The sequence below is a fragment of the Homo sapiens genome, chromosome 19 (assembly GCF_000001405.40).
Source record: "Homo sapiens chromosome 19, GRCh38.p14 Primary Assembly".
NCBI classification, from domain to species: Eukaryota; Metazoa; Chordata; class Mammalia; order Primates; family Hominidae; genus Homo; species Homo sapiens.
Window position 1 is genome coordinate 31672732 of NC_000019.10, and position 576716 is coordinate 32249447.

Here is a 576716-nt window from a genome sequence, read left to right on the forward strand (position 1 = left end):
TGAGCCTACCCTAACCTCTCCCACTAGGTTTGATCCTCTCTCCTTTGTGTCCTGACCCACATGACTGCCTGCACCCATCCCCACCTTGGTAACATTCCCCAGGAAATCATTTTAGTGCCTCTTTCCTGCCCTTATGCCTCTAATCTATTTTGATTTTCTGTTACTGTGCCTAGGAATGCCAATGCATTGTTGAACAGAAGGGGCTAGGCATCAGGGACAGCATCCCACCTCTCTGGCCATCTTTTAGCCATTAAAATTTGCCATCACCTATTGTTGACCTGCCGCCGAGCTCCATGGAAAGAACACAAGATACGTATTGCAATGGTGTGAAAACATTTGGCTCCAATTTTTTCTATATATATATAAATTTTTTTCTCCCTTTTCTTCCTCCTTTTGACCCACAGAAAAGAGAACCCTAAGTCCCCACACTCTGTCACTTCATAAATCTCTCTCTAATTGCACCCTTGGGGTCTCTCTTGGCCAGTCTTTCAGAAGAAGGGCTACCTGGCCTTCCAAGGATTGGTTTATCACCTTAGTTGCTTTTTGCCAGGTTTTCTCCATCACAAGAGTCTTTTCTTTAATGACCTGAGCTATTTACAATAAGGAAATAACGTGGTCATAATCAGAGCTGGGGTGATTTTGCTTTATACAAGCCTCTCTCTCTCTCTCTCTCTCTCTCTCTCTCTCTATATATATATATATATATATATATACACACACATATACACACACACACACACACATATGTATATACACACACATATATGTATATATGTATATATGTGTGTATATATGCATATATATGTATATATGGTGTGTGTATATATGTATGTTGTGTGTGTGTGTGTGTGTATGTATAAAAGGCATCTATCTGCCCTTCTCCACCTCCTGAAATATTCCTCAACTGAGATTTCCATCAAACCCACCAATGACCTAGGAGTATCTAGGTGGGTCTCCTTGCACTGTTGACCATGGTGAGTTCACTTGGAAAGCCCTGCTCTAGGGACAATGTGCATCCTATTCTGTGCCCCCAGCATGCATATGCCCAAATCCCCCAAGAATAGAAGAAAGACAATGCATTGCTATTTCCGTCTCCAAAATTACCGTGGATGGCATTGATAAGTCTGAAGGAGGGAGAAAAGGAAGAATAGAAGGATAGGGCGTTAGCGAGAGGGCAAGGAGAACAAAGGAAGGCATTGTTGGACAATAAGCAGCAGGTGAACAGGAACACTTTGTCCAGAGGGCCTCCACAGTGGGGAGGGAGCAGGTAGGAAGACAGCGGTACTTAGAATCTTAGCCAGAGTTCAAATTATAGGGCACTGTTTCATTCCCCAAATCAGGTATTTAGAAACACAGATAGAGGGAATCCCTTTCCAGGCTTCCATTGTCTCCCATAAAAGCATGCTGGATGGGCATAGAGAGAAAAAATGAAGCAGAAACTCACAAAATTAGACTCAACATGAATTTGATGGGGTGTAGAAACGTCCTGCAATCAGAGGAGACATGCTCCCACCTTTAAACATGAGAGGGCTGGGCTGGCGTTGCTGCCTCAAATATAGGATGAACTTGAACTTCAGATAAGCAATGAACAATTTTTTATAAGTATAAAGTATGTCCAAATATTTCATGGGGCACACATATAACAAAAAGTATTGGTTGTTTATCTAAAATTCCATTTTAATCTGGCTTTTTTTTTTCCTTTTGCTAAATCTTGCCAGATTTAGATCAGGCAAAATTTCCAAAGCTTCTTTCAGTTTTTCCATTCTCTGTTGTGTGTCCCCACCCCAAGGGGAGAGCCACTGGGGCCTCAGAAGAGGCAGGGGACACAAGAAGATAAGAAGAGTTCTAGGATCAGGGCAGCAAATTACGGCTGAGGCTACACGCATAGGGAAGGGGTTGTTGAAACAGGCAAAACCAAGTGTGCCAAGATTTGCTTTAAAAAGAAAAAAAAAAAAACCACAATGGCTCACACAATGGCTCATCAGCAGTGCGGCTGACCCAGTGAGTCCAGACACCACAACCTACGGCAAAATCTGAACTGTGGAACTGTCACGGAGCAACTGGGAAAACATGAATTCATAGTTAAACCGATAAAATTCTGTGTAATCTGTCTTTGTAACCCCAGAAACTGAAACTTATGCTTAAAAAAAGACTAATATTCTTTTTTTTTTTTTTTGTCTAAACCACTAATTATTTTACCTGGAGGAAATTCCTCTATTATTTTCACTGCTGGAAAATCACAGGGTGGTTAGTACTGCTAGTACCTGTCACAGACAGACGTAAACAATGCGATCCAATAAAACCTTATATAGCACATTGCACACAATAGTGGCTTGCCAGACTCACCCAGTAAAACAAAACATCAAAGCAGAAAAAATTAACCAAAAATAGCTTGCACGGGGAAACGTGGTAAGCGAGTTTGAAGACTGAATTCCTAATATCCCTGGACAACAGACTTCACTGATACGAGATAGTGGAAGGAAAGGGTCCCGGGGAGGGGCTGACAATGAGCTGTCAAGATCTGACCGCAACTCGCTTCTCCTCTGCACCTGGGTTCATAGCATAGTCAGGCCACTAATAGTCCTGCATGTCGGTTAGCACTTACAGTTTGCAAATTGTTTTTACATGCACTGGCTCATTGGGTCTTCCCCCAATGCTGTACAATCAGATAAAATCCTGCCATTCTCCAGGAACTGACTCAACCAAAAATGCTCACCACAAAAATGCTCAGCCTAGTTGGGGAGGTACCCATTTATCAAATTGCCGTACTAATGAAAATCCAATTATAGACAGAGATAAATTAAAGGACTTGGATCTGACTTTGCGCAGGGTGATAGGGGAGGCTCCCTGGAAAAGGTGATGTTAGACCTGAGCTCAAAGGCAAATAGGATGGGGGAAGCAGCAACTTCCAGTGAAAGGGCAGAGTCCTGAGCAGGGAAAGCCTGAAGGTATGCAGAGAGAGTGAAATAGGCAACTGTGGGGGTGGAGGTGGGCAGAGGAAGAGAGGAGAAGAGAGGGGCAAGGCAGAGAAGGAGGATGAGCAGGTGCCAGACCATCCAGGGCCCCAGAGGCCATTCCCAGGGTTTGGGAAGCCACGGAAGGGTGTTTAGCAAGGAGGTGAGAGTTTCGGATCTCCTTTGCAGTGTGCCTTCTCCACTTCACAGCTATGATCCAGGGTCCGGAGCCCTGCCTTCCTTCTAGGAATTTATAAGTTTCCTAAATTATCAAGAGAAAGTTTGGGGCTGGGTGCAGTGGCTCGTGCGTGTAATCCCAGCACTTTGGGAGGCCGAGGCGGGCGGAGCACCTGAGGTCACGAGTTTGAGACAAACCTGGCCCACATGGCAAAACCCTGTCTCTATTAAAAATACAAAAATCAGCTGGGCATGGCAGCGGGCGCCTGTAATCCCAGCTACTTGGGAGGCTGAGGCAGGAAAATCACTTGAACCCGGGAGGCAGAGGTTGCAGTGAGCCAAGATTGCACCACTGCACTTCAGTCTGGGCAACAGAGAAAGACTGTCTCAAAAAAAAAAAAAAAAAAAAAAAGAGAGTTTGATAACAAAGAGTGAGTCAGATGTCACTTAACAGAGCCTCATTTGGAATTTGGAAGTGCACCCCTCCTATGAGTGGCCAACGGGCAAAGCTAACTGCAGTGGAAGAAAAGTCCTTAGTGGATGCCAACTTCTTGAATCTAGTGGGAAGACAATCAATGTTTCTCCTCAGGATGGCACAGCTTTGACCTTTGCTCAGGTGGACACTAGAGGGCCTCTTGGTCATTAGTTATGGGTGAGAATCATGCCGGAGGAGGTTAGGCTGCCTCTGCCCTTCATTCTTGGTTTCCTGGAGGTCTGGTGTCATTGTTGCAAGCCCCATCCACCTTTCTTTCTCTTGTTACACTCATTCATCTCTGTACATCTCCTCTATCTTAAGAATTCTTTCAAGTTTGGAAAGTGAGAAACTTTTCTTTATTTATAAGCATTCTTCCAAATGCCTAAGTTCATCTTTCTGAGGCCTAATTTTGGATTATCCATAGCTAGAACTAACTTTCTTTCTTTCTTTTTTCTTTTTCTTTCTTTCTTTCTCTTCCCTCCTTCCCTCTTTCCTTTCTTTTTCTTTCTTCCTTCCTTCCTTCTTTCCTTCCTTCCTTCATTCCTTCCTTCGTTTGTTTGTTTCTTTCTTTCTCTCTCTCTCTTTCTCTTTCTTTCTTCTTCTTCTTCTTTTTTTTTTTTTTTTTTTGAGACAGGATCCAGCTCTGTTGCCCAGGCTGGAGTGCAGCAGTGTGATAATAGCTCACTCACTGAAGCCTCAAACTCCTGGACTCAAGCGATCCTTCTCCCTCGGCCTCCCAAAGTGCTGGGACTACAGGCATGCATCACTATGCCCAGCTAATTTTAAATTTTTTTTTGTAGAGACAAGGTCACATTCTGTTGCCCATGCTGGTCTTGAACTCTGAGCTCATACAATCCTCCCACCTCAGTCTTCCAAAGTGCTGTTATTACAGGTGTGAGTCACCACATCCAGCCAAATGTTTTCTTTTTTCTTTGTACTCTGCTAGTATCATTCTTTTTCTGAGGCATCGAATATAAAATGCCCACTTGACTAAATGGGCAAAGGGCAGGGCTTAGCAGGAAATAACTTTATTCCAACACAAAGAGGTTTTCCATTTGCAAAGATCACGCTGGAGGCATCAAAGAGAATGGTGGCATGACGGTAAATCAACTGGTAATTACTGAATAGCTCTGGTGGAAAGAGATGGTAACTTGGACTGGGATGATTGTGTTGTACATGGAAAGAAGAAATCAGATTCCATACAGATTATGAAATAAGATATTGAGACTAAGCCATATTTTGGAGATAGTGACCATGAAGAGAGAGGAGGACCTAACAATTCTGTTTGACATTTGGATGAGGCAGGGTTGTCTTCACTGGAAATGGAAAACTAGAGATGAGAGTTACTTTTGAGAATAACGACCACCAGTTTGATTTTGAACACACTGAGATTGAGACGACTTTGAATTATTTAAGAAAAGATGGAAACTAGCCAGAGATATTGATCCAGTGCTCTGCAAAGAGGCATCTACTGCAGATAAAAATATGGAAGTTATAGATATATGCATGGTAGGAGGAATAAGTTCAAGCAATCTATCGTATAGCATGGTGAATCTAGCAATTAACAATGTGTTGTATATTTGAAAATTCCTAAGACAGTAGATTTTCAGTGTTCTTACCACAACAAATAATAAGTATGTGAAGAAATGCATACCTTAATTAGCTTGACTTAGCCATCCTGTAATATATATGTATTTTAAAAAATCATGCTGTATGCTACAAATATATAAGATTTTAATTTACCAATTAAAATAAATAATTATGGCCAGCCATAGTGGCTCACACCTTTAATCCCAGCACTTTGGGAGGCTGAGGCAGGCGGATCACGAGGTCAAGAGATCGAGAGCATCTTGGCCAACATGGTGAAACCCCGTCTCCACTAAAAATACAAAAATTAGCTGGGTGTGGTGGCGCAATGCCTGTAGTCCCAGCTACTCAGGAGGCTGAGGCCGAAGAAGTGCTCGATCCTTGTAGGAGGTTGCAGTGAGCCGAGATCGCGCCTCTGCACTCCAGCCTGGTGACAGAGCAAGACTCTGTCTCAAAATAATAAAATAAAATAAAATAATTATAATAAATACAATTAAAAACGGAAAATAATGGTAAGAAAAACAATAAAGGAGATTACCCAAGGAAAATTAAAAGGGGTAGGGCCATACCTCAGACAGATCTCTTATTTAATGGTTGAATCAATGAGTCTGCAGAAGACTGAAAGGGGATGCTAGGATGGTAGGAAGAGAACCAAGGGAGTGAGTCATGACAGAATCTAAGGGAACAGATGGTTCCAGTGAAGAAGCAGGCGTCATCAGTGCCCTGAGCTGCTAAGGGGCAAGAGGGTAAAGAATTTAACACTTGTTGGATTTAGGGCATGAAGGGTATTGGTGAACTAATGTCTCTCTTGGTGGAGGGATGTGGGAGGAAGCTAATTGCATGAATGTCATCGCAAATGGGAGGTGAGGAAGCAGGAACAAGAGAACACAGACAGTGCAGGTTATTCTCACTGTGGCAGACACCATTCTTGCCACCAGCTTGGCTGTGGCAGGGAGAGAACAGCAGGGCAGCAGCAGGAGGGAGATGTGGCATCCAGGGAGGTGTGCTTATTGGCTTGCTTGCCTATTTGTTTGAAGACAGGAATTTTGAGGATGTTCGTGGTAAGCAGAAAGGCCCCTGCAGGGGGAAGAGTACTTGTGTGGATAAAAAGGGGAAGGGACATTTTATAGATCATGTTGGGTTTTTGTTAAGTTAGGAGGGGTGGGACCTAAAGCTTAGGTGGTGACCATGGGGAAGAGAATTCACCCCAGAGAAGGTGAGGAGCATCCTCCATCCCATAGTTGAGTAGGGAGGAGGACGCAGATCTGCACAGGTGGAGGAGGCTTGGGGCATGGCACCAGGAAGCTTTGTCTAAGATAATCACGGTAATGTAAGAGGACATGTCGTGTGCTGAGTGGTGGCAGTCAAACATTTGAAAGGAAGAGATACATTTCAGAATAAGTCTATAAGCAAGAAAGCAAATTAATTTGGTAAGTGCAGCAGAAGAGCCTCGCAGGTTTGAGAGATCTTCTAGGGTTGGTGACTATGGATTTAGGATAGAAATGGAGGAGCTTGTGGTCCAGGAGTGGGATGTTGAATTGGCCTCTGTCTGTTTGCCCAAAGCATTTGTACATTCCTGACCCATGTAAACTTTATCAGTCTAAATAAGATGATACTCTTGGAAATGGTTACATGTAGTTCACCCTATTTCCCCAACTAGTATGCACACTCTTTGAAAACCTAACTTCTCTGCCACTTGTCCCACCCATCTTCAACTATCTTCCTACAGTTTCAGGCAAAGACTACATCGTAGCATTTTTGTAAATAAGGTAAAGTTTGTGAAAGCATTACAAAAACTTGGCAGTGGGCAAGATAAAACTGAGTACTTAAATTATTACTGCATCAATCCGGAAGCCTAATATGGATGATATTAACAACTTACTTTTTGAGAGTTTTAATTATTTTTCAGATTGCAAATTCCATTCTCACACAGTATTTTATTTGTTCCGAAAATCACTAATGAGGTGGGTATTTTTTTATTTTATTTTTATGGAAGCTCACTCTGTCATCCAGGCTATAGTGCAGTGGCAGGATCCCGTCTCACTGCAACCTCCACCTCCTTGGTTCAAGCAATTCTCCTGCCTCAGCCCCCCAAATAGCTGGGACCACAGGCCCATGCCTCCACACCCAGCTAATTTTTGTATTTTTAGTGGAGATGGGGTTTCACCATGTTGCCAGGCTGGTCTAAAACTCCTGGCCTAAGGTGATCTGAGGTGGATATTTTTGACCCCATTTTCAGTCCAGGAGCCTGGGTGGCTAGTTGAAGGTCAGAGAATAAAGATGTGTCAAAACTGAAGGTGCAATCCAGGTCTTGGGACATCAAGGAGGAAGCTGGTTTCATCAGTGCCCAGAGATGCCAAAACGTGAGAATATTCAATACGGATTAATGATCCTCAAAGCTGACAATGGAAGATGAATCTATAGACTCTTTTTCTTTGTGGATACCAAGCATAGTTTTCAAATATCCAGGCCAACTGTCACTACACTACACTACACCTGGCCACACCTCCAAGACTGAGAGATGCAAAGACCGTAGAAAAGAGTCATCAGCAGTTTCCTCACCTCCTGCAAGAACTGCTGTGGATTGTATTTGTGGAAAGTTGTTTCTTCATCTAATGCTTTGGGACAACGGTGATAGAATAATAGCCCTGCCTGGGGGAAAGGACATTTTCCTGGATGTGTAGATGCCGGACCCCCAGGGTCGATGCCTGGCCACTGTCTATGAATCTAAAGCTAATCTCAGAGAGCTTGAGGCTGGTCAGAGAAACCCAGTAAAGGCATCATTTTTCCATGAGCTTTACGCTAAATGAATTGTCCACATAAGACTCCCCTTACATCTCCCATGTGCATTAATTTTTTGCCAATATTAACAAAGAAATGTCCAAACAAAATGCCAACGACTTGACAGGTCTATTTTTCAGAGATAAATTGGAAGAAGGTATCCACTTAGAAATTGGGACATTGATATTGAAAGGGGAATGTGGATCTTGTTTATCTTCAAAAGAATTCTTTAAAAAAAAAACATTGCAAATCCAGTAATCCACATCACACTTTAGAAGATGTCCTTGAGTCTCAGAGGGAAATTAGTTGTATGCATTCTAAGCTAGGATATGGCTGGGTTTATTCCATTTCTTAAATGTCTAAAAAATATCAGGAGGATCTATTAAGCTAAAGGACCCATGTTAATGCAACATTAGGGAACTTGATTACAGCCCAACACTCAGGAAAATCATTTTCAGCTTCGCACATGCTACATTGCACATGTAATATTTTCTGTTTGATGTTATTTGTCATTTATTAAATGTATATATTAATATGAAGTGTTCCATTTCCTGGCTATGGGGTGTTTAAAAAGTTCAATCTCACTTCACACTCACACCGAAGAAATCTCATTTCCCTACCCCTTTCCTGAGCCAAGATTCCTCTGCCTTGCTCAGGAAATAGAATGCTCATTCTGTTTATTGAGTGCTTAGTGTGCTCTGGGCATTAGGCTATGAAATACGTCAGGAAGACCATAAGCATAACTGAATAGTACACAGCCTCTGCCCTTCCGAGGCTTACATTCAGTGGGGAGAAGGAGACACATAGACACATAAATACAGCAGCTGTCGTATTTAACTGATTAAATACAACATGCCAAATACAATAATGTAGGCATACCAAATGCATCAAGGAATACCAAGAAAAAATGTATTCACTCTGGTGGGGGGTTGGAGAAGACTTAGGCACTAGACAGCATCTAAGCTGGGCATATGGAGTAGTCATTCTGGTTTTGCTAGAAAGAGAAAAATATAAAAAACTATTGTGAACATTTTTTTTTAAGTGACAGATTGTCAAAGTGAGTTTCTTATGGATTTGAGGTCTCTTGAGGAGTCAACTAGATACACATCAAAACACCAAGGTGTCTGGGGGACTAACTACACTGTATGAAAAATAGGCAATGGCTATAAAGTAAAATCTGCTCCACAACTCCTGATACTGTCTTTGGAGAATGACTAAAAGGTCTAAAGAGAAGAGAGTGAAAAGATTCATAACAAGGTTTCGTTCTGAAATAGTTATTAACCTAGAGTGAACCCCCTTACACCCATCCCCCTGAGTCACCTTCACCCAAGAGTACACAGTGAAGTCAGGACCTCAGGGCACTTTCACCAAGGATATGGAAAGGCTACCCAATGAATAAAGTTTTTTGTTTGTTTGTTTGTTTGTTTGTTTTGAGACAGAGTCTCGCTCTGTCTCCCCAGGCTGGAGTGCAGTGGCGTGATCTCAGCTCACTGCAAGCTCCACCTCCGGGGTTCACGCCATTCTCCTGCCTCAGCCTCCTGGGTAGCTGGGACTACAGATGCCCACCACCACGGCCGGCTAATTTTTGTATTTTTAGTAGAGACGGGGTTTCCCCGTGTTAGCCAGGATGGTCTCGATCTCCTGACCTCGTGATCCGCCCGCCTCAGCCTCTGAAAGTGCTGGGATTACAGGCGTGAGCCACCACACCTGGCCCCTCAATGAATAAAGTTTAAGGAGATGGTAGTTAACAAAAAATAAAGTTTCCTTTTGATTAGGTCACAACTCATGCTTACTTAACATACCAATGACATCAAACCATGTAAAACTTGTATTGACATTTAAAAACATGGCATAATATACCATGCTAAGGTTTAACTATTTTCCTGTAGTGTTCATTATTCATCTATCCAGGCTTTTCTTTCTACTTATAAACAATGTTTCCATAAACATATTTGGTTACATCTCCTTGTGATGATTTCTACTGCTTTGCTATGATAAATCCTGGAAATGTAATCGCAGGGAAAAGTTTTCTTTTCCAAATTGGCTGACTCCTTTGAAATATTTAAATAGTCTTTTTTTTTCTATTAGATGGCTTGAATTTTCTCATTGATTTATAAGCATTTTCATGTATTTTTGACAGTTGTTCTCGTCACATTTGAGGCAAATATTTTCTCCTAGTGTCACCTTTAGATTAAGATGTTTCCTACCTACATACTGTGTTTTTTAAAACTTTGGCAACTTCAAATTTATCCATCTTTTGTTTTCTACTTTTAAAAATAATTATTAAAATAAGACTCTATAATTCTTTTGATATGCTTAAAGTTTTATTTTGTGTGTTTGTGTGTGTGTGTTTAGGCACTTCATATGTCTTAAATTCATTATGTAAATTTTGTAAATTAGATATCTAACATATCAGACTCCCCATTTTTAAACACCCCTTTCAATCTCCACAGTGATGGTTAATATTGAGTGTCAAGTTGATTGGATTGAAGGATGCAAAGTATCGTTCCTGTGTGTGTCCTTGAGGGTGTTGCCAAAGGAAATTAACATTTGAGTCAGTGGACTGGGAGAAGTACATCCACCCTCAATCTGGGTGCACACCATCTAATCTGCTGCCAGTGCCGCTAGGGTAAAAGCAGCTGGAGGGACGTGGAAGGACTTGACTGGCTGAGTCTTCTGGCCTCCATCTTTCTCCGTGCTGGATGCTTCCTGCCCTCGAACATCGGACTCCAAGTTCTTCAACTTTTGGACTCTTGGATTCACACCAGAGGTTTGCCAGGGGATCTCGGGCCTTCAGCCATAGACTGATGGCTGCACTGTCGGCTTCCCTACTTTTGAGGTTTTGGGACTCGGACTGGCTTCCTTGCTGCTCAGCTTGCAGACAGCCTATTGTGGGACTTCACTCTGTGATTGTGTGAGTCAATTTCCTAATAAACTCCCCTTTATATATTCATCTATCCTATTAATCCTGTCCCTCTGGAGAACCCTGACTAATGCATCCACTAATTTCAAATATCAGTGTATCTCATGATAACTTCAATATACAGGAGTGTCTATTTCTGAAATTTTGAGTCTATTTCATCTATTTGTATATTCTTAAGTAACACCACACTTCTTTAATGTTTAAAGTTTCATAAATATGATATCAGATGGTGAAAGTCCATCCCTTTGATCACTTTTTTCAAACTTTCATGTCTGTTAATGAGCAGTTATCTTCCACTTACATTTCAGAATTTATTTGTTGATTTGCATAATAATATCATTGTCATTTTGTTTGGGGTTACATTAAATTTTCAGATAATTTTGGAGAGAGGCAACATTTTAAAAATAGAAACTCCCATCCAAAAATAGTAAGTAACCCTCCATTTATATTCAAGTCAATTTATTAAAATGTTAGATGTTTCTATAAAGGTTTATTATATTATCATTAAATTTGTTTACTCCCAGCTACAATATTTTATAGATTTTTTTTATTGCTGTTTGGAACAAAATGTGTTGTACTTGGTTACTGCTGGTACACAGGGAAGTTTTTTACTTTTTCATATTGATCTTATATCCAGCCACTCACTTGAAATCTTATATCAATATTACTGGATTGTTAATTATCTCAATTGTTAATAGATTGAATTATTTAACATAGTTAATTATATTATCTTCAAGTAGAGACAGTTTTGTCTGTTTCCAACTTTGTTTCCTCCCTTTTCTCCCTTGCTAATTGGCTAATACATCTAGTAAAATGTTGAATGGTAGCAAGCATTTTTATATTTCCTAACTTTAATGACATCACTTAGGTTTTACCAATATTTTGTATATTTGCTGTACTTTTTATCATATTTTTTCTATCCTAAGTTTATTATTTTATCACAATATGGTGGTAGTTTTTTTTTAATGCTTTCAGACACCTATTATGATGATAAATTAATGGTTTTACTACTTTGCTTTGCTAATATATATAGTAAATTACATTAATATATCTTGTAATGTAGAAATAGCCAAATTTATACCTCCAGCCCTAAATTTTCCCTTGGACTCTAAACATTGTATAACTAACTGCTTCTATACAACTCAGATGAACAATACACTTCTTATACATAATATAGCCCAAAAGCAAACATTTGATTTTTTACCCAAACCCCTTTCTCCCTTAGTGATTCCAATCTTAGTCAATGGCAACATGACCTACTCCGCTGCTCAGGGAAAATCACTGGAAGCATCCTTGGCCCTCATTCTCTGTAATCGGTCATATTGAATCCATTAGTAAGCCTTGTTGTCACCACATTCAAAATTTATCTGGAATTGCAGCCTTTCATCTTCCATCCCTCTAGCCCAAATCACCAGCGATTCTTACCTGGTTGGCTTCAGTAATGTCCAGCTGGTCTCTATGTTTCCATATTTGTTCTGTTTATTCCATTCTCAAACCAGCAGCCACAGGGATCCTCCTCCTGTCAGCTGCTGAAACATTCACTCTCTTCCCACCACATTTAAAATAAAATCTAAAATTGCTTCCAGGGCCAAGAAGGCACAACACCATCTAGGAGCTGACACTTCCTGACATTATCTCTTATCACTTTTTTCCTAGCTCACTGACTTCAACTACGTTACTCACATTATGATTCCTTGGTGACACCAAGCACATTCTCATTGTAGGGCCTTTGCAGTTGCCGTTACTCTGCATGGAAGACTCCTTCCACAGATACTCAACACAACTCTTCTCTTTACTTCACTTCTCTGCTGAAAAATCATTCTATCAGAAATATCATTCTATCAGTCTTCCTTGACCCTGCAGTCCCAGCTGGCCCATAGTCCTCATTTTCTATTTCTTTGTTCTGCTTTTGTTTTCATCCCTGACTTTATTTTATGTATTTTAATCTTGTTCATTGCTTGTGGCTCCCATTATATTAAAAATTCCATAAGGGAATTATGTGTTTAATTTACTCACTACTCTATTCTCACCGACTAGAAAAATTAAAATGTATCCAGACTTTGTGAAATGCCCAGTGGGCAGGAAGCAAACCACCCCCATTTAAGAAGCATTGCATTGAATGCTTATTTTAAAAATAAAAGAACAAATGAGTCAAATCAGCAATCTTATCTTCTGATGGAAAAGAACTAGAAAAGAAGAGTAAGTTAAACCCAAAGCAAGAAGGAAGAACATAATAAAAATCAGAGTAGAGTGACGAATAAGGAAACACAGAGAGAGAGAGAAGATAGAAAAAAAACAATAAAACCAAAAGCTAGTTCTTTAAAAAATAAAACAACAAAATGTATAAACCTCTAGCTAAAGTGACCAAGAAAAAGAAGATATAAATGACCAAAACTGGGAGTAAAAGCAAGAACATCGCTAGAGACTCAAAAATAAAGCTGAGTGGCTATGTTATTATTATTAGACAAAACAGACTTCAGAACAAGAAACATTACCAGAGATAAAGAGGGACAAGACAGTTCATAAATATGTATGTACACAATAACAGACTTTCAAAATACATAAAGTGACACTGACAAAGCTGAAAGAGAAAAAGACAGATCCAAAATTATAGTGGAAGATTTTAACACTCCTACATAGTACTTGATAGATCAAGTAGGCAGAAAATCAGTAAGAACATAGAAGAAATGAACAACACTATCAACTAACTTGACTTAGTTGACGTTTATAGACCGATCAACCCAAACAGCAGAAAGCACATACTTTTCATATACTCAGAGAATAATAACTAAGATACATCATATTTTGAGCCATAAAAGGATTGCTAATAAATTTGAGAGAATTGGCGTCAAACAGAGTCAGTTCTTTAACTTCAACAAGATTAGATATAAAAAGCAGAAAAAATATCTGGAAAATCAGCAAGTATTTGGAAAGCTGAATAATGCTCTTCTAAATAACTTATGGGTCAAAGCAGAAGTCACAGGGAAAAATTAGAAAGTATTTTTAACAGAATGAAAACAAAATTACAATATAGTTGGCCCTCCATATCTGTGGGTTCTGCATTCATGAATTTAACCGAACTTGGATTGAAAATATTAACAAATAAAAATTGGGTTTGTACTGAATATTTACAGACTTTTTTTCTTGTTGTTATTCCCAAACAGTAGAGAAAACAACCATTTACATAGCATTTACATTGTATCAGGTATTATAAGTAATCTAGAGATTATTTAAAGTATACTGGAGGATGTGCATATGTTATATTCAAATACTATGCAATCTTACTTTAGGGATTTGAGCATCCCTAAGTTTTGGTATCCACAGGAGGTCCTGGAACCAAATCCCATGGGCACTGAAGAAGAACTGTATGTCGAAATGTGTGGGATATGGCTAAAACTAGGGATATGGCTAAAACTCTGCATAGAGAAAAAATGTACAGGTTTAAATGCTTGTATTAGAAAATAATAAAGTTCCGAAATAAATTATCTAAGGTCTCACCTTCAAAATTTAGAAAAAGCATAAGTTCTAGAGATCCACTGTACAACATCTTGTCTACAGTTAATGACACCATATTGTACATTTAAAATTCGGCTGGAAAGATTGATCCTATGTTACCTGTTCTTACTACAATAAAAAAGAAAGGTAAATTAAAATCCAAGTAAGTAGAAATGAAAATTAATAAAGACAAGACCAGTCAAAACTCAATAATAAACACACAAACAATAAAGAAAAAAAAAATAAAACTAAAGCTTTTTTTTTTGGAAAAAAAAACAGTAAATTGTATAAGGCTCTAGCTTTACTCATTAATAAAACAAAAGACAGAGATCAACAATAATGTAAATGAAAGAGGGGAAACCACACCATACCCTACGAATTTATGAAAGAGAAATTACTAAAACTGACTAAGGTAGAAATGGAAAATCTGAATAGTCCTATGTATCAACTAAATATACTGAATTCATTAATTAAAAACCTCCCACAAAGGAAACTCCAGGCCCAGAGGGCTTCGCTGGTAAATGCTATCAAACATTTAAGAAGGAGAATACCAGCTCTACACAAAATGTTGCAGAAATTAGAAAAGGAAGAAGCACTAATCAATTTATTTTATAAGGCCAACATTGTGCTTACACCAAAACCAAAAATATATATATTACAGGGATTTAAAAATTTTTTTAAAGCTAGACATTAACTTTCTCATGATCACAGATTTAAAAATCCATAGCAAAATATTAGTGAATTGAATTCAGTAATATGTTAAAATTAGAATGCATCATGACCAATTGGGGTTTATCCTGCTGGGAGGATAATTTGCAGGCAGGCCCTACTTCCCCCGTGATGGGTGGACTGCTTTGTTGCACAACCTCCCTGTCTCTCTGGACCCCAGGCCTGCACCGGCCAGGCTGCCCTCCAGCCCTCCCATCGAGTGAGATCTGCTGCAGCTCCTCCCCACCTTAAGCATGTCCAAATCCTGACAACCAGATTTTCACTCTGTCTTTTACACAACAGTGAAGTTTGATCAATGCTTCTTAATCTGTGGATAAACAGTCCTTAAAAGTTCAAGAGCAATCTTGTTCAAAAAGCAGCAGCTCACATTCCATGATGAATTTAATCAAGGTGTCCTTGTTCCCATCCTGTACCAACCCGCCTAACTCATATCCATTTTTAACTTTATTTCTCTTTTTAACAACATACTCAATGCAGGGAAGTCAGAAAATTTGGACATCAAACATCAAAATCAGAAGAATCACTCAAGATCCCACCAATCAGAGGTGACCATTGATCCTATTTTCTTATGCAAATTTGTAAGTTATTTTCTGACTTTGTTATTCTGTTTGGAAAGGATTTTTCTGACCCTCAGAAGGTAAACTAATTTGTGTCTCTTATCCTTTAAGCAATTTCCTGAGAATAATTTCACCATTTAATAAAGCACACTGCATGTGTAATATAATAAATACTTTTATAGATTTTGGTATATTTATGATCCTATTATTCTCTTTCATTGATCTATTTTTTGTCATTCATTTTTAAACAATATGATTTCATAATATGTTCTAATACATTATGTGCCCGATTTCCATAAATATTTTTTCCAATTTTTTCTCATTTTCAACTTTCATTCATTTCACGTTTATTTTTCTAGATAAAAGGTGTAAAACATTTTTACATTTGCCAAAAATTTATTTAGAAGATTGATTCAAATTTCATTATATTTATAGATTGACTTAAGGAAGAAACAGATTTCCAATTCTGTATTCCCGTTTATTAAAATTCTGTTTTTATTTTCTCAGTAATATTTTTCTTCATTTCCTCATAGATACTCCATATTTAAAAAATACTATTCAACATTTCTATTTAATAATTGTGTTTGTTTTGAAATATAGTATAAGGCAACTAAACATGCTCAAGAAGACCCTTTGCTGGCCACAGTGCTCAGTCATCTCCAGGCAGTGCAGGAAAACTCTTCTCTATGGAATTCCAGCACTCAGGAACCTTTTCCCACCTCCTGGGATTCCACAGTCTCTCTTGTATGTTGTACCATCTTTTTGCTCTTTAGTACTGCAAAGTTGACCTCTATTTCATAAACTTCTGAGCAGGTATAGCAAGAGCTAGAAGGAGACATCTGTCCTTATCAAATGATGATGTAAAAAACTGCAGCTACTGGGGGGTAATTTTTGTGTTCCTGACACAGCAGCATATTTTGCATGAGTTTTCTTTGCATTAGTCCTGAGTGCAATAAACTATGATCACTGTCTTTTGTAGAGAAAAGAACTGAGGTTTATGGGGTTGACGCCACTGGTATAAGGCAGTCTAAGCAAAGAGCCCATACGCACAAAACTACACATTTTTGCCCCCTTCAGAGTAAATAATTTCAAGACTAATGTGGATTTTTCCTGCACCATCCCCTTCCAGCAGGGTTGGGAGACAAATCTACCATAATGGATGTCCTCGTCCAATACTTCTTCAATACTTTTCCTTTCTGTACCTCTAAAGGCTCTGATTTCTCTGTAAACATGTAGATGAGAAGCCTATGTAACTAAAGACTAAGATGACACAGATGGTAACATCTCCCTGGAGTCACAGAGGTCTCTAACCACCTTCTTTATTACTAATTCTTAGATGACTTTCTAACGTATTTTTTCTTAGGTTGCACCTACATTGATTGTAGGTTGCAATGTAGGTTGCAATGTAGGTTGCACCTACATTGATGCAGGACTCTCTGCATATAACCATTCTGCTATACTGCCTTTTGATGATGAGGTTTTTTTTCTCTCCCAGTGTTCATGCCTTTATTTCTTTTTCTTGCCTGATAGCATTGGCTGTATCTCCCAAATAATATCAAATAATAATGCTGATAGCTGTCATTCTTTATTACTCTTAGCGCTCTCTCTCTCTCTATATATATACACACACACATATATATATATTCAATGTGTTATATGTGATGGTCATTAATAGGTTAAGCATTTTTTACAAGTTTCCAAAATATCTTTCTAACTTAATTCTTTTAATAGAAATAATTTTTAAATTTTATTAGATGTCTTTTGGCAATTGAGAATTTTTTTTGCTCTGTTCTATTAACATACTGAAATACATTAATAGATTACCTAATATTGAATCACCTTTGTTCTTTTAAGAAGAAGTTTCCTTGGCCATGGTAGCATTTTGTATTATAAGACTGATTTGTTGCTCATATTCTAACACTTGAGAATTAAAATCTATACTCCTAAGTAAGAGATTCTGTGGTTTTCTTTTTAACTTTTGTCTCTGGTTTTAATATCAATACTTTGACAACTTTCTTAAATAAATTATGAAGCACTTAACTTAGGGCTCTCCTGCTTATTGAAGTTTTGAATAGCTTGCCCATGTTTGAAAATTGAAAAACATTTTAGAAGACAGTCTCCTACAGGTTTTTGTGTTTATTCTTCATTATTATTTTTTTAAGCACTGGGTATATTTAAGACCTATTAATTCTTTGCTTTCATGGATTAGAGTTTGTAGTGATTCCATTACCTTTATTTTCTAAATTTTCATTAGTTACAGATTTTTGGGCCCTTTTGATCAGTTATTTCTCCTCCAATTTAGAAGGCATAGATGGAGCTTTGCTAGGATATATACTATTTAATATCTATATTAATATTAATGTAGATATTAATTTTCTTAGCAAGAGGTACCTACCATCAGACAGAACAATTTCTAGCAGAAATTCCTCAAGATTTATGACATGCATCTTTAAACTCTGACAGTGCTTTGATCATTTTATTGAGTCCTGGGAAAGAGGGTCAGAGACGACACAGCAATCCCCATGGTTTCCAGGACTCTGCTGTAGCTTTAAACTCTTCCCAGTGTTGATTTGACTTCCTAACTAGATTGCTCATTCTTCAGTTCTGAATCCAACACTCTCTTCCTCAAGGAGACATTTCCTGTTACATCCTCGGAGGTTTTGTTTCTTCCAATATGCCCTTCCTGGCATCCTGGACATCTTTTAAAATAATCTTCCTTCCCCTCTAGAGTGTAAGTTCCATGAGATCCAGCACTAAGTCTGCCTTGGTTGCTATCGTGTCTCCAGGGCACTGCCTGGCACCTGGTCTTTAGTAGGCTGTCCATACATTTTTGTCCTATGATTTCTAGAGGGCAGGGATTCTTACCATCCTTTGTCTCATTTCCCTGGATGCAGAGCAGATGCCCAATAAATACCACATTTCAGAAAAATACATGGGATTGATTAGTTTTTCATTTTTCAGTGACTCTAACTCTTTAGAAACTGAGTTTTTCTCTCCTCTACTTTATGACTCAACAGCTGAAAGTGATCCACAGAGATGATTGGGCCTCAGCCTCTGACAGTAACATGTTGATGTTAATTCAGACACATAAATATCTAATTTTCAAAAAAAAATTCCAGGAAAATTGATTTTTTCTTAGCATTTTTTGAGTTCTCCTTAATTGTCACAAATATCTCTAAGAAAAAAAAAAGAGTTCTTCCTTATGTCTAAGCTTATTCCTGCATGTTGCAATGTCAAGACACTGGTCTTTGTTTTCTCCCCGGGTATTTGTAGCTATTCCTGCTGTAATTACATCTTGGCCAAAGTTTTACTTGTCTGACAGTGAGAGAGACAGAAAGACAGACAGCATGTTCACCTTTAAACTCAAGGGAATCCCTCTTTTCCCTCGGAAGGTTAGGGGCAGATCCAGCAAACAGAATTCTTAGCAAAGGCAAGGAATCACACACAGAAACTGCATCACAAAATTGTCTCCTGAAGTCATATCAGCCTTCCTTCAGAACTTGCAAAGGCCAAGCAGACAATTGCCTACGTGGCTTGGAAAATTTCTGACAGACTTTCTTTCCTCCAATTATTTTTTCTTCACAGTTTAAATTCAGGTCTCACCATTTTATCTAAGGCACTGATTTATAGCTCCGAAGACTTCTGTGGTAGCATCCCCACGTCAACTGTCATGACACAGTGAGCCACGGTTAGTCTCTAATGTCTGCTTGCATTAGCAAAGTTCTGAGTGCATGATACTTAAGACTGGTAAGTTTGGAAGGAGACCAGGCAGTCGAAAATATAGGTGCTTAGTAGACTCTATTCTCAGGTAGCACAGGGTGTCTTCTTCAGGGGAATATGTGTCATCATGAAGTACAAGGAAGTCAATTTCTTAGAAATAGAACAGAGGTCCATGCAGGATGAGAGAATGCTCAAAGTTGAGACAGAGGGGCCTGGATGAGTCTGAATCTGTGATTGACAGTTGCAAAGAGGAATTCCTCTTACTTGGAAAGATGAGCCCCTTATATTGGGATTCCTGCCCAACTCTGTATTAAGACGGTTCACAGGTTCATGGCTTACCAGTCCCTGGGGGCCTGGTGACCACCCGAAGATGGTTAAGATGGTTCTGTCCTAAAGAGCCCTGCACTGGCTTTGAAAAACAGTAAGATGCTCTCTGAGATACCTTCTGATACAATTATTCTAGAATGACAATGACCAGGGTGGCCCATACTAGAGGCTCTAAATGGATATAAGAAAACATCCATTTCTCTATCAGTCACCAAAACACAGGCTTTTAGTGGAATCCTTTAGAGTATGTGTTGGCCATCCTTTAATTGCCCATCAAAGTATCCATTTCCCTCACGTTCTTTCCCAATATCCCATCTTTTCCACTAGGGTTCTTATGGTTCTAGTGAAGATAAATCCATCCTCAGCTTTAGGCATGGAACAAAGGACCCCAGCTAAGACAACCAGGATACTCCATTGTCCTACACAGAGTGATTGTTTTAATGATTGGAACTCACCTTGGCTCATCCAATCAGGGGTTGTATGGGAAAAGAAAGATGTCCAGGGAATTGTAGGCAGTCAAGTTCATCTGTGAAGATGAGATGAGACCAATCTATAAAAGGCAGAGGCGAGACCTCAGTGATGTGTTTGAGCCTCTAGATTAAGCCTGAATTGAGTTCTGCCTAATCTCCAGACATTAATTAACTGATAAATTCTCTTCCCTGTGCAAGCCAGGTTGAGTTGGGTCTCTCTTCTTTGCAACCACATGTGCTCTAACTGATGAGCTTCTCTATGATGCCATGGCTCCCGTGCAAAGTCATTACATGCTTTCTTGAACATTTATTTCAAGATTTGACAAGGGGCTTCTCCTCTCCTTGCGAGAAACACAAGCAGATAGATGTCTGGTTTGAGCGCTCCCTGGCGGAGGCAGGAACCCCACCTCACACCGGAGATTTCTCCTTTTGGTAGGCAGGGAGGCTGAAGATGGAAGCCCCAGCACTGGGACACCAACATCATACCCCTCCCTCCCCCTCATCTGGCCACCAGCAACCCTGTCATTTCCCTGCCACTGGGCTGGCTCAGACAAAGCTGTCGTTGAAGAGATTACAGACAGATGCTCTGGCAGGATTCAAAGACCCCGTGGAAGGAAAGCAGTCAGGTTTTCTCTTAAGCGACAGCCATCATTTTCGGCAGGCAGGAAAATTGCAGGTTTGCCCTTCCCCAGTGCAAGCTATCTGAAGGTAAAACAATGGTGAGCAGCATGCGCTTGCCTCAAGGACGGAGGGGAGAGGAGAGAAGGCAACAGAAGGACTCCATCTCCTTTAATTTATTTTAATAAAGCATGGGTTTTCCAAAAGGCCAAAGGGCCTCATTTGCCACAGCATGGTTGGGATCCGCCAACAGCTTCCCCAAACCGCCTCTTTCCCCATAATTCAATCAGAGCTGCAGATGGAAGCACTCAGCTGGCCTCTCCATGTTCTTGGCCCTTCCTGAATCCCTCCTCTCCTCCTCTCACGGCCTCCACCAGAGAGGAAGGCTCACGCCTGCCAACAATCATGCCTCCTCATCCTTTTCTTCCTCCACATCCCTGAGCTCCCATGAGGGCCCCACCCAGGGCCTTCCCTGGCCGTCGGTCCTCAGTCTTCTCAGCCACAAACAAGGAGCAGGTGCATATCCTAGGGGGGAACAGGCAGGAGGGTCGCCAGGCAATGGAGCAAGACCCCAGGTCCTGCTACTGGAGACAGGATAAATACCTGGAAGATGAGAGATCTGCAGAACTTGGATTCTCAGCCCAAAGACCACCATGCATGTCCTGGGGAGAGTTCTGAGTCACAGAGGATCAGCGGGCCTGTGCAACCTCAGGACACCGCTAGAGTGGAAAGCTTCCCCTGTGGGCTCTCCTCTCACTGAAACTGTCTGGGAGGAGCAAGGAATCAGAGTTGAAACTTCAGCAGGAGGGAAGCAGGGACAGGGCTGCTGCCTTTGTTCTCTATTAATGAGGAAGTGAAGGCAAAGGACTCTGCCTCCAGTGACAACAGAGATTTCTTTAATCAGGACCTTATTTTCTACAGCCCCAGGTAGAAAAATTAACCCATCCGTTGGCTGTAAATGAACCAAAATCCCCTCCCCAAGGTGTCCCATTTTGTCTGACTTCTTGCTACTTCTGCTCTTTAGGAAAGGTCGATAAGGTGGCATTCGTGTTTCTGGGCTTTGAAATTTGGAGGCAATCTGTGATGAAAGATGAAGAAAGGAAATAGTCTTTAAGAAAATTCCAGATGTCTGGAGCAATGGCTGAGACTAGGGGGTGGGGATGGTCAGTACTGGAGTGGTAAACGGTTTCAGAGCTCAGAAGTGGGAGTTTTATTACTGGCTGGAAAGGCTGGCGGTGGTAGTCAGTTTGAGATTGTTCTGTATTTTTTTTCCACTGTCACCCCAAGAGTGTATCATCCTCAAAATTAATTCAGTGAAACTGCTCACTCTCTCCTGCACTCATACCTCCCAGGCTGCTACATCTGCCTCTCTCTGTCCAGGGACCCTGGACCCCTCCACTGGCCTCGCTAAAATGTCTAGCTCTGAGCATCTCAGACACCAGCTTGTGTCCCATTGTCCTCCATATGGGCAGGATGTGCCACCACAAGCCATCTAAAATGAACACATTCTGAAGAATCAAAAGAAGAGCCCAAGTCGGGGTCACCCCATAGCCTAGTTTTTAAAGGCATCTTGCTGTGAAGAGGTCATATCCTGGTGTAATGCTGGATAGTTCTTTTCTGAGACCAGCCAAGACACATAGTGGATCATAGCAATGAGGCTGCATAGAGAAGCTTCCTGGGAGCTAGAGACTTCAGACACTCTCCATTCATCTAACCCAAGCATTTCTTTCTTTGTGCTTAAGCACACTTGTACTACAGAGCAAATTGGGTCCATATGCACCATTTCTTGTAAACCCCAAGTAACCACATGCTGTTTTCTGGACCAGTTTAATTGCCCATGAAACCCTAGAGTTGTCTGTGGCATGGAAGGCACCCAAACAATCCTGTCACCATCACTGTCACAGACCACACCCTTGGCACGTGGGTGGGCAGGCATCACTGCTGACATGTGTGGCTTGCTGACTTTGGGTCCAAAACAGAAGGGCCATCACAGGCAGCTCTTATCTCTTTCTATTTCTTAAGGCAATGCTGCTATAAATGCCTGGATTAGGAGTGTGAAGACCTGATATAGCCCCAGTTGTGAGATCTAAGGCAAGATCTTCACCTTCTGAACCTCAGCTCCTTCCTACTTCACATAGGTCTCATGATACCTGCTTCATTACCTCGACAGTTCATTGCGAAGAGGATTGTGAAAGACAGAAGATGCACTTCTATCAATGCCTGCAAGGGTGAAAGCCCAGGTGGTAACCAACTGCCCTCTCTCCCTAAGACCTCTAGTCAACAGAGCAATATTGTCATTTGACATCAACACCATCAACAGCAGCAGCGTTCACTCACTGCTTTAAAGCCACACACTGCTTTCACCTGGATTATCTCAAATATTCCTTACAACACCCAAGGGAAGACAGTGGGTGTGTTTCTGCCTTCCATTGAGAGGACCCCACGGTTCACGGAAACCCAGTGAGGTGCTTAAGACACTATGGCCCATGGAGTGTCAGGGCTACACCCAAAGCCAGCCATGCACTCTTGACCTGTCTTCTTCACCACTGCATTTCCTCTGCTGGTTCACACAGCCCTGGTACCACCTCAGAGACAGCAGGTGCTGAGATGGTGCTGGAGATGGCACACCTGCCCTATCAGCTCAGTTTCCCACCCTCTCTCATTGCTGCAGACCATACTGTCGCCCAGGACCTCTGTTCTCATTGCGTCTGGGAAGGAATGAGCCATCTATCCAAAGTTTTGAGATTGTCTAAGTCTGTTTTCTGTTGCTTATAACAGAATATCTGAAACCAGGTAATTTATAAAGAAAAGAAATTTACCTCTTACAGTTGTAGAGGCTGAGAAGTCCAAGGTCTAGGGGCTGCCTCTGGTGAGGGCCTTCTTGCTGGTGGGGACTCTCTGCAGAGTCTTGAGGTGGTGCAGGGCATCACACTGCAAGGGGGCTGAGTGTGTTAGCTCAGCTGTCTCCTTCTCTCCTTATAAAACCACCAGTCCCACTCTCGTGATAACCCATTAATTGTTAATATATGAATGGATTAATTCATTCATGAAGGCAGAGCCCTCATGACCCAATCACCTCCTCAAGGCTCCACTCAATACTATCACACTGGGGATATTTCAGCAGGAGTTTTGGAGAGGACAAATATTCATATCATTGCAAAGATTAGTGCAAAACTTGGCTTTAATGGAATTCAGCATAGGCAACCCCCAGGCCAGCCCTGGGGCCATGGACAGAGGCTTCCAGCTGGTCCACAGAGATCAGCAGTGTTGTGATCCAGGTCTTCTATTTTAAGGGACATATATAAGACAGATGCAACCTGCTAGCTATGGAGACACAGAATTCAAGCCGGGCATGATGGCTTATGCCTGTAATCCCAGCACTTTGGGAGGCCGAGGCAGGCAGATCACGAGGTCAAGAGATCAAGACCATCCTGGCCAACATGGTGAAACCCCATCTCTACTAAAAATACAAAAATTAGCTGGGTAGCGGCGCGCGCCTGTAGTCCCAGCTACAGGAGGCTGAGGCAGGAGAATCGCTTGAACCCAGGAGGCAGAGGTTGCAGTGAGCTGAGATCGTGCCACTGAGATAGTGCCACTGCACTCCAGCCTGGAGACAGATCAAGACTGTCTCAAAAAAAAAAAAATGAAAGAAAGAAAGAAAGAAAAAAGAAAGAAAGAAAGAAAGAAAGAAAGAAAGAAAGAAAGAAAGAAAGAAAGAAAGAAAGAAAGAAAGAAAAAGAAAGAAAGAAAAGAAACACAGATTTCAGCAAAAATGTGTGGGTTCAACTAGATAGACAGGGGATAGGAGAATCAGTTCTGGCTTCATTCAGGGCTGAAATTAAGTTGCCAGTTCTGACTCCCTTATCAAGTCCCTCATTGTCACAATATGCTTGGAGTTGCCTCCACCTCTGCAGGGCCTGGTTCACTTCTCATAGGAAGGGCACGTGTTCAGAAGCCCAGACACAAATATCACTGGTCCCATTGAGTCAAGCAACCATGACATGGAAGTAATCGCTCTGCCTTGGAGAGAATAGACCAGGTGACTGGCTGCAGCCTGTGCTTCATCTATGGGGTGGGGTCAGGCTGAGGGAGAAGGACAAATCCATTGAAACCACATGGACAAACTGAGAGCAAAAGATGGGGAGTTCTTCAAGGGAAACTAAGATGGGCTTGCTAACAGACAAGAAAATGCAGCCCAGGTATCCCAAAACCCCAATGTCCCTGAAGGCACAAGGAAACTCTCATCCTCTCTCTCAAGCACAAATATGAAAACGTTTTTTCTTTAGAAGGCCAGAGGGTAGGCCGGGTGAGGTGACTCACACCTGTAATCCCAGCACTTTGGGAGGCCTAGGCGGGCAGATCACTTGAGGTCAGGAGTTCCAGACCAGCCTGGTGAAAATGGTGAAACCCCATCTCTACTAAAAATACAAAAATTAGCAGGCATGGTAGCATGTGCCTGTAGTCCCAGCTACTCAGGAGGCTGAGGCACAAGAATTGTTTGAACCCAGGAAGTGGAGGTTGCAATGAGTGGAGTTCACACCACCACACTCCAGCCTGGGTGACAGTGATACTCTGTCTCAAAAAAAAAAAGAAGACCAAAGAGTAAACATTAGAGGCTTTGCGGGCCATAAGGTCTCTGTTGCAACTGCTCGAGTCTGACATTACAGTGTAAAATCAGCCAGACAACATGTAAACAAATGAGTGTGGCTGTCTTTCAACAAAACCTTATTTTAGGGACACTGAAATTTGAATTATATATCATTTTCACCTGTTAGAAAATACTACTGTTTTTTCAACCATTTAAAAATGTATTAGGTTGGTGAAAAAGTAATTGCAGTTTTTGCACGGAAAGTAAAAGATTGGCAATTACTTTTGCACCATCCTAATAGAAAACATCCTTAGCACACAGGCCACACAGGCAGGCTGGGTTTGGCTCACAGGCAGTGATTTGCTGATCCTTGTTCCTGAACAAGGATTCTCAGGAGGTGGGAGGCAAGGATTAGGGCTTCTCTCACTGTCAAAAGGGCACACAGTCCAAGCGGAATTGTGCATCTAGGGAACACGGATAAGAAAGAGCTTGAAGGGCCGAGTGTGGTGGCTCACAGCTGTAATCCCAGCACTTTGGGAGGCCAAGGCGGGGGGTCACTTGAGGTCAGGAGTTTGAGACCAGCCTGGCCAACATGATGAAATTCCATCTCTACTGAAAATAGTAAAATTAGCCAGGCAAGGTGATGCACGCCTATAATCCCAGCTACTCGGGAGGCTGAGGCAGGAGAATCACTGGAACCAGGGAGGTGGAGGTTGCAGTGACCTGAGATCATGCCACTGCACTCCAGCCTGGGCAACAGAGCAAGACTTCATCTCAAAATAATAATAATAATAACAATAATAATAATAATAATAATAATAAATTTTTAAAAGGCTTGAAGAGATCATCGGAACAAATTGAAATTCTTAGTTTGGTTAGCAATTTACCTATGTCCTCTTCTGTACTAATTTACAGAGAGAAGTCTATTAATCATTCTGGATGCAGAAAGGAAACCGCATTCTCAGCATAAACATAAATTATCAGCCTAAAACTCAAATTCCTTCAGAGGGATGAGGCACATTGAAAGTTTCAAATAGCTCAAATAGAACAAATGGATAAGAAGAGATAATGCATCTTTTGAAATACAAACCTGAAAAGATGTTATGCTCAATTACACTGACAAAAGATTTGGGATCCAGCAATATCCTCTGTGGAATTCTGCAGCTAAACAGGAATGCTAAATCACAAACTCCAACTTAAGCAAGAATAATATAGCCTAAGCCACATTACACGCGCATCCGTTGGGAGGTTGAATCTGCTCTGATGTTTACAAAGTGCCTCTCTTCGTCCCTATAAGAAAGTGGGCTTGCCTGCTAAGACCCATGCATCACCAAGCAGCCAGGCTTCCAAATTGCCCATCTGGGTGTCTTGGAAAGAAAGCAAGGTTAACAGAGGTCAAGAGAGTTCATGATGAGGCCTGGGGTGTGAAGGGGCGGGATCTGGACCCTTTGGAGGGAGGAGCCTCCATTCTAAGAAGCCAATGACAGGGAAAGAAGACACGGGGGAAGATGAAGACAAAAGGGAGTTTGAGTGTGGTTGGGGGTCCACAGTGCCACTTAGGCACAGGCAAGGAGAACCATGACACTGAACTCAGGCCACTCCAGCCCCAGCATGGCCCCAGCTCCTCGAGCTGGTACAGATTGTCCCATCCCTTGGAAGTCTCTAGTTGGCCTTCCTCAGCCAGTCTCGACTTCCCAAAGGGGAAGGCTTTGTCTCATCTGCTTCATTGCATCCCACAGCACAGCTGGCACACAGTAGCTACCCAGGAGGTGATGTCCTAAGAAGGGCATGTGTGTTGGGACATCAGAGGAACAGAAAAGAGATGCCAGGACCTGCAAAACAAGAGCTACCACTGTCACATTTTCCAGAAGGCAGGCTGAGATTCTACATGAATTACCAGTTAGTGTCACAACACGTGTTGAAGGGCTGACTCTTGGAGTTTGTACCCTGGGTGTCCTGGGAGGGAGACAGATGGGTTAAAAGAAAAGAAGAGAAAAAAGAGATTCTGAAGAAATGGAGGGGTGGTTCTTCTCTGTGCAGCTTCAAAGCGCAAATCCAGGCCCTACAGATGTGTGCTGGAGGAAGATGGTTTGAGCTGCACATACGGTAAGGAGTAACAAGCTCGGCAATGCCAGCAGCTGCCTTATGGAGGATGGAGCTTCCCGCCACTGGAGCTGGTTGTGCAGTGGTAGGAAAATCAGCCCCAAGAGTGAGTGCAACCTGCAAGTAGGTAAAAGTAAGGACGTAAGTTGTGTGACCACATCTTGTGATTTCTGGTGTGTCCAGCTCACCATAAGACCTGAACTGAGAAACAGACCCAGGAGGTAGAGAGAGCTGTGTTTAGTAGTTACGGCTGCTTACGCTGGACTGGAGGACATAGCTTGACCACCTACCAATATTGGGCTTCCCAATTCTCCCCCAGCTCCATGCCTAGAGTGCGGTCCCTCATGTCAGGAATCTGGGTGTCCAGGGCAGATGTCTACACAGCCAGGGGCAGAGCATGGTGTGCTGTCTGATACTCCATGGAGCACAGATCTAGGAACTCCAGATGTGGGTCCCCCCTGCTTCAGGAGGCAGGCTGGGCCATGCCTGGTGTGCCTTCACGAGGCTGCAGGAGAGGAGAGGTATCCAGGCTTCAGGGGAGTCCCTCCCCACCCCATAAGAGAGACTAAGTAACGTGGTCAAAGAAAGGATGGAAGCCACCTTCCCCACACCGAGCACTAGAGTCTCCCAGAAAAGGAAGGGACATTTACCCTCCTTGCAACAAGAGCTTTGCAGGGATGAATGGAATCCAGACCCATTCCTCAAGGGAGGCCATGGTCCTTGAAGTTTCCCTAGAAGGCACCGAGGACGCATGACAAGCAGCTCTTTAGCCATCTGCTGGGGAAATACCAGAGTAAATTAAAACAAGAGTGGATTTGTGACTTCTGTCTTTTCCAAAAAGATAGTGTTGGCAGGTTTATGAGAAAACCATTCCCAAACACCTTGAATTTATATGGCACGCTTATTTCAAAAGCTCTTCCACATCTGTTAGCTCTTTGAAGCCCCTGGAGGCAGGTAGGGCAGGAAGGAGAACTGGGTGGAGGAACAGAATCACAGAGGGGCTGGGCACCTTGCCAAAGAACTCTCGGCTCCCTGGGGAGAGGTGGGGGTGGCACCCTGCACCCTGACCCCTCATACATGTTCAGGGGCTGCTCCTTCTTGCCTGGAGAGCTCTGGCCAAGGGCATTATGTAATAAGGCTGGAAGCAAAGCGACCACTTCAGAGCAGGGCAGTCAAGTACAAGGAGGGCCCGGGAGCACCCCTTTCTCATACACAAACACAGCCCTGCACCCATGTGCCCTGCAAATTAGCCAAGGTTTACAGGTAAAGGAATAATGGCTCCTCAAACAGAAACAAACAGAGGCTGATTGACAAGGAGGCCCCTCATAATCAGTGCTACAGTAAACTCTACTAATTATGGTGTCAATTGGTAACATTATAAAGGTTGAAGCTACATAATGAAAAAAGAGCGTACACACAGGCAGAGTGAGTTCAGCAGATGTAATTACAGGGTGACATTATTGGCAAATAGTATTTTATGAGGTATTAGCAGGAATGTGGCATGAACACATTCCAAAACTTAACAGGCTCCTCAGAAGTGTAGGAACCCAGAACTGGCCAGAGACCCAGCCCCCAAAACTGTAGTTTGTCCAGCTGAGCATTTTAGGGGAGCCCCTGAGGTCTTCTTGCCATCTTCAAAAGGAGAAGACGCTTACAGGTGAATCCCTATCCTACCCTTGACATCTAATTCCTTACATGCTACATCATCTCCCTGTTCCTTGATGGTCCTGAGCTCTTTCATCCTCATATCATAAGATCTTGGACTATTCAAGCCAGAGGGCACCATAGATGTCATTTACCTTGACAGTTACTCTACGGTGAGCATGGGGGAGGAACAGAAGCCTACCTGTTCATTCTAACAATATTTACTGGTGCCCAATAGTATTCATGGAATTCTGTGCCAGGCTCCTGTTCTAGATATGCAGGCTATGGCCCTTGCTGTCATGGTGTTCACATTCTGTGGGAGATTGAAGAAAAACACACAAGATGCTATCAGGTGCTATGAGGAAAACTGAATAGAGTGATGTGATACAGGTGGCTAGAAGAGGATGGGCAGATTGAATGGGAGGTCCAGGAGACTGCTTTCTGAGCTGAGACCTACAGGAGGAGAGGAAACATGCCTTTTGAAGGACACCCAGCTCCCAAGCAGCAGAGCAAGGGCAGAACACAGGTGTCCTCACATGCAGCCCAGGGTCTTTCTATTGCATCAAGCATCCCCAACCACTACTTGAGCCGGAAGAGAAGAGACATTACCAACTCTAAGGATATGGGGGCGGCCATTGCATTGCGAAGGCTAAAGGAACATTAAAGATCAGGTGGTTCAAAATCCCTAATATGCAAAAGAATCACCTGTGTTATGTGTCATGAAGGAGCTGCCTCCAAGGTCTGGTTGTCTGTTTCTATATAGCATACCATCACAAGCTTATATCACCTTTCCCATTTCTATGAAGTGCTAGACAGTTCTCGTTCATGGTCGCCTGTGTGGACTACAGTCAGATGGTGGCTGGGGCTGGAGCCATCCCAGGTTTCTTCACGCATGTGACTTGTGTCTGGGCTGGAATGACTGGAGGAGCTAGGAACTGGTCAGGCTTCTTTGCCTATGGCCTCTTCCTTCACAACTAGGTTGGGCTTCCTCACATCATGGCAGTCTCAGACCATGAAAACTTGAAAACTTCATTCATGGAGGCTGCCTCCACCCAGAAAAGCATCATGAAAAGCCCAGGCAAAAGCCACAGGGTTTCCCAGGACTTAGCAATGGAAGGCTCAGGACATTCTTTCTTATTTTTTATAAGTTTATTTATTTTTTAAATTGACACACAACATTTTTACATAGTTATTGCATACAATATATTGCTTTAAAATATGCATATATTGTGATATGGCTAAATCAAGCTAGTTAACTTATGCATCACCTCACATAGTCATTATTTTTTTGTCTTGAGAACACTTCAAATCTACTGTCTTAGAAATTCTCAGGAATACAATACGTTGTTATTAACAATATCCAGTAAATCTCTTGAACTTACTCATCTTATCTAATTGAAATTTTATACTCTTTAACCAATATCACCTCAGTTCTTCCCCTGCACAATCCCTTGGCAAGCACCAACCTACTCTCTGCCTCTGAGTTTGACTTTTCTAGATTCCACATAGAAGGGAGATCATGAAGTATCTGTCTTTCTGTGCTTGGCTCGTTTCACTTAACATAATCTCCTCCAGGTTCATCCATGTTGTTACAAATGGCAGGATGACAGGACTTCCTTCTTTTTTAAGGCTGAGTAATATTCCATTGTATATATGTTCCACATTTTTTAAATCCATTCATTTATTGATGGACACTTAGGTTGATCCCCTCTCTTGTCTATTGTGAATATTCCTATAATGAACATGGGAATGCAGACACCTCTTCAGCATATTTATTTCATCTCCTTTAGCTAGATATTCAGTAGTTGGGTTGCCAGATCATTTAGTAGGCCTATTTTTAATTTTTTGAGGAACATTCACACTGTTTTCCATAATGGCTGTACAATTTACATTCCTACCAACAGTGTACAAAGATTTCCTTTATTCCACATCTCCAACATAGTTATTGTTTGTCTTTTTGATAATAGCCATCCTAACAGGTATGAGGTGATATCTCTTCATGGTTTCAATTTGCATTTCTTTGATGATTAGTGATTTTTGAGCATTTTTTAATATGCTTATTGGCTGTTTATATGTCTTCTTCTGAGAAATGTCAATTCAGGTTCTTTGCCTATTTTTTAATCGGATTATTTGTTTTATACTATCGAGTTGTTTGGGTTTTTCATATATTTTGGATATTAACCCAGCATCAGTTGTATGGCTTGCAAATATATTGTCCAATTCTGTAGGTAGTTTCTTCATTCTATTGATTGTTTCCTTGGCCGTGCAGAAACTTTTTAGTTTGATGTAATCCCATTTGTGTATTTTTGGTTTTGTTGTCCAGAATATCCTTTCTGCCACAATGTATTGATCCAGCAAATAAGTAAGCCCATCCTAGATTCAGAAGAAGGGAAATTAGACTCCACCATTGAGTGGGAAGAGTAGCAAACAATTTGCAGCCATCTTTAATCTACCACACTCCTCTAGTGTAGAAACATTGCCTCTACCAAAGGCCTGCTTAGTCTCTTGACAACCTAATAAACATATGCCATTCACATTCAGATTGTCTTTCTTTTCCTCAAAACAATCAAAGAATTAGCCCATGTTTATTGGGGGCTTATCGTGTAAAAATACTTCATGCTTTGTCCACCATATACCATATACCATACACAACACACAGTGTGCCGAGCCTTCCCTCTAGGAGTGTGCATTCAAGATAAGGTGTCACATTATTCCATTCGTAATAGCTTAATTAACTGTTAGAGTGAGATTTGACATGCAGCCTCGGTACATAAAACAGGCCAAGGTAGGACAATTTGGGCTACAGTGGGAGCTCCAGAACGCCTCTGCTGAATCCCAGCTCAGAGTCACAGTGTGCATGACATCACAGTGGATGAAGAAAGAAAATAAAGGGCAATGAAATATTTCTTCTCCCTAGAAGCAGCTTTCTTGATAAAAATATATGAACCTTGGCTGGGTGTGGTGGCTCACACCTGTAATCCCAGCATTTTGGGAGGTTGAGGTGGGTGGGTCACTTAAGGTTAGGAGTTGAGAACAGCCTGGCCAACATGGTGAAAGCCCATTTCTACTTAAAATACAAAAAATTAACCAGGCATGGTGGTGCACACCTGTAGTCCCAGCTACTTGGGAGGCTGAAGCAAGAGAATCGCTTGAACCCCAGAAGGTGGAGGCTGCAGTGAGCTGAGATCGCATTACTGGACTCCAGCCTGGGTGACAGAGTGAGGCTCCATCTCAAAAAGCAAACAAACAAAACAAACAAACAAAATATATATACATGAATCTGGCCCTATGGGAGAGCTAGTAGAGTAATAAGACTTTTTAGCATATTAATGAGTTTTTTATTAAAAATCTATGTCAATCTGACTTAGGCAAAAAAAAAAAAAAAAAAAAAAAAAGTCCTAGGGGTTAGCTTGTTTCAGGTAGGGCTGAATCCAGGGGCTCACAAGATATCCTATGCTATCACAAGATATTAGTATAGGATATCACAAGATATCCTATACTAATTAACATGTAATATACTAATTAATACAGGATTGAGTCTCCTCAGCTTTCACTTGTGCTGGCTTCACTCCCAGGGGCACTTTCTCTATGTCCTTGCAGGGACAGGATGGCCAACAGCAGTTCCAGGCTTACTTCTGCTGTTGTGCTCTTTCTCTAGATCATTTCCACCAAATTTCGCTCTAGTTGGCCTTACTTGAGCGCAATGCTCAGACCACATAATCAGAGTGGTCAGCAGATGTTCTACCCTGACTGGATGTCCGGGTAGTCAAATGTACCCTGGAGCCCCAGGTGAGCTGGTGAGGTCACTTGTATTGAGAATGAAGGGCAACTGGCTCCCCAAATGGACTAGGTTCTCTTGCAAAAACAAACAAAAAGGTAGCCTGGAAGCTGGGGAGGCAAAAACACTCACACAGAAAGGAAAGTACAGCAAAGAATTGAGAGACAGGAGGACAAGAGACCAGGTCTGGAAGCGGGGGGCAATGCCTGGTTTCTTCCCACAAGGTAACAGGCGTGCCCAGCTGTCTAGGTCTTGACTGCCAATCAATGAACTTCTCTTAAAAGTGGTACTGGGGCCGAGCACAGTGGCTCATGCCTGTAATTCCAGTACTTTGGGAGGCCAAGATGGGCGGATCACTTGAGCTCAGGAATTCGAGACCAGCCTAGCCAACATGATGAAACCCCATCCTTACAAAAAATACAAAAAAAAAAAAAAAGCCTGGTGTGGTGGCATGCACCTGTAGTCTCAGCTACTTGGGAGGCTGAGGTGGGAGGATCACTTTAGCCCAGGAGGCAGAGGTTGCAGTGAGCTGAGATCAAGTCACCACACTTCAGCCTAAGCTACAAAGTGAGACCCTGTCTCACCGAAAAAAAAAAGGGGAGTCCCTGCATCCCTGGGAGGAGGCTCAAAGTCAGAGGTTAGCCCTTGTCCTGTACCCCGTCACCAGCTCTGCCTTCGGCGCTGGGCCTATCACCGGTTCTCCAGCACCAAGATGTCCTCTGAGCTTGGAGAGCACCCAGACATGTCCCAAAGAGCTTTTCAGTGGGTGCTTTGGCTTGAAAGAAAGCCAGGGAAAGAGAAACACAACTGCCACGTGGCATTCTGAAACATTGCCATTAAGTTTAATGCCTTCCTAACAAAGAATACCACATTTATTATCACAAATAAATCCACAGATTTAACACCCATCAGGCTTTAGATTTTATTTTTCCATATAAAATAAATATGGCCAGAGTATAAGATTATGATGGCACCATTATTTTCTAAAACTATTTAATTTAAGCACAGCCCAACTGCCCCATGCTGGACACAGGAAGGGACCACCCCACTCCTGGAAGAACACTGGTCCCACTGACTGCAAAAGCCAACAAGGTAGGTTTCCCCATGCAACTGCTGGGTTTCATCACTGTTTAATGAATTGTTGCACTCTTTATAGGATAAACAATAAATTGCACATGATTTATCATATTACTCAATAAATCATGGGACAAATCATTAGGCAGAGTGATAAAATCAAGTGTTTTAGAAATAAGTTAATCTATGATGCCAATGTGTAAACTAAACAGTTGCTTAAAAACCCTATTTACTAATCATTTTTACATAAAGAAAGATTAATGATTATGTAGATTAAATGTGTATTTACTCCTATAAACATCAGACAGCCATGTGCCCCGCTGGCCTTTTCTTTTTAGCAAAGGCCCCCCAGAAGCATTCCTCTCGTAACAAAATTTCATTTGGAATTTGGCACGATGGGGAAGGGAGGGTGGAGAAGCCTGGGAAGGAGGAAGAAGTGGTTAATGAGAAGCATGTCAGCGGAGGGGTCTGGTGCAGAGGCTGTTCTCACCGTAAATTTTGAACTACACTAATTAACACTTACATTAGGGCTTGGAGACAGGTTCCAATGCTGCTTGCTTCTCCCATCTGCCCGTGACCTAGCGCTCTATCTCACTTGTGACAACTATGTTTATAGCTTCTCTGCCCATCGAGCTGGCTGGCACTTCGAATTACCCTCAAGAGTCCATGGGCATCACGTCACATTTGCGTGCCCAATATCATACGTGACGAGTCGTGCCACCGCCAGGGCCTTTAATGCACATCCCACAGACGGCCAGCCCCTGGAATGCATAGGCAGATATTAAGCTAAATCTTTTTGGAGTCAAGCTTGTTTCACGTCAGTTACACAAACATATTGGTTCCCTTAAAAGAACAAATGCTTTGTGAGTAAGGAAACGACTCCAGGATGGAAACTTGAGAAATCGTTCTCAGTGTCAATTCAGCCCTTCCTTCTGAAGGCCTTTTATCTTAGGGGGATGAGGGCAGAGACTGTTTGGCTTCTAGAATATGAGTTTTGGACTAAATTTATTATAAACTGGATATTATTAAGCAATGTCAAGGGAGAGGAAGGGTGTGCCCCAGCTAGTGTAGCAGGGAAGATGATCAGAATATCAGAGAAGGTGTTTTTCTCTCTTGCCACTAAAATATTTTCATTTTGAAAATGCCTAATTGCATATGATTCCTCTGACTTTGAATTCCTCTAGCACAACAAATCGGACTCTGGAGCTGATCCAAACAATGCACAGGGAAGTAAAGGCACTTCGATGTGTTCTTACACATTCTCTTTTGCATGAAGTCATGCTAGATTGCTTGAGAAAGTGCTAATCACCAAGGTTTGGGAACTCCCATTCTTGGTGCCCAGCAAAACAGTTGTTGAGAGGTTGAGTAAAGGATGGGAGAAGAGAGAGACTCCAAGGACTGCACTGTGTTATCATTTTTCTGACAAGCTCTAAAAAATGAAATGGATAAATTTTACTGACAACTTCAGCTTCAATGAACTACCTGGAAAATATTGCCTCCAAGGCAGAAATCCAAGACATGAGCTTTTACACGTGGTCCTTAGCCCTTCCCAAGAGGCAGAACATGAGGGGTTATGGGAGGAACACAACAGGAGTTCCAGCTCCTTGTACATGGCCTTCCCCTGAGAAGCCACTAGCTGCAGAGTGGAGTACAGCTCTCAGACATGGAGAAACTGAACCCAACTACCAAGATAAAACAAGAAAAAGGTGCAAAGCAGGTAGTATTTCTAATGCCCAGAAAAGAATACACCAAGTGACAGCCACACTGCGTCCTCTTTTCCCTTCTCCTTATCCAACCCACCTCAAAATCTACCCTGAGTCACATTTCAAATACCACCTGTATCAGTCAAGGGGAGGTTGAGTTTTTCTTCAGTAACATAAAAGATCAAAATCTCAGTAGCTTAAAGTGAAATTTTATTTCTTGCAGCTGCAGCGTCACCATGGGCCCAGGGAACTGGCTAGGACAATTGTCCTCCCTGTGGTAGCCTAGCAATTGGTTTAATGTTAACTTCATAGCATTATGGAATTTCCTAGCAACTGAAGAAAAGAGCATTCAGAAGCAGGTGCTTCAATGCTTTCACCAGAACGGACGCACCATTTTATTTGCCAGAATGAACCATGTGGCCAAGCCTAACTTCAACAATGGGAAATATAACTCTCCATTAACCAGAAGTAGAGAAGAACCAGATCTTGAGAAATATTCATCAGACTGATCACACAGCCCACTTCCCAGAACCCCTTTCTCTGCAGCCACATCATTCCCTGCAAAATCTGAAAAGCAAAGCTTTTTATTTGTAGGGCTCATTTCCCAATATCTTGCTGTTACAATGGGGACCGCTTTCATCCTTAAAACAGTGGTTTATATTTCTGTCAGGGACAGTGAGAAGCAAATGTGTGTAGTGCATTTTGCAAAGAAGCAATACAGTGGCCAAGAATGTGAATTCTGGAGCCAGACTGCCTACCCTTGAACCCCAGCTCTGCCACTTACTGCCTCTGTGATCTTGGGCAAGTTATTCACTTCTCTACACCTCAGTTTGCTAATCTGCTACATGGGACTAGTGATGGTGCCTAACTAATAGGATTATTGCGAGGATTAATTATGCTAATACTCACTACAGTCTTATAAAGATGCCTGGCACTGAGTGAGGGCTATATACGCGTTTTCTGTGACTATAATGCTTCACTGTCAAGAAAGAGCACTCTAAAAAGTGCTCCACTGGCCTGATTGGTCATTATAACTAATCTGAGAGACCATCTCACTCCCTGCGTCCTTCATCCTCTCCCCCATCCCAGACAGAGGCCAGAAGGATGTTGTGCTTAAAGGCTGAGGAAGTCCTTTGGAAATGAAATTTGGGTGAGCGGTGGTGGTAGTGGATTATTTGCTCTGCAAGTGAAAATGGGAGGATTTTGAAAGAATGTGGCAGAAACAGTCATGCCTGCCAAAGAGTCCATATGTCCCCTACATTCCCTAGCCTTCTTGTAGTTAAAGGGGCCTTATGGCTAGCCATAGCCAGTGAGCTAGGGGCAGAAGTAACATAGCCACATTCTGGGCACAAGATCTGCTTGCTAATGCAAGGTCCTCCAGAATTCTGCTGTCCCATCACAATCACTGTTATGTCATCACATTGTGAAGGCAACACCTGGATTGCTGTATTACACTGGAGGATGCTCGTGGAATTGCATGTGTGAAAACTTTTGCTGAGTTAACCCTGGATATTTTACAGTGGTTCGCTGTGATGGCATATCCTAGCCTAAACTGACTAATACAAGGGGTTTGGCTCCTAAAAGTAACAGCAAAGAACAGAGAAGATGGTCAAGCTACAGTTTGGAGTGTCTGAACATTTCTTAAGACCAAGAGTAGTTCGTGACAATCTTAAGGCATTTTGCATTGCTACGGTGTATATGCCTTCTATCTCTCCTTTTCTGTTTTTGTTTTACTGTGTTTATTGTTTATTTTGTAAGTGTTTGCACAGGTAGAGCAACTAAAGAAAAAGACTGCGCTCTATATTTAGGCTGACACCAGGACAACGATAAAGAAAGAGCTACAAGTCAAAGCCTGAGCTTTGCAGCAGAAAGTTAGAGCTAGACATAATTAAGATAACATCACAATACACCCTCTCTAGATATCTTAGAGGGGACCTTAAACTTTCCACAGGATATACAGCAAAAGATTAGTCAGTCTGATTCTTTCTTAAGAGGTAGGCTGAACTTAGCTCACAAAAGCCTAAGTTAGGATGAACAGTAATTAATATCATCTCACATATTCAGATGACAAGGAAACAAAAAGGATTCAGAGAGACTGAGTAACTTTCTGAAAATCACCCAGAAAGAAATGTAGTGAATCCAGGACTAGAACTCAGATGTTTTACTCCTAAGGTAATATTTATATGTAGGCCAATCTCCATAGAGTCAAATTTGTCAGTAATCCCCATGTTGCTAAATCCAGCGGTCAATTCTCAGGCCTTGGTTGTGGACATACCTGCAGCATTTGATGCAATTGACTATTTTCTCTTCTCTGGAGAACTCCTTTCAATTGGCTTTCAGAGCACAACACTCTTGGGTATCCTCCTGCAACACTGGCTGCAACATTTTAGTCTCTTTTGCTTAATTTCTTTCTTGTTTTCTCAACCACCATGTTGAGGGTGCTTCAGAGTTCAGTTTTTGTTTTATGTTGGTGGTGGGGAGAAGGTCTCACTCTGTTGCCCAGGCTGGAGTGCAGTGGCACCATCATGGCTCACTGCAGCCTCGAACTGCTGGGCTCAACTCAAGCGCTCCTCCTACCTCCCAGCTTCCTGAGTAGCTGGGACTACAGGTGTGTGCCACCACGCCCAGTTAATTTTTGTATTTTTTGTAGAGATAGACAGGATTTTGCCATGTTGCCCATGCTGGTCTCGAACTCCTGGGCTCAAGAGATTTGTCTGCCTTGGTCTCCCAAAGTGCTAGGATTATTGACATGAGCCACCATGCCGGGCCCAGAGTTCAGTTTTTAGATGTATGTTCTAGATATTCATCTTCTTGATAACTTTGTCTAGTTTCATAGTTTTAAATGCCATCTGTATACTGATAAACCTAACAAATGTATAACTCTCGGCCTCTCCCTTGAACTTCAGAATTGCATCTCCAGCTGCTACCTGGCACGGCTACTTAGTTGCCTAATGGGCATCTCACAGATTTAACATGTCCAACGCTGGGCATCCAATCTTCCTCTCTTCTCCAACCTACTCCTGCACAGTTTTCTACATTTCAACCAACTGCAGTTCCAACCTTCCCATTGCTGAGCCCAAAACCCTGGAGTCCTCCCCAATGATTTTGTTTCTCTTTCATTCTGTATCCAGCCCATGAGCAAATCCTCTTGGTTCTTGGGGGGTTTTAAACAGTACAACAGCTGCCATCGTGGTCCAAGCCATCACCTTGACTCGCCTGCACTCTTGTGTTCGCCTCTTGGTTGGTCTCCTTGAGTCGCCTTTTTCAAGCCTTTGCTGAAACATCACCTTCAATATGAAGCTTTCCTTGGCCACCAAATTTAAAACTGATCAACTCCCCTTTCTGTGACACTCCTAAGACGCTTTCCCCCGGCACCCAGAAGCTTCTCTCATGTTACATAATTTTCTTATTTATTTTATCTAGACTTCATCTCCCTCCTACCAGAAAGTGAGCTCCAGAGGAGCTGGGAGAATTTGTTGTGTCCTAGGGTGTAGAATCACGCATGGCACAATAACTTTTGTTCAACGAGTGAATATTGAGGACTCATGTGCTCCGCAGCCTGACCTGCCACCCTCTGCCCTCTCCTTCTAGTCATGATCTGGCTGTTGAATTCCTTCTCACCCTAGTTTTTCTCTCCACCCAGGTGCTTCAAGCTGGTGTCTTGAAGGACAGGCTTTGTCACTTCTCTGCCAGCTCCCCCACATCCTACTTCTTAAACATCCTTCCTGGCTTCTGCAGCAGCAGATCATAGAATCGTCTCTGCCCGTTCATCAGCCTCAAGGCCCTGATATACTTTTCCATTCACTAAGTTTATGCTCTGCTTGGTTGGAACTGGGATTGGAAATTTTATGGTCCAGGAATCCCTTTTCCTTTGCTGTGACATTTTTTTCCCGACTGCTCCAACCCATATTGAACTGATTTCCCCCATACCTAAATTATTTTAGGGCATGGATAATAACAATAAGCATTACATACATTTCTCCCTGAATGTTTGTAACAATATTAGAGAGATATTATTATTATTATTTTATCAACAAGAAAACTGAGGCCCAGAGAAGTTAACTAGTTAGCCAAGTTACTGTGAGATAATAGAGTAAAAATTCTAATGCAGGTTGGTCTAAATTCAAACCTTGTGCCCTTGGCCCTTTCATACTTACGGTCAGAACCAAAGTTAAATTCTTAGTCACTTCTAATTATTTCCTGGAAGTGGGATTCAAGTTCCCTGGGGGCTCATATATAGGAATGGTCATACCCCTAATCTGTCTGTGACCTCTTTGGAGCCTGGTTTAGAGGAGTCTTTCTGGCAGATTCATCAGGTTCGGTGGCCTTTGGTGGGAAAGGAAGAAAATGGGACAACTTTATGAATCATTATACAAGAAAGAACATCCCAATAGAAAACTGCCCTGCACGGAAACTAGAAAACCCTACTCCCTTTCCCTCCTGCTTCACTACTGCATCTTGGTGAAAACCACAATGGCACATGCATGCTTATTACGATGGGAAAGAAAGAGATAGATAGGTGTGTTTTTATATTTTCCAACCAAATGATTTTTCTGCTCCTTAAGTGATATTTTCAGAGACTATTGTTACTGAGGAAGCAGCCTCCTATAAATCTGGAAGCAGCTAATATAAATCTAACCATCCGCCTACCTATGTATTCAGTCCCAGGGAAGATACGAAGTCTCTTCCTTGTAGGGATTACGAAGAAGCAGGTACAAGTGACAAATCAAAGAGCAAGGTAAGTGACTATATTCATGCACTGTGCTTCTAGTTTGTAAGGCATGTTCTCATACATTTTATGGGCACTGTACTAATGAAGAGCTTTGAACAAGTTCATAGACTAAGTACGTAGATGATTCAGGGTTCAAACCCAGTTTTCAGACTCCAAGTCCAATGCTGTTGGCACCAATACACACTGGAAGGTTCCATCCTGATGCTCACATAAGTAATACACTCAGACAATAGATGAGATCTGCTCTTATCTCCTTATTAATTACCTTGTGAAGGTCAAAACTTAACTACTAGCTTCTTTGTGCTGTTATTTAGACTCCCCGGGGACTGCCACCTTGCCTTGAGTCTCCAACATGGCTGGCATCCCTGGACGGTAGAAATTACATCTTGCACATCATTTATTTCCAAAGGATGTCCAGCAATGCTCTGGAGGCACAGCAATGCTCAGAGGCCAGCAACAATCTCCCTTGGCCATGCAATATTCCCCAGCTGTTCTCATCCACATAGAACTGGCTCATCTTCAAATCAGGTATGCAGTAGGTGCTCAAAAAACACATGATAGTTGAGAAAATATGGAGCAAATGCAATCGTGGGCTGCAGGATACCTATACCCACCCCCTTGACAATATCATTCCTCCTCTTGAATTTGGGACGTGGGTCAGTCCTGGGAACAAGAGATGGCTTGAGCATGTTTGGATCCATGTCTTCCAGCAGCCATGGGAATCAACTGCAGACCCTTTGAACATGACATGCCACTCAATTTTTTTGGTGTGATGGAAAATCCCACACCCCCATAATGGCCCTGTCTCCAACCCTTCCACCCTCAGGTTGTCTCTCAATCCTTGATGTCAACTGCCAACCTCTCAGACCAAGGCTTGGGACTTTGCCATATGGGATGCCTTTGATTACAGTGGGGGTCACTATGAACAAGGATTGCAGAGTTGTTCAGAGGAGATTAAAAACCTGCCCCATCAGGCAGCCAGTGCATGCCCAAGCCAAGAAGAAAGCTAAGAATCTCCACTCCCACTTTATGATCTAACCACTAGACTGAGCTCCTGTTACTTGACAAAAATGATTTGCTTTTAATTAAAATAGGAGCATAAGCTATTTTTATCCCTATATTATTGGGCGGTAAGTAAATTCACAGTAACTCACTGGATTTTTTAAAATCTATTTTAAATATAAACACACTGCCATATTTTCTGTGGGTTTGAAAGCTTATGTTAAGTTTGCAAATAAGTCAACTCCATAAAGATAACATCTTTCCCTAAAAAATGTGTTGCAATCTAATGGCATGCTATGGAAAATTAACATCTTATTAAGAAAATACATGAATTCTCCCTCCGTTGAAAAGGTCCAAATAGCGCTGAGTTTCTTACCTGCCCGTGAGACAAGATGGACTGATGGGGTGGCCTCCAAGCCTCCAAACCCAGGCACCCCCCACCCCAGGAGTGTCCTCTGCCACCCTCACGGGACTCACATGTAACAAAAAGCTGTGATTTTATTTTGGGTCATGCTGAACTCTGTTTTTGAACTTATCCTGTTACATGTCTGACAGGTCCTGTATTCACGGAGGGACCTGCATTACTCTGGTTCACCCTGAAAAGATGCCATCTCAGACAGGCTGCATGGGAAGGTGCAGTGATCTCCCAGCCCAGCTGCCTGTCTGAACACCAGGGATCCAGGTGAATCCCCATAAGGATAAGGACATTAATAGCCAGATCTCACATGGCCGTAACAATTAGAGCTCAGTGATGGGGACAGAGCCCTGGACTTCTAACCCATTACAAGGAACGTAAAAACCCAAGGCCACAAAGGGCTAGGTATCATCTTTAGATGCGATGAGAGCTCACTGTGCACTGCTCCCCAAGTGAATTCCCTTCTGGTCCTGCCTTCTATGTATCTTCTTTTCCCCACTCCACTAAAGAGTGTTTTAGGAACCTAGCAGATGGACCTAGAGCCATGGCTCTTTCTTGTGCCTCAATGACACATGTTTTCAACACCCTGCCCTGGGCCTGAGCCTTTGAGGGGTTCCACCGATGCCCCGTCCAAACCTGCATTCACCTTGCTTCCCCTTTCCCTCCTCTGACCACTGGTTCTCAGAAATCTTACCAAAATCAAAGGACTTATGTAAATATGAAAAGGGAAAAGCTGTCAAAACCTGCATGAGTTGTTTAAATACCATGAATAAGAACCAGTAACAATAGGCACATCAATGAAGATGTGCTTCCTTCAGACTTGGCCAGGTGCCACCCAACGCGAGTCCCCCAGAAAACGCTGCTCACTCGGCAAGCAAGGGAGCTTGGCTCACCCGCCCCTTCCCGGCGCCCCCTCCCCAGGAAAACATTTTTGACAAGCAACTCATCTAGAGCCATTTCCCACAGCTTTCCTTTCATTTGCATTCTCATTAGAATAATGTGATTTCGCAGAGTGGGAATGTGTGTAAGTCTTCACCACCAGGAGGAAACGCTAAAACCCAGATTCCAGGGGACAGGGGAAGATCTGCCCGTGGGGACACAGGGCAGCCAGGAGGAGCCCCGCCAGGGCTTGGCATGTGGCACCAGCCAGGGTCAGTGAACGCCCACAGTGACATCACAGCCAAACAACCGGGACCTTATGAAAACCTCGAATTGACCCAAACCGGAAAGGAGGTTTCGAAATGGAAGAAACACATCCCCCACGTTTTGAAAAATAGGCCCTGGCATCAAAAAAGAGTAAAACAAAGTGTTTTCACAGAGAATGGGAAAAGCATGCCTTTTGCTTTCTCCTACTGCTTTGTTTTCTTGAAGATGCTTGCCCCTAATTTAAAATTGCCACATGCCAACTTTTAAAAGTGCTATAATGGAATCAGTTTCTCTAAGTCATTCCAGGGCATGACTTATAGAATAATGTTTTTAGTGTACCCACTGTGTGTGTGTATGTGTGTGTGTGTGTGTGTGTGTGGTGTGTTTGTGTTTTAAAAGGACATTTACTGAGTGATATCTTGTAAATATTTTTTGGTCATTTAAAAGCAAGAAACAAACAATACAAACATCCTAAGTTCTTTCCCACATCCTAAGCTGATTTCCATTCTACTTTGGGAGGTCGGGTTTCTTTTATGTCCTGAAAAATTGGAAAAGCTTATGAAGCCAAAAAACTTTGCAAAGCAAATTTTCCAGTATTTGCTTAGCTGGGTCTTCAAGCAAGGAAAGAAACCGTATTCGGTGTAAAGATACATAATAAATGTCTCAGAACAATTTCAGGACAGAAGAGGAGTTGAGAGTGGGGGATTGAAAACGGAGCTGGAAGTAGGAAAATGGGGCAAAATATTGAGTTTCAAATGACTGTAAAATGAGTTCAACTCCAGAGGAGTTCCTTCTGGAGCACGTTTTCCAGCCAGTCCTTGTAAACTAGATCTCCCTGCATTAGCAAGTCTTAAGGAGCGAAGAAAAAAAGTGAATTAATAAAATGTTCCTGTGCAACATTGTCCTACCCTGCTCAGAGATGCTTTCTGGGCTTCCTTGGGGCAAACTGGGATCACGTTCAGCATTCCAAGTCTAAAGAAACAGAAAGGGAATGTGTTCCACCTGCCGACTGACACCTCTGTCCTAGGTCACCTGCCCTGAAGATGCTAAATGCTTTTCCAACGTGGTGTAATTTGAGTTTTTTTATTTTTTTTTAAGATTCTATGAGCATATCACATTTCATAAACATAAGAATGACATTTCAATTTTTTCATATAAATGGCAAATTTGCAGAATGAGAGAAAAAAAACAAGACTCTAGAAACCATTTTTTGCACACTCAAAGAATGTGAGCACAGCCCCCTTCTGGCAAGGACATCTGTCACTCACACAGACGCAACCCTCTTGAAGCCAATGTAAACAGCTCCTTACTCTCCCTGCCTGGCTCTTGGGTGGAGGCGCAGAACCTTCGGCGGTGTGGATGGAGCTTCCTTTGAAAAGTGCATTTGCGTTTTGGATAGCTTGGCGAAAAGCACAGAGCTGTTTTCTGGGGTGCCAAACTGTTTCTATTTTCCCATTAAAAGGAAGGAAGGAATATATATATTCCTAAGTGGAAGTGCATTCACTACATACGCAGACGGTTACAAAATTTGGGCGAAATTAATACAAGGCAATAAAAATCATTTAGCATATAGATAAGTCAATTTATCATAGACTTTCTACTAGAAGAAACATGAGCGTTCTCGGCCATGACCCTGACAAATGTCTCTGGGCCCAGTTCTTTAAGCGTAGTCATCGGGCGGGCTCCGAGTCCCTGTCTCGGGCTCTGTGAGTGTCTAATAAAGCGTGGGTGTCAGGAGCTTTGTCAGTGCAGTCTCTGCCTGTTTGGTTCATCTCGTCTCCTGAATAAAGCCCTGCAGTGGCAGTGCACCGCGACTGAGATAGCTTGGCTGACACTATTGATTTCCATCCACAGTACACTTTGTCAAAAATCAAATAGAAGGCCCTTTGGACCCTTTCACCTTTACCAAACACACCACAAATAAACCTTTTTATATAAAGCAGGAGAAGGGCCGCTCTGTGGGAACATTGTCTCCTTGGGTAAATGTTACCGGGAGCCCTCACTCCAGTACTCCAGCACAAACTTAATCACAAGCCGAGTTGAGCAAGGAGTAATAAATAATCTGGTCAAGGTACTGGAAGAGAGAGGGGCTAGATCGGAGCCAGAGACTGGGCAAGATTGAGAGGGAAAAAGACAGAGGGAGGGAACGAGAGAAAGAAGCAAACATTTTAAATTTTGTTCTGTGAATCTTTTTTCCCACTTTATTTTTTTTTACATTTAAATTAAATTCAAATATAGTCTTTTTAAAATTGTAATTAGATTCTTTTTTCTTTTTTTTTTTTTTAAGGAATTCTTTCCCCAGCATCCACTAAGTAAACATTATAGCAAATACATTACTGGTCAGATGTATGCATTAAGTATGCCATAAACCTTTCTACTGGCCACCGACTCTGCTCCCGCTCCCTCTCTCTCCTGACACAGAGAAAATATTATGCAGTGACTCGTTTCTAGTGAATCCGTGTGATTCATTGCCCAATTTTAAACTGCCAAGCTGCTAAATTGCATCAGGTCTGCCAAAATTCATTCCAGGACTACGAGGAGATATGAAAAATTAAATGTCATCTTGGTACAGTGGAAAACTTTTACCTTTCAGAGAACAGAATATGCTACATTCTGTAATGATGGATGATTGCCCGTGGCTATACTTAACCTACTTAGTAATGTCATGTAGTGGAAAGCATGTTTACCTAAAAAAATGGCAGAAGACATAAACTGTATCAAGGTCTGACATCAACGCATTTTCCTCCAAATAAAGTGACTTTTTATGTTGATTCTCCGATATAAAATAATTTTTTCTCATCAGCATTTGCGGCTAGTACTCTGTGTTGCGAGGGTAAGGACCGAGGCACCTCGGCCATTCTCTCTCTCCGTTCTCGGAGGCACAATGCCTTTGTGCTACCTGACTCAAAAACGCTGCTATCTGTTCCGGCCACAGCTTAATCACATAAGTCCCTAAGAAGGGAGAAGCCGAGATAAAAATATTTGAACTGTTGAAGAAATACGGACTCACGGAACCTACAACTGAGTACAGGAAGAAACATTTTGCATAACGACTCCAGCCTGCCTGGTAATTTTTCTCTTGAGCCTAGCGTTTTTCTGACAGCTTCATTTGTTTAACACACAACTACCGGCACTCTTAGTTCTAGATTATGATACCGGTCTTCGGTGCATTATTATATCTTCGCTAAAGGAGGAAATTTGGGAATACCTGGACTCTGATGTCTCTAAAATGTATGGCCACTGAGGGTTTGCTCCGATTCCTATTATGGCCTCATCTTGCAGGCACATGCAAGATGTTCGCCTAAGAACTCTCAGCTCAGCGAATCCCGGCTCCTTCCTCAGTGCCGAACGCAAGGGCTGTGATATTTATTATTATGAATACCATTTGTATTAATCATTACGATAAATGACTGGTTTGGCTATCTGAATGCCTCATTTAGAGAAACTTCTCTCCTATGTCATTGTTATAAATTACTGCCAAAGCTCTGTTTCACCCAAGGCGGCTTCATTCACTCTTTCATATTTTTCTGTCCAAGAGACGTTGTTACCCATCCTCCAAGCAATAGGCTGGGAGGGCAATTGTTATCATTGCAAAGATGTCCACATACATGGCAACAGAGAGTTGTGGATTGTTGTGGGTGATATTTTTTCCCCTTTTAGGTGAACAAGAGGTATTCTTTTCACATCTATATTTGATTAAATTATTCAGTGCTACAAACTGCAATCATGCTTTATTAAAAATTATTACAAATTCATGCAAGGACTACAGATGTGAAAGAATTTATTGCCTGCTTGTTTTTCTAATTTGCATCATTGATTTTGCAGGGAAGAGTTTTAAAAACAATCTTTATTACATAGATTTTAAGGGGAAATCACAGAGTAATGTCTCGTAAGATTTATGATGTACTGCGTGTTGATTTTATTTACATTTTTTTTTATTTCTTTGCTTTTGAAGAAAGGTTGAAAGATAAAATTAGGTTTGCACTTGTAAACAATGAGGCACAAAGATAAAAAGAAATGTTTTTCTAATAAAGCAAGCCCACAGACATGAAGTGCAGAACGTAAGGTCAGAAAACAGTTACCAGCTTTTGAGTCAATAAGATAAAAGGGATAATGAATTATACTGTAAACACCTAAAACACAGCACATCTTTTTATGTTGTTAAATCCATCTTCTCAATTCAAGAATGTTATTTGAACAATTCATCATTTATAGAGAGCGCCAGCTATGGCTCCCACATAGCATGTTCCAACATGCTGCGGTGGCACTGGTCAGAAACCCCTCATTTATAACAACCCCCGCCATAATCAAAAGTAAACCCAGAAGATTTGATGCAAGTCAAATGGGGCAGAAAGTGACTGGTTAGGCCCTCCTAGACTAAATAATTCACTAGGCACTAGAGAGAGACTAAACCAATGCATGCATGTCTCCTAAAGAAATGAATGTCACATTATATTATAACCAATTTATAAACATGAAATATGCATGTTTAATTTGCACTTAAAAGTTTAATTTAATGTAGAAGACATTACTTATTCTCTTCTTTGTTCACCCTGGCTAACCCATGAATGATTAAAGAGAAGTTAGAGGACTCCTGTTTCCTTTTTTTTTTTTTTCCCAAAGACCATCTCCACAGTTTCCCAACTCTGCTTCCCATTGAATTCTGAGCAATGACTGGCTACTTTAGCAATTAAAATCCAGGGGCAAAGACACAGCAGCTTCGTTGGGCTGAGAGACTCCGCCATTCATCATCTCGGCTGCCATAAAATAGCACTAGATGGAATCTTTGATTTTAGCTTTAGAAGATCATAAATCAAAATCTAAAGCACGGCTGTCAGAGGCATCACCAGGATTATCCATTGGAGAGGGGCTGGAGTGCAGGGCACACACAGGCATTGTTCCCACTGAACTCACCTCCTGATGCATAGAGAAAACTCCTAGCCAAGCACTTGCTGGTGTATAAGTACTTTATCCTAAGTGACCCATAAAAAGACTCTCAAATACAAGGTTTGATAACTACAGTCACAGTAATTGTACGCTTGATATGTCTGAATATAAAATAAATAGGCCCGCCTGGCTGGGACCCACCCTGCCCAGTCCCCTGCCCTGATCGCCTGGTCAGCTCCCTTACCCATGAGCTGGCTGAGTCCTGGATAAGGGTGTCTGTTGGCGAGAGAGGCCTCCAAGTAGGTGCCCCCACCTGCCTCCCCGACAGTGAGATGACTGCAATGCAGGGATGATGACCATGATGGGAGAGATGCAGCTAGAGGGAATCCATCCCCAGAGGAAAGAAGTCAGCCTTGCACTTATCAGCCCCAAGTTCATGGCTCATGTTCAATTGAAAGTAATGAGTATTGATATGCCCTGTGCTACTGAACGAATTAGAGAGGAGAGAAGCTCAGGATGACCCTCTCAATACAAAGAAAGATCTCCCCTGAAATCTCACTTTAAGGGAAGAACCCACATGTGCCCACCCAGTTTTCGCAAACCATGTTATTATACTTCTTGGAGCAGGACTCGTTCCTTTACTGCAAACAGAATGGCGTGGCCTTTGAATCCAGATTATGCCATCCCAGCAGTGGGTGGTCAAAAGGGAAAGGTTTTGTTCTTGTGAATCAGAAGGAAGCAGGCCAACATTTTCTCCCCCTCTGTTGTTTCTGAAGCTTTTAGGCCACTGGCTCAGAATATCGTCTAGCAATAACACGTCCAATAGCAAAGGAAAAGCAGCCGTGACCCGTGGCCGAGAGCATGCATTTCAGACAGGTGTCCGGCTAATTAAAAGAAACCCCGGCCCAATTTAGAGAACCCCAAGATCTCTGAATTCCACTGTGGGTTGCTGCATGCTCAGACCCTCCGATCCCTGCAACCAGGCCTGCTCTCAAGCCATGTCTCAGACATTGGTGGTTCCAAGGCAGCTCAGTGCCGGTTTGCCTTAGATGAGCTTGAATCAGTTTTCGACAAACAGCTGGTATGACGGATGGTGATACCCGGAAGATAAACAGCATGCCGTGCTTTATAAGAATCTTGACTGCTAATTTGAAGTGGAAGAAAGAGGTGCCATAATGAGCCAGCTTCTCTTGTCTAAACGTGGGTATTGAACCTGGCTGCCTTGGAGTTGTGTGTATTCACTTGGTATGGACATTGACCAAACCAGGAGTCGGCGTTCCAGAGTGGGCGCCAGGTCTTGCCTGAATGTGCTGTCTGCCTTTCAAAGGAACCAGGTGGTAGCCACGTGGTATGGCTTCTAGACCTGGTTCTGAGACTTGGCTGCAAAATACAATTCCCAGGAGGCACTTTGTCAAAATGTTCATGCCTGAGCAAAGTCACTAGAGATTCTGGTTTAATTGGCTTGGGGTGAAACGTGGACATGGGAGTTCTTAGAAAGCTCTTCTGGTGATTCTAATGCAGAGGCAGGGTTGAAAATCTCTGTGCTAGACTAGTGGGTCTTGAACATTTTGGTCTCGGAACCCTTCAGAATGTAGAAATTCTGAAAGTTTTAAGGACCCTAAGTGCTTTTGTTTAGGTGTGCCATTAGAAATTAAAACTAAGAAAATTCTAAAATCTACATGCAGTCATGTATTTAAAAATGAAAATAAACCTATTATATACTAACATATCTAGAATGTTTTCATGGAAAAAATAACAGTATGTTCAAAAAGTTAGTGACAAGTATGGTGTCTTAGTAGCTCTTTGCAAACCACTGGCTTAATACAGAAGTCACTATATGAAAAAGGCATGTACACGCCCATATTTATAGCAGCACAATTTGCAATTGCAAAAACATGGAACCAACCTCAGTGCCCATCAACCAATAAGTAGATAAAGAAAATGTGTATATACACTGTGGAATACTGCTCAGCCATAAAAAGGACAAAATAATATCTTTTGCAGAAACCTGGATGGAGCTGGAGACCATCATTCTAAGTGAGGTAACTCAGGAATGGAAAACCAAATATCATACGTTCTAACTTATAAGTGAAAGCTAAGCTATGAGGATGTAAAAGCATAAGAGTGATATAATGAACTTTGGGTATTTAGGTAGGGGGAAGTCTGGGAGGGGGATGAGGGATAAAAGACTATACATTGGGTACACTGTACACTGCTTGGGTGACTGGTACACCAAAATCTCTAAAGAACTCATTCATGCAACCAAAAACTACCTGTACCCCAAAAACTATTGAAATGAAAACAAAAATTGTTTTTAAGAAAAGACGGCTAGATTCTAATATCTGCTTCCACATTCAGTCTTGCAATATGTTGTTTCTGTTCAAATCTATGAAGAAAACCTGACCTCACACAGATGTCATTGGAAAAGGGAGGTATATAGTAAAAGCCCTTTCAGATAATTGTGGATGTTCTTTGATACTACACCAAAACTCAGCAACTGGTAGTTTCTCAAAGGTTAGTTGCAATGTGAAATCTGAAAATATATAAACTTTTTGTGCTCCATTACATTAAAATCCACTGGTCTATCTTGATATTTGAATGGATTTTTTTACCATTACATGATTTTATTACATCTAGCACAGGTCACTTGAGAAATATTAGCTCAATGAGTCATGTATGCAGATCCTGCAGTGTTGACACATCCATTATTCAATATTAAAGAAATCACATGTGTTAGTATCTCTTTAACTATTGGAAAGCTATCAAGCTCACGGTGGCTGATACAAGTTTTTCAAAATTCTTGAAAGCTTGAGTTTCATCATTGGCAACAAATACTGTCACTTATTTTCTTGGAAGTGACAGAATTAATTTGTTCATTTTCCAGATAATGTCTGCCAAATAGTCAAGTTTGAATAACCATAGTTTGTCTATCAGTTGTTCTTTCAAGTAAAAATGGTGCTCTCTGAAAAAAAAAAAAAGGGCAGGGAATTCAGCTCACAGTTCAGAAGATTGGCAAAGGTGCTTTTCCTTGAGGCAGCTGTGGAACTTCCAGATGGGGCAGAGGTGCTCTATGTCTACCTCCCACTTCATCACAAAGAACATTGAAAGGCCAGTGCTCAAATATTGAGATTTAATAAAATGAATAACTTTCAATATGTCATCAAGTACATTCTTGTTATTTCAAATTCATAATCTCTATACTTTACTCGTTTTCTTATTGTGGTAAAATACATGTAATATAAAATTTTCCATCTTAATTATTTTATATTTTATTTTTTTGAGATGGAGTTTCACTTTCATTGCCTAAGCTGGAGTGCAATGGTGCAGTCTCAGCTCGCTGCAACCTATGCCTCCTGGGTTCAAGTGATTCTCGTGCCTCAGCCTTCCAAGTAGCTGGGATTACATGCACCTGCCACCATGCTTGGCTAACTTTTGTATTTTTAGTATAGGTAGGGTTTCAACATGTTAGCCAGGCTGGTCTTGAACTTCTGGCCTCAGGTAATCTGCCCCCCTCGGCCTCCCAAAATGCTGGGAGTACAGGCATGATCCACCGCATCTGGCCCCAACTTAGCTATTTTTAAGCCTACAGTGCAATTGCATTAAGTAGATCACGTTGCTGTGCAGCCATCACCATCATCCATCTCCAGAACTGTTTTCATCTTGCAAAACCAAAACTCTGCATTCATTAAACAATAACTATCTGTTCCCCTCTCCCCCCAGCCCTTGGCAACCACCACTCCACTTTCTGTCTCTATGAATTTGACTACTCTGAGTACCTCATATAAGTGGAATCATACGGTAATTGTCTTTTTGTGACTGGCTTATGTCCTTTAGCATAATGTCCTCAAGGTTCATCCATGATGTAGCCTGTGGCAGGATTTTCTTCCTTTTTTAAAGCTGAATAATATCCCATTGTATGCATACACTACATCAAGTACATTCTTAAGTGAAACTGGCTTTTGTTTTTTCTGCACATGCATGGCAGTAAAGAATACAGTGATGACTAGTACAGGTCTGTGCTGAGGAGACAACAGTTCTACCCACCCTGAGTACAAAATGGAAAGGCAAACCATGTCATATTATCACAAAAATAGCGTTGGCTTTTCAGACACCGGAAACCATCTCAGCAAATTTACAACCTAGGTTCTATGTTGCAATTTCTACTTACACAGTGGATTAGTCCATTTCCACCTGCTTATAAAGACATACCCAAGACTGGGTAATTTATAAAGAAAAAGAAGTTTAAAAAAAAAAAAAAGAGGTTTAATGGACTCACAGTTCCAGGTGGCTGGGGAGGCCGCACAATCATGATGGAAGGTAAAAGGCATGTCTTACATGGCAGCAGACAAGAGAGAGTGAGGACCAAGTGAAAAGGGTTTCCCCACATAAAACCATCAGATCTCATGAGACTTATTCACTACCATGAGAATAGTATGGGAGAAACCACCCCCAGGATTCAATTGTCTTCCTCTGGGTCCCTCCCACAACACGTGGGAATGGGAGCTACAATTCAAGATGAGATTTGGGTGGGGACACAGACAAACCATTTCACACAGTAAAGTAGAAAGTCTTCAAAAAAGAAAGAGAAAACAGAAAATGCACTCATAGTCCTAAAGCCCAGAGGCAGCCACCATCAGTATATGCGCTGGTATGTTTTCTTATCAAGGCCACATTCCTGAAATGTTTTGTCTTTATGATGCTGATAAGCAGGGAAAGGGCCAAAAGACACTGTACTGGACAGATATTTTCATTCTCTCTACAAGCTCTAGAAAAACAGAGGACAATTAAATTCAGGACTAAACCAACATTTGGAAATGTGAACGTAATTAATTCCATAGAAATATTTAGGGAATATTTGTCTTTCATTTTTCCTCCGTAACATCTTGATATAGGGAGTGTGAGAATCCCTGGCTCCTTACCTCTAAGGTCCTTGTTTCTAAAATGTGGGTAGGCCATGGTGCAGTGGCTCATTCCTGTAATCTCAGCACCTTGGGAGACTGGGTGGGAGGATAGCTTGAGCCCAGGAGATCGAGGTTGCAGTAAGCTGGGATTGCACCACTGCACTCCAGCCTGGACAATAGAGCAAGACTCTGTCTCTAAAAATCCAAAAATAAATAAAATGTGGGTAACGGTGGTCTCACACTGGCCCATGGGAGAGGGTTAGTGATATAATCTCCACTTAGTGCCGAGTGAGAAGTTGGCATAGAGGAGGGAGCTCACCAAGTGTCCATTGTCTTTCAATAAATACTAATATAAGTAACAATAATAGTAATAATAATCATAGTACCTCTCAGATACTTATTTGCTTTATCTTATTAGGAACTCACACAGCAATGAGATTCAGAGGCTGGCCCAACTCTGTTTACTTAGCAGATGAGTAAATGAAGGTTAGAAACCCTGAGAGCACAGAAAGGGCCCAGACACAGGAGGCAGGACTGCCAGTTTCACCAGGGAGAGGATCCCTGAAATGGATCCCTGTACCTCCCTGTGATGGTTAATATTGAGTGTCAACTTGATTGGATCAAAGGATGCAAAGTATTGTCCCTGGGTATGTCTGTGAGGGTTTTGCCAAAGGAGATTAGCATTTGAGTCAGTGGACTGGGAAAGGCAGACTCACCCTCAATCTGAGTGGGCACAATCTAAACAGCTGCCAGTGCAGCTAGAATAAAGCAGGCAGAAGAAAGTGGAAAGACTAGACTGGCTAAATCCTCTGGCCTCCATCTTTCTCCCCTGCTGGATGCTTCCTGCCCTTGAACATTGGGCTCCAGGTTCCTCAGCTTTGGGACACAGACTGGCATCCTTGCTCCTCAGCTTGCAGATGGCCTATTATGGGACCTCACCTTGGGGTGAATCATGTGAGTCAATACTCCTTAATAAACTCTCACTTACATATACATCTATCCTATTAGTTCTGTCCCTCTAGAGAGCTCTAAGACAGATTTTGGTACCAGGAGTGGTTCTAGAGGAACACAATATTAAGGATAGAGTTCTTAAATTGGTTTGGGGGTTTCTGGAAAACCCTGACTAATGCACTAGGGAGAAGTTCCCTGAAATGGATCCCCGCACCTCCCCACACCTCCCTGCTGGTGCTGTCTCACTACCACACTGCACTAGTTCTACCATTCATTTGAAGTTCCTCCTTTAAAATGACTCACTTTTTTTTTTTACTTAAATAGTGATTGAAAGGAAAGTTATATGACTACTGTAAAAGTAAAACGAGCATTACTTGCCACAAAGAGGCAGTAACAACAAATTTAAATATATAGCTATCTGAATAGAGGGTGTTCTCCACGTATCACTGAAAGTCACCTGGTGGCCTCCCAGAAGCATGTGGTCCTGGGCTCTGGCTCTGAGTGGAGCGTGGAGACTCTGAAAAGCCCTAAGTGGATGCTCAGAACATCTACAGCCATAGCACCAGCTGAGCGCTATTACAAACCAGATACACCACTCAGGATGTTCTATCATTTGTATTCCTGTGATCTAAATACTTCTCCGTCCAAACTTTCAGGGCGGTTTCTAAATGCACAAATATTTATAGGTGTAAATTCAAGTGGGTGGCAGGTATTGTGTCAGGTGGGTAAGGCATATAGAACAGGAGTAACTGAGATGATTCTGCCAATCCCAGAGCTTGGATGGAGAGCTGACGATGAGAATGCAACCCAGGGACAAGGAGGAGGGTGCTGGCCTTTGGTAGCCTGCAAAATGGAAGTCTGGGTGGTCTCCCTCAGCACTTGGCAAGAACGGTGGCCCCCACTGGCTGGGCTCCAGAGCTGAGAGTCTGTGGATCTCCCTGTCCCATGAGCCCTTGAAACAGAGAGTGGAATAAGACAAGATGGTGACAAAGGAAGTGTTAACCTGTGCTACCCTCTGCACCTGCTCCCAACAGCCTTACAAAGGAACATTTAATTCCCACAAAAAAGGAAACAGATGTTGTCCTGTTAATAAAACACCAATCCTTAAAATCATCATCCTGGCCAAATGCTATGGTCCTCCCTAATAAACATGGATGGCTCTGTGACCGGCTGGATTAATTAATACCCACAGGTTCCTGACCTTTTCCTGGGCACATGGACAGTCAGTCCCCCCAAGACAGATGACCCGCTGGCTCGCCTCTGCCTGTGATGTGTGCGTGTCCTTCTTATGCGAGAGACATGGGACCAGAATCCAAGTCCCCGAGCGAGCCTGCTTTCTGTTCCAGAGTAAAATAAACATAAAAATAAAAACAAGCCTGCCTGTCGTTGACGTTCCTCATTGCACAACAAGCGCCTTATAAGAAAATCAGTATTTGCTGATTTTCCAACAATGAAGGAAACATTGTTCTCTTCTAATGAAAGGGCAAGATTTCATTTTCTTTTTTTAAAGCAATAATTCCCACCCCACCCCTCCCCAAGGAAATGGTAATCATGCTCTCTTTGTCTTACCTGGTTGGGGAAATAGCATCACCTGAGTCAGGGTCTTGACTGGAGAGTCAGCAGGTCCATGCCTCTGTGAATACATCAGGAGCAGGTGGGGCCTCCAGGTGGGGTGTTTGGAGGCCCCTATTCATGGACAATCAGGAGGATCCTCAAACTAAGAGAAGGAAATACATGGAGTGTTCCGGTTTCCATGTACCCCCACGCTTACCCTTACACCTACTTCCATATACACAGGGCTTTCACCAGTCGCAGGTCTAGCCTCACGGTCTTGTTTTCTAATTTATACTAAAGTATGAACAGCCATCCCAAGCGTAATGGGGAATAGGGCAGGGAGGGCACACAGATAGAAGTGGGCACCTCAGTTTGCTGTATTAGATCACATCCATGTTCCACTATCACAGCCTGAGGCCACAAAAGCAAAACAAAACAAAACAAAGCAAAAAACCCAGTAATGACTTGTACCGCTCAGGAACATCATAGAAAATGAAACATGAGAATACACAAAATCAGCTACAGAAACAATGAAAAGGTACATCTGGAACGATTCGACCTGGGGCAGCATAAACATTGCAATTGTTTGTAGTCAAGGTAGAAAATAAAAACAGAAAAATACATGAGCGTCATCTTAGGGAAAAACCCTCCCCCCGATCTTGGGTCAGTGCAGGGAGGTAGTCAAAGTGCAGGTGGGAAAGCCCAGTGTCAAAGCTGATCATACCATCCAACAGCGACTTGGCTTTGATCAACTGTATTTAGTTTTTCTGCCTTCATTTCTGTGATGGTTGATTTTAGGTGTCAGCTTGATCGGGTTAAGGAACTCCCAGATAGGTGTTAAAACACAACTTCTGGGTGTACATGGAAGGGTGTTTGTGGAAAAGATTAACATTTAAATTGGGAGACCAAGTAAAGAAGGTCGGCCCTTGCCCATGTGGGCTAGCATTGTCCAATCCATAGATTGGCTTTAAAAGGTAGATCCGATGGATCAAAAAGGAGGATGAAGGTGAATTCTCTCTCTTTCTTCTGGAGCTGGGACATCTCACTTCTGCTCTCAGCTGTCAGAGCTCCAGGTTCTGAGGCCTTCAGACTTTGGGACTTTCTCCAGCAGCTGCCCATATTCTCAGGCCTTCAGATTCAGATTGAATCACACCACAAGATTTCCTGGGTCTCCAGCTTGCAGAGGGCAGATCATGGGAGTTCTCAGCCTCCACAATCACGTGAGCCAACTCCCATAATAAATCCCCTCTTAGTTTTCTCAAAGAATGAAAAACAGATTACCATTTGACCCAGCAATCTCATTACGGGGTACAGACCCAAAGGAAAATAAACTGTTCTACCAAAAAGACACTGCCCTTGTAGGTTAATCACAGCACTGTTCACAACGGCAAAGACATGGAATCAACCTAAGTGCCCACCAATGGATGACTGGATGAAGAAAGTGTGGTCCATATACACCTCAGAATACTACACAGCCATAAAAAAAATAATGTCCTTTGCAGCAGCATGGATGGAGCTGGAGACTATTATCCTAGGCGAACTAACGCAGAAGCAGAAAACAAAATACTCCATGTTATCACTTATAACTGGGAGATAAACTGGGTACATCATAAAGATGGGAACAACAAGCACTGAGTTACAAAAGGGGGATGGAAAGGAGGGAAACAAGGTTGAAAAAACCACCTACTGGGTAGTACTTATTGGGTACTATGTTCACTACTTGAGCAATGGGAGCATTAGAAGCCCAAACCTCAGCATCTCATAAAATGTCTGTGTAACGAACCTGCAAATGTAACCTCCAAATATAAAATTTAAAAAGTAAAATAAATCCCTATCTACCTATCATCTATCTAATCCATCTGTCTATTATCTATCATTGATCATCCATCCATCTATCATCTATCTGTCTATCATCTGTCTATAATCTATTTATCTACCTCTATTTATCTATCTATCCATGCATTTATCCTATTGGTTCTGTTTCTCTGGAGAATCTTCATACAGCTTCCCATCTATAAAGTGGGTGGAATAATAGTGCATATCTCATAGGATGTTAGGAGGATTTGTGGGGAAACATCTTAAATGGAACACTATGACTTTTTGCTACTCTATGGCTATACTTGGGACTACTGTAAAATAAGCTCTTCGTAACTGAGAACCAAAACTTTCAAAACAAACATCTGCCTTTCAGGGACATGTTGGGTTGAGAGTCCCCTTTTCAACTACCACCTCCTGCTCAGCTTCCCTCTCCTGGGTGGGCATGGTATGGGGCAGTGCTTTGTGGGGGATCACACAACCCTCTCTGGGAAGCAATTGATGGGGACTGGGAGGCTTAGGCATAGCTCCTGCCTCCTCTCCCTTCTAACCTGAGCACTCAGACAAGTGGTTTAACTGAGTACAGCTCCTCCTTGTCTGCACTATCTGCCATCTGGAAGGAGATAACAAGAATATGCAAATATGTGGTTCTAACACCTGACCTTCTAAACCTTCTGGCTTCTGGGTCCCAGTGAGGACCAGTCTTGACTTTTACGAGTTCTCAGGGCAAAGACATCCACACAAAGATAGCCCCATCATGTTCAACCAACCCTGCCCAAAGTTGGAGCGCCCCACCCTTTAACTTACTGCTTATTTACTGCTATCAGTAAGCTTCTTTTGTTCTGGCTGCCAGGAAGTTCAAAGAAAAATTAAGTGTTCAACTAGAGCAACTATGTAAACCCTCATGTTAAATGTGTGTATTACTTCTACATGAAAGGGTTTTTTTTTCTTTCAATACATTGTTGAAATATTCTATTGACTAGATGATTTTTTTCAAAGGTTAAGAGGCAGAGAATTCCCCAGTGGGGATAATACAATTCTAAACAAGCAGGATATAGGATCACAGCGGTGAAACACACCAGGGTTTGGTCTAAGAGTTTCTGCTCAAGAGACTGATGTTTCAGTGAATGCCTCCTACTATCACCTCCACTATAAGCTGAAGGAATAACAGGAAGAAATGAACAAGGGCAGGTGGATCGGGAGTCAGAACACCAAGGTTCTAGCCATGGCGCACCATTTGGTAGCTGTGTGACCACCCTGTACCTCAGTTATCTGATCTGAATCTGTGAAATGGGATATAATGGGAAGAATGAGGCCAATTCTCCCTGGGCGTCTGAGGGTCTAGGATTGCTACAAGGGTGACATGAAACAAAGGACGCCAACATCTTTCGAACAGGATGAGGCACTAAGCTTCTCTGCAACATTGTCATAAAGATGTCATCTTCCACGCTTCCCATCATAATATCAGCAGGTGCACCTTAGAAAAGACTCACTGGGGAAATCTGTAAGCAATATCATGCAAAAATCCTTCTCCACATTTCTATTTCCTCACCCATGAAGCAAAGAAGAAAAATTCCTGACCCGTGTCCCCAAGTTGGTGGTGGTCAAGAAATGATGACAACTCATGCTGCTAGTGCCCAGGGATGGCAGCTCACACATTTGACCTTCCTTGAAAATGTATGAGTAACTGGAATTCTCAACCCTGGTTTTGAGGCCAGGAGTCTAGGGCACAGAGAACTTAAGATATTACCAAAAGGCACATAGCAATTCATCCACAGGCAGTCTGGTCTTAAAGTCAGGATTTTCACGGTACTTCCTCTGCGGTGAAAGAGGGTGGGAGTTCTCAACAGGAGTGAAGGCTTCTGAGCTCAAAAGAACTTCTCCAGGTCAGCAGTGCTTTAAGCAACCCGTGTTCCTAATGGGCCCTGAGGAACCCAAGTAAGACAGTGGCAGGGCTCACTGGAACCAGGTCAAGGGGAGGTATGCACCCACTGGTAACCACCAGGATCTGCCGTCCCCCGAGGTCGAAGGTCAGCTCCACCTCTTTGCACTCTGGTCAGATGTAATGGAAAGACACTACAGACACCAGCAGAGCCCACATGAGAACACGGATGAGTCTCCCAGACAGAAGGTAGAGCAAAGGCAACATTCACAGAGAGAGCACATGAGAAGCGGTTGCCCTTAAGTATAAGAGCAGGTGAAACCAGCTGCGGAGGCGTGAGAGGTTTATTCATGTTCTAGTCCTGAATCTCGGTGCTAGTTACATGGGGGGGCTCTGTTTATTTAGCTGGGTCCTTACAATCAGTGTGTTTTTCCATATGAACATACCCTTTCACACTTCAAAATAAATATCTGACAAAAATGAGCCACAACGGCCTCGCGCGATGGCTCGTGCCTGTAATCTCAGCACTTTGGGAGGCTGAGGCAGGCAGATCACAAGCTCTGGAGTTCAAGACCAGCCTGGCTGATATGGTGAAACCCCATCTCTACTAAAAATACAAAAATTAGCCGCAGGCGGTGGCACACACCTGTAATCCCAGCTACTCAGGTGGCTGAGGCAGGAGAATCTCTTAAACCTGGCAGGTGGAGGTTGCAGTGAGCCAAGATCGTGCCACTGCACTCCAGCCTGGGCGACAGAGCAAGACTTTGTCTAAAAAAAAAAAAAAAAAAAAAAAAAAATGAAATGAAATGAAATAAAATTAAATGAGCCACAACTTCTGGGTGGAAGCAACTATGCTGGCGTTCAGAGGTGCCCGCTGGCATTTGCTGGGAACACCAGTCAGGGCCAGATTTGAATCCCTAAAATAAATAAATAGGTAGAGACACCAAATGCTTCCCCCCACCTTGGCTTTCACGGGATGGACTCAACCTGCCTCCTTAGAAGATGCACAGACAAATTTCAGAACAAAGAAAGCACGGGTGGAGGCTGGGTGCATATTTTAAGTATCACACAGTACAAGCTGCCTGCCTCAGTTGAAATTAAATAATATTCATGTGATTGGTTGATGTCCCTCTGTGAGCATGGGGCAGCTGGGCCAGAGACTGGTGTGCACCATCCGGGGACATAGCAGGTGCTCTAGAAACAGCCAAAGAAGGAGGAGGTGGATAAAGGAGGATTGGCCCCCATGGCGCCGGCAGCTCCTACCCTGTGCCTGGTGTTCTCCCACCTCACTCCCTCTCTCTGCCTCTCCCTCTGTCTCTGTCTGTCTCTCTCTCTGACACTCTCTGTCTTCCTATCTCTTTCTCTGTTTGTCTATGTCTTTCTGTGTTTCTGTCTGTTTTTGTCATTGTCTCTTTGTTTCTTGTCTCTGTGTGTGTGTGTGTCTCTCTATCTCTCACTGTGTCTGTCTCCGTGTATATGGCTATCTCTGTCTCTCTGTCTCTGTCTCTGTGCTTGGCTGTCTCTGTCTCTCGGTCTGTCTGTCTGTCTGTCTCTGTCTCTCTATCTCTGTTTCTTTGTCTCTCTGTTTCATTGTGTCTGTCTGCCTGTCTCTCTGTGTCTGTCTCTCTGTCTCTGTCCCTCTTTCTGTCTCTGTTTCTCTTTTTCTTTGTCTCTCTGTCTTTCTCACTGTGTCTGTTGGTCTCTCTTTCTTTCACATGGGTGTACACCCACCCTTACCCACAGCCTCAGGTCACAGAGGCACTAAGGGATTCTGTCCCTCAGGCTCTCCAGGTGTCTTGGCCATAAGAAACCCAGGTGAGTCTCTCAGAACAGCCAGGATTCAGCACACAGAAGACAATGCTTCAAGCCCTTGCCCAAGGCCAGACCCCCAAGCACAGCAGGCATGGGCCTTGCTTCAGATGACGCTGACCTTCTGGGCATCCCTGAAGCCCCAGGGACCTCAGATCCCACTGTGCAATGGGGCTGCAGTGGTCACCACGTTCTTTATGTAGAGCTCAGACTTCCGGCTCCATAGCCACAATCGTGGCCGCCCATCTGAGCGTATCTACAGCTCTAGAGTTCACCAACACCAGGTTAGCAATTTCCCCACATCTCATCTGAAACCTACAAGGGCTGTGCTTAGCAAAGCAATGGCAGGGATGTCACTGGCACTCATTGCAAGGGGGAATCTGGGCATGCCCACTTCTCCTGCCTCATCGTCGTACCCCCCCATCTGCTTTGAGATCTGCTCCTGCAGCTGTGACCTTCTGCTCCCTTCTTGCAACCCCTGCAAAAGGCAGCACTTCACCATGGCTGGAGGGAGGGCTGAGGAGGCCTCAGAGGGTCAGCCCGACTCCCAGAAACACTGAGGTCAGTAGCAGCCTGCCCCGCCCCAGCCAGCAGACCCCTCTGCTTCCTCTCCCCTCTGCAGTTTGCCTGTTGCTACCTGGATTCCTGGACCCTCCCGCCCCCCTCAGCACCCCTGTGATCGGGTGCTCCACTGCAGGATGGCCAAGTTTATATGCTGTCAGGCACTTTATATCCCCTATAACTCTGCCTCCCAAGCCCTCCTGTGCATGTGTTTAATTTTTACAATCAGGAAGAAGGATGGGGAGAGTGACAGCCCAGACACCTTGGAGGGGTGGGCTCCGGCCCTGCCTCGGAGGAACCTGCACATGAATTCCATCAGTGACCCTAGGTTGTATTTTATGCCTAACACCCCAGTGGTTTTTAAATCTCCTTAAACTTTTGATGACTGAGATAAAGGAAAAGGAGGAGGTTGTGTAAATATGGAGCCACTATTGGGGAAGAGCTGCCGGGACCTCGGTAGGGCAGGAGTGGAGGCCACCAGGTATCGGTAATGGAGCCTTGCTTCTAGCTCCCTTGCTGCTCACCTGCCATGCCAACACTCCCTCCACCTTCCAGTGGGCAGAACAGTGGGAGAACTCAACTACCCCACACCGTGATCTTTCCGAGACACACCCTACCTAGGATGATGGTGATGATGATGACGACCACAAAAAGAAGGAACACTTTTTTTTTTATTAAATGAGAATGAACACATCTTTTAACATGCTGGTTTTTATTGATCATCACTCACAGTCTAGTAAAAACAGTGCCCTTGTTATGCAAATACAGCTCTAAACCGAGTCCCCCCAGTGCCACTTCCAGCTGGATGGCAGCTCAAAACCCCTCCTGCAAGATAGTTCTGCAGCCACAACACCAGAGCAATTGTCTAAAACGGCAAATCTGCTTGTATCCCTCCCCTGTGCCAAACAACATCTCCCCATCACCCTCAGTCTATACTCTGTGTCCACCCTGCCTAGCTCCCCACCTTCCAATAAAACAACAGCAGTAACTGTAACAGGAGCCAATACTTAGTGACTGATTGCGTGCTAGGTATTTTACAGGGATTATACTGTTTTCTCCCCATAACAGTCCAATAAGGGAGGTACTTTTATTTTGCTCATTTCACAAACCACAGGGAGGAGGAGAAGGCTGCCTACGGTCACACTGCTGGCCAGTCCTGTCCTCCAGGAAGCCATCCCAGAGGGCCCTAGGGTATGGGCTGAGTGATGTGACCAACTTACACTGTGCCCACAGCATTCCAGGCTTTTCTCTTATCACAGAGATATGTTGTAGTTTAAGGTCAGCTTGTCCATATTCCTCCATGGGAGGGAGACAGATACACCATCTGAGTCATTCTTGTGCCCCCAAGACCCAGAACTTGGCACACGGGAGACATCCAGAAAGCTTTTGAATGCACCCATGTTGGACTTAAGCCACCAGGCCTTTATTAGCTCAGGTGGGCTCTAGGGTGCCTCTCCTGGCCCTGTGAGCTGTTGGGCTGGACCCCACAACCAGGGAGGAGGGTCCTTGGTGATGGGGATTGGCCTTCCTCTCCCCCTTCCTCCCTACTTCATGAAGTCTTGTTCATGCACACCATCAAGGTGCTTGTTAAAGCAGGACATCACTTGGGGACCCTTTGTATCCATTGGATTCCCTCGAATTCCTTGGCCCCAGGAGTAAAGTTTAAAACTGATTCTGCAAAAGGATAGCCCCAGTTGGGCTTCCGGGTGAAACAAGTGTACCAGACAATAAACACTTTATTCCCATAAGAGGAGGAGAGGCCGGAGGGCCCGCAAATACCAGCGAGCTTCCATGCAGACCCAGGACTCCAACGAAGACGGCAGATGGACCCAGACAGAGCTGAAGCAGGACTGATAGCAATCAATACCATCCAACTTAATTTAATTCATTTGCCTTGTATTGAATATGATCTTAATATACTAGGAGACATCAGCTTCTATTAGAGCCCAGGAAATCATCTTTGAAAAGAGGCAAAATGGTATCAAATGCATAATTTGAAAAACATTGTTTTCAACATCTTTCCACTTCATTTAGCATTTTGAGGAATTGAGGCTATATCTTGTAACTATCAAACTGAATTAATCACCTTGAGACCTGATAGAAGATAACTGGAACTCTAATTTCAGGCTGCTTTTATTCTTGGAAGATAGCCTTTTAAGTGGGAATATGGGAATTAGTGCAAAATCGCTTCCACTGTGCGTAGGCTGCCACACTACAATTTTTCAGTAGACTACAGCTTGCTATTAAATATGATAGTCACTGACTACAGGTGGCTACTGAACCCCTGGAATGTGGTGTTCTAAACTGAGACATAAAATACACATGGATTTCAAAGACTTAGTTAAAAAACTGTGAAATATCTAAATAATTTTTATAATAACTACAAGTTGAAATGGCAAATATTTTTGTATTTGTGGGACTAAATAAAATATGTGTGTTCACTTTAATTTTCACAAGTCATTTCACCTGATTTTTTTCACTTATTTGTTCATCTCCCAGAAAATTAAAAATTCTATATGTGGCTCTCATTATATTTCTGTTAGACAATGCTAGTCTACACAATGAAATATTGTGGATGTGTGCCCAGAGTTTTTTTTTCTTTGAAATAGTGTATTTCCTAAGAATGCATTTACATTAAGTTGTGCCAATACTGATGTATTTGATTGTGTTTCTTTATTTTGATTGGAATAGATAGATTTATACATAGAAGAATATAATTTGGAATTTGGATCTCTAAAACTGTGCCCAGAGTTTTTAAATGACCTGTAAAAATATATAGGATGTAATTTTACATGAAAGAGGCAAGGAAATATGTATGTAGAGGATAATTAAAACCATGTAAAACATACGGATATGTTTACATATATGTAGACAAGAAAAGACAGAAAGGAAATTCAGCTAGAATAGACATCTCAGAATGGGTGGAATGACAGTTGATTATAATGATCTCTTTTATGCATTTCTACACATTCCTGAGAGAGATTTTTTTGCATTTATTATTAAATAAAAATAAACATTATTTTTACAAAAATATTTTCCACAAAATTAGTATTGTTATGTGTATTTTTCTCTGTCTTGCTTGGTATTTGCTAAAGTAAATAATTTACAATCACACTTAGATTTTATTTAACCCCCAGTGGCATCTCGTCACAAAATACACCATTTTTATGAAGAACTCATTCTCGTGGAAGTCCACTTTTTAGTTAGATCACAAAACATTTTATTTAAATTAATGTTCTAGTCAGCAACAGATGATTTGGTAAAAAAAAAAAAAAAAAAAAAAAAAAATTGGTGGGTGGTCACTATTACAATATTACATTGGAAAGAGAAATTTTATTATCAAAGCTTGCTCATCCAAAATTCATTTTTAATGGGCTTTTTGCCTGAACAAAAAGAGAAAAAAGAGATCCTGGAAAATATCTCATGGATTTCTAACAGTTAGTCTTTTATATGGGCTACATTTGAAGAAATAATAAGAATTTTCTGACCTAGAGAAGCACAAATGAGAAAATGGTTCTGGCCTGATCTTTTCCCAATTTGGTTGACCCTCAAGAAGCCCTGTTGCAATGACCTCCACCTGGAAAACTTGAACTCCTTCTGGGTTGCACAGGCCCACCTGCCAATGCATTTATCCATTTATCCATCCACCCATCCATCCATTCATCCATCTACCCATCCATCCATTCATCTGTCTGTCTACTCATCTGCTTGTCTGTCCAAGCTCTTAGGCCTGTTGGAGGAACAAGGAGTCCAGTGTGGCTGCAAGAGGCAGTAGATAAGGTCAGAAAAGTAGGCAGAACTTCACTTAGATCTTATAGGTGGTAAGGAATTTGGACTAATCTCAATGGAAAGGTACTGGACAGGTTCAAGCAGGGGCGCTGATGGCATCTAATTTCCGCACTGCAACACCACTCTGGCTGCTGTGTGGACAAGGAACTCTATGGGGATGAGAAGGAAGGCAGGAAACCATTTAGGAGACTACTTCACTCATCCATGTGAGAGAAGAGGGCAGCCTGGATGAGTCATCACTCCAGAACAGACATCTCTCAGGTTCCACTCAGGGTACACAGGCTCACTCATGGCTGGCATTGGTTTATAGCCCCTTCTAACACAGTGATGTGGGAAGGGCACCCCGGAATACAACATCATCTGCCTGAATCCTTAAAATATTTAAGCATCCCAAATCACCCTCTAAGCAAAAAGTCTTCTTTAGGTTCCCAGAGGTTCAATTCTATGCAGTTTCGCTGCTTTTCATTTACCTCGAATGGTCCCAGCTGGATCTGGAAACAGATGTGTCAACACAATCCCTACTCATGAACGCTTCCCAGCCACCGGGAAACAGGTCATCAATTGTAATCTCCATGGAAAACCTGATTCTGTCAGAGCTTTGCAAACCCCACAGGCCTGGGCTATATCAGGGAGCAAGTTCCTGCTGGCAGTAAGAACACCAGACTTCCCCAAACTGGACCGACTGACACTGGAGAGAGGGTGAACTTCCCCAGTTCTCTGAAGTCCTGGCACACTTCCTGTGCTGTTAAATCATCCCCGGGTAAACCTGACCTTCCAGAATCTGTGAAAGCTAGCTACTTCATGATGAACCACCTTTCTGAGTTTATCAACCACTGTTACTTTTCTGGCTCCTACCCAGCCCCATCTGGGGAGCAATGCAGACCCAGCAATCCTGGCTTCTGGAAGCATTTGTCTTAAAAGAGCCAATTTCCTCTTGATGTCCATGATCAGCTCAGCTTCCAGCCAACAGACCAGATATTCTCTCCCATGACCCAGACCCACAGGATGCTACCTGCAGTACATGTGAAGTGTCCCTACTATGGGCCACTGTCCTGGAGGCATCCGCAGACCTGTCCACCATTCTGGCCCTATGGGGAAAATGGGTGGATGCCAACACATTGAGATCATTTGCAAGTGCACAGATACCCATGCACACACACATTGCTTGGCCAGAAGTTAGTTTAAGGAACTGGACCTCTGGGAAGAGTGTGGCTTGGGCAGGGATATTGGCTGTTTACAGACAGCTGCTATATGCTCAGCTATGCTCTGGGCTGCATCAGTTGGGGCTGCAGAAAGACAACAGCATAGTCCTCAACTGCTGATAATTTGATGTAGAGTTGGGGAGGTTGTCAGAGGGTTGACAGATAGTGGAGTCCATAGACTATGAAGACAAAGTGGAATTCACTCTGGAATTTACCCACTGAGGAGACCGCCCTTGGAGCTCTGTCCTCTCTGGGTAATGATCCTGCACAACACCCTCCACTTCAGGAGCTTTGTTTTTCCCGCATTCTTTCAATGGAAACAATGGCTTAGAGGAGTTCTGGAACTTCCTAGGTACAATGGAATTCCATCACACATAGAGTGAGGCTCTAGACTCAAAAATCCTGCTGAGCCTGGGCACAGAGGCTCATGCCTGTAATCCCAAAACTTTGGGAGGCTGAGGCAGGCTGATTGCTTGAGTCCAGGAGTTCGAGACCAGCCTGAGCAACATGGCGAAACCCCATCTCTACCAAAAATACAAAAAATTGGCCAGGCATGGTGGCATGCTCCTAGTCCCAGCTACTTGGGAGGCTGAGGTGGGAAGATTGCTTGAGCTTGGGAGGCGGAGGTTGCAGTGAGCCCAAATCATACCATTTCATTCCAGCCTGGGCGACAGAGCAAGACCCTGTCTCAAAACAAAAACAAAAACAAAAACAAATTCTGCTGAGACATGACTGCTGCTGAAAACCACCCAAAGTGCAGCAGAAATGATTTTGTGTAGTCAGTCTTCCCTAAAAGACTTCACTTGTACAACATGGACAGGATAGATTAAGAGCACATATGCAAAATATGAACCCATTGTACTATGTAAATTACTCCCTTTTCTGACAACCATGTATATTTTAATTTATAAATACCCATGCATTGAAGAAACATGACCAACTATATAGCATTTCTACAAGTTGATCAGGCTCAAACCCCATGACCCAGTTTCAAAACGATCTAGCTGGAAATTTCCAGCAGGAAATTATTTTCTTATAGTAACTTCAGAAACATTGAACGGGCCTGAAAGTGCCCTGCCTGCCTGTCCACAGTAGCAAAGCTACAAAAAAAGCATGCAGAGAGCCCCTGAATCCCGCACCAGAGACAGGATCTTTACCCCCCACAGTAGAGAGGAGAAGCCAACCTGAGAACGCAATTCGGTTTTTTGTTTGTTTGTTTGTTTGTTTGTTTGTTTTTGAGATGGAGTCTCACTCTGTCACCCAAGCTGGAATGCAGTGGCTTGATCTCGACACACTGCAACCTCTGCCTCTGGGGTTCAAGTGATTTTCCTGCCTCAGCCTCCCGAGTAGCTGGGATTACAGGAGCACACCACCACGCCCAGCTAATTTTTATATTTTTAGTAGAGTCAGGTTTTCACCAAGTTAGCCAGGCCAGTCTTGAACTCCTGACCTCAGGTGATCCACCTGCTATGGCCTCCCAAAGTGCTGGGATTACAGGCATCAGCCACAGGGGAACGCAGTTTTCTATGTTAATAAACTACTCTGCCACCCTCTGAGTGCTGTGTCCTGAGCACATTCCCTCTTCTTAACGTAGTTGAGGAGGTCTAGAATCCTTCTTTTGGAGTACAGGACACATTTCCGTATAACTGACTCCCTGACTCCCTGAAACTTCTTCCTGAAGGAGAGTTGGGCTACAAGGACTCCTTCTCCTAAAGCCAGCTCCTGAGAGTCCAAAACCTCTAAAAATTTCTCATCCTTACCGGGTTTCCTTCAAGACACCTTCAGCTTAGGCTTCAGGTCCACCCTGTGACAACTTTGCACTCTTTTTGTCCTGCCTTGGGGCATTGGGACCTGAAAGGCATTTTCTAGAGCCTTGTTGAAGAAGGAATTGCAAGTCAAAGCTCTGACCCAAGACAAAACCCAGAGATGGGTACAGCAGATTCAAGCAAGTTCCAGCCCATTCCTCAGCATGGACTCATTAGGCACCCACATGTGCGGGGTCGGAGGAGGTTTCAGGACAAGGGTCCCCCTGCGTGAATGGAGCGACGCCTTTGACATTGGCGTCCTTCCTGATGGACTTGGCCTTGGCTGCTCTCCATCTCTAGTAGGCCAGGGTGGGTGGAGGGGCCTCCCTGGGACATCACAGCCCCTCCCCGCTGAGGAGACCACCCTTGGAGCTCTGTCCTCCCTCTGTAATGGGCCTGCCTCTCCCTGCCAAGGTTTTAAAAGCATCTGGGCACAGGTGCGGGTGCTGCCAGCCTCCAGGGCTAATAAGAGGAAACTCGGCAGAGGAAAATGAGGCCGCGTAGCCACAATGCCATTATGTTTTCCCAGAACGTGCAATGCTCCCAAATAAATGTGTCTCCAGCATTATCACACCACAATATTCATACGGCTCATTACTGGTTTTAATTTTGCCCGTTGCTTATTTACTGTCTCCTTCCCCACTTTATTGCCGGGGTGGAAGAGTTATTCATCCAAGCCCAGCACAGAAGGGCCCCAAAGCGGAATTTCTCCAGAAGCCGCTGGCCCAGCGCTCAGGCCTCGCAGGCTCCAGCTCAAACCCACACAGCATCAGAGGTTCCCCTAGGCGGCCCTTCCTGCAGCTCCCTGCCACGTTGACTGACTGCTTTTCCTGCCTGGGGAATGAGCCCTTTCTCCTTTCTATGACCAAAAGCTGTGCGGCCACCTGCTACGCTGGATAGATGAGCCCATGACACCACCCAGTGATTGCCTGTGTAGTGTGAGGTCGATGACACCCACACGGGCCCCTTCACGTAGGCAAGCCGCTGTCATGTGCCCTCTGCAACCTGGGACTCCTGCCTGCTCTGCTGTGATACAGGGCTAGTGCCCTTCCTCCCTAGGCATGGCTCAGGTCCCAGAAGCCACACTCGTCACAGGTGGAAGGATGGCAGTGTTCTCTGAGCTGCATGGGGAACTGAGTGTGGCATTCCATCCCTGGAGACACCTCCAGAAAGGTAAAACCCTTGAAGGAAAGGATGCACACAATGACTTCATAAACATACTTTTAGAAAAAATTGGAATTAATGCTTTTTAACTCAAATTTGACAAGCACAGAATGGTATAAAGAAGCAAATCACTATACCTCTCTGCTCATCAACAGAAAACTCTTAAATTTTGGGGCTTTTATATTTGATCTTCTTTTACCTGTACTAAAAAAAAAGAAAGAAAGAAAAGAAAAAAAAGAAAACAACAGAATTCAGAACATAATCTTGTCCTAGAATCTCTTTTTTATTAAATCCCTCTTCCAAAATTATGAAGTCGGCCTGTGTTTTCTACAACCAGTGTTGAAAAACAGTGTTATTAGCATGTACTATCCCCTTCCATTATCGTATTTTTGTCCGTAAGCGATATATTAGCATAACGAATGTTGGAGAGGGAAGGAAGGAAGGAAGGAAGGAAGGAAGGAAGGAAGGAAGGAAGGAAGGAAGGAAGGAAGGAATACAGTAAAGAAGGAAGAAAAGAAACAAGAAGGAAGATAAAAAGTAAGGAGAGAAGGAAGGAGGGAGAAAAGGAGGAAGATAAGAAGGAAGAATGAAAGGCAGACAGGAAAACAGAATGAAGGACAGGAGGGAGGGAGGAAGGAAAGAAGGGAGAAATATTTAACAAAAGTTATATAGAAAAACAAAAGAAACAAAAAGGTTTCAAAGAAAATAAAAGACACAACAAAAATAGGCCTTCACTCTCATACATATATCATACGTTTTCATTTCTCTGTAACTTTTTTCCTCTCAGTGAATTATCATGGTCATCCCTTTGCGAAAAACAGATACAAAGCACTTTCTTCTCTCTCTCTCTCTCTCTCTCACTGCATAGTATTCTTTAGTCTTGACATGCTCAATGTATTCAATCATTCTCGTACTTATGAACATTCAGAAGATTTCTTCTCCCTCCTTCCTTTAAAAATAATGCTTTTATTTCCATAAGTTACAGCCATAAAGTAGAATTGCTGGGTTAAAGGACATGCATACTTTAATTTCAATAAATACTCTAAGACTACATTCCCAAAAGGCTGAAGCAAGTCACCATCCCACTGGCAATATATGAAGCGCCTATATCCTGGCATCTTTGTCAGCATTTAATATTATCATTCGTATATTTTTGTCAACTTGATGGTAAAACGTGTTATTTCAGTTTTACTGTAATTTTTACTTTCCCATTCACAAAGGTTGAGTATGTTCTCAAAAGTTTATTGACCCATTTGGATTTTCTTTTCTTGTGAATTGTCTATTGATAGTTTTTGCAAGGTTTGAAATTGGGTAACATGTCTTTTTCTTCTTTTGATTTGTAAATACTCTTTGCATATGATGCATATTAACTGTTCATCTGTCAGGCGTTGTAAATATTTTTCTCATTCTGTTTAACATTATGTCACACACAATTTCCCACATCTGTCAAGCCTCATTGTAAACATGTTTAATGCCTGCAAAATATTCCCAAGTGGGAGGATATCGATTCACCATCCTCTAGCTATTGTTGGACACTTAGAAGTTTCTTGCTCTCTTTATGGTTTTATGAACGATTTTGTGGGAACCTCTGAGCTTAAATCTTGCCCACGTTTTGTGTTATTTCTATAATGCAATTTAGTACATTTTGAAAATAGTTTTATTTGTAAAAGTAAAGTCATTAAATCAAAAATATAAGCATTTAAAAGCTGTTGATGCATATTGTGAAATTGCTTCTTAATTGACTATTTATTCTTCCCCTAACTCCACACTCAGTCTCCTTTGCTGGCACTGGGAATTGCATTTCTTAAAAATGTATGCCATTGATGGCTTGAAAGAGTATCATAATATTGTTTTAATTGTTATCCTTTTTTTTACCTTTGAAGATCTTGATTTTTAATGTATATGAATTCTATATGTTTGTAGGTTAAAAATCCTTAGTTATATTTGTAGGAAAAATATTCCTGGTTATGATTTCAACTTATGACTTTATTGACAGATAAGATATTTACATCTTATAGAGTCAAATCCATTGGTCCACTGTAATTTTTTTCATAATGTTAAGCTTAGTCCTCTGCTAGCCAAGAGATCATTTCAATATGCACTGATGTTTTCTAGTTTGTTGTGTTTCAATTTCTATTTGACATTTAACATTTTAATCTGTTTTATCTCATTTTGGGGTATGGTGCAAATATAAAATCTGCTTCTTTAACCTAGGTAGTTTTCCATCAAATTCAGTGCCATTTGGAAAATACTCCTTAAATATCAATCCCTTCTAACGAAATTGTTTTGGAGCTCTCTGGTCTGCATTTTAGATTTGTATACTTCTTTTAGTATTAGTATCTAATTAATTTAAGGATTTTTGCATCATAATACATTTTATCTGGCTTTGCAAATTCTCCTTCCTCCAATTAATTTTTGGTTTAATTTTATTAACTGGTGCTTGTCCATCTAATTTCTCCTAGGTATAATTTAGAAATATTTTGTTCCTTGCCCCCACCCCCACAAAAAAATCCTTCCCACACTTCGATTAAGATTACATTGAACCTCAATCTAACTTGAAGATAATTTAGACATTCAGTCCCCTCATTTGGCTGTAGCTATATTTATAGCTGTCTTTAACTGAAAGGTTTTTTTTTAATCTTTATCGTTATTCGTTTCTATTTTCTTCAACTACATTCTACACCAGTCTTCTGAAAACTTTTTCTGGGCCAGGCGCGGTAGCTCATGACTATAATCCCAGCACTTTGGGAGGCTGAGGCAGTCAGATCACCTGAGGTCAGGAGTTTGAGACCACCTTGACAAACATGGTGAAACCCTGTCTCTACTAAAAAATACAAAAATTAGCCGGGCATAGTGGCGCATACCTGCAACCCTAACTACTTAGGAGGCTGAGGCAAGAGCATCTCTTGAACCCAGGAGGTGGAAGTTGCAGTGAGGTGAGACCATGCCACTGTACTCCAGCCTGGGTAACAGAACGAGACTCTGTGTCAAAAAAAAAAAAAAGGAAGAAAAAAAGAAAGGAAGGAAGAAGGGAAGGAACAAAGGAAGGAAGAAGAAAAAGAAAAGAAAAACTTTTTCTGGATGCTTATATTTGTGATTTTTAAAATTGATTATTGGTGGCCTGGTGTGGTGGCTTACGCCTGTAATCCCAGCACTTTGGGAGGCCTAGGTGGGTGGATCACAAGGTCAAGAGATTGAGACAATCCTGGCCAACATGGTGATACCCCGTCTCTACTAAAAATACAAAAATTAGCTGGGTGTGATGGTGCGTGCCTATAGTCCCAGCTACTAGGGAGGCTGAGGCAGGAGAATTGCTTGAACCTGGGAGGTGGAGGTTGCAGTGAGCTGAGATCATGCCACTCCAGCCTGGCAACAAAGCGATACTCTGTCTCAAAAAAAAAAAATTGATTATCTGCTATTAGGTTAAAAAAGGAACTTCTGCATGTCTGTTAAGAGTATAATTATCATATAATTATAATTATAGAGCATTGGTGATCACATTGATTTCATTGGTGTCGAAAATACTAAAATTATTAGTCCAATTAATAATACAATTATAAATAACATCAGTAACAGTAAAACTGTCACCACATCTGAGATTCTTTTAAAAATAGTGTTTTGCATATTCTTCTAAGATGCCACAGAAGTTTGTGGTTAGTTTTTGATTTAAAAGCCTTGACTCTTGACCTATTAAATAGGTGAACACTTTGCCAGGGTTTTAAATTAGGAAACTTTCAAATTAGGAACCAAATTTTTCTAAGACTGTAGAGATTTCTAGTCCTCTTTAAATTTTCTCAGAAAGAGATTTCTGTGCTCATTGCTGACAGAAGTTGTCACTTCACTGACGTCATCGGTGGAATTGAGGACGAATGTAACACTTTGTGATCTGATGGTTTCCCTGGACACATTTCAGCCCTACAAGTTGAGAGAAAGTGAGTGCCCACAGTCAGGGGAGGCGCCTGGTGGCTGCAGCCAGCCTTCGTGTGCACAGGCGTGGAGAAGACGTCCTCTCCAATGGGTAGGGGAATAAAGATCGCAGTTAACAGAATCACATAGCCAGCACTGCCTGAGTGCTGATCGTGACCAGCCAATGCTCTAAGGGCGTGGTGTGCACCATCCCTGTAATCCTTTTCCAGCTTTATTGAGGTTTAATAGACAAATAGAAATTCTGTATATTTAAGATGTATCTCTGATGTTAATATAAATATACAATGTGAAATCACCACCACAATCAAGATAATTAGCATATCTATCACCTCACATAGTTACTCTTTTCCTACTTTATTTTTTTTATTTGTGGTAAGAACATTTAAGATCTATATATCTACGTTGTGCACAATAGCCAAGATATGAAAACAACCTAAATGTCCATCGATGCATGACTGGATAAAGAAATTGCAATATATACATACATACATATGTACACACACACACACAATGGAATATTATGCAGCTGTTTAAAAGAAGGAAATCCTGCCATTTGCAAGAACATAGATGTAACTGGAGGACATTATGCTAAGTGAAGCAAGCTAGACACAGAAAGACAAATGTTGCATGATTTTTCTTATATGTGAAAACTAAAAAAACAAACAAACAAACAAAAAATGTTGAATGCATAGAACCAGAGCTGGGGAGACGTAGGTCAAAGGGTATAAAGCTGCAGTGATGTACGACGAATAAATCTAGATGTCTAAATACAGCATGAAGGCTATAGTTAACAATACTCTACTGTATTGAAAACTAAGACAGTAGCTTTTGGGTGCTCTTACCACAAAAAAAGGTCACCATGCGAGATGATATGTATATTAATTGGCTTCACTGTAGTAACCATCTCATTAAGCAAGCATATATCAGACATCACCTTAAGTATACACAATTTTAAAAAAAAAGAAGAGGAGCTTGAAGCTTGCTAAGGTTTTGTCTGCCTAGGTACACACAAAACAGTAAGAGACAAATAGCAGGACTTGACACTAGCCACTCTGCAGTCTCCCTCAAAAGACACATTGCCTAGTTCTTTTTCATTTTGTTGTGGATATATATATACACACACATATATATGTGTGCATATATATGTGTGTGTGTAGATATATATAGATGTGTGTGTAGATATATATAGGTGTGTGTGTATATATGTGTGTGTGTAGATATATATAGGGGTGTGTGTATGTAGATATATATAGGGGTGTGTGTATATATGTGTGTGTGTAGATATATGTAGGTGTGTGTGTATATATGTGTGTGTAGATATATATAGGTGTGTGTGTAGATATATGTGTGTAGATATATATAGGGCTGTGTTTGTATGTGTGTGTAGATATATATAGGTGTGTGTGTATATATATATGTGTGTGTAAATATATAGGTGTGTGTATATATGTGTGTGTGTAGATATATAGGTGTGTGTATACATATATGTGTGTGTATATATAGGTGTGTGTATATATATGTGTGTGTATATATAGGTGTGTGTATATATGTGTGTATATATATAGATGTGTGTATATATGTGTGTGTGTGTAGATATATGTAGGTGTGTGTATATATGTGTGTGTGTAGATATATAGGTGTGTGTATATGTGTGTGTGTAGATATATATAGGTGTGTGTATATGTATATATAGATATCTAGATATATGTATCTATAAATATAGATATATATAGGTGTGTGTATATGTGTGTGTAGATATATATAGGTGTGTGTATATATGTGTGTGTAGATATATAGGTGTGTATATATGTGTGTGTAGATATATATAGGTGTGTGTAGATATATATAGGTGTGTGTAGATATATATAGGTGTGTGTATATATGCGTGTGTAGATATATATAGGTATGCACATATATGTGTGTGTAGATTATACAGGTGTGTGTATATATGTGTGTGTGTATATGTGTGTGTGTGTATATATCTATTACCAAGTTATCCATGTCTACATGCTCTGTTCTGTGGCATTAAGCACATTCACATTGTATACAGCCATCACCACCATCTATATCTATGTCCAGGGTTTTTTCATCTTCCCAAATTGAAACTCCATAACCAGTAAACAATAACTTCTCATCTCCGACTCTACCTGGCCCATGGTAACCACCATTGTCCTTTCTGTCTCTATGAATTTGGCTACTCTATGGACATCCCATAAATGGAATCATACATCTCATAAATGGAATACAATCATACCTTGTTCATTTGTATCTGGCTTGTTTCACTTAATATCTTCAAGAGCCATCCATGTTTTTGTCAGAATGTCCTTCCTCTTTAAGGCAGAATCGTATGTCATTGTATGTCTACCCCACATTTTGCTTATCTATTCATCCACTGGTGGACGTCTGGGCTGCTTCCACCCTTTGGCTATTGTGCCACGCCTAGTTCTTGTCCATGCGTTGGCCTGATGCTTGGGAGCCAACCTGGTTTCTTGGCAGCCTCTGTTCCTTGTCCCCACTTGGCAACATGGCATGGCCCATGCGGGGAAGAGCTGCGCGATATGGGGAGAAGCAAAGGGTAAAGGATTCCATGCAACAATCACTAGAGGCGCACTGATTTGTTGCCAAACAGTGTGCTAGGCCCAGTAGAACCATGGAGAAAGACAAGGCACCATTTACAGGCTAGTAAGATGCGCAAACTCCAGACCATAATTCAAGAAAAAACAAACAAACAAAAAACGCTGCTGTTGAGGCACTGGAGAGAGATGGTTTAATTCCACATTGGAGAGGGTTGAGTCAGAGGGGCTTCATGCAAGGGTGGATCTTGATGGGAGCTTGAATGCCGATTGGGATTTAATAAATAGAAATGGAGGGAAGAGTATTTGCCTAAAGGAGACTATATGAGCAAAACCACAAAACTCAAACGTGGAGAAGGTGAAGATACGAGTTCGGAGGAGCACAGTAGTCCTGTTTCGTTGCGCAGGAGCACAGTCAACTTCTAACGTCAATTACGACCTGAACTTGGGAACTTGTTAAAAATAGCAGTCCTCCCCACTTCGTTCCTCTTTCTCTTAGATAAAACCAAGTCTGCATCTATTGAGAATAAAGGCAGTAGGTCAGATGAAGAAGCTGTGTCTGGGAAATTATCTCGTGAATTCAAGCAATTAGAGAGGAGGAGAGGTGGTAAACTTCTGTAAAGCTGTTTTGCAAACTAAGTCAGACATTCAAGAAAGCAGGTTAATGGTGCATCCAGTGACAACGATGTCAGGGTATATATAGATCTATACCTGCCCGAGCTCACTACAGAATATTGTCACACTCTAGTGGACAGCATGTTCATGTCTGCTCAGCATCTATTTCCCTGTGTTTGGTAATGCCCCTTGGATTATCCCTGTGCTTTAGGTAAGGCTAATCCTACCTCACTGGCTCGTAGCCACAGGTTATGGGTTCAGGGATGAACACGTTGATCCCGGCAGGGCCAGTGGGACTCAAGCCAAGAACTTCCGTTGCAAACGAATGAAAAAGATAAGCTGCTTTTCCGTGGATTTGCCAAGCTTATGGAAGACAAGCTTGGAGCTGCTGAAGGTCAACTTGCAGAGGCTACTCATGAAGAAAGCCAAGAATCAGAGAGAGACAGGCTCCTGGATCCAGTCATGCCTGAAGACACAGCCCTGGATGTATCAGTTATGTAACAAAATATAATAACTCGCAAAATTCGTTTGTCTATCTTTTTATGCTGGTCAGGGTATGTTTTCTGTGACAGAAGGAGTCCTAATTATATATATCTATTCCCTGCAGAAGTATCCTTTCAAATTCTATGAGCAGAGCCAAGGCACAGGACAGAATTGGCTGCATCAGCCCAAAAGATTACTCAGCCAGGTATATCAGAAGCAGAATTCTGATGAAATATGTATGCAGATAATTTTAAAATATTTTTTATATATGAATCTATTTTAGTCTGAATACTCTCAAGGTGTGTACACAGTTTGAGTTCACCAGATAATGTACCAAATCCAGCTTCTTCAGCTGATCCACTGCTTCTGTTCTCAACAGACACAGACTTTAATCTCATGTAAGGGGAAGAGGAGGAAGTGGAAAGTACACTATCTTTCAGCAAGTCCCCAAGCCAAGGTCACACTCACCTAAGAAGTTAATCACTCATTCTGCAGTTAATAAATCACCTTCTGCAAAATTTTGGTAAAAGTGTGGTTTATTTAACATATATAATAGAAATTAAGAAATAAAATTATCTTTATTTGCAGGTAACATAATTGTCTACATAGAAAATCTAAGGAATATACAAAGAAGCTACTAGAAGTAATAAGTGAGTTTAACAATGTCACAGAATATATCAATAAACAAAATAACAACTGTATTTACATATTGTAGCAACAAATAATTGGAAATTAAAGCTTTATAATATAATTTATTGTACTAACAATATCAAATATACATAAAGATAAATTTAACAAAATATGTGTGGGACTAGTAAACAGAAATTACAAAACATTGCAAAAAAAAGACCTGACAAAAAATATATACTATCTTCATAGACTTATTATTTTTAACTTGTTAGTTCTCCCCGAGTTAAGTTACAGGTTTAAAACAATATCAATTAAAATTCTAGCAAGCTTTTTAAATTAATGTAAATTGACAAAGTGATTCTAAAATTTACTTGTGAAGGCAAAGGCCCTAGAAAAGCCAGAACAATTTTATAAAGAACAAGTTTAGAAGTGTAAGAATACCTTATCTCAAGGTTTAATACAAAGTAACAGTAAACATTATGGTGTGGCAGGGGCAAAGGAATAGCTGTATAGATCAATAAAACAGAAAAGAATGTCCAGATATAGCAGACCCATACATATGTGGTCAATTTATTCTTGACAAAAGAGCCAACGTGATTTATGGGGAAAGAATAATCTCTCAACAAATGACAATTAAACAATTGGATATGTATATGGGGGAAAAAATCACAACCCTAAAAGAACTTGAAGTGGATGATGTACCTAAGTGTACAAACTAAAATTAAAAAACTTCTAGAAAAAAAAAAAAAGATAAGTATAAACCATTGTGACCTTGGGTTAGGCAAAGAATTTTAAGATACAAAATGTGCAAATCAAAAGAAAATATTGGGGCCTGGTGTGGTGTCTCACGCCTATAATCCCAGCACTTTTGAAGGCCAAGGTGGAAGGATTGCTGCAGCCCAGGAGTTGGAGACCAGCCTAGGAAACATAGTGAGATACCATCTGTACAAAAAAAGGGAAAATATTGATAAAATGGATTTCATCAAAGTTAAATACTTTCAACTCTTCAAAATATATAATTTTAAAAATGAAAAGGCAAGTCACTGGCAAGGAGAAAATATTTCCAATATGCAATATAAGTCTTGTGGTCCAGCATGGTGGCTCATACCTATAATACCAGCACTTTGGGAGGCCAAGGCAGGAAGATGGCTTGAGGCCAGGAGTTTGAGACCAGGATGGGCAACATAGCAAGATCCTGTCTCTAAAAAAAAATTAAACAAAAAAAAGAACTTGTATCCAGAATATGTAAAGAGCTCTTAGATCTCAATGATAAGAAGACAAACAATCCAATGAAAAATAGGCAAAAGATTGGGACAGGTACTTCCCAAAGAAGATATACGAATGGCCAATAAGCACAGAGAAAAAAGCCCAACATCGTTAGTCAACAGACAAAGGCAAATTAAAGCCACAATGATGTATCACTTGGCAAAAATTAATAAGACTAAAACTACAGGCATAGGCAACAAAAAAAGCATCAAATTAGACTTCATGAAAACTAAAACATTTCGTGCATGAAAAGAAACTATCAACAGAGTAAAGAGAGATGTGACATTGTAAGATGTATATTTGGTCTTTGACACAATTTCCTGATACACAACTTCTAAGATCCTTAGAATCTCAAAAGTGATGGTCTTTTTGTATGCTAATGATTGACTGGTGGCTGGGGGTCCCTAGGAAGCTTCAGGATGGGGGCTGGTCACTGGAAAAACCAAAGACAGGATTAGAGGAGGGTTAGGACTTTCAGTCCCACCCACATTATCCAGAGAGGGGAGAGGTGTCGAAGGTTTGAGTTGGTCACAATGGCCAATGGTCAGTGGTTTAATCAATGCCTGTGTATTGAAGCCTCCAGAGAAACCCAAAAGGACAGGGATCAGGGGGCTTCCAGTTAGTGGAACACCTGGAGGTTTCTGGAAGGTGGCATGACCAGGGAAGGCATAGAATCTCTGCACCTCTTCCCCTACATCTTGCCCTACACATCTTTTCATCTGCACACTTTGCAATATCCTTTACAAAAAATAGGTAAAAGTTTCCCTGATTTTTGTGAGCCACTCTAGAAAATTAGTTAACCCCAAAGAGGAAGTCATGGGAGCCTCAACTTGAATGCCATCAGTCAGAAGTTTCAGAGGTCCGGACTTAACAACTCGTATCTGAAGAGGAGGTAGTCTTGTGGGACTGAGCCTGTGGGATCTGATGCCGTCTCCAGGTCGACGGCATTGGAATTGAATTAGAGAACACCCAGCTGTGTCCACTGCAGAATGGATTGCTTGTTTGGTGTGTGGGGAAAAACTTCCACATATTTGATGACAGAAGACTTCTGTGTTGATTGATATAGGGGGAGAGCAGAGGAAGAAACAGCTTGAGGTTTTCTCCCCTCAAAAGGCAATCCACATAATGGGAGAAAATACTTGCAAATTATATATCTGATAAAAGATTAGTATCCCTATTCCACAGAGAACTTCTAAAACTCAACAGCAAAAACCAACCTGATTAAAAAATAAGCAAAGGAATTGAAAAGGCATTTCTCCAATGAAGATATACTAATGGCCAATAAGTACATGAAAAGATGCTCAATATCACTAATCATTAGGGAAAGGCAAATCAAACTACAATAAGATACCAACTCACACCTGTTAGGAGGGATACTATTAATATAACAGAAAATAAGTACTGGCGAAGATGAGAAAATGGAATTCTTGTGCACTGTTCTTGGGAATGCGAAATGGTTTAGCCAATGTGGAAAACAGTATGGTAGTTCTTCAAAAGACTAAATACAGAATTACCCTATTCAGATTCAACGATTCCGTTTCTGAGTATATAACCCAAAAGACTTGAGAGCAGGGTCTTAAAGAGATATTTTTGCACACCCATGTTTCGAGCAGCATTATTCACAATAGCTAAAACATGACAGCAACCCACAGTCATTGATGAATGAATGGATAAGCAAAATGTGGTTTATGCCTACAATGACTTATTATTCAGCCTTTTATAAAAGGACATCTGACACATACTACAACATGGATGAACCTTGAGGGAGTTATACTAAGTGAAATAAACCAGTCACAAAAAGAAAAATACTGTATAATTTCACTTCATAAGGCAGAATAGTCAAAATCTTAGAAACAGAAGGTAAAATGGTAATTGCTGGGGCTGGGGAAGGTGGGAATAGGGAGTCGCTGTTTAATAGGTACAGAGTTTCAGTTTTGAGAAATTAAAAGAGTTCTCGAGATGATTGGTGGTGATGGCTGCACAACCATATGAATGTGCTTAGTACTACTGAATCGTGCACTTAAAAATGGTTAAGATGGTCAATGTTATGTTATGAATATTTTTCCACAATGTTTGATTGAAAATATCAAATGTAGGAGAGAAAGGGGAGTAACTGGAACCCTTATTTGTTGCTGGTGGGATATAAAACAATCTATTTGGAAAACAGTTTCTTACAAAATTACACATATTTGTCCAGTGTATTGAATTCAGAATATTTTATTGAATATATTTACCCAGCATATTAAACACATACCTAACATTTCCCATTAAAATGAAGACATATGTCCACACAAAAATGCTTACACACATGTCCATAGAAGCTTTATTTGATGGATCAAAATGGAAACAACAGAAATATCCATCAATAGGTGAATGGACAAATTGTGTTATATCCATATAATGGAATATCACTCAATTAATAAAACTGAATGATCCTCATGAATCTTATAATCATTATTTTTGGTGACACAAAAGGTTGCACATTGTATGAGTCCGTTTATAGAACATTCTGAGAACAAACAAAAAGCCAGGGACAGTGGTGAGGAGAAGAATTGAAGCAGGTGGCATGAGGACACTTTTTGCAGTGGTGTGAATATTCATATCGCGATTGTGTTGGTGGTTACAGAACTGTATATATTAGTCAAAGGCCATAGTGCTCTTCATCCAAAAAGGTGACTTTTTGGTACAAAAAAGTATATGCAAGAAATCTGGGTTTTAAAAAGAGTCTCAAAACAAGTATATAGAGAAAATTTAAAGTTTTTTGGGGGAAAAATGCAAACCTGTGTTTCTGGATTAAAAAAAACTCAAAGATGCTCATTGTTTTAGTCCATTTTGTTGTTCTTAGTCCATGTTGCTATAAAGGAATACCTGAGACTGGGTAATGTACAAAGAAAAGAGGTTTCTTTGGCCCATGGTTCCGCAGGCTGTACAAACATGGCCCCAGCATCTGCTCAGCTTTTGGTGAAGCCTCAGGAAGCTTTTACTCAAGGCAGAAGGTGGAGGGGGAGCAGGTGTGTCTTATGGTAAGAGAGGAAGCAAGAGAGCAAGGAGCAGGTGCCAGGCTCCTTTAAACAACCAGCTCTCATGTGAACACACAGAGCGAGAACTCCCTCATCATGGCGGGGAGAGCACCAAGCCATCCATCAGGAATCCGCCCCCAATGACCTAACACCTCCCATCAGGCTCCACCTTCAACATCAGAGGTCACATTTCAACAAGAAATTTGGACGCACACACATCTAAGCCATATCACTAATTCTTTCCAAATTAACGTATTCGACTTTTGTGATTCTAAACAAATCTTAACAGAACTTTGTGGGGGACAGATGAAACTTGACAAAACGATTCTCAAATTTACATGGGAAAGTTAATTGCTTATAATGCCAGAGAAAGTTGAGTAAAATAAAATAATGAGGGAAAACTATTTTTTTTTACTCCACATACACCCGTGTGTAGTGATTTCCAACCTGGGTTATGTGTGCATGTGTGTGTGTGTGTAAATGTGTGTGTGCACATAGGTGTGTACATTTATTTTGTTGTGGGCAACAGTCACAGTTTGAAGAAAGGATAAAATGGTGGTTGCTAAGTCCTATTGTTCTTTGTTTTTAAAAATAATATAGTTTTTAAATTATGCAGTAAATGATGAAGAGATTCTTTTATGCATCTGAAAAGATAAAAAAATGAGCTTAATTTTTTTAAAAGAAAGCCTTCTTTACCCAAAGTAACTGAATTAAATAACGGGATGAATGTAATTTTTTTACATGTCAGGAAATAAAGTAAATATTTACCTAAACTTGAAATGTAAACTAATTTTAAAGAATGGTGGCAAAAATATGATGCTTTTCAACCTCTATTCTTTTTGCTTCTCTGCGCACAGTGATGTGCTCAGGCGTCATGCTAAGCATTTGGGCAGAGGGTTCCACAATAAAAGAAGTTTTTCTTTTTTTTTTAAATTTGCCTTTCTTTCTATATAGAATTCAACAATATATAAAATTATAAAGAAAAAAGTAAGAATCCTCTGAAGTCTCACACCTTTGAAATAACCATTAATAACACTTGGAATAAGCTTTTTATTATAGATTTTCTTTATTCATAGAAACATACATATGTGTAAACTTTGTAAAAATGGAATAATATCACACGTGCTCCATGCTCACCCTTTCTAACAACCCACATATTTCTTCATACTCCTATAATTCTATGAACACCTATACACAAAATTCTCCAAAATTCTATTTGTATGTGTACATGCATTTATATACATGTACTCTTTGGAAGATTTTCTATTATTTGATTTACAGGAATGGAATATCTTCCATTCTTTCTGCATTTTAATTTCTTGCTTAACAATACCTTATAGCAGCTCCTCAAAGTCACAGAGTGTAGCTCGAATCCCTTCTTTGCCCTGGCTCCATGCCATTCCATACTGAAGGCATAGTCCTCTCTTTTTGGCCATTTTGGTTGGTAAGCATTTGCTCTGTTTTCAGTTTTGGGGCCAGTGCAAACGATGCTACAATAAACCTCTGTATGCCTGTCCTTATGGATTTGTTCTTTCAGTTCCATGGGGTAATTTCACAGGAGGGCAATTGTAGGGTTGGATGGTAGATATATTTTTTAATGTTGAAATGATGTTGCCAGACTGCATTCCCAAAAGGTTATTTTCACCAGCAACCTGTGACAATATCTCCTTTCTTCAAGCCTGTCAATATTAGTCAATAGTACATATTTTTATTTTTGAATATAAAATATCATTATTCATCTAAGTGACATTTCTTTGACCACTGTTGAATTACCTTAAATGTCAAAACAGTAAAACATTTCAATATCAAGAATTATACAGAAATATTGACAGTGACTATTGGTAGCATACATTTTTCTTGAATGTCCTACCATAGCACTGTCTGGTAAAAATTTCTGTGATGGGCCAGGTGTGGTGGCTCACACCTGTAATCCCAGCATTTTGGGAGGCCAAAGCAGGTGGATCACCTGAGGTCGGGGGTTCGAGACCAGCCTGGCAAATGTGGCAAAACCCTGTCTCTACTCAAAGTACAAAAATTAGCCAGGTGTGGTGGTGCACACCTGTAATCAAAGCTACTCGGGAAGCTGAAGGAGGAGAATAGCTTGAACCTGGGAGGTGAAGGTTGCAGTGAGCCAAGATCGCACCTCTGCACTCCATACTAAGGGACAGAAGGAGACTCCATCTCAAAAAACAAACAAACAAACAGACAAACACATTTCTGCAATGATGGGAATGTTCCATATTCTGTGTTACCCAATATGATAGTCACTAGCCACAGGCAAGTATTGAGCACTTGAAATGTGGCTATTGTGAGGGATTGAATTTTTATTTTATTTCATTTAAATTCAAATATCCAGATGTCCCTTGTGGCTACTATATTGGATAGTCCAGTTCTAGAAAATACAAGTTAAAAGATTAAAACATTGAAATATGCACTTATCTTTTTTCTGATATATCTAAAAATCTCATGATATTTTATTAAGAAAAAAACTACTAGAAATAATAAGAACTTTTTTCAGGTAACTACATATAAGCTAAATATACAAAAATCAATAGCTCCTTTACTTAGTACTAAGCACTTGGAATATAAATTAGGTAAAAGTTCATATACACTAACAACAAAAATGGCAAAATGCTAAAGAATAAATTTAATGGAAAAGCTATATAACATATCCAACACAAATTTTAAATTGTAATAAAAAGAATAAAACAAAACCAAATACCTAGAAACGTATACTATACTCTTGGACAAGAAGATATATTATCATATACATCAATTCATCTAAAATTAACTTATAAATTTTATCAATTCTAACTAGATTTCCAAGAGGTTAAAATGATCCTTGAATTCATATTGAAGAATATACCTAAAATGTACTAAAAATATATAAGAATAAAGTGAGTGAGGCTTAATTTATGCACTACTGTTATCTTCTCAAGAGCCATTGTAGTAAAGTTAACATGGTGTGGACGTAAGAAGAGACAAATTGGTTTATGGAAATTAATTAAAAATCTAGAATTTGATCCCAGTATATGCAAAGTTAAGAGCTGACAAATATAGAGTTTTACTTAATGTGAAAAAATAGACCATTTAATGAATAATGCTGGCAAAATTCATTATCTTTATAAAATAAAATTTTAAACTTTTATTCCATTACCATAGGCAACAATAAATTTCAAGATAAAAGGCTCAGATAAAACAAAAGAATCTTATGATAAAAATCAGAAGACACTCATACAATCCAGGGGTCAATGTAGTCTTCCTAAATAAGAATAGAAACTCAGATTCTTAAAAATTAAAGGGAGGTTATATCTCTCTTAATATAAATTTAAAGCATTTGTTTGACAAAATACACAGTAAACGAAGTCAACACACAAATGATACTGTAGAAAATAATCTTTGAAACAAGGCTAATCTCCACACTGCATAATAAAAACTCAAGCAAACTAATCAGAAGAAGGCAAACAAGCCAATTTCAAAAAGAAAATAAGGAGGAATCATGATGAGAAAATTTACAAATCTAACCCAGACCCTGAACAAAATTAGAGAAGATGTACAAGTCCCCTCTTGTTGACGTCCTCGACTAGCTCTGCCTCTCCTTTGTTTCTGGTGTTCGTCTACAGTTTCTAGGAACATAGGAGAAAAATCATCACTGCCACAGCAACAGAATGCAGAGGAACATATGATAGGTTTCCCATTATTCAGATTGACAACTGCATGTCAAATAATCAAAAGCAAAAGATCAGACCTGTAATTCCAGTACTTTAGGAGGCTGAGGCAGGAGGATCGCTTGAGGACAGAAGTTCAGGACCAGCCTGGGCAATATAGCAAGACCCCATCCCCAAATAAAAATAAACAAAAATTAGCTGAGCATGGTGGTGCATACCTGTAGTCCCAGCTACTCAGGAGGCTGAGGTGAGAGGATGGCTTGAGGCTAGGAGTTGGAGGTTGCAGTGATCCGTGTGCATGACACTGCCCTGCAGCCTGGGTGACAGAGCAAGAGCCTGTCTCAAAAAAAAAAAGAAAAAAGAAAAAGCAAGTCGCTTGTTTCGGATACGCCCACTGAGCAGACACACCGCCTTCACCAGGTATTTTTAATTCTGTGGGCCAGATAAGGAGGGTGAACACCATCTTACAGCTTACACCAGAGCCAGATCCCCTAAATCTACTACAGATGCTGCGGTCTCAGAGCCTTGGTAAACTGGGCTTCAAAGGGGCCTAAGGACCTGTCTTCCTCAACCCTTGCTTGGACCTGCTTGAACTCCTTCCCTCAGCCTCCCTGATGGGTGATTGTCCAACGTCCATTTGATCATCAGCCCCAATTAGTAAGGAACTCACTCTCCCCGACAATGTAAGAAGAAAGGCTTTCTCATTCTGAACCCACAATTGCTTCCCTCCAAGTTCTGTGTTCTCAGACCCCCAAATCTCCCAGGGGGTTCCTGTCATCTGCACAGCAGGGATGCTTTATTCTATGGGAATCTTTGAGCAAGTCTGACCAGTGGGATAAACGCACGTTTGGCCTCGCCTTGGACAGATGGCCGTGGTGAGTTTCCGTAACATGCCAACACCTCACCTGATCCTCAGAGGTGGCCATCTCTGGGTCTCACTCAGCTCCTGAACTATCCAGGTCACCACACTCACCTAAGACAAGGTAGAAAAATCAACTTCTAAGCCCCAACTTAGATGCGCTTCATCAGCGTCCCTGGGCTCATCGGTCCGGCGTTCGTATTTCAAAATGCTCCCAGGTGATTCTGACCCTCAGCTGGTTTTGAAAAGCCCTAGCTCAGAGGAGCTCAAACCCAGGCATCTTCAGAAAACTACCAACACACTTTGATTAGGATTGGAAATCCCAACTTTCTGGCTACCGATAGTGTTAAACTGCTGATGTTTCCCATGGCCCTTTCTTGTTTGTAAATTACGTTCTCCAAAACCGAATTTGAGAGTCATAACAGCTCATCAAGGGATGCTTCTTACCTATGAAGACAGTGAGTCACTGAGCCCTACTGGGTGTAACAGTTTCAGGACACCATATGTGCAAATCAGCCACTTTCTTTCTCTAGAACTTAACTTACTCCTACCTTGAACCTAAGTTCTGAGTCAACAGTCAGTTCCATTTTTTTTTTTTTTTTTAGATGGAGTTTCACTCTTGTTGCCCAGGCTAGAGTACAATAGCGTGATCTTGGCTCACTGCAACCTCAGCCTCCCAGGTTCAAGCGATTCTCCCGCCTCAGCATCCTGAGTAGCTGGGATTACAGGCGCCCTCCACCACACCCGGCTAATTTTTTGTATTTTGAGTAGAGATGGGGTTTCAGCATGTTGGCCAGGCTGGTCTCGAACTCCCAGCCTCAGGTGATTACCCACCTCAGCCTCCCAAAGTGCTGGGATTACAGGTGTGAGCCACTGCGCCTGGCCAGTCAGTTCAAATTTAAACTCAGCCCATTCCGATGTCTCCTCTCTGTCCTCCAACCATATGGGTGGAGGAAGACAAAGCAGTTTTGAGCTTTGGTCAGCCTCTGTCCATGCACATCTGCTGAGCTGAGCATGGGTCTTTTCTGTTCTTTGCTGATATCCAGTTCACTAATGGATCAGCAGAGATGTGTATACCTCCCCTATGGTGCCTGACCCCTGGTCCTTGGTGTGCTCTTGAGCACCCACCAGGATCAGGAGGCCCCACAGGAAGGCCAGCCCACCCCCACCTATTCTGTAAGCACTTCTTAGGGCTGTGGAAAAGCAGCTGCCCCTCACACCTTTAGGGGATGGCAGGAGCTGTGAGGCTCCCCTCTGCTGGGATCACCTTGCTCCCAGGCCAGGGTGTGGAGCCACTTGGGGCCTCCCACTTCACAGCTTCTCCTTGGGAACTGAGACCCAGGGATTCTGTGTTCTCAGACCCCCAAATCTCCCAGGGGGGTCACCTGCTCACAGATACTTAACCGAGGAGAAGGAGATGGATGCCCTGTCCCTTCCATGTGGCTTTCTCTCAGTTCACCCCCTTTTCTTTGGAGTGAGAAGTGGGCATTGGCACAGCAAATATTCTTTGCTTATTTTTAGGCTAAAATGTTAACCTTCGGAAGCTCAAAAGGTTAAAATAAATAATAACTGCATGTGTCTCCCTTTGAATTCCTGCTCTAGGTGTATTCCTTGGGGTAGGGGGGAGTAAAAAGACCATGGAAAATGAAGAATAGAAGAGATTGCTAAGACTAGTGGTTTTTTTTTTAAAAGAATATCAGTAGAGTGACTCTAGTTAACAATACTCTGTGGCATATCTTAAAATAGCTAGACAAGAATAATTCAAATGTTCCCAGCATAAAGAAAAGATAAATATTTAAGGTGATGGATACCCCAATTATCCTGATTTGATCTTTACACATTACATGAATGTGTCCAATTATCACACATATCCTGATATTATGGACATCTATTTTATATCAATAAAAATAATAATGAAGTGAATGCTTGGCATTACTATCCCTCAACAGGGAAATGTTTCTAAGGTCTCGGGGTGAGCAAATAGCAAAATTTGGGCCAGAAGTCAGGGCCCCCACTAGTGAGCCAGAAGTCTGTGGGCTGTGTCCTGTCTGTAGGAACTTAGACTTCATCTCCATCTTCCCCCTGGGGAACTCCTCCAGAGAGAGGCATTGCTGACCCTTCAAAGCACCAAAGATAACAACAAGTCTTCTTCCCCAAGCAGGTATTCCAGGTGAGTCCGGGGTGTAGAAGACTCCCTCGAACAAAGGGTGTCCTCTCCTCCTTAGCTCACACAGGCTGCCCAGGATGAAGACTCCGTGGGAGTTTGGGACCTCGAATGGGGGCTTGTTTCAGTTCTATTGCATGGTGAGGCAGGCTTCTCATCAGAGACCTTCCCCCTCCCCCAGCCGGGAGACTGACAGGCATCACAATACTGCACGCTGGGCCAGGGGACAGTGAGTGACAGCACTGCTTCGAGGGACGATTAATTCTGCACAAGGAGGTGTTCTCTCCTGGCTCTGCCACTCACCTACTTTCCAGCACCACCATTGACTGACAGCGCATGTTACTCCTGACCTCACACATCACTGGGTATAATTGCCGGGGGCTCGTTATTGTCATTAACGTCTCCTGCATGCACACGGGAGTGCCTTTCACCCCAACTCACGCATCACAATGAAGGCTGCACCTGTGGGGTGCCAACCACAGGCCTGCAGTCCTGGGCTTGGCAGGGACTTCTGGGGCCAGACTATGGTTGTCCACAGTGGCGGTGTCCGACATTCCAGCAGGTCTGTGATGCCTGTCCCACTGCCAGGAGTCTAAGAGCCTCTAGTGCTGAAGAGTTTGAAGAGCCTACCTTTGCAGTGGACCCTTCTTCCAACACACAACCAACCCAGAGCCGACACACAGCAGCAGCTCCTTAGCCTGTCATAACCTGAAATGTGTATATTCAGAAAACTAAAGCTCAGAGCTCCCTAGGGATTATCTAGTCCTAATCCTTCTATTTCTTTTCTCCTTTTCTTTTTTTTTTTTTCCTTTTTTTGAGAAGGAGTCTCGCTCTGTCATCCAGGCTGGAGTGCAGTGGCACGATCTCAGCTCACTGCAACCTCTGCTTCCCTGGTTCAAGCAATTCTCCTGCCTCAGCCTCCCAAGTAGCTGGCATTACAGGTGCCCGCCACCACGCCCGGCTCATTTTTGTATTTTTAGTAGAGATGGGGTTTCACCATGTTGGTCAGGCTAGTCTCTAACTCCTGACCTCAGATAATCCACCTGCCTTGGCCTCCCAAAGTGCTGGGATTACAGGTGTGAGCCACCGTGCCCAGCCCCTAACCCTTATTTTTCTAGATGAGAAGATTAAGATCCAGAGAAAGCTCTTAACCAGCTCAAGCTCACCAACAATTACTGATGTGGTGAGGCAAAATGTGTTTGTTTGTTTTTTTCCTCCATAAGTGCTTAACCTGGATTTGCGAGTCCCCGGATATATTCACTACACTTAAATTTTCAGTGTAGTAATGAAATTTTTGAGTGCTTGCTATGGGCCAGGTACTGTTTCTTTTGTTATTGCTTTTATCGTTTTTTAAAATGTTGTTTTCCAGAAATGGCTGTTGAATATTTATTTAGTTGTTGCTGTTTTAAAATGCATACAATTGCCAGACACGATTTTAAGTACTTAACTTTTAAAAAATCATTTCAGTCTCTAGATAATAATTCGATGTTAAGGCCGGGCATGGTGGCTCACTCCTGTAATCTCAGCACTTTAGGAGGCTGAGGTGGGCAGATCATGAGGGCAAGAGATCGAGACCATCCTGGCTAACACGGTGAAATCCCATCTCTACTAAAAATACAAAAAATTAGCCAAGTGTGGTGGCGGGCGCCTGTAGTCCCAGCTACTCAGGAGGCTGAAGTAGGAGAATAGCATGAACCAGGGAGGTGGAGCTTGCATTGAGCCAAGATAGCACCACTGCACTCCAGCCTGGGTGACAGAGCAAGACTCTCTCAAGAAAATAAATAAATAAATAAAAATAAAAATAAAAATAATTCTATGTTATGCACTATTCTCATTTCATACTATTCATACTAGTTTCCTGCCATGAAGGAACTGTTCCTATATTCATCTACATTCTCAAGGATATGTGAAACCCTTGATATGATTTTTGAAGGTGCTACATATCACCTTTTCAAATGCTAACCTGGAAATTTTCTGTCTCAAGGAGCTAAAAACTGTTCTCCCCACATTACCCACATTTTCAAATTGAACAACACATTTCTAAATATTCCATGGGTCAAAGAGGAAGATCTCAATGAAAATTAAAGATTCATAAAATTGCAATATTGTGAGAGAAATTTATAGCAGTAAATGTTTACATTGGAAAAAATGAAAAGTCTCAAATCAACAATTGAAGTCCCTATCTCAAGAAAATGAAAAAAAAAGAGCAAAGTAAACACAAAACCAGCAAAAGAAAGTAAAAAAGATCCAAGAAGAAACCAATGAAACTGAAAACAGAAAAACAGCGAAGAGAAAGCATAAAACAAAACAACTACTTCTTTCAAAAAATTATTTTAATGATCAACCTCTATCAAGACTGACCAAAATAAAATGAGCAAGGACACAAAACGTGAATGTCAGAAATAAAATGGGCTATTACTACAGATCCTGCAGCCATTAAAAGGGCAAGAATAGAATACTATGAACAACTTGACTCTCATAAATTTAGCAACATAGAAGAAATGGACTGATTCTTCAAAAACTGCAAACCACCCAAACTCAATAAAGATGAAATAGATAACCCAATTAGCCCTATAAACATTAAATAAATTAAATTTTTAATTACAGATCTCTTTTTAAAAAGTTGGTCTCACTAGAAATTTCTACTAAACTTTTAAAGAATAATTAACAATTTTACACAGTGTTTTTCAGAAAACAAAAAAGGAGGAAGCACTTCTAAACCCATTTTGATCCCCTAAACCGCACAAATATGGTACAAAATAAGAAAAACTATACTCTCTAGCTCTCATGAACTTAGTTGCAAAAATCCTCAACAAAATATTAGCAAATCAATTCACCAACATAAAAAATTAACTAGACAACACAACCAAGTTAGATTTATTTCAGATATGCAAGATTAATTCAATAATCAAAAATTAATCAATGTAATCCACTGCTATGATTTGGATATGGTTTATTTGTCCCTACCATAACTCAAGTTGAAATTTGATCCCAAATGCAGAGGTGTTGGAAGGTGGGTCCTAGTGAGAGGGGTTTGGATCCTGGGGACAGATCCCTCATGAATGGCTTGGTGCTATTCTCATGGTAGTGAGTGAGTTCTCTGAGACTGGATTCATTCTCAAGGAAATAGATTAGCTACTGTGAGAGTGGGTTGTTATACAGCCAAGATGCCCTCAGGCTTTGTCCCTTCACACATTTCCACTTCCTCTTTGACCTTCACCATGTTTTAACCCAGCACAAAAATCCTTACCACAAGTTAAGCAGATCCCAGTTCCAGGCCCTTTAATCTTCCTGGACCAAAACATTTTTAAAAATTATGACTAGGAGAGGAATCTGACATAGTTGACTCCATCTTGCTTCTAACCTCACAAGCTGTCTTTGCTCATTCCTGGGCATAGGCCAAGCTAACTATGGGAGGAATTTACCTCATAGTTTAAGACAAAGATGATCACAGTCTTTTCCCAAAACTAACCCCCTCTTTTCTTGAGGACCAAAAACACATCTTTGTAAAACTAACAAATTGGCCACAAAGTTAGAATTATGGTAGGACCCTAAAGTCTGTTAGGAGGTAGGTATAGTTAAACTCTAACCAGTCATTGTTTTATAATTTAGCTTTTCATATCTGCTTACTGCTCAGGAGTCATGTGGCCAGAGGACACAAGATTTGTAACTTCTCCAGTTGATCCTATATATTACATCACGATTGTAACAGCTAAGATTGGTGTTTAAGATATTTTTCAGACCCTGCATTCTGACAGACCAACTGATGCCACCTGGACCAATAACCCACACCAAGAAACTGACTCAACTTGTTTTGTCACTTCCACCCAGGAAATGACTCAATGTAAGAAGACAGCTCCTACCCCCTATTATTTCATCTCTGACCCAACCAATCAGTGTTCCCCATTCCTTAGGACCCCTGCCTGACAAATCTTCCTTGAAAGCCCTAGCCTCTGAATTCTCAGGGAGGTGGATTTGAGAAATCTCTCCCATCCATCCATTCGGCTGCCTTGTGATAATTAAACTTTTTCCCTGCTGCAACACTGCTATCTCAGTGTATTGGCTTTACACTGTGAAGCAGGCAAGAAGAATCCTTAAAAAACTCACAGAGCCATGAGCTAAATAAACTTATTGTCTTTATAAATAACCCAGTCTCATATATTCTCATATAGCAACACAAAACAACTAAGACATACACCACATTAACAAGCTAAAAAAGAAAAATCACATGATCCTATGGATTGACACAGATAAAGCATTTGACAAAATTCAGCTCTCATTGATTAAAAAAATTCAGAAAAAGAGGAAAAGAAGAAAAATCCGTCTACCTTATAAAAAGTATCTACAAAAACCTGTGGCTAACACCATCCTTATGGTGGAAGATGGAATGCTCTTCTTCTGAAACAGGGAACAAGGGCAAGGGCTTCTCCCTCATCACTCTCACTCAATATAGTATTGGAATTTCCAGCCACTGCAACAAGGCAAGAAAAGGCATACAAATTTAAGAGGAAGAAATAAAACTCCCTTTTTGCAAATGATAATTGTCTACACAGAAAATCCCAAGGAATCCACAATAATCAAAAGTGGAATTAATAAGTAAGATCTGCAAGGACACAATATAGCAAATCAATCCCATTCCTGCATAATAACAATAAATATGTGTCAACCAACATATAAGGTGAATATAATTTATAATTGTTCCAAAGGAAACAAAATACTGCGGTATAAACTTAAGCTCCCTCTATTTCATGTTTTTGCCATGTGACATGCCTGCTCCTGCTTCACCTTCCATCATGAGCAAAAGGGCCCTGAGGCCTCCCCAGAAGAAAAATAGATGATGGCGCCATACTTGCACAGCCTACAGAACTGTCAGGCAATTTAACTTCTTTTCGTTATAAATAAAATAAAAATAAAACACTAAGCAAAACATGTACAAGATCTGAAAACTACAAAATGTTGATGAAAGAATTCAAAGAAAGTCTAAATAAATGAGGAGACATGCCATGTTCATGGATTGAAAGTCTAAACACAGCAAAGATGACAATTTTCCCCAAATTGATTTTTTAACTACATAATGGGCAAAATATTTGAGTAGGCACCACACAAAGATAAACGTGTAGAAAATGCTTAATATCATTAGTCATCAGAGAAATGCAAATTAAAACTACAATGAGAAGCCACTACACACTTAAAAAAGGTGGCTAAAGTAAAAAAAAAAAATGATGATATCAATTGCCGACAAGGAGCTGGAGTAACTGGAATTCTCATAAATTGCTGGTCTAAATATAAAATGACATGATCACTTTGGGAATCGTTTAGCATTAGTTCTAAATTTAAACATATATGTATTACATTACTCAGTAATCCCACTCCTAGGTATCTCCATATATCTATACATAAACCTTTATGTAAGTGTTTACAGCCATGTTACTTATAATTTCATAAAACTGTAATTAATCCAGATGTTCATCAATTGGTGAATAGAATCAAATGATAATGCATCTATGCAATGGAATGCTACTCAGCAATGAGAAAAAAAATAAAGAAGCAGATGAATCTCAAGTACATTGTAGTGGGCATTCCATGTGAAAAAAATCAAGGCACAAGAGCAAGGCACTGTATGATTTCTTTTATGTAAAATTATAGAGAAGGCCAAATTATAACCAACAGAAAATGAAACAGAGGTTTCCAAGGCTTAGGGCTAGGGAATGGGATTGAATTTGAAGAGGTGCAAGTGGGTGATGGAAATGTTCTATATCATGACTGAGTAGATAAATGTATGCGTGACTGTGCACGTCTACCAAAACTCATTGAATTATGCTCTTACGTTTGGTAAATTACATGCATGTAAATTATAACTCATTAAAGCTGATATACAATTTAAAATTTGCATAAAATGAAGACAAAGAAATTAAAAAAAAAATCTGTACACTCTTGCACAAGTTGGCCGAGAGAGAATGGTGCACAGAATAGGCAAATTGGATAATGGAGGAGAAGGAGATAATTGAAGAGCCTGAGTCACACTGGCCATAGTGGTCCAAAACAAGGTAACAGGTGTGACCCAGCCCAGGCACTTCACAAATATTTGTTGAGTGGGTGTATGAACAGAATGGCAGAAGTCTGAGAAAGAAAAAAAAAATAGCCTCTGGCAGCTGGCAGCTGGGAGCTGGACTGGTGCTCTTGGCCATGGTGGTCTTCTATTAAACATAGACATTTTCAACCAACACCAACATCAGAGGTTGCTCTGTGACCATGATGGAGTGAGACAAAAACAAGACTCTCTCTAATCATTTCTGAGTACAGACCAAAAGAAAAGCACAGCGCAAACCACATCAAAACCAAACATTCTCTCCTCTCTGCAAATGTGGGTGAGTGAGGTTCCTTTTTTGATATTTAGCCCCACTTCATTTCTCAGGCTTCCAGCATGCAGATGAAGACACGCTGGCATAGAACTGCCCCCGATTCCTGACAGCACTCAAGCCAGAGCACACCTTTGATGTGCTCCCAAATAACCAGCTCCAATATCAACCTAACACAAGTTCAAGCCCTGTAAGATGTCCCCACAACACAATCTGCCTCAGTTTCCCACCATTTCCCATGGTGTGCAGGCTACAGGTGGTCTCCGGTGGTCTTAGGCTAGTCATTGTTGGAATCATCAAACCCTATCCATGCCTCCTCGGAGCTCTCGTTGCTTGCATGTGTCCTCAGACTATAACATTCATGTGAAAAGTGCCAGGGTGCTGGCAGTACCCACTTACCCACCTACGTAGATATCAGCATATGAGGGCTGCAGCATGTTGGACCCAGCAGTGAGCCCAGGTTAATTGGTTCACGTCATTATGTTACAGCTTGGGTGTCACCAGCACCAGCATTCTTGGGGGAATCCACAGCTAGGGACAAACATTGGTGGCCTCTCTGCCTCCCAAAGATTGGGGAACAGAGGGGACAGAGCAGTAAATCAACGAACAGGAGTGCCCCTTGTTGGCCTGATATATACAAGGTTTCTATGAGCTTCTGGGCCAGTGTATTCTAGTAGAAAGATGCCAGATTACCTGTTCAAAATACCAAGGGTCTATCCCAGCACCAACCTTATGTCTTATATATTTTACACTCCTGGGGAGTCACTCGCATGAAGGGTACCCCTGACACCAACATGTGGGAAGGGGGAGAGGAGGGGTTGGTCATGCCATTCCTGGACAGAACAGACAGCCGTGAGAATGCGGAAACATCCCCGCTGTTGGCAGGTCCTTCCAGAGTCAAACCTTTCAAAAGAACACTCAGACATGTTAGAAATTTACCCTCCCTCACTGTGGCTATATGCAAATATTTAGCTATAATGTTTCTTTTAATTCCATAAAAAGAAAGGGAAATGATATAAAATGGTACCAACCTCAGTATTCAATGTTGAGAGACTGATTAAATTGATACATTCAGATAATTAAATACTATGCAAATATTTAAAATGACAGAATAATATCTGATAGAGGAAGATGTATGTCCATGATCTACTTTTCAGTGAAAAAATATCAGATCATAAAATAATGCATACAATATAATCCTGTTTCATAAAAATAGTCATATAATATGTGCACATATAATATGTGCACATGAAATAAATGGCTGGAATCAGGTCCACATGGAGAGTGGTTGGAAATGGTAATTTGCATTTTTTTGTTTATTCTGTGTCTTCAGAAACACATCTACAATGAACTTATATCTTTCATATCAGAAATAATGAAGGCTTAGGGTTTTGCCTTTGTTATTGGCCTGTCGTTCAGAGAGTCTACATCACAGGTGAGTTTGAGCAGTGTCAGAAATCTGATATCCAGATGGGAAGAGGCTGCATTTCCGACACTCAGGGCTCCCCACAGCTGCTGTTTCAGACCCAAATCACTCTTACAGCTCAACCAAAATCCTCCCACTGTCTGAGATTAACGACTCCACCCTTCAAGGCTGAGAGCTGGAGGAAAGATTGCTAAGAACACTATATGCCAACATGTTTTCAGATACTTGCATTTCTATGTCACCTAAACAAAGCAATGCTTACCAAAAATTCTCAGAATCCCAGAAGCACAAAGTTGCTAAGGCTGAGCAAGAGTGATGGGACATGGTCACGGTTTACTGGTAGAGCTGGCACTGCTTTCTCCTGTCCCAAGCCCTTCTCCTTGGACCATGCTGCTTTCCTCGTGGTGAGTGCTTCCCTGTGGTTTAACCAAGGAAGAAGACGTTCCTACGAGAACAACAAATAGATTGAATACAGGAGCTGTTGGGCCAGGGGGTATGTGGGGGGCATTTTCCCCAAAACTTCAAGAATAAATCTCCAAACCAGTGTCTTTCAGATGCAGGGATGGTGCTCAGGATAGGCCAAGCCTGTGTGAAAACCCTGCAGACAGCCATTCTCAGGGCAGTTGGGCTGCCCTGCACTGCCAAGGTGGTCTTCCCGGGGCCTTATGTCCACAACTGTATGGGCTCCAGGGCTCGCCTAGTTTCATCTGGTTGATTTCATTTCCTCTTTCTTTCTTTCCAGTGATGAGGTTGGTGAGGACAGTCTTTTACCCAACCCCTGCATACCGGTGACTCTTATGTGAGAGACGCCGGCCTAGGCTACTATCTCCTGGGAACAGATACTAACGAAATGTAATTTCACTGAGGCCACAACACATCTGAGAAGGACAAGGTGATGTGGGGCCAGCCATCTTCATCCTAAGGCTCCGGTGCAACATCCTGTGTCCCTGGAGGCCCAATTTGACAAACCCCTGCCCAAGGTGAGCATCCATCTAGCAGGGGGAGGCAGGCTTAGCCCATCCGCATCGCCCTCTAGCCTGGGTCCCCAAGAGCTAGGTTGCCTGAGTCACTCGAGGAGCTCAGAGCACATAATCAGACTCTCCAGAGTCCAGGCCCTGCAAACTATAGTTTGGGGACATTCACCAGGTGGTTCTGATGCACAGGGAAAATCCACTCCAATTGTGCAAATAGTGTATGCATGGGGAGCCTTGAACCCAAATCAGCTTAGGCAAAGTTTACTTGACATGGCCTGGGTACTTTTAAAAGAAAAACTCTGGACAAATTAAATTTAACAGGTTTAACTGAGCAAACAATGATTCAAGAATCGGGCAAGCCTCAGAACTCTATTAGGTGCAGAGCAACTCCAGGGCCGCCTTGTGATTGCGCAACATTTATAGAAAAAAAAAATAAAAAAGGAAAGTGAGCTACAGAAAACAGAAGTGAGGTACAGAGACTGCTCCATTGGTTAAAAGTTGGCATTGCCTTCATTGAACCTTGTTTGAACAGTTGGCCTGCATTCAAGGATTTGGGAATTTCACCTGTAGGGGCTTTGCCATGGAGAGAGAGCCGTGTGGAGCTTATAGGGATACACAGGAAGATCCTGGCTAGACAGGGAGTTGCTCCCTGGAGGTGCCTGCTAACCCCATGCCACCCCATGATCCTGCAGCACGGGGCTCCTCTTTGTTCAGCAAGTTCATCTCTAAACACAATAAAGCTGTCAGAAAACACTCATTTCTTTAGAGGGTGACTTACTGACATCGTTAGTTGTTGCATTTTCTTCCCCAGTTGCAAATGAATGTTTCTTAAAAACAGAAGCCATGGATGGTGATCCTGACTCTTAATAGCAGGGCTGTTGGTGACGAGCCATGTGCATCCTATAAAAACACCCACCTAGTCCTCCAACAGGGAGATTTGCCTTGTGCAAGAATCTGCACAGAACACTGAAGGTTAGAACAGCAAGTACTTCAGACACGAATAATGCCCATTAGAATACTCTTTTTATTTTCAAAAGTATTTCTTTACCCATAGAAACCCTACATTCCCTCCTCCACTTTCAGCATGGCTCATCAGTTCATAGCAAAGTTCAAGGCAGAAACGAATTTTTCAATATTTTGCCAATGGCTGCTCTACGATAGAATTGGTCATACAGGAAACAGGGGCATTTTAAAACACAAATATGTTGGCTGGGCCTAGAGCAGGGATCTCAGTTGTTCCTGCCTATGAGAACCATCAGGAAGCCCCCTCCACAGAGGCTCAGATTTCATTTTTCTGATATAAGCCAGGGCATCATATTTTTTCAAAAAATAAAAATACTTACAAGTTTTCTAGTATGCATTCAGGCTTAAGGACCACTGGCCCAGCATAGGAGACATAACAGGAAGCATTAATTAAGCAAAGCTGGGCTGAGCACTTATGTATCGGGCACAATGCTTGAAGGCAGGTGAGTTTTCCTATGGTGGAATCCTGAAGCTCTTATGCTCTGTGGCCAGTACTAATACCAGAGCAAAGGGGAAGCCATCTTGAACACCATCTCTGTACACACTGTTTCAGCAAAGAGAAGAACTACCAACATCTTATGTTATTCAAGCAAGACTCAACCCAGCCTACCAGGGTAGAGAGAAAATCTGCAAGTGACAAGGGAAGATTGGCAAAAGAGAGAGATGTAAGCACAAAGATTGTACATTTTAAAAATCTCCAGTAATTCCAGGATATGGACAAATGTACAAGCTGATAGCCAAAGAGCATATAAGGATTTTAATACCACATTTCCAGTTACAGCTAGTGAAGCATAATTGGGTACTAAATTACAATGTTAATATTCATTTGAACAAGTAAGTGCTGTACTTGGACTAGTAGCATCAGGACCCCGGGAGGGCAGCAGAGGGGCTGCTTAAGTGGACAGAGAGCTTCTCTGGATGAGTTTTGTCCTAGGTTTGGTTAAGGTTGGTTCTCAGCAGAGTCTTGAGAGGTTACAACATGGATTGTGGTTGATGGGATTTCTCCCATTGCAGTGATGCTCAAAGGATTCGGAATTAAGCAAGTTAACATACAAGTAATTACAAACTGCAGTTGGTAACACATGCTAGAAAGAAACAGAGAAAAGAACCCCAGGAGAAGGCCATAGTGAGAAGGCATTCAAGACGGCAGATGTGCAATGGGGGAGGAAGTCCTGAAACCTGCTGCACAATTTTTCTAGCACAAATAGAAGGAAAGGGTCTTGCTTGAGGTCGCCTATTATTGCGGACTTATCTATTTATACCTCCATTTCCTCCAAACAGAGTCTGAGGTGGGGCTCACCTGTCATCTGCAAGAAAATTAAAGTCATTTCTTAAAAGGGGCAAAAGCAAATTGAAGTAATGAGGAGGAGGGAGAGAGGAGGTTAAAAGAGAGAGAGAGAAAGGGAGAGAGACAAACACACACATTCACACACACACACACACACACACACAGCCATATGTATTTGAGTTCCTTTCTAAAATCCAAATCTTACATAGAGCACAATTTTCCTTTTGCCCATTTCTCAAGGAACTTGTTGTCTTCCTGTGCAATTTCTTTGGGCTTCATACAAAAGGTAAGATTCCATATTAAGTAATACTAATTAGCTAGGACAATCTTGAGTATGTAACAAAAGCAAATCTATCACTAGCTGTGGGGGAAAAAAATAGTCCTCATCTCCCCCAAACCCCAAAACACATAAGCTCAGCATTTTAACTGGCTGGGATGAGAGCCATTATTTTCATTAATGGAGCTCATTTTTATTTTATTGGGCTTTTTTACTATCAGATTAAAAGCATGTTTTTATTGTAGTTTTTTCTAACGCAATCTGAGATGATGTGCTCAGGATGAATGGAATAGTTATTGTTTTAATTATTTTTTCATTCTGTGATTTTATTTTGTTTGTTCCTTTTATTTACTACTCTTAAGTTTGTCTTAATAACATGGACTCGGGGTGCTTGGAGGCCTCCAGTCATCATCCCCGCGGTGGTTTGCATTTGCTAATGACCAAGGAACAGGGAAATCACTAGCATGCGGATGCTTTTGGAACTGAGTCATGGCCCAGCCTTCCTGTTGAGGATGCCCAGGTTAGGGCCAAGGGCATGGACTCCCAGGGTTGGAGGGAGCAACACAGCAGCTCCCAGAAGCACCTGATGTCTTTCCAGGACATTTCTGTCCCTGCGTCTGCTCCAGGCTGTCCTGGCTCACTAGGTCAAGGAAAGGCTGGAAGGGATCTCAAGGGAGGGAAGTCAGCAAAAGGACATGTTCCTCACCTACAGCCACATCTCTCCCTGATGCCCAGTTCCATATGGGATACTGTCAGAACACACAGGTTTTCACACACAGAGGCCCATAGCTGGACACAGGCACGTGTTCTCTGCCTTGAAAAAAAAAAAGGAAGACCACAAAGGCTTCCCAGCAAGTTTAGATGTCTTGGGGACCCTGTGGGCCTAGGAGAACCAGAAACAAGGGCAGGGCAGAGTTGCTTACTTAGAACAGAAATCAAGTACTGCTTTGGGAGTTAGCTGTCCAGGGGCCAAGCTGAAACAATACCGGACACTGCAAGTTACTCAGAAGCCCGACCCTCAGCCCTGCCATTTGCAACAACACAGATGAATGTTATGTTAAATGAAATTAGCCAGACATAGAAAGAAAGCACTGGCTGGGAGTGGTGGCTCATGCCTGTAATCCCAGCACTTTGGGAGGTGGAGGCAGGCAGATCACTTGAGGCCAGGAGTTCAAGACCAGCCTGGCCAACATGGTGAAATCCCGTCTCTACAAAAAATACAAAAATTAGCCGGGCCTGGTGGCATGAACCTGTAATCCCAGCTACTCGGGAGGCTGAGGCAAGAGAATTGCTTGAACCCAGGAGGCGGAGGCTGCAGTGAGCCAAGATTGTGCTACTGCACTCCAGCCAGGGCAATAGAGCGAGACTCCATCTCAAAAAAAAAGAAAGAAAGCACTATGTGATGTCACTTATACACAGAGCCTAAAAAGGTCAAATACACAGAGGCAGAGAGTGGAATGCTGGTTACCAGGGGCAGGGAGCTGGGAGAACGCTGGTCTTAGGGTACAAAGTTGCAGCAATGTAGGAGGTGTAAGTCCAGAAATGTAACGTACAGCAGGGAGATTACAGTTACTAGTAGCGTATTGTTTGCTGGAAATTTGCTAAGAGAGATTTCAGGTGCTCTCACTACACGCCCACACACACACAAAGGGAACTAGGAGAGGAGACATGGATACGTTAATTTGCTTGGCGGGATTAATCATTCCACTAGGTCTATCAGAACTTCATGTTGTATGCCTTACATATATGCAATGAAAATATTGGGCATATAAATGCCCATAATTGCCTGATCAAGGATTCATTTGGGGTCACTTGTGTGCCAGTACTCACATTCTCTGGGCCTGTTCTCCACTGTGACTGAAGAAAGAATCTGTCTTCCTCACGAGAAGCCTTGGCCTGTGCTTGGGTTTACCACAGTCCCTCCCTCTCTCTAAAGTGTCATCACGGACTCTAGTTGCCTGCCTGCACCCCATTTGCAGAAGGAGTCCCCAAAGTATGCTCTAGTTTCCAAGCCTGTTTGAATTAAAATCTGGCAAAGAACTAAAGATCACGTTACTCCCTGCTCAAAGGGCTTCCCAACACATTCAATATAAAATCTGAACACTGTGTGGCCCCAAGAAGCCCTCTGTGACCCGACCCTCTCATCGTTATCCTCATCTGCTCCCATCTCTGCCCAGAGGCTTCACAGAGAGGCTGCCTGTCATTACCTGCCATGCCCCCCATGGCTCCTGTGCCCTCACCTGTCTTCCTTTCTGTCATGGCTCTGTCATCCCTGACTGGCATTAGTTATGCTTTTATTGACTATCTCTCCACCTGAGAATGAGCACATGAGGGAAAAAATTTTGTCTGCCCCTTCATCACCACCGTGTCTCCAGCACAACAGCCCTAGGTACTTGGTAGGTAGTCAAGGAATATTTGGAAGATGCTAGGGCTCTCTGTTTTTGTTTTTGTTTTTTTGACAGAGCCTCCCTCTGTCGTCCAGGCTAGAATGCAGTGGCATGATCTCAGCTCACTGCAACCTCCATCTCCCGGGTTCAAGTGATTCTCCTGCCTCAGCCTCCCCAGTAGCTGGGATTACAGGCCTCTGCCACCATGCCTGGCTAATTTTTGTATTTTTAGTAGAGACAGGGTTTCACCATGTTGGCCAGGCTGGTCTCCAACTCCTGACCTCAGGTGATCCACCTGCCTCGGCCTCCCAAAGTGCTGGAAATACAGGAGTGAGCCACCGCGCCAGGCCTAGGGCTCTCTTTTCACTGCTGCATCCCCTGTACTGGGAACAGTCCTGGGCATATAGTAGATGGTCAGTAAATGCTTTTCATCCAGGGACAAGTTGAAAAAGCACTGGGCATGTCAACACCCAGATTTGCATAACCAAAGACTCCTTTGTTTCCACTCGTGTCCCAATGGATGAAGAAGGAATTTCAGGAGTGAAGGTGAACCTAGGACTCAGGTATCTCTTTCCAGCCCTCCTCAAACCCACAGAATACTGCGGAGGTCACTTTATTTTGTTACTGAACAAAGGTAAGGGATATAATGCTTTAAAATCCCCATAAAGCCTGCTTGTTAATCAATGTTGAATCACTAATGCAATTTATTACATCCTTTGATTCATACATATCCATTTCACAAGACATATTCTATCTATACCAACATTTTACACAAGGATCGAAACAGAATATTGAGCACAGTTTAACAAAATCTAGGCACTAATTTCTGGAAATAAATTCTACTTATCAAAAGGCATTGTTCCCCTAAGGGAAGCAACCACTATTATCTAAAGAACTGTTTTTTTCATAAAGATAACTTGGAAGAATCTACCGTGCCTTTGGAGAAAATACCCAGATTCAAGTTACATACACGAAAGACTTGTATTTATCATGATCCAAATTCACAACACTCAAGTGCCAAGGTCGCATGGTCTCCAGGAATTCTGAGTGGGAGAGATGAATTCACCATCAATAAGGACTAGTATATTGTCCTTGAATATTGCACTTGTGAATTCCATATTGAATAAGATTCTATTTTGCTCCAGAGTTTTGGAGTTATCTGTCATTTTGAAAATTCTTGATCTAAGCTCGGCAGACTTTGGTTAGTTCTATTTGGTTCTATTTGGTTGGTTAGCAAATATAACCAACCATCCCTTAAAAGGTGCTGCAGGAGACAACAAAGCTGTGGATCACGGGTTTATAAAAAGAAAATGTTCGGCACTCACAAATAATTGCACGTCATTTGGCTGGCAGTATGTGGAATGCAAGTCAGACCTTGTAGTTTAACCTCAGGGTTGAGCTGCATGCAGATTTCTGCATTGGTTCACTAGGAATAATGGATGACTACTGATTATTATTACATATTATCAAATGTATATTATAAAAATTATATCATTAAGTATTATATAAATATAATCACAAAGATGGCAATGGCCAAAACTTCGTGAGTGCCTTCTCTCTACTAAACAACATGCTAGGCCCCTTACAGGCATTTTTCCCTTTTAACGACCACGCCCACAGCGGTGGCACCATTATTCTTACTTTCAGATGAGGAACGTGGGACAGAGAGAGGCTAGGTTGCTTGCCCAAGGGGATCACTGGTGCAAATGAGGCCCCGGCAGCCAAGGGGAATGAGGTGTGAAGCTACACACAGAGTGAGGGGCCATGGCAAACCCAAGGGCTGAGCTGCGGCTGCTGTGGCCATATCTCCACATTTCAAGAGAACCGCACATCCTGATTTCAATTTGCAAACATTAAAAACGTGATAGACACAGATGAAACACAGCTCCAGGCCCACAGCCAATCCTCTGGGCACCATTTGGCCAACTCTACACCCTCTTCCTTTGCTCCTGTGCTGTTTGGATGGCTTGTTTTTTCCTCCCCCACGAAGTTGTAGAGTTCTGAGAACAAGGACCGTATCTCACACAGCTTTCATCTCCTTCCAGGTAACACCAGTGCTGGCTGGGAGTATGCGATGGTACGCTGGGGACAGATGGTACCCCCAACCCCAGGATCCAAATCCTGCCCAGTTTGCCTTCTTGGACACAGGGGCTCATTTGGAGTCTCAGCGTCCATGTCTTGCTACCTTTTACGTAGCAACTGTGCTCTAAAATGAAGAAGCAAAGCCAGGTGACTCAGTGGGCATGGGGGTGCTTGTGACTGGGGGCCAGAGCTGCAGGGTCTGTTTCAGGGGCGGTGGGGCCCTGTCAGCCACATGCTCAGACACCCAGATCTAAACACCTTGCAGTGATTATCCAGGCAACCCTGAGTCTAGAATCTTCCTTCTCCTTGCACATCTTCTTCACCGTACCAATTTGAAGCAATACTGTAAAGTGGTACCAGCTCAGACACACACACCCAGAACATGGAAACTTGTATATACACACTCAGCACATGAGGACATGTGTGCACATACCCAGAACATGGGAGTGTGTATATACACACCCAGAACACGAGAGCTTGTGTGCACACCCAGAACATGGGAACATTTGTAAACACACCCAGAACATGAGGACTCGTGTGTGTACACCCAGAATGTGAGGGTATGTGTGTGCACACCCAGAACATGGGAATGTGTGTATACACAGCCAGAACATGAGGACATAAGTGTGTACACCCAGAATATGAGGGTATGTCTGTATACACTCAGAACATGGGAATATGTGTATTCATACCCAGAATGTGAGAACATGTGCGTGCAAACCAAGAACATGAGAACATATGTGTGCACACCCAGAACATGAGAACATGTGTGTGCAAACCAGAACATGAGAACATGTGTGTGCAAACCAGAACATGAGAACATGTGTGTGCGCACATGAGGGGCTGTCTGTTCACACCATGTGATGGCTAATTTTAGGTGTCAGCTCGACGGTTAAGGGATACCAGGATAGCTGGTATGGTAAAGCATTATTTTGGGTATGTGTGTGAAGTTGTTTCTACAAGAGTTAGGCGTACGAGTCAGGGAGCTGAGTAAGGAAGATCTGCCTTCTCCCAATCAAGGCAGACACCCTCCAATTGGATGAGGGCCCAGATAGAACAAAAAGGCCGAGACAAGGTCAGTTTGCTCTCCGTCTCTTCTGTGTCTGGAACACCCATCTTCTCCTGACCTTGGACACCAAAACTCCACATTTTCCAGCCTCTGAACTTTGAGACTTTTACCAGTTCCCCTACCCTCTGTTCAAAGGTTTTCAGGCCATGGGCCTAGGACTGAGCTGCACCAGCGGCTGCCCTGGCTCTCCAGCTTGCAGATAGCATACTGTGGAACTTCTCAGCTGCCATAATAGTGTGAGCCAAGTCCCATAGTAAATCCCCTCTCTTCTATTTGGCTAGCTATATCTATTTCTATATACATGTATGCCTATATCTCTATATCCTATCAGTTCTGTTTCTCCAGAGAACCCTGATTCATACATGCCAGAACATCAGAACATGTGTGTCTACACCAAGAACAAAAGAATAAAGTTGTTCGGCACACTCATCTTACTTCAAAGACAGGCGTTGTTGGAGAAAATTCAAGATCATTGGTTTTGCATTTCTCCAGCCCAGCAATGAGGGGATGAGGGAGGTACTAGTCCACTTGGGATAACTAAGAATGGATTGTCACTTTTCATAATCAGGGCTGGCTGATGGGAGGAGGCTTGCTGTGGGGAAATGAGGGCAGGACGGGGAGCGTGGCTGTCAAGTGCCCTACCAGGCTATGAGCCTCTCAAATGTAGGGGTTGCACAAGAGTGGGCTTAGCTCAGCCAGCATCTACCTGTGAATGATGAAATTGACTTCGAGGCTAGTGATGGGTCTGCAATGCTGTGTTCCCATTATTTGTTTATTCTGGTTGGATCTGTCCATTCTGACTCATCAGAGAAAAGCAGGAGATGAACACAGGGCATATTGGGCATTCTGTGTTTGAGTTGGTATCTCAGACCCTGCTAGGCTGCAAAGCACACACCCAGGGACTTGAGGGGACACCCGTAAAGGAGGGCTTCTCTCCCATACGCTGCCACTCCACTGCCGAGCAAGCTCCAGCACTAACCACCACCTCCTGCACACAGTAAGTCCAGGATTTAATGGCTGGGCTTATCTCATGCGACGTTCCCAAGGCTCCATTTTTCATCAAGCAATTTTTAAAGAGTTTTATGACCCTGTGAACAATAATTTTTTTTAGTGAAAGCAGACTGAATCGTAAGTGATGGTAATTACACCAAACTAATTGTAGACAAAATTAGTAAGAGGTCAGATCCGTTTAGTTACAAAAGAAAATATATGCTTGGAATACACCTTAAATGATCTCTGGGAAATTAATTCATCATGGAAATAAAAGGAATCTTAAATCAACAGCGACTCTCTGGTAAAACATTTGCAAGGAATAAGGTTTCCTCTTTAGTTTTGGTTTTGATTTGATGCCCAGGTGTCAGCCTGCACCAGGATTGCAACAGGACCCAGGACCCAGGCGTTTACTTCAGTGCAGGGAGGACCCTGCAGACATTTCCCATGACTAGGGTTCTAACTGAGTCATCTCCTTTAACTTAGCTCACAAGATCCTTCATGGCCTGGGCCCTTCTACTTTTTTTTTTTCTTTCGAGACAGAGTCTTGCTCTATCACCCAAGCTGGAGTGCAGTGGCATGATCTCAGGTCACTGCAACCTCTGCCTCCCGGATTCAAGTGATTCTCCTGCCTCAGCCCCCTGAGTAGCTGGGATTACAGGCATGTGCCACAATGCTCACCTAATTTTTGCATTTTTAGTAGAGACGGGGTTTCACCATGTTGGCCAAGCTGGTCTTGAACTTCTGACCTCGTGATCCGCCTGCCTTGGCCTCCCAAAGTACTGGGATTACAGGTGTGAGCCACCACATCTGGCTGCACTTCTACTCCTTGTAGGTTTATTTCCCACCATACTCTCACTACCTGAGACTACCTCAGTGCCTTTGAGTTAAACAGGATATTCCTCCTGGAACTTTTTTCCTGCTATTTCTCTACCCATCTAAATAATTGCCTCTAGATCTTCAGGTGTCACAGCCCGGTGTTGTGAAGGACAGGGGGATTACTTGCCTCCCATATGGACTGGGTGTCCCTGCTCTGTCCCTTACAGAACACAGAGATTTCATGCTCACAAGTGCTTTTGCCACTGTTCAGGGACACATACCTGCTAGGGGTGGGGGACCCAGGACCTGGTGACTGTGGGGCAGACACACACCCGGCAGGCTGGGCAGTCAATACATGCTTATTATAACACTGATTATAAATGCTTATTCAATGAATGAATGGGTCCATTACCTCTAAGTCACTCTTCAGCAGCCACATCTGGCTGTTCCCCTCTCTGCTCAAAGATAAACAGTGCCTAAAGGAAGGCACCCTTAGCATATCCTCACCTCTAGTAAATTCCACTGCCGGGGTTTAAAGCGTGGTTTGGACCACCATTCTGAGCCAAAACGTCAGGGAAATATTCAAATTTAGATATGAACGGGGAAGAGGAGGAGGGGAAGAAAAGGAAGTGGTGAAGAGGTCAGAGGAAGAGGGATGGGGTAGCCAGATGGACGCATGAAAAAACCAATCCTTACACCCCAGTCTACCTGAGTTGCCCAGCCACTGAAAGGCAGGGATGCCTGAAGACCCTGGCACCAAGGGAAAAAAACTCCAGCAAGTCCTCGTGGGCTCTGGGTAAAGAAAAGAGGCTCCCAGGAGGAAAGCCCAGTCAGAATTCAAGTTTTGGAAGAGACAAGATGGCCTCAAAGATTCAGATCCACTCTGAAATCTTTTAGCAGTAGCTTCAGCCAAGTAGCTCTAAGAAAGGCCCTCAGAGATACAAAATCTAAGAAAAATAGTCCTGGCATCTAATTACAACAGTGCAGTTTGCTGCTTTTATCTGTAATTGGACTGTATAGTCTTTCATTCTAATTTACTTTACATCTAAACTGTGATAATCAAGACAAGCAGAACAGAATGGTCTCTGACTGGCTATCCTACTGACACCCGTTAATGCCTAATTATAACAACTAAATTAAAGATGTGACTGTAAAGAGGTGGAATATCAGTTTGAAGCATTTAATTCTGTGAAAAGAAGTCTAGATTTTAAATCCTAAGTAAGAAAATCAATACTATGCCTCATTATATTGGTATTGCTAAACAGATTAATGAAATAAAGTATTTTGTTGTGTTGCTTTTCTTTTTTCCAATGTTCTCCTGATGCAATGATGGTTTGTAATGAAGGACTACTGCAGGGGAGGAAGTTTAAATTGAGAGCCAATTTATACACAGAAATTGGGAGATAGCTAATCTCGTTTATAGAGCAGCGGCTTTCTTTTGATATGGTTGGATTTTTAGATAGGCATCATGGGTCTCGACTTCTGCAGTCTCGTAGAACAAAAATAAATTCAACTCAAGCTAAGCAGTGGTGCTGTCTTTCCTCTTCCTATGAACAGATGTGTCAACGGGGACTGCTGTGACAGTGTCAGCATCTATGAGCACCAGTTTGGGACAAGCATCCCTGAAGCTTTGTGTGCCAGTGGCCTTGTTGTCTATGCCAGGCTAAATGTAGCCACCTGTGAAGGTTTAAGAGACACAGGGAAGCTGGGCAGGTGAATGGAGAATATATGAGGTCCCCAAAGCCGTTCGATTGGTTGGAAGGTGGAGGAGAAGCCATGGAGGAGAAGCCATGAGAAGCAGCCACGTTTCAAGTTGGACACCAAAGCCTGGAAGGAGAAGGACCAAGGTGTGCAGAGAGAAGATGTCCTGTTCCTGGGACCAGGGAGGGCAGCATGTGCAGGGTGATAGCAGCACGCTCCCAACTCATCCAGCAACACTCTAAGTTACCTGTTTATTTATTCATTCTTACTATTGCCCATCCTGACTTTTTCTTTTTTTTCTTTTTTCTCTTGAGACAGGGTCTCACTCTGTCACCCAGGCTGGAGTTATCATGGCTCACTGCAGCCTCCAACTCCTGGGCTCAAGCCGCCCTCCTCCATCAGCCTCCAGAGTAGCTCGGACTACAGGTGTATGTGATCACTCCTGGCTAATTTATTTTATTTTATTTTTTGTAAAGACAGTGTCTCACTATGCTGCCCCAGCTGGTCTCGAACTTCTGGGCTCAAGCAATTCTCTCGCCTCAGCCTCCAAAAGTGCTGGGACTACAGGCACACACCATCATGCCTGGCTATTTTGTGTGAGTGTATGTACAGATGGGGTCTCACTATGTTGCCTAGGCTAGACTCAAACCTCTGGGCTCAAGCAATCCTCCCACCTCAACCTCCCAAAGTGCTGGGATTACAAGGGTGAGCAGCCATGCCCGGTCTCATCCTGACTTTGAAGCCTTGGAACTCAACATCAATTATAAGAATCAAAAACCTAAAAAGTGGCAAAGGCTGTGTCAATCACCCTGTGGGACTTCCCCAAATCCCATGCTGCTGAGATTCACCAGTGCAGGTTTTTGAGGAATCCAAAGACCTTGCAGAATAGACTGACCACCTGGAGGAATCTCTAGAAATCACCTAGAAGTGACCTTACTGACCGCTGAGTTACTATGAGTGAATGACTTGGGGACTATAGTGTGCCAGGCCTTTTCTGGAGCTGGGGACACAAAAATGAGCCACACTGAGTCCTGGCCCCTTGGAGCTTGCCATTTCCAAACCACTGGGTCACGCAGGGGTGAGAGATCCAGCAGGAGAAGGGGAGCACAAAGCCGGGGCCCCGGACAATGGAGAAAACTTCAGCTTTGGTGAATGTATCCAGAACTTCCCAATTATAAAATCAACAACAGCTGGGTGCAGTGGCTTATGCCTGTAATTCCAACATTTTGGGTGGCTGAAGTGGGAGGATCTCTTGAGGCCAGGAATTCAAGACTGGTCTGCGCAACATGGTGAGACCCTGTCTCCACAAATTTTTTTTTTTTTTGAGATGGAGTCTCGCTCTGTCACCCAGGCTGGAGTGCAGTGGAGCGATGTCAGCTCACTGCAAGCTCTGCCTCCCGGGTTCACGCCATTCACCTGCCTCAGCGTCCCAGCAGCTGGGACTACAGGCGCCCGCCACCACGCCCGGCTAATTTTTCGTATTTTTAGAAGAGACAAGGTTTCACAGTGTTAGGCAGGATGGTCTCGATCTCTTGACCCCGTGATCTGCCTGCTTTGGCCTCCCAAAGTGCTGGGATTACAGGCATAAGCCACCACGCCCGGCCTCCACAAAAATTTTAAAAATTAGCTGAGCATGGTGGTTCTAGCTTCTCGAGAGGCTGAGGCAGGAGGATCGCAGGAGCCCGGGAAGTCGAGACTGCAGTGAGCTGTGATCATGCCATTGCACTGCAGCCCAGACCACAACAGAGCAAGACCCTATTAAAAAAAAAAAAAAAGACATTTTAGTTTTAAAGTCTAAATTAGATCTAAATGGGCATTTTTGGCGATGAGAATTTTTGGCTGTTGAATGTTGCTTGTACCACCCTCTCTTTGGATTCCTGTTGTCTTTCCCAATTTCTTAAGCACATGAAGATGTGGAGGCATGGGCAGGGGGTGCCCTGGGGACCGTGCATATGGGCTAAGTGATCATTGCAGGCCAGAGAGAGGTTACCAGCCCCCTTAGAAAGGAATGGTGCAGCTCCTGACCCTGCAGGGCCAGACAGGACTCTAATTGCTCCTTTGCTTCTGGGACTCGGAAGACAAACCCTGCCGTCTCCCACCAGGCCCGCCTCCCAGCTGCACAAACAAAGCCAAATAAAAACTGCCAGCGGCCGCTGGTCCCCTTGCGACAGATGTGGTGCCTCTGTGCCATCTTGTCTGTTCTTAAGGGTTTGTTTTTATTGCAAACAGACAGATGTGGCTTGTCCCTTCCATCTTGTTTACGATGCTGCAGGAACACCTGTGGAAGAACAGGTCCCTGCAGAAATCCTTGACTTCCGTTCAGATGGCTTGAGACTAAGCCAGCCGGCTGGGCAACCCCATCTGCTAAGGATTCCAGGTTCCTCTGCCCAGGGAAACCTGGAGAATCACCCACAGGATAATCCCAGACACAGGAGTGTCACTACACCTATGTGCACCTTATGTTAACAATGTGTACACCTTCATTCAAACCTGTGCAGAGGACCTACGCTGTGTGCGCTGCCTGGCCCTGCAGTCTGCACTGACTGACTTGTGGTTCAGCCCAGCTTCTCACTGCAAAGGCTGCTTTCATTGCCTGACCTGTGTCCACTTAGCTATAGAATTCACTGCATTGAGAACCCACAGCCCTGACCCACGAGTGAGGGCCATGAGGCTTATGAGGATTGCCTTATTGATTCTCCCGGTTTCAGACAAAGTGGCTCATGACCTGGTGTGGAACAGACCTGTGTCACCAGGGTGAATTCTATGCCTAGGTGCAGAGGGAAGGGGAAATGCTTGCACAGAGCCCAGGCTTGGGCGATATCCTCTGCTCTCAGCCAAGCTCTGTACACCTTCTTAGAATTCTGCGGCTCCAGCCACACCATTATAGATCGCTTGCCTAGCACTTACTTTATTTCATTAGCACAGATGATGGGAGAGCAGTGACACAACTTGTAACTTTGTGCAACAACTGCCTCTTTGTCTTAACCTTATGTTTTCATGCCACAGCTTTTGCTGTGTAACAAACCACCCCCAAAACTCAGCAGCTTAAAAACAGCCACTATTTAGTTAGCTCACGACTCTGTGGGTGGGCTGAGTGGTTCAGGCAGCCTCAGCTAATCATTGCTAGGCTCACTCAGGCATCCAAGATCAGCCGGTGAGTGGGCTGGTGGCTAGAAGAACTCAGATGCCCTCAGTCATACAACTGGCAGCTGGCAGGCCGTTGGCCAGGGTGACAAGGGTAATGGGGCCACATACCTCTCACCAAGCAACAGCTTAACCCTGGCTTCTCCACATGGTGACCACAACAAGAGAGTGAAATAGAATGTGCACATGCTTTTCAAGTCTGCCTGTGGTATGTTTTCAGCTGCCCCATTGGCTAAAGCAGGTCCCAAGGCCAAGCTCAGAGTCAGTGTGGGAGCTTGATGATGCTAAGAGCTTGGAGAGCTTAGACACCAGCAGGAGGGATAATTTGCCTCCAGTTTTGCAATCCACCACAGGATTTTTTTAAAAGAAATGTCTTATTCGTTTTCTAGCCTCTTCCATGGAATGTTTCCATCATTTATCTTCAATGTTTAGTGTTTATAAATGAGGAAGAAGTTCAGTTTTGTTTCCCTAATTAATTCACAAGTATTTAGAATGTATCTTTAAATTGCAATTGGGTTAAATTTTCTGCCTAAGATTTTCCTTTTTTTCTACTTCTACTATATTGGGGTCATGGAATTTGAAATTAGTCCTATTCTTTAGGATTTTTAAAGCCATGTGTGTGGGTGTCTGGGTGTGGAATTCTCATTATCCCATGGATATTTGAAGACTGTTCAGTTTTATTGTTTGATATAACTATATAGACGCAGATATATGTAGATTTATATTTAGATAGAGAATCAACCTTGTCTGTAATGTTTTTAAATTTTATCTATGTTTATTATCTGCCTGATCTGTTACATTCTCAGAGGAGAATGTCACATTATTGTCATATAGTTTTTGTTTGTTGTTGTTGTTTTTATTGTTTTTTGAGATGGATCCTGTCACCCAGGCTGGAGTGCAGTGCCACGATCTTGGCTCACTGCAACCTCTGCCTCCTGGGTTCAAGTGATTCTCCTGCCTCAGCCTCCTGAGTAGCTGGGATTACAGGTTCCCACCATCACATCAGGCTAATTTTTTTGTATTTTTGTAGAGACAGGGTTTCGCCATGTTTGCCAGGCTGGTCTCAAACTCCTGACCTCAGGTGATCCACCCGCCTTGGTCTCCCAAAGTGCTAGGATTACAGGCTTGAGCCACCGTACCCGGCCTGTCATGTTGTTTTACTTAATATATTTTTGTGCCACATTGCACAAGGAAGTAAGAGTTCATTAATTATATAGGAATTATGTTGATTCTTATATATTCTTGGTTAAGTAAATTTTTTATCAGTATAAAACAATTGTCAGGGCACAGTGGCTCACACATATAATCCCAGTTCTTTGGGAGGCCAAGATGGGAAGATCAGTTAAGGCTAGGAGTTCGAGACCAGCCTGAGCTACATAGTGGGACCCCACCCTGACAAAGAATTTAAAAATTAGCCAGGCGTAGTAGAGCATGCCTGTAGTCCTAGCTACTTGGGAGGCTGAGACAGGAGGATAGCTTCAGCCCAGGAGTTCAAAGTTACAGTCAGCTATGATCAAGCCACTGCATTCCAGCCTGGGCAATACAGAAATACCCTCTTAAAAATAATAATTAAAAAACTCACTTTATCTTCCTTATTCCTGGTTTCACAGAATTCCCTATCGTACTGTAATGAGCCAAAAATTAATAAATCCACAATAGTGAGCATGCTCATTAACTAGCTCATTCATATGGTGAGTAGAATTCTACATTATGCTCTTCTTGGAGTGAAATGTGTTAATGTATTTTGAAATTATAAAAATGCTGATCTTGGCCGGGCATGGTGGTTCATGCCAGTAATCCCAGCACTTTGGGAGGCTGAGGTGGGAAGATCACTTGAGCCCAGGAGTTTGAGACCAGCCTGGGAAACACAGTGAGATTCCCCCATCTCTATAATCAAGAAAAATAAATAAATGAATAAATAAATAGTAAGTAATAAAAATGCTCATCTCACTTAAAAATTACAATGTTTATTGAGATAATTATAGATTCACATTTAGTTGGAAGGAATAATACAGAATGATCATAGATCATATACACTCTTTTCCTAGTTTCCCCCAATGATAGCATCTTAAAAACCACAGTATAATTTCACAACCTCATACTGACATTGATACAACTCAGCACCCTCATTCAGATGTCTCCAGTTTTACGTACGCTCATTGGTGTGTGTGTGTGTGTGTGTGTGTGTGTGTGTGTGTAGTTCTGTACAACTTAATCCCATGTGTAGTTCTGTACAACTTAATCCCATGTGTAGGTTCATGTATTAATATTTACAACCACAGTCAAGATACAGAACACCACTTGGTGAAAACACTGTCCTTCATCCATTGAATGGGTTTTAAGCCTTTGTAAAAAAAAATATGGATCACTTCGTGAATTTGCATATTATCTTTGTGTAGAGGCCATGTTAATCTTCTTTGTATTATTCCAAACTTTTATTATATGCACTACCAAACTGAGGCCTGCTCATACTTTTTGACTTACCAATGCCACTTGTGTAAATAAGTTTCTGAAGATGAAGTTATATTCTCCAGGCTATTTAATGCAGTAATACTTATAATAGCAAATAAAAGAGGAAAGAGGCATGTCCAAAAATAGTAGATAGAAGAAACGTATTTGTTATCTATTGCTGTGTAACAAATTATTCCAAAGTGTAATGACTCAATAATTCCAAAGTGTAATTCCAAAGTGTAATGATTTATTATATCACAATGTATGTGATATCTGGGTGTTGCTCTTCTGGGATCTCTAAATGGGGGCCTCTCACAAGACTGCTCTCAGGTGGCAGCTGAGGCTGGGGTTTTCTCTGAAGGTTCAACTGAAGAAGAATCTACATCCAAGCTCATTTATATGGTTGTTGGTAGGATTCAGTTCCAAAGGTCTCAGTTACTCTCTGGCTGTTTTAAGAGTCTTCCTTCCATTTATTGCTATGTGGGCCTCTCCACATTGAAGCTTACATTGTCATAACGAGCGAGACAAGAGAGTGCAAGAGACTGCTAGCAGTGTTTCATAATCTAATCATAGAAGTGATTTCCCATTCATTTTTCTGTGTTCTACTCATTAGAAGCAAGTTGCTAGGTCCAGCCCCTACTCAAGAGGAAGGGATTCCATACAAGTGGGAATACCAGGAGGTGAGATTTGGGGGATCTATGTTGGAAGCTTCTTATTATAATAAGTAAATTATTACACATTCATACTATTACATACTATGCAAACATTGAATTTTCTTCAATAATTACATTGGGTATAGGGCATGTTGTCATAAGAAATGAAAAGAGCTTCTGTAACTTGGAACTCAATATCAAGTATTCTAAAATATGTGAAACATAAATCCCAAAAGAAGATGAGGAAAATAGTGTACAGATAAAAATATTTGAGGAAATAATGACTGAAAATATCTCAAATTAAGTCAAAAATACAAAACCTCAGATCCAAGAGCTCAATGATCCTCCAGGAGGATAAAAATCAAAGTAAATCACACCAATGAACATTATATTCTAATTGCTGGAAATTCATGATAAAGAGGAAAAACATTAAACAAACCAGAGTGCTATGGTTTGGTTGTCTGTTTCCTCCAAACCTCATGTTGAAATTTGATTCACAGTGTTGGAGGTGGGGCTAATGGGAGGTGTTCAGGTCATGGGAGCAAATTCCTCATGAATTGATTAATGCCCTTTCTCAAGGGTGAGAGAATTCTACCTCTAATAGGTCCTTAAAGAACTGGTTGTTAAAAAGAGCCCAGCACCTCCTCTCTCCTTTGCTTCCCCTCTCCCCACAGGATCTTGGCTCCCCTCTGCCTTCTGCCAGAAATGGAAGCAGCCTGAGTCCCTCATCAGATACAGATGCCCAGTCTTGAACTTTCCAGACACCAATAATTCCAAAGTGTAATTCCAAAGCCAAATAAACCTCTTTTCTTTATAAATTACCCAACATCAGGTATTCCTTTAGAGCAACACAAAATGGGATAAGACACAGAGGGGGAAAAGACTCTTACTTATAGAAAAACAAAGATAAGCATAATAGCTTCTCTCTCATCGGAGATATTGCAAGCCAGAGACAATGGAATAACACCTTTAAAATGCTGAAAGAAAATCCTGTCAACCTAGAAGCATACATCCAGTGAAAATACCCCTCAAAATGGAAAGAAAAATAAAGACTTTTTAGATGAACAAAAGTAAGAAAATAATCACAAGTTGATCTGTTACACAGAAATGTTTAAGATACTTCTTCAGGCTGAAAGGAACTGATAGAAGATTGCAACATGAAGGAATAAGTCTACATGAAAGAATAAAAGACCTAGAAATGGCAAATATATGGATTAAATATGAAATACTTTTTCCTTATTTCTTAATTCCTTAAACTACATTTGATTATTAGAAGAAAGAAAATAACATTGTATGGTGACATTTTAACATATGTGAAAGTAAAATGTATGACGATCATAATAGAAAGAATGAGATGGTGATTACAGAAAGTACACAAAGCTACTAAAACTAACAAAGAGATTTAGCCAAGGGAAAAATAAAATGCTAGAAATTATCAATCCAAAAGTGGAAAAAAGGAGCAATAAGCAAATAGAAAATAAATATAATGGTAGATTTAAAGCCAGCCATGCCAATAATAATATAAAATGTTGTTAATGTTAACACTAAAAATATAAAAGCAAGCAATATGCTAAGTGTCTACAAGAAATACTCTTTAAATATAGAGAAGTAGGGAAAAGTAAAAGGAGGTAAAAAGGCATGTAAACAATATGCATGAAAAAGAAAATACAGCTATATTATAAGCAAAGTAGACTTCAAGACAAAGAATATTCATAAAGACAAAGACAGATATTTTATACTGATAAAGTATCAATTAATCAAGAAGACATAACAATCCTAAATGAATCAACATATAAACAGTTATTCAAAATACATTAGGCAAATTTAACAAAACTACTGGAAGAAATAGACAAATTTACAATTATAACTGAAGACTTTATTCTTGCCCCGGTGGTTAAGAAAACAAATAGACAAAACAACTGTAAGGAAAAAGAATATCTGAATATTATCAAACAATTTAACCTATTGAGCTGTATATATCCAAGAAAACATACATATTTGTTTCAAGTGCACATGGAACATTCTCCAAGACAGACCATCTGTTAAGAAATTAAAGAAGACACAATAAATGTTATGCATTGAAATTACATAGTATTTTCTCTATGATGAAATTAAATAGAGTTAAAATAGAAGTTAACAAATATAAAATATGTTTTTTTAAAACACTACTGTGTTGGAAAGTTAAACAAAATCTTCCAAGTATGCCATGAATTTTAAAAAGTGCAAGGTAAATTTTAAAATATCTTAAATGAAATAGTAATAAATTTATAATATTTTAAAATTTATGAGATACATATAAGGTAGAACTTGAAGTAATTTTATACCTTTAATTGCTTATATTAGAAACACAGAAAGGTTTCAAAATAAAAAATTTAATCTTGCAATCTCAAAGGCTAGAAAAATGACAAATTCAATAAAATGTTAACAGAAGTAAGGAAATAATAAAGATAACGAAGGTAATCAATAAAGTAGATTATTTCTTTGAAATGGTAAATAAAACTAGCAAGACTGACCAAGGAAAAACACAAACACATATTCAATACCAAAAATAAAATAGGAGACATTACTACAGATTCTACAGACATTAAAAGGCTAATACAGGGATAGTATGCCAAGAAATTTGACAATTTTGATGAAATTTGACAATTTGGATTAAAATATATTAGAAATGCACAATTATTCAAGCATATCCAAGAAAAAGAGGAAACATAATTAGTTTTATATGTAGTAATGAAATTAAATTCACCAGTATAACCTTCTCACGATTAAAACCTTTTCAGATGACTTCACTGATAAGTTCTCTTGTGTATTTATAGAACAAATGATACAAATTATTCACAAACTTTTTCAGAGAGTAGAAGAGGAGAAAATATTTTCCATGTCATTTTATAGAGCCAGCAAAAGCCTTATACCAAAATTAGACTGCACAAGAAAAGAACACTGGGCCAGGCATGGTGGCTCATGTCTGTAATCCCAGCACTTTGGGAGGCTGAGGCGGGTGGATCATGAGGTAGGAGATTGAGACCATCCTGGCTAACATGATGAAACCCTGTCTCTACTAAAAATACAAAAAATTAGCCAGGCATGGTGGCACGTGCCTGTAGTCCCAGCTACTCAGGAGGCTAAGGCTGGAGAATCGCTTGAACCCGGGAGACAGAGGTTGCAGTGAGTGGGGATCACACCGCTGCACTCCAGCCAGGGCAATGGAGCAAGACTCTGTAAAAAAAAAAAAAAACACTACAGATAAATATCCCTCATTAACATAGATGATAAAATTTTGTACTAAGTACTATAATATTTAATTTACCAACATATGAAAACAATAATACATCTCAAATAAATGAGATTATCCCCCAAATACAGGGCTGTTATAACATTTTGGTGTGTAATTCACTACATTAAAAAATGAAGCAGAAGTACTATAAGATTATCTCAGTAGATCCAGAAGAAAAACCTTTGATAAAATTCAGCACCTCCACTTTTCATCAAAATAGAAGTAGTAGGAAACTTCCTAAATTTGGTCATGGGCTTCGGCAGAACTCCCAACTAACAAAGTTACTTCAAGTTAGACAATTGATAGATTTTCAGCTAATCAAGAGAAAGGCAAGGATGTTTCTTCTCCTTGTACTGAAATTCCCAGTCACTTTTATATATGAAGAAAATCCTAAGGAAATTACAAAGAGAACAATATTACCTGGACTAATACATGAATTTAGCAATGTCACAATATACACTGTAAATAATACAAATAAATTGTATTTCTATATAATAGCTGTAAAAATTAGATTATACAATTTAAAAACCATACTCAATAGACATAAAGTACTTAGAGATAAATTTAGCGATAGATGTACAAGAAATTTACATGAAAAACAACATATAATCTCTAAGAGAAATTTTAAAATATCTAAATAAAGATCTGTACCTACTTCATGAATTGAAATTCTCAATACTTCCAAGATGTCATTTCTTCCCAAATTGATCTATTGATTCAATTCCATGCCAAGCAAAATCCAACAAGCCTTTTTTAAAAAGAAATTGAAAAGCTGTTTCTACAATTTATGTAAAAATATATCTAGTAGAGCCAAAGCAATTTTTAAAAAGAAGAACAAAGGCTTTCAAGATTTTTTTGTAAAGTAATAATAGAAAAGGTACTATGGTTTCTGTATAAGGAGAGACAAAAAAATCAATGAGACACAGCAAAGAATCTAGAAATAGATTCAAATCTATAGGGTCAATAAATGTTTGACAAAGGCACTGAAGTAATTCTTATTGCAATAATAGTCTTTTCAACAAAACATTCTGAAACATCTCAATATCTGTAAGGAAAAAAATAATATTTTACTGCTGTCCTCCATCACAGACAATAATTAATTCAAAGTAAACTACAGACCTAAACCTAAAAGCTAAAACTACAAAGCTCCTAGAAGAAAACATAAGAGAGTATTTTCATGACTTCAAGGCAGGCAAAGATTTCTCAGGGGGGAAAAAAAACACCAAAAGCATTTAACAGAAAAACAAATGAACTCCATCAAAATTTAAAACGTCCACTTATCACAGGATATTGATAAATAAATGAATGGGATAACCAAAGACAAGGAGAACGTCAAATGTGTCAAATGGCTTATATTTAGAATATAAAGAAGTCCTACTCAATAATAAGATAGAGCAAAAGATTTGAACATGTATTTCACAAAGAAAGATACAGGAATGGCCAGTTTCATCAGGCGCATATACATTAATGAGACACCACTTCAAACCTTAGAATGGCTACAATTAAAAGGAGTGACCATACCAAATGTTGAGAATGAGGAGCACCTGGAATTCTCATACACTGACGGTGGTAGAGTAAAATGGCATAGCCATTTTGGACACTACTAGGGCTGTTTCTTATAAAATTACACATACACATACCCCATGACCCAGGTTTGTATTCCTTGACATTTATCTAAGAGAAATTAAACTATATGTCCCTCAAAATTTTGCACAGCAATGTTAATAGAAGCAGCAACTACAACAAAAAAGGAAGCAACCCAAACATCAATCAACAATAGAACAGACAAATAAATTGTGGTATTTTCATACAATGTGTACTACTCAGTGATTAAAAAAAGATACTAATACATCCAAAATATGGAAGAATTTCAAAACCGTCATTCTTACTAGAGAAGACAGACAAAATAATGCATACTGTATGATTCCATTTATGTGACTGTTTTAAAACAGATATGATGAATCTATCATGATAAAAATCAGAACTATGGTTTTCTCTGAAGAGAGAGGCTAAGAATGTACTGAGAAGGGACATGAAAGAACTTTCTGGAGTGTGGAAATGGACTATATCTTAACACGGATGTGTGTCACTCTAGTGTGCATATTTTTCAAAACTGATCAAACTGTATATTTAAGATCTATGCATTTCACTGTACGTTAATTATAGAGCAATACAAATTTTAAAATCTTAACTGATAATCCCGTCTCTTTTTGGCAAACTCCTGCTCATTAATTGTAGTCCTCAAAATGAACCCTTTCCCCCAGCCCCAAAAACTCATTTTGCAGCTGCTATCCTGCCAAGAGAATGAAATGGCAAACTCCAGTCTAATGTACTTTCATATGCATTTTTTTTCTTCAAACACATTCTCTTGCACCTGCAACATTGCACTATATAAAAAGAATAGATAAGAAAACCAGATGGAATCTCATCCAAATTTATTACTAAAGATAGTTCCCAAGTGAATGGCAGTACCACCTCTCCTTCATAGCCAGGCAGACATAGCAGTTCAAACATTTCTTTCTGAGTAGTGTAAACACTTCTCTGGTTTGAAAGTTTATTAAGTTTTCATTAAATTTTGATATTGTCCTGGCTGCAAGTGCTAGCTGGTTCATACACTTGAAAGAGCAAATGCTCAAACTGTTCACTATATTTGGTCGGCAAAGGTCCCTCCCATTTTTCCCTCAAGCCCAGTCAAAATCCTCTCTGGAGTCTCAAACTTACAGAACCCTAGACAGAGAAATCTCTAAGCAAGGGGCTATTATAAGCATCTCAAGAAACTCACTACCTTTAACACTGCAACCATTTGCACCAGTAACATCAAGGTTTGAGCCTCTTCAAATCAAATTTTCCAACCATGTTGATCAATAATTTAAAAAGACTGGAAAAATCTATTTCTAAAATCTGTTTAAAATGTTCCTGGGTACATGTGCAGGACTTGCAGGTTTTTTATACAGGTAAAACATGTGCCAGGGTCGTTTGTTTCACCTATCAACCCATCACCCAGGTATTAAGCCCAGCATGCATTAGCTCTTTTCCCTAATGCTCTCCCCCTGCCCCTGCCAACAGGCTTCAGTGTGTGTTGTTCCCCTCCCTGTGTCCATGTGAACTTATTGTTCAGTTCTCACTTAAAAGTGAGAACATGCAGTGTTTGGTTTTCTGTTCCTGCATCAGTTTGCTGAGGATGATAGCTTCCAGCTTCATCAATGTTCCTGCAAAGCACATGATCTCGTTCCTTTTATGACTGCATAGTATTCCATGGTGTATATGTGCCACATTTTCTTTATCCAGTCTATCATTGATGGGCATTTGTGTTGATTCCATGTCTTTGCTATTGTGAATAGTTCTGCAATGAACATACACACAACCCCAGTAAAATGTGGGCAAGGGAAATAAACAAACACTTCTCAAAAGAAGACATACATGCAGCCAGCAAACATACAAAAAAAAGCTCAACATCACTGATCATTAGAGAAATGCAAATCAAAACCACAATGAGATACCACCTCATGCTAGTCGGAGCGGTGATAATTAAAAAGTCAAGAAACAACAGATGCTGGTGAGGTGGTGGAGAAATAGGAACGCTTTTACACTGCTGGTGAGAATGTAAATTAGTTGATTTCTAAATTTTTAAGCAGGATACGTAAAATGCAACCAATAATGTTCAGCTTCTGGTGGAATTCTCAGAAAATTCCATTCCTTATTCTCCAAAGAAAAACATGTTTGTAGCCCCTCTCAATCCACCTTAGTAGATCCAGAAGTCCTAACACCCCCAAACTCTAATACTAGTTGAATGCAAATTATTAATTTCACAGTAAAACCAATATGAAGATGGTAATAAAAAGAAGTCATTATGTTCTCTCAGATACATTCTTTCCATGCTTACAACTAATATCTGTCTCCTGAGAATCTGTTAGCTTGCATCAATTCTTGCCACTTTGAAATGAATTAGGGACCAGTATATTGGGATTGGCAAAAGAGAGAATTCCTGAAGACTGGCAAGCACACTCCTACCACCTCCTTCTTGAAACCACTCCAACCCCAGCTCTTTATCTGATTGTGTTAGGGAGGCTAGGTCTGATCCAACATGGAATGTCACGATGTGATGGGAGTCAGGAAATCTGTCTCAACTCTGCCACTGTGTAACCATGGGTAAGCCCTTTGTTTTCACTCCCCCACATTGCCTTATCTGACAATCTCTCATTTGTCTTGGCTAAGAATTATAGGAATCATTTTGTGTAAAGATTCCTGAAAATATAAACCAACCATGGGGACCCTCCTTAACATTCCATCATCAAACTTTCAAACATACTGCATCTGTTCCCATCTTCCATTTTTCCTTCCTGTTGCAGTGAGCAACTCTTCTTGCACCTAAGGCCAACTAATCCACCTACACTTGGGATCTCGGCCTTTTCTGTCTTCTAAGACAGTGGTTCTTAATCCTGGCTGCACATGTGAATCACCTAGTGAGCTTCTATTGAACACACACACACACACACGCACACACACACACATACCCCATGCCCCAACCTGCCTCCAGAAAGGAACTGTGGGGGATAGGAATAGAATCTTGGACATCAACATTTTTTCAAAGTTCTCCAGGAAATTTGAATGCACAACCAGAGTTGAGAAAATCTAATCTAGAAAAATTGTGCAATCCATTATTGTTTCTGTGGGCACTGGTTCCTTCCCATTCCCACCATGCATTTAGAACACAATTAAGTCCCCTACTACAAAAGTTCCTCCCTAAGTCCCTCCACCCCTCTCTGACTATCACCCAATTGTCTCCTCACAATATATTGCCATTTGTACTTGTTTCATTCGATTTTCTTAAACCTTAAACCTGTGGTCATTTTTGTCACCTACTTCTTTCTCACTTCCATAAAATCCATAAACTCTATCCAAGGTATTTCTTGAATATACTCCTTTTTCTCCACTTTCATTGCCTTCTCTTCAGTTCAAACCATCAACTTTTCTCCATGACTTGCTGTAGCTAGTGGCCTCCATCTAGGTTTTCCTCTATCCACTTGGTCTGAACCACATCCTCACGCATACATCACAGAGCACCAGAGAAACTTCACAGTGGCACAACCCACATCATGAGTTTCTTTCACATTTCAACTCTTGTAATGCTTCTGTACATTCAAAGACATCATTAAGAAGTGAATAGATAAGCTATAGACTGGAAGAATATATTACAACAACAACACACACACACAAAACACAATACACACCCACAAAACACAATACATGCAACACACACACACACACACACACACACACATTTGTATCTGGATACAAATAATTAGGTCCAGAATATTTTAATAGTGTTTAGAAATTCTAAAAGAGAAAGCAATGAGACCAATAGAAAAAAAATGCAAAGCAGCCATTTACAAAAATGGCCTTGTATTAATCAGAGAAATGCAATTTGAAACCATAACGACACACCAATTCCCTCCTCCAAAATGGGATGATATTAGAGAGCCTGGCAATATCAAGCATTGGAAATAGGAATTAAAATAGGCAGCTGGAGGTTATACAAATAGATACAACCACTCTGCAGAACAATTAAATTTAAAAACATGCATACCCTGTAACCCAACATCTCTACTCCTAACTTTTCAACTAAGAAAAATTTGTACATATATATATAAATATGTAGCTATGAGAATGTTTATGGCAGTATGACTTATAGTAGCAAAGAAAAAAAGAGATGCTTATAGAGTCATCAAAGGAGAATAACAATTCCTGCAATGGAATACTATGTAGCAGTGAAAATGAATGGCTCACAGAAAAGGAAATCATTGAGATTGAATCTAATAAACATGATGTAGAGCAGGTGCAAGTGACATAAGATATCAGACAGTGTGATCATTTCATAAAGCCTAAAGGAAATAAAAATACTGTATTTGCCTAGAGATGTGTACATATTATCAAAGCTTTCACGAAAAGGAGTGTGAAGTTAGGACTTAAGTACAGATCGTTTATTTGGGAGGTGATCCCAGAAAACAACTGTAGGGGAGAGGAGAAGCGACAGGGAAGGGAAAGCAGCCAATAAGAAGTGTGCTACTTAGCCAGCTAGTCGTTGGCACTTAATCCTGCAGGGAAATTCTATGTCCTGTGATAGCTCATCAGAGTGGGGAGAGACCTGGGGTATTTATACACCAACTCCGGTCCACCTTTTTCTGAAAGCTGCAGAGGAGGAGGAATTAACCCCTAGCACTTCTAGTCTCACACAGTGGTGGCCAAGTAACCTCTGGTGGCCAGAGAAAGCCCTCAGGCAAAACAACAAAAACAAAAATAAATTACTAGTTGATCCCTAATGCACTAAAATGAAAAAGGTGAGGAAATGTGGGTGGAGCTCTTGACAGCAGCTGCCATATATAATGAGCTAAGAGCATACAAACAAGCAGAAGAATGAGAATGCCATATCCAGAATAGATTAATTTTGAGAGCTAAGAAGGGGGTTTAACCAAGGAGAAATACATCAGTGTAACTACTTTTATTTTGTTTTATTTCTTAGGCTTTTAGATGGGTAGCTGTAGGAAACAGCCTGAAGCCTGGATTGAGTAAACAGTCCCTTATCCACAAAGGTGAGGTCAGGGTATTGGAAGACCACAGGGATAGTGGTGGATTTAAACACTGGCTGGGCGCAAGGGGAAAGGGCAGAGAGAAGTTGCAGAAACCCAGAACCAGAAATAAATACCGCTTCACTCTCCTTGCATCCTCCAGTCTCCTTTGATCACACCAAGCAAGAAGCCAGAGGTGGCCAGAGGAGTCACCCTTCCAGGCACAGAGTGGGTGGGAAGGTGGAGAGTTGACCTGGAGGCAAAGAGAAGGTGATGAGCACAGTTGGTGTGAGTTGTTTTTTATATATATATAAATTTTATTTATTTATATATATATTTTTTATTTATATATATATTTTATATATATATTTTATATATATATATTTTATATATATATTTTATATATATTTTATATATATATTTTATATATATTTTATATATATATATTTTATATATATTTTATATATATATATTTTATATATATTTTATATATATATTTTATATATATATAAATTTTATATATATATTTATTTATATATATATTTTATTTATATATATATGGAAGTATTATATATATATGGAAGTATTCTATATATATATATGGAAGTATTCTATATATATATATATGGAAGTATTCTATATATATATATATATGGAAGTATTCTATATATATATATATATATATATATATATATATATATATATATATATATGGAAGTATTCCATATATATATATATAGAATACTTCCAGTATAGCTGAAAACATTTAAGAAATATCTCCCTAATGGCATTAGATTGCCTTGGTGTTAGATCGCTTTGGTGTTAGAACACCAAAACCTAATATGGCCATCTGGTCCGCCTCCCACCCCATTCTGTAGCCCCTGCTAGGGCCACCTCCATGGTGCACTTTTGTCACTTGCCTCCTTGTGGCCCTGTGATCCTCCATCCTTTCCTGTCCTCAGGGTTTCCGCAGATGCATCTCCTCTGGCATTAAATACTTTTCTCCCCTTGCCTTTGCTCAGCCAACCCTTATTTAACTCTAAGGCTCCCATTTAAATATTTCACTCCAAAGAAGCTCTCCCTGATACCCCAGACCACAGAAGTCCATCTGGTGCATACATTCTGTATGTGTTATTCTCCCTGCTAATTACACTTTAATAGCTTATTTATGATATCATCAGCACCGGCACCACACGCTCAATAGCCACGATCTCTTTGGGTTCTGAGGACACAGACAAAATAAGAATCTGGACTTTTTCCGTCACATAGCCTCTGTTACCCCAGTGGAGGCTCACCCCCTTTTCAAGGCTCACTGAGAAACAGAAAATGACAACGATTTTGGAAACCCCAGTATTAAAATATCTTCTCCAGGTTTCTTACCTCATCCTTGCAACATGGTGATGCTCATTTAACCCCAGGGCCTTAGCTCCTTGTAAAATCCATGCCTAACACCCACGCACAAAAAATGCAGCATGGAGCTTGGAAGGTCTTTAGGAGGAGGTTTGAGAAACCCTAGTGCTCGAGGAATTTCAAATCCATCTCCATGATTCAATGATATAAATTCTGAATTTTTCTTTCTGAAATTTAAGATCTCTGATAGAAGATGACTGTAACATAAGTGATGGGCCAGGCGCGGTGGCTCACACCTGTAATTCCAGCACTTTGGGAGACTGAGGCAGCTGAATCACTTGAGGCCAGGAGTTCAAAATAACACTGGCCAACATGGTGAAACCCTATCTCTACAAAAAATACAAAAAAAATTAGCCAGGTCTGGTGGGCTCATGCCTGTAGACCCAGCTACTGGGGAGGCTGAGGCAGGAGACTCGTTTGAACCCGGGAAGTGGAAGTTGCAGAGAGCTAAGATCACGTCACTGCACTCCAGCCTGAGAGACAGGGTGAGACTCTTTCTCAAAATAATAGTAATAATAAACAAATGAATAAAAAAGACAGAACTGGAGAAGCCAAGCATTCCCAGCCCTCTGATGAGCTAGGTCCACAATGGGTCACCAGGTCACCCCCAGGCAGGCAGGTATCCCTCGTGGCCACACCTGAAGAAACAGTGGAGCCCAGGCTATTGTCTGGAGCAAATCACAGACACAGGACTGGGAAAGGACCTAACTAGAACCAAATCCATGCCCATGTAAATAGGAATATCATTAAATATATAAAGAAACATGTAACATATAAATAGAGGCATCAACATATATGTAAATAAAAATTAGAATAGAAATGTTTATAGATACAACAGTCTAGGGCTGTGTGCCATTCTATAGCAGTGTTTTTCTACATAGGAGGAAAGCAAACATATATACATATACATGAACCTTTACATAGACATGTATATGTGTGTGTGTATATATAACGTATATATTCATATTTAAATAGATACTGTTAATTATTTATAGGTATATATAAATACCTATACATATAGAAATAACATACATACATATAAATGTCTACTTGAGATATACACACCACAGCGTGGTGTTATGCTGGTATGTGCCAACCTCTCACACCTGGCAAGGCCACTCTGCTCAATGGTGTCTCTTGAGAGGGCAGGGTCGGCCGGCCTCTCCCTGGGGGAAAGGCCCACCTTCCTTTGTTCTGCTGTCTTCCAAGTTCCTCCACCTTTGCATGCAGAGTGAACAGGTGGTGCCAGTCTGTAGGCAAGAGCCACTGCAGGCCTGGACCGGGGTGTAAACATGATGTGGAGCCACAGCAACTGAGCGTCCACCAATCACCAAGCTGGGCAAGAACACGCAGTGACAATGCCCTCTGCCCTCCCGCACCCTCCCCAGACTTCTGTGAGTGTCAATGTCAAGACTCCACACCAAACATTTTATGCTGAGTCTGGAAGTTGGCAGTTTGCTTTTATTCACAACCCTGGGCAAACCTGTGCAGGAGATATAATCATTTTCCCAAACCAAGGGTGAGGTATGTATCTCAGGAGAGCTAAGTTGGTGGCCTCCTCCACAGAGGACCTCATATAGGTCCACCTTTGAGTTTTGGGTGCTGTTATAAACCAGGTAAGTCTCTTCCCTAGCATCACATGGTTATTAACGGGCAGAGTTAGCATTAACCCTGGTATGATCCCAAAAATCCCATGCCTTCTGCTGTAGCAAGACTGCCCGGAGTGAGTGTGGCCCCTGGGTGCGACCCCCAACCCACCCTCCCCATTGCCAGGCAACCTTCATCCCCTGAGAGTCCCTCCACCCAACAGACCCCCTGCTCCATAAAGATGCAAGGTGGCTCCCAAGCGCTCCCTCTGGGGAGCTCAGTCCTGGCCTCACCTTTCCAGACATGGAGCAATTTCTCTCTGAGACAGGCAGGGAACATAATGAATGAACAAGACCTTAAGGAAAAAAGAGAGCAAATCATATTTTTCTTTCTTTTGAGATAAAAATAATATGCCTGCACATCAGATCTCCTGTGACAGAGCTAATATCCAGGAGCAAAATCAGAAAAAGCATCCTCCTCTTGCTAATAATGTGAACATAACAACGGGCTCCTCTGACGACCACAGTGCCACAAAAGTCCCTGTCAAGCCATAGTCTGCAATGAGACCTATGAGAGTTCAAGAGGAAAGTCTTCCCTTTGCTTCACTTTATCCCTATTCGCTAAGTACAGCCAGAAAATAACCGTAAAAATTAACCTAAAGCTTAATGGCTTATGTAAGAATGCCTTAATAAAAATATGTTGGCAAGGTTATTGAACTATACAATTAAACCCCTCCCACTCGATACTTTTCAGTCTAATTTCTATCTAAAGCTTATTCAGCAAACCCAAATGCCAATGCTCTCCTTCAATTTCCACTTCTTTGAACCTGCTAATTTACGAATAAGAAAGGATTTATTTGTGTTATTAGCCACATGTAACCGCTTGTTGAAAAAGTACTTTTAAATACTGAAATCCTGAGATGCCTCGAGATTCACCAAATATCTGAAGGATGACTTTGATTTTTTTTTTCTTCCACAAGCTGTGTTTGATTTACATCAATTAGGCCCTCCACATAAGGTATCATATAACAGGAAGGCTAATAACCCAGAAATAACCTCATTAAAAGAGACAGCATATCGGTCTAAACAGAATGAACTCTAAGCAGAAAAATTAGTGACCTGGAAAGTAGCAGGGAGAGGTAATGGCAGTACCAAGAAAAAATACATCCCCGTTAGCAAGTCAAAGGAGAAATCACCAGCAATAATGTAAGAATACAATAGAGGCAGAAGCAGAACATTTTTGTAATGTTTTTAATCTGTTCAAATCCTGGAACATGCAATTTATTTTTCACCTGGTCAAAAATACTCTCTGAAATCATGCATGTATTCCTTGTAGACTCAGGCACACAAAAGGGACCCTCGCACCAGCCTGTCCCTAAGTGGGATGTGTTGACTGTGTCTCTAAGGTCAGCTGGTTTCCAGGGCTCTGAATTTTCCCACCATCGTGAACACTTTCTCAGATGGGTGAGCCCCTCTTGGACTGCCACCCACCTGATACCAGCTTATGCCAGGAATTTTTCTCCTTGACATAAAGATGCAATCTGCTCTATCTTATGGCACAGCCCATCAGAAACACAAAGCTCCCCTTCTGCAACTCCTTGTTGACTCCAAGTTCCCCCCTCCCACCAAATTCCCATTTTGTGGGCGTTTTGTAAATGCATGGTTTGCCAAGAAATGACTGTTTCTACGAAGCCTCGTGCATGTGGTGTTTTTTGTTTGTTTGTTTTTGTTTTTGTTTTTTAAAAAAAGAACAAGAAGGTGGTCACATCAGAGGGAAGCCATTTCTAATGGTAAAATGCAGCAGAAAGAGGAAATATAGGTGTTGCCCCCAGCTCCCTGGACCTGAAGAGTCTGGTGCATCATGGGAGATCCTGGAAGACTGTATTCAAATGCTGCTCAGCTCCTGAGTCAACAGAGTGATGCTTAATTAAAGAAATAGAGATAAGCTTTAAATGTGTGTAAGTGTTTTTACAGAGCACATTAAGACAGGGATTGTAGTGGAGTCCCTGAGAACCTCCTGATTCACTCTTATCTGAATTTCCCATGGGCCATTCCTGGGCAGGTCAAGCCAGCAGATAAAATTCACTTCTCCGGGGACCCTGGCTTTTGAGGAATTCCCCAGCAGCAGGGCATACGGGAGCCCAAGACCTTGCACAACCCCAGAAGAGGATCAGAAAGTAGGAGGCCAGAGCCTAGGAGACCTCGGGAAGAGGCTGAGGCCTCAGCCTCAAATGACCAATGCTGGGGCCACCTCCAGGGCTTTGGGGCTCGGGGCCAATTCCAGTCATGCAATCTGCATCATTCATCTCCTGCCCCATTCCTACTTAGAGTTCAGAGTACCAGGATGTGAGCCAGAAATCTTGATACTACCTTGAGGTCTGAAGGGAGACTCATGACTGTACAAAGAAGCCTGGCAGGATATCTGGTACTTCCTGCAGCCCATCTCCCTGCCACTCCTCTGATCTCCATGAAATCACACCTCCAGATGGACAGGTAACTGTGAGACTATGTGGCCTGGACCACTAGGTCAACACACTGCTCCTGGTTTTCAGCTGACACTCCCTTTCTTTCTCCAATGAACCCTCTGATCCAGCACCTCGCCTCCCCTTGGGAGCCAAGCTCACGCTCACCTACATGCCTTTGCCCTTATGCCCTTTCCCAGACCCACCATCGCCCCAGGCAGCCTCCTTCCTCTCCTCCTAGCCTAACCCACACAACTCTCAAGTACAAGCTCATTTCCCAGCACCCCAGAAACCCTTCTCAATGCTGTCTGTCACTTCCAGCATCACCTCCCGGCCTAGCTCTAGAATCATGCAATCCCTCCCTTTTTGTTTGGTTCTGTTCCTTAACTATTCTGGAAAGATGACAAAAGCAAATTCTGCTTCCCTAGGGCAGGAACCACAGATATGGGTTCCTGCATGGCCAGGGCTGATAGTTCAGCAAAGGCGACTTGGAGAGGACACTGGCCAATGGAGGGGATTAAGGGGACAGCTGTTTCCATGTGGTTAGGTCAGACCAGCACTGCCAAATGCAAATGTTCTCTTTTACCAAAAAAAAAATAAATAAATTTAGAAATTATAATTTTTATGTGAAATCTTCTGGGGTTGGTGAAGGAAATAATGTATACAGTGATCTATTTCCAAGCCAAAGTGCCCTAAGTAGGCTTCGGTCAGCAAACTACAGAAGTAACAGGATATACTAGGCCCCTGCTTCCATAGCCAATGCCTGATTGTCAGCCTCCCGCTTCCTCCCACCTTAGTTGCCTTCACCTGAGCCAAAAGTGCAGTCTAAGATGAAAGTTTACTAGCTTGCGAAATAGCTCATTTTGTCTGTTCTTATCAGCCTGCCCAGCTACTTAGATCATAAGTCAAATACTTAAAGAGCCCCTAAGCTAACTAGGATTGCAATGCATTGTGGGCTGCGACAAAATGGAGCAAGACAACCCAAAAAAAAAAAAAACACCTAGAGCCTCTACCCAACAATCAATAGGCAACATCCGGGAAGACTGTGACAGCATAGTACTCAGCCTATGAGGAGCTGGGGGAGGGACCTGTGCCCTAAGAGATAAATTGCTTGTTGAAACTGTGCTGGGTGTGCCTGTCTATCAAAAACATTCAGTCTTGCAAGACCATCATTAAAAGTCTCACTTTCGCTGTTCTCTGGGTCTCTGAGTCCATTCTTTGGGCTTGGATGGGTGAGTTTCTCACATTGGCAACCTATGCTACAGCAGTTTTAAGCATGAGTTAGCCAGGCAGAGCCTATTGGTGGCCATCCCAGTGCATGACCTGGAGGCTGCATGCTCCCTCCCAGGTGATGGGAAGCGGCTTCCCAGGGGCCTTTCTTTCTCCAATAAACTCGCTGATCCAGCACCTCACCTCACCCAGGGAGCCAAGCTCATGCCCTAGTAGGTTTGAGTAGGTTTCTCTGGCCTGTTGCATCTTCCCACACCCCTGCTGCTAGGTGCCCACCTCTCCTACAGCCTACCTGGCTGCAGCCCAGGTGTGGGAAGATAGAAGGGACCAGAGAAAAGCTGGGGTATCTCCCACCTCATGCCCCACAACAAGACAAGGCTTCCTCCCCGGGTTCCCTCCTGCAGTGGGTGGGGCCATCCCAGCTTTTCTTACAGCATCATATCATTAAAGCAAAAAAAAAGAAAAAAAAAAGAAAAAACCACAACCCTAAAGTGTTTCATGTGACTCCGTGAGGGCTGCCAGAGAGCTAAGAGCTTCTTAAGCAGCTTCCTTCCAAGCCATTTGGGCCCCTTCTATAAATAAAGCTTTAGACAATTTTGCAAAAGGATATTTATTTACCTGATAGATCATAACAGCTCCTGCTCCTGCGGTGTCTTTAGCCCTGTTGGGTGATCTTTGAGCACTTAGCTCCCTCTCACCTAGTTAGGCCTCTTTTTGGACAGCAAAAGAAAAAAATAATATAGAGTTGAGCTCCTTGGAGGAGCAGGCACCTGACGTGGGGTGGTCCTCCTCGCCGTGGGCTCACTCTGATCCAAGCCATTAACACAGAGGCGGCAGCAAATGCCAAGGGGAAATTATTAATAAGCAATGTCTGGAAGACTCCAAGCCAGCACGAACATTTCTAAAGTGGCAAAGGGAAGAGGCGGGAATGGGGGGAGGAGGGAACCACCGTTGCACATTTCTCAGAAGAGCAGGACCAAGAGGAAAACAGAAGAGAACAACCCGAGGAAGATGAATGATTACAAGGGAAGCAGTTCTTTCCCTCTCTGGGTTTCACCTGCTTCGATTTTGAGGTATCCCTACATGCTTTTCTTGCTTCAAATTGTGCAGAGGAAGGGCTTAGCTCGGGCATTCTCAGCACTGGCACTACTGATATTTTGAGGCCAGACCATCCTTGTTGGGGACAGACCTGGGTATCGTAGGATGCCTTTTGGCATCCCTGGCCTCTACCTGTGTCATGCCAGGAGCAGCCCCCTCTCCTAGTGTGACAACTGCAGCATCTCCAGGCATTGACAAGTGGCTTCTGGGGAGAAGAATCACCCATGGTTGAGAACTGCTGAAATTAGACATAGAGATAAAATTGAGGATCAGTGCAGAAAAAAATCAGAAAGGTCAGGAAAAGACCAAGACAGTGGACCTGAGTTCCAATCCCAGCTCCGCCGCTTCCCGGGTGACCTTGATTGAATGACTTCCTATCTGGGTCTTAATTTTTTTTTTCACTTATAAAATGGGATTATAATTAACCATGCCAACCACATAAGATATTGGTGAGAGTTGAAACATTATTCGTGTCCTGTCCTCAGCACAAAGCTTGGGGCAGAATTTAAAAATCAAAAATCACCCATTATTATTGTAACAATGTTTATCAGCGTATGCAAAATAGTCTCTCTCACAACCTACCACACATGAAGGGTTCCAATTCCTCTGACCAGTGTGCTTCCATTCATCCCAAGAAGCCTTTGCTGTGTGGAGGCCGATTAGCAATTACCTCCCACCCCCCTTAAAGTTATATTCCAGGAAGACCTGATGCAGAGACTGAAACTATTTGCATCAGTCATGGTTGGTTGTAAGTGACTGGAACCCACACTTAAACAGAAGAGGAGTGCCCCAGAATGCTGAGGATAGCTCCAGATCCCAGAATCAAAAAAGAAGGCCGTGGAGCCTGGCTTAGCACAGGGCAGAACCAGAGCAAATCTGTGCCCCTGACAGCAGAGACCAATCCATGCCACTGTTGGAGTATGATCTCTGGAATTAGTTAGTGCCAGTCTTTTTTTTCTTCTTTGTTCTCACATCTCTCTGCTCAAGATTCACAGTCCCAGGAGGCATCTGGGTGCGGTGGCTCACACTTTTAATCCCAGCACTTTGGGAACCCAAGATGGGAGGATCACTTGAGGCCAGGAGTTCAAGAACAGCCTGGGCAACAGAGCAAGACTCTATCTTTACAAAAGATTAAAAAATTAGCCAGGCATGGTGGCATGTGATAGCTACTCAGGAAGCTAAGGCAAGAGGGTTCCTTGAGCCCAGGAGTTTGAGGCTACAGTGAGCTGTCATTGCACTGTTGCACTCCAGCCTGGGTGACAGAGCAAGAGCCTGCCTCGAAAAAAAAAAAAAAAAAAATCCCAGGAGAGAATGTGATTGACTACCTGGAGTCTCATGCTCAACCCTGACCTGGGTGAGTAGCAGGCACTTTGATTGACAGGTCTTCTAAGCCCTACCTCAGGAGGAAGGGGGAGGGTCATTTCTAATAGGAAATTGGAGTGCTGTTATCCCAAAAAAGAAACAGAACATGGAGAGCTGATAAAAGCAACACTCACTCACCACACTTCTGTACTTTAGAATGTACCCATTTGCTCTTTGCTGGGGCAATAGCTGTGTGTTTCTTTAGCACAGAGAGCAGAAGCACTCCACCTGTTCAGTATTCACTTTACACTTCATCACGAGTTCCCAAATAAGACTTCCAGCCTTTAGGCTAGTCTGACATCCCAATAAAAGGAGAAGGCCATAGTTAGAGAAAATGCATATGATAAAGCTTTCATTTCCCCCGGCTGAGAAGGCCAGGGCACACTGCGCTCTCCCCAGAAATGCGACCCAGCATCATTCCATCCTCCACGCTCACAGACCTATGCCCTTGTGCCCTCTCCCGCTCCCATTCCTCACTTCACCCCAGAGGGACACAGCCTGGCTTCTCCACTCAGCCCTCTCCCAACCCTATGCATACTTGATTCACGACTCCAAATATGAGTACGAGCTTGATTACACCACACCTGGAAAGAAGGCCCTGGAACTAATTAATCTACAGTTTCCTTCACGACACAAGCCCACCGTGGAGAGGAACAGGAGTGAACATGGCCTCCAGGAGGCTGCAACTCTACACTAAGCCAGGAGACACTGAGGACTGCCAGGGTGGGAGCTATCGATTTGTCAATACGCAAAACACAACCGGAGAGTCATTTTTTCTGCTGAGGTTACCATTTATCCCGGAAGATGCTCTTGGCATTAAAGCATGGCATGAAAGCTTCCCTTAGATGGCAGGATAAGGGAAATGTTAGACACCCAGAGAGAGTAACTTGGCACCTGAGATTTATTAATATTTTAAATGTGGAAGGCATACATTCCAGGGCTTACTCATTGCTTCTGGGGAAGGATCCAGGTAAACAAATCCACAACATCGCTAGAAACAAAAACTCCACCTTTCCATCCTGTTCCTGCATGGGAAAATGAGGATGAGCTAATTATTCAGATATAAGTAGTATCTTTAGGATAAAAGGATCGAAGGCCTTCGCTGTTATATCTGGGGTTTCTCCATCATACCATCCTGGGAGAACAAATTGAAATTATAATTTTATTAATGACACTCGGAAGAGTGGATCAATTTTTCCATGAACTCAGAACTTGGCAATGAAGAGACCATACTGGATCATTTGAGGTCAGGAGTTCGAGACGAGCCTGGCCAACATGATGAAACCACGTCCCTACTAAAAATACAAAAAATTAGCTGGGTATGGTGGCACCCATCTGCAGTCTCAGCTACTCAGGAGGCTGGGGCAGGAGAATCACTTGAACCCAGAAGGCAGAGGTTGCAGTGAGCCAAGTCACTGCACTCCAGCCTGGGTGACAGAGGGAGACCCCGTCTCAAAAAAAAAAAAAAAGTAAACTTGGGTCAATCTGTTCCCCACCTAGGGCCTTTTCTACTTGGATGAATCTGAAAGAAAAATAAAAATGAAAATCAGAGGTCATTTTATGGGCAGATTCCAGCACCAGGATTCCCTGTGATTTGTTCAAAGAAACCTGCTCCTTTCCACGTGTCCCTTACAAAAAGGGCTCTTCCTGCTTGGACCCCCTGCACTAGTCAATCCAGGTGACATGAACAGAAGTCATTTAAGGCTGTGGCTTCAGACTCCACCAGTTTCTCCAGTCTCCTAATGAGAACTGAAGAGAAGAGTCATGAGAACTGAAAGAAGAGAGAAAGAAAAATCCATCAAAACTTCATTTAGCCAAAGGAGCAAAAACTCAGGCACAAAACCGGTCAGTTAAATAATCAGTTTGCCTTGCCTTTTTGTTGTTGTTGTTAGTTTGTTTTTAACTGATTTTTTTTAATCTGCCTTTAGCAGAACCATTAGATTCTGGCCAGGAGTGGTGGCTTACACCTGTAATCCTAGCACTTTAGGAGGCCAAGGCAGATGGATCACTTGAGCCTAGGAGTTCGAGACCAGCCTAGACAAAATGGTGAAACCTCATCTCTGCAATAAAGAAACATGCACAAGTTATGTTCATTGCAGCACTATCCACAATAGCAAAGATATGGAATCAACCCAAATGCTCATCAACGATAGACTGGATAAAGAAAATGTGGTACATATACACCATGGAATACTATGCAGCCATACAAAGGAATGAGATCATGTCCTTTGCAAGGACATGGGTGGAGCAGGAAGCCATTATCCTCAGCAAACTAACACAGAAACAGAAAACCAAACACCACACATTTTTACTTATGAGTGGGAGTTGAACAATGAGAACACATGGACACAGGGAGGGGAACAACACACACTGGGGCCTGTTGGGGGAGCTGGGGGAGGGAGAGCATCAGGATAAATAGCTAATGCATGCTGGGCTTGATACCTAGGTGATGGGTTGATAGGTGCAGCAAACCACCATGGCACACGTTTACCTACGTAACAAACCTGCATGACCTGCACATGTACCCTGTACTTAAAATTAAATTAAATTTTAAAAGAATACAAAAAGTAACTGGACATGGTGGTATGCACCTGCAGTCCCAGCTACTCAGGAGGCTGAGGAGGGAGGATCACCTGGGCCTGGGGAGGTTAAAACTTCAATGAGTCCTGGTCATGCCACTGCACTCCAGCCTGGGTGACAGAGCAAGATCCTATTCCTTAAAAAAAAGAATAGAAAAAGAAAAAAAATTCTTACAGGCTTCCAAAGAAGATCTGCTGCCAGACCGTCAGCTAAAAGCAGGTGCCTTATTAAGGATAATAGGCTAAAGAGAACCTCTAACACTGTATTTCATAATTAGACTTTGCATTCTTTTCATATTATAGCACTTCAGTAAAGGATAAGACCTCAAAATAGTATACTTTCATTGTTCCCCTTTTGGACTTTATGCTATGATTGTCATACACTTTATTTTTACCTAGATTATAAATGCTGGAGTCTATTACCACTTTTATTTAAACAGACAATTATCTTTTAGAGAGAGTTAACTAACAAGAAAAATATTCTCTACATTTCCCCTTATAGTTACAGTGGAGCTCTTCACTTTCTGTCTAGATCCATATATGATGGAAATATGGATCTTGACTTTGCATTTTTGACATACTTCCCAGACAGACTTTATAATTTGACCTAGAGATTAGGCCTGGGTCACAGAGCCCCCCGGCTGTTTCTCTGCCCTGCAGCTCTCTCTGAGGGTGCTCCCGCCTGCCAGAAAGCCCAGGTTGGAAAGGCGTCTTCTCAGAAGACTTCTCCAATCCTTTCTGCACCCATGCTCCCTCTCCAGGCATGGTGCTCCCTCTTGGTATCCGCCCACACTTTGGATGGGCCTCTCATTGCTCTTTTCATTGTCAATGCCACGTAGACACCTGCTTACCCTACTGGGCTGCCAGCTTCTGTGTGCTGGAGCTCATGAGGTATCCATCTCCAATACCTGGCCCCGAAGGTGTTTATGTTTTTTGTTGTTATTTATTTATTTATTTTTGAGAGGAGTCTCACTCTGTCACCCAACCTGGAGTGCAATGACGTGATCTCAGCTCACTGCAACCTCTGCCTTCCTGGTTCAAGCAATTATCCTGCCTCAGCCTCCCAAGTAGCTGGAACTACAGGCACCCACCACCACACCCAACTAATTTTTGTATTTTTAGTGGAGACGGAGTTTTCCCATGTCAGCCAGACTGGTCTCGAACTCCTGACCTCAGGTAATTCACCTGCCTAGGCCTTCCCAAGGTGTTGGGATTACAGGCATGAGCCACTGCGCCTGGCCATGAAGAAAGGTATTTTCAGGTTTGCTTTCTAAACAGTCTCTAGCAAATCACTCTCCATGGTTACTGTGGCGCATATTTGCCTTTCTTCTTGAAACATCCTTTCCAAGTTTAAGGCATTCTTCTCAAAGAGATGCCAGCAACTCACTTTACCAACATAACTTGCAGCTCGAGTGTGGACTTGTGACCTAGATCCTGTATTCAGGCACCATAAAACTTCACTCTAAGGAGGCAAAGACACAGCCCTGTACAGAGTCTAATCTGGTGGGCTGACTGCAGATACTTCTCACTTCTAGACACAGTGGTGGCAGTCATGCCTTATTCTGGAAACTGCTGCTGTAAGACAGGGATATCTTATCAACATGTCAGTCGCAAGAATTGATTGAACTTGTCTTTTTTAAAAAAAAATTTTATTTCCATAAGTTTTTGGGGGAACAGGTGGTATTTGGTTACATGAGTAAGTTCTTTAGTGGTGATTTGTAAGATTTTGCTGCACCCATCACCCAAGCAGTGCACACTGAACCCAATTTGTAGTCTTTTATCCCTCACCCCCCGCCACACCCTTTCCCTGAGTCCCTAAAGTCCATTGCATCGTTCTTATGCCCTTGCATCTTCACACCTTAGCTCCCACTTGTAAGTGAGAGCATACGATTTTTGGTTTTCCTTTCCTGAGTTGCTTCACTTAGAATAATAGTCTCCAGTTCCAGCCAGGTTGTTGTGAATGCCATTAATTCATTCCTTTTTATGGCTGAGTAGTATTCCACTATATATATATATATATATATATATATATATATATATATATATATATATATATATATATATATATTCTGACACTTATCAGGTGCCCTATAAACATACAATAGGAGTGGCAAATAGCAGCTTGAAAACCAAATCTAGCCTGACTGTGCACTCCCTCTGGTGACCCAGTGCCTTTATCTATCTATCTATCTATCTATCTATCTATCTATCTATATGTATATATATATGCCACAATTTCTTTATCCACTCATTGATGTATGGGCATTTAGGCTGGCTCCAGATTTTTGCAATTGTGAATTGTGCTGCCATAAATATGCGTGTGCAAGTATCTTTTTTTAAATGGACAAAGAATCATTTTTGTTTACATAAAATATTCAACATAAAAATTATTTTTTATTTATTTAAATTTTTTAAAGATCAAGAAAAATAACTAATGGGTACTAGGCTCAGTACCTGGAGGTGTTTGTTATCAAGTAAATGGATTAAGCTGCTTGGTGTGAACACAAGGGAAAAAGCCCAGGCCTACAAGAGAAAAAGCATTAGGGGACCTTTCCACTGTTATCACAGGTGGGCCCGGCTGATGGTGGGAATGTGTGGGAAGCCAGGAGACTCCAGCCAGGGCAGCTGGGAGGGGCACTGCACTGTAGACCCAGGAAATTGGAGACAGGTCTTGGTTAATTTAGAAAGTTTATTTTGCCGAGGTTGAGGACGTGCGCCCGTATATTGATGTTAATGCTGGAGAGGTAGAGTGAGGCCTGTCCAATCCCACTTCCCTTTATGGCCTGAACCAGTCTTTCAGGTTAAATTTTAAGAGCCCTGGCTGAGGAGGAAGTCCATTTAGATGGTTGGGGGGGCCTTAGAATTTTATTTTTGGTTTACACCACAGATAGGTCTAGGCCATCTCATAGGATCCTGCAGCAGGTTCACCTTGGGTCTAGAACTGATTCAGACTTTTCCAGGAGTCTCCTCACTAGCTCTGATGCTACCACTTCCCAGGGCCCTCTTCATAAGGACCTGGGTATTCAGAGGGAGCTATAAATCAGCTCCAAGACAGAGAGGAAGAATGAATGGCAATCAAGGAAGGCTTCCCTGAGTAGGGGCAGAGCTTGTGGGCACCATGTTCCCAAGGCACACACCTAGAAAGCGCACATACCTCTAGAGTGTGCACCCACCTCTCCAGCGGGCCCTCTCCAGGGCAAATGCACCTCCCTTGTCTCCCATGTCTGACACTTACCAGGTGCCCTATAAACATACAATAGCAGTGGCAAACAGCAGCTTGAAAGCCAAATCTAGCCTGACTGTGCACTCCCTCTGGTAACCCAGTGCCTTTATCAATTACCTTTGACTGCCTCAAGATCAGGCAGCCCCTCTCCAGTCCCCCAGAGTCCTTGCCACTCCCTTGTCTTGCTTATTTTTTCACATTACATGAATAGCCCTGCTAGGCATTTAGATTCACCACCTTTGGAATAAGCTAAGGAAAGCAAAAATGGGATTCTGATAAAAAGAAATGAATATAGGGGCCATGCAGATGGTAGGAAAGCAAGAGTAAAAGGATGGATATAGGGGCCCTGCCCAGTGTGTTAGTGAATGATGAGAAGTCAGCCACTGCTGCTATGCAGAAAGAAGGTAGTGAAGCAGGAGGGGAGAGCCTGATTATAAACAGAGGCAGGAAGGGAGATGCACTCCGCAGCCAGAACCCTGGAAATCGGACCTTGACCCAGTGTTCCCCAAAACCATCATTCTCACTTCGTCTTGGCAATTTTTGCCATATCTGCATACCATCTGTTCAAAACTTACTTTTTAAAATGTTTGCCTAACTTAAAAAAAATTAAACCTCATCCTAAACAATGCTCAACATCAAATTCATGAGTTTTATGTACTAGTTTTGTTTCTTCTAATACACATTAAAATACAAACATTACCAAGAAAAGTCTCTGATATTATTTAAAATTATTTAACCACTGTTTCAGGCCCCCAGGTTCCACACTGAGAATCCTTTCTTAGTGTGTCTTTTGTCTAAAAGCAAGATTGAGACAAAACCTTTCACTTGAATGTAGCCACTATTTTTTTGTTTTTTGGCAAACAAATAAGCATCAACGAAACAGGATGCCTTTTCATAGTTTTTCAGGTTTGGGACTTATTAGAATAAGGCTAATAAATCTAATAGAATCAGTCTATTCCATTAGAATAATAGGGTCCCCTTTGACATTTCATCTCAAAATCCCAATGAGTCTCCAATTGTGTTCGTCTTTCTCAATCTATTCCCTCATCTCCCTTCGTCTTCTAACCACTCTCCACTGACCTGGACACCACGAGTGGGGTGGGCCAGTGTCACCAGAGAGTCAACCTGTCAACAACTGAACTTGTTATGAGTTGACTCTGGGTCCAGACTACTGCATTCAAAAGCCATTTCACACCTAACACCTGTGTGTTCACAAGCACATTGCTGACCTTCTTTGTGCCTCAGTTTTGTTATCTGTAAAATGGGGATGTAAACACTACCTATCTGATAAAGTCATTGGTGAAATTGACAAGTTAGTGCATGGAAACACTTTGCTATGTTGTAAATGTCTCCCAAAGTTCTTGGGTTGGGAACTCTATCCCCAAGGCAACAGTGTTGAGAGGTAGAACCTTTAAGAAGTAATTAGGTCACTTCTTAATGGATTAATGGCCTGACTCATGGGAGTGGGTTATTGAAAGAGAGGGTTTCTGATAAGAGGATGAGTATGGTCCCCTTCCTCTCTCTCTCTCACCCTCCCACTTTCTGCCATGGGATGACACAGCAAGAAGGCTCTCAAAAGATTCCGGTACCTTGATATTGGACATCCCAGCCTCCAGAAACATGAGAAATAAATGTCTTTCCTTTATAAATTATCGAGACTGTGGTATTCAATTACGGCAACACAAAATAGGCTAAGGTACACCTAGAACAGTAGCTGGCACTCATGAGCCACCATGCTGGCCTGTACCAGCTTTTGACAAATTGCATCTTCCTGGACCTCCCTCCCATCAATCCAGCTTGATCTGCTGTGGAACATCCAACATTTCTCTGTATCCTGGCAGCTCAAGAACAGTTTTCTCACAGGCTTCCAAGTCATGCCATATTTGGCTTCAAGCAATCCTGTTGGCTGGATCCCCCAATGTCTCCACACATTGTCCCTGGGTCATATCTTCCCACCCTAGCTGGGTGTTCCGAGACCACCTGGGTGCATTCCCAGAGAGAGACCCTCCCTGTCCTATTCACATTTCACAGCTTTAACCCAGTTAAAGCCCTGCCTTTTCTTGGGGGCCTTCCCTGATCACCTCTTTCAGAGTTATATGGCTGAGTGCCCTGTTTAAGTCACAGATGTTCTCATGGCTGTCCATAGGGCCCAGGGAGTTGTCGTGAAAATAGGACTCACTTATACCGTATCCCCTGTGGTCTGAGGGGTGAGCAAATGACCCAGCTAAACCACTCACAGTTAGTCCTTTGGAAGGCCATATTGATTGGTCCAAGTAGGTCAGCTGAGCCAATCAATCAGAGTCCTTCTGGAGACCACAGTGATTGGTCCAAGGAATCAGCTGAGCCAGTCAGAGTTATTCCTAAGGAACTTCTGACTGGAGTTGGTGGGAAAAGCTTCTTTCCTCTGGCAAGGCAAGCTCAGAAGACCTGGGATGAGGTGTCAGCCTTGTAGAGAAGCGAATGCTGAGGGAAGTGAGTCAGGGAGGTAAAGACAGAAAGTCCTGAGAGTATTGAGTCTCAGACTCCAGATTCCCTGCCCCGTCTGTGATTTAACATGAAAACAAGCCCAGAATCCTGACAGTGAATAAACACCCTGCCTTTTTGTTAAAGCTATCCAGAATTGGTTTATATTTCTGGAAAGTAAAGAAACTGTAATAGGCTGTGCTTCCCAGGCTAGCCTTTGTTATGTGTGTATATTTTTTAATTTAGTTGTTCACATGTTTAAGTCATCCCTGTCTATATGAGAGAGAGGAACATATCCCATGCTTCCTTCATTTCTCTCCCTACACTTGGCACAATCTTGGGCACAAAATAGATGCTCACTAAATACGTAGGCCCACAGAGGATGCTAGAATTGGCTGGTAGGCCCAGCTGCAAACAGGAAAATTCTGGATCACCTAGAGTCAGCCTACAAGAGTGCCCATCACAAATGTGCAGGAATCGAGTCACAGAGAATTATGGTTTTCTCAGTAAAGGTTGCTTAAAACAAAAGCCCATTCATCTGCCTGCAGAAGACATTTAATCAATTTACATGAGGGATTTCAAAATTAGTCAGACTGTAATGAACTATGAAATACTGATTAATGCATTTTTGCAATGTTTGATTAGAAACTTAACATGTATGCGAGCACATCTTTACCATTACAGCATTTCTATGTTAATATTTGGTTCTTAACCATCGGCAGAATAGATATTCTGAATTACAGAACCAAAGTGTATTTGTGGTGAACAATATATGCACAGTTTTCCTGCTGGAAAGTGCTTCTTGATGTTCAGGAGGTGTCTCACATTTGAGGGGGTGAGTGGGAGGAAGTAGTTCATGGGATGCAGTCATTATGAAGTTGAGTATGAGCTGCTAAATTATTTGAGAGTTCTCCAGAAACCACTAGGGTAAAAGAGGCCAGCCATGTCTCCCACCCCAGCCCTCCGCTAACAACAAGGCATTCTCTGAAAGAGGAAACAATCCCAATTTTACTAAGGCAGAAGAAGCCAAATTCTTTTGGCCAGAATTTAAATATACCACCTCAGTCAAAAATGTTTGTTAGGTTCCTCCTCAGGACAAGCAAATTATTAATTGAAACGCTTGAAAATCTTCTTGAACCTATAGAGGCCACAGTTTTAACACAGTTTTAACGTTCTTTCCTTCTTTCTCTCTTTCTTTCTTTTTCTGTCTTTCTTTTTTTTTTTTTTTTTTTTTTTTTTTGAGACGGAGTCTCGCTCTGTCACCCAGGCTGGAGTGCAGTGGCGCAATCTCGGCTCACTGCCAGCTCCGCCTCCCGGGTTCACGCCATTCTCCTGCCTCAGCCTCCCGAGCAGCTGGGACTGCAGGTGCCCGCCACCACGCCTGGTTAATTTTTTTTGTACTTTTAGTAGAGACGGGGTTTCACTGTGTTAGCCAGGATGGTCTTGATTTCCTGACCTTGTGATCCGCCTGTCTCGGCCTCCCAAAGTGCTGGGATTATAGGCATGAGCCACCACGCCCGGCCCTTTCTTCTTTCTTTCTTTCTTTCTTTCTTCCTTTTCTTTCCTTCCTTTCTTTCTTTCTTTCCTTACTTTCTTTCTTTCTTTCTTTCTCTTTCCTTTCTTCTTTCTTCCATCCCTCCCTCCCTTCCTCCCTCCCTCTCTCCCTTCCTTCCTTCCTTCCTTCTTTCCTTCCTTCCTTCCTTCCTTCTTTCTTTGAGATGGGGTCTCACTGTCTTGCCCAGTCTGGAGTGCAGCAGCATAATCTCTTGGCTTACTGCAACTTCCACCTCCAAGACTCAAGCCATTCTTCCACCTCAGCCTCCCAAGTAGCTGGGACTACAGGTGTGCACCGCCAAACCTGGCTAATTTTTTCTATTTTTGGTAGAGACAGGGTTTCACCATGTTGCCCAGGCTGGTCTTGAACTCCTGGGCTCAAGTGATCTGCCTGCCTTGACCTCCCAAAGTGCTGGGATTACAGGCATGAGCCACCGCTCCCAGCCCACACTTTTAAATTTCTGAGGACACCTCCAAAGATTTTTGTGTCTGTGTATTTCACAGAGAAGGCAAGTTAGTCTCTTTCGTATAACTGGAATGCCCTTTCTCCTGGCAAGATCAACAGAACTCCAAACATCAGGTGATGCTGGAAGTCATAAAAAGGGAAACATGCTGAATTGCAAAAATCCAATCAACTAGAAGTATGATCTTCTTAAAGTTACTTAAATCTTATTTGCACACATGCGGAAAACATCTAAAGAGGTGGATTGACATTTTTAAAAAAGATGTGTTAAAAATTAGCTATTAAAGAATTTGAAGATAAATTCCCACAGTAGGTTTCTAAGAGCACTGATATGCTGAGCCTGGCCCCAGCCATAAGATTATCTGACAAAGCCCAGGCATGGTGGCTCACGCCTGTAATCCCAGCACTTTGGAAGGCCGAAGCGGGCGGATCAAAACCAGCATGGCCAACATGGTGAAACCCCATCTTAACTAAAATACAAAAATTAGCCAGGCGTGGTGGTGCACACCTGTAATCCCACCTACTTGGGAGGCTGAGGCAGGAGAATCACTTGAACCCGGGAGGTGGAGGTTGCAGTGAGCTGAGATCGCCCCACTGCTCTCCAGCCTGGTTGACAGAACTGGACTCTGTCTCAAAAGAAAAAAGATTACCTGACAAACACTGGTTTCAAAAGGTGCTCCTGTGGAAATCCAATCACCATAGAGTGTGCTAACTCCAGAACAGCAATATACAAATTTGTTCACATACAGAAGAAGAGGTCACATATGTGAGTGCACGCGTGGGTACACACAGAGAAACATACTTCATGATTCTTACAAGTGCAGGCAATTATCTCACATTTAGATTTTAAGCCTCCCTTAGAATTTTAAAAATCATTATTTTGCAGGATCGCCATTATTCTGATTCATTAGCAAGGCATACTTATGAGGGTCTTAAAATAACCAGGATGCTGGACATGTAAAAACATGCTTCTTGCTGTCATGACAACTAAATAACAACAATAATGCTCACATCCGAATGACTACAGGGAACAAAGTTATTGTGCCTGAATATAGATAAGTTAATTATGGAATCATCAAAAGAACAGCAGCTCTGTCAATGCAAAGATGATTCCAAAATAATCAATAACAACAATCTTGTTTGGTAATTGGCTATTTGTTTCCAATATGGGCTCTACCTTTGGTCTGCGTGGAAATGCAGCAGGCTCTTTAGCCAGCAGAAGAGAAAAAAAAAAAAAAGGAAAATCTTTCAGTTTAGGGTTGGTGGTTGTCAGTAGCAACAAATAATGGAAAATTGCCATCTGGCTTCTTTGTTTAAATGAGATTTGAATAATCAATTTAATAATGGATAGAGCACTTGCTTACAGAAGTAATCCATTGTCATTGCTCAGAAAAAATAAAAACTTTGTCACCAGAGACAAAGCTCTGCGGTGTGACTATAGGTAAAGCAAATAAACGTCTACGTACATGCCACAATTTTTATTTTCACTGCTGACTTTACATAAACTAGAGGATAACTCTTCCTTCTCTATGCTTAGCTTTTCACATTCTGTGTTTAATAATCAGGACAAAATCTACAGAGCAGTTGGCTTGCTACAGGCATTCAACTCCACTGATGGTTAGTGGAGAAAGAGACACACAAATGGTAGATTTTTTTAGCACATTTTCCCCCATCATCATGTGACATATTGTGGAACAGGCCTGATTTCAGCAGAGCAGAGGAAATAAAAATGCATCTGGCTATGGGGTGTGTGTGAGTGTGAGAATGTGTGTGTGTTTCCTTTACACAGCTGCACAGCTGCAAGAGGAAAAATGCTATTCAGAAAGGAAGAACAGGGTGACACCAGGGATCACGATGACTCATTCATTTACATGATAAAAATGAAGATAGCAGGAAAGGTGTTCCTAACCCGAGCAGAAGCAGGAGTGATGACATCCAAATATGGGGCTTCTGTCATGTCGTTTTGCGTGTGTGTTTGTGTGTGTGTTTAATGAAACATGCATGTGCAGTATCCCATTGGCCTCAAAAGACCCTTGAATCTTTGACTAAAAAATTTACTGGTCAGGCACAGTGGCTCATGCCTGTAATCCCAGCACTTTGGGAGGCCAAGGTGGGTGGATCACCTGAGGTCAGGAGTTTCAGACCAGCCTGGCCAACATGATGAAACCCCCGTCTCTATTAAAAACCCAAAAATTAGCCAGGCGTGGTGGCAGGCGCCTGTAATCTCAGCTACTCAGGAGGCTGAGGCGGGAGAATTGCTTGAACCTGGGAGGCAGAGGTTGCATTGTGCTGAGATTGTACCAGTGCACTACAGCCTGGGCCACAGAGTGAGACCCATTCTCAAAAAAAAAAAAAAAAAAAATTCCATGTGATTTGAAGGAGAAAAAGGGATGAAATCCAGGCCCTGTCGCATTTTGGAAAGTGGCATTCAGGATTCAAACAGCACCATCTGGGCTCTACGGACCTACGGGACTGGAAGGCGGGGGCTTCTCCTGGCCTCCACTGCTTGAAGACTAGAGGGTATTAAGGGAGGATCATCCTGGTGAATCTGGCCTTAGGCTCCTGTTTCCCCAGAACTCCCGATCCACTCGGGGCACATTCCCTTTCACCCGGCACTGGTTTTCTCCTCGGCCTGTGTCACTCGGAAATACCCCCTGTGAGGTTTCAGGTTGTTTGCCTCTTCTCTGACTGAAGACTCATTACTGTTCACCTCTGCCCCTCTCCCAACCCAATCCACTTCTTATTTACTCTCCCAGGACATCCAATGACCAGGTCCCTCCCCAGGTCACAGTTTCATTAACCCCCTTCCTTCAACAGGGAAGTTAGATCTGGTTGACTCTCATCCCAGAGACTCCCTCTGGGACCCAACTTGGCCCCAGGGTTACCAGCACTTCCTTGACACCAAGGCATCCCACCATATCACCTCATCCAGTCCTGCCTTGGGCCACAGAGCCTTTTATAAAGTCTTAGATAGTTTCTCAAGTCCTCTCCACATCTAGGGGACAACTCCATTCTGGCCCCTCTTCCAGCTGGGTCTTGTGAATTCCCTAGACAGAGCCCCACAGAGACTGAGCACATTTTTCCCTGTTCTTCCCAAGACCCCCACCCTAATTCCTGGAAAAAGCAAAGCCAGGAGGCTTAACCTCTTTCACTTTTCCCCAATTATCTGAGCCATCACCTGTCACCCATACTCTATATAGGGGTATCTTCTTGCCAGGATTTCCACTGCAACATGGAAGGAAGACTTGGGAAAATTGCAGACACGTGGTTATGTGCTCATCATCGCCAACACATTCAGTCCAAACAGAATCTCCTGCGCTAAAAAAAGGAGGTGTTCTCCACCTTGCCAGCCTAATCCTGTCCTCTCTCATTTCTCCAGAACTCTAAAGGTCCCCCTTACCCCAGCAGCTTCAATCTCCTCCTCCCTACTTGTTCCTTCTCCTGTATCCTAGTGTGCCCAGATCACCTTGTCTTGAAAAGAAAAAAAAAAATCCCTGGCCTCAGTATCCTCGGTGTCAAGCAGACCACTGAATACTCAGGTCAGGAGTCCAAGAAAGACATCCGTGGTTCCTATGCCCTCCATGGTTCAGCAAAGGACATAATTTCATTCTTTTTTGTGGCTGCATAATATTCCATAGGGTCACTTCCATTTCTATTCTTGTTTCAAAATCCTGAAAGCTCAGAAGGCAGGTTCATCCATGTGCTAGGGTTGCCACAACAAAATACCACAGATGGAGGCAGGGGCTTACACAGCAGAAATTTATTTCTCAGAGTTCTAGAGGCTGGAAGTCCAAGGTGAATGTGTCAGCAAATTTGGTTTCTTCTGAGGCCTCTCTCCATGGCTTGTGGATGGCCGTTTTCTCACGGAGTCCTCTGCTCTGTGGCTTTCCCTCAGTGCTTGTGAGTCTTTGGTGTCTCTGTGTGTGACCAGCTTTCCTCTTCTTAGAAGGACACCAGTCAGATCGGATTAGAGCCCCACTCTAAGGGCTTTATTTTAATTTACTCACCTTTTAAGAGGCCCTATCTCCAAATACAACTGCATTCTCAAGTACTGGGGGTTAGAGGTGAATTTGGGATGGAGGGTACAGTTCAGCCCAGAACACCAGGTGAGAATGTCCAAGGGTGTGCACTAAGAGAGGAATGCAGAGAAGCAGGTCACATCCCTGGGGGGCCGGGGTTGTCAGGGTCAGGAAAGAAAAAGGAGAGAGTGGATCCTAAAGGAAAAGATCAGGGTTTGGAGCAGGAGAGGCTGATCCACAGAGACGAGGACTACAGGATGGGCTGAGGAGTGACAGCAGAGAAGAAATCCTGAGATCCAGCCATCTCCCCTCCCTTGTACCTCTGTGAAAGGGAGTGGAGCAATACTGGACACAGGCTGGATTCCTGTGGTCTGAGCAGCAAACAGGAGAGAGAAAAGCAGAGGCCAGATGCACATGGAAGGGTGATAAGCTGAGTGAAAGATAAGAGAGGCCAGGCCAGCACAATGGTTCATAGCTATAATCCCAGCACTTTGAGGAGGCTGAGATGGGAAGATCCTTTGAAGCCAGAAGCTCGAGACCAGCCTGGGCAACATGGCAAGACACTGTCTCTATGAAAATTTTAAAATGTAGCCAGGCATCGTGATTTGTAGTCCTGGCTACCCAGAAGGCTGAGACAGGAGGATCCCGTGAGCCCAGGAGTTTGAGGCTGCAGTGAGCCATGATTGTGCCACTGCACTCCAGCCTGGGTGACAGAGCGAGACCCTGTCTCCAGAAAAAATAAATAAATGAGGCTGGGCGCAGTGGCTCATGCCTGTAATCCCAGAACATTGGGAGGCTGAGGCAGACACATCACTTGAGGACAGGAGTTCAATACCAGCCTGGCCAACATGGTGAAACCCTGTCTCCACTAAAAATACAAAAGTTAGCCAAGCATGGTGGTGCGTTCCTGTAATCCCAGCTACTCAGATGGCTGAGGTAGGAGGATCGCTTGAACCCAGTAGGTGGAGGTTGCAGTGAGTAGAGATTATGCCACTGCACTCCAGCCTGGACGACAGAGCAAGACTCTGTCTCAAAAAAATAAGAAAAATAAAAATAAATAAATAAAACTAAGAGAGGCCAATGCAGAGGGTCAGGTTGAGGATACTGAGAGTGAAACAGCCAAGGGTAATTGTAGAAGAAACAAAATAAAGAGACAAAACCTGTATTATTTACTCAATGTGTACACACTGTGGCTAAGAATCAAAACCATTAGCATACAAGAAAGCATTTAGAAATTCAAATCAATTTATCATCACTGTCACTGTAATATTGACAATTATTATTTATTTGTTCACCAGACATCCTATGAACATGTTACAGTTGTCGCTTCATGAAAGGACCAGCTCTGCCTGGATTTCTGCTGTGTAATGGAAGATGGAAAAACTTCAAACATATTTTTATGTCCTCATAATGGATGCAGTTCAAGCCACTGCTCCTACTTAGCTAATGACTTAGCAGGGCAATGGAAATACAAGCAGGTCCCTGCACTTTAAGTGTGGTCATGGCTCTTCTCAAATTCAAACTGGCGTTTCTGTGCAACTCTTCCTGGCATATGAGCTCATGGTGCTGCTGGAACACATTTTCGGTGGGCACCCAGGGAACCATTAATCCTAGTTGCCACATTCATGTGTATATTCAGGCTTGGAGCATGTGAACTGGCTTGCTTGGAGTTTGAACCAGGACATCAATTACTAACATGTCTGAGAAATTAATCTTCCGTCAGAGGATAACTCCTACAGGCAAAAACACTTTGGCTACTGCATGTAAGGACAATGTTCGTGTTCTCTGTTCACATCAGAAAAGAAACCCTTATTAAAGGAGGAGGAGGCCTTTGTTAATGGTGCTGATACTTTGTAGACCTTAGGAAAAGGGTCCTCTCTGCCCCAAGACCTCCAGCTTATAGAAGCTGCTTATGCAATGGTAGACCCATCCACTCTGCAATAATGAACAGACAGATAAAGCTTTGCTGGGGGTAAGATAACTCAGATTTTGCTGTTCACATGAAGACACTGTCAACTTCCAACCCTTGGCTCCCTGAGCTTCATTTGGAAATCTCAAATCATCACTTTGTAAACAGGAAAGACATTCCCTGAGAATAGGGTGGTTACCAGCACCTCTCCCCAAAAAAACAAAATGCAGAATTGTGTGGGAAAGAAAGGCATAGCATGCTGCCATTCTGCAAGGAGAGGGTGATTGACTCAAGATAGGGTGATAAAGATCAATTGCCTTGGCTTGGAGTTATGACACCAACAAAGTTACAATGACATTAGCACAAAGAGAGAGACACAAATCCATTACAAAGATACAATCAAATATTCAAAAAAGCCTGGCATGCTCCTTACTTATTCATGCTAATACAAGTATATTAAGAAATCTAAACAGTGTTAGCGCTCAATCACTCACAAACCAAATGAGGTTTTGCATTTATCAGACTCCAGTCATCAGGGCCTGTACAAAGGTGGTAATGTGAAATAACTGGAGATATTTATATCAGCCTACATGGACGGAGAGATACACCAGGATTTATTAAAATGAGGAATGCCATCACATTTACACAGCAATAAAAGAAATAACTGTGCAGAAGTCATTTCCCCAGACAATAAGATTTACCTTTGCAATCTCTTAAAGATTTTGTATGTTTTCAAAGGGTCGCTGGCAGCATTTCCGACCTTAATAAACTATTTACGGATTAATTTCTTCCACAAAGGACTGGATGCCCAAAAGTAGGTTCCCTCCTCGAGAGCCAGCAATAGACTCTAAACCTTTCTGTTTCTGAGGATGCTGCACACAGACACGTGTATTCCATCTTCTCAGGGACTGCTCTTTGATTAAGTGACATGTCCTCAATTTTCAATAAAGAGAAGTCTATTCAGGATACTGGGATGGGGGTGGGTGGTGATGTCAGTAATGATGTCCTAGTTCAATTATCCAGTGCTTGGGTTTTGGGGAACCTGAGAGGATATTTAAGAAGATCCACAAGTTTTACAGTGAGGAGTGCAATGGGAAGCCACAGAAGATCCTTGAAAAGGGATTATGCTCCAGCATGAGAGTTGCCTCACCAGCTTTGCTCTTCTCTACCTCCCAGGAGTTTTCTGCTCCCCTGGTTTCTGAGAAAATCCTCCTCCCCATCTTTTCTTCCTCCATTGGTGTCTCTTCCTCCCTAGGTTCCTAATGTTGCTGTCAACTCCATTTCTTTCTTTTTTTTTTTTTTCCTTCGCTCTGTCACTCAGGGTGAAGTGCAGTGGCACAATCTTGGCTCAATGCAAACCTCCACCTCCAGGGTTCAAGCGATTCTCCTACCACAGCCTCCGGAGTAGCTGGGATTACAGGCACCCGCCACCATACCTGGCTAATTTTTTGTATTTTTAATAGAGATGAGGATTTCATCATGTTGGCCAGGTTGGTCTCGAACTCCTGACCACAGGTGATCCACCTGTTTTGGCCTCCAAAAGTGCTGAGATTATACGCTTGAGCCACCACACCAGGCTTTTTTTTTTTTTTGAACAAAGATATCTTCATCTTTAATAGGGGTATTGCTAGCCAGTATGTGCGTGTCTGTAATCCCAGCTACTCCAGAGGCTGAGACAGGAGAATCTCTCAAATCCGCCAGGCGAAGGTTGCAGTGAGCCAAGATCACGCCACTGTAATCCCACCTGGGTGACAGAGTGAGACTCTGTCTCAAAAACAGAAAACAAAGAAACACAAAACAAAAAACCAGAACTTAAATAGGGATATTGCTTTTCTTGTTAAAGAACATTTACTGTTACACATTTTATTTCATTTGTTAATAATTTTTTTTACATTTCATTTTCTATTCAGAGGCTACACATGCAGGTTTGTTACAAGGGTGTATTGTGTGATGCTGAGGTTTGAGGTCCAATTGAACTTATCACCCAGATAGTGAACGTAAGTACCCAATAGGTAGTTGTTCAGCCCTTACTCTCCTTTCTTCCTCTCCCTTTGGAATCTCAGGCGTCTATTTTTCCCATCCTTGTGTCCATGCACACCCTGTGTTTAGGTCTCACTTACAAGTGAGGACATGTGTTGTTAAATTTTCTGTTTCTGCATTCGTTTACTTGGATATGCAAATTGCATCCATGCTGGATTTGTATCCCTGTTTCTGTAAAGGACATGATTTCATTCTTTTTTGTGGCTGTGTAGTATTCATTCTTTTTTGTGGCTGGGTAGTATTCCATGGGATCACTTTCATTTCTATTCTTGTTTCAGTCTCTTCTCCCCATGGCTGGTCTCATCCATGCCCATGGCCTCTAGAGCACATGGCCTCTGGCACCCCAGTGATTCTCCAAATTACAATGTCCCAGACCTCTCGCTGGAATCTCAGAGCTTCATATCCAATTGCTCACCACAACACCACCCAGAAGCCAGACACTCAGAGAGCCTGAGTCTGTCTTGATTCTTCTTCACCTAGAACAGACAGTGAGTCACCTGCAAGGTATCTTCATCCCCTCCATTCCAACCTCACTGGAAATGCCCTGGTACGGGCCCTACACCTCCTTCTCATTCATGGGTGCAATCCCAGCCCATCTCTCCTTCCCCCAGAGTAATCTTGCTGAAACATGCCTTGTACTTCATTGCTGTCCCTCTTAAACGGGGCCATGAATGGCCTAGAGAGTGAGGTCCAAACATTTTCCCAGTGCCACGGGGCCCTTCCTGCTGTCAGCAAGAATGTGTCCTTGCTGATGTTAGGCATTTGCATGAAGCCTAAGTTATAACCACACTGTAAGCACACCCTCCCACCAAGTGGCCCGTGCACTCTCTTTCTGTTTGCTTGCTTGCATATCTGATGCCTGGGCAGCCTTCTTTTGCCCTCTTTCAGGGTCTTCCTCAAAAGCATCTCTTGGGGAAACAGCCAGAATCAGGCACCCCTCCACCTGTGCTCCTCTGGCCCTCTGTGTCCTCCTTCCAATTACTTCCAGGGAGACAGTGGGCTGCTAACCATCTGGCACTCAGCCTCCTTCCTGCAGTTCAGGCCTGGAAGGATTCATGATCCACAGCAGAAGCTGCCCTACTTGCTAGGATGTCTCTTTTCCCTCTGTTTCCCTTTAGTGTGCAATGGCCAGGATTGGGATCAAAGTCTAACAAGGTCTTGCTGGGCACCAGGCAGAAGGATAATTCTCTCCCAGTAATCCATATCATAATCAGTTCAGGTCATCTCAAGGAACTACATAGAACTGTGCTTATCACTGCAAGAGACACAGGAAAAGGAGAGCCAGCCGCTGCCTCTCAGAATCTAATAGGACCATCCTAAGAAGCAATTTCAAAGGACGTAAAAGCTGGCTTGTGCCAGATGCAGTCAAATGCCACCTGCTGAAGGGTGAAGGGTTGAGGGCTTGGGTTTCAAATTCTGGTTTCTTTGTGCTGATGGTGTGTCCCCACTTCCGGCCTTAGCATCCTCACCTGAACATGTCCTCCAGGGGAAGACACTAGCCTGACATCTTAAGTGTTGTTAGAAGGTAAATGCCATGTCGGCTGAGACACTGTCTGTCCCATTCACTGGCATATCCCCAATGTCTGGCACTTAGTGGGCACTCAGCAAGTATTTACAAAGGAAGAAAAGAAGGATGAAAGGAGTAAGGAAAGAAGACAGGGAAGACGAGGTGGCTGTCTGCCCTTTCTTGGTTGACTCCCTCATTTGTTTTTCAGTTTTAGAGACAAGGTCTCTCCCACTATGTTGCTCAGGCTGGAGTGCAGTGGTGCAATGGTGCAATCACTGCTCACTGCAGCCTCAACCTCCCAAGCTCAGAGGATCCTTCTGCCTCAGTCTCCAGAGTAGCTGGGACTATGGGCGTGCACCACCATGCCTGGCTAATTTTTTAATTTAATTTAATTTAATTTATGTATTTATTTATATTTTGTAGAAATTAGGTTTTGCTTTCTTGTCCAGACTTGTCTCTAACTCCCGGCCGCAAGCAGCCCTTCCACCTTGGCCTCCCAAATCACTGGGATTACAGACATGAGCCACTGCACCTGGCCGACTCCCTCATTTTGATGGAGCAAGTCTTCCTTAGCTTCTGATACATAGAAAGTAAATTGGTTAAGAGCTTCTATGACTGAAAATGTCATTATTCTAGCCTCATACTTGATTGATAGTTTGGCTAAGTAGAGAATTCCAAGATGAACAATTTGGAAGATGCCTTCTAGTTTCCAGTGTTTGTGAAAAAATAGAACTCCCCCGTCTCTCTCTCTCTCTGTCTGTCTCCCTCTCATTTCTCTTTCTCTCCTATGCATGCACACATGGAGGTACACATCTTATAGATTGTCTTTCTGTTTCCATTATTCATAAATTTCTCAGTGCTGGGCTTTAGATGTGGACATGTGCCTATCCATTGGCCTGGGCACTGAAGTCAAAGGAAGTTTCAAGGGAATCATTTTCTCCATGACCTCCTCCCCTCCGGTTTCTCTATTCTCTTCTTCTGGAACTCAGATCTTTACTCAGATCTTTGGTTTCCTAGAGCAGTCCTTTAATATTTGTTATTATTTATCTCCTATTTTACATCTTTTTGTCCTTTCCCCCATCTTTCTGAGTGATTTCCTCAAGTATAACTTCGCTGCATGGGGTGGGGAGAAATTGGGAGATCTAACAGCTTCTTCAACAGACTGGCTAATCCCTGAGCCAGTGGGGTATTCCATGGTGTACATTTGTGGACTCTCAGCTTTCCCCACTGGCTTGGGAGTTAGTACTCTTGACTAAGGTACCCAAGTCCCTTACTACTCACACATTTATTTCCTACCTTCCAAAATTCTTCTGCTGCAATTTCATCTGCTGTTTCTCCTGTTCATGTGCCTTTCAGAATAGGCAGTGTCTTTCCAGTGGGGTTGGAGAGAAGAGATAAAAACCTCACTTTGTTGTCTATATATTTATTTCAATTTTTTTTGTTTTTTTGAGAAAGGTCTCACTCTGTCACCCAGGCTGGAGTGCAGCAGTGCAAACATAGCTCACTGCAGCCTTGACCTCCTGGGCTCCAGCAATCCTCCTTCCTTAGCCTCTTAAGTAACTGGGACTACAGGTGCTTGCCACCATTCCTGGATAATTTATTAATGTTTTGTAGAGCCTGGGTTTCACTATGTTGCCCAGGCTTGTCTCGAATACTTGACCTCAAGCGATCCTCCCACCTTGACCTCCCAAATCACTGGGATTACAAGTGTGAGCCATAGTTCCCAGCTACAAAGATTGTCTATAATATATATGCTGCAAATATTTTCTTCCAGTCTAAAAGTTGCCTTTTGCCTGTGTTTATCATGTCCCCTCTAAATGGAGCTGCTTTTGATTTTTATGTAGAGAAATCTGTTGCTCTGTCTCTTGAGTCTGAAATCTTGCAGAAGAATTTAATCAGCAGTACTTTCCAGTTTTTGTTCTTTTAGGGGTTCAAGGCATCCTCTGGCCATTAGTCATTCTTAATGAAGAAAGCCAGAACTCTGAAAATGCACCATTCCCTGCCCTGAGTAGCTTCATTCCACTGGGTAGTGATCAGCCCCTAGTAATTCTTGGGACTTCCAGTGGACCTGTGTGCTTCCAGCTCCCCAGTCAGACATGCAAGACTCCATTCTCTAGGCAGGGTGCCTGTCAAGTCCTCACCATGAGGGCACCCATCCTCAATTCACTGCATGGACTTGCTTCTTGGACACTATCCTCGGCATCTCCCTCCCCCAAGACTGCCTCATTAGCCGGGTTATTCAAGGCCGTGTTCCCACAGGGCACAGCTCTGCGCAGGAGCAATGCAGACCCCAGGTGCATACAGACACAGCTCTGGCTTGATGCCATTTATAAGCAGTGACTGATAAATCCAGAGCTTTGGATCAGATAAAACTTCGATAAATGGCCTCTTCACGTGCTGGTAGCAATACCTACTCCTGTCCATTCTGAGTCACCTGCTGCAATTGGCTTCGTTTTGTTTAATCAACAGCACAGGCAACAATGCTTGAAAGTGATCGCACTGGTGAGAAACGGTGGAGATAGTCCCCTACCAAAGGGGACCTGAGACAGAAAAGTACAAAAACTCACAGCCCTGTTCAGAAGCCCCCATGCCTGGGATAATGCAGCCCATCTTCCTCTATCTTGGCTGTTTGAAGAGGAACAAAGGTGGCATCCTACAGTAGACCACAGAGGTCACTGGGCCTGTGCACAAATGCAAGGCATCACCCCAAGCATCCCCTTTGCTGGGCACGCCTCACCTGCCCTTAGTCCACCTGCATCTGGAGCAAGTGGCTCACCAGCCCTGGCTACTTCTCAGAAGGAAGTAAGCCGCCTCTCTCCCTCTCATGTTTGTAAAAACACAACTCTGTCTTCACCTTGCCTACAGCATCAGGTCCACAAAGCCACCCCTTCCCCCACCATGAATCAGAATCGCCCAGATAAAGGAGTTGTGTTGGCCTAGCAGATAGGCAAGCAAATTGGGCCTGTTTGCAAGGGATAGAGCATTTGGAGAGCTGAAAACTTCTCTAAAGCTGTAAGAACACCATTCAGTCCTGTTCAGGCCACTCAGCCACACGGGACAGTTCCATGCATGTAGCCCCCCGCTAATAACCATTCCCCACCCCCCACCCACCCACACCTCTGCAGATCAGGACTCTCAACTTGGCAGCCCTTGTTGCTGTCCACAAGAATGAAAACAAAACAAAAAAACAGTTTTCCCAGGAGGGAAGCTGGGTGAAGAAGACATGAAATGCATAGAGCCTTCTCCTTCTGGCCCATGACAGACATGAAAACACAGATGCAACACAACTCTGGTCCAAACATCCCTGAGCCTGCACATTCTATGAATCTGTCGCTTCCTTTGTAAAATGAGGAGAAAGTGACTCAGGCTTGAGAGACAGACAGTGAAACCAGATTTCAAAGCCCAGTTCTGCCACTGACCTGCTGTGCAACTCAGGGCAATTATTTAATATAATCTACTTCTCTGAGCTTGGTTCCTTATTTGTAAAATAGAGATTTACATCTCAAGGTGTATTCATTTACTCAGTCATTCAGCAAATATTTATTTGACTTGTACTGAGCTCCAGGCAGTGTTCTAGGTGTTAGCGATGGTCGTGAACAAATGAACTCTGTAGGGTATGGCACAGCACACAGGTGCTAAGTAAATAATGACTGTTATTACTCTCACTATTGCTAATGAGTTTTGTCATGAGAAGCAACTGGAATTAAAGTATGTTAGTGTATTTTATAAGTGTAAAGCTCTCTGCAGACATTAGCTGATATTATTTCTTCCATGGCTCATGCTCTAAGAGAAGGCCAATGGGTTGCTCTCGGCCCCTTTCAGAATTGCAAGAGAGCTGCCACCAGTTCTTGCCACATCTCCTGTCTCATGTACACAGCTATCTTAGAATTCATGCTCTGAACAGGCAGCAAGAGAGATCAAACTTTTTCTTTCTCCAAGTCTCAAGGTGCCTCTTTTGTCTTGCATTTCTCTGATCATTGGAGCTTTAAGCATAACTACCAGGTTTTCAAATTAGTCATATTTGTCTGTGTGCATTTGTACACATACTAATCAGCATCAAACACATCTCGGTGGATAGAGATAGATAGATACATAGATAGATACATAGATAGACAAATGATAGGTAGATAATAGACAGATGATAGATAGATAGAGGTTAGATAGATACATAGACTGATAATAAATAGATGATAGGTAGATAGATGATTGATAGATAGATAGATAGATAGATAGATAGATAGATAGATAGACAGATAGATCTGTGATTGCTTACCTACAATAAAACCTCTTTAAGGAAGGTCCCCAGGGGTTGGGTGTTCTACGAAACTAAGCTCAACCATTTCTGCCCCCAAATGAGGCCATGAAGAGTAGGAAAACAAAAGGAGGGGAGGGCCAGCTGGTGCTACTGATTTTAACCCAGCAGGCTATCAGGTTGCACTAGCCAAACCCTGGGTTGGATAAGCCATGGCAAGATCAAGGTTGGGCTAGGATAACTGTGAATGGCTCAGCAGTCCCTCTCCATAAGTAGTTATTTCTCTCTTTGGAGAGAAGAGCTTTGCTTCAGGACCTCTGTCCATGTGTGATGAATGGTTGGGACCAGAAAGACATGCATGTGACAAAAATAGAGTCAGCTTGTATTCCTGCAGAAGGTCAAGTCAAGTATATGCCTGGCCCTGGGCAACACCAAACTCACCACTGCTGATTCCTACAGAGTGTTCTCCTGTCCTGACATCATGGCTCTCAGGGCCCTCCCGTGCCCAGAAACTAATCAGTATCAGACACATCTAGGAGAAATTCAGGGACTGCAGCCTCCCTTGAAGGTGGCAGAGAGAACCAAACCCTCAACCCACCCCCAGTCACAAAGGTAAAATCAGGATGGAAACCAAAAGACTCATTTTTGTACTTAATTTCCATTGATTAAAAAAATATGTAAATGCAAAGATGTTGACACGATTAAGCCATTATGGGCTTATTGCGCAATTATTTCTTTGATAGTTCATGACGGCTCAATTGGAGGCATAATGGACTATTATGCAATGACATCTTTGCTGAGTTTTTTGCTTGTTTTCCTCTTTTCCTTAATTTTCTTTCTTTCATCTTTCCTCCTTTAAAAAAAGAGAGAGAGAATTTTTCATTTGCAGATCATTGACTTTTTAATGTCAGATTATTTACTCAATAGTCAATAACGATGCCTTTGGATTCATTATGGGCTATCGTGTAAATAGCTAATTGCATTAATAACAGCCTTTTTACAAATGTTTAGTTTGCAGCTCATCACACCCACGGACTGTGTAATTGCTGCTATCGGGGCTGATGGGCAGGCACAGCCCTGGGTGCCTGCATGGTGACAGGGGGACGTCTGTTGCCTTTGTTCTAACCTGACCAAGTTAGAACCACTAACCACATCTGTGCATGCATGTGTGCCTGTGTGTGTTTATGTAGAGGGGAGCTATGGCATGAACATTTGTCAGTTATTTCACTTTATGTTTATAAAGATGAGGAGGGATTCTTAGGTGGCTGAAAATTTTGCTTTGAAAACCGTCGTGCTAATTTAAAGGAGGAAAAGTCTATGAGTTGGAAAGACTAACTTATTAAGAGGCAGTGTGTTCTGTGGGGCATTTTTCTTTCATAGATTGGAGCTAGTGATTTTGAGAGCAGATTCAGATCCTGGAGTGCATACAGAACAAATCTCCCAGGATCTGGCCGATGTACTCACGAGGCTCATTGTCTTCTTGTCAACAGGGCTTTGTGTTTGTGAACAGGGATTCTCATATGCATAGAGCCTTTGTGGAAGCCATCTAATATCTTTTGCATGTACATTTGAGGAAAACTGAGGCAGAAGATAAACACGGTCAGCACTGGGTCAGCTGGTGTTCACTTGTAGTGGGGCAGGTGGTTCCTTGGATCAAAGTGATCATTTTCCACTCCTTCACCTGCCTGTTTTCTGAGCCCCGGGGCCAACCACAGCATCTTCCTTCATTGTCCCAGGGGGCTCCTTTCCTTCCTTCTTGTACCCTTCCCAAGCATCTCTTCACAGCCTTCACTGCTTGGCATAGACCATCCCTGGCCAAGTTTTCAGTCCAGATAGATTGCTCTGCATGTCAGGGGTTCAGCAGTATATTCAAAATTGAAAATATAATCTCGATCACTTTTTAAAGACAATTCAGGACACCTACCAGAGATCAGACTGAGTTAGCATTTTGAGTAAAGGGACACAAAAATTGTGCTCTGCCCCCAAACTGAAAGGTCTTCCTCCACAACTACAGTGAACCCCACAGTATACTGGGCAAGGGGTCTTATCTGCAAGATGTCCATCCACTCATCATCCCTCCCCAATACAGAACGTACAGAAGAACCAAGACCAATCTGCATAAACCATTTAATCCAAAGACAGCATGCACTTGGATTGCGAACTTGGATTGTGAACAGCACCCTGTTCGCTTGGTCAGTGTTGACAAAATGCTGAAAGTCCTCAGGCCTTTGCCATTTCAACTCCTAGAACTTGAACTTGTGGGCTGGTGAAATAACGCATAAATGTCTCCTGTTAGCTGCACATCTCTTTCTCCACCTTTAGAATGCTTTCCTCTATTTGATCACTTTTCAAGTATTAATGGTAAGTCATAATTCCAAAATAATTTTGAGAGCAAAAGAAAATAAATACACCCAGCCTAGGAGATAAAAAAGAGTTATGGGACTAGTTTAGACAAGATTATGACACTTATCATTCAACTAAAACCATAACATAATAAAGAATTTTACGCATTACATGGTCCTCTTTTCTTAACATAAAGGGATAAATGGCACACTTCTCATATCTAGCAACATAAGGTACTCAAATCTATTCAGATGGTTCTACTAAAATTGGGAGAATTAGGAAAAAGAAAAGATGCTTACTAACTGGAAAAGTTCATGCATTTTTAAAGTTTTATTTTACATATGCAGGTTTGTTACATGGGTATATTGCCCCCAGGTAGTGAGCATAGTACCCAGTGGGTAGTTTTTTAACCCACACCCCCTCCTCCCTCTCCCCTCTAGTAGTCCCCAGCATCTATTGTCCCTATGTTTATGTCCATGTATGCTCAATCCTTAGCTCCCACTTGTAAGTGAGAACACATGGTATTTTTTCTGTTCCTGCATTAATTAGCGTAGGATTCTGGCCTCCAGCTCCATCCAAGTTGCTGTAAAGGACATGATTTTGCTTTTTAATGGCTGCATAGTATTCCATTGTGTACATGTACCACATTTTCTTAATCGAGTCCACCATTGATGGCCACCTAGGTGGATTTCATGTCTTTGCTGTTGTGAATAATGTGGGGATGAACATACATGTGCATGTGTCTTTTTGGTACAATGATTTGTTTTCTTTTGGATATATACCCAGCATTGAGATTCCTGGGTTGAATGGTAGTTCTGTTCTAAGTTCTTGAGAAATCACAAAACTGCTTTCCACAGTGGTTGAACTAATCTACATTCCCACCAAAAATGTATAAGCATTCTCTGCAACCTCACCAACATCTGATGTTTTTTGACTTTTTGATAATAGCCATTCTGACTGGTGTGAGATGGCATCTCACTATGGTTTTGATTTGCATTTCTCTGATGATTAGTGATGCATTATATCATATGCTTGTTGGCTGCTTATATGTCTTCTTTTGGAACATGTCTGTTTATGTCTTTCATTCATTTTTTAAGGGGCTTATTTGTTTTTTAGTCCAGAAATTTCTGAGTCTTGGTTGCAAATGTCAGAAACCAATTTCAAGGTGGTTTAGGGTAAGTGGATTTATCAAGAACATCCTCCAGGTGCCCCATAGAGCCAAACAGAGCAGTGGGCTGGATCACAGGAGCCCTAGGAGGCAAAGCATTCAGGGCTCTCACACTCTCTTACCACTTCTTCCCCCTCCCTCTCTCTGCCAAGGTGAGAGCACCATGGTGAGGGCACCAAGGTGAGGGCACCATGGCAGCCAAACACTCCCAAGATTCTACTGCTGAAAAGAAAGTCTCTCTGGATCCCAAATCCAAAAAATTATAATTGTTGAGTATCCACCACTGAACTTAACAATGGTGCCAGGAGATCATTGGAATCATAGCTAATCACCCAAGACCATTTGAATGCAGCAGAGAGAGTGGGGGAATGATGGAACAGATTATATGAGAAAAGGGAGAAAAATTGGGATAAGCAGTGAAAACAAAATGTATTCTCTACGTACAGGCAGGATTTCCCATGGTAGTAATTATGACCCTCTTTCAGTTATCCATGCCTTGGGCATAGCTAATGAGCAGCAGCTGGGGTAAGCGGAAGCAGAGTTACAGACAATCAGCAAGCATTTGCCAAACCCTTGCAACATGGACTGTGATATAGTTTGGATGTTTTGTCCCCTTCAAATCTCATGCTGAAATGTGACCCCCACCTGATTTCAAATTATACTACAGAGTTATAGTAACCAAAACAGCATGGTACTGACATAAAAACAGACACATAGACTAATAGAACAGAACAAAGAACCAAGAAACAAACAAATCCACATGCCTAGAGTTAACTTATTCTCCACAAGATGTCAAAAACATACACTGGGGAGACTCAGTCTCTTCAATAAATAGTGCAGGGAAAACTGGGGATCTGTATGCAGAAGAATGAAACTAGACCCCTATCTCCTGCCACATAAAAAAATCAACTCAAAATTGGTTAAACACTTAAATTAAACATTGGAGACACTCTTCAGGACATTGGTCTGGGCAAAAATTTCTTGAGAGTACTTGAGAGTACTAATAAGCCACAAACACAGGCAACCAAAGCAAAAATGGACAAATGGGATCACATCAAGTTAAAAAGCTTCCGCACAGCAAAGGTAACAATCAACAAAGTGAAGAGACAACTCACGGAATGGAAGAAAGTATTTGCAAACTACCTATCTAATGAGGGATTAATAACCAGAACATACAAGGAACTCAAACAACTCTACGAGAGAAAAATCTAATAATCTGATCAAAAATGGGCAAAAGTACATACAAATGGCAAACTGGTATGTGAAAAAGTGCTCAACCTCATTCATTATCAGAGAAATGCAAATCAAAACTACAATGAGATATCATCTCACCCCCGTTAAAATGGCTTTCATCCAAATGACAGGCAATAACAAATGCTTGTGAAGATGTGGAGAAAGGGGGAACCCTTATACACTCTAATGCAAATTAGTACAAATACTATGGAGAAGAGTTTGGAGGTTCCTCAAAAATCTAAAAATAGAGCTATCATATGATCCAGCAACCCCACTGCTATGTATCCAAAAGAAAGGAAATCAGTATATCAAAGAGATGTCTGCCATCTCTGTTGCAGCAGCATTTACAATAGCCAAGATTTGGAAATAACTTAAATGTCTATCAATAGATGAATGGATAAAGAAAATGTGGTACATATACACTATAGAGTACTATTCAGCCATTAAAAAAAAAGAAAATGAGATCCTGTCATTTGCAACAACATGGATAGAACTGGAGATCACTATGTTAAGTGAAACAAGCCAGACACAGAAAGATAAACATTGCATCTTATCACTTACTTGTGGGATCTAAAAGTCAAAACAATTGAACTAATGGAAATAGAGAGTAGAAGAATTGTTACCAGAGGCTGGGAAAGAGAGTGAGGGTTGTTGGGGGAGGTGGGGATGGTTAATACATACAAAAAAAATAGAAAGAATGAATAAGACCTACTATTTCATAGCACAACAGGGAGACTATAGTCAAAAATAATTTAATTGTACATTTTAAAATAACTAAAAGAGTATAATTGGATTGTTTACAACAAAAAGGATAAATAGTTGAGGTGATGGATACCCCATTTACCCTGATGTGGTTATTAACACATTGCATGCCTGTATCAAAATATCTCAAGTAACCCATTAATATATATACCTACTATGCCATCACAAAAATTACACAGGAAGCGGCAAACACTTCCTGCATGCAGACCACCTGGGGTTTATGGTACAGAAAGTGGATCCACCTCCCAAGGGTAATGCCACATGTCCCGTAACATCTCTGATGAAAAGGTACCATCTTTATATGAATATTCCAGCAAGTGCTAATAATGCTATTGTTCCTGTCACTTATGACAATTCCTTATATAACTTCCCAGAAAGATGGTCTGACCTGGACCTGGAATTCTGGGAGGTTCAGAGAAGCAAATATCCTTATCCAAGGGATAGCACGGGGACCCCAGGACTCTGCCTTAAGACATCAGACCATCATCTCTGCCATCCATAGGTCTGCGCTGGGTGCAAGTCACCAGATCCGTTATCGGGAAACCAAAACGGCCACTTTGTGAGAATCACCCTTCTCCTTGAGCACCCCTGCCAGGTGTGCTGGGAGATTCACATGGACCTCACTGGAGGAAAATCCAGTACTAGTCGATCAGTGGCAAGTGGACAAGGCACTCATATTACAAAGGATTCACACCATGAATAATTTATTTCGGACTTCTCTTCAATAACAAGATCCCATACATATTCTTTTCTTCTTTGAGAGAGAGTTCCGCTTTTGCTGCCCAGGCTGGAGTGCAGTGCTCACTGCAACCTCCGCTTCCTGGTCTCAAGCAATTCTCCTGCCTCAGCCTCTGGAGTAGCTGGGATTACAGGTGTGCGCCACCATGCCCGGCTATTTTTTGTATTTTTAGCGGAGACAGGGTTTCACCATGTTGGTCAGGCTGGTCTTGAACTCCTGACCTCAGGCAATGCACCCGCCTCAGCCTCCCAAAGTGCTGGGATTACAGTCGTGAGCCACCACGCCTGGCCACAGATTCTTAAATGAATCAATTTCCAAAAGTTTGTTTCCCATATGAAGTTTCAGAAATATGCAAAACATGCCATATAATTAGAGTCCGTAGAACTCTAGGAAGACTGGAGCTGGAAGTGGCTGCAGGCATATGTAAGCCCAATGACTTTTCTAACTGAAGTGTGTAGAAGTATCACCTATGACACCTGTCAAAAAGACCTCCATGTGCCTTCCCCAGGCAGTCTGATTCTGAAGACCTGGGGCAGACCCAGCAAGCCTGATCCTGGACATCCATGAATCCCACTGCTGGGGAAACAGAAGCAGGATAGCTTCAGTGACTCCTGGAATCACACAAAGCCTGGACAGACCTGGGACTAGAACCCAGAGCTCTGATGCTCAAAATGCTGCCTCTAGTTCAGTAACTGCTTTTCTAGAATGCCTAGATGATGAATGGCTTCAACAACTGGAATATTTTATCTCTAATTCTGATAAGCAACAATTATTTCCCAGAGGGTGGGGCAAATAGAATATAAGGCAGAAGATAAGGATGTTTTATAAATTGGAAGAGAAGCCTCCAGCCCCTCATTAATCCACTCTGCTTTGCTCTAAACTAAAGAGGATTGCATTTCCTTTTTTTTTTACTTTGAAATAATAGACTGAAAGAAAAGGTTCCAGAAGAAAATCCAAATGAACGCCCAAGCCATGTTCTCTCACAAAAGAATACTGAGCAAACTTTTAATGCAGATGATCCTGGAACAATTTAATAGCTAAGTGATCCATGATTTTTCTTAACATCTATCCTCATTAAAAGAGAGAGAGAGAGAGAAAGAGAGGGAGAGAAAAAAGAAGCTGAGAAATATCTTTCAAACCCGATGAATTCAATGCCACTTCTTTTTCTTTTACTTAATTTTCCAGGTATCTCAGCATGATCTGAATAAATTATGCTGACAATAACATAATATAAATGATAAATCATCAACACAATTTTAGTGATATATTGCGGGAAATGTAAATAATAACCAGGGCTGCTAATTGGCTTGCTTCTTGGGAACAAAGCTGTGACCGCGTGGCTGTGCCAGTCTTGGCTCCGTCATTAAGTATTTCTGCTGGTAAGTTGTTTCTGCTGATCTGGAGAGGAAAGCGCAGCCTCGCAGGCAAACCTTTGTGTGAAACTTCTTCTGGCAAGAGCAAGGGCTTAAGAGAGAGAGACCGTGGTGAGTTGCAGGCGATACTTTCTTTGTTCCTCCAGAGTGCCTGTGGGTTGCAAGTTGGCCTCGATTCCCGTGCAAAACTGTGTTCCCCTAGAAGCAGCAGTAAGACTGAGACAAGGGAAATCTCTTCAAGTCAGTTAAGTTGCTGAATCTTTCCAAAAACTCTTCTGACTCATTTTGATTTCTTCCTCTCTTTTTTTTTGCTTTGATAACGATTTGATTACAACTTCATTTGACCAGAAACATAAGCTGTTTCTATGTGCTTCTTATTTTGAAAATACCTTGTTAGCATTCATCATATGTTTATGGAGCTTAAAAATATATTTTGTTTCCTTTTCCCAAACAAACCCTTCTGCTTTCTAACAGGGTTGGGCTTCTTATCTACAGTGTTCCCTCTGTGTCAAACGATGTCTTCAGAAAAAAAATAACCTGGGGTGTAGTGGGTATATTCATTCATTTACTGAGCATACCAGACCAGGGTTTGAGTCCTGAGGGGACACCATATGAATCCCAGGGGCAGGTTTCCACTCTTAGGTTCTTACATCCTAGTGGGAGGGCCAGGCAGAGAAAGAAGAAACATAATACATTTAAAAAATTGATTTGAGATCATGTTGTTTAAAACAATATAGAGCCATAAGACAGAGAGGAGCAGGTGTGATAGATGGTTCCAGGTGGCCTCCACAAGGAAGTGACATTGGAGTTGGGGCTTGGGGGACCAGAAGGAGCTGGCCATGCAAAGGTCTAGGGAAACTGTGTTCCGGACAGAGGGGCAGCATGTGCAAAGGCCCTGAGGCTGGAACAGTCTATTAAGTGTGAGGGAGGGAAAAAAAAGGCAGCAACTGGGGAACTGGTTTCTCACTGCAGCATGATGGTACCCCAGGGGACCATTTGAAAAAAGAGGAGTTTCTTTCTGCCACACCAGGGGTCGCTGCACAAGACTTCACCCCCATAGCTCCCACTTCACATCATACCTTTCATCAGTGGGGCTGTGACTTCAGAGCTTCCAGGAATGCCGCTCCCATAACCGGTCTTCTCCCAGCTCCTTGTGCTCGGGATTTGAATGTGTTTCCTCCTCCAACCTGCTGGCTTCCTAAGAGTAGAGTCATTCTCCTTAAAGATTGGCCAGCCCATCACTGATGTGATCTAGCTCAGAGTGGGTCCTGGAGGCCACTGCCGGGGACTGGGCCTGGAGTGTGGTTTCTGTGTTCGTAGCCACTGTACTATTCCATTCTTGTGCTGCTAATAAAGACATACGCAAGTCTGGGTAATTTCTGAAGAAAAAGAGGTTTAATGGACTCACAGTTCCATGGGGCTGGGGAGGCCTCACAATCATGGTGTAAGGTGAAAGGCACGTCTTACATGGTGGCAGGCAAGAGACAGTGTGTGCAAGGGAACTCTCCTTTATTAAACCATCAAATCTCGTGAGACTTATTCACTATCACAAGAACAGCACGGGAAAGACCTGCCCCCATGATTCAATTACCTCCCACCGGGTCCCTCCCATGACATGTGGGAACTGTGGAAGCTACAATTCAGAACGAGATTTAGGTGGGGACTCAGCCAAACTATATCAGCCACTTTGGGTTCCAGACACAAAAGCGCCCAGCCAGGAGCCTCTGATGGGATGCTTCTTGCTACACCCGGGCCCTGGCCTGCTGCCCCTTGTTTATCGGCCAGCAAATCTGGCAACTCACCACCCTAGGAGTATGAGAGCACAATATGTGAGGTCCCTGACCCCTGAAAGTGAAGCCACCAATGCATTCCCTGGAGAGATCCCTTAAGTGGCTCACAGCAGAGAGCAACTGCTTTGATGAAAAGTTCTGAAGACTAAAGAACTGCCCCTAAATATTCCTGTCTCAAATGAGCTGGCAGCTCTACTTCCTTCTAAGAGTTAACTTGGACACTGGCCTGCACCTTAGAGAAGGTCCCATGAAGTCAACCAGCAGCTGAATAAGGGCAGCTTTTACTGTCAAAAATTATCAAGACAGGGACTGTGGCCAAACAGAAGAGCTGCGGGTTTAGCAACTCTCTTCTTGCAGCCGTCATTTCTAGGCCTCCATCCCACCATCATCAAAACCATTTATTAAGCACTCCATCTGCATAGAGCTCCCATTTAGGCCTGGGACAGAGTGAGTCTGTTAGACAAAAGGTCCCCATCACAGAGTTATGGGCCCATCACAGACAGACAGTGATGAGGCAGACTAGCTAATTAAGGCAGGCATTAAGCCAAGAGGCAGAGTTACAAAGCATTTGCACTGGACACAGGCAGAAGAGTCCAAAGGTCCTAGTGGGGAGGAGAGGTGGGGAAGGAGGGCCTCATGCAACTCTGCCATTTGGATTTCAAAGGCTTCCTTATCCAATGAAGAGCCATGTCCATTGGATTCAAAGTCAAAGGATGATCATTATTGTTTTTTCATTTCAGTAGCTTTTGGGGTTCAATAGGTTTTTGGTTACATGAATGAATTCTATAGTACTGAATTCTAAGATTTTAGTGCACCCACCTGTCACCCGAGTAGTGTACATTGTACCCAATATGTAGGTTTTTAAATCCCCCCACTTCCCACCCTCCCCCTAATCTCCAAAGTCCATCATATCACTCAGTCTTTGTGTTCTCATAGCTTAGCTCCTACTTGTAAGTGAGAACACGCAGTGTTTGGTTTTCCATTCCTGAATTACTTCACTTAGAATAATGGCCTCCAGCTCAATCTAAGTTGCTATAAAATACATTATTTAGTTCCTCTTTATGGCTGAGTAATATTCCATGGTGTATATGTACCACATTTTCTTTATCTACTCATTGGTCAATGGGCACTTAGACTGGTTCCATATCTTTGCAACTGTGAGTTGTGCTGCTATAAACATGCACGTACAAGTGTCTTTTTCATATAATAACTTCTATTCTTTTAGTTACATACCCAGCAGTGGGATTGCTACATCGAATAGTAGATCTACGTTTTGTTCTTTAAGGAATCTCCATATCGCTTTCCATACAAGTTGTACTAATTCACATTCCCACCAGCAGTGTAAAAGTGTTCCCTTTCACCACATCCACACCAACGTCTATTGTTTTTTGACTTTTTAGTTATGTCCATTCTTATAGGAAGGAGGTGATAGCTCATTGTAGCTGTAATTCGCATTTCCCTGATAATTAGTGATGTTGAACATTTTTTTTCATATGTTTAAGAAATGGCTTTCCTGTCCATTGCCTTTGTTTGAGTTCCTTATAGATTCTAGACACTAGTCTTTTCTCACCTGCACAGTTTGCAAATATTTTCTCCCCTTCTGTGGGTTGTCTGTTTACTCTGCTGATGATGATGATGATGATTATTATTATTATTATTATTATTATTATTATTATTGTGCAGAAGCATTTTAATTTAATTATGTCCCATTTATTTATTTTGATTTTTGTTACATTTGCTTTTGGGGTCATGGTCATGAATCCTTTGCCTAGGCCAATGTTCAGAGAGTTTTTCCAATGTCATCTTTCTGAATTTTTGCGGTTTCAGGTCTTAGATTTAAGTCTTTGATCTGTTTTGAGTTGATTTTTGTATGAGGTAAGATATGGGGATCTAGTTTTATTCTTCTACATGTGGCCTGTCCATTTCCCCAGCACCATTTATTAAATAGGTTGTCTTTTCCTCAATTTATGGTTTTGTATGCTTTGTTGAAGATTAGTAAAAAAAAAAAAAAAAAAAAAAATTGTGTACCAGACTTCCACTTCAGGAGCAACATGGCATAGCCTCACCCTCCCCTTCCAATGACCTCTAAATATAACTAAATACTGTGGAATTTATTCAATAGACAATGTTAGAAGGACTCTAAAGACTGGAAAGAAGAGGATGGACTACCTAGGAGACTTGGAGCTTGAATGCCAATGTGGTGAGTTCCTCAGATTTTCTTTGCATCTTCCATATACTACTACACTAGGCTTCAGAGGAGCTTGCAACCCAGAACTGCCAACAAGTACACACACACAAACCTGCACGCACAAAAGGGAAGCCAAGGCACTGGGCATGAGGAAAGCCAACAAAGACCATGTGGGAAATTCCAACCCTGCTGCACAACCCAGGCCCAGAACAGTGGTCTGTTTGTTAAGCACAGTGGCAGCAAAGCCCAGTCATGCCAACCCTTGTCTTACAACCAGGGTCCTGAAGGGTAGTCTGATCTGTCCTCAGTGGCAACAGCAAAGCTCCAGGATAGCCTAGACTCTACTCCATAACCAGACTTCAGTGGACAGGCCAATCTGCAATCAGCAGCCAACAGCAGCAGCAGTGAAGCCCCATGTCTCCCTGGTCTCCAACCAGGAGCATGAGGAGACTCAGGCCCAGCATCTCCTGCCTTTCCTCCCCAGAAGGTCACCCAGTAACAGCAGCCATCCCAGAGAAGCAAGCATCTTATTTTTTCTACATTTGACACCATCAGAAATTGCTCAGGAGCCCCAGCAGCACCTGAAGCATGAAACAGACTAGAACAGCATCACAGGGCTCAAAAATCTAAACTGTCACTGGAACTAAAGTTCACAAAAGTGTGCCAGAAAGTGCACACTAAACCCAAACAGAGTGACTGCCCACTGAAATAGAAGATTGAAATATGATTATTAGTGCTCTGCCATAATAATCAAAATATACAAGATACAATCTAATTCACTCCTCATACCAAGAACCAGAAAAATCATAATTAGAAAGAAACAAGGCAATCAACTAACACCCATACCAAGTTGCATCTGATGCTGAATTTATCTGACAAAGAGTTTAGAACAACCATGGTAAAAATGCTTCAACAAGCAATTACAAATTCATATGAAACAAATGAAAAAGTGGAAAAAAATACAAGTTGTAAAAGCCACCAAATTGAAATTATATAACTGAGAAAAAAATCCCAAATAAAAAATCCATTGGTAAGTTCAGTAGTAAACTGGAGATGACAGAGGACAGAAGCAATGAACATAAAGACAGATCAATAGAAGTTACTCATTCGGAACAACAGAGGGACAAATTTAACAGAGCCTCAGGGATCTGTGGGAAAATAACCAAAGGTCTAATCTTTATATTATCAGAATCCCAGAAGGAAAAGAGACAGTGGGACTGAAAAAGTATTTGAAAGAAATAATAGTTAAAAACTTCCAAAATTTGGTAAAAATAAATAAATAAATAAATAAACCTGCAGATTTTTGAAGCTGGGTAAGTTCCAGATATAAACCTGAAGAAATCCACTCCAAGACACATCACAATACTGAAAACTAAACACAACAAAAATAACATTAAAGAGAGAAATAATGTATTACCAAAGGAAAAAAACACCAATTTAAATGACAATGGATTTTTTTTTTTATCTGAAGCTATGGAGGCCAGAAGAAAGTAGCACAATATTTTTCAAGTTTTGGGAAAAAAAAAAAAAAGAAGAAAAGAACTGTCAACCTTAAATCCTATATCCAGCAAAAGTGCCCTTTAGGAATAACGAAAAAATAATGATTTTTTCAGACAAATAAAAACTAAGATAATTTGGAGCACACCTACTGTTTGAGAAGGGGTAAGGAAAGCTGTCCAAACAAAAAGAAAAGAACAACAGAAAAAGAATATAATATTTGAAGAAGAAACAATGGAATGGGCAAAAACAGAAGTCAACATAATAAGACCATCCTTCAACTCATGAGTTTCTTTGTGGTTAAAGCAACAGCTACAACACCATCTAAGGTGGTGATTAAGGTATATAAAAGAAATACTTTAAAACAATTATATTTTAAAAGTGGAGAGGATAAGGGTGCCTAAATAGAAGTAAGGTCTATATACACTTCACTTTAGGTGCTAAAACCTAAATATCTTACCATTATGTCTATGGTAAGATTTACAGTAACCACTAAGAAAACTGTACAAGGTGACATATTCAAAAATATTAGAAATAAATCAAAATGGAACTGTGAAAATTTTGAATTAATCCACAGAAAAGGAAGAAAAATAAAAACAGAACAAAAAAATACCACAGGAACAAATAGAAAACAACTAATAAAAAAGCAAACCTAAATCTTAACATGTCAATAATTACTTTATGTGTACATGGTCCAAACACAGCTAAAAGATAGTGATTTAGCAGAGTAAACAAAAAATATGACCCAATACATGCTATCTACAAGAAACTCACTTTAAATGTGACAACTAGGTAGATTGAGTGTAAAAGAATGGAAGGAAAAAAATATGCATATATCTTGGAATAAATAATCAAAAAATCACAAGAGTAGGTATTCAGATGAAGGGACTTTGAAGCAAGTGTGTGTGTGTGTGTGTGTGTGTGTGTGTATGACAAAAAGAAACATGATGTAATGAATCTGCAAGAAGATATAACATTCTTAATTGTGTATGCACCACATAACAGAACATCAAAATACATGAAGCAAAAACTGATAGACTTGAAATGAGAAATAGAAAAATCCACAATTATAGTTAGAATTTCAACATCCCACTATTGGCAACTGATAGAAATACTAGATAGAAAATGAGGCAGGATATAAAAGAACTGAACACCATCAACCAACAGAATCTATTTGACATTTATAAAACATTCCCCCATCCAGCAGCAGCAGCAGAATACATGTTCTTTTCAAGCATCCTTGAAAAATTTACCAAGGTAGACTATATCTTGAGTCATGAAACAAACCTCAGCAAATTTAAAAGAATTTTAAATTTTAAATTCTTTTAAATCATACAGACTATTTTTTTTACCATGATGGAATCAAACTAGAAATTATAAGAGAAAGGCAACAGGAAAACCTCCAATAATTGGAAATTAAACAATGCATTTCTAAATAATCCATGGCTCAAGAGGAAGTCTTATTAAAAATACATAACACAGGCCAGGCATGGTGGCTCACACCTGTAATCCCAGCACTTTTGGAAGCCGAGGTGGTCAAATCACTTGAGCCCAGGAGTTCGAGACCAGCCTGGCCAACATGGTGAAACCCTGTCTCTACTAAAAATATAAAAATTGGTCGGGCATGGTGGTGTACACCTGTGCACCTGTAATCCTAGCTACTTGGGAGGCTGAAACATGAGAATCACTTGAACCCAGGAGGCAAAGGATGCAAAGAGCTGAGATCTTTCCACTGCTCTCCAACCTGGGTGACAGAGGGAGACCCCGTCTCAGAAAAAAAAAAAAAGTAGAACAAAATTAAAATAAAAACAAACCATATCAAATTTATGAGATCAAGCTAAAGTAATAGTAAGAGGAATATTTGTATTAGTAAATATAGTTGACCCCTGAACAATATGGGGGTTAGGGGTACTGGTTCCCCAACCCGTGCCATGTAGTAAAAAAAGTGTGTATAATTTTTGACTCCCGAAAAACATAACTACTAACAGCCTGTTATTGACCAGAAGCCTTACCAATAATATAAACAGTTGATACACACATTTTATATGTTATATATATTATATAATGTATTCTTACAAGAAAGTATGCTAGAGAAAAGAAAACATTATCAAGAAAATCATAAAGAAGAGAAATATATTTACTATTTGTTAAGAGGAAGTGGATCATTGTAAAGGTCTTCATCCTCATCATCTTCCCATTGGGTAAACTGAAAAGAAGGAGGGAAAGGAGGCATTGGTCTTGCTGTCTCAGGGGTGGCACAGGCAAAAGAGGTGGAGGAGGTAGAAAGGGAGCAAGAGAGGCAGACCACACTGAGTATAATCTTATGGAAATAGATCATGATTTCTGTCTGACTTCTTTGCTTCTTCATTTCTCTAAAAATGTTTCTATATGGTATCAATTCTTCTTCTACCATTTGCTTTCATTTCATTGCCCCTGTCACAAAAGAGTCCATGTTGTTAAAGAAGTCAACAGCAGTCTTAAATACTTGGAATCCTTTCATCGGACTGCCTAATGTCAACCTGTTTTCTGGCACTGCTTCTTCTATGTCTTCCTCATAATCTGGCACTGGTTTGGAAACACCTACTGCAAGCCTTCTTCTGTTAACTCCTTTGATGTGGCATCTATTAGTTCTTGAATTTCTCCAAGATCTGTATCTTGGAACCCTTCATGCTTCCCCCACCATTTTGGCCATATCCACAGTCTCTTTCAAGATGTCCTTGATTGGCTCTGTCACATATCTGGTGAAGTCATGCATAACATCTGGACACAGTTTTCTCCAGTAGAAATGTATTGCTTTGGGCTGGATGGTTTTCATGGCTTTCTATAACAATGATGGTATCTTCATGGAATGGTATAATCTTTCCAGACTTTCATGATGTTCTCTCTATCAAGGTTTCTCTCTTCCATAGTATGACAATCCTTTCTACAGTGTCATGTTTAATAAGCTTTAAAGGTCCTTATGTCCTCCTGATCTAGAGGCTGAAGTAGAGACATTGTGTTTGGGAGCAAGTAGGATGCCTTCAGTGTTGAACTCATTGGGGTTCTGGGTGGCTAGGGGCATGGTTCAATTTCAAAATAATTTTAAAAGACAGTTCCTAACTGCCAAGGTACTTCCTGACTTTAGAGACAAAGCATCTTTGGAACTAACCCCCTCTACTGCCCCCCACCCCCCAAAAAAAAAAGTTCTCATTGTCCAGGCTGTCTTGTTACAGGACAACCAAAAGACTGGTAGCTGGTGTTTACCCTTTCCTTTCAAGGCTCAGGGGTTAGTAGCTTTATAGATAAGAGCAGTCCTGATCATAAATCCAGTGCATTTTCATAAAACAGTAAAGTTAGCCTGTCCCTTCCTGCCTTAAATCCTGGTGCTGGGGCTGGCTTCTCTTCCTTATGAATAGATGCTTTTCAAGACTTTTTTAAAAATCAGAATAAGGAGCTTTTGTCTGCGTTAAAAACCTGTTCAGGCAGATATCCTTTCTTCTCAATGATTTTGTTAATAGTTCCTGGAAACTCATCTGCTGCCTCTTGGTCAGCAGAAGGTGCTTCTCCTGTTATCTTTATATTTTTTAAGCTAAATCTCTTTCTAAAATTATAACATCATCCTTTGCTGGCAATAAATTCTCCAGCTTTAGATTATTCGCATTCCTTTTGCTTTAAGTTGTCACATAATGATTTCCCATTTTCTCGAATCATGTTAGAGTCTATAGGTATGCCTTTTTTATAGCAATCCTGCACCCACATAAAAGCTGCATTTTCAATACAATAATAAAAAGCATTTCACAAAAAATTACCAGGTTTTTGTGCCTACTAGTATAGCTGAAAAGACAGCTTCACAAGTTTCCTTTTCTTTTTTTGCTATGGTCCTTTGCCTGGAATCATTTATCTTGAAATGGCAGATGACTGAGCACACTGGCACATGCCTGAAGTCCCAGACACTTGGGAGGCTGTGGCAGGAGGACTGCTTGAGCCCAAGAGCTCAAGTCCAGCCTGGGCAACAAAGCAAGATCCCATTTCTTAAAAAAAAAAGAAAGAAAGAAAAAAAGGAAGGAAGGAAGAAAATGGTGGGCAACAGCAGCTTTAGACCTCAATCTATGGCACCTATCAAGCAATTAAACTTTTTCTTGTAATGTCGTGACTTTTTTCTACTTCTTGGGAGCACTTCCAGCATCACTAGTGGCACTTAGAATGGGCCCCAGAGTGTTATTCAAGGTTTAAGGTATTGCACTAAACACTATGGGAAATAGATGAGAACCACAAGAAATCACTTTTTACTGAGACACAAACTGCTCATGGGGAGATGATTAGCCTCTCACAGCACTATAAGTAGATACCCTTAACACTAGCTCACCACAATAGCAACAAGAGGAGGCTGCTAAATTATTACAATAGTCTAACACACGCTACAATTACATTTTATGCAGGTATAATTTAATATTGCATCCTTACATTTGTTTACATTTCTCTCAACTATGAAAGGTGTCTGTGTTTATGTATGTAAGTTCTGATAAATTTTAACTTTTTCTAACAGATGTGTGTATATTTTATGGTAGTAAGTGATAAAGTAGACTAGTATTTACATATATTTTATGCATGCATAATATACTGAACTTTAAAAAAATGATATTTCTATCTCATACAGTTTGTGAATTTTTTCAAATTGTTGCAAATTCCCAAAAAATTTTCCAGTATACTTATTGAAAAAAAAATCCACATATAAATCACAGTTCAAAACCATTGTTCAAGGGTAAACTGTGCTTACATTAGAAAAGAGAAAAGTTTTCCAATCAATAATCTAAATTCTTACTTTTTGAAACTAGTAGAAGAACAAGATAAACCTAAGGCAAGCATACAAAAGGAAACAATTAAATGAAAAGCAGAAATCAATGAAAGGAAAATAAGAAAATAAAGGAAATAATTAGAACGAATAGCTGGTTCTTTTTTTAAAAAATTAATAAATTGATAAATGTCTAGGCAAGCTAACCAAGAAAAAAAAAGAGATGACACAAATTACCAACATCAGAAATGAAATAAGACTCATCACTACTGTTCCTACGAAGATTAAAAGAATAATTTAAAAATTCTGTGAACTATTCCATACTCACAAATTTTTTAACTTAGATGAGATGGATTGATTCTTGAAAGACACAAATTACTAAAACTTACACAAGAAGAAACAAATAATCTAAGTAGGCCTACATTTATTAAAAAATTGAATTAATCATTAACAAACTTCCAAAAAGAGAAAGCATCAGGCCTGGATGGATTCACTGATAAATTCTACCAAATATTTATGGTAAAGACTATGCCAGTTCTCTACAATCTCTTCCAGAAAATAGAAGCAAGATGCTTAGTAACAGGCCAGCATAACCTTTGACAAAATCCAACACATAATCACAAGAAAACTCTCAGCTAGCTGGGAACTGCCTTAATATGATAGAGAACATCTACCAAAAATAAATAGCACCATACATAACAGGGAAAAAACAGACACTTTCCCTATAAAGTTGTCAACAAAGCAAAGATATCCTGTCTTGCCACTCTTATTCAGCAGGATACTTGAAGTCTTATCCAGTGCAATAAGAAAAGAAACAGAAATAAACTTTATAAGACTGGAAAGGAACAAGTAAAATTGTCTTTGTTCAAAGATGACATTATTATCAATGTAGAACATCCCAAAGAATTGATCAAAAACTATAACAAAACAAAGCAAAACAAATCTCCTGGATTTAATAAGTGAGTATAAAAGGTTACAGGATACAAGATTAATATACAAAAGTCAATTGCTTTCCTATATACCACAATGAACAATTGAAATGTGAAATTCAAAAATACTATCAGTCAGGTATGGCAGCTTAAGCCTGTAATCCCATCACTTTGGGAGGCCAAGGCAAAAGAATTGCTGGAGTCCAGGAATCCAAGATCAGCCTAGGAAACATAGTGAATACACTATCTTTACAAAAAATAAAAATAGGCATAGTGTCACATGCTAGCAGTCTCAGTTGCCCAGGAGGCTGAGGTGGGGGAATCACTTGAGCCCGGGAGGTAAAGGCTACAGTGACCCATGATTGCATCACTGTACTCCCGTCTGGGGAACAGAGTGAGACTCTGTCTCAAATAAATAAATAAATAAATACGGTTTATAATGGCACCCAAACAATGAAATACTTAGGAATGAAATTAATAAGATACATATAGTATCTGTGCAGAAAACAATAAAACTGTGATTTTAAAAAATCAAAGATCTAAATAAATGGAAGGATATTCCATGTTCATTGACTGGAAGACTCAATATTGTTAAAATGTCAGTTCTTCCCAACTTGATCTATAGATTCAATGCAATCCCAATCAAAATTGCAGGAAGCTGTTTCACAGATAGTCACAAACTGATTCTAAAGTTCATGTGGAAAGGCAAAATACATACAATGGCTCATGCAATACTGAATAAAAACAAAGTTGGAAGACTCACACAACCAAATTTTAATACTTATAATAAAGGTATGGAAATCAAGACAGTATGGTATTAATGAAAAAGCAGACACATAGATCAAGTGTAATAGACTAAAAAGCCCAGAAATAGAGCCACAAAATATAGTCAACAGATCTTTGGCAAAAGAGCAAAAGCAATTCAAGGGAAAAGAAGTATTTTCAACAAATGGTTCTGAATCAATTGGATGTGCATATTTAAAAAGAGAATATAAACACATACCTTACACTTTTCATCAAAATTAATTCAAAGTTGATCATAAACCTAAATGCAAAATATAAAAGTATAATAAACATCCAGAAGAAAACATGAGAAAAATCTAAGTGACTTTGGGTTTGGCAATGAGTGTTTAGATACACCAAAAGTATAATCCAAACTTAATGTTATATAAAAATTAATAAGTTAAATTTTATTAAAACAAAAATTTGTAAGATACATATAGTTTCTGTGTATAGTCTGGGATAAAATATTTGCAAAACACATCTAATGACTTTGGGTTTGGCAATGGGAGTTGACAAATGTATTTCCTATTTTCTCAACTATAGGAAAATAACTCAACTTTTTTTAAAACTAGTTTAAAAATACAAGGAGAAGATCTGAACAAAAAACTCACAAAAGAAGAAATACAGATAGCAAATAGGTAAATGAGAAGGTACACAACATAATTTATCATTGAGGAATTGTAAATTAAAACAACAATAAGATATCACTATGTACCTATTAGAATGACTAAAATCTAAAAGCGTGATAACATCAAATACTGATGAAGATACAGAGCAACAGAAACTCTCATTCATTGCAACAGGGAATGCAAAATGGGACAGCCATTTGAGAAGACAGCTTGGCCACTTCTTACAAAGCAAAACATAACCTTAGCCATACAAACCAGCAATTGCACTCCTATGTATCTACCCAACTGACTGGAAAATGTATCTATGCAAAAAACTGCATGTGAATGTTTATAATAGCTTTACTCATAATTACCAAAAACTGGGAAGCAACTAAGATAGTCTTCAATATGTAAATGGATAAACAGATTGTGGTGCATTCATACAATGGAATATCAATATAAGTAATGCTTAAATAAGTAAGTATATGGGAATAAGAGACAAATCTGTAAGAAGAATTCCAAATAATGTACGTAGATACTCTGCCCTCAAAGACAGGGAGAGCACAATTCCTCATTCCTTAGAGATGGATTGTGCTTAGTGACTTCTTTCCAGCAAAGTATACTATGATAAAATGGTGGTGGGTGGGGAGAATCAATAACTTTATAGTGGGGAAACCTGACACCCAACTTCAACAACGTTATGAAAGTCAGCATCAATAACAATAGAACATGTTGATAGTATGTACTGTTGACATGATGTGATGAAAATGGCCCTCTACCTCTGTGGTCTTCTTCCCCAAAACCCATTTTAATTGTGATAAAAGCTACCCAGGCAAATCATGATAAAAACACAGAACAATTTCCAATAGAGGAGCATTTGACAAAATTCTTGACAAGGACTTCTGCAAGCTGTCAAGGTCATCAAAACAAGAAAAGCCTGAGAAACTTTTATATCCAAAGAAATCCTAAGGAGACAGGATGACTACATGTAACATGGTATTTTGGATGAAACAGAAGAAATTTTATAAAACCTAAGAATATATGAATATAGCATGGGCTTTAATTAATAATACTGTATCAATATTCATTTAGTAATTATAACAAATGTACCATACTAATGCAAGATGTTAATGACAGAGGAAACTGGGTATTAGGTATGTGGAAACTGTCTGTAGTATCTTCTCAATTTTTCTCTAAATCCAAATTTGTTGTAAAAAATAAATTTCTTTTTAAAAAATAATAGTCATTTCACATTACTCCACTATGTCCAACTCTCCAGCAGCTTTCCTTTGGATTTAGAATCAAATTCCAACTAGCTTGCAGCCCTTATCTGAGTGCCTTTGTGAAGCCTTGTTTACTACTTTTCAGTCAAACTGGTGTTCTTTCTGTTCTACCAACACTCCACTCTCATTAGCCTTTCAGGGACTTTGCGTACCCACATTTCCCCATATCTCCTTGTTTCTTTTGTCCACTATTATAATCCTCAGATTTCAAATAGTACCTGAAACATAGTACATGACAACTGGTTGGATGGATTGATGAGGAGATGGATTAATGAACATGACTGTTCCAATAACAAACCAATGATAATTGAGTCTTATGACCTTGAAGAAGCTTATCTCACTGCAATTGTCTACTGATACATTTTGAAGACTCACAAAATACTCAACTGAATCGAAATATTCGTATAATTTTAAAAAATTGTTTTAGAAGCAAAAATGTCCACATGCCCTACAAATGCTACTAACCTGTGTGTACATCCCTCTTATCCTTAGACCTTATACTACCTTCTAGTGACTTCTTAAGTTAATGGTCTAATCACTTCAAACTAACACTGAACAATTAAGGTAAACTTACATTAACTGAATGATGTCCACTGGACCTCAATAGAATTTCCAATGTCATTTTAGACACTTTTCAGACAATGTCACTTGGAATTAAAAGGAAGAAGTTTTACAACTATGTAGAAAATAAAATTTATAATGATCCACAGGGCATAGCTTGACCTCTAGCAGCTTGCAGTCAGGAACAGAGACATGGACAAGAATGAACATCCAGATAATTGAACAAAATCCAAACCACTTCACAGGTAACAGTCAAGGTTAAACATATCTTATGTATACAAGCCAACATAGACCCAGTACTTACTACCTGCAGTAATTTAACACTTCTTAAAATTTCATAATCTCTCTTGCAGCAAATATCAATTTTCTTTTTCTTTTTTTTTTTTTGAGACAGAGTCTTGCTCTGTTTCTCAGGCTGGAGCACAGTGGCACATCTCTGCTCACTGCAAACTTCACCTCCTGGTTTCAAGTGACTCTCCTGCCTCAGCCTCCCAACTAGCTAGGAATACAGGCGCCTGCCATCAATCCAGCTAATTTTTGTATTTTTAATAGAGACAGGGTTTTGCCGTGCTGGCCAGGTTGGTCTTGAACTCCTGACCTCAAGTGATCTGCCCGAATCGGCCTCCTAAAGTGCAAACATCAATTTTCAAAATTATCTTCCAAAGTGCCTCGGGGTTTTGTGTTATAGCTTACATAAAGGTGGATCTGAGGAACATAAGTAAGCAAGTCAACTTAATTGGATTTTAGGAGGTCTCAACCACTGGATTTTGGAGGTCTAACCAGCAAGAAAGATTTTATTTTGAATAATTACAGGAGAGATAATTTTCTGTGCAAAGAAAAAGTATGGAAAAAATAACGAAAATGGGAACCACTATTACTCTGCCCACATTAAATGAAAACTCAGTTGGTTTCTTGACATACAAGCAAGCAAACTCTAAAGAAAACTTTGCACATTAGCAGGATAGTCTAGATTCTTGAAGGCTTAACTTCTTTGCACTTCAAACCCCAGTCTTGCATGCCAAACATTTGATATTACATCAACATCACCTTGAAAGAATTCTAACTCTGGAGACAATCAGTTAATTAAAAAAAACACACAGGGGCATTTTTTTTTCTTTTTTTTTTAGACGGAGTCTTGCTCTGTCACCCAGGCTGGAGTGCAGTGGCACGATCTCAGCTCATTGCAAGCTCCGCCTCTTGGGTTCATGCCATTCTCCTGCCTCAGCCTCCCAAGTAGCTGGGACTACAGGTGCCTGCCACCACACCCGGCTAATTTTTCCTTTTTTTTTTTTTTTGTATTTTTAGTAGAGACGGGGTTTCCCCATGTTAGCCAGGATGGTCTCAATCTCCTGACCTCGTGAACAACCCACCTCGGCCTCCCAAAGTGCTGGGATTACAGGCCTGAGCCACCATGCCCAGCCAGGGGAATATTTTTTATGTATAATTATTTTACATGCCGATCTCAGGACCTTGATTGTCTCTTCTACATGGGAACTACCATGGATATCTAATTTTTTGGTATAAAGGAATACAGGAATATACATTCTTCTCAAGCTCATATGGAACATTCACCAAAATAGACTACATTCTTGGCCATAAAATACACCTGAACAAATCTAAAAGAATAAAAATAATATATTGTCTGCTCTGAGATCACAATGGAATTAATCTAGAAATTAATTACAGACAGATAGCTGGAAAATCCCAAAATATTTGGAGATTAAAGGACACACTTCTAAATAACACATTGGCCAAAAAAGAAATCTCAAGAAAAATTTAAAATATTTTGAATTAACTAAATAAAATAATGAACTAAATAAAAGTAAAACCACTACATATTGAAATATGTGGAATGTGGAAAAAGTGATGCTTAGAGGGAAATTTATAGCATTGCATGAATATATTTAAAAAAAAGAAGAAAGATCTAAAATTAATTATCTAGGTTCCCACCATAGGAAACAAGAAAAAAAAAGAGAAAATTAAATTCAAGGTAAGCAGAAGAAAATAAATAATTTTTAAAAAACAGAAAGCAATGAAATTGATAAAAGGAAATAGAAAAAATTAATAAAACCAAAAGGTGGTTCTTTTAAAAAAAATCAATAAAATCAATAGACTGCCATCCAGTGTAACTATGAAAAAAAGATAGAAAAAACAAATTATGAACATCAGAAATGAAAGAGGGGACATCACTACAGATCCAATGGACATCAAAATTATAATAAAGGAATGGTATGAACAACTTTATACCCATAAATTTGATAACCTAGATTAAGTGGACCAAGTCCTTGACAGACACAGTTCGCTGTGTCTGTCACGCAAACTCACATGAAAGGTAGGCAATCTGAATAGGCCTATGCCTATTGCCAAAATCGAATCAATAAATAACTTTGCAAAGCAGAAAGCATTTGGTCTACTGGTAAATTCTACCAAATACTTAAGGAAGTAATTACACGGATTCATTTTTTTTTACAATCTCTTTCAGAAGACACTGACAGAGGGAATACAGAAGGTCTCTGACTTATGTAGTTTTACTTAAGATTTGTTGACTTTATGATGGGTTTATCAGGGCATTAAATTCATTTTTGACATACCATGGGTATCAGAACACAACCCCATTGTACATCAAAGAGCATCTGTACTTCTTAACTCATTCTATGAGGCCAACATTGTTCTAATACAAAAACCTCAGAGACGTTACAAGAAAACTGCAAACCAATACCTCTCATGAGCATAGATGTAAAACTCCTCAACAAAATACTAGCAAATTGAATTTAACAATACGTAAAAAGAATTATACACCATGACCAGGTGGAATGTATCCCAATTATATGAAGCTTGTTCAATATTTGAGAAGCAATTAATGTAATCCAGCTTATCAACAACCTAAAAGAATAAAAATATTGCATAATTATATCAATAGATACAGAAAAGGCATTTGAAAAAATCCAATACCCATTCATGATAAAAAGCACTCAACAAACTAGGATAGAGGGGAACTTCCTCAATATGACAAAGCATATTTACAAAACACTTACAGCTAATATTATAGTTAATGGGAGAAAAAACCCTCTTAGTAAAATGAGAAACATGGCAAGGATGTCCTCTGTTACCACTGCTTTTTAAGGTGGTGGTAGTGGAAATGCTAACTAATGCAATAAGAAAATAAAATTTCTAAAACGATATGCAGATTGGGAAGAAATGAAACTCTGTTTACAAGTGGTGATTGTCTGGGTATAAAGTCCAAAATAACTGACAAAAAAATAAGTAATTTTAGCAAAGTTGCAAGATACAATATTGACATACAAAAGTCAATCACTTTTCTACATACCAGCAATGAACAAGTGGAATTGAAACTAAAAACATAATGCCTTTTACATTATCACCCACTAGATGAAACACTCAGGTATAAATGTAACAAAATACATAAGAAATATGTATAAGGAAAACCACAAAACTCTGTTGGAAAAGTCAAAGAATAATTAAATAGAGATATTTCATGTTTATGGATAGGAAGACTCAATATTGTCAAGATGTCAGTTCTCAACTTGACCCATGGATTTAATGCAATCCCATCGAAATCCCAGCAAATTATTTTGCAGGTATCAATAAATAATTCTGAGGTATATGAGCTGAGCATGGTGGCAAATACCTGTAGTCCCAGATACTCTGGAGGCTGAAGTGAAAGTATTGCTTAAGCCCAGGAATTCAACTCCAGCCTGGGCAGCATAGTGAGACCTCATCTTTAAAAAAATAAAATAAAATAATAAAGTTTATACGGAGAGGTCAAAGACCCAAAATAATCAGCACAGTATGAAGAACAAAGTTGGAAGACCGTCTCTAACCAACTTCAAGTTTTACTGTAAAACCACGGTAAACAAGATAATGTGGCATTGGTGAAAGAACAGACAAACAGCTCATTAGAACAAAATAGAAAGCCCGGAAATAGGCCCACATAAGTATAGTCAGCAGATTTTTAGCAAAGGAAAAAAGGCAATAAAATGGAACAAAGATAGTATTTTGAACAAATGGTGCGGAAACAACTGGACATCCACATGCAAACCAAAAAAAAAAAAAAAGAGTCTAGACACAGACCTTACACCCTTCAAAACAATTAACTCAAAGTACATCACAGCCCCAAATGTAAAATACAAAACTATGAAACTCCTAGAAAACAGTATAAGAGAAAATCCAGCTAATCTAGAGTTTAGCAATGACTTTATAGACCAAACACCAAAGACACAATCCATGGAATAATGAAGCAATAAGCTGAACTTCATTAAAATTAAAAATTTTAGCCCTATGAAATATGCTGTCAAGAAAGTAAAAAGAGAAGCCACAGACTGGGAGAAATATTTGCAAAAGACACATCTGATAAAGAACTATTATTCAAAATATGCAAAGAACTCTTAAAACTCAATAATAAGAAAATGGCTCATTTAATAAATTGTGCCAAAGACCTTAACAGACACCTCAACAAAGAAGATATGCAGATGGAAAATAAGCATATGAAAAGGTGCTCCATGACATATGACATAAGGTAAATGCAAATTAGTACAGCTGTGATATACACTACACACCTGTTAGAATGGCCAAAATCCAGAACACTGAGACATTAAATATAAGGATGTGGAGCTAAAGGAACTCATTCATTGCAGGTAGGAATACAAAATGGTACAATCACTTTGGAAGGTAATTTGGTGATTTCTTACAACACTAAACACACTCCTGCCATACTATCCAGCAATCATACTCCTTGATATTTACCCAAAGGAGCTGAAAACAGATACACAGAAAAATCTGCACACAGATATGTATATCAACTTTATTCATTCATATGTGCCAAAACTTAGAAAAAATCAAGATGTTCTTCAACAGATGAATGGAAAAATAAACTGTGGTACATTTAGACAATGAAATATTATTTAGTGCTGAAAATCAATGAGCTATCAAGTCATAAAATGAGCTATCAAACCGTAAAAAGACAGAGAGGAGTCTTAAATGCATATTACTAAATGAGAAAAGCCAATGTGAAAAGGCCTCATACTGTATGATTCCAACTATATGACATTTTGGAAAAGGCAAAAGAAGGTAGACAGTAAAAAGATTAGTGGCTGCCAAGGGTTAGTGGGAAGGCATGAACAGACTGAGTGCAGAAGATTTTTAGGATATGAAGCTGCTCTGTACAATACCATGATGATAAAGACGTATCATCATAACCGGTCTGAATCTGTATAATGTACAACAAGAGTGAGCCCTAATGTAAACTATGAACTTTGGGTGATAAGTATGTGTAAATGTAGGTTCATCAGTTATAACAAAAATGCCACCTTGGCAGGGGTTGTTAACAATGGGGGAGGCTGTGCACATGTGGGGACCGGGTTGTATGGGAAATCTCTGTGTTTGCTGCTCCATTTTGCTGTGAACCTGAAACTGCTCCAAAAATAAATAAAAATAAAATGAGATTAGATAGAAATAGATGTAGATAAATAATTACAGACAGTTACAGACACAGATAGATACAAGTACAGATAGATACAGATACTGGTATAGATAAAGATACAGATAAAAATACAGATACAGATAGATGATACAGATACAGATACAGATAGATACAGATATAGATACAGATACAAGTATAGATACAGATATAGATCCAGATACAAGTATAGATACAGATACAGATAGATGATACAGATACAGACAGCTACAGGTACAGATTGATGATACAGATACAGATACAAATACAGACAGATACAGATACAGATATAGATAGATACAAATATAGATACAGATACTGATAGATGATACAAATAGATACAGATATATATACAGATACAGATATAGATACAGATACAGATAGATACAGATACAGATATAAGTACAGATACAGATACAGATGTAGATACAGATAGATACAGATACAGATATAGATGCAGATACAGATACAGATAATGCAAAGTGAGTTTAGAACCAACGTCTGCACCATAAGCATATTATTATGTGACTGTGTCCACATTAAAGGAAAAGTGTGCCCTACAGAAAACTTATTGATGCCAATGTGGCTATGATGAGTTATCAACAAATAGAATCTATGCTGAACTATCATATTTTGCCCTCCAAGGCCAGTGACCAGTGCCAAGTTAACCTGTTAAATCCCAAAGCAGAATTATGTGACCAGATGGAAAATTCCAATTGAACATCTGTGTTACAGAAAGAATGGGGCCTTCCACAGCCTGGCTGAAGATGCAGAATAATACTTGTTAGTAGTCATATCTCAAAATGAGAAAAGTGGCTATTCCCTTTGTATGGAGCTGTGAATCCTGAACTTTTCTTCATCAGCAACTTCTTAAACATCTTTTTCAGTGAATCTCCTGCTTTGGAATACTGCATCTATGACACAAAGCAAAGTAACAAATAATTCATTTTCTCACTTTTTTTCCTTTTATAGGTACATAATATTTTACATATTTATGGGGTAAGTGTTTGTTACACATGTATAATGTGTGATGATCAGGTCAGGGTATTTGGGGTATCCATGGTAAGTACTCAAGTACTTATCATGTCTATTGTTGATATCGTTTTAAGTCCACTCTTATAGTAACTTTGAAATATACAAACTACTGTTGCTAAGTATAATCACCCTGGTCTGCTATCAAACATTAGAACTTATTTATTTCATCTGACTATATATTTGTACGCAAACTCTCCTCATTCCCTCACTCCTACTCACTCACCTCCTCTTCCCAGTCTCTGGTAGCTGTTAGTCTATTTTCTATGTCCATGAGAACATTTTTGACTCCCACATATGAGTGAGACTATGCAATATTTGTCTTTCTGTGCCTGGTTTATTTCACTTAACATAATGGCCTCCTCCAGTTCCACCCATGTTGCTGCAAATAACATAATTTCATTTTTTATGGCCGAATAGTACTCCATTGTGTGTACATACCACATCCTCTTTATTCATTCATCTGCTGTGGACACTTAGGTTGATTCCATATCTTGGCTATTGTGAATAGTGCTGCAATAAACACGCAAGAGCAGGTCTCACTTTGATATACAGATTTATTTTCCTTTGGATAAATCCCCAGTGGTCGATTGCTGTATCTTATGGTAGTTCTATTTTTAGTTTTTTGAGAAATCTCCATACTATTTTCCATAGTGGTTGTACTAATTTACATTTCCACCAGCAGTGTATGACTTCCCTTTTCTCCACTTCCTTGCTAGCATCTATTACTTTTTGTCTTTTTAGTAATAGCCATCCTGACTGGTGTGAGATGCTATATCACTGTGGTTTTAATTTGCCTTTCCCTGAATGATTAGTAGTAATATCGAGCATTTTTTCATAGACCTGTTGGCCATTCATACATCTTCTCTTGAGACATGTTTGTTCCCTTCTTTTGTCCATTTTTAATGGGATTATTTGTTTTTTCACTATGGTGTTGCTTAGTTCCTTGTATATTCTGGGTATTAGTCCCCTGGAGGATGTGTAGTTTGCAAACATTTTCTCCCATTCAAGAGGTTGTTTCTTCACTTTTTTGATTGTTTCTTCTGCTGTGAAGCTTTTTAGTTTTATATAGTCCTATATGTCTACTTGTTTTAACTCTTCTTTAATCTAAGACATGTGGTTGTCAATCAGAGCTGCAGATTATCCTAAAATGACCACCACTAGCTGAGTTGATAGACTTCAGAACAAAAACTAGGCCCTTGATGGCCTCTTCAGCCTTCAGATACCTCTTAAGAAAATTCGTTGTTCTCCTTTAAAGATTTTGAAGTACTGAAAATAGTTGGAGGCCAGGCATGGTGGCTCACGACTATAATCTCAAAACTTTGGGAGGCCGAGGCAGGCAAATCTCCTGAGGTCAGGAGTTCAAGACCAGCCTGGCTGATATGGTGAAACCCTGTCTCCACTAAAAGTACAAAAATTAGCCAGGCATGCTGGTGGACATCTGTAGTCCCAGCTACTTGGGAGGCTGAGGCAGGAGGATCACTTGAACCCGGGAGGCAGAGGTTGCAGTGAGCCAAGATCACACCACTGCACTCCAGCCTGGGGGATAGGGCAAGACTCCGTCCCCCCAAAAAAAAAAAGTTGGAAAAATTCCCATCCGTATTTTTAAAGTTCTCTATGAGTTTGAAGATGTCCAGGTTAAGAAATATTGAAATACTTGAGTCAAGAAAGTAGAAAGAGAACCTGTTATTTCAGAAGGATTCAGATGTTCCAAGGAAAATTGATGCATAGTGACACAGTCTGTCCAAGATATGGGTTGACTGTTACCTGGATTCTGGGATATAATACTGTACAGTTATTAGTTAACCAAAAAAAGGCATTTATGGTTGTTAGCAGCAAAGAAATATATGATGTTGTCTCCAAATGTTACTAAAGTATCATTCAATCCCAGAAGAAAATGGAACAATATTTATAAAATTCTGAAAGAAAAAGTAAAACAAAAAATTGTCTTTTAGCCCATCACAAACAGGTTGTTTTATTAAGAACAGATTAGTATAATTCAGCAAGGTTGGCTAAGGGTTTTAGGACATAATAACAACGTATTGTGTGCTTAGAAACCACTAAGAGATATTTTAATTGTTCTTACCACAAAAAAATGATAAATATGTGGGCAATGCATATGTTAATTAATTTGATTTAGACATTTAATAATTTATACATGTTTCAAAACATTATGTTGTACACATTAAATACATGCAATTTTGTCAATTAAAAATAAATAAGTGAGTTTTAGGACGTAGTCTGGTTACAATAATGGAAGACAGTCATAGCTGCTAAAATAGCAGCTCATCTTTCCTGTAGTTTTTGATTGCCTAATATTCAATCTCAAGTACATGGTAAACATGGATCCTTCTTATGGAGATGAATGGAATTTTTTATTTTAGTGAACTTTCCTTACATAAGTTTACCTCCTAAGAGTTTACAACATGATATCCAATCCATTGTTTCAACTGATGAGGAATTATAGTCCAAAGTGTACTATGGAGTTCTGAGATTTTGACTTACATGGAGTAGCTTATAGAGCATCCGATCTCCCATTGAACTAGAAAATCTAGATAAAATACACAAAGGGATGTCTTCTAGAAGAATCAGAACGTTACCAAAGCAATCAGGATTAAGAGGCCATGACCCCGGAAGGGAGGGAAGGGATGTGAAAGTTAGCCCAACATTACATCTACTAATTATCCCCTTGGAGGATTTACCAATCCTCCTTGGCTGCAAAGAGCAAGAGGCCTGAGATGGCATATTTAATTTTTCCTTAATTTCACAGGCTAAGAACATAAAAATTGGAATTCAGGACTGTCACTCTAGCTAAACATAAACAGCCAAGTTTCCAGAGAGTAGGAGTCACAGACATACATCTGGCACTCTGCACCTGTTTTCTCCTTGAGACATTTACTGATTCCAAAGCTTTGTGGGGCTAGAGTCCCTGAAGCCAAGCAAAGAGAGGAAGAAAAGCTGAAGGGAGGTTTTGGCTATCTTACCATGCTAGGAATACAAAAATTAAAGTTCAGTGCTCACCAATGAAGCAATACACTGGTAAATATTCAGGCTTTCAGCTGAGATGCCTGAAGGACAAACCAGAGATAGAATCAGCCTTACAAACAGTGAAACCCAGACAGGAGTCAGCTCAGTTCTGGATTGAATCAAATTGGTATGTTTATACTCTCACTGTCATGTAGAAGAAGATAATCACTGAAAGCTTCTACAATTTTTCAGAGAGTATGTCTGGTATAAAATTTAAAAATTATCAAGCACAGAAGGAAACAAAACCAAGTGGGGGGTGGCTAGAAATCATACAAATAGGAACATCTTCATAGATTTAAGGTTATCAGACATTGACTAAAATAACTATGGTTAGCATGTTCAGGAAAATAGGCAAGATGAAGTTCTCCCAAGAATACTTTTTAAGAATAAAATGTAATTCTAGATCTGAAAAATTTTAATGGCTGAAATTGTGTACTCAATAGAAGTGTTTAGTAGCAAATTAAACACAGCTTTAAAAAATAAGTAAATTGGAAATTAAAACAGGAGCCAATTCACTTAAAATATAACAGAGAGGAAAATATATGAAAAATACAGAAGAAAATGTAAGGGGAACATGTGGTACAGTAAAAATGTTTAATATACTACTGATTAAAGATAATGAAGAGAGGAAAGAGGGAAAGGGGCATGAGCAATATTTGAAGAGATAATGGCCAGTAATAATTCAAGAAAAGAATTTGCCAACACAACATCATAAATGGGAAAAAGATTTCCAACTGAAAATCAAGAAACTCTGCAAATGTTAGGCAAATAAATATGAAGAAACTACAACTCAGAATATGAGCGCCTAACTGCTATAACAAAAAGAAAAGTCCCTTAAAAACATCCAGAAAAGAAAAGAAGTATTACCTTAAAAGTAGCAATGGATGGACTGACAGCTGACTTCTGCAAAGAAATGATGGAAGCCAGGAAAAAATAGAAGGCTATGAACAACAATTGAGTCAAAGAAGAAATTAAAACATAAATTTTAAAATATCTTGAGACAAACGAAAATGGAAACACAACGTACCAAAACTTATGAGATGTAGCAAAAGCAGCTCTAAAAAGAAAGTTTATAGCAAGAAATGCCTATAACAAAAAGAAGACTGAATATAAATAGCTTAATATTTCACCTCAAGGAACTGGAAGAAAAAGAAGCTCAGAGGAAGGAAATACTAAAGATCAGAGCAAAAATAAATAAGAGAGACTATTCAAAAATAATTCAAAAGATCAACAGAACTGAGTTGTTCTTTTTTGAAAAAAATTGATAAACCTTCAGCTAGACTAAGGGAAAAATGAGGACTCAAAGTCAGAACTGAAAGAGGAGACATTAAAACCAATACCACAGAGATACAAAGAATTATAAGATTACTATGGACAATTGTACATCAACAAATGAGATAATCTAGAATCGAGAAAATTCTTAGAAACATGCAATCTACCAAGACTAAATCATTAAGAAACAGAAAATCTGAACAGACCAATGAGTAAGGAAATTGAAACAGTAATAAAAAGTCTCCCAACAAAGAAAATCCCAGGACCAGATAGATTCACTGCTGAATTCTACAAAACATTTAAAGAACAACTAATACCAAACTCTACCACAAAATTAAGGAGGAAGTACTTCCAAATTCATTTTAAAAGTCCAGGACTACCCTAATACCAAAGCCAGGCAAGGACACTACAAGAAAACAAAATTGTAGGCCAATATCCCTGATGACCATAGATGCAAAAATCTTCCAGAAAATATTAGCAACCTGAATTCAACAGTGCATTAGAAGGATTATTCACCATTATTAAGTGGGATTTATTCCTGGGATACAAAGATGGTTCAACATATGCAAATCAATGAATGTGAAATAGCCCATTAACAGAATAAAGGACAAAATCTATGTGATTATTTCAATAGATGCAGATAACTCGTGGCAAAATTCAACATCATTTTATGGTAAAAATTCTCAACAAATTAGTTACAGAAGGAATGAACCTCAACACACAAAAAAAGGCCACATGTCACAAGCTCACAGTTCACACAATACTCAGTGGTAAAATTTGAAAGCTTTGTCTCTAAGATCAAGAATAAAACAAAGATGCCCATTCTCACCACTCCTAACCAACATAGTACTAGAAATCCTAGCCAGAGCAACAGGCAAATAAAAGACATCCAAATCAGAAAGGAAAAAGTGAAATTGTCTCTGTTTGCAGATGGTGTAATTTTATGTACAGAAAATGCTAAACGTGTGAAAAAATTGTTAAAACTAATAAATACAGTAAAGTTGTAGAACACAAGATCAGCATATAAAACTCCATAATATTTCTTTATAATAACAACAAACCTATTAAAAAATTCAAAACAATCCTGTTTACATTAGCCACAAAAAATTTAATAGCTTGTGAATAAATTAACCTAAGGAGGTGAAAGATCTGTATGATGAAAACTACAAAACATTGATAAAATACATTGAAGAAAACACAAATAAATGGAAAGATATCCTGTGTTCATAAACTGGAAGAAGGAATATTATTGAAATGTGCATAACACCCAAAGCAACCTACAGATTCAATGCAATCTCTGTCAAAACTCCAATGACATTTTTTACAGAAGTAGAAAGAAATCCTAAGATGTGAACGGAACCACAAAGTACCCCAAATACCCAAAGCAATCTTGGGCCAAAAAACAAAGCTGGAAGCAACATGCTAAATGATTTTAAAATAGGATACAAAGCTATAGCAATCAAAACATCATGGTACTGGCATTAAAATAGGCACATAAACCAATGGAACAGAAATGAGAGGCCAAGAATAAATTCACACATTTATAGATTTGGTCAACAAATATTTATTTATAAATAATTGAATAAATATAAATGTTTATATTGGTCAATTGATTTGTGACAAAGGTGCCAAGAACACACAATGGGGAAAGGACAAACACTTCAATAAATGGTGTTGGAACAAATTGCATATCCACAGGCACAAGGATGAAATTTGACTCCGATCTTGAAAACAGCTTTGCAAAGATTATGACAGTGACAGAAGTCTAGCAAGGCTGACTCTGTCTTGCTTCTAACAAATGATCCAGCAACCCCACTACTTGGTATAGATCCAAGGTAAGTGAAATCAGTACGTTGAAGAGATATCTGCACTCCCATGCCCATTGTGTTCATTGCAGCATTATCCACAATCACTAAGATATGGAATCAACAGAAGCATCTATCAACAGAGGAATGGATAAAGAAAATGTGGGATATATACACAATGGAATAGCATTCAGCCTGAAAGAAGAAAATCCTGCCATCTGTGACAACTTGGATGAACCTGGAGGACACTATGTTAAGTGAAATAAGCCAGGCACAGAAAGACAAATATAGTATGATGTCACTTCTACATAGAATCTAAACAAGTTGAATTCATAGAAGCAGAAGGTAGAATAGTGGTTGCCAAGGCAAGAGTGAGAAAGAAAGACAGGTTGGGAGATAATCAAAGTATACAGAATTTCAGTTAGACAGGAATTATTTCATGACATCTATTGTGTAACACAATAACTATAGTAAATAACAATGTATTATATACTTGAAAGTTGCTAAGAGATTAGATTTTAAGTGTTCTCACCACAAAAAAGCATGTGAAATAATGCATATGTTATTTAGCAAAATGTAGCAATTTCACAATGTATACATATTTCAAAACATAAATGTACACCATAAATATATACAATTTTGTCAAGTAAAAATTGAAAAATTCTAGAATGAATAATAAGAAAAATTTACACTTTGATTTTGAATTACAACAAAAAACTAGTAAGTAAAAAAGAAGATAGAAAGTTAAGTATAAATGTCAGAAAGAATTATCAAACTAGACTTTATAACCACTGAAAATAACTTTTAAGAGATTGGGCCACTGCACAAAGCAGGACTCTGTCAAAAAAAAAAAAAAAAAGAGTGGAAAGTTGGTTCCACTTGTGATAAAGATAGAGTAACAGAAACTGAATTTACCTTCTGGCCTTAAAAATTAAAAACAAAACAAAACCCAAAATTTGTATCAAGCAAGGTATTTTAGACACTGGACAACAGGCAGCTCAGGACAATGATTCCCAAGTGGATACAAACAAATGAGGTGACCCCTACAGTAGCTTAAGACAAAGATTGTCAGAGTGAATTTAAAAATATAAGCCAATACTTATCTATACTCTATCTCAAAGAACCAAACTTTATATAAATGATAGCCAAGGAAAATTATAAAATATTTTGAACTGAATGAAAATGAAAATCTTTTGAACTAAATAGACAATATATTAAGATGTATGGGATACCACTAAAGCAGGTATTAAAGGAAAATTTGTAGCATTACATTCTAGCACAAGAAAGAAGAAATGTCTGAAATTAATAACCTAAGCTTACACTCTAAAAAGCTTTGAAAGCTTTGTCTCTAAGATCAAGCTTCCACTCTAAAAAGTTTTGAAAACTTTGTCTCTAAGATCAAGCTTCCAGTCTAAAAGGTTTTGAAAACTTTGTCTCTAAGATCAAGCTTCCACTCTAAGCTTAGGTTATTAATTTGAGGTTACTTCCTGGAGAGTTTCCAGGTCATACTGCAAGAAAGGGAAATCCAAAGAGAGCTCAGTGAGCTCCCTGAGTTAAGGAGACAAAATTTTCAAGTTAAAAAAAGAGGCCAGAATCCACAGGGCAGGATACAGAATAAAAGATTTCTGCACAAAGAGAGTTCTGGAGATCTGGAGAGAGTTCTCCTCAATTCTTCATCTCAGCACTGATCAGCATATTTGTGTGAGGAAAATGCACAAAGCCAGGGAAAAACCAGAAAGGATCACGTTTTAAAATAATAAAGATCACATATAGCTAGAAATAATTCACCTTCACAGCAGCCAAAGTGGAGAAGCTTCAAAACACACAGGGCTTTGGGTGGAGCACTCAGAAGGTATTGCCTCGGTATTGGAGCTATAGGAGCCCTAGACTAAAGGCTGCTCCTGCCCAGTCTAACAAAGGTTAAGAGTAAGGATATGAAAACAGTGATTATTAGTATGTTGCATCTTTCAAGAAGACAAAACAATGCATGAGTATGTTAAGAAGAGACATGGAAGATATTTTTTTAGACTGAAGTAGAAAAATAAGTACACTATCCAAAACAAAACACAGAAAAATAAAAAGACTGAAAAAACTTACATTGCAATGTGGAAAACTCTAAGTGGACTAATATTGGGGGCCCAGAAAGCATAAGGGCAGAAAAATATTTGAAGACATAGTGGCTGAAACTTTTCCAAATTTCATGAAAATTGTGAACCTGTAGATTAAATGAATTCAACAAAACCCAAGCACAATAGGTATGAGGAGCACTATAACAAGATCTAACATAATCAAGTTGCTTAAACCAGTGATAAAGAGATAATCTTAAAATCAGCCAGACAGCAAAAAATACATTATATACAGAGAAATAAATAGAATGATAGCAGTTATGCTCAAAAAGCATGCAAAAATAAAATACAGAATATAACCATTAAATATATATGTCAGAAAACAGTACATCTTTAAAGCACTGAAAGAGAAAGTCTAACCTACAGTTTTATACCCAGTAAAGCTCTTTTGGATAAATAAAGGTGAAATAAAGGTCTTTCAGACAAAGACAAGCTGAAAGAACTTATCATCAGAAGACTAGTATCATAAGAAATGTTAAAGAGAAAATCCTTCAGGAAAAAAAAACTGATACCAAATAGAAATCAGAATCTACACAAAGGAATTAAGATGGGAAGAGTATGTATGAGGGTGAAAATTAAAAACTTTTCAAAAGTTTTGCAAATCTTTTTTAGAAGATAATCGATTGTTTAAAACAAAATAATAACAATGTATAATGGAGTTTATAACATAAGCAACATGTTATCAGAGTAAAATATATTATGACAATAGCAAAGAGACTTGGAAAGGAAGAAACAGAAGTGATTGTGTAAGGTTCCTTGCCATAAGAAAAGTGTTATAATATCATGTAAGGCAGAGCATGATAAGTTACAGATATAGTCTGTAAACCCTAAAGCAGCCACAAAAATAGCACAACAAAGTGTTATAGCTAATAAGTTAACAAAGGAGATGAAATTGAATCATGATATTTTCAATTACTACAAACAAAGAAAAAGAGGAGAATGGGAAGAGAACAAAGAAACTAATAGAAAATAATTATCAAGATGGTAAATTTACACATGACTGTATTAATAATCACATTACTCATAAATGGCCTAAACACTCCGATTAGAAGGCAGAGATTGTCAGAATAGATTAAAAATATAAAAAATACACATCTACACTCTATCTCAAAGAATCATACTTCATGTAAGAAACAAATGGGTTAAAAGTTAAATGATGGTCAAGGGAAGTTATAAAATATTTTGAATTGAATAAAAATGAAAATCTTTTGAACTGAATTAACAATATTTTAAAATGTGTGGGATACCACTAAAGCAAGTATTAGAGGAAAATATATAACATTAAATGCTAATACAGAAAATAAGAAATGTCTGAAGTTAGTAATCTAAGCTTTCAATCTAAGAAATTAGAGAACAAAACAAAACAAAAACAAATTAAACCAAAGGCAAAGAGAAGAAAATAAATAATAAGTGCAGAAATAAATGGAATTAAAAACAGAAAAATAATCCAGAAAAAACAGAATCAAACTGGTTTTTTGAAGATATCAATAAAGCCAATAAACCTCTAGCCAGATGTACTAAGGATAAAAGAGGGAGAAAGAGAGAAAGAGAAAGAGAATCTCCTGTATCCGGACTAAGAAGGAACATCATTACAGACCCTGCAGACATAATAGTAATCATAACAATAAAGATTAGCCTGTGAGTAACCTGTGTCTGAATCCACAAGGAGCTAGTCAATAGTTTAGATTCCTGGGGCCCATCCCAATCATAATGAATAAAAATTTCAGGGCTAATCAGAAGAAAGGAACATAATAATAATGATAATAATAATAGGGTTTGACATTTTTGCAAACACTCCAGATGACTGATGCAAAGTTGAGCTCAAGGTGCACTGCCTTAGATTAAATAGAGTCAGCTAGTCTCCAAGATTCATGACTAGGAAAATTAAAAAATAGGTCATGCTCTACTGACTTCCCTGTGAAGTCTAGATCTGCACTGTCTAGAAACAACCTGTCAGATAAAGGGGAAGCTGATGTGACCAACAATGACATACCCATGAATTTAAGACTCTCTCCATTTTCTCTTTACAAGTTATGCATGTTGAAAGTGAAGCTCAAATAGGTGGCACCATCCCAGGCACATATTCCAAGAAGCAAAAGACTAAAATTGTCTGCCACAATAAAATAGAATACCACAATGATACATTTTGGTATCTGTCCACAAAACCTTCTTCAGGTTCTGCCTGATTACTAGATTTCTAACTGTAACATAAACCCCTTTTCCTGGAAAACAATTGAAAGCAAGGAAGTTAAAACAATATTATGTGGGACAAAATATAAGTCTGCTTGACATCTTTTAAGTAAATCACATACATACGTATTTGACTCTCATTAGTGACAAGTGATTCTTAAAACTTAGAAAGATGCTTTAGCTAATCACGATACCCTCACTGCAAGCTCACAGCAGCCAAAGATTGGCCTATCTGCTGTGCAGAGAAGGATATTCTCTGGTCACAGCCCACTCCTCAAACCCCAGGGGTTCCCAGTGGCCCAGGCCGACCAGCATACTGGCATGATACAGCCTATTACATACCGTTTAAATAAAGATTTGCAAGGAAAATGAATTCATGGCAACATTCATTATTGATCATTCTCAAAACTGTCTGGAGAATTCCCCCAGAGGGCTTAGGGAAGAAATTAAACATTGTTTTCCTGAATTGTTTCCTGCTGTTTTCCCACTTCACTGGTTTTGCTCCCGTAATTGTGTGTGATCCTATAGCCACAAATTTTAATATGCCTGAATTATTTCATACAGCTTCTGGATCACATGTCAATAATTTGGGTGTGAATAACTATAATAATGATGTTAATAATAATCACCATGATGAGGAAAGATCCTTAGAGTTCCCTGTTTACTGTTATCTCTTAACTCTTTAATTACGTTTTGTCTGACCTAAATCTACTGCATCAAAATCTGCAAGTAATAAATTCCAAGTTATTTCTAGTCTCACCTGCCCACCCTTGACCACTGCCTCTTTCCTGGAGCTCATTCCCCCTTTCTTCCCCCTACTATTGGTCTCTTATGGTTTTCCTTCTATTTCTCTGACCTTCTAGATCCTCGTCACCATTTTTATGAGTTCAGAAATTTGGACTTTTTTTTTTTTTGAGACAGAGTCTTGCTCTGTTGCCCAGGCTGCAGTGCAGTGGCACAATCTTGGCTCACTGCAACCTCCACCTCCTGGGTTCAAGCGATGCTCCTGCCTCGGCCTCCCTAGTAGCTGGGATTACAGGCATGCGCCACCACCCCAACTAATTTTTGTATTTTTAGTAAAGACAGGGTTTCACCATGTTGGCCAGGGTAGCCTTGAACTCATGACTTCAAGTGATGTGCCCACCTCGGCCTCCCAAAGTGATGGAATTACAGGCATGAGCCACCATGCCCAGCCCATTTCTCAGAATTCTAATCAGTGTTTTCTCATGTCATTTCAAACACTCTCCTTAGCCTCTCACCTCCTTGCCTAGCTTCAAACAACATCAGTCTACATATCCAGAATTCACATCTTTGATGCAAGACTCCAGGTGTCATGCCTCCACAGCTCAGTTAACCATCTGATGTCACCTCCCACTACTGTCTCATGTGCCCTATGCTCCCAAACCAACTCCTCTGCTCACGGCTCAGCCAGCTTTCCCAGTGCCTTTTTATACCCACAGCTTTGACTTCCTGGTCCTTCTTCCTAAAACGCTTTGAAAAATCATATCCAGCAGTATATCAAAAACAGCAAATTATCCATTATGAAGTTTGTTTAATTCAGGGAAAGTAAGAGTGGTTCAACATTAGCAAATATAATTTTAATATAATTTAAGATATCAAATATGACAAAGGAACCAATATATCTATTGTTGAGGAAAAAAAATTGAAAACATTCAATCGTCATTCCTGATTTTTTAAATGTATAGAATACTGAATATAAAATGCTAACTTCCTTACATGATTTAAAGAAAAAAACCTGTCTTGAACCAATCTTCATTCATTATACCCAGGAATAAAACATTTGCAACATCCCTTCAAAGGGAAAATCTTTATAAGAACATTCATTATCACCACCACTATTTAATATTTCTCTGAAAGTTCTATCTAAAGCAGTGAGACAATAAAATTATGTACAAAATATAAATGTAGGAAAGAAAAAACAGGGGTTGATATTTATATATTTTATGATTATTTCCCTTAAAAAATTATCTAAAAATCTAGTAGAGCTAATAATATAATTTAATAAGGTGTCCAAATAATAAATATTAACAATGAATCACTTTCATGAATAAAATAATGATCAGTTAGAAAATATAACCAACAACCTATCAGAATGACCAGGATCAGTTGGGGTAAAAAGAAAATTCCAGACAGAAATACTCTATCTATCTATCTATCTATCTATCTATCTATCTATCTATCTATCTATCTATGTTACCTATGTCTGAATCCATCCACCCATCCATCTGTCTGTCTATCTGTCTACCTATATACACACAGCTAACCCTTGAAAAATGCAGTGGTTAGGGAGAACCCTAACCACTCAATCAAAATCCACTTTTAACATTCAACTCCCCCAAAACTTACTTAACTCCTAATACCCTCATTAATCTATCTATCTATCCATCCATCCATCCATCCATCTATCCATCTATATCTATATATCTATATCCATATCTGTATCTATGTGTATAGATAGATATACACACACATATAGCTGACCCTGGAACAATGCAGAAGTCAGGGGACCAACCCCTCACACAGTTGAAAATCCACATTTAACTTTCGCCTCCCTGAAAACTTAACTACTGATAGCCTGTTAACCCAAAGCCTTACCAATAACATAAACAGTCATTATTTTAACACATTGTCTAGTATCTACATATATTTTACCCATTCATGACCTGCCTTTTTCTTGTTTTTTTCAATATTTCTAGAGTACATGGCTCACCTGTGGGTTTCTTTTTCAAATTGTTGCAAATCTCCCCTAAGTTTTTCATTAATTATTGAAAAAAGAATCCATATATAAACGCATCCATGAAGTTCAAACCCATGTTGTTCAGGGGTCAATTGCATGTGTGTGTGTATGTATATACATATATCCATCACATATACTCAGATATAAAGATATTCATGCCAAGATTATTTCTCTATTCATCTGAATCATGACTATAAAATTTTTTTGAAAATACGATAAATAGTAAAGGATTTTCACAAAAGTTCTTCCAATAAGTTGGTTTGTTCTGATGAGAATAAAATAACAGCTTTATGTTGGATGACAAGTTTAAGGCCAATGAATTATGCACTTTAGAAGGATGAATTTATGATACGTTAATTATATATCAATACAAAATTTTAAAATTAAAATACTACATGTACTACCTCTAAAGAGGGGACTGCTTATTCTCACATGGCATTCTGCTTACCCATGCATAGGGCAGCACAGACATAGACACATACAGCTCTACGTATGTGAACCAACTCAACACAGCTTCCCAACTTGGTACTGGCAATAATGAGATCTTCACCTTCCATGCAATTCCCCATGGTACCTGGTAGAATTCCACTTTATACCTTTATATAAGAATCTCACTTTATAACTCATCCTTTGACATCTTATATGGCCACACGCCATGCTCATTCGTGTGTGAAAGTGCACGTGGTACTATGATTTTTTGTACCCCGTAGTGCCTTCTTTATGCCTCTCCGATTCTGTTTTGAGGAAACAGAAGCTCTGAGAAGGCAAGGGGCTTGCCCGAGTTCACAAGAATAGCAACTTCCAGACCTGGGACTTGAACCTAGGTCTCTAGATTGCATGCCACGGTTGACGCAGCCCTATGGCCCCGGGCATGCGCTTCTCTTCTTCCTACATGAAAGCCCTCCTTACAAGCCTTCCTTGTACCCTATGGCTCCAGGATCTGGCCCCTTCACCTCCCCAGAGTCAGAGTTACCACGGTGCAGTGGCGCACCAGTGGGCCTCCGGCAATGCTGCTCCCGCTTCCCACCTTCCAGTGGCACTTACCAGAGACACCCAGTGGTAAGAATTAACTGGGGAATGGCCCTGCCCCTGCTCAGGCCAGCTAAACAGAAGCATTTAGAGCAGCAAAAAGGGCGCTTTCGTTCTGAAGACCCCGCAGGCCCTTCCAACGAGGCCAGTTTGGGAAGGAGGGCATCCCCTTAGTGGACCTTCACAGCCACACTCTCGACATTGGCTCCAGAGAATCCATGACGGGGAAAACTCATGAAAGCCTGGACAACAGACAGAGAAATCTAGCCACGTGATTCTGAACACGAATTCAATTTCCAAAGATTATTTCTAGGGGGCGTAAGAACCTGAGGCGCACCCCGAGGAGGCCAGTAGTGAGTGATGTCAGACTTCCGAAAGTTCTATGTAAAGCAATGAGACAATAAAAGTAAGCACAAAATATAAATTTAAGAGAGAAGAAAAAAGTGTTCATTATGTACGTATTTTATGATTGTCTTCCTAAAAAAAATTATCTGAACATCAATTAGGGCTAATTATAGAATTTAATGAGGTGGCCATATAATAAACATTAAAAATTAATCACTTTTGTGAAGTAAAGCAATGACCAGTTAGAAAATATAACCAACAACATAGGACGATCAGGAGGAGTTAGGGTAAAAAGAAAATTCCAAACACAAACACACTATCTATCTACCCATCTGTCCGTCTGCCCATCCATCCATCCATCCCTCCATCCGATTATCTGTCTGTCCATCCATCCATCCATCCATCCATCCATCCCTCCATCCGATTATCTGTCTGTCCATCCATCCATACATACATCTATCTATCTATCTATCTATCTGCCCATCCATCCATCCATCATCCATCCATCCATCTATCCATCTATCCAACCATCCATCCATCCATCTATCTATCCACCCATCCATCTGTCCATCTATATATTCATCTATCTATCTATCTATCTATCTATCTATCTATCTATCTATTTATCTATATCTATCTATGCATTCGTCCATCTGTTCATTCATCCATCCATCCATCCATCCATCCATCTATCTATCTGTCTACCTATATACACACAGCTAACCCTTGAAAAATGGAGTGGTCAGGGAGGACCCCCCTCACTCAGTCAAAAATCCCCACTTTTAACTTTCGACTCCCCAAAAACTTACTTAACTCCTAATACCATCATTAACAAATAAAAGCAAGCAAATTTGAATAAGGTAACGTTTGGGGGCATATCTAACTAGCAAAGATGTCAACAGCACCCAGGATTGATGAGAGCACAGGAAATGAACACTCTGAAGGGAAATAAAAGTCCAGGCAAACTTTCTGCAGTGGTCCCATTGTTGCTCTCCCAGGAATGCGTCCTTAGGAATGGTCACATGTGTGCAGAACTGAATTTCCAAGTCCGTCTAGTGTTGCAGTATTTACAGTTGCAAAAAGCCACAAACAATCTAGGAATCTAACAGAAGGGGTTAAGGCGACTAAACTAGTGGGTGGATTAATAGAAAAAAATACTGTATAACCATTTTTCTTAATGTGGACCTGTGTTCATGGACTCAGAAAAATATCCGTAATATAAAATTAAGGGAGAGAAGAAGGCTGTAAACAGCACATGCGTGAGCCCTTTTTGTTTTAATTAAAAATTACATATATAACATATATGCATATATTATATTATATTATATTATATTATATTATATTATATTATATTATATATATTTATGTATTTGTTCTTCTTGGAAACAAAGATGTCAATGAATGAATACCAAATTACTAACAATGGTTATCTTTGAATTTATTTTCTTTTCTCTTATTCATTCTTTCTCTCTCTAGATTTTTCTTTTATTTTTTGAGTGTCTGTGTTTCCTTTCTATGATTATTTTTATATTTATAAAAATATGTAAATATTTTTACATATATGTATATCAGATGAGCTTTCCAGAACCTTCTGCCACTCTCAGGAAAGAGCACGCTGACCAACAGCGGGCGCAGGTGGAAAGTGAAGGCTCAGAGCATTGCTCTGAGACTTGTCCTGGGAGGCTCCTGGTCTCCTCTCCAGCTTCCTGCTCACAGAGAGGCGAGGCTGGCTCAGGCCCCGACGGTGACGCTGACGACGGCGACAGGGAGGTGTGCGAAGCCGGGCGCGAGCTGTGCCAGCTCTCGCTAATCCTCTGCAGTATGGTTCGCTGCTAATTTGTCATGGCACATATTTGCCTTATGTCTAATTAGCATCAAATTGCAAACTGCTATTTGCTAACAATTTGTTGCATCAATCTGCTTGAAAATCTATAGTTTAGAATTGGATTACAACTTATCCTGTCTATCAAAATTCTAGTTCACACATACACAAAATAACTTCCCCTTCCCGCCAAAAACGTCGCAATGTTTGCAGTGGCACAAAAGGAGAGCGATGTGTTTTTTTTTCCCCAAAAGAAAGAAGAATAACTATGGGGTGTCTCATTTTGAATGTCCTGGCTTTGGTTTCCCATGGCCTGGGAAAAGAGCTGGAATAGTGCTCACACTCAAAAAGGGTGCTCCAGGCCTTTCTCAGGGACTTTCCAGGAAAGTCAAGACATAAAAAAGGCCCAGAAGCCCAGTCTTCTCAAGTCCCAGACATAGAACTCCCAGGCAAAATTGTGCAAAGAACAAGCCCATACCTGCTGAGGGACACAACCTCACCCCAGGGTTTTGCCTGCATTCGCTCACATAATGCTAGCAACCTCCTAAGGAAGTAGGGGTTAACATTTTTCTTATTTACAAATTACGAAACTCAAGTTGAAAGGCTAAATCACTCAAGGTCACATGTGTGGCAAGTGGCAGCACAATAATTGAAGCCCAACCGTGATGTTTCATTGCTAAGGTGACCCTCTAAATATCAAAAAATAGGCAGTAGGAATAACAATGATATAAAAATTATAAAATGAGATATAAATAAAAATAATAGAAAATGAATGAAATAAAAAGGAAATAACAATTAATCATTGCATTTCACTTGATAGTTTGGCCTTATGGAGACATCATCTAGTTGGATGTTGAAGATTTTGGTTTGGCAACATGCCCTGTGGACAGATGGAAGACTCCGGGCCTCACATGCTCATAGCCTTCTCGTGGTCTCAAAAGCTACCTCCTGTGGTCCATCTAGAAGGAAGAACTGAGATAAACTCCCTCGCAGAGGGACGATGCCTATGGGTTCCAAAGAGAGTCAAAAGGTGACATTGGGTTGAGACATCCCTTCTTTCCTGTTTCTTGGGCAAGGAGAGACATGTTTCCAACAGATGGAAGTTGGAGCTCTATTGCAGAGCACAGGCACAGAAGTCGTTACATTCTTAGCCCAGTAGCTAGTTGACTAAAGATGTGCCATCCATTAAAACTCATTGACCTCACAAGTGGTGACCAAGGGGCAAGAGGCTTTCATGGTGTCCACTCCAGCTCTCCTTGGCACCCCCAAAGAACGACTTTGCTTTGAAAAACAATTCATAAAATCATTGTTATTATTATTATAAATATTCAAAACCTAGCTGAACACAGTGGCTCATGCCTGTAATCCCAGCACTTTGGGAGGCCCAGGTAGGCAGATCACTGGAGGTCAGGAGTTCAAGACCAGCCCGGCCAACATGGTGAAACCCCATCTCTACCAAAAATACAAAAATAAAATAAAATTAGCCAGGCATGGTGGCACAAGCCTATAATCCCACATACTTGGGTGGCTGAAGCAGGAGAATTGCTTGAACCTGAGAGGTGGAGGTTGCAGTGAGCCAAGATTGCACCACCTGCACTCCAGTCTGGGTGACAAAGTGAGATTCCGTCTCAAAAAAAAAAAAAAAAAAGAAATCAAAACCTCTCCTTTTGTAGCTTCTCCTAATAATCCTTTGGGCTGGAAATAAAAGATCATCTAAGAGCATCTTCAAAAAAGACCTAGAGAAATCACAAGGAAAATTTAAAAAGCAGTTATCTTCCCCACACCCACGAACATGGTCAGTGGCCATGAGTTTGATATGCAGGACTGATATTCCTGCGAAAGATGTTTGTGGAGTACCTGCCAGCTGTCACAACCTGTGTTAGGTGCTGAGGACATGGAAAGGAGTAGGGTGAACCAAGCCATCACAGAACACAGGACGCAGAGGCATGAGGAAACTCAAGGCCCTAAGACGAGTTCTTGATAAGGACAAAGTCTAGTGAATGCACGTCAGTCTAGAGACAGACAAACAGAGAAGGCTTCCTAGAGGAAAAGATGCCTGAGCTGAAACACAAGGACAGGTGCATGGGATGAAAGGATCCTTCCAGGCTAAGTGATGCACATGTGCATGCCATTCCCCAGGAACTGAAGCATCTGTGAGTTGCAGAGGCCACCCCCTGGATGAGCAGTGTCAAGGTTGAGACCAGGGTCCCCAGACTGTCTTCTGCCAGTTGAGGAATCCCTTCCAAAGAGCAGGGTCTTAGGATGCCTGTAAAAGACATCCTTTCTCATCTCCCTTGAGGGTAAATCAATCTCTCTGTTGAGCTCACTAGAGGAGTCAAGCAAAAGGAAGAAAGATTCTAAGCCAACTCAGCAAGACACAGGAAGCAGGTTAAGAAGCTTTCTTCACTTGTGTTCTTGGAATGACTCTTTCACATAATAAGATGTTCAGTGAGGGTTTGCCCCATGCCAGATTCAAATAGAAATGATGCTACCAGCCTCTGTCCAGATGCACGTTTCTCTATATTTTGAATGGAAGGAGGCCAGACACTGCATAGATCTGTAACCAGCAAGGAAGCAAACCAAAAGGTGCCCAGGAAAAACAAATAATCCCCAAACAGTTGCCTCCAGAAGGAAGAAGTTCATGCTAAAGAACTGTGCTTGGGGCTTGTGTGTTCAAGGCCAGTCAGTGGGGCAGATAAACCTTCAGCCTCCCCCCACCACACATAGACATACAAGCTCAGGAACTAGGACAGGCAGGGAACTTGGGGTTTTGAGGCAGCCAGAGAGGATGATCAGAAGAGCTGTCCAGAGGCTAGACACAGTCGTCTCCCCAGGACAACAGGGTCACCCTTGCTCAGAGCGTGCTGTGTAAAATCCATACCATAAGACTTCCTTTGCCAGCACAGCAGAGTGACAGCACCAGCCAGCAAGCCCAAGACATGGCCACACTGACCTGGCATCCTAGAACACAAAGCCAGTATGTCCTTTAATCAAAGTCTGAGTAATCTCTTTGGATTCAGTTTAAGTTAGCCTGTTCTCTCACTACTATAAAGGAATACCTGAGACTGGGTCATTTGTAAAGAAAAGAGGTTTAATTGGCTCATGGTTCCAGAGGCTGTACAGGAAGCATGGCGCCAGCATCAGCTTAGCTTCTGGAGAGGCCTCAGAAACCTTACAGTCATGGTGGAAGGCAAAGGGGGAGCCAACAGTTCATGTGGCCAAAGCAGGAGGAAGAGAGAGAGGAGGCAGGTGCTACACACTTTTATTTTTTTCCAAGATGGAGTCTTGCTCTGTTGCCCAGGATGGAGTACAGTGGCACTATCTCAGCTCACTGCAACCTCCGCCTCCTGATTTCAAGCAATTCTCCTGCCTAAGCCTCCCAAGCACCTAGTATTACAGGCATGCACCACCAGGCCCAGCTAATTTTTGTATTTTTAGTAGAGACAGCGTTTCACCATGTTGGCCAGGCCGGTCTCAAACTCCTGACCTTGTGATCCACCTGCCTTGGCCTCCCAAAGTGCTGGGATTACACTTCTAAACAACCACATCTTGTCATGAGAGCAGCATTAGGAGATGGTGTTAAACCATTAGAAACCACCCCCATGATCCAATCACCCCCCACCTGGTGCCACCTCCAACATTGGGGATAGTGACTGAACATGATATTTGGGTGGGGACACAAAGCCAAATCGTATCAGGCATCCAAAAACAGCACTCCTTAGAAGCCAGAGGTACTCCAGCCTGGGCAACAGGGTGAGACCCCGTCTCTACAAAAAACTAAAATGCATTAGCCAGGTGGCATGGTGCGCACCTGTAGTTCCAGCTACTTGGGAGGCTGAGGTGGGAGGATCCCTTGAGCCCCAGAGTTCGAGGCTGCAGTGAGCTGTGATCATGCCTCTGCTCTCCATCCTAGGCAACAGACTGAGATCCTGTCTCTAAAAGAGGAAGAAGAAAGCCAGAGATACAAGCCTTTCAATGACCCATTAGCCCACCTGTAGGATCCGCTATATGCCTCCAGATCCCAGCAGAGGACTGAGAGGTGGATAATCTCCCGGTATTTGTGTGTGCCACTTTTGTGTGAGCAAAGACCCAAGGTTGCAACAACAGTAGGTGTGTACACAAAAAAGGACCAGGTCCATACTGGTGCATACTCTCCTTATGGCATTAAAAAGGGACATGCTGAATCCTGGACAGAAAGGAAGAGGCCCCCCAGAACTGCCTCCAGTAGGGCCAGCCTGTGTTGGGGGCCAGCCCAGCATCTCTGCGTCCCATGGCATGCCCCACAGGGGGACCACCTTTGTGCCTCCCTGTTGCCAGTAAAGCACACTGATCTTTAACCTTTTCAGCAACTGCAAGACATCTCTGGGACCTCCACACAGCTCCTGTCAAAATGTCGGGCTGCTAACTATAAACTTTATTTTGATGTCTTGCTTTTCGGGAATAATTACCTTGTACCTAAAATGTTAGCCTATTTACTGCTTGTGCAAAAAGATGACAATAAAATCAATGTTGCACAATTCCCCAAAGTGCATCAAAGTCTTTTGCAATGTTAATGGACTGGCAGGTCTGAGAGGTGTGAGCTCATGTTGGCCTGCTTGGGCCCCCAGCTCTAGCAGGAGAACAGCTCTCTCCTCATCAACCTGCAAGCCCTTGTCTGCCAAATGTATTCATTCTAGAGAGTTGGCTCAGTCCCTGGGGTGAGAGAATGGGTGAAATGGGGGAGGGGTGATGAGAGCAGATTGGCAAGTACATGAAGTCACAAACTGTGTGAGCTGAAAGACGCTTGCAGGGACTGACATATCCAATTCCACCTCCCAGAGGCAGGGAAGCAGTTTCAGAGAGCGGGAGTGGATCCCCTAGGGCCCCACAGCAGATAAATTGTGATGCCAGAATAAGAATCTATATCTCCATTTTTATTAGTATTTTTTTAGATGGCGTCTCACTCTGTTGCCCAGGCTAGAGTGCAGTGGCCTGATCTCAGCTCACTGCAACCTCCACCTCCCAGATTCAAGTGATTCTCCTGCCTCAGCCTCCCAAAGTGCTGGGATTATAGGCATGAGCCGCTGCGCCTGGCCAGAATCCATATCTTCTAATTCCTGGTCTAAAATTATATCATCCACTCTGCTCTTTGGGGGACTGAATGATTTTTCCTCCCTCTGGCATTCCCTCCTAGAACATAGACCAAGTGATGTCTTCAGGCAGGAGGGCAGCTAAACAGTGTCTACTGGTCATGTAGCTAATACAGGCACCATGTCCTAAGAAGTTTGGAGAAGGCATCATAAAAAAATAAAAATTCAGTTCCATGAAGTCATAGTGTATGCCGGTAAATTAAAGGTTCTGAGAAGTCTTACAATTTGCAGCGTGTTTCGTTTTGTTTACCCAGCATTTCTAAAGTGTCTTCAAATAAGTTATTTTGGTGGGGAGAGGTGCGTAATATCGGTTGGAGAATTTAATGTGGCAAAGGCAGCCTTAAATATATTCACCAGCATCACACTGGTTTTTTTGATGGCTGTGGAGAGGCAGGCCCTACAGGAACAGGTGTGGGAAAGTCTCCGTGTAGCATAGCCAGGTGAGGACAAGAAACAAAAAGAGGATTGGTGAAAACAGACTCCACTATGCCATCATCTACAGCCCAGGGCAGCCAGATGTGTCTTCTTGTCTTGGGCCATTTTGCGTTGCTATAAAGAAATACCTGAGGGTGGGTAATACATAAAGAAAACGGGCTTATTTGGCTCACAATTCTGCAGGCTGTACAAGCATGGCACGAGCATCTGCTCAGCTTCTGGCGAGGAATCTTCCAGTCACGGTGGAAAGAAGGCAGAGGGGGAGAGGTGTGTCACACGGTGACAAAGAAAGCAAGAGAGCCAGACTCTTTTAAACAACTAGCTCGTGTGTGAACTAACAGAACAAGAACTCACTCATTACCATGGAAAGGGCACCAAGTCATTCATGAGGAATCCACCCCCCATGACTAAAACACCTCCCACCAGGCTCCACCTCCAACATTGGAGGTCACATTTCAACATGAGATTCCAAGGAGACAAACAACCAGACTTTATCACTTCTTCTCCTGGCATGTGTTGGGGGCATGGGTGGGCTGGATAGAAGCCGAGTACAGGAACACAGAGGTTGGAAATTTGCAAAAAAAATAGCTGTAGCAGAGCACCAACCCCCCGCCCCCAGTCTGTCCAGTCTAAGATCACATTTGACTGAACAAGGTATCGGGGAAGGGAACAGTGGAAGGCAGAAGATGGGACCCAAAAGTCATTTGGGAGGGAGCAGTGCAGTGGGGCTCCACCCAGGCAGAGCTGATCCTCAGGCAGCTCTGGGTATCTTTGTGAAGACGCAGAGGCCCAAGGCCCAAGACGCAGAGGCCCTGGTGTGACTGCAGTGGTCACTGGGGCTACATCCATTGGGCCTTCTGCAGCAGGCCCGGTGCAAACGGAATGTGCTCTCTCTGGGGACTGACTTCATGCAATGAGGCCGATCCCTTGAGAAAATGGACAAACCCTGTGTTGGGCAGAAGTGGCATGCCTTTGGCTTGGTTTTCATCTTCCATTGCAGCCTTTTGTGGCCGCATCAAGAGAACAAGCTGGCGAAACACCCTCTTTACTGGCCATTTTCCTTTAACCACATTCCTGGACATTTTTACCCTAGAAGTCTGCCCACCTCTTTGCTGCTGGCTCACCTTGGTTTGGGGATTTTCTTGCAGCCTTTCCCATAAGCTCAGCGGGCCACTCTCTGCAGAAATGTAACTCTGCATCTAAGACGTAACTGTTAAACCCTACCTTTTGGTTTCTGTCCCCAAAACCAATGTATTTTAATGCAGATGCCCTGCAGCTCAAGGGTTTTTAACAATTTTTGGAGGGAAAAATGTCACACAGCTTTTGAAAATCTGCCATGAGACCTACTCCCTGAATTCTCCATTCGTTTACTCAGAAAAACTCAATTGAATCAGGGAGGCATGATTCCCCATTAGAGGAATCATTTTTTCTTTCCTCTGGTGGGTTAGATTTGTTTAGGTGTTCACTGATCCCTCACTTGATTAATCACCCCAGCTGCCTTCTCCTTGCTCACCAGGTGGGGCGGTGAAACACCAGAGTGGCATGAGGGTCCTGTAGTCCTGTTGCCATGTGGGGACCCACTGCATCTCTGGGACAAAATTCCACCATTTTTCATTTGAATTTCTTCAAAGCTCCCAGGTATGAGCCAATTCCAGCTTATTTCCAAATTATTGTAGACTTATCTGTGAATATACTTCACCCCCATTTCCTGCAATCTACATGCTCAGCCACACTTGAACAAATCCCTCCAGTCTGCCTTCCTGAAACAGGATTGGATGAGGGAGGCTCTGGGAAAAAGCAAAGAGAGAGACCACAAAAACCAACAGGAAGAAGAGGTGGAAGAATCAAGGAAGGTGGTGACAGTTTAATCCAAGATGGTAGAAATGGGAGATGAGACGGAGAAGTAGAAGAGAGAAGGAAAAGGCATAGTCAGAGAGAAAGAGAAGTTTTCCTGTTCCTGCTCCTACAGCAGGTCCCGGACCCAGGCATCCATCACCAGGCACATGATGGAGGAACTCTGTCCCCTTACCTATGACCAGCAGCGATGTTTTTTCAGTGATTCCGCAAGAGTCAAAAACCCAACAAAGCGCATCGCCGGCGCTGTAAAGGGAGCATGCTGCCGGTGTCTGTGACCACTGTATGCAAAGCTTGGCATTAGTCACAGCCGGGCCGGCTGTGACAGGCCTGAAGTGAGGGAGATTAATGCGAGGCTGGGACACTTTATTATTGTCATTCTGTTCTTTCAGACTCTGCCTCTGACTTTCAATTTTGCTCCAGAATTAATTGTCTGCTCCCTGCAGTATGACTGATGGAGAAGGATATGCGGAGCCCAGGCACCTGGCTCTGGCCTTGACAGTCTCAGGCCCGGTGTGGGATGGATTGTGTGCGGTCAGGGCGGGGGACAGACGGGCATCCCTCAAAGAAATCGGCCCAGGCCACAACTGACTTCAATCAGATGTGACCAGAGATTATCCTTTGCCAAGAATCATTTTGGCTTGTAGGGTTCCCAGCAACCTGCCCATTCCCTGTCATGGACCCTCCCTGGAACCCAGAGCTCAGTCTGTTGGTGGAGCCATTCCTAGTCTTTCAGGTTTCTGATTCTCTTCCTTTTTTTCTGGTTCTGGGCAATAAATTAGCAGTGCAGTCTCCTAGGTCTCAGCCCTCCCAGATGTAAGCATTTTTGTGAGCATGTCAAGCACAGAATCTCTGACAATGGGAAACGCAGTGGGATTCCAAAACGCTGGTGCCATTTTCCAGTTGGCGTTGAATACCCACCTCCCTCTTCCTCATTACTCACCCTTGCCCCATTTTCCTTCATTTCAAAAAAAAAAAAAAATCAAATCATATATTTAAACAGAAAAGTCTTCCTTAATAGCAAATCCTGAAGGAAGCCTCCAACAAAATAGCAATGTTCTCTCCGCTTTAGGAGTTTGGCACACAAGAAATGGTTGTTGACTGAATAAATGAATGTGTGAAGGCATGCAAGAATATTTTCATGGATAAATGAATAAGTGGAGTTCCTAAAAAGAATGAAACATAGAAAGGCATATCTTCCTTTTACAAATAAATAAAAATCCTTTCCAGTCATTTTTAAGCCAAATTCAGCTGCTAACCATTTTTCTAAACTTTGGTCAGCCTCATTCCCCATTGCAGATATGTTCATGAAAACCTAGGTGTAATTCTTTAAAAAAAAATAAATGGAATCCCACTTTAAATGTTTAAGAATGCAGGGGAGGAGGGAAAATGTCTTTGAGAAATACATTTCCAGTGCTAATTTTTATGCTCTGGTCTAGCTGTGTGTGTGATTTTCAACTTGGGGTCTAGAGGTGACAGTTTCAATGCATGAGATACAGATTTCCCTAGCCCTCCCAAAACAAAGTTTCACTAGAGGAAGAGCTTATGTTTTCCAGGCACCTCTCCCTCCAAACTGGATAAGATTGACACGTGAGATGAGGAAAAACCAACCAATAATAGAAAGGGCAAGTGTTGATGAGCTGAGAACCATTTAAAGGCTGGTTTTCTGTAGAACTTTCAAGAGTTCCTTCTAAATATGCTGTCTGCCTATAACCTGCAATAAATTACTACAGCTTTAACTCATCTGGTACTTTCATACGATTACGGTATTATGTTAAAGGGTACAGAAATATATAATATGCTCAACTGTCTCTATAGTTGATACCAGAGGGAAAATTACCACCACTCAGTGAAGAAGATTCAACCTCATTACATTAATGATTTATCACAATGGGAAAATGTGAAAAGTAACTAGTTGCTTTTATGAAAAGAGGCAGCTTTTCCCACTGGCAACTCCTGCAGGCTCTCCAAGAAGGAGAATTTAGAAGGAGCTCCAGACGGTCACACTCTCCCACTCCCTTCCAAAGCTCCCTCTGCAACATGAAGGAGAAGGTGCACTGGCAAATGTTGGAATATCCTTCAAACTTGACATTAAGTATTCAAATGTTACTTAAGCAAAGTGTGAGCAATTAAATTAATCAATCTTCCCAGCCATGTACAGAACAGATGTTCAATAAATCCTCTTTGCTTACAGTGAGGGGGGGAAGAGTCCACTTTTAACTGTCCTTCAGCAGTGACACTGCTCAGGCGTCCTCTGCCGGCCTCCTGGGCTACCGTCAGGTGCTTCTGCTGCACTTTCCTTTATTATAAATAACAACAGGCCACCTGGACTACCTGTGCTACCTGGGAGCCTCAAGTTTAATGATCCTTCCAACACAGGGCTCTGCTCGCGCCTGATCCCAGGTAATGGGGCTGATGGAAATGGCAGTAGAGTGACGGTTGGCAGTGACAGATGACTGCTGGCCAACTTGTGCTGCTGACAAGCGGTGAATATGGGCCAATGTTGCAGAAAGGTCAGGATAAAAGTATTTGCTCGACTTTCAAAGTTTCTCCAGAAAAAAAATAAGCAGATGAGCCAAAACCACATAGACCTCCAACAAGAGTGCAAAGAGCTTTGCACCAGAGGGGCTGGCTTGTTCTGGGCTCTAGAAAAGAAGGCAGTCTCCATTGGAAGCTGTGGGTTAGATGAGGAGAGAAACTCAGACACTAGGGAGAGGGAGCCTTGTTTTCTTTGCATGAACAGTTCCCAGTGAGGAACTTCACCTCTGGGCTGCCAGGGAACATTGAGGGAACGTTCAGTAAACAATTCTCTCCCTAACCCCTCAAGATGATCATATAGAGTCTCCCTGTTACATCACCCAGACCCTCTAAGTATCCCTCTTTGCCAATACTCTGCTGCAGAGGCAGCTAACCTCCAATTTACAAAATAATAAAATCAATGAATGTGCCAGATTACCAAAGATCACAGGATTTGACCTGTCCACTGTGGCTTCTCTAACTAAATCTACCATCCTAAAGGAGAGGACTGGGGAATCCCAAAGCATGGGGAAGGCACTCAGCCCTAATCCCACAGTGCCAACCATCCCCTGGTCCACCCCCAGACCAGGACCCTGCCCAGCCAGAAGCCTCTGATCACCACCCACTGAAACCCACAAGGCCACTGTCATTCAGAAGTGGAGGATACAATTCCTGCCCTACAGATACATAACTTCAACCTTTTGAAGGCTGCCTTTCCATATATGGACTTTATCCACATTTTAATGAGGCTTTAAAATCTCCAAGATTAAGCTGGTATTTTATGTAGAACTGCCTGCTTTTTATGATATCCTGACATGTTGTACAACATTTGGTGACTATATTGATCCTTATAAATTCAGCATCTATATATATTCATGAAAAGTACCTTTTCTCCCCATTCGGGCCACAAGATGATCCAGACACACATTTTCCTGAGTGGAGACAATAAAACTGCAATTGTCATGGTTTTGAGCGAACACGATGTTTCAGTGTTTTCAAATTAAACCCCTTTTACCATCTGCTTGCAAACTCTTCAGTGAGGAAATGACAGCTCCTTTCTAGGTATCTGATGGTGTAAGTGCCCCTGAAGTTTCTCCTTCAGGTGAGCTTGTTATAAATCCTGAGGGGCCCGGCAAGGGTTTCCTCCCGTGTGGGACATTATATATCTTCATGCCCTCATGTTTGCCCGACCAGAGGCCAACCTTCTCCCATTTCTTTGGGCCATTTTATGCTTTTAATCTGAAACAAATGATTGCAGGGGGGAGAAAGAGCATTATCACCTTGGCGAAACATCGGGAATATAAAAAAGAAAAAGAAGAAGAAGAGGAAGAAAGAAAGAGACTATGGGCAAATTCATCTTCTGCCGCTACAATCAATCTCTCACCTAAAGAAATACACAATAACTAGGCAGGAAAGAGGCAAGATTTATGACTTAGAAACATCTACACTGACCAGCATATACCTAGTCTTCTTGGCTCTCTCCCTACCCGAATGGCTCTCTTTAACAGTTACAATGATAAACTGTCTCTCCCTACTGTTTTACAAGTACATTAGCTTTATTTAATGAGATCTCAGAGTAATTTAACAGATGTATATAGGACATAAGACTAGGGAAACTCTTGCTACTAGGATACTTTTGCCAAGGTATTCTAGGACAGCTAATCTGAGAGATAGCTTTATATTCTTTGAGAAAGCATTGTTTGGAAGGCTTTTAAAAATGATTTTAATGGAAATATTATATTACAATCAATGAGGAGAGAGCCTCTTTCACATTCACTTGCATTCGGCCCATGAAAACGCAGGATGAATGGGCTTTGTGAAGTCGTAGGAACTCACTTACATATTGAACTGTCAGGAAGGATGTCACCATCAGAAATTAATACTTGTGTTAAAAAAGTTAATATTTCACCCACCCACCTTCCAAAAAGAGTAAGAAGATACCTGGGTGTGAGGAAACGGAGAGAGGGTAGGCAAAGGGAGAGAGGAAGAGACTATTTGAGAAGGAGGTGAGGCACCTGTTTCAGCCAATGTCGTGTTTCGGGGCTGGGGTCGAGGGTTGGAGACAGGTGCAGTTTCCTCCCTACCCTCTATCCCTCTGTGCCTGGCGTGCTCAGGCCAGGACCTCCCCTTCCTGGCTGGCTGCCTTCTTCCTTCCCTGACATTCCTTAACACTTGGTTCTCTGAGAACTGTAATGGAGAAATGACAATGGTATTAACTTTTCAAAAATTGCTTTAATAAACTGCCAATTAATAAGTGAGAAGAGGAAGCCATGGGAAATTACCTGGTCATGCTTAAAATAAAATTAAAGGGGGAAGGGGACGTTTTTCCTCTTCCTTTCTCAGAAAGCACAAGGCTTGGGCTCTCATACCCCAGGATGTGATTTCCAGAACCAAATTCTCCTAAGTATGACAAAATCTACACTGCATGGCACCACATCTTGGTCTATGATACAGTTAACTCAGCTTCAAAATGGAGTGTCATCCCAAGTTTAGTAAATATTGGCAATACAATACATTTAAAAACCAAAATGGAACAAAATAACAGCAACTCAAAATTTCACCCAATGGGGATACCAGTTTTAATTATTAGTGACTCTTTTTTTTTTTTTTTTTTTGAGACGGAGTCTTGCTGTGTCACCGAGGCTGGAGTGCAGTGGCACGATTTGGCTCACTGCAACCTCCACCTCCCTGGTTCAGGCAATTCCCCTGCCTCAGCCTCCCAAGTAGCTGGGAGTACAGGTGTCCACCACCATGCCTGGCTAACTTTTGTATTTTTAGTAGAGATGGGATTTCACCATGTTGGACAGGCTGGTCTGAAACTCCTAACCTCAGATGGTCCACCTGCATCGGCCTCCCAAAGTGCTGGGATTACAGGCATGAGCCAACACGCCCGGCCAACTTTTTTTTTTTTTTTTTTTTAACAAAAATGGTCTTTTAAACTACAGGTTGCTTTTGGTCGAAAAATATTTTTGTTTTTTAAATCCTTTAAATGGTTTGTAACAGACTGCAGTTGATATTTACAATTCTGCAAAAGTGTGGCAGATCCTTCTCCTTAGGATTGCTAGCTCCCTCATAGGCACCTTTATATGGAGTCACCTCTGAAAGTATAGATGTTACAGTGTGTATGTGACAGCAGGTGGAAGTGAGTGCAAGAGCTACATGTGTGTCTTCTCAAGGTAAACATACTTAACAACATCCTACCAAACATATACCACTTTATACAGTGTTCATGGCTCCTTATGAATAATTTAGGGTATCCAATGCAGTCTTTTTAAAATACAACATTCACAGTGAGCATAAAAACTCAGTCCAATGAAAGGTTATGAAATTAGTGGTGACTGTACAAAATTGCAAAGAGAAATCACAATGAACCTACTCACTTAGGAGGTGAGGGGCTCAGAAAAAAAAAAGCGGGGGGTAAGAGAGAGAGAGAAAGAGAGGCAGAGAGGTATGTGGTGTTCTTGCACCAACGGGGCAAGAACAAATCTATTGCATAGAATTTCATTTATTGAGAGCTATACATCAAGTTGTATTTGTTTAATGAGGTTGGCACCAGAAAGATGTATAGAACATGTCAGACACCCAGTACCAATGCGTAGTGGGGAAAAGATAACATCTCAGACTGCGACCACTCGCTTCGTCTTCCAGCCAGTGTCTCTATCTGTCGGCTCTTTGGGGAATAATAAATGAGGGGGCAGAAGGAACAAGAAGCCAAATAATGAAAAACACACACAAAAAGGAAAAATTATAACATGGGAGAGCAAAGTAGAGCCAGATTTACTGACCTCACAACTACATAATCAAGAAAAAGTTATCACTGAAGAAACTTTTACTAAGCGGAGTGATCTTAAATAACAGGGAGTCCTGTGAAATTTACAGCGCTCTTAAGATATGCAAATTGAATGCAAGGTATAGACATAAGGGTAATTAATTGTAAATCTAAGAATAATGTTTCTTTGTCAGGCTGTCTCCCTGTTGTGGAATACATTCTAATGTGCCTTAGCTTGGAATACTTTTTTCAAGGCTGCTCTAATTACAAGATGTTCAGAATTTCAAAATACTAGTTATTCTTATCGTTTAATTTAGCAGCTGTAACATTTAATAACAGAATTTACTGATTGCATGACAATATTGTAATCTTTCAAGGTTAAAGCGCTTGTTCCCAAGTCCAGCCCATCAGGATCCATGTGCAGAGAGAATGTTATGGATAAAGCACTTTCCACAGGTCCTCAATGAGTGTTGCGGGTGGAAGCGTCGCAGGCCAGCTGAGCCCAAAAATGGGGCTTAGCCCACAGGGTTCTCGGCTTCATCCAGAAAAGAATTCAAGGGCAAGCCAGTGGTAGGGTAGAAGAAAACAGCTTTACTGAAGTGGCAGTGTTGCAGCTCCGTGACTGACCCTGCAGAGCAGGGCTACCCTATTGGCAGTGTGCTGAGACCAGCAGCTCAGGGCAGTTTTGCAGTCATATTTATACCCACTTTTAATTACATGCAGAGTAAGGGGCTGTTTATGTAGAAATTTCTAGGGAAAGGGTAGTAACTTTTGGTTCATCAGGTCATTACTATGGAAAGGGGTGGTAACTCCCGGCTGTTGTCATGGCAACGGTAAACTGACATGGCGCACCGGCCAGCGTGTCTGATGGAAAGTTGCTTCCACCCAGGACCTGTTTTAGCCAGTCCTCAGTTTGGTCATGTGCCTGAGCCCCGCCTCCAGAGTCAAGTCCCGCCTCCTGCCTCTGAGAGATCCCAGTGGTTGCTCACTGCTGCTTAGTTGCCTCACTTCATCCACTGGCACGTGCTTCTGGGTCTTACAGTGATTTCCTTATCATGCTGGGAACAATGTACTGATTTGTGCTCTTAGTGTTTAGCTCTCTTCTACCTGCCCGTGAAAACCTCCCACTTCTTGTTAATGAAAGTGATGGTGGGATTCTGCAGATGACGGATTCTTAGAAAATTATAAGCAAGAAGACAGGGATAGAAGTTTTCAAATCAAGGGAACGTGACTCTTGACTGTCATCAAGAAAGCTTGGTTGTCGTCAAGAAAGCTCTTAGTGAAGAACCACTTGAGGAAAGAGCTGGGCAAGAAGGGGTGTGAGGGGATTCCACCAAGCAAATAAGGAGTGACGGTCCTGCTCAGGAAGGAGACCACTGAAGGGATGGGATGCCGATTCCATCTTCAATCGTTTCTCAGAAAACATTTGGCCAAGAGTGGACTACACAACTAGAAGGTCTGGGAGTGGAGAAGTGGGCACGAGATTGGCCCAAGGAAAGTGCTAGGAAAGATGGGTTAAACTCTCTCTTGGGTTAAAGCCGCAAGGGCAGGGGGCCCAGGCAAGTGCTCTCTCGCCCTGAATGCTTGGGCTGTGTGCATGCCTGGCTGCTATGACAACGCCCACTCTTGCCCTCCTCCTGCTCCACTGGCTTCTCCTCTCTGCCTCCTCCACTTGCTCCTGGTCTATTCAATTTCCTTAAGACAAACCTCTGATGCTCCCCTGAGCTCTGTCTGGGGCCCTTTCCTCCTTTCCCCTCCACACTCATCCTGCAATCCCATCCAGTCCCAAAGCACTAAATGCCATCTCTGTGGGTTGACTGCCCTGAAATCTCCAGCCCAGACCTTCCAGGGGCTTATAGCTTCAATGACATCTACTTTTGAATATCTGGTGGACATTTCCAAACTGCTGCATTTCAAATGGAGCTGCTTCTGCCGGGAATGTTCTGCTCCTACTGAGAGAATCCTCAGGCTTTGGGTCACAGCTCAGGGGTCAGTGTCCTCGGCTCACTCATCTTACGCAGGGTGCCTCCCTCATTTCTCTGTCATATCGCCCTTACTTATTTCCATCAGAGAAACTTACACAATTTATATTGATTTCAATTGCATGTTTATTTTATGCTGCCTGTGTGATCTACTAAAATCGAAACTGAGGTGGGATGGGGAGGACAGGGGGCCTCTTGGCTGTGTCCACTGCTCTGATATCTCTGTCCTGCTGTCAATGGCAGGTGCTCGATAGATCACCAGTGAGTGAAGTGCTCTGGTTACCAACTCAGAAAGACAGCGTGGTCTGTGCCTCTTCCTAGGACTCCACAATAGCCCCATAGTGAAAGTCCACTGCATGCAGAGAGATACTGCAGATAGACAGCATATCTAGGCATCCTGTGCCCATCCCTGGGCATCTCAGTTGAGAAACTGAAGCTGGATCAGAACAGGGCTGTGAGAACAGCAAAGAGTTTGGAAAGTAAGCCAGTCAAGGCTTGGTGTTAGGAGACCCAGAACATTGAGCCTAGAGGGAAAGGATGATTTAACATTTTATGGCACTTATTTACTAGATAGTCTGGAGGGAGAGGGATTTAAATTGCTCAGTACAGCTGCAGAGAGCACACTTAGGGCCCAGGATGTGGATCTGAGGAAGCAGTGTAGATTGGAAGTCAGACTTGGGCCCAGAGCAAAACAGCCGTGGACTCAGTCTAGGCTCTACCACTTGCTACCTTGTGGAATTCTGAACAACTTACTCCATTTTGCTATGCCTGAGCTCATTTCCCTGTTGAGAGGATTTAGTGAAACATTTGCAAAGCACTTAGCCTTCAAATGCTAAAGAGAGGTTTAGGAAAACAAACATCCCCCAAGCTTTGTATTTGTAGAAAACAGTGAGGTTCCATTCAGACTAATTGTGGAATACTGTTAATCCCTTACCAGCTCGGGCAATAACTCTAGTCTTCAGCAAGGTTGTAGCATTCTCTTCCCCACCCTCTCAAATATATCTGGGATTTGTCAAAGGGCTGTCTTCACTGTCCTCATAAGCCATCAGCCTGCCACCACTGGCCTTGGTCACTTTCAGAAAACTTGGCTCCAGGCCCCGATTCCAATGTAACCATCCCAGAAATTTATCCCAGTTACTGAACATTCATGCTTTAAGAACAGCTCTTGCAAGGAAGAAATCTGAGTTTCCCTCTTCCTGCCACAAAAATAAACAAAGAAAAGTAAAAGTCAAACCAAAGCCTGGGAGAAGATATGCATGCTGCATATATCTGACAAAAGACTTAGTTCTGTAATATGTAAAGAGTTCCTACAAATCAATAATTTTAAAAGCCAATCACCTCAAGGTATAAAATGGGCAGAAGACTTGAATGGACACTTCACACCCAAAAAAAGATATGAGTAGGCCAGGCATGGTGGCTCACCCCTATAATCCCAGCACTTTGGGAGGCTGAGGCAGGCAGATCACCTGAGGTCAGGAGTTCAAGACCAGCCTGACCAACATGGATAAACCCCGTATCTACTAAAAAAATACAAAATTAGCCAGGCATGGTTGTGCATGCCTGTAATCCCAGCTACTCAGGAGGCTGAGGCAGGAGAATCGCTTGAACTAGGGAGGCAGATGTTGCAGTGAGCAGAGATCACACCATCCCACTCCAGCCAGGGCAACAAGAGTGAAACTCTGTTTCAAAAAAAAAAAAAAAAAAAAGATACAAGTAGACATTTTGCACATGAAGAGACGTTCAACATCATTGGTCATCAGTGAGATGCAAACTAAAACCATAATGAGATGTTATTTCATATCCAGTATAGTGGCTAAAATTGAAAAGTCTGAGAGTCCCAAAAGTAGACAAGGATGTGGAACAACCAGAACTCTTGTATATTGCTGGTGGAATGTAATATGGAACAAACACTTTGGAAAACTGCTATAAAGTTAAACAAACACTTGCCATTTGACCCACACAATTCCAGTCAAAGCTTTTTTCAAAGAAGACAAAGATGACATGATGACAATGAAGAAGAAGCAGAAGAGGAAGAAGAAGAAGGAGGAGGAGGAGGAGACAACAATGATGACGATGAAGAAGAAGCAGAAGAAGGAGCAGAAGAGGAAGAAGAAGGGGGAGGAGGAGGAGAAGGAGGAGAAGGAGGAGGAGAAGGAGGAGAAGGAGGAGGAGAAGGAGGAGAAGAAGACAACGATGATGACAATGAAGAAGCAGCAGAAGAGGAAGAAGAAGAAGGAGGAGGAGGAGGAGACAACAATGATGACGATGAAGAAGAAGCAGAAGAAGGAGCAGAAGAGGAAGAAGGAGGGGGAGGAGGAGGAGAAGGAGGAGAAGGAGGAGGAGAAGGAGGAGAAGAAGACAACGATGATAACAATGAAGAAGCAGCAGAAGAAGAAGCAGAAGCAGCAGCAGAAGAAGAACAAGAGAAAGAAGAAGAAGAACAACCACAACAACAAGGAAGAGGAGGAGGAGGAGGAAATGAAATGAAAACTTATTTACAAAAAGACTTATACAAAAATATTCATAGCCACATTATTCCTATAGCCAAAAACTGAAAACAGTCAAATGTCCCCCAACTGAGGAGTGGATAAACAAGTTGTTTTATGTTGACAATATGAGATACTATTTAGAAGCAAAAATGAAAAGAACAAAACCCTAATATATGAGGGAATAAGAGAATCTCAAAAATGTCACATTGAGCCAGACACAAAAAAGTGTGCACTGTATGACTCCTTTCTACGGAGTGCTGTACCAGGCAAAGGCCAGCTGTGAGGACAGAAATCAGATCGGTGGCTGCCTCTGCAAGGAGTATAGAGATGGACTTAGGAGACGGAAGGAATTCTCTAGAGGGACAGAAATGGTTTATATCTAGAAGGGAGGGTGTCTACGTATGTCAAAACTCATCAAATTGCACCCTCTGTTGCATATACATTTATTTTAATAAAGTAGATTATAAAAGGAAAGAGAAAAGACAACAAAATATGTGTCTACTTTAATTATGCTCAGTTGGAGAGAGCATGTCCTATTGCAGGCTGGGCCCTAAGTGTTAAGAGCTCAATGAAGCATCTCTTTAAGACCAATCATATTGGCTCTTCTCTCCCCTGAGTATACCCCAGGCCACCAAGTAATCAGGTCTACTTCAGTTCTGTTACACTAGCCCCAAGAAAATCAGTTAATGCAAACAGAGAACAGAGACAGGAGGACCCTGCAAAGACCTCCCAAGGGGCAACCACGTGGGTTGACTGTAAGAGGATCCCCTCAATCTTGGTGGTGATTTCTCCATTTCATTTGACCTGGGTGGAGCTGGGGTAGTACCTGTTACCCCATCACTTAATCTAGGGAGCTGGGATATCTCAGTGCATCCCTAAAATGTATGTTCATAATGAAGGAAGGGTTTTATTCTCTACCCCAGGAGATGCCTTAGAGAAACAAGAAGCGCTACACCACCACTCTAGCGTCTGGAGCCCTGTCTGGGAGGTTAGGCAGACATGGGGCAAATCCTGGCTCCACCTCCTCATAAGCTGTGTGACTTTGAGTGTGTTCCTGAATCTCTCTGTGCCTCAGTTAACTCCTCTCCGTAATGGGTATAGTCAAAGAGTGTATCCGTCTCAAGGTTGTCATTAGAAGTAAATAAACTAGTAGAGGTAAAGGGCTTAGCACTTTATTAACTCTAAGCATTGGGAACACTTCATAAAAGTTAGCTATGATTATTATTACATGAACATGAGGATAAAAGAAAGTCTGAGATTCAGAGGTAAATGGATGGAAGGGGAAAATAAGAGATTCAGAGAAAGAGAAGGAATCAAAGAAAAAGACTAAGGTGAGAATGAAATAAAGGCATACGAGAAAAAGGTAGAAACAGAAGAAGAATGAACCCAAATTATACTTCTCTGCCTAAAGCTTGCCGAAGCGTTCTGCACAGCTCCCTGAGCATAATCTGGGCTCGGTTATTTAAAAGGCTGTGGGATAATACAGTGGGAAGACAGGTCTGCACGGTAACTCACACAATTTATCACACAGGGAAGAGCCACTAATCTTTTTAGGAAACAAGGTATTCATAGTTATTTAAGGCTAATATTTATGCATGACCACACATTGTGAACACAGCCCAATCTCCATCCTCACCCAGCCAAGATCTGGGAAGGTCTTTAGCAGCAATGTTCCATATTTTAAGCCCCCTACAGAAGTCTCACCCAGTAGTCTGCACCGGCTCTGTTATTAACTGCATCCATACACCAGATATATTCATGCACACCGCTAATTGAAAGAGCAGATTTTCCCGAGGTGGGTGAGTACTAAGCCGAGGTGGGTGGATACAGCCTTGCGTGAATTTCTTATGACCAAAACCACAGTGTTACCTTGCAAAAGGTAATCAATTATTCAAACTCAGAACCTTCAGAATATGCATAAATATAGTCCAGGCACAGTCCAGCTGGTCTATTTCATTAGCCTACTCTTTACAGGGTGCTGAGAACAAAAGGCTGGATGTAACAATACGAGTGACCCCAGCAACAACTAGAAAGATGCCCGTTTCCTGCCCAACCCACAGAGGACCCGATCTTATCTGCATTTGGCCAGAATATGACCTTCAGGGACGTTTTCTCCAGTCATGGCTGAGGCTGCCTTCTTGTCCCACAGAGGGCCCCTTTCCTTGTCTCTCTCGTTCTTCTCTTTTCTACTCCTCCCTGCCAAGGGACCCAGCTTCATCCTGCCTCCGTCTAGCTGGGTCATGCCATTGTCTCCTGATGTTTCACCAGCATATGCTGGGTCGTCATGCCCTTGCCATTTTAATCTGGGTTACTTGTCTTCCTTAACCCTGGGTGCTCAAGATGGAATCTCTACTGGATCAATAAACTTCATTCTGGTCCATGTTCAACCCTTCTTACTGACTACTCTCAATGCAGTATTATCCTCAAAGACCTCTTCTCCAACCAGGAGGAGAATGAGGCAGCCAAGAGGAAGAGGGGAGCCTGAGTCATGGCTAAACAAAGAGGCTTACAAACAAACAAAAATTCCAGAGAACTATGACCTGCTGCATCTATCCAAGACCAGGATTTTTGAAGCACAGGAAGAGGTACGGTGTGCACTGCACTGTTGTCTTGGGAAACAGTTACTTCTTTATGTCTCAGGATGTTAGGACGAGGTGAGCAGCCAATCCCTTCTAGATGGAATTACAGACCCTCCACCTTTCTTCATCCTTCCTGGTTCTCCTTCACATGCCCATGAGGACCCACCCACTGGTTTTCCAACCATCTGTTGTTTGGTTTTTGTCTGGAAGCACCTGGACATTAAAGTCCTCCCCCGAGTCACCCTCGCGGCATCTGCCATGTGCAAAGGAGCTTGCAAGGGACCTGCCAGTGAATTTGGGCAGGAGGCACTGGGGAGGGGTCTGCAGTGATTCAGTGATATTGTGAATCAGTGATATTGTGAATGCAAACCTGGCTGGGTATCAGAATCACCTGTGGAGTTCAAAACAAAATGAAACCAGACCACAAGGATGCAACTCAAACGTTCAGAATTGGTGGCATCTGTGGCAGGTCGAGTTCTCTGGGAAAGAGGGCAACTCTGAGGTGGGGTTAAGGGTGCAGGAGGTGTATTAAGGTCCACCCTGGACATCAGCACCTGAGGAGGGGACACAAGCAGGAGTGAACAACAGGAAAAATCAACATGCAATGCAAGCCTAACAATGGCCTTGGCTCCTTGCAAAACTCAGGAGCTAGAATGGCCCTTCAGAGTTCTCCCAAGCTGTCCAGGCCTTCATGGTTCTGGATTGATCTGTCATTGAATGTGACCCACCCTGGTGAGCCACCCATCGGCAGCTGAGGCAATCCCTGAAGGGAATAGTAACTGCAGGCTGCCTGCCTGCCTGCCTGCTGGGAATGAGGCGCTATGTCTCCATTGAAGGTGAATCTGGGCAGCACCCACCACAACCCATCCTTTGCCAAGATGGTAACTCTTTCCCTTGCCTGCGGGTTCTTTGCACAAGGAGTTCAAGTGTTCAGGTGGCAATTACTGTTTATTCTGGCTCTGTCTGTTGGCAAAGGTGCTTCCTCTTTGGGACCCAGGACCTATAAACCTGAAGAACACAGAGTTGTGGGTACAGGAAGCACAAACTCCCCAAGTGAGTTAATGGGTGTGACAGCAAGGAAGACAATCCTGCTTCCATCCCTTGGTTCCTAGGTGTGTGGATATTTTCCAACTTTTGGGTAAATATAATTTTATATGTATATATATATATGTTAGTAAAGCATCAAATAAATATCTTAAAGTGTTTTTTGCATCCTGGAGAATGATTGCTGCCCCATCCTTACAAATGATCACATCTAAGCTGGTACCTTAGTTGTGCTTCGTACAGACCTTTTCAACACTTTATTAGGCAATTTTTTTTCTTTCTAATTTTTATTTTAGGTTCAAGGGGTACATGTGCAGGTTTGTTACATGGGTAAATTGCTTGTCAAAGGAGTTTGGTGTACAGATAATTTTGTCACCCAAGTAATCAGCATAATGTCTCTATTGGTCTATTTTCATACTGCTATAAAGAATGTCTGAGACTGGGTAATTTATAAAGAAAAGAGATTTAATTAACTCACAGTTCCAAATGGCTGGGAAGGCCTCAGGAAACATAATCATGGTGGAAGGTGAAGGGGAAGCAAGCACGTCTTACATGGCAGCAGGAGGGGGCGGACTGCCAAACACTTTTAAACCATTAGCTCTCATGAGAACTCCCTCATTATCATGAGGACAGCATGGGGAAAATGACTGCCATAATCCAATCACCCCCAACCAGGTCCCTCCCTACACACATGAGCATTACAATTAGAGATGAGATTTGGGTGGGAACACAAAGACAAACCATATCAATATCCAATAGTTTTCAGTCCTTGCCCTCCTCCAACCCTCCACCCTCCAGTAGGCCCCAGTGTCTGTTGTTCCCATGCTTATGTCCATTGGTGCTCAATGTTTAGCTCCCACTTATGAGGACATGCATTGGGTGTTTGGTTTCCTGTTCTTCTGTTAATTTGCTTAGGATAATGGCCTCCAGCTCCAACCATGTTTCTGCAAAGGACATGATTTTGTTCTTTTTATGGCTATGTAGTATTTCATGGAGTATATGTACCACATTTTCTTTATCCAATCCACCACTGATGGGCACCTAGGTTGATTCCATGTCGTTGCTATTGTGAATAGTGCTGCAATAAACATGTGTGTGCATGTTAGACTAGCAACTTTGGATGGTACGTATATGACATGACAAGGTAATCTTGACATTGATTCCATGTCATTGCTATTGCGAATAGTGCTGCAATGAACATGTGTGTGCATGTTAGACTAGCAACTTTGGATGGTACGTATATGACATGACAAGTTAATCTTATGGCCATGGACCCAATCCCATAACTTCCTTTGCTTTAAAGTGGGTCTCCTGGACCAATGTGACACTATATGGGATCCTATCCCAGTGTATCAAGCCCTCTGTAATCGCGCGAATGGTGGCTGTCACTGAAGCTTAATGGGAAATAAAGTCCCATACATGAAATAAGAACCCCGCTCCCACAGGAATGAGTCACTGGTCCTTCCAGGGTGGAGGACCCCAGTGTAATCAACTTGCCAACATGTATCCAGGTGGTCCTCTTGAGGGATGGTGCCATATCAGAAATTCAACATGGGTCCTTGTTACTGGCATTTTGGACAGGCAATAGCAGCAACAGCTAGATTGGCCTTGGTAAGCCAGAGCCTGTGCTGTTGGGCCCATGCAAGTAGCCATCCCTGCCACCATAGCTACTTTGCTCATGTACTTTGCTATCATGCCATCATTGGGGTTGCTGATGATACAGGGTGGCTAGCATCAGCTGACTAAGTCAGTTTGTCTACGTGATCATTTAGTGCCACTATTACGCTGAAAGCTCTCTGTTGGACATTAATACACAATACACAGATCTTCATACTTTGTGCCTGCTCCAAAATGCCCAGCCTCATGACTCTGCCTTGAAGCTCCCAGGTGCAATCTACTCTGGCTACTTCTAGGCCCTGACCAGACAACGGAGCCATTCACCATTCAGCCTATGGCATCATATGGATATTCTAACCTTGAGCAACTTCTCTTCCCATACACAGTGGATGACCAGGATGGTCTGAGCTTTGCCCCTTGGAAGAATGTTCCCTCATCACTGTCTTTCAAGGCAATCCTTGAGAGGAACCATGGTGCAGCCACCATCTGTTTTCAGCCTGCACCCTCATGCAAGTCTAACCTTTCTGTGAACCAAGCTCAGGCCATTTTGTCTTCCATCAGTTGGTCACAAGGGATCCCCTCTACAGCAGGAGGAGCTATCTGAGGAAAAGGTGCTGACATAACAGTGGAGGGTGACATGTGGATCTGGACTACCTGCTCATGCAAATTCCCTGTGCCATCCAGTCCTCCTCATACTGGATCCCAGGTGGACCCTTTCTACCTTCTGATAGTTTGTTTCCAGGCTTGACTAGCATTAGGAGTTGCTGAGTCTGACAGATGAGCTCCTGATGGGCAGCTATGGCCACATGTTCACCTTGTGTCCCATGATCGGGTGTGTCATCTCTACCAAGGCCCATAAGACAATCAGAAGTTGTTTTTCAAATGGTGTATAATTTTCCCTAAGCAGATGCCATGGCCTTGACCCAGAATCCTAGTGATTCTCTCACTGGAGCTTGCCATAAACTCCACATGGTGTGTTTTCAAAGTGCTGGGATATACCTCTACTACCAATGGGTCTGCTGAGTTTTATAGCCCAAATGGCAGGGCTGCTCACACCTGTAGACAGAACCTGTTATAGAGTTCTTTCTTGTTCTAGGTCCCATTCAAATCTGGCAGCCTTTCAAGTCACCTGGGTCAGCGCAGTATAGGTATACATTTTGTTGCTTCCAGAATCCAGAGAAACAGAGAACCTACCAGCCATTGTGCTTCCTTGTTTTTTGTTGTTGTTATTGTTATGTGTTTGTTTTGTGAGACAAAGTCTCACTCTGTCGCCTGGGATGGAGTGCAATGGCATGATCTTGGCTCTTGGCTCACTGCAACCTCCACCTCCCTAGTTCAAGTGATTGTCCCGCCTCAGCCTCCGGAATAGCTGGGATTAGAGGCATGTGCCACCACGCCCAGCTAATTGTGATTCCTTTTTCACAGCAGGAGATGCAATGTGCAATCATTTCTTCTTTAGTTTGGAGGCAATGTTGTAATATTTCCTTGACCACTGAACTCTTAAAAATGTTTACTGATGCAGCAGACTCCTGAATTTTCATAGGCTTTGTCTCCCTAACTCTGGCTCACATATGACTTACCAAGGCCTCCAACACGCTACATATCTTGCTTATCTGGTCCTATTAGCGTATTCGCTATGGAACGGATCATTGTGATTTTCTGTTGGATGTCAACATGGGACAGATTACTTTGGACCACATTATGACAGAGGGCAGGAAAGTTAACAGAGCCTTGGGGAAATCTATGAATGTATCCTGTTGTTTGTTCCATGTAAATGTAAACTATTTCTGATCATTTCTGATAGGTATGGAAGAGAACACATTTGCTAAATCAATGCTGCATATCATGAATTGAGGCCATGTTAATCAACTCCAGCAAAGACATCACAGTTGCATGGCAGCTGCGATCAGGGTTATGACGTGGTTGAGTTTGTGGTGCTCACTGTTATTTTTCAGGATACATCTGGTTTTAGCAGGGGCTACACTGGTAAATTAAATGGATCTCTGACAGAAACCACCACCCCTGCAACATCTGTTAGGTTTGTAAGAGTGGGGCTAATGCTTCCCATCTCCTTCCCCCTGAAATAATACTGTTTTTATTGTCTTGGCAGGAGCAGGGTGAGGGGCATTTTCAGAGTCTTCTCTTGGCTCCCCTCACTATGACAGTTTTTACTCTACAGTCTAAGGGCTCAGCAAGGAACTTGCACCAACTACCAAGTGCCTTTATTCTGATTTTACATTTGGAGGTTAGGAAAATAACCAATTTACTGGGCTTAATGCATTATCATGGCCTTACTATATGACTGGGGGTACAATGGGACTAAGTAATAAATGGAGCCCTGTTCAAAACCACCCACCCAGTTTCTAGGTCCCATTCAAATCTGACAACCTTTCAAATCACCTGATAAATGCGTAATGCTTTAAGCCAAGTAAATTGGTTATTTTCCCAAACCCTGAATGTATAATCAAAATAGATGCACTTTGGACTAATATAGACCAAAGTAATCGGTCCTATGTTGACATCCAGCAAAAAATCACAATGATCTATTCCATAGCAAATACGATAATAGGACCCGATAAGCAAGACATATGTAGCATGTTGGAGACCTTGGTGAGATATATGTGGTCTAGAGTTTGGGAGATAAACCCTATGAAGATTCAGGGGTCTACTACATCAGTAAACCTTTTAGGAGTTCAGCCGTCAAGGGCATGTCAAAACATTGCATTTAAATTAAAGGAGAAATAATCGCATTTTGTATCTCCCACCATGAAAAAGGAAGCACAATGTCTGGTAGGCTTTTTGGATTCTAGAAGAAAAAAAAAAAATTGTATACCTGGGAATTTTGCTATGACCCAGGTGACTTGAAAGGCTGCCAGACTTGAATGGGACTTAGAACCTGGGTGGGTGGTTTTGACCAGGACTCCATTTATTACCTAGTTCCATTGTACCTCCAGTTGTATAGTAAGGCCATGATAATGCTTTAAGTCTTCAAGTATTAATGTCCCCTGACACTGCTTGAAATGTTTGCCTACTTCCCTTTTTCTGGAATGTAGTTACCCAAGTATATGGCTAAAGTTCTCTTTGAGGAAGAACTGGATGCTCGTAACAATCAACACTTGCCATAGTGCTCCAGGGTCCTCCAGGGTCCTTCCTCTTGAGTATATATATGGTGTGGTATATATATAAATGGTGTGTGTGTATGTGTGTGTGTGTGTGTGTGTGTGTGTATATATATATGGTGTGTGTATATATATATATATGGTGTGTGTATATATATATATATGGTGTGTATATATATATGGTGTGTGTATATATATATGGTGTGTGTGTGTGTGTATATATATATATATATATATATATATATATATATATATATATATATGAACTAGTATATTTTTGCATGGGGAACCCTTCCACTGAAGGGTTAAAATAAAAAATATTTTTATATTGGGTTATGGTCCAGTATAAAAAATATACTGGACCATATATTTTTTATGCTGGACCATAACCCTTGGACTGAAGGGTTCCAGTTCCAAAAAATAGCTCAGATCCAAAAACCGGGCACAGTATTTGGTCATTTTATTGTGGCAATTCCTCAGCCTCCTTAATCAATCATTCTTGATTTCTTTAGAAATCAAGAAAAACTGAGTAGTAGTAATTGAGTAATACCTGTGTTGGCTGCCTTTAAGGACAATCTTGCTCTATCAACCATCTCCATATCTCTCTGTAGGACAGGCCAACCTGGCTGCCCTGCCACCATGGCTACTCATTAAGATAATTGCATCTTCTTGGCTTCTGGTGTTTAAGCATCACCATCTGGACTCTATTGTTTTGAGGAATCCTAACATCCCCATTACTCTCAGTGAGCCTTATTCTGCAGCGCCTCTCCTAAAGTCTGCCCTGGCCTGCTGAGGCATGCCACCACCAAACTCCTCAGTGACACTGGTGCCTTTGCCACCAGGGCATTCCTGGTGGCTTTGGGAAATTGGGAGCCTTCTGGGTCATTCCATGGGACATCATTCTCTGGAGGGTTTATCTGTCTTACATGGTACATGCTCTCAGCATGTCCCCCTCTCTAAATTGTTAAATATTTTCTATTCTCACTTTTGCAAAAATACTCACATTTTAACCTTAGTGTGAACTATTCTTTTTTTTTTTCTCCTGGGGTCTTTCTCAGGCAGACACATATTTTCCATGCCTGGGAGAGTGCTCCAGTATTGAAAAAAAGGTCTCCCTTACCCAACCTTCTCATTTAATCTGGTTCTCTTGACAACCCCTTTCCGAATGCAAGCCCTGCCATTCTCCTCTAGCTTATGTGGGTACACACTGCCTAGGGTGGGGGTACATTGTCCCATTCTCCCTCTATCAGGCCAGCATATTCCCCAGCTGAGTTACTTATGCAAGAGCTCACCAAAATGAGTAGCAAAGCCCAGGGAAGAATCCAGTTCACCTGCATTCCTCGATCTTCCTGGTATATCATTGTGCCCTGCAAAAAAATATGCCCTAACCCTATGCATTTGGCATGCCTCTGTTGGTCTGGAAGACAACAGTGGTAATCATATTCACCAAAAAATATAGTTAATTCTTCAACGTTCCATCTTCTACGTAAATATAAAAGTGCTCCTGGGTATCTCTAAGGACATAGCTGAACTCATCCAAAAGGCTTTCAAACCTTATTTCAGAATACTGTTTTTAAAGCATTATTCTCCTCCCACCTACATTTCAAATCAAACCATGCTTACTTTGACAAGGATGCTGTTTTTCCTTCAAAGAGCCACTCCCCAAAATGTACTTAGAAAGAAGGAAAGAACATCACTGTTGAGTTGTAACACCAGCTTCCCTGGAGAGGATCCCAGAAAAATGCACGGATTTTCAGCCTTTATGTAAAAGCCCAGGACTTCCCAATCCTCAGTATGTGAAATATCTCAAACAATTAGTTTGTGAAAGTGCTGTCATGTGTAAGCGAACAAAAGCCCTAGACATAAGAATGTGCTCATCCTTCTTTCACCCCTGGAGCCTTTGTTGAGCATGTAGTATGCACAGACCCCACATCAGGGACTGTGGGAAAACAGGAGTGATGCAGCCCTGTGATCCAGCAGGAAAAGAGGGGGTTGTTGGGTCACATTCCTGAATCTGAATCCCTGCCAAGACTCTCTGAATTGCATCTGACAATGTCCAAGCCTTGGTTAATTCTTCTGTAAAATGGAGATGCTTGCCTCAAGGGGTCCTTGTAAGGAGCCAATTAGATCATAAATACAAAGGTACTTTCTAAGTAGTGAAGCACTTTCTGTAGGTTAACACTGGCTACTGAAAGAAAACCCAGGTTGTGCTTCCAAATAAATGCCTATCTAGAAGAGAAAGTAAGACATTGAACAATTAAGGAAAATGTACTATAAAAAGTGAGCCAGGATAATGGCTTCCAGCTCCATCCATGTCCCTGCAAAGAACATGATCTCGTTTCCTTTTTATGGCTGCATAGTATTCCATGGTGTATATGTACCACATTTTCTTTATCCAGTCTATCACTGATGGACATTTGGGTTGATTCCATGTCTTTGCTATTGTGAATAGTGCTGTGATGAACTTACATGTGCATGTATCTTTAAAATTGAATGATTTATATTCCTTTGAGTATATACTCAGTAATGGGATTGCTGGAAACAGAAAACCAAACACTGCATGTTCTCATCTATAAGCGGGAGCTGAACAATGAGAACACATAGACACAGGGAGGGAAACAACACACACTGGGGCCTGTCAGGGAAGGGGTGGGGCAGGAGGAGGGAGAGCATCAGGATAAATAGCTAATGCATGCTGGGCTTAATACGTAGGTGATAAGTTGATAGGTGTAGCAAACCACCATGGTACACATTTACCTATGTAACAAACCTGCACTTCCTGCACATGTATCCCGGAACTTAAAATTAAATCAAATTAAAAAATGTTTTAAAGTGAAACAGGACCCAAAGAGAACAAACAGAAGAGCTCTAACTTTGCCCAGAACAAAGGGGGAAGATGTTATGTTAAAGGGGCCCTGCAGCATGATCAGTATTTACATACTGATCATGTTACATACATAACAGGCTGTGGGATGTGGGGATAGGACTCAAAAGCTGGGTTTGGCAGGTTTAAGGATGCTATGAAGTTTGGATGTTAATTTGTCTTTCCCAAACTTCTGTCATTTAGACACTATCCCATTATCTTTGCCAAACCCATGCATTTCCTATCATGTTATCAACTTAATAGCTCCCTTTCAATTTTTACATGAACACACTTGTGCTCATTGCCATATCACAGCAGTAATATCTGTCAATGTACATGTTTAATGTGCTAGGTGAACACTTTTCTAATACACATGAAAATTAATTTAAAAAAAATTTTTTTGAGATGAGACCTCGCTCTGTCACTCAGGCTGGAGTGCAGTGTTACCTCGACTCACTGCAACCTCCACCTGCCAGGTTCAAGCAATTCTCCTGTCTCAGCCTCCTGAGTAGCTGGGATTACAGGCATCCGCCACCACGCCCAGCTAATTTTTGTATTTTTAGTACAGACAGGGTTTCACCATATTGGCCAGGCTGGTCTCGAACTCCTGACCTCAAGTGATCCACCCGCCTCAGCCTCCCAAAGTGCTGGGATTACAGGCGTGAGCCATCGCGCCTGGCCAAAAATTAACTTATAACTATAAAGTGTTCCTTTGTATCCCACTGAAAATCCTATTGTGTTCATCCATGGTAAATGGGCCCCACAGGGCAAGGGGAGCCACTGGGAAGGGTTTGGAGGGAAAGAATGATGTAATTAGCATGTTCTCTTTTCTGGTAGCCCATGTAAAAAATACCAGTTAGGAAGTTATTTCGATTGCACCCAGGTGTCTTTTCCTGACCTGGGGACAGAGGAGTGGGGATGAGAAGGAGAAGTGAACTCTATAGGGACACTCAGGGCTGGTTCCCTAGAAGGGAAGTGTGGGGCCAAGGAGATAGGAAGGAGTCCAGAATTTTGAAACCCAGATGCAGAAAGCCCTTGAAGCTCAGGAACTTCCCTCAGTTTTCACTGATTAACTGAAAAGCGGAAGTTAACATAAATTAAACCTGGAGTAAACATAAACTCTGGGTCACTTCTTTGGAAAATGAAAGTAAATGCATAAAGTTATTTACATCTTTATGTTTAAAAACTATCTAAGGGAAATTGGCTTCTGAAACACCATGTGTTTTCACTCATCAAAGACCTATTTAGGGACATGACCACATCCGGAAAGCATTTGTAAAGCATTAAGATATTACCGAAAAATGGGTTAAGAACAGGACAAACAAGTTACAAAAGGAGAGCTACAACTTGCCAAGAAAATATGAAGAAATACTAAGGCTCACCAAAAAAAAACTCTTGTCAAATAAAGCAACGTGTTACTATTTTCAACGATCAAATGAGCAACTTTTATGACTGTGTTAGTTATTAGGGCCTTCACCAGCTATTTCCAGCTCTCCCTTAAGGACTCACAAAGGACTCCGCCTCCTGGCTCTGTCTGGGTGGATGGGGCCACGTGATTCGTTTTAGACAATGAAGTCTGAGCGGAAGTGACATTTGTCACTTCTGGGCTAGATGGCTTAGTTGCCAGTTGGAGATGCCCCAGAGCTTTCTTTCCTCCTGCAACAGTGACCAAGCAACATTCCAGATGGTGGCTGCTCAAGCAGGGGTCCCAAGGTGATGGACGCCTGGAGCAAAGCCCAGCTGATGCAGGATGGACATGGAGTTTGAGTGGAGGGTGAACTTGGGATGTCACAAGCCACTAAAAATGGGGGTCGTTAATAACCCTACCAACGGATTCAATGGCAGGGGTCAATGCTGGCAAGGGGAAAATACAACAGGAATGGAATGCACATTCCTCTAACTCATGTTAAAAATGGTTACCCCCTTTGACCCAAAAATTCCACTTATGGGGATCAATCCAAAAATGTAAAAATGCAAACAAAATATGGAAAAAGCTTTATGGTGAAGGGATAGACTAATGACCAAAAGCATGGCCTTTAAGGCTGGGCACGGTGGCTCATGCCTGTAATCCCAGGACTTTGGGAGGCCGAGGTGGGCAGATCACCTGAGGTCGGGAGTTCAAGACCAGCCTGGCCAATGTGGCAAAACCCTGTCTCTACCAAAAATACAAAAATTAGCCAGGCATGATGGCAGGTGCCTGTGATCCCAGCTACTCGGGAGGCTGAGGTAGGAGAATCGCTTGAACCCGTGAGGCGGAGGTTGCAGTGAGCTGAGATCGCGCCATTGCACTCCAGCCTGGGCGACCGAGCAAGGCTCCATCTCAAAAACAAACAAACACGCAAACAAACAAAAAAGCATGGCCTTTGTCAAACTGCTATCCATTTGAATTCTGGAATTGCCCCTTACCACCTATGTAGGTGATTCGTAGCCTTGGGTGATTTGTTTAACTGTCTAAACCTTAGTTTCTTTATCTGTAAGATGGGGGAGATATTTCTTTACCTCATAGTGTTACTGTAAGAATAAATTAGATGCTGTATGTACAAACCTTAATGAGGCTAGCTGTGTGACTAGTATCACACACACACACACACACACACACACACACACACTAACACATCTCAATGTTACTTTCTTAGTCCAACAAGAGAAAACTTGGATGCAACCCAGTAAGCCACAAAAAGGACTAATAAGGGATAGTAAACCCACGAGATGGAAAATGTTTATGTGATAATACTAATTTTAAAATCATAAGACAAAATTGATTACACAATATAATCACAATTATGGAAAAATAATGAATAGAAACATAATGAGCAGAAATATATCAAGATCATAATGAGTTGTGTTTGAAACATAAAATTATTGTTTTTTTTCTACTTCTCTGTTTTCCAAATTTCTTAAAGTGAGGCACATGTGTGGACCCTGAAAGGAGACTTCTCTAGTTTTGAAGCCTAGGCCTCCCACCTCTCAGCTGTGTGACCCTGGGCAACTTACATAAGTTCTCTGGACAGGGTTCCCCACTTGCGAAATGGAAATCACAATGTTGTTTCAGTAATGAATTAGATAATCCCTGTAAAGTTATAAGTATAACGCCTGGAACAGAGTAAGCAGTCAATAATTATTATCTATTTTTGTTGCCATTATCATTGTATGTTCCTTTTGTAATGTGGGAAAGAACGGTATTTCACAATCTATGATAAAGCTTTTAATAACAGAAGGTTGTCTGTAGCAAATACAATGCTCTTCACTTGGGAAGTTCACAGTCCAGGAAAGATAACAAGGCAAAAGACAAGCAGTTCAGGGCTACAGAGAAAAGCAGAAAGCACTCACCCCCAGGTCGGGACAAAAGAGATGGCCTAAATGCTGTCCCAAGAAAGGCACTTGGCTTGGAGCCTCCACATCCCCAAGGTCAGGGCCATCTTGTCGGGACGCATGCAGAACTCTCTCACTGACAGCTGCCCCTGCAGCAGCTGGCTCACCCCCATGATAGATGAGAATTACAGCCATTTTCAAGAGACCAACAGAAGGTGGGCCGTGTCCTGATAAGCTATAACAACAGTAGTAAAGTTCTAAGGAGACCAGAGGGTCCCCACAACCACACACTTCCTGCAGCTGTGGCTGCTGTAATTATGGCCGTGACAGCTGGGCAGCCGGGGGACATGACTGGAGTAGACTAAGGCATGGGCATATGGCACTGCTGGTGGGCAAGGCCAGCCCACCCCTCCCTCAACCAGTGCCCAAGTTCAGCTGCATCCTCGAGCCTGACTGTCAGGATGCCATGAAATAGGTCCCCAGCGCACCCAGTGGGCAGGTGCAAGAGAAGGAAGAGCTGGAGTGCATCTTTCTGGTGCCCAGGCTTTACTGGTGCCCAGGGCCAGACACACAGTGGGCGCTCCACCCTTGCCAGCACTGTCTGGAATGGCAGAAACACATTCCAGAGCTCAATGCTGCTGGCAATGTGTTTGAACTCCCCAGCCTTCCACGGGAGGCCCATGCTAACAGAACACCCTCTAGTCACTCCTCCGAGGACTTGTTGGCTGGTTCCTCCTCTCTGAAAACCACCCGGAATCATCTGTCCTCAGACAGAATTAATCAGTCACCTCTCCTCTCCTATGGCTGAGTCTTCAGTGCACATCTATCTAAGACCATCCCTTGAATCCATAACCACATATCTGTCTCCCCTCTAAGCTTCTTCCAAAGAGAGGCTGTGTCCTTCTCATTTTATGTTCAATCATTAAAGAACGATTCATGATTAATGAATCATTTGTTCAATAAATAGAGCATGAACCATACAAGATAGACACGCCATCCTGGGACCAAGAGTCCAACTAAATAAGAAATTACAAAGTAAAACTTTGGGATTATAATAGACCATGTTAAGGTGCATTACATGTGGCAATGAGACCTAATCAAGTCTTAAGAAACCAAGGAAGTCTTCCTGCAGGAAGCCTGAATAGGTGTTAAAGAAGTTCATGAAAATTAATTGTGGAGAGGGGGTGATGATGGAGGAAGACCCAGAGAGCTGCAGGAGAGACAAGCCTGGGTGAACTGTGGGGGCCTTTGCAGGACTGTTAAAGGCCATAGGAAGTCACATTGATGGCTTTAAGCCAGGAAATGGCATGATCGGGTCTGCAATTTATAAAGAGCAGTCTGGTTTTCTTTGGAGGGGAAAAAATGGGGCAAAGTAGCAATAACAGGCTAGGTGTGTCGCATCTTAGCACAAGGCCTGGAACATAATCACTACCTTCTGTTTGTTGGCCTGAACTAAAGGAGGTGGAAACAGAATGGACAGGTGCCCAGGTGGCACATTTCAGGGTTTTACTCACCCTATTATCCAACATGCATCAGGTCAACCCCACAGGCCCCTGTCTTGGGAGCCTCAACCCCACCCTGAACAGCCTTTGAAGATAATCCATTTCCTTCAAATATCTCCGTGTGCACCTTCCTTGCCCTCTAAGATAGCAACACCTACCTGCAGACGTGAATGTGCTGAGCTCCACACCCTCCATCCAGAAGGGGATCACCGGGATGGCAGGGAAGGAGTGCTGCCAGGAAGTTTTCCAACTCCAGTTTCTAGGTCTGTATTTAATTCCGGATCTATCAGCTAAGCATTTAGGGTGCTGCCACTGAAGCTCTGTGTTTACACAGCTAAATGCCTCTGCTCCTATTGACACAATGTCGATGAAGAGGGATGCGTCAGGCTCCGCCACCACCAAGCACGTCATGTGTCCCAGATTGATGAAGCTTCCTGACCCACTCCAGCCCCAGCAGCTGCATGGCTCCTGCCACTCAGCCCAGCAAGCTGTTCTCCATCATCTCCATTAATTAAGGACTGTCATAGCAGGGAGGTGAGACAGCAAATCCTAAATACTTGCCTCAAGTCTCAGCTTCCAAATTCCCAGGAGTCTTACCCTGAAAACAGAAAAGTCAGATTTAACAGTGGGGTTTTTATCTTTCCGTTTACAAAATTACTACCAGCTCATTATAGCAAATGCTAAGAAATGCACAAACACAAACATACCCAGAAGAAAATAATAATCACTCATGATCCCCCCATTCAGAGGTAAATGCTGATAGCTTTTAAATTCTTACATATATTTCTTCCATGCATATATACACATGTTTAATCCTGATATTCAGGGACTAAGTTCATGTCAGTAAATTGTTTCCTACAACATTATTGTTAATCGCTACGTAGTTTTCTGCCTTGTGACTGTCCTGTACTTCAACCAATCTTCTATTGCACTCAATGTCGTGCTATTATAATCAATACAGTAATGAACATCCTGGAAATAAATCCTTAGAGAAGAGTTCATTAGACTTCATTAGAATAAATATATGATGGAAAAATAACCTACCAAAAGAAATTTGCTTTTTTAATACTTTGGCTGTGCATTGTAAAATCAATCACACTTTAGAAATGTATCAATTTATTCCTCCACCAACAGAATAACCCCTACAACACAACTGCATATGCAACTAACATAGCAACAGCAACTGTATAGTAATCCTGATCACTATCCTGTTACAAAGAGTTAATGCTTACCTAGAACTCTCTATGCTCCTGGTACTGAGCAAAATACATTAAATATATTGTTCCTTTTCATGTTAGCTTTTTACTTTCTAGTGAGGGTGAACTTTTTTCCCTTACATTCATTGGCCACTGTGATTCTTTGTTATAAAATTTCCTGCAATTTTCTTGGCCTATTTTTTAGTGTGTTTGTCATTTAATTATTGGTTTGAAAGCAGTCTGATTTAATAAGGATGCTATACACTTGTGTTGCAAAAATGCTTTCCCCCAGGTTGTGGTTTAACATTTAGTTTTGTTTATGATCATGTTGACATAAAGAATTTTGTCATTTTGGAGTAGTCAAATGTGTTGGTCTCTTATTTTACAGATTACGCCTTTACATACACTCTGAGTACTTGCATACCACAACATCAGATAAATATTCATGTGTTTTCCTTAAAATCTTTCTATGGCTTCAAATTTTATATTAAATATTTTATCAATCTGAAATTTGTTAGTGTACGTGGTGCTGTAAAGATCTATTTTTTTTCCACACGGTCAGCAAATTGACCTAATTTGACTTACTGAATTCCTCATCTTTTCCCCACTGATTTGAAATGCCACATTTATCTTATATGAAATTCATATTTACATGGGCCTGCTTCAGCTCTCCTCGTACTGTTCCATTGATTTATCTGTCTATTCCTGCAATTAAACCAGACTATTTAAATATATACGAAGCTACAAGGACGTCACTGCACATTGCTTACCCAGTAGTGCAAGTTCCTCCTCACCCTTCTACTTTTTCAAAACATTCTCAGCAATTCTAAAGTGCCAGATGAATGTCAGAATCATTTTATAAAGCACCACCCCTCCAAAGTCCCACTGATATTTTCATTTGGATCCCATTAAACGTCTAGATCATGTAGAGCGAATCGGTAACTTTATGTTATTTTAATTTTAATTCAATAACATGGCATATTTTAAATTCATATTCCTTATTTTAATTTCATCACATTTCTACATATTTCTTGTAAACTTTTCCCTAGATATTTTATTGTTTTGTTGCTAATGTAAATGGCACTTTAAAAATCATCATACCATTGGTGTAAAGAAAAACTAACTTTTTACTTATGTGATTATGTTGACAAAACTTTATCTTTAAACTTGCTTGATAGTGTAGTAATTTTTCAGTTTGTTCCCTTGAGTTCTCCAGGTAGACAATTCTCCTTCATCCAAGTGTCAGTAACCGTATAATCAACTACTTTCAAACAGTAAATCCTCTATTTTGTAGTCTTGGTTTATTCAATTGGTCAGAATTTTTAAACTGTGTTAAATATGGCATGGATAGTAAGAATTCTGTCATATGTAAATAGAAACGCCTCTAGTTTTCCATTCTAAAATATAATTAAGCTGTTGACTTGGGGGTGAGAGCCTCTTTCTTGATAAAGAAGGTTCAATTTCTATCATACTAATATTGTTTTAGATTTTGTTTCTTGGGAATGAGTGTTGAATTTTATTATAAGCCATTTCAGTAGGAGATGTGTTTAAATCTTCTCTCTTGACATACTAATATATTTAAATATATTATTATACTTATAATTAGCATTATTATATTATAATTAGTATTATAATTAGTATTATAATTAGTATTATTATATTATGATTACAATTAGTTTTATATTATAATTAGTATATTATCAAATATACCAATATATTTAAACATATTGGTACATTTCCTAATATTAAATTATTCTTGAATTACTTAATGGAAAAAAACTGAACCAGAAGATATTGTTCTTTTATTCCACTGTCAGATAGTTTTCACGTATTATTTAGCATTTTCACAATTTCACATAGTATTCACATTTTCACATAGTATTTTCACAGTTTCCTTTTTTGAACTATCTTCGTCCAGCTTTAATATTAGAGTCACCACTTCATAAAATGAATTAACTAGTGTTTTTGATGCAGGTCAGGTGAGCCCCAAAGTGAGACTTAGCCTGCGAGGGTTCTTGGCTTTGCCCAGAAAAGAATTCAAGGGCAAGCCGGTGCTAGGGTAGAAGAAAGCAACTTTACTGAAGCAGCGGTGTTAGAGCTCCGTGACTGCCCCTGCAGAGCAGGGCTTCCCCACAGGCAGTATGCTGAGAGCAGCAGCTCAGGACAGTTCCGCAGTCAGATTTCTATCTACTCTTAATTACAGATAGAGTAAGGGGCAGTTAATGAGGAAATTTCTAGGAAAAGGGTAGTAGCTTTTGGGTAATTGGATCATTGCCACGGAAAGAGGTAGTAATTCCTGGTGTTGCCATGGCAATGGTAAACTGACATGGTGCACTAGTGGGAGTGTCTTATGGAAAGATGCTTCCACATTTCCTCTGTTTTAGCTAGTCCTCAATTTGGTCCAGTGTCCAAGCCCCACCTATGGAGCTGAGTCTCACCTCCTACCTTATTTTTAGGGGTATCTATGCTCCGAAACTATTTGTATAAAAAAATACATTTCCCATAAAAGCATCTGTGGTTTCTTTTGTTGTTGTGGAAAGTAAACTTTTGATAACTTTGAACAGTTCTCTCTTAGTTACTTATTTGTTCGAGAGTTTCATAGTCTTGAGTTTCCTTAAAATTTTCTAATATTTATTGTAAAAATAATATTAAAATGGGATTTGATTATTTACTCTCATTTTTCTTATAATTTTATGTTTGAGGGGAATTTTATCCTCATTTCCTGGATAAATATATTAGAAATTTACTTATATTTTAAAGACACAGAACTTAGATTTATTTGTTGATCCTATTTATTTTTGTTTTGAAAATAATTTATTTCATTGTGGTTAATTTAATTTTTTTTTTTTTTAGAAAGAGTCTCACTCTGTCATCCAGGCTGAAGTGCAGTGGCACGATCTCCACTCACTGCAAACTCCTCCTCCCAGGTTCAAGCAATTCTGCTTCAGCCTCCCAAGCTGGGTATAAAGGCATGCACCACCATGTCAGGCTAATTTTTGTATTTTTAGTAGAGATGGGGTTTTGCCATGTTGGCCAGTCTGGTCTCGAACTCCTGACCTCAGGTGATCTGCCCACCTCGGCCTCCCAAAGTGCTGGGATTACAGATGTGAGCAACCGCGCCCAGCCAGTTAATTTAAGGACAAAGGATTCATAACGTAGCAGTGTTGACTTGTGGTCTGTCCTTATCTTCCTCAATATATACATATATACAAAAGCTTTTACATACATAACATATAGTATTATATATATATATATGTTTATGTACATATATATCATACATGTGAAAGGTCTTAAATTTGAAATGCGTTAAATATTGTGTATTAAATGTTTAATACATATTAAGGCTTACACATTAAAGCTTTTAACTTTTTAATTCCTTTCCCTTTCTTTTGTACTCTTTATTTGCAATTTCCTTCCTGGTATTTATTTACATAATTGCGTTTATCACCTAATTCCTTTACATTTACACTTTTAGATTGAATAATGGAAGTAGACTATGAATTTTCCTATGTTCAGCTTTGACAGCATCCTATGAGTTTTGCTTCTTCGTGCCTCTTTGTCAGTATTTTCCATTGTTTACTATGATTGTGATCCACAGTCACAAAAAAAGTTAGAAAGAGAAGTTTTAAACCATCAAAATTATATCACCAACATTTTCTATTTTAATTATTTGTTTTTCTAGATAAACTTATGAATGTATGTTGTTCATAAATTCAGTGTAGAAATACATAGACAAAATTAGTAGATCATAAAATAATGATCACATAAATAATGATTTCTATGGCAAATGACACCATGAACCAAGTTTTAAAAACAACAAATTATGAAATTTTACAACCTATGACAAAGATATTTCATTTCAATCAATAAGAAAAAATAACTAAATCTGCAAAAATATACACAGAATATAAACAGACCACTGGTCAATATCACTAAACCTGTGCTTTTAAACACAAAATAAAGGAAACGGAGGACTAACGATGATTCAATGCAACTTGTTCATGCCCTTCCTCCATTTTTGAAATTGCGTTGTCAATTTTTTGGGGGTTTTTTTTGGAGGCAAGGTCTTGCTGTATTGCCCAGGCTGGAGTGCAGTGGCACCATCAGGGCTCACTGCAGCCTCAACCTCCCAGACTCAAGCAATCCTCCTGCCTCAGCCTCCTGAGTACAGGAGACTACAGGCACACACCACCACACCAGGCTAATTGTTTTAAATTTTAGTGGAGATAAGGTCTTACTATGTTAACCAGCTTGCCTTGAACTCCTGAGCTCAAGCGGTCCTCCCACCTCCCAAAGTGCTGGGATCTCAGGCATGAGCCACTGCACCCAGTCATGTTGTCTTTTTACTTATTGATTAAAAAAAACTTTATTTGTGATATTAATGCTTTATTGTTTATTTTGAAAAGTCTTTTTCATGATTTGTCATTTACATTTTAATATTAAGAACAATTTGCTATGTATTTCTTAAAAAATTAGTCAAATCTGCGGGTCTCACCTGTAGCAAACACATACTGAGTGTTTAATATTAATACTTATGTACTAAGCCCACAAGATTTAGCTCAGCATAGGTTTCACTCAATTACTGTAGCCAAAGACACTCAAACTCCAGCAGCTTCTCGAAAATTCTGTTTGTTCATTAACGCACATTGACTCTAATGTGGAGTCAAGCAAATAAGTCTTTTTAATAAGAATCATCACAATTCATCAGTCATTATTTACTTAGAGTTTCAAAATCAATTTTGCAATTTCTATCACATATATTAAGCACATGCCATCAATTTTTTAAAAATTTTTTCTTTTCGTGTCATCAATTTTTATCTTAAAACAATACATAGTAGTGTCATAAGAATTACATGTTCTTCTGAGGACAGGCCTCTTAAAAAAAAAACTGCCTATCCCTCTTAAATGTTATATTTAAATCCGAAGAATGCAAGGATATGATTGTTGGATTTATTAAGTGCAGTACTTGAAAAATATGAAATTTCCAATCACACTTAAAATGAAGTATGTGAATAAATAAAATGTGTTAATTTGTATTAACATTTTTAGGTCTGCGGAAATGGCATTGAATATGTTACACCTGCTATAGCTAGGACACCAAGTTTCTTATACACTCAGCTCATTTACATCTTTCCAAAACAATAGCTAACATTGAGCTTAATGGCAAAAAAATCAAAACATTTGTAATAAAATGAGTAAGAAAACATAGGTGTCATCTTTCACTACCATTATTTAACATTTCACAAAATGTTAAAAGCTTCTCCTAATTTTTTCTGTAAAATAGATATAGATGTATCTTTCCCTAACTTGATTAACAAATATTCCTCTCTCAAATTGACAGCACCAGGTGAGGCACTAAAGAAATTCTTTAAAATCGGTAATATAATAAGTATGTGCTCAATCTTTGCATTCAATTTCATGGATCTCATTGTGTATTTAAGGAGAAAGTACCACATTAGTTTGATTCTAGTTGCTTAATAATATACTTTGTTAAATATCTCAATATAATACATTTACTTCCCTCCACTCCCATCCTCATTACTCTTTATTCAGAGCATTAGTTCTACTCTTCCACTTTTACTTTTCCAGATAAACTTTAAGATTATTTTATCAATTTCAAAAAGTCAGTAAGGAGAGAAGAGATTGAGAATGGAAGGGATTGCATCAGGGTGTTTTGGTTTGTTTTGTTTTGTTTTTGAGGTGGAGTCTCACTCTGTCGCCCATGCTGGGGTGCAGTGGCACAATCTCGGCTCACTGCAACCTCCACCTCCCAGGTTCAAGCAATTCTCCTGCCTCAGCCCCCAGAGCTGGAACTACAGGCATGCGCCACCACGCCCAGCTAATTTTTTTATTTTTAGTAGAGATGGGGTTTCGCCATGTTGACCAGGCTGGTCTTGAACTCCTGACCTCAGGTGATCCACCCACCTTGGCCTCCCAAAGTTGCATCAGGGTTTTGACTGGCGTTGCATTCACGTTGGAAGTAACTTAGGGGAGTTGCAGTCCCTTGCCTCCTTGCCTAGCACAACATCCTCATTGTTCTCCAGGCTCTTCCCCTAGTTGGTCTTTCCTTGTAGTCTCTATCAATACATGATGTTATTTACAGGAAAGAGGTCCCGATCCAGACCCCCTGGAGAAGGTTCTTGGATCTCACACAAGAAAGAATTAGGGTGAGTCCATATAGTAAAGTGAAAGCAAGTTTATCAAGAAAGTAAAGGAATAAAGAATGGCTACTCCATACACAGAGTAGCCCTGAGGGCTGCTTGTTGCCCATTTTTATGGTTATTTCTTGATGATATGCTAAATAAGGAGTGGGTTATTCATGCTTCCCCTTTTTAGACCATATAGGGTAACCTCCTGACGTTGCCATGGCATTTGTAAACTGTCATAGTGCTGGTGGGAGTGTAGCAGTGAGGACCAGGTCACTCTTGTGGCCATCTTGGTTTTGGTGGGTTTTAGCCGGTTTCCTTACTGCAACCTGTTTTATTAGCGAAGTCTTTATGACCTGTATCTTGTGCCGACCTCGTATCTCATCCTGTGACTTAGAATGCCTTAACCATCTGGGAATGTAGTCCAGTAGGTTTCAGCCTCATTTTACCCAGCTCCTATTCGAGATGGAGTTGCTCTGGTCCACATGCCTCTGACAATTACATTATACACTTGTTGGTTTTTTTCTATGCCACTTGCCATGTCCGCAGCTGAAACACAAACTCCAGGAGAGCAGGACTCTCTCCAACTCACTCCTGTATCTCCAGTGCCACAGACGAAGTCTGTACCCACCAATATTTTGCAATCAAGGGCTGAGGCTCATAGTTTTTCAGTTTTCTTAGGCTTTTCAGCTACGTAATCATATCATCGACAAATAGTGATGTATGCCTCTTGCTTTTCAATATATATTCTTACGTCACTTTCCTATCTAATGACATTGCCTCACAATTCCAGAATTCTGTTAAATAAAAGCAATGATTAAGCACATACTTGTAATATTGATTTGAAAGGATTTCTTTTTATGTCTTTTATATTTTTAAATTTATTTTATTTTATTTTTATGAGACAGAGTCTCACTCTGTCACCCAGGCTGGAGTGCAGTGGCACAATCTCAGCTCACTGCAACCTCTGCCTTCTGGGTCCCAGAGATTCTCCTGCCTCAGCCTCCCGCGTGGCTGGGGTTACAGGCATGCACCATCACAACCAGCTAATTTTTGTACTTTTTAGTAGAGACGGGGTTTCACCATGTTGGCCAGGCTGGTCTCAAACTCTTGACCTCAGGTGATCAGCCAGCCTTGGCCACCCAAAGTGCTGGGAGTACAGGTGTGAGCCACCACACCTGGCCTAAAGGATTTCTTTAGTGTCTCACCTGGTGCTGTCTGTCATTTGAGATACAAATCTTTGTTAATCAAGTTAGAGAAAGATACTTCTATATCTATTTTACTGTGAAAATTCAGGAAAAGCTTTTAAAATTTTGTTAAATGTTAAATAATTATAGTAATAGAAGACACCTGTGTCTTCTTATTCACTTTACTGTAAATGTTTTGATTTTTTGCCATTAAGCCTAATGGTAGGTATTGTTTTTGAAAGATTTATTTATGTTCTTTGTGTTATGAGAATTCTCTTGAGAGAATTATCTTGATTTTTCATAGATGTGCTTTGAAAGTTTAAAAGAAGGAGAATGCCTACGCCTACAGCTATATGAGAGTGGCTCTTTCGCAAACGTTTACCATGGTATTTGTCTATTTAGCTTTTCTCCTTCTTTAATCAAGATTAATCTGTATCTTTGCTTATAAAATTATCCATTACATCCACGTGTTCAAAGTTTTTACATCAGAATTTTACAAATAGTCTATTCTGTCTTTCAATTCTCTGTGGTTCTTTTACTTTCTTTTACTATTAAAAAGCATACTTTTTAATAGTATGCTTTTATATTTTTAGGTTTTATAGTTTATTTATTTTACCATAGTTTAATCTGGCTCTTATTTTTATTTTATTTATTTATTTGGTTCCCAGTTCATCACATTTCAGCTTTTATCACTACTTGGGTCTAATGTGTTGCTTTTTAGTCCCCCTTTTGAGTTGAATTCTTAATTAAGTAATTCTTAATTCTGAATTACTTAATTTCATGTCTTTTTTGTTTTGTTTGACTCTTAAAGGGTAAAGAATACGAATTTTTCCTCTCGATACTGTACTGAGTACAAGATACTCTATAATTGCAGTTTTGTTTTAATCTTCAGCCTAAAGGTTTAGTTTTGTTCTGATTTTTGAACACTAGTGTTATTGTTTTAATGGATAAATGGTTAGAATAACAAAAGGGCATTTTCTATTGTTATCAGATACTATTCCTAAATTGGTCAATGAATATAACTTGTAGTGTATTTAGTTTTTGAATCTACTAACAGTTTGATGGCCTAATTTGTATTCTGTGAGAAGGATGTGGACTCCCCTGTAGAGGTCCATGCATTGGTGTGGGGCCAGTGGCTAGACTTCTTTGGTCAGCTTGGTGAGTCAAGGGCTAAGAGATGCACTAGGCACCATGGTTATAGCTGTAGAGTTTGTCATTTCTCCTTTGTCCTTTATCAAAGTTAGTATTTTGTAATTTTGTTCATAACCACCCAAGACAGTTGCTCCTTTGTTTTGAATTGTTATTTACACCACTCTGAGATGCTCTTAGACCTGTTTACTTTTTACATGTTAATGTAACAACTGTTATATAGTGCTAGCTATGCCAGGTGATATAGTTTGGATGTGTCCCCACCCAAATCTCATCTGGAATTGTAGTTCCCATAATCCCCACGTTTCATGGGAGGGACCTGGTGGGAGGTAATTGAATCATGGGGGCAGTTACCCTCATGCTGTTCTTATGATAGTGTGTGAGTTATCATGAGATCTGATGGTTTTATAAGGGGCTTTTCCCCCTTTTGCTAGGCACTTCTCCTTGCTGCTGCCATGTGAAGAACGACATGTTTGCTTCCTCTTCCTCCATTATTGTAAGTTTCCTGAGGCCTTTCCAACCATACTGATCTCTTTCTTTTATAAATTACCTGGTCTTGGGTATGTGTTTAGTAGCAGCATGAGAATGGTCTAATACACCAGGCATCTTATAAATATTAAGTCATTTAATCCCTGCAACAACCAATGAGCTAGGTATTATTATTCTCATTATACAGGTTAGGAACTAAGATACAGAGACATTCAGTTACAAGCTCTAGGCACCATAAAGAGAGGGTCAGAAGTGTTCTTCATCCCAAGTTCCAGATTTTCTGTTCTTTTTAAAATTATTTGTATTGAGATAGAATTCACTTATAAAATGTGCCACTTTAAATATAATATAATTCAGTGAGTTACAGTATATTCACTGTGTTGTGTAGCCATCACTACTAACTAATTCCAGAACATTTCCATTACCCATAAAAGAAATCTTGTACCATCAGCAAAATACTGACCTCACCCCCACATCCCTCACCCCCTATCAATCACTCATTTGCTTTCTCTCTATATAGATTTGTCTATTCTGGACATTTCATATAAATGGAATCACATGACTGTGGCCTTTTGTGCCTGGCTTCTTTCATCTACCGTAATGCTTTCAGGCTCATCCACATTTTAGCAAGTTTCACTACTTTACTCCTCGCTATAGCTGAGTAATATTCCATTGTATGGATATACCACATTTTATTTATCCACTCATCAGCTCACGGATATTTGGATTGTTTCCACTTTGGGGCTAATATGAATAATACCTTTATGAACATTCATATACCCATTTTTGGGTGAACATATGTTTTCAGTTCTCTTGGATATGCACTTTGGAGTAAAATTGCTGGGTCATATGGTAAGACTATGTTTAACTTTTTGAGGAACTGCCAAACTGTTTTCCAGAGTGGCTGCACTATTTTATATTTCCACCAGCAATGTATGTGGCAGAATCTGTGCTGTCAAGGGCTGTAATGTATTACTAATCAGCATTTAACTTGAATTTAACTCGTTCAGATATTATTGTGTTTACCCCCACTTTATTTCTGCTTGTATTTGTATGACATCTCCAAACTTTTACCTTCAGACTGGGTCATTCATAGTTAAATATCTCTCTTTAATACAACACCTGCAAAACTTGTGGGTTTTGGACAAGTATAAGATTATTTAACTATTAAATCAAGATTTGTTGCTACAGCAGATATATTTACTCTTACTTTGCTGTATTTATTTTATGCTTTCTCTTTTTAATGTTTTCTTCCTCTTTATTTTTTTCTCTTTTGCTCTATATGAGGTCTGTTTTATTTTTTTCCCATCTGGTAATTTGGACGTAGTACAGTTAGATTATATTTCTGGTGGTGGCTATGTTTTAACTTTATGTAAAATCTTTAAACATGTATTATCAATTATCAGTTTCAGATATGAAGCAAGATGTTTTAGTATTTTCTACAAAAGATGAAGATTCTGCATACTATCATTATATCTGGCGCCATCCTCATCGCACACTGTTCTCTAAATTGCTATGCTCTGATATTTCTGACCCTACTAATTTTAGCTATATTATAATTATTTCTATATTGTGCAGCTTTTCTCCCTAGAATAAGAATATTTTGATGCTGTCTTGTAATGTTAATTATCGGTGCTATTTGGCTCGGTTCTATGATCAGTCCTTTCATAAAACAGCCTCTTCTTTTGTGGATCTTTTGGTTTGCTAAAATAAAAAAGCAAATGGGTGATACATCCTCTGAGTCCTCGCATGTTGGAGACTTGTTCCTACAGCTTTTACTAAAGACAAACAAGTGGACTGAATATAGTATTCTCAGATCACATGTTTTTCCATCACAAATTTTCTTGACCTATTTTCTCAGACTTTCTGGGATCTGATGTTGCTGAGGAAATTCTGACCAAACCAGGATTTTAAATTTTCTTTGTGATTTGTTTTTCAGACCTGGGTGTTTGTTGGCTTCATCCTTGAATTTTAATAATTTTCACCAGGCATTATTGCATATATTATTCAGAACACAGTAAGCCCAGTCATTTTTGTCAATTTAGTTTTTCCTGCATTTCAGGATGATTTTTGTTGTATAACTGCATGCTATTTTGGTTTCCACTTGTTGTATGCTCTAGGTCGGTCAGCCCACGTGTTGCTATGGCGAGCATGCCCCAGTAGCCTTCCATATATGCCTTCCTTTCTCTCGTGGTTGTTATTTATTTTTCATTTTCCTTTGCATCTTCCAAGATTGTCTAAAGCCTGTTCATACTCCCAGCCCCTGACTCAGGTTTCTGCAGTATTAATTATCTTCTTTGCTACTTCTATTTTGTACATTCTGCACTGGTGTTATTTTTCCCTCAGTTTCTTTCCTCAAACCTGGCAAATGTCTTTTCTTCTCAGTCTGTTCTTTGATCAAGCTTCCTGTACACTTGCAGCTGACCAGCAGAATAATACTGGATAAACATCTCAAAATGGAACTAACATATATACCCTCTGCTTTTTTATTCCCTTCCCCATGTCTTACAATTATGGCATGTTATGTTGGTTTTTCCATTGGTTACCTTTTAAAGCTTAAGTAATGTACTACTACTTTTATTCCTGTTTCATCTGTGTTTGATGGTGGCTTCTAATCCCCCACTGTGTGAAGTCAGGACATCTGTGTCCTTACTCCTCCTTGTACACCTTCCCCCGACACATTTTGATCCTCCAGTCAAGTCTTCCACACATCCTTCTTAGGGTGACTCTAAAACATGAAAACCATGAATCAGTATTATCACAATGAAACTATTCAGTGCAGGCCAAAAAATGTACCAGAATTCTACCTTCTTCTCGGAAACTCAATGCCATAGACCCTGGAGATTCAGAGAAGAATATTCCTAGCTCAAAAATGAAGTGGAATCTAATTTTTTGCATCAAGTGTTTAAAATAACAGAGCAATTTTGTTGGCTTCCTATTCAATATATGACATTCTTGCAGTCTTTTTGTTTTTGTTGTTTTATTTCTGTTTTGTTTTTCTCCTGGAGTTTATAATTGCATTTTTTGGGGGGGTGCTTTTTGCTTTTGTCATATTTATTTTTTTAAAAACTTTTCAGATACTTTTTATTCTATCATATTCTGACATTCTCCTTCCAAATCCCTCTCCTCTATCCCCTACAATAAACCACTTGCCTACTTCAACTGCTGCATGGCTGTCATCCAGGGACCTCAGACCAGTGTCTCCCTGTTTCCTAGATAGATATATATCTTTCTCTTCTTGATTTAGTTCCTCATAGTCCTAGAGACATATCCATACCCCTTTTTAAGGAGGGGCTTGCTTAAACATTACAACATCACGAGAAAGCTACAAGCCAATTTTCCTCAAAAACGTGATAATGCTTTAACAAATACAATCTAGTAATATATACATATATATATACATATATATATACACACACATATATATTTGTGTGTATACATATTTGTATGCATGGGAATATATACATATTTTGTATATATATATGTATGTGTGTATATATAGATACACTATATATATACACACACACTATATATATATGTATGTATATATATATATATAAAATGGGATTTATCCTAGAAATTCAGGATTGCTTAATTGTCAAAAATCCATGTATTTCACAGTGTTAACAAATTAAATAAGAAAAATCATGATCTCAATAGATGCACAAAACAACAAATTCTAACACCTATTCTTGGTAAAAAATAAACAAAACAACAACAACAACAATAAAAATCTCTTAGCAAACAAGAACAGAAGGGAGCTTTCTCAACCTCTGAATTGTGAAATACTTAATGGCAAAACACTGAACATTTTTCTGCTAGGATAAATTAAAAGGCAAGGGCATCAAATATCACCACATGTATGATAAACACTGGTCTAGACAGTAAGACACTGCAAGAAAAGAAAAATAGTCATACTAGTGAAAAGGAAGAAACATAATTGTCTTTATTTGCAGAGAATATGATTATCTGTGTATAAATATTAAAGACTCTACCAAAACAAGCTAGAACTAATATGTGAATCCTTTTGCCAGTGGTGGGTCTTGCTTCCACGTTGATGGCTACTGACTGATCAGGGTGGTGGATGCTGAAGGTTGGGGTAGTTGTGGCGATTTCTTAAAATAAGACAACAGTTAAGTTTGTCACATCGATTGACTTTTTCTTACACAAAAGATTTATCTGTAGCATGTGATACTGTTTTATAGCATTTATCTACAGTAGAACTTCTTTCAAAATTAGAGTAAATACTCTCAAACCCTGCCACTTGTTTCTCAACTAAGTTTATGCACTATTCTAAATACTTTGTTGTCATTTCAACAATATTCACAGCATTTTCACCAGGAATAGATTCCATCTCAAGAAACCACTGTCATAGCTCAACCGTAAGGAAGCAATTCTTCATCCATTCAGTTCTGAGCATGAGATTGCAACCAATTCAGTCCCATCTTCAGGCTCCACTTCTAATCTTAGTCCTCTTGCTAGCTCCACCACATCTGCAGTTACTTTCCCCACTGAAGTCTTGAACCCCTCAAAGTCAACTTTTTCCAAACTCCTATTATTGTTCATTTTTTTACTTCCTCCCATGAATTACAAATGTTCTTAATGGCATCTAGGTAGGTGAATCCTTTCCAGAAGGTTTTCAATTTATGTTGCCCAGATCCATCAGAGGAATTACTGTTGATGGCAGCTATTGCCTTACAAAATGTATTTCTTAAATAATAAGACTTGAAAGTTAAAATTACACCTTGATTCATGGGCTGCAGCACTGATGTTGCGTTAAACAGGCTGGAAAACAACATTAATTTCTTTGTACATCTCCATCAGAGTTCTCAGGTGAACTAGTGCTTTGTCAATGAGGAGTAATATTTTGAAAACAAAAAAATCTTTTTTCTGAGTAGTAGGTCTCAACAATGGGTTTAAAATATTCAGTAAACCAGGCTGTAAATGGGTGAGTTGTCGATCATATTTTGTTTTTCCATTTCTAGAGCACAAGCAGAATAGGTTTAGCATAATTCTTAAGGGTCCTAGAATTTTCCGAATAGCTGGTGAGCCGTGGTTTTAACTTAGTGTCACCAGTTGAATTAGCCCCTAATGATAGGGTTAGTCTGCCCTTGAAGCTTTGAAGCCAGGCATTGACTTCTCTTCTCCAGCAATGAAAGTCTTAGGTGGCTTATTTTCCCAATAGAAGTCTGTTTTGTCTGCATTTAAAATCTGTGGTTTAATGTTGCCATCTTCATCAATAATCTTAGCTAAATCTTCTGGGTAACTTGCTACAACTTCTTCATCAGCACGTGCTGCTTCACCTTGTACTTTTATGTTATAGAGATGGTTTCTTTCCTTAAGCCTCATGAACCAACCTCTGCTAGCTTCCAACTTTTCTGCAACTTCTTTGTCTCTCTCAGCCTTCATAGTGTTAAAGAGAGTTAGGGGATTGCTCTGGATTAGGCTTTGACTTAAGGGAATGTTGTGGCTGGTTTGATCTTCTTACCTGACCACTAAAACTTTCTCCATATCAGCAATAAGTCTGTTTAGCTTTCTTATCATTCACATGTTCACTGGAGTAACACTTTTAATTTCCTTCAAAAACTTCTTCTTTGCATTCACAAATTGGCTTTCTAGTGTAAGAGGCCTAGGTTTCAGCCTATCTAGCTCTGCTTTTTGTCTGTCTTCCTCACTGAGCTTAATCATTTCTAGCTTTTTATTTAAAATGAGAGATGCACAACTCTTCCTTTCACTTGAACACTTAGGGGCCATTGTAGGGTAATTAATTGTCCTAATTTCAATATTGCTGTGTCTCAGGAAATATCTAAGCCCAAGGAAAGGGAGAGAGAAGGGGAAATGGCTAGCCAATGGAGCAGCCAGAACACATACAACATTTATGGGCTAAATTCATTGTCATATATGGGTGCAGTTCATGGTGACCTAGAACAATTACAATAATAATATCAAAGATATAATAATAATGAAAAAGTTTGGAATATTGCAAAAATTACCAAAATGTGACACCAAAACCTGAAGTGAGCACATGCTATTAGAAAAATGGTACTGATAGACTTACTCAACACAGGGTTGGCACAAATCTTCAATTTGTAAAAAACACAGTATCTCCAAAGGACAATAAACAAAGCACAATAAAATCAGGTATGCCTGCACAATAGCCTCAGAAATAGAAACTGCTGGGGAATAAATTTAACAAGGTAGGTGCAAGGCCTATAAACTGAAAACTACACAGTATGGCTCTAAGAAAGTAAACAAAAGCTCAACACATGGAGAGAGATGACATATCCATGGATCAGAAGATTTACTAGTATTAAATTGTCAGTTATCTTCAAATCAACCTATAGATTCATTGCAATGCTAATCAAAATCCCAACAGCAGTTTTGTTGAAATTGGCAAGCATACACATATGTGTGTGTGTGATATATATATATATATATATATACACACATATATATATATATATATATATATATACACACATATATATATATACATATATATATCTTCCCCCTGGCTATATATATATGTGTGTGTGTATATGTGCATACATATATATATATACATATACATATATATATGTATATATATATACGTGTGTGTATATATATATATATATATATATATATATATATATATAGCCAGGCACAGTGGCTCATGCCTGTAATCCCAGCACTTTGGGAGACTGAGGGGGGGAGATCATGAGGTCAGGAGTTCAAGACCAGCCTGACTAACATGGAGAAACCCCATCTCTACTAAAAATACAAAAATCAGCTGGGCGTGGTGGTTCACGCCTGTAATCCCAGCTACTTGGGAGGCTGAGGCAGGAGAATCACTTAAACCAAGGAGGCAGAGGTTGCGATGAGTGGAGATCACACCCCTGCACTCCAGCCTGGGCAACAAGAGCAAAACTCATCTCAAAAAAATAAAAGCTATATATATATATATATATATATAATATATATATATATATAATGTACATGTCTACATGTGTATTTACTTATATGGAAACGCAAAGATCCAGATTAGCTAAAGAAATTTGTAAAAGAACAAAGTTAAATAACTCATATTACCTGATTTCAAGCTTACTATAAACCTGCAGTAGTGAAGACAGTGTGCATTAGTTAAAGGACAGACTTACTGCTTAACGGAATGAAATAAAGAGGTCAGAAATACACCCGCTCAAACATGGTCAACTGATTTTTAACAAAAGTACTAAGAAAATCCAGTAAGGAAAGGATGGTCTTTTTAAAAAATGTGCTGGAAAAATTGAACATCCATGTGCAATAAATAAAAAAAGGAACTTGACATCACACCAGACACAAGCATTAACTCAAACTAAATTGTAGACCTAAATGTAGGAACTGATTGTGTATATTCTGGAATAAAATATAAAAGAAAGTTATTGTGACCTTAGATTAAGCAAAGATTTCTTAGATACACGAAAAGAAAGACCCCCAAAAAATGATCAATTGTATTTTATTATAATTAAAGACTTTTATACTTCATAAGGCACCATTATGACAATGAAAAAGCAAGCCAGAACTGGGGGAAAATTTTCACAAAACAGTATCTCATAAAAGACTTGTAACCAGGATATATAAAGAACTCATACAGTGCAATAAAAAATAAAAATTAGCAAAATTTTTTAATTGTCATTTCACAAAAGAATGTTTAAAGATGGCAAATCAGCATAAGAAAAAATGTGCAACATCATTAGACATTAGGGAAATGAAAATTAAAATCAAAGTGAGATACCATCATACACCTATTAGAATGGTGTAAAAAATGCCAAGTGCCCAGCCAGAATGGCCATTATTATAAAGTCAAAAACAAATAAATGTTGGTGCGGAGGCTGTGGAAAGGGAACATTTATATACTGTTGGTGGGAATGTAAGTTAGTACAACCTTTATGAAAAACAGTATGAAGATTTCTCAAAGAACTAAAAGTAGATCTACCATTTGATCCAGTAATCCCACTACTGGGCATGTACCCCAAGGAAAAGAAGTCACTGTATCAAAAAGACACCTGGAGGCATTTTTGTTGCTGCACAATTCACAACTGAAAAGACATACAATCAACCTAAGTGCCCATCAACCAATGAGTGGATAAAGAAAACGTGGTATATACACATCATGGAATACTACTCAGCCATAAAAGGGAATGAAATAATGTATTTAGCAGCAACTTGGATGAAACAGGAGGCCATTATCCTAACTGAAATAACTCAGGAACAACAACAACAAAAAAAAAAAAAAATATTGCATGTTCTCACTTATAAGTGGGTGCTAAACTATGGATACCCAAAGGCATACAAAGTTGTATAATGGACATTGGAGACTCAGAAGAGGGGAGGGTCGGAGGGGATGAGAGATGAAAAATTACCTATTTAGTACAATGTCCACTATTTAGGTAATGGGCACACTAAAAGCCCAGACTTCACCACTATACAAATCATCCATGTAACCAAAACCTCTTGTATTCCTGAAACTATGGAAATAAGAAAAAATTGAATGTCAAATACTGCCCAAAATGTAAAGCAACTGGAATCCTCATCCTTTACTGATGAGAATACAAAGTGGAAAAGCCACTTTGGAAAAGAGTATGATAGTTTCTTATAAAATTAAACATATGCTTCTATGCAGTGCAGCCATTTCACGCCTAGATATTTACTTAAACGCAAAGGAACATTCATTCACACAAAGACTAGTATACAGATGATCAGGGCATAATATCTCAAAATTGGAAGCAACCCAAACACGCCTCTTCCAGTGATAGAAAAGCGCATTCTCCTATGGTCTTACAATAGAATACTACACAGCAAGAAAAAGGAATGAATTACTCATCCACTAAACAATATGGATGAATCTCAAAAGTGTTACACCAAGGGAAAGAAGCCCCAGAAGACAATATTTGCCATGATTCCATTTCTATGAAATTCTCAGAACAAAAACCAGTAGAAGAAACCTTTTTGGAGTAATGGAACTGTTCTGTGTCATAATCAAGCATGCGTCAAAACTCATCAAATTCCAAGATTAAATATGGAAACTTTGATTCTATGTAAATCTTACTTCCATAAAGCTGATTGATTAAGAGGGTGCTTAGCAGATCAGCTTTCTGAGTCTTCACTGAGTCTTTGCCCTTGGACCAAATTCCACTTTTGAGTGATGGCTAAACTACGCATGGGATTTTCGGTCCCACTATTTCTTCTCCTCCAAATGTCGAAAGCATTGTCTTCTAGCATCCAATTGTTACTTTTGAAAACTCAAATCACAGTCTGATTCTCATGAGGTGACTTTTTTCTCTTGTTTTAATTTTTATGACAATGATGTTAACAAACACTTACTGAGAGCTGCAGTGTTCCCAGGCCTGTTCTCCACACCCTACTCCCAGCGCCTTGGGATTGCTGCATGATAAATCCAGCCATAACGTCTTTTTCATTGCTGTTCTGAGAACTCAGAGAACTTCTCCAATATAAAGACTACTATCCTTTGGGGGCGGTTTCTTCTATTGTTTCCTGACCATTATTTTCTTTCTCAGCATCTTCTGTTTTCTGCTGCTAGTACATCCAATAATAGGCATTAGAGCTCTTGGGATTGATCCTTTATTTCTCATATCTCTCATCTTATAATTTCTCCTCTTTCCAGACTTTTTATTGCTTCTTTTATTTTGGCAATCATTATTTTAATCTCTAAGACATTTTCTGTTTTCTGAGTGATCCTTCTCCCTAGGCTACTATTCTTGTTCTTGAATGTAACCTCTTCTTGAAAGACATTGAATGTGCTTTCAGAACATTTGTTTTATCTTGATCTTACATTGGCCTTTCTCTTTTACCTGCTACACAGACACACACACACACACACACACACACACACACACACATCTCTGATGATCCTTGGTTGTCTACTCATAGATAAGAAGGGTGAGGTAGGTGGGTGAGCTTCCTGCAAGGCAAGTTCTCCAAGTGAAGATTCTGCTAAGAGTTCTTTGGGAGGCAGAGAATGGCAGAAAAAAAATTGAATAACAGGTTTTGGATTAGGTGAGGAGGGGGTTGGAAGAGCGGGTAAGTCAGGGGAGGGTGGGGGGAGGAGACACCTGATACCTACCAAAATGAGGAGTTCAGTCAGTCCTATGCATTGTCATTCAAACAGAAAGACATAGCCTTTTTCAGGAAATATGTTCTGTTTGTTTGTTTGTTTTCTTGCCTGTGTTTTGGTGTAAGGGTCCCCTTTACCTCTCCCTGAAAAATAAATTCCGGCAACCTGAATTCAACTCAGCATGAAGAAACAGGAAAGGACCATCCTTAGGTTGTACAATGACCTCCAACAAATCCACCTACTTCTAGACCAACTCTACTCCCCTGTTCTCTGGCAGCCAGGTTGTCTCTGAGCCAGGAACCTCTCAGGCCACCTACCTTCCACCTCCTTGCCAATCTCTTGCTGCACATTCTGGTCCATGCTATTTTTGAATTATTCATGCACAAGCATACTACTATCCACTCTGATTCAGAATACCTTTTCACCCTGGTTGAAGACCTGCTCCCTACTCTCTTATATTCGACTTTCTATAGGATTTTTTTGTGTATTTGTTTTAACTTTTTTTCTTTTGTTTGTACTTCCATCTGGTCATCACTACCGGATCTAAGAAAAGTGGAGTGTAAACAACTGCACCTTCATTGTTTTAAGGTAAAAGTCCTCTTCACCCTTCATCTTTTTCCCACCAAAACTGCTTCTGCTAATGGAATCCGTATTAATCCGTTTTCACACTGTGGATAAAGACATGCCCAAGACTGGGTAATTTATAAAGAAAAATAAGTTTAATGAACTCACAGTTCCACATGGCTGGGGAGGCCTCACAATCATGGCAGAAGGCAAGTCACATCTTACATGGCAGCAGGAAAGAGAGAATGAAAGCCAAGAGAAAGGGGTTTCCCCTTATAAAACCATCCGATCTTATTCACTACCACAAGAACAGTATGGGGGAAACCGCCCCCACGATTCAATTACCTCCCACTGGGTCTCTCCCACAACACATGGGCATTATGGGAGCTACAATTCAAGATGAGATTTGAGTTGGGACACAGCCAGACCATATCAGAATCTACCACCACAGCCCTGTATAAGTCACTATGATAAAACGTGGTGAAAAGTTCTATGACCATTTTAAAGATATTAAAAACATTTATATATTCCTTATAAGTTCTACACATTTGTCAAGCAAATCAAGATGAATTTTATAATAACAAAGATGAATCACATAATCAATTTTTGTATATTCTTACTTAATACGGTTCTTGCTTTGCCAAAGACTGAATGGTCAGTTTTAATTGTTCACTATAATTTTGGTTTTCCAATAACAACTTTAAAAATTGCTTTATATATTTAGAGGTTGTTAAGTGGGGCATAAAAGTTCATGGTTACTCTAACTTTATAATAAAGTGGATCTTTTATTGAAGTAAGATAACTATAGTCCGTTAAATTTTTTTATTTTACATTTTATTTTCCCAGTACCTAATATTGTCAGTGCATCTTTCTTTGGTTTGTATATTCTTAGCATGCCCTTGTCTATCCCATTATTCTTACTTTTTCTCTGAAAATTTGATTTTGTTGTTTCTCCTAAGTAGTAAAAAAGCCTCTATTTCTATTTGGTTTTGATCGCTGAAAAAAATGTAATACCACTCATTCATTTAACAAACGTTTTTTGAGCAAATGCTGTGTGTTAGATCTCATATTCAAAGGTGGAAAGAACAAAAATTGTCCTAGCCATTATAATTGTTGCACCTTATTTTCTCTACTTAGGTATACAGACGTTTTGGTTTTTAGCTCATTCTTCAAATCCTTACCTTTGGATTAAAAGGAGGAAAAGAAAAATAATAATACATTACTTATTCATTATTTAAAAACAAATTTTCTTAAAAAACTAGAAATACAAGATCTCCTAGAGATCATAAATGACAAAAAGCATGCCCAATTTTATTAATTCTACTAAACATTTTAATGGAGGTTCTAACCAGTGCAATAAAGCAAGAAAAATAAATATAAGACACGTCAATTTTGGGGAAAAATATTACCATTATTTACAGATGACATGACTGTGTACAAAGAAAATCCAAAAGAATCTATATACAATTAGAATTAACATAGAACCTAGGAAAGGTGCTAAATACCAGGAAATACACAAAAATCAATTTTATTTCTATATACCATCAACAAACAGAAAATAAAATATTAAAAATTAATGCTTGCATTAGCATCAAAGTACAAGAAATATCTAGAAATAAATCTAATAAAAATGTGCAAGACATCTTCACTAAAAACTACAAATTATTATTGAGAGAAACCAAAGGGAAATCTAAATAAATGGAAGATTTGATTTGTAAAGACACAAAGCTTCCCAAATTGCCCTATTGCTCTACAAATGTACTACGATCCCCCAAAAATCTAAGCAGAGGTGTGTGTGTGTGTTTATATATAAATTTACAAGATGACTCTTAAATGTTTATGAAAATTCAAAGGGCCTACGATAGCCAAGGAAATTGTAAGGCGAAAAAAATAATCTGCAAAACTCACATTACCACATATTAAGACTTTTAATAAAGCTATAATAAATAGGTCAGTGTGATATTAGTGCAAAGATAGATCAAAAAACCCCAAGTGAAATAGAAGAAAGAGTTCAGAAACAAAACACACCAATATTCAGCCACCTGATTTATGAAAAATCAACTCCATAGTATAGCCTTTTCAATAAATGGTGCTAAGCTAATTGAATATCTAGAAGAGAAAAAAATTTATCTTGACCCCTATCTCACATCATACACAAAAATCAATTCCAGATGGACTGCAGCTCTAAATGTAAAATGTTAAACAGTAAAACTTTAAGAGAAAAACATCTTGCAAATGTGAGTACACACAAATTCTTTTTTTTTTTTTTTTTTTTTTTTTTTTTTGAGATGGAGTTTTGCTGTTGCCAGACTGGAGTGCAGTGGCACGATCTCGGCTCAGTGCAACCTCCGCCTCCCAGGTTCAAGTGATTCTCCTGCCTCAGCCTCCTGAGTAGCTGGGTCTACAGGTGTGCACCACCACATCCAGCTAATTTTTGTATTTTTAGTAGAGACAGGGTTTCACCGTGTTAGCCAGATGGTCTCTATCTCTTGACCTTGTGAAGTACACACAAATTCTTAATAAGGAGACACACACACCACAAATACGACGAATAAGAAGGCCAACCACAGCATGGTAGAAGAAACATACACACACACATATACACACACACACATCTCCAGCAAAGGTCTTTTATCGAAAAGGTACTAGTTAATTTGAAAAAAATATTTTTTAAATAGATAAATGGTCCGAAGACATGAACAGATAGTTCACAAAAAGACTTCTAACTGACCAATAAACACATAAAAAGGCATTTAATACTAGTCAGGGAAATGTAAAATGTCATCAGGGAAGTGTAAATTAAAATTAAAATACAATGCTCTAATCATCACAGTGGCTAAAATTGAAAGAATAGAAAATGCTGATGTATATTGATGAACTGGAACTCTCATGCACCCTTCTTGATGGTGAAAATTGCAATATTTTGGAAAAGTATTTGGCAGTATCTACTGAACCTGACCATCTGTGTATCTTTGCCTGAGCCATTCTACTCCTAAGTGCATATGCAACCAAAATGCACAGATATTTTTAACAAAAAAAAGTATTAGTAGATCCATGGCAGTGCCATTCATATTAATCAAAAACTGGAAACTCCTGAAATGCCATCAACAGTCGAATGGATAAGGAAATTGTGATGCATCATACAATGGGGTGCCCTCCAGCAGAGAAAACAGAAAATCGACAACTGCCTTCTCCAAAGAAATCTTACAAACATAATGTTGAGGGATAGAATCTGGAAGAATAAATGCATACTCTATGACTCAAAATTATTTTTAACAAGAGTCTGGATAGTGATTACCCTTGGCGGGGGCAGAAACTTCCTTCTTGGGAAGGAAGCAAGAAGTACCCTCTAGGTTTTAGTCATATTCTTCCTATTGATCTACAGTGCTTATTACACAGCTGAGTTCATTGTGTGCAAATTCATTGAGCTGATCGTACAGTCCTTTTCTGTGTGTGTGTTATACTTTCATAAAGTTAAACAGAAATAAAAGACAACTTACCTTTATTTTTTTATTTATTTATTTTTATTTATTTATTTATTTATGAGACAGAGTCTCACTCTGTCACCCAGGTTGGAGTGCAGTGGCACCATCTCAGCTCACTGCAACCTCTGCCTCCCAGGTTCAAGCGATTTTTCTGCCTCAGCCTCCCGAGTAGAGGGGACTACAGGCAAGTGCCACCATGCCCGGCTAATTTTTGTATTTTTGGTAGAGACAGGTTTTCACCATGTTGGCCAGGCTGGTCTCCAACTCTTGACCTCAGGTGATCTGCCTGCCTCGGCCTCCCAAAATGCTGGGATTACAGAAATGAGCCACCGCGCCTGGCCAACTTACCTTTATTTTTATAATTGTTGGTTCTACATGAACTGAACACAGGAGATACTATGTTTAGATCATCTTTGTAAAATGAGAATATGAATATTGTTCTTCTCCACCCTTTTTAGCTTTCTTCATTAGAAATATTTAAGCCCAAACTATTGTCATTTTTAGCAATTGTTATTTTATGTATTGCGCATTATTTTGCATTTTGTGTAATAGCCACGTTGACCCCAATTATATAGACTTAAACATTTAGCTGGATTTCTGTTCTTATTTTAGACTTTTTGTAGCTCATACTCTCTATTCCTGACTTACAGATTTTGATTCACCTCCCATTTAATCGGGAAACATCTTTCGAGCGGCTGTTATAGAAAGAATAGCTGATTCATGATTTTTGTCATATTTGATAGGATTGGTCTTTCTTCTACCTCCTTATTTAACACTTGTTTTCTGCTTATTACTTGTGGGTTTGTTTTTTGTTTGTTGGTTGGCTGGTTGGTTTTGAGACAGAGCCTCGCTCTGTGGCCTAGGCTGGAGTGCAGTGGCACAATCTCTGCTCACTGCAAGCTCCGCCTCCTGCGTTCACGCCATTCTCCTGCCTCAGCCTCCCGAATAGCTGGGACTACAGGCGCCCGCCACCACTCCTGGCTAATTTTTTGTATTTTTAGTAGAGACGGGGTTTCACCATGTTAGCCAGGATGGTTCCGATCTCCTGACCTCGTGATGCACCCGCCTCGGCCTCCTAAAGGGCTGGGATTACAGGAGTGAGCCACAGTGCCCAGCACTTGTGGGTATTTTTTTAAACTTTTGTTTGTGGACCTAGTTTCGTTTGCTCTTTTCAAAATAATTAGTAATATGGAAATTAAGCATCTTATTACTATACTCACATGGTTGGACTAAAATTTTGAGAAAATATATTTTTTCCTACTTATCAACATTGAAAATGTACAATATCTCTCTACTCACCCTTATGTAAAATGATAAATTCTGTGAACGTCTTATGTAAAATGATAATTCTGTGTACCCTCTTAATACCATACACTCTGTATTCTCAATCTTAGTTGATATATATGGAATTTAAATATTTCCACTAAATAACTTATTTTTCGCCTTTGCCATAAACTCCATAGTCATATTTAACACAATTATCCTGAATAAATATTGTTTCCTTTTTAGTGCTTTGTGCCATTTCATTTTCACTACATCTTCCCATTTCTTGAGTTCTGTATTATTTATATGCCCTTCATTCAGCTGGAGCATTTCTTTGAGTTTTTTTAAATGAAGGGCACGTGGGTGGTATACTTCCTAAGTACTTTCATATTTCAAAATCTTCAAGGTTGTCTCAGGAATGATAGTCTGAGAGGATGTAAAATTGTGTTTTCAATTAAAAATAACCTCTTATTATTACAAAGGCAGTATATGTACACAGTAGAAAATTAGAAAATATAGGTAAGTAAAAGTAAGATAATAAAACCACCATATTTCCACTACTAAAGAGATTACCACTGTTAACACTCAGATGATGTCCTCTCAGATCTATTGCTATGCACATAGATGTGCATTTTATCAAAGTAAGATTATACTGTGTACATTGTTTTGCAACGTGCTTTTATTCAATAAATAAATGTCTACTTGTCCATGGCATTAAACTGTAATATCATTGATATGGTTTGGCTGTGTCCTGACACAAATCTCATCTTGAATTGTAGCTTCCATAATTCCCACGTGTTGGGGGAGGGATCTGGTGGGGGATAATTGAATCATGGGAGTGGTTTCCCCCATACAGTTCTTATGGCACTGAATAAGTCTCATGAAATCTGATGGTTTTATAAGGGGTTTCCTTTTTCACTTGGCTCCCATTCTCTCTCTTGCCTGCTGCCATGTAAAATGTGCCTTTTGCCTTCTGCCATGATTGTGAGGCTTCCCCAGCCACATGGAACTGTGAGTCCTTTAAATCTGTCTTCCTTTATAAATTACTCAGTCTCGTGTGTGTCTTTATCAGCAGTGTGAGAATGGACTAATACGACCATTAAATGCCCAAGCTGTACTCAAATTTCCCCAATTGTCTTTTAAAGTGAGTTTGCCCAAAATAGATGCAATCTGGGTGGCTATTCCCTTATTTTATGTCAATCTGGAACAAGCCCTTTTTCACGATGATGGTTGTTGAAAAGAGTGGGACAAATGCTCATCTTCTAGATTTTTCTACTCAGCTCTTTCTGTACCATTATTGAGAAGCAATCATCTTTCTGCAAATCTCTATATTCTGCCTGGCCTCCTGTCATTTAGCATTGCAGAAGCAAATTCAGATAGCAACTTAATTTCTGCCCCTTCTTCCTGACTTGTATTGTCTACTCTTGAACTTCAAAAATGTCATGGAGCACTATCTCCATGGGGAGCTGTTCATTAATTATGACTGGTTCTCAGGTAGTCAGTGAGCTTTCATCTAAAAGCTAAAGTTTTTATTGAGCTCAAATACTTTTTTTTGTTTTTTTGGTCTGCTCTGCTATTTCCTTCTGGAATTTCTAGCGCATGTGATTTGAATTTTCTGGACTTACCTCCTGAGCTTGTCTCCTTCCTGTTCTTTGATTCATTTTCATCTCTTTTCTCTGAGTTATAAGAAAGCATCTTCCAGTTCATGGATCTGGGAATGAACACAAGGGTGGAATTCTCAGTGTTAACACATGACTCAAGGGCACGGGTATTAGCAACTCCAAGCAGCATCCGTTGAGTTCTTCCCTGAATCAGGTTCTAGTCTGCACACTGCAAGGATCATCTCAATCAATCATCACATCAAACCTATTAGGCGAGGATTCTCACTAAACCCATTTTACAGATGATGAAACTGAGACACCTAGGGGATACATAACTTGCCCAATTACATGGCTAATAAGTAGTCAGCCTGGGATTCAAACCCAGGCTTCTCCTCGCTCTCTGCACTGCTGGGAACCTGGATTGGTCCCACCCTGCCTGTCTCACAGCCCTATTGCCCCCACCCCTTGTTAGTGGGCTCCTACTTAACTCCTTTCCAGGTAAATTGTTCATATGAATGCTGCCAATGATGGACAGGCACATCACTGGTCTGCCGCTTTGAGCTCTACATTTCATAGAAATGTTGTCAAACTGTTGTGATGTGGCTGGCTACCTTCCCTGATTTCCAGTGTGGACACAGATTTTCCCCTATATACATTCCCTTGGATATTTCCATGGAAAACCTCATGCTTAGTGTACCTTTAGAGGTTTCTTTATCTCCCCTACCAAAATGCAAGCCAGCATGACCATTCATTCCTATTCCCCATCACTCTCATTTATCCTCTTTGGTTTTGCAAGAAATTGACCCATGTAATGCATTCATTGTGGCCTTGCCTCACAGCCCAGCACCATACTGTCCAAGTGAAATGCCCTTTCCCTCATCCTCCCCATTGAAAATCCTTATCAACCTTCCATGGGCAGCTCAAATGCCAACTGGCCCTTAAAGCGCTCCTTCACCCCATTCCATGTCCTGTGTCCTCTCCTTCCTCAGATGTCCCTTAGGAACCTCTACTCCCCAGTGGCCTGCTCTCAGTCAGGATCCCAGCACCAAACAGATGGTGCATCCCAGGGAAGATAATCCAGAGAGAGTTTATGCACAAAGGGGTAGACTACAAAGTGATAAGTGTCTGTTGTCTGGACCTAACAGAAAGAGAGAAGAAGTCGTCCCCGGGGCCTGGAAGGAGAGAATCCTGCATTGTTTTGAGAATGGCAGAGACTTTCAGTCCAGGGAGAAACTACCCCAAGGCCATTGCAGAGGGAGAGAGACTCATCCGATGAAATACTCTCACCTCAGTCCCTCTCTTCCTCCCTCCAGGCTCTTGCCATGGTTCCCCTTTGTCAGAAAACAACCAGAGGGCATGTGGCCCAGCACCCCTTGATATAATCATGCACATCAGCCACCTGGGGCTGAGAACAGGGAGGAGAAAGGAAAGGGGTGAGTGCTGACAGGCAAAGGAAGGTATCAGCTACAGACTCTGCCACTTGCATTGTTCATGGTAATCATTTACATCTTAACTTTCCCTCCAGCTCTTGAGGGTGGGCAATATGGCTCTGCATTTCAGTACCCCAGTGTCTAGCACGGCAGTGGGTATGCAGCCTGAGCTCAGTGAAGTTGCTTCCTCACTCATGAGGAAGCAGTCACGTTATGACTTCCTCATTTGCTTTGTTATTCTAGAGGTGGAAAAGGGTGGCCTGAGTCATCTTAACTCCATTCTTGTGGGATTGTGAATTCTGTGGGATTGGGGGGTTGGGGGATTCTGGTGAGGCCGTGGACAGATTCTTTGCAACATGTATGCCTGGCCCTTTCGATGTGAAACCCTGCAGCTGGCGTCACCTGTGTTGCATTCTGAATGGGTGAGCCAACCCAGGCTCCACCATCTGTACCAGGCACAGGGAGCACCAGCAACCAGCCACTGCCTTGTGTCATCCTTGTATTCCTTCATCAATCGATGTGTTCGTTCATTTGTTAAGCACTCATTCAGCAGCTACTACATACAGCAAGGGTTCCAAACCCATATGGCATCATGGGAAACCATTCCCCACTCTTCTGGTAACAAATCTCACACATAATCCAGGCCTAATAGTGCTCATGAGAAGGTGAGAGAATGGGAACAAGAGGGAAAGGGATGGGCCTGAAGGAGCACAGCTAATAAGCAGCAAAGCACAGCTTGAGAGCTAAGTACACGCTAGCACACTGCCCAGACACACATCTCAGGGCCCCTGGAATAAAGGTGACTGTGTTCACATCAGAGTGAATGTGTTAATGAGAAGAAAGAGGGCCTGGCACAGCAACTCACTGTTCTAATCAAAGCACTTTGGGAGGCTGAGGTGGAAGGATCACTTGAGCCCAGGAGTTCAAGACCAGCCTGGGCAACATAGCAAGATCCTTGTCTCTATAAAAACCTCCAAAAATTAGCTGAGCACACTGGCATGTGCCTTGTAGTCCCAGTGACTCAGGAGGCTCAGGCAGCAGGATCACTTATCAAGTGAGGTTGAAGCTGCAGTGAGTCGTGATTGCCTGCCACCTGGGGTGATCATATAATTTGTTGTGTCAACTGGACCACTTTACAGACAGAGAGGTGTGTGGTTATACCACGAAAACAAGCATTTACCTTCACTGACCCAGACCAGTCAGTGTGTATGGCCACCCTACCAGAAGCGCCAGGCATACATGTTGCAAAGAATCTGTCCATGGCCCCACCAGAATCCCATAATCAATGGGAACACCAAGAAGGAAGTTAAGATGACTCAGGCCACCCTCTTCCACCTCTAAAATAACACACACAGAAAAATGTCATATCATGACTGCTCCGTCTCTCAACGCAACCTCACTCAGTCCAGGCAGCACACCCACCCACCACCATGTTAGGCACTGAGTACAGACACTTCAGCCTGGGCGACAAAGTGAGACACTGCCTCTAAAAAAAATAAAAGAGAGAGAGGAAAGAAGTCCTCCATTCTGGTGTTCGTGCATGGCCCCTGTAAGACTGGATAACTGGGAGGCCGAGGCGGGCGGATCACAAGGTCAGGAGATTGAGACCATCCTGGCTAACACGGTGAAACCCCGTCTCTACTAAAAATACAAAAAATTAGCCGGGCGTGGTGGCGGGCACCTGTAGTCCCAGCTACTCGGAAGGCTGAGGCAGGAGAATGGCGTGAACCCGGGAGGCGGAGCTTGCAGTGAGCCAAGATGGCGCCACTGCACTCCAGCCTGGGCCACAGAGCAAGACTCCGTCTCAAAAAAAAAAAAAAGACTGGATAAGGTCCTTGGCTTTTCTCAGTTTCATGATGTGACCACATCATGTGAGCTTGTGGCAGTGGAAATACGTGGTCAGGGAGGTGGGGCATCCAAGCAGGGGAAAGGGAGCATTCCCATGGCCAACCCACCCACACAGCCTCCACCCAAGGGCATCCCAGCTTGGAAACTGACTTTGGAAACACAACATGTGAGACTGTGATTTTGATTAGAATGACATGGATCTGAGACAGCTACATTTTTTCCCAAGGAAAAACTCTCTCCAAACAAAGGGTGAAAGAGAATCATTGTTTACTTATGCTCCATTCTTCTTAATTTCTGATATTCTTTTAGACAACTGCCAAGTCCATGCAGAAACAGCTCTTCTGATGTAATAAATGTAGACTTTGATCTGACACTCACCAAAGCCATTCTGAAGAATTTCAGAGCAGAACAACTTGAGCAACAAGTCATAAAATAGATGTGAGCCTTGACTTTATTTTTTTTAATTTACCAATAAACTAGGTCTCAAGAGTTAAAATGAGCTTTTTTTCCCCAGAAGTAAACACTTGTACACACTTTAAGTGACATTTTTTATAACATTCCTTTTTTTTTAGGATGAGCATAGAGTTAATACCCAGGAGCAAACGCATCACTGTTACTGTCCTTAGAACATGTGCTGATCACGGCCTTGGCTGCACACAGATAACCCTGAAACAGACTCTTTGATCTCGCTTCTCCCAGTCTGTAACTTTTTTTTTTTTTTTGAGACAGAGTCTCACTCTGTTGCCCAGGCTGGAGTGCAATGGTGCAATCTCAGCTCACTGCAACCTCCACCTCCCAGGTTCAAGCGATTCTCCTGCCTCAGCCTCCCGAGTAGCTGGGATTAGAGGCACGCGCCAGCACGCCCAGCTAATTTTGCATTTTTAGTAGAGATGGGGTTTCTCCATGTTGGTCAGGCTGGTCTCGAACTACTGACCTCAGGTGATCAGCCCACCTTGGCCTCCCAAAGTGCTGGGATTACAGGCTTGAGCCACCATGCCCAGACCCCAATCTGTAACTTTAAGTAGGGTTTCCAAGTCACCTGGGCCAATGCCTAAAATGCCTGCCACTTGAGGTGCATATAATTTATTGTGCCAACCAGGCCACTTTGCAGATGGAGAGGGGTGTTATTCACCAGGAAAACAAGCATTTACCTTGAATAGCCCAGACCAGTCAGCGTGTTCCACCATCCCACCCTGAAAAAAAGATGGCTACATCAGCGTTGTGTGTATTTCCACCAACCTGGTGGAGACCTCTTTATTCAGGGTAATGATACAGGAAAAAGGGCAGGGAGCGGTGTCCTGTGTGGGCCAGCAGTAGCCTCAGGTCCCCCCACTCCAGGGAAAGCAGAGCAATTGCAGAGTCCCAGAGACTGTGCCTGGGACCCCCACATGTGGGAAGACCCACCCATATTCCCTGGCATTCATCACTCGGTCAGTTTCCCCAAACACTGACCCAAAACCCACTCTTGCAACAATATTTATGAGCATACTTTCTCTCTCTCTTGCTTTTTGACATCAATTAAATGAAGTATTGGCTGCAACTAGTTTGTCCAGCAGTTTCTATGTCAGCGAATGATCTGGGTAAGGAGATGACTGGATAACTCTTCACCTTCATTTTCAGCTGAGAAAATGCCAGTTTACCATACGGGTCACATTCCTGGGGCCCTTGGCTAGGAAAGAGTGGCTCCATTTTGCACACCTCCCACTGTTTCTCAGTGTCTACAATGCTCAAATATGTGCAAAGGAGTAGCACTGTTATTCACATCATAATGGATACTAACAATAGTAGCTATTACGCGTGAAGCACCCATACTGGACCAAGCTTTGTACCAGGCACTTACTTATAACACTCTCATACCCCGATAATGAAGGTATATCAATCTCCAGCCTACAGAGAAGGACACTGAGGTTCAGAGAGGCTAACTGTCTTGCTCAAGGTCACACAGCTCAGCAGTGCTGGTGTTGACATCCCCCAGAATCTGCCAAAAGGTGAGAAATTTCAAGTCACACATTTGCCTTTAAAAATCAGTTTGCCTCCCAAGTAGCCTTGCAGATCACTGCTATTGGTGACCAGACTTTATGCAGGAGACGAGAAAACAGGTTTATGTCTTTCTCTGTCCCTGAACATTGGGGAGTGAGTTGGTAAAGAGCATGTACCCTAAAGAGTACAGCGTTTTTGTTCTGCCATCAATGAGTGTGCTCTTTAAAATATCCCATTTATTCACCAACATGGTGCTGGATAGGTCAAAATGCAAAACTAAGAAAGACAGCACAGGAACAATATATTTTTAGTGCCTTTTAATTGAAGTAATAATGAGAATTGTATCCACAGCATGCTCCAGCAGGTTTGCAAGATGTAGGTGCTCTGCCTAGATCCTCTGTGGACACTGCATACCTGAGGGCTAGACACGTTCTGATCATGCCTGCTAAGCCCCAAATCACAAAGGTTCCCCAAGTACCAGCAACTTGGAGGAAACCCTGGGAAGAACCTGGCTGACATCCTTAGCAGAATTTTCTGGGTTCCAACAACTGGGTTAGCAGAATTTTCTGGGTTTCTCTATTTCCCTTCCATTCCTCCTCTCTGAATGAGAGATCCTACAGAGTGAATATTTAAGGCTGATGTTTTCCACCCAGTGTGCTCCTGCAGCTTAGAAATGGACATCACGGCTTGAAAGACCAGGGAAAATAAACATAGGGCCGAATTGAGTGAGTCCTGGCGTGAGTCAACATGGATGCCCCATCCTCCCATTCTGAGCACAAAGGGTGCTTAAAACTTTAATGAATTGAACTCTATGAGTAAGGGATGTTAATCATTTTAATTACCCAGCAGCTTGAAATCAGATATAACAGTCCAATAATGTATCTTTAAACGAATACCACCCTGCCCTATAAAAAATCCCTTCCAAACCATTCTAATAATTTCTATTTATCTTTTCTGACGTTAACTGTTATCCAGCCCAGCCGGCCAACAGACAGCCTTCCCCTCACATTTGGTTTAAATGCAATGCCGTCTAGTTTTTCAATACCATTAGCGTCCCCCTGGTGGGCAGAGAGCAAGGCAGTGGCACCGGTCACACTTCACTGCTTTATCTCATATGACAAAGAGCGATGATACGCTTCAATCCAGGCCAGCCCGGCAGAGGGAAGGTGGCCACACAGAACTCCCCTTGCTGCCGAGAAACGCCCTCTGTGTGACTTACTAACAGCATGAAGGGGCAGACAAATAGATTTTCCTCTATATTTATAACCAGCATCATTCTTCCTTTCAGGGCGTTCAGTGCAGGTAGCTGTTTTATATGAAATGAACAATCTTTATAGACGTACCAGAGCCATAACAAGCCTGATTTTCAGCGAAGCTGAGGTATATAACTCTTACCGAATTGTCAGGCTGCTTGCTCAACAAATCAAGCCTAACTTATGATGTTTGCAGTGTAATTTTTATTCCTGTTTGACTAGCCAACTACCCAGTGGTAATAGGATGTTAGGAAGGGCAGTGGCGATGTTTGTGCATGCCGTGATTGATAGGCCGACTCGGCATTTTTCATTTATATCTCCAGATTCCAAATCAGTTAAGTTTAGGAAAAATGAAACAAAGTGGCAAGAAAAATGTTTGCAGATTGCAGACCGGCGCTCCTGCCGATCTGAGTTCAGCCCACATCTGCCGGGATTGTCTGGAAACATTAAGATATCTAAATGAAAATCAATACTATATGTGCCAGGCATTTACTACCAGGAACAAGCATCAAGAGACCTGAGCTAATCAGACTTCCAGCTTGTGCCTCAGCCCTAGACTGAACCCCAGGGGTGTCCTAATTGCCCAGACTAATCATAGAAGAGTTAAATTTATAACCAAGAAAGACATCTTGTTTTTCTTACCAGTCATCATTTAGGAGCGGAAAGGCTCACCTGTGAAGTGGGTGCCAGATGTACAGTGGGAGCCCCCATTCAAGAGAGGATGGCTTCTCACCTGTCAGGGGAAAGGAAAGACAAATTTACTGTCAGCAGTAAAACCAGTCAGGCTCATTGAAGCCCCAGGTGGGAGAGTATTCCATCAGCTCAAACACGCACTGCAGTTCTCCTCATTGAAACTCTCCCCACTTAACCCCCATGTTCTGGAACATGAAAGCCCCTTGCACACTTTGATCCATGGCCTGGTTTTTATTTTAAGGAAACCGCTCAGAAAAGCAGCTGGCATCAGTGACATTAAAAATATATGTATCTGTTTCTCCCTGAGTTCCACTCTGTGCTTTTTTGTCCCTTGGAGTCTCCAGAGGAGCTAATAACACTTGGCGACATGTATCTCCCTAATATACTGTACAAACAAGTCACTGATATTATTCACACTCCAACAAACTACAAAGTCACACAATAGCAATTGGACGAGCCCACACTATACTGCTGAAAAACCATAATGTATCAGGGGACTGGATTCCTAATATTTGCATTCTAGATGCCAACTGTGAGCATATTTTGTACTATTTTCAACAAATTACACCAAAATATGCAAAATGTTTATAAGGCTCCATCTTCTATTTTTGGCTCCGATATATTTGCAACTTAATAGTCCTTTAGAGATTTGTTTGTCTCCTTGGGAGAAACAGGAAAGTGGGAAATGAAAAAAGCAGAAAGAGAGAGGGAGAAGAGAAAAGAAACGAAGACACTTTGTTCACGCAAGTTGAGTTCTGCGAGTTTTTCGTAAAGAGCGGAGCCACTCTCCCTGGAGACCTTCTTCGACAAGAAATTTAATAACATTATTTGGATTCCTTGTGTCCCAGATTTCAGATGTATTTTTAATGCATGTGTCTTGAAACAAAACAACCATTGTCAAATGCTGTATCCTCTTCTCACCAGTTTAAATGGCTTCCTAGACAGCACGATTCTGGGAGCATCTTGAAAGTGGTGATCAATGAAAAACTGCGCCTTGCTCTCTGTGGCTTCCCAAGGATGTTCACCCCTTACCACAGAAGGTTGTCAGCTCTCTTCCCAGGAAAGGTGTCTCTGGTCCTTGTGATGTGAACGATGACAGCCTCTTGCCTTCTGTTCCATCATTATTGCCTCCACGCTCTAGCAACTGGGTGCAGGCACACATCTGTCTTTCTTGTCTTCAACCCTGTGATATCACCATCCCTGACTGCACTGTGCCTGTGTAGGATTAGGGCTGATCTGTTCAGCAGAATCCAGGATAGGGGAGATTAAAATGTACATGGGTTGAAGAGGGCAGCAGTTTTCCTGATGCTGGATTACACAGCCAAGTTGAAAACTTTTCAATCCAGCTTCTCCCACTGGAAAAGGTGTCAGACAAAAAACTAATTTTTTTCTAACGTTATGCCTAATGAACTTAACCCAGCTTAACCTAGAGATTGGGCCTCATGCCCTTGGTTCCTAGAACCAGTTTTCCTAACAAGACTGAAGCTTCAGCCGAATTCATTACTTACTCAGAATGAATAAAGCCAGAGGAAAAGATATTTCATGAACAAATCTGTGTTCTTAGCTGGGCTTCAAGGTAAAAAAAAAACAAGTGAAAAAGAGTGCCTGGCTTCCCATGTCTTTGTACACACAGCAGGCCCTCAAAATGCATGTGTAGGTTGGATAAACCAACACATGGTGGATGAACTGGGAAGTCACTTGAGTTGGACGTACACTCAAAAAAAGGTAAAGAGACCAGGCACGGTGGTTCACGCCTGTAATCCCAGTGCGTTGGGAGGCCTAGCGGGGAACCAGGCTGGGGGACGAGGGTGGGGGGATAGCTTGAACCTAGGAGTTAAAGACCAGCCTGGGCAACATGGCGAAACCCTATCTCTAAAAATTTTAAAAATTAGCCAGGCACAGTGGCACATGCCTGTAGTCCCAGCTACTCAGGAAGCTGAGGCAGGAGGATTGCTTGAGCCCAGGAGGTGGAGGCTGCAGTGAGCTATGATCATGCCACTGAACTCCAGCCTGGGCAACAGATAGAGACCCTGACTCAAAGAAAAAAAAGAAGAGGTACAGAAGCATATTCAAATGGAGAGACTGAGGCAGAAAGGAGCCTCAGGACACATCAGGCTTCAGGCTTTCCTCTAGGAACACTCCACTGCTCTGCACACCAAGCTTGGAATCAGAGGCAGCCAGACCTTGATTTGCCCCCAGGACAAAAGCCAACAGCCTACGGCTGCTGGGCAGGATGACTTCAAACTCATTCCTCAGCCAAACAGGGCCTCTCAGGAAAGCAGGCTTGACAAAGCTAGGTGTGGCTCTCAACTCAGGGGAGCTGAAGCCTTCACAAGCCCTACGTCCTGTGTCCCAGCTCCACAGTCCTCATGGGACCTGCTCCTGTGGTCAGGCTCACGTGCACAGTGGTTGCTGTGAAATAGCCTGTGTGGTGAGAAAACTCCTGGGGTCTCAGCTAGAAACGCTGACTGGGGTTGCAGCTTTTCCAGCTGTGTTGATGGCCAGGCTGGGAAGCCTGCTAGAGGCCAGGGAGCAAGGCAGGGCCACCCAGACAAAACAGTCAGTGGAGATCTCACCCAGGGAGCCCAGACAATTCACAACAGAAACAGAGCTGCTGCTTCCTGAGGGCTTTCCACGTGCCAAGCACTATTCCTGGAGTTGTGTGTATTTTAACTTGATCAATCTTCAAAATGGCCCGGCAGGTGGACCCTATTATTAGCCCACAGGGGAGATGAGTAACTTAGCTGCAGTCACAAATTGCTGAGGGACAAAATCAGGGTCTTGTCCCTGTAGTCAGGTGTGGAGTCCATGCATTTTGCAGAAGGAAGTCTCCGGGGGGGCTCAGGAACAGAGGCCCTGCCTAAGTAGGTAAGATGGCAGAGAGTGGACCCAAGGTAGAAATCAGATCATATTTATATGATTCATAAGATAAATAATAATACTACCATAAAGCCACACTCAACAAAAAACTTTAATATGGAGGCCAAGCCAGAGCTGAGCTTCCTTAAGTGAGATCCATAGAAGAAGGAGGCTCAAACGGAAATGCAGTTGAAATAATTATAAGATAATCACTTGGGGGCATTCGGCAGTGGGACTCACTTGGGCTTTATCCCCCGTTCTGACACTGACCAAAAGAAACAGCAGTCAGTTACCAATGGCTTTGGCTTCGTCTCTGGTATTCCAAAACCCTGTGCTCTGACTGTCATCTCACAATCAGAAAACCAGAAAGACAGCTGCTTGCCACTCCCAGAGCCTGCCTGCCCAGCGCCCTGGCCTCCTCTGGGACCACCTGTGCACCCCTACGTCACCATCACAGCCCAGCAGAGTGAAACTTCATCAGCAATATTTTTCACAAGACAGAGGCCACATTTGTAAAGTGACCCTTCTTCTGCCTTTTGGCTCTAGAAGAGAAAGGGGCGAGAGAGCAGAGGAAGGACGAGGGGATGTTCACCCTGCGGACTGAGTCAGGAGGAGGACGTGACTTGTTTAATCCTAATAAATCAGAGCATCCCCGGGAGGTGGAAGCAACAGGGGTTGGTGTGCCAGCCGCGCTGCACATTGACCCAAGGCAGAGCTCGTGGAGAAATGATGTCCTCTTAAGCAGACTCCTGGAGAGATGGTCCGCATTTCTCCTGACAAATTAGAAGCGCCGTGAATGCAACCATTCCTCAGAAAATAGGCCTGATTTAGCAATGCACAAGCTGCATTATCTCGCTGCATAAAAAGACCATTTAAGCAGGGAAGCCTTTAGGACACTGGCCCTTTGGAGAAGCAGTTCTGAAATATTACCCACCTCGACTGCCACCTAAGCCAGTCACTCCCCAAGGGAAAAGCCACATTTACAACCTAGAAAACCAAGCAGGCTTTAGTCAAAGGAAAGGGTCATTTGTCTCTGGTATCTGCATGAGATTTCTTGTGCCCCTGTCCTGCTCAAGCCCTCACCTCACCTCCAGTGGCCAAGCCAAGTGGAGAGCTACTGTATGGGGAATACCAGTTTCATCCTATCCAAGGTGTGTTGCCCTGTTCATGGCAGCCAGAGCCTTAGCCAACCCGTTGAATACCAGAGCAATTACAAAGCAGATCTGGTGACAACAATGCTAAAAAGTTGAAATAATTCATTTGCACAAAGTGTGCATGTTTGAAAACTTTTCATGCAAAGATTACAACCTGTCATTATCTTCCCCAGAGACGCACTACCTTCTTAAAAAGTATCTCTAATGAGATCTACAAATCTGTTGAAGACAGCTTACTTTATTGTGTTTGTAAAGATAAAAATGTTTTAAATAGGTTATGGCTCCTGGGACTGACAGTCCCACCATGAGGGTAAGGTCATTTTGAAATGTTAATAAAAGTTTTCATAAAATATGACGGCGCTCAAAGAGTAATGTTTGGATGTAAAAATAACTATAAAAGTATAATTTCTACCAGGGTACACGTGCAGTTTTTCTGTGTCAAGATATTTGCCCAATTTCTCATTTGACTGGGGTTGCAGCTTTTCCAGCTGTTTTGACGGCCACACTGGGATTCGATCCTTATTAGAGAGGTTTGCAGCAGGCTTTCCGAGGCTTAGCCGGTTATATTAGACTTTCCCTTGAAGCAAAGTCTTGCACTGCCCTGACCATTATGCAAATACGCAAGCACTCAGCCTAGGATTGTCTCAGCTTGCAGTAGACATCGCTGTCCTCCCACCATAGGAGCAAGACAAGCAAGACTGGTAAAATCAGCAGGGAGGGGGACCCTGGGGGCGTAGCCTCATAGCTCCCAGTTCCTGGGCTAGTCAGGGGGAACATGCCAAATTGGAAACATTCAGCTGTTTCCTATTCAATGAGCTCCTTCGTATTTGAAGTTAACCAGCCCAAAGGAAATATCTCAGAAGGATTTTCTAGGTGATGAGATAACTAATGAGACCAATCCGTCCTCTCTGTTTGCCGGATCCCATTGACTCAAATCAACCCCGATATTTCTATTAAGGCACCTGGGACACGTGGGGTCCCCCAGGACCCAAGGTTGGGAACAAAACTCCCTGCAGACAGTCAGTTAGGGGAAACTTAAGACATGCTGGAATCAGGGATCATGGATTTGGGACAAGAAAGAGATGGCATCAGAGTCCTACCTACAAAGTGTCCTGGTTATGGAACATTCAGCAAACGATTCCTGTCCTCAGCATTATCCAGAATTTTAGGTACTGATACCTAACACATATAATTGTCATGGACATAAGGGGACACACTCCACCTTCTTCATCCTCTTCCCATTCTCCTACACACCCCAAGGAACATTCATCTGAGACCCAACAGATTGGCTGCTCTCCTCTCCAATAACTATAACATGCGACATAAATGTGAGGCCCTAAGCACTTCAGGACTATTACCCACAAAACCTGGCCCTGACAAATAAAAATGCTTTTGACTGTTTGAGCCCAGGAGTTTGAGACCTGGCTGAGCAACATAGGAAGAGCCTGTATTTACAATATAAAAACATATAAACATTAGGCTGGGTGTGGTGGCTCATGCCTGTAATTCCAGCACTTTGGGATACCAAGGCAGGCAGATCACTTGAGGTCAGCAGGTCGAGGCCAGCCTGGCCAACATGGTGAAACCCTGTCCCTACTAAAAATACAAAATATATATATATATATTAGCCAGCATGGTGGTACATGCCTGTAATCCCAGCTACTCAGGAAGCTGAGGCAGGAGAATAACTTGAATCAAGGAAGCGGAGGTTGTAGTGAGCCGAAATCATGCCACTGCACTCCAGCCTAGATGACAGAGTGATACCCTGTCTCAAAAAAATAAATAAATAAATAAAAATAAAAATGAATTGGGCATGGTGGCATGCACCTGTAATCCCAGCTACTCGGGAGGCTAAGGTGAGAGGATCACTTGAGCCAAGGAGGTCAAGGCTGCAGTGAGCCATGATCATAGCACTGCACTCCAGCCTGGATGACAGAGTGAGACCTTGTCTCCAAAAATACTTTAGAAAGTATTGGTTCTGCTCTATCAAGATTCTCTTGAAGCAGGGTAGTAGGATGCCACAGCTCCTGAGCTTGAAGGAATTTGGTTGGCAGGGGGTCAGGGAGGGAGAATCATGTAAGAAAATGAGGGATGGAAACAAAGTTTGGTTAATGTATCAGGTTCGGGAGAATTGTGATAAAATATTCTGAGATGGTCAGAAAACCCTCTCTGGGGGAGGTGGCATTGAATAGAGCTATGAATGACAGTCTCATGTAGAAGAACCCCCTCATTCTCTCCTGTTCACCTTCACGTTACTCTGCTTTCTTTTTCTTCTCAGCACTCATTTCTCCGAGATACTGCAATACAGACTGATGTATGAATTCTCACTGCACCCCCAGTATTAGAATGGAAGCTCCATGAGGGAAAAGACATTGCCTTGTTCACTGCGGATTCCAGGTACCTAAACCAATTCCTGACACAAAGCAGTGGTTCAGTAAATATTTGCGAATAAGCAAATAAATGAATGGATCATGTAACCAGGACACTGACCAACTCTCTGGCTTGCACAACGCTAAGAAGAGACTTAAAGCTGATGGTTAAATCTTCTTGTGTCTGCTCATCACCAAAAGGACACCTCTTGTGTCCAGTGTCTGGAGGGAAAAATTCAAATTCAAATGCGGAACCTGCTTGCAAACATAGCATTGTCTGTGATGTGGTCCTGTGGAGTCAATCAAAAGTCCTGTTCAGACAGCTTTTTGCTGTGTTCATCCTATAAAATTTCAGACTGAAGCCTGACTGAAAAAAAAATGCTTAAGAGATGTTGGAGTCAACAAGATGTTGAATACCTCATGGCAGTGGTGAACTTGCTGTAAGCCTATGAGCAGAAGTTCAATCCAAGGATGGATGCACACCTATTAAGAATGCCTTGGGGCTCAGTGCGGTGGCTCACACCTGTAATCCCAGCGTTTTGGAGGCCAAGGTGGGTGGATCTGAGGTCAGAAGTTCAAGAACAGTCTGGCCAACATGGCAAAACCCTGTCTCTACTAAAAATACAAAAAGTAGCCGGGCGTGATGGCGGGCACCTGTAATCCCAGCTACTCCAGAGGCTGAGGCTTGAGCCTGGGAAGCAGAGGTTGCAGTGAGCCAAGATCATGCCACTGCATTCCAGCCTGGGCAACACAGTGAGTCTCTGTCTCAAACAAACACACACGAAAAAGAGTGCCTTGGAAAGAACTCCAAAATGAAAATGAGTGAGAGGTCAGAAATTAGAACCTAAGGTTCCTTATGACTTTGACATGTTACAATCTGTGGTAGGCAGAATAATGGCCCCATCAAAATGTTCACACCCTAAGCCTGGTCCTGGGATTCTGTTAACTCACATGACAAAAGGGACTTTGCAGGTGTGATTAAAATGTAAATCCTTGAAATGGGAGTTTGCCCTGGATTATCCAAGAGGGCCCCAAATTACTACTTAAATTCTTTAAAAAAAAAAAAAAGACTCTTCCTGGCTTTGATCAGAGTGAAAAATATGAAGTGTCAGAGTGATGCGACATTGTCAGCTTTAAAGATGGACAAAAGGGCCATGAGTCAAAGCACAAGGGTGGCCCCTAGAAGCTGGAAAACGCAAGGAAATGAATTCTGTACTTGAGCCTCTGATGTGGTTTAGCTGCGTCCCCACCCAAATCTTGAATTGTAGCTCCCATAATTTCCACGTGTCATGGGAGGGACCCAGTGGAGGGTAATTGAATCATGGGGGCAGGTCTTTCCCATGTTGTTCTCCTGATAGCATATAAGTCTCAGGAGATCTGATGGTTTTATAAAGGGCAGTTCCCCTGCACATGCTTTCTCTCTTGCCTGCCGCCATGTAAGATGTCCCTTTCCTCTTCCTTCATCTTCCGCCATGATTGTGTGGCCTCCCCAGCCATGTGGAACTGTGAGTCCATTAAACCTCTTTCCTCTGTAAACTACCCAGTCTTGGATATGTCTTTATTAGCAGCGTGAGAACAGACTAGTACAGCCTCCAAATGGAACACAGCCCTACTGGCAGTCTTAGTCCAGTGGTACCTGTGCCAGATTTCAACCAATAAAACTGCAAGATGATAAACTTGTATTGTTTAAGCCACTGAGTTTGTGGGAACTTGTTACAGCAGCAGTCGAAAACTAATACACAGTCTTATGATTTCTTGTCCCAAACAAGGCAACATTGTTTATCAGAAAATTCCTGATCCCAAGGTTATTCCACTTTTGACCTCCAGCATGATAAAAATGAGTGCCATGAAGGCTGGTCTTACCCTAAGCTGGCAAAGTAACTGAAGAGACCAGAAGAGAACATGTCAAGTTTTAGAAGGGGCATTCTGACCCAAGGGAGTTCAGTATTCAATTTAAATCCTAGAAAGTATGTTCTTCCATAGAATTAAATTTTAAAATTTAATTTAAATTTACAAATGAAATTTTTCAGAGCAAGAAGCCAAATTGGGCCACCCTTTTTCCTCCTTTTTAGATTGGTGAGATTCAAGTGACTCCCCTGCGTTCACAGCCCACACAGCCACATGTGTTGCTTAAGATAAGAAGATGGAAACATCATATCTGAGGTGGGGACTAGGCTGGAGGAATAAGCTTGCAGGAAAAGCCCATTAATTCCTCTGCAGAAAGCTGTCCTTCTATATTTCTTGAATCAGGACAACAGAATAATTCCACCTTCAGACTTTGAGGAAGGCAATACTATAAAAATCCATCAATTTCCAGGCCATATTTGTATGGGAAACTTATTTTTGTCCCAACTCCCATGCAACAGGCCTCAGCCTGTCCATTTTGGAACCACAGCAAATATTCAAACATGTTGAATTGGAAAAGGAATAATTGTCCTACCTTGTAACTCACTATGATTTAACGTATAAATGTAATATCCTTATATTATTTAATATCATCTGCATGTCTTCCATGTTGGGAAACCCAAGGCTACTTCATCAAACCTCCTGCAGCTTTCTCAGACTGGGACCCAAATTGAACTTCTCCTATTCAAGATCTCCAGCTTCTCCCCATTACTCACCCTCAGTCTTCTTCCTAGCAAAATGGCCTGAGTGTACACACATAGGGGCTGGGGAAAAATAGAATCCAGGCCCAGATCCAGTCTGAGGAAGTCCACCTAACGGTAATTTCCACATCCCCAAAATGTATCATCGGAATAGACATCCTTGGAACTTAGCAGATCTCCAGAGTGGCTCCTTGGACCTTTGGGCAAGAACCATCATGGTGCAGAAGGTCAAGTGGTAGTCTCTCAAGTTGTTCCTGCACCATCCAACATAGAAAATACGCATATGATGGAAGGGTGGTAGGTTCCATCATACCGCATTAATTCACCAGTCTGATTCCTACAAAAACAAGGTAGATCATGAAGGGTGACAGTAGACAACCTCGGTGAGATGCATGCCCTCCAGAGGGTGGCAGATAAGCCCTAAGAAATTTCAGAGACCCACCAAGTCAATGAAGTTTTTGAGGATCCAATGATCAAAGACATACCAGGGACCCGGTGGGGTGGTTCACGCCTGTAATCCCAGCAATTTGGGAGGCCAAAGAGGGCAGATCATTTGAGGCCAGAAGTTTGAGACCAGCCTGACCAACATGGTGAAACACCAACCATCTCTACAAAAAAAAGAAAAAATAGCCAGGTGTGACATAGCCTGTAGTCCCAACTAGTCAAGAGGCTGAGGCATGAGAATCACTTGAACCTGGAGCTGGAGGTTGCAGTAAGCCAAGATCATGCCAGTGCACTCCAGCCTGGGTGATAGAAAGAGATTCTGTCTCCAAAAAAAAAAAAAAAGTACATACCAGAACATCCCATCTGTAGGGAAGGACACCTCACATTTCACACTGCATCTCACATTTCACTTTGTCAGCTACACCTCTGTGGGTTCTGGAAGCAGCTATCCCACATTTCAGAATATTGCTGCTATCCATGTACTGAGTGACAGGAGTGTCTTCCATTGAAAGGGGCACCAATCAGGAGAGGTCTCTGCAACTTGACCAAGACCTGGTGAATTCCTCATGACCCAGCAGACACAGGGTCACTGAGGTGGAAAACGACTATCCAGAATTTATGCAGTAAGAAAGTATGCACCATATGCAAATAAACAAAACAACAACAACTCATGGTTTACTTGTGGGCCCTGGTAGAGACAGATTTTCCGCCCACGGAATGCCTAGTTACCACCCAGTTACCAACCAGTAGGAGCTTTCCATCATGAACTGGGTTTTGTCAGAGCCACCAAGTTATAAGGTCAGGTAGATCCAGAACTTATCCATTGTAATATGGAAGAATTTTATCTAGAATTGGCATGAGTAGGACCACAGGGCACAGGTAGGCTGCATGAGCTGGTAGCCCAGACCCCTATGACACCCACTACTGATCCAGCAGCACCTCCTTCCTCAGCTAACACCTGCGGAACCCTGGTGACCCCTCTAAGCAGCTGGTGGAGAAAGAAAAAGGCTAATCTTGGTTCTTAGCTCAGTGTGTGAATACAAGCTGCAAACAGACCCCTGCTGTGATATACAGTCCCACAGAGTCATGGCTTTGAAAGACAGTAGTTAGGGAAAAATTCTTCCCCATAGCCGACCTTCAGGTGGTGAATCTGGTAATTTACTCTGTATGGAAAAATAAGTGGGCTGACATAAGAATACATGTAGAGTCATGGGTAGTAGCAAATGGCTTGGCTGGTTGGTCAAGAGCCCTGGAAAAGGAACAGCTGGAAGACTGAAGACAAAGAGACCTGGGAAAGAGAGGATTATGGATGGGTCTATGAGAAGGCACAAGTGGGATGATCCTTGTATTACACAATAATGCCATTAGGGAGCAGTCATCATGGAAGAAGCAGTAAACAATCAAGTAGAAAGAATGACTCGGCCCGTTGATATGGGACTAATTTCTGTCATTGGTCATTGGGCTTGCACAATGGCCACATGAATGCAGCAAAGACCTGATAGCACAAACATTATGCATGGGCCCAGTAGCATGAACCCCTATTCCCTAAGACTTATCTAGTTCCTAGCACCACCAAATATCCAGCTTGCCAGCCACAGCGACCAATGTGTTAATCCCTAATGTGACTTCATACCAAAAGAAGGCTAACCATCCACTTGGGGGCAACTTGATTACACTGGATCCCTTCCATCTTGGAAAAGGTAGGGATTCAAATTGATAGGAATTCACATACTCTGGATTTAAGTTTGCCTTTCCTGGCCACAAGTCTTTAGCTAGCACTACTATCCAAGAGTTTACACCAATACTAGATCCCACACAATGTTGCATTGTAGTTAGGGAAGATGTAAGAGTTGAAATATGACCATGAGAGTGGAAATATGACCACGATAGAGCCACACTGGCTCTATCACTTATCCCAACAAAAAGAAAACTGCCAACTCGGTAGAGCAATAGAATGGCCCTTTGAAGATTCAGCTCGAGCACCAACTTGGGGATGATATCCTGGAAGAATAGGACATCCTTCTCCAGAACTCAGTGTAAACTCCAAAACAATGAAAATTGTATGTTTGTGCATCCCCAACAGGTGGAATACATGAGGTCAGGATCCAAAGGGTAGAAGCAGGAGCGGCCCCGCTTTCCATCCTTCCCACTGATCCATTTACAGAAGTAGTGCTTAGCATCCTGGTAACGCCAGGTGCTGTGCATCTAGAGGTTCTGAGTCCTGGACAAGGCACTCTTCCACCAGATAACTTGGCAAGAGTCCCATTATATTTTTAGCTACAGTTGTCATCTGTTCACTTAGGATTCTTATGCTGAGAATCTAGCAAGAAAGGAAAGGAGGAGATAGAGTTGTTGTTACATGATGGAGGCAGCCAGCTGATCCACTAGGGTACCCTTTGTCACTGGGGCCCTATCGTGAAAACAGAACGAATGCAACAGCCATGTCGAGAAGGGCATGGTGTCCAGAGCACCATACACTTTAGAGAGGAGGGCTTGGTCACTGCACCAGCTGAGCAGCTCAGACCAATAGAAGTGTCAGCCAAGGATAAGAAGCAAATAATGACATAAGAGTATATAGAGAATCGTGGGGAGTAGCAAATGGCCTGGCACTACAGAAAGCAGAGATGATGAGTAATAGATGTGACCCAAAGACCAGCTGCAGGGGTGGGATTGTGGTTTGTCCCAATGACACTCCTCTTATAAGTCTCCCCTGAAGAAAAGAAACAACCAAGATCCTGGAAGAGCTGCTTATAAAATTTATTATACGAAACAAGTAGTTCTACATAATGCAGGGGGCAGACTGTAGTGTTCTCTGTGTGCCACTAATTCCAGCTCCTGAGAGTCTTGGTGGCTGGCAGCTCTTAACTGAGTTCCCTCTTGAAAATTGTCCTTAGCTGAAGAGAACAGCCTTATTCAAGATTACATCTCCTCCCCAGGGGCAGCCACCATCCAATGACTGGTTGATGCACTGGGGATCTGGTGGTTTAAAGCCCCAAACTCCATGGCAGGACATTTCTGCAGAGCCATGCTAGCTCCAGCATGTACCATAGCATTTGTTGAGGCCTCTTCTGCAACTTTATGATGGTGCAACTTCTCCTTATGCCCAGTCTTGCTTTTCTGACTCTTCACAGCTGTTGCTCCTAAAAGCATCCCCCAGGGAACACTCTACACAAATTTCTGAGGCTCGGCATCTGATTTCTTGGAAACCTGACTTAGGATAAATACTTCTTTTAAAAGATGGATCTGTTTGTGTTGCCATATGTACACACACACACACACACACACACACACACATTCCAAAACCCTTCCTGTGTTCTGTTCCTCTGAGGACAAAGACCAAATGTCTTACCCTGGACCTTGGAGTCCTGTTTGGTCTGGCATCCACCAATATATCTCTGCAGCTCCTCTCCCCACACCACTTCCTTCCATGCTCTCTTTCCCACCTTGCACTGGCCTTCTTTGAGTTGCCTGGGTATGACAGGCTTTCTCCTGCCCCGGAGCCTTTGAACATTCTGATTCTTCTGTGTAGAAAGACCTCGTAATCTCTATTCTTTATCCAACCTTCAGACCAAATGTCTTCTTCAGAGAAGCCTTTGATCTTCCCCAGATTTGATCAGATTCTCTGTTATGTGGACTCATAACACTGTGTACTCTCATTCATAGCACTTACGAGTTTGAATTATTTGTTTGTGCCACTGGTGGATTAATGTCTATTTTGCTCACCATTATAGTTCTAGCATTTGTACCATGCCCCACTCCTAGCTGACAATAAATAGCTGTTAAATTAGTGACTAAGATGTTAATTCTCCTAACCCAGACTTAAACCCCTCAACACAAAAATACAGCCTTTTTCACCATACTCTGTCTTTTGTGGGTATTCTCCTTGCCTAGTGACTTAAAAGGTAGTTGCAGGGGCTAGGACACAGCAGGACCTCAATGAACCAGCCCTGAGTTTACATCTTAGGTAATTAACGCATCTATGTTTTCTCCTGTTAGACTGTGAGCTCCTTGAGAGAAGGCGTTCTCTCTTGCCTAAACCTCAAGCCAGGAGCTCAGCGAATGTTTATGGCTTTAAATCTTCAGGAAGTATGAATGTAAACATCTGGCTATTTTGAAGTGTGTAGGTGGTTTGGTTTTTACTTCTTCCAGAGAGTTTGCATCACACAGGCACACAAATTGCTAACATAGGGTGTTAGAGGTCCTAGGGTGCCAATCGGCTCATATTTACTAATCATAGTCTGTGCTCCATAGGACCAAGGAAGGAGTAGCTCTGAGGGAAGTGTGCCCCTGGTATTCGCCACTGTGCTAAATTCACAAGTGTGCCAGAGAGGTCTCAGAGCAGGAAAGCTGTCCAGTCACACAAATGCCGCAATGCACTCTAGTATAGGGCTGACAAGCTCAAATGCTTCTTAGGCTGAAGGTGAACAAGTGAGGGAGGATTTCGCCCAAAGCAGGCAGCAGGGACTTCACACTGGCTAGATGCTGCCATGCAAGATAGGAGCCCTGTGTTGCTAGATATTCTGATTTTTTCAAGAGAATCCAGAACTGGATTGCTGTGGAACTTGCCCAGCTTTATATTTGTCCTCAAGAAAGAAAGAAAGAAAGAGAGAGAGAGAGAGAGAGAGAAAGAAAGAAAGAAAGAAAGAAAGAAAGAAAGAAAGAAAGAAAGAAAGAAGGAAAGAAAGAAAGCAACAAAAGACATTGTGCTTTCCAAACAAAATACACCCAAACCAGAGCCAAGTTCATGGGAAGCTTTGGGTTGAAAGTCAGAATATGCAGTCTCTTCAAACTCACTGCAAGACCAGGCACGTCCCTAGAAAAGGTGTGCCTCAGTTTCCCCATCTGTCAACTGAGTCATTTGGGCCAGATATTCCAGCCGTCACATTGTGGGTATCCTTCTGGATGTGAGGTAGAAATCCTGCTCCCTGCCTGGCAATTCTCTCACCCCAAAACAAATCATTTTCATTTACAATTTGAAGCCAGTGACTAGAAAGGTATTTTGCCAGGATTTCCATTTCTTTCAAGGGCTAATTACAAAAGACAGGGGGGAAAGCTCTCACCATGCTCTCTTTCACATCTCATTACATTTATTCAGCTTTATTACTAATGCTTTGTTCATATAATTTTCACCCTGGGATCTACACTTTTGTGCAGTTACCCCAAGTCAGGGAACCCGCCTTAACTCCAGAGGTCTTCATCACCTCCTCTGGTGTTCTTAGGATTTTAAAGTGACAATCTTTGTGTTCAGAAAAGCTTTCTGAGCAGAGTGTTTTTCAAGAGCATGCTGTCCTGCCCAAGGATGAGGCTGCCATCTAAGGTGGTCCAAGGGACGCCTGGGGACTTGCTCCCACCATCACCAAGTCCCTGTCTCAATCCGGGATGCACAGACGCTCCTGGGGTGGCCTGCGTTTTGGAGGCTGCCCAGGAGGAGCCGGAGGAAATAGATGGCTTCCAGAGTCATCCTACCCCGAATCTGGACTAGAAGCTATCGTGTTCTCCTGAAACTGTCCAGCCCCTTCCACAGATCGTCACACACCTTCTCCAGCACACCACCCCCGGCCACCTCCACGTGTTAGTGGGCAAAGCCAAGGCTCTGATTTTGGAAGCTCGTCTCGGATTGCTTCACATGGATTCAGGAAACAAGTCCCAAAAGAAGCCAAAAGGAAAACTACAGGAAATGTGCACACCACTCACCATGAAATACCAACCCAAAGGACAAACTCGGTAATCCCACCAATGTTGTCCCAAACCCGTGATGGCTAGCAGCCGACAAATACCCGCAGACCTCAATCCATTTTTATTGTATTCAGGCCTCAGTGTTGTATTTCCTGCCTCCCCTTAGCACCACACATACAGTGTACTTGAAAACAAAAATCTATAATATTGATCCCGCAATGTCACCACAATTATTCTTTTGAAACAGCCATTGAAAACAAATTACATCTGCACTGCCTTTTCATCCGCCCGCTGCGAGTGAGCAATGCTCACTGCGGTCTCCAGCACTGTGGCGTTGGCACTGTGTCACCGCCGACAGGACAGCCCAGGGAAAGGTGGCTGGGGGGGGGGGGTTCAGAATGAAAACCAGAGCGAAGGGCCGATTTAGGAGGGCACAGGGTCTCTGCCTGGCCAGGCAGCTCAGGAGGGGTCTGGATCCAGGATGGCTGCAAACTCGGTCAATCTGAGAAATTCTAGGTCTTCATATAGGGCTACTGTCAGGGCACAAGGACTCCCCAGTAGACCAAATGCGGTAGTTGGGATGATTAAATCAACAAAGATTTAGCCAAGGCCTTTCGGATACTCGCTTTAAAATCTAATGACAGTAAGTGTTAATTGAAGCAACATGGTCGTCATCTGAGAGCTCGTAATTCTACCGACAAATTAAACCTCCTTAAATAGACCATTGAGCTCAAAGCAGGAGAGATGCCCATGGTCCTAGCTGTCTGCCACCCCCAATTCCAACTGACTTCAAGGTGACCCTCCTGAAGAAGGCCATGTTGTCCTTTTCTTCCAGCAAGCTGCATCTCCAGAGCATCCAGAGGTAGCAGAGACCTCACCAGTCGCCTGCCATCCTGCCACAGAGCTGAGGATTGGCACAAATGTGGTGCCCCAGACCCCAGCAAGATCCCTGATCCCAGCTGTAACACACCAGCCAGTTGCCCTGAGAATGTCTGTGGTTGGGGGCCTGCTTGTTTGTTTTAGATTGTCATACTTGGAAAAATTCTCTCTGTGCAATAATTAAATTCCATGCCACCGAGTGGTGGGCAAAGGGAAATTCTTTTGTTAAGGTTTGACCACACAAGTCACAGCGGTGGCTCTAGCAGCCGGGAAGTGATAACTTTGGAGCATTAAAAAAACCAATAGCCTTGTTGACATGGACATGGGAACCTAACCCCTGAAGCCTCCTGGTATGACGCATTGATTTTCCTGTCCGTGTACAGTTCTAAAGCCATCCATTCTGTATGGTCAGGACTCAAAGGGCCAGAGAGAGGGAAAAAATCTGTTCTTGCCGCTGTACCTCCAGGCAAAGTTGAGAAATAAATTCTACATTTTGAGAGATGATTTGTTCAAGCCATGTTTAAGAGAATATGATTGCATTAAAAAAGGGAAAAAATATTTTGTTACCCTGACCCCCGTAACCTGTAGCCACTGATCCTCATGCAAAATCTAGATGCCATGGACAGCACAGTGTAGAGGGAGGATGGTGGTGGAAGGGCTGAAGAGGGCGTCAGGAACTGGGGTGCTTTTTTTATAATTCTCCAAATAATATCACCAAGCTGCCGGATAATTTCTCAGATAATCCTAGCATGTCCACCTGTCATTGCTCCGACCCTCTGCTACTGTTGTTTTGCAAGAATGCTTCTCCTTTTTGTTCAAGGGTCCCTTGAGAAATTGCCACATTCCCTGCTTGCTTTCCAAGCCTCTCTTTTTTGCAGCTAAAACAGGCCAGGCAGCTCACTCTTCAGGGTCTGCCTGAGAGGCACCCCGACCTGCTGTCCCCATGCCATGGCAGCCAGACAGGACAAGGCTCCCCAGAGAGCCTTCCAGCCCCTCCTCCCTTCTTCTGTGCACCATGGAGTCCTCATTCAACATGTCTCTATGTGACCAAAACCCCTCCCTGTTCTCAGTAGTGATGGGGAGAGGGATGCTGGGTGAAGGAGAGAGAGAGAGCCCAGGCTATGGGGAAATTTGCTGAGACACCGCAGGGGATTCCATGTGCGGTTGGCTTCGCATGTTCAGTACTTTTTGAGTGTTTAGCTATTTTAGTTCCAAATAAAGAAACCTTCAGTGCCGGTCAGGAGGTAGAGCTCACAGAAGTAGAAGACTACTGTTTGAGCTGCAAATTTGCAGTGTCGTTCTGCAAAGTATTACATACATCATTTCCTGGTGCAGAGGAATATTGAGCTATTTCAGTGAAGCCAAAAAGGAAAGACCAAAATCATGCAATTTTCCTGACCTAGACAGAACTACGGACGGAATACAGAAATAGCAAATGCTAAAATGAATGTTCTTACAAGATCTGTCTATATAAACATAGAATCCACATATCCCAAGTGTATGCAATGTGAACTCAACATCAGCATGCATGCACACTAGTTAAAGTCATAAACCCAGTCACACAAAACATTCCTACCAGATGATTCCATCTTGCCAGACCTATAGGAGTATTCCTAAATTAGGTTGGTGTGAATGTGTTTGTATATTTATTATTAAAATACTTACTGTTCTGCCTTTTGAAGTAGATGGACAAATGATTTAGGAGTGTAAATAGACTAGAAACAAAATTAATGCAAATAATGTGTTGATTTTTTTTTAGCTTGATTAGCCAAGCCAATGGAAAATTCTAGAAAACGTATACAATTATTTTAACTGTCACAGGCTGGCAATTGTAATTGACATGATTTGTACGAGATGCAGTGTAATAACTGAATATATTAAAAAAAAATCTCATGCCTTGATTACCAGGAGAACATTACTAGTGCCACAATATTATTAACAACACAATTATCGTGGCATCCCCAGGATACGCTCTTAGCACTTCAATGCATTAGTGAACCTTTGCTAACGAAGAAAAAATTAAAGTACAGCAAATTTCAAAGCACCAGTTGTACCCAATATCATTAAAAATTTATAAAACTTCCCCTGAACATGACAAGTGTTTGGTTTAAATGAAGATCAGCCACAAGGAGAAAGCAGAAATCTTGTTATTCTTTGTCTCCTTTCTTAGCCTCCCTCTCTCCCTCTCTCTTTTCCCCAAACCTCCCCCAACCAGCACCACCTCAATCCAGCTGAAATATGTAACCATTACAGAGTGACAGCTTGACACACAATGACCCGTCAGAACATTCATCTCGCAATGTTTTATTTTAGTGAGGAGCCAAACTGCAGAAAAAATAAGCAAGTTGTTTCAAGGCTTGGAAGGAGATCAAACATTTCTGGCATCCCCACTTACCAGACCTTTGATTTACAATGGACTTGTCAGAGCCCGATTAGACAGTGTGTGCTTAAAAACCTACAGAGGCTCCTCCATGCCCCAGCCCACCACCATTTCCCCCACCAACAGCATGCCTTTGTTCCCCGGAACCAGCAAGGCAGGCTAAACAGAGACTTTGCACCCTTGCAAGAGGACCAGGGACCACGTAAAAGCCAAATAGGCTGCAATTAAATTCTTCTTGCCAAGGTGAAAAAAGAAAGAGAGGGTCAGAGATGTGGGGGAGACAGGCACAGAGAGAGGCAAGAGAAAGGAGAGAAAAAGAGAGGATGAGAGGAGAGAAAAGGGATGAAGGGAGAGGAGAAGGTACAAGCTGAGTTCCTTCTGCTAGTCTCTTTACCTCTCCTTCCAAGTCAAAAGTTATCATCTTCCCCAAAAAAAAAAAAAAAAATACCCTGCCATTCCTACCACCAGTGAGCTTTCTCAACCTTATTCAAACGAGAACACTCAGCTTACAAAAAAAATGAATTGGACCAAAAGTGCAGGTGTGTAAAATATGTTCACGGTATTACGATTTTTGCTAGTAATTACAACTATGAAAATGGCTGGAAATATATTGTTTCAATTTGTATGGAGAACAATTGCAGGGAGAGAGAGAGCAGTGTGATCTGTGCCTGGCATTGGAATGTATAATTCCTTAACCCTATATGGCAGCATGGGGCTTGCTGGAGCAAATTATGAATACATGTGTTTGGAGAGTCTGAATAGTAAATTTGGGTTTTGCACATCCATAACAATGCAATCTGACAAGTGTGATTTATGGAATATTAAGTTAATACAGTATTATGAAATTAGCTTAATGTACTAAAGCTGTAATTTTAAAGTGAAAAACAATGCAACCAGATGTAAACAATATCAACATTAGCATTTTGTGAAAGCTGAAACCAACTCACTCAAAATGCGTCTGTAGAGTCATGGAGTTACCTCGCCCAACCAGGCCCAAGTTGTTGAAAGTTTCAGACACCAGAATAAAATTCCCTACTCAGTAGGTACAGCTGCTTTCTCTCCACCCAAAGCCTGCTGTGCCCGCTGCAATATTATTAACCACACCACCCCCACCCCTTGGGGGAAATCATCAGAAATTATTCTGAGCTCTTCAGACTAGAGGAACTGGTGATAACTCTGCAGGCTGAGCTCAAAGGGCCTCCCTCCTGGCACTGCCTGCCTCACCCACAATAACCCTGGAGTTGAACTCTGAGGAGAAAGAGCTTGGTGCCAGATGCAATCCCAGGAACTCAGGGTTTCAAGCCTGCAATGAAAGGAACTCCAAGGCCAAGCAAACCGTGTCGATGTAAAACAGCAAATCTAGCAGCGTAGTCCTAAGACTCCTCAGAGGGGAGGCCTACCAAAGCCACAGAGACTTATGACATAAAAGAGAACTAGAAACCTTTGGGCTACATCAGGATAAGCCATCCTGAAGCGCAGTGTGGCTGCGTGCGGGCCAGCCCAAGATGACAGAAACCGGTGAGCATGCACACAGTGGGCTTCCCCTGGGCTCTGCTATCAAGGACTACAGGCCAAGGGGATGGATTTGGGCCAGATGAAGGTTCCCCACTGTCCCCTAACCCTCTCCCCAATCCCATTTCACCTCTCATCTCCCAAGGACAGAGGATTTATTGGAACAGTGCCTCCACCGCAGACAGATGTCTGAAACTCCAGGACAGAAGGGAATGTTATGGTGCTTGAACAGTGTGAAGAACCCATTAGAAAATATTTCCTTGGCTGTCTTTGCTTTCAATCGAGATTGCTAGAAATGTCATAGATTTAAATGAGTGGATATGTCTGGAACCCAAACATGGCCACCCTTGGGCGCCATTTTCCTTCCCTGACCCAAGCATGCTACCCCTTGGAGAGCAACAGGGTTGTAACCCAAACACAGATCTCCGCAGATCCTTGAGGAAATAAGATTAAAGCACTGTTCCTGGGTTCCACTGGACATAAGGGCCTGGTCATCACAGTTTACTCAGATTCCCAAGACTTAGGATTAAATAAAGACCTCTAGGAACAGAGAGGCAAAACCATACATATTGGTTCCTGCCATATTGTTGAATATTAAGCTTATTTGATGAAAGACAGGATTCCTGTCTGGGACCAAAACCAGATTCATTTCTCTAGGAAGATATCTCATATGAAATACCTTATGGACTTCCTTGGCAAAGGTCAGACCCCAAATCCCATGCTGTGGTGACCTCCACTTCAGAGAAGGCCCAGTGCATATACACACTGATAAACACTGATGTTCGAGTAAGTATATCCACATTAGATTTTTACAGCATTTTCTTTTTAAGATTCCCTGTGTATGGCTTAATGTGGTAATCAGGATTATTTCATTTATCTAGCATGTCACAGTGCCTTCCTATACCCATGGTAAAAATAAGAGCATTCTATTTAAAATAAAGGAAAAGTATATGTCAAAGTTAGAGATGAAACAGTTGCCGGAGTCCACACTGGAGAAAATCAATTCACAAATCTTGCAGCGAGGTTCTGTGCCTCTCCTGCCTTGCAAAGGCGCCCGGCTGTTTTCTGCTGTTTATTGGGTTTTGTTTTTAAGATGCCCTGCATTTATAACAGGAGCTAGAGAACCGAGAGCTGAAAGCCAATACTAATGTTTTAATTCCATCAAGTATGTTTCAATTCCTATTTTGCATTTTGCATTAGGCACCCGGACTCAGTCAATACTTCACAGCACCGTGGCTTGCAGCCGGGCACAGGGGCTTCACCTAAGCTGACAAATGATTATGCTTCACAACGTGAGGATAAACAGGGCTTAGAGTCAGAAGCCTGCTCATTGCTCTTTCCTGCTACAAAGAACAAATACATTGTCTAGTCACAATATGTTTATTTAAAGAGACCACCGTGTAAGTTGCTTCTTCATGTGACTTCCTTTTCAGGAAGCCACCTTTCTTCCTCCAAAATTATTAATCTCCAAAAATAACATAATCCTCCATGGGACAGTGAGATGTTCTACCTCAGTGTTACAACCCAGGAAATGGAGACATAGATGGTTAGTGTCCTACCACCTCTGTGAGTCCTCACTCCAGTCCGAGGAGTTAGTCAACTCTCTCTTTTCTCAGCTGAAGAATGACACTGTGGGCAGCTTTCTTGATTCTGAAAGATAAAGATGCTACAAACTTAAAAAAATAAAATAAAATAAGTATACGTCTGCTCCAAGCTCAAATTGCTATTTTTGGTCCCCTCCTTAAACCAGGAAATGTTCGGTATCTTAGCCTCTATTTTTTTCTGCATTTATAAATCCAAATATTTTAACTAGAAAAAAGGGGTTGGGTAGTAACAAACTCTGACACAAAGGGTCGTCATTAAAGGTCCTCTAAATTCAAACTAATATAACTTTTAAAAAATTACACAAATAAACTCAATAAAAACTATACACAATACACAAATAAAAAGTGTGGGGATGGGGGTGTGTGTGTGCACGGGGGCGTGCATGAAACAGATGGGCTTCTCGAATTCTCTTTATTCTAATAAGACTTATGAAATAAAATCAGAATAGATGCTTTATCTCTAAAAAGCAGTTTTTTGATAAACCTCAAAATCAGTCCTCATGTTCCTACTTGCGTCACACAGTATCAGACCAGACCTTGCTAATTTCTCTGGAGGAGTCAATGATTCAACTCCAGGACTGACAGTTGTATAAGTAGAATCTTTCTGAAAATCTGCCTCTCAATTGCAGTCACAGGAGTAAACTGGTTTACTTGTTCTAAGAACAGTGGAGCAACATCTGTAGCTCAGAGGTGAGAAGCGATGGAAAGAAAAATACCCTAAGATGGGCTAAATGTCCCCAGACCCGAACCTTAAGGCCTTTCTCTCCCGGCAGGTACATGGCCCCACTCTCGCCCCACTTAGCAAATTATGTATAAATGAATTACCTTCCTGGGCTGGTTCCCTCTGAATTACTCCTTGGCTTCTGAGTGGTTTTCCATCAGGACGAACCTTTTCCTCTCCCTTATGCACCAGCAAACATACTGATACAATTTAAAGGTCATGTTCTTTTCAAACTGACAGAGCCCTCCAAAGTTTTGACGAGAGGCCCTCCAAACCTCACACCCTACAGGCGGAAAGGAATTAAGTAAAGCATCACTTGCTGGAGGCTCAATCATGTGAAATGATTAGAAAACGCATCCATGGAGAAGGGGGCTTCTCGAGGTGACTGGCTGCTCATCCCGAAAGGAGATGTCACACCGCGAGGCAGAGTCCCTGCCACTGGGGGTACCCCAGGAGGGTCAATGAAGATATAATTACTTTCCCACAAGAAGTCTCTTCTTTTCCCAGTCCCCAGTGGATGTCACTTAATTAGCCTCGCCTTTTTTATTTGATGATAGTCCACCTTTCCCCCCACACCCCAAGACTGAATTAATACTATCATTTCTTAGGCTTAGAAGGACTTTTACTTGATAACTACGGAAGCACCGAGAGGATGGATTCTGCATAAATGTGCGTTGTGTGTAGACATTGACATGTTTATTTACAGGTGTATTTGTATTACCAGGAGGATAGACGGTTCGTGGTGTCTTTTTCTCTTTCTTTTTTCTATTTTTTTTCTGTCTTTGGGACAAAAAGAGGATGACTGAAATGGCACCATGTTGTTGATGGCATGAGCAGATGCTGCCTTCTGGGAATCCAACCATGGCACTGGACATTCTTCTGATATCATTATTATTATTATTATTTGACATTTTTGCTTTGATTACTTTGTTCATCTTAAAACTGCCAAGGTTCACCTGAGATGTGACACTTGCTTGAAGGTCCGAGAATCACCAGATGCTCTGTCTTAAACTGTGTACATGCAATGACATTACCTGTCACAGAAAAGGGAACCTTGATGAAAACCCCAGACAGAAATGCAATGGGTGGCTCACACGCCCCCTAACCCTGCTGCAGAGTTCCAGGCAAGGCCCTTTGTCTCGGGTTCTCCTTCCTGCCTGGCTTCTCCTGATTGATCTGAGCATCCCTCCTCAAGAGAAGCCCTCTGTAACTCTAGGATTTATCTTTGGGCTGAAAAAAATGATGCTACCTCAAAACACTTATACACCAAGAACTGAAATAATTTAGCCCATGGAAAACAAAATAAAATCCTTGTTTTGTCATGATTTCACATGCATCCTTAAAGTCAGCCCAGGGCTTGTTAAGTTTTTACTGGAATGACTTTGCTTTGAAACTTCCCTCCTGCTTTAATTGACGGATGCACACAAGACCACAGCCTTGGTTGGCCCTGTCATGGAAAGCTGGGGCTGTGATCCTGGAATTCAGTCATCAAGTAGTTTTTTGGCATTGTTCTTCTGTTGACTTCGCCTCTCCCTGTATCACACCAGTTGTCTTTCCAAAAGGAAGTGTCCCTTTCCTTCCCTCTGCAAAAGACACAAGCTGCTCTCACCCACTTCCTCCAGCCATCGGCACCTCTGTTTTCAGACCAGCCCTCATGACCCCAGTTAGAGGTGCACAGCTGTTCCTGCCAGCCCTTCCTCCCAGCCTCCTTCCTACAGATGCCACCATGACTGTCACACCTTTAAGGTCTGTGTGTCCTGTGAATACAGGTCTAACTTGCGGGACACAGAGAGGACTTTGTTGAGCAGGTGGTCCTTAAGTTCAAAATCTGAATTAAGGCATGTACAGCAGCACAGTCATGGGAACCTTGTTCAGAAACCATAAAAAATCCACGGATGTTCTCGTGGAGACCACACTTCATGCTGTTAAAACTTGACCATCCAAATATTTCCTATCACACCTTTGCGTGGTCTTATTGTGTGAGTGGAGGAGTGGGGGCAAGGCAGTCAATTAAATGTGGATCAAATAATCAATCACCATTGACTGGGCACCTTTTGTTGCCCAGCACTCTAGCTATTGGCTGGAAATGCTAAAATAAGATCCTGTCCCACTCTCAAGGAGTTCTCCATGTGACCAATAGAGAGCCACCTAAACAAACCATTAATTGAGTGCTCCTCCTGAACCTGCCACAGCTTAATAGAAATTGACAAGGACCCCATGAGAATCTCGAGGAAAAGCAGCAAAGATTTTGGCCCCTCTATTTTAACTGGGTCTCTTTTTTAAGTGACTGCTGCACTGAGTCACTAATTCAGTAGAACGCTGTGACAAATGCTAGGACCAACGCAATCCAGACCTAGACCTCTATCTGCTTTCCTCCTAGAAAGAGGAGTTTCACCTTAAAGCAGGAGGGAAGGTGTTTCACACAAGTGGGCTCTTTGCAAACTTGCTAAATCAGTCTTCCTCCATTTCTGGAGGAAAAAATCTGCACGGCTGCTCACAAATGCCAGAAAGGGAAAGAATCCAAGACCTTGAAATAGCTGAGGCTCTTTCCTTCATTTAAAACTTTTGTTCCTGGAAGAAGTTGAAGGATGTTTTATAAATGTTTTAAATGCATCGTTCAAAGGCAAAGCTCCTTCCTTCTCTGGGGAGGTGACCCTTCTGTTCTCTCTGCTGATGTCAGGCCTGAGCTGTGACCTAGAGGGACAGCAGGGCTGGTGACGTCTTTTTACCTCCACACCCACGAAATGGCGCTCTGTCAACTGGGGGAAGAGGAACAGGGCTGTGGTTGTTTAAGGGGTCTTAAGAAGACAAACCCAGGCCACAGAGTTTCTACGTTTTAAACCTTTCACTGCACTTTTCCTTATTGTCCACATCTGCCTTTTAAAATACTTTTCATGGAAATTTTATCTAGCTGTTTTCATGACAGGCAAACCCACCGTGCAACAGCCAAATCTGAACTAAGCATTTGAGGAAAAACGTTCTCAGTTGTGTCAACGGAGAAATGATGAAATGAACACCAGATCATGTTAGTACAGCCCGTCTGTCTGACCGACACTGACAGCCCCATCTCTTGAACACTTAATGTGTACAAGGCCTGTTTAAGCCAAGAGGAAAGAACTCACAGGGGTAGACCCGGCCTTGAAAGGGGTTTCATTGAGTGGGGCTACACTGGGGATGTGTCTGTACCTTGGACAACGCTTGGCTGTGGCTCTGACACCCAGCATGTTTCCTGTGACCAAGCAAAGTGCTAGGGGCTGTTTATTTCACCTGCATGCAGATAGCCCGCCCGGACACCACCCCAAAAGGATGAGCACACCCTGAGACCAGCCATGTCTAGAGGCCAACAGGAAAGGGTCATCAGAAACCCACTGTTCTGGTGCTTCAGGATAAATCTTGCCTATTTCTTCAAAGATAGAGCATCATCGAACTGGATGATATTTTCTTCTCCTTTGCAAAAGCAATAAAAGCTGCCGGTCTGGGCTGTGTATCCTGCCTGTGCTGCTAACAAGACACATTCCTTTTTGTTCATGGCGAGTCATGTAAGTTTCTGTCTTATGTCACAATTTCTGACAAGTGCTTGAGCACAAAAACAGTATCTTGGCACCAAGAAAATGACCATCACTTAAAAAGATGAAACTCCCAAGGACACCAAAAGGGTAAGATTTCATGGGAGATATGCAATAGGAAAGCCAGCCCCTCCCATGTCCAGAAGACCATCCCTACAAATCATGTCAGAATCATTCTGCTCTTATCAAACTTCAAGGCAGCCACTGCTGCAAAACTTCCCTGGTTCAAACCAACCACTTGGCCCAGAGTTGATGTTTAACACTTCTACACATCTCATGGTTAGCTTATTGGGAAAGCCTGACTTGGTACAGCCCTGTTCTTTTTTCCACTTTTTAATTATTCTAATTCCTTGTTTTTCTTCTAGGTCCCTTAGAAGACTGATTTCTCAGCCAAGCATGGTGGCTCATGCCTGTAATCCCAGCACTTTTGGGAGGCTGAGGTGGGTGGATCATCTGAGGTCAGGAGTTCGAGACCAGCCTGGCCAATATGGTGAAATCCTGTCTCTACTAAAAATACAAAAAATTAGCCAGGTGCGCTGGCACGCTCCTGTCATCCCAGCTACTGGGGAGGCTGAGGCAGGAGAATCGCTTGAGTCCGGGAGGTGGAGGTTACAGTGAGCCAAGATCACACCATTGTACTCCAGCCTGGCCAACAAGAGCAAAACTCCGTCTCAAAAAAAAAAGAAAAGAAAAGAAAACTGATTTCTCAGTTCAGGCTATCTCTTCTCTCTGTTTGTAACACAAAAGACTTATGCCTCTGAAGGACGTTGTAGAGAGAATATTGCGATGGGAAACATACAACTTTGAATTTCATTACATCACAAACTTCCTTCTCAAAAATATAACACCAGTTAGTTTAATAAAACATGGCATCTACGGACATACTTATCATGCAGAGGTGCAATAAGAAACAATCATATTAACTGAAAACCATGGCTTATTTATGTATTAAAGTATATTATGTACATCTGCACCCAAGGCCTCTCCGACTCATTGCCAGATGGAAATGGGGAACATGGTGCCAGCCTTCACCCTACACTGGGAAGTTCTTTTCCCTGGGCGAATGTATCCCTTCTGCCTACCTGCTCACATTCCAGGACTCCTGCCAGTTTACCTACACCCATCTGGACTTAGTGACAACATGAAATCCAGGCTGGGGTATAGCAGAGCCCTCCCTGCTCTGTTCCTGGCCTTTGCATTTTCGAGGGTGCTGGGAACTTATCAGTCTAAAATCTATGATGATTTTATCATAGTCACTAGAAGGATCCAAGAGGAAGTGAAAGCTGAAAGGAAAGCACAAGTAAAATTCTCACTCCAACACCTGACCCAGAAAGCCTTTGGGTTTTGAGGGGTGAGCATGAGGGGGTTGCTGGTTCACCTAAGACCCTCTCCATTCACCATCACGTCCCTCGGTCTCCCCCGATGGAGCTGTTTCTGAGTCTTACAAGGCAAATATTAATTTGGAAGTCAAGGTCCTATTTGCAAAAGAACAGACAGACATTCTGAGATCAAGTTCAGACTTAATATACTGAGTCTTGGTGGTGTTGTCTGCTGACAGGATACACTGTCTTTAATATCTCTGCTTAAAATATTACCAACAGGCTGGGCATGGAGACGTGGAGTTTGAGACCAGCCCTGAGCAACATGGGGAAACCCCACCTTTACCATAAATTCAAAAAAAAAAATTTGGACAGGCATGGTGGCATGCACCTGTAGTCCCAGCTACTCGGGAGGCTGAGATGGGAGGATCACTTGAGCCTGAGAGGTTGAGGCTACAATGAGCCAAGATTGTGCCAATGCAGTCCAGCCTGAGTGACAGAGTGAGACCCTATCTCGAATATATATATATATATATATATATATATATATTCCAACAACTTAAATAAATAAGACCTAGTATTTGCTAGCACAACAGGGTGACAATAGTAAAAAATAATTATTTGTTTAAAAATAACTAAGAGTATAATCTAACTGTCTGAAACACAAAGGATAAATACTTGAGGGGATAGATACCATGTTTACCCGGATGTATTACACATAGCATGCCTGTATCAAAATATTTCATGTACCCCATAAATACATACACATACTATGTATCCACAAAAATTAAAAACTGAAAAAAATTAAATTAAAAAAAATTACCAACAATCAGATTAGGTCATCTTCTGCTCTGGCTGAGCTATACCCAAGATAGATAAAACTTCAAGGCTTCAGAGATTCAGGAAGTGCAGGCAGCTTTGTGGAGAGGCAGGGCCGTGTCACCCAACCATGCCTACTAATCAAGAGCCCTGACTCCCACCAGCCCATCCTCCCTGTTCCACTGCAACACCTAACTCAGAAGACATGGCCCACTAAACTGGGCAAAACCTAGGTGCACATCTGCACCCAGGCCTCTCCCACCCGTCGCCAGATGAACACAGGGCACACGGAGCTGGTCTTCACCCTACACTGGGAAGTTCTGTATCCCTGGAGGAATACATCCCTCCTGCCTTCCTGCTCACGTTCCAGGACCCCTGCCAGTTTACACACACCCAGCTGGATGCAGTGATGACAGAAAATTCAGGCTGGGCTGTGGCAGAGCCCTCCTACTCTGTTCCTGCAGGGGAACATGGCATAGACCCCCACGACGAGCAGAGCCAGCTTCCAGCCTGCACAGACTCCAAGCCTTTTATAAAATCAAAATGAGCCTCCCTTAAATAAGGGAAGCAAGGGAGGGGATTTCAGCTCTTCCTTTCCCAGAGGGCTGGAGCCGATGGCCTCGATGACAGCCTAGGCATTCAGTTGGCTTCGCCTGGAGGAAGAGGGAGGCAAACGTGCCTGAATGATTCTCCCCAGGAAAGGGAGAGAGTAGGACAACTTGGGGAAAAAACGTTCCTGCAGGGCTGCAAAAATCAGGGAGAGGCGGCAGGGCAAGGAGACAGGCGTATGTATGTCTGTGTCTTTCAGCTAGGCAGCTCAATCTCAGGTTATTTTATTTGACAAATAAAACTAAACTGCATATTTATGGACTAATGATGTGAGATATTGCTCTTTTATTCGTATCCACTGCTGTTTAAAGACCAACTGTAAATATTCCTGGGACTTTTTGCAAGTTGGTGTGACTTAGGTAGGCAGCCCAGAGCACAACCTTGCAGCCCCATTGACAATAGCGGCACTGCCTCAAGGTCAAGGTCAAGATCAGGACGTCACCTCCTTTAGCAAAGTCAGCTACTCATTGGGAGCATTTCCTCTCAAAAGCCACAGATTCACGTATCCTTTCAGCAACACTCATGCCTGGCTCTGTGCTGGCCTGGGGCTTTCAGAGCCATCTGGAGGATGCTGGGCCCTAGTCCTGCTGGTCAAACACCATGAGGCGTCAGTGTTGGGGGCAGGAGATGATGGAGTGTGATGACCCTACCCCCAGAACGGGGATAACTCCCCACTCCTCTGTCCTTCGCCATGGGCCAGTGAGAAGCCATCATGCAGAAGGGCAGTTTGTTGGTTGAAGGCATACAGTGGCAAACATAATGTGTTCTCTGTCATTTGATTTAACCACTCCTGCCATCAAAAATAGGACAGGGAGAAGGAAGCCAGGTCACCTTGTCTTTGGAGGAAAGAAAGAGTTCTGGGAAATAGTAAGACAAGTTACAGGGAGGGTCTCCATGGGTCCATGCATCTTGCCCAGAGGACAGTGGGCTGGTGGGTGGGAGTGGGCAGAGGAGAAGGCCGACCCTCAAACCCAGCAGAGTCAAGGCAGCTACTAGGAGAGCACAGTGTTCTCAGACTTCAAGGGTTGCTAAAGGTGCTGCCTCCCAGCTCTCTGCAGGCCTGGGTGGTCAGAGCAGGCTGTGTGCTCAGAACAGGTAGGGCCAGCAAAATAAATGCTGCATGGTTGACCCCCGTGCCACCTTTATGGGCTGGGGCTGACACTGGGGGGTCCCTACTGAGGACAAGCTCAGTTTAGGGGAAATCCCAGCCAGACAACCACCTGGTAAATAGGAATAGCCCTTATGTGGGCTTAGAGAAGACACAGATGAGCATCATTCAAATGGAACCTCTCCCCTGCTGAAATCCCACCAAGGCTAAGGGCCTGCTCAGGGAGTCAGGCATATGTTGGTGGGGACAGAGGGCTTCATACAGCATTAATCTGTAAGAAGCTGCCTTCACAGCAGCTCCTGCTCAAGCATTAATTCATTTTTACTTCCCGTGGTGATAAAGACACACCTCACCATTGGCTTTTCTAATGACAGATGTCGTCCCACGGCCCTGCTGTGGTCCTCAAAGATTTGGTGCCCACAGCCAGGGATATTGCTCCCGCCTCTAGCCTTCTCCCTTTGCTCACCAGTCTGAGTCATCTCTTACCCAGCTGCTCACCCAAAACTAAAAATAACTGGGCAAATGCCTAAAACTGCTCCCACCCTAACCCAGGGCTCCTCCAAAGATCTAGAAGAAAGGTAGGAAGCCCAGCTTTGGCCTCCATCTCCAGCCTGCTGCTGGCTTAGAGGAAGATGCCTGAGTACATTCCATGCACCAAGTACTGAGGGGCTACAGAGATGGACATAGCATGGCCTCGGAACTCAGAAACACCACGCAAAGCCACAGAAGTGCTGCAAAGAGGGTGTTTTGTCCAACAGAGTCACGTGGGAGAGAAATGGATCCTGCCAGGGAAACTGAGAAGGCTTCATGCAAGAGGAGGTATTTCAGAGGAGCAAAACGTCAGTAGACAAAGAACAAGGAGGGTTTCTCAGGGAGGGGAGCTGTGCAAGCCAAGCTGCAGGCACAGAAGGAAGCTGCAGTCTGTGAACTCTCCATGAGAGACTGGGGTGAGAATAAAATCCAGTGCAGCTCCAGGTGGAAGACCCTGCCTGGCCCAGCTCTGCTGGCCTCCCAGACTCATTTTCAACCATGGGCCTCTGTGTCCTCTAAGCTTCTCTCAAGCTTCCTCCTCTCACCTTAGGGCCTTTGCAGATTCTCCCACTCTCAGCAGTCCTCCCACTCCGGGCCTTCCCTTGGTCGGCTCCCCCGGACTTTCAACATTCAACTCAAAGACCTCAGTAGAGCTGACCATCATGTTCATCTGAGGGATTTTCTTCATAGCACTTCCTGCTCTCTGAAATTATCTTGTGTTTGTTTGCATGGTCAGCATCTTCCCTAAAGTATATAACCTCCGTGAAAGATACCTTGCCTGTTTTGTTCAGAATCTTCAGAGGCTGGGACAATGTCCACTCACAGGAAACCCTCAGTGGCCATCTAAATACCTGATGAGTGCATGAGGGCAGGAGGGAGTGAAGGAGGGAAGGAAGGAATGGCTAACATAAGGTCCGTCAAGGGGCAGGGAGGGAAAACAGAAGGAAAGGCAAATGAGCCTCTTTGTGGACTTGGTGCTGGGCACTGGAATTTGTATCTGCATGGCCTCTCTGGGAGTTTGTAAAAGCAGTCTGAGAAACTCAGGGAGGTGGAAACTGGCCAGGGCAAAGCTGATGGGCTCTGTGCAGAAATCACTGATCAGCCAGGCATGGTGGTTCACGGCTGTAATCCCAGCACTTTGAGAGGCCAAGGGGGGAGGGTCACTTAAGGTCAGGCATTAAAGACCAGCATGGCCAACATGGCAAAACATCATCTCTACTAAAAATACAAAAATTAGCCAAGTGTAGTGGCATGTGCCTGTAATCCCAGCTACTCGAGAGGTTGAGGTAGGAGAATCACTTGAACCCGGGAGGTGGAGGTTGCAGTGAGTCAAGATCACGGCACTGCACTCCAGCCTGGGCAATGGAGTGACTCCATCTCAAAACAAAAAGAAGAAAGAAAAGAAACCACTGATAATTTTCCACTTTGGGATGGGGTAAGCCACAGTAGTTGAGACTTCCTGACCTACACAGAGAGGCCACTGAGATTCTGGAGCCGGGCAGTTGATGAAGTTGAAAAGAAATTTGCTCTCTGTGTCAGTCGATTTGCATTGTTATAAAGGAATACCTGAGGCTGGGTAATCTATAAAGAAAAGAGGTTTATTTGGCTTATGGTTCTGCAGGCTACTCAAGCACAGCACCAGCGTCTGCTCGGCTTCTTCTGGGGAGGCCTCAGGAAGTTTTCCTAGTGGCAGAAAGCAAGCGGGGAGCTGGCGTGTCACGTAGGGAGAGAGGGAGCAAGACAGCAAGGAGGAGATGTCAGTTTCTTTAACAACCAGATCTCCCATGAACTCATTACTGCAGGGTGGGCACCAAGCCATTCATGAGGAATCCACCCCCCATGACCCAAACACCCTCCACCAGGCCCCACCTCCAACATTGGAGATCACATTCTGACATGAGATTTGGAGGGGGGAAAAAACATCCAAGCCATATCAACCTCACTCCATCACAAGTGCTTGCAGGATGCTCTACCTAGCATTCCTATGGGAGTCTTCTCCAGGCCTCCAGGTGCCAGATCCTTCTGGAAAACAGGCTCTGGAAAGAGGCTGTGTTGGCTTCCCAGAGCAGGCTGCAGCACAGCCCAGCCACGGCACCAACCCCACTGCACGTGGGAAGTGCTAGTTCCCAGCGTGACCCAGCTCAGACTCACAGCCCCATCAGAACTGGCACATACCCCAAATCCATGTGAGAACCCAGTGATAGATTCCCCAGTTCATATGAGAGCTTCCAGTAGACTCTGGAAAGTCCGGGCCCTCCAGAGAAGGGTGATGTCAAGGATGCAGAGGAGGACACAGGGAGAGAAGCCACAGGTCTGTGTTCAAGCTACTGAGGACCCAGTGGGCAAGAGAGAGGTTCCCTTGTGCCTTAGGAGTGAGAATTTCCAGGCCACCTGTGGATGAGTTCACAGCTTACAGGAATACCTGTTGGGTAAAGAGTCTGCAATTACTCACACTTCTCAGCCACTCTGAGAAACTTTTAACCACAAGACCTTTGAGTTTGAGTTTAAACACTTTCAAGCTTTTTTGCAATGTTGGGCAAGACAGAACCTTCCAGTGACCTACTGTCTTAATCTGAAAATACTGAGGCTGTCACCCTTTTATGTCTTTGGACTGTTGAGAGAATGAATGAGGTCAGTGTGCACCTATACCAGGGGCTCAGAAATTCTTGACCCCCAGTTTGTGGTCATTGAGTACTCATATCCCTTCTCCCGAATATCTTTTGTGCCTCTCTTGCAATGTCCTGTCCGAGAAAAACCCAGCGAGCCCTTGTGTCCAATGGCTGAGTCCAGTTGAACATCCTCAAGCACCCTCATGACCCACGCTAGCTGAAAGTCGAAGCCACTCCCTGTGACCACCACTCACCCTCTGCCCTCTGGCCCTGGTCCCCTCTGACCACCACTGCCCCATGACTTTTTTCCTTCTCTCTCTGCATTTTTACCCTGATGAAATTATTTGCCTATTTCTTCTTCATCCCAGAAGAGTGGGTGTTGGAGCTTTGCAAAGTTTGCATTATAAGAAACCAATATTCGGGGCCACAGAACATCAGAGGTTTGGCCCACATGACAACATAGAAAATTCCCACCCACCAGGTTTCCTGCAGCTGCTCCCCTCCTGCAAGGAATTTGCCAAGGGATGTCGGCTATAGAAAGAGCATTCCAGAACCACGATGATCAAAGTTTCATTGGACCCAAGGGCACAAGGTGGAGTGGGAAGGGAAGGTCCTCTGCAGAACTCTTTGTATTTGGAAAGAAGAAACCACCAGGCAAGACTCCCGGCATCCTCCCAGCCAGGGAGAGGCTGAGGCTTGGGGAAGTTGGGTGTTTCCCTGAGGAAGTAAAAGATGAAGCGTTTGTGTTTTGTTTGAATTGATAATGATGTCAGTTTCAGTTATGGGCTCATTACAACAGACTTGGGACGTATTAACAGCTCTTTAATTGAATTTGGAAATAAGAAGGAGGGTTTTGAATGGTCTTATAAATAGTGGATGTGCCGGCCTCTGCAGCAACCGTCTTCAACATTAAACAGGGAGAGAGGAGACAGGGGATCCCCCAACGTCAGCCATTTCTTATCCTCCACAGGGTCCCCACATGCCCACTGTGAGACAATTGTTATCATTCCTGAGCTGAGCTTGTGGGTGCTAAGGAAGGCATTCGGACCAGGAAGCCCAAATTTGGACCCAGAGAGTAAAAACAGGGCTGGTGAGATGTGGAGATGCAACCTTTTATCTTCTCTTTTTTTATTTATTTTTATTTTATTTTATTTTATTTTAGAGATGGAGTTTCACTCTTGTTGCCCAGGCTGGAGTGCAATGGCACGATCTCGGATCACCGCAACCTCCGCCTCCCAGGTTCAAGCAATTCTCCTGCTTCAGCCTCCCAAGTAGCTGGGATTACAGGCACGTGCCACCACACCCGGCTAATTTTGTATTTTTAGTACAGATGGGGTTTCTCCATGTTGCTCAGGCTGGTCTCGAACTCCCGACCTCAGGTGATCCACCTGCCTTGGCCTCCCAAAGTGCTGGGATTACAGGCGTGAGCCACTGCACCTAGCCTATCTTCTCTTCTAAATCAGCAATGCAAGATAAACTGCTGACTGTCCAGCCCCCAGCCCCCTCCTATAATCTCCACAGGGCCCAAGGCACACGGTGATGGGATGGCCTGCTTTCCTATCAGCCAGGGGCCCTGGCCACCTCCTCTAGGAATCCTGGGTGCCTGCCCCAGGCCCTGAGAAAGGAAATCTAGACAATCCTTTGTAGAGTGAACAAGAGGATGACCTACCACCTTTGGGCTTTCCCTTTTGCCTTTTCTGTTTCCCTCACCCTTTCCTCCCTTCCACCTGCTTTCTCCACCACACGCTCTCATATCAACCCCTATGCAGCCTCTTCCAGAAAAATCCATGTTAATTATCCAGGATACATCCTTCTTTATTTACTCCATGACTATATAACCACATACAAATATGCATATTTACTCATACTTGCATGCATACATATAGACACACATATACATCACGTCCATATGCATTACCTGTCTGAGGGGAGGGGAGAGAGTTGACAGATTTTGCAAATAAAAACACAGGACATCCAGTTACGTTTGAATTTCAGATAAACAACACACAGCTTTTAAGTCATTTCTAGATTATTTCTTGTTTATCTGAAATTCAAATGTATTGAGTGTCTTCTATTTTATCTGGCAACCCCGGGAAGAAGGTGGCTTTATTTTTTTGTAAAATCTGATCACAGTATTCACACATGCACTCTTGAGATCCCATAGCTATCTTTCCAGGTCAACAGGCAGTGCCCTAGTGCATTCTTTTTAATGGATGCATAATATTCCATGTTGTGGTTATTCCTCAATTTCTGGATAATGCCCACTACGTTTGGTTAACTGTACTGCAGTGTTGCTCACCGTCAACAAAAGGAACGGAAGACAATATGGCTGGCTCTGTCATGCCTCCTTAAATTAGCTGTCATGGCAAAGTCAGACCAGAAGTCACAGCAAGAGAACACATCACTCAGAACAGCCAGCCCCAGGAGAGCCTGTGGCTGCATCAAGCACCCTGAGCGGGGAGGAGGGATGACAAAAAGAACTGTGAAATGCCCCTTTCCAACAAGGAACATAACAATGGAAACAGAGAGATGCCTCTGACTCCAGGCTGGAAATATGCTCAAATGTAGAAATTCAGACCAACTCGTTTGCCAAAACCCACACCAGCATAATTATTTTGCTCAGCTCCCCCCACCCCACCCCAAACTCCTTCTTTCATCAGTCATATCTTTAACTTCATCCTTGTTGCTGAAAACACAAAAATAAAAAATACATAGCAGCTCTGTTGACATTACAGCAACAGCATAAGCCTCATTTTACCAACCATTTAACTCTCTCTAAGGACCCCGTTCAGAGACACGGGCACGTTGATGGGAGCTGTACAAAGGTCAGTGATTTGGAGGCTCTTTTCGACAATTTGCCAGGATTTTGGCATTTGTAAGCATCCATAGGACAGCTCTCTAGCAAGCTGACCTTGACAGCGAATGGGATAAATAAACCTTCAATTTACCCCCTCCAGCTCTCCGCGAGCTGGGCCAGTCCCCACGGAGCCTTCACCTGTCCATATCGTTCAACTGCCTGCAACTTCCAACTGACGAACATCCACAGCTCCGCGGCCCAGTGACAAACACCATCTAACAGATAAGCCTTCTGAAAAGTCAAAGCCAATACTGCTTCCATTGAAAATTTAATGCCAGCTCCATCTTTGCCCATCATTCTTCCGACTGTTCCATGTTTCCCAAGAGGCCCTTGAAGCTAAAGCACTGCTCTATAACAGGTAATGACGTAGCATTTAATGATACTGTCCAAAGTGATCCCGGTCTTTGGGAAGTAATGTGCACTCATGTACCAGATAAGCACCGCCAAACGTACTGAGCCGCCATATCTTTCACGGCCCTGTCACCAGATACAATGTGACACATCCCCGGCCATCCTACCTGCTACTCCTCCGACCCCGCCATCAGACAAATTGTGCGTTTTCAGAGCAGAGCTCCAAAGCGTTAAGTGAATTCAGGCAAAGGTAGGATGGTAACATAGCCTTAATTAAGTATTCACAGCCTCTTTAATACTTCAGTGCTCTTGGATTCGCTACTAAAATCTGTGAATTATACCTCATTGAAAAATGTCCTTAATCGACTCTGACATGTTTTATTGGAGGCAGAAAAAATGTTTCAGTATGATAGATAAGGTTAAAAATGTTACTACTCTGATCATTTACTCTAGTGCCTTGCAAAAGAACTCCAAAGCCAAAAACCATTTACATCATTCATCGGATGCAATGGAGAAAAAAAGCCTTATCTGACAGCCCATTTTAGCTGATGGGACAAAGTGCACATTTTCAATTTTCTGACAAAGTTATGTTGTTTATGTAGATAAGGGTAAAAACAACTGTAACATTTCTACAGCATGCCATGAGGGCTGGAAATGTGGCTTCAAATGTGAAGTATCTCCAAGCCACACGGAGCGCCACGCAACCAACAAAAAGCCACTCTTTGGGCATCAGACGAAAACAGTGCATGGAGCACCCTCCATCTCAGGAGCAGCTGAGAGGAGCAGCAGAGGGTTTTCAAACAGCCCCAGAGCTCTGCTGAGATGTGTCACCTGACAACCCTATAAGTACCAAAAGTTTCATCCCAGCTTTAGCCCCATTAATTTGCAGTGGGAAACGCAGAAACCATCAATTGAGAGACCTTCTACAGGGGTGTCCAATCTTTTGGCTTCCTGGGCCACACTGGAAGAAGAAAAATTGTCTTGGGCCATACATAAAATACACTAACACTAATGATAGCTGATGAGCTAAAAAATAAAAATTAAAAAAATCACAAAACAATCTCATAATGTTTTAAGAAACTTTACAGATTTATGCTGGGCCGCATGTGGCCATGTGGCCTACAGGCCTCGAGCTGGACAAGCTTGCTCTAGATGTTGGTTGTTCATTGGAAACACTGAGTCTTGCTGTTTTCTCTGTACTCTGAATAATATGGCTAACCCTGGAGGTAGAGATTCACACTCCAAGGCCTCCACATGCCCTTCTGTGGAAGGGGCTCAGGCAGTTGAACCTGGGTATACCCTGGGCAGTGACCCACACATCCTGTTACATCTTCCTCAAGAGGCCATTCACATGCCACCTCCTCGCAGACCACACATGCTCCCCTATGCAGACTCATCACTGTCTCATTAAGGTGGTAGAGGCCCTCGGCATAGCATGGAGGCTATCAGGCCAGGTCCTAACCTAGACAGCCAGGAACAAATCTTTGGTCCAAAGCTAGATGGCTACATGATCTTGGGCAGGTGACTTAATATCCCTGTGTCACTGGGTCCTGATCCATAAGAGGGAGAGGATGGCAAGGGCTGAAGTGCAGATCTGCCAAGGCAGCACCCATGATGCCCTCCTCCCAGGGGTTGGCACATGGGTGGTGTTCAGGTAATGTCAGTTTCAACTCTTGCTACTGAGGGCAGATTCGACCTCGCATACCGGCTGCTCCAAAACATGTCACTAACGCTCCACTGGTATTTTCTAAAAGTCAGTCTTTCTTAGGCCAGTTATAGACAGGATTGTTTTCCAAGTAGCCTCCTGCCCTTTGGGATTGAAATTCATTATAAACCTGGCAGACACTCACCTGCTCAGTCCATGCTGGGGAAAAGAATCTTAGCAGAAGTTTCCTAATTAAAGCTACCAGAGTCAGATAAAGCCAGGAAAATGGTTACAGGTTAAACGATGGGATTAAACAGTGAAGAGTGCCAGAGCGGAGGAAGAACTACAAAGAAACTGCAATGATGCTTCTTCCAATGTGTTGTCCAGGATGTCCAGTGAATGTCCTCCACCTCTGAGCCATATGGCCAAAGTTACGTGGCTGAGTAGGGCTCATGGACGTGTTTCATCTGACAGGTACAGAGTACACGTGTTTTTTTAAATGTTCCTTTCATTGTTGTTACAGAGCCTTCCTTGACCACTGTGCCCAACCTTAACAAGCCAGCATTTCTCTATGTGTGTGTGTGTGTGTGTGTGTCAGAGTTTCTCTCTTGTTGCCCAGGCTGGAGTGCAGTCGCATGATCTCAGCTCACTGCAACCTCCACCTCCCGGGTTCAAGCGATTCTTCTGCCTCAGCCTCCCGAGTAGCTGGGACTACAGGTGCCCGCTACCACACCTGGCTAATTTTTTGTATTTTTAGTAGAGACGGGGTTTCACCATGTTGGCCAGGCTGGTCTCGAACTCCTGACCTCAGGTGATCTGCCCACCTTGGCCTCCCAAAGTGCTGTGATTACAGGCATGAGCCACTGCGCCCAGCACAAGGGAGCATTTCTATAGAATTTAAGTGGCATCTTCTAGAGTTGTGAGGCACTGCCTGGTATTAACACCATTTATAAACTAGTAACCAACATCTAAAATTAGGAAATGCAACAGGAAAACACACTGTCTTATGAAAACAAAAATCCCAGGATTTTTGTAGGCCTACCTCCTACTTCTATGAGAAGTGGGAAGGACATTCTAACTACCTGGCCGGTACACATGGATATTATGAAAGTCATGGGAACCATGAGGAACTCCTCAGACTGGATCCTGGGACAGAAAAGGGGCATGAGTGGGAAAACGGGTGAAATCTGGAGTTCAGTAATAATAATAATAGAACAATGTTGTTTCTTAGTTTTGACAAATGTACCCTGGGAATAGAAGTTTCTAATGTTAGGGGAACTCAGTGAGAGGTACATTGGAACATTCTGTATTCTCTTTGCAACTTCTCTGTAAATCTAAAATTACTTCAAAATAAAACATTTATTTTTTTAAGAAAGTGAGAAGTTCTAAACCGAAAGGAATGTGTGCTTTTGAGACATGCTTCACGTCACTCAACGCTTTTGGTGCCTGGAGCCTGGAGGCATTTGAATTTAGGACTTCTCTCTCTCCCCGTGAAAGATTATCTGCAAACACCCCAAGTGATATTATATCCATATTTTCTTCCATGGGGATCTCTGACCATCATGATCAAGCCGACTCCCTTGCCTTGATTTGGGGTCTATGTGATGGGAGGGAAAAAGGTTCAAGTCAGGGAACGTCCTGTTTTCTGGGGCTACTATTTCCCACACCCACCACTGAGCAGAAGGAAGGACATTGAGCACTACACCTGATCAGTGGAGTGTCTTTGACCCTCTGACAGCTCTTGCATCGACCACAGCTGCTTGCAGGGCTGTTCTCAGTGGCAGTCCCCATAGCCACCAGGCTGCACAGCCCCAGCTGAGCAAGGCTCTTCTACCTGCACCTGCCTGGGAGCAGAGCTGCTAGGACCCCTGGAGAAAGGCAGGGGGCAGGCAGCTGGTGGAGGGCAGAGAGAGATGTTGTTGATGGTTTTCCAATTCTCATCTGGAGGTCTTGTTAAAACCTCACCCCCAGAGTCTCTCACTCAGTTGGTTCGGGGTGAAACCCAGGAATTTGCATTTCTTACACTTTCCAAGTGATGCTGAGCCACTGTCCTGGGGTGGCACTTGCAGAACCACTGCTGTACACAATTGAATCCTTGCCTAATGTATGGATATCTTGTTCTTATTGTTTCCAGGGAATGCCTCAGTACAGCAAAAGCTGTCAAGGCATGCTGAGGTCTCCACGAAGGGAGTGGTTTGGCCTGTTCCAATGGGTAGTAGTACTGCCTTGCCACACAGGCAGTCCAGTGGTTAAGGGGACCAGATTAGGAGCCACCCAGCCCCTAGTTTGAATCCTGACATCACTGCTCACTAGCTGTGAGACCCTTCATCACTGTGAGACCCTTCATCACTGTGAGACCCTTCATTGCTGTGAGTTGCGTACCCTCTCTGGGGCTTGTTCTCCTCATGTGCAGATTGTACATAATAAATCTGTCTCTGCAGGGTAGTCAGCCTACATGCTGAGAGCACCTTGGCCGGATCTTCACTCAGGACCATTCCTCTGGACTGCAGATTCCTATGCCACTTCTTACCAAAGTAACAAGCATTGCACACTTGAATCTGTAAAGCTTAATTCCTACCACTTTCCTCCTCCAAACCTTCTTCTTCCACAGTCTTTCTCATCCCTCAGTCTTCCTTATCTCAGTTACAGGCAATTCATCCATCTGGTTGCTCAGCTCAAAATTACTGAGATCCTTCCACCAGCCAGTCTAAACCCTATGGTCTCAACACGCAATGTCCTAACCATCTCTCTACCTACAGAGCCTCTCAAGCTTCCAGCTCCAGTTGCACTGGACACCCTCACAGCCCTTCTGCAGAGCTGGGAATGGCCAAATCCTGCAGGCCCACTCATGTCCCTGCAAGAATCCTGATGTTGGGAGAGAAAGCATGCATGTTCCCTCCTTTGCTGCTCCCCAAACGAAAGGCCACCTGCAGCCTTATATTTGCAAGAAACTCATGCTGAGCATCTGAGCCTAGGAAGACACAGAGTCCTGTCCTCCAACAGCCAGCTCTCAGGCCTTCTCGAACCTCTCCCTTCCCTGCCAGATGTGACCTTGTACTCTGGATGCCTGTGGTTTGGCTTTCTCCTCCTCACAAACATGGATGCTGTCCTTCTAGCAGAGGGATTGATGTGTTTATGCATGTATCATACCTTCCCCTCTGAGGATGGGGGCATGCCTTGCCCAAAGCACCCAGCCAGGGCTGAGCACAGGGACTCAACTAGGAGGATTTTTGCTGACTGATAAGTCCCCACTGGACAGGTCTGAGGGTTCTCCCCAAACCATGCACTCTGGCAGTGGGCTAGTCTGACCACCTCCCCCGCCGTGTGTGTGAGACCCGCTGGTGGGCACTGTACACAGCATGGACGTGGAAGACAAGCCTGGAAGTGATGACTCTGCTGGAGTGAGCAGCACCACAACACAGAGCAGATCGCTGGAGGGAAAGATCACCTGGGGCGGCACTCCAGGGTGGAGTCAGGTGAGGGGCTAGAATTTCAGCAGCTCTTGGGGGAGGGGAGGGCATCATCAGACACAGATGGTAATGGGGGAAAGAGGAAGAGAAGGGGGACAGGGGTGGGAGAGAGAGATCCACATAAGGAAGGCAGGAGGGCAGGAAAGGGCAGTGGTATGTTCATGGAGTGGATTTCCATCCTGTGTGACTGCAGCTCAGGACAAGCTGGGCACTGGGGACAGTGATGGTGGCAGGAGTGGGAGCTACAAGTCAGAAGTTCCCTGGCTTCCTCCCTAGGAGGACATGGAGTTTTGGAGGCACACAGACAGCCCCGGAAGGCAAAAGTGTTCATCAAGCAACCTCTGACTCAAGGATATCCCTGGACCACACCCCTGGGAGTGAGTGCACCAGGGAGTCACATTAATCCCATAAACCCTGTTGTTGTCCTGTGACTGGCACCATTCATGCATGGCAGTTTTATACATTAAAAATGTCTATGTTTTGGAGCCAAGTGAAGTGGCTCATGCCTGTAATCTCAGTGATTCAGGAGGCCAAGGCAGGAGGATTGCTTGAGGCCAGGAGTTGAAGACCAGCCTGGGCAACATAGTGAGACCCCCATTGCTACATAAAAATGATTTTTAAATTAGCCAAGCATAATGGTGCATGCCTGTAGTACCAGCTACTTGGTGGGAGGCTGAAGCAGGAGGATTGCTTGAGCCCAGGAGTTTGAGGCTGTGGTGAGCTATGATTGCACCACTGCACTCCAGCTTGGGCAACAGAGCCAGACTCTGTCCTCTTTAAAAAAAAAAAAAAAAAAAGTCCATTTTTGAAAAGGCAATCATCTCAATAATGCCTCAGTATTTTGATAGTCTCCTGTTTTAAAATGATTATTACTGTTTAAACTTACATGAAGCCTCTGATCCTAACCCAGTAGATGGTCACCTCTAGCCAGAGCCCAAATGCTCATGTTTGAAGCTCGGGTTTGCCCTTACCTGTGGATGCTGGATGCCTTCTGTACCTCATTGTCCTCATCTGTAAAGTGGGGATAATAATAATAATAGTGTCCACCTCACAGGGGTTCACAGAAGTTCAATGAATCAATAAGCATAAATTGCTGCCCATAGACCCGGGTACATGGCAAACACGCATGAATGTTAAGGAGGAACCCCCAGCAGGAGAAGGCCGTGGGAAACAACTCCAGAAACAGTGGACAGAGGTGGGGGGATGTGCATGTAACGGAGCGCCTCAGGAGTCTCCAAGCAGGAGCAACCACATGGGGACTGTATCTCATGGGGGCTGCATCGCTGGAGGGTCAAATTAGGTCACAGAGGGCCCAGGGGCTGGCTCTGAAGCTCCAGCCATATCACACACTTGAGCTGCACCCTGGGGCTAATGGCAGAGCTGTCGATGGGAAGCTGGTAAGGCAGGGGACCCCAGGAATCAGCCCACGACCTGCCATGTTGGTCCCAGTACACCTCCCAGCTCTCCACAGCTCCCCCAAGCAGGGCTTCAGGTTTCTACCCACAGACCTGGCTTTGATGGAGCCTGCATTTTGTTTTGTTTCAGAAATACTATAGTAAAATGAGTGTATCTTTCTGGTTATTAATTTTCTGATTTTTTTCTATTTTGCTTATTTATCTAAATGGAAGATGTTATATTTCCCAACCAGCTGCTATATGAAGTGTGAGAAACAATTGGAAATCTAGCTCAGAGTAGCTGAAACTGTATCAGTTGGAGTTGAAACAAACATCTTTTCCCCACTCAGGAAAGAAAATGAGACAAAGCAAGGAAGAGAGGAAAAAAAGAGAGAGAGAACAGAAAGAGAGGAGGTGGGAAGGGAGGGAAGAAAGGGGAAGAGGAACCCAGTTCGATTATGTTTTGTTTATTGCTGCATTACTCAGGTGATTGCTTACTTAAGTCCGACTGCCAGGCTGAGCTTCCAATCCCAGTTCTTTCCTGTGTTCATAAGGCTCAGCTAGCAAGCAGTGTTTTGCCCCCCATAGCTTCTGTAGATCTGGCTACAGTTAAATGGTGCAGATGGAAGTGTGAATGGAGGGTGAGCCCCGAGAGCCATTTGGGGCTAACTGAGGTGGAAGAAGATGGGGCTCAGAGCTCGGTCAGGGTCGGGTTAGGGTGGCTTGCTATTAGTGCTGAGAATGGAAATTCCTCAGAGTATTCAGAGCAGTTGGCTTTAGCCTCTGCACTGGCCACTGGCTTGTGATCCCGACTCACATCAAGGTACGGGCCAGGTTTGATCCTCCTGGACAGAGAAGAAATGAAAAAGTACTTCCCTTTTGTCCTTAAGCACCTGTTCCCACTCACCGGGTCAGGCAAATGGTGCTTTAGAAATATGCCTTATTTAATGAAACTTCTCCACCTTCATCTCTCAGATGAGAAGTCTGGGGCTCTGGTGCCCAGACAAAGAAAAACACAAGGCCATTCAAAGAACATTCTTGATGACACTAATTCCTGCTCTAAATACTGCTGTGATGGTAAATTTTATGTGCCAATTTGACTGGGCCCCAGGGTGCCCAGATATTTGGTCAAACATTATTCTGGGTGTGTCCACAGGGGTGTTTCTGGATCAGATTCGCATTTAAACAGGTAGACTGAGTAAAGCAGATGACCCTCCCCGACGTGGGTGGGGCCTCATCCAATTCATTGAAGGCCAGAATTAAAAACAAAAGGCTGACGTCCCCCAGGTAAGAGAGAATGCTCCCTGCCTGCCAGCCTTCAAACTGGAATATCAGCTCTTTGTGGTTTCACAACAGCCTGCTGGCCTTCAGACTCAACCTGAGATGTTGATTCTGTAGGTTTTGGACTTGTCAGCCTCCATAATCACATGAGTCAATTCCTTATAAGAAATCTATCTGTCTGCCCAACCATCTATCTATCTATCTATCTATCCATCCATCCATCCGTCTATCCATCCATCTAGCTATCCATCTATCTATATCCATCCATCCATCCATCTATCCATCCATCCATCCATTCATCTATTAATCTATCTATCCATCCATCCATCTATCCATTCATCTATCTATCCATCGATCTATTTATCTATTTAATCTATCATCCACCTATCATCTATTTATTATCTACTTATCTATATCTAGCATTCATCTCTTGCTATCTAACTATACCTATCATCTATCTATATCTACCATCTATTTCTCTACCTATTATCTATCTGTATCTATCACTTATCTATCTACCCATTCATCTGATAGGTTCTTATTCTCTGGAGAACTCTGACTAATACAACTGCTGCCCTGAAAAATCACAGCCTGAACCTTAGTATCAGTCTGCTGCAAACTTGCCAGAAGGATTGAGAGAGGCTTAGATCCAGGCATTCTCAAAACACCATCCTCTAAACAAAGTCTTTCAAACCAGAGGACTCTCATCCATGGGAGGCCAGGTGGAGGCGTGGCACCTGGAGCCAGGAGAGAGGCACAGGATGAAGCCACAGGGCAAAAGAAGTGGGTCTTCCTACAGTTCACTTTGTGTGACATAATGAAGCTCAAACATTAACTTTTACATAAATCAGACATAGATAGCAATAAATAGAATTCAAATTTTGCATGACTTAAAAATCAATCACGAGATGATAGAGAAACTTCACAATTGCAGTAGGCTGTGGACTCTGCCTTCAAGATTTCTTTTCCCCTGCAGTGACTTGGACTAGCTGTTTGTTTCTCATTTCCTATCCATGGGGAAATACCTGACCATCAAGGGAAGAGCCCTCGGCCATGAGGGGCTTGATGGGTTGGCTGTCTCTCCGACCACCTTTTACATCCTGAGTCAAATTCACATGTTGGGGGACAAAAACCTGGGGCATGAACTTGACCTCCAAATTTAAAAGTCCCCTCCTCTGCCCTGTTTGTGACAAGTGGCCTGTCCCCACCCATCCCAGTGCTCAATAACCACAACTTTCCTCCAGAGAGGACATCTCAATGAAACAGATCCAGAAAGCCCATCTGGACCTTAAGGGGAGGCCCCCAGGGTTTCCTCTTCTCCTGACTTAGCCTTTCCCTGTGGAACCCCCCCATGCTTCCAGGTAGCACATAGAGCCTCCTTGCACCTCACCTGCCCCCAGCCTCTGAACACAAAGCAGAAACTCAAGCTTGTTCATCTAGGCAAAGGGAAAGGCAGCTCCCATAGTTGAACCACTCTGGTCTCAAAGGCTAAGTATTTCACACCTTTCCTGAGGTTTTTGTTAGGTAGGGGCCATGTGCTCTGCAGGAGCCAGCACTGTGCTGCATGGACTTGGCTGGGACAATGAATTCTTCCGACTTCTTCAGGAGCTAGGCGGGATATCAATCAGGAGGAAAGAAGCACCAGAGGCTGATTCACAGGCACAGGTCTCTTCATTGGCTGGAGGGTGGCCCATGGCCACCACGACATGCAGAGGCCTCTTTATTTAACCTTGCTTGTTTCACTGCACACACACATAAGCACAGACACATGCACACACACACACAAGCATACACATGCAAGCACAGCTCTACATCACTCCTCCAAAACTTTTCAGGGTTGCCCAAGCCCGGTTCACTGGAGAATTCCTTTCTCTGGAACTCTCCACTTGCCATATGGAGCTATGCAAATTAAAGTGACCACATAGCTGCAGTCTCTGTTCAGACCTGCATTCCCACCCCCACTTCCTCTTCCCTCCATCAAGTCTTCTTTCCTTCTGTGGCTACTGCTTTCTCTCCTACTGTCATGACAGGGATGGCCATACAGGGACAGAGAAAGAGGTTAAGACTGAATCCAGGAGACCTGGGCTCTCCTTCCAGTGCCAGCACTGATTAGGAATCACAAACCCTCCTTGCACTTGTCTCCTCACTGCCTCCGTGGACTTGACATTGGTTTTCCTGCCACCTATTTCGCTAGGAGATCAGAAGAATTAATGGGCACTTTGTCATCCATGAGTCTAAAGATTATTGGAGTTAACTGCATTCTCTGTGGCAAGCAACACGCTGGCTCCTTGCCGTGTTCCTGCAGCTTTCTGGACTCAGTGCTGTCCATTGGTGACACTGAGGCACTACCCCTCTCCTCCATTCTCCCCTCTAACACAGGGACTAGAAACCTGGAAACTACATTTTCTGGAACCTCATGGAATGGACCAATGAGGGAGACAGTTGCCCAGTATTTAATGGACAGGAGCCATATCGTTTTTCCTGGGGCAGCAATGGTAGATCCACAGGCTCTGCAGGATGAACTTGATTTACAGCCTGCAAAGTTCCCAGCTATGTGCTACAGGCAACTGTAGTCATTGCTGGTGGCTTGCAGCAAAGTCTGGAGTCTCTGAAATCCAGTGGCATATCTGAGAACTTCAGCCAGTTCCTTGACCTTCACTCCTCCAAACTTTCAAATGGTTTTGGAAGCATTACATTGTCTACGTGAAATCCCTTTCTACTTGAGATATTCACAATGAGTTCTGGGCATGTCCTGTGCTTGTGTATGTACATTTGTGTTTTCCTCTCTGATACACTTAGTCCTGAAAAAAATACCAAGCATCACTTGTGTATTTAACTCAACGTCTGAAATGTTGGCTTACATGGAAATATCCGATAACATTGGCATAAAACAAGGTATGGCTGTCAATTGAGGACTCTTAGCTCTGTGAGGGAATGACAAGGTTAGTCGGAGAAGGCCTCAGTATTTTCAATCACAAGCTTTCCGAAACATGTTTCAGTGCTGTCCCATTTCACACATTATATTACATTGTCCTTGGAAAATAAATCTCTTTTATTTTTGTATAAATTAAATTCCTCTGTAATCAGTTCCAAGTAACTAGCTAAACCATTGGTTGTCCTATAACTTTGTAGTGTTAAATATCACTGACAAATACATTTAACCCTCAGAGAGTCTGAAAGCTTGTGTTAAAGGGATCATTTAATCTGACCGTAGCCACAATAAGGGGTTTGAGTTGGTTTCCTCGTGGCCTCCCAGATGGTGCTGGGACTGCATCAAGGCTGGTACCCAGTGCCCTCCAGAATATTCTGTTCCACCTGCTCTCTGGCCTTGAGGCTAAATGAGCCATTTTTCTGTTTTCAACAGACTTGATTTTGTCCCCTTCTTTTAACTGATGGCCACAGTGCTTTTCTTTAAAAACAGAGGGGGATTCTCTCTTTGAGATCATCAGGAACTAGCCAAGCTGTTTGAATGCAGAGAAATGAGGACCAAAGGGAAAACAGCTTAATGCCACAGAGAGGTATCTGGGCACTGAAGTGTGCCAAGCACACTGTGTGAAGATGCTGGGCACCCAGCAGTGAGCAAGAGCTTGGTTTGCACTGGAGACACTGGGGACTCCAAAGTGGAGGAGGAGAGACAGGGGCAAGAATTGAAAAGCTTCCTATCAGGTACTATGTTCAGTATTTGGGTGATGGGTTCAATAGAAACTCAAACTTCAGCATCATGTAATATATTGTGGAACAAACCTGCACATGGACCCCTGAATCTAAAATACAAAATAAGTAAATCAATAAAAGTTTAAAAAATCCTTTCACTTCTGCCATGCACCACATCACATTCACAGGTCTCACCCACACCAAGGAAGGGGGTCAGGCTGGGCGTGTACACCAGGGAGCAGGAATGTTGGGAACCACATAACGCATTGTCCTGATGGAACTTCCATTTCAACCAGGGAGATACACTCTGCATGTAACTGGAAGGGCGGCAGGCAGGCGCAGAAGAGCGGGCACTGTGGGAGGGCATCTGGCTCCATCCCCATAGCAGTAGGGCCTGGCCCAGTGCAGGGCCCCCATCGCCTGCCTCCCTAAAGTGCAGCTCAGCCTCTTCTCTGCTCACAGAGGCATCTCACACATTTGTGACAACTGGCACTGGCTTATTCATCATCTCAGATAGCAACTCTCTGTTTTCTCAGACACCCACTTTAATACTCTGACATTTCTGTTCAGCCCATAACATTCTGTCAATTGTTTACGTCTCGCTCTTGCACCAATCGCCTTTTCTGCCGTGCTGTCGGCCCTCCCAGGCCCTGGTACGTGCTGCTTAGCAAAAGGGTGGGTGTCACCCTCTCGCCGTCCACACCACTGGATTTCCAAAGAAGTGTGCTGCATCCCAAGCCGCCAATCATCTCCCAAGGCACTCACAGGATGCTCCTGTCTCACGGTAGATGCTGCCTACAGAAAGGCAGTTTGTTGGGCTCTGTTCACCCACAGGAGCCTAAGCAGGGACTCCCATTCTGCCCCTCTCCAGTTCATAACCAAAAGGCCTGTTGCCAGAACCTGCAAGAGGGCAGAATTGCACTCCTTTCCATCTACCCCATGTCTGGCCCATCAATAGGACCTGCTGTCCATCATCTGGCCACCCATCCTGGCTCCCCTCCCTCAGTCTGGACCCCACCCTACCCCATTCACCCCTGCAGGCACTCAGCCTTTATCCAGACCACACACGGCATAGTCGTCTTAAAACATAGTGTGCACCACTGCCCTGGGGACACCCTGTAAGGGGCTTCCCACTGCCCTAAGGATGGAATCCAAACTTCCCTCCATGGTCTACAAGGCCAGCGTTATCTACCCACTGCTCCCCTCCCCTCCCTGACCATCTCAACCCCTCACACATGCCAGGTCAGGCCACTCTCCTAAGTGAAGGAATGCAGGTTGTATTTCAGGTCCTCTGCCTCCTTTCCATGTCAGGGTTGGGGCATGTGCCATTCCCCTCACATGGACTGCTCCCTCCCACCCCTATGGGAAAAGGAGAAATTCTGTAATTAGTGGTGTTGGGACAAATGAACAAGCATTTGGGGGAAAAAAACAATAAAAACAATGTTTGGTTCCTACATGGCTCCTACCTGTCCTGCAGGCTTTGACTTAAACATTAGTTTCTGGAATAGAAATATCCCATATTGATTCTTTGCCTCACATACTTGTTAGAATTTTCAAGCATTGGATGAATTTGTCTGTTTACCTTTTCTTCCTGTCTGCATGACAACCTGCAAGTCTCAGCAAGGCAAAAACTAGGCCTTGTTGCTCACCATTGAATCCCTAAGCAACGCATTGCCTAACGTAGGGCACAAGCTCAATAAACATCTGTGGGATGCAGGAATTAATGAATCAATAAACACTAACTCTGCAGTATGGACAATGGGAGCCCACTCTATGGTTTAAAATGTGAAAGGGCAGGGGAAAGGATCTTGTCATACCCTATATTAGAAGGCATTCTGAGGCATAATAATTAAAACAATGTGGCATTTCTAAGAAAGAGTGAATACAAGGCCAGGCGCAGTAGCTCATGCCTGTAATCCCAGCAATTTGGGAGGCCGCGGAGAGCAGACCACCTGAGGTCAAGAGTTCGAGACCAGCCTGACCAACATGGTGAAATCCTGTCTCTACAAAAATAAAAAAATTTGTCATATTAGGGTGTGGTGGCACACACCTGTAGTCCCAGCTACTCAGGAGGCCAAGGCATGAGAATTGCTTGAACCTGGGAAGCAGAAGTTGCAGTGAGCCTAGACTGCACCACTGCACTCCAGCCTCAGCAACAGAGTGAGATTCCATCTCAAATAAATAAATAAATATAAAAGTAAAAAATAGAAAGTGTGAATAAAAAATTAATCAATGGAACAGAATAAAAAGTGAAGTAAGAAAACATATCACTCAAACATTAAAAATGTTGCTTTCCAAATCAACAGGAAAATAAATTATTCAAAAGATTGGTATGGACAACTAGCTAACAACAAGAAGAAAAAGTGAGCTACAGTCTTGCCTCGTTACAATGAAATAAATAACTGTGAAATGACTAAACATTTGAATGGAAAAATTAAACCATTGCACTATAATATAAAATTTCTTTTAATTACAGTGTAATCTTGGAATGAAGAAATCCTAAGTATAAAACTAAGGGCAGAGCCATAGAGAAAACTTTGATCTCTTCAACGAGGTAAAAATGAAAAACTCAAACTTAAAAACTGTTGTTGTGGTAGCAGGATTTTCAGCCATGGTGGAGAGAAGAGATCAGCAACCCTTCTCCCCATAAAACAAGTAAAAATTGGACAAAACTATCAAAAACAAACACTAAGAGCTCTGGAAATTGACTGTCTCTGTCCATTGGGCTGCTATAACAAAGTAACACAGACTAAGTGGCTTACAAACAACCTAAATTTATATCAGTTCTGGAGGCTGGGAATCTGGGATTGGGGTGCCAGCAAGGTCGAGTTCTGGTAAGGGCTCTTTTCCAGGGTGTAGACTGCCAACTTCTCTTTGTGACCTCACATGGCAGAAAGAGAGTCAGAGAGCTTTCTGGGCTCTATATATAAGGGCTCTAATCCCATTCATGAGGGCTCCCCCCCTCCCAAAGTCTCCACCTCCAAATACCATCACAATGGGATTAGGGTTTGAACATATAAATTTTGGGGAGACACAAACTTTTTCCATAACATTGACCCAAAGCAAACAATAAACTGGAGGCATTTATTCATGAAAACTGCAAGAATTTTGAGTAAGAACAGTAGGATTTGGTGATCTTCTTGCCTAGGGCTGCTCCCTTCTCTTCCCCAGCTAAATTGGCATGGTATTTTTTTTAGGACAAGTCTGGCTGGAAAAACAGCATCTTCACTGCCAAAGGGAGCTGATCTGTTTTGGAGTGAAGAGCAAACCTGTAGTTGGTTGTGTTGTCTTTAAAAGTTGCAAACTCAGAAGAAAATTAAGGAGGAAAACCCACAACCCTGCTAATGTAAAGTTGCAGTCCCAGTTGGGGCAAATGGGGTGAATGGATAACCAGAAATTTAATGCGAATATCCTGGAAGAGCTAACTAAGCTATCCACACATCTTGGGTTTTATCTCTACCTAGAGAGCCTCTAGCATGTGCAGGGAATACTCAAGAGGGCCCAGAAGAAAGTAAAACTAAATCTTAAGGCAGATTTGAAAACTGCCTGAACATGGGGTACAAGCTACAACCCATACACAAATCAATCAGCAGAGTGTGGAAGCACTGAGCATCTTCCAATGACTGACTGACTACTAATCTATGCAGACACAGGGGCAACTCTTAGGAAGTCAGGCTAAAAATAAAAATAAAAATAAGAATTTAAGAAACTAAACAGATGTATCAACCACACATGCTTAGAAGACAGATTTCATGTATTAAGTCCAGGCAAGTTACTTTTTTTAATGCTTAGGGGAAATTTTACAATCCAGAGTTTGCATAAAATATTATTTTAAATGTCCAGTTTTCAACAAAAAATTGTAAGAAGTGGTAAAGTATAAATTATACTCAGGGAGAAAAAAAGAGAACCTATATAAACTGATGTTGAGTGGGCCCAGATGTTGGATTTGGATTTAGTAGACAGAGAGTTCAAAGCAGCTATTAGAAATACATTCATGTTTCCATGGTGTAATGGTGAGCACTCTGGACTCTGAATCCAGAAATACATTCAAAGAATTAAGAACACTATGTTTAAATAATTAAAGAAAAATCACTGCTTCACATTCTATCAAAAACTGAACTCAAAATGGATGAGCAACCTAAATGTAAGAGATAAAACCCTAAAACTCTTAGAAGAAAACCTAGAAGTTAATCATAATCTTGGATTTGGCAATGGATTCTTAGATAGGACACCAAAAACATGAGCAATGAAAGCAAAATAGATAAATTAGACTTTATGAAAATTAAAAACTTTGTATCAAGGAGGTTATCGATAAAGACAAAAAGATGACCTACAGAATGGGAGAAAATATTTGCAAAGCACACATCTACTAAGAATCAGGCATTCAGAATACATAAAGAATTCTTATAACTCAACAAGAAAAACATAAATGCCCAATTAAAAATTGAGCAAAGTACTTGAATAGGCCTTTCTCCAAAAACATATGCAAATGGCTAAGAAGTACATAAAAAACACTCAACAGTATTAGTCACTAGGGAAATGGAAATCAAAACCACAAATGAGGTAAAACTTTATATTTCATACAGAAAATAACATGGTGAGGATGTAGAGAAATCAAAACTATTCCACATTATTGGTGCAATGTAATATGATGCAGACACTGTGGAAAACAGTTGGTCACTTCCTCAAAAGCTAAACATGAAGTTATCATATGACTTAGCAATTCCACTTGTACATATATTCCCCAAAGACTTAAAAATAGGTACTCAAACAAATACATTTATATGCATAGTTATAGTAGCACTATTCACAATAGCAAATAGGTGGAAACAGCGAAATGTTTATCAACAAATGAATGAATAAAGATATCATGGTATAGACATACAATGAAATATTATCCAGCCATGCAAATAAATGAAGCATTGATATACGCTACCATGTAGATAAACCTCAAAAGCATTATGCTCAGTGAAAGAAGCCAGACATAAAACGTACATATCATAGGACATCATTTATATGAAATATCCAGAAAAGGTAAATCCAGACGTACAGAACACAAATTGGTGGTTACCAGGGGCCGAATGAAGGGAGAAATAGGGTGTAACTGCTTAATGGGTATAAGGTTTCTTTATGGAGTAATGAACATGTTTTAGAAAAATGTTGTTGATGTCCTAAATGCCACTGCATTGTACACTTTTAAATAGTTAATTTTATGCACACTTTAAAATAGTGAATTTCACCTCAATTTTAAAAATCTAAAAAATAATGAAAGGAAAATATAATAACAATGACTCATACCAAGAACCAAAATAGAGAAATATAAACTATAAAAATAAACTAAATAAAAATTATAGATGAAAAATACAATGACGAAATGAAAATTCACTAGAAGAGTTCAACATCAGATTTAAGACGGCAGAATAAAGAATCAGTAAACTGAAAAATCATAAATAAAACTTATCTAACCTGAAAAATGGAGAAAAGATTAAAAAAAAACAGAGACATCAAGTGAGACAACATCAAGAATGACAACACATGTAAAGTGGGAGTTCTAGAACTTGAGAAGAGAGAGAAAGGTATATAAATTGAATATTCAAAGGAATAGTAGCCAAAAACTTCCCAAACTGGATGAAAACAATTTACAGAACCAAGAAGCTCAAACCAAATGTAGGATAAATACAGTATAATCAGCCTGCTGAGAGCTAACAAAAACAATCAGAAAATCTTGCAAGTAGCAAGAGTAAAACAACTTATTGTGTAGAGGGGAGTAACAACAATAATTAACAGCAGACTCTGCATCAGAAACAATGGAGTCCATAAGGCAGTAAAATAACATTTTCAATGTGCTGGGGCTGTGGTGGGTATAAAACTGTTAACCAAGAATTCTGTATCAAAAAAAATTATTCAAAAATGAAGGGAAAGATGCTCCTAGGTAAACATTGAGAAAGTTTGTTAGTAGCCAACCAATCTTGCAAGAAATGCTGTAGGACATTTTTCAGGTTGAAAGGAAATGTCACCAGATAGTAACTTGAATCAACAGGAAGAAATGAAAAGTTTAAAAATGGTAAATATATCATTAACTATAAAAGAATGATTAAATATATATTCTGCTTTTTTCTACTCTTAATTTTTTTCAGAAATATAAGATTTCAAAAAGGAATTAGAACACTGTATTTTTTAGCTTCTAACACATATAGCTAAAATATATACGACAATAACGCCACAAAACAGAGAGAAGAAATGGAACTATACTATAGCAAAGTGGCCTATTTTGCTAGAATTAGGTCAGTACTAACCTGAAGAAAATTGTGATACCTCAACAGATATATTTTAAACCTACAAAGCAAAAAGTATTTGAAAAAAGTTTAAAAATACATCATTAGAAAAACAGAGGAATTAAAATGGTACATGAAAAATTTTTGTTTAACACAGAAAAGGGCAAAAAAAAGGAGGGACAGGAATTAAAAAAAAGTGAGACATATTGAAAACAAATAGCAAAATGGCAGATGTAACTATATCAATAATTATATTAAGTACTGAAGAACTAACCTCTCTAAACAAAAGGCAAAGATTATCTGAAGGATAAAAAAGCAAAATCCAATTATATTTTATCAATAAGAGACACGTTGTAGACTCAAAGACAAATAAATCAAAGTGAAAAGACAAAAATAGATATAACATACAGGCATTAACAATAAGATAACTAGAGTGGCTACATTAATATCAAGCAAAGTTGGTTTTGAGACCAGAAATTTTTCTAGAGATAAAAAGAAATATTTCATATTAATAAAGCCTTAATACATCAAGATGGAATGAGTGTTGTCAATGTGCATTATGAATCTAATAATATGTATAATAATATGTGTATTATGAATCTAATAATAGACTTCAAAATTCAATAAGCAAAATCTGGCAGAATTAAAAGAGAAATAGATAAGTCAATTATTATAGTTGAAGATTTCAATAAGCCACTGTAAACAATAGATAAAATTAGTAAAAATATAAATACATAAATTTTACACATATAAAGATATTAGTAAGTATATAAATATATAAACCACTATCAACCCTACTGACCTAACTGACATGTATAGAACACTCCAACAGAAGAATATAGTCCTCTCAAGTGTATAAAGAGCATTCTCCAGAATGAATAATGTCTAGGCCATGAAAAAGTCTTGATGAATTTAAAATGATCTGAATCCTTTAAATTATATTCTCTGCCTCCAATGAAATTAAATTAGAAATTAAAAACATAAAGAATTTTGAAAATTTGGAAATTTAAAAACATACTTCTAAACAACCAGTGGCTGAAAAAAGGAAATTACAAAAGTAATTAGAAAATATTTTGAACAGAATGAGAATGACAACAAAACATAAGAATTATTAGTGCATCAGGGAAGGGTTGCGGGATTGCAGATGATTACATAGGGCACAAGGAAACCTTTGGAGAAGACAGATGTGTATATTATTTTCAGTGTAAATTCTTGCACATGTACGTATGTCAAAATGTATTAAATATTAGTTTGTACATTTTAAATATGTGCAGCTTATTATATGACAATTATGTTTCAATAAAGTTATTAAAAAGTGCACCTTGTGGTAAATTTATAACATTAAAAGCTCACATTAGAAAAGAACAAAAATCTCAAGACTCTAAGCTTCCACCTTAAAAAAAAAAAACTAGAAAACACAAGCAAATTAAACACAAATCAAGTAGAAGAAAAAAGAGATATTAGAACAGAAATCAATGAAAATGAAAATAGGAAAATAATAGAGAAAATAAAATTAAAATTTAGTTTTTCGAAAAGATTAGCAAAATTGATAAACTTTTAGCTAGATGGGTGAGCCTAAAAAGAAAGAATACAAAAATTACCAAAATTAGGAATGAAGAAGGTGTTATCACTACCAAACCTACAAAAATTAAAAAGATCATAAAGAGAGACTATGATTAACTTTAGGCCAACAAAGTTAGACAACTCAGATAAAATGAAAGTCACAAATCACCAAAACTGACACAGAAAGAAATAGAAACATGAATAAAACTACAAGTAAAGAAATATATTTAATAGTTAAAAAATCTTCTCACAAAACAGCGCAGGCCCAGATGGCTACACTAATGAATTCTATCAATATTAAGGAAATAATATTAAGCCTACACAAACTCTTTCAGAAAACAGAGGAGAGGGAAACATTTCCCAAGTCGTTCTATAAGGCTGGTATTATCCTGATGTCAAAGCCAGAAAAAGGCATCACAACAAAGGAAAACAAAAGATCAATATTTCTCATGAAGATAGAAAAAAAAAATCCTTAACAAAATATTAAAAAATTGAACACGGCTACAGTTTTTTAAAAAAAGATTATTATATAACATTACAAGTGATATTTATCTCAGGAACACAGTTTAGTTTCACATCTAAAAATCAATTAATGTAATACACAATATTAATAAAGGACCAAAAGCTCACATGATTTTCTCAATTTTCAAAATCCACACCCATTTAAAATAATAACTTTCTGCAAACCAGGACTAAAAGGGAACTTCCCCAACCTGATAAAGTTGGGGAAACCTATGAAAAACCTACAGCTATCAACATGACTGATTTTAAAGACTGTATTATTTCCCCTTAAGATCAGGAATAGGGCAAGGATACCTGGTTGTACCTTTTCCATTCACCATTGCAGCGGAGGACCAAGTCAATGCAATAAAGCAAGAAAAAAAATCAAAGACATACATAGTTGACCCTTGAACAACACAAGCTTGAACTGCATAAGTCTACTTACACATGAATTTTCTTCCACATCTGCCACCCCTGAGAGGAACAACCTCTCCTCTTCCTTCTCCTCTTCTGCCTACTCAGCGTGAAGACAACAAGGATAAAAACCTTCATGATGAATCTACTTCCATTTAATGAATAGTAAATATATTTTCTCTTTCTTATGATTTTCTCAATAACATTTTATTTTCTCTAGCTTATTTTCTTATAAGAATGCAGTAAATTATATATATATATAAAATATGTGTTAATCAACTGTTTATGTTATTGGTAAGGTTTCCAGTCAACAGTAGGGTACTAGTGTTAAGTTTTGGGGCAGTCAAAAGTTCTATGCATATTTTCAACTATGCAGAGAAGTCAGTGCCCCTGATTCCCACATTGTTCAAGGGTCAGATATATATTGAAAAAGAAGTAAATTTCTATTCATTTCTACAGATCATAAAAAGCTACTGGAACTACTGAGAGAATTCACCAAAGTCACAGATAACAAGATCAATATGCAAAAACCAATTGTACGTCTATAGACTAGCAATAGACAATCCAAAAAACAAAATTAAGGAAAAAAAATTCGCATTAGTATCAAAACAAATACTTAGGAATAAACAAAAGATTTATATATGGAAACTACAAAATTACAACTAAAAACTTGTACACTGAAAACTATAAATCATTACATGGAATTAATTACACAGATGAAACTCAACACATTATGCTAAGTTAAAAAACTAGACACAAAAGACCACAGATTGTATGACTCCATTTATATGGACTTTCTAGAAAATGTCAACCTATACCGATAGATAGCAGATCAATGGTTACCTGGGACTGAGTGCTGAGAATGGAAACCAACTACAAGTCATGAAGAAACCTTTGGGAGTGATGGAAATATTCTAAACCTGGATTGTGGCCACTGTTGCATGACTCTATACATTTATACATAAAACTAAAACTCATTGAATTGTACACTTATAATCATTGGATGCTTTGGTTTGTAAATTATGTAAATTATACCTCCATAAAATGGCTAAAAAATTATTGTAGCACTTCCACTTTTGATAAGGGTATGATAGATTATTTGAACTGTCATTTCCCCATGATAACTAGAAAAACTAGATAAGATATTAAAAATAAAAAAAATACTCTAAGGAAATACAGAACTAACAAAATACAGAAGAATTAACACTCCATGATCAATGAGAAATGGAGGCCCAGGAGGCCTAGAATTTGGGGTTACCTTTTTCACCTGGGGATATATACCAATTCCGGTTAGGAAGACTGAGAAGTGCTTTTAATAGACTCACCAAAAAAAAGTATTGAAGATTGCTGCCCAAGTTTCAACAAAGTATGGTAGAGAAACTGGATCTCAAAGATAAACTATTGTAAGGCTTGCTTTTGAAATTAAGAATTAAGTCAAAAAAATAAATAAAAGAGGATTTGGAAGTGAAGTACAAGTTGTGGATATTTAAAAAAAAGAAAGTACAAATTAATACAATAAGTGGGTTTAGCATGGTTGCTGGATATAAGAGCAATATATTTAAAATATGTATTTTTACATACCATCTACAAATATAATTAAAACCATTACAACAAACATCAAATAAAATTATATATCAAAAGCCTAGTAATAAGCCAAACAAAAATGTGGAAGATCTCCACATCCAAGATTAAAATATATCATTGAGAAAAATATAAAAGAATATAAACAGAGCGATATTTTATGTTCATGAACTGGAAGCTTGATTTTGTAAAATATTGTATTTTCCCCAACATGATCTATTCAATACAATCACAATAGAAATTCCAACAGTATTTTTTTTAGAAGTTGACAAGCTTATTGTATCAACGTTCTATTGCCACAAAACAGATTATCAAAATATCATTGGCTACAGAAAACACACATTCCTTATCTCACATTTTCTGTACGTCAAGAGTCTAAGTGTGGCTTAGCTGGGTCTTTGCTCAGAGTCTCACAAGGTGGCACTCAAGGTGTTGGTCAGGCTCCGTTCTCATCTGGAGATCAGCGGTCCTCTTCCAAGCCCAGGTGGTTGTTGGTAGACTTTAATCCCCTTGCAGTTGTAGGATTAAGACCTCAGTTCCTAGAGTCTACACCCAATTCCCTGTCACGTGGCCTTCTCCATAGTCAGTTTACATCATAGCAGCTTGCTTCTTCAAAGCCAGTAGAACTGAATGATAACAAGACTGAGTTTATATATATGTAGTACATATGTGTGTGTGTATATATATATGTACATATATATATATATATATGCATTTGCTTTACAGGAGAAAAGTCACACTTGAGAGTTAGAAGGAAATGACAATGGGACAACTAGATATCTATCAGGAAATAAAATTGATCCTACCTTACACAATACTCAAAAATCAATACCCAGGGAATTTTAGACCTGAATACAAAAGGCAAATTAATAAAGCCACTGAAAAGTAATATACGAGAGTATATTCATGACCTTAGGGTAGATTTTACTACATTAAGACTAAGAATTTCTGTTCATCAAAACATTCCAACAGAAGAGTGAAAAAGTGACAGATCATGGGAACGCACCTGTGACACATGAAACTAACAAAGGCTTTTCACCAAAACCACAAAGCTATTGGAAGAAAGACAGGTGAGCCAGAATAGACAGATGGCAAGAAGACATGACCAGGAACTTAGGAGCCAGGATCTCCAAATGGCAAATAAACAGCCCAGAAGTGTTCCACCTCATTAGTCACCTAGGAAATGCTGGTTAAAGCCACAATGAGATACCACGACCCACACACCTGAATGGTTGGAATTTAAAAATAAAAATAAAATAAAATAATAAGCTAACAGCATGACGTTTTGGCAAGGATGTAGAGCAACAGGAACAGTCAGACACTCCACGTGGGGTGTAAATTGTACAAGTACTTCGGAAAAATGTTTGTGAGTGTATGCCAAAGCTGAACTTACACATACTTTAACACAATTTTAGTTATATATGCAAAAGAAATACACATGTATGTGAACCAAGAGACACATACAAGAATATTCATGGCTGCATTATCAATTGCCCCCAAAACTGGAAATTACTTAAATGTCCATCAACAGAATAATGGAAAAATACATTGTGCTATAGTCATAAGATGGAAGACTGCAGGAATGAACTGCAAGAATGATAAGGAACGAACTACAGCTACAGGCAACAAACACATAAGATCACAGTGCATATTCCCATTTATATAAAGTTCAGAAAATTAGTAAAACTATGCTATAGTATTTAGGGATGCATGCTCACATGGTAAACTATAAAGCAAAGCAAGGAATTGCATACCATAAAAGTTAGCATGCTCTTTTGGTTTGGCATGGATTTTGCTGGGGACGAAAGAATAGTGATTGTGAAGTACAAGGAGATTTCAGATTGCTGGCTTGGATGGTAGTTACGTGGGTGTTCAGAACGTGATTATTATTGAGCTATATGCTTTTGTGCACTTTTCTCTATGTGGTATATTTCATGATAAAATGTTTTAATACCATTAACTAAAAATTTATTGCAACATATATGATAAAAATTTTGTATCTTTAATATGTAGTCAGCTTTTCCAAATCAAATGGGCAAACAAGTGTGAGATAGAAAAACAGAAAATCAAAAACTACAAATATAAGTGTCCAATAAACACTTTTAAGTAGCCAATCTCAGAAATCAAAGAAAGGCAGTTTAATTATACAATAGAAACATACAACAATAAGGGAATTTCTATGCAATAGACAATGATTAGCCATGAAAAGTAATGTTATAAATAATATTGATGATATGAAATCATAGTCATGATATAATAAGTGAATAATATGGGTTATCAAACTATTGAATATGTGGGAGACAGAACCTTGCTTACTATTTTTAAAAAGTCCATGTTGTAAAACTGAATATAATTGTGATCTATTTTTTTAAATAAACCTATATGTAGGTATGTATTTATCTATATGTAAAGGAAACAATAGGATGATTTTGTTGTCGTTGCTGTTACTGTTTTGAGACGGAGTCTTGCTGTGTCACCCAGGCTGCAGTGCAATGGTATGATCTCTGCTCACTGCAACCTCTGCCTCCCAGGCTCAAGCAATTCTCATGCCTCAGCCTCCCAAGTAGCTGGGATTACAAGTGCCTGACACCATGCCCAGCTAATTTTTGCATTTTTAGTAAAGACGGGGTTTCACCATGTTGGCCAGGCTGGTCTCGAACTCCTGACCTCAAATGATCCGCCTGCCTCAGCCTCCCAAAGTGCTGGGATTACAGGCATGAGCCACCGCGCCTGGCCAGGATGATGTATTTCAAAATGTTCAGTGACCATCTCTGAGTGCTGAGGTTACAGATTATTTTCATTTTATAATTTTCTTTACGCATGTTCTAAATTTTTCTCAGTGAGCATGTATTAGTTATGAATATGGAAAAAAGATTGTTCTTTTTTCATGATAAGCCAAGAATCATAGAATGTCATCAGCACAGGGAAGCTGTGGGGAGTTGAAGGTGGAGAGAGAGTGGATATTTTCTCCTGTCCCCCCTCATCTACCACCCATTTGCCCTAAATGTCAGTAAGGAAGATTTTTTTTAAACAGAAAATAGATCAAGACCTAAACTGTCTGGCAGCAGAGAGACGATTCTTTGTCCAAATCAATGCTCAGGCAAATGGTAAACAGGAAAATCTCTGACAGAGCCATCATTAAAGCCAATCTGGAGGAAGGTGAAGATTTCCAAATACAAAATATGGCAGCTAAGAGTCAATAACAAAGATGGTGTGGAGGCACCTCATTTCAGAGAAATAAAATCTCCAGGTATTTCTTTGTCTTGTTGCTTTTTTGCCATTGACCAGATTTTTTTTTATTTTAACTCTCTGTAACTATGAACACCAGGATGTGAATGAGGACTGCGCTTGAAGCCACCTAAAAGGTAGAAGAACACATCTAAAGCCCCCAGCAAATGAGCACACCTCGCAGGTGTGGATAATGGCAGCTTTGCACACCCACCTGACCCTGTCTTGCGGGGTTAATAAAGGCCATCACTTAATTCCTTCACAAAGCCACAGTGCTCCGTAGAGGGGAGCCTTGGTAATTATTACACCCATAAGGTGAGTCAAGATTACAGTTTATGTGCAGCTAATAACCACCTATCAGCAATTTTCTCACTCTCTCTTTCTCAGTCTCTTTCCTGATGAGCTACTCACCTGTGTCCTGGGAGTCACTGAAAACAGAAGCCAGGAGTAGGAGAGAAGAGCAGGAGGGATGGGGGGGCCTGTGAGTCTCTCCCAGTATCAGATTCATCCCAGAGAAGGCTGAGCCCCGGCAAGATGATCTGAAAAACTACAGGGCTCCCTGGTGCCCTCTGCAATAGTGCATAACTTAAAACCATAATAGTAGGCCAGGCGTGGTGGCTCACGCCTGTAATCCCAACACTTTGGGAGGCCAAGGTGGGCGGATCACTTGAGGTCAGGAGTTCCAGACCAGCCTGGCCAACATGGTGAAACCCATCTCTACTAAAAACAAAAAAATTAGCCAGGCGTGGTGGTGCATGCCTTTGATTCCAACTACTCAGGAGGCTGAGGCAGGAGAATCGGTTGAACCCAGGAGGCGGAGGTTGCAGTGAGTCAAGATTGTACCACTGCTCTCCAGCCTGGGCAATAGAGTGAGACCCTGTCTCAAAAAAAAAAAAAAAAAAAAAAAAAAAACCCTAAAATATGAATAGTAAACCTAAATGAAGTTCAAGAAAGTCCAAAATGTCTTGATTTATGCCCACGATGGCCACTCAGATTTGTTTTTTTTTTCCTACGGTGCCCTGCTTTGCAGTGTCTTAGGCCCACTGCCCATTACTGACCCTGGGATGGTTTGATCTCCCACTACCTCTTTGGGATAACCTTTAGGTTGTGCTTTTGATCAAAATGCAATGATCATGCCCAAAACTCATCGTAAATTTCAGGCCAATTCCCAAAACATCCTGGGTAGGGGAGCCCAGGCACCCACAGCCATGACCTTGTATCCCCAGAGTGTTCCCATTTCAAGCACACTCAAGCAGGTGAATTCTCCTGATGGAAGAATTCAAAGGACAGAAATCAATTTTTTTTTGGCTGTTACTGTTTTCTCTTTGTTCTACACTTAGACCCCATACTTTTTGTTAAAAATGGAAAAGAGTTTTGGACCACTGGGCTTTCTCCAGAGTAAATATTAGACTAGATGGTTATGAAGCTCATTTGGTCAGAATATATGACTCTTAAAGAAAAAGGGGATCAGGACTCAGGGACAGCTGAGCCATCTGCAGAGGGAGAAGGTTCAGGACAATCACCCACCCAGCCATTAATGAGACATCTGACCAAGATCACCACATCAGCAGCCAGCTCTTTCTTACAAAAGCAAAGGCCTGTCAATCTGAGACATAGAGAAGGCCCACCTGCAGCGTATTTCATCGAGTGTAGACACAGCCCTACGTCAGATAGTTATCCTTTTAATTTGACTGCAGTGAAGTGCTCTTGTGGCCCTGACAGTATTCTCTTGTGCACCAAAGGAAGTGAATAATAATTAAAGAGTCCTTTGGACAATATCCTTCTATCTGAGGAATCATATACTCAAATAATTTAATTTGTAAAACCTCTTCACCACCTTACTGCCCGGCTTTCATTTTCTTTTGCATATATTTTCACCACTCAACTAATGATGGATAGAGGGAATTAAGACATGGTTGATTGCATCTCATAAAGGCACTTGGACACATTTAAGATCACTAGCCTCTTTTTCCTTCCCAGCACCTTCTAATGTAATGTGTTCTCTGAACACATGTGTAAGACACACACTGATATTAAAAGCTGTATTCTATACCACCTAATAAAGAGGATGCCACATCAAAAGGCAGAGTTAACATCAAACACGCACAAGAATCATTTAAGAGATTAGAATAAAGGAGCTGGTGGAAGGTTGATGCCACTAAACTACCTTCACTCACTACCTCTATCCACAAGGGCAAAGTTAAACAGCCACAGAAAGATGGCGGGGCCACAGTGCCCACAGCCCATCCAACAGCACATTACACTTTGTCACCATGTGACCCTAGCTATTTCCAAAAGTATGAACAAATATGTGCAATGATGAAAAGTACTCAGTATATTTTGTGTGTCCTCTAGAAACAAAGGAAGAATGCTCCTGTTGGGGACATGTCATCTATTTTTTTCCTAAGTCAAGAATTCAACCTCTGACTTGAGCCAGTTCAACAGAACCTAGAGTAGCTATTTATTCACGTAAAAACTAGCAATTCTGAGGCAGATAAAAACTGGTGACCACGTGCTTGGGTCCTACTGCAGACTTCTGGGGACTAAACCCCGGTTCTGCCATGCCCTTGCTCTGTGACCCTGGGCAAGTTACTGAGCCTCTCCACATCCTACTTTCCTCACTGTGACATGGGGTCTCAATAATGGCCCCTGTGGCCAGGCACAGTGGCTCATGCCTGTAATCCCAACATTTTGGGAGGCCAAGTTCAGGAGTTCAAGACCAGCCTGGCCAACATGACAAAACCCCATCTCTACTAAAAATACAAAAATTAGCCAGGCGTGGTGGTGCACGCCTGTAATTCCTACTCAGGAGGAATGTAATGCCTACTCAGGAGGCTGAGGCAGGAGAATCGCTTGAACCTGGGAGGTGGGGGTTGCAGTGAGCCAAGATCGCACCACTGCACTCCAGCCTGGGCAACAGAGCAAACTTCTGTCTCAAAAAAAATAAAATGAAAAATAATAATGGTCCCTGCTTCCTAAGATTTCTTTTGTGAGGACTGAAGGAGCTAGTTCAGGCAAATCAGCGTATTTGCACTCTTTAAAAGTAAATGATAAACAGATATTAACTATCATCATTAGGGCAAAGAACGAATTCTATGTGAACTTAAAGTATCATTTTCCAAACTCTGTTCCATAGAACAATCAAGATGTTAATATTAATAAATGCTCCAGAGAAGGAAGAAAAATTAACCTGGCCTTGGTCGAATGTGGCGGTGCACACCCGTAGTTCCAGCACTTCGGGAGGCCAAGGCAGGAGGATCACTTGAGCCCGGGAGTTCTAGGCTGAAGTGGACAGTGATTACACCATCACATCCCAGCCCAGGTGACAGAGTGAGACCCTGTCTCAAAAAAACAGAAAGTTTACTGAGTAGATAAGTGACCAGTTAACTGACCCTTAACTAGTCAGTTAAGGAGGGATGTCATGGGTCCTTGGTTGACCTGGTCTTTAGTTCTTTGTAACTTTAACACGTTGAAGAGTTTATGAATATCTCATGGCTGAACTCCACTTGGAAATGATGAGCTAAACACAACTGCAAAATTTCTTTTTATAAGTTTTTTTCTTTCTTTTTTTTTTTTTTTTTAGAGACAGGGTCTCATTCTGTCACCCAGTCTGGAGTATAGTGGTAAAATAGGTTCACTGCAACCTCAAACTCCTGGGCTCAAGCAATCCTGCTGCCGCAGCCTCCCAAGTAGCTGAGAATGCAGGTGCTCACCACTGTGCCTGGCTAATTTTCTTATTTCATTTTTTTTTAGAGACAGAGTCTTGCTATGTTGCCCAGGCTGGTCTCAAACTCCTGGCCTCAAGCAAACCTCCTACCTCAGCCTCCCAAAGCACTGGGATTGTAGGCATGAGCCACCAAGTCCAGCTATTTCTTTTTAAATTATATTGGAAAGCAAAAATAGATGTAGGAAAGCATGCTTCCTGTCTGAGTGATCCTGGTACATTCTCTATGAGCTCCCCAAATGAAAAGTCCAGCACATTCAAGAAGCTTCTAAGGCCTAGACCTCTGTCCAGAGATGTAGCACATGGCCAAAACAGAAGCAGGTCAGGAAGATGTTCAGGATGACACTGATGGCACCTCCAAATTCTGAAGGAACAGTAGGAATGTGCAGGGTTCTGTTTAGATGAAGTAACAGACTGAAAAAAAAAAAGCTTGAGTACAAGGAAAATATCTTTTAAGACTGCTAAAGAGGTCAAGAGAGAAATGAAATGGTGCAAACTTGACATTTGTTTTGATCTCTCAAGGAAAGCATGATTTTGAAGGAAATGGCAGCCAATCATAATAGAAAAAAAAAAACTGTGGATTTTAACTAAGCTCTACCTCCTAAACCAAGTGGTCTCTGGCCTGTTAGGAACTAGGCGGCACAGCAGAAAGTGAGCAGCGAGCAGGCCTGTGAAGCTTCGTCTGCATTTATAGCCTCTCCCCATCACTTGCATGACTGCCTGAGCTCTGCCTCCTGTCAGATCAGCAGTGGAATTGGATTCTCACAGAAGCCAAAATTCTATTGTAAACTGCACATGTGAGGGATCTAGGTTGTGGCTTCTTATGAGAATCTAAGGCCTGATGATCTGTCACTGTCTCCCATCACCCCAAGATGAAACAGGAAAACAAGCTCAGGACTCCCATTGATTCTACATTATGGTGAGTTGTATAATTGCTTAATTACATATTACAATATAATAATAGAAATAAATGAAGTGCAGAGTAAATATAATGCACTTGAATCATCCTGAAACCATCCCCGCTGGTCCGTCGAAAAATTGTCTTTCACAAAAACCGATCCCGGTGCAAAAATAGTTGGGGACCGCTGTCCTAAATGGCATCATCGTGATCACTCCTGAGACTCGGGAGACCTCCCACAAAATCCTAAATGGAAATCCACTTTGGCTCAATGATTGAAATTCATTCCCCAAACCTCAGGGCTTCAACATCAGCCAGATTTTCATGAGAAAATCCTAGAACACTGTCCAGATTATTCGACAGGTGAAAGGAAAGCACTACAACTCGCAAATTCATTGCTTCACTTCTCTGGGAAGCGGTTTCTTACCAAAAATGACCAAACCTGACTTGCCCACTTCATGAGGCTCGGAATGGTTTCTGGCCATGCTGCACCCTGGTTAACACTTTCAGAGAATGAAATCATACCAGTCAAAGTCATCCAGTGGAAATCAGGAATATTCCTAAAGGTAGAACACAGAAGAAGAGTCAGAACAAAAATTCTTATGGCAATAATAACTTCATTTTAATAAGTATATGGATAACATGACTATTTTACAGGGGGTGGGAGCCAGTTCTCATTGGCTGGTTTTAAAACATCAGCCTCTTCACTTCCAAAAACTGCACTGATCCCTAAATGCGATACACCATGCCATCTCCTTAATTTATGTAAAACAGCTTTATTTCTTTTTTCTTTTTAAAATATTTTTTAGAGGCAGGGTCTCATTCTGCCACCTACCCTGGAGTATAGCGGTGCAATAGGCTCACTGTAGCCTCAAACTCCTGGGCCGTAGGGATCCTTCTGCCACTGCCTCCCAAGTAGCTGGGAATACCACTGTGCTGGCTATTTTTTTTATTTTTTATTTTTTTGTAGAGAAAGAGTCTTGTTATGTTGCCCAGACTGGTGTCAAACTCCTGGCCTCAAGTGATCCTCCCATCTCAGCCTCTCAAAGTACTGAGATTGCAGGCATGAGCCACTGAGTCCAGCTATTTCTTTTTAAATTATATTGGAAAATGGGCCAGGTGCGGTGGCTCACGCCTGTAATCCCAGCACTTTGGGAGGCCAAGACAGGCAGACCACCTGAGGTCAGGAGTTCAAGATCAGTCTAGCCAACATGGCAAAATCCCATCTCTACTAAAAATAGAAAAATTAGCCAGATGTGGTGGCTTATGCCTGTGATCCCAGCTACTCGGGAGGCAGAAGCAGGAGAATCACTTGAACCTGGGAGGCAGAGTTTGCAGTAAGCTGAGATCAGGCCACTGCACTCCAGCCTGGCGACAGAGCAAGACCGTGTCTCAAAAAATAAAAATAAATAAAATAAATTATATTGGAAAGCAAAAATAGATGTAGGAGAGCATGCTCCCTGTCTGAGTGATCCTGGTGCATTTTCTATGAGCGTCCCAAACCCAAGTAAGTCAGAGTCAAAGACATACCTGGAATGCACTTCAAAGTGAAGCCCTTTATGCTCCATGAACTAAGACAATTGTTCAACACCAAAGATTTCAATGATGGAAAGGGCAAATCCTCATGAGCGGAAACGGTGACACCCCAACTTCTCCTGCTCCCCGAGACAAAGCCAATATGATTCTAAGGAGGCCTTTTCTTTACAAAGAAATGTGCCTTCCAAAAGGAGGAACCATGTCACCAATTAAGACATTTCCCAAGCATTTGCTAACCTACTTACAGGCATCATTGCTCCCTTGGGCCTGGGGACCCCTCCACCTTCCTGAACGGAGTAGCTGAATAGGTAAATGGGTTATATCAGGCCAGGAAATCAATGTGTATACTGTGTTCTCAGCCACAGATGAGCATGTCGAAGCCATTCTATTATAGCTCTAGGAGCCGTATTGATCCAGCTGTAACTACTCGGAGGTGGCCCGCAATCCAATGAGAACACATCCATCTGTCCATCCAGCCGCCTCTCTCCCCCAGTAGTGCTTAGAGAGTAAGTGTTTGCAGATTGGATTAATTTAATGTTTGCTTAATCAAAACTGACTACCCTGGAACTTAAATGCTATTAATTACTAAGAGAATCCAGAACTAATTCACTAGCACTGTGAGGCCGGGGAGGAACAGCCGCTCTGCAGAGAAAGGGAGTTTCTGTTTGTCTCTCTTTCCAGATGTTCATTTTGTGGCCTTCCCCACTCCCATTACCACTCACCCACCTGCTTTCCCTCACAGCCTTCTAAAAAGAAAAAAAGTACTTGCTACTTTGGTGTTTGCTCTTTGGAGCATGCATGCCGCATGCATGGGAGTCTGCTGGTTGGATACACAGAGCCTCCACCTCAGATGTCCCGGCAGCATGCATTGCGTCACTTGCTTTTCCAGTGCGCTCTGGTGAAATAGCACCCTGTCTTTCATCTACTTCTTGGTGCAAATGGTTCTTTCCCAGAGCCCCGAGAGCTCCCCAAAGATAGGAGCTCCCCAAAGACTTGCTAATCTGTGATGCCCCAGCACCGAGCACTGTGCCTGTTGCATACTGGCATTAGCAAGTGTTTTCTGAACTGAACTGGGGGAGGAGACGATGGCCCCTGCCAAGGGCTCTATGTTTACAAAGCCCTCTGCGGCATTGACACCTCTCCAGGGAGTGTCTCAGAGGCTTCAGTTCAACTGCACCTGCATCCAATCCTCCATCTTCCTTGTCCTTGAAAAGACAGCAGACTGTTCTTAGAACCAGGACCCAATGCCTATCTTGCTTATGAATTAAATGCCATCACAAGAGGAGTGTGAAAGTGCATATCTGCCTCCAAATCTATCCCATGGCTTTGCAAAAGCATAACCAAGGACCACAAAATGCCATGCAGTTCAGCCAGAGGGCTAGCAGGAGCCAGAAGAGGCACTGCTACACCCTGAAACGTGTCTTTAGCCCCAGCAATACCACAGGCTTTTGGTAAAACAACTGCATCTGGGCATCTGCAGTTTGGCCATGAGCACATATCACATCTCATGAACATCTCACTATTTGTGGTGAGTGGTGAGTGGTTCCACTATCCACTATGTGTATTGTACAGAAAAACTCCACTGCTCTCCAAAGGGAATTCCTCTGCTGAGCACCTGGCCCCTGGGGTGGTCACTCCTTAAAGCAGAGGTTCTTCTGCAAGGGCATGGTTCTCAGCCCCCAGCTACCACTCGGGAACTTGCAGCTATTATTACAGGCATTGCAGACTTAAATCCCTACAAGGACACAGCAGGCAGAGTAAATGACCGAAGCTAGTGAGGCATACGTCCCTATGCAGTGGAGAGGAGCAGAGCAAACTGGGGAGCCTGTCCCTCTCCAGGAGGGGCTGCTGTGACTCAGCGCTCACTGCTGTTCCCCTGCAGAACACAGGCTCAGTATGAATAAATCTTCTTACTTCTGCATGACCTCACCCTACAGTAAAATGCTGGCAACGAATTCAATTTTTAAAACATTCACATGTCATTCAAATAAGGTCTATAGTTCAGTTAATAATATTGTACCAATGCCAGTTTCCTGGTTTTGATAATGTGCTATGGTCATGTAAGATGTTACCATTGGGGGAAGGTGGGGAAAGAATACAGGAGAATTCTTGGTGCTATACTTGCAACTTTGTGTGCATCTTAAATTATTTTAAAATGGAAAATTAAACACACACACACACAGTGCAGGCCAAGCTACATAGCTCAACAAGCCATAGGTTTTCTAAGTTTGTTGACATCCCTTGGTCACATCAAAGTGGGCTAGTGCCTCACGGGCAAAATGGGAGAAAGACCCAAAACCCTGACCTGACAGCTTCCACACATGGCCAACCTCAGCTGTTGACCTTTTTATGGAACCAGTGCCCTGGAGGTGACACTGCAGACTTAGCTCACTGAAGTCCTGCCTTTGCCAGATTTCTGAAATCAAATCACCACTGCACCACACAACACCCACTAATTCATATGCATTTTGCACAAATAATTCTTATTTGATGAATAGAGCACCAGACTTACAATTCAGCCGTGGTGTGGTAAATTACACTGGCCAGATTAACTGTACAAAGAACACCTCTCAAAACAATGATTTCACTTCGAGCTAAGGGGGAACAAGTGCCCTTTCTTTCATTTCTAAATTACATTTTCAATCATAAATATTGAAAATTACATTTCTGATCACCGCTGTCACCTTGTGAGTAGTGGCACACGAGCCCCACAGACACACGGGTTTTTACAGAAGGAAAGCGAGAGCCATTAGAACACCCTAACCACTTTGAGTTTTAAAGGGCCTGTTCTCCCAGCCCACAAGATTATAAAACGATGGCACCCTTTGGAGCTTGCAGAGGCAGGGAGAAGCAGTCTCACTGGCACATTGGTTGTTAAACATATGGAATTATTACTCTGGGTGTATTTTACCACTTATTATACATGGGCTGTTCCAAGTATATACAGGTAGGTATGGTGCAGCCATTGCCCCAGAGAGGCAGACAGGAAAACAGATCATACTTCTGCCTGGTAGACCTCTGAAACATGTGAGCTTCTTGCTATGAGCAAAATAATTTTTTTAATGTAAAATAGGGGGTAGCACGCTCATCTTCCTCTCCAGTAATAACAAAAGTCAGGATCGTAAGGACAGCTGGGTGCTGTGGCTGATGCCTGTAATCTCAACACTTCGGGAGGCCGAGGCAAGAGGATTGCTTGAGGCCAGGGGTTCAAGACTAGCCTGGGAAACAGAGGAAGACTCTGTCTCAGAAACAACAACAAAATTAGCCAGACATGGTGGTGTATGCCTATAGTCCCAGCTATTTGGGAAGCTGAGGCAGGAGGATCACTGGAGCATGGGAGTTCGAGGCTACAGTGAGCTGTGATGGTGTCGCTGTACTCCATCCCAGGCAACAGAGTAAGACCCTGTCTCAAAGAAATAATATAATAAAATAAGACCAAAATAATCTTGAAAAAATGAAATAAAAATGAATGCTGCATGTAGAAACTTGGAAAAATAAAATAAAAAAGACAGTAAGGATGGAGAGGCTCTTCAAAGGAAAGATGAATGGAGTGTTAAAATTACTTGGCTGAAGAAATAGCAGGAAAGAGGCAGAGCTGCCCCCGTGGTCCTGGCTGGGAAAAGGGAAGGGTGGAAGAGACTCTGATAGAAACACAAGGCTAGAAGCAGAGTCCGTCTGAAAGACTTAGATGGTGAGCTAGTTTAGCTGCAGGTATTTTGACATTAAGATGAAAATAAAGCGCTTGCCTACAATGAAGAAACCAAACACCCACCTCAACCAATGAATCATATCCTTCAGGACATATACCCCTGGTGCCTTTAGATATAACCAACACTAGGTTCAACTCTTCTCTGGATCCATATACCTGTCAGGCATGTGGAAGGACCATTAATAGACTGTAGCAATCTCTCTACCCACTGGCTCACATCAGGGATGTACTGACCACTCTGCTTATGCTGGACCACACCAAACCCAGGCAACACTAAGCCATGCAAAGTCATACATAGAATCTCCCATATCCTAAAGACGAAGCCCATAATATATTCTTGCAACTCTGCATTCCAGAGTCCCCTTCCCCCACATGTATAGTATGCTTATAGTAGTCCCTTAAGCATAAAGTTGTACAGACCCTAACATGGTAGTATTTGTACATCACCTCCGTGCCTTGCTCTAGCACTCAGAGTTCTAGTACAGGCATCAAGGGTGTCTGCTGCAAGCATGCACCAGAGGGCTAACGCCCCAGGACAGCCCTCCACTCCACCAGTAGCAGATAGGAGTTGATGGATTCATACCCAGCCATTTCCTCCCTTACTTGGAACAACTCAGGATTTTTTTACATTCCCAGAGCTCCCAGCTGCCAGGCAAAGCAATCTGCTCATTCAATGTGTTCTGTATCAGTCTCCTTCCCTTCCCTTCTTCTCTCGGGCTAGATGGGATTAAGGCCTAAAGACCACCTATGTTAGCCAGAGTTCTCCAGAGAAACAGAGTCAATGGGATGTGTATACACACACTGCATAACAACATTTTGGTCAACGATGGACCACATCTACCATGGTGCTCCTATAAGATAAAAATATAGCTGAAAATTTTCTATCGCTCAGTGATGTCTTAGCCATCATGACTGTCAATAACATCTGATATGGTTTGGCTGTGTCCCCATCCAAATCTAGAATTGTAGCTCCCATAATTCCCTGTGTCATCAGAGGGACCCAGTGGGAGGTAATTGAATCATGGGGGCAGGTCTTTCCCGTGCTGTTCTCATGATGGTGAATAAATCCATGAGATCTGATGGTTCCATAAAGGGGATGTTCCCCTGCACATGTTCTCTCTTGCCTGCCACTATGTAAGACATTTCTTTCACCTTCTCCTATGATTGTGAGGCCTCCTCAATCATGTGAAACTGAGTCCATTAAACCTCTTTTTCTTTATAAATTACCCAGTCTCGGATATGTCTTTATCAGTGCGCAAAAACGGGCTAATACAACATCATAGCAGAATGCACTATGTTTAAATTTGTTTAGATAACACAAGTACTTATCACTGCATTACAGTTGCCTGTAGTATTCAGTACAGTAATATGCTCACAGATTTGTAGCCTGAGAGAAATAGGCTACACCGTATAGTCTAGGCGTGTAGTAGGCCATACCATGTAGGTTTGTGTATGTACGCTATGAGGTTCACACAATGACATAATCACCTAAGGATGCATTTCTCAGAAAGTATCCCCATGGTTAAGCAATGCATGATTGTATATGGAGAGCCAAATTCACTTAAAGGAATTGGTTCACATGATTTTGGAGGCTGGCAAGTCCAAAATCTGCTGGTTAGGCCTGCAGGCTGGAGACCCACCCAAGGAAGGACCAGTGATGCTGTTCCAGTTGGAAGGTTGTCTGCTGCAGAATTCTCTCTTGCTCAGGGGAGGTCAGTCTTTTGTTCTATTCAGACTTTCAAATAACTGGATGCCCACTTTATGGAGGGCAATTAGCTTTACTCAAAGTCTACTGATATAAATGTTACTTTCATCCAAAAACATCCATAACAATTTTCACTAAATATTTGGGCACCGTGGCCCAGCCAAGTTGACACATAAAATTAACCATCATACCTCCATTCCCCATCCCCTACCAGTGTGTCCTGCAACCACCACTGAAAGAAACAACTTGCACTCTAATTCTTGTAACAGTGTCTGCTTCTGGGGGAACCTAATTTAAAACGTTGTATTTTTAGTATACTGTGACTTGGAAAATAAATGAAAGCATAGAAATGCTTAGTCCTCTTTCAAAAACCTAGTGACCCATGAAAGCACTTGGCCCACAGTTTGGGAACCACTGCATTGCAGGTGCTGGAGTTTAATGCCTAGAAAGGCCCACGCAATCTCTAAGGCCATGTAAACACAGATGTTTCCAAAGTCGTTGATCATGATTTTGGAAAGACCTCAGCATTCCTAATAGTGACACAGATATTAGGATGGTGCTGTCAAAGAAGTCCCTCTCTATTCCATTGCATGCCCGACCTTCCAGACAGTTAGCAACGTTCTGAGAGGTTAAAGACTCTTATCTGAAACCCATCACGTCACCAAAGCAGCAACGATTTCATTTAAAAACAACACCTCTATCCAAAGGCTCAGAATCTGTTCACAAAAGAAAACACATCTTTTGACATGCCTAAAAATACATGATTATATCCTTTGTGGCAAGATGAGACCAAGTGACTCATTGAAGTCATAAAGGCTGCAAATTGCAGTATTGTTGTCTTTGAATGAAAATTGCCAGAGGACTTGTGTTTCGTTGTCTCAAGAAACCTAGGCAGTCATTTGCCGCATCAGGAGATCCAAATCATCTGAAGTTGAAGATCATCTCCTCCTTTTTGTATTTCATTAGCCAAGATCAGGTTAATAAAAAGTTTAAAAGTTGACTGCCTTCCCCAGGAGATTTATTTAGACCTCCTCTGAGGGGATGAGCTGGGAATGGCAGCCTACACTCTCATTTCTCCAGAGCTCACTCTGTCTTCTCCCTCTGTGGTCCCTGAAGTCTGCCAATTAAAGACCTCCTCGATGACATTCTGCTGCTGAAGTTATGCACACATAAATCACTGTAATAGGAGAAGATTGTTATGTTAACCTCCACCATGCAACCCTTTTCCTTTTGTGAGAAATGTGAAAAACATTCATTTGTCTGGCACAAAGGAAGCTATTTCCCAACAGATGCCTGGAAGCCTTGCCTGGATGATGCCCCTTCCTGTGGTTACGTAGGTGGTGCCTCCTGCACCAGCAGGCATTACTCAACTCGAAACGCAGAGCAACGAGGCCATAAACCAGGCAGCATTACGTCAGAGACAGGGTGCTCTGAAATAAATGGGGAGCTGGTTCTATCTAGAGGAACATTTTTCCATGTTTAACCAAGCAAAACTGGAGACATTACTGAACACACAGTCTCAAAGGTCAATTCTTAAGGAGACCAGTGCTGGGGAGGGAAGACACAGTTTCTACAGCTATGGAGGAACCCTTGAGGTGGCTGGAGTTTCACTGTTAGAACGAGGGGCTGGTGTGCAGCGACTGTGAATTCTACTTTGATGCGAAAGATTGCATCTTCTGGTTGAGCCCCTGGGAGTGGCAACCATAGCAGCCATGGGGCTGAACCTGGAGGTGGTCACCACTGTGTGCTTCCTCACCTGCACTGCAAATCTTCATGGGTTCAAATTCCCCAGAGATTCAGTTTTCAAAAGAGAGACAGACAGAGAGAGAGAGAGAGAGAGAGAGAATGTTTTATCAACAACAGAATACATATTCATGACGCATTAATGACTTATATCTACATGTTAACTTTAGAAGATAATATTAATTGAAAGACTTGAAAAGGAAAAGTCTGGGCATGAGCTGAGCTGTTTCTCTCTATATTCAGTTGCCCCCAGTTAGCTGACTCAAGGCTGGGGTGCCCCCAGGGGATGGCGAGGGGGGACCTGCTATGCAGATACAGCCCCTCATCCAGAAACTGGCTTGCTTTGGACACCAAAGTGGGGACACCAAACTTGATCAAAGGACTCATTTGCCCACCCCTAAAGACCTGATTTTCAGAGCTGCTATCAAAGGGCAGCCACCTTGCAGGGCAAGCCCACAGCGAAAGAAAGGAAGAAAGAAGGAAAGAAGGAAAGAAAGAAAGAAAGAAAGAAAGAAAGAAAGAAAGAAAGAAAGAAAGAAAGAAAGAAAGAAAGAAAGAAAGAAAGAAAGAAAGAAAGAAAGAAAGAAAGAAAGAAAGAAAGAGAGAGAGAAAGAAAGAAAGAAAGAAAGAAAGAAAGAGAAAGAGAGAAAGAAAGAAAAGAAAGAGAGAAAGAAAGAAAGAAAGAAAGAAAGAAAGAAGGAAAGAAAGAAAAAGAAAGAGAAGAAAGAAAGAGAGAGAAAGAAGGAGAGAAGGAGAGAAGGGGAGAAGGGAAGGAAGGGAAGGAAGGGAAGGGAGGGAAGGAAGGGAAGGAAGAAAGAGAAATGACAGTGGCTCACGCCTATAATTCAAGCACCTTGGGAGGCTGAGGTAGAAGGATTACTTGAGCCCAGGAGTTCCAGACCAGCCTGAGCAACATAGTGAGTCCCTCTCTCTACAAAACAAACAAAAAAATTAGCCGGGTATAGTAGTGCACACCTGTGGTCCCAGGTATTTGAGAAGCTGAGGGGGGAGGATCACTTGAGCCCAGGATTTGGAGGCTGCAATGAGCTATAGTCACGACACTGCACTCCAGCCTGGGAGACAGAGCAAGACCCTGTCTCTTAAAAAAATAATCTAGTTAGAGGGGTTGGTAGGGAGGGAACAGGACACAATTTCTCTTATTACTTATTTCACAATCAAAATGAAATTTCATTCTAGTTCACACTACAGCAATTCACTTGCTGTTGGAATTTTGACATATTCTGTAAAGAGTGTCCAAAAATAACCAGTTGTACCTGATTCTGTTGAACTCTCTGCACCTGTCCATTTTAAATCTCATTTTCTTATTTGCTGTTTTTTCTCCCCCTTCAAACTTACAGGTGTAAGGTGCTTTGTTTTTCTGCTTTTCTTTTTTTTTTTTTTTTTTTTTTTGAGACAGGGTCTCACTCTATCACCCAACCTGGAGTGCATGGCATGATCTCAGCTCACTGTAACCTCCACCTCCTGGGTTCAAGTGATCCTTTTGCCTCAGCCTCCCAAGTACCTGAAATTACAGGTGTGCACCGCCATGCCCAGCTAATTTTTGTATTTTTAGTGGAGATGGGGTTTTATCATGTTGGCCAGGCTGGTCTCGAACTCCTGATCTCAGGTGATCTGCCCACCTCGGCCTCCCAAAGTGCTGGGATTACATGCATAAGCCACCATGCCTGGCCAGATGCTTTTCTCCTTAACCTAGAGTGACCAGCCATCCTGGTTTTCCTGGGACTGAGGACTTTCCCAGGACAGGGGGCTTTCAGTGCTTAAACCAGTCCCTTGCAAGCCATAGAGTTATTTGCCTTCTTTAAGTAAACATGTAAATCTTAGTTTGAGCCTACCAAACCATGATCAATTAAACACAGTATATTAGTCCTTTCTCACACTGCTATAAAGATACTACCTGAGACTGGGTGACATAAACAAAAGAGTTGACTGAAAGTTCTGCATGGCTGGAGAGACCTCAGGAAACTTACAATGATGGTGGAAGGCGAAAGGGAAGCTTGCACGTCTTACAAGGCAGCAGGAAGAGAGAAAGAATGAGAATGAGGAAGTGCCACACTTTAAAACCACCAGCTCTCATGAGAACTCACTCAGTATCATGAGAATAGCATGGGAGAAACCACCCCCATGATCCAATCACCTCCCACCAGGTCCCTCCCTCCACATGTGGGGATTATAATTTGAGATGAGATTTGGGTGGGGACAAAGAACTAAACCATATCACACAGTTTCACGGTTTTGCAGTAGCAGATATACAAGTACATTCACCAGGCTGTGGGAAACTGGCCCTATGGGTTTCTGAGCAGAAGTGAGACCACGTCCATCATTGCTGAGAACGATTTCCACTTCATACTGCAGGAAGAAGACTGAAGGTTTTCAGAGGCTATTGCACAATTCAAAGCATAAAACAATAAGGGGTTAAGTGAGGGGAATGGAAAACAAGGGGCAGGGTAAGCAGACCCTTCTCCACGGAGGTCTTGCAAATTGTTCCAATCCAGTCATTTATACAGTCTTCACCAGTTACCCGCAGGCCCCATCAAAAGCAACATTTCACCTGAGGAGCCAACATGGGGTGCCACCTCCTCCCTGGCACATGTGGCCAGAGCATCATCTCACTGTGGTCCTTTTATTTTGAAGTAAAATATATAGGAACAATTAAAAAGGATGGAACCAATGCATCTCGACATTCTCTTTACAGGCAAAAAGAAAAAAAAAAAAACCAAATTAGGCTTTTGTTACCCTGACAGCACTGAGAATCATCTGGCTTGTGAGCTTTTAAATACTCAGCGTATAATGAACATCTCCAGCCAGATCCAGTGGGCATCACTCGTGGAGACTGGCCACAGGGTACGCCCACATCTCCCTTGCCTTCTTCTAGGCTTTCAAAGGGAGCCTGTGATGCCTACATATGAATTGCACTGAATTGCTCTTGATTAAATCACTGTAATTTTTTTGTTACTCTATGCTTTACATTAATATTAGTTGAATACCCAAGGGTTTTTTTTTTCCACTAATCCCAGGTCCAAATTACACTTTTCTCATCCAGAAGTGTTGGGAAGATGGAAAATAAAAATAACGAGTATGAGGAAGAAGAAGAGAAATCGCTGATACTGAGAGGTTTTGCTAAGCACCTGGCATTTTGCTGAGTGCTTCTCATGTTACGTTGTGCTCTGTGAAACTGCCATTTTCATGGGTCCCATTTTTATACTGTTTGACCCACTACATTGTCTCCTATCATCCTCACAGCAAGTGAACCAATACTGTCATCGCCCTCTTTTTACACGTGGGTACACTGAGGCTGGAGAAGAGTGTGGTCCAAGCATGTGGTTGAGTCCAGCTGTCCCAGCTCTGACTCCAGAGACTGTGCTGCTAGCTGATACCCTTGAGTGCCCTGCCCTGACCCAGTTCCCCAGTCTTTTTTCTTTTCCCTTCTTCCCCAACCTCTACTCTGAGCTGTAGGCTGCTGATGAGAGAGGACAAACAAATAAGATGGACAAGATGGTACCAAATCCAGAGTCATGTGGACAAGGGGACGGCGTGGATTGAGTGGCTGGGGCAGTTGTAACTTCATGCTGCTGGGATTGGAAGCCAGAGCTTATTGAAGGCAAGTGCACGTGGACATTCCCAGCAGAGGAGGGGCAGAGCTCCCAGGGAACCACAAAAGCACCCACGTGGAGGGGCTGAGGATGTGGCCTGGGAAGGATGCCATGTGACCACGTTTCCTCTCTGTTTTCCAGGCCACCGTGGCTGACCACCCAAGCATCCGAGTCAATAAGTCTTTCACTGAGAAAGACCTGATGCCCCGCACAATCTCGCCCCAACTGGGAGGGTTGGCACAGGCTTTGTCTTCTCCTTGCACTTACTAAAGTTTATTTAACAGTTTGGACCTTGCCTGTTGAATCTTGAAAATATCACAACTATGCATATACTGTGTTCTGAAGAGCTTACCCGAACACTATTTATTAGTCACTTTGATCTAATTCATCACATGCAAAAATCTCAAACAAGCACTAAGTGTCCTTTCAAGGGGACGTGTTAACGTAGTTAAAGTATGCCTAAGCCTCTGTTTCCCACGGCTCGGGCAACGGGTGCCATGGGTTCAAAAATGCAATTAAAAGAAGACTGTCAACTTCATCATTGTCAAAACGCCACATCACCCGCTAAAAAAGAGGCGCCCCCTTCGTCAATTTCCCCATCCATGCCAAAGTTTTGGAGAGACCCTTCACTTTATAAATCAACTCACAGCTTAGAACATCCTGGCAGCCCCTTCAAGGAACCGATCGGAATGACAGGGAAAGAGAGGATAACCATCATAGCTTGACTGGATACAGGTGTTTGCGTTTACAGACGAACCACAAACGCCTGGATCTTTGACAGGCGTTGATGCTATCAGTGAATCGCAGCTATTATTGGCTCCGGTCACCAAGGGCTCGGGGGCCTTTCCCTTAGCAACATCTCTGAGGCTGATAACATTTGGCTGAACTTTTCAGATTTTAACCTCCCTTCTGACTTTCTGCAGTCAAACCCGCCTAAACTGATCAGAAGAAGAGACACGCAGTGGGAAGACAAGTAAAATATTATTGACTGGACTGTTTCATGTCTATTAGGAAGAAAGAGCAGAGGGGGGAGGGAGAACCTCACGGTCTGACAGGCGTCAAGATAATCAGGGGAGGAATCGGGGCTGCTCAGTAACCCTCAGTGAGGTTGGAAAGCACTGGCTTACAAGAGGTCATTGTTCTGCGCGGGGAACAAACAGGGCGCCAGGCAAACAAGGGCGCAATTGCATTCCTCTACGGGACCCCGTTCCTTGTCAGCAGGCCCTGCTCCTGCAGCAAAGCATAGGATGGGAAACAAAAACAGGAAGTCGCGTGGCTCAAGGAAGAGGCAGGGGCTCCGCATCCTCATCCAACGGCTTTGGTTTCTGGAAGCAGCAGGATGTGCTGACCCTATATGCACCCTGGTGCGTGGGGCCTTTGTGCTGGGCAGAGGTGGGACCCAGAGGGACAGGCGATGCTGCTCTGGAAGGATTTGGCTTTGGCAATTGGTATTTTCTTGTGTGTGTGTGTGTGTGTGTGTGTGTGTGTGTGATTTATTTTTAAATTTTAGATTCAGGGGATGCCTGTGCCTGTTTATTACACGAGTATATTGCATACTGGTGAGAATTGGGCTTCTAGTGTATCCATTACCCGAACAGTGAACATTATCCCTGATGGGAAATTTTTCAACAACTGCCTCACTCGCACTCTACTCCCTTTTGAAATCCCCAGTGTCTATTATCTCCATTTTATGTCCGTGTGTTCCCACTGATTAGCTCCCACTTATAAGTGAGAACACACGGTGTTTAGTTCTCTGTTCCTGCATTAATTCACATAGGATAATGGCCTCCAGCAGCATCCATGTTGCTGCAAAAGGCATAACTTCATTCTTTTATATGGCTGTGTAATATTCCATGGTGTGTATGTACCACATTTTCTTTATCCAGTCAACTGTTGATGGGCACTAAGGCTGCTTCCACAACTTTGTTATTGTGAATAGTGCTGTAATGAATATATTATATAATAATATATGTAGTGCTGTAATGAATGCAAGTATACATTATAATGATTAATATATACTTGATGAATAATATAATGATTTCTTTCCTTTGGGTAGATATCCAGTAGTGAGATTGCAGGTTAAATGGTAGTTCTGTTATTTCTTTGAGAAATCTCCATACTGTTTTCCGTAGAGGTGGAACTAATTTACATTCCCAACAACAATATATAAGCATTCCCTTTTGTTCACATCCATGCCAACATCTGTTAGTTTTTGACTTTTTAGTGATAGCCGTTCTGACTGGTGTTGGATGATATCTCATTGAGGCAACTGGTATTTTCAATTTGCATTTCACTTCCCTGCTCCTTGTTCTGCTGTTCCTGACGGACCTCCTTGCTTCTTCAAGTTCACGTCCTCAGCCTCCTGGCTGTGCATGCCCAGGCTCAGGTGTGCATGTTGGGGAGCAGCTAGAAGGGCTCCGCTTCCTCTCAGTGACCTTAAGTCCAGTTGCCAAGACCTCCTGGGACTCCACAAATGGGTTGATGATACAAGACATGCTTCCCCCTGCCCCCAAACCTACTGGAGAGGACAACAAACCCCACTTGCTAACCAGTTTGCAAGACCGAGCTTGCCATCTGAAGCAGAGGTCAAGGTATTCAGCACTGATAAAGAAAGCTGGAACAGTGAGGCCATGCCCTGCCCTGCCTCTCCTTTCCTCCCTGGACCACTTTCATTTTTACTCGCCCCTTGGTTCTGTCAGGTAAAACCAACCACAGACACTGCTCAAGGAGGTCCCAGAAAACCTATGGAACATTCCCCACCATCCTTTGGGTACAATTCGCCTTGGAGCCATCTCTCTTTGAGGACTGGGCTTATTTCCCCCAAACATGTTTCCACTCTGTATTCCAGCAGCCCTGATCTGTGCAAATGGTTTGCTCACGGCCATCCAAGAAGCACCATCCTTTTGTTAGGGGAAGCACCTGATGCCCATAGAACCGTGTGACTTGTCCACTTGAGCTTCTCACCACTCAGGGTGAGAGGGTGGGGTGGCATTTCAGAAAAACATCAGGAAAGGGAGACTTGGAATCAGAGAATGGCAGTACAGAAAGGAACTAAAACATCACCTTCTCCAATTATTTATGCCACATGTGGGGAAACTGAGGCACAGGGCAAAGAAGAAAGAAACCCTTGGGTTTACACATGGTAAACTCCCCTGCGGCCCGTCCCTGCCTCACCGCATGGCCCGGCTTTGCAGTGCATTCAGGCATGCGGGTCCATCCATGCTCCAGACACGCCCAGGGTAGGCCCCACCTGCAGGGGCACTCGCTGTCTCCCTCACAGCTGACCAGGCTCTACCGCAGACCTTCAGCTGGGCCTAGATCAGAAACCTGGAGCCAAACAAGCTCCCATCTCCGTAACACATGCAGTTGGGGGGCCTGCAATGCTTCCTCCCCACACCCGGCCCCTAAACTTACTCTTATTTCCATCTCTTACTGTGGTCTTGCGTGTCCTCTTTCCTAATTCTTCCCCTGTTAATCACCCTCCCACTCCCTGCCACAGAGCCTTCTAGAACCCTGGTTCTATGACATTATGATGATGATGACAACGATGACGATAGTGGCAATCATTTATTAAGCATTGCCCTGGCCTAAGACACCACATGGGTCATTTCTTCCAGGCTCCAACTTGCTTCTGCTTTGCCATATGGTAACACGCCGTATTATGGAAGCACCATCATTACCGCCATTTGCAGGGGAAGCCTAAAGAGGTGAAGTATCTCGCTCAATCTCATGCAAGAAAGCCAGGATTCGAGCCTGCGAGCTCTTCCACTTCAGCCACCCTCGCCCAGCATTGTCCCAGAATAGTGTCGTCACCACAGGGTGGAGGGACGGGTCTCAGAACTCTAACATCCCCATGTCCGCCCCTCGACCACAGCCGCCTTTCCTGCCAGTCTTCAGACACCTGGTTTTCTTCCCAGAGACCTGCAGAACAGTGATGCCAGCCCCTTGCCCCTTGCATCAGTCCCTCCTGGCAGCTCCTCCCTCCCATGCAGCCCAGAACCCACACTGGTTCATAAGAACACACTGGTCTCAGCTGGGCACTCAGTTATCCCACATCTCTTCCTTGTCCTTAAACCTACAGAGATTGCGCCCTGCTCACCCCTCCTCCTCCCACCCATGTGGCTGGGAGCTAATGGTAAGAATCTCGCCACTGTGTAGCACTGCATGTGGGCCCCCATCTCCACTGCACCCTAGGTCCCTCCATCAGGGCTTTCTGCCTCTGTTTTCAGCTTCCTCTTTCATTCCTCCCAGTGCTCTTGTGACCTCATCCTTCCACCTACAAATTTAGCAACATTCATGGCGACGCCTTCCTGCCAGTCTCACCAGCCACTGAAGACCAACCTTCCCTCCTTGCTCTTTCCTGTTGCCCATGGTCCTCTGTCTCCTCCACTCTGTTCTCCCCACCACCAACAGCTAAAGCACTCCTACCATAAACCAACAAACTAACCACCCTTAACATGATGACCTCCTCCCTCTCACTCAGTCCAGTCATCAGTGACCTTCCCATAGGCAGATCTCAGACACCCACTCCTCAGTCCTTGTGTGGCTGAACATCTCTGCTGTGTTCATCACCACTGAACACTCCTGCCATCTTGAAACTATCTACCCCCTTGGCCTCGGGTTTTCTTCCTTCCTCCATGACCACTCCAGCTCATTTCCACCCATGGCTCCCTCGTTCTTGACCTGTCCCTGGTTGGTGGTGGTCCCCAGGCTTCCACTGACAACCTGCCCCGTTTTCCTCTGCCATAGCTTTACCTGCCACCCCAGGTGCTAACTCAAGCTCTTCCCAAAGATTTTGGCTTAGCTCCAAACTGGCTGGATATCTCCAGTTGCCTTCGGCAAAAGAATATGTTCATGACAAGGGCCCACTCTCTTGCTCCCCAAGGTGATTTGATAGTGTGGTTTCGGATTACAGCCTGGCTTCCTGGGGTGATCCATCACAAGAATAAAGAGTACTGATAAGGCCAATGGGTGCACTTCCATGTCAGGATGGTTGTGTTTCTCTCGGCAAATGAATGGGTAGTTTCCCCAGCACCTGCAGGTGGTGAGAGTTGGTCTCAGCTCTGATAACACAGGCTCTGCCAAAGGTGTGCCCTTGGGCTTTGGGGGATGGAACGGAGTCAGTGATAGTGTGTGGTGGTGTCCATCTGTCCTTGCTCAAAGCCGATCTCCACCTGCACCTGTTCTGAACCCTAGCTCTGGATGAAGAGAGCAGTTGAGTGTTGATGAATGGACAGAGCCAGCCCCCAGCTCTTCTGGGCTCACTGTTTGTGGGGGACTTATGGGCATGCTTGAGCCATAGGGTGGTTGCACCCCGGCCCACAGGGCAGGATCCCCATCCACATTCACCTCACTAGAAATGAGGCAGCCCTTACTGTGTGAAATGTCACAGCGTGGGGGAGTGGCGGTAGGCAGCCACTGGGAAGAAGCACCCTCCTCAAGCGGGTTTGATGTTTCTTTAACTCTCAAAACTGCTGCCCATGGTTTACAAGGTCATGAACAGGAAATGACACACAGCACATGCCTCTCATGGCAGCACCTCCTGGATACTCCATCTGGACCTGAAAATGCAGAAGGAACAGGGGGAGGAAGTCTAACCGGGAAGCCGCCTTTCAGATGCCCACTCTGTCACTCACTCACTGCGTGACCTTGGGACAGTGACCAGCTCTTCCGAAGCTCAGGATGCTTATCTATTGGACATTTACTACAATCCCACCCTGACTTCTCACCAGGTTGACTCAAGGTTCTCCTGTGGTTACCCTCAGAGCTGTCATGAGTGAGCCCAGAGGATGACGGAGCCAGTAGGGGTAGTGTCTTCACAATCCTCACCCTGGCAGTCCCGATGTGGTCCCCTCTGCTGATCCCCCATCCATGACAGGCTCCTTCTCATCCAACAGGCTTTAGCCCAGGAGTCACCGCCTCAGAGTGGACTTCCCACCACTCATTCCAGTGCAGCCGCCAACTCAAGGCACTTTCTAAATGATGCCTCTGTTCTGTTTTTTGAAGAAAGTCTCAAACTTACCTTCCAGGGAAACTGACCAAACCAAGAAATGCTGACCCTAAGTCCCTCCTGGAGCCAAGATCAGTGAATTCCTACATGGATCAGATGACGTGGCCTCTTCTTTGAGCTTCTCTCCAATGCTAATCTTCTAGTTATCACCAACTAGAGGTTTTTTAATTTATGTATTACATTTCTTGCTTGTTATCTGGTGGTCTGCAAGGTATAGGTGTATCTTAGCCACTGAAGTAGAACCTGACTGGCTCATAGTAGGTCCTCAATAAATATTGACTGAATAGCTAATGAGGGGATGATTGAGTGGACATCCCCTGTCCGAGGCTCGGATACCTGGACTTGATAGACCCTGGTTCCCAGGTCTCAGTGGGTTCTGCCTCTTGTCGCCTCCTTTGCCAGCCACTTCCTCAATGATGGAGAGAGCCGAGGTTCCCCTGCTGGATGCATTTTCCGTGAATTTGGGGAACACAAGACACTGTCAAGCCCACAGTGAGCTCTGAGCCCTTTCAGGAGAGCCAACCCTTGATACAGTCCCCCAGGTACCCCTGTGAGTTTTTCTCCTATAAAAAATGAGAAATCTGTAGCTGGGTGCAATGGCTCATGTCTGTAATCCCAGCATTTTGGGAGGCTGAGGTGGGTGGATCACTTAAGGCCACGAGCTCAAGACCAGCCTACCCAACATGGCAAAACCCCATCTCTACTAAAAATACAAAAATTTACCAGATATGATGGCACATGCCTATAATCCCAGCTACTCAGGAGGCTGAGGCATAAGAATTGCTTGAACCCAGGAAGCAGAGGTTGCAGTGAGCTGAGATCGCACCACTGCAGCCACTACACTCCAGCCTAGGTGACAGAGTGAAACTTTGTCTCAGAAAAGAGAGGATCTTCCATTGTAAACATGACCAGACCTTACCCAAGAAAGAAATTCCTTTTGATGCCTTTTTAAGCAGTGTACTCAACTACCAAACAGAGCTGGGACTTCCGTCCTTCCCAAGCCACTCCTGTAGAGCAGAGACAGGCACCTGTCTCTTCATAAGCCCTTCTTTCTCTATAGTCTGATTTGATTTGACCTGTGCGATAACTCCTATCTGTGTCTGGTATCATCACTCGTGTCTCCGAACATTTCACAGCAGTGACTGATGCCCAGACCTCCGGCTAGATGGTAGCCCTGACTGTCTGTTATCTGTGCACCTGGTCAGCCTCTCTCCACTTGGACTCCAGCCTCTTGAGGGACTAAGCTTGCAACACCTCACATCAAATAGACCAACGAGCCACCTTGTTTGGCTGAAATATATGTTCATTCTACAATTTGGCCATCAGGGGAAGGTAAGAAAGAAGAGAGGCAGAAAAACAGACGAAATGAAAGGGAAAAGACACACACCCAGCAGCAGAGAAAAGACATAGGAAAAAGAAAAAAAAAACCAGTTTAAGGGAGAGGGGAAAATGAATCATATACAGAAGCAAAAGAAGATTAAGGGGAGAAATTCTCTAAGATCTGCTGTCTATAAAGGAGTGACGGACATGAGGTGAGGATTATACGGTGCTGTCCACTTGGCACAAAGGGTGCAAAGTCCTAACATCCCCCTGCCACCTGCATTTCCCACTACACCATGCTATGAATGAGTCTCCATTCCAGCTCAAACATCCCTGCAAGCTCAAAAGTAGAAAACTTGTCCTCAGATGCAACAACTGTTGTCAGAGCAATGTTACCCTGAGTTGTGAAGAAACCTAGGTCTGCATGGAAGAAACCTGGGCTGCCCCAGTCCCTGGCCAAAGGTTTGCCAAGCACCCTCAGAAGACCTGCAATTGTCAGGGGAAGTGAACTTGGTCCCCCGTCCCCCAAATCCCTGCCCGTTCTCATTGCTTCATAGTCCAGTGCAGTCCCCGACCCAGACCCAGGCCTCCCGAGAAGCCGGTGAGGTGAAGTCATTGGAGGGAGCCTCATCCCTGATGGGTGGGCACAGGGCCTGTCTGACTTGCCCACTCATATCACTCAGAAATCTGAGGAGGTGGTGCTTGAGGGGCAGTAGAATGAGGCTCCAAGAAGTCACTCTCATCTCTGTGGGCCACGCCAGAGTTCAAGACTGGATCTTCGCTCCAATGGCCGAGGGATCTCTGGAAGGTCCCCTTTGCCACCAAAAGCCTGCCCTTTTCTGCATGTTTTGAAAGGAGTTTTCCTAAACACAGCCTCCTCCATCAGGAAGTTTGAATGTATAAACAGTGACTCTTATTCAGAAAAGCAGCGACGAGCAGTTTTATGTAAAAGTTACATCTCCATTTAAGAAAGAATATATAATTCCACATTCCACTGTCCCTCGAACTTTATTCCCATTTATGTAGATCTTAATACAGTTATATAGTCGCGGGGCTAATGTCCCCTCCGGATGGTAATGAGGTCCTCTCGAACCCGTTAGCTGCTATAAAGTATGCAGAAGTTAAACGCACAGATGGAAAAAAATTTGTCTCAATTTTATACTTCTGCAAAATGGTAATTTTGTACTTAAAATGTACAAGATGGATGTTCAGAAATATAGGCTGATAGCCTAAATTATATTTGGTCATAATTTATGTAGTACAGTCCCAAAGAGATACAAAAAGGCAGAGCATAATTTATCTGCTGGAATCAGCGATAGCTTTGCTAAAACTCCCATTTATTCCATCCCCCATAGTTTTAAGCAGCCTTCGTCCTCAGGGCTCACTCTATTTAAGTTTTCCATACTGCTGTTTGATCACATATTGTACTCTATAATTTGCCTATCATCTGAAGCAAATTTAGGTCCCAGAAGTTATGATCTCTACATAGCAACCACTTTATTTGGTAAATGCAAAATATTTATAGCAATATAAAAACCAGATGAAAATAAAATTCCTATAATCATTGGAACATACACACTTTATCATTGGGGCTTGTAAGACCATTAGAGTAAGACTAGTATGTTGACTAATACAATTACCTTTGGACGCTCACTCGAATTTGCTGATGCTTGGGAACTGGAGAAACTTTTTCTCCAGCATCCCTTCCATCTTGCCAATGGTGAAAAAACAAAACAAAACAAAACATCTGGGCACGGGCTCCAGAGAGAATTGCCCCAGAGGAAATGAGTTGAAAAGCGAAAGTCAGATAAGTCATCACTGTGCCTCAGATGTGGAAAGGAATTTCCAAGTAAAAACACACTGCTTGGCAATGGCACTGCCCTGGATGGGTTCACCTCTTACCTTCCAGGGAAACTGACCAAACCAAGGAATGCTGACCCTAAGTCCCTCCTGGAGCCGAGATCAGTGAATTCCTACACGAATCGGATGACACGGCCTCTTCTTTGAGCCTCTCTCCAATGCTAGTCTTCTCACACCTCTAACTTCTTTGTGTGTGTTTGTGTGTCTGTGCTTCCAAAATTGTTACTTGGAGATGTTCAGGCTGGAACCTACAACATGACACAGTCCATCAACGCTCCTCGCAAAGCAACGAGCTCTTCAAAACAGAGTGGAGAGAGAAAACAGGGAAGGGACAGGCCCCAAACTGAAATGTGCACATGAAAACCTGAGGGAATAACGTTACTATGCATATTCACATACACTTGTTGAGTGTCTGTTCTCTGCAAGCACTGTCTAGGACAGAATGCTATTAGGACAGAATGCTGTTCAAATAAGTGTTCAGGTGACTTTCGCTTATGCATAGGACCCTGCCCTAGGTTCTTTCTAGTCCTCAGAAAAACCCTGCACAGTAGGGCTTACAGATTACCAGTATTAGAAGGAGGAAATTGGCCAAGGGTGGTGGCTCACACCTGTAATCCCAACACTTTGGGAAGCCAAGGCAGGCGGATCACCTGAGGTCAGGAGTTTGAGACCAGCCTGGCCAACATGGTGAAACCCTGTCTCTACTAAAAATACAAAAATTAACCAGGCGTGGTGGCAAGTGCCTGTAATCCCAGCTACTGGGGAGGTTGAGGCAGGAGAATAGCTTGAACCTGGGAGGCTGAGGTTGCAGTGAGCCCAGATCACACCACTGCACTCCAGTCTGGGTGACAGAGGGAGACTTCTTCTCAAAAAAAAAAAAAAAAAAAAAAAAAAAAAAACAAGGAGGAAACTGACGGAGGGAGAGGTCACCCAGTCAAGTAAGTGGTAGAGGAGAGAGTGACACCTAGGACTGACACCATTCAAGCCAGCTGTATCTGATACCAAACAAGCCCCCTGTTGTACTTTTCTGTATGCCAACACAGAACACCAAGCTTCCCGAAGTGCCTATGCAGGGATATTGCTTCTCTGTCTTCAGACCTCTCCCCGCCCACCTCAACCCCCTTCCATCCGCCCTCAAGGTTGCCTTCAGCTGAGTGAAGATGAAATAAAACCCCAGCTGCATCTCTCTGATAAAAACTTCAACTGAAGCCTCATATATTTTGTAGATACTAAAGATCTCATGGCTCTTTGAAGACGAGTGTTGTATTAATCATTGTGGTTGTTCAGATTATTTCCTCATTTTTAACATTGCTCGAGCCCTCTACCACAGAGCCACCATTTCTGTGTCCAGGGTAGTGAGGCCCTAAGAGATACCCTAGATTCCTCTTTATAGCCACTTCCTCCTTCATTGCAACTTAGCTCCAGCTCCAGCTCCCTAAGTCTAAGGGAATCTCCCCATTTTTAACTTTTTTACCCAAAACATGCTTAAGCAGAAATCAACTGAATGCATATTTGAATAGCATTCTGTTCTAATCCAAATATTATTCTACAAGGTCCATTTTAAAGTCTGTTTTTTCATATATCACACTGGAGGGAGAGAGAGAAAGAATATAGCTCAAAATAAATGTGTAAAAAAAAACGAAAGAGATCATAAGGGCAGAGGAAATAACTTGGTCTAATTTATCTCCTGATTCTATAATTATTTCAAAACCAAATACAGGTTCCTAAAGTATCAGTGTGGAAAGGAGCCCTAATGCACCAGAACTGCTCATTCCACAACTGGGGAAACTGAGGCTCATAAGAGAAGTCTTACATACACCAGTAAGGAGAACAGCTAGGTCTCTATTTGGGTCTTGCTCGGTAGCATGTGAACAATGTGTCTGTTCTCAAAAGGCAGTAACTATTGCAATCAGTTGGGAACTCAAGAATATCTGACATATGGGACCATCCATGACTTGTCTCCAGTCCTCTTATAGCCTGTGGGCAGGGAGATGGGTTTCATTTGCCTATTGTCTGTTCATCAGCACTCCTCCCCATGCAAGGGTAGAGGAAGCAAGAGGGTATGTTGACTTTTATCAAGAGCCTGCAGGCTGGGCATTTAGTTTGAGCTTTCTCCCTCTACCTTCAGGCAATCCTATGCATGGCTCCAACGTGCAGGTGAGGCTCAGTCAAGGGCAGTCATTTTCCCAAGGACACACACAACCAAGCCCAATAATTGATAATACTACTGTACAGGTTACTTCAGAGAAAGGAACTATTAATGTTGCCTTGGGGAGTAGGAAACAACATTCTAGTTGAATCTTCTAGGACGGGATGGTATTTGCATGCAGAGGACAATTTGTGGGCAGAGGTGCTAAGGTCCCAGTAAATATTTAGGATGGTGTTTGCACACAGAGGACAATTTGTGCACAGAGCTCCTAAGACCCCTGTAAATATTTGCTCCATGTTCACAGTCCAAGGAGGGAGAAAACGTGCAAAGGCCCTGAAGAGAGAGGCTTTAAAAACCCACAGGAAGCTCTTTCCAAGTGTTGCAAAGGGAATGGTTGTTCATCCTTTTCTTAGGAATCGTTCAACCTAGCCCTGCCTCCCAGCCACCCTGCAGCCAGGAGCTCTGATGTGTGATATTATATAGAGTTCAGGAATGTGAAAGGCACCACATAAAATCAAATTCTCTTCTATTTTAAGTTGAGTGGTGCATCAGTTCAGCTTTAAAACCTGATTTCTTAAAAGTTTCAAAGGGAAAAAAAATGTTCCTTTGCAATTGGAATCGAGTCCACATAAATTAGCAGGCCAGCTCTACATATCCATCTTTCCGAACTTTCCTGGATTGTTCATTTTAATCAAGCGGCCCACATTCTTGACTTTTCATCCTTCACTGCCCAGAATGATGCACTGCAGCTACTGATGACACGCAAATGTTAATTTTGTTCAAGTTCAAACATCATCCAAAAAGGGCCTATTTTAAAGACTGCTTTGCAAACACCAGCTGAAAATGAGGATGAACCGAATCAAACACCGCCAAGAAATTCAGAGGAGGGAAAGCTGTGGTCTTAAGGAAACTCACAAGTTTTTTTTTCTCTAGATCCTCAACCTCTCCAAGGCCGAGAGTAGAATCCTTGATGTCTAGAGCTGGAAGGGAAATCAGATTTCACCCCAGCCCTGCCCAAGGTCATTCAGTGTGGTAGGGAAGGGACGAGATAATTCAACTCTTCCCCTGGGTAAAAGAGCCTTCCTAAAATGTGAAACCAGTGAAACCATGTATTTCAAGTCTTTCTGTCATTTAGTAGGTTTCAGGAGCAGCAGGATACATCACACACACACACACACAGGCACAGGCACACAACAGGTTTATTTTAGAACTCTGGCTCACCCCTTAACCAACTACCACTTCCTCTATCCCGTCTTCTTCAGTATAGGATGTCACTATTGCCCAGTGAGGGCACAAGAGTGACAGTTGTTCAGAGATGCTTCAACAGGAATCGTGCACTTGAATAAGGAGAAATCAGCCAAGTTCCTATTTCTTCATGGCTGAAATTGTCTGAGATTTGGCATCTGCTTTTTTGCCTTTGCACCCAATGAAGCTGCATGAGAAAAGGACATCATCTGTATGAGTCACTACCGCATCCCCCTGGAGCCTAAAACAGGGCCTTGGTGCCTCGTGAGCACCCAATGAATATTTCTGAACAAATGAAGAAATGAAATCACTCTGGTCTATTATTTACCAGGATCCTTCAAAGCAGGACAGTACTATGGAAGGTCTCAGCATAGAGGTTAGAGATCTGAGGGTCCCTAAGTCGTTGAGCGCCATCTCACAGCAACATGGCCCTAGAGAATAAATCCATCTGAAAGCTTTGGCCCCAGGGATCTCAACGGCCTTGCCTCTAGAATACCAGCCTCATGTAAACAAGCCATCGGCAGTGACAAGTACCAGTTTCCATGGCCCATCAGACTAAACTGTTCACAGTGGCGGCCCATCTTCTGAAAGAACAGAAAAGACACTGCAACGTCAAGAAAAAAATGACTGCCGCTATTCCCTGAGCGATAACAGCCGCTCTTGAAATGCAGGACATGTTTCATTTGGCTTATAATAATTGTGTACTGTCTTTTAACCCTCAAAGTGTTAAGCATTGTCATATCCTCTGGGGATGAAAAGATCTGGGGTTAACAACTTTCTCTTTTAAAAATTCATAAAGGTGCAAATAAACAGCATTGCATCCAGTGGCTATGCATTGCAAGAAGCCAAGGGAGAAAGAGGAAAAAAAAAGACCACAACAACAACATTACCCCCCACAGGATACTTGGCAATTAACTGCAGCTATGTCAGCAATTTTTTGAAAAATTTCCTAAACATGGAGAAGACTCATCCTCACCATATGAAAAACAAAGCTACTGCAGTGACTCTCCCATGCATTACAATGTGTGTGTCTTACTTCTTAACCAAGCCGCTAATCACGCAAATTATTGCAACTAATTACATTTGAAGGTCTAATTAATTCTTTCAGTACCACATCATTTAGTACGCATTCACAACACAGCACCTGTTTTGAAAATCCTTGCAGTTAATTTGTTTATAAACAAACACTATTTGCATAAAATGTTTAATGAATGGTTTAACAGTTAGTACAATACTCCAGTTTTGTCTTCGTAGATCTGAGGTCATCAAAGGCCACGATAAATTAATTTTAAACTATACAAATTAATTTAAATAGAATGTGTGAATTTCTCATTAATAAAGAAAACATTTTCAACATGTTAATTAATATCTCTGTAACAGGCTAATTGCTTCCTGCACAACAAGTACATCTTACAAGCAAACCTTAAAGATTTGGGGGGCAAAGGGGTGGGGACTATTTTAAAACTGCAAAACAAAAAGTGCAATTCAGAAAAAACACACACAGCCCGATTATACTGGAGAATTCACCACTTAGGACAGGCAAACCAAGAAAGGAAGCTGTTGCCTTATGTTACAAATACAACACATTTTAGTCATCGAGAACGGGACGGTTGAAAAACATTTCTATCACAGGTGCAGTTACGCTGCAAAGATGGTTAGATGATGTCTGCCTTCTGGTAGAAAGACAGAATTAATGAAAATATTAGTTCTGAGAGTGAAGATCTCTCCTTTGAATGTAGGGCATATTAGCTGTGTTTGTAACCCAATGGTAAATACGGATTTCATTAAACAAATCTGCATCTTCACACCAGTGTCTGAGGCTCAGCCATCATAATTCTCCCTGTGGCAAACCATGGAAAGATACTTCACGTAGAAACTAAAGAGGAACAACATTATAGCCCAACATCAAGCACAGCCCTTGCAAAAGCCGTCACTGAGATATGTTCGCCCTTAAGTTTGTTTCCGATTTGCAAGCGTTTTCACATTTGATAAGCACCTGTTGTAAATTTACATCCACGCAGGAAGTATTCTTATGCTAGGGAGCTGAGAATTGTAAAGCATGTTTATACTCTTACCCTTTTGTGGTGTTGCCCCTTAATGCACAGGCTGATAAAATGACTAGCTACACAGGACCCAGAGGGATGTGCCGCTCCACCTGGTTCCCGCCGCATCTTCCCCCGAGGAGCCACTAGTCCCTTCCTCCTGGAACAGGTTCTGTCAGCACTGATCAACAAGCACTTGGTTTTTGTTTTAAGTTTGTTAATTTGGAGAGGACATGGAGAGACAGGGAGCGAGGGAGAGAGAGAGAGAGTGTGTATGTTCAGGGTGTGGGGGTAGAACGACAGAAAGACAAAGAGAAGCACAAATACAGACTTCCCAACACTTTTCTGGGACCTGCCAATGTATTTCCAAGAAAACAATGGAAAAACAGTAGGAGTTCCATCCTGATAGCACCAGGGGAAAAGAAGAATTTGCCCAACCTCTGATTGGACCCAGATTTCCAGGGTGGTGCTGCTACTCGTCAGAAAACACTTGGCCACATGGCCCCTTGGTCCTGATATTTCTTTGGAGGTGTATATAGAATAAGACTATCCCAAGCACCCTGCTCCCAAACTACCCTGGTGAACCCAGTATGGTGTGAAAACCCCTTTGCTTTGCTCTTTTGCCAGATAAATGCCAGCCAGCATCCCTGTCTCTGGGGCCCTGGAGAGGCCTTCAACACACCTGGCCTCACTGCCCTGTGGCTTCAACAAAGAGGCCGAGCATCTCCTATAAACCTTGAGGTCCATGGATGACATAGCGGAATGATGGATTTCAGAAAAGGCAGGTGCTTCCCACTCTTTAAATTTTTGTTTATTCTTTCCAAGTTTCCCATCAACAGCCCTGCAGTAAAAATTCAGGGCTTCAGAGACAAATATTTCATGAGTACAGACTGTGATGAGGAAAAGCAAGCCATTCCCTCTCTATCAGGATCCAGAGGTAAGCTGCTGCTTTGCTCTTAAAACGCAAGAAAAAAAAAGTGATTAACGGTTGGCACAGGACTCAGGATTATACGCCATTTCCATGTTGACTTCTTTTTGGAAAAGATACTCAGGATAGCCATGTGAGGAGTTACTCCGGGTTTCGGCCCCATAGCCAGCTAGAACTGAGGTTCAAGGGGCAGAGGGTGAACTCCCCAGCAGAGACAGAACGGGGCAGGAGGGGGGCAGGAGGAGGGCAGGAGGCGGGTGGCTGTCAGACAAAATGCTTCCATCCCAGAACAAGCAGAAACAGGCGCACCACTCTGCAATATAAAAGTCAGAAAGCCTTGCAACCTAGATGCAACCCAGGGACTTCCCCCTTGCAGCCAGCAGCCAAGGCAGCTTCTAGGCACTGTGTGGCTGTATTTAAACCCAACTTGGTCCCTAACTTCTCTCCAAAGCCGGTCAAGTTGCCCCACCCTAAGCATCCAGATGACAGGCTCCTGCCTCCCCTCTTGCACAAAATCATTCCCGGATGTAGAGCCTGGCTTTTTCTCTTTACCCATTAAAAATCACCAGCGTTTTGCAAATAAAGGCGATCACCATGTGAAAAATTATCTTTTAAAATGGAGTTTAATTTGCATATAAGGAACGAGAGATTTATGACAAGCAACATCGTCCAGTACTGCATCTGCCTAGTATCAGTCGTAATTTAGATTGTTTGTGACTGATCTTAAATTCTAAAGCTTGGAGAAGATGAAGTACTCTGTTGCTGTATTATTGTCAGGAGTCTAAGACTTACCAGAGATTTATTAGTAATCTTATCACAAACATGTCTCAAGTTTTTGCTTTTAATATGTGCCAAGCTCCTCTGAGGAATTTTCCTCACTGCAATTATATTCCTCAATGCCTGCATTCTGAAGCTGAGTTGATTTCCTTCCCAAAATAAAGCGACCTATCATTACACCACAGCCGCTCTTGTACATTTTTCCTCTGCTACTTAATAATCAATGTATTCATCATTAAAATCTGAGCCCTGAAGCAATGGTTTTTAGCATATTCTAATGACTAGCGACTTGCAAATTACAATGACCTTTCATGTACATTCTGTAAGCACCTTGTTCTAATGTGTACTGTATTTATAGTTTGCCAATACAAACTAGCCAAAGATTGGATAATTACTGTAATCTATTAGCTCGATTGCTTTCCCTGCTCATTTATAGCATGTGCCACGCAGGCCATTTTCAAAAACTGGCCTATCTTTCATCTCCCGCAAGCTCAGAAAGTAAGGGATACTTCATCTTCACAATATACACACTTACAAATGTCTGAAGAACAGCCCGTCTCAGCTCAAGGAGGTTTCAAAAATAAAGAACCTTCTTTCCTATTAGTGTCATAATGCTATTTGTGACTGACAAAAAACACCGCTCCGAGAATGTAAACTTTCATTGAAGAATGTCAAGGCCAGTCCCATTTTCTGCCCATTACTCTGACCTCCAAATAGCATTTAATAAGATCTGCTTTGAAAGAAAAAGATAAAGGCACTTCCCTTAAACAAGAAACAATTTTTTTTGTTATAAGTAAATGTTTCAAGTGAAATATTAAACTTTTTCTTTTCTTCTTTTTCTTTTTTTTTTTTTTTTTTAAGCACACTGCTGTTACGACTCCAGAACCGATAAGGAAGCTATGTGTGGAAGTATGAGCTCAGGTCGCCTTCTGACCCTCTGTGACGGTCTATTTCAGGCAGTTATGGATAGATAACATTACAGACACTGGTAATTAAAACAACACTAATTTTGTCTCTGTGGTCACGCTTTGTTGTTAGAAGCCATCTATCATGGCCTTCACGCATCACGCAATGAGAAGACATTTGTCTACGTACATTGTGCTTGGTCAACGGTTTTACGGATTTCCCCGCGTACCTGGACACCCAGGCACTTTTAAAGACGTACTGCCTTCATTTCTACTCTATTACTCTGATTAATAAAACATTTTGCATGCTTCATCAAAACACCCTGCAAGCTTTTCACCACATATATTCATGGGGGGGGAAGCAATGTTAATTTCTTTCCCTTTTAGAAAGAAACTAACAACAACAACAACAAAAGAAATTCTCTTTTGGATTGGAAGAGAGAAAGAAAAATTCAAATATGGAAATATTTGTCTTCCCTGTAAAACAGAGTCCAGCCTAATGAAAAGCATAATATTAAAACACACACACAATGCCAAGCATCTCCTTTAAGGCTACACGTATTTTTGACTATATGTATCGTTAGTTCTTTTCTGTGCATTCATTTGCTTGATTTATGGACACTCAATTTCACTTCACCTTTTATTACAAGATCTACAGTTACATTAAGAGTAATAGCAAGTCAAATGTTTTTATATTTGGGCAATTAAAAAAAAAGAAAAGATCTATTCCTTGGGCCCTTATAAGAAATTAGGGATAGCTGAAATGCAAGATGACTAGTTTAGTTCTGTTGTAATCAACTAAGAAGAAACTGTAATGGTGCATTTCAAGGGATCTTTAACAAGTGACACAAACAAGAGAAGAAGCAGACAGGACCATTTAACTTCAAACTCCACCGAAGAGAGCTGAATTGTAAGCTTCCTACAGCAAGCCCGGCTGGCGGCTATGTGGCAGTCTTCATTTCTCAGCGGAAAAGCCACTCCCTTGAGACTCTCCAGGCACCCCCCAACCGCATTTTTTATCAAGTGTCTAAAAGGTAGGAGCTGTTAGAATTCTTTTCTCTATTCACAGATGATCACAGCCCTTTTTTCCCCTTTAGCTTGCAGACGCACATGTAGTTTCAAATATTAGCTAGAACTCCAGCCCTCACCAGCCCCTAATTGCTCTCTCAGGGAAGGTATCATAAACTCAGGTATGGCTGACACAGATGTAGCTTCAACTTTATGCAGGCAGGAATGCTACATCAAAGCTATTTGCAAAGTGACATAGCTAGTTGTTTAAAAGAACATTTTTATTATATTCCTTGGAATTTGCATTCTTCTAGAAACCAAGTGTATTTTTTAACACGGCCTCAGAAATGTTGGGGCAATTGACCATTCATGATGTCTGCAAAGGAAAAGCATCTAAATATTTTTCAAGCGACTTTAATAAATTTGAGTGCGTCTGTCACTACATGTAACCTGATTATTTAAATAAGTTAATATTATCACTTCTCTTTTGCCAGCTGCTGTAAGCAGTCGGCTGCTGTCATTAAGCAAAAAGGCCAAGACAATGTGAGTTTATCTGGTCCTACCTGCATTTCTACTCATCGTTGGACTGAAACAAATGGGAAAGAAAAACTTACTGACTTTTGGCGAACTACAAAGGTTAACTCTATTCATCATGGAGAAACTGATACTAAGTGCTTTCTGTCTGTCCATATATTCTAAAGATTTAGAAGGAACCTGGTAGTGTTCCTGGGAGACAGAAGACAGAGTGTTCATCTTTGCCATATGCAGAGTGTCTCTTGCAGTTTTCTCTTTACCTCACTGGCACTGCTGAAATCCTTCTTAGACTACAGAGTTTTGGAAACAAGTTTATTTTTCAATGAGTTAAAAAGCCAAAGCTTTTCTTTCTTAGGATCTTTAACTCTTTTAAGGTAAGTGGCAGGGTTTGAAGCTGCTGTTAACCGTTTGAGGAGAAGGAGCTCAATAGCTTGCAGTGATAGGAAGAGAATTCTCATCACCCAGGTTGCAATAAAACGTGCCTCTCCCGATACCAGTAAAGCCCACTCCGGAGATTTCCAGAGACTGTTGGAAGGCAGTGGAAGGTAAACCCAGAGGAAACACAAGATAAAGGCAACCAGGTGGCCTGGTTCTTAAATCTTAAAGCAACAGTTCCAAAGTTGAGAGCCCGCATTGCACTCTATTGCACAGCCTGACAGGAGAAGGGACGAGGAAGTTCAGAACCTGGCAATTGGAGTGTTTCCCAGCGCCGGGTCCCACCGCGCACCGCACCGAACAAGAAATCTTTTTCACTTTCTATAACTCATTTGCATGAATTTACTTTTTTGCCTTAAGAGGTTGTTGTAATGTGTGTTAAAACACACAGTGCAATTTTATCTCCATAATATCACAAAAGAAATATTATGTTAGTATAAAGTTAAAAAAAAATGCTGCGAGATCCTGCAGCACGGCGAGCGGCAAAGCGTTGCTCAAAAGCGCCACCCAAAGGCGGGAGGAGTGTAACGGCATTCAGGGAGGATCGTTTTTGTTAATTTCAGCAATCCGAATGTAAAAAATGACAGCGCCACGCAAGTTGACGGAGGCTTTTGATTGAATTGACTGATTGCCTCAGCTGCACCTGCGGAAAATTGATGACAATGCTGTCTAAACCATTCATTAGGATTTGAAACTTCACGCAGATGAATGCTGGATTCATAAATTTGCTAGACATGTGTTGTAGATAATATGACAAAGCACTGTTTTCAAATGAACATTTCTTTGACCTAATTTTATCAAAATCATGCAAAGGAATGAAAGAACATTTGTACCCGAACTCTTTGGAACAGCTGCAACTGAGGTCTCTCTCTCCATCTCTCCCTCTCTCTTTCTCTCTCTCTCTCTTTACCTTTTTTGTCTTTCAAATAAATTTAAATGAACTATATTGTTTGAAATATATATTCTAGTTTATTTAAATTATTTTTAGAATGGCAAAACATTTATTTTTACTTATTATGAACAATGTTACTCTCCGCCAGATGAAGGAAAATTATTTTGAGGGTTTTTTTCAAGCTCCAAATTTGCTAAATTGAACACAAGTGGTAAGTAGATTTTTCAAATAATATTAATAACGCGATCTCCACAGACATGTTGGGGGGAACCGTTTCAGTACCAACTGGACATGCATTCTGTGAGAAGTGGACTTCTTGCAGGCTTTGAAGGGAAAAGAAATTCCTGTAAAATATTGACGCTTTTGGTCAAAAATGGCGAAACCAGAAAAAAATGACATCTGTGTATATTGTATATAAGATTTCTGACTTGTTCTCGATTTTAATGTATCAAAACACTATCAATATTTAATGGAGCTTTCTCTGTGTGTCCAAGAAAGAAAAACAAGATGTCTGAGAAGGGGAAGGGAGCACCGTTTTCATACCTGGCTTGGCTTAGCTGCACGAGAGAAGAAAAGGCCGTGGCTGAATCCATCTCCAGGAGCAGCTGTCCCCCTGCACCGTTTGAATTGCGAGGAAAGAGTTACAGTTTTAGAAAAGAATACCTGGTATTTAAGAATTCGAATTTCTCGCTGCAGAACTAGATCTCACTTCTACAACAAGGACCCTCTGCTTAGTACTTGGACTCCCCCCCAAAAAAACAAAATGAATATTTATTAACGTTAGAAGAACCTGGCGCAGGTCGGTCCGTGCATCCGAATCTGCCAAAACGCTTCCAAATCTCTTCCCTGGCATTTAAAAGAAATCTATTTTTATACATTCTCATGAATTTGGGTTTTACTACCAGTAAGGTAATTTCTGATTAGGCATCTTGGGTTTTTCTCTCTCTTTTTTTTTTCTTTTTTCCTAAAGAATCCCTGCAAATACACCCGAGGTGCTTGAGTTAACCCCACACCTGGATGGAGAGAAACTACAGGTGTGAACGGCAAGGCTAATAGACTTGAGTTTTGCCACGCATTTATTCTTCTTTTTTTTTTTTTTTACCATTCTAGCAGTTACTTTAAACTGGAAAACATTATTCCAACAATCCAAACAAGGCTCTTTAAGGCTGCTATGCCCAAGCTGCTACAGATACAAAATTATCAAGTAGACATGTGAAACCCCCTAAATGCGGAACAATCTGGGTTGGCTTCTAATTGCTATGTTTCAATTTCTAATGGGGAAAATGTGTAAAACAAATAACTGGGTATTGGGAGCTCTGAGCACTAAAAGCAGAACATTCTTGTATTTCAGTAAATCATATAACTCTACAGATGGGTTTGGAAAGCCTGAAGCTCCAGCCACCTTTTAGACTATTTGGATCCAGCGTTTGCTTCGAATTCCGGGCAATACGCTTAAAACAAATTACCTGTTTGTCTTGGATGGCCTTTGCAATGAGAACCCTAGGCCTGCAAGACCTCTGAGATTCATTGACCTCACCAGCCCACCCACAAAGAAAGATACGTGGATACTCCCTGTATTGCCCAGTCCTGGCTACAATGGCAGGGAGGAGCAGGCAAACAGCCTCCCCGTCAAAGATGTTACAATCTGGTCAATGTACACTGGGGTAGGACACGTGGGGAGTCAAATATACATCAATTTCTGGCAACACACGGCAAGAAAACACAGATGCCCAAAAGGACATCAACTCAAGGTTAATTCTTAGCTCTCACAGAACGGGGGAACTTGGGCATAGTTAAGCAGCAAAAGCTTTGGGGGAGGAGGTAGCAGAGAATGTGTAGGGCAGAGATGTGTATATATGTGAGCCTCCAAGGATGCACTAACTGTGCCTGTTCTTTCTCCCTTGGTTACTACCCTTCCTGCTCTTCTGGTAGGGTTCAGCCAGGCACAGACAAGAGTGGGCAAAGGAGCACCCAGCCTTGCTGTGCTCACCCACGCATATATCCTGCCTGGCCTGGGCAGTCACCTGAGTTTGTAGCCCTTGGAGATGCACTTGTCACCCTCTATTCTGACACCTTTATAGGAACAAGCCTTTAGTCTCAACAATGAGAAAAAAAATAAAATGCCCTTCCTCCAAGAGCTTCAACTAAGAATCATTTCATTCATCCTAGGCATTCTGGTAATGTCCTTTTTCCAGTTCCTTGTTCTAAGAAATGCTGCATTGTAGGCATATTTAAGGAATCTACCCTTCTCCCACCCTAACCTCCTAAGCCAGAGGGGCTTTTTGTTCCCTTATCCTGTGTATCCCCTCAAAACTCACTCAAAATCTTCTTGTGTGGTCAGAATGGGGATCCTTTTGAGCTTGTTATGAGACAGGCTCTGTCCTCACTGGGGTCTCAAATGCTAAATTAATTTTTATGTCTCTTTAGACACAATGAACAAAAACCAGAGCTTTTGAATACAGATTTCCAGTAAAACCAAACCCAGCTTGGGTCAGATGCACCTTTCCAGCAACCACCATCTCAGCAACAACCTGCCAGCTGTCAACTGGAAGTTCAGCTTCTGGGAACTTCAGCCCCCTTCTCAGAGGAGCAAGGTCCTAGCACCAACAGCACCTGCAGTGGAGCCCAAGTATGGCTGCTTCATGGAGAAGGCAGGTAAAGAGGGGTGTGCACACTGTCTCAGGGTGGCAACTCTTATTGATAACGAAGGCATTGTGGCCTTCTGACGGGTACTGCTGCCCACTGACAGGTACGTGACAGTACCTCCAGCTCAGGTCAGGGTTAGGTCTCAGAGACCCTTAAGAAAATGGTATTCCAGGCCAGGCGTGGTGGCTCACGCCTGTAATCCCAGCACTTTGGGAGGCTGAGGGGGCAGATTACTTGAGGTCAGGAGTTAGAGACCAGCCTGGCCAACATGGCAAAACCCCGTCTCTACTAAAAATACAAAAATTAGCCGGGCATGGTGGTGGGCGCCTGTAGTCCCAGCTACTCAGGTGGCTGAGGCGGGAGAATCACTTGAACCCAGGAGGTGGAGGTTGCAGTGAGCCAAGATCATGCCACTGTACTCCAGCCTGGGTGACAGAGTTAGATTCCATCTCAAAAAACAAAAAGTGGTGTTCCAATCAAACAATAGATAATTAACACTGTGTTCCAGGGTCAGATCTGGCAGTTGTGTTGGACAGACAACACAGGTAGAGGAGAGAGAAAAGAAAGGAAGAGGTTCAGGCCAGGCATGGTGCCTCATGCCTGTAATCCCAGCGCTTTGGGAGGCCGAGGTGGGAGGATGGCTTGAGGCCAAGAGTTCAAGACCAGCCTGGGCAATATAGTGAGAACCTGTCTCTCCAAAAAATGAAAATAGCACGGCGTGGTGATGCACGTCTGTAGTCCCAGCTACTTGGGAGGCTGAGGCAGGAGGATTGCTTGAGCCCAGGAGGTTGAGGCTGCAGGGAGATTTGATTGTGTGCCACTGTACTCCAACCTGGATGACAGAGGGAGACCCTGTAGAAAGAAAGAAAAAAGGAAAGGGAGCGGGAGAGAGGAGAGAAAGAGAGAGAGAGGGAGGAAAGAAAAGGAAAGGAAAGGAAAGGAAGGGAAGGGAAGGGAAGGGAGAAAGAAGAAAGAAGAAGAGAAAGAGAGAAAGAGAAAGAGAGGAAAGAAGGAAGGAAGAAAAGAAGGAAGGAGGGAGGGAGGGATGGAGGGAGGGACGGAAGGGAGAGAGGGAGGGAAGGAAGGAAGGAAGGGGGGAGGGAGGGAGGGCACGGTGGCTCACACCTGTAATCCCAGCATTTTGGGAGGCCGAGGCAGGCAGATCACGAGGTCAAGAGATCAAGACCATCCTAGCCAACATGGTGAAACCCCGTCGCTACTAAAAATACAAAAAATTAGCTGGGCATGGTGGTGGGTGCCTGTAGTCCCAGCTACTTGGGAGGTTGAATCGCTTGAGCCCAGGAGGTTGAGGCTGCAGGAGACTCGTTTGAACCCAGGAGGCGGAGGTTACAGTGAGCCGCGATCATGCCACTGCACTCCAGACTGGCGACAGAGCGAGGCTCTGTCTCAAAGAGAGACAGAGAGAGAAGAAATGAAAAGAAAAAAAAAAAGAAAAGGAAAGAAAGAGGTTCAACAGGCAGAGTATCCTTAAAAAACTCACCCAGCCCCTCCTTCATTTAGATAAGAAAATGGCTGAGAAGTGGCAGAGTCAAAGTTCCGATGCAGGCCCATGGGCCCTCTTGGTTCACCTCCTCCAGCCCAGGCTTCTAAAACTACTTCCCATACCTGCTGTATTGCAGCAACCATGCTAATTTAGCAACTTCCCATCCCAGATGCATAAAGAAGATGGAACCAATTCACCATGAATCTATCCACCCAGGCATTTAGACACAAAGGTGAAAATAACAACAGGCCCTGTCCTCGAGAAACTCCTCGTCCAACAGGGGAAGGGGGAGAGTGCCAGTAAACAGGGCCGTTGAGCTCTGTCCCAGCAGTGGGGACAGGCTTGCATAGAACCACCCTCACTCCTGCAGCAACTTCCCTCATGCCAGACAAGAATAGAGTGAAAGGAGACCCCCACCTTAGCTTTCTTGGCCTGGGGCTCCATCCTGCTGTGCCTAGCAAGAACACAACACACAGACACACACCAATAGATACATGTATCTTACCACTACTGGGGGAGAAAGAAAAGAAAAAATAAATCACTGGGAACCGCAGCAGGGTGAGAACCCAGACCTCAGCAAGTCCCAATTTCAGAGGTGACAGCATCTTTAAATGCCGCAGGAGTGCGCTCCTAGCTGAGGCAGGTGTGTGGATTCAACAGTTGACCCCAGCTGTCGCAGAGCGCGAGGAAGCTGCGCAGTAAACCCCTTACATATCAACCTCTGAGGACCGGTTTTTCTGCACCTGGTGGTCCTTCTAGACGTCTAGGAGGATCGTGTTCTCAGGAGAGGGTTCTTCAGCATCTGTGCTGAAGAACACTGCCCCAGCGGGTCACATGCAAGATTCCACCTTCGAGCAACATAGCTGACACTCTGCAGCCCAGTTGTCACTTGTAACAAACCCCAGTGGGTCACATAGTGAGGGGAGGCAAGGCTGCGTAAGGCAGTGGCTGAACTATCCCAGAAAACAAGGATCACAGGCCCCCAGTGACACCAATGTTGCAGAAACACCTGCAGTGGCAAGTCAGATGTCCTCCAGGACCAGGCAGATAACAAGGAGTAGGGGTCTGCAGAGGCCTCGGGAGGGTCTGCACCATCCAAAGAAATCAATTGTTCTGCACAGTGGTAAGGATCCAGTGTTCCCAGCACTTCCAAACATTTGAATGAAGCCAGAATTCCAGATAATTATGTGAAATCCCCAATTACTAAATATTGGCAACAAATTCATATTTCTTTCAAATAATCTGTGAACCAAGCAAAATACATCTGTGGGTAGATTGGGATCCCAGATATGCACTGTGTGACCGACCCTAGTAAAAGCCCTCCCTCCAAGGACCCTGGACACTCACACAAACCATTTAATTCCTCTCCTTCCTCCCAAGCCAAGCATCACAGCATTCAACAGGTAGGACTAGCAAGCTCAGGCCAAGGTCACAGTGTCCTGAGCAGGGTGGGCTAGGGGACCTTTTGCACGATGTTTTCCTTTGGGCTGTGGGACCACGTCATCTGGCCAGAGAGCAAAGGCTTTCCTAGTAGAAGTTACCCTCTGAGCTTGTGACATCGAGGGCCCTGCCTCTGGGCAGATCCCCCAAGCATCCGTGCAGGGCTGCCTGAGAAGCTGGACCAGCTCTGACACAGCCAGTGGGATGTTCCACAGCCTCCCAGGGCAGAAGGGCTTGTGGGAGATTCGCTTAAACGTGACCGATTTCCTCTCGCTGGTTATCTGTGGAAGGTGGAAGAATTACCCCCTGGTCATTAGGGAATCACCCTTTCACAGCAGCAGAGCGTGTGTGACCTGGATGATTTAAATTTTAGTTTTTGTCAGCATGTGCTTTCATCAGATTGTTCTTTTTATATATTTCATACATATTATATATTTATAAATAGATACTAAATAGACATAGATATAGATATATTTAGGTATGTGCATTTATTTTTATATTGTATTTTTTTATCTCATAGTTCCTTGCTAATGCATATAGACTGAGTCCAATACGATAGTTAAAATGTCACATTCCTCCAAATGGATTTCCAGATATTGAAATGTGATCACTGAGGCTCAGTGGGAATCCCTTTGCTCTCAAACTCCCCGATGCAATGCCTTCTGATTTCAACAGAAAAGCAAGAGGCTCCAGGCACCCCATTCAGGGACTGCCACCAAAGTACCCGCAAATCCTTCATGAAAGGGGAGACATTGACACATTCTTTTTTTATTCTCTGGTAGGTATCTGTTTGCGTGCAAATCCGTGAGTGCTTGCATCTCGTGTATTTGAAAATCCTGTTTAAGAATGCAGAGGTCCATATAGTGTCATTAAAACAAATGAGTATAACCCTTTGGTCATCTAGGTGAAAGCATTTTGTTGGGTTTTTTTTTTTTCAAATTGCTATTGCTATATATAAATGTAACGTATAGCAATAACCGTAGAAAGATACTGTGCCCTTGTGTATGGATAATTAAAATAGGAACATCTCTGGACTAAATTAAAATGTGTAAAAACCAAATCCTTATAGCATCCATGAAATTACAGAAGCTACAAGTGAATCACTAGCCCAGGGACGAAGCATTTCTCTCATTACTTCATGAACCTCTTCCATGATCACAGTTTTACATTTTCACAAATCTACATGGTTCTTTTTATGTCACTAAATATCTCAGCTCACTTTTACTGCCCTCCTTATAGACATGCGAGTTGGTAACAGCACGCAAACAGTCTCCAATCATTTAAGAGAAACCAACACTTTCAGTGCTTTTGATGACACTTATTACTACAAATTATGAACTAAAAAACTGAGCAGGATATAAGGAGATAAATTACATCTTTAGAACATAAAGGGGGAAAAATGCATATTTTTCAGTACCAGAAAATCAAAACCCATGGGTCCTAATCTATGAATTAAGAAGACCTGAATACCTGAGAACGTGTACACAGATTTTTGCCCTAACCCATGACCTGCTTAACTGTGTAACTCCCCTCAACAGAAAGATCCTGATTTGCCCTTTTCTCCTCTGTACTTTGAACATAAGAGGTGTTATTACCCATAACTTTTTATTTAAAGGAATTGTGCAGCTGGGAAAATGAATGAATTTAATTATCAATGCAGTGTGAAAAAAATCATTAGAGCAAGGGCCTGGAACGCCACATATTAAAAATAAACAAAGGCTATTAAAAAACAGTTCCAAAAAGGAACGTCAGTTTTTCTTCAATTCTTAAAATGTAAATACCAAAAAGAAAACCATATGTAAACATCTATAGTTACAGAAGAAATTACTCTTTAAGAAAATGTTAAATGACTGACTGGATCATTTAACTTTAAATCTATACTTTATGTGGCAGTATAGGAAGGTCATTTGATTGCCATGCATAGAAAAATGAGAATTCTAATGTGTTCTCAAAGTTTCACCTTCATAAGACAAAATTTTCATTATGAAATTGTATTTAATGGTGAGCACATAGAACTTCTTCCTCAATTGCATGGGATGACACTTCTGTCAGAGGCGTGTGAACCAGAGCAACTCCATCTTGAATGGGGGCTGGGTAAAATGATGCTGAGACCCACTGGGCTGCATTCCCAGACTGTTAAGGCATTCTAAGTCACAGGATGAGATAGGAGGCTGACACAAGACATGGGTCGTAAAGACCTTGCTGATAAAAACAGATTGTAGTAAAGAAGACTGCTAAAACCCACCAAAACCAAGATGGCCATGACAGTGACCTCTGGTCATCCTGACTGCTACTCTCCCACCAGCGCCATGACAGTTTACAAATGCCGTGGTAATGTCAGGAAGTTACCCTCTATGGTCTAAAAAGGGAATATATGAATAATCCACACGTTGTTTAGCATATCATCAAGAAATAACCATAAAAATGGGCAACCAGCAGTGCTTGGGGATGCTCTGTCTATGGAGTAGCAATTCTTTTATTCCTTTACTTTCTTAATAAACTTGCTTTCACTTTACTCGACGGACTGGCCCCGAATTCTTTCTTGCGCGAGATCCAAGAACCCTCTCTTGGAGTCTGGATGGGGACCCCTTTTCTGTAACATCTTTCCGGCGACCGCAGAAGGGACTACAGTGAGGAAATCCCCAACCCAAAGGTTAACTTTGGGTAAGTGTTAGGATCCTGTAACACTTCCATAACCAAAGGAAGCTTGTCTTTACCTTTCTAAAAGACAGTGGAATTATATCTTTTAACTAAATTTTTAAAAACAACTCTAGATTAATATTCCCTCCATGACTGGAGAGTAAAAGCACTGATTTAGCTGAGTATTAGGGAAAAATACTAAGCACAGGTGCCCAGGAAAGTCCTTCCTAGTGGACGAAGACTATGGAGAAACATGTGTTCTAGGCATACAGGAATGCTGAACTGCTTATTTGTGGTTCTGAATTTTCTGCTTGGGACCAAATTTGACCTGTAGCTGCAGACTTCCCATGGGGTATTTACAGCTGGGCCACTTACAAATTGGAATCCAGGGGAGTCCAGGAAAGATGAATGGCAGCTCAGTTATTTCCAGCTGAAAGTGAATGGGGCATCTGAAATTGAATGGGGCCCTGGATCCTGTAAACATATGAGATCTTAGCCTCTGATAGCCAAGTTTGGAAAATCAATGAAAGCAATAGACTTTCTCCTCTGCCCAATGCACACACAAAATAATAATAATAATAATAATGCAATGTTGCTTACACTTTCAAGAGGTTTATGGACCACCTCAAAGCTCATGCATGCACCCATTCCCCCAGCCCCAAGAGAAGAGACAGGATGACAGATCCAACCGGAACAGAGTGTGGCCCCATGGTGGTCTATCTCCAGCTAAACAGAGCAGGAGCAAATCCCACAGGAGCAAACTAAGGGAAGACAAAATAATTCCACCTGGGAGGAGAAGAGCAGGGGGTCTTTTCTTCCATCAGCTCAAGGAAGACTACTTTCTGACCATAGCCACAAGAGTTAGACACTGAAGAGAGAAAGAGCATGTGGGAGATGCCCAGTGCCGCAGAAACGAGACGCTTTCTGGACAGTGAGTCCAGTCTCCACCAAGAGGGAGGAGAGCCCAGGAGCTGCCACATGTCCTCAGCTATAGCCTCTCCCTCTGGTGTACCAGAGCCTCATGTTGGTGCTGGAAAAGAGAGGTGCAGGCTGAAACCCACATCAAACAATTGTCACTAACCAATATCACGCAGTTGTTTTTACTTTCACCAAAAGCTTTGGTGTATGTGTGGTTCCTGATTTACTTATTTCCACGTCTCTCCTCTCCCCTGGGTTTCCCAGTGCCTCTCTGGAAGGTCAGTTTCTAAGACAGAGTCCAGCTGGTTCTTCCCAGCCTCTCTGGGACTGAATCCCTGCCTGGATCTGCCTTCAGGGATCGCCATCAGAATGGCACACAGCACTTGCCAGTCCCCTCTCTGAGCCTTAGTGGCCCCATCTCTAAAACCAGAACATTGAACAAAAGCATCTGAAGGTGAATGGGGCCCTGGCTCCTGTAAATATATGAGAGCTTAGCCTCTGATGGCCAAGAGCCTTTTGGAAATTCAATGAAAGTGATGGACTTTCTCCTCACCACAAAAAGATAATAATGCAATGTTGCTTACAATGTCAATTACATGGGCCACGCCAAAGCTCATGCATGCGCTCCAAGCTAAGAGCCCCTGACCTGGCTCAAAACGACCATCCTCACCACCATAAGTTTCAATATGAGGGAAACTGAGCCCCAGAGAAGAGGATAGAGTGTCCCAAAGCCACACAGAAGGAAAATGACCAAACTGGAAAGATAACCCATTTCCTACCTCCCAGGCAACATCCTTTTCCTGGGCTCTTCTGCCCTCTGCACTCCTTCATTCTCATCAATGCCTTTCTGATTACCCCAGGTGTTGCCACCTTTTTGGCTCCCCAGGTAGGAATTTGATATCTGGGCCCCACAGGTCACCCCCACTCCAGAGTTCACCTCCCAGCAATGGCAGGGACTTGGGGAAGGAATGATGAAGGTGAAACATGGGAGCCAGAAGGGGGACTATGGCCAAAATACCACAGCCATCAGGTAAGCACTGGATGACCCTGGCTGAGAAAGGGGACAATGGAGACAGAAAGGAGCCACCTGTCCCTTCCACGCAGAATAGGTGGCCCTAAGCTGTTGTTTCAAAAAGCACATTTGCTGTCTTCAAAAAAATATATATGTGGAGGAGGAGGAGGAGGAAGAGGAAAAAAAAAAGATGCTCAGGCTAGATAAATTCAGAATGATTTGAATACATTACTGTAGTTAAGTTTAGTACATAAAGTACTGAGGATGGCTCTGCCGTGCATTTCAATGAAGCCCAAAATAATGAGGCACTAGCTGGGCTGTTGCGGCTTCGTCAGAGCGATTCTGCCCTAATAAGTGGGAAGGAGGTGGCTACGGCTCCCTGCCTATGAATTGTCCTCATGGGATTTGGCCCGGCCTCTGAGGGGAAGGCAAATGGAAGATGAGAGAAGCTGGGCAGTTGGGATGAGAGACTGAACACCTGGAGAGAAGGGTGAGCCCACGTGGAGCATTTCCAGGCTTGAACCAGCCAAGGAGTCCTTCAAGGCAAAACAAAATCTGTCCCCTTAGACCTTCCAGGTCTTCCCAAGGGAGGCTGTGGGGGGACGTGGAGTCCAAATACCAGAAGGGCAGCCTCCAACCTGCTTCTCACAGCTCTCTTGTCTCCACCTCCTCAGACCCTACACTCCCACCAGAGAAAATGGAAAGACGTAACTTAGAAACCTAGAGGCCCAGAGAGCACCAGTGATTCCCTCCATGATCCATCACAGGGAGGAGGTTAAGGAGAGGAGGAAGGGAAGAGTGAGAAGAGAAGGAAATGAGGGAGGGAGAAAGAGCAAGGGAAGAGATGAAGGAAGAAAGAGACAAAACAAAGTCCCCCATCTGTAGCTGCCTCAGCCCCTGAATGGAGAGAGATGCTATATGTGGCTTTCTCCAGCATTTCCGGGGCCTGAAATGGCTAATCTGTAAGAGCTAGAGGAGGAGAGACTGACTCCATAACCACTACATGAGTCATGTGTTCCAAACAGCCTAGGAGCCAACATCCAGGTTGTGGGGACAGACGAATGCAGCTGTGGCTCAGAAAAAGAACACTAGAAAACATGATGGCCCTCTGGGAGGACCCTTTGTAGAGCCTGGTCTTTGACTCCATAATCAGGCATTTGACACTCAGACGCTGGAGCAGAAAGAGCCATGAAGGCAGCAGACCTGATCCCTAGGCAGTGACAAAAGAGGGTTTCCTTTCCCATCAGTCTCCAGCCAGAGAAGCTGGGAGTTCTCTCAGGTGAGCCCAGCAGATGTTACGAGCTTGCAAATAAAGGGTGAAAGTGACTAGCCTCCGTCTAAAGGGAAACCCAAGCCTATGGCCAGCCTCTCACTGAGAAAATATAAATAGTTAAATCCGTAAAATCAGCCTCCTTTTCTGTTCTCTGGATATAACTTGCTCCTGGACGTCTGTGAGTAGTTAGCTGAAAAGCTGTTGGGGTGGACATCTGTTGTTTTTGCCTGCCCAGCCGCTTTTCTCCTTTTACTGGAAATAGCATCCCGATTTTCCTTGAGGAATCACTCCTCCCCCATGCTCGATCCATGTGGTCTTGGGTGGCGCTGAACCCACCCCCAGCTCCAGGGACAGGCAAGTGACCCAGACCAGGACAATGAGGGCATCATATCCCACGGGCCACCATGATTGGCTCACGGGTTGGGATAGGAACTAATATGGAACAGCCTGACTCAATAACAGGTCTTTGTGTAAAAAGAGAATCTTTTCACTGAAGTTCCAGAGAAGATAGATGAATGTCTGGTGCTGCTGACAGCCATCTTGCCACCACAAAGAAAGACTCCAAGCTGCTTGAAAATGGAGTTAAGGCAGAGAACACCAGAGCAGAAGCCTGCTGACAGCATTCTTGCCCCTGGATCCAGCTATACCTGAAGATCTACCCCCTGGGATTTTTAGTTACAGGAGCCAAGTTCATCTGTGGTTTGACAAGCCCATCTGACGTGGGCTTCTTGCAAAAGCCTTAACTAAGATAAACTCACCTATAGAGTCTTTTTTTTTTTTTGAGACCTTTGGAGCCTCTATAACTGAGTCTATTTTAGTCAAGGCTTATGGAATCTACCATAAGTTCACAGATGGACTGATAAACATATAAGGTGTCTTTGTCCATTTGTGCTGCTGTAATGATACCTGAGACTGGGTAATTCATAAAAAACAGAAATTTATTTTCTCACCATTCTGGAGGTTGGAAAGTCCAAGTTCAAGTGCCAGCAGGTTCAGTTTTCTGGTGAAGATGCTGTCTGTCTCCAAGATGGTGCCTTGCTGCTGCATCCTCTGGAGGGAGGAACCATGTCCTCATGTGGCAGAAGGTAGAAGGGTGAGCCAGTTGAACACTGCATAAAGCCTTTTTCATAAAGGCCTTAATCGTACTCACAAGAAAGGAGTAGCTGGGCTCAGTGGCTCATGCCTGTAATCTCAGCACTTTCAGAGTCCAAGGAGGGAGGATCGCTTGAGCCCAGGAGTTTGAGACCAGCCTGAGCAATATAGCAAGACCCCATCTCTACAAAGAATTCAAAAATTAGCCTGTTATAGTGATAGGCACCTGTAGTCCCAGCTACTTCGGAGGCTGGGGTAGGAGGATCACTTGAGCCTAGGAGTTTGAGGCTACAGTGAGCTATGATCACACCATTGCACTCCAGCCAGGGCAACAGAGAAAGACTCTGTTTCTGGAAACAAAAGAGAGAGAGAGAGTTGCCCTCATGGCCTAATCACCTCTTAAATGCTCCACCTGTTAGTAATATCACATTGGCCAAAACACCTGAATTTTACAGGAGACACATTCAAACCATAGCATAATGGATCCTCTGAAGTCACAGGGCTGATGGGAGGCAGAAGAGCCTCCTCTCCCGGTACCATGATGCCTAGCAGGTTCCCGGGGTCTCCAAAAAAAGGTATGCACTGGCCCAGTTGCACTTCGGGCTGCACAGTGAGTGAAGGACTCCTTCCCCAGGAATATATCAAGCTGTGAAGTATTCACAGTTTTTAAATTACTCATCAAGAGCTGGATTTTTTTTTCTCCTCTGCTACCTTAGTTACTGATTATTTCCAGACCCATCAGATACACAAACTCTTGTTTTTAAAATGCAATCAGCACACCCACGCACCCATCTATAGATAGTAAAGAATAGGTGCTGAAGTCCCTGGAATGTATTGCTATCATGCAAGATGAAATGGACAGCATTACAAATGTACACTCAGCAGGAAAATACGATTTACCTGGTAATTCAAGCTGGGGATGGATAATCAGTTCATTTCAAATAATGAACCAAGAAAGCACTGCCATTTGGAAAACTTGGGGGTCCATGCTTGTCTGTGGGATCTTGGTGTGGCTGTGTCATTCTTATGCAGAAGGGTCACCACCTCTTCCAGAGGACACAGGACACCGTCTCCAGTGGGTCAGATGCAGCTGATGGGAGACCACCCAGGCAGACTCCCCAGGCACCATTTTCTCATCTGGCTCCAGTGGTTTTAGAGCCCACAGAGAGGTCTGTCATTTCTTCAAAGGCTGACTCTGTGGAGGGGCAGATGGTGCACAGTTCTGTCCCTGATCTCGGGACAGGTTTAAAAGTCCCATTTGTTGATTTCCTCTCTTGTCCTCTGTGCATTCAGTCCCATCACTGAGCTGCTTATGGCTGGGAGCTACAAGATCTTTGTAGTGGGGGATCCTTCGAATTTATCCTGACATGGCTCCAGAAAATGCTCAGGTGGGTTATGGACAATGCACTCTTAAGACTCCGGACCAGCTACTAGAGTGTAGACCAGGGCAGCAGCAATACAGGAAAACATCTCAGGAAAATAAATTCACACAGAACCCATTATAGCTGATTTTGACCTATTTTGAAGAAAATTGCACCGTTTCTAGGTGTGGAGTTGATCTGTTGCAGGTGGCCTACACTGTGACCTCTCTTGTAGGCATGGAGATGAACATACTTGGTATCATCCACTCTCCTGCACTGCTGGCTCAGTCACCAGCCTTTTCAGGCACGGGGTCTGCAACCTCTCTCATGGTTTGTGCCATCTCTTGAGTCAGGAGCCACAGACCTCATCCAGGACTTACAGCCTGACAGATTAAGGAGTCCGATAAATCCACACATTCTGAGTTGTTATGCTGGGCAAAAGCCATGCCCATCCACAAGCCAGACTCTTGGCCTCCACTGGAAGCTTTGGAACTTTATTCCCATCAAACACTGACCTAATCCTTGCACTGAGACTGCTATTTACATTAAAATTGGTCACATAATGAAAAAAAAAGGTAGTTCATTAATATGCTAAGAAGTGCTAATTTGAACATTGCTGAAAAGCAATTGCAAATTCCATTTTGCAACTTGCAAATGTGATGCAGTGCAAATTAGGGCTGATGGACCCATCTTCAGACATTCAAACTTCATCTGGGTATTTCTGAGTTCCCCAAGCCTTGGCGGCCGAGATTGGTTGCAAGACCAGTGGGGGTGATTTCTCCTTCATTGGAGATGAAAGAACGTGCTTCCAGTAGTGGGTGGACAACCATGAGCCCTTCTACACAGATATCAGGTGAGTCCAAGGAAGCCTGTCTCAAGGGGCTTGCTGAAATGACCCGAAACAGAAGAATAAGAATGACCCCAAATGCACACAACACATGTCTTCAGAGAGCTTGAGCTGTGCCAGATGGACACCCTGCACCCAGTGAAGCCCCCAGCCCCCAGCCTCAACTCCATCTTCCGCTGGGCGGCCTTCGATGCTCTGTTGACCCAAGCTGGGTTGAGAGGTAGCCTGAGGCCCCCTCCTTCAGCAGGAGAAGCCAGTGGGAATCAGAGCCAGCTTTGGCAAGGGTTTGCCATTTTCCTCCCAGAGGTGCTCTAGGGGCAGCTCTCTCCATGGAAAATAAAGCCCCAGGGACTGTGCCAGGCTCAGTTGCCCCTTCCATCTTCCTGCTATCCTCCTCCTGTCTACAAAGGCAGTGGAGTTAGAACTTACATGACTGAGCTTCCAAAGTCAGAAGACACCCAGAAATTGATGTGAGATGAAAAATACACTTGAAAGTCCCTTAGGACAGTGTAGCACCAGAGACCAACATACCTTCCCCTTGGTAAGTGGACGCTGTCAACTTTACCTCCATCTTTGTCTGTCATTCCTTCTTTCATTGGATTCTAGATGAAGTGGGTGGCCTGCCTTTGGCACCATGCTGTTTCCTTTATTTTTTTTTAAGTGTGTACCTTTAAACATATAACAGCCCATTACACACAGCAAGATGTTCCAGCTCTAAGAGACACCAGCCACAGTCCCTGGTATCCATTGCCAAGGTCTGCCAGCCACAGAGCCAGCACAGGCAACAGCTCCCCCTGGGTCTTCACACCACTCTAAGCTACCTTCCCAGAAGTGGAAGACCAGCACTTCTGCTGGGATCTAACTCCAAGGCAGAAGTGTCTCACTCATGAATAAATCCTCAGGTGCAACTTCCTTCCTTCCTTTCCTTCCTTCCTTCCTTCCCCCTTTCTTTCCCTCCTTCTTTTCCTTCCTTCACTCTTTCCTTCCTTCCTCCCCTCCTTCCTTCTTTCCTCCTATTTTTCCTTCCTTCCTTCCCTCCTTTCTTTCTTCTGCCCTTCTCTTCCTTCCTTCTTTCCTTCCTTCCACCCTTCTCTTCCTTCCTTCCTTCATCTCCTCCTTCCTTCCTTATGTCCTTCCTTCCTTCCTCCTCTTCCTTCGTTCCTTCCCTCCTTCCTTCCTTCTTCCCTCTCTCCCTTCCTTCCCTTCTTACTTCCTTTTTTCCTTCCATCTTTTCTTCCTTCCACCCTTCTCTTCCTTCCTTCATCCCCTCCTTCCTACCTTCTGCCCTTCTCTCCCTTCTTTCCTTCCTTCCTTCTTTCTTCCTTCCTTCCTTCTTTCCTTCCTTCCTTCCTTTTCTTCCTCCTCAGCTACTTCTCAAAAGGGCACAAAAGGGTGAAGTAAAGAGATGGAGGAACCCGGCTAATGTAAGGAGAGGCAAGTCCACCCTGGAGCCATAAACAAGGTGCAAACATAGTCACATGGACATGCAGTGCCCACGGGGACACTGAAAACGTGGCCCTGAGCTTTCCATGGAGCTAAAGCCAAAAGGAAAACAAAACCCAGTAAGGAGCACCTTGTCAGCAAAACTGAAAAGGCAGCGATCCTGCTTTTCCTGCAGCTGAGGCCTGAGAGAAATTTCTTAGCTGGGTCCCCTCCAAGGTAATGGACAATGTCCTCACCATAGATTCTATGAGGCAGCTCGCTGGCCCGAGCCAGAGCCTGACTTAGCTCTCCAAAAGTGTCTGTTTGCTGGGGGATTTTCTACTCAAAGGTGAAAGTGGAAAGCAGGGAAGGCAGGCCCAACCCCAGGCATCTCCCACCACAGCCTCCCAGACCCCATTATGTCTCTTCAGCATTGCTCATGCCACTCTCGGGCCACCCATAGGGCTTTGGCACACAGACGCCTTCCTAATCACCCAGGCATCTTCTCATGTGTCCCCCGCTCAGGGAGGCTTTCTGTGACCACTCTGTCCAAAGTAGATCATTTCAGCCAGGTGAGGTGGCTCACGCCTGTAATCCCAGCACTTTGGGAGGCCGAGGAGGGCAGATCATTTGAGGTCAGTTCAAGACCATCCTGGGCAACATGGTGAAACCCTGTCTGTACTAAAAATACAAAAATTAACTGGGCGTGGTGGCCCGTGCCAGTAATCCCAGCTACTTGGGAGGCTGAGGCATGAGAATTGCTTGAACCTGGGAAGCAGAGGTTACGGTGAGCTGAGATCACACCACTGCACTCCAGCCTGGGGACAGAGGGAGACTCCGTCCCAAAACAAACAAAAAACAAAGTGGATTGTTTTTTCACATTGCTTATTACAATCTGAAATTACCTGTTTCTTATGGTTCCATATAGAACACAAACTCCACGTGAGCAAGAACTTTGTCTTGCTCAAGCTGAATCCCAAGCTCTAAGAATTTTACCAGGCATGTGACAGATACTTAATAAATATTTGCAGAATAAATGAATTGGCATGACAAGTCCTATGATAGCATATTCTATATGCCACGCACTTCTAAGCACTTTGAAAATATGCACCTTCATGTAACCTTTAGAGAAGCCCTTGGATATAAGTTCCAACACCAACCCATTTCACAGATGAAGAAACAGAGGCACAGAGAGGCTCGGTAATTTACTGGAATAACACAGCTAGTGAGTGGTAGGACCAGGAAGTCTGGCTACACAGTCAGAGCCCACGACCTCCACGGCCGATGTTTGATTGGGGCAGGTTGCCCAATGCATGATGAGCAAAGTTTGAATCTACTTCCCCGCACTCAGAAATCTTCCTTACCCATTGCTCCTTTCTCTCTCATTGTTCCTGAACGCATTGTCTAATTTTGGCGATAAGCAGCCTAAACCATTTAAATTCTCCTTTCTTTAATGTTGTTGATTTTAGCTAAAATGCAAAGTGTAGTGCGGAGGAGCCCAGACGGCATCCACTGGAGAGTCTGGGATTAGTTCATTAATAGGTTCGGCTACTGCCCGTGCGGCAGCATAACATTAGGAGCTAACTGCTTCTGACCACGCACCACTTAGAACCCCACATTTGCAAATCAGCTCAAGACGCATGTCACCATGAGAGATGACAGTGTTAAAGAAATGCATTTTTCATTGATTCTATTAATATTAGTAATACCTCTTATTGAATATGATTGGTGTAGACAATGCAAAAAGTCGTTTTTCTCATTTATTTTCGAAATCAGCCAGCATGCCCCAATACCAGCCTTGCTCTGTGGACAGCTGCTGGCTGTGAGCATTTTATGGAGACGGATATGCCAGGCCTGGTCTGGCCTCTTTTAGCCCTGCCTGTACCCCAACACATGCCCAAGTCCAGAGCAGGAACTATTGGAACCATTTACAGCCCATTAAGAATGCCCAAAGCTGAGCACCGTGGCTCACGCCTGTAATCCCAGCACTTTAGGAGGCCGAGGCAGGCAGATGGCTTGAGCCCAGGAGTTTGAGACCAGCCTGGGCAACATGTCAAAACCCCATCCCTACAAAAAATACAAAAACATTAGCTGGACATGCACACCTGTAGTCCCAGCTTACCCAGGAGGCTGAGGCAGAAGGCTCACCTGAGCCAGGGAGGTCGAGGCTACAGTGAATCATGATTGTGCCATTGTACCCAACTCTGGGCAACACGGGGAAAATCTGTCTCCAAAAAAAAAAAAAAAAAATGCCTGAGAACTGAATGGAGATTTCTGGGGAATTAGGTTCCTCTATACCCCAGGGAAGCCTGCAAAGGAGCCCCCTGATCTCTGAGACACATGTTCTGGTGTGATTGTGTTGAATGAAGTCCCAGATGCAGTGCCACTGGCACATTGGCACATGGAGCTCAAAGGAAAGGAACAGGGGAATGAGTCGGACCTGTGTGTCTTGTGCCAGGCCTGCCACTCTGCACACCGGCCCCAGCCTTACAAGTCTCCCTCACTGTGCAGTCCTACTCTGAACGTTTCCACGTTTTTTGTTTTTTTTTGCCTCCTAGTTTCTGCTTCTCCAAGTCCCTGCCTTCACACATCATGACCTCCTGTGGCCCATCCACCTTGTGGCAACTTTGCTGCTTTTAGCTTCAAATTCAAATGTGGATTGCCACGCTGAGAGAAAGCAATGCCTAGGAAAATATCCTGGAAAAAAAAAAAAACAAGAAACTACACTGCTCTTTCCTTTACTGCCCCTTTTCCTTTCTCTGCCTTTTGTTCAAAGAGGTATCCAGGAAGTGTGAAGTCTCCCAGGATCCAAGGAGGCTGAGGAAACCAGCATAGTTTTCCCTGAGCAAATTTCAGTTTACCAGGCTTGTAGGAAGTCAGAGCCAAAAAAAGAAATCAGCATTTTGGCAAGGCCCAGCCTGGATGAATCTCAAATGAGTCATTTGAGAAGAATGTAATGGGCTGCCCATTTTACCTAGTGGTACAACTACCTGCCCAAGAAGAGAGTAGAAAATGCTACTGCGGGAAAATTGCCTAATCTGAGCTTGAGTTGATGCAAGAAGCCCAGTTTCATACTGATATGGTTTTGCTGTGTCCCCACCTAAATCTCATCTTGAATTGCAGTTCCCATAATCCCCACATGTCATAGGAGGGACCCGCTGAGAGGTAGCTGAATCATAAGGGCAGTTACCTCCATGCTGTTCTCGTGATAGTGAATTCTCATGAGATCTGATGGTTTTATAAGGGGCTTTTCCCCCTTTTGCTCGGCATTTCTCCTTGCTGCTGCCATGTGAAGAAGGACATGTTTGCTTCCTCTTCTGCCATGATTATAAGTTTTATAAGTTTGCTGAGGCCTCTCCAGCCATGCAGAACTGTGAGTCAATTAAACCTCTTCCCTTTATAAATTAACCACTCTCAGGTATGTCTTTATTAGCAGCATGAAAATGGACTAATACACCTACCATTTTCTTTTTCACTGTTAAATTACACATTGGGTTTCTGGGTTTATACATCAGTCTCATGATCTTGACTAATGTGAGTCCACACCTAAGAGACAGATCCACTCTCAGAATCAGAATCAAATCTTGTTTCTAGATTTGTGAGGTGGAGAATCAAACTACAAGCTGTGATAAATTTACCACTAACAAATGTCAACCTGCAGAGGCAGCCACCACCCCTCCACCCCAACCCCACCAACAATCCCCAGTAAGTCCCATTCTTGAGAGGAGAAGGCAGGAAAGGGTACACATGAGCCACAACCTAGGACAATGATTCTCAACCCTGGCTGCACAGTGGAATCATCTGGTCTCACCACAGAATTTCTTATTTAACTGGTCTGGGGTGCCACTTGGGAATTGGGGTTTTTTGAAGCTCTCCAGATGGCTCTGCTGTGCAGTCAAACTTGAGAACCACAGACTAGAGCTTGGAAGCACCCAGTCTGAATAAAGACCAAGAGTGGCTGGGCATGATGGCTCACACCTATAATCCCAGCACCTTGGGAACCTGAGGCGGGAGATCCCTTGAGCCCAGGAGTTCAAGACCAGCCTGGGAAACACAGTGAGATCCCATCTCAGCAAAAAATTTAAAAATTAGTGAGGCAAGGTGGCATGTGCCTGTAGTCCCAGATATTCAGAAGGCCAAGCACGAGGATTGCTTGAGCCCGAGAGTTCAAGGCTGCAGTGAGCTGTGATTGTGCCATGTCTCTCCAGCCAGGGAGACAGAGGGAGACCCCACCTCTAAAAGAATAAAATATAGTAGAATGATTTATAATCCTTTCGGTATATACCCAGTTATGGGATTGCTGGGTCAAATGGTATTTCTGGTTGTAGATCCTTGAGGAATCACCCCACTGTCTTCCACAATAGTTGAGCTAATTTACACTCCCATCAACAGCGTGAAAGCATTCCTGTTTCTCCACAATGAGAGACTGAATAAAGAAAATGTGGCACATATACACCATGAAATGCTATGCAGCTATAAAAAAGAATGAGTTAAAATTAGCTGGGAGTGGTGGTGGGCACCTGTAATTCCAGCTACTCGGGAGGCTGAGACAGAGAACTGCTTGAACCTGAGATGGGAAGTTTGCAGTGAGTGGAGATCATGCCACTGCACTCCAGCCTGGGCGAGAGAGCGAGACTCCATCTAAAAAAAAAAAAAAAAAAAATGAGTTCATGGTTCATGTCCTTTGCAGGGACATGCATGAAGCTGGAAACCATCATTCTCAGCAAACTAACATAGGACCAGAAAACCAGACATTGCACGTTCTGACTCATAAGTGGGAGCTGAACAATGAGAACACGTGGACACAGGGAGGGGAACACCACACACTGGAGCCTGTCAGGGGTTGGGGGGCAAGGGGAGTGAGAGCATTAGGACAAATACCTAATGCGTGAGGGGCTTAAAACCTAGATGATGAGTTGATAGGTGCAGCAAACCACCATGGCACTTGTATACCCATGTAACAAACCTGCACATTCTGCACATGTATCCCAGAACTTAAAGTAAAAAAATTTTTTTTAAAAAGAATGAAATAAAATAAAATATAAAAGACCAGAGGGCAGAGAGTAGGAGCAGCCCACAGGAGTGCTGAGAAGAAGCCTCCAGAGACAGAAAAGGACTTCCACCAAGGGAATGCCGCTCATCCTTCTCCATCACTCCCTCACTGAGTTCTGCCAGGAGGGCACCTCGCTGTAAGTCAGGCCTCTGTGTCAGCCGCCAAGAATAACTGCTTGCCCTCACTGAAGTTCAAAACTGCCTTCGGAAGCCAGTTAGAGCCTATAATTAGAATTCACTGCAACTCTGGCAACACGCAGCCCATCCACCGCCCAGGACTCCAGCGGCATCGGCTGTAGCCCGGTGATTTAAAACCACAGTGGACAGATTCGCCACACCTAATGTGCATCCCTTGGTGGGTTGCCCCCTCTGATGTCCACTGGGAAGGAATTGAATTACGGCCTTAGATACAAGACTGAGAAGTTGCAGGAGGAAGTCGCAATTATGCACAGAACTGGATGGGCAATTTGAGGAGAAGGTGACAAGAGAAGCTAAATCTGCCTCCCTTTTGTCCTTCAAGTCTCCTTCCAGAAACCCGTTCCAGCACCCACCCTGCCAGAGACGCGGTCTGCAATGCTGGAAGCAATGTAAGGGGTGGAGGGGTGGGGGGTTGAGCTTGCATTTGAACCTCTCTTATAATGCCAGAATGGAGACAGCATAATTAGTCTTCACTTTCACAAGTAATAAATACACTCAAATTAAAAATACATTTGTACCACTCATATTACCCCTGCATATATCATAACATGTAAATACACATTCTGCTTGTCTTTTGCTAATCATTTGCTTTATATTTTCATGTTGGTCAACAGGATAAATAAACGTCTTCCTATGTATCTCAGTATCATTAATATTCTTTAAAATGTGTAGGTTCTCATTTAAGGCTGAATGAGCGCTTTTGCCTATGGCCGTGGAAACAATTAGGAAATTTGTGAATTACATGACTGGTTTGCTTGCATTTCCCAAGCTAAATATTTAAGAAAGCTTTCTCTCATGAACAACCAAAAGTTTTTGGTAAGCGCAATCATTCAGGGAGAAGAACTATGGAAATAATACCAAATTTGGAATTGGAAGCCTCTGGTTGGAGTCCCAGCTCATGCATAAAACTATTCTGTGACTTTGGCCATCAGCACCTCCCTGGGGTTTAGCTTCCTCACCAAGCTGGGAATACCCTTACCTCACCTACCTCCCTTTTTAAATTTAACTCTTATTTTAGGTTCAGGGGTACAAGTGCAGGTTTGTTATAAAGGTAAATGTGTGTCATGGGGACTTATTATACAGATTATTTTGTCACCCAGTTTTTTAAGCTTAGTACTCTTTAGTTATTTTTCCTGATCCTCTCCCTCCTCCCACACTTCACCTTCTGACAGGCCCCAGTGTGCATTGTTCCCCTCTATGTGTCCATGTGTTCTCATCATTTAGCTCCCACTTATAAGTGAGAACATGCGGTATTTGGGTTTCTGTGCATTAGTTTGCTAAGGATAATGGCCTCCAGCTCCATCCATGCCCCTGAAAAGGATACAATCTCGTTCTTTTATATGGCTGCATAGTATTCCATGCTGTATATGGACCACATTTTCTTTATCCAGTCTACCATTGATGGGCATTTAGGTTGACTCCTTGTCTTTGCTATTGGAAATAGTGCTGTGATGAACATATGCATGCATGTGTCTTTATGGTAAACAATTTATATTCCTTTGCATATATACCCAGTAATGGGATGGCTGGGTCGAATGGTAGTCCTGTTTTTAGGTCTTTGCGGAATTGCCACGCTGACTCGCACAATGGTTGAACTAATTTACACTCCCACCAACAGTGTATATGTGTTCCCTTTTCTCCACAGCCTCTCCAGCACCTGTTATTTTTTGACTTTTTAGTAATAGCCATTTACCTTACCTGTCTCTTACTAATAGGAGTATTAGCAGATGCCCGACTAGAGAGAGACCACATGAGGCAGGGAAGTGCAGGAAAGAGAGCTTGTCACGGATGGGGCCAGTGATGGACCAGACATCATCCAAATGGCCCAGGGACGACATAGTGTTCCCAGAGCCCCATGAGCGGGCCCAGGAACCTCAGAGGAAGGCCTCTGTGACAGGAGCTGAATCTCTGCCAGATACCTGGCCCCAAAGCAGAGAGGGAGCTTGAGACAGCACACCCGCCTTGTTCTCTGATTCCCTTTTGCAGCCTACCGGTGGGCAAATCTAATTGGCACTGGCCAGCATGGGCAGCCTGCAGGGCCAGGCTCCTGGGGCAGGGGGAGGGCCAGGGAAGGCTGGTAAATGGGTGATGGGGGGTGGGCAACAGAGGCCTCTCCAGAGTGAAAATCTCCATCCCACCTCAGGAATGAAAAACGTGCCCCTTCCCTTCAAGTTTTCAAGGTGCCTTAGAATTCAGCTCCCTTCAGCCAAGGAAGCCCCCGATGCTGAGTGAGAAGGGAAGCACAGCTTTAATCAAAAGAATGTTGATGAATTAACCCCATTTTCAAAAAGTTCAGTACCCAAGAAAGCAAAGTTTTTCACATTAGATTAGAAAAGATTGTTTTCCATTAAAGGTTCTCTAAGTACTCTGCCCATCTGCCCAGGGATCTTTCCCAGGGAAGCACCCCCATCCCCCCGCCTCGCCTCCTGCACCCTGAGGTCAGAGGCTGGCATGGGCTGGAGGAGAGAATGACCAGCAAGCAGGTGGGCCAGGTAAGAGAGTGTGCATGCCCAGAGGAGGTCAGTCACCTGCCACCGCAACCATCCTGATTCTCAGCACATACCTATTGGTTTAGTCTCTGGTAGTCCAGTGTCAATGAAGAACAATGACACTGATGTGGTTTTGCAACACCACAGGCAATCAAGGCATCCCCAAATGCTCATTTCACCCTGCATGTCCTCAGGAGATGCCCCAGTCATGTCCTGAAGTTTCATTTTAGGAGAACATCCTGTTCTGGTACCTGGGTGGACCTCAAGGGTTAATCCAATCCAAGCCTCTGTTTGATAGATAAATAAGCTGAGACCTAAAGAAAGGATGTGGCTTGCTTAAGACCACACAGCAAGCAAATGGAAGAGCTCAGGCTTCCCAGCTCCTAGGCCAGGGCTCCTTACTTATCCCCTAACTCCCCAGCTGAGCAACTTCCATGAGAAAATGCATGGGGATGCGGTCTTTGTCATGATTTAGGGAAGCAGGGAATGCAGGCTCTAAAATTAGACTGCCTGCGTTCAAACTCCTGCTCCACTAGCTCTATGAGTTTGGACACAATATGTAACCTTTTTAAGCCTCAGTCTCTGCATCTGTAAAATGGATACAAAAAAAAAAGAATCTTATCTTATCTCAGGGAGTCATTAAAAGAATGAGATAGGTCAGGTGCAGTGGCTCATGCCTGTATTTTCAGCATTTTGGGAGGCCGAGGCAGGTGGATCACCTGAGGTCAGGAGTTCAAGACCAGCCTGGCCAACATGATGAAACGCCGTCTCTACTAAAAATACAAAAATTAGCCAGGCATGGTAGCACACGCTTGTATTCCAGCTACTGGGGAGGCTGAGGCAGGAGAATCATTTAAGCCTGGGAGCAGGAGGTTGCAGTGAGCCCAGATCAAGCCACTGCACTCCAGCCTGGGTGACAGAGTGAGACTCCATCTCAAAAAACAAAACAAAACAAAAAGAATGAGACAGAGCATGTAAAGTACTAGGTACAGAGTAAGCAATAAAAAAATGTCTGCTGTTGCCAGTTCACCAGAAGATCACTATTAACGATAATAGCTCTATGTTCTGCATTTTGTCAGCCAGACCTAGCACCTGTTCCTTGCTGGAACTTGGGATCCTACTGGACTAGAGAACTCTGAATCAGCTGAGAGCAAAGCTCCTTCCATCATTTCATGGGGAGTCAAAGCACTTGTCAAAGCACATCCATCTCCACGGAATGAGGAGACCCATGCCCACCTGCAGAGGCAGGGCAGAGAGAGAAGCATGAAGCATGAATGGGCTGCCCCAGCTACTTTGCCTGGACTTTGACAAAGCTGGGAATCTGGTATGTCCACATGCTACCAGCCTCCCAGGGGGGCAGAAATGGGGTCATGCTCACTTTAAATACCAAACTGTAATGACTCGAGCCCCACCATCTTGATTCTGGAACTCAGCTCTCTCCTACTCTCCTGCCCTCTGCAAAGCACCCACTCAGCCGCCACCATGTTCTTCCCCTGTCTTCTGGCTCCCTTGGCCCTTGTCTGTTTCCATGGAAACCACCTAGCAAATCCCTGGACCAAGGAGCTGTCTCTAAGCCTCCAGGGGGCACCCCGAACAGGACCTCTGATTGTGCTATAGGACGGGAGACCAGGTCTGGCAGCTCTCTGTCACGAGACCCTTCTTGCTTCTCCTTACCCTTCAACAGCTCTCATCCCCATCCCTCCTTCCTCACACCACCAATGGCCCCCTTCAAGTTCTCTGTTATCCAGCTGCACTTTTGGGTCCATTCCTGCACAGGGCAATCAAACAGGGCCCGGCTGCCTGGAATCGATGAGTCTTTATGGAGTCAGGCATCCCGACATCCACTGAGGCCAGAGCGAGGGAGCCCCCATGAGCTGGAGGACTAGGAATGAAAAAAATGAAGAAAAATAATAAAATTGCTATTGCTTCTGGATGAAATATCCTGATAGTCAGATGAAAGGAGAGCTTGAAATCATAATCATAATCATCTTTGGTCTTTGCCTGTGTAGACCTGGCCTAAGGCTTTAATGTAAACCCATGGTGATTCTGAAAGCTACATGAATAGTTCATTTCCCAGCAAAACTGCCATACAGGGAGACAAATAATTTAAGTAGGGACAATGCTTCACCAGTATGCACATATTAGAAGTTTAAAATCACAACCCAGGGAAAGCCAGAGAGAGAAAGAAGGAAAAACAAACTTTTTTGTCTCAATTTCTGCTAGCTGGAAAGATCGTTCCATTCTGAAGCTGTCGTGGTCTCCCTGGCAGAGCCTCTTTTCCCTCTGAGAGAAGGAGCTGGGAGGGGGTGCCTGCACACAGATGAAACATAGAGACGGGAGACCCTTCTTGGAGGAGCAGGGGGGAAATTTAGAGGCAGAGATACCTGGCTATAAATTCACAACTGGAAATTTACAGAGGATATGTCTCCACTCTAGAAAAGCAACCAAAGGCTTATTGACATGAGATTCATGTAAATGAGGTCTAATTTCTCACCCCGGGTGCACATCATCACTTTCCTGAGACGTTGGATTTTCTGAGTGTTTCACCCCACATTCCACCCAGAATCAATGTATGGGTTATAGATTATTGATCACTGAGGACCCAGGCCCCAGCCTCGCTTTCAGTGTCAGAATGAGAGCTATTGTTCTCCTTCCCAGACATTTAACCGTGAGTCATCACACATTTTCAGACATAGAGCAATTATTTATTGTCATGTTATGCTACCCAAGCTTGTCAGGAATTTAAACTGAAGAATATGTGCACGTGCCATCCTGAGGCAGTATTCTAGATACATGAGGAAAGTCAGAAAAACGTTACTGGTCCAAGAACAAACTCTAAACGTTTGGCTTTTGATTCTCTGTCTAATATATAGCAATTTCAATGAGACTAATATCACCATTCTGTGAACCTGCCAGCAGATAGAAGTTCCCACATTATTGTGGTCTGTTTCCGAGGACAAATAAAGTATGCTGCTCTCCAGTGTTCTGTAGAAGCACGCCACGCTATAGACAGAAGTGTTTCAAGTCAACACAATATGAAAAAATTCAAAATAAAATGAAAAGTGTCTGAAAACAAACCAACATAAATATACAGCAGTCCTGTTAATTATGATTATTTATGATCATAAGAACTGGCATCATTACTGTGGTTTCCTTTCCAAAATCTCACAAACTTGTTACTATACAGCAGTTTCGGAGTTCTATAGGCTTAAAAAGGTGGCGTGCTGGAGGCAAAAGTCATTTTTGGCAGGGATGACGTACGTCCCGAATGTGAGGGCTTGCACCCACGCAGGCACGTGTGTGCTGCTGGCACACAATAGAGTCAGCTTGGACTTTCCAGGGTCCCCCAACGTTAAACCACTGGCAATGCATTACAGATGTCTCTGATGAGCACCGCCAATCTATTAAACAAAGTGCTCTCATCGCCTCCGAGGGGCCTGAAGAATGATCTAGAAATCCACCCCCTGGAGGGAAACAGCCTATGAAACATCAAAGACAACACTGAATATTTCATCAGGGATAACAGGACTTTTCTCTTTGTAGCCCTCCCCGCTTTTCCACTGCCCTGCCTGCCACTGTCTCCCCCCCGCCCTCCCCAATCTTTTTCTCCACTCACTTGACAAGTAGTCACGGCCACATCACTGCCGTCCCGCTGTCCTTGCACGCTGACCTCTGTACTGTGTGGTGCCCAGTGGTCATGCTGTCCTCGTCTCTCACCAACCACATCTGACAGGAGACGAGGCACTCGTGGCAGCGGCTCCTGGCACCTGAGACACCCTGGGACTACACAGGTAAACCAGGGGGGTCTGTGTTGTCTCCAGACTAACAACAGAAGGAAAGACATGACATCTCCAACCAGGAGCCCACGTCCGAATATTCAAAAGGTTCATCATGCGGGAGATGGGGGCGGCCCTCCCGGCTTTCCAGGATGAGGCCTGCAGAAGTCAGGAGGGATGACGAGAGGAGGAGGGAGGCCCACACCTGGTCCCGGCCCAATCAGGGGAGAAGAAGAATGCGGGTGTAACAGACCAGCGATGTCAACTCCGGGGTGAGGGTGCAGGGGAGTGTCAGCCCCTACCCTCTCCAGGGACCCCTCCCAGGCAGGCTTCAGACCCCTAGACATGTGTAGTCACACAGGCAGCTGAGAGATCGGCTCTTCCTCGGGGACACAGTCGCCACCCAGTCCTGTGGCTCCTTCAGTACCCAAGGAGACAACGAAGGTTGATTAGTCAAAAAAGAAAATAGCTCCTTTAAAAATGACATGGCGGTTTTGAGTTGCTATATTTTCTTACAGCTCCTTTTTGGTGAATGTCGGAGTGGAGAAAAAGCATGAAGTATTTTGACTGAAATAAATGCTTTCATGGAAAACAGAGAGCCCTAGAGAGTATTCTAAGACTGGAAGAACGTCATACTATTTTAAGCAGGTGACAGTAATGTCACTGTCTGAGGGGTTAGGGTATTTTTTTTCCCTAGAATTACAAGAGGAAAAAATAAGTTTGCTTTGAATAGAGAAAGTTAAGTAAAGAAACACACTTCCCAGTTGCATGGATAATTCATAGACTGCAGTGACATATTTCCCTGCTCTTGGTCTTTGACAAAACTAACCAGTACTATTAGGCAGAGAATGTTTGCTAGCTCCAAGCAGAAAACTAAATAAAGTACAAACATACTCTTCAAATCACTCTGATTTTTCCAACTTTCATTACACCACCCACATCAACATGGCTGCAATGCAATTGTTCAAAACCCTATCCCAGCTCTCCCTCTGTTTATCATGGACAGAGAAGGTCTGGGGAAAATCCGGACAGCACACTTTATCTAATGAGCTTAAAGCTTCTTCCAGGCTACTGGTTATTTTCCTTTTCTTCCTTGATAGTACTGAAGAGTCAATAGAAGGGTAGATGGCATTGCATGTTACCTTCTAGTACTACCAGCATTAATGGAGATCCTTCCTGTTTCAGTACACAGCACTGAAATACACACACACACACACAAAAGAGTCTTGCAGGCCAGGCGCAGTGGCTCACATCCGTAATCTCAGCACTTTGGGAGGCCAAGTCGGGCAGATCACTTGAAGTCAGCAGTTTGAGACCAGCCTGGCCAACATGATGAAACCCCGTCTCTACTAAAAATGCAAAACATTAGCTGGGCATGGTGGTGCATGCCTATAATCCCAGCTTCTCGGGAGGCTGAGGCATGAGAATCGCTTGAACCTGGGAGGCAGAGGTTGCAATGAGCCGAGATTGTGGCACTGCACTCCAGCCTGGGTGACAGAGTAAGACTGTCAGAAATCTTGTTAGAAGACTTCACTAGGACCACATCCATTTACTGCCCACCTCTTCACCCCAGGTTGCTGGCTGCCATTTGGCAGCTGTTTAAGAGTGGCTCTTGGGAGGGTAGGAGCAGTCCTGTGGCAGCTGTGTTCTTGGGTTCCATGGTGAGGCCATCATGAAGCCATGGTGAGGCTCCTTCTGGGCCAGGAGCTGGAACGGATGAAGACCCCAGCTCAATAGGTCCCATGGTGGAGTCCCCGCCCCCACTGTCACCACCTCTCACCTTCCCACGTGCAGGTACACCATCTATCATGAAGAGAAAATGTGCTTTCCACTCCCAGCTCAGCAACAGCACCTGGGGCCAGGAGGAAGAAGAGAGAGAACAGGGAGGTGACTTCGCTGGGGCCCTGGTGCCTCTGAGCTCAGGAGAATACCCAGAAGATAATATGGACATGTGAAGAGTGGTTCAAGAGCACACCTCTGCCAGCTGAACTGCTGCTGCTGCTGTACAGTTCTTGGGGCCAGACCAACCTTGAATGCCTTTGAGGACAAAGCCATCCCTCCCTAGATGAGACCCAATAATCAGTCTCCTTGGAAACATCTAGCTCCCTGGCAACTACACCCACTCAAGCTGGCCCAGCCCCTCTTGGGGGATGGAAGAGTGCCTCAGATGGATTTGTATCAAGAGGCTGTGCTCTGAATCCCCTTATGGGGTCTTGCTAAGCTGGAATCCCACATGAAGTCACACCGTCACGGGGCCTTCTCCACTGGGGCCTCCACCACACTGACGCCACTCAAGGTCAGGGACTCTCCAACTACAAAAGTAAGATTTTCTTCTGAAGAAACCTCACATCCCAATAAGCTCAGAAGGAATAAGATAACTGCTTTCATAACCACGCAGTGTCTTCTTTTATTATTTTTTAAAGGGACAAAGTCTCACTCTGTCACCCAGACTGGAGTGCAGTGGTGCAATCGTAGCTCACTGCAGCCTCCAACTCCTGGGCTCAAAGGATCTTCCTGCCTCAGCTTCCCAAGTAGCCAGGACTACAAGCACAGGCCACCACACCCAGCTAATTCTTTTAATTTTTTATTTTTTTTAAGATGAAAGGAGAGACCCAATCTTGCTATGCTGCCCAGGCTAGTCTTGAACCCCTGACCTCAAGCAATCCTCCTGTCTCAGCCTCCCAAGTCTCTGGGATTACAGGTATGAGCCATCATGGCTGGCATCTTGTGTCTGTAAAGCGAGGCCCCAAAATAGTGCACCAGGATGGCATGGGACTTCAGAGCACTATGTCACCCTGATGCTACAGACCCCTGCTTCCCACCAGCACAGCAGTGGCAGTGTGGCCTGCCACATACACAGGTCATCAGCCCAGAGAGAGGGCACTCCTCAGAGCTGAAATCCAGAGAAGGGTGGCTGTGCTGCGTACCCTGGGTCCTCATGGGGCTCTAGGAAGGCGGAACTGAGGCCAGCAGCATTTACTCCAGAGCAGAGAGGAGTTTCAGAATTCACATGAAATAAAACAAAAATCTAAACCCAAGCTGAGATTTCATTACAGAATCCCACTCTAGGGCTGCAGGAGCCCCCATCCCCACTTTCACTCCACTCCCTTGGCTGTCCAGATGTCCAGGTTGGGTCGCCAGAAAGGCCAGTTGCCCCAAGGCCCCAGAGAATGTTCTGCTGCTAGGCCAGAGCACCATCCCCAGGACTACTCTCCATGCATGGCCAGCTGCCTAGTTGGGTTTCACCTTGGTTATTTGGTGAATATCTATTTGGAGCATGTTCTTATCTCAGCAGACACTTCCAATAAGAAGACTGAGCCACCAGGCAGATGTTATAAGCAATGTGAGCTTGTGCTGGAAGAAGAGAGAATCCACCAGTGTCCTGGGCCCTCCAAGGCCTCTCTGAGGGAAAGACATTTGGACAGAGATGCCAAGGACAAGGAAGAGGCAGTCACCCACCTCTGGGCAAGGTGCAAAAGCCCAAGATTCACGTTCATGTGTTGCAAGCACAAAAAGAAGATCCTGTGGCTGGAGTAGAGTGAGGAACAGTGAGAATGGTAGGAGCAGAGGGCAGAGAAAGTGGCAAAAACAAGGTCGCATGAGGCCTTGTAAGCCATGGTCAAGAGGTGATATTTTATTTTAAATGAATCCAAAGTAATTGCAAGTTTTTGAGCAAGTAAGCAAAATGCTCCTTTGCAAAAAACAAAAAAAAAAAAAAAAAAAAAACAAACAAACAAACAAAAAAAAAAACTCTAGGGCTTCAGTAAGGCAAACAAATTGTGAGTGGGAAAGAGTGGATGCAGGACTTTTAGGCAAGGGTGGGGTCAGGGAAGATGGAGAAGAGAAGACATAAGATGTTTGGAGGTGGAGCCAACAAGATGCATTATTGACTAGGTTGCAGGTACCTGGCAGGAGACAGGGGCTTTCTCGACCACTCATGCAAGAGAAGAGTCCAGGATGCTGCTTCAGTCACCTGTCTGTCCACAATGACAATGGGGCATGAAAAAATGCCCTAACTCAGGGCATAATAAAATAATTAGCTTTTATTTAGTACACAAGTCTGAACTTTGCATTTTAGGCTGGGCTCGGCTGGGCAGTTGTTCTGGTTTTGAAAGGGCTCATTCACATGCTGGTGGTGGGTTGGCTGTTAGCTGGGATAAGAGGTAAATGGGCCATTTGGCTCCCACCCTCCATGTGAGGCTGGCCCAGGCACATCCTCATGGTGAAGGCCAAGGTGGAAAACTGGACCAGCCCAAGCACAAAGCATTTTTCATGCCTCTTCTCCTGCTTATTTGTTATCGCCCCTTTGGCCAGAGCAAGTCACAGGACAGATCTCAGCATCAAAGTGGATGGCCCTTATAAAGATAGATGGCCAGGGGTGAGGACTTAGACCACTCATGCAATCTGTCTACCCACCACACAAGGTCCTAGATGTTTGACTTGAATAACAGGGTAGCTGAAGGTGCCTTTTATTGCCATGGGGCAAACTGGGAGAGGAATGCATTGTAGATGGCAGGAATCAGGGATTCTATTTTGGCTTAGGGACCTGCCGGGCAGCTTTATGCTCCCTAAGCACTGAGTGAGGGCTCATGGGAACTGCTCCATGCCTATGGGTAATTCTGCTCTTCTGGTTTTGAATAAAATTCACTAACCTGGAGTTTCAAAGTCCCAAGAAGGCAAACCTTCTGATGATGATGCCAGTGAGCCTGCATTCAGGTGACAACATGGCAAAGAGCGGTTCCTCCCCAGTCCCAAAGTGACACCCGTCAGCTGAACAGTGACGGACATTTGTCACTTGCCAAACAGATTCCTTCTGTCTGTCATGTCCCCATCCTGTCTCCACTGCAGAAGGAGCTGGAGCCTCCTTTTACTGAGAGGCTCTCCAATCTTATGCTGATCGTTAACTAAGATATTTCTCTCCAGAGATTTATTACATTAATGAGCTCTGAAATTACTCATAGCAATTAAGTATATTGTTTTTAAACTCTTCAGAAATCATCAAAACACATTGGTTGTTTTTCAGGGAAACATAAATAAAGGGTACAACTTGTCACCCAATAAATCCTGCAGCCTGCTCTCTTCATGTTGGTTTGGGGAGTTTCTGGCCCCTAGTCTCCAAGGTGTGCCTTCACAACTGAAAGGTGTTCCACTAGTGAAACTTGTCCTTTTTCTTTCTTTCGTCTTTCTTTTCTTCCTTTTTCTTTCTTTCTTTTGTTCTCTCTCTCTCTCTGTTTCTCTCTCTGTTTCTCTCTCTCTCTCTCTCTCAACTTTCCTTCTTTCTTTCATGTTATTGTTTTACTTTTTAGAGACAGGGTTTCAGCTTGGCATGGTGACTCAGACCTATAATCCCAGCATTTTGGGAGACAAAGGCACAAGGATTGCTTGAGCTCAGGAGTTTGAGACCAGACAGAGCAACATGACAAAACCTTGTCTCTACAAAAAACATGCAAATTAGCCAGGCGTGGTAGTGTACCTGTAGTCCTAGCTACTGGAGAGGCTGAGATGGGAGGATCACTTGGGCCCAGTAGGCAGAGGCTGCAGTGAGCTGAGATCATGCCACTGCACTCCAGCCTGGGCAACAGAGTGAGACCCTGTCTCAAAAAAAAAAAAAAAAGAGAGAGAGAGAGAGAGAGGCACAGAACTCAGGTCCTTCTAGATATTAATAAAAAGGAACTTCTTACAATCTGTTTCATTTAGTTTTCACAACTAGAAGGGCAAACTCTTATTATTCCCCATCTTACGAATAAGGAAACTGAGACACACAGAGGGTAAGTGATTTGCTTAAGTTACTGTAGGCTTGGAGTTTTGTACCTCTCCAGATTCTCTCTCCATGCAGGGAGGCTGCCCCCAAATGGACTACATTATGGGCTCTGGGTCAGTTTCAGCCAATGAGAGCTGCTGTATCAGATCAGAAGGTAGGAGGAGAGGGAATGGGGGTATTTGTTCTCCCAGCTGCCTCCTGGAAGGGATGCTACTTGCTGTTGCTTCTTTCCATTAATCCTTCTCTGTCTTCAGGCTCCAAACTACTCTTTCCCAACATCCATGTCTCGGCCTCTCCCTACCCAAACCCTACCCTGTGGACTCCTAAACTCCACTTGCTCCTTTGTCAATGGCTCTTTCACTGTTTCATTAAAGCCTTTTTTTTTTTTTTTTTTTTTTTTTTGAGACAGAGTCTCAACTCCGTCGCCCGGCTGGAATGCAGTAGTGCGATCTCAGCTTACTGCAACCTCTACCTCCCAGGTTCAAGTGATTCTCATGCCTCAGCCTCCCGAGCAGCTGGGATTACAGGCACATGACACTATGCCCCACTAATTTTTGTATTTTTAGTAGAGACGGGTTTCACCATGTTGGCCAGTCTGCTCTGGAACTCCTGACCTCAAGTGATCCACCCACCTCAGCCTCCCAAAGTGCTGGGATTACAGGCGTGAGCCACCACGCCCAGCCCATTAAGCCCTCTTTGATTTGCATACTTTGAGCTTTGAACATGCCATCTGCTTGTTTCTAGGCCCCAAACTCCCAAATCTATACTCTAACCACTACCCCACATTCCCTGTGTCCTGCACCCCAGAAAACAAGAAGCTTGACAGACGGCAGGGTAAGAAAATTACTGGTACATTTTTCTTTCACTCTTGAAGCTAAAAAAAAGACTTGAGAGCTTCTTACATTCTGAGCCCTTTGGCAGGACTTTGTTCACCTTGGTGGGTGATGGGAAGGACAGAGGAGCCCCATCAGGAACACCAGCATGGACCCTGGTGGCCCACCAACACCAGCACACCAGCACAGCCCTAGTTATTTAAATACATGAGAGGACAATCACAGAATCTTCGCTAGGCTCTGCCGTGGGCTGTGCAGTACAGAAAGAGTGCTGACAGTGTGTACAGAGGAGAAAGGAGAGACCCAAAGTCCCAGGGCTGGAGAAAAACTCACCAGCCAGCCCTTCCTGGAACCCCATGTGCAAGGAAACTAGCTTACTTTTCAGCAGGAGCCTTTGAGTCTCAAATTCAAGTGAGTTAGCCCTGGTCACTGCAACCCCAGCACTGCCAGAGGGAACTCGGCTTGGAGGGAGGGATGCCTCTTCCACTCTCCAGCACACTGCAAACCCCCATTCACAGCACAGGATGAAGGCCTCACTCCGGAGCTCAGGGAGATGGCAGTGTCCTGAATGAGATCACAGGACAGGACAAAGAGAAAGAATGTGGGTCCAGCTCCCTTTCCCATTGGGAAGTGTCTTTGCTTCCCAACTAGAATCTGTAGGCTGCCTGGAGCTCCCCTCCCCATCACTCCCTGGCACCAGCCATGCTCACTTCATGGGGATACGAAATGTCTCAGTGGTGTGCACCTTAGTTTCTAGCACCGTTAAGGACCCAGATCAAATCCCTTTTCCTCCATGAAGCTAGGCTATGGGAGGCCTCTCTGAGCTCCATTTGGACTTGCTAAGGTGTCTCATGCTGCCTCAACCACCCCACAGGAGCCCTTTTAGGCAGGGGGCTGAGCCTTCATAGCTCTCACATCTCCCCATCTCACATGGACACATAGGCCACACTCCAGAAACACTAGCTGTTGGTTCCAAAAGGCAGCCAAAACAGAGAAAATTGCAGATTCCTGGGGCTGAAAAGGACCTCAGAGACCATCTGGACCATTCTACAGGTGGGAAAACTGATACCCAGAAGGAGAAACTAGACAAAAAACCTAGATGCAAAGCTAGAGGCTCCTAATCCCAATCCAGGGTTCCTGAGCTATTGCAAGCCCATCCCAGCCTTCTTGCATCTACTTGCATTTCTCATTGCCCCGTTTGGACCCCCAGAAGTAGCCAACCCAAAGAGCATCAATATCAGAGCCTCTCAGAGTGTGAGGAAGGCACTCTGTAAGTATTAGATGCACAGTGGCCCAGGGATTTTTTTTAAGTTTAGCAATAATCAATGTTTGCTGCCACCACCATTTCCTCAAGGATTGTAACCCAGAGCCCTTTGCAAGTCCGGGGCTGTGTGCCATTTGACCTCATTGGTAGGATGGTAACTATAAAAGGCAGTTGTGTTTAAAATGTGTCCATTAAAAATTAAAACCTTCTAGGAGCTTAATGCCAAATGTGCAGATTCCACCTCCTTCCACTCCCTGCCAAGCATTCCATGCCAATAAAGTGTAATGGTTTTAATATCCTTCAAAATTAACATAGGATAAGGCAACCACATTAAAACAGCAATGAACAAATCCCTCCCCCATCCCCCCAAAATAAAGAAACTAACAAAAGGGGATGATTGAGGCTTGGTGGGGTGAGTCCTGAGGGCAGAAATTCTGGTTACTACAGGAGGTCTCTGAATCCAGACTTGGGAAGAGCTGTTGGGGTATCTCTTGCCAGGGAGAGAAGACTGTGAGAATGAGATCTTCATTTGCAAGGTATTGCAAAAGCTGGGGTGACTTGCTAGTGCCCATTCAGAAAGCACCCACTAAAACCCCAGCACAAATCAATTCATCCTGAACTGAGCTCCTGCAAAGAGACATTAAAATTTGTCTGTGCATAATAATGGGAACAGTAGAGACTATAAGAACAGGGAGGGAGTGGGGAAGGACTGAAAAACTACCTATCCAGTATCATGCTCACTACCCTGGTTACAGGTCAATCGTACCCCAAACCTTAGTTAACATCATGCAATATACCCACATCACACACCTGCACCAGTACTCCCTGAACCTAAAATAAAAGTAATGAAACTATTCTAAAATTGATTTTGGTGATAGTTGCAAAATTGTATGAATATAATAAAACCATTGAGTTGTACACCTTGAAAAAAACAGAAATTTAGAAGTTAATAAGTAAATAAACAAAAACTTAAAAAAAAAATTGTCTATGAATAGCATCCAGCACAGCAGGGCCAGGAAGAGGAGCTATCAAGGAAAAGGGGGCCCCACCCATCCTCAGGCTCAGCTCCAGCCCCCACCCAGCCCCCCTGCAGCCGCAGAACCCAAGATTCTGAACCTCATCATCCCCCCGCCACCAGCTCCAGCCCCATCATACCTCCCACCTCCAAGCAGGTGTATCTTCATTGAAGTGATCCCTTGAAGGAACCAAACAGCTAAACTCAAGCAAGACCAAGGATCAAAGTGGGGACCGCTCAGACCCATATGAACAGAACTGGCCACAGTGACGTGTCCAAGAAAGCCCTTGTCTAAGAGGAGCTAACAATGGCGCCACAGAGAGGCCACGGCCAGGCTCTCGGGCACCATGATACTACAGAAATAAAGCTAAATTATACCACTTGTCATCATTAAGAAAAATTTTCATCTTCTTTCTTCATTTGAAAAGCACTATATTTAATGAATGCGTACTGAGTCATGACACGCAAACGACTAAAATACAGGAATTATACTGGGGTCAACTAACGTATTTTAAAACCTTGAAATTAAGGGACTTATTCATGCCTGTCACCAGTGTGACTCCCAGTCATTAGGGTCCTCTGCATGGCTGCCTGTGAGCAATGGGGAATGGCGGATATTTCTGCAAGGGGTAGCCCAAGCTTCCTTGCAAATTCCATCATGGTCAAGATGAAGAAATCTTGTTCACCTGTTTGCCCACCTTCTGTGGGCCTGTGCTCTCTTTGGGTGTGTATCCAATGAAGGCATTACTGGTCTTGTGCAAGGTAAGCCCCATTCCAAAGGCATATTTTGCAGATTCATCACTAATGAAAGGTGGAGCTTTGACACCTCCTGTGCTTCCACAATGGGGGCCCATACCAGGTGTGCATCAGAAGAGTGGCTCTTTCTCAACTGCATTCATCTTTAATTTCTCCAGGAAAATTAAGATGTCTCAAAGTCTGAACTCTGCAAAAGTTTGCATGAAAAATGGCAAAGAAAAAAAAAAGATGGCAAGATCAACCAGGAAACCTGAAATGAGGAAGTTTGAACTATCTTCCAAGGTCTTGACACCTTTAGGTTGAAGTGGGCATATTTTTGTTTTTCCACCCTCCAACTATCAGCTCTTTTCTTGGTAAAGCAGTATTCTGAATTTCCTTTGGTGAAGCCACAGCTTCCATTCTCAAGCATGAAGTTTGAGTAGGGTTGACCTCACATACAGCACCAAGGTTGGATGCCGTTGTAAGCCAATCAGTTTATGCCTTTATCCGACCACAGGAATTCGTGGCCCAATTCTGGTCAAGTTATTGATGATTGCATATAGATACAAAGATTTCATCTGCCAGAAACACATATATTCATGAAAGGAGTGCTTAGAGCTATTGGAAGGGGAAGGTGATATTGTGTGGAAGCTGATGATGATGCCAATACCAAGAGGGCCCTTGGGCACACCTTTTATTCTGCTGGATCAAACCTCACCTGAAGCAGAACTTTGTTGTTTACAAAGGCCAAGATAATTTTCTCTCTTTTTTAATCCAATGAGAGTTGGGTGGGTTTTATGGCATGCAGTGCTTCCAGAATGTGAAAGGCCCTGTCCAGAATCCTATGATCTAGAGCATACAGAAGCTTTTCAATTGCCTTGCCTCCAATAAACACAAAGATTACTGGACTCAAAGTAAGTTTCAGTAAAGAGAGTCAGTAAACAGTAAAGAGAGGCAGCCGTATCAGTAGCAAGACACATGGAGCTCCCAGCTTCCTGAGAGCTGGGGGTCAGGTCACATAAAACCTCATTGTTTATGGCTGACCTCTTTTCTTATTTATCAAATCCCAAACCATCCTAGTCTTTTATACTTGGAAACTACCCCTGCCTTGAACTGTCCAAGCCTGTCACTGATTAACTTCTCTCTGCTAACTAGGCTCACTAGTATCTCTGGGATTCTGATGGGGACATACAAGCAAGAAAAATGACCAAAATTCCCCCCACCCAAGTTGTCCATAAAACATGACATTTGATCACATACTTTGAGGCCGCTGCAGTGTTAAAAGATGAAGCTTAGAGAATGGGAAAAGAGAAAGCTATGATAGAGGAGTCTAATATCTTCAACTGTGGCAAGAAAGAGAGGTTGAGGAAGACTTCACGGTTGTTTCTGTCTTCCCAGCATTCAGATGAGGATACAAACATGAAATTTCAAGCTCTACCAAGGTGGAAAACGTCTTAAATGTCATCTACTCTGACCCTTAATTTAATGTTTCATTTCCTGTCCCAACCTCTCCTACAAATGTCCACATAGCCTGTGTTGAATACTTCTGATAATGGGGAACTCACTCCCTACCTCCCTCAGAGACAATACCTTTTTTGATTAGTGTTGAAAGTCTCAAGTTTTCCCTTGTTCTGAGCAAATATCCATATCTCTGAAGCTCCCACCCATTAGGGATGTCCAGAACTCACTGTTCTCTCTTCATCTGGAAGCTCTCAAATATAGAAAGCCAGAAATCACGGTCCCCTAGGTGTTCCTATGTCTGGATTGAATATTCTCTATTCATTTTTCACATTGCCTTGGTTCAGCATGTCTAACCCTGTCCCAGGCTGTACTGATCACAATACTATCTAGTGTGGACTGGTCAGCATGGCAAGATAGAGATCCTTCTCATCACCTCCATGTTCTTTACACTATACTCCCATTAATACAGCCACAGTTACACTGTGATTAGACAGACCAGTAGGGATTTAGACCAGTGGAATTTCTCCTCCTTATTTTTCAACAGAGGTAAGATATGCTCTGCTTATAAGAAATCCACCTTAAAATTGTAATCGATGCTCCCACATTTTGGGCTGGTGAGAAAGCACATTGCCTGGTGGTGAGTTAAGAACATGCCAGTCTCCATGCAGTGGGAGGGGGAAAAGAAGTGTTTTCAGCTTCAAAGATGAATGTGTAAGTAAAAGTGAAGTCTACCAAATTGAAACTGATCAATGTAGGCCACCCATCGCTAATTGTCACCCAGCTATTTTGCTTCCACGAGTCACGTGGTGGGTGACAGCCAGAGACATTGATGGATTCTGACCTAGACTAGAAATCTGGTTTCTAAAGAAGAAAGAAAGGAAAGAGAGAAAGATGCAATGAAATTAACGGCCCAGCATGAAGAGAAGGGAGTGGGGAAAAGGCGGTGTCTTTGACAGCTCAAGCTGAGGAGGAAAATTAGAAAAGAAAGCCGACTCCACCGCCATATGTGTTAGAGCTGGCCGGGACAGCTGGAAGAAATATCGCCCAGCCCGAATCCCTGGCCAGGATTGTGATCCATGTCTGCATACGGCTATCAATAACCCTGCATGATTAATGCTAATGATTTATGTTAATTTTGCCATAAGCTTTATTTGTGCCCGGTGTTGAACTTATGGATGTCAAATCATTCCTTAGGAGGTTGCTAGAGATTTTTAAAAGCAAAGTCTAAAATATAACATCTGACATTCCATATATCACAGCCCCAGCCTCCCCAACATTCTTTGTGAGATGAGGGTCACCATCCCCCATGTAATTGCCTCTCAGTCAGCAAGAAGTCTTTGGGAAAGGCTCCACGTTACAGGAAGGATAGCTCCACAGGGACCTGCAGGTTCCTCTATTTTGGGGGGTTGGTGTTGCAAAGTCCATCCCTGACACCCCACCTGTCTCCATGGGCTACCATTTATCCAGGAGGTAGGGGAGTGCACAGTGAGCTCCTTGAGTTTCATCTTAGGTGGCTGTGAACCAGTCACTTCACTTAGAGAGCCCACGTTCCCTTCTGTTCCATAATGTGGTGGGTGGGGGGGTATGCTCAGCCCACTTGCAGGAAACCTGGGAGGCTCAGACTCTGTAACACCATGGGATGCTTTGTGCTCTGTAATGCCCCCCATACCCAATGCACTGCATTCTCCAAGACTGCTTTGAGGGTCTGGTTGCATCTCCAGAACCAAGGCATAGGGGCTGGGGGTCCAGAGGAGATCTGAAGATCTGGCCTTTCAGGTCATCACCTGCCCACCTTGAGTCTGTCCAAACATCAGTCACTTATCCAGATGACCCCCCTTTGATACCTCCTCTATTCACTCCCAAAAGCCAGTCAACACCCTTCTATGAGTCTGGCCCTCTGCAAGATTCTGGACACTATGGTGTGCAAGAAAGGTGGGGCCAGGCAGCAACTTCAACCTCTCAGATATGCTGAAACTTAAGCCTCAAGGACAAACCCAGTTACAGAGCCTAGTACCCGATGGTGGTGCAGCAGAGTGCTTCAGGTGTCTACCCTGCAGAGGACAAAAGGAGGCCAGGTCAGACAGATACAGTAGAAATGGAAAGAGGGTGTCACTATCTAGCCCAGTGCAGCGGCACTGGATGGGACAGCCATCCAACATTAATGCAGCTCACTTGGGGGTTCAAGCTGAATGCAAGTCAGGGGACCTAGGGGCACCAACGTAGCACCTCTGCTCTGTCTGTCCCTCACTCTTCTCATGAAATCCTGTCCAAGACTGCCACTGTCCTCTGCAACCACAGGATTCCCCCAGCCTCCCCCTTGGCTCCAGTAATCAGGATTCCTTCAAAAGCCCACTGAAGACCCAGGGACCGGTAGCTTTTCCACCTGTAAACCACTCACCCTGTCAGCAGCTTCCCTGCCTTCAAAATGAAACCAAGATCCAAGCCAGGACCCAAATAAAAACCCAAGCCATGGGGGAGGTAAATCTCCTCCTCCTCTTCTTTTTCCCCACATCTCTTGCTAGAAAGTCATTATCTATAGCTTAAAAGAAACAATTTCTCTATGGGTTTGTACCAAAAAGGAAATATTCTATCTGCTTTCTTGGCTTCCTCTGATGGGGCTTCACGAAACCAGTTTGGTCTGGGCTGTACGGTGAACACCTGTCAAAACGTATGGACCATGCCATTTATCAAATAATCTGCTCCAAGAACAGATAGGCACTATCAGCAATCTGGTATTGATCTGTACAGGCCCCTGCTATTGTTCATCCCTGCATCCCGAATGGCAGCAGGAATTAATGAAAGAAACAAAACAATGCATACCAATCACTCAGCCGCACAACTTTGTTTGCTGCTCTCATTAAGTTGGGCAAAGTTTCCCCAGCTAACCCAAAAGCTTGCTTGGGAGGGGTGGGCCCAGAAGGCCAATCCTCTGATTCACCAACAGCCCCTCTGGCTGTCCCAGTTCCTCTTCCTGACCTCCATGGAGCCCTTGTCAGATGCCCCTGCACCTTTGACACCTATGGAAGTGGAGGTGCTAGTGGCAGGCAAAGACCCCACCTGGGTCTCTACCCGGGTCCAAGCAGAGATAGCCTTTCTTCTGACAGCCCCTTTGTGGTTGTGTTTAAGCCACCCTTGTGCAGGGCCCTCCTCCACATACAGTCTTGCACCGGGAAGAGATCTGTCCACAAACAACACCTAAAAGCCCCCAGGGAGTGTCTAGGCATCGGGGAGAAAGAGTGAGTCAAACCAAGCCTTCCCCCTAAAGGCAGGTCCTGCAGAGAGATACATACGAATGCCCAGCTGTGGGCCTCCACTAAACAGTGAGCCCTTCCAACACACACACAGTCACTCCTGCCTCACCATCACTGTCCATACCTGAGCAGGCTTCAAGGCTCAGCTTAAATAGCACCTCCTGAACCCTTCTCCAATCCCTCCAGCCAAAATTGGTATCTCCCCCATCTGAGCACTCACCATGCTTTACCTGGCCTATAAAAAGTAGTACTGTTTATATCTCCTCCATCTATAAGACTTATGAGTAGAGGTCCAGGTAAAACAAGCAAAAAGAAACCTCTGAAGTCAAGGACATAGTTGCAGTCATCATTGCAGCCCTACATAGCATCTAACACTATTAACAATGGGTGGATGGATAAATGAATGGATGCATGGATGACAGATAAATGGATGAATGCATGGGTAGGTGAGTGGGTGAATAAATGGATGGATAGATGAATGGATGGATGAATGTATGGATAGATGGATAGATGAATGGATGAACAGATGGATGGATGGATGGATGATAGATAAATGGATGAATGGATGAGTAGGTGAGTGGGTGAGTGAATGGATGGATAGATGAATGGATGGATGAATGGATGGGTAAATGTGTGGATGCGTAGGTGGGTGGATGGATGGATGGATAGATGGATGGATGGATGGATAGGTGGGTAGGTGGGTGGGTGGATGGGTAGATGGATGGGTAGGTGGATGGGTGGATGGATGGATGGATGGATGGATGGATGGATGGATGGATGGATAGATGGGTGACTGGATGGATGGATAGATAGGCCAATGGATGGATGGGTGGATGGGTGGATGGATGGATGGATGGGTGGATGGATGGATGGATGGATGGATAGATAGGCCAATGGATGGATGGGTGGATGGGTGGATGGATGGATGGATGGGTGGGTGGATGGATGGATGGATGGATGGATGGGATGGATGGATGGATGGATGGATGGATGGATGGATGGATGGGATGGATGGATGTGGATGGGTGGGTGGATGGATGGATGGATGGATGGATGGATGGATGATGAATGGATGAATCTGAACCACGTGGGACAAAAACTCAAGAGTGCACCAGTTCCATAGCAATGAGCTCAGAGTGATGGCATCCTGATGATGGGCAGCACTGGGGATTTCACTTTTCTTCCCAAAGCACAAAAGTATCTCCTCCTACTTTAGCCATAGTGCCAAAAAGGAGACACTGAGGTCCAGAGAGGATGAAGAATTTGCTTTGGATCATACAGAGCCAGCCTCAACCACAGACATCCTGAAAATAAAGAAACTTACTCGCTGTCTGGTATAATCAAGAACCCCACCCCATCACCCCTTCAGGACAAATATCTGAACCCCACTTCCAGGAAGTTTTAAGGCCATGGCAGAACAAAACCACCACCATAGTCCTGCTAAGTCAGTGAGTGCAGCTGAGCTCACACCACACCTGAGAGACCTGAAGTCCTGTTCTTTTTGGAAGCATGACTTGGAGGGATGCCTTGGTTGTCCCTGTTGGGGGTTCAGAGGGTCCTGCGTGTCACCCGTACTGAGAGAGTGAGGCCTTTCCTCTTTGGAGGACCCTCCTTGACTTGGAGGAAGCCTCAGCAGAAAAATTGCCAAGAGTGAAGCTTTTCACTCAGCTCAAGTTTTCAAGAGCGGCCACTCACCCCACATTCAGGAGATGTAGCAGAGAGAGTGGCACTGACCGAAGTCTCACTCAGCTAAGTGGGGCCTCAAGGGGGCCAAGAGACACTTACATTCTGGAAAGGCACAGACCAAAGGGCCAGGCTGGGCCAGCCAGACATGTGACATGCAATTCTCTGAGGACAGATGGCAAATCTCCACTCATGCAGGGCCCAGGTGTGGGGTCATTCCCCCTTGCTCCCACCCAGAGTCTCCCTACAGTATCATCTGGACACTGGGTCCTCCCCAAGGGCCACATCACACGTCTGCATTGCCAGGACAGGAGAAGCAGCAGCAGCTTCTGTTTCCAAGTAAAGATGACAAGTGTGGATGAGGAGGGCGGGTAGGCCGGTGGGCGGGGAAGAGAAAGGAAGGAGGAGAAAGTCAGACAGTGACAGGGAAACAAATAAAGCTAAAGCCTTGGTTCCTGCCCTTAAGGATCTCAGAATACAGTGGAGAAGGAGAACCATTAGGTCACAGACTCAAGCAAGGACAAGAAACCAAACCAAAGGTCCTGTAACCAAATGCAGGTTCAGTCACTCACCCACCCACCACTGGCAAAGTCAAATAATAAAGACGAGGTGTGGTGGAAGGAAAGTGACTTTACTTCCAAAGCTAGCAGTGGGGAAGCAGCCAGGTGCATGCCTAAAGAAAATGCTTCAGCTTTTTGGGTAAAGGGTAAGAACTTTAAAAAGGGATTTTGGTATGTAGCACATGCAGGAGTGACTGGGGATGCTAGTCTATGTGACTTGTTTTGATGACTGTCTTGAGCTGTTGCCCCATCTGGTGAATGGACTGGCACCATCTCAGGTAGAACTGGGTTGCAAATTAACTGCAGCCTTGAAGTAATCTCCAGGAGGGGAGAATTCCACAGTGGCTTGAATTGTTTTAAGGTTTAGTCTCCGGAACTTCCAAACAAACACAAAATTAAATAAGGGAATCATCATGCAAGCAGTGCCTGGCAGAAGGGAGAACAAAGGCTATTATCTGATTATTAGAGGCAAGACCAGGAATGGGCAGGAAGGAGAAAGAAAAGAAAATAACGTTTAAAAACAGGACACTTGCTGGGCATGTGGCTCACACCTATAATCCCAGCACTTTGGGAGGCTGAGGCAGGAGGACCGCTTGAGCTCAGGAGTTTGCAGCCAGCCTGGGCAACATAGACTCCATCTCTACAAAAGAATTTTAAAAAAAACAGCCAGGCATAGTGGCACATGTCTGTACCCCCTGCTACTCGGGAGGCAGAGGTGGGAAGATCGCTTGAGCCTAGGAGATGGAGGCCACAGTGAGCTATGATCACACCACTGAACTCCAACTGAGATGACAGAGCAAGACGCTGTCTCAAAAAAAACAAAAGAAAAAAAGGTCACAGTCCCATGCTTAGGAGTGCCTCTTCTTCAGGAATTCTGGGGATATTCAGAACGTTAGGAGGGATTCCCTAAATCCCTCCTTTCTAAGCTTCCAAATATCTCTTGTCCAGAGCTCACCAGTGGGTAGGCCAGGATTTGGGGATAGAACTGTGTTCTCTTGAGTTCCTGCAGGCAAGTGCCACAATGATCAAAGGTGGTACCCACCCCCAGTCCAGCTGACCTCAGCAAAGTCCTGTCTTCCAAAGCGGGTCAGTCCTCACCTGCTCTTCTACCACAATTCAGGTAGAAATGCAGGTTGAGTATCCCTTATTCAAAATGCTTGGGACCAGAAGCATTTTGGATTTGGGATTTTTTCAGATTTGAGGATATTTGCAAATATAGGATGAAACACCTTGGGGATAAAACCCAAGCCTAAACACAGAATTAATTTACATTTCATGTACACATGAAGGTAATTTTATACATTTTTGTTGTTGTTTTGTTTTTAGAACAAGGTCTGGCTGTTACCCAGGCTGGTCTCAAACTTTCGGCCTCAAGTGATCTTTCTGCCCTAGCTGCCCAAAGTGCTAGGATTACTGGTGTGAGCCACTGCACCCAGCCTACAACATTTTTAATAATTTTGTGCATAAAACAAAGTTTTCTTTTGGTTTGTGTTTTGTTTCTTTTTTTGAGACAGAGTCTCGCTCTTTCACCCAGGCTGGAGTGCAGAGGCACGATCTCGGCTTGCCACAACCTCTACCTCCCAGGTTCAAGTGATTCTCCTGCCTCAGCCTCTCGAGTAGCTGGGATTACAGGCATGCACCACAACACCAGGCTAATTTTTCTATTTTTAGTAGAGAATGGGTTTCACCATATTGGTCAAGCTAGTCTCAAACTCCTGACCTCAGGTGATCTGCTCGCCTCGGCCTCCCAAAGTGCTGGGATTACAGGCGTGAGCGACAGTACCCAGCCATGAAACACAGTTTTGACTGTGATCTGTCACATGAGGTCAGGTGTGGAATTTTCCTCTTGTGGCATCATATCGGGGCACAGAAAGTTTTGGATTTCAGAGCATTTCAGATTTCGAATTTTTGGATTAGGTATGCTCAACCTGTTCAGCATTCCTGAGCAGGCAGGACTGCTGGGACTCACGAAGGTAGGAATGAAGGATGGGTTCCTTTTCACTGACTCCTGTCCCATTATAGCAAAATCCCCAAAACCCCGAGAATGTGCTGGAGAGCAGGGGTTCCAGAAGGCAGGGAGAGGGCCTCACAGGGCCTTATCCAAGGAATCCTACCAAATTCAAGAATGCAGAAACGGAAGAGCCTCTGGCGTGAGCCCCAGGCCACTCAGCAATGTCACTCGCTGTCCCGGTTAGTGCCGGAAGCACCAGGGCTCCGGATGTGAAAACCCATGCTGCACATCCACTCCTGATTGCACTGGGAGCTGATAAAGGGAAGTCCAACCCACAGCAATGCTGCTCAGTGCTCCGGAGAAAGCCATTAGGCCAGGTCCCCATGCTGTCGTCAGCCACTGAGGGTTGACACCCACATAGAACCCGGAGAGCCAATGGGCACAGCCTGGCCATGCAGCCACTTACATCACCTTTGGAGGCAGAGGCCCTGCCATGCTCTGGGACATGAGCAGCTCAGGACAGAGCACATGGAGCTCACCACTAAGGCTCATACATTCACCAAGTGACCGTCACTGCCCACACATGCCCCACCCTGCCCTTCCAGCATCCACACGCACCTCTGGGCACACAGCCAGTCCCACAGAGGCCTGACACCCTGACACTCTCAGCCTCCATCCCAGTGCCCACAGGCCCGCTCATCTAGGCCAACTCCAAGAAAGCTGACAGAGCAGCAAAATCCACCTTCGTGGCCCTGGAGCGGTGACACCAGGTTCCTCCCAGATGGCTCCAGTGAGCCCAGGGGCCATTGCACCGGCACGCTGCAGCTGCCTCTCTGTAGGAAGATACCACTTTAGAAATAGGTCATGTGTGCTGCCTGCATCCCCTTGAATCAAATGGGATGGTGGCTTGATGGGTTCTTCTCAGGACCCTGAACGCCAAGGTCTCCATCCTGCCTTCCTTTCCATGACCATATGACATCTTCACCTTGGAAATAAGCTGCCAGCTTGCTCTGCAGGCTTGCTTGAGAAGAGCTGATCTCCTCTCTCTCTCTCTCTCTCTCTCTCTCTCTCTCTCTCTCTATCTATCTATCTATCTATCTATCTAATGCTAGCAACTCATCAGTGAACCCCTCCCTAGGAAAGCAGCCATTTCAATCAAATATCTGCAGGTGCAGAGCCTAGGGCATGACGCTGAGCAAGATCTCAGAACATGGTGGGACGGAGACCCATAAGATCACAGAGTTGAGCAAGGACAAAAAACCAAACCACAGCCCCAAACCTGGCAGCATCTCTTTGGGAATGTCAAGCGAGATCCCCCAAATGCCTCCATTCTGAGCTTCCAAATGTCTCTTGCTCAGCACTCACCCAGGCTCTGACATCCCCTGAAGACCCCAGCAAAGCCTGGATATGGAACACCACCATGGGTGGAAGGTTTGCAGGGAGCTGTGCTCTGTAGAGGGAGGCACAGGAAAGAACATTTAGGTAGGACTTGCTCATCCTCCCAGGCGGCACTGCTGTCATGGGAATGGGGGCCACTTCTTGGCAATTAGGATGTTTCATGCTGCTCAGCCCTGAATGCTCCAACACCCATAAGGACCCATTCAATGAAGGCTAGATGAGGGGGCACCTGAATGGTTTGGATATTTGTTCCCTCCAAATCTCATATTGAAAGGTGATCCCCAGTGTTGGAGGTGGGGCCTGGTGGGAGGTGTTTCGGTCATGGCGGTGTATTCTTCATGAATCCTTGGTGCCCTCCCCATGGTAATAAGTGTGTTCTCACTATGTTAGCTCACCCAAGAGATAGTTACTAAAAGGAACTTGGCACCTCTTCTTCTCTCTTTCTTGGTACCTCTCTCGCCATGTAACACCCCTGCTCCCTGTCCGCTTTCCCCCATGATTGGAAGTTTCCTGAGGCCTCACCAGAAGCCAAGCCAATGTGGTTGCCATGCTTGTACAGCCTGCAGAACTGTGAGCCAAATAAACCTCTTTTCTTTATAAATTACCCTGTCTGAGCTATTGCTGTATAGCAACACAAAATGGACTAACACAGCACTCAAGCAATTTCCACCCCCACATCCCCTCCTCTGAAGCCATGACTGAGGTCACACAGCAAGGCCAGGATGTGGAAGAGGTTAGCCACTAGAAAGTCACTGTCTCTCTGTGGCCTGGCTTGGTTTGACATGCACAAATTATTTTTTACTTTAATTATCCCCCATTTAAAAATCAGGAGGCTTTGCTTTTTAGTCTGTACTACCACTTCTACATAAATAATGGAGGACTAGGCAATTCTGGGTTGCATTCCTACCTGGCTAGGTCAGCTGGGGCAGGGCAGCAGTAAGTGGCCCTCTCTAGCCCATGCCACTGATGGCACTACCTGCCTGGCCCCTAGAGGTATCTGGTTTGCAACTCTGGGGTGAAGCATGACTGCAGATTGAGACATGATATGGAAGTTTCCAGAGGGCCAGTGGGGTAACAGTTGGCCATAGTAAGCCATGCTTCCTGGTGACCCTAAAATTATGTGAGTTGGAGAGCTTATTCCCCTGTGAAGGATGCTCTCCTGCACGTCACCAGGTCACCGGGAAGCCAGGAAAACTTTGCTGACTGGGAGAGCAGAATTTTCAGAGAGGCAAGGCCAGGTTTCTGGGAATCCCTGGGCAATGGGGCCAGCATCCTGGCTATTCTGGATTTTACTGCAAGTGTTCGCAGCTGATGCCTGTTTCCAGGAGTCAGGCAGGCTTGCTTTAAATGCAAAGAGGGGCCGTGATTGACTGCAGAGATCCAGTAAACAAAGAGGGTTAAAAAAATAAAGCTAGGCTTCCTGTCTGCCCTTTGCACACTAACAGCTGCTGTTTGCTCGGGCTTCCACATGAGTAACACGGGCGCCCTGATTTCTATTATACAGAACATTAATAAGAGGAAGCACTGACCCTCGATTGCTGAGAACCAGGTAAATGATGGGGAGGGAAAGCGGCCGAGAAATGGTAAGCATTTTACACCGCACGACTTGAAGGGGAATGCGTTGACTATAAAGATGACGGGTGTTGTAGCACCGAGGAAAAAAACATAATTTTTCATTGATGTACGGCAGCCAGGCTGGAAGGAACACAAACACTACAGTAGATCCATTAACTGGATGACAAGAAACAGTGTTCACATCCACTCACTAAACTGTTTTTGATTCTTTAGTACCAACATGCAGAATGATCCTTACATTATGTTGCCAGGGAAAAACCTTAAAATGCATTTATTTCATAATGTAACTTTCTTGTATTATCATAACAGAGCCACAACAGTTGTTGCAAACACTATGGGGTCTAAAAAAACACCTAAGTACAGTTATTAAAGGGGAAATTTTTTCAAAGGGGGAAATGTTGTGTGTCTACAAAAGTAAGGGGAAGGAGGGGGATACAGCTCACCTTCCACCTCTCCTTCTGGCCACGGGAGTTCCGGACCCTGAGCACCCTCAGTCACCGCGGGGCAGGGCTGGGGAGGACCTGGGAGAGGGAAGTGGAAGACGTGAAGGTATTCATGCCCAGTCACTCTGTGAAATGGAAGATTTGCAGGGATGGATAACAGTCACTGCTGCCATCTAGACTCTGGCTATTCCATTCCTACCCTTCACATGCCCCTGTACTTCCTCACCTACTCCCGGTACCCTGGACTGTATGTCCCACCTATATAATGGGGACAAAAATGGTCATTTGGGGCAAGGTGTTGTGGCTCACATCTGTAATCCCAGCACTTTGGGAGACCAAGGTGGGAAGATCCCTTGAGGCCAGGAGTTCAAGAACAGCCTGGGCAACACAGCAACATTGTCTTTACAAAAAAAAAAAATATATAGCTAGATGTGGTGGTGGCTCATGCCTGCAGTCCCAGCTACTCAGAAGGCTGAGGCAGGAGGATCACTTGAGTCCAGCAGTTTCAGACCAGCCTGGGCAACAGAGTGAGACCCTGTCTCTACAAAAAGTTTAAAAATAAGTCGGGTGTGGTGGTGCATGCCTGCAGTCCTAGCTACTCAGGAGGCTGAGGCAGGAGGATCCCTTGAGCCCAAGAGTTTGAGGATGCAGTGAACTGTGACCGTGCCACTGCACTCCAGCCTGTGTGACAGACACTGCACTCCAGCCTGCATTACAGACACTGCACTCCAGCCTGTGTGACAGGGCAAGACCGTAACTCTTCAAAAAGTGTTTAAAATTAGCCAGGTGTTGGGTTATGCAGCCTGTAGTCCTGGCTACTCAGGAGGATAAGAACTGCCTGGGATCCCTTGAGCCCACAAGGGTGAAGCTGCAGTGAACTATGATTGTGCCATTGCACTCCAGCCTAGGTGACAGAGTGAGACCCTGTCTGGGAAAATTTAAAAAAAAAAAAAAATGGCCAGCTGATGTCACATGCCTAGGCATGTGCTCAGCAGTAAATGAAAGGTTCTAAGGGGCATTCAAATGCACTATTCTGAGGGGCACTGATTTCTATTACATACAACATTAATAAGAGGAAATTGTAAAAAATAAAACATTAGATGGGTATGTACGCTATTGTAGTCCCTTAAAATGGGACATTCCAATGATGCTCTCCTGGGCCTCACCAGGTCACCTCAAAGCCAGTAAAACTCTGCTTCCTGGCGGAGTAGAATTTCCAGAGAGGTAAGGCCCAGATCTCTGGGAGTCCCTTTGCAATGGGACCAGCATCCTAGTTCCCTGGTCTTAACCAAAAGGGTGTCCTCAGGAGGCAAGAGTAAGTTTCCAGGAGGCAGGTAATTTGTCTTCCCCACTGTGGTCACCAAGCAGACAGCCCACACCCAGCGACTCTACCATAGCCAGGCTCTGAAGGAGCCAGCCCCAGGGTTGGAATCTTGGCTCTGCTACATCCTCCGACCCCCCAGAATGGTAGTTCTCATTAGTGGTACTACTATAGCCAATACACTCCATTTCCAGCACAGAGCTCTGGTGTGAGTGGTGCCCCCCACCAGGAAGGACCTTGCCTGCTGCCACTGAAGGCAGTGAGGAGAGCTGTGGCAGATGCAAAAACAAAGTGTGCGGCAGTAGAAGAGCAAGTGAGGAAGGCTTCCTGGAGGAGGCAGCACTTTGAGACTTGGGGTTTAACAGACACATGAGTGGCAAAGGCATTCTCACAAAATGAGCAGGTAGACGGAGACGACGTGTGCAGGTGGCAGGTGGGATTGTCTGGGGCAGCCAAAGCCCAGCCCATGCATGGAAGACAGCTGGACCCGAGGCTGCAGAGAGGAGGGGCAGGGTAGGAGGTATGGAGAGCCTGGTGCTAAGGCCAGCTTGCAGGCTGGCCTCCGTGACTGGCTGGAAATAGTGAGTGGGATAAGAAGGAAGGGACAGGAGTGACCTCTCAACTTATTTTCTTCCTTGGATCCCTGGGTGGTAGGCATCCACATGGGGAAGCCGAGCCAATTTGGAGGAGACAATGAGATGACCAGGACAGGTAATAACACGGAGGATAATGGCAATGCCAACACTGCAGACAACATCAGTCTTTCCATTGAATGAGGCAAAATACAAAAAGAGGTCGGGTGCAGTGGCTCATGTCACTAATCCCAGCACTTTGGGACTCTGAGGCAAGAGGGTCGCTTGAACCTGGGATTTTGAGACCAGCCTGGGCAACACAGTGAGACCCCCAACTCTACAAAAAATACAAAAATGTTAGCTGGGCATGGTGGCTCATCCTTGTAGTTCCAGCTATTCAGGAAGCTGAGGCAGGAGGATTGCCTGAGCCCGGGAGGTCAAGGCTGCAGTGAGCTATGATCGCACCACTGCAGTCCAGCCTGGGTGACAAAACAAGACCCTGTCTCAAAGAAGAAAAGCAGAAGAAGGAGAAGAGGAAGGAGAAGACAGAGAGGAAGAGGAAAAAGAGGAGGAAGAGGAAGAGAAAGAGGAAGGGAGAGAGGAAGGATAGAAAATCCCAGGTAGTGTGAAGATGTAAATGTGGCAAAACAAAAACCATAAAACCCCAGGTGAAAATTGGATGAACATTTTTATAATCTTGGAATAGGGTGGATTCACAAAATATCCTTTTTTAAAAAAAAAAGTGTAATTCTTTTTTATAAGGGGTACAAGTGCAGTTTTGCTCCGTGGATATATTTCACAGTGGTGAAGTCTGGCCTTTTAGTATAGCCATCACCCCAAGAGTGTACATAATACCCGTTAAGTAATTTCTCATCCTTCACTCCTCTTTCACCCTTCAGAGTCTTCAATGACTACTCTTCCACACTCTATGTCCATGTGTCTAAAATATCATTCTAAAGTCACACCTGCTGCCCAAACCATCACCATGACCTGCCCCTCCCTTGGGCTAAAAACAGCTTTGTCATTAAGACTGCTTTATTAAGATGCCAATTCTCCCTGGGAGGTGGGATCACCTGCAGAAGTGGCTTATGGGCTTTCTTTCCAATCCTACAATGCACAGGAGAAGCGACGGGGCTTGGCAGAAGACATCTTGGTTTGGAAGTAAGGAGGAGAGCTGGGGAGAAGACATGATCCTTGGAACCCCAAGGAGGGACAGCAGCTCCCAAGATTTCTGGGTTGCAGGAGGGGGATTTCTCTGCCACTCCCTCCCCACGAGGAACCCAGTCCTGTGCCCTGCGTTGTAGATGATAAAAAGATCATTACGAGTCGATGTACTACATGAATAGGTTCAGTGTCTAGGGGTGAAGGGAAGGCCCAGACTTAAACTCTTCTGACCAAGTTAGTCTAGGAATCAAACATGTCCTAGCCGAGAGAGTCCCGTGGCATCCAAAGGACTCTGAAATCCCTCCACCAGCCAGATTCCCTCTTTCATGAGACTTCATGGAAGTTGCCTGTTGATGCTAGTTCACATTTTAACGTCAGATCACCTAGCTGGGTACAAAAGGGAATCAGTAGAACCTAGAGAATGCAGGTAAAGTAGCCGTTTTCTGCTTTATTGCTGTGGTTCAGCTCTTAGGCTTTGACAAAGGTGATGGCTTCTGGGGCTGGGTGCAGCGGCTCACGCCTGTAATCCCAGCACTTTGGGAGGCTGAGGTGGGCTAATCACTTGAGGTCAGGAGTTCGAGACCAGCGTGACCAACGTGGTGAAACCCCATCTCTACTAAAAATACAAAAATTAGCTGGGCATGGTGGCTCATGCTTGTAATCCGAGCACTTTGGGAGGTCGAGGGGGGCAGTTCACTTGAGATCAGAAGTTCGAGAGCAGTCTGACCAATATGGCGAAACCCCGTCTCTACTAAAAATACAAAAATTAGCTGGGCATGGTGGTGGGTGCCTGTAATCCTAGCCTCTCGGGAGGCTGAGGCAGGAGAATCGCTTGAACCCAGGAGGCAGTGGTTGCAGTGAGCCAAGATCATGCCACTTCACTCCAGCCTGGGTAACAGAGTGAGACTCCATCCCCCTCAAATAAAAGAAAGGTGAGGGCTTCTAAGGCCAGACTTCAGCCCCAAATCTCTACTGGCTGCCTCTTGGGATATACAGAAACCTAATCTCCAATAGGCATTCCTTGAAGCAAAAAATACCCTATTCCTTACTTTTTTATTTCATTTTAAGGGACTTTTTTTGGTTTTAATTTTCCAATGAACATGGTTTGCACTAACATGATAATTGCACTGAATATATATATATATATATATATATACTGTTTCTTGGTGTGATTCCCATGAATAATTCAACATGAGAGGTACGCCTTGGAAAATTATCACATGAAATTCACAGAGAGAAGCTAGAACCAAGTTGGAGGGTCAGCTGTCTAACATCTTGTTATCTGTCCAGAAGTAGCCATAAATTCACGCAAAAAGCAAAATCTCCGGCTCCTGGGAGCAGAAGGGTCGCTGGAAGCCAATCAGGAGGACATGGCTTTATTTAATTGAGGACTAAATATCTTTGGGATTGTTGTTTGTCTCCCAAGGACGGTCACTTTGCTGTAAAGGCAATGTCAGTGTTTCCCTGGTGGTTCCATTCCCTGGTTAGACCCGGATTTCCTCTCTGCATTACATATTCCATATTATAAGGGTACAATCTGCCAAGCCAGTATTTGGATTCTCAGCATCGTACCCCATATCCCGGAGCCCATGTTGCCCCCTTCCCCGCCTCAGTCAGGTACTCAGAGGCCCCCACTCATTAGCCACAGAGTCACAGAGACTCGCATGGTATTAAGACAGCAATATCATCTTATTGGCTATTAGCACAAATGTGCCAATAAACATAGTGCATAAAAATTATACATATTCCCTCAGAGTCCATAATCCCGAACTGATATGGCATAATGCAAAACACACTTCCCCAAAAGTAGTGCTTAAAGTCACGGTGTACAAATTGAATTTTAAATAAATTTCCTGAAACATCATCAGTGGTTCTGGCCACATTAGCAATACACATTTGCTAAAAATAAAGTGCAGAATGGCTGTGCCCAGCCCAACCCCAAAGGGATGGGACCAGTGGGCATTTATTTGCCCTCAAGTGGTTTCAGAGTTGGGCTGGCTGCACATGTGTTCAGGTGCAGTTGTTACAACAGCCCAATAGCTTCCCCTCAAGGGTTTCCCCTAATTATCAGTGATCATCAGGTTCCAAAAGTCAGCTTGTCTTCACCTCATTCTCTATCAAAGAGGGAGATGTTAATTGCATTATCGCCTTGCCAACACCCTCTGAAATGATGGCAGTGATCATTAACAGCCTACCACGGAGCCAATCAGAGTCAATCCAAATTCAGAACCAGCCAATGGAGTGCTTCCTAATCCCACGTGTGTGTAAACACTGAAAACATAAAAACACAAGGCAGCCATTGTGGAGAATGGGGTGCTGGGGGTGCTGAAGACCAGATCCGCCATCAACTCCATAAAATATTTCACTGGTTAATACAAACACACACAGACACGCATACACATACACACACACACATGCACATGCACACAACGCAGTGAAAAGCTAGAAGATCCCCACAAGCCTTATGATTTTTTCCCCCAGCCCTCTGCATCCCAGACCAAGCTAATTGACCAGCAAAGAAATTCAAAGTAATGCCCAGTTGTCTGGTTTTATTTAATGAAGAACCTCTCCAAGAATGCTGTCAGCATGTCACCTTTCACAGATAAATAAATATTTGTGGTTCCTTGCATGTTAGTTTCAGTAGACACCAAGACCAAAAATAATTTGCCCTTGTTCACTTGACTTCCTTTCTTAAATGTACAAAGTAAGGCTGTGGTTTTCCTAAGTGTGTTCTCGTTCATGGCTCACCTAAGAAGATGCCCTTTGGACTGACCTAGAATCCAACTATCAAAATCCTGCTCAAAACTACTCAAGCCCTGGTTCAAACCCCAACCCCCCATATCTCCTTTTTCAACCCCATCCAAAGAGGGATGAGTCATTGAATAGTTGATATCTTTCTGCTGTTAAGAGCGCTTTCAAAAACTTAATCCTCAAGGGAAAAGTGGGCAAATAAACAACGCACAAGAGAAGAAATATACACACACAAGAGACGTATGGAAATGTATTCAACCGCCACCATAAAAGAAATTCCAATTTTAAAAATTTTGATCTATCAAACAAACAACTTGGCAGAGACTACCTCTTATTTGGAAATCTAGGCTGTCACTCTCCCACAAAGCTCACAGAGCCAAACTTACCAGGGGGACAAATATTTCAAAATAAAGGGGACTCACTACATAGGATTTTCTCTTCTAGGACTTCACCTTAAAGAAATATCCAGAGGGCACCAAGTGATCAATGGTTAAAAAAAAAAAAAAAAATTGGCCACAACTTCACTAGTAATGTGAAAAAATCAGAAGCAACTCAATGTTTGCCAAAAAGGAAATGGTCAAACAATATGATGCATCTGTCAGAAGACAAAACTGCAACTGACCCTTGAACAACATGGGTTTGAATTTCTTGGGTCCACTTACATTCAGATTTTCTTCCACCTCGCCATCCAAGACAGCAAGACCAACCCCTCCTCTTCCTCCTCTTCCTCAGCCTACTCAATGGGAAGATGATGAGGATGAAAACCTTTGTGATAATCCATTTCCACTTAGTGAACAGCAAATGCATTTTCTTTTCCTTATGACTTTTTTAATAACATTTTTGCTCTAGCTCACTTTATTGTAAGCATACAGTATGTAAAACATGTAACATTAAAAATATGTATTAAGTGATTGTTTCTGTTATTGGAAGGAGTCCAGTCAGCAGTAGGTACTAGTAGCTAAGTTTTAGGGAAGTCAAAATTATATGTAGAGTTTCAAAGGCACGATGGGTGGGTGGAGAAGAATGGGCATCCCTAACCCCCAGGGTATTCAAGAGACAACAGCACAACAAATGAGTTTAAAGTGCTCAATTGGCTTTATTTGCAATTCTAGAACCAGGCAACACTTTATTCCAAAACACAGAATGAGTAATCCAGTGAGCCCCGCAGAATTTGCTTTATTGACAGAGAAGGCTGAAGAAAGCAGAAACAAAGAACAAAGGGAGGATTCGTTACTTTTAGACAGAACAATAGAAAAATAACTGATTAGTTAATATCAGGTTACTCCAGGCTTCCTTTTTTGTGTGAGGATTAAAGCAGAGGGAACTTCATTATCATGCGGATTGAGGACTGAAACAGACCTGTTTGGGAAAGTGGCTGTTATCTCTCTCCGGATTTCTGAGAAGGTCAGATAACAACTGAGTTTAGTTTTGGTGACGGGGAACTGAAACAGATCCAACACTTCCTTAGACAGTGCTTTCGGATAAACATAGATACTAACTCTTCTGCTCTTAAAGCTTATTTATTTTTTGTTTTGTTTTGTTTTTAAAATTTTATCTTACTTTATGTTCTAGGATACATGTGCAGAAAGTGTGGGTTTGTTACATGATTAAATATGTGCCATGGTGGTTTGCAGCACCTATCAACCTGTCATCTAGGTATTAAACCCCACGTGCATTAGATATTTGTCCTGATGCTCTCCCTCCCCTCGCCCCGGCAACAGGCCCTGGTGTGTGTTGTTCCCCTCCCTATGTCCATATTTTCTCATTGTTCAACTCCCTCTTATAGGTGAGAACATGCGGTGTTTGGTTTTCTGTTCCTGTGTTAGTTTGCTGAGAGTGGTGATTTCCAGCTTCATCCATGTCCCTGCAAAGGACATGTTCTCATTCCTTTTTATGGCTGCATAGTATTCCATGGTGTATATGTACCACATTTTCTTTATCCAGTCTATCATTGATGGGCATTTGGGTTGGTTCCATGTCTTTGCTATTGTGAATAGCGCTGCAATGAACATATGTGTGCCTGTATCTTTGTAAAATAATGATTTATATTCCTCTGGGTTTCTACCTAGTCATGGGATTTCTGGGTCAAATGGTATTTCTGGTCATTTGTTTAATCTGAATTCCTTCCTCAGGAAAACACTCCCAGACCCCACAAAAAGTATGAAAGAACTGAAACTCACCAGATCACCACATCCAGACAAGGAGATGCCAGACCCCTCACTCATCATGATTGCCTCCTCACCATTCCCCAGTTCCTATTTTCCAACACTTGTTACATTTCTTCCCTGCTGCATAAGCCTCTAATTTTAGACAGCCAGGGAGAGGAATTTGAGACTGACCTCCCATCTCCATGGCTGCAACACCCGATTAAAGCCTTCTCCCTTGGCAATAATTGTTTTCTCAGTAATTGGCTTTCTATGTGGTGAGAAGCAGGGCCTAGACAGAACCCCTGGTGTTTTGGTAACAGCATGTTAGAATGAGGAACTCCATTTTGATTTTTAGTCTGGTCTGTTGAAGCCTAGTGCAGAAGCTTAGTCGAAAACAATAGCCTCCTATAACTTTTATTTAACACATCTATAAAATGCAACTCTGTGAATTCTTAAAATCGAACCAAAAAAAGTCTGAAAACCATCAAGGACATAGAAAATGTTTACAATATGTTAAGGGGGAGGAAAAAAAAGGGCAGGATATAAAAACTATATGTATAGTTGAATCCCAATTTTGAAAAAATAGTAAGACATCTAAATGCCCACAGGCCTGTAAAGAAATGCATAAAAAATTTAACAAGGTTTATCTCTGGATAGCGGGATTACAGGCAGTTTTTATTTTCTGCTTGAAACTTCCCTGTATTTCTGAATGTTCAAAAATAAATTTGTATTACTCCTATATTCAAAAAGCAATGTTTTGCTTTTGTTCTTTACAGGCTCTGAACCCCCACAGCTCTTGCTGTCAGAATGACTTACCGCAAACTGCACACGACTCCCCAGCTCTGCAAGAACTCGTTCTGGCTTCTGCTCCTGGCTCAGCCTCCTGAAGCCCAGGAATCAAGGCTTCTCCTCCCTTGCTCCTCACCCAAGGTCTATGGGCTTAGCTCTTCTTCTTGTTCTTTAGATTTAAGGGGTACATGTGCAGATTTGTTACAGGGATATATTGTGTGACGCTGAGGATTGGGGTACAAGTGATTCTGTCACCAAGGTAGTGAGCATAGCACTGAATAGGTATTTTTTCAGCCTTTACTCCCTCCCTCCCCTCTAGTAATCCTCAGTTGTCTGCTTTCCATCTTTGTGTCCATGAGTACCCAATGTTCGGCTCCCACTTATGAGTGAGAACATATGACATTTGCTTTTCTGTTTCTGTGTTAATTTACCTAGAATAATGGCCTCCACCTGCATCCATGTTGCTGCAAAGGACAGGATTTCATTCTTTTTTGTGACTGTGTAGTATTTCATGGTGTAAATGTGCCACATTTTCTTCATCCAATCCACTGTGGATGAGCACCTGGGATGGTTCCATGTCACTGCTATTGTGAATAGCACTGCAGTGAACATACATGAGCAGGTTCCTCTTTTGAATTCAGTTCCTTATTTTTGATGTTTGCCCTCAATTGCCCACACTCTGACCACTTAGCTCATACCAACAAGCCCCAGACAAGGTGTCTTGTTTCTGAGGAATTAGAGGGCAGGAATAGGGAAAGGAAGAAAGAGGAAGTAAAAGGTGTAAGAAATTCTCCTTGCTCATGATAGAAAGCTGTAGACCCAGCTTGGGCATGCGTTTCATTCACAGGGATTTCTTTTTAGGGGGTTATATATCCAGCTTTATTTTTTATTATAATCTTTTTTATTTGTATGAATGGATAGGGTGCGAGTACAATCATGTTACATGCATAGATTGTGCAGTGGTGAAGTCAGGGCTTTAGAGCATCCATCCTCTAAATAACATGCATAGTACCCAATGAGTAATTTCTCATTATCCACCTCCCGTCCACCCCACCCCCTTCTGAGTCTCCATCGTCTACCATTCCACGCTCTACATCCACGTGTACACATTATTTAGCTCCCACATATCAGTGAGAACACGCAATATCTGTTTTTCTGTTTCTGGCCTGTTTCACTTAAGGTGACGACCTCCAGTTCCATCCATATTGCTGCAAAAGACATGATTTTTTTATGGCTTAATAGTATTCCATTGTGTATATGTACCATATTTTTTCCACCCATTTGTTGATGAACACTTAGGTTAAGCAGTACTACAATAAACATACAAATGCAGGTATCTTTTTTGTATAATGATTTCATTTTACAGAAATTTCTTGATAATTAGTTGTCATAAGAGTGAGGGATGGGGTGATACTGTGGCCTGCAGTTCCATCTGTGAGCCTCTGCCTTGGGTGGCCTGAAAAAGATGAGGATTTTCAGGCCAGGTGTGGTGGCTCACAACTGTAATCCCAGCACTTTGGGAGGCCAGGGCAGGTGGATTACCTGAGGTCGGGAGTTCAAGACCATCCTGGCCAACATGGTGAAACCTCATCTCTACTAAAAATACAAAAATTAGCCAGGTGTGGTGGCAGGCACCGTAAACCCAGCTACTTGGGAAGTCAAGGCGGGAGAATCACTTGAATCCAGGAGGTGGAGGTTGCAATGAGATGAGATCACGCCACTGCACTCCAGCCTAGGAGACAGAGTGAGACTCTGTCAAAAAAAAATAATAAAATAAGAAGGAGGAGGAAGAGGAGGAGGAGGAGAAGGAGGAGAAGAAGAAGACAGGGATTTTCTTCTTTCCATTGGGACCTCAGCTCCCAGGTGGGCTGATGATCACATCACCAAACCAAACGTAATTCCAGCAATGGACAGAGATACAGAATTCTGTTCCGATACTACAGTAAAATGAGCTATGTTGGACTTAGGGTCATCGTCTCATACAATACTTTCCCAACAGGCTGGCAAGGGAACAGTGGCTTTTTCCTGGTTTTACTTTGCACACTACCTTGGATCCTACCCCTGAGTACCCTATGAATGTGCCATTTTGTTTGGTCCTGAAGTGTGTACTTTCCCCATCCTGTCAGTTTCCTGGGAAGACTGTCAGTGCCCCTGATGCCCTGCGCCTCCCTCACAATTTTCCTGCCATTCTCCCACCCTGGCCAGCAGTGGGAGCATGCCCCAAGCAGCAGGGGGGTCGTCCCACCATCATAGCTATTGCCGGCCTGAGATGATAGATGCCACTGTGGAAGGGACAGAAGAGCTTCCATCTAACCGCTCCTACTGACCTCACCATCAGTGATGCAGATGTACTTGTCACATCATAAACACTTGGCACCCATTGGCTCTTCCCCAAATGGCTATCAGAATTGCAGTTTCAGCCACCAGCAGCTCTCCGATGGGCACAGGCTCCACTTATGGCTGGTTTGGAATGGCAAATCCATCACTCTCTTTGCCTGTAAAATGCCAAGGAGACTGATCTAAGCAGGGGGTTCCCATCCATGGCCTGCTCTAGGCCTGAAGGAACACAGATGGCATTTGCAGGAAGATGACATCTCACCATCCCCATCTGAGCAAAGCCTGCCCATCAAACAACCAAAGGATAGCCAGTCCCCTGCACAGTGTAAAGTGACTTGCAGTGATCCTCTTCCCCAAGGCCAGCCCCAGCTCTCAGACCTCCAGTCCCAACAAGTCTTTTTTTGCAAAGGAGGCTCACCCTGGAACATGGCTCTCCCAAGGGGAGACAGGAACGGATGTTGACTTCATCCCAGCAGCTTCTGACACAATGCCACTATCTTTCAACTTTCTCCACCAACAGGGTCAGGCTGTTGATTGGCCTCGACTGCAGTTAGCCTGACACGGCTAGCAGCCTCAAAACAAATTAAACGAGGCAGGGATGCCGTGCAGTGATCGTTCCATTATGTCCCCTCTGCTTCCACACGTGACTCACACTATCACTTTTAGAAGGTGAAGCATCTTATTGAATCAACACCTAATCTGCACACAGTGTCACGGAGGAGGGGCGAGGGGACAGCGGGAGCATTTTCTCTGATCCTTTTCTTTCCTGAAGACTTCGCTGGAGACAGGCTGGGTGGGGGCGAAGATGAATTGTGAGGAACCCTGACCCTATTTCAGGTAAGCTTCTGATTTACTGTTCATTGTGCTTTCTAACGAATAATTTTTATATAATAATGCCACCAGTAAGCACCAAACCCTTCTTCTTGGGAATGCAATTAAGGGAAAAAATAGCAATAAATTGTTTTCAGTACTTAACCCAGCTCCAAATTTATGGCTGCTGAAATTTATTGTTTCAGGGGCCTGAAAAAATGGCGATTAATTTTATTCCATTTCCTGCCATTCACCCTCAAAACTGAAATATAAATAAGGAGCTGTTCTCGGCCTCGGGTTTTCCTGCCTGTTAGAACCCTCAAAACTACAGCTCTCCAGACAGCTACCTCTGAAGGCTCCTGAAGCTTAGAAACAGAGAGGAAAACACCCCTTTATCTGCACGTGTCTCCACCACTGCAATTGCTGGAAGCTCCACGAGTGCCCTCGGTGCACAGATGTGCTTTACAACAGAGTGACTGTAAATGAGAAAACACTAAGTTAGGCTCTGACGGCCAATGCTGGATGTATCCGTTTGCCCTATAAATAAGCACTGATCACCTCCATTTTATTGAACTCATTTTCTAGGCAAGCAAAGACCACAAGATTCTTCTGCACATTTTCTCTTTACACCCTCTAGTACTGCTGCTACTGTCAGCTCCGACAGATTTATAGCCCATTCATTCATGGGAACAAAAACCCTGCCACGGCTGGTCATGGGACACGCAATAGCAGTTAGTTCAAAAGATAACAGCTGCAATACCTCACCTCTCCATTCAGCACTACAGAGCCAGCACTACTTCGGAGGTAATAAATGCTTCTTGTTAGTGTGCTTTGAGTCATAATCCTGGAATAACTGTGGTCGGCCTTACCCCGGGCCCCGCCCCTAGGGAAACCGCTTTCTGCCACTCCCCAACACCCACCCCGCACCTTCACTCCAGCCCCTTTCTGCCAGAAAAGAGGGGAGTGGGGGGTTGAAGGCAGCCCACTGCGTAACCAAAAAGTGGACCCTGTCTCCTTTTTCCAGTCCACCCAACACAAGCTGGGTTGCTGAACCTTTGCAACTCAAGCACTTAGGCAACGCTGAAAAGCCGAGCTTCCTCGTGGTAAGTGGCAATGTGGGTATATACATTCTCCTTGCAAACTGATCAGAAACAGAGCTCGGGCATGAGTCCTGTCCCGACAAGAAGAGGCAGCTGGTCTGACTAGTCCACCACCATCCTCAGAGCCTGGACACACACAACAAGCATGTATTAAAAGAATCCATGGATTTTTTTTTTAAGTAGTGAATGACCTGGGGAGGAATAGAGGATCGGTTCCACCCCGCTCACTCAGAGCAGGAAAAGGTTTAATGCAAGAAGCAATATAGTGGTGAAGCGTTCTGCCTCATTTTGAAGTCGGCCTTTCCCACCCACAGGCCTCAGTTTACTCATCTTAAAATGGGGATGTTAACTGTACCGATTCTACCAACAAATCAGGGATTTGTTGCTAGAATTAAACATAAAAAGTAAATACCTTTAAAAATTTATCACAATGCTAACCAAGTAGTATGCGTTATCAAATAAATTAATTAGTTTAGTTGGAGAAATCAGATATGCACACAAGAAACTTAAAGGAAGATCACTAGAAGACAAGGTCATTGACGATCAAACTTTAGGGAAATGTCTTCCATTTTTGAAACCCTCCAACAAGACACATACACCTGCCCCCACCTCTACCTCCACCAGCGCTCTGTGGCCTATATTTTGCAGAGATGTGTTATTGTCACTGTTAGTCTGATGTCCCGACAATTAAACTGCAAAGAGAAAAAGGCCAGTCATGCAGAAATCCAACAGCCTGGCCTCTGGGATCCGCCCACCCTAGCAATGGGTCCAGGTGGGAGATGGGTCATGGAGATATGGCTGGCCCAGGTCAGGCAGTTGAAATGGAAGTTGAGAGCCTCCAGGCTCCAGAAGGCACCAGAGAGAGAAGCAAAGTCAAACTCCCCATGAAGACACACAGTTCAGTGGGGAAAGAGTAGACTGTGAAACGCATAGAAAAAGACACTGGGCATTAGTTGCTATCAGTACATTCCTCCCTAATCAATCAGCTTTATTGTGACGCCTCTAGCTCGGCTCATAAGGCCTCAGCTCATAAGGCCGGAAAGCCGCTTCGGCAGCAGTTTAAAATGTTTCCAGTTTAATAATCCCTGCTAATTGAAAGCAGCTCAGAAAAGCGGGGAAGATGGGGGTTGGAAGCAAACCAGCACCGTTTATGGCAACAGTGCTGTTCCTAGGGGAAACAAAATAACCTTTGATGCTGCAGGGGGAACCTGCCTCCCCGTCCCCAAACAAACTAATTCCCACAACTGTCTTCTTTGGCACGAGAGCTGTTTCTTCTTACGTTTTAATTGTATAATGTTATAGCAGCCGAATTGCTGTGAAATCTGTTTTTAATCTGTGGCCCCCTGCTGCAAAAACTGGATTATTTTTTCTTCAACAGAGAATTACATTCATTTTTATAATTGTTCTTTCCTTTCAAATCACCTAATATGACAAATGCTGGACAACCTTACAGCTCATCTGCTGAAGAGTGTCTTTATGAGTTGAGGCTTCAATGCTTTCATGGAGAAATTGCCTGATTTAAGTAAATCATGTCACTTTCACCCTTGCAATCGTATTTGTTTCAGACGTCTGCTGACCTAACCTGCAGAGCAAAAACAAAACACGTTTACATTTCTAGGCTGAGATATTTAGTTCAAACGATGTACAAATAGGTCATAATGAAAAGTAATTTTAGTACACGGCAAAGGTATCATTTAAGTATACTTTTGACAGTTTTTACACATACATAATTATTCCAGTATTGTAATTTAAATGGATAAAAGACAGATCTTAGCACAAAAGCCTCCATCCTGGTTTCTCGGAATTCCCTGGCAGAGCTACAGTTGGGGACATGGATATAGAAGAAGGATGTCATGTGTCTGATGTACCATGAATCAGCTGGGCTCAACCTTCACCCTTTGGATCCATGCAAACCTACCCTAGAAGGTGGATCCAGACACCTAGATCTTTTTTTTTTTTTTTTGGTATTTTCTTTTTATTTTTGTGAATACACAGCAGGTGTATATGTTTATGGGGTATATGAGATATTTTGGTATAGGCATGTAATGCATAATAATCACATAATGGAAAACCCATCCCCTCAAGTATTTATCCTTTGTGTTACAAGCAATCCAATTATACGCTTTTAGTTATTTTTAAATGTACAATTAAATTATTATTGATAGGTCGGACAAACACAGCCTGGGTGACCTGGTCCTGCTGTGTCCCCACCCAAATCTCATCTTGAATTGTAGTTCCCATAATTCCCACATGTTATGGGAGGGACCCACTGGGAGATAATTGAATCATGGAGGGGTTCCCTTTTAGTGTTCTCATGGTAGTGAATAAGTCTCACAAGATCTGATGGTTGTATGAGGGGAAACCCCTTTCGTTTGGCTCTCATTCTCTTCTCTCTTGTCTGCTGCCATGTAAGATGTGCCTTTCACCTTCCACCATGATTGTGAAGTCTCCCCAGCCATGTGGAACTGTGAGTCCATTAAACCTTTTTTTCCTTATAAATTGCGCAGTCTCGGGTACGTCTTTACGAGCAGTGTGAAAACAGACTAATACACCAAGCATCCACCTGCGGCCACAAGAGGATGGCTTTGTATTGAGAGACATGATATGTAAGTAGCAACAGAAGTGTAAATCTGAGTATTCCTCCTCCCCTCCAGAAAGACTTGAAACATGGAACTGGAGGGCACTGAGTTTTTTAGGGTGATTGCCAGATGTGTTGATTAGTGAATTAAACAAGGCTGCATTCACAGGAAGGCAATGTCCGACACTGAGAGGTGCCCCCCCGTCTGGGCTGGAGTAGTTCCTTTTGCAGGGAAACAAACCAGCTGAAGTATGCCTGGGAAGGAGGAAACAGGACAGTTTTCCAAGTGTCATAGCTGAACAACAGGGGAAGAAACTGGAGAAGAGAGAACTCTAGGAAATAGGCTTTCTGTCTACAAATCCCCCTGGTTAACCATTCCAGAGCCCTTGCTGCCTACTGGAACTGAGATGAGAGCTTTGCACAAGATCTTCCTCATGCCTCACTGCATTGTCAGTTGAAGATAAGCAGGACCATGGTCCTCGGGTGACAGATGAGAAACTGAGACTTTGGGAGGGCCAATGACTCACCCAGGATCATCTGCTATGACATGATGGAGCAAGAGTTCATACCCAGCATCTTGTTTTGATTCTCCAATCTCACCTAAGGTCAGGAGTTCAAGACCATCCTGGCCAACAAGGTGAAACCCCACCTCTACTAAAAATACAAAAATCAGCTGGATGTGATGGCTCATGCCTGTAATCCTGGCTACTCAGGAGGCGGAGGCAGGAGAATCACTTAAACCCAGGTGGTGGAGGTTGCAGTGAGCCAAGATCACACCACTGCATTCCAGCCTAGATGACAGTGACTCCGTCTCAAAAAAAAAACAAAAGAAAATTACTCAGGAGACACAGCCAGTGAGAACAAAACGGGAATTATTTTTAAAATTTAATAGAGCCAGGATCTTGCTATGCTGCCCAGGCTGGTCTCGAACTCCCACGCTCATGCAATCCACCTACCTCAGCCTCCCAAAGTGCTGGGATTACAGATATGAGCCACCACGACAGGCCAAAATCAGAATTTTTATACCAGATAATTTGACTCCATAACTTGTGGTGCCAGCCACTGTGCTGTGCTGCTGCTTCTGTGTGTATATTTATGAACCAGTTTGTCTTGAGGAATTAAGAACCCAGGTGTGCCATTCATTGTGCGTAGCAAGAAGCTTGATGCTGTTTTATCACTGAATCATCCCAACAATCCAATGAAGTTGAAATGTTTGTCCCACATATCAGAGGGGATATTGAAGCACAGAAACTTGACCAGACCCTACTGCTAATAAACTCAGAACCGGGATCTGCCTGAGTCCCTCTGTTCTCCTGAGGATGAAGATCTGCTGTCTAAGGATGTTCACCAAGGCAGGTCTTAGGCTTAGAAGGCGACCCAGCCCCATCTGGAGCCTCCTTCCCAGCCAAGTCTGGCCTGCAGTCATTTGTCTCCATCAGGCACAGCCATTGTTCTCCAAACTTCCTGGATCCCTCTTCCTGAAACAAAAACCTTCAGTTCCAAGGAAGCCCTCACTTTGGAGAGAACAGGAAGGCACAGTTTCATCTTTGGCACTTCTCAGGCAATACTTCCTCACTGTCCAAGGGCAAAAATAAGGTGGATATAGCCCAAAAAAGGGACATAGTGCTCTGAGAATTTAGCTTGGCTTGGAGAAGCCTGGGAATATGTATGCATACACACATACACATGCACACACACACACAAATACACACAAATGCACACACACACACAGAGTTTCCTATGTTCCAAAACAAACCAAACTTTATGCTTTCACCTGGTACCCTGCAGCCCTGGAGTTTTCTCACTTTCAACCTCAGACCCAAAGAGGAACAAAGAGAAAGGGAAAGAAAATGCCTTTGGGTTGAGTCCATTTGACCCTGATCCATCCAGAGGAGGTAATGAGGGCATGACAAGTTAGTGGCCAGACAGGGACAATGATGGCACCTAATTCTCTACATAGAGCCACCCTCTATTCAGGGAACTCTCTGCTAGTCCTTTTTTTTGTTTTTTAGACAGTCTCGCTCTGTTGCCCAGGCTGGAGTGCAGTGACGCTATCTCAGCTCACTGCAACCTCTGCCTCCTGGGTTGAAGCAATTCTCCTGCCACAGCCTGGGGACTACAGGCACCCGCCACCATGCCTGGCTAATTTTTTTTTTAGTAGAGATGAGGTTTCACCATGTTGACCAAGCTGGTCTCGAACTCCTGACCTCAGGTGGTCCACTTGCCTTGGCCTCCCAAAATGTTGGGATTACAGGCATGAGCCACCATGCCTGGCCTCTGTACAAGTTTTGAAGCTTAGTTTCTCTGTTATACACTATCAAAACACTGGGAGCACACACACATTCTAGAAGGTTGATATCATTAAATACCTCTCTTCTTCTGTCATGGTGGCAAAAAGAGAAGGAAGACATGCTTCCCTTTTACTTGGGGCTGCCATAACAAACAAGAAACAGGTGCTCTTCAACACAGGGGAAATTCCCTGCTTGAGGAGCCTCTGGTTGTGGGTCACAGAAGCTAAATTTGGGGCCAGGTATGGTGAAGCATTCCTGTAGTCCCGGCTACTTGTGAGGCTGAGGAAGGAGGATCACTTGAGGCAAGAATTTGAGGCTGCAGTAAGCAGTTATCCAGCCTGAGGGACAGAGCAAGACTGTCTCAAAAAAATAAAATGGAGTGTTACAAAATAAGTAAATAAAAATTAGTTTTAGGCTGGGCATGGTGGCTCACATCTGTAATCTCAGCACTTTGGGAAGCCAAGGTGGGCAGATCACTTGAAGTCAGGAGTTCTAGACCAGCCTGGCCAAAATGATGAAACCCCATCTCTACCAAAAAAATACAAAAATTAGCCAGGTGTGGTGATGCACCCCTGTAGTCCCAGGTACTCAGGAGGCTGAGGCAGGAGAATCTCTTGAACCCGGGAGGCAGAGGTTGCAGTGAGCCAAGATTGCACCACTGCACTCCAGCCTGGGTGACAGAGTGAGACCCTGTATAAAAAAAAAGAAAAAATATTTAAGAGTTTTAATAAAATAAGTTAACTTGGCAAAGGAAAGCAACTGCCAATCTACACTTTTCCCTACCCTCTTTGACTGGGCCTGAAATATCTACATAGGCATGCCACACTCTCTCTCAGAACCCCCTACTGGATAACCCTATGACCTCCCCCATGTGGGAGAGAAAAAACAGAGAAATCACAAGACAGGTGGAAATATGTAGCCATTCAAGATGCATACATAAATCTGCACAATTAGAGCAAACATCACATTATATGGCAGAGTTAGTGCAAGAAACAGGAGACAAGTGCAAAGATGCTCTAGGTGTGTCCTTCCGAGACATTTCAACTACAAAACTCTGGCAGGTAGTATAAAAGAGAAAAATCTAAAAATATTGCTTTTGGATCGAGAAATATGATTGACAAATTTTTAAATGGAGAATTAGAAGACAAGCTCAAGAGATAGTACCAGGACTCAAAGATAAATGCAAATGAGAAAGAAATAAGAAATAGCAGGCGAGGCGGGCGGATCACGAGGTCAGGAGATCGAGACCATCCTGGCTAACATGGTAAAACCCCATCTCTACTAAAAACACAAAAAATTAGCCGGGCGTGGCGGTGGGTGCCTGTAGTCCCAGCTACTCGGGAGGCTGAGGCAGGAGTATGGCATGAACCAGGGAGGAGGAACTTGCAGTGAGCTGAGATCGCACCACTACAGTCCAGCCTGGGCGACAGAGCAACACTCCGTCTCAAAAAGAAAAGAAAAAAGAAACAGCAGGCACTTATCCTGGATATAACAGTGGTTTAAAAGGAAAGAAAAGAAGAGTGGAAAAGCAATAATTAAAAGGAAAACAGAAATCTTCCTTAGGGCACATGAATAGGGACGTCTTCAAGGTAGAAAAGGATCTCTGGGAACAAAATCCTTACCCAGAAGGAACTGATACAGGCTATGCTTCAATTTCACACAAAAAGACAAAAGCCCTGTAAGTAACTAAGCACAAAATGTAAATGAGCTGGAAGCTTCTATTAAAAGACTTAGTTTGGGTCAAAAACAAAATCCAGCTTTGAGCTATTACAGAGGAACAAACCTATAATAAAATGTTCCGAAAAGCTTTAAAAATTTATGCATTTATTCATTCAACAAATAAATATTGAGTTTTTTCCATGTGCCAAATAAAGTGATGGGCAACGACTTACCAGGCAAACACAAACAAAAATAAATCAGAGACGATAATATTAATATTTAACAAGGTAGAGATTAAAGCAAAATGGTCAAAGTGAACATTTTTCTCTTGATCTTTGCCAGGTATACCGAGAGAAAAAAAGAAGATTTAACCAATATTATTAACAAAATTGAATATATATATGGTATATTTACACATATATACATACACGTATACAAACCATATACCCAAAGGTCTAATACAGTATTTGAACAAAATACATTTGAATAGTATTATTAATAAACTTGAATACACACACTCACACACATACAAACATTTCAAACCTATACTCAAAAGTCTAATATAGTAGCCACTAACCATGAGTGGCTATTTAAATTTAGATTTTAACTAATTAAAATTAAATAAAGTAAATAATCAGTTCTTCAGACCCACTAGCCATGTTTTCTGAGTCTAGTGGGTACTCCACCAGTCAGGGCGGGTATATAACATTTCTATTGTTGCAGACAGTTCTGCTGGACAGTGCTGCATACACAAGGCAGTTTTTAAAATGCTACATAGCATCTACAAAGTGTTCCTGTAATATAACATGCACAAAAGAAGGATAAACTTTTTAAAAATTTAATTGAGATTAGTAAATAAAAATCAGGATCTTAGCACAAGACGTGCTCATTGTTACTAGCGTGTCATTGTTTCTAGGACCTCTCAGCAGACAGAGCTGGGAAATACATGCACATGTACACACACATTAAATAGGCATTAATATTTATTTCTGTATCTATAGATGATGGTAGATGATAGATAGATAGATAGATAGATAGATAGATAGATAGATAGATAGATGATAGATAGATATTAAAAACCATGAGTTCATCTGCCCCTTTTGATTCCAATTCAGCACAACAAGGTACATTTCTTTTTTTTTTTTTTTTGAGACGGAGTCTCACTATTGTCACCCAGGCTGAAGAGCAGTGGTGCAATCTCGGCTCAATGATGGAACCTCCGCCTTCTTGGTTCGAGCGATTCTCCCATCTTAGCCTCTGGAGCAGTGGGACTACAGGCATGTGCCACCATGCCTGGCTAACACTGGCTACATTTCTAACCTCCTCCTCTGCATGTTTCCCCAATAGTGAGAAACCCAGTTCCCATTATCCTCAATACATGGATTCACTTGCTCATCCTAGAAGTCACAGAAGGTGGGTTCAAAATTCCAACCCATTACCATTGCAGGAAGGAAACCAACTGGAAGCAACACCAATGAGGAATCCGTATTTGTTTACCACTGGTTGGTTGGTCAGTTAGTTGGTTGGTTAATTGGTTGGTTCTGCGTAGGGCTCCTTGGAGAAATAACTGAACTGGGGCAGGGAAAATCCAAGATGACCCTGAAACAGCTTTCTGTGTCAGAAATTAAGGAAGCGCTCAAAGACTTATAAGGATTTGTCAAAAGGAGACAAGAACCAGATTGAAGGAATCTCAACTGCCAAATCTAGGACAATTTGAACATCAAAATATATCCTTAGAGGCAGAAGGATCACTTGAGGCCAGGAGTACGTATGAGACCAGGCTGGGCAACACAGCAAGACCCCATTACCACACAAAAATTTTTTTTTAATTAGCCAGGCATAGTGGAACATACCAGTAGTCCCAACTACTCAGGAGGCCGAGGTGGCAGGGTGGCTTGAATCTGAGAGTTTGAGGCTGCAGTGAGCTATGATCACACCACTGCACTCCAGCCTGGGTGATAGAGTGAGACCCTGTTTCTAAAAAAATATATTTTTAATGTAATGATGGTAATGTGTTATAACCCATTGAATAAATTAAGAGTTCATGCATCCATACTGATATAAATAAGTAATTTTTTTTTAAATTAAGTAAGTGGGGAGAAAAAGCTCTTCCCTACAGTACAATGCTCATTGATAATATAGAATGAACGCTGAGGTTATAAAACCATCAGTGTATAGTAAAACTAGTGGGTGGGAATTTGATGAAGAATATTTACACAGTGCAAAAGTATCTCTCCACAATTAATTACTAGTTACAAAGGAGAAGATAGTAACTTTACAGTGGAGGAGCCAGCTAGGCACCACCTTAACCAAGTGATCAAAGTTAGCAGCACCGATATTGGAAGAAACCAAGTTCTGTGCCTCTTCATAAGATGCACTCAGAAAGGCACGATGTCACTTGTGGGTATTCCTGTTAGAAGTGCATAAACCGAATCTATAAATGAAGAGTCATGAAATACACCCAATTGAGTAACTGTTCCAGATTAACGATGGCTAAAGAGACAGGACAACTGAATGCAACTCTTGATCCTGGACCAGATACTGCAAGGGAAAAAATAATAACTAGAAAGGACAATATTGGGACAATTGACAAAATTTGAAAATGGATTATGCTTGTTTTGAATAATGGACTGGGAGAATCTCCAAGTTTCTCTTTCCTCTGAAACAAATGGCACAGGGATTGTCCATGCCTTGATGTTTGGAAGAAATTAGCCTTAAAATTTTAATCTAGTGTCTTGTTTCGGAAGCAGTCCTTTGACAGTCTTTCCAGTTCTTCTATGTTTATTAGTAGTAGTATCTTTAGATTTTTCAATATTTCTTTTGTTGACAGTTTTGGTAATCCATATATTTCCAAGAAACTTGCAAATTTAGTTAATAGTACCATATCAATGTCAAATTTCCTGATTTGGGTAACTGAGCTGTGGTTATGTAAGAGAATGCCCTCTGTTTATTAGTAGTGGTATCTTTAGATTTTTCAATACTACTTTTGTTGACAGTTTTGGTAATGGTAATCCACATATTTCCAAGAAATGTGTAAATTTAGGAAACAGTGCCATATCAATGTCAAATTTCCTGATTTGGGTAACTGAGCTGTGGTTACATAAGCGATATACTCTCTGTTTACTAGCAGTAGTATCTCTAGATTTTTCAATATCTGTTTTCTTGACAATTTTGGTAATGCATATATTTCCAAGAAATTTGCAAATTTAGATAATAGTACCATATCAATGTTAAATTTCCTGATTTGGGTAACAGCTGTGGTTACGTAGGAGAATGCCCTCATTCTTAGGAAATAGCAATGAAGTATTTAGGGGTAAAGGGGAATGATGCTTCCAGTCTATTCTCAAATGGTTTAGAAGGAATATTAGTATACATATTAATGTATACTAAATATTAGTATGTGCATATTAATTAATATATGTACAGAAAGAAAGAGAACACAAATGGGGCAAATTTACACAATTGATGAAGGATATGTGGGAGTTCATAAACTATTCCTATAACTTTTAAGTAAGATGGAAATAATGACAATAAAAAGTTACCAAAAATTTTAAAATTATTGACAGTTTTTGATTTTTTTAAGTCGAACTACTGAATAAATTCAAGGATGAGTTTCTCAAAACAAGTCCCTGTCAAGTCTAATCAAGAAGATAAAAGAAAAAAATAATCTCTGCTGTGGCAGGATGGTGTCATCCTTATAAAAGAGTATGATAACTCCATAACAATACTTTTTAAGTAAATTCCAGACTTTATTTAGATGTCACCCACTTTTCAACTAACGTCCTTTCTCTGAACCAGAATCTTATCCAAGATGCCCCATTTCATTTAGTCACCGTGTCTCCTCAGTCTCCTCTGATCTGCGACAGTTTCTCAGTCCTGCTTTGTTTGTCATGGCCTTGGCAGTTTAGACGAATACTGGCCTGGTATTGTGAAGAATGTCCCTCAATTTCACACCTTCAGTTTTTAAAATCTGAATAAGATTTGCAAATTTCTTGGAAACATATGGGTTACCAAAACTGTCAATAAAAGAAATATTTAAAAATCTAAGGACAATAATACTACTAATAATAAACATAGAAGAACTGGAAAGACTGTCAAAGGACCGATTCCAAAAACAAGACACTAGATTAAAGTTTTAAGGGCAATTTCTTCCAAATGTCAAGGAATGAACAATCCCTGTGCCATTTGTTTCAGAGAAAAGAGAAAGTTGGAGATTCTCCCAGTCCATTGTTCAAAGCAAACATAATCTTGTCATCCAAACTTCCCAAAGATATAACAAAAAATAAAACCTATGAACTAAACTCATTTGTGAATATAGACATAAACATCCCAAATAAAATATTACAACTCAGATCCAACAAGATTAAGATTTTCTTGCCCATATGCAAAATACCTCAACATTAAAAACATCTATTAACTATAATTCATTTCATCAGAAAGTCAAAGAAGGAAAATCACAGTCATCTTGATTGATGCTGAAAGGTATGAATTCAATATCTCCTCCTGATGAAAACTCACTAAATTTAGAAGCATCTGATCTCAAAACAATACAAAATAGCTACCTCGAACCACAGACATTGTCACACATGACAGCAAAAAACCAGCATCATTTCCATTCAAGTCAGCAATGGGACAAGGGTATCTATTATCACCATTGACAATATTCAGCCTGTTCTAGGCAATTCAATATAACAAAGATAAAAAACAAAATGTGTGACTATTGGAAAGATAGGATTTTTTTTTTTTTTTTTTTTTTTTTTTGCTATTTCTCAATATGCTTGTTGACCTAGAAAACCCAAGAGAATTAACTAGAAATAAAAATTAGAAAATTCAAGAAAGCACAGTCTGGTGGCAATTTACAGAGTAAAGATAATAGATGATAGGTAGATAATAGATAGAAAGATAGATACATAGATACATAGATAGATAAGATGCTTTCCTATTTATTCACAATGGCCAGTGAAAACTAACCATAATTAATAATGCAAAATAATATCATCCACAAAACAACTGGAAATCTGAATGCACAGAATACTAAACATGAAAGGTCATAGATTCCTATTAGAAAAACCAAAAATTAACAGTCTTCAAAGAAGATCTGGGTGAATGGAAAGATATATCACATTCTGATAATACTATAGACTTTTTCAATTACTTTACAAATAAATTGCGATTTCAGTCAAAATCCTTGTAGGAGAAAAACATTCATAACATTTTTAAAAAAACAAAATAGGTATTAGAAGAGGCTTACCCTACCATATATTAAAATAAATTACAGAACCATGCTGTTAAGACAATATGGAACCCACTCAGAAAAGACAGATGTAAAAGAACATAAATAAAAATTTATCTGAGAAAAAATAATCAAAGAATATACTAAAAATATATTGAGTCCATTTATTATTAAAGAAATGTAACTCAATACAAAATAACATTTTTTGGCTTTCAAATGCACCAACAGTGGAAAAGAGTATAAAATACAATTGCTGATGAAGAAGTAGGAAACTATACACTTCCATACACTATGGATATGAGGGCAAATTTCTATAACCTTTTTGGAAAGCAACTTGGAAACATGTAAGAAAAACTTTAAAATGTGGCATAAACTTTGATTTAGGAATTTTATGTTTAAAATTAGAAGCAGTTTTGTTTTCTTGTGATGTCCTTGTCTGGCTTTGGTATCAGGGTAAAGTTGGCCTCGTTAAAAGAGTTTGGAAGTATTTTCTCCTCTTCAATTTTTTTGGAAGAGTTTTTGGAGAATTGGTATTAGTTCTTTAAATGTTGGGCAGAATTCAACCATGAAGCCATCTGGTCCTGGGCTTTTCTTTGTTGGTTGACTTTTTTATGACTGCTTCAATCTCCTCCCTCGTTATTGGTCTGATCAGATTTTTCTATTTCTTCATGATTTCAGGTCGGTGTGTTGTATGTCTCTAGGAATGTATCCATTGCTTCTAAGTTAACCAATTTTTTGGCATATAATTTTTTTTTTGGAGACAGGCTGGAGTGCAGTGTCACCCAGGCTGGAGTGCAGTGGTGCAATCATGGCTCATTGTAGCCTCAACTTCCTGGGCTCAAGCCTTGAACTACAGATGTGTGCCACCATATCCAGCTAATCATTTTTTTAATAATTTTTTTTTTTTTGTAGAGGCAGAATCTCACTGTTACCCAGGCTGGCCTTGAACTCCTGAGCTCAAATGATCCTCCCACCACAGCCTAACGAAGTGCTGGGATTACAGGCATGAATCACCATACCCAGCCAGCATATAATTATTCTAAATAGCCTCTTATGGTCCTTTGTATTTCTGTGGTGTCCCTTGTAATGTCTCCTCTTTTATTTCTGCTCTCTTTCTCTTGGTTAGTCAAGCTAAAGTTTGGTCAACCTTGTTTATCTTTTCAAAAAACTAACCCTTATTTTTATTGCTTTTGTATTGTTTTCTAGTCTCTATCTCATTTATTTCAGCTCTAATATTATTTCTTCAGCTGCTAACATTGGGCTTAGTTTGTTTTTCCTTTTCTATTTCCTTGAGGCATAACAATAAGTTGCTTATTTGCAACTCTTCTTTTTTGATGTAGGCATTTATTGTTATACACTTTCCTCTTAGAACTGCTTTGGCTGCATCCCATAAGTTTTGGTATGTTGTATTTCCCTTTTTGTTTCTTTCAAGATATTTTTAAATTTCTCTTTTAATTTCACCATTGACCCGATGGTCGTTCAGGGGCATGCTATTTAATTCCCATGTATTTGTGAATTTTCTGAAATTCCTCTTATAACCAATTTCTAGTTTTATAACACTGTGGTCAGAAAAGATACTTGACATGATTTCAACCTTCTTAAATTTGGTAAGATTTGTCTTGTGGCATAACGTCTGATCTATCCTGGAGAATGCTCTATACGCACTTGAGAAGAATGTGGATTCTGTTGCTATTGGATGAAATGCTCCATATATTTCTGTTAGATCCACTTGGTCTAAAGTGCCTTAGTAATTTTCTGTCTGGATAATTTGTCCATTATTGAAAGCGGTCTACTGAAGTCCCCTACTATTATCATATTGCAATCTATCTCTCCCTTCAGATTCTTTAATATGTGCTTTATATATTTGGGTGCTCCACCATTGATGAATGGATAAAGAAAATGTGGCATATATACATGATGGAATAGTATTCAACCTTAAAAAAAACATTCTGTCATTTGCAACAACATGGATAGAATGGCAGAACATTACATTAAGTGAAATAAGCCGAATATAGTAAGGCAAATACTGTGTGTTCTCACTTATACGTGGATTCTGAAACAATTGAACTCATAGAAGCAGAGAGTAGAATGGTGGTTACCAGAGGCTGGGGCTGTGGGGAATGGGGAGATGATAGTCACAGAGTACAAAGCCTCAGCTAGACAAGAGAAAGAGATTTGGTTTTTTATATCAATTGAACATCATGGTAAATATAGCTAATAATTGAGCTCTGCGCATTTCAATATAACTAAAAGAGTACATTTCCAATATTCTTATCATAAAAAATGTTAAATATTTGAGATGATAGATATGTTAATTAACTTAATTTACTCTTTCCACCGTGTATTCAAAAATCATAACACCACTTTGTAACCCAAGAAATACATACAACTGTAATCTGTCAATATATAACAAAAATATTTTTTTTAATAAAATAAAATTAGAAGAAACCATCCACTTGACCTCATGGAATACTATGCAATCATTTAAAATTGCATCCTTGAAAGATATACTATTAAGTGGAGAGATGAGCAGCATACATTAAGTGAAAATGCATGTTAGTGATTTTGCATAGGAGAATCCCAGGTTTATAAAGGAGCAGGCATCCAGAGAAGATGGTTAGTATAAACAGAGACTCAGAAGGACAGGCCCATCTGTTTCCCTGTAGGTGTAGTGTCTCGGTCATCAGTCAGCCATGTTGCTGTTAATCTTCCCCTCCTTACCTTCTTTTTATTTTATTTTTTTTTTTTTTGAGATGGAGTCTTGCTCTGTCACCCGGGCTGGAGTGCAGTGGCATGATCTCGGCTCACTGCCACCTCCACCACCAAGGTTTAAATGATTCTTCTGCCTCAATCTCCTTAGTAGCTGGGACCACAGGTGTGCACCACCACACCCAGCTAATTTTTGTATTTTTGTAGAGACGTGGTTTTGCCATGTTGGCCAGGCTTGTCTCAAACGCCTGACCTCAGGTGATCTGCCTGCCTCAGCCTCCCAAAGTGCTGGGATTACAGGTGTGAGCCACCACACCTGACCCCTCCTTAGCTTTATCCCTTGCATTAGAGGGTCAGCTTCTGGACGGAAGGGTTGTTATTCATTCACTCACTCATTCATTAATTCACTATGTGAGTCAGGCATGGAAGTAAACAAAGACCACCCAAATGAGAACAAGCAAAGGCTATTTATTTAGAGCTTGCTATGTCAAGAGAGTCAGCAACCATCACTCACATTTGGCAGAGACTCACAGGGAGGCAGAGAGGTGGGAAAAGTTTACAGTGGAAAAAGAGAAGGCTTCCAGTGTGCCCCGTTAGTGGGGGAAGCTGTAGGCAGCTAACTAGAAGCAGGGCATCCTATGTGATGGTTTAAGTGGGCATATTTGGCTTTCTCCATGTGAAGCTAAGTTAGAAGCAGGGACAAAAATTAGGGACACTGTCCCTAATTCAACAAGTCCCAGCCATTTAAGACCAAATGTTACAAGGGTTGTTATTTGTCATCCTGGATGGTTGCTAAAGATGGGAGTTTGACTTCTTAAATTCTTTGCTGCCGATCGTAGGTCAGAGTTCTATCTTATATATGGTCTGGTTATTGCCCGTATATTTTGTCTCTTGTAAGCACTGGGAAAAACAATGACTTAGAAAGGTACCTGAAACCCATTGCTTGCCCTCAGGGAGATTATGATCAAACAGAAAAGACATCCTATTATTTTGGAACGTCCTGGTGACTTGTTCATGTTCAACAGTAGGGCTTCTACCTGGCACTACGAAAGCACATTGGACTTGAGCTAAAAGCCACACCCCAGCACCATGGCCTGCAAGACCCCTGAGGACTTGGCTCTTACAAGCCCCTTTTATGTCATTTCTCACTACTCCTCCCCTCACTTGCACCTCTGCAGGTCGCGCTGGTGGTCCTGCCGGGGAAAAACCACCCCTTAGATGCAAGGAGTGAGGGTATTCAATGCCTACGGAGCATTTTTATCTCCATGTGCCAGCAATTCTAAGCAATGTGCATGATTTAAAAAAGAAATACTCCTTTCAAATCTATTGTTGGTTTAGGTTCTATACAACGACTCCCATTACTTTGTGTTTTAGTAATATAGATGCAAGCTTCAAATTAGCACATTTTTATTACTTACATTTTAATACACATTGATTTCTACATGGAACTTAATTCAAATAACTCCTAGTTATAGATGTGTTCCTGAGACACACACACTCAACTATACGCATTTATTTAAAGAGTAAATTTATAGCAGCTCAGAATTGCTGAAGTTCACTTTGGGCACAGTCCCTGTCCCCAAGCTGTGTGGAACTACACATCCCTGCATTTAAACAGTAGGTTCAAAACAAACAATGCTAGCACAGTGATTGCAAAGGCAAAGAAACAGAACTGAGATGACTTCAAGTCTGTCATCCCAAGTGATCGTGTGGAAGTTCATTCATGTTTAAAATTTAAAACAGAAGGAACTAAACAGTGTTACCTTTTTGTTTGATAAGCGCAAATTTTAGTTCACGCATGATTTATTGAATTTTAATAGGGTCTTCAAGATTGAAATTTGTTAGTTTCAATCGTTAATTGAAAACTAAAAGAGAATCAAAAAAGTTAAATTGTACAGCAATGGAGCCATTTAGTACTTTTTATCCTGGTGTGATGTGATCAATGAGGTTAATCAGTCACAAAAAATATTTGCAAACAACCAGAATCTCCCTTGAACAATGTCCAGTGAAGCTTCAAGCTTTAAAACTGTTCCTTGAAGATCCATGCTCAGAAATGGTGGAGAAAGTCAGGGCGCAGTGGCTCACACCTGTAATCTTGGCACTTTGGGAGGCCAAGGCAGGGGGATCACCTGAGGTCAGAAGTTCAAGATCAGCCTGGCCAACATGGTGAAACCTCGTCTCACTAAAAACACAAAAATTAGTCAGGTGTGGTGGTGAGATCCTGTGATCCCAGCTACTCAGGAGGCTGAGGTAGGAGAACCTCTTGAACCTGGGAGATGGATGTTGCAGTGAGCTAAGATCGTGCCACTGCACTCCAGCCTGGACGACAGAGCAAGACTCCATCTCAAAAAAAAAAGAAAGAAAGAAATGGTGAAGGCCATTAACAATGCAGCACACAAATACAAAAAAAAAAGAAAATGAAATAGAAAAAGAATCAAATTTTGAGAAATAGTGCAAGGAGAAACGACAAAAGACACGAGTCTAACATTGCCAGAAGAAATTGAGAGAGCAAAGCTTCAAAGCCTTGATCATTTTCACCAAAGACTGGACACATGGCCCACAGCAATGGAACTGGTCATGTCATGCTCATCATCATCCCACCGTTCTTCCTGATTTTTGTAAAAGAAGAAAAACCTTGAAAGTTTTTACTGAATAAAATAGGAATCTATGATGAATCTCTGGTGATGATATTTTAGTGGTTTTCAACTAGGGGAGATATTTTAGATGGGATTTTTATACATCTCTGCCAAAATTATCCTCACGTTTAAGACTTTCATAACCATTTGTATGTCTGTTGTTTCTTGTGAAAGAAACTCTTTGAAATTAAAACTAATAAAGAAGTATTCTTCAACCAACTATGAGTGAAGACAAGCTGACAAATCTGGCTGTTGTGAACAGTGAACATGTATAGATGAAAAAGGTTGTCAAAGCCACTGGCAAATTTGCCGAAGTCGAGGCTCAAAGTGAGAACTATGATGTCATTATTCACTGTTGCAACAGATATATGGGAATAAGTTTGTCCACATGGACGTAATTTAATAGGATTAATCTATTATGTATTTTTCTTTTTGCTATCGTAATTTTTCTTCTGGCATGATTAGATATAAAAAGTTCAATAAAAGGACTTTTTTGCTGTCTACATTTCTTTTCTGGTCATTACTACTATTACTTTCATTGCTGAATTGTTCTTGAAAATTATTCTGGCATATAGAGGAAAGAGGGTGTTGGAATAATCCCCTCTATGTCTCAAATGCACCAGGCTCACTCTGCTTCCAGTGCCTCTTGGGACACATCAAGCTCTTGTCCAACTCTAAGCCTTTGAACCTGTTATTCTCCCTGCCTGGAGCACCTTCCTTCCAGATCGTCAAGGAACTAGACTCTTCCCCCACTCAATATTACTCTCAGAGGGTGTCTCAGTCTGTTTTCTGCTGCTTTAATAGAATACCACAGACTGGGTAATTAATAAGTTTATTTATCGTGGTTCTGGAGGCTGGGAAGTTCAAGAGCATGGCTTCAGCATCTGCCAAGAACCTTTGTGCTGCATGATCACATGGCGGGAGGGCAAAGAAGCACATGAGACAGAGAAAAATGGGGGCTGAGTTTCATCCTTTGATCAGGAGCCCACTCCACAATAACTAACAAGATAACAGGATTAATCAATTCAGGATCAATCAATTCAGAATTAAGCAATTCAGGATTAATCAATTCATGAAGGCACAGCCCTCATGACCTAATCTCCTCTTAAAGGGCCCCACATCTTAATATTGTCACAATTACAATTAAATTTTGGCATAAGGCCAGGCATGGTGGCTCATACCTATAATCCCAGCACTTTGGGAGGCTGAGGCAGGAGGATGACTTCAAGCTGGGAGTTGGAGACCAGCCTGAGTAACACAGCAAGGCCCTGTCTCTACAAAAAAAAATTAAAATAAAAATTAGAAACATTAACCAGGCTATTTTTTTACAGTAGCTGCAGTCCCAGCTACTCTGGAGGCTGAGGCAAGAGGATCGTTTGACCCCAGGAAGTTGAGGCTGCAGTGAGCTATGATCGCACCACTGCACTCCAGACTGGATGACAGAGCATAGATCTTGTCTCAAAAAATCAATAAGCAAAATAAACAGATTTCAACATGAGTTTCAGAGGGGACAACCACAGCAGAGACGTTTTGCCCAGCCGTTTTCACAATGTGCCTGCTTCCCCAGTGCAAATCTCAAAGTCTTGCATGACCCTCTTTTTTACTTGCCTGTTCGTTGTCTGTGTCTTGCTACAGGCATGGAAACCCCGGGGAGGGCGGCTTGTGCCACCCTGTTTCCCCATCTCCCCACAGCACAGCACCTGGCATGCAAGAGGCCCACAGGAAATATCTGTGGCATCGACCCGTGAGCTCAGAGGAGAAGCACCTGGCCTGGAGGGGACAGGTGAGCGGGGTCGGATCTGCCAAGTGCAGGCCCCTGAGGCAAGAGCCAGAGGGAGGCGGAGGGAGGGCTTTCAGGGAATTGCAAGTGGACAGCATGTCTGGAGGACACTGTTGTGGCTTTGAAAGAACAGGGACCTTGAAATGGTCATCGTAACCCAGGGTAGACTGATGAGGGATTTTCGGAGGCTGGGCTTTTATGCCCAAGAAAATAAGGAGGTGTTTTAAGCAAGGGAGTGACATGATCTGATTTGCCCTCTGGAAATATCACTGTGGCAGGGAGAGAGAAAGGAATGGAGGGGCAAGAATGGGAAGGGAAGGGGAACATGGCGAAGGGCTGTGCTCTTTAGAGCTTCCAGAAAAGAACAGGGGCTGAGATGCAGACTAAGACGACCCCTTGCTGCTAATTTCCCCTCCACCCTGCACCCCAAGAGCTAAGATTTCTGCCAGTCCTGGGGGAAGTCCTTCGAGGAGGGGGACAGGAAAAGCAGGAGACCAGACTGCCACAACAGGCAGGGGGCAGGCGCTGGCAGGCAGCACAGATGGGTTTCTGGAAGGACACTGGTGCTGGATACAGGGGGCTCCTAACCAAGCTGCCTGTGGGGAACAGAGACTGAGAGGAGCTACAGGGGATAGGATAGAGGCAGAACTCGCATGCTTCCAGTCACTCTCCTCACTCACAGGGGAGCCCAGGGTCAGGGGAGGCCACAGGGCGGTCTCTGAGGACTGACACAAATACAGAATTTCTAGGAAAGAACCACTGAAAGATGAGTGTCCACTGATTTTCCTTTGTCAAAATCCAGTTTGGCAACGAAGCGGCTGCAAAGAGTGCCCCAGCCGGAACCCCCAGTATCCATGCCCAGTTCCCACCCTGGGGCACCCAGGTACGACTGGGGCTGGCGGATGCACAGGAACCCCCTCCTCCCCCTCCCACACTGGTGGCCAGGACCGGCCTTGTCCCCGACTCAGCTGCTGATGTGGGAACTCTCCTGGGACCCGGAGCAAGGGGCACGCTTTGAATCTTTACATGCCACAAGGAAGAAAATCAATTTCAATGCCCAAAGGAGGGAATTACTGCAGCAGAAGGTCACCAACCACTACAAGTTGTAGTATTGTCTTGGAGACTTGGACGGGGGGAAAATGCCTCCAAGTGAGGTAAGAGTGCTCTGAGGTCTGAAGCAAACCCTTCTCCCCAGGAATAATATGAGATGGTCCTGGGAGGGGGACAAGACCACACAAAGGAAGAAATTTCTTTGTGTATGTACAACTGGGGTGAGATTCTGAATTCTGGTTCTGGCCACTTAGGCAAGGCCTCAACTGTAGCTGCAGAGCTCTGACTCATGTTAAGTCTTGGAGGAATGGCTGATATTTTAACAGTATTGTCACAGTAGCAGCCACACCAGTGGCAATGGCCACTCCACTTAGGCATGGCAGACACATTCCACAGCCCAGCCTCCAGGCCCTAGAGCTCCCCAGTTAATGCCAGGTTCCCTAAGCACTGATGCAAGGATGCTAGATGTTGGATATTTATTTATGTTCCATCTGGCTCCCAAGATGAAACATAAATTAAAGCGCTGGCTCACACTTGTAATCTCAGCCCTTTGGGAGGCTGAGGCAGGAGGATGGCTTTAGGCCAGGAGTTAGAGAGCAACCTGGCCAAAAAAAATGAGAACTTTAGATGTCACTTATTCCATCTCTGCTCCATTACAGCAAAGATGGAAAGACCCTACCCATGCCCAGGTACCTTGTCTTTCCTTGGGGCCAGTGCAGCGGAGCCCAGTCAAAGCAAAGGTCAAATGACAGGTCCATTAGGCTGGACATTTACAATCCCATTTCTGGGTGTATAGACTATAAGGCAGCTGGGACCCACCTTCTTATCCAGGCAATGCAAAGATGAGCAGAGGGTCACTCAATGTCCTGGGATTCAAGAGAAAAAAGATGTTGCAGGTTCAGGGAAGCCGCTACTTCCTGGACTTTCTGCATTAAGTCCAAAGCCCTTATGGATGGTAAAAGGCAGTGCCTCAGCCTTGTTTCCAGATCTTCAAAGTTAGAGAAACCCGTGGCGTGAACTGTATTGGCCCCAGCCAAAGGGCCATGAAAGCAACAGTGTTTCTGGAATGAAAACACCTCCATCTTGAGAAAGTGGGGGCCGAGGCAGGCAAGCAGAGAGCAGGGTGCGTGGGAGACATTCTCAGTGGCTGTCCTGTTCATGACACCTTTCACCAGAGGCTTTAGAGGGGCAACATCTGTGTGCCAGTGCCCCTCTTTACAGAGGTTCCAGCTGGTGACCGAAATAGCCAGGAGGGTGCTATGGAGGGGCCAGGCAGGAAGTGGGGAAGAGCGGTTCCACGCAGCAACTGCCTGGAAACCACACCCTAGTGCTGCTCACAGGCTGAGGAGAATTAAAATAAAATTAAAAGCTGGTGAAATGACACCAAATGCGCAATCCATAAAAAAAAGGAATGATAAATTGGGCTCCATCAAAATTAAAAACTTCTGCTCTGCAAAAGACACTGTTAAAAGACAAGCCACAAACGGGAAGAAAGTATTTGCAGAGCCATGTTTGACAAAGGACTTGAATCCAGATTCCATAAAGAACTCCCAAAACTCAATAATAAGAAAACAAACAACCCTATAAAAACAGGCGAAACTTTTTAAAGACACTTAACCAAAGAAGATAGAGAAATAGCAAATAAGTACATTTAAAAGGTGTTCAATGTCATTAGTCATTAGGAAAATGCAAATTAAAACCACGATGAGATCCACTACACAGTTGTTAGATGAGCTTAAAAAATTTGTTCAAGTGACAATACCAAGTGCTGCTAAATGTGGGAAGCCTCTGGAAATCTCATACATCATTGGTTCAAAATTAGTACAACCATTTGGGGCAACAGTTTGGCAGTTTTTTACAAATTATAACCCCCAGCAGGGCGTGGTGGTACACCCCTGTAGTCCCAGCTACTCAGGAGGCTGAGATGGGAGGATTGAGCCAGGGAGGCCGGGCGGCAGTGACCTGAGATTGTGCCACTGCGCTCCAGCCTGGGAGACAGAGCGATACCTTGTCTCAAAAAAAAAAAAAAAAAAAAGATAGCCCTAGAGAAATGAAAATGTATGTTCTCACAGAAACCAGAATCCAAATGTTTGTAGTGTATTTACTCATAATCACCCAAAAAGTACAAACAACCTAAATGTCATTGAACTAGTGAACAAAAAAACAAACTGTAAAGCATTCATATAATGGAATACTGCTCAGCCATAAAAAGGAATGAGCTACTGATATACATAACACCATGCATGCATCTGAAATGTGTCATGCCAATGAAAGAGTCAGACACAAAAGAATACATACTGTATGATTCCGTTTCTGTGACATTCTCAGAAAGGCTAAAACTGTAAGATTAGAAGGCACTTCAAGGCCAAGCATGGAGGCTCATGCTTGTAATCCCAGCACTTTGGGAGGCTGAGGCAGGAGGATTGTTTTAGGCCGGGAGTTAGAGAGCAGCCTGGGCAACAAAACAAGACTTCATCTCTACAAAAAAAAAAAAAAAAATTTAATTAGTTGGCCGTGGTGGCATGCAGCTGTAGTTCTGGCTTCTTTGGAGACTGAGGCAGGAGAATCGCTTGGGCCCGAGAGTTCAAGGTTACAGTGGTTACAGTGAGCCATGATCATGTCACTGCACTCCAGCCTGGGCAACAGAACAGGACCCTGGCTCAAAAGAAAAAGGAAAGGAAAGGAAAGGAGAGAGGGAGGAAGGGAAGGAAGGAAGGAAGGAAAGAAGGAAGGAAGGAAGGAAGGGAGGGAGGGAGGAAGGGGGAGGGAGGGAGGGAGTAGGGAAGGAAGGAGAGAAAGAAAAAGAAAGAAAGAAAGGGAAAAGAAAAGGAGGAGGAAGGAAGGAAGGAGGAAGGGAGGGAAGGAGGAAGGGAGGGAGAGAGGGGAAAGAAAGAAAGAAAAAAAAAAGAAAAGAAAGAAAGAAGAAAGAAAGAAAGAAGGAGAGAAAGAGAGAAAGAGAGAGAGAGAGAGGGAGAGAGAGAGAAAGAAAGACAGAAAGAAAGACAGAAGCCAGGTATGGTGGCTTATGCCTGTAATCCCAGCACTTTGGGAGGCCTAGGCAGGTGGATCACAAGGTCAGGAGTTCGAGATCAGCCTGACCAACATGGTGAAACCCCATCTCTACTGAAAATACAAAAATTAGCTGAGCGTGGTGGTGCGCACCTGTAATCCCAGCTACTTGGGAGGCTGGGTCAGGAGAATCGCTTGAACCTAGGAGGCAGAGGTTGCAGTGAGCCGAGATCGTGACATTGCACTCCAGCCTGGGTGACAGAGTAAGACTTCATCTCAAAAAAAAAAAAAAAGAAAAAAAACGAAGTAAGGAAGGAGAGAGAGAGAGACAGAAAGAAAGGAAGAAAGAAAGAAAGAAAGAAAGAAAGAAAGAAAGAAAGAAAGAAAGAAAGAAAGAAAGAGAAAAGAAAGGAAGGAAAGGAGAGCGGGGGAGGGAGGGAAGGAAGGAAGGGAGGAGGGAGGGAAGGAAGGGGGGAGGGAAGGAAGGAAGGAGGAAGGAATGAAGGGAGAAAGAAAGCATCCGCAGTTGCCAGATTTTTTTGTTTGTTTGTTTGTTTGTTTTGGTTTGGTTTGGTTAGGTTTGGTTTTTGAGACCGAGTTTCACTCTTGTTGCCCAGGCTGGAGTGCAATGGCATGATCTTGGCTCACTACAACTTCCACCTCCCGAGTTCAAGCGATTCTCCTGCCTCAGCCTCCCAAGTAGCTGGGATTACAGGCACCTGCCACAATGCCTGGCTAATTTTTTGTATTTTTAGTAGAGACGGGGTTTCACCATGTTGGGCAGGCTGGTCTCGAACTCCTGACCTCAGATGATCCACCCGCCTCAGCCTCCAAAAGTGCTGGGATTACAGGTGTGAGCCACTGCCCCCAGCCCTGTTCAGTATCTTAATTGTGGTGGTGATTGTGGGGCCATTTGCTTTTGTCTAAGCTCATAGAACGGTATACCAAACAGACAGACTTTTACCACATTGAATTTTTTAAGTGAATTAATGTATTAAAAGGGCGTTTTTAAAAACTGGTGGCAAGAAACTTCTTCTCAAAATGGATGTGCCCTTTTTCAGCAAACGTGACAAGCAGACCCTGACTGTTCCATTTAAGAGACACAGGTCAAGCACCTGGGAGAAGTCTCTGCTGGCAGCCTAGGCGAATCTAGGCTGAGACCCCCACCAAGTTCTGCCTTCCAGGGACAACTCCAGAGCAAAGTAGGAGCAGAGAAAAATCCCAGCTGGAGCTTGGGGCTTTCATGGAGGAGGCAGGGTTTAAATTGGGTCCTGAGGAGTGGGTAGGATCCAGGGCTGTGGACGTGGGGGAGGCGGGAGTACATGCATGCACACACAAGGCTGATTCCGAAATAGGGAGAGGCCAGTGGGCAGCCGTGTAAGAGGACAGACCACACATGCTGACGGGAAACTGCAAGGGTCTGGTCGGCACAGCCCCCGAGAATCCTGTGGTGACTCATTTGGGAGCCAGATGGAACATAAATAAATATCCAACATCTAGCCTACTTAGATCAACGAGTACAAGAGGCGTAGGGAAGGCCTTTTTACCAAATGCTGTGAATAGCCCATCAGAAAGAAAAACATCAAGGAGAGGACGCAATGACCCCGTCAGCTGACACTGATGGTGTGTCTACCATGTGCTCTTTGCAAACCCTGGATATATAATGACACATCTAATCCACCCACAAGTCCATAAGGGACTTTCATTACCCTCATTCTGCAAGTGAGAAAATAGAGGCACAGAGAGATTGTGTTACATGTCCAGGATCACATGGAGGGTATGTAGGATTCAAATCCAGGCATTCCAACTCTGAGCACACCCTCTAAACTATATGCTGAGCTACTGCTTGGGTCCAAGTAATTATGACTGCAGAGAGAGCCCAAGGTATACTTTTCCAATTTTTTTTTTATTTGAGACAGAGTTCTGCTCTTGTTGCCCAGGTTGGAGTGCAATCGTGCAATCTCGGCTCACTGCAACCCCCGCCTCCCAGGTTCAAGCGATTCTCCTGCCTCAGCCTCCTAAGTAGTTGGAATTACAGGCACCCGCCACCTCGCCCTGCTAATTTTTGTACTTTTAGTAGAGACAGGTTTTTACCACGTTGGCCAGCCTGGTCTCAAACTCCTGACCTCAGGTGATCCGCCCGCCTTGGCCTCCCAAAGTGCTGGGATTACAGGCTTAAGCCACTGAGCCTGGTCATTTTTTTTTCTTCACCCATGTGTCAGCATTATGCCACCGGCCCACCACAGCCTCCCGGTGTTTCTCCAGTTGCAATTCACACCTGTGCAGCCTTGTTCAGCAGGCATGTGTGCACACAGGTACACAAGAGCACACATGCCCCAAGGGCATCCTTTGCCCCCAAGGAAGCCAAGGGACTCCACTGAGTTAAATGACACAGAAGAATCACAACAGACTGGATCTTAAAAGTAATAAGCCTTTTCCAAAAGAGGCCAGGCTTTACAAGCAGCAGTGGGAGCCAAATGACGTCTAAGCAGAACAGCCAATAAATTAATTTCATGTGGAAAAAAAACAGGTTGGCCCAGGGATAATAAAGATCCCGTCAACATGAAGATCTCATTACGACACAGACTTCCCTGGCAAGGGTCGAGTCTGCTGAAGCTGTTTTGGATTCAAGCTTCACCAGGGTCCCCTGTGCCTAACAAAGATTCCACACCAAATGCAGAAAAGATGGACCTGTCTAGACATCCCCTCACATAAACCCCACAGCATCCTCGTCAGCTACACAGAAGTGGAACCGTGTAAAGTTTCCCTTACCATGGCTGCCAGCAGCCAGGACAACTGGGGGGAAAAGGCAAACACAGCTGTTGACTCAGGAATAGCATTCAGGCTTTAGGTAGGAATTGTTATTGAACTTCTAGAAGATTCTGAGGACTTGGTGGAAATGAAAGGGGAAATTTTTTTTGTAGAGCCAGCAATCCCCTTGGAGAAGTAGAGGCACATCAGTGACTCATGGATGAAATTGCAGACTATTCCAAATCACAATTTGCAGTCATTCAGCCAGAGCTGAGCTCGAGTCTCTCTTTGGCATGGCTGGAAAACAAAAGGGCTCAGTCAGATCATGGTTAACGTAAAGACAGAAAGGGGATGGAGATCAAACTAATCTCATTCATAAAAATAATATCCATTCAGTGTTCATGAACATCTACTCAGCACCTCCGGGGAGGCACTTGCTAGGAGCTGGTGCACAGTAGTGGGTGTAGTAGGTGTGTGACCTCATGAAGCTTCCACTGCAGAACCCAGACATTGCACACAAGGAAACAGCGCTGACTCCAGACTGTGGCTGCACGCTGCCCACTTCCACTGTGCTCCTGCACTGCTCTCGTGGGCTGACGGCCACAGGCTTCAGCTGCCTGTGGATCACAGCCCAAGGCCTTTTCACTTGCTGCTCTCTGCCTCCCTCAGAAAGGCTGCTTGTTCTCATATGTGCGTTCTCGGCTCCTCTGCAGGGACCCACCCCAACCAACTGTGAATTCCCACCCTCCCTTTCCTCCCCCACCCGCTGACACTATTTACCCCATGTATTTTCTTCATATAACATAGTAAGGTCTCGTGCACTTATTTTTCCTATCTGTCTCTTGAGCTAGATTGTCAGCAGCTGGTGGGCAGGAACTTTATCTGTCTTGCAAACCAATATCTGCCTGGTGAACACAGGGTGCCCGGCACATGGTCGGCATCCAGAAGATTTTTTTTAAACTATGAATGAAAAACAAAGGTCATTATGAGATATCCCATGAGGTATGGGGCTAATAAGCTTATGAGGTATCCCATGAGATAGGGGCTAAATAGGTTATGAGATAGCTCATGAGATAGGAACCAATAAGGTTATGAGCTAACCCATGAGGTAGGGGCCAAGAAAGTCGGGAGACAGCCCATGAGATAGGGTCTAATAAGGTTATGAGATAGCCCATGAGATAGGGGCTAAATAGGTTCTGAGACAGCCCATAAGGTAGAGACCAATAAGGTTAAGAGACAGCCCATGGGGTAGGGACTAATAAGGATATGAGATAGCCCATGAGATAGGGTCTAAATAGATTATAAGATATCCCATGAGATAGGAACCAATAAGGTTATAAGCTAACCCATGAGGTAGGGGCCAAGAAAGTTGTGAGACAGCCCATGAGACAGGGTCTAATAAGGTTATGAGATAGCCCATGAGATAAGGGCTAAATAGGTTATGAGATACCCCATGAGGTAGGAACCAATAAGGTTATGAGATAGCCCATGAGATAGGGGCTAAATAGGTTATGAGATAGCCCATGAGGTAGGGGCCAAGACAATTGTGAGATAGCCCAAGAGACAGAGTCTAATAAGGTTATGAGATAGCCCATGAGATAGGGGCTAAATAGGTTATAAGATAACCCATGAGGTAGGGACCAATAAGGTTATGAGCTAGCCCATGGGGTAGGGGCTAATAAAGTTATAAGACAGCCCATGAGATAGGGGCTAAATAGATTATGAGATACCTCATGAGGTAGGGGCCAATAAGGTTATGAGAAAGCCCAGTAGGTAGGGCCCAATAAGGTTATAGATAGGGGCTAATAGAGTTACGAGATAGCCCATGAGTTAGGGGCTAATAAGGTTATGAGATAGCCCATGAGAGAGGGAGGCCTGATCTAAATGTGTGGCTGGGGAGGCCCTCCCTGAGTGGTGACATTTATGCCAAGATGAGAAGGAGAATGGGGCTCACCAGGTGCATGTTGAATAAGCTCTCTAGGCAAAGGAGAAAGCACATTCAAAGCTTCCAAGGCTGGAAAAGCCTTGTGCTGTGGGAATTTACGGAAAGACATCAGGGCTAAAATAGGATATGTGGCCAGAGAGGACAGCAGGGACATGTGAAGGGGTCCTAAGCCTATTACAGATGTAGCAGGAAGTCCCTGAGGACTTGAAGCAGATGCAGGTCATCGTCCAGTTTATATTTGTAAGGATCTTCTGGGCCAGACACAGTGGCTCTCATCTATAACCCCAGCACTCTGGGAGGCCGAGGTGGGCAGAATGCTTGAGGCCAGGAGTTCAATACCAGACTGGGCTACATAATGAGACCCCATCTCTCCAAAAAAGTATATAAAAATTAGCTAGAGATGGTGGTATACACCTGTGGTCCAAGCTACTCAGAAGGCTGAGGTGAGAGGATGGCTTGAGCCCAGGAGACTGAGGCTACAGTGAGCTGTGATCACACCACTGCATTTCAGCCTGGGAGACAGAGTGAGAACATTTCTCAAAAAAAAAAAAAAATCATTCTGGCTATTTGGTAGAGAACAGATTATAAGGGGACAAGAGTAGAGGCAAGAAGACAAAAATTAGAAACTGCAGCATTATGCAAGTGAGAAATAATTGGGGCGGGGTGTTAGCGAGATGAAGGGTGAAAATGGAGGGAAGTGCATGCATGAGGGTGTCTCCTAAAGTTGGCCTTGCAGGCTAGATGAGCTAACAAGGGTTAGGAACTACAACCAAAGGCCAGGCTCATGCCTGTAATCCCCACACTTTGGGAGGCTGAAGCCAGTGGATCACTTGAGGTCAGGAGTTCAAGACCAGCCTGGCCAACATGGTGAAATCCCGACTCTACAGAAAATACAAACTATAACTGGGCATGGTGGTGCGTGCCAGTAGTCCCAGCTACTTGGGGGGCTGAAGCAGGAAAATTGCTTGAACCCGGGAGGCAGAGGTTGCAGTGAGCCAAGATCATGCCACTGCACTCCAGCCTGGGCAACAGAGAGAGACGCCATCTCAAAAAAAAAAAAAAAAAAAAAAAACAAAAACAAAAAAAAAAAAAACAGGACAGCAACGGGGGATTGTTTCAATGATATAATTTACAAATCATATATCTATCTGATAAGGGTCTTGTATCCAGAATATAGAAATAACTCTTACAACTCAACAATAAAAAGACAAAAAACCCAATTTTAAAATGAGCAAAGGATGCAAATAGACATTTCTCCAAGAAGTTATACAAATGGCCAACAAGCAAATAAAAAACGTCCAATGACTGGTCATGAGGGAAATGCAAAGCAAAATCATAATGATGCCCATGGGATGGCAATCAGCAAAAAATGTAAACAGAAAATAACACGTGTCAGTGGGGATGTGGAGAGGAACCCTCATTCATTGCTGGTGGGCAGGTAAAATGGCACAGCCACAGTGGCAAAAGTTAAACATAGAATTACTTTGTGACTCCGCAAATTCAGTCCTAGGTATATGTCCCAAAGAACTGAAAACAGGTACTCAGACAAATACATGTACACCCCTGATACCACAGCACTTTCACAATAACTGAGAGATGGATGTACCCCAGGGCTCTATCAATATTAGATTAACGGATAGGTACACTGTGTTATATATTACCTATAATACATAGGTAATATATGTATCATAAGTAATATATTATACATATAATACATATATTATATATACACCTATGTATATATTATATACATATATAATATTACATGCATAAACATATTGTGTAAAATATACATATTATATATTACATACATATATGTATATTTATACATATATATGTATACATTATGTTTGTGTACACATATATGTATATATTATATGTGTATATTATATATTATACATAATATATGTATTATTGATATATAACATTATATAACATGTTATATATAATATTTTTTATTTGTATAAAATATAATATGTAGGGTCTAATAAGTTTATGAGATGTTATATATGTTATATATAACATACATAACATGTTATATGTTATATATAATGTTACATGTTATATATAATGTTATATATCTATAACACATATATACATATATAACATTATATATAAAATGTCATATGTTATATATATCTGTAATACACATATAACATAAAATATACAAATAGTATATCTGCATTATATATTATATACATATATACATATATGATATTATATGTCATATTTATTTCATTTTTATATTTTTATTATACTCTATTTGTATATTGTAAATATATATTATACTTATATTTATTTTTATTGTTATATTATTTATTGTATTTATATATTATATACATATGTATATTATATATGTATATAAAATATATATAACACAATTTACTTTTCCATATATGTATGTTATAATATAGTGGTCCCCAGCTTTTTCAGCACCAGGGACCTGTTTCATGGAAGACAGCTTTTCCATGGACACTGAAGGTGGAGGCGGATGGTTTGGGGATGAAACTGTGCCAACCCTGATCATCAGACACTAGTTAGATGCTGATAAAGAACATGAGACCTAGATCCCTCGCGGGCTCAGTTCACAATAGCGTTAGCGCTCCTATGATAATCTAATGCTGCTGCTGATCTAACAGGAGGCTGAGCTCAGGCGGTAGTGCTTGCTCACCCACCGCTTACTTCCTGTTGTGGGGCCGGTTCTTAACAGGCCATGGTGCTGGTCCATGGCCCCGGGGCTTGGGGACTCCAATATAATTGTGTTATATTTTTCAGCCATAAAAAAATGAAGTACTGATACATGGTACAGCTTCAATAACATTATGTTCAATGAAAGAAGTCAGACATAAAGGTCACATATTGTCATTCCGTTCATATGAGATATCTGGAATAGGTAAATCCACAGAGACAGAACTCAGATTGGCAGTTGCCAGGGGCTTGCTGGAGGGGGAAATGGGGAGTGGCTGCTTAATGAACGTGGGCTTTTATTTTGGTGTGTGGGAATGTTTTGGAGCTACATGGAGGTGATGGTCGTACAACTCTGTAAATGTACTACATGACACCGAATTGTTCATTTTAAAATGGTTCATTTTATGCTATGTGAAATATACCTCAATCAATTCATTTAAAAAAAAAAAAGAATAACAGCCAGGTTTGGGGATTGAACAATAGGGTAGAAACAAGTGCCATCCTTGGAGGTGGGGAAGGCTGAGGGAAGGTATGTTTGGGGGAAGCTGAAGAGTTTCAGTGTTGGACATGTGACATTGGGATGCCCTTAGGTATGAAAGGAGTTCCCAGGGAAGTAGTTGGATTTGGAATCTCAGAGCTCAGATAGGAGATCTTAGCTGTAGATAAGATATTTACAACTGCTTATATATAAAAGCATTTTCGAAGCAAGGAGAGGAATGAGAACAAGCGAGACAGTAGTGTAAAAGAAAATCCAATATTAAGTTCCAGAGAAAGTCACATGAAGACCAACCAGCAAGTGAGGCTCTAAAAGACAGAGGTGTAGAGGAACCTTGTGGGAAGACAGTGGTGCAGGTATCATGGCAGTGAGGAGGAGAGAGTGCTTTAAAGAAGAGAGGTCAGCTGTGTGTGCTGATGCAGAGAGACAGAGACTAGAAGATAACAGCTCCAAGTGTCCATATGTGACAACATGGAGGTCCCAGGGGCTGAGAATGGCAACAAGGAACAGAAGCCAGCCTCTACCAGCTAACAAAAGAGAGTGGGACATGGGTTCATATCTTTGCAGGGAAATGGACAAAGCTGGAAGCCATCATCCTCAGCAAACTAACGCAGGAACAAAAACCCAGACATTGCATGTTCTTACTCATAAGTGGGAACTGAACAATGAGAACACGTGGACACAGAGAGGGGAACATCACACACTGGGGACTGTTGGGGGGTGGGGGGCAAGAGGACGGAAAGCATTAGGACAAATACCTAATGCATGCGGGGCTTAAAACCTAGATGACGGGTTGACAGGTGCAGCAAACCACTATGGTACATGTATACCTATGTAACAAACTTGCATGTTCTGCGCATTTATCCCAGAACTTAAAGTAAAATTTAAAAAAAAGAAAAAGTTTTCTTTAAAAGAGGGCGGGAAGTAAAAGTATGAAGAAAGCACGGCAGACAATTCTCTTGTAAGCTTTGGTAAGCTTCCACTCCTTTTTAGGGAATTTAAAAAATAAGAAAATGATTGGGGGAAGACGTGAGGTCAAAAATGTCCCAGTTAAAAGATGGGAGATATTAAACTTATTTAGAAACTAGGCCGGGTGTGGTGGCTCACGCCTGTAATCCCAGCAATTTGGGAGGCCGAGGTGGGAGGATCACCTGAGGTCAAGAGTTCGAGACCAACCTGGCCAGCATGGTAAAAACCCTGTCTCTAATAAAAACACAAAATTAGCCGGGAGTGGTGGCATGCACCTGTAACTCCAGTTACTTGGGAGACTGAGACAGGAGAATCACTTGAACCAGGGAGGCGGAGGTTGCAGTGAGCCAAGATCGCGCCATTGCACTCCAACCTGGGCAAAAAGAGTGAAACTCCATCTCAAAAAAAAAAAAAAGGGAAAGAAAAAGAAAGAAAGAAACTAATCTGGACCATGGAGCTGGGAAATGCAGGAGAGGGGAGCTAAGTGAATGTGAACAGAGTCCTTGAGACGTTTTGAGGGGAGGGAGCCAGGGAACTACAGGGAGGGGAAGAAAAGAGACAGGAAGGGTTACCCGAGCAGGGAGCTTTCTAGAGGACTGGAGGGAGGAAGGTGAAGGCATTTGTGACCTGTGGCTTTCATCTCTTCAATGAAGGACAAAACAAGGTCACCCGCTTGTGTAGGCCAGTGTAGCCCAGGTGGTTTGAGGAGGGCGGACAAGACATGAGCCGGAAATGAAGAGAGCCGGCAAGCGTGATGGCGACAGAAACAGCTGCATTCTATTGGCGACTTTCTTTTGATATGTCCTCTATCATAGGTGATCTCCACCATAACCCCAGAAAGTGGAAGGAGAAAGGAGGCAGCTCTGGGGGGTGGGGAGGACAGAAGACCACACCCTTCACTTCCTTCAAGTCTTTGTTCAAATGCCACTTTTTCAATGAAGTTCATGTTGACCACTCAATTTTAATTTGCACACCATCACACTGCACTCTAGCTCCTAGTCCCTCCCACCCTGCCTCTTTTAAATAGCACTTACACCTTCCAATATGCTGTGTAATTTATCATTTAGCTTGCTGATGTATCCCAAGTGCTTGAACATGGTAGGTACTCAATAAATAGCTGCTGAAGAATGAATAAATGGACAAATGAATGAAGTAGCTTCTTTAAGTTCTCTGAGAGCTTCTATCTTTGTTACTTTTATCTGGTGGGTGTCAGTCTAATCATGAAGGAGGTCCCAAAACTCTTTCTGACCACACAGCCCTATCAGTGTAAAATTTGGCCATGTCCCCCCAAAATTTGGCCATGGGTATTTATTCATACACAAATAATTTGGTCATATTTTATTTGGTTAATTACATATGTTGTTACTGTATAATAATACATCACGTGTATTTTTACCTGAAAGTTTTTTAATTGAACATAAAGTAAAAATAACTAATAGATTGTTTTTCTTTGTATACCAAAGTGGAGCAGCTTCTTGTAGACATAAGACACTACCCTAAATAATAACTGAGTATGTATGATGTGATAAGCACATTCACATATGACAGCACAATAGCCGCCCCCCACCCCTCCACCACCCATATCTTTACTAGGTCTATTTGTATTCCCACTTAGTGGCTGAGAAAACCGAGGCTTACATAAATGAAATAACTTGGTCTGTGTCCCAGTTAGTAAGTGGCAGAGCCAGAATTAAAAACTTAGGGGTGTCTGACCCCAAAACTCATGTGCTTCAGATGTGGGACAGAGACTCCACCCTTGAGTCAATTATAGTTAAAGGGAGAAAAAGTGAGAATAAACTCACCATCTCACCCTTGTGGACACACCCTGCAATGCGTCCCCAAGCTCCGCATTCTGGAACAAGCCATTTGTCCAGTCCAGAGACTACATTAATACCCTGCAGAACCAGGGGCGCTTACATGGGTCCTCCGTGCCCATGGAGGCACCAGAACCTAAAAATGTTCAAGAAATGGACAGCAGAAGATATCAAAATAACAATGAATTGTGCCAAACTCATCTATTTCCAAGGTGACCTTATGTCCCAGTTTGACAGGGACAGCCCCCATTTAATTATCAATACACACCCTTTCACTCTCAAAATTATCACTCCCAAAAATGTCCCAGTTTGGATGATAAATTATATGGCCACCCCATCTACACCCTGGCTCAGCGCACACCAGTCTGAGCCCAAGGGCCGCTCTGATTAGAACTGAAAATGCAGTGATTTCTCATATCCAGGGACACTTCTCACCATTGCCCCCAGAGGTCAAAGCAGCAGGTTCCCCATTAGCAGTGGCTGACCCCAAGCAACCTGCATGGAATTCACACCCGGAGCCCTGGACCATCTGGGCCACCCAGACTCCTTTTCCATAAATCACCCCACGTCGGCCACCCAGCCTGGCCGCCAGCTTCACTCGGGTCTCACCTCAATAGAGAAACATCATCACTGACATTAACGGAAGGTTTGCCAGGGGCTCCACTGCTCAGGTGATCAGGGGCTTGTGTTCATCAGACTCGCTTGACAAAGAACTGGGCAGCCAGACACCTGCTTTGGAGTCCTATGGCTGCCACCACACCTTGGAGAGGATAAGGAAAACAGGGCATCCAGGCAGCCAGAATTGGGACCACTCAGGACAGAACCCCAAGGCACGTGGAGCTGCCCTGGCAATTGTCAGGGGTCTCCAGCGTCCCTCCTGATGCTCCTCCCCAGCCCATGTGGTCCTCACAGGCCAGCCCTCCCCTCCCCTTGCCTGAGCAACAAAGCCCAGGCAACAAGAGATATCTCCTGGAAGATAGCTTGACCATCTTGCTCCTGGGTAAGGAATAGGTGCTAGAATTTCACCCAGGTGGGCCAGACAGACCACCTGGTCCACAGCAAGCCACTCCAGCCCACACTGGCCACAGCTGAAAATCACTCACTATCAGAAACATCCCCTGAGTCGCTTGTGTAAATTACCAGCCCTAAGAAACTCAAGGTCAATGTCCCAGGGCTTCTTATTTTCTCTGCCTCCTGGCTGTGGTCTCTTTCCCTGAGAAAATCTGGGGAGTTGCAGGGCACCTAAAGGGATTTTTGTCGCTTTCTCAGTTTGATTTTGTTGGGGGGAAGCCCAGAGGCCCGTGTGATATGCCACCAATCTACCAAAAGTTGACATCCACCTTGAAGCACAAGACCCAAGGGGAAAAAAAAAAAAACTGATCCAAGATCAAACGTTGTAGGGCATGGTAATTTTTGAAGTTCTAAGAAACATTTACATTATTGTATTTTTTAAACCCTGGTCTTTGTTCTTTGGGTTGCTAGTTTCCTCCCCGCCGACCCCCATTCCCACCTGGCAGACTGGAAGGCAAGGGACCCAGGGGGTACCTTGACTCTGCCACTAATTGGTCATGAGGCTGCGGGCAAGGCTGCTCCCTTCCTTGGCCTCAGTTTCTCCAGGCACACTCAGCCTAGGGGTCTGGATCACTCTGTGAGCCTGGCAGGGCCTGCCCAGTGAAGAGCGGGTCTGGCTTCCAGCAGGGGTCTGCCTCCTAGTCCCAGCTGGATTTGACTCGGTGCCCCTGGGAGGGTGAGGATGGAGGCATCTTCTCCAGGCTCCTTAGCAGCACAGAAAAGGCATGCAAACCTTTCCGCTGTGGTCAGAGACAGCGAGCTCACTGCTGGACAGACCCCAGGGACTCCAGAATCAAGACTTCGTAGAATTGGGCTTGATGGTCTTAAAGGGAAATGTCAGGCCCAGATGGGATGCTGAGTTTATCTGCTGGGGTCCCGGCCTCCTGCTCACTGGTTCCTTCCTGTGCCTCCGAGAGAAGATCTCCAATGGCAGCTGCTGTGTCTCCACTGGGCAGCATCAGAGTAAACAGCAGGTTCTGGGTCAGGCACATCCTCCAGGAAAACCACTGGCTTCCCCACTGGCCTTGATGGAGGGACCCTGTGCCCACAGCACTCCCGCCCAGACCAGGCATCTGAAAGACAGGGAACCTGCACTGAACCTGTCCTAGGAGGCAGCTCCCAGGTAGGGAGAGTTTGCCCACAGGCAGAGTGAGGACATGGCAGCCAGGGAGCCTCAGGACACTGGCTTTGGACACCCTAGACTGTGGCATCCTTGAGAGCTGGAATCAGCTCACTCTGCAGCCATCCCTCCAACCCCCAAGTCCCAACACAGAGCTATGGGAATTCCCCTCACTGATTTTTGTTTTCCAAATGCTGTGGCTACCATGTGGGTCCAAAGGGAGCCCCATATCTGTGGTCGGAATTGTCAAAAGCTAGTGATGGCGTGGCTGGATTTTCTCCCAGACTAGGGTGAGAAATAAAAAGAAGGGAAATGGGAAGGTTAGCCATTGGTTCTTCCAAGAGAGGACTTGAGGCTTGCGATTCACCATTTTAAATAAAATAAATCCATTTTATTTCTCAGAAGCAGCCCCTTCATCCTCAGCAGTTCAGTCCAAGGACTAGATGGTGTGCAGGGGTGGAGGGTAAGGGCAGCAGACACCAGATTTGGGGTTCCCAGGAGCGACTGGCCAGCAGCCACTGCCCAGTCCTGGCTGACACTGACTGCAGCGCCAGCCACGCTGGGCACCTCACTCCCCTGAAGCGTGCCCTGGCACAAGCCTCCACAAAGCACTGAGTTGTAAGAGACTCCAGCAGGCATGTACCCCAAGAGATGATGAGAATTCGACTCAGAGAGACTAAGACACCTAAAAAGACTCAACCCCACATTCATTACCAGACACCTTCTGCAAGCATTCATCATTTCTTCTCTCCAGAAGTTTATGGACATGGAAGCAATACATTGAAACCATTTCTTAATGTCAAACAATAATAGCAGGTACTGATCTATCCAATAAGATGGAAAGATTATTTCCATTCAGTTAATTAGAAAACTTTACAACTAACATTCACTGGATGCTAACTATCAGTCAGGCATGTTCTAAGTACTTTTCATGATCATTGCAGATAAAACTCATAACACCCATAGGTAGTAAATTTCACTATCAAGTTCGTTTTGCGAATGAACTTGAGGTTGAGGATCGGGCCCAGAGAGGTTAAGAAACTCGCTCAAGATCACACAGTTCATAAGTGGTAGAAATTTGAACCCAAGATGTCAGATTCAGCCTCTACTTAACGATGCTTTACACAAAGACCAGAGATTGAAAATTGTGTCCAAGCCACATAGCTGCTATGCTGAGAGGTGCAGACTGAGCTGCAGGCTCTCAGGCTTTCAGCCTGATGGATGAGTACAGTATTCACAGTGCATTCTGGACACAGGAGCCCTTGGGAGGTGGTACATCGTGAGGATCCTGCTGTGCTGCAGCCTCAAAGGCAGGATGCGTGCCTGCCAGTCTCAGTCCCTGCAACATTCTCCACCGTTAGATGATTCTGAGGCTTTGTAGAGTCCAGAGTGAGGAGCCCCCAGGACTGACACTGGTGACCACCACCTGAGAAAATGGAGCCCATCCACACTGCCTTCCTTCCTCGCAGGCCAGACCAACCTCTTGTGCAAAACCGGTCTTGTGTCTTTCCCTCCCTCTCTCCTCTCTCTCTCCCTCCCAATCCCTCAACCCAGAACACAGGCTGCATCTACACTCATCCCTCACACCTTCACGGGGACCACAAGACATGAATCACTTCTCTCTGTCAAGGTTATATTTTCTTGTTTTAAAAAGAGCACCTATTCTTCTTATTATTCTGAGGATTAAAAAAAAAGTGGCATCTTTTTTTGGCTGAGAAGGTGGCTGAATTTTTCAATATATTCATGCAAACGAGATATTTCATCTCATGGATTTTATCCCAGTTCTGTCTATGCACATTTTAAATAAATTAAGATGAAATAAATCCATTTTATTATATTACCCAGTGCCATCTCCATGAAATAATGCCCATATTTGTATTTCCTAAGGAATGTTGACGTGGCTAAAAATGTTTCAGCAAGTGTAATCTTTGAGGATTGTACTGCCAGAAAAAAAATAAACCTAGGCCTTTGTTTAGAGCCCGGAGTGGCACCACTTTTGATTGAAATGGCTTGAAATATCCAACCCCAAAACATGGACAAGGCAGTAAAGTACACAGAATTGATCACCCTTGGCTCAGAAACAAAAGTGCTATGCCTTCCTTTGTTTTCTTAACATCTGTTCTCTCCCTCCCAGCATAAACCACCCCACAGAAATAAATTACACAGCCTCCCTTTTTTGGGAGAAGAGAAACGGGGATTTGCAGTGGCCAGACCTGAGGTGCCCAGGGCAGACTAGCCAAACTCTCCTTGCTCCCTGGGTGGCCGCTGCAGAGACTCCAGACTATGTGCTCCTAGCAGGTGCTACTGCTGACCTTGAAAACCCCAGCATCTCCACTTTCCACTTCCCTCAAGAGATGGAAGAAACAACATGAACCCTGGGAGAAGAAGCTCTGTGGCATCTTGTTTTCCTTTAAAAGGCAGGTGGACCAGTGCTGGTGACACCTGCAAAGTTAACACTGCAGCCCACCAGCCATCAAAATCAAGAAGAGCTAAGGAAAGTAGAACCAAGGTGTGGCTTAAATCACTCATTTGCCCCTTTCATGCAGGAGATAAACTAGGCTCACAAAGAATGGATGGAAGTGAATGATAGGCCAATCTGTCAACAAGAGCCAAATCCTGGGGCTGTGGTTTTTGTAGAACCCCAGGTATAAGTTGGGGGTAAAATATATATGTATATATCATGTTGTGGGAGGGCAACTACTGGCTTCAATCTAAAGCCCTGGACCCCTCTCTCCTGCTCACACATCCTCCACATCCCCTTCCCTACCATTCCCTGGCACTTCTCACTCTCCACCTTGAGTTACACTTAACATATGTTGGCTGGATGGACAGACAGACGGACTACTCAATTACACCCAGCCCAGCCCTTTCTAAACAACCACCCAGCTGTTGCAAACAGTGGCAATAACTGCTGGGTCTGTGTACAAACAGCAGGGGACCACCTGGGATGCATGAGCCCTCAAGGCCAAAGCCAGCATCTCCACAAGCCTGAGCATCACAGCTAAGGAACCTGGCTCTTTTTGTGGCTGTGCTTGGAGATATGATTCACATACTTTCTGGCCAAAAATGAGATGCCTCATCATCTGAGATGCTGCGAGGTTCCCCAGCAAGAACTCAACACAAATGTACAACAGCCTCCCGGTAGAATAGCCTATTTCCCATCTCCAGGACGGGCAAGGGCTTTCACTTGCCAGAGAGTCACCAGCAGCTTGGAAAGACACTTCCGACCGTACAGAAAGGGGTTCCCTTTGAATGGCAGAGATTGTATCAGGTGCTAATAGGACGAAGTGACCCCCAGACCCCCTCCTGTGTGCATCCTTAAATGTCCTAATGAGGCGGCAGCCCTCCTTCCATTAAATGTAAGGAGATCCAGACTTCCTTTCCCAGGCCTTCATCAGGGCCAGTTATGGAACACTCATGAGGCCTCGTAGCAAAATCCCCAACCTTCTGCAGCTCGCACAGCCAAGTGCTATTCTAGGCTGGCTCCTCCTCCCTCCACCGCTATTAGTGTCAATTAGGTTCGGCATGACAGGCCACCTTTGACAAAATGCTGGAGCAACAAAGACATAAACAACGCCAAAGCCTTTGGAGTTGATGTATGGTTGCATTTAATAAACATTTGTTTGCATATTTTTTATCATGCTAATGAATATAATTACTTTAATTTATGTCATCAAGCTATGATTCTGTTCTGATCTATACGTCACTTAAATGTGTAGCGTTAGCATTTTGCACACACTGGCAATTTAAGAAGGGAAAAGATTCGCCCCTCCTGTGAGAACTTGGAGCAACATTCCAGAGTTGCGCACGCCCTTGAAAAAGCTAAACCGAGCTCTGCAGCTGGGACCCCCATCCTCGCACCCCTGCAAGGATAGGTACGCCTTCCACGGCCTGACAGACCTTTTCCAAAGAGCACACATTTTTATTTCTCTGTAATCTCCCCAAAAGAGGCCACTGAATACTTGCCCACAGCATAATGCTAAACACAGCCATGAAAAAAAAAGAGTTAAAATCGTATTAATGGGTTTTACTGATTATAAAAGTAAAGCAAGTTTATTTTAGAGAATTTGAGAAAACACAGATCACAGGAAGAGACTAGGTGAAGATGATAAGCTAAACTTCTACTCTCAAAATCCTTTGAAATCAAATATATATATTTATATTAATATATTTTATATAGATAAGAGGATATATAATATATATTTACGTAAATATATATTTCAGCTATATATAAATATACATTTAGGAGAATATATATTATATATGTAAAATATATATTTAGAAGAATATATATGCATATTAGTCTAAACTGCACTAGAATACAGGAAGGGTTATTCTTGGTAGAACAGACTCATGATAAGCAAAACATACATTCAGAAAAGAAGCACAAGAAATGTTACAAGGTGCACCAAGAATGTGCCAAGCTTGGATGGGGCACCCCCGGAGCACCTGCAGTGCACTGGTTGAGCAACTATTGCAGGAGAACTGAGGTGGGTTACCCCTAACCATTGCCTTTCCATGGCCAGCATGTTAAGCAGCGTTATGGACAGGCACTGGCCTGTGGTAGAGACATTGTTTATGAGTACCTGCTCCATAGAGACAGGGCAGTGCCCAGATGATCTGAGCCTTCACTCAGAATGGGCCAGCTCCCTGACCCCTAATACATGAGGGCAAGCTATAGAAAAAGATTAAAAATTAACTGAGTTGGCTAAGACTCCTGTCTCCCACCCAGAGTCACTGTGCAACGCCCATGCCCCAGAGGCACTAGCAAGGGGAGTCATGTCACAGCATGTTGCTCTACACCAATAAGACATCTCCTTCCCCATAAGGCCTTAATTTCTCCCTTCCACTCAGACATACCATGAAGCCACAAGGCCACTGGCAAGGAGATCCTGACATAACAACCATATGGTCCAGGAAGCTCTCTCCATCCCCCACTGGCAAGGGGGGGAACCCATCACACAAGCAGACAGCCTGGGAAGTGCGCTCTGTCTATCAGAGACCCTTCCCCAGTAAGGTTTACCAGATGGCTCAGCCTGGGGAAGCTTCTTCTTCCCATTCAAGCACCAGCAGGGACCAGCGAAAGCCTCAGTCACAGGAGATAAACCAAGCAGACCAAAATAACACCACATAGGCTCTGAAAATTAGACTGTCATTGGAACCATAGCCTTTAAAAGTAGGCCAGGGCCTGCATGCCAAATCTAAACAGGGTGACTGCCTGCTAAAATGAAAGATTTAAATAGGAACCAGAGTCTCCTAAAATAACATCCAAAATGTTAAGGATACAATCGAAAGTCACCCATCGTACCAAGAACCAGCAAAAACACAAGTTGAGTGAAAAAAGACAATTCATAGATGCCAACACTGAGATGAGTCAGATGTTAAAATTAACTGACAAGGGTTTTAAAAGTAAGTATCATAAAAGTGGTTCAACAAGCAATTACATGTTATCTTGCAACAAATGAAATATTTTAAAAATCAGTAAAATTCAGTAAGGAAACATAACTTATTAAAAATAACTAAATTATAGAATTGAAAAATTCCGTAATAGAAATAGAAAACTGCTAGATAGGCTTAATACTGAATGGAGGCAACAGAAAATAAAATTGGTGAACCTGAGAATAGACCATGAAATTCATCCATTCTGAAAAATGTAGAACATAGACTGAAAAAAACAAACAGACCTGTGGATAATAACAAAAGGTGCAACATTGGCATTATTGTAGTCCTAGAGAATGAGAAAAAGAGTGAGGCTGAAAGAGCATTCAAAGAAATAGGCTGAAAACTTCCCAGATTAGTCAAAAGATATAAACCCACAGATTCAAAAAGGTAGCAAACACCAAATAATATAAAATCAAAAAAGTCATGCCAAGACACATCATAATTAAAACTGAAAACTGAAGACAAACAAGAGTCTTGAGAGCAGCTAGAGAAACCTACACATTACCAAAGAAAACACCAAATTGAATGACAGAAGATTTCACACCTGAAACCATGGAGTCCAGAAGGAAGTAGCAGTACATTTCTCAAGTGCTGAAAGAAAAAAAACTGTGAACTGGAAATTCTATACCCAACAAAACTATCCTTTGGGAATGAAGGAGAGGTAAATTCTCAGATGAAGAAAAACTGAAAGAACTTATCACTAGCAGACCTATTCATAAAGTACAGCTGAACAAAGTTCTTCAACTAGAAAGGAAACAATAATAAAAGAGATCTCAGATATTCAGGAAGGAAGAAAGAACTATGGAAAGACTAGAAATGTGAATAAACACAATAGACTCTCCTTCTCCTAATGAGTCTTCTAAATCACATGTGATGATTGAAACAAAAACTATTGACACCATCTGCCATACAAGATGATATTTAAAAGTGGAAATATTTTTTAATTATTTTAATTTTTAATTTTTTTATTTCAATAGGTTTTTGGGGGAACAGGTGGTGTTTGATTACATGAATAAGTTCTTCAGTGGTGATTTCTGAGACTTTGGTGCACCCATCAGCCAAGCAGAGTACACTATACCCGAGGTGTAGTCCGTCACCATCCTCACCCTTTCCCCTGAGTCTCCAAAGTCCAATGTATTATTCTTATACCTTTGCATCCTCATAGCTTAGCCCCCACATATGAGTGAGAACATATAATGTTTAGTTTTCCATTCCTGACTTAGTTCGCTTAGAATAATAGTCTCCAGTTCCATCCAGGTTGCTGCAAATGCCATCATTTTGTTCCTTTTTATGGCTGAGTAGTATTAAATGGCATATACATACCATAGTTTCTTTAACCACTCATTGATTGATGGGCATTTGGGCTGGTTCCCTATTTTTGCAATTGCAAATTGTGCTGCTATAAACGTGTGTGCAAGTATCTTGTTTGTATAATGACTTCCTTTCTTCTGGGTAGATACCTAGTAGTGGGATTGCTAGATCAAATGGTAGATCAACTTTTAGTTCTTTAATGAATCTCCATACTGTTTTCCATAGTGGTTGCACTAGTTTACATTCCAACCAACAGTGCAAAAGTGTTCTCTTTTCACCACATCCATGCCAACATTTAATATTTTATTTTTTTGATTATGGCCATTCTTGCAGGAGTGAGGTGGTATAGCATTGTGGTTTCAATTAGCATTTAAAAGTGGAAATATTTTTTTAAAGGGAGGACCTAAATGTAATTAAAGTTTCCACACTTTACTCAAAGTTGCAAAATGTTATTAGTTGCCATTTTGATATTGTGATATCTGCAGCAACAACTAAGAAAACTACACAAAATTATATACCCCAAAACACTACAAATAATTCAGCATAAAATTCTTAAAAATATTCAAGTAACCTATAGAAAGGCAAGAATGGAGAAATAGAGGAAATAGAAAACAAAATAAAATAAAATGTCAGGCTCAAGACCAAACATATCAATAGTTACCTTAAAGGTAAGTAGCCTAAATATACTAATTAAATGAGATTAGAAGAGTAAATTTAAAAATCACAACCCACCTAGAAGCTGTTTATAAGTAATTCACTTCAAATTCAACAACATAAGTATGTTGAAAATAAAATAGGAAAAGTTATATATCATAAAGACATTAATTTCTAAGACGAAAAAATGCTTATATTAATAGCCAAAAGAGTGAACTTCAGACCAAGAAAAATTACTGTAGACAGAAAGACATTACACAATTGACAAAAGTGCCAATCCACCAGGAAGACAAAACAATCATAGATGGGTACACACCAAATAACAAAGGTTCAAACATATGAAACAAAAAATGACAGAGCTAGCTGGGCATAGTGGCTCACACCTGTAATCCTAGCACTTTGGGAGGCCAAGGCAGGTGGATCCCCTGAGGTCAGGAGTTCAAGACCAGCTTGGCCAACATGGTGAAACTCCATCTCTACTAAAAATGCAAAAATTAGCTGGGCATGGTGGCATGCTCCTGTAGTCTCAGCTACTCAGGAGGCTGAGGCAGGAGAATCTCTTGAACCCAGGAGGCAGAGGTTGCAGTGAGCTAAGATCATGCCACTACACTCCAGCCTGGGTGACAGAGAGAGACCCCATCTCAAGAAAAAAAAAAATAGAGCTTAAAAGAGAAATAGATAAATCCATAATTATAATTGGGGACTTGAGACCCTCAGCATCTGACAGAACTACTGAACAGAAAATCAGCAAGGATAGAAATGATTTGCAAAATACAACCAACCACCAGGATCTCATTGGCATATATTTAATACTCCACCAAAACAACAGAAGAATATACATTTTTTTCCAAGGGCCTATAGAAAATTCACCAAAATAAACCAAATTGTGAGCCATAAAATAAACCCCAACAAATATAAAAGAATTTAAATTATCCAAAGTATGCCTTCTGACTACAGCAAAATCAAACTAGAAATCAGAAAAGGAAGAGAAAAGGAAGATGAAAGAAAGACAACAAGAAAATGTCTAAGCACTTGGAAATTAAATAACATACTTCCAAGTAATTCATCGGTCAATGAGGAAGCCTCAAAGGACACGGAAATTTTAAAAGATAGAACTGAATACAAACAAAAATACAACATATAAAAATAAATGGGATGCAGCTAAAGCAGTCCTTAGGGAAAATTTATAGCACTAGATTCACACATTAAAACAGAGGAAATGTCTCAAATCAATAATCTGAGCAAAATAAACCCCCAAAAAGCAGAGGAAGGAAATAATAAATATCAGAGCAGACATCAATGAAAATGAAAATGGGAAAACATACTTAATGACAAAAGACTGAGTACTTTCCCTCTAGGGGCAGAATTAAGGCAAGGTTGTTGCCTGTACCACCTTTACTGAGCACAGTAAACGGGAGTTCTAGCCACTGAACAAGTAAATGAGAAGAAACAAAAGACATATATATTGGAAAGGAACAAATAAAGCCATCCCTAATAATAATTTAAATTCTTTTATGTTTGTTGGGGTTTGCTTTATGACCTATGATTTGGTTTATTTTGGTGAATTTTCCATAGGCCCTTGAAAAAAATTTGTATTCTGCTGTTGTTTGGGTGAAGTATTATATACATGCCAATGAGATCCTGACAGTTGATTGTGTTTTTCAGAGAAAAATCAAAGAAACAAAAAGCTATTTCTTTGAAAAAATTAATAAATTTTAGCAAGAGTGTCAAATATAAAATGAGAAAAACACAACTTATGAGTATCAGGGATAAAGAAGGAATATTCCTATAGATCTTGGAAACATCAAAAAATAATATGAGAATACTACAAACATTTCCTTCAACAGCTGAGGAAAAAAAGTGGGCCAATTTCTCAAAAAACGCAAACTAGCAAAATTCAGTTAAATCAAATATATAATGTGACTAGATCTAACCATTACAGAATTGAATTCATACTTTAAAATCTGCCCTCCTTAAAAAAAAAGAAAGAAAGAAAGAAATCTCCAGGCCCAGATGGCTTTACTGGAGAATCCTATCAAACATTTAAAAATTAACATCAATAACACCAATTTTACACAAACTACTCCAGAAAACAGAAGAAGAGAGAACATTTCTCAACTTATTTTATGAGTCCTGTATTACTCTGATATCAAAATCATATAAAAAAATTTTAAAGAAAATTGCAGACTATTAGCTGTCATGAACTTAGATGCAAAAACTCTCAACAAAATATTAGCAAATCAAATCTGACAATCTATTAAAATAATTATATGCCATAACCAAATGGGATTTATCCCAGGTATGCAAGGCTGGTTCAATATTCAAAAATCAGTCAATGTAATACATCATATCAACACTCTAAGAAGTTTAATCATATGATCAGATCAATTGACAACTCAAAAGCATTTGACAAAACCTAATACCCACTCAGGATAAAAATTCTCAGAAAGTTAGGAATGGAAGGGAACTACATCCACTTGATAAAGAGCATCTACAAAACCACTACAGCCAACATTATACTTAATGACAAAAGACTGAATACTTTCCCTCTAGGGCCAGGATCAAAGCAAGGTTGTTGCCTGTACCACTTTTATTGAGCACAGTCAGCAGTTCTAGCCACTGTAATGAGTAAATGAGAAGAAATAAAAGACATACATATTGAAAAAGAAGAAATAAAACCATCCCTACTTGAAAATGACATAATTATCTACATAGAAAATACCAAGGGACTTACAAAAACATTCCTAGAATGAATAAGTAAGGTTAGCAAGGCCACAGGATGAAAAAGCAACACAAAAATCAACTGCATTTTTATATATTAACAATGAGGCTGGGCGTGGTGGCTCAGACCTGTAATCCCAGCACTGTGGGAGGCCGAGGCGGGCCTCTTGAGGTCAGGACTTTGAGACAGGCCTGGCCAACATGGCGAAATCCCGTCTCTACAAAATACAAAATAATTAGCCGAGTGTGGTGGTGGGTGCCTGTAATCCCAGCTGCTCAGGAGGCTGGGGCAGGAGAATTGCTTGAACCCAGGGGGCGGAGGTTGCAGTGAGCTGAGATTGCACTGCACTCCAGCCTGGGTGACAGAGCAAGACTCTGCCAAAAAAAAAAGCAAACGAACAAAAACAATCAATATGTAGAAATCCAAATTAAGGCCACAATAACATTTATAATCACTCCAGGGAAAATGATACAATGAAAAACTATAGTTTTACAAGATGTTACTATTGTATAAAGGGCACATGGGAACACTGTTGTTTCCTACAACTGCACATGAATCTACAATTATCTCAAAATAAAGTTTTTAAAAGGCACAGCCCTTTGGAAAACATTTTGACACATTATTATAAAGTTAAAGCATATACTTACCATTTGACCAAGCAATTCCACTTCTAGGTATTTACCCAAGAGAAATGAAGACGTATGTCCACATTTAAAAATCTACATGCAATTATTTGTAATCACCAAAACTGGAAACAACTCAAACGTCTATCAACTGGTGAATAGATTAACAAACTGTATACATTCATACAATAGAATTCTACTTAACAGTAAAAAAATTATTGATTATTGATACATGTAACAACACAGATGGATTGTGTGATTTTCAAAAACCGCAGAAAAAAGGCCTTTAGGTTGAAAGGATTCGTAAATATTAAGCAGAAAGACAGAACAAAATTGAAATGAGAGTTACCTCCTCTGCAAAAGTCAGAGTGCCAAGAAAAAGATAGAACCCTAAAAACTTCCAGAAAAAAAATGTTACCTGCAAAAGAAAAAGGATCATGTTGTCACCTGACTTTTTTGAGCAAGGATCATATTGGCACCTGACTTTTTTGAACATATCATAACATTTTTGAGATAGAATTATATTAAATTTACATTTCTGTACCAAGCCAAAACATCAGTCAAGCTTTAGGGTAAAACAAACTAAAATAATAATTCAAGAGTATTAGGAGATAATAAACCATAGTGCACAAAGAAATCAGTAAAATTTATAGTTGGGTCTAATTCATTAATTGACTGAAAGAAAGTTAAACAAACTGGGAATAAAATCTCTACTGATAATGATACCAGAGGTGTGGGATACAGGTTGAGAAGGAGTAGGAAGTAAATAGTAGGGAGAAGATATTAATTTTAGACATTAAAAGAAAATATTATTAAGATTTTCAGAGTAAATACAAACAATTTTTTTGAGATGGGGTCTTGCTGTGTCACCCACGCTGGAGTGCAGTGGCACAATTATAGCACACTGCAGCCCTGAACTCCTGGGTTCAAGCAACCTCCTGCCTCAGCCTCCTGGGTAGCTGGGATTGCAAGTGCAAGCCACCATGCCTACCTAAATTTTTAGAAATTTTCTGTAGGGATAAGGTCTCACTATGTTGCCCAGGCTAGTCTCAAACTCCTGGCCTCAAGCTGTCTTCCCATCTCAGCCTCCCAAAGTGCTGAGATTACAGGCTTGAGCCAATGCATCCAGCACAAACAAACTTTAAAAAGGTGTTTTAACTGCCAAACCACTGGAAGAAAAACATGGATGTGAATATATAGAAAAAGCTCTAGAAGGACACACACTAAACTGACAACATGAATTCCTATAAAGAGTATGGGGGAGGGGATATGGGGTTGGTCTGAGGGACTTCAGCCGTATCTGTAGCATTTTAGCATCTACAAGAATGTATTCATTCTTGTACAGATTGTGCAGATTTGAACAATCCTTACTTTAATTGTCAAAGACAGAAAAAATATCTGGAAGGCCAAGGTGGGTGGATCACTTGAGGTCAGGAGTTCAAGACCTGCCTGACCAATATGGTGAAACCCTGTCTGTACTAAAAATGCAAAAACAATTAGCCGGGCGTGGTGGTGGGTGCCTGTAATCTCAGCTACTTGGGAGGTCGAGGCAGGAGAATTGCTAGAACCTGGGAGGCAGAGGTTTCAGTGAGCCAAGATCACACCATTGCACTCCAGTCTGGGCAACAAGAGTGAAACTCCGTCTAATATATACATATATATTATATATGTATATTTTATATATATAATCAATACTAGAGGAAATTTGAGGAAGAAGACAATTTTACTCAGTATAAAGTGGGATATAGTTTGTGAAAGTTTTGCAATAAGTATTAAATGTGGGCCAGGTACCAACATTTAATACTTATTTAGTAGTACAACATAATACTTATTTAGTAGTACAACACACTAAATATTCATTGTAATATTTAACTAAATAAAATCAAGTACTGAGAGAATGATAAATGTCATCAGTGCCCAAAAAATGATCAGCTTTACAATAGTAGTGCATTTTTATCTAGTTTTATTTACAAATATATCTAGACATAGAGATGTAAAACAGAAAGATACAAAGAGACTTGGGGCTAGCTTTATTCACAAAATAGGGATTTCTTGTGCTTTTTTCTTACTAATTTGAAACTATATTTATTAGAGTTTTGTAGTCTGTTTGTTCTCGCACACACTCATAACCTATTTGCATACCAGTAAATAGTCTTCAAAAGTATCATTCTTAATGGCTGAATAATATCTCATACTTTATATGCACCGTAATAATTTATTATATGGAGATTTAAGTAATTTCCAATTTTTGTCTAATTTAAATAAAATCACAGTGAACATCATTATACATACATATGTGTGGACATCTGTGATTCTTTAAGTAATTTCTTAAAATTGAACTGCTGGTCCAAAAAATGTACTCATTTTTAAGACTTTGTTTTGAGACAGGATCTCACTCTCTCACCCAGGCTGGAGTGCAGTGATGTGATCATAGCTGACTGCAGCCTCAACCTCCCAAGTTCAAGCAATCCTCCCACCTCACCCTCCCAAGTAGCTGAGACTATAGCTTGCGCCATCACACTCTGCTAATTTTTGTATTTTTTTGTAGAGAGAGGGTTTCCACATGTTGCCCAGGCTGGTCTGAAACTTCTGGGCTGAAGCGATCCATCCACCTTGGCCTCTGCAAGTGCTGGGATTACATGTGTGAGCTACCACAGTGCCCGGCCAACATTTAACACTTATTGCAAAACTTTCACAAAATATATCCCAGTTTATACTGAATAAAATCTTCTTCTTCAAACTTCCTCTAGCATTGATTAATAATTTTTCTGTCTTTGATAATCAAAGTAAGGATTGTTCAAATCTGCCTATCTTTGATAACTACTGAAGTTTAGCCATCTTTGAATGTTTTTATCGTCCACCTATATTTCTAATGTTAGTAATTGTCTGTTCATTCTGTTTGATAATTGGTTTTTATTTCTTATTAATCTGTAAAAGCTATTATTAAGAAATGTCATCAACCATTTGTTGTGTATATTTTAAACAATTTTCACAATTTAGTTTCCCTTTAATTTCATTTGTGATGTCATTTGAAAAACAATTTCTATTTTTATGTCCATTTTTCCCCTTTGGTTCTCTGCCTTTGACGTCATGTTACAAAGGCTGATCTCACTATCGCATCGACATTTTTCTGATTCCTACTCTTTTGTGGTTTCATTTTTTAAACTTGAATCTTTATTACACCTGTGACGATCTAACTTTATGATAAGGTTCTTTTTTCCAAATGATGAGATGGTTGTCCCAACACCATTTCTACTTTCCCCACTGACTTTTACTAAATTCCACTTAACTTCTCAAAAAGTATTTGACTATATCTTTATTGCAAAAGTCATACTATACAGACAATGCAAAAATTCTCCTTGACAAAAGCCTCATTCCATTTCTAATTGCATTCTCTTATCAGAACTAACTGTAAATCAGTTTGATGTGTGGAAATCCAGAGGTTTCTTCATAGTAAAAATAACTGGCATTTAGGAGGGCTTACCACATGTGCGGCCGTGCCTTAAGGCATGTGTCAACTTGTGTGATCTTCCCAACAGCCTACCAAGTAGGCACAACAGCTATCTCCATTTTACCATTTTACAGAACAGGAAACTGAGACACAGAGGGTACAGAACTGAGAAACCTGCTCAGGGATGCCCAGATGGCAGAATGGGGATTCAAATTCAGGAATCTAGCTTCAGGATCGGCAGAATGTTGACTGATGTCCTGCTATCTCCTAATACACCTACTTGCACTTCAGTGAAAAACACATGGCACTATTTTCTTTTAAAATGAAAGTTTGAGGCTGGGTGCAGTGGCTCACACCTGTAATCACAGCACTTTGGAACACCGAGGCAGGAGGAATGTGTCCCACCCCTTGCATGAGCCCAGGAGTTTGAGGTCGCAGTGAGCCACAATTGTGCTATTGCACTCCAGCCTGGGCAAACAGAAGGAGATCCTGTCTCTAATGAATGAATGTCTGAATTAATGAATAAATACATAAAGAAAAATAAAGTTGGGTCTATGGATTTGATATCATACTATCCAAATTATGCTATAGCCTTTTTGATCAAATATCAATATCTCTTGGTTGTCTTTCCATATGAATTCATATAAATCAATTTCAGTTTTTTTAAACTACGATACACTATGATTTACTACAGTTTACGTAACTCTTCTATTAGAGTATAGTTAGGTTGTTTCTAGCCTTTCACCATCAGTAAGGCTGCAAAGAACATCTCTAGCATGACTCCCTGTACATTTTTGTGAAAGTTTCTCTTGTTTCTCTTTTGTTTTTTCTCAGTCATGTAGTATGTGATTTTTTTGTTTGTTTGTTTGTTGTTGTTTTTGTTTTTGTTTTTTTTGAGACAAGGTCTGGCTCTGTCACCTAGGCTGGATAGGCTGGAGTACAGTGGTGCAATCACGACACAGCACACTGCAGTTTCTATCTTCTGGGCTCAAGCAATTCTCCTACCTCAGTCTCTCAAGTAGCTGAGCCTACAGGTAAGCATCACCTTGCCTGCCTGTCTTTTTTATCTTTTGTAGAGACAAGATCTCACTATGTTGCCCAGGCTGGTCTCCAACTCCAGAGCTCAAGCAATCCTCCCAAAGTGCTGGGATTACAGGCATGAGCCACACACCCAGCTTGCATTTTTAAATTTAACAAATACTGCCAAATTGCCCTCCCAACTATCTGAACCAATTTATACCCCATAAGCAAAATATGATAGTACTTGTTTCTTTATAACATCCCAACAGTTGATACTATCAAACTTATTTTCAATATAATGAGTGAAAAATGATACCTCCTTGTGCATTATTTGGGATGTTCCTCACTACTGGTGAAGTTGAGCAACTTTTTATGCTTATTTTCCATTTTGGTTCCCCTTTTATTCGTTGCCTGTTTGTATATTTTTATTATTTCCCCTTTGAATTAATGATCTTCTTCTTATTGATTTATAAATGTTTACATATATTTTGGATGCTAATCCTTTGTCTATTGCAAATGTAAATATTTTCCACCAGCATGTGTTCTTTTAATTTTGTTTATGGTGTCTTTTCTTGTTTATAGAAACTTGTGTCATAGAGAAGCTTTTAATTTTATTTGGGCAAACATCATATTTTCTTTTGTGGTTTATATGCTATATTTTCTTTCGCTCAGTTTGCAGGTTTTATTTTTGTATAACATTTAGCTCTTTAATCCATCTGGAATTTACTTTGGTGACTAGTGTAATGTTAAAAATATAATTTTGTTTTTACAAATAGTATCTAATTTTCCACACAATTTATTCTTTCCCTTACTAATATGAAATGCCGATTTTTCCCAAAATTTTATGTATATCTATAGGGATCTGTTTCTGGACTCATTACGTTGTTCTAGTTAAATTTTTAGCTTCAATACCATTCTACGTCAATTAATATAGCTTTAAAATATATATATTGATATTTAGTAAGGTAGGTGCACCTCTTGTTTTTCTTCTAAATTATCTTTGTCCTTCTTATGCATTTACTGTTTCATATGAATTCTATAATCAGCTAGTCAAGTTCCATATAAATGCTGTTGGACATGGAATTTTTACATGAGTTTGGGGAAAATATCTATCTTTACAATATTAAGCACTGTTATCCAAAATTAAGGTATATATCTCTACATATTAGTATCTATTATGCTCCTCATAAGCTGAGGTTTCTTCCTAGATATTCTATAGTTTTCATTGCTATGCGTGAATAGGGTAATTTTGCGAATTGGGTAATTTTATCTATGACTTTTTCTAATAAGATAATACTATTGTATTAAAAACTATTAGTTTTTATGTGTTTATTTTGTACTGGGCCATTTTATAATACTTTCTTATTAGCTTTAATGGTTTCTCAACTGATTATCTTATTCTTCCTAGGGAGCTTGGCTGAAAAAAACAAAATGACACTATAATCTCTTTCTCCATTATTCACATGCCTTTTTAATTTTTTCTTATTGTATAGCGTTGGCAAAGACCTCCAATACAATATTGAATATAGAAGTGATAGGAAACTTTGTCTTGCTGGTGACTGAAATGGAAATAGTCCTCATGGTTTCACCACTGCTAAGTTTCTAGTAGAAATCTTTACTTTGATAATGGAAGTTTTCTTATATATTTCATGTGCAAGAATTTTTGAGTGCCTGGGGAGGCGTTTGTTTGCTTATCATGAAAGAGTAAATTGGAAAAAAAATGTTTTCACTTCTGTTATGATTTTAATCTCAGATTTATACAAGGCTTCTAGAACGAATTGAGTAACTTCCCAATTTATAACATAAGAATTATCTATTTCTTAAAGGTGTTATAGAATGAAATATTAAAACCATCTGGTCTTGATGTTTTCCCTAAATGTATATTTGTAACTAGCTTTCTAATTTTCTCAATAGAAATAGCATATTTAGACTTTCTATTACTTCTTGAGCTAATTTTGAAAATCACGCATTTCATCTAGTTTTTTAGTTATTAGTACAAAGACACTATCTTACAAAATTTAATTCCTTCTCTATCTGTAATTACATCTTATCTCCTTTCTCATGCTGTTTATTTATGCTCTCTTTTTTCCTTAAACTTGAAGAAGTTTTTATTGACCAACTCTACTAGCTTTGTTGTTCTTGTTTATTTTATTAATGTCATTTTATCTTTATTAATTCCTCTCTTCAACTTTCTGGAGATTTGATTTTTTTGTTCTTTGTAGTCTCCTGAATATTATGCTTGGTTCATTTGATTTCAATTTTGCTCATTTTCTGATGTATGCATTTAAGTCCATAAATTTTCCTCTGATAACTGCTTTGGCCACATCTCAGAGGTTTTAATATTTAATGCTCTATTGCTTATTTCTAAATAGTTTGTAATTTCCACTTTTTATTTCCTTATTAACAGAAGACTTTTTGTAAGTGTTTTTATATTTATGAGAGTGGAGATTTATTTAATTTCTCTTTTAGTTATTTTCTCATTTGTTCAGGGAATGGAACTTACATATCCCTACTTCTTAGAATTTGCTGAGATTTTCTTTGTAATCTAACATATTATCAATTTGTGTAAGTGATTTATGTGTGTGTCAAAAGAATGTGTGCTATAAGCTTGTTAATACAAAGTTGTTCATTGTGTCATTTAAATTCTCTGTCATTATTTTTGTCTATTTGAAATATTCATTTCTTAGACAACTATGAAATTTGACCTTCTGTGATTGCAGGTTTGTCAGTTTCTCTTTATATTTCTATTAATTTTTGCTTACATTTTCCAAAGCAACATTGTGAAGGACACAAAGGTTTACAATTATATCTTCTTGGTGGCTGTTATTTTTAATATTATGAACTATTCCTCTATGTACTCTAATGTACGCCCTCTGACTTTATATGACTCATAAATCATATTATAAATTTTTAAAGCAGTTAGGCCTTCATCTTGACTCTGTTTCTTTCCATTGATTTAACTGATTATTTTGGGGTAAATACCACACTTTTGTCTATTGTGGCTTTATAAGTTAATTTTTATCTGATAGTTAAATTATTGATTACTCTAACATTATTCACTCTTCCACATTTAGGTTTATTTTGCAAAACCACCAACAGAATCCAATTTAAAATGTTGAGTGAAGTGCCAGATTCAGTGGCATATGCCTGTAGTCCTAGCTACTCAGGAGGCTGAGAAGGGAGGACTGCTTGAGCTCAGGAGTTCAAGTCCAGCCCGGGCAACGTAAAAAGATCCTGCCTCTCAACAATTTTTTAAATTTGTTTTCAATTATTGGAAAAGAATTACTTACAAATCAACTTAGGGGCATTTCTCTTTATGTAGCACTGAAGTCTACTTATATGCACCTCACAAAAAATGTATTTCCTTCATATATGACGGGTCCACTTCTTAAGTTAGGGGATTTTTTTTTTTTTGGTATTTTGTATTTTGTGTCTTCAATATAAATAGAGTATTTTTCCTTATCTTTTATCTCTAACCTTTATTCCCAGCATAATATGTGGGACATGTTTTATTTACATGTATCTGTTTTATTATTAGACATATTACTGAATTCCTTTATAAGGCATAGGAGTATTTCAGATGATGTTCTTCAGATTTTTCATATTATCATAAAATAGTAAAAATTTTGACTTGACCATTTCCATATTTATTCCCCAATTGTTTTTATTTTGACTGTCATTTTTATCATATCATTATCTAAGACTTGTTTTGTTACCATAACAATAATTCCTACAACTTTTTGTTTTATTTGTATTTTAAGTTCTGGGGTACACGTGCAGGACATGCAGGTTTGTTACATAGGTAAACGTGTGCCATGGTGGTTTGCTGCACCTATCAAAGTATTAAGCCTGGCATGCATTAGCTATTTTTCCTGATGCTCTCCCTGCTCCACCCTCCTGTGACAGGTCCCAGTGTGTGTTGTTCCCCTCCCTGTGTTCTCTTTCCCCATCAGTGATAGACTGGATAAAGAACATGTGGTACTTATACACCATGGAATACTATGCAGCCATAAAAAGGAATGAGATCATGTCCTTTGCAGGGACGTGCATGAAGCTGGAAGCCATTATCCTCAGCAAACTAATGCAGGAACAGAAAATCAAACACCACATGTTCTCACTTACAACTTTTTTATTTTTAAGTATTTGTAGGCTGTTGTTTTGAGATAGATTATCATATAAAACCAAGAAGGCTCAACATTAGTACAATCAATATGCAGGGCTGGATAATTCTTTGCTGGGGGAGGGAGAGCCCTTTCCTGAACATTGTAGGATATTTAGGAGTAACCTTAACCTCTACTTACAACATACCAGTAGCACTACCTCCAAGTCATGACAATCAAAAACGTTTCCAGGTACTGCCTCCTGAGAGGCAATGTCCTTGATTGAGAAACAGTATGCAATGCATTATCCTTCTCTTCCTATTTTAATCACAGCTTTTGGCAGGACTGATGTTGAATTTTATCGAATGTCCTTTTGGCATATGATTACATATTTCTCCCAGGTACCTATTGATGTAATAAATTTTTAATTATATATTTTCTGATTTGGTGCCATCCTTACAATAGAGGAGAAAGGCTTTATTAGTCAAGATTTATTATTTTTAATATAAGGTTAGTGTTCATTTTTTATGACTTTTACCTATATGTTTACATGTGAGGTTGACTTGTAGGTTTTGTTTGTTTGTGACGTTTGTTAGGTTTGAGCACAAAAATAATGCTTGCTTGGTAAGTAGCATGATCACTTTTTGTTCCTTAAGACATTTAAATCAATTTCCTATACAACCATCCATTTTAATGTATTTTTACATTATTCTTTTCTTATTCAACTACTCTATAGTTAAGTTTAGTAATTTGTACCACAATGAGATACCATCTCACACCAGTCAGAATGGTGATTATTAAAAAGTCAAGAAACAACAGATGCTGGCAAGTCTGTGGAGAAATAGGAATGTTCTTACACTGTTGGTAGGAATGTAAATTAGTTCAACCATTGTGAAAGACAGTGTGGTGATTCCTCAAAGACCTAGAACCAGAAATGCCATTTGACCCAGCAATCCCATTACTGGGTCAAAGGAATATAAATCATTTTATTATAAAGATACATGCACATGTATGTTCATTGCAGCACTATTCACAATAGCGAATGCATGGAATCAACCCAAATGCCCATCAATGATAGACTGAATAAAGAAAATGTGGTACATATACACCATGGAATACTACGCAGTCACAAAAAGGAATGAGATCGTGTCTTTGCAGGGACATGGATGGAGCTGAAAGCCATTATCCTCAGCAAACTGCAAACTAATGCAGGAACAGAAAACCAAACACCACATGTTCTTACTTATAAGTAGAAGCTGAACAATGAGAACACGTGGACACAGGGAGGGGAACAACACACACTGGGGCCTGTGGGGGGTGGGATGTGGGGAGGGAAAGCATCAGGTTAAATAGTTAATTCATGCAGGGCTTAATACCCAGGTGATGGGTTGATCTGTGCAGCAAACCACCATGGCACATGTTTACCTGTGTAACAAACCTGCACATCCTGCACATGTATCCCAGAACTTATAATTAAATTAAATTTTAAAAACTTAGTAATTTGAAATTTCCTAGAAAGTCATTTATTTCAACAAAATTTTCTATGATAATATATCTATATTTTCTACCACTTTTAACTTTTTGGAATACATGTATATTCTCCTTTTTTATTTCTAATGTTTTTACATGTGTTTTCTCACTCTGTTTCACTTAAGTAACTTGTCAGATGTCTTTGACAAATTCTAATTCTTAGACTTGGCAATGTACTGTCTGTTTTCTGATTTACTAAGTTATGTTGTATCTTTATCAATATCTTTCTAGTTTATTTCATTGTTGTCTTTCTAATTATTGTGAGCTAAAAGCTTAATTCATGCATTTTTATTCTACATTCAATAATGTGATATTTAAGGCTATGTGTTTTCTTCTGAATATAGCTTTGAGCATACATCATAAGGTTGATATATGGTATTCTCATTGTAATTATTTTCTAAATAGTCTCCAAATATAGTTTTGATGTCCTCTTTGATCTAAAAGATAATTCAGAGCGGTCTTAATAATTTTAGAAATTGCCCATCAAAATTGTAGTTACCCTTCTTTGTTGATTGTATAAAATAAGGGATCTGCCCACTTTTTGATTCTTTGACTATATCCAACCTTTTTTATAGCCAATATATACTATTTAGTGAATATTTCATAGGCTTTAATATAGTCTCTCATTTAGAAAAAAATCTCGATTTAAGAAACAACTTTATTATTTGAAATCATCTAAATCCTTGGATTCCTTGCCTACTAGATCTGCCAAATACCAAAAGAGATGTCTTAAAGTTTTTCATTACAACTGTGAATCTCTCCACTTCTTCTTGTACTCCTAACAATCTTGCTTGCTACATCTTACTGCAATGCTATTTGGCATATTGGGAGCCATGACTAGTTCAGTCTACTAGCCTGTAAGCCCAGCAAAGACAGGAATCACATCTGACTTGCCTAACGTTGAGTCCCAGCCCCTGGCCCAATATTTACTAAATAATTGTGGGAATCAATTGACAAGTGATAGAGATTCAGTGTTGAGTATATGACCTTCAACAAAAATACTTTACTATTATATCTAATTTTTTTACCCTCAATTCTACTTTGTCTGATGCCTAGATAGACAGATAGACAGACAGACAGATAGATGGAATTTTTGGAGATAGGATTTTGCTCTGTTGTCCAAGCTAGAGTACAGCAGCATGATCACAGCTCACTGCAGCCTCAACCTCCTGGGCTCAATGGATCCTCCCACCTCAACCTCCTAAGTAGCTGGGACCACAAGCATGCACCTCCATGCCCGGCTAATTTCTTTTTGCTTTTTATAGAGATGGGGTCTCGCTACATTGTCTAGGCTGGTTTGGAATTCCTGGGCTCAAGTGATCCTCCTGCCTTGGCTTCCTAAAGTGCTAGGATTACAGGCGTGAGCCACTACGCCTTGTCAATGATGTCAGTATTTGTCCCTGTATTTTGCTGGTTTGTTTTACTTGACATATATTATATATCTTGTTGTTGGGTTTTGGTGGGTTTTTCTGTTTTTGTTTTTGTTTTGCTTTGCTTTTTTGTGTTTCTTTATCTGCTCCATCCTTAGTTCTATGAAATCTATTTTCTTTGTGATTGTCTTCAATATACAGAGATACAGTTTAGAATTCAAGTCATAAATGGTTTCAAGTGTTTCCAATGTATTACTTAACCTCTATATTTAACTCCTATGTTTTTCTAATTTTCAGGTCAGAGAGGCAATTGAATCTTTTAGTTCTTTTTTTTAACACAATGTAGTTAATACATTTTTATTCTCCTCTTCCAGACCCCATGCTACTATTTCTTTTCCAAGTACTCCTCAGACACTTATTAAATAAACTAGGACTTTATAGGTTGATTATTACTAATTTTTACACAATAGGACTTTGAAAGTGAATTTTTAACACTTGAATTCAGTTTTTCAAATAAAGTCTCAATTTTTTTTTTTTTTTTTTTTTTGAGACGGAGTCTCGCTTTGTCGCCCAGGCTGGAGTGCAGTGGCATGATTTTGGCTCACTGCAAGCTCTGCCTACCGGGTTCACGCTATTCTCCTGCCTCCCGAGTAACTGGGACTAGAGGCGCCCGCCACCACGCCCAGCTAATTTTTTGTATTTTTAGTACAGACGGGGTTTCACCGTGTTACCCAGGATGGTCTCGACCTCCTGGCCTCGTGACCCGCCTGCCTTGGCCTCGCAAAGTGCTGGGATTACGGGCGTGAGCCACCACATCTGGCCCTGAAGTCTCAATTACTTAGACAGCATTTTTTAAAAGTATAAGTGAGGTTTGTCCTTCTTCTTCTAGGCAAAGCTGCACCTCTCACCCCCTATACCAGACAGTCCTTTGCTATGGACACACAGGGTGGTAGGACACACAGGATTCTCATAGGCAGTTCTGGTTCTCCTATGGACCAAGTAGCACCAGTGCCCAAAGGCAGCCCTCTGCCAATGGTTGTAGGTGAGGAAGCTAAGAGCAAAGCATCCGTTGGAAGCTGGTAGAAGCCAGGCTTGGTGGCTCACACTGTAATCCCAGCACTTTGCGAGGCTGAAACAGGAGGATTGCTTGAGCCCCAGAGTACAAGACCAGCCTGGGCAGTGTAAAGAAACCACCCCCTCCCCCGCCCCCATAAAAAAATTAAAAACATAGCTGGGTGTGGTGCTGCACACCTGTAATTCCAGCTACTCTGGAGGCTGAGGCTGGAGGATCACTTGAGGCCAGGAGCTTGAGACCAACATGGGCAACATAGCAAGATCCTGTCTCTACAAAAAATTTAAAAATTTTTAGCTGGGCATGGTGGTGCATACCTGTAGTCCCAGCTACTAGAGAGGCTGAAGCAGGAGGATTTCTTGAGCCCAGGAGTTCAAGGATACAGTGAGCTATGATCACACCACTGCACTCCAGCCTGGGTGACAGAGCAAGACCCTGTCTCAAAGAGAAGAAGAAAAGGAAGAAGAAGAAGAAGAGGAGGAGGAGGAGGAGGAGGAAGAAGAAGAAGAAGAGGAGGAGGAGGAGGAAGAAGAAGAGGAAGAAGAAGAGGAAGAGGAGGAGGAGGAGGAGGAAGAGGAAGAGGAAGAAGCAGCTGGTAGAAAAATTGGAGGGTCTGGACAGGGCACCAGGGATGTCTGCTACACCAGCACACCAGTGCAAGCAGCAGGCGGGGGCAGTGTCCCCAAAGACCCCCCACTGGGCTAGGCTTGAGCTGCAGCTGCACCTGCTGCAGGTGACATGCTCAGCCTGCCCTTCTCACCTGGCCATCACACGTGGACTTACTCCCATCTTCAGACTTTGTGTCAATTGCATCTCAGCCAAGGTTTCCATTAATGGGTTATTATATTATATCACCTGCAAAACAGAGAAAAGGAGGGCTGTTCTAAAATTCTAACGTGAAAAGTGAGCGTGTCAAATGCAGAATGTGCAGACACAGTGACCATGGAGTTTACCACTTTATTAAAATTGTGATTGTTCACATAAAGACTCAAACAGGTCACATATTAATAATTATCACTGACAATCTTTAACATCAGCCGAAGCCCACAAGTGAAGCAATATTACATCTCCCGGTCTCATTTATCTTACTGCTTATGGCCCCTCTGTGGTCAGCACGCTGTGAGCTTTGTGGACATTTAATTATGAGCACATCATAAATGGAGCTGACAGGGCAGAGGCTGCCCAGGGATGCTCCTGGCAAGGGGGTCACGGTGGAAAGTAGTTAGTTGATGCACCCTCCCGAACAGGGCGTGGCAGAGACTGCTTCTCCACGTGGCCCCGCTACCGTTCCCTGTTGCCCACTGCAGAGGCAGTAGGCCGGAATGTGTTCAGTTATTGACAGCCCTCTAACTTTCAGAAGCGTCAGCCCAGTTGCCTTAAAACCTAAGACCAGCCCCACAGTCTCTCCTGTCCCGCTTAGCTCTGAGAGTCCCTTGGCTTGCCTCTCTGTGTGTCTTCGGCTGTTTACAGAGCTCTCTAAATGTGGGCTTCACTCTGATGCACATGAAGAGGGTGGACTTTCTTCCCATACCCCAGGGGTCCAGAGATCCCACTGTCCTCTCCAGCTGTCCCCAGTGTCTTCTGTGCAAACCACTCAGCTCTAACAAGGTGCAAAGGACAGTGAGGGCCCCAAGAACATCCTGGCCCCTCACCTCAATGCAGGAAATACCTTTCCACTACAGCAAAAAAAAAAGGGACTCTGCAACGCAAGTGGTGGGGTGGGGAGGGCTTTTTTGTTCGCTTCTAATTAGCCACCGCTCTGATGTGATAGCCAAGGCGTCACGCACTAATAAGGCCACGCGTGTCCCCGAGTGGACCTGGGAGAGCAGCAGGACTTCCCCATGTCATGTTTCAAAGCAACTGTCCTCGGAGGGCCGAGGTACGGATTCCTCCACTGCCCCAGCAGGCTCGATGGGGAAGACAAAGCGTATAATAAGGGGCGTGCGATGAAGGGGCTCCGAGGAGAAAGCTGAAAAGTAGCTATCATGTTGGCAGATAAATTCTACACACAATTATTCATTCCTAGCCTCTTGACATGTAGATTAATGAGTTTGATAACCCAGGCTTCTAAGAAGTAGATTCCACTCTGTTCGCAGGCTTTCTCCCCCTCTACCTACAAACAGCACACAGGTCTATGGAGAAAAAAACAAATCGATACATTTGCAGTGGCCATCACTGCTTTTTGTGGTTGGAGCCCTACGTCAAAAATATGATGTGTCTTCTCCTTCCTGGCGTGGGAGAAGCCAGTCATGGCCAGGCGGACCCTGGAGGGGACTGTGGGCTTCAGATCTTGGACTCCACTAAGTCCTGGACTCTTTTTAGTGGGCTGGGCATGGAGCATTTCCAACTCCAGTCCCGAGGGAAAAGGGCCATTTATTGACAGAGCAGCTGTAGCCTGCTATTGTGCCTTAGGTTGAAGTCCCTGCTGGCAGAGTTCCAGGTCAGCACCCAGACATCCTCGCCAAGAAAGAGCCATATGGAGGAAGGAATGACGCAGGAGCAGGACAGTCACACCTACACCCACGCCAGGTATTTCACTTAGGACCGGTGAACAGCACCAAACTCCAACCCAAGTGTAAGGAGTTCAAATCCTTGAAAAGAGAAATTGGGTTCACTGCATTCATCAAGATGATTTGGGGTTTATGTTACGATTCCATCACCCCCAACCCACAGTGATGCAGATTTTGGAGATGTATTTTGATTATCCATTCCTTTGACTTTTTAGCCATTTGGCAACAGCATTTCTAGATCTCAGCCTCATTTTATTTCCTTTTCATCACGTTGGTGTTTATGTTCTAAAGATAAAACACGTGGGGGAGGTGGAGAGGGTAGAGGGGAAGGCTTCCCACCTGATATCCTGCTAGGAGGTTTTATGGCCACCCTCCTCTGCCAGGCAAGCCCTCTGGGAAACAGAGTAGACCTCAAAAACCTAGAGTGGGGCCAGGCACGGTGGCTCATGCCTGTAATTCCAGCACTTTGGGAGGCCGAGGCAGATGGATCACTTGTGGCCAGAAGTTCGAGACCAGCCTGGCCAACATGGTGAGACCCTGTCTCTACTAAAAATACAAAAATTAGCCTGGCAAGATGGTGGGCGCCTGTAATCCCAGCTACTCAGGAGGCTGAGACAGGAGAGTCACTTGAACCTGGGAGGCATAGATTTCAGTGAGCCGAGATTGCACCACTGCACTCCAGCCTGGGTGACAAAGACTCTGAGAAAAAAAAAATCCCTAGAGGGAGTAGAGGGAGCCCTGTCTGGGTGCTGGGTGACTGAATAATTCACCTCCCCCAGTCATCACAGATTCAATGTCTGTGAAATCTGTGTGGCTGCTGGAAATAAGGGGTACAGGGAGATCATTCTTCAAGACACCTTCTTTTATCCTCCAGAAAGAGAAATGAATGGAGTGGAAATTCACCCAGCTCACAAAAGTCCAATGAGGTCTTTGATTAGCAACATGGATCAGTTCAAGCATTTGAATTTCAACACAGCTTCCATGCCAACTTCAAAAGAGACAGCCCTGAGCTACACAAAGAGGGAAAAGTCTCTTTCCCCTATTCGAGTAGTCTTGAGGAGCCAGGCTTCTCACAGAGTCTTGGGGTGAGGATCGCCAGGTTTAGCAAATAAAAATTCAGGATGCCCACTTACATTTGAATTTCAGATAAACAGGGAATCATTTTTTAGTATAAATATGTCCCAAATATGCATGGAACTAAAAAGATAATTTACCATATACTAAATACTAAGATAATATACCAAAAAATATTTTAGTATTCGTATGTCCTATGCATATTTGAGACATATTTATACTAAAAAATTATTCAATATCTGAAATTCAAATTTAAGCAGACATCTAGTATTTCATCTGACAACCCTATTCAGGGTGTCCTTGTAAAACTGCTCAGGGAAGAACCAGGGTGTGACCAAGGAGAAAAGAGCAAAAACAGGCTCAAAATTCAAGACAGCCACACCCAGGGGCCTCTTCCATCCCTCCATCTGGCCTCTCCGAAAACATCCTGCTTCCTTCTGAGCCCAAAGCTCCAACCACTGAAAGAAAACTTGGACCATTGTTCCTGAGTAGATGAGAAGCCTCCATCTCCGGCTTCCAGGGCTCTGTATATAAGACCCTAAACTGGAGGGTATGGGGCTGGGAGGACACCAAGGTAGACCTCAAGAAACCAGAGCCCATGGGACTGTCCTTGACAGCTGCCTTCCTGCTCCCCGAATACAGAACCTCCTACCTCACCACGGCCCAGTTGGGCTTTTTCTAGAAGACAGCGGAGGTTTGGAGGTCCTACTCTCCCACCTGGCCTGGCAGAAATCCCAGAACAGAACTACAGAATGCAATTGGGGCAGGGAGTGGGGAGAAAATCCAGCACTGCTTCCTTTTTCAAATCAATTATGGCCAGACTGACTCATCTTCTCTCATAGACCAGAAAGTCCCACATCTTGTTGTTTCTTAATCATATGGAAACCTAAATATAGACATATCTGCAGAAGGACAAGCTGAGAAAACCAGTATCCTTGTTCTCCCAGGGGAAAGCTCGATTCTCACTCTTTTCTCCTGGGTTTTAGTTTTGGGACTGTGTTCCCAGTAGTGCACAGAGCATGCGCCTGTTGGGGCAATGGCAGCAACTCAGACCTACTTCCAGGTCTGCTGCTGCGCCTGGGTCCCCATCACATACCGCTTGATCTTGCCTCTGGAAAGACCTCCATCTTCCATCCCACCGTGAGAGCAATATGATGAGAAGGAAGCCAGGCACCTCAGTCACATCTCAGCAGAGGGCCTTTGTGAATGGAACCCTCACTGATGTCTGGCCTTGAGCAGACACCCAAGGCTGCAGGCTCCAGAGATGATCTCAGCAGAAGAGTCCCACTGAGCACCAGGCCAGGCATAGTGGAGTCAATCAGGCACCCAGGAGGAAGCAGGACCCCTGCAATGCTTTGCGTCCCAGTCCTTCTTCCCTTCACTCATTTCTGGGAAACAGCACAAAGGATGGCTTTATTGGGAAATAGCTTATTACCCTTCTGGAAGGGTCTTGAGGCCCCAAGTTTCAGAAAGCTGGGGCCACGGAGAAAATGTAGCTGTGCTGCACAGAACAGAGATGCAAATGAGATAGCCAATCCTATGATCCTAACAAAAGTCAGTTTGTCCGGAAAAAGCATTTTAGAGGAGATCAAAGTCATGTCAGAGTAGCCACGAAAAAGCTTTAGCAAAGCACAGTGGTCAGATTTAGCAATGAGAATAATGAGACCAGGGAAGAGCGGCCAGTAGCCTGGGATTCTTTGGTGCAACATGAATGAGGACAAAATCAGGATGTCATTGACAGCCAACCAACAGCCCAGGCTTCATGCAGCAGGCAACCTGGGCAGCAGGACCTGGACTTCAAGGCTAAAGGAGCGTCTGTCAGCTAACTCTCCTGCTGTCTCCACGCCATGCCCAAAGCACAATCTAATATCTTCCTGGCATCCCTAGACAAGAGGTGGAAACCTGGCAGCTCATAAGCCACAATACAGCCCACAATCTTGCTCAGTTCAAACAGTAGTGGGTAAATATTTGAATTAATTGCTAATATTTTAAAAGCAGATTTGGGACTCGGTGCAGTGGCTCACGTCTGTAGTCCCAGTACCCTGGGAGGCTGAGGTGGGCAGATCACTTGAGGTGAGGAGTTCGGGACCAGCCTGGCCTACATGGTGAAACCCCCTCTCTATTAAAATACAAAACTAGCTAGGTGTGGTGGCTCATGCCTGTAGTCCCAGCTACTTGAGGGGCTGAGGCAGGAGAATCACTTGAACCTGGGAGGCAGAGGTTGCAGTGCACCGAGATTGTACCGCTGCACTCCAGCCTGGGCAACAGAGCGATACTCTCTCTCAAAAAAAAAAAAAGAAAAAAGAAAAAAAATTAGCCAGGCATGGTGGTGGGCATCTGTAATCCCGGCTACTCAGGAGGCTGAGGCAAGAGAATTGCTTGAACCTGGGAGGCAGAGGTTGCAGTGAACCAAGATCATGCCACTGCACTCCAGCCTGGGCAAGAGATGGAGATTTGGTCTCAAAAAAAAAAAAAAGAAAAAATGAAAAAAATCAGATTTCGCAGGAAAATCCAGATTTCAGGTTTCTTTTGAAAAATCAGAAGATCTGACAACACTGGGCCTGTGTCTGATTGACAGGAGCCAAGGGACAGCCTCCCTTAGATACGGCACATCCTTGCCAGTTCTCCGCAGTCCCCAGCACTCCCTATTGCCTAACCTCTGCTCCGTGGGTCGGTGCACTGTGAAGGCCCTGCCCTTGGCACCAAAGGACCACAACAGGAACACAAGCACCTCTACCCTCCCCAGAAGCCTTTTCCCACTGGTCCCCTCCCATCTCTCAGAAGAACCATTATTCTAGGCACCTTCCCTCCTATAACTTCAGGTCCCCAAGGGCCTGTGATCTGCCATCTACCACCCCAATAGAGGCATACGTGCATAAGACAAAAACCCCAGTGTCTTGGAAACTGTCTAGAAAATAATTTAAATAACAGACATCGCAGCATTTTTAGACCAAAAAAAAAATGTAACAAAGTCATGCCCAAGGCCCAGGGTTAAATGCAACCCACATGGCAAGAATGACATGCCCATTTCACAGACTGTGGCATCAGAGGTCAAAGTCCTATTTCCCCTGACTCTATTCCCTTTAATTTTCAGGATGAATGGCTCACCCGTGGGGGTGGAGGGGCAGGAAGTTTCATCAATGTATTAAGTGTTGAAGGGGGAAAAAGTTCTGATGGGCTGATTCAGGAATTGGGATTCTGGGCAGAGCTTTACAAAAGGATAATGTATCTTTAAGCCTAGGTGCCCTTCAGGGAATGTATTGGATAAATGTCTTCTGAAAAGCCTGTAAATATTCCATCGCCTCACTGTCATTACTACCATGAAATGAAAATGAAGCATGAAAGAAATATAATTCCATATTCAGATGACAGCATTAGCCTCCATAAGCAAACTGAAATATTTATTAGTAAAATGTTCAGTATCTACGCCTGTAATCTAAAAAAAGGACAAAAATGTTTTATAATAAAAAAGAGATTGAATGCAGAGGTAAAATCTGGTTGGCTGATTTTATTGCTTATTATTAAATCCTGGCAAAACAATTATTTTTTTCTTTTCATTAGTAAGACACCCAAATTAAAACTCTGCCCTCCGGCTGCAAGGTTTACAGTAGTGATTAAAAACAAGGAATTGTGATGCATGGGGCTTTTGACAATGGCATAATCAAATTCATTCATATTGTTCAATCTTTCACTGACAAATATTTTTACAGTGAAATATACCAAACAAAGAATCACATAGAACAACTATCAATACAGAGAAATTAGGAAAACCTTGTTATTATTTAAATAGTGAACTGATACCACGTTGTCATAATCTTGAATACAAACATTATACTGTAGTTAATTAGGGTAATTATTGTCTAGATTGTGCTTAATTGTCTTATGCTGAATAGGACGTATGAATGATGCTTTTTGAGCTTTCTATAATACCTAAGTGCCGCCAAACTATTTCTTTATAATTTAATAGGTTTTGATGGTATTTCCTATAAGTCCCAAAATACATCTGAATACAAGCTAAGAGATAAACATGAACCATAGGCCTTGACCTCTGTTTCACCTTATTGAAAAGGAGGCGTAAGAGAGTCATTTAGTATACCAGCGTCACAGAGCATTCCCGCACCCTGAGCACATTCCTTAAAGGAAAGGGAAAAGGAAAAAAAAAAAAAAAAACAGAGTCTTTGAAGTGAATGAAAAATTAGAAATTCAAGTGACCACGATCAATTCTGAAACACTGCACAAAATTAATTACAGTTTGGCATCAGAAGCAAGAATGTAGATTTCAGACAGTCGGTGTCATTTATCTCGAGCCGCACAATATACAAAGCGATTAAAAGCCAAATCTGTCCCCACCTCCCAAGTCTAAGGCCTCTCAGAGGCTGTGAAGTACAAATGATTAACTCCAAATTATGCGAGGGACTGGGCAGCCGCTTCAGCTTGAATGGAGTGTGTGGCAAGTCGCAGACGCTGGAGAAGGACAGATTTGCGGCTTTTTATCAAAATCCAGTCTGGCCAACCATTGACGGACTCCAGATAAATTACCCAGGGATCTGACAGTGGCTGCAGAAAGCTGGCTCGGCAAAATCCAAATCTCTAATTTCTATCTGTTTTTAATTGCTTGCCTTAAATTTGCATTTGGTTTAAAGGATTTATTCTATTCTATAGGCTACTCTGACCAAATTGCTTTCTATTTCACATAGAGTTGCAGGAACCTGTCTTAGGAGGCGGGGAAAGATGTGGCTTTTTAATCACTTTTAATATGCAAGTTCAGTGTCTTGAATACACCTAGGCTAGGGAGATCCCCTGCCCTCTCTAAATCCTGGGATTAGTCCAAGAAGCTATCAGTGCCCAGGTGCTACTCAGACGTCCTCGGCCTCTCCTACCCAGAAAAACCCCACAGAGAAACCCAGCCATACCCTCCTTCCTTCATCTGGGGCCCCATTCTCATTAGCCCCCGTTAGAAAAGGCAGGACATGCGTGTGTTCAAAATACATCTTATTCTGTTGTCAAAACTCACTCAGTATTAAAAAGGCTGACAGATTTTCCCTACACCAAGAAACCACACATGCAGTGTCACACACACACACACACACACACACACAAGCTGGGTGCCTGCTTCATTTAACCTTGCATTTGTAACCAGTTTATTAACACGAGGATTGCCAAGTGAAAAACTGTCATTTTAAGATTTGCAAATTGAGCCTCACCTCACAAACCCTTAGATTCTGAGCAATTGGCTTCGGGTTTCTGGGTGAAACCAGGGCTGCCCTCACCAGCTGTGATTGACTGAGCTGTACCTGACTTAACCCAGGTTCTCTCCCACCTGCCCCTACTGAATACTCTCCACCCTTTCACTGGGGATTTCTTAAACACAGCTGGAGATATCGCATTGCAGAAGCTTCCCTATGGCCCAGTGCTTCAGCTAAGCAAGTCTATTTATCCCATTGGTCTCAGACACAAATGGCTACTGATCCAGGGAGGTTGCACAGGACGGAGAAAGACTGAGCTTGAGGAAGGTCCATCTCCCATTTCCCTCCATTTCATGGAAACAGACATTTCTTCATTTCCTGCAGCAAAAAAACAACGTAAGCACAATAGAAACAGCAACTGGGCTGGGCGTAGTGGCTCATGCCTATAATCCCAGCACTTTGGGAGGCCAAAGCAGGTAGATCACTTGAGGTCAGGAGTTCGAGACCAGCCTGGCCAACATGGTGAAACCCTGTCTCTACTAAAATACAAAAATTAGCCAGGCATGGTGGTGGGTGCCTGTAACCCCAGCTACTAGGGAGGCTGAGGCAGAAGAATTGCTTGAACCCGGGAGGCAGAGGTTGCAGTGAGCTGAGATCAAACCACTGCACTCCAGCCTGGGCAACAGAGCAACACACTGTCTCAAAAAAAAAGAAGCAGCAACTGGCCCTCTGCCCAGTGTCAGAGACACTAGGGAGTGGTGGGGACTGTGGCTAACTTTAAACGCCTGATCCTTCTGAAGGAGGCAGCTGCGTTTCTACTCACATACATGTTACCGTAACGAAAAGAAGGTCCACGTTGCCAGATACTCTGAATTTTCAGCAAAATCTGGATTCTTTCCAAAAATTTAAATGTTGATTCACATTTTAAAGGCAAATAGAAGAACACTCTACTGGGCAAATATAAACACTTCTGATGGCCACATCCAATCCGGAGCCCCCAATTTATGACCTCAGGTCCTTATTTTTGGTGATTGTCATTGTCAAATGGCTGCAAAGAGACATCTCAGGATTCCAAAGGGCAGATTACCCCCTTCAACACTTATGATAGAAGCATGCCGTAACAGCGGTGCCTGAATTCCTCCTTGTCTTATGCTTACTGCCCCCAATGGCCTCATCTTGGAGTGACCCCTGGTGCCATAACCTTGAACAACTTAAGGGCTTTGGTCCAGCTCAGGGTCTATCTCCATGGCACTTTCAGTCTCTGGAAGCAGCCTTGACTCACTTTTTTTTTTAATCCTTGGACTTTTAGAGAAGTTACACAAATGCCTAAAAATTGTGAGTCCAGGATGTGCAGGCAAAGGCCAGGCATGGTGACTCACACCTGTAATCCCAGCACTTTGGGAGGCCAAAGTGGGTGGATCACCTGAGGTCAGGAGCTCGAGACCAGACTGGCCAACATGGTGAAACCCCATCTCTACTAAAAATACAAAAAATTAGCCAGGCATAGTGGCACATGCCTGTAATCCCAGCTACTCGGGAAGCTGAGGCAGGAGAAACACTTGAACCTGGGAGGTGGAGGTTGCAGTGAGCCAAGATCGCACGATTGCACTCCTGCTTGGGCAACAAAGGCGAAACCCAGTCTCAAAAAAAAAAAAAAAAAGATATGCAGGCAAGTTTGCTGGTCCCAGCCCACCCTGCTTTCTGCAGCTCCAGGCTGGATCATCTCCAGCTGAGTGCAAACATCAGCTTCCACCCACACAGTCCCCCTGCTCATGGGTCCTGGGCTGCATTTTTCTCCAGACCGACTTCCCACTGCTGTGATCAGCTCAGTGGCATCTATTAGAGAGAGAAAGATGTGCTCTGCTACTGTAGGGTACCCTCAAGCTGCATCCTGCCAATGCCCATCAGTAAGCCTTACAGAGCGAGGAGGAAAGAGAGAAGGCACTACGCTGGGGCCCCAACCAAATGCCTCCCCAAAGCAACCAATAACTCACCACTGATTACTAGCCAAGGAAACACTCAGCTCCCATACTGTGGCAGCTCCCTGTCTTGGCTCTCCTGACTGCAAATGCCATGACAGTGACCACTGCATCCCTTTATAGCACCCTGGGCTTGCACTGGATTATTTATGCTGAGGAAGTGTGGCCAGGTGGAGGGTGCAATGGATGTAAAATCAGAAGCGCGCAGAGGCTGTAGCACGTTCAGTAAGTCATAGGAACTCAGAGCTTCTGTTTAAGCATCTAGAAATAGAGTTTATATCACCCGCCTTACAGGTGCTAGATGAAGTTTTTTTCTTTTAGACAAGGTTTCACTCTAGAGTGCCATGGTATGATCATAGCTCATTGCAACCTCGAACTCCTGGACTGAAACAATCCTCCTGCCTCAGCTTCCCTAGTAGCTGGAACCACAGGTGCTCACTACCATAGTTGGCTAATTTATTTTTGTTTTTAGTAGAGACAGTGTCTTGCTTTGTTGCCCAGGCTGGTCTCTAACTCCTGGGCTCAAGCAATCCTCCTGTCAGCCTCCCAAAGTGCTAGGATTAAAGGTGTGAGCCACCGTGCCTGGCTGATGCTGGAAGAATTAAATTTGCAGTTTATATATGTCAAATCATCATGTAAACACTATGAATGAGTCTCTTTTTTCAGGGTTATGTGGCTGCTCTGTGCACAATGCACAGTGACTGGTGTCAGCCCTGCGTCTCAAAACTCCCACCCCACGGCAGCAACATCTTTTGAAATAAAATTGGTGGAATATTGTTTCTAGGAAACTCGGTTTATAATAGTTTCAAGATGCATTTATTCAACCATGGGAAAAACATAAGAAAATAAGAGTGCATGGTTCCTACCCTCAAGGAGCTTCCAATCTATTTGCAAGGCAGAGATGGTGGTGGAATAAAGTAGGTAGTTGTAGTGAGGTCCAGACATCTGAAAAGTTGAGTCCCACAGGCCAGGCCAAAGTCATAACCTGGTTTGTCTTCCCCAGCCCTGAGAAACAGTTTTCTGACTGCTCATACCAGAATCAAAACATACAGAATTTGAATCCCCCTGAAAATAAACACTCACCTTCCTAAAAACAGAGACTTGAGCAGGAGGTCTCTCTTGCTATCACATCCCAAGGTGTGGGGAAAAAATGCAGGTGGTTTTCCTGCCCTACAGTGAGTCCCCCACCAGGGTCAGGAAATGAGATGACATTTGAGAAAGGGTCTTATCAGCCGTCATCTTTATTCCAGCATTGTCTTCATCAAAAGTATTAAATTCAATAAGCTCAAAGTATTAGAGAGAAAACAGAAGGGTTGGCTTTGGGCATCTATGAAGCAGAAAGCTTCAGGTTTAGCAACTTAGGAAATTATCTTTGTAAAATATCAGAACTTTGAGGAGTTCAGGCAATATTTATCAATAGCATTTTTTCACTCTGCATTCGTGATTCGAGCTGCAAGACTCCACCATGTGAAGTTAGCAGAATGTCTGTCTTGCTGTTCTGAACACAAAATTGGAGTCACAGACATTCACATCGACACCTCGAAACTACCACTCCTGAGAGGCCAGGATGCCACAAATCAACCTGAATAACCAAATCCTCCGAGAGAGCAAAAAACAACCTTCCCCTGCCTCAGAAGAGACCAGCGCCCAGTTCACCCTCTTCAGAAATACCATTTGTACTTTTCAGAATCAGAATGTGACCTTACAATGAGGAAACAAAGGATCAGAGAGGTGAAACCACTTGCAGAAAGACTCACAGCAAGTTAGCGACCAACCTGAGACCAGGATGCCAATCTAGGGCTCCCTCTCTGCTCCTGCAAGGTAGGGGAACTCCTCTATTGACTCTTGAATATCTCCACGTTCATAGGGGGCTGTTGGAGACCTTGGAGAAGGACAAGTTCAGCTGTCCTCAGGCCTGAGAGCAGAACCTGCTCAATTGTCATTCCTGAGCTTCCCCCATGAGCTCACGCTACAGATGGGTGCACATCAGAACCGCACATCAGAGGCATGCAAAGTCATCCACTGAGGCTAGCAGGGGTAAACACATAAAAAATGTTCACAGGGCCTTCAGGAAGGCACGGATGAAACAAATCTCAAATTGCAGGAGAACTTTCCAAAGCATAACCATCCAAAGGATGTGGTGTGTACATGGCCATCTCAGAAAATTTCAACAGAAAAGGAGGTATCATTTAAATTAGAAGGGGGTACCCAAAGAAAATGTTCACAGGGCATGTTTCATTGACTCTGTACTTGGCAGTGGACCTTAGAGAGACTCTGACAATAACAATGCACATTGCATGGTTTTCATTTCAGATTAGCTATTGGATACCTCACAACCCAAAGCTTAGTCTTCTCAGAGAACCTCCATAGCCAACAGCAATGCATCATATTGTTAAATGAAAGCCAAATAAGTTTCATTAGAAAAGGCAATGAGGGAGCTGGGCACAGTGCTCCCACCTGTAATCCCAGCACTTTGGGAGGCCAAGGCAGGAAGATTGCTTGAGCCCAGGGGTTCCAGGCCAGTCTGGGAAACAAAGTGAGGTCCTGTCTCTACAAAAAGAATTAAAAATTAGCCAGGCATGGTGGTGTGCACCTGTAGTCCTAGCTACTTGGGAGGATGGCTTGAGCCCAGGAGGTGGAGGCTGCAGTGACCTATGATTGAGCCACTGCACTCCAGCCTAGGCAAAGGAGCAAGATCCTGTCTCAAAAAAGAAGGAAAGGAAGGCAGGGAGGAAGGCAGGCAGGAAGGCAGGCAGGAGGGAGGGAGGAAGGGAGGAAAGGCAGGAAGGCAGGAAGGCAGGAAGGCAGGAAGGAAGGAAGGAAGGAAGGAAGGAAGGAAGGAAGGAAGGAAGGAAGGAAGGAAGGAAGGAAAATGATCTAAGGGTCACAGTGGGCCACCACTAATAATAAGTCAGGATTGTGAGGCAAGGTGGTACAGTGGAAAGAGGGAAGGCAAAAGTCCCTATTCTGCAACTAACACTAGACAAGCTTCTCCTTAGATCTCAATCCTCCCAGCCATAAAATGGGGGAGGAAATAATACCCCTTCTATCATTCTTAGAAGGTTGGTTTATAGGCTCAAAAGAAGGGATACAATGCACATGCATAAGGCTTTACTGCTGAGATGCTGGCCCTAGGGACTAGCAAATGTATGGACTTGACCCTCCCATGATGTGAGTCTTTTTTTAGTTGTTGGAGTCTCACTGTGTTGCCCAAGCTGGAATGCAGTGGCTACTCAGAGGCATACTCACAACTCACTGTGGCCTTCAACTCCTGGGTGCAAGCAATCCTCCCACCTCAGCCTCCCAAGTAGCTGGGACTACAGAAATGGACCACCACAGCCAACTAGTTTTTTTATGAATATTTTTTGTAGAGATGGGGTCTTGCTATGTTGCCCAGGCCGGTCTGGAACTGCTGGCCTCATGCAATCCTCCCGCCTCAGCCTCCTGAGTAACTGGGACCACTGGGACCACAGGCACATGCCACTGCATTCTGCTTAAAACAGTAACGACATGTATAACTGACTTCAATAATAACAACAGCTAATATTATTATTAAAGAGCTCACTCCAAGCCCACATGTGGAGAGAGAGAATTTCTGCAAGTCAGGGCAAATAAAGGGTTGGGTCAGAGGCCTCGCTGATGGCTGGAACGGAGGAAGGAGAGAGTTGGTGGGCGCTATCTTACCCATTTCTCTCTCCTACCCTGGAAGACGAAAGCCCTCATAGAGAAAAGCCAAGATGCCCCAGCTGACTGCCTGCCAGCCAATCCCAGACGTGCCAGGGAAGCCAACCTAGATCACCCAGCTGCCCATTAACCTGCCAGCTGAATGCACAGCAAGCCCAGCAGAAACCAGCCAAAGGGCCCAGACAGTAGCAGTGTCCAGCCAAACTCAGAGTGGTAGTTCCTTTAAGTCCCTAAGCCTTGAGCTGGTTTGTTATGCAGCAGTAGCTAAGACACCAATCAAACAACCTCCTTGTACAGATAACAAGACCAAGGCCCAGGAACATCTCCTGCTGTTCCCTCTGCAGCCTCAGCCTATCTGATCCATCCCTCTCTCTGCCTCCAGAGCGACAGTTCCAAATGCAAATTTCATCAAGTCTCTGCCCTCCCAGGACCCCTACGTGGCTCCCCAGGGTCCCACAGAACTGCTCAAACTCCTCCTCACCTGGCAGCCCCAGGCCAGCCTTCCACCCACACCTTTCCATATGGATTCTCTGGCACTCCCCAGAAGTTTGTCGTGGTGCTGCCCAAAAAGAGCAAAGTCCCCCAGAACACCAAGCCAGCTATCCCTGCTCTCAGCTGGCAGCACCTCTCCCTGGACCGGAATGCCAGTCCTCCGGCCACCCTTGCCCTGGCTCACGGCTTCTGAGTATCTTCCTGAGCATCCACTCTGCCCTGGAGCTCAGTCCCCTGAGATCTGGGGCTCTTACTCACCTTGGAGTAGTCCGCAGAGCTTGGCATGGGCCCTGGATTCCCTGGGCGCTGCTAAGTCTCCACCATGGCTGCTGCAGCCACTGCTGGTGAGGCATGGTCACCCCAGCCTCACCCCAGGGGGAGAGTTCAGGTCGCGTGATGAGACGGAAGGAGCACTGGGTTCAAGACATGCCCCTTCTACTTGCCACCATGTGACCAAGAGGCAGGTGATCTAAACGGCTCAGAGGCTTGGTTTCCTCATTTGCAAAATGAAGCTGATAATTCCTGCCCCATTCACAGGGACGCTGACTGTGAAAGCCAAAATTCACTGGAGACTCATCTGTGCCAGGTGACCTCTTAGTATGCCAGCCACCCCTTTCACTAAATGGCAGGAATGTCCGACCCTTGCATGGCATATCCACCCAAAGCCATTTCTGCCACTGTGCAACTTGTGTTATACCATAAACATTGTTCTCTCTCTCTCTCTCCCACTGGGAAAGGCCATCCCAGCATCTTTGAAGTCCCCACTGCACTGGGCAGGATATCTGGGGAAATCAGGGGTTCTGTCAAATTGGCCCATTTCACAGATTTCAGAAATCTTTAAAACCACACCTCTGGTCATAGGGAGTGTGTGTAGTGATCCTAAAAAATTTAAAAAAAAAAAAAAAAAAAAAGGTCTGGAAGCAGTGGCTCACACCTGTAATCCCAGCACTTTGGGAGGCCAAGGCAGGATGATCACTTGAGCCCAAGAGTTTGAGACCAGCCTGGGCAATGTAGCGAGACCCCATATATGAAAAATAAAAGAAAAAATTAGCTGGGCATGGTGATGTGTACCTATAATTCCAGTTTCTCTGGAGGCCAAGGCAGGAGGATCACTTGAACCCAGGAGGTTAAGGCTGAAGAGGGCTATGATAAAACCACTGCGTTCCAGCCTGGGCAACATAGCAAGACCCTATCTCTAAAAAATAATTGGTCGAGCATGGTGGCTCAAGCCTGTAATCCCAGCACTTTGGGAGGCCAGGGCAGGTGGATCACCTGAGGTCAGGAGTTCGAGACCAGCCTGGCCAACATGGCGAAAACCCTTCTCTACTACAAATACAAAAATTAGCCGGGCATGGTGATGCATGCCTGTAGTCCCAGCCACCCGGGAGGCTAAGGCAGGAGAATCGCTTGAACCTGGGAGGTGAAAGTCGCAGTGAGCCAAGATCGTGCCATTGCACTCCAGCTTCAGGGACCGAGCTAGACTCTGTCTGAAAATAATAATAATAATAAAAATAATTTTAAAACTACCTGGGCATGCTTGCATGCACCTATAGTCCTAGCTACCTCTTAGCTAGTCAGGAGGCTAAGGCACAAGGAATACTTGAGCCCAGGAGTTCAAGGCTGCAGTGAGCTATGATCACACCACTGTACTCCAGCCTGGGTGACACAGTAAGACCCTGTCTCTAAAAAATAAAAATAAAATTTAAAAGATGACCTGCGCTAGGCACAGCCTGCCAACCTGAGTGGCTCAGATGACAGCCCTCCCTAGGAAGTGAAGGTTGAAAGCAGAGGCCCCCAGACCCCACCTGCATGGCCTGTGTAGTCTCTACACCTAAGCTTCACTTCCTCACCTTCGACCACATGCTTGGTGAAATGGGAAATAGGAGAAGCTGCTTTATAAAAATAAAAATGAAAATGCAATTGTCTGACCAATAAAAAGCATTCCTGTATGTAATCCCAGTAATAGATTTTTTAATCCTCGGCTGACACACTGTTATGTGTTCACAGTTATTATCTGTCCACTTCCAAACCTTAAGAGGTTAGATTGTTTAAAGATTTGTTAGCTATGAACTGCTTAAAGAAGGCGAAGTATAAACTTCTAGCTAATTGAAAAATAGCATTTTATCAGATTTTCCTCTGATATTATATTGTAATGGTTGTACTTAGAGCACTCTCAATACTTCAATAAGTGGAGAAATTTAAAAAATAACATCTTCAGGGCTTTGCAGAAAATGTGGCTGTTACCAATTTATACTGCTTTTTTAACCATTATTTTCTTATATTTCCCACAATGCTTTGGATCAGAAGCAAACAGAAACTGAGTGATTACCCCAAAGTGTGCTAGATGAACTGGAAAAAGTCTATTCAAACAAAGCTCATTAGTTCTGATACCTCCAGGGCTATGACAAATTAAGCGGCTGGTGAGTGCGCTTGCACACAAAAGAATGGTGCCGAAAACTAGGGCTGAGCTAGGCGCTGTGTCAATAAATTCCCCTGAAAAAGGTAAAAATTACAATTGGAGTTAAAATGGAATCCCTTTAAGGAGCATGTACAAAATAGATCATCCCTTCTTTCTTAAGTACATTTGTGAACCCGCCCGTGATGAATTATTGCAGCCCGGGAAGTGGCCACTCAAGAGGGGTTGCTTGGCCAGGTGCACATCGGAGTCGTGGGCTGCTCCAGGCTTCCACCTCACTCCTCTGCAAAGACTTGGCCCTGCTGGGAGGAAAGTGTTTTAGAGCCCAACAAGCAGAGCGTACATGCTCAAAGACGGAAGTCCCGGTCTGCAGCTTTGCCTACTGGGCTCCAGGTGAGGGGCTGCGCTATTCCCAAAGCCAGGTGGGCAGCCTCCCAGCTTTGAAGTGCTCCATGACCTTGAGATCACCTTGTTTTCTCAGCCAAAGGAGGACTGTGCATTGTAACCATGGGATCTCTTTTTCCTGGTTTGGGAATCAGTGTCTATGAGGGTTCATAGAAAATTCTTAAAAGTAGTTGTGCTTTTAACAAATCTGTCGCCTAGAAGCTTAAATAAATATTACAGCATTGGATAATGTCTTTTAATAACGAATAAATATTATTATTAGACACTGGAGACTAGGAAAGGTAAGAGGGTGGGAAGGTGGGAGGCGGTGAGGGATGAGAAATTACCTGCTAGATACAAATGTTCACAATTCAGGTGATGGTTACACTAACAGCCCAGACTTCACCACTAGGCAATATATCCCTGCAACGTAACTGCACCTTCTAAATCTAAATCTTTGTTTCGTTTTCTTGTTTTTTGTTTTTTGTTTTTTGTTTTTTTGTTTTTTTGTTGTTTTTTTTTTGAGATGGAGTCTCGCTCTGTCACCCAGGCTGGAGTCCAGTGGCACGATCTCGGCTCACTGCAAGCTCCGCCTCCCAGGTTCACGCCATTCTCCTGCCTCAGCCTCCTGAGTAGCTGGGACTACAGGCACCCGCCACCACGCCCTGCTAATTTTTTGTATTTTTAGTAGAGATGGGGTTTCACCGTGTTAGCCAGGATGGTCTCGATCCCCTGACCTCATGATCCGCCCGCCTCAGCCTCCCAAAGTGCTGGGATTACAGGCATGAGCCGCCGCGCCAGGCCTCTAAATCTATTTTTTAACATTTTAAATGTTGAATTAATGAGCAAGGCTTTAGGGTAAGATCACAATATGAGGGAAGGAGGGTATCAGGACTGGATGCAGATTCTACAGATGGTCCTTGGGTTCTCTGGAAGACATGGTGGCCACACATGCCCACCAGACTAAGGCATCTGTGGGTGCCTCACAGTGCTCCGTGACCTCAATGGCAGAATTTCTGTGCCACAGAGAATCTTGACTTAACAATGATTCCCTGGCTATCCAAGTGGGGAAAACCCTCTGAGAGCACCCAGTCCCTAGAGGAACAAGGGCCAAATTGAACCCACAGAATTTTTGCCCCATACAGTGTTGTTTTTCCTCTTTAATGGAAATATTTGCCACTTAGAAATCAGAAATTTCCCACAAATGTTCAGATTCCCAGCTCCTTTGGGAACTTGAAAGATGTAGCCAAAATGGACCCATATTGCCACACAGCAGAAATGTCCAGGCAGCATCGCAGATGCCCCATTTAACAAACACACACACTCCAGCCTCGGGGGGCCACTCCCAGCCCACAGCACACAGGTATTCTAACATCCTGGCCCCTGAAGGTATCTGAGTTCACAGCCTCTGATCTGGTCAATCATCAGTCTAGTAGACATGGAGAAAATAAGACCCAGAAAGCAGGGGTAGCTTGCAGGGGCTACAGTGGGAGCACAGCTTCAGGACTAGACTTCAAGTCTTGGCATCCCCAGTGCCATGTTCACTGAAGCTCTCCACCATCCTAGCCCCAGTGGAGTGAATTCCTCTCTCGTTTGTGTCTACTTCTCTGCCATGTTCAGATTTCTCTCAATCCCCCTATCTGGCCATTCACCCATCCAGGTGAGGTACCAGACTTTGGGCTAGACTCTGTCATGTAATCATCTGCTTAGAGTCCATCTCCACCACTGTCTATGAGCAATTTGAGGATGGGAGGGATGTGGTAATGATCTCTATCTGCAGTGCCTAGCACACAGTAGGTCTAGCAAAATCCTGCCTCCTTTTCATCAAGCAATCTCATGGCATCCTTCAGACTCTGCATCCTGAATCTTGATGGCCATATACAATAACTAAGCCCAAGACCACCATGACCACCAGTCTCTTCTTCAACACGTGACCAATCAGCCATCTCAGACCACACATTTCTGACACAGGCCTCTATATTCTGGCCTTCCTTAGGTCCGCTGAGGTCACTGAGAACACCTGGTGGCCCCAGAAGGTTCATTCCCTCCAGGTAGGTAGGGAAAGGACATTCTTTGTGGACCCTTCTGCTTTATGTTTATATTTTATTTTATTTATTTTATTTTATTTTTTGAGATGGAGTCTCACTCTGTCGCCAGGCTGGAGTGCAGTGGCACGATCTTGGCTCACTGCAACCTCCAACTCCCTGGTTCATGCATTTCTCCTGCCTCAGCCTCCCGAGCAGCTGGGATTACAGGCATGTGCCAACACGCCCAGCTAATTTTTGTATTTTTAGTAGAGACATGGGTTCACCATGTTGGCCAGGATGGTCTCGATCTCCTGACCTCGTGATCCGCCTGTCTCGGCCTCCCAAAGTTCTGGGATTACAGGCGTGAGCCACCACTTTATGTTTATTTTTACTTACATTTCCGGAACCAGTGACATGGAGGGACAATTCTTCCCACGTTGATGCATGCTGTCGCCTAAACATGAACTGTTTTTGCAATCCCGCCTCAGGGAGTCATAGCTGTTGCATGGAGGCATGCGATTCCAAGGTCCAAGGACCACAGGGGAGGCGAGGGTCAGGGGCTGCAAAGCCCATGAAGGAAAACAGCAGGTCCGGACCTCTGTGCTCCCCCAAAGCCCAACCGCCTTTCACTGCGCAGGTAGCTCCAGGCATGGCATCCGCTGCTGTAGAGAAGTTACAAACAAGAGCACAAAGGCATCAAGTTTTTTACTTTTGTCTTTCTTCCTTTTTTTTTTTTTTTCAACAGAGTCTCACTGTCTTGCCCAGACTGGATTGCAGTGGTGCAATCATGGCTCACTGCAGCCTCAGCCTCCCAGGCTCAAGCGAACCTCCCGCCTCAGCCTCTGGGACTACAGGCACACGCCACCACACTCAGCTCATTTTTTTATTTTTTATAAAGATGAGGTCTCACTATGTTGCCCGGGGTTGGCCTCAAACTCCTGGCCTCAAAGAATCCTCCCACCTTGGCCTCCCGAAATGCTAGGATTACAGGTGTGAGCCACCACACCCAGCCATCTTTCAAAAGTTGAGAAGCGGGTGGGAAAACATTAGGAGTCACATACAACCCAGGTGCTCCCATCACTCAATCAATACTGATTGATCAAAGGGGAGAACAGTACAAAGTGTGAGGCTGGTAGGGCTGTCTGAGGACACCTGGGTCCCATCCCCCAACTTAGCAGGATCCAACATTATATTAGTTCATTTTCATGCTGCTGATAATGACATACCCGAGACTGCATAATTTATAAAGAAAAAGAGGTTTATAGACTCACAGTTTCATGTGGCTGGGGAGGCCTCACAATCATGGCAGAAGGCAAAAAGGTATGTCTTACATGGTGGCAGGCAAGAAAGAGATTGTGCAGGGAAATTCCCCTTTGTAAAGCCATCAGATCTTGTGAGACTTATCCACTATCACGAGAACAGTATAAGGGAAACCACCTCCATGATTCAATTATCTCCCACTGGGTCCCTCCCACAACACTTGGGAATTATGGGAGCTAAAATTCAAGTTGAGATTTGGGTGGGGACACAGCCAGACCATATCTAACATCCTGCGGAACTCCCTGCACCACTAGGCTGGGAGGGAAAGGACATGTTTGATCACGTGGGGAACAGGTAGGTCTGAATCAGCCCCTCTCAGTTACCCCATGCTCCAGAGCTGTCCAGGAAAACAACCAACCTTTCCCCTACACCTGGGAAGAAGGTGCAATTGGATGGGAGAGAAAGCATATGGAGCTGGGGCGCCAGGCTTCAAGATGCGGGCCAGGCTCATCTTGTATATTTATTGCAGCACTATTTACAATAGCAAAGACTTGGAACCAACCCAAATGCCCATCAGTGATAGACTGGATAAAGAAAATGTGGCACATATACACCATGGAATACTATGCAGCCATAAAAAAGAATGAGTTCATGTCCTTTGCAGGGACATGCATGAAGCTGGAAACCATAATTCTCAGCAAACTAACACAGGAACAGAAAACCAAACACTGCATGTTCTCACTCATAAGTGGGAGCTGAATAATGAGAACACATGGACACAGGGAGAGAAGCAACACACACTGAGGCCTGTCAGGGGTTGGGGGACAAGGGGAGGGAGAGCATTAGGACAAATACCTAATGCATGTGGGGCTTAAAACCTAGATGACAGGTTGATAGGTACAGCAAACCACCATGGCACATGTATACCTATGTAACCTGCACATTCTGCACATATATCCAAGAACTTGAAGTAAAATTAAAAAAAAAAAAAAGATGAGGGCCAGGCAGGGGCAGACATGTCATGGATGTGGGAAGTCATAGGCAGCAGCACTGAAGGACCCCTGGCTGGCCCTAGTGCCTGTGCACAAGCCACGCCCTCCATCCCACGGAGAAGAGGGGTGGGGAATCCTCACCTCAACTGAGGAACCTCCAATTAACTGTGTTTCCCCAGAACGGATTAGATTGAGCCTCTACCACTGAGCACACAGGGGTTTGAAACAGAGACTCATCTGATTTACAGAAGCATAAAGAAAGTTGCAGTATTTCCGCACCTGGTACCTCTGACTTTGTCACCGCCACACAGTATGCTGGAAAGCAGCTTCCCCAGGAGTATCCCCCCTCCCCTGCTCAACCCTGGGGGGTTTAGAGGAAGAAGGAGAACAGGTCCAGCTGCTGCCTAAAAATTCCTGGGCATACAGAGGTCAGTGTAGGGGGAAGAGGGCATCCTGAGGGCAGGGCGGCAGTGGGGCAACTGAAAGGCTGTTTTCTGGTTTGTCCACAGGCAGGGAGTAGGAAGATCCTAGTGGCAGAAGCCTGCTGGCATCAACAGCCTGGCAGGGGCTCTCTGAAGCCTAGCCCACCCTTAGTCAGAAGCGCAGGAATGGCTGTGATGGGACTGAAGCATTCATGATGGCCCCAGGCCAGAGACATCCCGGAGCTGAGCTCCCCAGGGCTACTCCAGGCCTGGGCCAGGTAAGCAGATGAGTAGACTCAGGGGTCAGCAGGCACACAGCAAAACAGGGGTCCCTCTCCTCTATTGCACAGTGCTTCCTCCTCTCCACCCCCAATGCCCCTCAAGCCCTTGCCATCTCAATTCTCCTTCTCGTTGGATTCTGGGGTCCTTCTCCTCTACTTCCCCCTTACCCCTTCTCCTGACAATCCCTTCTCATGCCTCCTAAATGTAGAATTTCCTGAGGTTCTGAGCTCACCTGTCCTCTCTCTCATGTCTCTTCCCAGTGACCTTGTGCTCACACCTCCAGGGAAGTGACCTCCACGTGTCCAGTTCCCACCCCAGCCCCTATCCCAGGCTCAGCTTCCCACTCAGGGGCCCACTCACACTCTGATGCAGTCTCAGTGTCTCCAATCTATTCCCAAGAACAACTCATCTCTGTCATGGTCCCCCCACTGCCCCAAGGAGGTAAGGCCAGGAGGGAAGGCACCTGCGTTGGGGTGTTGGGGAGTGTGTTGTGGTTGGGGTGTTGGGGAGTGAGCCTTCTCCACACATCCTGCCGTGGTGTTTTCACAATCTTTTGCTAATGTTTCATTCATATATATATATACATATATATATATACACACACACACACATATATATATATATACACACACATATGTATATATACATATATATATATATATTTTTTTTTTTTTTTTGGGAGACAGAGTCTCACTCTGTCACCCAGGCTGAAGTGCAGTGGTGCGATATCGGCTCACTGCAAGCTCCGCCTCCCGGGTTCACGTCATTCTCCTGCCTCAGCCTCCTGAGTAGCTGAGACTACAGGCGTCCGCCACTACGCCCTGTTAATTTTTTGTATTTTTAGTAGAGACGGGGTTTCACCATGTTAGCCAGGATGGTCTTGATCTCCTGATCTCATGATCCACCTGCCTCAGCCTCCCAAAGTGCTGGGATTACAGGCATGAGCCGCCGTGCCTGGCATTTTTTTTTTTTTTTGAGATGGAGTCTCACTCTGTCACCCAGGCTGGAGTGCAGTGGCATGATCTTGGCTCCCTGCAACCTCTGTCTCCCAGGTTCAAGTGATCCTCATTCCTCAGCCTCCAGAGTAACCAGGATTACAGGCACCTGCCACCACGCCCAGCTAATTTTTTGTATTTTTAGTAGAGATGGGGTTTTACCATGTTGGCCAGGCTAGCCTCGAACTCCTGACCTCAGGTGATCCACCCACCTCAGCCTCCCAAAGTGCTGGGATTACAGGCATGAGCCACCACGCCTGGCGTTTCTTCAGTATATTATCACCATGCCAACATGGTACCCTTAAAAAGGGGCCCTACCATTGCAAACAGGGGTCTCTGTTGGAGGGTGTGCTTAGGAGAACGTCGCTCCCTCCCGGTGTGCCTCTCTGTCACCTGCCACATCCTACTCATCCTTCTTGCATCTGCTTTAGGCCCCTCCTTCAGAGGAGCCTGCCCTGACCACTGAGACCAGGTCAGTCTCTCTGCTATGTGCTCTCTTTCCTCAAAATATTTATCATAATTCAATTAACGATCTGTGCGATAATTAATCTAATGTATTCCTTCTCTCCTGCTGGATTGCAGGTTTCATAGCAGAAGCGATAGGAGGCTCTCTTACTAGCATGGTGCTTGTACACAGTAGGCACTCAACAAATGCTTGAAATGAGAGGGCACATTTCTTCATTTTTAATAGATGCTTGGTGGGAACTAGCCACATGTGATTGGAATTTTTATTATACACCATTGTGATAAATTTGTACCCAAATTACCTATTCAGTAATCTAACAGGGTAAACATATAGTCCCTACAGCTTCTAGAAAGATGCCTGTGCCCCTCACCAAGGAAAACAGTTAAGCCGTCCCCCTGCTCAACCCCCACCCCCAAAGAAGAGCCCACCAAAGGCCAAGCCTCCTAATCGAATTTAGCTCTTGTACCCATAATCCCAGCACTTTGAGAGGTGGAGGAGGTAGGAGTTCAAGACCAACCTGGGCAATATAGCAAGACGCCACCTCTATGAAGAAAATTTAAAAAAAATTAGCTGGGCGCAGTGGAGCACATCTGTAGTCCCAGCTACTCAGGAGGCTGAGGTGGGAGAATCTTGTGAGCCCAAGAGTTGAAGGCTGCAGTGAGCTGTGATCACATCACTGCACTCCAGCCTGGGTGAGATATAGTAAGATAATGTTGAAAGGTAGAGGGAGGGGGGAGAGAGAGAGAGGGGAGGAAGGACAAACACTAGTAAATAGAGAGAGAGAAAAGAGAAGGAAGGAAAGAAAGAAGGAGGGAAGGAAGGAAGGAAGGAAAGGGAAGGAAGGGGAAGTGAAGGGAAGGGAAGGAAGGAAGGAAGGAAGGAAGGAAGAAGGAAGAAGGAAGGAAGGAAGGACAAACACTAGTAAATAGTCCAGAACCGTTGCCCCTGAGCTTCAAGATACCTGAGTGCTTGAAATATAGCAAATCCACTCTACTGCCCATCACTGGTAAAATGCGGAGAATGACCCAGCTGGCCCCAGAGAGCCCCACATGGCTGGCACTGAGCACTTCCTAATAAGCCTGTCCTTCTGATCAGCTCCTTCCCTGCACATCCACCCATCGACATGACAGTATCTTGGAAATGTGGAGAGTTTTTTCATGGCACAAGTAATAGATGCTTATTCTTGAGAAATGTGTACATATGGATAAGCAAAATGAAACCACCCACAATTTCACCTTTCACCTAAAACACCATGACTGTTGGCATTTTGGTGGACTCCCTTCCCACTTTCCTATCTGTAGCCTCTCAATTGGCTCCTTCTCAATAAGCTCTACATTTTGAGGTGCAGGGGGTTCATCTCTTCTCTAGCTGCACTCATGCCCTTGGCACCTGCCCGATCCCCTTGCTTCAGCTATTAGCTCCCTGTTGCCAGTTCCCAGGTCTACATCTCAGCCCAGCCTCCCTCCCTAATTCCAGGCTCTAAGCTCCCAGTCATCGCCACCTGGATGCCTACTCCATGTCTCAAACTCAGTATGTCCAAAAATGTTCCTCCAAAGCTGCATAAAATAAAAAGTCCAGGATAAACAAAACAGCAAAATTTTAAATCAAGACAAGACCCAGCCCTGCACTGGCACGTCACTCTCTTCATTTTAATCCCCACCCTTTTGGATTCTGTCTTTATTTAGAATGTTGATATTTTGTTCATCAAGAGTTTTTGCATTAATTTTCACTTTTTAAAATATTGCATTAAAATATGATTCAGCTTTATGGCTGAGTTTTCTGGCACACCTTTAAATGGTGCACCTGAAGTGAGTGTCTCACTCCCCAACTTCTAATCCCAAACTCGCCCCCCCACTTCTTGGCCACCACTGTACAACCAACAGCCCAGGCACACACCTAGTGTCTCTGGCATCTCAAGTCACTTCTAGACTTACAGGAAGCACCTCATCTCTGAGTATGGAGCCGATGTTCTGAGAAGCTGCCAAAAGTGATACCCAGAAGATGCAATGCAAAAATGTGGGGAAGGTACTCCCCACAGAGTGAACTGTGACCAGGGGGAAAGGAGAAAAGGGAAGGAGCCAGGCACACTAATTTCTCTTCCCTGTCACCCACCGACTACTTAGAGACAGAGTTTCTGCACACACCCGATCTGGAGAAGATGGAGACGCCAAGCAGAGGCACCTGCTAAGCCACCTGCTGTGTCTCTCCCCAGCCAGCATGGGGCAGGACCATACACATTTCTTCCCATCCCTCTATGCTTCATGCCTCCTCTCTCTTTCCCCCTTCTCTCTCTCTCTCTCTGTCTCTCTCTCTCTCTCTCTCTCTCTCTCTCTGCCTGCAGTTTGCACCTCCCAAATGAAGCATCAGCCCTTTAATCCTTGCCTCAAGCTCTGTTTTCCAGAGAGCCTGAGCTATGGCAGGTCTGCTTCTGGATTTTTTGTGTTTCGTCATCTTGATCTATTTTGTGCCTTTAAAATGCATTTTCATATCTAATACAAATTCTTCATCATTCTTCCCCGCCCCCCCCAAATTCCCTTGCCTATTATTACTCATTTAATCATCCAAATGAACTTTCCTACAGTTAAATTCTGGGAGAAAGAAATCGCTTTCTATTTTTCAAGTCATCTTCGCATTTATTATCTTTTTTCCATGCAACACAAATACTTCTTAACAGTTTGGATGTTAGATCGGCCCTGGGCTCTATGTGACCCCAAGGGAATTGCAATGTAGCTGGGGAATTAAAGAGAATAGTAAATAACCTTGATTTAAGCCGTCAGGGTAGGTGTCCCTATTCCCAGTTGGTATAGAACTACACAGCTGGGAGAGGCTGAGTTGAGATTAGAGTCCTGGTCTCTGTGATCCCCAAAGCCCATCCTCTGTCCATTCACCAGCCTGGAACACTGAAGACCACAAAGATCATGAGCACTGGATGAACTCAGATGAAGGAGAACTCGTGGGTGGTGGGGGCAAGGTAGAGGGTGACATGCCAGAGAGGTCTTCAGGAAGCTTTTTTTTTTTTTTCTTTGAGATGGAGTCTCACTCTGTTGCCCAGACTGGAGTGCAGTAGTGTGATCTTGGCTCACTGCAACCTCTGCCTCCCAGGTTCAAGTGATTCTCCTCCCTCAGCCTCCTGAGTAGCTGGGATTATAGTCATGCACCACCACGCCTGGCTAATTTTTTGTATATTTAGTAGAGACGGGGTTTCACCATGTTGGCCAGGCTGGTCTTGAACTCCTGACCTCAGGTAAACCACCCGACTTGGCCTCCCAAAGTGCTGGGATTATAGGCGAGAGCCACCACGCCTGGCCAATCTTCAGGAAGCTTTAAGCTTCTAGCTAGGATTTAAGGAAATGAAGAAAGAGAATATTACTCCAAGGAGAGAGAACAATACCTGTGAAAGATCCCAGAAGCAATTGGAATTGGAGTCCAAGAAGAACCCTAAAGCAGCCAGACCCCACAGGGCAGGGAGAGCACACGGCAGTGGGCTGGGGTCACCTGTGGCTTCCTCGTGCCTGTGCAATGCTCACTGGTGTACCTGAGAACTTTCCTCTTGACAGCGTAAGAGGCCTCAACCTGTCCCACAAACTTAGCTTGGCAGCCTGTGTTTCCTGGCCAAAGGCATCCAAGGAGATGACCCAAGACCAGGACAGTGATGCCCCACCCTTGTTTTCTAGGATTTTAAAAATTGTCTTCAAATGTTCAATTGTTCTTGAAATTCTCAAAAGAAAATTTGGCTTGGAAGTAATGGTAGTGGTCTTTGTGCTTCTTAAAGATTCTTCAACCAAAGTCAGGCACAGTGGCTCAGCGCTTTGGGAGGCCAAGGCAGGAGGATCACTTGAGGCCAGGATTTCAAGACAAGCCTGGGCAACATAGCAAGACCCCAAAATTTTTTAAAAATTAGCTGGGTGTGGTGGCTCATGCTTGCAGTCTCAGCTACTTGGGAGGCTAAGGCAAGAGGATCACTTGAGCCCAGGAGGTCGAGGCTGCAGTGAGCTGACTGCACCGTTGTGCTCCAGCCTAAGTGACAGAGTGAGACCCCATCTTAAATAAATAAATAAATAAATAATATTGTTTTTCTGGAAAACTGCTCTTTCAGCTTTTTCTTTTTTTATTTTTTTTTTATTATTATACTTTAAGTTTTAGGGTACATGTGCACAATGTGCAGGTTAGTTACATATGTATACATGTGCCATGCTGGTGCGCTGCACCCACTAACTCATCATCTAGCATTAGGTATATCTCCCAATGCTATCCCTCCCCCCTCCCCCCTCCCCACAACAGGCCCCAGTGTGTGATGTTCCCCTCCCTGGGTCCATGTGTTCTCATTGTTCAACTCCCACTTATGAGTGAGAACATGTGGTGTTTGGTTTTCTGTTCCTGTGTTAGTTTGCTGAGGATGATGGCTTCCAGCTTCATCCACATCCCTGCAAAGAACATGATCTCATTCTTTATGTCTGTGTAGTATTCCATGGTGAATATGTACCACATTTTCTTTATCCAGTCTATCATTGATGGGCATTTGGGTTGGTTCCATGTCTTTGCTAGTGTATATAGTGCTGCAATAAACATATGTGTGCATGTGTCTTTATAGCAGAATGATTTATATTCCTTTGGATATATACCCAGTAATGGGATTGCTGGGTCAAATGGTATTTCTGGTTCTAGATCCTTGAGGAATCACCACACTGTCTTCCACAATGGTTGAACTAATTTACATTCCACGAACAGTGTAAAAGCATTCCTATTTCTCCACAGTCTCGCCAGCATCTGTTGTTTCTTGACTTTTTAATAAACGTCATTCTGACTGGTGTAAGATGGTATCTCATTGTGGTTTTTATTCGCATTTCTCTAATGATCAGTGATGATGAGCTTTTTTTATATGTTTGCTGGCTGCATTAATGTCTTCTACCTGACTTGAAACTATACTACAAGGCCACAGTAACCAAAACAGCATGGTACTAGTACCAAACAGACATACAGACCAATGGAATAGAACAGAACCGTCACGAGTAACACCACAGTTCTAGAATCATCTGATCTTCAAAAAACCGGACAAAAACAAGCAGTGGGGAAAGGATTCTGCATTTAATAAATGCTGCTGGGAAAACTGGCTAGCCATATGCAAAAAACTGAAACTGGACCCCTTCTTTACACCTTATACAAAGATTAACTCAAGATGGATTAAAGACTTAAATGTAAAACCCAAAGCCATAAAAATTCTAAAAGAAAACCTAGGCAATACCATTCAAGACATAAGCATGGGCAAAGACTTCATGATGAAAACACCAAAAGCAATAGCAACAAAAGCCAAAATTGACAAATGGGATCTAATTAAGCTAAAGAGCTTCTGCACAGCAAAAGAAAGTAGCATGAGAGTGAACAGGCAACCTACAGAATGGGAGAAAAATTTTGCCATCTACCCGTCTGACAAAGGTCTAATACCAAGAATCTACAAGTAACTTAAACAAATTTACAAGAAAAAAACAAACAACCCCATCAAAAAGTGGGCAAAAGATATGGTTAGGGCCTTATTCTAATGCAATGGAAAGCTGCCATGGAAGGGTTTTAGGCAGGGTAGTGGCCGGACCAGATTTCTGTTTAAAAAATCACTCTGGGTGCTTTGTTGCAAACATTCTGCAGTGGAATCAGGGAGATGCACAAGGAGGCTGATGGAGCAGTTCAGGTGAGAGATTACAGCAGCTTGGACCAGGGGGCAGTGGAGGTGGAGACACCGACTGAGTTAGCATCTGTTTTGGAGGCAGAGTCAACACAGTTACAGGTTCAGAAGTTAAGGGAAGGAAAGAAAATTAAGAATGACTCCTGGTTCAACCAGTACCTTCTGTGTGCAATACCCTAAATGCCCTGCCCATAGTCACCCAACACACCTAATGCGCTGGTGGCACTACTGGCCTCTGGGCTCTGGGGTTGCTATGAACTGAATTCTCCCCCTCCTAAAATTCATATGTTGAAGCCCTAACTTCCAATGTGACTGTCTTTGGAGATAGTGTCTTCAGGAGGTGTATTAGTCCATTCTCATGCTACTAATAAAGATATACCTAGGATTGAGTAATTTATAAAGGGAAGAGGTTTAATTGACTCATAGCTCAGCATGGCTGGGGAGGCCTCGGAAAATTTATAATCATGGCAGAAGGGGAAGTAAACATGTCCTTCTTCACATGGCAGCAGCAAGAAGTGTAGAGCAAAAGAGGGGAAGCCCCTTATAAAACCATGCTCTTCACAAGAACAGCATGGAAGTAAACGCCCTCATGATTCAATTACCTCCCACAGGGTCCCTCCGCAACATGTGGTGATTATGTGAACTGCAATTCACTATGAGATTTGGGTGGGGACACAGCCAAACCATATCAGGAGGTAATTAAGGCTCAATGAAGCCAAAAGAGTGAGGTCCTAATCCCATAGGATAGAAGGGAGGGGGGTCACCAGAACCCCACCATGTTGGCTCCCTGATCTTGGACTTCTGATCTTGGACAGTTCTGAGGCTTGGACTTCCAGGCTCAGAACTGTGAATTTCTGCTGTTCTGTTGTTCAAGTGGTGCAGTCTATAGTATTTTGTTATGGTAGCTGACTAAGATGGGGTCCTACTGCCGTGTTGAGGTTTGCCCTCCCCTTCCATCTTCCATAGCATGGAGTGTTGGGGGCCAAGGAGAGGCTAATTTTAATAGAATGGAAGTCCCCCAGAAGCCAACAGCCCTGGCCTATACTCTCCACCTTGCAGAGGGGACCCTCTCACCCCTCCTGGTTCTATTGCCAGCTGGCCCATGTGTCTACTTATAAGCCCCATCACTTATGCTTACAAAGCATCCAATGTTCCCAGGAGTATCTTCACTACCCATCGAAAAAAGAAAAAGAAAAAACTCCTATGCCAAAGAACCTGGAAGAAGGTATTAGTGGTATGAAATATTCTGGATTAAGACAGTAACTCTTGCAACTTTGAGTCATCCTATAACCTGACCCTGCACACTGTGCAGGTGGTTGGAATACTGCTTTGTTGTTGATAAGGCAATCCATAAACTTGTGTGTCCACATGCATAAGACACATGAGTAAAAGACAAAAGCCAAAACAACCATGTAGGAGAGTACCTCTGCCTCAGTCTTTTTTCTTTTTTTTTTTTTTTTTTTGAGACAAAGTCTCGCTCTGTTGCCAAGCTGGAGTGCAATGGCATGATCTTGGCTCACTGCAACCTCCACCTCCTGGGTTCAAGCAATTCTCCTGCCTCAGCCTCCTAAGTAGCTGGGATTACAGGTGCCCGCCGCCACACCCAGCTAATTTTTGTATTTTTAGTAGAGATGGGGTTTTACCATGTTGGTCAGGATGGTCTCAATCTCTTGACCTCATGATCCACCCACCTCAGCCTCTCAAAGTGCTGGGATTACAGGCATCAGCCACTGCACCTGACCCTCTGCCTCAGTCTTTAGACTTGAAAAGGTGGTCTCACATCACTGGCCAAGCTAACTCAGGCCAGTTCACCATCCTGGTGCAAGATCCAAAAACTTCCTCAGTGTTTTATTGTCCAGGTTTCGGCACGATGCAAGGCTTTGCTGTATCTCGCTACCTGGGTCTAGCTTTGTCCCAGCTGGGGATGTGGGGATGCTGCAGGATGTCTAATGCAGGAGTGTTGGCACCCTGTCCCCAGGAGGGGACCCCACTTTTGTCCCCTTCTCCTCCGTGTCCTTGCCAGCTCCTAAGAGCAAGGACCACAGTTGACTCAGACATGGCCTTGACTGACTCAGACAGACAGCAAAAACGAAACATGAGCTAAAGGCAAGAACACAGCCCTGGGACCCAAATAAAGACACAATTAGCAAGAGGAATACAAGACCTCGTAGAGGGAATACCTTGTGTGCCGGGGCTTGAAGATCAAGGTGGATTTCTACAGGCAGAAAATTAACCTGTGTCCCTTTTCTTTGGGTCTGCCTGGTGAATGGAGGCTGTGGTCACTTGAACCCATCACCTTTTCAGTATTTGCCAACATGCATGAGCTGAGAGCCATCCACTCCAGGATCTCCCGTGATGAGTCTGCCCAAAGTCCTGGGCTTCCCTCTCCACGTGTGCAACTGCTGTAAGCCGCTCTGCTACTTGAAGAGCCGGGTCTCTCTCCTGACCAGCAGACCCCTCAGCAGCTGTGCACCATCACAGCACCAGCCCCCTCCCCATTGTCACTGCCAAGCTCTCCCTGAGGGCTTGCCTGGAGCCACACTGCACCTCTCAACCCTAGGTACCTGATGTCCAAGCAGGCAACTGTAAGGGAACACTGCAAAGAGAGAGAAAGTGGAGACTCCAGTCTGTCCCCGACGCTGCCCAAGGGAAGGGACATCTGGAGACTGGCACAGGGACATCTGGAGACTGACACAGACTGGCCCCTGCACAGAGCGCCCTGAGCCCTACAGCTTCAGAGCCTCAGCATGATTCTACGAAGCAGATGCATTTTCATATTCATTTTACCAGGAGAAAACCATGGTTCAGAGAGTCAGCATAAATCCCCAAAGAGGCCACACAGCCATAACACGTCCAAGTTGATGTTTGGCTCCAAGCTCCTCATGGTTTTCAGGCACCCAGTGAGGAATGTACACCCTGACATTCACTCATGCATGTGCACCGAGCACCCGCGTCAGCTAGTGGGGCTGCACGGAGGGCTGTGCCCTGTCGCGCTCCATCCTGCTCTCGCCCTCAGAAGCTAGGGTGAACCAAGAGTGCGACTGTGATTGGAAGAAGCATTTGGGCATGACTACTGCTACAATGATATTACACACACCTATGTAGGACGACGTCACAGTGTCACCTGTGCTGGGGAAGCATAGGGAACACACTGTGTGTTCATCACAGTCACAGGGTGGCTGCCTCTTCTGTGCACTTTCTCCTCGAACCCAGACCATCTCCCACCCTCATCACAGATTTCAGACCCTGACCACCCCTCTGGCCCCAGGTAGGGTGATCAACCACCCAGCTTGCCCAGGACTAAGGGGGTTCCCAGGATACAAGCTTTCAGTGTTAAAACCCAGAAAGCCCTGGCAAACCAGGACAAGTTTGACAATGCTAAAGGCACCATATTGGAGAAGCCCACAGTCCTAGCCCAGGGGCCTCATCCAGGACAGAATAAGAGTTGCCTCACCCTGCAGATCTCCACTTCTGCCTGCAGCTTACCAGCAATGGCCAATGCCTCATCCTTAGGGCCAAGCATGCTCTACTGAGCTACTTTTCAGCTTCATGGGATTTCTCAGCCTCCCCCACAAGCCTTTCCTTTTTGGTTTTTGGGGCTTTTTTTGCTTTTTGGTTTTGGGGGTTTGTTGGGTTTTTGTTTTGTCTTTTGTTTTTTTGGTTTTTTGGTTTTTTGGTGTTTTTTTTCCTTGAGACAGGGTCTCACTCTGTTACCCAGGCTGGAGTGCAGTGGCACAATTGTAGCTCACTGCAGCCTCGAACTCCTGGGCTCAGGAAATCCTCCCACCTTGGCCCCTCGAGTAGCTGAGACTACAGGAGTACACTACCATAATCGGCTAATTTCTTAGCTTTTTATAGGGATGGGGTCTCGCTATGTTGCCCAGGCTGGTCTTGAACTCCTAGGCTCAAACAATCCTTCCACTTTGGCCTCCCAAAGTGCTGGAATTACAGGCATGAGCCACGGCATCTGGCCCACCCTTTATTTAATTCAATTCAAACACTCAATCGGCTACTGGATGACCAGTTAATAAAGTAGATCCAAATGTTAGGTTGTTCCCTTAATCTGACACTGTGGCAGCTAGTCCCCAGGTTCTTGCATTCACCATTTTTCTATTAATAAGAAAACTTTTTCTCTGCCTGGCAAGAATGCGAAAGCAAGTTAAAACCTGCTAGGAAACAGAGGCCCACCCATAGGATGGCACGAGAGACCAAGTGAGTTCTAAGAGATGTATTCTTATCCGAGAGCCCAAAGACAAGAAGCAGACACAGCCACAAGCTCCCAGGTACCCAGCATCCTTGACTTTGCATTTTGACTCACAGACCTACGAACGTCCAAGACAAAGCAGGAGGGTGGATCCCACAGGGCATAGGTTCTGCTCAGGGTGACCATAGCAGCTGGCTCAGCTGCCCTCCCTCAGCGGGGGTCTCAGGAAACACTCTTGCCCTACCAGCCTCCTCCCAGAGAAGCCACGGCTGTCTCTGCCCTTGCAGCCACTGCCAGCCAGGAAGACAAGTTCTGGGCAGAGAGTGAGCTGGACCCTAGGGAAATGACCCTAGGGAGATTGAGGCTTCATTCCTTTCCAAAGGGTCCAGGGATGCCCTATGACAACGTGTTCCTGCTGTAGGTTATCAATCCTAGGGCACAGGTTGCCCAGAGGAGAGAAACAGGGTCCAGGGAATGTTGTTTTCAAAGAAAAGATCATGACATTGCAAACTCATGTTTCAGCAAGGGCAGCTTGCAGAATACTTAGATCAGCTAACCACCGTCCTCTCTCTTGAACCCCTTCTCTGTCCACGGGGAGGCAATGCCCCCACGTTGCTGTTTAACATTAATGTTTAACATTAGCATCTTACTGTTAATAGCAGTAAGAAATTTCTGGGCCAGGCACAGTAGTTCATGGCTAGTAATCCCAGCACTTTGGGAAGCCAAGGTGGGAAGATTGCTTGAGGCCAGGAGTTCGAGACTAGCCAGGGCAACACAGCCAGACCCTGTCTCTACAAAAATTAAATTAAATTTAAAATTAGCCAGGCATGGTGGCACGCACCTGTAGTCCCAGCTACTTGGGAGGCTGAGGTGGGAGAATCACTTGAGCACAGGAGTTTGAGGCTGCTGTGAGCCATGATCATACATTGCACTCCAGCCTGAACAACAGAGCGAGACGCTGTCTCAAAAAAAAAAATTTAAAAGAAAAATTTCTGGCCCAATAACTTGATCATCTGTGTACATCAAGTATGTTCACAGGGTTCAAGGATTCAAGGACAGAGGCAGGAATAGATGACATGGATGCTTCCTCCCAGTCTCTATCCCTCTGAACTTCTAAGCCAGGAAACAAAAGGTGAGATGCCCACAGGAATCAGGCAGGCAACATAAATGCATGATGTTAGTTACATGTAACAGTGCAAATCAAAGATCTGCAGTGACAGCCAATCAGCACAGGCCTGGGAAGGGTGTGTGGAGAGATAGTTATGACTGCAAATTAACAGCATAGCCACATCTAAAAGGAGTAGCCTGACTTCACACCTCTCAATTGCGGTCAAGAAGAAACGCCCAGGTTTTTCTAAGAGATGCCCAGAATTTGGATGTTTATGTGCAATCTTCTGACTTTGAAATGCTGGCATTTAATTCAGGTTTTGTTAAAACTCTAAATAGATCCCAAAACCCACCTGGGCCTGAAGACAGCCTATGTGTCGTCTGTCTGCAGCCTCTCCTCGAAATGTTTCACTAGCACCCAGAGAAAGCTGACCTGGCTGCAGGGGCCCCGGGCAGGCTCACCGCTGTCACATCCCGGGAGATTCCCTGCAGGGACCAGGGCTCCCCTTCTGCCAGGAAAGTGGCCTATACACATGCAGCACAAGCCAGTGGAGATGGGCGTGGGGCCCCCACTTGGTGGCCCTGCTGTCACCCCAATTGAAATAGGTGTTCGAACAAATTAAACTCCACACCAAAGTTCTGTTTCCCTGTCGAGTCAGCACCCAGTTCCAAATGTCTATGATTAACACAACTCTTAATGTATCTTTCTAAATGTGAAACCATTTTGTGTGCAAATATTGCAGGAACAAGAATTCCTTGGTCCAGCGAGCTCGAGGCTTCCTCTACTGGTTAGAGGCCCTGAGATGAAATTACCCTGAATGCAATCCTCTTCTCCTATTCTTTTTATCTTGAGTTCCAAATGAAATACATTGGGAAAATAAGATGTGCTGCCAGCTTCTGGGCCAGGGGCCTGAATTCTTGCAAACAGGCATTTGGCTGAGGGGGCATGGAGCAACCCAGTCTGCCTGTAAATGGTTTGCTTTGGAAGAAATGGCTTTAATTTACTGCAAAGTTTAGGGTGGCCCTGCAGGTATGGGGTGCTGGCCCCCCAAGGTGTCCAGGAAGGGATGGGGCAGCAAGGTGATGTCAAGTACAACCTCCCAGCTCTGCAGCAACTCAGGACCATGAGTTAATGACAGAGAAGTGTGGAGAGCCTCCTCCCATGTGCCCTGGAGCCTCAGCTGCTGCAGAGCCTACACAGAGGTCCTGGCATTCCGACTAATCGGGCATTCTTCCCAGTTCTGCTGCCAGCTTGCCCGGTCAGAGCTGAGGCCACAGAGGACCCAGTATTGTCACCAGAGGCACCCTGCCCCAACTCTGAGTCTCTTCTCTCTGACTCTGGAGCTGAGCCAGCGTCTTGAGCCCATGACCTGTGCAGTACTCAGGCCCCACATTCCTAAATCCAGGCCCTGCCCTGGATTTAGATGCTCCGCTGTCCTGTCTTGAAATTCCTAATTCATTTTTTAATGAGGAACTTTGTGTTTTCATTTTTATTTTACCCTGGGACCTGCCATGGCTTGGAGAAATCACACTCTGATTGCCATACTGCTGTGGGGCTCAGGTCTCGAGGCAGCGCCTCACCCCAGGAGACACCGGGGGAAGGTGAGCTGACTTGGAGCCACCTTCCCGGCTGAGGAAGCTGTATGGTTTGAATGTCCCCTCCAAAACTCAAGTTGAACCTTAATCCCAAATGCAACAGTATTGAGAGGTGAGGCTTTTAAGAGGTGACTGGATCCTGAGGGTTCTGCCTTTATGAATGGATAAAAGGGCTACTGGATTAATGCAAGGGGAACTGGTGGCTTTAGAAGAAGGGAGACCTGAGCATAGCACATTTGACACACTCAGCCCCTCACCATGGGACACTCTGTGCCACCTGAAGACTCTGCTGAGAGTCCCCACCAGCAAGAAGGCTCTCACCAGATGCAGCCCTTCAACCTTGGACTTCTCATCCTCTAGAACTGTAAGAGACAATTCCCTTTTCTTTATAAATTACCCAGTTATTCTGTTCTAAGCAACCAAAGACAGATCAATACAGAAACCTCATCTCAAGCTGTTCATGCATGGCTGCAGAGAACTCATCGAGGGCCTAGCTGGAGCCAGAAATGCAGGGAGAGCCCAGAGCCTGCAAGGAGGGAGAAAGGCACTCTCCAGCACAGGCAGACACAGAGCTGAAAGAGCGGAGTAGCCAGGGGCTGGGTGCCATGGGCTTCCTGGAGGAGGAGGCTCCCAGATCTAGGACAGAACTGAACAAGTAAACAGGGTTTGGAGAAGCCAGGGAGGCTGGGGTGGGGGGGCCAGGGGGTGGGCAGGGAAGCAAAAGGAGAATCAGCAGGGTGGAGGGCCCTAGATTGTGCCAGACAGGGGCCACTCCAGCTGCTGCAGGAGTGACTTCACTCACCCTCCCGGGGTTATGCACCTGCCACCTCCCAGACATCCCCAGCCCCGCATCTCCCTGCACAATGCCTGCTCTGATTCTCCTTGCAGCCAGGGTGAGAGGCAGTCAGCGAACAATGCTATCTGCACGTGGTGGCGCCCAAAATACGGCTGTCATTTATTTCGTTATATGAAATTAGAGCACGCCTTGTAGCCATAATGAATCATTTCCTTCCTGCCTGGGCCACGGTGTCAGGCAGGAGCTCGGCATCCCCCATTCAGGGCCTTTCACTTCATCGCAGGCTAATAATAACCCACGCGGGTGAACACACATCTTCCCGAGACAATGGAGGGCCTGGATGGGCATTGGGGTCATGAGTGCAGTGCCCACAGCAGGAGGGGAGAAGGGCCGGGATGGGGCCTGGGCTGGACACTGTGGCTGAAGGAAGACAGTGCCCATGGGGAGGGGAAGGAAGGCATCTGGGTGGGCACCCCAAGTGGGAGCTGGGGCACCCAGGTCCCTTTTCTAGCTGATCCCCTCAACAAGGACAGGAAATAGCTCCCTCCCCCAACCCCCAGCTATTCTACCAGGATTTTTTCCCAATCATGCCTAGGTCCAGCTCAGAGGCCCTAACCAGAGCCCTCCACAGCTGGCCTCACTCTTCACTCAGCCCCCAATTTTCAAAGCACTGGCTCCTTCCACAGCTTCATCCCAGCCCCATCCTGGCCTGGGGATCCCAGGAGCCACCCCCTGCAGCACTGTCTCACCTCACATCCCTGCCTCATGCAGGCTCTGCAGTAGCAGGTGCTCAGCAAATGGATGAGTGTGTCCTGATGGAGCCAAGTCCCCGGGTAGCTCCCGCTGGGGCTATGACCTGGGAGCTTCATCCGGCCCTGGACAGCAGATGCAGACCCAGGTCCTGCCCTATAGGGCCCGCCCCACCCCCTAGGTTAAAGGCAAGTCCAGACCATGGGAAAACCATCCTCCCAGACCCTGTGATTATTGTTCGTCTCTTATCCTGAGTATAACCCATAAGGCATTTTATTTTATTTTATTGAGACAAGCTCTCAATTCATCTCCCAGGGTGGAGAGCAGTGGCACACTCAAAGCTCACTGCAGCCTCCAATTCCTGGGCTCAGGTGATCCTCCTGCCTCAGCCTCCCTAGTAGCTGTGACTACAGGTGCTCACCGCCACCACACCTGGCTAATTTTTTATTATTATTTATAGAGACAGGGTCTCACTATGCTGCCCAGGCTGGTCTCAAACTGCTGGCCTCAAGTGATCCTCCTGCCTCGGCTTCCCAAAATACTGGGGTTACAGGCGTACATGCCCTGCCTCATAAGGCCTTTTCATCACCATCTCCCCAGGAGTAAGCACACTATCTGTCAGTTTTTCTGAATGAAAGAATAAATGAATGAGGGTCAAAGGCCATATGCTAAATGGTATGGAGGAAACTCCAGGATGAGAGTGACCAGAGAAGGGAGGCTGGTCCCGGGGGAGGTGAGTAGAGGGAATGGCAGGCACACCTGGCCCAGGAGCCTTTGCCTTTCCTCTTCTGGTTTCAGGCGGCTATGAGCAGCATTGCCTCTTCCCCATGGATGCCTGGTGCGTACAACCCCACTAAACGGCACTTGTGCACCTTGCAGCCTCCAATTCCTGGGCTCAGGCGATCCTCCTGCCTCAGCCTCCCAAGTAGCTGTGACTCATCTCTGCACCCTAGCCTACTCCGTGCTGTGTCTCTGAAGAATTCTGCCCATTCCTGCCTCAGGGCCCACTTAAGAGGCTGTTCCCTCTGCCCAGAACTGCTTTCTCCTTCCCTTCTCCTCCTGATCCCCACCACGCAGCCCATGTCCTTCTGTGGGGAAGCCTCCTGACTTTCCATCCTACTGAGTCCCCAATTACATGACCTCACAGCTCCCAGCACTTATCCTGCACCTGACTACACACACCAGGCAGTGACTAGTTCCTGCTGGGAGATCCCATCTTGTCAATTTCCCTGGAAGGATCAGCCCCGTAGAAGGTGGCCCTGTGTCTGTTTTGCTCACCACTGCCCCTCTTACACCAACCACAATACCAGATGCACAGGATGTCCTCATTAAATGTTTTCTGATTAAGAAAATGAATTAATCCCATAACAAGAAACTCATCAAATCCCAAGGCAGCCCACTCTACTTTGTTAATAGCCTGTGTTGTTTGTCTTTGTGAACCATGGACAAAAAAAATGAAAAAAAAAATTCATTCCTATTATTTAAATTCATTCCTATTATTTAAACATTAAAATTAAAATGCAGATAACTGTATTAATATTTTTGTGTATTTCCATCCAGTTTTCTATATGAACTTTTTACATAATTGAGATCCTATGTAAGAAGGGATTTTCTATCCTCTTTATCCTACAATATAATAAGTGCTTGTGAATAAAATAATGTCTTTTGCAGCAACTTGGATGGAGCTGGAGGCCATTATTCCAAGTGAAGTCACTCAGGAATGGAAAACCAAATATCACAGCTTCTCAGTCATAAGTGGAAGTTAAACTATGAGGATGCAAAGGCATAAGAATGATATAATGGGCCAGTTGCGGTGGCTCACACCTGAAATCCCAGCACTTTGGGAGGCCAAGGCGAGTGGATCACGAGGTCAGGAGATCAAGACTATCCTGGCTAACACGGTGAAACTCTGCCTCTACAAAAAATACAAAAAATTAGCCGGGTGTGGCGGGCACCTGTAATCCCAGCTACTCGGGAGGCTGAGGTAGGAGAAACGCTTGAACCCGGGAGGCAGAGGTTGCAGTGAGCCAAGATTGCGACACTGCACTCCAGCCTGGGTGACAGAGTGAGACTCCGTCTCAAAAAAAAAAAAAAAAAAAAAGATATAATGGACTTTGGGGACTTGGAGCGGGGAAAGGGGTAAGAGATAAAAGACTACACATTGGGTACAGTGTACCCTGCTGGGGTGATGGGTGTACTAAAATCTTAGAAATCATCACTACATAACTTATCTATGCAACCAAAAACCACTTGTACCCCAAAAACTATTGAACAAAAAGGAAGCTTTAAAAAAAGTGTTTATGAAAGTTGGCAAAACTTAATAAATATTATTTTACTGTATCATACTTTATTCTTTTCTTAATGATTCCCCTATAAAACACTTAAGTGTTTTTTCAGTATTTTAAGCAATATTGCAATGAACATCTGTGTAGAAAATGTTCCCATTTTTTAAATTGTCTTCTTAGATTCCATTTTTGACGTGGACACATTGGGTGAAAGCTGATGAACATTTTAAATTTCTTGATAGTATTTCTAACGCACTCTTTCAGAAATTCTGAACCAATTCACAATCCTATCAACAAAGTACAAGTGCCTAGTTTATCACAAGCCTGTCAGCACTGACTTTTTTTTTTTTTTTTTTTTTTTGAGACAGGGTCTCGCTCTGTCGCCCAGGCTGGAGTGCAGTGGCGCTATCTCGGCTCACTGCAACCTCAACCTCCCAAGCTTAGGTGATCCTCCCACCTCAGCCTCCCGAGTAGCTGGGACTACACGCATATACCACCACAACCACCTAATTTTTGTTTATTTTGTAGAAATGAGGTCTCACTATGTTGCCCGGGCTGGTCTTGAACTCCTGGGCTCAAGCAATCCACCTGCCTTGGCCTCCCAAAGTGCTAGGATTACAGGCATGAGGCATCATGCCCAGCCAACTTTTGATTTTTAATCTTTCCTGATTTGTCAGGGAAACAAAGAAGTATTACTTAGTTTCACACTCCTTTTTTGTGTGTTTGTGAATTACCTATATACATGTTTTCCCAACTTCATTAGATAGCCTATTCCATCAGAGAGCTCTGTCTGAAGAGCTTTAAGCTGAGCCATGAAGGAAGAGAAGCATATTCATAGAAACACAAAAGAAGATGGCATTTTTGGCAGCAAACTTTGTCATTAAAAGGTACTTTCCTGGCCAGGCATGGTGGCTCACACCTGTAATCTCAGCACTTTGGGAGGCTGAGACAGGCAATCACCTGAGGCCAGGAGTTCAAGACCAACCTAGCCAACGTGGTGAAACCCCGTCTCTTAATAAAAATACAAAAATTAGCCAGGCGGTGGCAGGCACCTGTAATCCCAGCTACTCGGGAGGCAGCGGCACGAGAATTGCTTGAACCTGGGAGGCAGACATTGCAGTGAGCTGAGATCACACCACTGCACTCCAGCCTGGGTGGCAGAGTAAGACTCCACCAGAAGGAAAAGAAAAAAAGAAAAGAAAAGAAAAGGAGAAACACCCTTTTTGACAATCTCTTGAACCCAGGCAGCGGAGGTTGCATTGAGCCTAGATCATGACACTGCACTCTAGCCTGGGTGACAGAGCAAGACTCTGTCTCAAACAAAACAAAACAAAACAAAACAAAGATGCTTCCTTTGATAATATACCTCTCCCCACATTTTCCTTTCTTTGTCATAGACGAGCCTGACCTCACAGCCATCTGACAACAAGAGAGCCAGGAAACAGTCGACCCTATGGCTCCTAAGTCCATAGGTTCTGGGCAGGCAAAGCCACTCAGTAGACCAAGCCTCAGTATGAAATGACAGCCTGGAAGACCCTGACTTCTGTTCCTGCAGGCAGTCTTCCACCTTCACATCTGCCTGGGACACTGCAGAGGCATCTCTCACCCATAGATGGGGCACTCAGTGCTGAAGCAGACGTCTGTCCCAAAGATCCAGATCCCACCCCTGCACATTTTGGCTGAATCACTTCCCGTCATTCCAAGCAGAGGAAGATCCAAAAATTCTCACCTCCATAGTTTGAACAGCTAATTTGCTTTTTGTTCTTGTTGCAGTGAGTACATTGTCACGGGCAGAAATGCTAGCTCATACACCAAAAGGAAGAAAATGTAAGTAATCCCTAATTCTAGCCTTTGTTCTACATATAGGTAACAGAGATCATATTTTTAAATCATTGTTCAATATATTCGCATGCTCTGTAAGCCATGGTTTAGGAGGCAGGAAGATTGATGTTTTAGGAGAACAGATCCCACCAAAACTGGGGTTTCCAAAACACGTGCCAGAGCCCTGGGGCATCACCATGGGCTGTTTTAACATTTTTATTTTTTTTTTTGAGATGGAGTTTCACTCTTGTTGCCCAGGCTGGAGCGCAGTGGCACAATCTCAGCTCACTGCAACCTCCGCCTCCCGGGTTTAAGAGATTCTCCTGCCTCAGCCTCCCGAGTAGCTGGGATTACAGGCGCCCGCAACAACGCCTGGCTAGTTTTTTGTATTTTCAGTAGAGACGAGGTTTTGCCATGTTGGCAGGCTGGTCTCGAACTCCTGACCTCAGGTGATCCACCTGCCTCGGCCTCCCAAAGTGCTGGGATTACAGGCGTGAGCCACCGCACCCACCCTGTTTAAACTTTTTGAAAGAAACCAGCAACACCAGTCAGACACCACGCAAACTATTACTGTTATGTCGTTTAGACCTAACTAATGAAATGTTAGGCTTTGGGGGAATTTGTTTTGTGTATACAATGTTTCCATTTTTTAAATTATCTTCTTAGATTACATTTTTGAAGTGGATACACTAAGTCAAAGTAGATGAACATTTTTTAATTTCTTGATACTAGTTCTAAAGCACTTTTTCAGAAACTAAGTGCTGTGCGGGGGAGAAAAAAAAAGCTACTAAGAATGCTGTGAGAAAAAAAAAAACTGCTTGAGACATTAAGGGACACCATGAACTGAGAAAGTTGGAGAACTTCTACACCACAACAAGGCTCAGCAGTGACTTCCAAATTAGATTTGGAAGATCAGTAGACTTAACTCCAGGCTTCGTTGGCGAAAAAATGTTCTAGATTTCCCTCACGATACCTGGAGCATAGAGTTCCATCCAGGCAGGAAGTGGAAGAAGGAAGAGCCCACCTTTTTTTGGCCCAAGGGATTTGTGGGTAGAAGGAAGGCGGAGGAAGGAGACACACAGGAGGCATGTGAGTGCCCACGCTCCTCTCCAGATTTGACCAAGAGTAGGAGACACATGCACCAAGTTTAGGGGGATGCTGAGGACTCAGGGAGTCTCATGCCTCATGTTTAGGAACTGGAAAGAAATGCCTTTCCAGGCTGTACCACTAATCTAAGAGGAAGTGGCCATTACTGTGCAAATTCAGCAGCTCTGCATGGGTTTGCAAGTGGGATGGAAATTTACTTTCTCAAACTGCTCTCAGTTTCCATATGGCTTGAAAAGGGCAAAGAAGTTCTCGAGGCCCCAGAGAGAGGAAAGGAAGGTGACCAAGCTGAATTCCAGAGACCTCCCATAAAGTTATCTGAGGCAAGGACCAAAAGCCCAGGATCCAATGGCAGCACACTGAGAAACACGGCGTGGTCTGTGAGCACCAGCAGAGACAAAACGAAGCCAGATCAGCCAAGGAGCATCCACGGGTCTTGCCCCACCAGGAAGTTCAGACTATGTATGTCTAGGCTCAGTTATGCTGCAGTAACAAGCAACCCTGGGTTCCAGGTCTGTGTGCTATCCCCACTCTACATCCACTGAAGGGTGGCTGGAGGTTCTGCCCAATGTTGCCCTCACTGAGGGACACAGGAGCAGCCCCCATCTAAATCATAACTAGTCACCTTGGCAGGGGGAAGGGAATCAGGAGGGTCATGGACCAGCACTCAAAGACTTCCACAGAAATGTGGGTCATCATCTCAGCTCAGGCTTCACTGGCCAAAGTGTGTCACGTGGCCATGCCTAACTCCACACTAATGCAAAAGTGCAGTCCTAGCCTGTGGCTAGATGGAAGAAGCCAGAAATATTGGGGAGCAACAAGTTTCAGTAAATGTCAGCAGGTGCTAGATGGGACAGTCATGTTGGACCAGCCACTCTGCCTCAGAGAAAGCAGGGATTCAAATATTTCATCTTTTCCCCTTTGTCACTGAGTCCTGTGAGCCCCCTACCCCCACACAGACAGTCATCTTCTTGAAGAAAGTCCAGTGAAAAGGACCCAAGTGCCTGCCTTATATTCCACTTTCCAGATTAGACTAAAATTTAGGAGTTTTATTCCCCATGGGTCTTGAAGAAGACAGAGCAGTTTGAGAAATGAAGAAGTCATGTGTTTCTTACACATTGAAGTGTAGTGTTAGCAAATTTGCAAACTCACTACACAGACTTTTTTTACAAAATAGGATCATACTATTTATTTGCACTATTTTACCTGCTTTGTTCCATTATTAATAGACAGAGAATTTTTTTCCACTAATATTCTTGAATATTTCCACAGCTTCCCATTGACTGTATATGCCAGGGGTCTCTAAGCATGACCTTCTTGTAGGGACTCCGGAGTCATATTCATAGCAAAAACTCAAATTTCATTGACTCTTACACCCATGTGCTGGTGCATATGACTCTTACACCCATATGCTGTTGCCATCATTTTTAACTTATTATTTAATATTTGGGTGGTTTCTAATTTTTTATGTTAAAAAATTATGTCACAATATCTGGTAAAATGACATATGCATTTACCTTTTGACACAGCAATTTCACTTCTAGGAATCTAACAAAAGATATAGGAGCAAAAATGCAAAATGTTGAAACACAGTGTTATTCGTTGCAACACATTTGTGCTAGCAAAAGACTGGAAACAACTCAAGTGTCTCTCAATAATGAGCTAGTTGGATAAACTATGGTATATGCAAAAAAAGTAGACTGCTGTGCCACTTTAGAAAGGAATAAAAATCTCTCTATATACTGATATGGAGTTACCTCCCAGGTATATTATTAAACAAAAAGCAAGGTGGAGGAAAGTGATTTTTGTATGGTTTCATTTATCTAAGAAAGGAAGCAATACACACACACACACACACACACACACACACACAGTTACTTATATTTTTAAAATTAAAAACCAAACCAATACTTTAAAAAATAATTGTCTGTAGATTCAGAAGGAACAGAATGGAGAACAAAGGGATAGAAGTGAACATCTCTGAACATTATTAGTGTTATTGATTTGACTTTGAACCCATGAAATATTTTACATAATTTTAAACAAAATTAGGTTTTTTAATCCTTTCCAGAAAGATGAAACAGGCAATACTTTTTCCTATTCCTCCCACTAAATACAATCAAAAATCCTGAACATTGTATATAAAACAAACATAATAATTCTCTGAATATAAAACAGACATAAGAATTTTCTGAAAAATGGAAAAACTATGGCAGAGTGGTTGGGGACCTCAAGACCCAAGGAATAACATAGGAGTCAGCTCCTTGGGTTTTCTTTTTGCTTCATATATGCTGAACCTACAACTGAAGAAATTAGAAATCTGGAAACAACAATAGACACAGATGACAAAAACAAAAAACAAAATAAAACAAAATGCTCTCTCTAGCCAAAGGAGCAGAAAAGAAGCAGCCTAGAAAGTCAGAAAACTTTTAGACAGTAACCACACTACTCCAGCCAAATACCACAGAAAAAAAGCCTTGTGGTCCCACTCCATTAAAGGCCTGATGAAGAGTCTAGACTCTCACCCTCGCAAGGAAACCCAACATCCATGCTGAGCTGATGTCAGAAAAGGCCAAGTGTGGAGTCTCCTTCCCCACTGGCCTCCATCCCCCAACAGTATCAGTGGAGGAGTAGCAGGATCATATTCTCTCAGATGTCAACTGAGGCAAAGTGGGGAACCTGGAGGAAGATTGTATTTGTATCAGATAAAATAGAATTCAGGGAAAATAAAATTCCCAGATACAGAGAGAGACATCGTAATAATGATAAAAGGGTTAATCCATCAAGAAGACATACCAATCCTAAATGTGTGTGCACCAAACAAAAAAGCTGCAAAATGCATGAAGCCAAAACTGATGGGAAGCACCTCCCTTACCCTACCAGAGTAGTAGCAGAAAAAAACCATCTAGACCACAAGCTCTAAGTAAGATTCAAAGTCTCATAATATAACACAAGTTCCCGTTTCAATTTAAAAATCACTCATGCTGTAAAAAGGAAGGTCACAAACTGCATAAAAATGACAATCAGATGCTAACATCAATATGACAGAATTACGTTAGAATTATCTAACAAATATTTTAAAGTAGTCATAATAAAAGTGCTTGAGTGAGAAATTACAAACACACTTGAAACAAATGGAGTAGAAAAGAGTCTCGACAAAGAAATAAATGACATAGAGAAGAGCCAAATGGAAATTTTAGAACTCAAAAATACAATAACCAAATTTTAACTCAGTGACTGAGCCAAAAAGCATAATGAAGGAGACAGAAGAAAATATCAGTGAAGTGGAAGAGAAAATAATGGAAATTATCCATTTGAACAACAGAGAGAAAAAACAGACTGAAAAAAATAACACCACCTCAGGGACCTGTGGGATTACAACAAAAAACATAAGATTTATTTTATCAGAGCCTTGAAATGAGAGGAGAAAGAGGATGGGACTGAAAAGTACTCAACCAAAGAGTGGCTGAAAATGTCTCTGAGTTATTGAGACATAAATCTACAGATTCAAAGAGCTGAGTTCACCCAAACAAGATAAATGCAAAAAATTCCATACAAAGACACATCATAATTAAATTTTTGGAAACTAAAGACAAATACAAAAACATACAAAAAGAAAAAAAAGAGAGAGAACATGCTAGTACATGGGGAAAGCAATTAGAATAACAGTAGATTTCTCATCAGAAATCATGGAGACCAGCAGAAGTGGCAATGTGTTTTTCAAGTACTGAAAGAACTGCCTACCCGGAATCCTATATCCAGCAAAAACATACTTTAGTAATTAAGGGAAAAGCAAGACATTGGCCAATGAAGGAAAACTAAGAGAAGTTGTCTCTAGCAGACCTACTCTAAAAGAATGTCTAAAGGGAGTTCTATAAACAGAAAGGATGTGAGAAAAAGTCTTGGAAGAGAAAAAGAGAGAGAGAGGAGAGGTAGGAAGGAGAGGAGGGGAGGGGAGGGAAGGCAGGCAGACAAGAAACAAAAATATGGGTAAATTAAAAAGGCTCCCCTTCTTTTGAGTTGTCCAAATTATGTTTGATGGTTGAAGTAAAAATTATAACACTTTTTATGTGGTTCTAAATGTATGCAGAAAAATATTAAAGACAATGACATTAAAAGTGAGGAAGATAAAAATACTTAAAGGGAGATAATGTTTCTATACTTCATTCAAATTGATGAGATGACAACAGCAGGATTCTGATAAGTTATGTATAAATAACACAATACCTAGAGCAACCACTAAAAAAAATTATACAAAGAGCTGACTCTTAAAAATACTACAGATAAAAATGAATTCTAAAGAAAAGTTCAAGTAACCCACAGGAAGATAGGAAAATAACAGAGAAGCAAACCGCAGAACGAAAACAAACAAAAAGCAATGGCTGAATTAATATCTAACATTTCAATAATTCTATTAAATGTAAATGTCCTAATTATACCAATTTAAAAATATGGCAGAGATGGATTTAAAAATAAGACCCAGCTACATGCTTTCTCAAATAAACTCACTTCAAATATAACAATATAAGCAGGTTCAAAGCAAAAGGATGGGAAAGATAAATCACACAAACATTGATCAAAGGAAAGCAGTACTTATATTAATATCAGATAAAATAGACTTTGGAACAAAGAAAATTACCAGAGTCAGAGAAAGAAGATATATAATGATAAAATGGTTAATACACCAGAAAGAAGTAGCAACTCTAAATGTCTATACACCAAACAAAGGAGCTGAAAACATCACAAGCAAAAACTGACAGAGCTGAAAGGAGAAGCACACAAATCCACAGTTATACACAGTTGGGTATTTTAAGTTCCTTCTCTCAACAATTAGAAAAATCAACAAGGCCACAGAATAGTTCAACAACACTATCCACCAGCAAGAATTAATCAACATTTATAAAGTAGTTCACCCAACAACAGAAGAATACATATTCTTTTCATCTGTCTATGGAATATATATAAAAATAGATTATGCCCTGGTTTATAAAACAAACCTCAGCAAATTTGAAAGAATTTAAATTATACAGAGTGTGCTCTCCAACCACAATGGAATCAAATGGAAATAATAACAGAAAGATAACCAAAAAATCTCCAAACACTTGGAAACTAAACAACACACTTCTAAATAATCCATGGGCTGAGCAGGAAGTCTTAGAAGAAATAAAAGCAAAAATACATTGAACTGATTAAAATAAAAATACAACATAACAGAAGTGACAGAACACAGCTAAAGCAGTGCTGAGAGGGAAATTCATTGTATTAAGTGTGTACATTAGAAAAGAAGAAATTTCTTAGTTCAATAATCTAAGCTCTCACCTCGAGAACCTAGAAAAGAGCAAAATAAACCCAAAGCAAGCAAAATGAAGGAAGTAATAAAGAGTAGAAATAAACGAAATTGAAAACAGAAAAACCACAGAGAAAATCAACAAAACAAAATCTTTCTTTGGAAGGATTAATAAAATTGACAAACTTCTAGCAAAACCAGCAAATTAGAAAGAGAAAAAAATACAAATTACCAATATCAAGACTAAAAGAGATAATATCACCACAAAGCCTGCTGACATCAAAAGAATAATAGGGAAATATAATACTGTGAACAACTTTATACATGTAAATTTGACAACTGAAACAAAATGGATCAATTCCTTAAAAACACAAGTTACCATAACTCACCCAATATGAAAAAGATAATGTAAATAGCCCTATACTGATTAAGAACTATGAATTTGTAATTTTAAAGCTCCCAAAAAGGAAATCTCCAGGCCCAGATGGTGTCACTGCTGAATTCTATCAAACGTTTAAAGAAGATTAGCACCATTCTATACAATCTTTTCCAGAAAATACAAAAGCAGAACACTTCTTAATTTATATTATGAAGTTAGTGTTACCTCGATAACAAAAGTAAATGACTGTGCAAATAGAAAAAAAAACAAAGCTACATGAATATAGATGCAAAAATCCTTCACAAACATTAGCAAATAGAATTCTGCCATATATAAAAAGAGTTACACAAAACCACATGTGGTTTATTTCATGAATGCAAGACTTGTTCAATATTAGAAAATCAACCAATGTAATCCACCATTTTAGCAGGCTCAAAAATAAAATCATATGATGATATTATTTCTCTGTACAAGCAGTATACATGTACAGACAATTACACAATGCTGATGAAATAAATCAAAATAAATGGGGATATGTACCATGTTCATGAAATAGAAGATTTAATATAATAAAGAAGTCTATTCTCAAACTGATATACAGGTTTAATGCAATTCTATCAAAAGCCCAGAATGTTTTTTGTCTGTATATATAGACAATATTGTTCCAAAATTTATTTTGAAAACAAAGGATCTAGCATAGCTAAAATGGTTTTGGAAAGGGGGAATAAAATGGAAGAAATCAGTCTACCCACTATCAAGACTTACTATGTTACCATGGTTATCAAGGCTGGGTGGTCCTGGCAAAGGAAAAGACATATAGATGAAGGGAACACAAAAGAGAACACAGAAATAGACCCACACAAAATACCCAACAAATTTTTTACAAAGGCACAAAAGCAACTTAATGAAGGAAAGATAGAGCCTTTTTAACCAATGGTGCTGGAGCAATTGTACGTCCATAGGTTAAAAAAAAATGAAACTTGATCTATGTTTCACACTTTATAAAATAATTAACTCAAATTGATCACTGGCTTAAATGTAAAACTCTAAAACTTCTAGTAGAAAACATTGGAGAAAATCTTCAGCATCTAAGACTAGGCAAAGAGTTCTTAGACTTGACACAAAAAGCATGATCCCTAAATGGAAAATTTGATTAAAATGCACTTCACCAAAATTAAAAGGTTTTGCTTTTCAAAAGACCATGGTAAGAGAGTAAAAAGCAAGCTACACACCAACAGAAAATATTTGCAATCACGTATCTGACAAAGGACTAGTATCTAGACTAGAGAAAACTCTAAACACTCAACAATTTAAAAAATTTTTAAACAACAATTCAACTAGAAAATAGGCAAAATAAAAAAAACATGAATAGACATTTCACCACAGGGGAAATATAGATGCTAAATAAACACAAGAAAAGTTATCATCATTAGCCATTAGGGAAATGCAGATTAAAGCCACAATGGATATTGCTACCCACATGCCAAAATGTCTTTTGAGTGACATCACCAAATGCTAATGAGGATGCAGAGAAATTAGATCACTTTTACACTGTTGGTAGGAAATTAAAACGGTAAGCCATTCTGAAAAACAGTTTGGCAATTTCTTAAATAACTAAATATGCAAATACCATCTAACACAACAATTGCAACACCTGGGCACGTATCTCAGAGAAATGAAAACTTAGGTTCACAGAAGAACCTTTACACAAATGCTTAGCTTTATTCACGATAGCCAAAAACTGGAAACAACCTAGATGTCCTTCAGTGAGTGAATCATTAGGCAAACCGTGGTCCGTCCGTGCTATAGAATACTACGCAGCAATGAAAAGCAACAGCTTGAATCATGTTCCTGAGAATGATGCTTAGGGGAAAAAGCCAATCCCAAAAAGTTACAGACTATGTGATTCCATTTATTTAACATTCTTGAAATGATAAAATTATAGAAATAGAGAACAGATTGGTGGTTGCCAGGGGTTAAGGAGTGATTTGGGAGGAAATAGTTGTGGCTATAAAAGAGCAACATAAGACATCCTCCTGGTGAAGGAAGTTTTCTGTATTCTGCCTATAGCAATGTCAACATTCTGATTCTGACAGAGTACTGTAGTTTGGCATGGTGTTACCATTGGGGGAAACTGGGTAAAGGGTACATGGGATCTCTCTGTACTATTTCTTACAACTGTACATGGATTTCCAATTATCACAAAATAAAAAGATTGATTTTTTTAAAATAAAGATCAAGGTAACCAAATAGTTAACGATGGGAAACTCCTCTTTAAGAACTATTCCGGCTAATGAGTTAAGAAGGGGTGATAGAATATAACCATGTTGCAGCCTTAATAAAATAATAGATCTAGATTAGATTTTATTCCTTGAGACCAATGGGCCTTCTGGTCATCTGAAGAGTATGGACCCCCTCTAAAAATAATGAAATGAAGTAAAATGAAATACGTAAGTTACAAACTCTTGAAGTATGATTATCAAAATATTTCACAAAAAACAAATTTGTGACATAACAATAGATGTGCATCCTTATGTACTTATCAATAACAAATTCTAGTGGAGGGTTTAATAATTTTAAAGTGGAGAGGAGCACAAATTATATTTCAAGATGCCTGCAATAGCTATAATGCTATATGGAAATATCTGTGACTTCTACTGGTGACATAGTCGCAGGATATGCAAGATACAGAGGAACATGTTAAATGGCACAAAAACAATACAATCAGCAAAATCAAGTCTGTGGGAAACCCAACGGTGCAATTCATCCAGCCCCTTCAACAAATTCCAAGGGAAAAAGAGAGTGGGGGAGGAAAACAGAGATTAAAAGAGATGAGATGCATCAACCAGTTGCCAAGGGTGGACTTTATCTCATTCAAACAAAAGAAAAAAAGAAAGATTATGAGACAAGTAGGAGAAATTAAATATCAACTGAATATTTGACAATATTAAGGAATTTTTGTTTATTTTAAAGTGAGATAAAGGTATTGTGACTTGCTTTCTTAAGGAGCCCTTATCTTTTAGAGATGCCTTCTGAATTATTGATGGATGAAATAATGCGATATCTGAGACCTGCTTCCAATCACCTGGGAGAGAGGAGGGGACCCAGGAGTTGACAACCATTGAAGCTGAGTAACAGGGTACAGGAGTCCATTTTTCTGTTCATGCTACTTTTACGCAATTTTTCACTTTTCTATAATAAAAAGCCAAAAACAAACCTGTAATGAGCATCATTGTATGTGAATCTTTGTTTTCATCCAGGATTAATTACCTACAGACATTTCCTAATAGTGGAATTGTGGGTTTTAAGGATGTGAACATCTTAAAGTTTTTGAAATGCATTGCTTGAGTGAGCTAGTGGAACAGGGAAAAATAGAGTAGCTCAAGGACTCTCCTAGCAGGAAACAAGGGAACTTAAAAAAAAAAAAAAAAAAAAAAAGACATGGTCTGGCTCTGTCCCGCACGCTGGTGTGCAGTGGCACAATCATAGCTCATTGCAGCCTCGAACTCCTGGGCTCAAGCAATCCCTCCCACCTCAGCCTCCTGAGTAGCTGGGACTACAGGCACATGATAATTTTTTTTTATTTTTTGTAGCGACGGGATCTCACTATGTTACCCAGGATGGTTTCAAACTCCTGGCCTCAAGTGATTCTTCCACCTCAGCCTCCCAAAGTGCTAGGGTTACAGGCATGAGCCAGGAATGTTTCTAGAGGTAAGGCTTGTCTTCCTCCACCCTACCTCTCCTCCTCTTTGCCCAGATGTACCCTTCCTCTATGGAAGAAACCAAATTTTAGCCAGCACTCAAATCCTGGTTCTCACTATTCAAATTTCTCTGTCTCTGGCACCCATCTGCTGGATGTAAAATCATGTATTCACCTAATTTTGGTGGTGGGATATCTGCATTTTGTCTGTTTCTTTCTTTTATACAAGATGTTGTAACAACACATCTGTAGTAAATTGCTGCGGTCATTTATTATTACGTCCTTGGGATAAATTCCTAGAAGAATCTACCCAGGTCAAAAGAAAGTGTATTTTGCCCTCCTAGAAACTGTTTCTGGTTAATCCCATCAGTGCCCAGTGGCTGGTTCCTGGCTTTTACCAGGTACCATCAAATTTACCTGCTTAAGACCTTCAGCCAGAGATGGGTCAAATTTACAAACAAACATCAGCCAATTTGGTGGGTTAAAATAAGGTCACCTTGGGGCAGGCACAGTGGCTCACGGCTGTAATCCCAACACCTTGGGAGGCCAAGGTGGGAGGATCGCTTGAGGCCAAGAGTTCAAGACTGACCTGGGCAACATGGAGAGACCCCTCTCTACAAAAGAAACTTTTAAAACTTAGTTAGGTATGGAGGCACGTTCCTGTAGTCCCAGCTACTCAGGAGGCTGAGATGGGAGGATCACTTAAGCCCAGGAGGTTGAGGCTGCAGTGAGCTTTGATGATCACTATTACACTTCAGCCCCTCTGTCTCTTAAAAAAAATTTTAAATAAGGTCATCTTGCTGCTAACATGAGCATCTTTTTATTACTAGGGGGTTGAATGCTGTAATCTGGTCAACTGTCAGGAGCAAGTTTAATTCCTTGGACTCCCTTGGAAAATGAGATCTGGCATTAAACTTTCTTAGAAGAACGGGTGTTCAGCTTCCAACATGCCCCACAGCCAAAGCTCAGGCTCTCCCCGAGCCATGATTCTCAGTGTGACCAGAAGATGCTGGCATCAGAACCACCTGCAGAGATGGCCTCTTGGCAAATTCCAGTTCACAGGCCCATCCCAGACCTACAGAATCAGAGTCTCTGGGAGCAGAGACTGGGCATCCCTGTGGAATTCCACTAAGACCCCTGACCTAGAGAGAGCTGTGCCAGTTCCTCATCTTTCAAAACTGAGCTGGATTATTCACAATAGCCAAGATTTGGAATCAACCTAAGTGTTTATCAACAGATGAATGGAAAAAGAAATGTGGCACATATATACAATGAAATACTATTCAGCCTTAAACAAAAGATAGAAATCCAGCACTTTGGGAGGCCGAGGCGGGCAGATTACCTGAGGTCAGGAGTTCAAGACCAGCCTGGCCAACATGGCGAAACCACATCTTTACTAAAAATACAAAAATTAGCCAGGAGTGGTGGTGGGCACCTGTAATCCCAGCTACTTGGGAGGCTGAGGCAGGAGAATCTCTTGAACCTGGGAGGCAGAGGCTGCAGTGAGCCGAGATCAAGCCACTGTACTCCAGCCTGGGTGACAGAGAGAGAGTCCATCTCAAAAAAAAAAAAAAAAAAAGATAGAAATGTTGTCATTTGCAACAACACATGTGAACTTGAAAGACGCTATGTTAAGTGAAATAAACCAGGTACAGAAAGACAAATATGGCATGATGTCACTTATAGGTGGAATCTAAACAAGTAGAACTCATAGAAGCAGAGAGTAGAATGGTGGTTACCAGAGGCTGGGAAGATGGAAAATTAGAAAGATGTTGGTCAAAGGATATAAAATCTCAGATAGGAAGAATCAGTTCAAGAGATCTATTGGGCATCATGGTGGTGACTATAGTTAATAATAATATATTGAATACTTGAAAATCACTAAGAGAGTAGATTTTAAGTGTTCTCACCACAAAAAAAAAGTACTAAATGCATAAGGTAATGCATATGCTAATTAGCTTGATGTAGTCATTCCACAATGTATGCGTATATCAGAACATCATGTTGTGCACCATACAGATATACAATTTGTATTTATCAATTTTTTTTTAAACTGGTCTGGTCAGCAGTTGAAATTCTTTCTTAGGAGGCACCAGAAACGCCTGCTGAATGAACCAATGATGAATGAATGAATAAATGAAGGAAGGAAGAAAGGAATAAATTGCTTAATTAACTGACCAATGAATTCATGAATGAACAGATGAGCAAACGTGTCAATAAATGAAAAGACGAGTGAGTGGGTGGGTTAATAAGTGAGTGCCTATGTGCAGAAAAGGAGTGTTGGTATCTGGCTTTTTATAGATACCATCAAATTTACAAACAAACATCAGCCAATTTGGTGGGTTAAAATAATGTCACCTTGGTCCCGGCATGGTGGCTCACGCCTGTAATCCCAGCACTTTGGAAGGCCGAGGCAGGAGGATCACATGAGTCCAAGAGTTCGAGACTGACCTGGGCAACATAGAGAGACCCCCTCTCTACCAAAAAAAAAAAAATTTAAACTTAGCCAGGTGGGGAATTGGGGGACACAGCAGAGAAGGAAGCCTGCCAGCCTGCTTTGCTGTCCTTCTGCCACCCAGGTTGCACACAGCCTTAGGAGGAAGAGACACAATCAACTTCCCACACCCACCTCCCAGGACAGCGCATCCCAGGACAGGAGCACCGAACTGCCCCCATGATGACCTCCCCAGACAGAAAATAACAGATTTTATGCTTTCTACACATTTTTTCAAAGAATTTTTATATGTGCCCTCTACCTACAAACAAAATAATTATTTGTGGGAAGAGGAAGCCTTTCAGCATCTGAAAGAAAACCACACAAGCTGCTGGGTAAATGAACACTTGCCTTCTGAGTAAGCAGAATGTGTTTTGGAAATCTCCAGCAGTGACCAGGGATGTGCACAGCTTGAGAAGTGGAAGCTCTTTTTTCCCTCTTCGCCTCTCTCTCCTTCCTCCCCTTCCCACCTTTTCTTTCTTATCCTCTCTTCTGCTCTCAAATCCTTTTCCTAAGAAGGGGTAGGGTCCCAAGGAGCAGTGGAGAAAAAGAAAGCAGCTCACCACACCCCTGCACTCTGCACCGGCTGGTGTCTCTGCCTCGGTCCTACCAGTCACATAATTTGCAGGAACAATCCCTGCACTGCCTTGCACCACTGCCCCTCTCTACCAGTCCTTGCCCATAGGTCAGAGGAACAAGAGTGGTCCACAGGTGCTGCACAAAGACCTCCGTTCTGAGGTCTGTACTATCTGGCTCAAGCTGTGCTCAAACTTTGTCCCCAGCTTCTTGGGAGATCCACAGGCAACTGGGGTTAGACAAGACCTCTAATTCAGAACTCAAGCCTCAGCTGCTGGAGACAATGTACTTTCACAAGTCAGGGGATGGGCCACCAGCCAGGGGCACAGATGGGACACATTGCTATACTGGAGTGATGCTTCATCTTTGCAACAGGACACACCCAACCCTAGGCTAGGGGAGAATTTTCTCCAGAGGAAACCCAGGAATTACTAATTATCATTACTTGTTTTTATACTTTTTTTTTTTTTTTCTGAGACAGAGTCTCGCTCTGTCACCCAGGCTGGAGTGCAATGGCGAGATCTCCACTCACTGCAAGCTCCGCCTCCCGGGTTCACGCCATTCACCTGCCTCAGCCTCCCAAGTAGCTGGGACTACAGGCACCTGCCACCACGCCCGGCTAATTTTTTGTATTTTTAGTAGAGATGGGGTTTCTTCGTGTTAGCCAGGATGGTCTCGATCTCCTGACCTCATGATCCGCCCACCTCAGCCTCCCAAAGTCCTGGGATTAGAGGCGTGAGTCACTGCGCCCGGCCTCTACAATATTATTGTAAATAGATGACCCAAAATGTGGGCAGGTTTTTCCAAGGGGTTTCTGCTCTGACAGCCTTCTAGAATACCCCTCCCAGCCTGGCCACACACCTGGGGCCTCTGAACCCTGGCAAGGCAGGGAATGTTCAGGACTGGGAACTCTGTTGATTTTATTTCTATTTTAATAGTCTGAGCATTGCCACCTTTGTATATTACATTTTCTAATTTTGTAATTCTATGGCTAAGAAACTGTGGTTACACCTGTGGCTGTCCCCATGGCAGAAGGCAAGCCAGGGCGGCAAAGATACAGACTTTCCCCCTTCAGGCCCCAGCCTGCAGCTCGCATCTCAGCTAAATTGCCACTGGTTCCCGGCCTCTCTCTGTCTTCCAGCCAGTCCTGTTTCTTCACCTTCACGGAACACGATCGGGCCGGGTTTCTCTTCTCTCCAATGTTACTTCAACTTCTCGTCATAAAATGGAATGATTCCAGTGTTTATGCTGTTAGCTACATTTATCTTTAAGAGCAAGATGTTGAGTTTAGCTTTAATGATGAAAAAAGCCTTTCAAAGGATAACTCATTGAAACTCATTATGCACTATAAGGCCACTATTTAAAGATTCGGTAATTCCAGTGATGATCTTTTTAAAGCAGATTTATAGCAGAAAATAGTTACATTCTTTGACTTCAGTTATAATTTTCTATTTTGTAATTTAATACTCCTTTAGTTTATATTTGCACATTAAAAATATAGCATCTAAAAGTCCATCATTAAATACTTTTAATAAGTGCAATAAATAAGTTTTACAGTGTGCATAAATCTAAAAACAAAACCCAACATAAATTGTTAATCTTACACTTTTTCTCATTAATTGCAATACATAAACATATGTTTTATACAAAGATATTTGCTACGAAATAAGTATAATAAATACAGTTTACCACATGTATTAATCTTAATAGTTACAAACTGTTAATCTTATATATTAGGTAATAATTTGCAATAAATAATTGTTTATTATCTTGATGTTTGCTTGTCTTGGGTTCTAGCAATATGCAATAAAGAAATGCAATTTTGAATAATTTGATTGTAAGACTGCTGGGAAAATACTGTATGTTATAATTAGCTGGGAGAGGATTCTAGTCACAAAAGCAAGCATGGAGACAGGGTTCAATAACCCAAACATACGTTATTGAGTCCATAAATAATTTTAAAAGTTAAGTTCAGTTTCAAACAAAACAGAATTTTTTAACCTTAAATGCAATTAAAGAAACATTTCACATTCTTTAGTGCTTTCATTATTATACATTCAAAAGGAGATGAAGAAAGCTGGAAGCCCCATCAAAACTGCCAGCCTCCAAGCTGAGACGGGAACATGGCTGCCTTTGGGAGAAAGAGTGGCCTGACAGCTCATGCCCATCAGCCAAGGGCTCCCCTTGGCCTGGAATACACCCTCCGGAACAGCCAGCAGGTGCACCCACAAACGCAGCACCCTCCATACCTCACCTTCAAGCTGGCACTTGCTGAACTGCACACACATTTTTCTAAGAGAGGTTGTCACCTATACTGAGCTTAATAGAAATTGTTAATCTTATATGTAAAGGTAATAATTTGTCATAAATAATTGTTCATTATCTGGGCCTTTGCTTGTCTTGGAGTTGAGCTGTATGCAATAAAGCAGTGCAATTTTGAGTAATTCGATTGTAAGGCTGCTGGGGAAACATGGTGGATTGTAATGAGCCTAGGAAGGGTCCCGTGGGCCAGAGACCCCAAAGAACCAACCTACCAGCTCTGGCACATGCAAAGCCCAGGTCCTCACCAGCAATTGCACAGGTTCTTTAAATAGTCTCTCCAAGACAGAGAGTGAACCAGTTTCCCCTTCTCATGTTTCTGCCAGAGTAAACATCACTTAGAGGAAACCAGTCCTAGACGAAGTGAACCTCGGTCCCTGGGAAAGGCTGAGGTGGCCCCAGGGCAATTTAGTCCCACCAAGCCGGCTGATTGGCACCAAAGGCTCACCTGTCTGCCTGGAACAGGTAGGGCCAGGGGGTCACTTCCTCCAAAGTGACCCTGACACTGCTCCCGGCAGCAGCAGCATCCTGGCACATCCCTGCAGGCAGAGAGCTAGAGCAGTCCTGGCTAAGAGGTGGCTGTGAGGCCAGGGAGCAAGGACCCTGTGCACTTTGGCTTCCTAGAATCCCACGGGCACAAAGACCCACTTCAAGGAAACCTCCCCCAAGCTGGGAAAGGAAGGGAGGGAGGGTGGGAAGGAAGAAGGGAGGGAAGGAAAAAGAGAAGGAAATAAAGAAGAAGGGAAGGAGGAGGAGAAAGACAGAGGAAGAATGAATTTTAAAAAAAGAGAAAGAAAGAGAAAAGAGGAGGAGAAAGGGAGGGAAAGAGAGAGGAAGAATGAATGAAAAAAAGAGAAAGAAAGTGAGAAAGAGAGAAAAGAGGGGGAGGAAGGGAGAGAAGAGAGAAAGAAAGCAAGGAAGGAGGGAGGGAGGAAGGATGGAGGAAAACAGAAAGAAGAGCAAGGGAGGAGAGAGGGAAGGAAGAAGGGAAGAAAAAAGAGAGAAAAAGGAAAGAAGGAAGGAGGAAGGGATTAAAGGAGGGTAGAAGGAAGGATAGAGGGAAGGAGGGAGGGAAGCGGGAAGGAAGGAGAAAAAAAGGGAGAGGAAGAAAGAGAGGATGGAAGGAAGGAAGGAAAAAGAAAGAAAGAAGGGAGAATCCTAGATCCATTATAACCATGAACAGCTCTTCCTAATATAAAGATGATCAGCACCCCACAAAAACACACACATACATGCCCTGACGTGCATCCAATGACATGAGTCTCCATATCAAAGCCCACTTGCAGTGTGTTCCTGGCAGTCGCTGCGGTTTGTGGTTTTAATATCTCGCTTCTTCTACGCTCCTGGCACCTGCTAGAGTGGGCCTGGCTTCCCCTCTTTAGGCACAGCTCACACCGGGAGGGTAAGCCCCCAGCCTGCTCTCTGCCTAGGCTGGGCACGGCACAGTCCACAGCCTGGGAGGGAGCCGTTCATCAGGGTGACATAACGGTTCAGTTCCAGAAGAAAGTTCCTGCCTAGGGCTGAGCTTCAGGCAGGGTAGGTTCCCAGGAGCAAGTGCTGTGAGCCTGAGGCCCCAGGCGTCTGAAGACACCACAGGTCTCCCCCTCGTCTCCTCCATCCCAGCAAGCACCTGCGGTCCAATCGCGCTAAGCCAGGGGCCCTGCTTTCAGCCGGGTTGGAAAGGGATAGAAGCTCCCCCATCTCCTGCCCTTTTCTAAAGACAGGCAGCTCCAGCAAAACCCTCAGCCCTCAGGCGTCCCTTTCGTGGGGTCCCCGCCCCTGTTCTGGAAATGAGACCCCAGGTCCCAGGATGCAGCTGGCATCGCAGGGGAAGGGACTTGCCCCCACCCTCCACCCGCTACCATGACCCGGGAGAGGCCTTCCCGAGGGTCTGAAGGTCCGCAGAGCCCTGCCCCACCCTAGTCCAACAAGGGGACCGCGTTTTAGGGACATCCCTGGATTGTCAAGAAACGCTGGCTCATCCGGACCCCCGGGGAGCGCAGCATGAACCCAGGAGCACCCTGACACCCCGAAAACAGGGAACCTGGGGCCCTTCTCAAACTCAAGGGGAAGGAAAGGGAGCCTGCCAAGTTCTGCTTCTGCGAGGCAGCTGCCACCAAAACCCGCTCCGAGGGCCCCGCCGGGCCGCCCTGGCAGCTGGAAAAGCGCATTCCTGCTCGCCCGAGGATGCAGAAGGCAACCGAGTCCCCGGGCGGCGGCGGGGCAACTGCGGAAATCACGCAGCCAGATGAAGCTCATAAATTTCCCCTATGAACAATTGTTTTCATTTCCCTCCCATGCCACTAGATATTATAAGTGGAAAGCAAAACACAAGTAAATATGTTCATTCCGCTCTTGCGATCGGTGATAAACCGGAGGCGGCCGAGGCCGACAGAGGTCAGCAGGCCGCTCGCCACGGGTCTGCGAGCGGACACTGCCACCCTCCGGCCGCGCGCGGGACTGCACCGGCCCCACCGCCCGGCTCTCCCGCCCGCTCGCTGCCCGCCAATGTTCGCTTTGCGCCCTTCGCTCAATGTGCGTGCAAATTACAGGGACATTCGAAAGGACAGAGAGCTCCCATATTTAAAATAATCATTTTTGTTCATCATAACCTCTCTTCCAGAGATAACCGCTCTTATTAACGTTTTCGTACAATTATCTCCAGTCTTTATGTGCATTCTACGATGTCTTCTGTGTACCTATGAAATACAAAGCTTTTCCTACAATATTAAACCTTGATTTCCTAGGTATCACTTAAACGAAAGTTATTGTCACACAAGATAGCCTCACAGATATCTTTTTAGGGGCTGTGTAATATTTCAACTTGGGACTGCACCAAAAGTTACTGAACCATCTCCCAATTGCTCATTTAAAGAGTTTCTAATGTTTTCATCCTTGTGCATAATGCTATAACTGAAACCTCTATTCAGAAACTTTTGTTTATATTGTTAAGATCCATCAATAAAGGCAGAATTATTAAATGAAAAGAAATTAACTTTTTTTTTAATGGATTCTGGCTCCATGCCCCAGGCTGGAGTGCAGTGGAGCAATCTCGGCTCACTGCAACATTCGCCTCCCTGGCTCAAGCAATTCCCCTGCCTCAGCCCCCTCAGTAGCTGGGACTACAGGCACGCACCACCACACCCGACTAATTTTTGTATTGTTAGTAGAGACGGGGTTTCACTGTGTTAGCCAGGTTGGTCTCGAACTCCTGACCTCAGGTGATCTGCCCATCTCAGTCTCCCAAAGTGCTCGGATTACAGGTGTGAGCCACTGCGCCCAGCTGAGAATTAACATTTTTAAAGCTCTTAGTAGCATTACTATTTTCTAGATGTATAATACCTATGTGGAGAATATTATTTAAAATGATGAGTGAATATAAAATAGTGCTCAAATGAGTGGTCAGAAAAACTGTATCACCAACATATCAGTCCCCACTCATCTCATCTTTCACTTGAATGCAAGGCCAATAAAAATTCCATCAAAGCTTTTTTGATATTTTGTCACATTGATTCCAAATTCCATGTGAAAGAGTAAATAAGGAAAAATCTCCAAAAAACATGTTTGTGAAAAAAGAGAGGAGACTTCCTCAACAAAGATATTAACATATATCACAGAAAGCTACAATAATTTAAACAGTGAAGCACAAAATAGAGAGCACAAAAGGGAGCAAATAGGCAATAACTTACATTTTAACATAAAGCCATTTTATATCAGTGGGAAAAGGATGGCTGATTGATGAAGTTATAGGTACAATCTGCCACTCATTCAGAAAACAAGAAAAGTTAGTGTCCTACCTCATACCACATATTCAAATGAATGCTATAAGGATTAAAGATTTAAATTTTTAAGTGAAACTATAAAAGTGATATTTACATATATGGTAATAGAGAAGTTCTAAGTCCAATTGCAAAGGCAGAAGCTAAAAACTTTAAAATGCCCAGATTTGAGGTGCACAAATTTAAAATACCCACATGTGAAAAATATAATTTTGAAATTGAAAGGTAAACCAACACTAGGAGAAAAAAACACTTTCAATATACATAACAGAAAGAAGGTTAATGCCCCAGGTGTGTAGAGCTTTCTCACAAATGAAGAACAGACAAATACTTCAATAGAATTGGGGACATGAATAGCAATTCACCAAAAGAAATACAAATGATAGACATATAAAAGATGTTTAGTCTTATTAATAATCAAAAGACATGCAAATTAAAACAAAAATGAGAAAATTTTGTCCCTATATTGATAAACACAAAAACAATGATTGTATTGTCAAGGATGGATAAACGAATCCTTTCAACACCACAGGTGATAGGGTAAATCAGGTAACTGGTAAACTTTATAAAGGGTAATTTCACAATATGATCAAAATTCTTACAACACGTGACCCAAAGATTCTACTTCCAAAGGAATCTATCATGGGTATGTACAAAGATTCACCTGTAAGATTGTTCATTGCTATCAGAAACAAACCAAATGTCCAACAATAGGCAACCAGATTTTACATAGATTATATAATATCATAAGATAATACAATCAAGTCCTCAATAGTAATGTTGTAGAAATTAACATTTAAGGATGTCTTAACATTTAATATTCAAGAAGGTCTCATAAAATACTGCTTTATAGCAAAAAGCAAGTTACATTGTAACCATGCTTTCTACACACATAGGAAAAAAAAACCTATAAGGTATTCCTTTAAATAATAATAATGGCAGGTGGACTACAAGTAATTTTTAATATTCTTTTGGCTGCTTTAATATTCTTTTTTCTTTATATATTTAACAATTTTTTATCAATTGTTTAGAAGAAAAATAGTTTTAGTGGTTTTCTAGAAATATTGTATTTTACGTTCCCACCAGCATTACTTGAGAGTGTTTGTTCAGGCCAGGCAAAGGGGGCTCATGCCTGTAATCCCAGCACTGTGGGAGGCCAAAGCGGGAGGATCACATGAGGCCAGGAGTTCGAGACCAGCCTCCATTCTACCAAAAAAAAAGTAAAGAAAAAAAAAGACAATGCTCATTCATTTGCTCATTTTTTAAATCCAATACTCTCAAAACACACATTCAGAGCAAAGCACGTTCAAGCCTGGCAACAGCTGTAAACAAGACAAAGCCCTGCCCTTGTAGAGCAGTCGATAAGCTCCACGGTTAGGAAAACTGAAAAGGAACAAACCAAGAAAGCAGCCCCGTGGGGATGTTCCATGGCCTGCTGTGGAGGGAAGCAGGGCGAGGGTCACCGACCGGCTGGGGAAGGAGCTATGCTAGGGAGGGGTTCCGGGAGGGCCACTCAGAGGAGGTGACGGTGAGGAGACCTGAGTGTGGTGAGCAGCGAGTCACCTGTGAATCTGGGACAAGCATTTCCCCGCAGAGGGAACAGCCGAGGCGAAGGCCCGAGGAGGGGAGGGGCTTGGTGTGCCTGCGGAACAGTTGCGCGGAGCCCCGTGTGGCTGAAAAGGAGAAGGCGAAGGAGAGGCGTAGGGGAGGGGACAGGTGGCAAGAGCCCAGAGAACCTTCTGGGGCACAGGAGGGAGTGTGGATTTTCTTTTGTGTATGATGGGAGCCGTTGGAGACTTTGTGCGTGAGAGCGACGAGACCTGATTTCATTTTCCCAGGATATCGCCAGCTCCCGGTTGAGAATGGAACCCAGTGTGCCAGAACTGCAGCAGGGAGGCCGATTCAGGAGGTCACTGCACGAGCTGTGCCTGGCCTGGAGTGGCCTGGTGCGGGGAACCTGGCGGCACTGGCGGTTCACACTTGCTAACTGAGTAAGCAACCGTCGTGGGGGTGGAATCTTGATGTGTTTCTTTTCTGAGCCCCTTGTCAGCTGGAATGCTCTGGTAGCTCATCCCTCAGGAGATCTGGATGTCCCTGAAAATAGAGAATCAGGCTAAGGGGATTGCCCTCAGGATACACCACCCCCCATTCTCCCCAGCCCAGAAATCATCTTGTGCATTGGCCTTGAGTCCAACCAAAACGCTGGACAGTCAGTGGCTAAACAAAGAAAGAAGAGCGTTCTGTTGAATCATGATCGTCATCTACACTTTCAGGAGCTTTCATGTCCACCTTCACAGGTGTCAGCATAGAAATCACACTTCTCCCAAAAATGCACATGCAAAGTTTTCCTGCATCCAATGCACCATGTCATGGAAGGAAGCACAAAATCTATGTGGTCTTACACATTTTTTTCAGGGTTTGGAGATTAACTAATAGATTTCCAGGATTTATTTCCTCCTGGGTTCTAATGTCATCCCACTATATTTATATGGGAGGAAAATGATGTCTTTCCTCCTCAATCATTTTAAAGTCATTATCATCTCTTGCATGATAAAAATTAATCAAACTATTTTCTTAAGATAATTCTTATAAAATTGAGGTGCCTATTACAGGCCTGCACATCTTATGTCCCAGAAATTACACTCATCTTTGCCTCTCCTGTTTCCATAGTCCCATTTCTTCCAGTATTAACTATTTTTTTCTTTAATGAGACAGGGTCTTTGTCTGTTGCCCAGGCTGGAGTGCAGTGATGTGATTGATCACAGCTCACTACAGCCTCGACCTTCTGGGCTCAAGCCATCCTCCTGCCTTAGCCTCCCAAGTACCTGGGATCACAGGTGCATGCCACCACACCTAGCTACATTTTTTTTATTTTTATTTTTTGTAGAGAAGGGGGTCTCATTACGTTGCCTAGGCTGGTCTCAAACACTCAAGTGATCCTTCCATCTTGGCCTCCCAAAGTGCCGGGATTACAGGCGTGAGCCACGCTACCCAGCCCATAATCCCATTTTACCATGCACTTGGTCCCCAGTTTCTCAAGAGATCTGTGTCTGCCCTTGCCCAGTCCCTCCCTTGGGGAAGTTGCTTCTTTGTAGCCAGAAAAAGCCCTTGGGGTGGTGGAGGATGGAGGAACTGTGGGCTGGGCCCTGAGGACACAGTCCGAGGCAGGTCCTGTGCCATCTGGGGGCTGAGACACTGGGGTCAAATATGTCAGAGGTAAATTCGCAACTTCCATTATCCTTGCCCAAACCTGGAGGGGGCTGCTCTGTGTGCACCAGGGGGACCATAGGCTCAGGATGGGGCTCTTCTGTGCAAGGCAATTTGGGGATTCAGCCGGTGTCCTAATGCCTGGGGTGCCACCTGGATGAATGAATACAAAGGCACCAGAGGAGGAGGTACTTGTGTGGATAGAGGTATCTGGGACTCCAGGTGGGGGTCACTGAACTGAAAACCCATCTGTCCCAAGTAAGGCATGTGATAAGAGAAGGGCATCTCCAAAAGAATACCTTGGGCACGGTGCTACTGCAAAAGCTAACTCAAGACTCCCCCCGCCCCTAGTATTGGCATGGAAAAGTCTCCATGCCAGCAAGTGATACCCAGCACGGACCAAGGACATCTTAGTACCAGCAGTCTCTGACACACATGCCAGACCACCAAGGTATCACAACTGGCCACAGCCCATCCCAGAGACAGCCGCACCACAGCAAGGCAGCCACAGCATAAAGTCGGAAGGTCCTTCCACCCCGACTGCTGCAACAAAGGCACTTGCTTACAGGAAGCAGTGAGAACATACATGGTTACACATACGGACACGCACATCGGTGAGCATCTCTCCTCTGGACTTGAATGCCTCTGCTCTGCGCTGGCACTCAGCGTGATACCTGGCACTTGGTAGGCACTTAATGAGTGTTTTCTAAATATAGGAAGGAACAGGGGGAATGGAAGGACTGTGTAGACATCGTCCAGTGGCTTGTTTCTCTACCAGTTTCATATCCAGAAAGCAGCATGGCATTTCAGGGTGGCGCTCAGGCCATGCTGTCAGTTTCATACCGAGCATCAGCTGTGGGGGAAAAGAAGGACACGCATGCCCAGGGGGCTGGGTGGTTTTACCTCCGTTAAAAAAAATCACCTTCCAAGAGACACTCCCCAAGTTCTGCCGAGGAAGGACACAGCACAGGGGATCCACCTGCCTTCAAGGCGACCAAAGGAGCAGATGCCAGCAGGCTTGAAGCAGAGCCCTTGGCAGGCAGGTAAAGTTGGACAAACCCTGGTCTCTGTTGCCCCATCTGTAAGATGGCACTAATTACCTAAGCTTGTCCCCAGACTCTAATGACATAATGAGCATGAAAGCCCCTCATTAGGGGGGCGAAAGGCATCGTTATCCCATGTTTAAAGGACGTCATTTGCCACTGGGCAGAGCAGAGGAAGAGGAACAGGAAGGAGCCAGAAGCCTGATGCTCTTGGCCCATCGCCTATCAGCATCACATCTGAGCCTGGGATCTCCAGCCCTGGGCTCCTGCCTCTCCTCACGGGACCCAGAGCTGCCTGGAGGGCAAGACCCCAGTGAGTGCTCAGAGCAAAGGAGCCACTGAAGACACTCAGACTGGCAGCCCTATGTGTAAGGGTGTGACTGCCTTTTACCCGGTGCAAGGAGCAAGGACATGGTGGGTGGAAAGTGGGCAGTGAGGCCTCTCCATTTCAAAAGGCTTCCCCCAGTGGCCGGAACGGAACCCCATGGAGGGCCTCTCCATGCTCTTCATCAGAGAGCAGACATCTCCACCACCACCAGACATAGAAATCGTCTCCAACAAAAGCTGCTCAATTCCCTCCATCTCGGAACAGAGTGGCAAAGGCATGAGAGTTGCTACACATTCGGAGGTAGACAAGCACATCTAATAAACACAGAGACAATCTGCCCATTTTTGGACCCCTGCATTAGATTCCCAAGCAGATGCTCCACCACACTCAGGCTGCAAGATTAGTGTGGGAGGGACTGGAGGAAGGGCTCAGACACCCAGACCCGCTCTCTCCCCACCAGGCTGCGCGTCTAGGAATTGTCTGTGTCACGTTGCTGCTGTCACCAAGGGAGGGCCCACGGGGATGAGATCCTGCCCCAAAAGCAAGCCCTGCCTATGTTAAAGACAGAGCCTGCATGAGTCAAATCCGACTCCTGCATCCCATGGTCTGTTTGGGAGGCTGCCCTGTCCCCACCAAGGGTGCCTTCTCAGTCACCTTCACCGCACTCAGGCTTACCCTAGCACACTTTAAACCAGGAACGCTCTCCCTTGAGCTATCTTTTTTTTTTTTTTTTTTTGAGATAGAGTCTCGCTCTGTCACCCAGACTGGAGTGCAGTGGCACGATCTCGGCTCACTTCAAGCTCCGCCTCCTGGGTTCACACCATTCTCCTGCCTCAGCCTCCTGAGTAGCTGGGACTACAGGCTCCCGTCACCACGCCCGGCTAATTTTTTGTATTTTTAGTAGAGACGGGGTTTCACCGTGTTAGCCAGGATGGTCTCAATCTCCTGACCTCATGATCCGCCTGCCTCAGCCTCCCAAAGTGCTCGGCTCTTGAGCTATCTTTTAAGGGACCTGAGGATGAAACAGTGAAACTGGAGACTGGCAGGTGTTCACTGTCAGTCTGGGGAAAGCAGATCCAAGCAGCCATGAGAAAACCCCGGAAGCAGTCAGAGAGGAATCAAAGTCCTACCGGTGTCATGTGGCCCCAACAGAGCCCCGGAGAGAGCCAACTGAGCAGAGGCCTGTGTGGCTGGGCAGGCAGGGGACATGTCCTGGAGGGAGCAAGCCTTGAACTTGTGGTCTGTAGAACTTGCCCTTCTGACCCAAGGGTGGCCGTAGAGGAATGTTAAATCAGCACCCCCAGCCCTGGACCACGCCTGATGGCCTGGAGGAGTCTGCTTAACCTCTCCAAGCTGCCCCTTGGAGAATATAAGATCACGAACCTGGACCTCGTCCCACCCAGGAGACGCCATGAGGAACACAGTCCCCACAGTTCACAGGAAGTTGCAGACCGGAGGTGAAAGAGCATTTTGCTGGAAGGTAATGAGGTATGTTAACCACCCTGAAAGTTAGGGGATTCACCCAGCCTCCAGTTCTAGACAGCTCTCACCTCACATTGAGCACCAAAAAACTCAACAATCAAGGTAAGTGCAATCTCTTTAAAAATCACAATGAATGCATTTTTCAAAATCCATAATGAGCAAGATTATCAAAATTTTAAATCAAGACAAGCTGTGACCTTGCTACCTCACTCAGCACGACCTGGCCATTTCACACTCTCATAGGACAGAGTACTCCATCCTCATTTCACTCACCACCATTGTCATTAAATATTCATCGGAGGGATGGTTGGATTCGTTTTTGCCCCTGCAAGGGCGAGGGTGGCATGCTTCACTAGTCTGTGTACCTGGCACCTAGCTCAGAGCTTGGCACATGGAAAAGTGGTGCCCAGGAAATACCCAAATGAACATCGTAGATGGAAGTTAATCCTGAATGCTGTGCTGAGAGCTCTTCTCTGCTCAGATGCCACGGCGGGCTTCTGCTCCTAGCCCTGGGGGACTCTCCACCCGACCCTATCGCTGCCACTGTACAAGCTCCTACCTTCCCAAATGTAGAAGCCAGATCTGGGTGTGTGTGTGTTTGTTTGTTTGTTTGTTTGTTTGTTTGTTTGTTTTTGAGACAGGGTTTCATTCCTGTCGTCCAGGCTGGAATACAGTGGCACAATCTCGGCTCACTACAACCTCTGCCTCCTGGGTTCAAGCCATTCTCCTGCCTCAGCCTCTCCTGCTCAAGCCAGCTGGGATTATACGTGCCCACCACCATGTCCTGGCTAAATTTTGTATTTTTAGTAGTAGAGATGGGGTTTCGCCATGTTGGCTAGGCTGGTCTCAAACTCCTGGCCTTAAGTGATCCATCTGCCTTGGCCTCCCAAAGGGCTAGAATTACAGGCGTGAGCCACTGCACCTGGCCCAGACCTGGGTTCTAATGACCCCTTTGCTTTCATTTGTGAAAAGATACTTTCAGTGCAGAGCTGATGGGATGCAGTGCAGACACAAACAATCCGGCAGGTCCCAGGACAATGTGTGACTGATTTTCTGCACCTCCTGGACTTGTCTCCACCTCACACAAGGGCCACCGCCAAATGGCTGTGGGAGGGTGTGTCCTGCCGTTTTGGGCACTTGGGCGGCTGGGCTTCCGCCCCCAGGAGCCATGTTGGATCCATTCCAAGACAGTCACTCTCTGTCCACTTCTTCACAGAGAACATCTCTATATTGAGGAAGTTTAATTTGAGGCCAGCAGGAATCATAGTGTATGGGTTTGCCTGAAACAGGCTCACATGCAGGCAATGGCTAAATAAAAATCTCCAAATAGCCATGCCCTATTTTTGCATTTTTATGAGTTCTTTGAAAGGAAAAAAGAAGGGGTGAGGAAGAAATTAAGAAATACAAGGCTGAGCACAGTGGCTAACGCCTGTCATCTCAGAGCATTGGGAGGATGGTGGGGAGGATGGCTTGAGGCCAGGAGTTCAAGATCAGCCTGGGTAACATAGTGAGACCCCATCTTTAGAAAATAAAAAGAAAAATAAAATCTTTACAGAAAGAACTACAAGATGTTTCCCTGTCCTTACCTGATCTCCCAGTTGCAGGGCACCTAGGAAGGGAGGGGAAAGTGCAGGGGGCCTCCTGCATGGGCAGCCAGGTCATGGGTCCTGCCAACAGCCTCTGCCCAGCTCCTCTTCTATAAGTGGACCTTGGCCCTGTCCTCCGTATGCACCTGTTCTGTCTCCTCTGACTTGGAGAGACAGCTTTGCCTTTCTGCCTCAGAAGATGGAAAAAGGAGGGAAGTACCCCAAGATGTCACCATTCACTCCCCCAGCTCCTGGGAAGATGCCCAGCTAAGAGGTGCCCAATGCCAGCAGGCCCAGCACTGCCAGCTCCCAGGGACCCAGGCCAAGCCAGAGACTGGCCTGGGCTCATTGTAGAGGAGAAATGGATGAGGAGAGAGAAGCAACATGCGGTTTTAATTCTTTGTTAAAAACTTGGCTGGGCACTGTGGCTCACGCCTGTGAGCACTTTGGGAGGCCAAGGCGGGCAGATCACTTGAGGTCTGGAGTTTGAGACCAGCCTGGCCAACATGGCAAAACCCTGTCTCTACTAAAAGTACAAAAATTAGCCAGGTGTGGTGGCGGACGTCTGTAGTCCCAGCTACTCAGGAAGCTGAGGAAGAAGAATCGCTTGAACCCAGGAGGCGGAGGTTGCAGTGAGCCAAGATCACGCCACTGCACCCCAGCCTGGGTGACAGAGTGAGACTGTATCTCAAAAAAAAAAAAAAAAAAAAAAATCATAAACCCTACCAAAGGGTCAATCTCTCTTTCAGAAAGGACATTAGGTGCTGTTTTCCTGCTGGAAGCCCCATAAGTCTCCACGTCTCCTCAATATACAATTCAAAAAAGCCTCCAAATTGCCGCTGCTGTCATGCTAAGCATTGGAAAGTTCTGCTTGACCTTTTATTAACATTTTTCTAAACCAATATGTTTGGTGTGGTGGTTTTGTCTTTTTTTTTTCTTTTTTTTTCTTTTTTTTTTTTTTTTTTTTTGCTACAAGCACCCTGAGGACTTATGAAAAATACTTTTTTCTGTAGTTTATCCCATATGCAGTTAATAGGCTCACAAATATAATACCATTATAAAAAAGAAAAACTGCCAACTCTGCTAAAAAAATTGTCATAACACTAAATTATTATATAAATATAAAAGGAGTGTGTCTGTAAAATATTCACTCAATGAACATCCCAAGGTGATGGTTTTGCTATGTTGTTTTTATTCCTGAGAGATCCATAACACACTCGAATATGCCACATGTCACCACATGAATCAGGCAGTTAATACATGTGCTTTTTAGAAGCACGGATGTCTTCCTGATAGAATGTGCTATAAAAAAATGTGGAGATCCGGCTGCTTTGTCTGATAGGCATAATTTAATGTCTGGCTTATAATACTGCATCTTAAGGAAAAATACCCACTGTCCTATGTAGTTATTTACAATATATTGCTAAGTCTATGCAAATATGTTTCCCCGAGCCTGGGATTATATAACAAAGGTCAACAATGTTTGAAATATTTTGAAGCATATTCCCAATATGCGTAGTGTATGGTGCTAATATCCAATATATGCACATATATCTTAATATATTTCCAGATCTTTCTGTTCATTGTTCTCTCCGTAGCTTCCCACAGAATACTATTAGAGAAATGTTTTCTTCTGAGTAAAGCCAAACGTTGCCTATCCATCTTGGAAAAATTTATTAAGGTGGCTAATTATGCGGTCCTTAATATTGCATTAGTAGGAAGGTTGCTCAATGCCACTGCGGAAGAGAAAAAGATAGAAGCCAGTTCAATAATACTGAAACCAGAGACGCAATACGTGCAAAAATCAGCACACACCTATGTCATCCTATTTTTCTGCCCCAGATTTCCAAATCAGGCAATTCCACTTAGGGATCACATGTGTGCCTATGCACCCACACGCACACACACACGCACACACATGCTTGTGATCTGGTGTGCACAAAACCAACATTACAAGCCACACATTCTGCTTCTCCCTTCCAAATATTGCAGATTTTGCCCTTATTTTTCTGAATTTTGTGATCACCTGTGCCTTTCATTCAAATCGCTTCCTTCAAGAGAAAAAGAAATGGTTTGGCTAATTGCACAAGAGTAGGGGAGAGGGTTGTGGAAACCAGACCTGCGCTATCCAAGCCACATCCAGAAAATAGCATAAAAGAGAGATTTGTTTACATCAAAGGTATATGAAATCTGAGCCCTCAATTCTGTCCCCCATTTCAAATTATATTGTTCCTCTATCATTCTCCAGTCACTGGGTTGAACCAAATTGGGAAGACTACAGTAAAACAGACACCAAAACAAGAGACTGAGGTCATTAGAAAGAGGCCGATCCCCAGAAAAGATACTCTTCCCTGGTATGTGGACCAGGCTGGACTTTGCATGTGGCTTTTCATATCTGTGCTGCTGTGACACTGTGTAGCTGTCCCAAACTCTGGTCCACAACATCACCCAGAGGTTGACTCTGGCAGCTTCAGACTGCCTTGGTATTTTGGGTCCTCGAAAACCCCAAGGCTAAAAATCCTTCCAGCCAATCCATGTTTTAAGACGCTACAAAAATCACCCATTTTCAAGGACTAATGGAGTATGTCTAGATGTGGCTATGGAACTGATGTATTTTTTTAGAATCTTTTTCCGTGTTATCAGTCCAACCAGCCACACAGCCCACCTGATGAGGATTTTTAAAAAGAGCCAAAGCTGTGAAACCTCTCTCGCCAGCAGAAATGAGTTATCTAGAAGCTTCTTGAACAGAATTCTCTCAGGAGGCGAGATTAAGTCTGTAATCCCAGCACTTTGGGAGGCCAAGGCAGGAGGATTGCTTGAGGCCAGGAGTTCAAGACCAGCCTGGGCAACCCATCTCTACAAAAAAAAAAAAAATTAATTAAAAAAATGAGTTATCTCAGGAAGGCAATCAGACACACAATGCAAGCCTCCTCATGAGAAAGTCAGCTCTGCAGTTTCCCCAGAAGAGAATGTCATTACCAGAAATTCACACCCATAATCCCCGCACTTTGGAAGGCCAAGGATGGTGAATCACTTGAGCCCAGGAGTTCAAGACCAGCCTGGGCGACATAGTGACTGAGACACCATCTCTTTAAAAAAAAAAAAAAAATTAATGACCTTCTTGCTTGACTCTGGCCATGGGGTTTCCTGAACCCCCATGATGATCCCACAAAGTGTGGGGGAAGTGGGAAAATAGAACAACACACATGTATGCTCAAGACAGCTCCTATTTCCTCCTAAGCCATAAACTGCTTCATAGAACCTTCCAGAAGGTTTTGAGGAAGGGTTTTCACAAGGGCCGAGAGAGCTGCGAGCATCTTTGTTCTCCCACTGGAAACTCAACTGTATATAAGACACAGCAAATGTTAAATCATTTAAAGAGAGCTATTTTTCATAGTTTCCAGTACATAAATGTGTTTCAGTACATGTTATTGTAAAATAGTGTTCCTACTTACGTTCTTATACATCTGTTGTTGTGTTTACTCATCCTTTCGTTCTGACTTTTAGAAATAGCAATAAATCTATTTTTTAATCCCCTCTGCTGATGACTGATTATTCATTGCTAAAAGGGGTGGAAGGAGGTCCATGTGAAGAGTGATCCGCCCTCCAGCACAAGCTCCACTTTCACAAGATAAACAGGGTCCAGGGAGATTCCTCTTTCGTCCTGGGTAGTTTATGCAAACTAAATAAGGACTTGGTGGCAGCTCAAACAAATATAAATTACCCTCCAGTGGAAACTCCAACCACTTGTTACAGTCAATTTCAGTAAGGAGGAGCCAAGGGTGACATCTACACAAACAATACAATTCATTTCTATACTGCATCCCTAATACAAAGATTGCAAAGGGCTTCGCGGGAGTCAGTCATCACTGATCTAAACCAAACAGGGTGGGAAGCCAAGAAGGCAGAAGGAGGAGAAGAGGAACTGCTGCTTCTGGACCCTGGGAAGAATCCCAGCTGTAATTGGAATCCCACCAAAGCAAGTGCCTACAGCTGTGTAAATCAGGATAAGGCAGGCTCGCACTGCTGCAACAAACAGTCCCAAAATCTCAGTAGTTTGATACAAGTGTTAATTTATTTCTTTATTTTTTTTTAAGTTTTTAGAGACAGGGTTCTGTCGCCCAGGCTGGAGGGTAGTGGCTTAATCATGGCTCACTGCAGCCTCAACCTCCTGGGCTCAAGCAGTCCTCCTGCCTCAGCCTCCCAAGTAGCTGGAATTAACAAGCACATACTGCCACACCCAGCTAATTTTTTTTTCTTTTTTTTGTAGAGATGGGGTCTCCCTCTGTTTCCCAGGCTGATCTCACACTCCTGAGTTCAAGCAATCCTCCTGCCTTGACCACTCAAAGTGCTGAGATTACAGGAGTGAGCCACTGTGCCCAGCCACAGTGTTAATTTCTTGTGCTGAGGGTCTGGAAGACTCACAAGGGCAGCTGCCTCACACTCCATGTGTCTCAATGATCAGGCTGTATTGTTCTGCAGCTCCTGTATCTCAACACAAGGCGTCTGTGGTTGCCCAGGCAGAGGAAGTGAAAGAAAGCCATAGTTAGTCACACACAGGCTCTTCTATGCTTTCACCTGGAAGCACTCTTTTGACCAGAATAAGGCACATCTTCCTATTTGCAAGGGAGCTGGGAAATGTGGGAGAAGAGAAGGTCATGTCTGGTGAACATCACTAATTCTACCCCAGGTGACAGACAATTTCACAGAGCCACTCATCGCATGGGGATTGCAGAATACATCACAAAGGACCCTCTAAGCACTTTCCCTAAACCGTATTGTGCAGTATGTTTGCCCCTCTGTCTACAACTAAACGGTGCTTTAACTGCATTCCTTGGGCTAAGTGATGGAGCAAACTTAATTTCCTCATCTGTAAAATAGGGATACCAGTGCCAGTCTAACAGGCCACCACGAAGACCTAAGACTTTATGCATCTGTAAACTGCACATCATTAATGCACACATGTGTGTTAGTGGAAGTAACAACCATAGCTACTGGGCTAGTATTTCAGCATGTGGGGCAGGGAAACCCTGGTTCAATGCCTAGAACTTAGCATCCAGAATAGTCACCGAATGGTGACCCCCATCCAGTTCCATTTGATGTCTAACTGGCTGCTTTGGTGATTGCTTCTGTTTTTAGGGCCTTTCAAATTTACTCTGCTTTAACATATCTGCTGATGATATGAATGTCTGTACTTATGTCTACCAGTTCTTACCTTAGAGTACTGGCTGGGATTTTTTTTTTCTTTTCTAAGATGGAGTCTCACTTTGTTGCCCAGGCTAGAATGCAGTGGTGCTATCTTGGCTCACTGCAGCCTCTGCCTCCACGGTTCGAGCAATTTTCCTGACTCAGTCTCCTGAGTAGCTGGGATTACAGGTATGCACCACCATACCTATCTAGTTTATGTATTTTTAGTAGAGATGATGGCCAGGCTGGTCTCAAACTCCTGACCTCAAGTGATCTGCCTGCCTTGGCCTCCCAAAGTGGCTCACAAGTGTGAGCCACTGTGCCCGGCCTACTGGCCGAGATTTTTTGATGAACTTTTTAATGGCATCTCTCCCAGATACCTTACAATGGGATTCCCTTGCAGGTGCTTCCATTTGCACTTAGCCCGTGGTCAAGCTTGTTTATTTTGCCACACTCAAAAGTGAATTCCAATGAATATTGGAAAAGGCCACAGGATCTGGTTATTTTTCCAATCATATAATGCTGATTTTCTTGTTTTGTTTTGTTTTGTTTTTGTTTTTGTTTTGTTTTTTGTTAACCACATGTATTGCAAACTCTTCTTCCTAAAACCTTCTTGGCATGTGGTCATCTCTGGGTCACATCAGAAAGGACCAATTGCAAACAAAACCACCTTGAGGCTGGACAAAAGGAAAAGAATGAGATGGACTCTTTCTTGCTGGGTTCTTTTGGAGATGGCGAGGCATAGCAGGGTGAAAGAAACTTGGCTTTGAACTTGAGTTTCAATCTCAATTCTGCCATTTGTATACGTGCCCTTAAACAGCTGGTACCTGATATAGTTTAGATATTTGTCTACATTGGAATCTCATTTTGAAATGTAATTCCCAATGTTGGAGGTGGGGCCAGGTGGGAGGTGTTTCGGTCATGGGGGTGGATCCCTCATGACTTGGTACTGTCCTGGCAATAATGAGTGAGGTCTTGCAAGATCTAATTGTTTAAGAGTGTGTGGCTCCTGCCCCTTCTCTCCTGCTCCTGCTTCCACCATGAGAGGTGCCTGCCCCCTCTTCGCCTTCTGCCATGTTTGGAAGCTTCCTGAGGCCTCACCAGAAACAGATGCAGGTGCTATGCTTCCTGTACAACCTGCAGAACTTGAGCCAATTAAACCTCTTTTCTTTATAAATTACCTAGTCTCAGGTATTTCTTTATAGCAATGCAAGAACAGCCTAATACAGTGTCCGGTCTTGGGGCCTTTCCTGGAAGGAGAGGAGGGCGGTACAGGGAGGACTCCATAAGACAACAGGCCAAGGACTATGGCTTGGTGGGTACTGAGCATTTGGTGAAGCCTAGTTCTCTTACTCAAGCTTCAGGTGACACAATCATCACGGGGCACCTGAAGTATCATAGGACTGCGCCAGTGGAGGAGTTGTGGACAAGTTGGTACAGGATGTGCATGCACATAAATAGTCTCCTCTTCATAACTTTCTGTTGAAAGAAATGGAGCCATCTCCAGCAAGGAACCATGAGACTTTCTCATGGCTTGAGCTGTGACCTCCAGAAACGTCCTCCAACAGAGCCGTCCAACAGTGGATTTTCCTGCCCAACAGCCCAACACACGAGTGCAAGTTTGATCTTCGCCACCTCCTCCAATGCTATGGTAGGTGACCCCGGCAGCAGGATTGGAATGATTATTGAAGTCATTGCTTCATTCTCAGACTACACCAACCAATGCCCAGTTCAGCTTTTCCCCACCAGTCTCTTGGCTGTTTCAACCAAATTACAAAAACGTGAAGATAAAATAATTAGAAATGCTCATTTGTCACTGAGAATCTGGCAAGCAAAACCTATATTTTGCAAGAAGTTTTAATATTGTACTTTTTTGTGCTTTCCTAAACTAATTTAGTCTACTAATTTTCTATAATTACCTGCATGCTCTTAGCTTCCGCTGGTCAGATGAGTTCTGAGACACTTATATAACCGGCATTAAAAAGATGCATTTAGCGGCTCAGATGGTTAAAGTACCAAAGCCTATAGAATCCGGAGGTTATTGTATTCTCCCACAAGTACTTAAATAATAGCCTAAAATCTGAAGAATTACTTTAATACTCCAATAAAAATAACCCAATTCAAAACATTTTCAAGGAAACAGAGTTCTTTGCTCTAGGCTACCGAGTAATGGCTGAGAAAAAGTATATAGCCTGTCACTTCTGATTAGAGAACTGTGCCTCTGTGCTTTGAATGAGGGGCATGTCTGGTAATAGGAAGTGCAGATATTAAAGTTAATAAAATAATGTGGAATACGATATATATGAAACTTGACCAACTAGAGCACAGAATATAACATACATTACCCTGTTCAGTCAACTCCTGTGGCCCGGCATCTAATGACAAGTTTAATTTCTGTTTCCAATGAGAGTACAGCTAAAAATACAATTTCCAGATTAGACAAATATTTTATCCGACTCCCTAACAAATGTAACCAAGAATGGCTGACGTGTCTACACAGATGCCCAGTGACCATGAGAGGGAATTACTAGGATTGCAAACTGCTCAGCCTCAAAAGTCCGTGAAACCCCATCATCTTTGAGGTCATTATAAATAATTAGTTGCAGACGCAGAGATGTTGAGGCTTCGTCACTAGGAAAGCACAAGGGTGGATCCATTTCTCTCCTGCCCTGAGAGGCTCCAAGCTCCCTCTCGGCACAATTAGGCCTCCCCAAACCATCCGACATCAAGGCCCCTGAACACCCATTATTGCATCTTTAATCTAAAACCCCAACGCCAACCATAATGGTTTTTGTTTTTCGATACATTAACCTTCAACTTGTATTTTCACTATTAAATAACCAGCCTGAGAACCTCTTAGAATTTTTTTTTCCCAGTCACCTACAAGAAACCATGCAGTTCCCATGACATGACCCTCTTAAGGGATTTAAAAGCAATTCAATGAGCTAATCTCAGTAAACCTAGAATTAAAGTTCTTGTTTCCATATTTCACTTTCAAAATATTTAGAACTTTGACAGATATGACATTATGTTTTCATTAAAACAGCTGATTTCAAAATGTTGCTCTGTGCAGAAACGCCATAAACAGTTTATGATGAACTGCCACGCTCTTAATTAAAACAATAAATCCAGCACACAATATTTGTGCAGCCTCCGGTCTGACCTTTGCCTCTTGCTATCCACCACCAAGCCGCGGCTGCGTTCCCAACGCCAGACGTGGAAGGTTTTAAAACATGATCTGAAAGGCACTAAAGATAAAATAAGAGAAAACGTACCATTAGTCTTCGCAGTTATGATTAATTCAGTTCATATTTTACAATCTGGTTATGGAGTAAAACTGCAGACTTTACATCAAGTATTTGCCATTCACTATACCTAATGTATAAAAATGCTTGATATTTTAGAAAATGGCACCGAGCTAATTCACCACAACCCCATGAAGGACAGGAATTGAAATAATAAAAACAGAGAGTGATTCGCTATCCATCCAAAGTGAAGATAGGTTCGCACTGGTTGGACGGTCAGCCTCGGACGATAAATATGTCGATTGCAGCCCGGCTTCACCATGCCACGTTTATCTCTGTGCCGCGAGATTTCAGATTAAAATATTCCCTAAATCTCTCACATCTGCTTCCAGAGCAGGCAACAAGGGTGTTAATTACCAAGCAGTAATGACAGTTGATTTGTTTCCCTGGCCTGGAGGCACCAAGCTAACTTCCAGCCTTGCCATCCTCAAGGACAGAAATGATTCTGAACTGGGGCTCACTCATTTGTACCCCATAGAGAGAGAGCACTGGGCTGGTTTGGGGACCATTTTGTAGCCTCTCTGTGGAGGGATGCGTGGACAGCCAGCATCTGGGCTCCAGGAGAAAATGCTCCCAGCTGTCTTTGGAGCACAGACTTCCTGCAGGAAGGGGAGGGAGTGTCCAGGCACCTTTGAGGGCATGGAGACCTACCTCATGATGCCTGCAGCAGGCTGACCCCCAAGACACCTCCCCATCACACCTAACATGAGCATGTGTCCCCATGCCCGTCCTCCGGGCTTTGTCTTACCACCTTCTCTGTCTTTCCAACCCTCTGTCCCCACCTGCTCCACATCCATATGACAAACACATGCACACAATACATGGACTAATGCAGAGCTGGGGAAGCAAAGCCTCTGAGGCTGGGAGACCAAGGGTGACAGTGAGTGGGACCCAGCTCTGCAGGTCCTTGTCTGAGTTGCAGGCAGAGTGCACCAGGGTTCCAGAAAGATGGAGGAAAGGAAAGCAGTGCTGGCCATGGGAGGCCATTCAGGCTCGCAGCCCCGGACCTGGGTTCCTTCTGCCCACATTAGAAGGAGTAGAACCCCACGTGGGCCACCTCTCTCTGCCAGGGCAAGACCCTCACGTTGGCCTACCTGGCTCCAGCCTTTGCTCACCTCCAAAGCCTATCATGCCTTTCCTCTCCCCTCTCCAGGACCCTTACTTCCCTCTAAGGGCCCTTTCCAGCCTACACAGCACAGTGGACTTAGAGCTGTCATCGGGACCTGAACCCTGGAGGGAACCAATGCTATGCACCCCTGCCTGCCATGGAGCCTCCGAAGCGGCTTCCAGGGAAGGCGCTGCCAGAGCCTTTCTCCTACCTGGCCCTAAAGACGTGCCTTAGCCCTTGTTTGGTTGGGGAATTCTGTCCCAGCCATCCTAGCTGTGAAAGAGCCCTGCAGGAAGGTTAGGCCCTGGGGGTCCCTGAGCACCATCCAGGACTCCTGTGCTCCCCTGGCCCTGCCCCACGTGCAACATGGCTCTCTGCCAGGGTTCTCACTCAGTGTGCTCACTGTGTGTGTGTGTGTGTGTGTGTGTGTGTGTGTGCGTGCGCGCGCGCGCGTGTGTGTGTATGTTCGGATGGGATCTCGTTATGTTGCTCAGGCTGGTCTTGAACTCCTGGGCTCAAGCGATCCTCCCATCTCGGCCTCCCAGAGTGATTGGATTATAGGCGTGCACCATCATGCCTGGTCAAGCCTACAGCGCCCAGTATTCCCAGACAGTCTCCCATCCAAGTACTAATCAGGCCCCAACCCTGCTTAGCTTCCAAGATCAGATAAGACCGGGCACATTCAGGGTGATATTAGGGTTATGCCTTACACTTTGAATCAAGCATCAGAGTTGAGATGGGGCCCATCCACCTTCCTGTCTTCACAAAAGAAGGTACCCTAATGGCAGTTAAACCCCTCTGCCCCCCACCATCTGCCCCTACACCCAGGTACTTGGACCAGAAGGAACAGCTCCAGATCCTGGGTACCTGCCATCCCACCCCCTACATTTTCCAGCTGTGCAGCCCACCCTGGCCCACAAGGTCACACTACATGTATCCCTGGGATCACAGTGGCCCCTGTGAATATCACCATTTTTTAGAAAACTGATAGATCAGAGGAATAAAGTCACCATCCTGAAGGCACCCAGTGAATAAGTGGCACCACGGAATTGAAACCCACACCCAGCTGAGCACGGTGGCTCACACTCGTAATCCCAGTACTTTGGGAGACAGAGGCAAGTGGATCACCTGAGCTCAGGAGTTCAAGACCAGCCTGGCCAACATGGTGAAACCCCATCTCTACAAAAAATACAAAAATTAGCCAGGTGTGGTGGCGCACACCCGTGGTCCCAGCTACTCAAGAGGCTGAGGCGGGGGGATCACTTGAGCCTAGGGGGTTAAGGCTGCGGTGAGCCATGTTCGTGCCATTACACTCCAGCCCAGGCATGCAGTCTCACTGCAGTCTGAGAGTGAGATCCTGTCTCAAAAAAAAGAAACGCACATCCTCTGCCTTTAGGGCTGATAGGCCCTGATAGTAATGCCCTCCACCACCCTATGCAACCCCACCCTCGGTCAGACCCTTGAGTTTCTCAAACTGAGGCCCATAGATACGTCCTCAGGAGTTCACGACTCTTTTTTTTAAGTTATAATTTTTTTTTTTTGAGACAGAGTCTCTCTGTCACCCAAGCTGGAGTGCAGTGGCATGATCTTGGCTCACTGCAACCTCCACCCCTGGGTTCAAGCAACTCTTCTGCCTCAGCCTCCAGAGTAGCTGTGATTACAGGCATGCACCACCACTCCCAGCTAATTTTTGTATTTGTAGTAGAGTTGGGGTTTCACCATGTTGGCCAGGCTGGTCTCGAACTCCCGACTTCAGGTGATCCGCCTGCCTTGGCCTCACAAAGTGCTAGGATTACAGGCGTGAGCCACCGTGCCTGGCCGGTAAGTTTTAATTTTGTGAGTGTTTTCACTTAGCACATTCATCTAAAAGAAACAATGAATAAGATAAATTCTGGATCACCTGGGTGACCAGTCACCATGTCATCTCCATACAGTTTGTGTTTTCCGTCAGAACAGACATACCTCGTTTTATTGCATTCACTTTATTGCACCTCCCAGATAATTGTGTTTTTTACAAATTGAAGGTTTCTGGCAACCTTGCATGGAGCAAGTCTATGGGCACCATTGTTCCAACATCAGGTCCTCACTTCATGTCTCTGTGTCACATCTTGGCAATTCTTGCAATATTTCAAACTTTTTCATTACTATTATACCATTATGGTGACCTGTGAGCAGTGATTTTTTTTTTTTTTTTTTTTGAGATGGAGTCTCTCTCTGTCGCCCAGGCTGGAGTACAGTGGCACGATCTCGGCTCACTGCAACCTCCGCCTCCCGGGTTCAAGCGATTCTCCTGCCTCAGCCTCCCCAGTAGCTGGGACTACAGGCGTGTGCCACCATGCCCGGCTAATTTTTGTATTTTTAGTAGAGACGCGGTTTCACCATATTGGCCAAGCTGGTCTCAGACTCCTGACCTTGTGATCCACCCACCTGGGCCTCCCAAAGTGCTGGGATTACAGGCGTGAGCCACTGCACCCAGCCTGAGCAGTGATTTTTGATGTTACTGTTGTCATTGTTTGGAGGTGCCAAGAACTACACCCACATAACATGGGGAATTTAATCGATAAATGTGCACGTTCTGACCGCTTCACCAACTGATTATTCCTTCATCTCTCTCCCTCTCCCCAGGCCTCCCTATTCCCTGAGACACAACAATATTGAAAACTGGTCAATGAATAACCCTAAAATGTCCTCTAAGTGTTCAAGTGAAAGGAAGAGTCACGTGTCTCTCATTTTAAATTAAAAGCTAGAAATGATTAAGTTTAGTGAAGAAAGCAGGTCGAAAGCTGAGATAGGCTGAAAGCGAGGCATCTGGTGCTAGTTAGTCAAGTTGTGAATGCAAACAAAAGTTCTTGAAAGAAATTAGAAGTGCTACTCCAGTGAACACACGAATGATAAGAAAGCTAAACAGACTCATTGCTGATAAGGAGAAAGTTTGAGTGGTCTGGATAGAAGATCAAACCAACCACAACATTCCCTTAAGCCACGGCCTAATCCAGAGCAGCCCCTAACTCTCTTCAATTCTATGAAGCCTCAGCGAGGTGAGAAAGCTGCAGAAGAAAAGTTGGAAGCTAGCAGAGTTTGGTTCATGGGGCTTAAGGAAAGAAGCCAACTCCATAACATAAAAGTGCAAGGTGAAGCAGCACATGCTGATGGAGAAGCTGCAGCAAGTTATCCAGAAGATCTAAGACTATTGAGAAGGTAGACACACTAAACAATAGATTGTGTTTCTTTGTTTGGGTTTTTTTTTTTTTTTTGAGATGGAGTTTCATTCTTGTTGCCCAAGCTGGAGTGCAATGGCGTGATCTTGGCTCACCGCAACCTCCACCTCCCCGGTTCAAGCAATTGTCCTGCCTCAGCCTCCTGAGTAGCTGGGATTACAGGCATGTGCAACCATGCCCAGCTAATTTTGTATTTTTAGTACAGACGGGGTTTTTCCATGTTGGTCAGGCTGGTCTCGAACTCCCCACCTCAGGTGATCCACCTCCCTCAGCCTCCCAAAGTGCTGGGATTACAGGTGTGAGCCACCACGCCTGGCCTGTTTATTTCTTTCTGAGATGGAGTGTCGCCCTGTCACCGAGGCTGGAGTGCAGTGGCGTGATCTCGGCTCACTGCAACCTCTGCCTCCCGGGTTCAAGCAATTCTCCTGCCTCAGCCTCCTGAGTAGCTGGGACAACAGGTGCCTGCCACCATGCCCAGCTAATTTTTGTATTTTTAGTAGAGACAGGTTTCACCATGTTGGCCGGGCTGGTCTCAAACTCCAGACCTCAAGTGATCTGCCCGCTTTGGCCTCCCAAAGTGCTGAGATTGCAGGCATGAGCCACCACACCTGGCCTAAACAACAGATTTTAGATGTTCAGTGTAGATGCAATAGCCTTCTATTGGAAGAAGATGTCATCTAGAACTTCCATAGCTAGAGAGGAGAAGTCAATGCCTGGTTTCAAAGCTTTAAAGAGCAGGCTGGCTCTTGTTAGGGGCTAATGCAGCGGGTGACTTTAAGGTAAAACCAATGCTAATTTGCCATTTCAAAAATCCTAGGGTCCTTAAGAATTATGCAAAATCTACTCTGCCTATGCTCTAGAAATGGAAAAACAAAGCTGGATGACAGCACATCTGTTTATAGCATTATTTACTGAACAGTTTAAATCCATTGTTGAGAAACACTGCTCAGAAAAAAAATATTTTTTTTCAAAATATTGCTGCTCATTGATAATGCACCTATTCACCCAGGAGGTCTGATGAAGATGTATAAGAAGATGAATGTAGTTTTCATGCCTGCTAACACAACATCCATTCTGCAGCTCATAGATCAAGGAGTAACTTCAACTTTCAAATCTTATTATGGAAAAAAATACACTTCATAAGGCTATAGCTACGATTAATAGTGATTTCTCTGACGGATGTGGACAAACTCAATTGAAAACCTTCTAGAAAAGATTCACCATTCTAGATGCCATTAAGAACATTTGTAATTCATGGGAAGTACTCAAAATATCAACATCAACAAGAGTTTGGAAGAGGTTTATTCCAGGCTTCATGAATGACTTTGAGGGGTTCAAGACTTCAGTGGAGGAAGTGACTGCTGATGTGGAAATAGCAAGAGAACTAGAGTTGGAAGTGGAGCCTGAAGATGGGACTGAATTGCTGCAGTCTTATGACCAAACTTGGATGGATGAGGAGTTGCTTCTTATGGATGAGAAAAGATAGTGGTTTTTGAGATGGAATCTACTCCTTTTAAAGATGCTGTGAACATGGTTGAAATAATGACAAAGGATTTAAAATATTCCACAAAGTAGTGGCAGGTTCTGAGAGATTTATTCTAATTTTGAAAGAAGTTCTACTGTGGGTAAAAGGCTATTAAACAGCATTGCACGCTATACAGAAATCTTTTGTGAAAGAAAGATTCAACTGAGGTGGCAAAGTTCACTGTTGCCTCAGCCACTCCAACCTTCAGCAATCACCACTGTGATCAGTCAGCAGCCATCAACATCAAGGCAGGATCCCCCACCAGCAAAAAGAGTATGACTTGCTGAAGGCTCAAACCATGATTAACATTTTTTACCAATAAAGTATTTTTAATTAAGATATGTACAGTGTTTTTTAGATATAATTCTATTACACACTTAATAGGCTACAGGTTACAGTATAGCATAAACATAACTTCTATATGCACTAAGAAACCAAAAAATTCATGTGACTCTCTTTATTGTGATATTTGCTTTATTGTGGCAGTCTGCAACTGAACCTGCAATACCTCCAAGGTCTGCCTGTACACTCTTCTAATCATCAGGGACTAAAGGGATGGGGGCAGAATTAATGTGCAACTTATGCACTGGGGTTGAAGGAAGACCTAATGGAATTGTAGAATTCTGTTCATGGCTGTGTAAGCCCTGAGTTTGTCCAACCTCAGAGTGGGAAGAAGAGAGTATTCAATGAGAAGACTCTCCATTGAGTCCCCTCTCAGTTTATGCAAGTCCATCCAGGTGGGCAACTGGAATCTTCTCTCTGTTCTCCCTCCTTCATTTCTCCCACAGCTTCCTTGGCCTCTTTCCATTCCTAGGTGTCCCCTCTGGATCCATGCCCCACGCTGGAGGGACATCATCAGATCTTTCAGCTCCTGCATTACACTGAGGGTTTTAGATATCTCAGGTTCTTCAAACTGTACCAATGACTTTTTCTTGCTCATCTTGACAGCTCTTAGAGAATAACTTTCATGTGTTGTTATGCCAATGAATTATCTCCTTTTTATTGGTTCTTCTGGAAGGAATGAGGGAGATAAAGAAAGAAGGAGCCAAGGAAAGAAGAAATCCCTATCTTGTCACCAGTGGTATCACCACTCTTCGCCATTGCTGGAGCATGGCTGAAACTCCATTGCTGGGAGCCGACTGAACTTCCTTACTCAAAACCAGACTTACATCTGAAATTCAGCCTGGTGATGTTGTTGGGAAACACTTCTCCCAGAGTATCTGGGTGGGGTGGAGGGACTCTCACCTCCAAGTGAAAGGGATTCCCACCACCAAGAAGAAAAGTGATGGAAGAATTGAGTCAGCTCCACCTCCACTCCACCCCCA

The 576716-nt window shown here is 42.8% G+C and overlaps 7 long non-coding RNA genes and 2 pseudogenes across 35 annotated transcripts, besides 5 other annotated features; 4 read left to right on the forward strand and 5 right to left on the reverse strand.

The window, feature by feature from the left end:
* Positions 1 to 40038: 40038 nt before the first annotated feature.
* LOC105372361 (uncharacterized) lies at positions 40039 to 46103 on the forward strand. Of its 2 annotated transcripts, none has more exons than XR_935906.3 (4): positions 40039 to 40441; positions 40845 to 40963; positions 41993 to 42119; positions 45286 to 46103. It is a non-coding gene; the product is annotated as an uncharacterized LOC105372361 (long non-coding RNA). The 2 variants fall into 2 exon arrangements; XR_935905.3 differs by lacking the exon at positions 45286 to 46103 and adding an exon at positions 42864 to 43052.
* On the reverse strand, positions 114417 to 114524 carry RNU6-967P (RNA, U6 small nuclear 967, pseudogene; annotated as a pseudogene).
* On the reverse strand, positions 118344 to 125256 carry LOC105372362 (uncharacterized). Its single transcript, XR_935907.2, has 3 exons — positions 125144 to 125256; positions 119096 to 119188; positions 118344 to 118382 (listed from the first exon to the last, which is right to left on the reverse strand). It is a non-coding gene; the product is annotated as an uncharacterized LOC105372362 (long non-coding RNA).
* Positions 125257 to 164648: 39392 nt separating this feature from the next.
* Positions 164649 to 399368, reverse strand: LINC01837 (long intergenic non-protein coding RNA 1837). 24 transcript variants are annotated; one of them, XR_007067217.1, is made up of 17 exons: positions 399320 to 399368; positions 399125 to 399196; positions 337693 to 337825; positions 329771 to 330041; positions 327866 to 327934; positions 293973 to 294902; positions 293103 to 293193; positions 271644 to 271704; positions 269579 to 269716; positions 268890 to 268931; positions 264485 to 264570; positions 249998 to 250179; positions 237443 to 237882; positions 215024 to 215195; positions 213895 to 214247; positions 166861 to 167128; positions 164649 to 166434 (listed from the first exon to the last, which is right to left on the reverse strand). It is a non-coding gene; the product is annotated as a long intergenic non-protein coding RNA 1837 (long non-coding RNA). The 24 variants fall into 24 exon arrangements; XR_007067222.1 differs by lacking the exons at positions 327866 to 327934; positions 329771 to 330041 and having other exon boundaries at positions 293973 to 294151; positions 294825 to 294902; XR_007067219.1 differs by lacking the exons at positions 327866 to 327934; positions 329771 to 330041 and adding an exon at positions 303996 to 304242.
* Positions 289064 to 290257: an enhancer, noted in NCBI's record as "VISTA enhancer hs536". NCBI's record gives its function as "enhancer in: other[6/7]" and the evidence as "EXISTENCE:transgenic organism evidence [ECO:0001131][PMID:17130149]".
* On the forward strand, positions 307440 to 313247 carry LOC105372364 (uncharacterized). Of its 3 annotated transcripts, XR_935910.3 has the most exons (4): positions 307440 to 307644; positions 309578 to 309756; positions 312042 to 312758; positions 313029 to 313247. It is a non-coding gene; the product is annotated as an uncharacterized LOC105372364 (long non-coding RNA). The 3 variants fall into 3 exon arrangements; XR_935911.3 differs by lacking the exon at positions 309578 to 309756; XR_935909.1 differs by lacking the exon at positions 307440 to 307644 and having other exon boundaries at positions 308700 to 309756.
* On the forward strand, positions 353131 to 376168 carry LINC01533 (long intergenic non-protein coding RNA 1533). Of its 3 annotated transcripts, NR_110675.1 has the most exons (5): positions 353131 to 353276; positions 364259 to 364364; positions 364823 to 364976; positions 372102 to 372325; positions 376047 to 376168. It is a non-coding gene; the product is annotated as a long intergenic non-protein coding RNA 1533 (long non-coding RNA). The 3 variants fall into 3 exon arrangements; NR_110673.1 differs by lacking the exons at positions 364259 to 364364; positions 372102 to 372325; positions 376047 to 376168 and adding an exon at positions 366762 to 367124 and having other exon boundaries at positions 364823 to 365132; NR_110674.1 differs by lacking the exons at positions 364259 to 364364; positions 372102 to 372325; positions 376047 to 376168 and adding an exon at positions 366762 to 367124.
* Positions 399369 to 399450: 82 nt separating the features above from the next.
* LOC105376899 (uncharacterized) lies at positions 399451 to 401391 on the forward strand. Its single transcript, XR_935913.2, has 3 exons — positions 399451 to 399664; positions 399943 to 400045; positions 400640 to 401391. It is a non-coding gene; the product is annotated as an uncharacterized LOC105376899 (long non-coding RNA).
* Positions 425826 to 426646: an enhancer, noted in NCBI's record as "OCT4-NANOG hESC enhancer chr19:32589463-32590283 (GRCh37/hg19 assembly coordinates)". NCBI's record gives its function as "activates a minimal SCP1, AML or CMV promoter by ChIP-STARR-seq in primed H9 embryonic stem cells {active_cell/tissue: H9 hESC(primed)}" and the evidence as "EXISTENCE:reporter gene assay evidence [ECO:0000049][PMID:30033119]".
* LINC01782 (long intergenic non-protein coding RNA 1782) lies at positions 429357 to 433185 on the reverse strand. The gene is made up of 4 exons (NR_110694.1): positions 430774 to 433185; positions 430346 to 430513; positions 429561 to 429770; positions 429357 to 429474 (listed from the first exon to the last, which is right to left on the reverse strand). It is a non-coding gene; the product is annotated as a long intergenic non-protein coding RNA 1782 (long non-coding RNA).
* Positions 430961 to 432160: an enhancer, noted in NCBI's record as "CDK7 strongly-dependent group 2 enhancer chr19:32594598-32595797 (GRCh37/hg19 assembly coordinates)". NCBI's record gives its function as "activates an origin of replication core promoter dependent on BRD2, BRD4, P300/CBP, MED14 and CDK7 cofactors, with strong dependence on CDK7, by STARR-seq in HCT116 cells {active_cell/tissue: HCT116}" and the evidence as "EXISTENCE:reporter gene assay evidence [ECO:0000049][PMID:35650434]".
* Positions 451539 to 452450: an enhancer, noted in NCBI's record as "H3K4me1 hESC enhancer chr19:32615176-32616087 (GRCh37/hg19 assembly coordinates)". NCBI's record gives its function as "activates a minimal SCP1, AML or CMV promoter by ChIP-STARR-seq in primed H9 embryonic stem cells {active_cell/tissue: H9 hESC(primed)}" and the evidence as "EXISTENCE:reporter gene assay evidence [ECO:0000049][PMID:30033119]".
* Positions 552103 to 552162: a silencer, noted in NCBI's record as "silent region_10477". NCBI's record gives its function as "represses an Ori minimal core promoter by ATAC-STARR-seq in GM12878 lymphoblastoid cells {active_cell/tissue: GM12878}" and the evidence as "EXISTENCE:reporter gene assay evidence [ECO:0000049][PMID:35858748]".
* RNA5SP472 (RNA, 5S ribosomal pseudogene 472) lies at positions 571234 to 571352 on the reverse strand (annotated as a pseudogene).